At 44.0% G+C, this 576,716-nt stretch overlaps 10 protein-coding genes across 17 annotated transcripts in view; 6 read left to right on the top strand and 4 right to left on the bottom strand.

The window, feature by feature from the left end:
* PDCD5 (programmed cell death 5) overlaps positions 1-3,475 on the top strand; it is a 10,071-nt gene extending 6,596 nt beyond the window's left edge. The window contains exons 5-6 of the mRNA XM_073605800.1: positions 1,239-1,310; positions 3,009-3,475. Of these exons, the coding sequence (XP_073461901.1) occupies positions 1,239-1,310; positions 3,009-3,056 (120 nt within the window). The 3' untranslated portion in view covers positions 3,057-3,475. The remainder of the gene's footprint in view (positions 1-1,238; positions 1,311-3,008) is intronic.
* A 6,075-nt stretch (positions 3,476-9,550) lies between these two features.
* ANKRD27 (ankyrin repeat domain 27) lies at positions 9,551-115,539 on the bottom strand. The gene is given in 30 exon segments (XM_073605799.1): positions 9,551-14,567; positions 16,486-16,558; positions 19,719-19,788; positions 21,448-21,550; positions 24,995-25,156; positions 28,677-28,796; positions 30,821-31,018; positions 32,864-32,986; positions 33,082-33,126; positions 35,666-35,785; positions 35,891-35,950; positions 37,304-37,501; positions 39,876-39,968; positions 42,335-42,450; positions 42,567-42,649; positions 47,244-47,371; positions 48,496-48,585; positions 52,105-52,237; positions 54,826-54,904; positions 55,694-55,815; positions 59,986-60,062; positions 61,338-61,403; positions 61,613-61,666; positions 64,429-64,466; positions 64,469-64,487; positions 67,187-67,344; positions 67,450-67,606; positions 69,412-69,522; positions 75,443-75,669; positions 115,367-115,539. Coding segments are annotated over 29 exon segments (3,366 nt in total). The 5' UTR covers positions 75,545-75,669; positions 115,367-115,539; the 3' UTR covers positions 9,551-14,099.
* A 3,895-nt stretch (positions 115,540-119,434) lies between these two features.
* RGS9BP (regulator of G protein signaling 9 binding protein) lies at positions 119,435-121,260 on the top strand. The gene has a single exon (XM_073603918.1). The coding sequence runs from the start codon at positions 119,940-119,942 to the stop codon at positions 120,651-120,653; it is 714 nt and encodes a 237-aa protein (XP_073460019.1). The 5' UTR covers positions 119,435-119,939; the 3' UTR covers positions 120,654-121,260.
* A 29,464-nt stretch (positions 121,261-150,724) lies between these two features.
* On the top strand, positions 150,725-167,307 carry NUDT19 (nudix hydrolase 19). 3 transcript variants are annotated; one of them, XM_073605797.1, is made up of 4 exons: positions 150,725-150,861; positions 160,048-160,902; positions 163,183-163,390; positions 167,029-167,307. In XM_073605797.1, the coding sequence occupies exons 2-4, from the start codon at positions 160,177-160,179 to the stop codon at positions 167,247-167,249; spliced, it is 1,155 nt and encodes a 384-aa protein (XP_073461898.1). In that variant the 5' UTR covers positions 150,725-150,861; positions 160,048-160,176; the 3' UTR covers positions 167,250-167,307. The 3 variants fall into 3 exon arrangements, with proteins under 3 accessions (XP_073461898.1, XP_073461897.1, XP_073461899.1); XM_073605796.1 differs by having other exon boundaries at positions 150,741-150,861; positions 160,045-160,902; XM_073605798.1 differs by having other exon boundaries at positions 150,766-150,861; positions 160,148-160,902.
* A 16,759-nt stretch (positions 167,308-184,066) lies between these two features.
* TDRD12 (tudor domain containing 12) lies at positions 184,067-285,175 on the top strand. The gene is made up of 30 exons (XM_073603895.1): positions 184,067-184,090; positions 186,898-187,047; positions 189,191-189,327; positions 192,094-192,213; positions 194,759-194,814; positions 198,891-198,976; positions 199,069-199,954; positions 202,483-202,797; positions 214,143-214,173; positions 215,788-215,853; positions 218,220-218,277; positions 219,558-219,662; positions 221,843-222,031; positions 225,978-226,134; positions 226,319-226,446; positions 235,490-235,678; positions 238,650-238,778; positions 240,369-240,486; positions 242,397-242,536; positions 247,180-247,400; positions 250,565-250,664; positions 252,430-252,614; positions 256,097-256,298; positions 262,648-262,740; positions 269,319-269,479; positions 271,078-271,184; positions 277,461-277,518; positions 278,612-278,725; positions 281,982-282,287; positions 284,120-285,175. The coding sequence occupies exons 1-29, from the start codon at positions 184,067-184,069 to the stop codon at positions 282,196-282,198; spliced, it is 4,542 nt and encodes a 1,513-aa protein (XP_073459996.1). The 3' UTR covers positions 282,199-282,287; positions 284,120-285,175.
* Positions 285,176-299,495: 14,320 nt separating this feature from the next.
* SLC7A9 (solute carrier family 7 member 9) lies at positions 299,496-437,388 on the bottom strand. 6 transcript variants are annotated; one of them, XM_073605786.1, is made up of 13 exons: positions 437,253-437,388; positions 361,927-362,057; positions 340,557-340,704; positions 337,051-337,293; positions 333,665-333,790; positions 327,327-327,426; positions 319,201-319,245; positions 313,994-314,117; positions 311,592-311,695; positions 309,811-309,907; positions 308,078-308,227; positions 304,387-304,561; positions 299,496-300,053 (listed from the first exon to the last, which is right to left on the bottom strand). In XM_073605786.1, the coding sequence occupies exons 1-13, from the start codon at positions 437,272-437,274 to the stop codon at positions 299,989-299,991; spliced, it is 1,530 nt and encodes a 509-aa protein (XP_073461887.1). In that variant the 5' UTR covers positions 437,275-437,388; the 3' UTR covers positions 299,496-299,988. The 6 variants fall into 6 exon arrangements, with proteins under 6 accessions (XP_073461887.1, XP_073461892.1, XP_073461893.1 ...); XM_073605791.1 differs by lacking the exon at positions 437,253-437,388 and adding an exon at positions 412,203-412,373; XM_073605792.1 differs by lacking the exon at positions 437,253-437,388 and adding an exon at positions 411,247-411,662.
* CEP89 (centrosomal protein 89) lies at positions 420,930-559,660 on the bottom strand. The gene is made up of 18 exons (XM_073605785.1): positions 559,433-559,660; positions 558,210-558,316; positions 555,352-555,504; positions 554,987-555,176; positions 552,874-552,976; positions 548,382-548,471; positions 543,813-544,229; positions 537,273-537,415; positions 527,387-527,437; positions 522,337-522,420; positions 510,111-510,214; positions 505,975-506,090; positions 504,602-504,782; positions 499,682-499,849; positions 497,769-497,910; positions 488,021-488,110; positions 437,253-437,422; positions 420,930-425,164 (listed from the first exon to the last, which is right to left on the bottom strand). Exons 1-18 carry the CDS (start codon positions 559,469-559,471, stop codon positions 424,975-424,977), a joined length of 2,538 nt encoding a protein of 845 aa, XP_073461886.1. The 5' UTR covers positions 559,472-559,660; the 3' UTR covers positions 420,930-424,974.
* On the top strand, positions 436,867-464,625 carry LOC141112749 (E3 ubiquitin-protein ligase RNF182-like). The gene is made up of 2 exons (XM_073605793.1): positions 436,867-437,555; positions 462,043-464,625. The coding sequence occupies exon 2, from the start codon at positions 462,060-462,062 to the stop codon at positions 462,762-462,764; it is 705 nt and encodes a 234-aa protein (XP_073461894.1). The 5' UTR covers positions 436,867-437,555; positions 462,043-462,059; the 3' UTR covers positions 462,765-464,625.
* Positions 559,661-559,662: 2 nt separating the features above from the next.
* On the top strand, positions 559,663-567,293 carry FAAP24 (FA core complex associated protein 24). Its single transcript, XM_073605795.1, has 5 exons — positions 559,663-559,819; positions 563,403-563,551; positions 563,836-563,975; positions 565,680-565,832; positions 566,746-567,293. The coding sequence occupies exons 2-5, from the start codon at positions 563,440-563,442 to the stop codon at positions 566,992-566,994; spliced, it is 654 nt and encodes a 217-aa protein (XP_073461896.1). The 5' UTR covers positions 559,663-559,819; positions 563,403-563,439; the 3' UTR covers positions 566,995-567,293.
* Positions 567,294-572,318: 5,025 nt separating this feature from the next.
* The window catches only part of RHPN2 (rhophilin Rho GTPase binding protein 2), a 97,590-nt gene continuing 93,192 nt past the window's right edge, over positions 572,319-576,716 (bottom strand). The window contains exon 15 of the mRNA XM_073605784.1: positions 572,319-576,637. Coding sequence (XP_073461885.1) covers positions 576,383-576,637 — 255 coding nt within the window. The 3' untranslated portion in view covers positions 572,319-576,382. The remainder of the gene's footprint in view (positions 576,638-576,716) is intronic.

Here is a 576,716-nt window from a genome sequence, read left to right as displayed (position 1 = left end):
GCAGTGTGTAATTTGGCAAAGTTCACATTTTTCTTTGTGCAAAACTCTACTTCAATGGAGTGGAGGAAGAGAGAATGGGGATGTAAAATCCTAGCTGCAAGTACGCGATTGAAGCCCATTAGGGCTGTAGTGTGGAATATGTTCGATTTATTCTTCTGTGGTGGTTCCATAACACACTTGGGTGATTTACTAAAGACAAATAAACTGTGCGCTCTGATTGCAATTGCTCCACAGCCTAGTAAACGAGGTAAAGCTTCACTTCGCAAAGATTGCCCAATCACATGCAAGGGATTAAAAAAAAACAGCATTTTTGCTTGCACATGATTAGATGATAGAAGTCATCAGAACTTCTGTTCATTTACCAAGTTCTGGGGGGCAATTGCAAAATGCATTGTCTGTTTGCCTTTAGTACAGTGCCTTGAAAAAGTATTCGTACCCCTTTTTTCACATTTTGTCATGTTATAACCAAAAACGTAAGTGTATTTTGTTTTATATATCTTTTTTTTTTTTTTTTTTTTTTTTTTTTTAATGTGATCAACACAATGTGGCACATAATTGTGAAGTGGAAGGAAAATGATAAATGGTTTTTAACATTTTTTACAAATGTCAGACGTGTGGTGTAATCTTTCCATTTTCGGATGATGGATTGAACAGAGCTCCCTGAGATGTTCAAAGCTTGGGATATTTTTTTTTTTATAACCTAACCCAACTTTAAACTTCAACACAACTTTATCCCTGACCTGTCTGATGTGTTCCTTGGCTGTCATGATGCTGTTTGTTCACTAAGGTTCTCTAGCAAACATCTGAGGGCTTCACAGAACAGCTGTATTTATACTGAGATGAAATTACACACAGGTGGACTCTACTAATTAGGTGACTTCTGAAGGCAATTGGTCCTACTAAATTTTAGTTAGGGATACTAGAGTAAAAGGGGTGAATACAAATGTACAAACACACTTTTCAGATATTTGTAAAAAATGTTGAAAACCATTTATTATTCTCCTTCCACTTCACAATTATGTGTCACTTTGTGTTGGTCTATCACATAAAATCCCAATAAAATACATTTACGTTTTTTGTTTGTAACATTAAAAAATGTGGAAAATTTCAACAAGTATGAATACTTTTTCATTTTTAATAAATAGAATAAAATATGGTGTGATCTATTTCCTCACTGTTCGTGCATTGTGAATCTTATTTTTCATGATTCTTGGGTGTAATTTGTCTTTTGTTCCCAGTTATCTGAAGAGGGTCTAATAGAGATTTTGGAAAAAGTGAGTCAGCAGACAGAGAAGAAGACAACAGTAAAGGTGAGTAGATCGGTAGTCTGCTCTTCCTCGGCCTCTATCCAGCAGTGTCCTGGGAAGTTGTGCAGAATGGACACTGGGGGGCAGCCCAGAGCAGAACACTGATCACCTCCAGGCATCTGTTAGCAGTGCTTTATTCCACACTGAAGGAAGCTTATCACATGAGGTACATGGGCTGCCATTGCTGCTTCTGAACATGCTAGTTGCCTGACTGCCATTCTGGTCCGAGTCACTTAACTGGGACACAAATACAAATCACTTGTATACCTGTTCTGGGTAATTATCCTAATAGGCATTGAAACAGGCGGATCAGCTTGACAGACAAGCAGTTGATGTTTTCAAAAGACAGCAGTTGCAGCCCTTCAAATTTCTCCCAAAGTAAGACCCCATACACACGATTAGATTATCTGCTGGTTTTTGTCTTCATATTTACCACAACCATGTAGTACAAGGGTCTGCTTGATTGCATACAAATTGAAACTCTTAAGGTCTGACCTCATATTATATGGTTTTGGTAAATCTGAAGACAAAAGTCTGCAGAAAATCTAATAGTGTGTATGGGGTCAAAATTTTCTTTTAAGGCTTGAATAGCCCTGTGAATGTGAAGGGATCCATTCAAGTGCCATTATAAAAGGTTCTGGACCCTGTAGTACTTGCATGTTGCTCCTGCAATTTGTCACACAAAATGCAGGCATCTGCAGAGAGAATTCTGTGATTGAGGGAGAGGTTTGTCCCATGACTCTTGAGGCCTGGTTCACACCTATGCATTTTTTACCGTGTTTTTAGTTTTGCAGAAACGCACTACAGTCCATTTAACATGGTTTCCTATGGATGTAGTTCACATCTGTGCATTTTATTGAAAGGGCCGGGCACTTTTTTTCTAGTTTTTGGTTCCATAGGCTTCTATGGATCAAAAGCATGTGTTGAAAAATGCACCTGCAATATGCAACCTGCATTGGTGTGAATCGGACTGAGGGGGAGATTTACAAAATGCTGTGCATAGTGACCCAATCGGCTTCTAACTTCAGCTTGTTTAATTAAGCTTTGACAACAGAAGTTGACTAGTTTCTATGCACAGCTGCACCAGTTTTAGTAAATATCCCCCCCAGCAAAGTCACATGCGTTCTCCGACTGGCCTTTTTTATTTATTGTTAAATAGTATAGAAGTATATGGAAGTATAGAGCACATCCATTCAATGTAATGGCATGGCCGTGGTAAGGTCACATCGCTGCTTTTATAAATGGGGCATTGGCAGAAGTATGAGGTCTACTCTTCCCCCAAGCTCTAAATCGGGTCATCCTTATGGAAGATCGGGTGCTGAATGCCAGCAGAAGCTTGTCCACAGACTGTACAAATCCAAAGGAAAAGAGCAGCTGCACTCCGCTGGTAATAAAACTGCTGGTGACTTCATTCAGACAACATGAACAAGAGACTCCCTTCCTCGGACCACCTCCTCTGGGAGAAAGTCCAGCCTTGTGGGTGAAACATGTCAGAGGAGGACCCAGGTGGGGGGATTCTCTGTTCCTGTTGCCCAGATAAATAAATTTACCAGCATTTGAATTTATAAATGGGGCTCTTAGTGATTTGAGTGCCTTGGTAAAATAGTTTGTCAGATGCTCTAATTGGGTACCGGCAGGTGGTAAGCAGCCTAGATCCCTCTGTGTCCACATGATAAAACAGACTGCGCTTCTCTCTTTCAGTTTAATCGAAGGAAAGTGATGGACTCTGACGAGGAGGATGACTACTGAGGCAAAGGGATTGGCTGCAAGCACTTGTTTTTACAACGCATGCATTGTACACGAAAGGCACTGAGTAATCTTCTACAATTACCCAAAAAAGACATTATCATGTGTATTTGGGGTTTTCCTTTTTAAACCGTTCCCATTCAAAGTGGCACACTTTAATCTGGCGAGCTGCAATAGGTTGTGCTGCAAAGTTTACAAACTGTTACATAGAATGAGGTTTTTTTTCTTCTAGAAAACTGTCCCTCCTGCCCCCTTCTTCCAGTAAATTATTTGAATTCTCTATATTTTAAGAATTTTGACTCCTTTCGATTCCTGTTCAGACCATAAAAAGTGATTCTTTTTTATGAGACCTCTGATTGTGACAGTGAAGAATTGTGCCATTGCTTATTGAAAGATAAAATAAAACTTCTTTTGTGTTGTAACTATGATACATTCTTCAATTGTAGCGCAGTGATATTGTGCTTTATAGTGGACGGGTACATGCCAACGGGTTGGCTGCGGTCAAGGCACACTGCTTACATAGGAGGATGCTAGACTGGGCTTTTTTTTTTTCTGTGGGGCTGCATATTTGTGTGTTGTGCTGGGAGTGTGCCGCACGTTGTGCTCCCAACACAGAGACCGGAGTCTCGCTGAGAGCCCTGGAACGTCTGATTCTGGGTCACCTGATCGCTGTGATGGCCTCTGATTGGCTATCACAGTCATCAGGCACCGTGAAGCCCGCCCCCATTCTCTTCTGTCTCTGTGAATGGACGAGAGATATACGTTGAATCTTTCTCTGTCCTTGCAGAGAAAGAAAAAAAATGTGTAGAAGAAAAAATAATTTAAAAAATACCTAGATCAAGATTTGATCTAGTTCAGTGTTTGGGTCAAAGGTCAGGATCTGTTTGTGGATTTTTTTTTTTGTTTTCTTTTGACAGGATTTTTTTTTTTTATTAGTATCAGTGTGTTTTAGGTAGGATTAAAAAAAAAAAAAAAAACTGCGCACTATTGTTTCTGGGCTGTACTACTATGGGTACAAACAACAACTATCATACACATATGTGGTATCGGGAGCAGGAGAATGTTTTTTGGGTTGTTTTGGTGGTAGGTTATGTTAGTAGCTAAATTAAAAAAAAAAAAAAAACTTTTTTTTTTTTTTTTTTTTTTTTTTTTTACCACCAAACAAAAGCCCAATTTGTCCTGGAAAAAATGTGGTATAATCCACCTGGATGCACAAAGTAGTTGTGATGATATGTATGGTGTTACTTACACATGTCAAAGTTGCACAACTGAGCTTAGGCATTGAAATTTGTTTTACCCTTAAAGCGGATTTCCACCCAAAAGTGGAACTTCTGCTTTAAGCACTCCTCGCCCCTTACATGCCACATTTGGCATGTAATTTATTTTTTTTGGGAGTGGGTGCTTAGTTTTGAGTGGGACTTCCTGTCCCACTTCTGACAACAGGCGACTCCTCCTCTCCCCCTAGGCGGCCCCTCTCTCCTGCTATCTTCTGGGACACGTCACAGAAGATTGCCTGTCCACTGGGAGAGTGCAGCGCAACTCACTCCCGTAAGTTGTCACGGCTGGGTGCCCACAGTTTCAATGGAGGCACCAGGGAGAGGAGCGAGGCTCCATGCGGCCGCATTGCTTGACCGTGGGACAGGTGAGTGTCTGTTTATTAAAAGTCGGCAGCTAAACTTTTTGTAGCTGCTGACTTTTAATAAACAAAAAAAAAGCCTGGAACTCCGCTTTTAAGCCCCTTTTCACACATGTGGACCATTCATTTCATCAGTTTGGTCACATCAAAATGGAAGAAGTATTCATCCAAGGTTTTTTTTTTTTTTTTTTTACTTCCAATGCAAAAGCGGATGAAAAACTGACCATTTTGTCAGTTTACATCAGGTTTTTCATCGTGTGTGTGTGTGTGTGTTTTTTTTTTTTTGTGGAAGAAAAATAGAGCTCTGATCAGTTTCAAAAAAACATATGGAAATAATGATCATCCATTTACATCAGTTTTTCCATAGATGCATTGATGTCTATTTTTCATCCGTCAACGGATGGGTGTAAAACGGGACTACCTTTCCATATGTGTGAAAGGGGCCTTAGTCATGAAGGTGTTAAAGGATAAGTTCACTTTTTTGGGAAAAAAATAATTAATGCACATATTTTTGCAGGGGGGAAAAAAGGGTGCATTTTATTTCCCTAAGGAGCCTGGAATGCATTGCACCTGTGATCAGTGGATGGGGAGGAGGGATGCAATGCCAGACCCTTTCAAACAAGCCCTGCAGTGTTCAGCTATTACCTGTATATGGGACTGGCTGTTTACAAGCTGCAGGGCTGGTCAATGAACTACAAGGCCACTCATCAGCGACCTTGCAGTTCATTCGGAACTACAAGCCCTCAGCCGCAAAGGCTGACAGTACTTGTAGTTCATGTCATTCTCTGGAAACACTGAATGAATGATGCGGCAGAGCCCCACCCAGCCTTGCTATTTTTTTTTTTAAATCATGGTTCTGGGAAAAGTTCCCCGCTCGCTGTCACTGTGGAAAGGCTGCAGCTACTGGACCATGTTTCACCCTAAATCCAGGGCTTTTATTTTGCTGAGAAATTGCTTTGAAAAACGCTCCCCAGCATTTTCTGGCCGTGGCCAACTTGATTAAGGCCAAATGATTAATGTAGCATTTTTTTTTTTCCTGGAATCCATTTGCCTTTACCTTAGGCATGCAGGAGTGTGTGCTTAGGTTAGAAAACCCCCTCCTCTTCTCTTGAAGACTCCTTGGATGTATGGCATAATTTGCCTAGGTAAGAAACCAGGAAGTAACTGAAGAAATATAAAATAAAACTTTCCTATCTATTCACTAATGCTAGCAGTATGAGGATTAAAAATAATTAATATTGATTGAGAGAATGAAGTTCCACTTTAAGGACCAAGGAGTCTATTTCCCAAGGGAGCAGAACCGTGTGTGTGTGTGTGTGTGTGTTTTTTTTTTTTTTTTTTTTTTTAACCCGCTTAGGGAGGTTGCGCTGTGTTTCTCCTGCAAGTCAGCAGCCATGGGAGAATGCTGGTAACAATGTCTCCAGCATCCATGGGGTGGCAGAATAACGTTGGTGCATGGCTAATAGTCACTTCCAGTAGGAACTGCAAGTCAGTGGTGGCCATCTTACTTTTGGGCACTAGCTGGCTACAGAGGAATGGAGGTTCTCTCCCCCTTAGGGAGCTGTGCAGATACATGCAGCTTCATTATTATTAGTCTACAGGATTTATATAGCGCCAACCATTAGTGCAGCTCTTTACACCATGAAGGCAATACAGGAGGAATCGGAGTGCTTCATGGGGGCCACAGAGGAGTGGGCGGGGCTCCCAATACTCCCTGAAAGTATTTAGGCACAGCAAGCAGAGTGCGGCATGGGGCTGTGGAAGCGGCCATGATGGAGCCAGAGCAGTGGGAGGCCCGCAGTAAAGTAGGGGACAGTATGTTTTTCCTCTGCTAGTTTTGAACTACATGAATTACATTTTAGTTTGTGGTGCTCAGATACAAGTTCTGCTTAAAAGGAAACCTGTCCTACAGACTTTTATGCATCAAAGCCAAGGCTCCTATGTAGTGCTGATGGTTGTCATTGCCAGACTCCTCCCGGTGCTTCTTCTGAGATGGAGCGTATTATGCCATCATGCAGTAATGCACCAGACATAGTGATCATCTCTGGAAGTCTTTGGCTCTGTGTGAGTCGTGATTGGTCATGATTTCAGCAATATGTGACCTGTCCAACAAGAGCGGTGCATGGAGTTTGTCCAAAATGTAGAAAATAACTCCAGGTGTTTCCAGTGGGGGGGTACTGTTAATACTACAGCACATAGATATTGTAGACCATTGTGTTCTTCCAACATTGTGGTAACAGTTTGGTGAAGACCCTTTTCTGTTCTACCATGACTGTGTACAAAGCCAGCTCCATACAGCCATGGTTTTGTATAAAGGAACTCGAGAGTCCTTACCTGAAAACTACCTTTTGGGATACATTGCGAGTCAGGTTTTCTCCTCCAGCATCAAACACCTAACCTCACATTTTGGGAAAGGAGCCCACATTATCACACACTACCGAATCTTGTTGAAAACCTTCCCAGTCAAGTGGAGGCTCTTATCTCCAGAAAGGGGTGCAACTCCATATTAATGGCTATGGTTTTGGAATTGAAACTTCAAACAATATTGTGGTGGCCAGCTGTCCGACAACTTTTGGGCATATAGTATATACCGCTAGCGAAGCAAATCTAGATATTAAGACAGACAAAAATAAAACCTTATATGTATTTTAACAATCAAAATGGAAGGTACACTTTAACCTCCAGCTTCTGTCAGTTACATGCGTTCCTGTGACAACAAACTGACACAGAGCCAGGAATGTGTTACAGAATCATTTATTATGTTGAACCCTTTAGAACTTGGCACAGGTGAAGGCACATTAGAAAAAAAAAAAATTAGAAAAATATACACTCCTTTCTTACTTGCTCATGCTATGTGAAGAAGACTTTATTTGGTACAAACTGAACCTGGACTACATTAATTACAAATACAGTTCACAGAGAATGCAAGGGAATTATACATTTAGTAATGGAGATATTGTGTGAAAACGGCATTTGCCTGTGTTTGGGTGCAATATTAGGAGAAATAAAAACGTGCTTTAAAAGTTCTGGGTCCTTAGCACAGAACTGACCAGCCTTATCGTTTTCATGTGCTCTAATCAAGGGTCTAAAATGTCTTTTAATTGTAAGCTGTGTAAATACCTGGTATGAGCCTCTTGCCTGGCTTCGACTGGGAGAGGTACAAAGCCTATGGGTGCATGTGCATAAGAGGAGAGAGCAGAGTGACAGAGGTGAGCTTAGCACTCTACTGATTCTCCTTTTGCTATCCAGTCACAGGCGTGGTGAGTTCATGACCACCCATGTGAGAGGAAGTGGTTTGAATGATGCTAGATGTCAGACAGAAGACATCTAGTGATCTGGTACTGTGGGGGGGGGGGGGACATCTTTGTACTAAAGATTGCTATTGCACAGGAAATCTCATACGGTTACTTATAGGAGGTATTGGACACTGGAAAACAAAAAAAAACTTGTACCCTAACCCAAAGGTACCACCTTTTCTTCTCAGCATGCCTCAGCTTGTTGCAAGAGATTGATCGTGGACACAGCAGGATGGGACCTGCGTCCCAACAAACTTCAAGATAGGATCTTTATGCTCATCATAAACTTCCTATTTTCATTTCTTGTCCGTTGAGTGACACAGGACATCATATATGGTCCAATTGGGGAGTGGAGTGGGCAACAACCAATAACAGGTTCAACAAAAGAGAACAGGACAAGGCACTACAATACAAGAGCCTCCAAAAGTACCAAAGCCCAAATCGTACACCAGATGAGGATGAGCCCCCTGCCTGATATGAGGGCCTGGTGACAGGAGCAAAGGCAGAACACAGATCAACCTAATGACCAAGAAAAAAAATTTAAAAAAAAATTATATATATATATATATATATATATATATATATATATATATATATATATATATATATATATATAAAATTTACCAGGGAGGAACCATTCAATGTGGAAGGAAGCAGGAAACTATGGAGGAGCTGGTCACCCTGAACCACCCAAAGCAGGGAGGAAGAAAAAACCCACAAACTAACAAGCCCAACAAGGTTAGGGATCAAGCCTTAGGAACATGTACCTAGCAACTAACCAAGGGAAGAAGGGCCTTGAACAAAGAAGACCAACCAGTCTAAATGGAAAGGCCCTAAAGTTCTACAGGCCTAACTCTAGTCTAGAAGGTCAAAAACTGTGATTCCAAGCCTAGAGAGACAGTCAACCTACCATGGTGGGATTTACCAAGGAATAATTTTGGGATGGATTAGAAAGAACCTACGAAGCGTAAGAGGTGATTTGAGTCCACCTAGAGAACCCATAGTTCAAGCCCATGAAGTCAGCATGACTAAAAAAGAGTAAGATGTATTAGAGCACCCCAACATAGGAAGGCAGGAGATGGAAGGTAACCTAACTATAGATTAGCGAGTTGGAAACCACTCCAATAGAAACTGAGGTTTGTGCTGGACACACACTCACTAGTATGCACAGAGGCAAATCTGTGACAAGCCCTAAGAAGGATTCTTCTGAAACCAAATTCTGCCTTATCCAGACACCAATGAGGAATTGTGTAAATTTGACCAGAAAGTCTTGTGAGACTGCACCAAAAGCCTCTGAAGACAAGGCGGCGATTTAGCCTCACTGGACAGCATTAAGGTAGACCCTCCAAACATAGGGTAGCAGGATTCCTAAAGTCAGCACCTACAAAGTGCAGAGTAAGCATCCCTGAAACCTATATGAAAGCATGAGCTGGGTTAATCTGTTGCAGCATCCTCTGTATCTAGGTACAGACATATTGCAACTGTGTAGGAGTGGTGGCATTAGCCCAAGGTACAAGGCAAGGCTGCATGTTTTCTCAATCCGAGGTAGCTGTTTGCTGATGAGGTTTTGAAGAAGAAAAAAAAAAAAAAAAAAAAAAAAAAGATAGATGTCCCAGCAGAACTGGAGGAAAAAGATGTCCATCCTCCTAAGACACTAGCAAAAAAATAAATAAAAAACAGACATGCTGAGAAGGAGAGCGGTAATCCTGGGATGGCCTATAGATTTTTTTGTGTTTGCCAGTATCCAATCCTCTGGTGGGCATCAGTATAACCCAACATTATATGACTCCCTGTGACCTCCAGTGGACAAAAAAAGAAGAAAAAAAAAAAAAAAAAGAGACACATTTTTGCCAACAGTACAGCTAGTGTGAATACTTCATATTGTCGTGGTATCAGCCTCCTGCATATCCCTGCTGAGGGGTACTCAGTTATGACAGAGGGAAAAGGGGAGGGGCAGCAGTTTCAGCCAATTGGGGCTTTTTTTGTTTTCGCAAGGTACTGGTAGTTCATCTTCCTGAACATGCTCACAGGAATGGAGAGCAGAGGGAAGGGATGACATCATAGTGTGCTGCTCATATGGAAAGCCTGAGGCAGTCTGCTGACTAAGCTGTGTTGCCTAATCGCAATAGACAGAACTCCTAGTTGGGACTTGGAACCCACAACAGGGCCGAGGACTCTCTTCCTGCCCCAGTGCGACATCCCTGGGTGTCTGATCGTCAAGCATCAGGAAGGAAGAAGAGGAGAAAGTCACATGCTCCTCTATACCAGGAAGTACTGGGTGTTTCTCTTTGCCAATTTGTTAATGGAGCATCTAAGGCCCCTTTCACACTGACACGACTCGTCCCACGATTTTGTACTGCAAAATCGTATGACAAGTCATTCTCCATGATTTTCAATGACTACCATTTATATTGGCACGACTTTAAAGCGGAAGTAAACCCATCCATAAAACAGTTACCTTTCCGGTACGTGCCGGAAATGTAACACTCCCATTGGTTATGCTCTCAACCAAACTGTCAAACCATCCAATGGCGGGTGTCATGACTGATCACATGTGCAGCATCATGGCAGTTGTAGATTAAACAGAGGCCAAGATGGCCGCTTCCTTGGCTGAAAACGATAGGAGGGTTTACTTCCACTTTAAGTTGTGCCGACTTCAAAGTAGTCAATGCACTACTTTGGTCCAATTTCCATGCGAGTTGATGTCCATAGACCTCAATGTTAAACCCTCAAGTAGCATGCAAATCGTATCTGAATAATATAGACACGATTTCAGTACGATTTTGTAAGCACAAGCTGAGAATGGTTAATGGCAAAGTCGTACTGCTCCCAAATTGCAGTAAAATCGCGCGACTTTGAAGTCGCACAAGTGTGAAAGGGGCCTCAAGCTCAATCTTTACTTTTTTCCCCATTGTAGATAGGGGGTTATTCCCTCCCTTCTCTTTCATTTTTTTTTTCCCCCGAAGATCAGCTGCAACCATGTACCCAGAAAAAGCCATAACAGCTCCTGTATGCACCAATCACTGTCCCGATCTCCGCTGTGCTCTTCTGGGGTCCCAGGTCATAGAACGATCTCATTTCAAGCTTACCAAAGCAATGCAGACAGAATTACAGGTCAGTTCCAGTCCTACTGACCAGTAAATGTTTCATGCTTACTAGCAAATATTGCACACTCTGGCTGTGGTTAGAGACACAACTGACTTTACCTGGAGATTAATATTAATTTCCTATTTCCAGACTACCCGGGGCTTATAGATGACCCGAGGGTTGGGCTGCCCTCTTTTGCCAGTTATTCTGTCTTATGCAGCCTTCTGGTCTCGGCTCTAGGTCTCTGCACTTGGAGAGCAGCAGGTGAGAAGAGGAGAACGCTGGAGTCGCTGGACTGATGATTGCATTTGTTAAAAAAAAACAAAAAAAAAAACCAGCATAGGTAACATACCTCTTTTGATTAGGAGGTGGAAGGTCCTCCTTAAGTAGGGGAAAGCCTAGAACCTCTCTCAGCTTTTTATCGTTATCTGTCTCCCTGGTGCAGATTTTTCTCTCGCTTTGTCGGGTAAGTCTGTCTCCAGAACAAAAAGGGAGAAGAGATATCTCCAACAAGTTCCTGGATTGCAGTAAATCCTGACAGGGGCTCTAATCCTTTCCCCATTCTAACCAAAACCCAAAAAGTGTCTTGGGTATAGTTACACATTAGGCTCTACAGTCCTGAAGAGTGACCTCAACCTTTACCATGGCTCATTGTGTTGCAAAGAAAAGCTTTCCTAAGCAATCTTATGTGGTGACCCATTTAGCTCGGGGCCCTCCTTTAGGCATTGTGGAAGCATGTGGTACAAATTTGGGACAAGCAAAGCTCTGGAGGCCAATGGCTGGAAGGAGGAGGCCAATCAGGGCTCGGCTCCAACCAATAGTACCTCAATATACCTGTTCTACTCCCAGCAACCTCTGACTGCTGCAGGTCAGCAGCTGATAGTGGGGACTGCACTATCATTATAATAGTGTGCAAAATTTTAAGATTGTATAGTTCTCTGCTCAACTGTAGCTTTGTGGGAGGGGTATGCACAGAAGAACAGATGTCAACAAAAAATATGCGTGAATTTAGAACTGAAGCGCCAAACAAGTCCAAAAGATAGGTGTATCCCAAGAAGAACCTGTTGCCAATGCGTTTTAGGGGCTGTGCTCCACCCCTTCATCAGGGTTAAAAAAAAAAATTAAAAAAAATACTAATTTTACTTTTTATGGGGTGTTTCAGCCCCAATTAGGTAGGGCCCTGGCTCTAACATAGAAATTATGTTTGGAATAGACCTATCCTTTGGACTCCAGCATTATGGTGTGGCCCTCCAGTTCTTGATTTACCCCTCTCAATCAATTGTGGAAATCCTCTGGTGTGCAGAAGCTACAAGCCTGATATTTTCACATTCTCTATATCATACCATTGGATTACATCATTCAGCCAAACTTCAGGAGTTCCAGAACTTCTAATCCATCTTTTGAAGCACCAATAGAAGGGGAACCTCGATGCGTTTTCACACAAGGTACTTATTTGTCGTCCTTACGATTAAAGTGATACTAAAGCCTTTTTGTTTTTTTACAAATTACCTGCTTTGTACAAGGTCCCTTACCTCCTCTTCTGGCAGTCCTCTGCCCACTCCTCTGAAAGGAGGCACCCAAGCAGGCGTGGTCAGGCAAGCCAGGCTGTGTGCATCCATAGGCACACACAGAATTGGTAAGCCACGCCCCTGGCTTATAAGGCTTACCTGTGGGTACAGTGAATATCTCCTAAACCAACACAGTTCAGGAGATATTCACACTGAATGCAGCCGGTGACATACCGACAGACCTTCAGGGCTCGTGCCGTAGCCAAGGGCTCCTCATATAGCCAGAGGCCGCGAACCCAGAAGGAAGACCAGGGGAAGATGAAAGCCCTGTCAGCGGTGACAGCATGGCGCTGGAGGGCTTCGTTTTAAGGCAAGTCTCGCATAATGTGCTAGTATGCAATGCATACTAGCACATTATGCATTTGTCTTACAGCGGAAAAAAAATGTGTTTTTTGTGCAGTAGTTTACTACCACTTTAAACACTTTGTGCATAACATATGTGTTAAACACAAGGCCTGCGGGCCGAATCAAACCCGACAGGCCATTTCATGTGGCCTTTGCACCTCTGATGCAGCTGCAGCACCCCCCCTCATCTGCGCCCCCCACCTCGTCTCAGCAGCCAGCAGCAGAGTGGAGGACAGAACTCCTCTTACAGATCCAGAACCGCTCTGTGCAGCCGCAGCACCCCCTCATCTCTGCCTCCCCTGGTCTCAGCAGACTCTGGCAGCTGACTCCAGACCTCCTCTGGTCCTTCTCCAGACCCTGCGCTTCCTGCTTCCCAGCTTCACTCCCAGCTTCTTCAGGTAAGGGGGGGGGGGTGTGTACTGTAACGTAAGGGAGGGTCTTGACTTAGGTAAGGGGGGGGGGGGAGAGAGTCTGGACATCTAATCTTACAGATACAACCAGCCCTTTGAGAACAACCATAATCCAGATGCAGCCCATGATGAAATTGAGTTTGACACCCCTGGTACATAACATGTCATAGTTCCTCTTCTGTTGAGGTCTGTTCACCTGTGCATACTATTTACACATGAAACTCATGGCTGAGAAGAGAATGATCTGAACCAATTGCTTTGGACTATCATTGTGCATGTTGGGACCGGGCGGGGATCCTCTTTTTCTCATTCTTGGAGTATGTAGAGCCGTCTCCCCTTGCTGCAGCAAGAACTGTTAATGTATAATAGTGCGTGTTCATTCTGTTCTGTGAAAGGCTCCTAAGAATCTATACAAACATTTGCAGTTAACCCCTTTCTCCGATTTTAATAATCTTTCCACAATCATCTACAGAATACTTGGTTCACATCTGTAAAATCCCAATCTTGCAAAAACCACATCATCATCCCCTGGGTGAACATCAGCAGCAGTTAAGTGAGCCCTACAGCTTAGTCCTTCAGCTGTTGAGTAACTACAAGCCCCAGCATGGCCTGATAAAACTTTAGCTAGCCAAACCTCAGACGCTGGGAGGTGCACAAGTTGTCCATTAATACACTTGGCATTTAGGCGCCATACTGACACAGTGCTAGGTATTGAGCCCACTGCAGTCTTCTTGGTTGGGACCATCGCAGGTGTATGAGCTACCAGAATCCACCACAGACCAGGAGGATTGCAGAGCCAAGACACAAGCTACGCAGCAGCATTCAGGCCCCCCAGAGCACTCGAGGTCGTCGATTTTTGGGGGATCATTTGCAGCTTCCGGGCCCGTGAGCGAGTTCATGTTAGACAGTTCTTGGTTGCGCACCTCATCGTCCGAGTCCAGCTTGCACGTGTCGGACAGAGGAGAGCTGATATCGGTCACTGTGTCGCTGATGTCGCTGGTGGTCTCCTCGTTGTCGATTGTGCAAGCGATGTTTAGGCTGTGCCTTCTAGCCATGAACTTGTTAGTCTTTAACGCAGAGTCCGGCTTGTCTGCTTTACAGCCTTCTATGAATTCGATGCAGCTTCTGGCGTCCGATGTGCCCTGACTGTCTTCCAGTCTGCTGATGGAGAGCTGCAAAAAGAAAAGGGAAACCTCAAGTGATTAAACTGAACCTGTGTGGACAGAATCACGGGAGTGGCCACCACCGACCTTCCTCCAAAAATTACCAGATACCCAGTCGCTACTGTTTTTTAACCACTTGCCTACTGGGCACTTTCACCCCTTTCCTGCCCAGGCCAATTTTCAGCTTCCAGCGCAGTCGCACTTTGTGCTGTCATGCAATGCTGTACCCAAACAACATTTTTATCATTTTGTTCACACAAATAGAGCTTTTTCTTTTGGTGTTATTTAAATCGCCGCTGGGTTTTTTATTTTTTGCTAAACAGACAAACAAAAAAAAAAATACCGAAAATTTGGGGAAAATTTTTTTTTTTTTCAGATTTTGTTATAACATTTTGCAGATAAGTAAATTTTCAGTTTCACTGATGTGTGCTGATGAGGCTGCACTGAAGGGTGGCACTGATGACCAGGCACTGGTAGGCACAGATTAGCAGCACTGCTGGGCATGGATTCGGGGCATTGGAGGGCACCGATGTGCACTTTGTGGGACTGATGTACAGAAGCCGGTTAACGACTTTCTTCTTTTCTTCATGCTGACAGCGCGAGGGAAAAAAAAAGGCGATAACCGGCTTCTGTTTACTTCAATGATCAGGTGTCATTGGCTGACAGCTGATCATGTGGTAAAGGGCCTACTGCGATTGGTCCTTTACCCGATCTGTGATCAGCCCAGTCCCAATGACATCTATGTACGCCCACATGGAGTTTTAAGCCTGCGCTGTAGCCGTCTTTCAGTTATAGAGTTCCACTTTAAAAATACTGGTTGATGACTTGCTAAAAATACAAAATAGCAGAATATATTTTTGATGTGGATTTCCAGTCATTTTTTATTATTTTGGATGGAGTAGTGAAAGTTTACAAACCCATGTCAGTTTACTGCGGTCTCTGTCCACAGCAGGTTGATTATATCCTGTCCAGATGACAGCCTAAAGATTTCCATGTAACAGGATGGTGCCAGGACAGGAATTGAGTGGAAATATAGCCAATAGAAACACAGACAGCAAAAAAAAGATGACACAGGATCAAACCCCTTTCACACTCTCTTCAGAGGTTTAAAAATGTTTTGTCTGAAGTGCAGTTTAAGTTAATGCAGTTTCAAACACCAGATCTCGGGCCAATTAGAAAGTGCAGCGCGCTTAACGCATGCGCAGTAGGGAACCATCTGTGAAGCCAAAAGGCTTCACTGACGGTTTTCCTTAGTGGAGATAGCGGCGGTAGCACCCGACAGCCGATCCGAAGATCGGCTGGGGTGCTGACATCACGGGCCCCCTGGACAGGTAAGTGTCCATGTATTTAAAAAAGTCAGCAGCTACAATGTTTGTAGATGCCGACTTTACATGTTTTTTCCTCAAGATGGAACACCTCTTTAAAGTCTATATATTCCTATATAACTTAGTAAATTCAGCACAGGACAACAAAGATTAAAGCTGAACTCTGGGATAAGTAAATACTGTCTAAATCCATTCATCATGTGCATTCTTCCTTGAATCTCTGTGTGCTTTGTGTATTTCTTCCAGATCTGTCCAGTAATCCAGGGTGAGACTTCCTGTAATAAAGACCGCTCACTGCAGTTTTCTCTCCTTGTGCAGGGTGACTGGTCTCGTCTCCGCCCCCTCCTGTAGTTTTTTGCAGGCAGCCTGTAGTGGGTGGAGCCTGCTGGGCCCCTCCCACCACTCCACTCTCTGGCTTGTGCATCACAGTGCTGACATCGCTGCCACTTTTACAAGCGAATATTTGAGATTGTAAAAGGTATTTGGTGCACACATCATAGATTTATATCCTTTGTGGCTATTGAGTAATAGATTTAAATTATTTCTTTTGTGGCCAGGGTTTAGTTGTAAGATTTACAGTACATATTAATAACTCCACATACCTGATTTATTAAATCCTCATCAAAGTTTGGCATACTTTTATCCCTGCGGATTGGCTTTTTTGTGGTTGAACATCTGCAATTCAAGAACAGAGAAATGGAAGTTTGTGCAGCCCTATGTATAAAGTGGTGACCCATAAGGGAGATAGTCATCCTGTGACTGACTCTTCCAGGTGACCTTAATAGCAAAAATATTCATTCAAAACCCCCATGTAGTTTGGGACAGCAGAAACAAACATATTTAACATTGCTTTAGCCCAGTTGTCTCCATACTGCGGCCCTTAACCTGCCTTTATCTGGCCCTTGGGGCACCTTTCCTCCCACTGGCATACAAGGGAGGGGCACCCTTCCTCCCACTGGCATCCAAGGGAGGGGCACCCTTCCTCCCACTGGCATCCAAGGGAGGGGCACCCTTCCTCCCACTGGCATCCAAGGGAGGGGCACCCTTCCTCCCACTGGCATCCAAGGGAGGGGCACCCTTCCTCCCACTGGCATCCAAGGGAGGGGCACCCTTCCTCCCACTGGCATCCAAGGGAGGGGCACCCTTCCTCCCACTGCCATCCAAGGAAGGGGCACCCTTCCTCCCACTGCCATCCAAGGAAGGGGCACCCTTCCTCCCACTGCCATCCAAGGAAGGGGCACCCTTCCTCCCACTGCCATCCAAGGAAGGGGCACCCTTCCCCCCACTGCCATCCAAGGAAGGGGCACCCTTCCCCCCACTGGCATCCAAGGAAGGGGCACCCTTCCCCCCCACTGGCATCCAAGGAAGGGGCACCCTTCCCCCCACTGGCATCCAAGGAAGGGGCACCCTTCCCCCCACTGGCATCCAAGGAAGGGGCACCCTTCCCCCCACTGGCATCCAAGGAAGGGGCACCCTTCCCCCCACTGGCATCCAAGGAAGTGGCACCCTTCCCCCCACTGGCATCCAAGGAAGGGGCACCCTTCCCCCCACTGGCATCCAAGGAAGGGGCACCCTTCCCCCCACTGGCATCCAAGGAAGGGGCACCCTTCCCCCCACTGGCATCCAAGGAAGGGGCACTCTTCCCCCCACTGGCATCCAAGGAAGGGGCACTCTTCCCCCCACTGGCATCCAAGGAAGGGGCACTCTTCCCCCCACTGGCATCCAAGGAAGGGGCACTCTTCCTCCCACTGGCATCCAAGGAAGGGGCACTCTTCCTCCCACTGGCATCCAAGGGGCACTGCTCCTCCCACCAATTACTAGTAATGCATTGCTTACCCCCACTGACCCCAGGACAATTTATACTCCCACTGGCCACAGTCCAGCCCCCCCCCTAAAGTCTGAAGGACAATAGACTGGCCCTTTGTTTAGAAAGTTTGGAGACCCCTGATTTAGGCAAAGATCAGTATTCCCTATAACTATTTTTATTCTAAAGTGTATGTATAGTTAAAACTTTTCCTCTTCATTTTGGATAGAATAGGGAAAAGTTAAAACTCAAGTCAGTTTTTTTTCTTTGCTGTCTGTGTTTTCATTGGGGGAAAGTTACCTTCATTTCCTGTGCTGGAGATCAAACAGGCAGTAAGAGAAAAACTCTCCTAATATAGGGAAATCCCCCTTTAGGCCTCATTCACACAGGTATACTATAGCATACGCCTTGTGTTAGGACTGCGTTTGCCCGCACATGATGCAGAGGTGCCCTGTGCATCCCCATACAGGCAGTCCCATTCATTTCAATTGGGGAGAAGTGGCTGTATGGACAAAGTAGCTGCTCCCAGTTTGAGAAGTATGTGAGTGGGCTGCCCTGAATGCAGACAGTGTGCGTTCGGGACACGCACCCGCACCCACATTGCTGTCGAATTGAGTGCAGCGGCTGCGTCTGTGCAGCCACTGCACCCCAATTGAAATGATTAGGGATGTCTGCAGGGGGATGCACGTTAGACCTGTGCATCTGTGTGCAAACCCCGCCCTCACACGGGCGTACTATAGCGTAACGAGCCCAAGACATTTGTCAAAGCAAGAAGCATTCCCACTGGATGATTTCCCCTCTATTCCTGCACTGGTGACAACTCAGACTTTTAGGATTTTCCCTCCCTTTCAGTCCTGGTGACAGTGGTCAGCAAGACAAACAGAGGGGGTAATATCGCCCCAAGGGGCACACAGACAACAATAAAATCTGACAGAGGTTCTAACAAGCAGACCCCGCTGTCACAATACAATGTTCCAGCGACAGGGACGACCACACTCTAATCTAAATTCGGCTGGTCCCCGCTGAACAAAGGCGAATTTTGATTTGTGTATGGCCACTTTAATGTGTTACTAAACCCACAGCAGTAAAAATCAGTCTGTATATGCAGAATAGCATGCTTGTTATGCTCACTGTGGAACCTGAGGGCTTAATCCTCAGCATTGTGTAAAAAGACTGTTTGACCCGTCTTCTCTAATCCTCCCCTTTTTACAGAGTCCCCAAAACAATCTCTGGATAGTACAAAGGCTAGGGGACAAGCTGCACATGCTCAGTTTGGTGTGTATTGGTATAGAGTTTTTTTTTTCTCTTGAGAGAGTGCATGTGATAAGCACACGGCTAATCAGCACTGTCCAGACAGAGGGTCAGGGGTCCTGCATCCTCATAGGACAATCATGGGAGAATGAAAACTCCTCCTGCAAGCCTTAACCAGACACTGATAGAAGTCATAAGACTGCTATATACTGCTGATGAGAAAAGGTATTTAGCAGTTAGTTTATTAGTTACTAAAATAATTGAATTTCCATGTTCTGTGTACTGTGGGAGACCAGATATAGTGAATGCAGGGTCCTGGGTTTAGTAATACTTTAAGTGTACAGAACAGATTTGCTTGACATTAGGAGAATATCATTGACTGCACTGGAATGAGCACGCTGGATACACTGCAGTATATAGCTGTACCATTCCTCCTACATGACCGGCAGATCCTTTCACCTCTCACTCTAAACCTGCCTTGTGCTGCTCATAAATGTGAGAAGACCATCTGTCTGCATGAAAAATAAGCCACTTTTATCATTTCCCATTATACTTAATGGACAAATCCTCCACAAAGGCAATCCCCAAATCTTCTCTGTAAAGCACGTGTAATGGAAGGCAATGGATTACAAGGCAAGGGCAAATAGCCCTTTAACCTCAATTTCATAAAACAAGATTATAAAAGTAACATTATAAAAGCATGTTACGTCATTTCTAAGAGCAGCTGTACTGAAATAAACAAAATTCTGTGAAGGCAGAATGTGGGTTGGTAGAACTTACTTGGGCTGCGCAACATTACTTTGTCCGGGTGAAGGAGGAGATCCTGAACAACTCAGGTTGGAATTTGTGGCTTGAAAAGAGAAGATTAATTTCAGATGACAGTAATTGTATATATTTACAAAACACCTCACCATCTCTGCTCTGTGCTCCTGAAGACTCTGCTCTTTCCCCTCTCTAACTCTCCTCTCCTGAAATACTCTGCACTGCTGGATGATTTTTCTCCTTCCCATTTCCTACTATCCTCTTCTGAAATACTTTGCACGGCTAAGAGGACTCAGCTTCTTTATCTCTCTCATCTCCTGAAAGAAATTGCACTGCTGGATGACTCTCCTTCCTCCAACTCTGTTACCCCCTTCCCAAAATACTCTGCGCTGCTGAGCGACTCTGCTCCTTCCTCCAACACACCTCTCCTAAAATACTCAGCACTGCTGGAGCACTCTACTCCATTCTCTACCTAACCCAACGCTACTGAAATACCTCGCTTTACTGGGGGACACCACTCCTTCCTCTATCCTACTCTTCTCTCCTGAAATACTCTGCGTTAAATGACTCCACTTCTTCCTCTAAATGTCCACCTCTGAAAACACTCTGCATTGCTGAAAGCCTCTTCCCATTCCTCTAACTCTCCTCTCCTGAAATATTCTGCACTGCTGGAGAACTCTGCTTCTTCCTATATCTTAAGCTGGCCATACACCTGCGGGCTGAACAAAAAAAAAAATCTAAGACTCCCCCATCCTTGCTAAATAGCGTGGATAGACAAAGTTCCCACTGGGACCATTTCTGATTGGCAATGCTGGCTGTCAGAATAGCAGAACAGTACCCGCATCTAACCGGATTCGGGTACCATTTGACCGATCCTTTTTACCCGGCTCCTTGGATTTTTCAATACTCCTTCCTCTAACTCTCCTCTCCTGATTTATTCTCCACTGCTGAAGGTCTCTGTTCCTTACTTCATATAACCCACCTCTCCTGAAATATCTGCTCTGCTGGAGGACTCTGCTCTTTTAAATATCTACCTCTCCTCCGCTCCTTCCTCCATCTAACACTCCTTTTCAGCTGAAGGATGTCAAGTGGGAGGGTGCCGATAGTGTCCCTCACTGATCAAATTTCCACCGGTTCTTTAGAACTAGATGGAATTCCTTCAGTGTATGGCCAGCTCACCTGAAAAAGTCTGTACTGCTGAAGGACTCTTCTCCTTTCTCTACTTCTCCTTTGCTGAAATACTCTGCTCCTTTCTAGATTTCTTCTCTGCTGAAAAATCCTGCGCTTCTGGAGGACTCTGCTCCTTTCTCTACTTCTCCTGCTCCTTTCTCTACTTCTCCCTTGCTGAAATACTCTGCACTGCTGGACGACTCTGCTCCTTTCTAGATTTCTCTTCTGCTGAAAAACTCTGCACTGCTGGAGGGCTCTGCTCCTTTCTCTACTTCTCCTCCACTGAAATATTCTGTATTGCTGGAAGACACTGCTCCTTTCTAGATTTCTCCTCTTCTGAAATACTCTGCACTGCTGGAAGACTCTGCTCCTTTCTCTACTTCTCCTCCGCTGAAATATTCTGTACTGCTGGAGGACTCTGCTCCTTTATCTACCTTTCCTCTCCTGAAATACTCCGTACTGCTGGAGACAGAGCCGGTATTACATATACTGTGTTGCAGTCCACCACTTACATACTGTATCAAAATCGTTTCAGATCATACATGCATGGGTTCCCTTTCTGGAATAGCAAACCTACATTTCTTTCTAATATGCTGTGATTGTTCCAGTGATGACGCTGACCCGATATCCGCTACTACACTGTGGAGTGCAGACAGAAGAAGCTGTTTGATTTTGGAGTTCTAAAAAGGAAAAAAAAAAAAAAAAATCAAAATGAAACAAAAAAGCATGTCCACCAGTACAGTATATTTCTTAACCACTTGAAGACCAGGCTTTTTCTGGCACTTTTTTTGTTTACAGTTTAAATCAGTATTTTTTGCTAGAAAAATTACTTATAATCCCCAAACATTATACATTTTTTTTTTTTTTTAGCAGAGACCCTAAGGAGTAAAATGGCGATCGTCGCAATTTCTTATGTCACGTGGTATTTGCACAGCGGTTTTTGGGAAAAAAAAAAAAAAAACACTTTAATGAATAAAAAAACCAAAACATATTATTTACCCCAATTCAGGGCTTCTTCAGTAGGTTGTAGTAGTAGACCTATTGAAGAAGCCCAATGAGAGGGCAATACGCATATAGGAGGGAGGAGCCGAGCCCGTGACTTCATGCAGCCACCGCGATCCGTGTAGAGTGGTGAACGAGCAGACGTAGGAGGTGTTTTTTAAATTGCATATCTTGCAAGTGTGTTTTAATGGGGCAATTTTATTAAATACAGTGGGGCAAAAAAAGTATTTAGTCAGCCACCAATTGTGCAAGTTCTCCCACTTAAAAAGATGAGAGAGGCCTGTAATTGTCATCATAGGTATACCTCAACTATGAGAGACAAAATGTGGAAACAAATCCAGACAAATCACATTGTCTGATTTTTGAAAGAATTTATTTGGAAATTATGGTGGAAAATAAGTATTTGGTCACCTACAAACAAGCAAGATTTCTGGCTCTCACAGACCTGTATCTTCATCTTTAAGAGGCTCCTCTGTTCTCCACTCATTACCTGTATTAAATGGCACCTGCTTGAACTTGTTATCAGTATAAAAGGCACCTGTCCACAACCTCAAACAGTCACACTCCAAACTCCACTATGGTGAAGACCAAAGAGCTGTCAAAGGACACCAGAAACAAAATTGTAGACCTGCACCAGGCTGGGAAGACTGAATCTGTAATAGGCAAGCAGCTTGGTGTGAAGAAATCAACTGTGGGAGCAATAATTAGAAAATGGAAGACATACAAGACCACTGATAATCTCCCTCTATCTGGGGCTCCATGCAAGATCTCACCCTGTGGGGTCAAAATGATCACAAGAACGGTGAGCAAAAATCCCAGAACCACACAGGGGGACCTAGTGAATGACCTTCAGAGAGCTGGGACCAATGTAACAAAGGCTACCATCAGTAACACACTACGCCGCCAGGGACTCAGATCCTGCAGTGCCAGACGTGTCCCCCTGCTTAAGCCAGTATATGTCCAGGCCCATCTGAGGTTTGCTAGAGAGCATTTGGATGATCCAGAAGAGGATTAGGAGAATGTCATATGGTCAGATAAAACCAAAGTAGAACTGTTTGGTAGAAACACAACTCGTCGTGTTTGGAGGAGAGAGAATGCTGAGTTGCAACCAAAGAACACCATACCTACTGTGAAGCATGGGGGTGGCAACATCATGCTTTGGGGCTGTTTCTCTGCAAAGGGAACAGGACAACTGATCTGCGTACATGAAAGAATGAATGGGGCCATGTATCATGAGATTTTGAGTGCAAACCTCCTCCCCTCAGCAAGGGCATTGAAGATGAAACGTGGCTGGGTCTTTCAGCATGACAATGATCCCAAACACACCGCCCGGACAACGAAAGAGTGGCTTCGTAAGAAGCATTTCAAGGTCCTGGAGTGGCCTAGCCAGTCTTCAGATCTCAACCCCATAGAAAACCTTTGGAGGGAGTTGAAAGTCCGTGTTGCCCAGCGGCAGCCCCAAACCATCACTGCTCTAGAGGAGCTCTGCATGGAGGAATGGGCCAACATACCAGCAACAGTGTGTGACAACCTTGTGAAGACTTACAGAAAACGTTTGACCTCTGTCATTGCCAACAAAGGATATATAACAAAGTATTGAGATGAACTTTTGATATTGACCAAATACTTATTTTCCACCATAATTTGCAAATAAATTCTTTCAAAAATCAGACCATGTGATTGTCTGGATTTGTTTCCACATTTTGTCTCTCATAGTTGAGGTATACCTATGATGACAATTACAGGCCTCTCTCATCTTTTTAAGTGGGAGAACTTGCACAAGTGGTGGCTGACTAAATACTTTTTTGCCCCACTGTATATGTTTAAAATGGAGAGCACCATGTGGTCTGCATTTGTGATTACATGTGGTCCACTGAACAAAGAGACGTGGTAACTGAGCTGAATCCCAGGTGGGGAGGAAGGAGATTGTTGCAAAGTATATCACAGTGATTTTTTTACAGTGACTATGCACTCATCTCATTAGGTTTTTCAGTCGGTGGTGGTGTGCACTTTTTGGCATCATTAACCGATTGGGGACGGAAGAGCACAGCGGTGGAATAGACATGTTTTATGGACTTTGCTTTGTGATATTTTTCTTGTATACAATGGATTAACTCTAAGCACAGAATCTATAGGAATTCAGTTGCACTGCACTATATGGGTTATTTCATGTGTCATTTGGTGTGGTGAAATCACTAAGAGTGTACAGCAGCAACATTTTGTTATATTTTCTTACATTTTTTGAACACGGGATTTTGTTATATTTGTATATATTACCGTATTTATTGGCGTATAACACTCACTTTTTCCCCCTTAAAATAGGGGGGAAAAACTGCGTGTGCGTGCTATACGCCGATATAGGCTGCCACCGAGGGGAAGGAGGGGACGAGCGCAGCCAAAATAGACAGAGCCGGATCACCTATGTACTCGGCTCGTAGCCACGCCCAGTCCCGCCCCCTAGGCGGCTCCTAGCATTGACGTCCCGGCATTGGACCGGCGTTATGTCCATCATAGTATCCGAGCAAGGGGCGGGACTGGGCGTGAACCTGAGCCAAGTACACAGGAGATCTGGCTTTGTCTACTTTGGAAAGGCTGCAGATGGACACTGATCAGGCTGCAGTGAGGAGCAATGCTGCAGATGGGCACAAATCAGGCTGCACTGAAGCTGCAGATGGGCACAGATTAGGCTGCATTGATGCTGCAGATGGCCACTAACCAAGCTGCATTGATGCTCACTGACCATTATTTTGCTTCAAAGTGGTTTATTTAAAAAAAAAAAAAAAAAATTTCCCCCCCGAAACTTCCCTCTTAAATTGGGGTGCACGTTATACGCCAATAAATACGGTATTTAGTGCATTTATAGGTAGCCAGGATGAGGTGCTCTGTCCTGAGTGGCCTAAATACTGTCACAGCTTACAAAGGGAGTAAAACCAGGGCTCGGGCAGAGGCACGAAGAGGCAGGGTATTGCGGAGGGGCCTTTTATAAAGAATCTGTAGCTCTGCCCTGAACGGGAAAATCGACAGATTCTCATTTTACATAAACTCCCGAAACACAGCAAGACTGCGGTCACTAGAAAAACCAAGATAAACCAATTATGCACATCATGAATGAGATTGTGTACCTCTTTTGCATAGTCCAAAGGGGAGTACTGCCGCTTATTCCTGATGTCCACCGCCGCCCCATAAAACAGCAGCAGCTTCACTAACCCCTCGTGATTTCTGCGGACGGACTCATGTAGTGCTGTGTTCCCTTTCACATTGCAGAGATCAACAGATGCTCCATGCTGGAGAGAGAGTAAAGAGGAGAATTTATTATTTTTTTTCTTTAAGGAACAGTTCACACCAGATGCAGTTCCGTAAGTGGTTTTTTTGCACTAAAAATGCATGCACAGTGTTTTCCATGTATTCCAATGGCTCTAGTTCACACCAATGCAGTCAGTTTCGGTCAGTTTCTGCACCAGAAGTTCCAGTGCATTCTTGATACAATTTGCTAGGTTCCAGTACAGTTCTGTACAGAAAAAAATGCAGCATGCTCTTTTTTTTTTTTTCTGCACTGGAAACTGACAGCACTGGTGTGAACTAAAGAATATATATGGAAAACACTGGACTTAGTGCTAGTTCACACCAGATGCAGTTCTGTGCGCTTTTTTTCCTGCACTAAAAATGCAGTGTTTTCCATGTTTTCCAATGTGCAGTCAGTTTACGATAAGTTTCCGGTGCAGAAAAAAAAAAAAAAAAAAAAGCGTGCTGCATTTTTTCTGTACAGAACTGTACTGGAACCTAGCAAATTTTATCAAAACCGCACTGGAACTGTGTGTGGTAGGGAACTAGAAGCAAAAACTGATCCAGAATGCATTTTTGTGGTGTGAACTGGCCCTTAGTGCAGAAAAAAAGCGCACGGAACTGCATCTGGTGTGAATTAGCACTTAGGGATTTAAAAATAAAACTACAAACAAGGCCAACCTGTAAAGAAAAGCAATAATATTCACATGTCCTGCTGTTTGTGGGATTTCAAGTATTCATTCCATTCAGTATACATCAGATAAAAAAATGTTTGTAAATGTAAAACACTACAAAATGAAGTATAAAGTACAATCACAGTGCTTTGGCCTGAGCGGCCAATTGCCAGGCCTAAATACGGTCACAGCTTACACAGGGATTAAATAACAAAGTGTAGCTTTTGCTGCAATACTAAACTTATCTCTCGTGCTGTCTCACTTCTCCAGTCATCCAGCACTGATCCTTTTCCCCAGCCTGCTGTCATTCAGCCCGCTTCTTGTGAGCCCAGAAAGTCAAGGCTTCAGCCCTGTGGGTGTATCACCACCAGGGACACCGATAGGGGGTTACTACTGGGCCTCCTGTCTGGGCGCACAGGGGGGCTCAGACAATAGGGGGATTGGGGTGGTGGGACAGGACGACAATTACAGAACGATGCACTGTGAAATATCACATTGGCATAAGTATTCAGACTCTTTCCAACAACACTTGAAATTTAGCTCAGGTGCATCATTTCTCTTGATCATTGCTGAGATGTTTCTACACCTTGATTGGCGTCTACCTGTGATAAATTAAATTGATTGGACAGGATTTGGAAAGGCATACACATCTCTATAAAAGGCCTCACACAGCTGACAATGCATACTGTATCAGAGCAAAAGTCATGAGGTCAAAAGGAATTGCCTGCTGAGCTCAGAGACAGGATAGTTGCAAGGCACAGATGTGGGGAAGGCTACAAAAAAAATCTGCTGCATCGAAAGTTCCCAAGAGCATGGTGGCTTCCATAATTCTCAAATGAAAGAAGTTTGGTGCACCCTACTGAACATCTCTGAAGAGACCTGAAAAATGGTCAGGTCCACCAACAGTCCCCATCCAACCTGACTCAGCTTGAAAGGATTTGCAAAGAACGGCAGAAAATCCCCCCACCAAGGTGTGCAAAGCTTGTCGCGTCATATCCAAAAAGACTCGAGGCTGTAGTTGCTGCCAAAAGTGTTTCAACAAAGTACTGAGTAAGGGGTCTGAATACTTAAATACATGTGATATTTCAGTTTTTTTCTTTATTAAATTTACAGACATTTATAAAATTCTGTTTTCACTTTGTCATTATGGGTTACTGCATGTAGAATAGTGAGAAAAAAAAACTTGAATATGAACAATTGTATTATCAGACTGCAACATAACAAAATTGAAAAAAAGTGAAGGGGGACTGGATACTTTAGGAATGTGCTGTATAGCCAGCTAGCGACTCAGCCCACCAGACTCCACCTTAAAAGTAGAATTTCCAGCTTTCATTTGATGTTAAATGTACTTCCATTACAATACTATGCGGCCGCTGTATCATATTGTAGTAGCAGTACATAGTAAAGCAGCCCTGTGTACTGGCAGCAGTACAAGTTGCTTCCTGTCTGCTGCCAGAACTAAATGAATGCATCTCCACCATTTCTCCAATTGGCCAAGGTGGAAAGAGTGTTGTCATCTGCTTGCCTCCCCACCTCGGCCCATCAGAGCAAGCCTTGTATTTTTTAAAATAAAAGTATAAGTGTTCTCATGAATGGTGTAGGCGCATTCAAGCCAACTCAGTTTTGTTCCGGCAGCAGACGGGAAAATCGCTCGCACTGCTGCGAAACACAGCGCCGCATACTGAATGTTGCTAATGCTACAACAGTATGATACAGAACACACAGTGGCCATATAGTAATGTAAGGGAAAAAGTTTGTTTCGGCCAGCTCGGCCCAAATTAACTAGTTGAAGTCAAATCACTGGAAAACTTCAACCACTTCTGCTCCAGAAGATTTACCCCCCTTCATGACCAGGCCATTTTGTGCTGTGTTACTTTAACTGACAAACGCTCGGTTTTGCGATACTGTACCCAAATAAAATTTATGTCCTTTTTTTCCCACAAATAGAGCTTTCTTTTGGTGGTGTTTGATCACCTCTGTTTATTTTTTGCGCTATAAAAAACAAAAAACGACTGACAATTTTGAAAAAGAAAACTTTTTTTTTTACGTTCTGCTATAAAACATATCCAATAGCAAAATGAAAAAAAAAAAAAAAAAAAAAATCGAATTTCTTCATTAATTTAGGCCAATATGTATTATGTTACATGTTTTTGTGAACAAAACCCCCAATAAGCGTATAGTGATTGGTTTGCGCAAAAGTCATAGCGTCTACAAATTATGATATATTTTTATGGAATTTTTATTTAATTTTTGTTACTAGTAATGGCGGCGATCAGTGACTTATAGCGGGACTGCACTATTTTTTTGGGGACCAGTGACACTAATACAGTGCTAAAAATATGCACTGTACTAATAACAGACCGGGAAGGGGTTAACATCAGGGGCGATCAAAGGCTTAACTGCGAGCCTAGCTAGTGTTTTGGTGTAGTGTGGGAAGTGTTTTTTACTAGGGAAAGGCATAGATCCTTATCCCTGCTTTGCAGAAACACAGGATCCATGCCTTCCTTACGAACAGAAATTTCATAGGCAGGCTGCTGTTCTGCCTGTGTCCTAATCTGATGTGCACAATCATAGCGAGAGCGAATCACTGGCAGCGCGCACTAGCGCCCGATACCCACAAGTGAAGGATCACGTATATATGCGTGATCCTGCACAGCGCGGCCGCCTTGTAGCAATAAAACTGCTATAGGGTGGTCGGGAACTGGTTAAGACACAAGTATCTTCTGTGCATGGAATGACCCTTTATTCCCTATAATGCACAACTGCAAAAGGATGGTTAGATCAGTCTCGTCATTTACAAAATGTCAGGACAAGTCTGGTGGCCACTGCAACTGGGAGACCCCCCTACCTCCAGTAATAGTGATGCAATTTCCAGATTGTTTCCCATACAAGCGTACATAAGAGGTGTATTGCCATGCACGTCTCTCTTATTTTTCCCAGTGCTGTACTCCATCAAGATCTTCACCACCTGTTGAAACAAAATAGATCAGTGAGATACAAGACACCTGCCAAGTTTTTACAGATGTGTCCCACTCTCCATGTTGGTATTACTTTTTAGCTATCCAGACAGCCCAGGGGGGAGTGGGAACACGCTGCATCACACCTACTGCAGCATAAGTAGGACTCAAAAGATCTTGCTGCTGTGGTGTTGGAAGGCAACATGGTCTAATGTCATATTTCTGGAGTTTCTACATATCTTTCCTATTCCCAAAGATCAGCCATGCTGATCCTTGCAGTTCCATGGCTTTAAAGGGTAAAGGTCTGACGTTCTTCCTGGTTGCTACCAGGTCTGGAATGTAACAAGTTGCACATCAAAGCTTTGTGTAGATCAGGCCTCCATCAAGGCTCCGAACCATCTGTTATAACGCAAACTTGAAAGGGACCATAGCCGACAAGATGATTGCTGAATGTCCTGCTACATAAGATCAAAAGATCAAAGGCATTGAAGATTACCCAGGATACATACATGGACAATGCTGCCCCTAGAGGCCAATACAGCAGGACAGACAGTAATATAAGATATTAAAAAGGACTACCTCTTGGCAATATCTCATTGGACAGGAGGTTAGTGGGGGTGGTTACGAATGGGTCTGAATAAATGTGTAAAAAGGGCAGGGCACACAGGAAGGAATTCATCCCTCATCGCTCTTGGCTTTTGCCTGAGCCGCATGGCTCCCTCTCTTTGCCATCGGAGCCCAGCCTGACGATGCAAAGCCTCGAGGAAAGCATTGTGATAAGAATCCTTGATATTCTTGTATGTGTTCTGTTGGTATATAGTTGTAATATCTTTATTTAGTATTTTCATGTTAGCGTTTCCTATTTTCTTGGGAAATAAATAAGACTTTGTTTTATTAAGCAACGTGCTTGGTTTCAAAGCTAACCTTGTATTATTGTGATATCAACAGTAACATGTCATCAGAGATTTAATAGACTAGCGATAGGAATAGACAAGTTAATACATAGGTGCAATAAATAGAGGGGATCCATAACCACCTTCAAAATAACATTTATTTGCACCATTATTTACAAGGAAGTACAGTAAAACTTTGGATTGAGAGCGTTTTGCAAGACAAGCAAACATTTTTAATAAATTTTGAATTGATATACAAGTAGCGTCATGTCACAACTGAGTAAAAATGAGAAGTAAGGCACCTCCAAATGTAGCAATATGGTTAAATTTAATGAAGGTACAACCATTTAGCAACATATTGCTACACTTAGAGGCGCCTCTCTTCTCTTTTATACTCTGGAGCTCCTGCTGGATTTTGCTTCTAATCCCCTTGTGGAGACTTCCATTTGTAGATGGACATTTTATGGTTACACAACCTGGTCACATGGCTATAATCTTTTTATATGGACTATAATCTGAAGGATTTATGAATAAATGGTTGTGGAACGAATCATTTGAGTTTCCATTATTTCTTTTGGGGAAATTTACTTTGATATACAAGTGTTTTGGATTAAAAGCATGTTTCTGAAACAAATTATGCTCGCAATCCAAGGTTTTACTGTATAAGAACTCCCAGGCAACTCAACCACCAAATTACCCCTTCCGATAAAATATCACTTGGAGTGAATTGGTTATCTATGGACGTTGCAAGGATTTTTAAACAAACTTTGTTGCAGTTTTCGCATGTCCTTTTAAGACTAATTCCTGTGTCCGATATAACCATCCCAACAATTCTCACTGTTTAAGTAGGAAAACTGCAGTGTCTGCATCCCTCTAGCAGACAAGGCTTAGGGAGTATCTTACCATAAATGAAATTCCTATTGCAGAGCATAGTCAGTCCCTCAGTATTAAATCTTTCCATGTTAAACCAACAGTAGCGGGAGATTTGAAAGCCACCCAGCAGTGCAAATATGATAGCTCCCCCATTGGGCAGATTCTGAACACTGCAGAAAAAGGGATGTCACCTGGGCATCCAGTCTAAAAAGCGTTGCTTGCACACGTTTCAACATAAAGCGATGTCTACAAAATGGAGCCAGACTCACATCCAGATGTCCTTTGTGGCAAGCAAGGTGAAGAGGTATTGCGCGGTTAGCATTCTTAGCATCCACTTGAGCCCCGTGTTTCAGCAGAAGAGAGAGAAGGATGGTGTGACCGTGTAGACTGGTTATATGGACAGGAGTGAAACCGTCTCGGCTGGTCACGTTGACACTGAGGCCATTGGAAGGAATCTTGCTCAGCTTCTGCAGACAGATACAAAAAAAACTAGAAACATTTAAAAACTAGAAAGAAAAGGGTACTAAAACAGCCACGTCCATGAATATTGAGGAGACAGAAAAAAGGTAGTACTAAGTATTACCAAAAGGGCGGACTTTTAAGGCTAAGAAACAATGGAGAGAAAATCTATTTCAAACAATCAATTTCATTGAAATGAACATTTACATAGAATAATCAGAAAAAGGGTAAAAACGTAGCATATGTGCATCTGTGTTTATGTGCAGTGAGCCCTTGCGCGTCTACGCGTTTCGCCGTTAGGCTTCTTCAGGACACGACCAAGGTTCAGAGACGAAACAGATAAGAGAATATGTTTCTCTATCTTAGTTTGAGATACATTATCATAATACCCACGATAAGATGAACGGTAAATTTGGGAGCTATGAGTAGATCAAGGATAGCTGTGTCTGAAAGCAGAGGCAGATGAAAATTTATAGTCCTGGTCTGAAGGAAGCAAAAAGGGGCCAAAAGGCGTCCACCATATACGGATCCTTAATTAGGCTTGAGCAGCGCCGATGGCCACACAGAGCCCGGCAGCATATAGCTGTTTAACCAGGATTTCAGTAGAGAAGCAAAAAACGTGCCCCTGGGAGACAGCAGTCCACTGCACACCTACAGTTCTGACAAAAGGATTCAACTATTGAAAAGTCAAGTGATGGTTTAACCACCTCCCACCCGTCGAATTGTCAATTGACGGGCAGCGGCTCTCTCGTTCTGGGACGTCTAGGACGTCTTCCCACTCTCAACAATCGGTGGTGCGCTCAGTCCCTTGGACACGGCGTATCACCGATCCCGGTAAAGAGCCGATGACGAGGCTGTTTACCCATGTGATCAGCTGTGTCTAATCACATGTAAACAAGGAAATGCTGGTTATCTGGTTTCCTCTCTCCACACTGACAGCGTGTGAGGAGAGGAGAGCCGATCAGCGGCATTTCCTCACAGGGAAGATCTGCACAGATGATCAGTGCAGCCCCAACAGTGCCCATCAGTGCCGCCTTTCATTGCCCATTAAGTGCTGCCAATCAGTGCCCACCTATCCATGCTGCCCATCAGTGCCGCCTCATCAGCGCACATCAGTGGAGAAAAAAAATTACTTATCTTCAAAATTTTTTAAAAGAAACTAAGAAAAACTTTTTTTTTTTCAAAACTTTGGATCTTTTTTTGTTTTTTTGTTTTTTTAGCAGAAAATGAAAAACCCAGGGGTTATTAAATACCACCAAACGAAAGCTCTATCTGTCTCCAAAAATTATTAAAATGTTATTTGGGTACAGTGTTGCATGACTGCGCAATTGTCATTCAAAGTGCGACAGCTGAAAGTTGGCCTGGGCGGGAAGGGGGTAAAGGTGCCCAGTAGGCAAGTGGTTAAAGCAGCCTCCCTCAACCTTTTCAACACAGAGGAACCAGTAAAATATCTTTCCAGTCTCGGGGAACCCCCGCTAAAGGTTACTACAGCTATAAACTCACGATACATTAGTGTGATGGTCAGTGAGAATTACCCCCTAGCTAACTAAAGAGATCAATGGTATCAGTGGGGACACATCTGAGAGGCAGAAATTGCTCAAGGTACCCCTAGCAAACTCTGACGGAACCCTAGAATTCCATGGAACCCTGGTTGAGAAACCCTGGTTTAAATGATAACCAAAACCTTAGGGAATCAAATGATGAGAGTGATGCAATAATTATAACTTCATAGGAAGAGACAAAGTCCTTAGAGATCAGTGGAAATCAGCAAGGTCTCCCAGAATTATTGTGCTTCACATAATGAATACATATAAATACAATGATTTTTATGAATAAAACAAAACCAAACTGACCTTCTGAACAGGACCGCAGGTCCGGCACTGACACAATGGATGGCAAAACTCTTTCTTCCCCAGCAAAGAATCTTCCAGCTCATCCTCATAGTCATCATCAACCCACTCCAAGAGGTACCGCACCTAGGGGAACAGACCGGAATAAGCAAAAAGGAAACAAATGAAGCCTGTGCAAATTTTGTATCAGATGTCTGAGGAAAGTTCAATAAATGACCTACCATTTCCAAATCACCATCAGAAACGGCTCTTAAAAGTTTCTCAACCTGTAAAAAAAAAAAACAAAAAAAAAAACAAAAAAAAAACCCCAAAAAATCAAAAAAGCAGTAACTTGATAATTTAGGTCAGCCTTTCTCACCATTTCTCACCCTTTTTACCCCAAAGAAATATTTTTTAGGTCTTGGGAATAACTGCCAAAAATAATTTACCTACAGTTTGCAGTACATTAGCATTAAAGTAAAAGTTTGTTCTAAACCTAAGCAAGCCTAAATCCGCTCCCACCCCCCATTCTAAGCCATATAACAGGGATATGCAATTAGGGGACCTCCAGCTGTTGCAAGACTACAAGTCCCACGAAGCATAGCAAGACTCTGACAACCACAAGCATGACACCCAGAGGCAGAGGCATGATGGGATTTGTAGTTTTTCAACAGCTCGAGGTCCGCTAATTGCATATCCCTGCCCTATACTTACTAGCCTGTAAAGGAAAGATGTGTATATGTACCTATTCTAAGGGTGCTTCAGTTACATGATATCCCCAGCAGCTGGCTGCAGGGGAGAGAAGAGAGCAGCGACAAAAGGCTGCAGAGCCGGAGCAGTGATGTCACCCTTACACTAAAGCTACTTTCACACTAAGCCGCTTTACAGGGGTTTTAGCGTTAAAAATAGTGCCTGTAAAGCGCCTCTCCCGTCACTCCAGTGTGAACGCCCGAGTGCTTATACACTGAGGCGGTGCGCTTAGGGGACGTTAGAAAAAGTCTTGCAAGCCGCATCTTTGGGGCGCTTTAGGAGCGGTGCATACACCGCTCCTGAAGCGTCCCTGCCCATTGAAATTAATGGGCAGCGCCTGCTAAGCGCTTCGGTAGCGGCACTACACAGGCGGTATTAACCCCTTCTTAGGCCGCAAGCGGGGGTTAAAAGCGCCCCACTAGCTGCTGAAAAGCGTCCGAAAAGCGCCGCTAAAATGATGGTAAAGCACCACTAAAACAATGGTAAAGCACTGCTAAAAATAGTGGTGCTTTACCACCGACGCCCCCACTGCCTCAGTGTGAAAATGCCCTTAAGCTCCTTTCACATTTCTGCGACTTGAGATCCGACTTGGAAGACCCCAAGTGGCAGGACATGTGAAATTCTATGCATTTCTGAGAGATATTCCTACTGACACGACTGAAGTCGCTGCGACTTCAGAAAAGGTTCCTGAACTACTTTGGTCCGACTTTTGATGCGACTTTGGTACAGAAAATGAAAAGTAAGGCCACAGTCACACTGGAAATCATGCGACTTTGGAGATGCACTAATGTAAAAGGAGCTTTACTATGGGACATCTACTGTTGGCTGTCCCTCCACGTGACTGGACCAGAGCACCCTTGGATTAAGGTAGGTATACACATCTTTCCTTTACGTGTAGACCAAACTGCTACTTTAACAATTAAATTGCAGAACGTTTTAAATTATAATGAATAGTCATACCTAACATATTTCACACCCTGAGCAAATCATTTTTAACACCCCCCCAGCTCTGTACAACAACATTGCTCGTAATAATCTTGAAGTTAAATGAATAATAGCAGCAGAAAAGAAATGCAGTACAAAATACAGTAAAAATGATATAGTGTTCCCCAACATTAGAGGTCAGCCTAGAAGTGATGCCTGCAGCTATTATCCCAGTATCTTTTATTTTTCAGCAGGTGATTCTTTTTTTTGTAAAAGCCATCCTAGCGGCTGATTAGCTGCTAAACTGCTTTTACAGGCACCGGAAGGGGACGTCTCTCCTTCCTGCCGCCCACTGATGCCTCTCCGGGCCCTTCCATGTGATTGGAGAGCCTGGTATCTGATCCAGCGTTTTAGCCGAGTTATCGCAGTGCTGGCCGTGGACCAGACGGTCCCCGGCCATCCCTATGCTCCTGGGGGGCCGAAAGCAACGTCATGACCTCACTTCCAGTTTTTTTTTTTTTTTTTTTTTTTATCTCATGCTTTCTAGGATAAAGGACCCCAGATCTCTCCATAAAGAGGACCTGTCATGCCTTATTTCTAGCACAAGGGATGTTTACATTTCTTGTGATCGCGATAAAAGTGATCAACAAAAAAATTCAAGTGTAAATAAATATATAAAAAAAAAAAAAAATGTAAACCGCCCCTCGTACAGAAACAAACACGTAGGTCACGCCCGCAAAAAAAAAAAAAAAAAAAAAAAAAAAGAAATCGCTGCACAAATACCGTGTAGCAACACCCACCATTTTATTCTCTAGGGCCTCCGCTTACACTATATATTTTATATAAATAAAAATAATGTTTAGGGGTTCTGAGTAAATTTTCTAGCAACAAAATGATGATTTGTACATGTAGGAGAGAAATGCAAGACTTGGCCCGGTAGGGAACTAGTTAAACTTAAATTGTATTGTTTCTTAAACACTAGTCATTGTTCCAAAAAAAAAAAAAAAAAAATGTACTTGTAAAATACACCTATGCACACACATACTTCCAGAGAGCTTATGCAAAGCATCCATATATATAGTTCTAGGCAAATATGGAGTCTACCTCCTAGTGAAATGAGATGTGATCCAACAGAAATTCATATAAATTTACCTCTTTATATTTGCTCTTAGTGTCTTCCTGTCCAGCACTGGTGGACAGCGAGGAGAGGCTGGACTCCGACGAGTCTCTGCTGATCGTGTCAGCAGACTGAGGTGGTGAGCGGCTGGGGGACTTAACCAAGACCCACAACAAAAAAAAAAAAGATAAGGGTGGTAGAGTTGTGAATACATAGAGCCAGGGCAGGTCTCACTGCAGAACTAAAGATGTGGTCCTTACCTCGGAATGACTCGGCCTCCTATTGTTGTCAGTGTGAGCCGTCTCCATGATGGACAGAATCTATGACACAAAATAGGAAAGGGTGTTGAGTCTAGCAATTCACAAGGCAGCAAATGACCGATTTTAAGGGACCTTTGTCCTCTGACGCTCATGCTGAAGTGCCAGGTTCAAAATAATTGAGGCCGGGTTCACACACAATATCTATATCTATCTATCTATCTATAGAGATATCTCTCTCTATAGAGATATCTCTCTCTCTCTCTCTCTCTCTCTATAGAGATATCTCTCTCTCTCTCTCTCTATAGAGATATCTCTATCTATATCCCACCTTTGGAAAGGGTCTTTGGTTTCCGATTCAGGTGCGAATTCAGGCAGAAATTCGGACCCGATTCGCACCTGAATCTGTGAACAGGGACAGACGGGACCCCCTCCTGTGAATCGTGGCCGCAGCATGTGTGAACCCAGCATAAAGCTTAAAAAAACATTTCATTTAAACATTTGAGACTAATTTTTTTTTTTTTGCACTTATCGAACAGATGTAACAAAAAACTTTTTTAATGGTGAATTTAAAAAGACAAAAAAGGAGCAAGTAAGGGATGATCATTATTAATTCACAGAAAGTTCATTTACAAGCTTTTTCAATGCAGTTTCTTCAGCTAACCCATAGTGCTCTGGGAATCTTGTCACCATGTATGAAAGGCATTGTACATTTTCAAAATGTTTTTGATGTTTTAACTAGATAATTGCGTAGTTACATTCCCTGTGTGGTTTGTTTGCCTTACCTTGTAATGACTGGCTCACTGCATTTTGTAGTGTCATGGCCAATTGATTCCCCCACGTCCATATATTAATCCACCTAGCTTGTCCCTAGGGACAGGCAACTTCTTGTTTTTGGGTCAGGCATCACCCAGTGCATGCCTTGCCGTTTCCTCTGCGTTGTATGACACATATGGTGGGAGTGCTAATGTGATGAAAACACATTCCTTTCAGCCCTGAAAGCTCTGTTAATTGCTCTGCCCGTTTGTGTCTTTTAGATCTATTTACTATTTAGATCTCACCTGCACTAGCACTAGACTGAGAGACCTAGGGATTGTGGGATATGTAGTTTCTTCACAGGAAATGTTGGTTCTCAGACTACAGAGATCCTGAATTAACCTGTGCAGTGCCATGCTGCATGCCTCATGATTGAACATAAACAGAAACCGTTTGCGGGAGCCTGATGATTTACTGTACTTTAGGCCAACAAATGACACCATGAAAACTACATGATCATGCATATCTTATGCAGATGAAAAACACAAGTTGCAGGTGGGAAGGTTTATAATGTCTTTAAATGTTTATTAGTTCACATCCACGTTAACAGCAGCAATCAAACATCCCACAGGCACGTCAATGTTCAGTGTGATCTATTACCTTGGAGTTCAGTGCACACTGCAGAGGGGTCTCCTTCCTTCTGTTTAGGATGCTGGTGCTGGCTCCATTCTGTAGCAAGACTTCGATAACCCCCTGATATCCCCAGCGGGCAGCAATGTGCAGTGCTGTGTCCCCCTTTTCATTAACGCAGTCCATTCTACATAAATTCCCATCACAATACACTAAAGCCTTCACACACTGGAAGAAAAAATGACAGCATTGCTATCACAGGTTGGCAAGTCTTATAGAAACATTAAAAATGCATATTCGTTGGTCTCTTTAGCTCCACATATTCACCTTCAATTCACTCATCCTACTGCTAAAAGCAGAAATACCTGGTACCCCGAGACGGGAGAGCGTAGGGCTCACTTCCCTCCCTACCAAATGACAGCAAAGGTGGATAGGTGATTGACCACTGTGTTCTTCTATGTAAGCTCCAGCTAGGATCATTTTGAAGTTTACACAATGCTTCTTTCTCTCCTTTCCAATGGCAAACAGGGAAGCAAAGGAAAGTTACTGGGGGAGCCCACTTTAAAAAAAAAAAAAAAAAACTATTGCTTTGCCCTTCTCAAAGCACCATTTGTGGTCTTGTGCTGCTATCCAGGTGTCAGGGAAATAGTCGTAGAAGAACTGGCAATGTTGCCAATATCCATTATGAGCGCATCTGGCGAGCTTCCGTGCGAAGTGGCACACGCAAATGCGTGATGGTGCAAACAGGTGAACGCACTTGCGCAATGGCGCACACACACGGCGTGACAGATGCTGGCGCCCACTGGCTTGCTGCGGTGAGCATTACATTGCTGGATTATCGTCAGCTCCCCCGTCTTTCCTGTGCTCCTGAGTATCCTGACCTTTGGACCTCCCGTTACTGACCCGGCTTGCCTTGACCTGTTTATCCTGATCTCCTGGTTTGACCTCTGGCTTGTATTCTGACTCTGCTCCTGTCTGCTTCATCGTGTTTGACCCCGGCTTGGCTCACCGACTCTGCTACTACCTGTCTAACCGTGTATGACCCAGGCTTGTTCCAGTTCTGCTATCTGAATCCACCTCTGACCGACCTACCGTGTATGACCCCTGGCTCCTGGTTCTGTTCCCGGTCTGCTCCACTGCTAAGTACGTCTGGTGCCATCCAAGCACACCTGCCTTACAGTGCATCCTGCCTGTTCCAGCTACTCCAGTGATCAGCTCATCAGACCTCAGCAACTGGCAAACCGTGCTTCTTTGGGCACGGCATTCCCCGTACCACCGTCAGTGGTGCGCTGCACTCAGCCCCAAAAGGGGCCCTCTCAGCACCTCGGCCTCACACCTGGTACGTGGAACCAGGGTTACTGGACACAAATGATCAGGTTCCTACAGGACCAGATGGGCTCCCCACTAACCCTCTGCCCCAAGTAATGCCTAGAAGAAACACTCTTTATGGCCAGATTGTTAACCACTTGCCACCCAAGCCAATTCTGACACTTCTCTCCTACATGTAAATTTTTTTTTTTTTTTTTTAAGAAAAGTACTCAGAACTCCCAAGAAAAAAAAATTATATTAGAATTATATTATAATATATATTTTATGAATGCCAACATGTACTGTGACATACTGAAGAAAAAGCATGATCCCCTCCCTTCGGAGACTGGACCGCAGGGCAGTATTCCAATATGATAACGACCCCAAAGATGCTGAGGGTAAAGGTGATGGGCTGGCCAAGCATGTCTTCAGACCTAAACCCTATTGAGCATCTGTGGGGCATCCTCAAAACGGAAGGTGGAGGAGCGCAAGGTCTCTAACATCCACCAGCTCCGTGATGTCGTCATGGAGGAGTGGAAGAGGACTCCAGTGGTAACCTGTGAAGCTCTGGGGAACTCCATGCCCAAGAGGATTAAGGCAGTGCTGGAAAATAATGGTGGCCACACAGAATATTGACTCTTTGGGCCCAATTTGGACATTTTCACTTAGGGGTGTACTCACTTTTGTTGCCAGCGGTTTAGACATTAATGGCTGTGTGTTGAGTTATTTTGAGGGGACAGCAAATTTACACTGTTATACAAGCTGTACACTCACTACTTTACATTGTAGCAAAGTGTCATTTCTTCAGTGTTGTCACATGAAAAGATAGAATAAAATATTTACAAAAACGTGAGGGGTGTACTCACTTTTGTGAGATATTGTAAATATTACAAGATTTGGATTAGATGGGTAGAGAATACAGAGTATAGATAATGAATATGTATAGATAATGAATAGGCCATTTTTTAAATGTTTACTTTACAGGTACAATGTACTACTCATTGCATATATTTACTCTGTACTAAAATGAACCGCAAACCATTCATAAATAGGTGTTATTGACGACTGTCTCTATGTCACGGTCATAATCTACTTTTTGGATATCGGTACCGCATTCGCTGTTACCTCTGATATGTCTATTCTGTATGAAAATGTCACCTTTTATTTTTTCTGTTATGGTGCTTGTTCCACTGTTGATCGTTTGACTCTTTTTAATAAAGAGTTTGTTTTGATCAAAAAAAAAAAAAAAAGTTTTTATAAAGTGTGTAGAGTGTAGTTCCCAAGCAAAACTTACATCTTCATGTCCATATGTGCAGGCCAGATGCAGACAAGTGTTCCCATTGTTATCCTGAATATCCTGGCTTGCCTTATAATGTAATAAGAGCAGCTAAAAAAAAAAAAAAAAAAAAAAAAAAAAAAAAAAAAAATATGTTAACAGCCCAGAAAATTATAGACTTAAGCACACAGGCTCTTGCTCATCCTCTATTCGTGATGCTGCAGGTTGTTCACATGGGCAGAGCAGAGATCAATGAGCTCCATTGAACAATATAAAGCATCAATACAGCTCAATCTCACTCCAATGCTTGAGTCTTTTTAAAGTAGTGCCATCATTTATTTAACTTCAGCCAGAATTCCGTATAGTCTTTATTGTAATTTAAATAAAAAAAAAAAACTGTAAAGATATTTAGCAAATACAAAATATTGTTTTTGTGTTTTTTTCCTTAGAAACATTAGGTGGCACTCTAGTTCCTTTTTCACATTTAGCATTGCATCTTTGCTGATAACATTTTGAAGGCTTACAGCTGCTTATGCTGGCCATAGACGGTTCGAATCTCGGCCAGTTCAGCAGGGAGTGGCTGAGATTTGAACCACGTATGGGCAGGCTGGCTATATCCAAGTTGGTCGATCGATTAACTTTGGTAGAACCAGCATTTTGGATTTTACATGCGAGTATCGCTAGCTGCTATTATAGCTGCTAACAGTAATCGCTGTGTTCTCCCGGCAAGGACGGCTACCCCCGTGTTCCCCCCCCCCCCCCCGCTGGGAGAACACAATGGCTCTACGGGAAGCATTGCCCCATCAATATGGCTGAAGCAATAATTTTTTCCTGCGTGGTTGCAGGAAAGAAAAAAATTGCTTCATCTATGGCCGGCTTTAGTAAGTAGTAAACACCGCTTGGTCACTTGTACCTACAGGTAAGCTTATAGTTTACATTTACCTCTAGGTACAATGAATATCTTCCAAACATGCACCGCTTAAGTGATACTCACAATTTCCGCAGCCGGTGACATCACCGACGCATGCACACTGCGCTCTGAATTGAGGGCACACTGAATGTTTATTGCAGTCACATTTTATATTATTAATCATATCAAAAGATATATTTGTGTTGGACTATTGACATGTTTTAATTTGTGTTTATATAGACGCATCATTTATTGACATTTGTTGCCCATTATGCACTTTAAATTTTTTTTTAGTTGCGCGATGCATTGTTGTATATACACTGAATGTGCCATCAATCCAGAGCACCGTGCCACGGTCATGTCTCCTGTGCGCATGCGCAGGAGTGAGATCATCGCAGCTCAGCCATTGAAATGGCCGGAGCCCGCCTTGCATATTGTGCCACAGTAGTGTCTTATGCCTCGCTTCAAATCCCCCCTGCAGTAATATTCTCTGCCATCCCCCACCACAGCGGTGTCCTCTACCCCCTTTCACATCATCACCCCCCAGTAATATACTATGCCCCCCACTGTAGTGTCCTCTGACCCCACCCCCCGTACAATAGTAGTGTCCTGTGCTCCCCCAAAGCTGTGTCCTCTGATATCCCCCATCAATGTAGTGTCCTCTGCCCCCCCCAAAGCACTGTCCTCTACATTCCCCCCTTCCCCACACACCCAGTAGTGTTCTCTGCCCCCCCCCCCCGTAGTGCCCCCTGCCTCCCACAGAAGTGTCCTCTGCACCCTTCCTCCACACACAGTAGTGTCACCTGCCCCCCCCCCCCCCCCGTAGTGCCCCCCATAGCGGTGTCCTCTCTGCAACCCCCTCCCCCCCACAGTAGTGTCCTCTGCCCCTCTATTGTCGTTTCCTCTGTCGCCCCCAAAGGAAGAAGTGTTGACAACACACAGCTGTAGGTAGCTCTCGCCTACCTTACAGCGGCTGTACATTACAGGAGGAGTGAGAGGCAGCACAGTGCTGGATGGAGGGCGGGACTGGGAGCTGCTTTAGTTAACCAATCGCCTGCTGGTTAACTTGCAAAGTTAACTAAAGCAGCTCCTGGTCCCGCCCTCCATCCAGCACCGTGCTACCTCTCACTCCGCTTTGCTAGCGAAGGGCAAGCGGCGCCGGCGGAGACTGGAGGAACAGCTCGGCACAGACCTGATCGTGATCTACCTGTCGGCTTCCCACGATCGACGGGTTGCTGACCCCGACTCTAGTGCAAAATGCTTTTCTGGGATTGTAACATTTGCCCTGTGAGGCCTGTACCTGCCTCCTGACACATGCCTGAACTCTATGAACATGTACTTCTCTGCCCTCTATCAGTTCTTGAAGTATAACACTGTCAGAGCTCGATTGTGCCAAATGAATGAGAACACAAAGTGACTCACTCCTGTTCAGCCCTTTATTTGCAACTACACAAAAGGATCATTAACACGGCGAGCCAGATTTAAGATTTCAGCACACTGTGAAAGATAAAAAAAAAATACTATATTGATAGAGGAAGTGTACTGTGAATGTGAATTTTCAACTTACTGCTATTTTCTGGTGGCCCTTCTGGCAGGCCAGGTGTAGTGGCGTAGACCCGTGGTAATCTGTGGCATTAACCACTCCTCCTTTAGAGATCAGTAGATCAATAAACCGATACTGTCCTACAAAACAGCACAACACAAGGCACTTTAAGTATACAAAAAAAGAGTAAATGTCAGACAGACGGCGACTCTGTTTTTTATTTAAGCAGCACATAACAGGGGAGCTCAGGTCTTACCGCAGATGGCTGCAATGTGAAGAGGGGTGTAACCTCGATCATCTCGAGATAATGGAGTGACAATAGATATATCATTTAACTTCCTATAGAGAAAAAAAAAACTAAATGTTTTACAGTAAAAGAGATTTGTAGATTAAAATATCATTAACAACAACTTGCATTTCTATTTGCATTTAAATTGGGGAACCGATAAAAAGCCGGATACACAATGAGGATGGATCAGTGAAGGACTGGAGAGACTCGGAATCAGAGCACTCATTGGCTGATGGATCAGAGGACTCCAAGGTCCTGGTTTTTGATTAGATACAAAATCTGCAAGGGAAGGCACGGGAGACCCTGTTGGGTCAAAGTCAGCAAATAACCTGTTAAAAAGGACCACAATGTCTTGCCTGACTATAGTAAAAACCACACAGCTGAGTAGGCACAGGAAACAGAGCTAAGGAAGAGTCAGAGGAAGGGTTCGATTCCTGGCTGCAGACATCCATGACATAGGTGGGCCTGCTGCAAGAAGCCCCATAGTCATTAGTAGACTGTGAGCTAGGGCCCCCAGTAGAGCAGCACCCCCCCCCCCCATCTAGCATTAGCATGTGGAAGTAAAGCAACTTACAGATATGAGGCAAGGCCTCAGGTACTTGCCAAAACCTAGACAGCTCTAGCAAATGAAGATTGGATGGCTGTAGGTAGGTAGCAGGAATGGACTGAAGATTGAAGTTCCTTGTGGCTTTTGTCCCCCAAGCAGGAGCAAGGAGATACTTCCTCACGGAAGGAGCACGCATCATGGAGAACATCAGCGCTCAAACCCACAGTGTAAATCCCTTCCGTGGTGGAAACCAGTAGAAATTTCCAAAGTTCGAAATTTCCAAAGTTCGAAATTTCCAAAGTTCGAAATTTCAAAATTAGGAAATTCCAAAACGCAAACATTTGAAAATGCAAAAATAAGAATGGAAATCTGAACTCTCAAAAGAATGAAAATCTGAAAATTAGAAAACTCGGAAATCTGAAATAACTAATAATAAATATTAAATTATAGGTATTCAAATTTCCTTTCAAATTTGGCTGTTAGTGAACGTATCTGAACGAATTATCTGAAATAACGAATGTCGTATCTAAACGAATGGAACGTAACAATCTAATAATAATAAACAATAAGAATATTAATAATAAAACCCTTTTATTATTATTATTAATTTGTTCCATTCCATTTGTTTAGATGCGGCATTAATTATTTCAGATAATTCGTAACTTCAGATAAATTTGTATTCGTTACGTTGACAAACAGCCATATTTGAAAGGAATTTCCAATACCTATAATTTAATTAATAATTTAATAGTTAGTTATTATTAGTTATTATTTCGAATTTTACTGATTTTCTTTCTTTTTTTTCAGATTTTCGAATTTCCGAAAATTCAGAATTCGGAAATTTGAAAATTCGGAAATCTGAATTTCCGAATAAGGCAAAAAAAACGAATGTAACGAAAACAAACAAATGTTTTGCCAGTGCATATGTCTAGAAACCAGCAGGAGTGAGATATGTGAAAGGGGCTCGATGACCTTTGTACTTGAGGTATCTCTGGATTCTCAGCCTGACCAGCGCACTCAATGTGAGCCTCTGTGGCAATGTCATGGAAAGCGCTGTGGTAATGTCAGCGTCTCTGGACCTGGAAAGAGCTGTGCGGCTAACCTGTTACCAAAACAAAGTCTGGAAAGCGCCTTCTGCGGAACCCAGTTCTCAAAAGGTCACTTCAAGGCTATCCCCAGAGCATCCAGTCCAAGGAGATTCAGTCGCAGCAGTCCAAAAGCTAGTGGAGTCAACAGTAGCCATGCGGCTCCAAACTTGACTCCTTGCCTGTACCTCTGGTTCTCCTTTAGGTGCATGCCTAAGAGCGAATCCCCGCAGTTCTGTTTTGTCAAATGAAAACTAACAGGCCGCACACTGAGGCCGTCACTGATGTGAATCCTCTACTTATTACATTGAGCCAGGGATTATACTAATGCGATGTGCACAGGAATCGCACTGCAGTGATTCTGAGCAGTGCGATTTGAGCCCATCAGGCACCTTTTTTTGCCTCACTGAAATCGGTTTTCATGGATGTTCATACCCGTGCGATCCGATTCTAGCAATCGCACTGCGTTCTGCAACCTGCATCTGCAGCAGATGGTATGAACGCAGTGCATTTGCTATGCGGTGCGATGCGGGAAACGCAGCGACTCCTGTGCGTTTCCCGCATTGCATCAGTGTTAACCGAGCCTAAAGCTGGTTTTACGTTGGTGATGGCATTGGTGTGTGAGACATTAATTTCTACTTAACAAGCAGTCCAAAAGCTAGGCTACATACGGATGGCTGTGCTGGATAGCTACAATTGTAGAGACCAGCTCTAGAAGCAGTGTACATGAGTCTTGATCATAGAGAAAAAAAAACAAACTACGTGAGTAAAAATAGGTTTGTCTTTTACACAGCAGAGCTGAAGAAAAGACGTCTATCCTCCTAGGACACTAGCAAAAAAAAAAACTGAGGCAATCTGGCAGTAGTAGGGTTTATTCTGGACTGGCCTAGAATTATTTTGGTTGCCTGTAACCAATCGTGCTGTGGGTGACAGCATAACCTGAAGGTTAATTATTTCCTGTGTCCCTCAAATGACAAGAAATACATTTTATTTTATTTTTAATTATAATGAGATTGTATTATTGTGTCCAATTAGGATGTGAACAGTGCTTAGCAAAGTACCACAAATAAATAAAACAAAAGCCACTTTACGGCTAGTGATAAACTGGAGTACATTAGAGACTATAAATAATGGACTCATGTGATGTACATTATGTAAGTGATATTGTACACAGAACGTTATACATATTTGCACAAAGGAGTTTTAAAACTATATAAACATGAGGCTCCTTCTTTAAGTGGAAATCTATTATCCATATCATCTCCAACACAGATGATTTTATTGTCCTGTAATATGACGTTCCGAAGCTACAAAAAAAAAAAAAAAAAAAACGAGCAAGGCCAAGCTTGGTTGCTGATCAATAGAGAGCCCCGTTACCTCGCGAAGCATCGAGAACACCCTGTTCCAGAATGCCTTAATTTTAGGGCACTCCCACCATATATGCAACATCGAACCCTGCAATGAACAGCCCCTGAAGCATTCCGAAGTTGGCGTAGCATACATCCTGGCCAGGCGAGTCGGGACCAAGTACCATCTGGTGAGTACCTTGAATCCGGCCTCAACCAGAGATACGTTGATGATTCCCTTATAGGCGACCTGAGCCTGGCAGACCAGGTTTACAGGTCCTCATCACAATTAAGGGTCCCTGTCCCAGGCCAGCATGTACGGCTGTTTCTGAGGTGGGGCGAGCAGCAACTTATACATCGTAGAGATGCCCCTCTAGTGCCCTGATCCCTAGTGGACCATTGAACGTATGTAGTCGATGAAGGGGGTTCTCTTGTCAGCCAAATTGAGCGTAGGAAGTGAAATTTGGAGAAAACTGAATTTTTCTGTAAATGAGCATTTTTAGGACCGAGGAACAATGAGAGTGGGTGAAGGTGCCTCTATGAGTGAAGAAGTGGCCTATATGATACAAGCCCTTGTCTGTCAACCACTTAAATGCCCCTATTTCCATACCGGGGGGGGGGGGGGGCGGGGGGGCAGGATTATGAAATGTGTGCCAACTGGGTGAATGCAGAAATTAGTGATGGATTAGGTCCAAAACGATCCCATAAAGCAAAAGGAGTGGGATAAGTTAGGTGCTCTTATTAAGGGGCGACCTTTTAAACGGCGCCATAGTAAATAATTGATTGGAGGAGGGGATGGCCTGATGTTCCATCTGAACCCATTTCGGTCTCTCGTGGTGAGAGTACACAACCGACAGTTGCATCAGTTGGGCTGCCTTATAATACGCATAAAAGTCGGGTACACAAAGACCTTTTTTCGCCCTAGGAGCGAACAAAGTTAACCGAGCTAATCTATGGCCCTTCGTGCCTCAAATAAGCTTTAAAACTTTGGACTGAAAATGGCGTAAATCCGCCCTTGAGAACGACACCGGTAAGGATCTAAACAAATAAAGATGTTTGGGCAGAAGAGTCATTTTGACTGCGTGCGTCCAACCAAGCCACGAAAGACCATTTAGAGCCCAGCTAGAATGTAGCAAGCTAGAAGCAAGCAGGATAGTTTACCGCGTATAATGCCGAGTATGTGGGAGGGAGGTTAATTCCCAAATATGGGAGAGCTGTACCCATCCACTGAAATGGAAAGGAGTCCCTTAGACGGGAAAACGTTGATTCAGGGATGTTGATGTTCATGGCGGAGGATTTTGTCTCATTCATTTAGCAGTTTATATTTACTAAATTAATTGCATTTCCATTTTCTGTGTACTGTGGGAGACCAGATCTAGTGAATGCAGGGCCCTGGGTTTAGTAATACTTTAATTGAAACAATTCCACACTATAGAGGGATATGCTTTGTTCTTATTTCATGTCTGAGGTTTACAACCACTATAAAAGCCAGAAACATAGATTTAAATTTGTATTCCACAGACATCGTTAACTTTTTTTCAATAAGAACAAAAAACACATTATTTGACCTGGGGTGCCCAAAGATTTGCAGAAGATTGCAATTAACTAATGCGTGAAATATGCAGGCATTCGTTTTATTTTTAATATACAGATCTCTTTTCTTTACCCAGAAGCCAACTTGTCACAGCTGTCACAGGAGCAGAGAGGGTGACACATCTTTTGCACAGCTTCTTCATCAGCTTCTCCTTGGTTCAGCATCTTCTCCACCTCTTCCCAATTCCCAGAAGCGATATGCTGCCAGGGAACAGATACACGGTCAGTGACAGGAAGAGGACATGAACACCGAGCTCTGTATCAAGCTGGATACAGTAATTTCATTTTCTAAAGGGTGTGCCTTTCATTCATCATTGATTCCAGAGCCTTAACGCGTTTGTAAACCTAAACAAAAAAAAAAAAACTAAGATCCTGTTCCTTTAAGGCATGAAGAACAGCACAGTGCTTGTGCTGTGTAATTCTTCTCTTCCTAACTGGGAATGAACCTGGCTGATCCGCCAGTTCCTGTGTCCCCCCCTGCCTCTGCTGACCACGATTATCAAGGCTGCTGAGCCCTGACTACTGTGGTCAGGGTACGTGCCTAGTCATTCACAGCCCCGCTCTCTCCTCTGACAGTCTCTCCCCCTTCCCTCCCCATCACGAGAGCACCTTCCTCCCCCGACCCTCCCGCCTTTAGTCAGCAGCATAATGCAGCACATACAAAAGTAATCCCATGCAGATATGCGGTCATTAATGAGAGTGTATGTGTTTGTTAGAAATGAAAAAGGTGAAATACCTTTTGACACCGCAGCTGTGTGGTCACGTGACCCTTCATGTGCTGGCTGGCCTCAATCTATGGAGAGAAGCAAGAGGGGCAGAGATTCCCCTCTGCTGGCCGGCCGGCGTCACAGGGCAATCTCAGCCCCTCCCACTTCTTCTTGACACGCTGCATCTGGTGGTAGGCGACAGCGGCAAGTGATATACTCAGGGCTCCTACTGATTTTGCATTATGGCAAGTTGAACGATTTAGTTTTATATTACAATGCAATGATAGAAATGATGCGCTTCAATCATCCTGACACCATATCAACCATGGTGTTGTGATCATTAAAGCGCTAACACCAGCCATTGCCCCAATTACCCGTGGCCCCCCCACCACTCCGGTCATTGGCAAAATTTTCTTTAGTGACACCAGTCCCCGGTGCCAAAAAGGTTGGGAACCCCTGCTCAATGGAAGGATGGAGCTTGCCTGAGCACAGTCAAGACTGTACATGCTCCAGGTTTCTATTCCTCAACAGGTGCAGAAAAAAAAAAAAAAAAAAAAAAAAAACTGTATAACTTGGTACCAAATTCCAAACTTCAAGCTGAAAAACCTGAATATTCACCTTGAACAAGCAGTCGATGGGCGCAGATGGGACTCTGGACATCATGTTCATCCTCTGCCATAAGAACGATTTATCGTTCCCATCAGATTCCTACAATACACAATCTGTCATGAGTGGAACAGATGAGGGCAGGTCAATAAGAAAAAGCATTGCGACGAAAAAAAAAAAAAAAAAAAAAAAAAAAAAAAAAAAAAGGGAAGACAGACATTCAGGGGACTGTTGCTTAGGCAGAACTGGGCCCTCCGCATCTCTCCTTATAATTACTCGCCTGATGATTTGGACATCGTCACATACAGTGGGGACGGAAAGTATTCGGACCCCCTTACATTTTTCACTCTTTGTTATATTGCAGCCATTTGCTAAAATCATTTAAGTTCATTTTTTTCCTCATGAGTGTACACACAGCACCCCATATTGACAGAAAAACACAGAATTGTTGACATTTTTGCAGATTTATTAAAAAAGAAAAACTGAAATATCACATGGTCCTAAGTATTCAGACCCTTTGCTGTGACACTCATAAATTTAACTCAGGTGCTGTCCATTTCTTCTGATCATCCTTGAGATGGTTCTACACCTTCATTTGAGTCCAGCTGTGTTTGATTATACTGATTGACTTGATTAAGAAAGCCACACACCTGTCTATACAAGACCTTACAGCTCACAGTGCATGTCAGAGCAAAGGAGAATCATGAGGTCAAAGGAACGGTCTGAAGAGCTCAGAGACAGAATTGCGGCAAGGCACAGATCTGGCCGAGGCTACAAAAAAAATTTCTGCTGCACTTAAGGTTCCTAAGACCACAGTGGCCTCCATAATCCTTAAATGGAAGACGTTTGGGACGACCAGAACCCTTCCTAGAGCTGGCCGTCCGGCCAAACTGAGCTATCGAGAGAGAAGAGCCTTGGTGAGAGAGGTAAAGAAGATACCTCCAGGGATATCCAGGACGAAAACCTTCTCCAGAGTGCTCAGGACCTCAGACTGGGCCGAAGGTTTACCTTCCAACAAGACAATGACCCTGAGCACACAGGTAAAAAAAACGAAGGAGTGGCTTCACAACAACTCTGTGACTGTTCTTGAATGGCCCAGCCAGAGCCCTGACTTAAACCCAATTGAGCATCTCTGGAGAGACCTAAAAATGGCTGTCCACCAATGTTTACCATCCAACCTGACAGAACTGGAGAGGATCTGCAAGGAGGAATGGCAGAGGATCCCCAAATCCAGGTGTGAAAAACTTGTTGCATCTTTCCCAAAAAGACTCATGGCTGTATTAGATCAAAAGGGGCTTCTACTAAATACTGAGCAAAGGGTCTGAATACTTAGGACCATGTGATATTTCAGTTTTTCTTTTTAAATAAATCTGAAAAAATGTCAACAATTCTGTGTTTTTCTGTCAATATGGGGAGCTGTGTGTACATTAATGAGGAAAAAAATAATGAACTTAAATGATTTTAGCAAATGGCTGCAATATAACAAAGAGTGAAAAACTTAAGGGGGTCTATATACTTTCTGTCCCCACTGTATATGGCCACTAAAAAAGATGGAGGAATTTACTTTCTTTAAACATAAACTGTATAGAAAATGCTGTGTAATGCAGCTGGGGCTACATTTCTTTCCCAGAAATACTAATTCCATGTTAATTACTTTTTCATTGACCTCAATTTCTATTCAAGACCTGGCTCCTGCCAAGCTGCCTGGATGCAGAGTAGTAATACAGGCATTGATCTGAGGGTTGGATTTAGGAAAACATACTTCATCCATTCAGTAGCGCCCACTATATGGTGTCTATATATAATGCTGCAGCTCCACATTAACTTTCAATCTACTGCAGGACTCTCAAACAGTGCCCCAGCAATAAAACAACACCTCTCTGTAATCTATATCCAGTGCATTTACGCAGCTTGCTCCACTAATGCACCAATTACCCCACGCACAGGAAAACAGGATGACCATACATTACAATGAGTGTTAAGAGAGATGAAATATTCATTTTTGAAAAAGGCCGCCCATTACTAAAGAGCATTGATTGGATTTTTTATTACAGATAATGGCAAAAGTTTTGTAAAAACAATGAGAAATTGACCAATTCTGTACTCATCTGTGTTTTAAAGCAGGATTCCAAGATCTGAAATTTTTCTTTTTTTTTCCCTTGCATATATCATCTATACAACATAATTAGCATATACACATCTAGAAATATTAACTGCATATACACAAGCATACAAAAACTAACCAACACACAAAGAACAAAAATCAAAATATTCAGAACTTGCCTTGGACTACTATATGGTTTTAGAAATAAGGAAATTATGTATTAGTTTAATAAGGAGATAAGTATTAGATCTTTCAACAAGAATGTATGAATGTTATTCTATAATAAAGAAATATAAATAAAAGAAAAAAAAAAAAGCAGGATTCCAGTCTAAACATAACTAGTCTTAAAATGGTCTCCGCTCTCCTAACACCTAAGTTCACTAACCTGTGAAAAAAATAAAATAAAAACGGCCCGTATGCTTATTTTCAGCCCTCTCTGATCCGGTCACATGATCACCAGTGTCAACCAGCGGTGGCTGCAGGGGAGAGGAGATAGGGCTTGACAACAGCTGTAATGCCTGGGAGTGGTGACGTCACCATAGGCCCCCATGTCCCCAGTCGTTGGCGGTGCTCCCTCCTCTCCCCTGCAGCTGCCGTTGGCTAACACAGGGAAGCCGGATCATGTGATTGGACTGGAGTGGGCTGAAAATAGGCAAGTATACACAGCTTTCATACACAGGATAGTCAGCATAGGTGTTAGTAGGGGGGGAGGGAGCATTTTTAAGACTAGTTAAGTCTCTTAACGAGAAAAAAAACAATCCAGCACTCATCCACGGTGCTCCAGGAGACAATAATCAGGTATGCAATGCTTCTTCAGGTGCAGCCCTCCACAGGTCGAATTAACCGCAATAAACACACAAGAGGGTAAAACTTGTTGTGCATTACCCTCTCCCATCCTATGGAACTCCCTACCCCAAGCTGTTTGATTCTCTCCTACTCTGTTTGTGGTTAGACGTTATCCCTGAAAACCCATCTCTTCAGAGAAGCCAATCCTGCCCACACCTAACAAATGTCCTTTTATTTTCTCTATCAGATTATCCCCACAGTTATTACCATTTGTATAACTTGACCCACCCCCCTAGATTTGAACCTCTAATAAGCAGGGCTCTCTGATTCCTCCTGTATTGAATTGTATTGTAACTGTACTGTCTGCCCTCATGTTGTAAAGTGCTGTGCAAACTCTTGGCGTTATATAAATCCTGTGTAATAATAATTACCACCATGCAATTTAATTCCAAATAGCAAATGGATAATCACAAACATAAAAAAAATCAACAGCTTTATAACTCACATGCTTCAGCCTTGGGTGGTCACAGATACAAGCCTGTTGATTTTTTTATGTTTGCGAGTATCCATTTGCTATTTGGAATTAAATTGTATGGTGGTAATGCACAAGGAGTTGCACCCTCTTGTGTGTTTTTTGCAGTTATGACTTAGTTAACTTCAATCTGGAATTTTACTTTAATCACTTGCAGCAATAGCCATTAAAATCGGCACTTCCTCTGCTGTGTACTCACTGCGGCTGTTGCCGAAAGATTTCCTTGTCGGATAAATTCGATAGCAGCCTCAAAAGAAGTCAGACAATACCCCAGTTCATCCTTTGCTGTACTGCAGAATCTGAAATTCTTGATATAACTCAAGTTAGCAATCCTGGGGAATTAAAAAGAAAAAGAAAAAAACAGGTAATAAAAAGAAAACAGATGAACACAAAAACGCTTCAATTGACCTCTAACCTCTGATCAAGTTAAATAAGAGGTAAATCTACATTCTGTTAAAAGTCTGCACAATAATTTGAAGATGAAGTTTAATATTTTATATTTTGCCTCCCTTGGTTCCTTTTTCTCTCCCATCAACATGCTATTGGAAGTTTTGAAAACAGAGCCTATTTTCATTACATACCTTTTTTATTTTCATTACATACCTTTTTTATTTTCATTACATACCTTTGCCCAATGACATCACCCTTTAAAATTGCTTAAACCCCAGGATGTCATATGACGTCCACCCAATTGGTTAAAGTGTTGCTAGAATTGATAGATAAACCTGAAGTTTAATCTGCTAAAATTTTGCCTTGCCATCTCCATCATCAACATGCTAATGACCTCCTTAAATGAAACTTTTGTGTGTTTCATTACATACCTTTTAGACCTAATGACGCCATCACTGGGTATTTGTGCTTTTCTATGCAGTGCAGGCAGATCATGGCTGGTGGGAGGAGCTGGCAGGGTGCTTTACATAGCTAGCTGAAAACATCACAGCACCCTGTTTAATACTCTCAAGAGTCCTCAGACCTAACATAAGTTATGCAACTATCATAATACCCTGACAAGTGAGTGTCAGTTTAGAAGAGTGGGCTTTCCTAGGCAGGGGGCATTGCAACTGAAATGCAGAAAAATGAAAGGAGGGAGGAGGAGGGAGAAGGGAGGAGGAGGGAGGAGGGAGGAGGGAGGAGGGAGGAGGAGGGAGGAGGGAGGAGGGAGGAGGAGGGAGGAGGGAGGAGGGAGGAGGGAGGAGGAGGGAGGAGGGAGGAGGAGGCAGAAGGAGGGAGGAGGGAGGACTTTATCTGACTTTCTGCAGCTTGTAATGCACTTTGTGAGAAGCTCACAGTGTGCAGTGAAATCAGCAATTTCAGTACAGTAGAGAAACCTGCACAATAGTACAAGACGGGAGGGATAGCTGGAGTTCACCTCTAAGGCCGCGTACACACGATCGGAATTTCGGCCTGCAAAAGACCGACGAGAGTTTTTCGTCGGAAAATGCGACCGTGTGTATGCTCCATCGGATTTTTGCTGGGCGAATTCCAGCCAGCAAAAGATTGTGAGCATGCTCTCAAATTTTACAGTCGGGAAAAGTTCCTATCCGAAAATGCGATTGTCTGTGGCAATTCCGACGCGCAAAAATCCTACGCGTGCTCGGAAACAATTTGACGCATGCTCGGAAGCATTGAACTTAATTTTCTCGGCTTGTCGTAGTGTTGTACGTCACCGCGTTCTTGACGGTCGTAAGTTCAGCGAACTTTTGCGTGCCCGTGTGTATTGTTGGTGAGTGGTGCACATTTTACTTTTTTTGATTTCTCATTTTTTGTCAGTATTACGCTATGTTTTTTAAATAATTTTTTTGGGTAATCCTTCGTGGATCCGAATACACGGGACGAGTGTGACCCATCCTGTCTCATTTGATCGTTTTCCTTAAAGGCCCAGGCTGGGTTTTAAGCCACTCGCCCGTTTGGCTTACTTTCTGGTAAGCAGTTCACCACATAAGATTTGCTTCAATTTTTGAATTTTTACCTAACAACATATGAATATTCACGTTATTCACTGTGTGATGATTGGACATTTCACCATATAGTACTTTATAATTATAATTATTTTGGATATCATTTTTTAGCGCGGTTTTTCTTTATTTCTTTTCTGTATTGGTGTACCTCACTTATAACCGCAGCTTTACCATACTTTCCAAGCGCAGTTTTTCTGTGCCCGTGTGTATGCAAGGCAAACTTGAGCGGAATACCGCCGGAAAAGCCGTCATATCTTTTTCCGACGAGAAGTCCGATCGTGTGTACGCAGCATTAGAATGAACATTTAAAGGCCAAGTTCACCTTTCTGAAAAGAAACATGCACATACTTTTGCATGAAAAAAAATGTGCACTTATTTTCTTTACAGCAGCCTGCAGAGCAGCGCACCCAATATCAGTGGATTGCAGGTGCAATGTCAGGCTCCTGCAGACACATCCTCCTGCTTTCTTGCCCATATTTTTGTACTCATTTTTTGTTTGAAAACTGGAGGAAGTGTCAAACTATGAGAACGTTCATCAGCGCCTTCATATCCCATTGAGAAATACAAGACATCTGTCACTGTGGCAGACAGGACTGGGAAAAGAGGAGGAGAGCAGTGCGGAATCAGCTGAGCGCCACTGTATGGAAGGTATTTATCACACATAGATTACAGCAACATACAATATAATATTGTAATACAGTGCATTTGAAGATTTAACAACCACTTTAAAACCAGGGCTTATTTTTGGGGTAGGGCTTATATTGCAGCACTTCCCGAAAATCACAGTAGGGCTTATTTTCGGGAGAAACACGGTATCCGGAGAAACATGCCAGCCTCACTGGGGTTTTTGCTTTGCCTTTTTCTGGACACAATTAAAAGCACAAGTTGATTATGGACTTCTAGCTGATTACATAATTGAATACACTGTGACAGGGTACAATCATATGTCAGTGGCGACCTACCAGTTAGGAATCTCTGTTTTCACAAGCAAGTAAAGCAGCACAGACAGGAGGTCATCTGCACACATAGTCTCCATGTTCACTAAGAAAAAACAACGTATACAAAAAGACAAATGTAAAATACAACTTAGAAAAAAAAGTAAACTGTGTGTATCAAATCGCGGCAAATGGAATGGAACATTACAGCTAAAGTTTTCAGCATAAGAAAAGTGACAACACTTTTGAAAGTCAGCAAAATTTGCCAAACGAGTCAGTGTCCCACCTCCTCCCGCTTATTGCCAGGAACGCTATTGAGATTTTTTTGCTTCTGTAAGACCATCTGCATACCTCTCCCTTAAAAGCCCAAATGAACTTTCCATTTAAATTGGCTAAAAACATTCCAGGTGCATCAAAACAAAACAAAAAAAAAAAATAAGGTGCTCATAGCCCTTCAGTTCATTTTCTCTAGAAAGCATCCACAACCTGCGTAAAAACTTTTGTCTTCTACCAAAAGCACAGAGTGGGACCATTGCAATCTATGTGGAAGCAGTAGTCTCACTGCAGAGGTCTGCACACCCCCTGCTGAGTCTGAGCTACAGCTCTACAAATACAACTTTCTTTTACAATTTTCCTTTAGATTTACTGAAACCATATACAGTAATATGAGGTCAAACCAAAAACACTTTCAATTTGTATGCAAATCAGGCAGGCCCTTACAACTACATAGTTGAAGGTAAATCGAAAGGAAATTGAATAAGAAAATTGTATAATGTATGGCCAGTTTAGGGGTCCCACTTTGTAGCCGTTGGCAGGGGATTTTTTTTTTTTTTTTTTTAGCTTTCTACAGCAACATTTATTTTCTAACTTCTGATTAGAATTGTAGAACAGTTACCTCTCTGGCTTGGTGACTGCATTATGGTGTGAACGACCTTCTTGAGACAAATGAGTTTCTGCTGTGGGGATGTGCACCGGTTCAGCTGGCCCAGAACTCGCTTTGCTCTGGGGATGTTAATGCTGCAAGAAAGTTATCCAACATAAAACATAGTCATTGGTAGGTATTGTTCAGGCTGATACAATGAGATGAAAGCCGCCACCGAGTTGCACCAGTGGATGGAACAGACATCAACTCATTGGAGGGGATTTTATCAAAACTGAAGCAGCCAAAACACAGAGCAGCTGTGGATGGCCACCAATTAGCCTCTAGCTTTCATGTTCAAAGCTTAACCACTTGACCTTCGGAAGATTTACCCTCCCCCCTTTCATGACCAGGTCATTTTTTGCGATACGGCACTGTATTACTTTAACTGACAATTGTGCAGTCGTGCCACGCTGTATCCAAATACAATTTATATCCCTTTTTCCCCACAAATAGAGCTTTCTTTTGGTGGTATTTGATCACCTCTGTGTTATCTTTTGCACTATAAACAAAAAAAGACAGACAATAAAAAAAACTATTTTTTTTACTTTCTGCTATAAAACATATCCAATAAAAAAAAAAAAAAAAAAAAAAATCAACATTTCTTCTTCAAATTAGGCCAATACGTATTCTGCTACATATTTTTGGTAAAAAATTCCCAATAAGCGTATATTGATTGCTTTGCGCAAAAGTTATAGTGTCTATAAACTATGGGATTTTTTTTTTCACTAGTAATGGCGGTGATCAGGGACTTATAGCTTGACTGTGATATTGCTGTGGACATTTTGACACTGACACTTTTGGGGACCAGTGACACTAAGGCCCCTTTCACACTTGTACGACTTGTCCTACGATTTGGGACTGCAAAAGTCGCATGACAAGTCGTTCCCCACGATTTCCAATGACTACCATTCATATTCGTTCTTCAACTACTTTGGTCTGACTTTGATCCTACTGCACTACTTTGATCCTACTTTGATCCTACTTCAGCCCATTGAATATCACTGAAGTCGAAGCAAAGTCGGATCGCCGTATTAACTGATCAGACTTTGGCATGCGACTTGTGCTCTGATCATCTTGAAGGGAAACTCCACGCCGAATAAAAAAATAAAAAAAATAAAATAGAAATAAAATAAAAAACAGCATGGGTTCCCCCTTCAAGAGCATATACCAGGCCCTTCAGTCTGGTATGGAATTTAAGGGGAACCCCCAAAATCGATACCAGACCCTTATCCGAGCACACAGCCTAGCAGGTCAGGAAAGGGGGTGGGGACGAGCGAGCACCCCCTCCTGTACTGTACCAGGCCGCATGCCCTCAACATGTGGGGGTGGGTGCTTTGAGGCAGGGGGGTCCTGTGCCCCCCCCCCCCACCCCAAAGCACCTTGTCCCCATGTTGATGAGGACAAGGGCCTCTCTTCCCAACAACCCTGGTCGTTGGTTGTCGGGGGCCGGTGGGCGGGGAGCTTATCGGGATTCGGAAGCCCCCTTTAACAAGGGGGCTCCCAGATCTCGGCCCCGCACCCTATGTGAATGAGTATCGGGTACATACATTGTACACCTACCCATTTACCTAAAAAAAGGGTCAAAAATAAAACACAGTACACATGTTTTTAAAGTAATTTATTAGACAGCTCAGGGGTTTCTTCCGACTTCTTCTCCCCCACTGATATCTTCTGCCTCTGCCGGTTCTTTTCCCTTCTCCGGGTCTTCTCTGCTCTCCGCTGATGTCTTCTAGCCCTCTCCGGATCTTCTACCTCTGTCCGCTGTCTTCTGCGCTGTCTCCTCCCTCCGTTCTTCTCCCGATGTTGACTCTACGCTCTCTCCCGCTCTAATGCCGGGTGCGTGGTGTGCCACTACTTATATTGGCATGGGGCAGGGTCACCGGAGGCCCACCCTTTATGACATCACCGCCCATCATGCCCCAGGCGGTGACAACATGAGGGGCTGGACCTCCCAAAGACCCCGCCCCATGCCAATATAAGTAGTGGCACACCGCGCACCCGGCATTAGAGCGGGAGAGAGCGTAGAGTCAACATCGGAAGAAGAACAGAGCGAGAAGATAGGGAATAAGACCCAACAGAGGCAGAAGACAGCGGACAGAGGGAGAAGAACCGGAGAGGGCTAGAAGACATCAGTGGAGAAGACCTGGAGAGGGGAGAAGAAACCGGCAGAGGCAGAAGACATATCAGCGGAGGAGGCAAAAGAGCCGGAGAGGGAAGAAGTTGGAAGAGACCCCGGAGCTACCTAATAAAATTACTTTAAAAACATGTGTACCGTTTTATTTTTGACACTTTTTTTTTTTTTTTTTTTAGTTGAATGGGTAGGGATGCAATGTACCCGATACTCATTCACATAGGGTGGGGGGCCAATAAGCCCCCCGCCCACAGACCCCGACAACCAACGGCCAGGGTTGTCTGGAAGAGGTCCTTGTCCTCATCAACATGGGGACAAGGTGCTTTGGAGGGTGGGGGGCGCAGAGCACCCCCCTGCCCCAAAGCACCCACCCCCCCCACGTTGAGGGCATGCGGCCTGGTGCGGTTCAGAAGGGGGGGGGGGGGGCGCTCGCTTGTCCCCACCCCCTTTCTTGACCTGTCGGGCTGTGTGCTCGGATAAGGGTCTGTTATAGGATTTGGGGGGGGACCCATACGCCGTTTTTTTTTTTCAGCATGTGGGTTCCCCTTAAATACCATTCCGGATCGAAGGGCCTGTATGCTCTTGAAAGGGGGAACCCATGCCGTTTTTTTTTTTACATTGTGCGTGGAGTTCCCCCTAAAGATTCATACCAGACAGTGCCTGGTATTGTCGGGGATCAAAGTTGGATCCCTGTTCATTGAAGTCGGACTTCAAGTCGCAGGGCAAAAAGTCTGATCCACAGTCGTACGACTGCTTTGTCGAAGTCGCACAAGTGTGAAGGGGGCCTAATACAGTGATCAGTGCTAAAAATATGCACGGTCACTGTACTAATGACACTGGCAGGGAAGGGGTTAAACATCAGGGGTGATCAAAGGGTTAAATGTGTGCCTAACCAGTGTTTTACTGTACTGTGTGAGGTGCTTTTACTAGGGGAAGACATGGATCCTAGTCCCTGCTTTGCAGAGACACAAATTCCATCCCTTTCCTCCTGTCAAAACGGCAATATGCTTTGCTTACTATAGGCAGATTGCCATTCTGTCTCTCCGCATGATGATCGGAGGGTGCAAGCGGACATTGAGTCCACGGTACCCGCCGATGGGCTTCTGCTGTGTCTAAACCCGGAAGAGTTGGATCGCTTATATATGCGACACGATGCAGAGGTCCCGGCCTGCAGCAGTAAAACTGCTATAGGGAGGACCCCAAGTGGTTAACTGAACAAGCTGAAGGAAGAAGCTGATTGGTTGCTATGTGCAGTTGCTCCAGATTCTGTGTGCTCCAGTTTTGATAAATCCCCCCTATCGTGTCAGATTAAACATGTAAATGCCCCGTGGTGGGCAGGAAGGCAGTGGTGTTATTTTGCTGTAAAGCTTACAACGAAAGCATCAACATTTTTTAGTTGCTCAGTGATGCAATTGAAAATTTGCCGTGATATGTGCTGGAGACAAAGCATCAGGTTTGCTTAGCTTTTCAGTTCTGGCTGTGTTGTATATGACATACCACAGCCCACTTTACTGTCTACACCTGGCTATAAGTTATTAACTCTGGGCCACTCCCCTGCAGCACAGTCTATTCACTGTCCACATTCTTCAGATAGCCCCACTTCACACACTGTGATGTATGTGACAAACTCTGAACTCTTCCACTCTGTACACTAAGCTGAAAGAGACATTGCCCAGACTTTCCCATTGTGTATACCATCTAGAGCTTTAAATACCACACACTGTTCCACTTGTGTTATGCATTATACACTCAACGCTCAGCAACACAGTATTGCTATCTGTACTGCTAGGACTAGACACAAATTACAAATACCATCCAGCACAGCCACTGTGAGGACCATTAGCCAAGCCTGAATAAATAATGAGCAAATATGGCTGCCCCCACGTACATATATAAATACTGAGTCAGTCATCCCCACACACGGACCGTCCCGGCGATGTAAGCTGAGCTGCACATGCACTGCATCTTCTGCAATAAAGAGCCCAACTGCTTGCAGTTTTTTCCAGCAGAACTTTAGTTCTACTTTAAGATGATCAAGAGCCTAATAACTAATTTATGAGGACATGGAATTCCTTTCATATACCGCTAAGCTTGAAAAATGGGCCACTCCCGACCTTATTCGCAATTTCGTTACCTGAACTCAGTCTTAACACCGATATCCCTCTGCTGGACGTCTTGGAGACTCCTTGTAATCTTGTTAAAGGCGGCATCCTAGCAATAAAATCCACATTTTAAAATTGGGGAGTAATCACATATATATTCCTTTTCTCTACTGCTTTGAAAGAGTTCATCAGTATAGAAATAAAGAGAGGAGGGTAGAGCAGAGAAGCAAGAAGCAGAGATTAGCGAAGGGACGAGAAGAGAAGAGAAGGGACGAGAAGAGAAGGGACGAGAAGAGAAGGGACGAGAAGAGAAGGGACGAGAAGAGAAGGGACGAGAAGAGAAGGGACGAGAAGAGAAGGGACGAGAAGAGAAGGGACGAGAAGAGAAGGGACGAGAAGAGAAGAGACGAGAAGAGAAGAGACGAGAAGAGACGAGAAGAGAAGAGACGAGAAGGAACGAGAAGAGAAGAGACGAGAAGGAACGAGAAGAGAAGAGACGAGAAGGAACGAGAAGAGAAGAGACGAGAAGGAACGAGAAGAGAAGAGACGAGAAGGAACGAGAAGAGAAGAGACGAGAAGGAACGAGAAGAGAAGAGACGAGAAGGAACGAGAAGAGAAGAGACGAGAAGGAACGAGAAGAGAAGAGACGAGAAGGAACGAGAAGAGAAGAGACGAGAAGGAACGAGCAGAGAAGAGACGAGAAGGAACGAGCAGAGAAGAGACGAGAAGGAACGAGCAGAGAAGAAAAGAGAAAAGAGAGACGGGACGAGACGAGACGGGACGAGACGAGACGGGACGAGACGAGAAGGGACGAGACGAGAAGGGACGAGACGAGAAGGGACGAGACGAGAAGAGAAGGGACAAGACGAGAAGGGACAAGAAGAGGAAAAAAAGGAAAAGCAGAAAGGATAGAGAGAGACCACAGCACAGGCATAAAACAATAGTTAAAAAAAAAAAAAGAGCAACGCCAGTGGCTTAGCTCCCAGCATCCTTACAATTAAATCCACACTGGAAATGAGATAGTAATTACATGTTTATTCCTTTTTCTCCTACTGCTTCGAAAGAGTTCATTATTACAGTAATGATAGAGAGAGGAGATGAGAGGAAAGACAGAAGATAATTGAAGAAGAAAAATTAAGACAAGACAAGCAAAAAGAGAGAGGGGGAGAAGAAAGAAAGAAAGAAAGAAAGAAAGAAAGAAAGAAAGAAAGAAAGAAAGAAAGAAAGAAAGAAAGAAAGAAAGAAAGAAAGAAAGAAAGAAAGAAAGAAAGAAAGAAAGAAAGAAAGAAAGAAAGAAAGAAAGAAAGAAAGAAAGAAAAGAAAAGAGAAAATATTGACCTAAAATCAATGATTTGCTTGACTACCCCCTTCCCAGGAACCGTACCTCACTTGCCTCAATGGTCCCCACTTGTTTGAAGATCAGATCATAAATGCCATGGTGTACATACATCTAAAAAGGGATACAAAAAAAAAAAAAAAAATAGAGTTCACACACATTCTCAACAGCACATAGTCAAACTTGCATTATGTTGACTGTATTTCTACGGTTGTACAATTTGACATTGATTCGTTCCTGCAGGGGTTAAGGTGACCACACTGACCAGGTCATAACCAGAAAAAGAAAAAAGGTCATTGCAGGGGCACCGATAATCTTCTTACCTCTACTGCTTGCTTCATCAAATTCATCTGACCCTCTTGCTTGGCAATAGACCTCTGCAGAACATAGCGCACAATGGTTACAGAACAGAATCATACTTCCATAAAATATACACTACATAAAATATATGTTACATTTATAACAGCTAGGATGAGACACGTGGAACATTTTATTTTCTCTTTCCAACCAGATTTTCTCTCAGAACAACCAAAGACTGCATATACAGACTGATATTACTGTTGTGGGTTTAGTAACACTTTAAAAAGAGAAAAAGGATGAACACAGAAAAAAAATATATAGTATGAAATAAATAAACCAAGCTATTTAATTACTAGAAGCTAGTCTAAAGAATATTTTTCCTTCTGTAGGGGTCCAGAGGGATGCACAATAAGTGGTAAAAAGGGCCATCGGGTGAACACCAGGGAGCTCCATTACTAAAATAAAATAAATACTAGTTTATGAGACTTTCACAGACTGTTAGCGATGTAAAACCATGCTCACCAGCAACGGCTTTTCCTGGAATCCTCCTTGACAGCTCCTTAAAAGTATATTAAAAGCCAACCCCCCCCCCCCCCCCCCCCCCATTTCAGATTGTAGACCTCCCCAAAAAAGAAAAAAAAAAAAAAAAAAAAAACACCACACACAAAAAACACAAACACTATCTGTATTGAGAAACTTCCTTTTTTTTCTGTTCCGGAGAAACAGAAGACAAGAGCCTTTCAAGTGAAGAAATCACCAGAACAAGTGTCACAATTGGAAGATTTACCTTCTATATACCTGGTCTGGATTTTTCCTCACTTTCAGTCTTGGAGACATTGGTCACCTGAACAATCTGAGGGTAAGTCTTCTCCAGCAAGGATACAGACAGCAATAACATTTGATTATCCAAAACGAAAAAAAATATGTTTGGCTTTGGATACACTTTAACAAACGAGGTTAATGAGTGGGACAGGAGGGGGAAGGTAAAAAAAGACCTGGCCTCAAATATCCTACTCAACTAAATGGCAATATTTGCTATATGCGTTTTTGTTTTTTCAGTAATCCTCCAAGACAGCTCCTCACAGTGGGTGTAAATCTCAGACATTAAATATGAACAAAGCACATCCCTCTATAGTGTGTACTTGTTTCAATCCAGAGCACTAAGCGTCACTTTTGTCTACTGCTTTGTTCCTCTGCTATGAGCATAAATCTCTTCTGACAGGTTTTCCTGACACCAAGAGAAAAATGGTGACAGGAGAGGAATCTCCAGCTGAATGACAACCTCAGCTCTGTTCCTGTGTGCTGTATGGGGAGGGGTTCCATAAGCTTTATAATTCAAAACTCTGAACAGATGTAGAGAAGACTGCAGATAAACAGGTACAACTTATACAGGAGGATTTATTTAACCTTTGTGCATCACCGGAGGCTATTCACTTCACTGGGTAAATGTGAGGGTTTACATCCCCTTTACCTGACTGAATCCTATTAACCTGGGTGGTACCTTCATGCCCCCTACCAAATTCTGTACGAGAAGGCATGAAACCTGATAAATGCTAAGGTGGGGTGGTGCATTACTTTAACTGACAATTGCGCGGTCATGCGAAATTGTACCCAAATAAAATTTATGTCAATTTTTTCCCACAAATAGAGTTTTCTTTTGGTGGTTTTCGATCACTTCTGCAGTTTTTATTTTTTGCGCTATAAACAAAAAAATACCGACAATTTTGAAAGAGGGAAAGAAAAAAAAAAAAAAAAAAAAAAAACACAATATTTTTTATATTCTGCTATTAAACATATCCAATAAAAACATTTTTGGTTAAAAAAAAAAAAAAAAAAAAATCCCAATAGGCGTACATTGATTGGTTTACATGAACGTTTTAGCATCTAAAATCGATGGGATATATTTATGGAATTTTTACTTCTTTTCTATACTAGTAATGGCGGCAATCAGCGACTTATAGCGTGACTGCGATATTGCGACAGAAAAAAAAAATCAGGCACTGACACTTTTGACACTGTGTGGGAACCAGTGACACCAATACAGTGATCAGTGCTAAAAATATGAACTGTCACTGTACTAATGACACTGGCTGGGAAGGGGTTAAACATCTAGGGAGCTCAAAAGGTTAAATGTGTGCCTAGCCAGTGTTTATGTTTACTAAGTGAGCTGCTTTTATTAGAGGAAGAGATGGATTCATCACAGAATCCATCCCCCCCCCCCCCCCCACGTCAAAACGGAGATCTGCCTTGTTTACATAGTTTATAGGGTTGAAGAGTCTCCCACTAAAGGCTGTCATGGTGGATGAACAGAAAAATAGAGGATTTTCCATAACAAAACATTTCCAACGCAGGTCAGAGAACACAAGCAAATTTCTTAAGGGTCCTGTTGACAACAAATTGCATTAGGGATGTCCCGATACCACTTTAAGATGGAGTGCAAGTGCCGATACTTTTTTTTTCAAGTACTCACCAATACCGATTCTTTTTTTTTTTTTTTTATGTCATGTAACAGTTTTCAAAGCACAATACAGACCAGCACTGATGACTGGCACTGACTGATGGGCACTGATAGGTGGCACTTATGGGCACTGATAAGCAGGCACTGAAATGCAGCAATAAATAACATGAGACGAGAGGAAAGGATTTATTATGCAATGCTATGCTGCCTGCGACGCCCATCTTGGTACACCTTGCACTCGGCCACAGTAAGCAGCAGCGGACATCTTGTTACACCCAGCCCAACTCCCCGATATCGAGACAACCCTAAATTTCCTACATGAAGCCCACTGGCTGGGTGTGGGGAATTTAGAAACAAAACTCTGGAAGCGTGATTACTTACCAAGTGCGAGTCTCGGAGCAAATGCTGGAGGCATTTGTGTAAACTGCATTAACTGAGTCCTGAAAGAAACACATATATAAACAAACATATTATCCCCATCCAGCATAATCCCAACATCCCTTTAAAAGTGTCTTTATGCCCCGGGCTTCGAAGGACAGCCCGTTGACTGGCTGTCACAGTGATCACATGGGTGGCAGGACCAGCTTCCGATCATTACTAGGAACCCGGGGAGCTTTCTATGATAGCTTATCACTGTGCTGGAGGATTCTCCCCATTCCCACCAGGACATTGTATTCTGACAGTGGACACTCTCCACTGTCAGAATACACAGATCATTACGGCAGCTGATTGGCTGCAAGCCACTGATCGAAACAGGTTTTCCAGCAGGACCAATCGGCTTCTGTCGAACAGGGTGGGCTACACACAGATCAAAGTTTGGCCAGTCCGGAATTCTTCCGCTACCTCCAATTTCAGCATTGGCTTGCTTCGCAGAACTTCTACAGACCCATTTCAGAAACTCCATTTGAACACACATGCCAGCACTCCCCAGGCCTCATCTCAGCTCTCTACAGTGCATCTGGAAAGTATTCACAGCGCTTACCTTTTCCCACATTTTATGTTACAGCCTTATGCCAAAATGGATTAAATTCATTATTTTCATCAAAATTCTACAAACAATACCCCATAATTGACAAACATGAAAGAAATTTGTTTGAAATCTTTGCAATTTTATTAAAAATAAAAAAAATACCACGTACATAAGTATAACAGCCTTTGCACAATACTTTGTTGAAGCACCTTTGGCACCAATTACAGCCTCAAGTCTTTTTGAGTATGATGCTACAAGCTTGGCGCACCTATTTTTGGGCAGTTTCTCCCATTCTTCTTTGCAGGACCTCTAAAGCTCCATCAGGTTGGATGGGGAGCGTCGGTGCACAGCCATTTTCAGATCTCTCCAGAGATGTTCAGATCGGGTTCAAGTCTGGGCTCTGGCTGGGCCACTCAAGGACATTCACAGAGTTGTCCCGTAGTCACTCCTTTGTTATCTTGGCTGTGTGCTTAGGGTCGTTGTCCTGTTGGAAGTTGAACCTTCGCCCCAGTCTGAGGTCCAGAGCGCTCTGGAGCAGGTTTTCATCAAGAATGTCTCTGTACATTGCTGCATTCACCTTACTCTCGATCCTGACTAGTCTCCCAGTTCCTGCCGCTGAAAAACATCCCAACAGCATGATGCTGCCACCACCATGCTTCACTGTAGGGATGGTATTGGCCAGGTGATGAGTGGTGCCTGGTTTCCTCCAGACATGACGCTTGCCATTCAGGCCAAAGAGTTCAATCTTTGTTTCATCAGACCAGAGAATTTTGTTTCTCATGGTCTGAGAGTCCTTCAGGTCCCTTTTGGCAAACTTCGGACGGGCTGTCATGTACCTTTTACTGAGGAGTGCCTTCCATCTTGCCACTCTACCCTACAGACCTGATTGATGAAGTGCTGCAGAGATGGTTGTTCTTCTGGAAGGTTCTCCTCTCTCCACAGAGAAACGCTGGAGCTCTGTCAGAGTGACCATCGGGTTCTTGGTCACCTCCCTGACTAAGGCCCTTCTCCCCCGATTGCTCAGTTTGGCCGGGCGGCCCGCTCTAGGAAGGGTCCTGGTGTGTACAAACGTCTTCCATTTTCTGATGGAGACCACTGTGCCCATTGGGACCTTCAATGCTGCAGAAATGTTTCTATACCCTTCCCCAGATCTGTGCCTCCATACAATCCTTGGTTTGTACATCTGACATGCACTGTTAACTATGGGACCTTATATAGAGTGGTGTGTGCCTTTCCAAATCATGTCCAATCAACTGAATTTACCACAGGTGGACTCCAATCAAGTTGCAGAAACATCTCAACGATGATCAGTGGAAACAGGAGGCACCTGAGCTCAATTTTGAGTGTCATGGCAAAGGCTGTGAATACTTATGTACATGGGATTATTTTTTCTTTTAAAAAATTGGCAAAGATGTCAAACAAACTTCTTTCACATTGTCATTATGGGGTATTGTTTGTAGAATGTTGAGGAAAATAATGAATTTAAAATATTTTGGAATGAGGGAGAGGGAGAGGTTTTAATATATAGTATTCTTTGTTAGCCTGGGCTTAGTACTTCACTTCTGTGATATAAAGCACCTTGACAAAGGGGCTGGGCCCTGAAACGCGTTGCCTCTGCTACACAGCAATCCACAAGTTTTCACAGCGGACAATGAGGCCGCATATGTCAGCTTAAGGGCAATTCCAGTGCCAGCTGTACATCTTACAGCTCGATGGTTATTTCCAAACGGTGGGGAATCTTGGCACTTTGAACTATGGGCACTTCCTATGCCTCAGGACACTTACCTTGTGAGCGGGATATTGTTTTAGCTTTCATTAAAAAATTACTCTATTTAGACACATTCTTTTGCGCCCTGTTTGCTCTTATCTCATATAGATCAGTGACCCACCTGAAGACTAGCTGAAGCCAAGCAATAAAGCCTGGCCTTGGACCTACCCCAGTCTGTAATTGGACAATAAATCACAAACTGAGGAACACATTTTCTACAAACGTTCGATCAAAAATTTGTGTATGGCGAGCTTAAAGCTGGGACTTGTAATGTTTCAGGCACTGGGGGGGAGAATATGGGTGATATTTCCAAAAGCAGACACAGACTATGGTCAGGAGGCAGGAGACACATTACACTACTGCTAAATACACTCAGGCCCTTCGCATAGGAGGGCACTCACAATATAATGTCGAAGGCTCTTCCTTTCATGGACTTTAAAATTGCTGCGGAATGAAGTGATATTCTTGTCAAATCGTTCTACGTGTTTCCCCAGGAATTCCTTCACATCTTCAATGTTTTTTAAAGTGCAGGTATTGGACGGTGCAGTGGTAGGTTGTTCTGAAACAATCAAAATGTACATTTAAAGGCTTAAATCCTGTTTTTTGTTGTGTGCAATCCAAAAAACATCTAACTGGGAGGTGGAAAAAAAAAAAGACTACATACCTGGATTCTCCTCTTTTTCTAATGACCGGGCAATGCACAGGACACTGAAACTCTCCTCCTTATCATTGTAGAAGGTCTCCTCAAACAGAATGGGTATGGAAAGAGAGAAGACGAAACCAGTGCCCAGCTTAACCTGGGTCCCCTGAATATAAACCTCCTGCAAAATACAAGAAGGACTGCAGTTTTATGTCTGGATTTTAATGGCATGAAAATCCCAGCTGCTGAATTCAGTTGCTTCTGCTAGGTTTACATCAATACCGATACTGGTATCGGTGCCGATACCGAGCATTTGCCCTGATGCTTGACCCGATACCTGGCAGGAGGCCAGTACACCCGGTGTCGGGGGGGGGGGCCTCACAGATGATCGGGGTGGCGGTGGGGGCAGTTACAAGCACCGATCTCCCTGTATAGATTTTCTGACAGCTGCTTCTCCTTCTCCCGCAGCTGTCAGGGAGATCGGTGCTTGTAACTGCTTCCACCGCCGCACCAAATCACCCCGAATTGTTCCCCGTGTCCTCCCCGGTTCCTCCTCTGGTCCCCCCTCATCCTGGGTCTGTCAGGATGGAGAGCAGAGTCATTTACCGACTCCTTCCTTTTCCAAATGCACAGTTTATGAATGACCAGGAGCCTCTGTCTCCTGTTCATTCATCTTCAGTGCAGCTGAGGCGACTGAAAAAGGGACTGGGGAATCTGTGTCCTCGCTCCCTCTGTCTCAAAGGGGAGATGTCAGGGGTCAATATCTCATAAAAGCCTCCCCTCCCAACAGGGTGGATAAAAAAAAAAAAAAAAAAAAAAAAGGGGGAAACATTGTAATACATAAATATTTAGGTAAAATTGTAAAAATAATAAATAAAATTAAAAAAAAAAAAAACACTGACACCGTCCACTCCTAGATCAGTGCAGTAATCCAGTGTGAGATTTTGCCTCTGTGCAGGAGTTTTCTGTAATGCAGACCGCTCACCGCTGCTCTGTCACTTTGTGCAGTGTGACCGGTCTTGTCTCCGCCCCTCGTGTAGTTTTCTATGAGAAACTAGTAGTAGGTGGAGTCTGCTGGGCCCCTCCCACAGCTCTGCTCTCTGCACAGGCTATGTACAGCACAGTGATGATGTCACTGCTACTTTTACAAGGTAAAGTCTGGGTAACGTAAAGGCTTTTGGTGCACACAAAGTGGATTTATATCCTTTGTGGTTCGTGAGAAACATATTTAACTGTTTCCCGCCCAGCGTATGGCAAGATGACGCTGACGGGAACCTCCCGTCAATCCAGGCGGACGTCATAGTATGTCCTCCTGGATCACTGGGCCGCGCAATCTGTCACTGGCTGCATCCGTCAGGCACAGCTGATGATCGATTACTGTACGGGCCCGCTGCCGGTACCATGTGCCTGCTGCAACCAATCACAGCAGGTCACATGACAGTTGTACACAATGGATGGCTTACTTTCAAGCCATCCATTGTATACAATTGTGTTGCTAGCTGTGATTGGTCAGTGTGATCACATGGTACAGACTGGGCCATTCGCAGCCCCATCTGTACCATGTGCTTAGCTCTGACCAATCACAGCTAAATCGCAATCAAAACAAACTGAATGAATCGATTTCATTCAATAAAATGCTTGCATATAGCAATGTAATGCGCTGCTATATGCAAACAATGTGTAAAAATAAACAAACAAACCCCATATACATACACAATATAATATTATATACCCACACACACACATATATATATATATATATATATATCACTTCCCCAGAATAGTACAATTACTATGGTAACATTATATTGCTCTGGGGGCTTGCAGCGGCTTGATTTCCTGGCGACGTCATATGACGTCCGGTCAGGGTATTGAAACCACTTTGCCGCCGTCATTTTGCTATATGGCAGGCGGCAAGTGTTTAAGAATCTGGTATCAGTGCATCCCTAGTAACAACTACCAGCAAGATTGGTAAGATGTCCTTACCTTTCCATCCTCGGTCAGAAAGCCTTCTTCCTTGGGTTTAAGAACGTAGGACTCGAAGTAGCTGCTGGAGAATGAACTGCTCGTTACACTTCCCTTACAAGGTACCAGAACCTGCAGGGACAAGACAGGAGACAGGCTGTTACTGGAAGAGACACAAGACTATAGGATTTTCACATCGAAATTCCAAGAGTACAGAACTATTTAAGCCTAATTCCTTCTGATATTTACTTAGCATACCTCTACCCTCAATGACATATTTAAGGGGTAAAGAGGATGAGTGTGAAGTTATTATGACCCTACAAAAAGGCATCATCCCATATAGAACAGTAAACAAATGAAAGCAAAGTTTAGTGGAACTTTACATGTACCTTGCAGGGTCTAATGAATAGGCCTACATACCAATCAACTTAAAAAATAAACAAATCTTTATTTTGCATTTAACAAATGGTTGAAAGTGCAATTGGTTAAAACCATAGTTACTGTTGAAATGTCCAGGAAGTGCTGGTCCTGACTGTAGAATCAGAAAAGATTGCCTACGTGTTTCATGGGCAATCCCGCTTCATCAGGTCCTTAAAGGGGTTGTAAACCCTCATGGTTTTTCACCTTAATGCATTCTATGCATTAAGGTGAAAAACCTTCCGTAGTGCTGCAGCCCCCCAGTCCCCCTGTTTTGCTTACCCGACACCGATCTTTCTCTGGCCGGGAACAAGCACATCATCTGTAGATGGTGTCTTGATTGGATAGATAGCAGCGCAGCCATTGGCTCCCGCTGCCGTCAATCAAATCCAATGACGTGGCGCCGGGGGGGGGGGGGGGGGGGGGGGCTTGCCGAGTCCTGCATTCTGTGTGAATGGACACAGATGCCGGACTCTGGTGGACACCCGTGCGGGCTCGCTCCCAAGAGAGCGCTTCTCTAAAACGTGGACACTCGATGCGGGGAGGAGCAAACAGCGCCGCTGAGGGACCCCAGAAGAGGAGGTTTGGGGCCACTCTGTGCAAAACGAACTGCAGAGTGGAAGTATGACATGTTTGTTATTTAAAAAAAGGACAAAAAACAAAGCTTTACAATCCCTTTAAATTGGAGCACAAATTTGTACATGCACTGTAATGCTATGCAAGCCTATTTTAGAAATGCATATGAACATTAACAATTTTATTTCCAACAAAGCTACATTTAAATTAATGTGACTCAGTATGTTTAATTTTTTTTTTTTAGCCTTGTTGGAAATAAAATTTGTTAATGTTCATATGCATTTCTTGTCAATAATATGCTTGTATATCATTACAGTGCATGTACAAATTTGTGCTCCGGTTTAAGGCCCTGATGAAGCAGTATTTCCCACAAAATGCCTAGGCAATCTTCTCTGATTCTACAGTCAGGACCAGCGCTTCCTGGACATTTCAACAGTAACTGTGGTTTTAACCAATTGCACTTTCAACCATTTGTTAAATAAAAAAATAAAGATTTGTTTATTTTTTTTAAAGTTGCTTGGTATGCCTATTCATTAGACCCTGCAAGGTACATGTAAAGTCCCTCTAAACTCTACTTTCATTTGTTTGCTACCCTGAATGACAGTCATTAAATCGTTTTCTGACTGCACATGGGGGAGATTTACTAAAACTGATACACACAGAACCTGCTGCAGCTGTACATTGTAACCAGATTCCTTCAGCTTGTTCAAATAAGCTTTGACAATAAAACCTGGAAGTTGGATTGGTTTCTATGCACAGCTGCACCAGATTCTGTGTGCTCCAGTTTTAGTAACTCTCCCCCATAGGCTTTTGAAAGTTGAACTTCCTATGCAAGACACTGCGCTCAAGGACTATTATCTTCCCCCTATGTTAGTATCCTTCTCTAACCACCCTACTTCCCTTCTTCCTTATTCTTCTTGTTTCGGATTTCTCTCCTTTGTTGATATAGCAATGGGAAGACACTCTTACCAACATAAAATCCACTACATGCTTTTCCTATCAATTAGTGGTGACCTTTTCCCTTTGGGTAAAATGGTCACCCCCCCATAGAAGAAAGGAAGAAAAAAGAAAAGGGAGAAAAAAAAAAAGAAAGGGAGAAAAAAAAAAGAAAGGGAGAAAAAAAAAAAGAAAGGGAGAAAAAAAAAAAAAGAAAGGGAGAAAAAAAAAAAGAAAGGGAGAAAAAAAAAAAGAAACTGAGAAAAAAAAAAGAAAAGAAAGGGAGGAAAAAAAAAAGAAAGGAGGGAGGAGGGAGGAGGGAGGAGGAGGAGGGGGAGGAGGAGACTCCCCTCTGGGTGATCTATGTACCTTGCAGGGATTTTAACAAACTTTGTTGCGGATTACTCTCTTGTTATTCTGAAGAAATAGTTGTATATTTGTCTGTGTCCATGTGCAAAATGAATGTAATTGGGAGCGATTTTATAATTATCAATCAGCTGCTGCACTTGCAGGGTTCTAATGAGAAAAGTTGCAGGGTCTGCATCCCCTTAGATGCGATTTCCCTTTGGGAGTATCTCAGCAAAAATTACATTTCTGTTGCCCAAAAATCTGACTTCTGCAGACTTCTGGGAAAATCAGTGAGCCAATCACACAAGCAGGAAATTACATTTCTGGGGCGTTCTGTGTACCATCTGTGTATAGAATGCCCCCAGGTGGCCATATTGCATTTTACAGAAAATGCAGATTGAAGAGAAAAGGTTATTTTAAATACCATTCAATTACAATATGACGTGTCGCAACTGAATACGCTATATCAGGGGTCTCCAAACTTAAACCAATCTTAAAAAAAGGGTCAGTTTACTGTCCTTCAGACTTTAGGGGAGCCATACTGACAAGTGGGAGTAAAAAAAATGCCCCTTCATTGGTTTTACTGGGAGTAATAGGGCCCCATTGTTGGCATCAGTGGGAGGAATAGTTCCCTATTGTTGGCATCAGTGGGAAGAATCGCACCCCATCATTGGTGGGAGGAATGGTGCTTCATCACTGGTGTGAGTGGGAGGAATGGTGCCCCATCATTGGTGGGAGGAATGGTGCTTCATCACTGGTGTGAGAGGAATGGTGCCCCATCATTGGTGGGAGGAATGGTGCTTCATCACTGGTGTGAGTGGGAGGAATGGTGCCCCATCATTGGTGGGAGGAATGGTGCTTCATCACTGGTGTGAGAGGAATGGTGGCCCATCATTGGTGTCAGTTTAGGATGCAATAGTGCTACAAGGGTCGGATAGAGGCAAGCAAAGGCCGCATCCGTCCCAGGGCCGTAGTTTGGAGACCACTGTGCTATATTATACATTTTTTTTTTTATTTACTATTTTTTTTCCCCACGAAAGTGGAGTTACCCTTTATAAATATGTTATTTTGTTGCCTATGCGGATGGGTGTTTAGGACTCATCAATGCCTAGGAACTTAAAGCGGAGCTCCGCCGAAATTTTTTTTTTTTAAAAGTCAGCAGCTACAAATACTGCAGCTGCTGCCTTTAAAACATGGACACTTACCTGTCCAGGGGCCCGGTTCTCTACTGCGCATGCGCGAGTCGCGCAGCACAATACGGATGGTCCCTGCTGTCTCTGGGACCCGTGTGTTTCCCAGCAGACAGTGAGGGGTGGGGGGGCGTAAATACCCACAGATTCTGCGGATATTTATGCCGGAAGTGGGTGCAAATACCTGTATTATACAGGTATCTGCACCCCCCTTCCCCCTGAAAGGTGCCAAATGTGACACCAGAGGGGGGGGGGGGGGAATCTGATGAACGGAAGTTCCACTTTTGGGTGGAACTCCGCTTTAATCCTTAAATCGGTGTCCCCTAAAAAAACAGTAAATTTTAAGGAAAAGACCAACTCCAACTCAACCCCTTGCCCCTCAGTCCTTCCTTCCCCTCTAGATTTAAAAATAAAGATTATTTTTTGACCTTCTTCAAAATACAAAAAGTGTACAATTTCTTCTAGGAAACATTATCAGATCGTTTCAAACTCAAATTCTAAAATATCATAAAACACCAGAACTTTTCTATTCAATCTGTTTGAAGTCCTCCTTTGAGTCTAATAGAGCGAGAAATTAGATCATTTCACGCCCATTAGCCCAGCAGTCGCACCGGCGGAAGCAAATAGAAGATTAGGCCCTTGTAAATTAGGAGCAATTTCTCCCATCAGCTGACTTGTAAAAAGTTTTGGGATATTGTCACACAAATATTCTCACAGACTGGATATAAAACGGCAGGGAGGTCGGGGAGGTGGTCAAAGAAGAGAGTTTGCACCGGCACTACAAATAAATACGGTTAGACATAATGTACGGTCATCAGTATCGAATAAAGAAAAAGAACCTCTTTATTGCCTCTTGAGAACAGGCGTGAAAGCACGATTTCTCCCTAAATAGAACAGGGATGTGCTCCGTCTACTGTCTATTGAAGAGTCACAAGATTAAACACAAGACGGAACGCGGCTGACACTGCTGACTTGCCAAGGTCAAGGCCTTAAAGTGGTTGTAAACCCTGTTACACCACTTGTACCTACAGGTATGCCTATAATAAGGCTTACCTGTAGGTACTGCAAATGCCTCCGGGGAAACATGTCGCCAGTCACAGCGGTGTGCCAGGACTGCTGCAACAGCTTCGATCTAAGGGAAACGTTTCATAATGAGCTAGTAGGCAATGCCTACTAGCCCATTATGCTTTTGTCTTACAGGGTTTGTTTTTTGTTTTTTTTTCTCGGGTTTACAACCACTTTAACGATCTACATAAAGACTAAAGTGTCCAAATGGAGCATTTTAGCCAATTCCCAACAGTTCCCTGCTGATGCATTAGTCCTCCTCTCTGCCTGCCTTGACAAAGGAGCCCCTTTTTCTGGTGCCATATTGGCCCTCCACATCATTTGCCTTGCCGTGATTTACCCAGATACCTAGTGAACCGGATGCTGTGGCAAGGTCACCTCCAGACCTCAACCTTTCCTTGGTACCAGAAACCTCCGCCGGCAGGACTCTTGTCCCTTTGCTGCTCTATGTCCTCTGTTGCTTATGCTGCCTGGCTGCACACCAAGTTGCGACTGAATGCACATGACCTGCCATCTACTTCTCTGGATCCAGGAGTCTTGGGTGCACATGCGGAAAGTTAAAAAGAAGCCTCCGTTCACACAAGGGCAGAAAGAAAAGAAAAGAAAAGAAAAGAAAAGAAAAGAAAAGAAAAGAAAAGGAAAGGAAAGGAAAGGAAAGGAAAGGAAAGGAAAGGAAAGGAAAGGAAAGGAAAGGAAAGGAAAGGAAAGGAAAGGAAAGGAAAGGAAAGGAAAGGAAAGGAAAGGAAAGGAAAGGAAAAGAAAAGAAAAAGAAAAAGAAAAAGAAAAAAAGAGCAATGATATTGAAAAAGATAAAAATAAAAAAGCAAAAATCTTCCTCAGTTTAGGCCGATATGTATTCTTCTACATATTTTTGGTAATAAAAATTGCAATAAGCGTATATTGATTGGTTTGCGCAGAAGTTATAGCGTCTACAAAATAGGGGAAATATTTATGGCCTTTTTACTATCATTTTTATTTATTTATTTTTTTTATTAGTAATGGTGGTGATCTGCGATTTTTAAATCGGGTCTGCGCTATTTAAAATTCACAATATTATTGAGAAAGTCGAATATAATAATTATATATTATATATATATATATATATATATATATATATATATATATATATATATATATTTTTTTTTTTTTTTAAATAACACACACATAGTATATAATCTACCCAGAAGTAAACAAATAATTTTAACATTTACCAACGTCAGTTTTTTTTTTTTTTAGAGGAGCTAAAAAACACAAAAAACAAAACAAAAAAAATCATTGCAACAGGAAGTAACTGCTCTCTGACCATTGCTTACCCGCTGTGTGGAGTAATGACGCATGGTGGGAATTTTAATTATCTCCAGATTTAAAGGGCAACTGTGACATTCATCATAAACGTACAACATATAATTTCACATAACACGTCTAATTAAGAAACATGACAGGTTTAATTAGGAGGCTCAGCAGAGACATTGTCGCTGCTCACCGCAGTGGGAAGAACGAACGCGATGGCGCACACTTACAATGCCGTGAACTTCTGCAACCTTGTTGATAAGGTCGGGCCTCTGCTTGTGGATCGCCAAGTAGAAAGCGTTGTTCAGAATATCCTCATCATACATAGCCATAAGGATGTCAGTTCCGCAAGGCGTTCCGGAGCGGCGAGGTCGCTGTGCTCATGATGGCTCCATTAGGTCTACGTATGTAAATGTACAGAAAATGGAAACTTCCTGGACGGTGAACTCTGTGACACCTGGAAAAATAAAAATAAAAATGAATGTAGCTATAAACCCAGTCACTAAAACTTCTCCTAATCTTTAGGGGGCTCAACCAGATGACAGATTAGTGCTGTCCTCCATGCAGAGCTGCTGTGCAAGCGCATCCACCTCATGACTGCGTGCAGGCAGCCCATGGAAGTGGATGCACATGCAGTGCCTGCACGGACACATTCGCATTTCCAACTTTTGACATGCAAGGCTCTGCGTTCAGATCTGTGTACTCGCTCCTGCCCGCGCATCAAACTTTGAAATGCGACTGTGTCCAGGCAGCCCATAGAAGTGAATGCACACGCAGCCCTGGCTGTGTTGCTATGGCTATTTTAGCGATTTTATAGCATAAATAAAAGAATGATGCATTTTAGTTACATTTATTGTTTTCAGAAACTAGGCTTCCCTTAGTCATAAGCTTATGAACTTGTTGGACTGGTTCACAAGCTCAGGGCAAGCAGTGATGCTACAGGAAGTATAGGGGGATGGGAAAAAGGACTTAAACACAGCCATGTGCTAAGAACACAAAGGCGAATGTCTTTAACAGGACTCTGAGAAGCAAGTAGCAGCCTGGAAGATCCTGGAAGGCAACTCCATCATGAAGAAAGTCTAAAAACAGTAATGTTACCTGGGGATGACACTAAATCTATGACCCAAGTTAAAGAGCATGTCAACCCAACATTTCATATTCCTGATATGAGCCTGCTGTACCATGTACTTGTATGAAAAAGTCTCCTGTTCTCTTTGTATTGCTTCCTTTATGTGAAATCCCTTGTGTTCCTGCAAGTCCCTCTGCTTTCCTATTAAAGCAAAACAATGGATGCAATCGCACATCAAAGTCTGACATACGAGCGGGTGCAAAGATCCGAATGCAGAGCCTCTGCGTTTGGATCTGTGCACCCGCTCCTGTCCGCATGTCAAACTTTGACATAACGATTGTGTCCATGCTGGCACTCTCTGTGCATCCACTTCTATGGGCTACCTGCATGCAGCTCCCCAGTGAATGCACACCACACGTCTGCCAGTGGCTCTGTATGGAGGACGGCACTAATCTGCTGTCTGAATGAGCCCTAAACACGGTCAAGTCATTTCAAAAGCAATTTTTCAATTATTTAAAATCTACAGCTGTCATTAAAATGATGATCAGTGTTCCACGGTCCAGCGATGCGGCCACCCAAAGCCTCGCTCCTCTCCCTGGCACCTCCATTAAAACTGTGACAGCTTGCGGCTTCACAGCTGGGCGCGAGTTGCTCTGCGCTCTCTCCAGTGGACAGGCAATCTTCTGGGACCTGTCACGTGTCCCAGGAAGATTGCCGAGAGGGAGAGGAGGAGTCACCTAGGAGGAAGCAGGAAGTCCCACTCAAAACAAGCACCCACTCCCCCCACAAAAATGGGTGAACGCCACTTTAAAAGAAACCAGTCATAAGCAAAACATGAAAGCAGCTATTGCCCAGCTCCTCTGAAAATGCTAGCAGCCTGGCTGTTCTGCTGATAAACCCAACCTAAGAAATGTTATGTAGCACATACAAATCGATGACCTACAGACTTGCATGTGAGAAGAACCAGTAAAGTGCAACCACAGCACAGCTAATCAGGAAGCAAGCCCCCCCCCCCCCCCCCCCCCCCATTTATAATTAAAATATATAGACACAGAAGGAGTACGAGTACCGATACTTAAAAAAAAAAAAAAAAAAAGTACTCTCTGATACCAGTTTCTGATACCTACCGCAACTGTTTTGTTTTCACTTCAGCTGTCAGCAATGGTACAAAGCATTGAAAAGTTATTTACAAATTAAATAAATTGATTTTTTTTTTTATTTAGCGCCTTTTCATTGTGAAATGTGTGTATATATATGTGTAAAAATATTCACCAACAAAGAAAACAAAAAAAAGTTTAAATTGTTTATCGTTTATAAAATAGACGTGAACAAAAGAAAAAAATAAGCAGGAAAATAATAAATTAAACGGAGGAGAATAGGGAGAGTTAATTAAGGCTGATTAGAGTAAATTAAGGGTTATTAAGGGGTTAAACAGAGGAAGGGATTTGCTCATGACCTTTGATCTTCAGATGAAGAATCAGAAATATACAAAAAGAATCAATGTTTCTTTTTATTTTAGTGTTTCAGGGCTGAGCAATGTTGGTAATAAACATTGCTAGCTGCTTGTTTTTTTTTTTTACAGCTCCAATTACCGACTTCTTTAAAGAGGAAGTAAACTCTGCACTCCTAATCGCGATTTTTATCTAATGTGATATGAAAACGAATTTGCAATCCTTGCATAGTATACATAATCGCTGTTTACTTATTGTTTTTTAGTAGTTTGTAAAAAAAAAAAAAAAAAAAAAAAAAAAAAACAAAAAAAACATTCTTCAGGGATTCGGCAGCGTCATCATGAGTACGGTTTCTGACTGATCTTTGGATGTCATTTCCGCCCTTCCTAGATTACCTTACTATAATCTTGCGCATGCGCAAATCGATTATTATCCAAGCCTCTTTTCTCAAGGTAATTGCCGCTATAGGAGTCAGTTTACCAGGGCGGTTTACCTCCCCCCTGTAACGTCACACAGTCACAAGGGAGAATCAGAAAGATGAATGCCCAATCTCGCGAGTGTGCAAAGCTGTGGCCGTAGACAGCGGAACGCTCGTTAATGTTATGCTGTGGATGGGGGAAACAGAACACAGCGATGTGCCGTGAAAACGCAGGACGGAAAGCGCAAGTGCCGTGATGTAATCAAACTTTACGGGATGGACTGCAAGCAATTGAAACGAGAAGAATTTCACAGGCAGCAATCAATAGGTTTATTTATGAGGAGTACAATGTGCTAAAGTTGCTTTGGAGAGTTTACAACCACTTTAGCACCGGGGAGACCCGCTGACAGTTCAAAAGAGCCGAGCCTGAAAGTATCGGTTTGAGGTATCGGTGCGTTTGCACGAGTACCGATACTTGTGCAAATACTCGGTATCAGCACCGATACTAGTATCGGTGCAACCCTATTTAAAACCATTAGGCGTGATCGGCAGACCTTATTGATTACCACTTTTCAATCACCTTTTCCCATCAGGAAAAGCTGTCTTGAGCACAGAGTTGGACAGAAACAGCATTACATGGAAGGTCCTATCGTCACACACGGACACTCCGACACGCCACAGTCAGCTCCCAGCATGCACCTCTGAGACCTTTCAAACACTCAGGAAGAAAAACAGCAGTTACTGATTTATGTATCAGACTGGACATTGATTTCTGCTCTGTTTACACAGAGAGAGATTCTCCCTTTGCATAGAGAAAGAGGAAAACCAGACAACCCGGCGAGAATTATAGATCTCATCTTCCTGGCAACTGCCACTGCAATCTATGGGGGAAACACCACTTTATTGCAAATCTGTCTAAAGCGGAGCTAAACCCTTCGATTTAACAGTTACATTTTCGACACACAGTGCGTCGCAGCCCCACCCACCTGCTCCCTCCTCACTGGCTGCGATTGACAGTAGCAGGACGAGAGAGAGAGAGAGAGAAAGAGAGAAAGAGAGAAAGAGAGAAAGAGAGAAAGAGAGAAAGAGAGAAAGAGAGAAGAGAGAGAGAGAGAGAGAGAGAGAGAGAGAGAGAGAGAGAGAAGAGAGAGAAAGAGAGAGAGAGAGAGAGAGAGAGAGAGAGAGAGAGAGAGAGAGAGAGCTGCTCTTGGGCACACCGCTGGATCAAGATTGGGCTCAGAAGGTATGTATAAGAAGGGGGCTGGAGCTGCTTGCAGAAGGTTTTTTACCCTAAAGTATAGAATGCATTAAGGTATAAAACATTCTGCCTTTATAATCACTATAAAAGTGATATTCTAGAAATATATTCTATTCTAGGGATGAGCCGAACACCCCCCACCGGTTTGGTTCGCAGCAGAACATGCGAACAGGCCAAAAATTTGTTTAACACGTGAACAGCGTTAAAGTCTATGGGACACGAACATGAATAATCGAAAGCTCGAATTTTTAAGGCTTATATGCAAGTTATTGTCATAAAAAGTGTTTGGGGACCCGGGTCCTGCCCCAGGGGACATGTATCAATACAAAAAAGTAATTTAAAACTACTCGTGGCTATAATGAATTGTCGGTCCCGGCAATACAGATAAAAGAAGTCATTGAAAAAAAAACGGCATGGGATCCCCCCAAGTCCATTACCTGTCCCTTTGGGTCTGGTGTGAATATTAAGGGGAACCCCAAACCAAAATTTAAAGAAAAAAAAATTGCGTGCGGGTCCCCCCAAATTCCATACCAGGCCCGACAATTCATTATAGCCGCGAGTAGTTTTAAATGACTTTTTCTCCTTTAGAAATGTTATTTTGCTCTCAGACTTTACAGGCATACTATAGACACCCCCGGTACGAAATTTAAAGGAATATTACACTTTTATTGTTTCACTTTAAGCATCATTAAAATCACTGCTCCCGAAAAAACGTCTGTTTTTAAAACTTTTTTTTTAACTGATCCATGTCCCCTGGGGCAGGACACGGGTCCCCAAACACTTTTTATGACAATACCATGCATATAAGCCTTTAAAATGAGCACTTTTGATTTCTCCCATAGACTTTTAAAGGGTATTCCGCGGCTTTCGAATTTGCCGTGAATACCAAAATTGTTCGCTATTCGGTGAACAGGCAAACATCGGACTCATCCCTATTCTATTCATGTGTTCTACTTGTTTGCATCCCACCCTCTTTTTTGGGGGGGGGGGGGGGTTACCCGATTTTGACAGGTACCTTCCACTTCTGGGTTAGATCGCCACATTTATCTACGAGGATGTTCGGTCCCCTCCTTTCCCCCCGCAGCCTTCTGGGACACATCACAGGTCTCAGAGGACTGCAGGACCATTTACAAAGTGCAGCACAACTCGTGCATGCGCAGTAGGAAACCGGCTTACCCAAAGCCGATTGAAGAATTGCTCAGGCGAGGACATCGCTGGATCCCTGTCCTTATATTAAAAGTCAGCAGCTACTTAAATTTTTTTTTGGGGGGGGAGGACTGGAGCTCCTCTTTAACCTAAAAAAAAGAGCAGTGTACTTGGCCGCAACTAACATGCTCTGCTGGATCCAAACAATTGAGGAGGAAAAAAGACCGTAAGAAACGGTTTCATGAATAATAAATTACAGGACTATTAAAATGTTTTTGTTTTTTTTGTGTTAAAGTGCTTGTGCTGTGTAATCTGCCCCCCCTCTAAACAGTAAAAAAAAAAACCTCCCTGAAACTGCCACTTCCTGTATCCCCTTTATACTGACCACGAAAATCAGGGCTACTGAGCCCTGACCCCTGTGGTCAGAGTGCGTCCCTCCATCATACGCTGTGTCCCCTCTGCTCTCCTCTCTCCCCCCCTCCTTCCTGACGGTCAGCTCCCTCTGTGTGTCTGTCTCCGCCCCCCTGCCACTATTCCTGAAAAAAACAAACAAAAAAAAAAAAAAAAAAGAGCGTTCTAAGTACCGATTTTAAACTGTCTTCAGGCCGGTCACGTGACTCGCGGCCACTTTACAGCTACAACACAGAGCTTCTACGGGAGGGGACGAGCGGCCACGTGATCTCCCCCGGCTGACGTCAGAGGGAGATCACATCCCCTCCCGCAGAAGCCATCCATCGGAGCTGTAAAGCAGCCGCGAGTCATGTGACCGGCCTGAAGACAGCTGACATTCGGTATTTAGAACGCTCGTTTTTTTTTTTTTTAAAACAACTTACATAGTGTGCTATGCCAGCCTCTAATAGAGGGGCTGGCAGTGACTTATAAAAACAGGTAAATAATTACTTTAAGTAGTGGATGGGTATGGATTATTTGATAAATAAGGATATCGTTTAGTGTTACTTTAAATCCCCCCCCCCCCCCCCACCTTTCCAGCTGCTTATATTTACCTTCCTTCAAGTCCCCAATGTGTGAAAGCTTACACAGAGCGGAGGACTCTTCTCATCCCATGTGATAGATCCGGCCGCCTGAGGGAATAATCATCAAAAGGCGCAGTCACATGGGGCAGAACAGGAGCCTTCTGTGGCCAAATAGGAGGGGTGCGGTAGGGAAGGAAAGAAAAAAAAGGGGGGGGTAATTAAGTGAACCTTTTAAATTTGATCTGCAACAAATTTTTTTGTTGCTGCTATGTACCTATACACTCATTGGCCACTTTATTATTAGGTACACCTGTTCAATTGCTTGATAACACACATTGCTAATCAGCCAATCACATGGCAGCAACTCAATGCATTTAGGCATCTAGACGTGGTGAAGATGACTTGCTGAAGTTCAAACTGAGCATCAGAATGGGAAAGAAAGGGGATTTCAGTGACATTATTGGTGCCAGACGGGCCGGTCTGAGTATTTCTGGGATTTTCACACACAACCATCTCTCGGGTTTACAGAGAATGGTCCAAAAAAAAAAAAAAGGAGAAAATATCCAGTGAGCGGCAGTTGTGTGGAAGAAAATGCCTTGCTGATGTCAGAGGTCAGAGGAGAATGGGCAGACTTGTGTGAGACGATAGAAAGGCAACAGTAACGCAAATAACCACTTGTCACAACCAAGGTATGCAGAATACCATCTCTGAACGCACAACACATGGAACCTTGAAGCAGATGGGTTACAGCAGCAGAAGACCACACTGGGTGCCACTCCTGTCAGCTAACAGGAAACTGAGGCTACAAATCGCACAGGATCACCAAAATTGGACAATAGAAGGTTGGAAAAACATTGTCTGGTCTGATGAGTCTCGATTTCAGCTGCAACATTCAGATGGTCGGGTCAGAATTTGGCGTAAACAACACGAAAGCATGGATCCATCCTGCCTTGTATCACCGGTTCAGGCTGGTGGTGGTGATGTAATGGTGTGGGGGGGGGGGGGGATATTTTCTTGGCACACTTTGGGCCCCTGAGTACCAATTGAGCATCGATTAAAACACCGCGGCCTACCGGAGTATTGTTGCTGACCATGTCCATCCCTTCATGACTACAGTGTCCCCATCTTCTGAGGGCTCCTTCCAGCAGGATAATGCACCATGTCACAAAGCTCAGATCATCTCACCACTGGACAATGAGGTCACTGTACTCCAATGGCCTCCACACTCACCAGATCTCATCCAATAGAGCACCACACTCACCAGATCTCATCCAATAGAGCACCACACTCACCAGATCTCAACCAATAGAGCACCACACTCACCAGATCTCAACCAATAGAGCACCACACTCACCAGATCTCATCCAATAGAGCACCTTTGGGATTTTGTGGAATGGGAGGTTCACATCATGGATGTGCAGCCGACAAATCTGCAGCAACCGCGTGATACTATCATGTCACTATGGAGCAAAATCTCTGAGGAACGTTTCCAACACCTTGCTCGATCTATGCCAAGAAGAATGAAGCCAAAAGGGGGTCCAACCTGGTACTAAAATGAAAGCGGTATTAAATCCAAACCCAATAATACAGCTTGCCAATCATTAGATGTGGTGGCTGCATTCTTTTTCTTTTCTTTGGCTTTTCCCCCTCTGTTTTCACCTGGTGATCTTACCAGTAAACACACCTCCTGTAATAGAATGCCCCCCCACTCTGGATGAAGGAACACAGGGGGCACAGCAGAACTGTGGTGTCTGGGGGGGGGGGTGTTAGGTTTACTAGCAGATATAAATACACTAAAAAAATGGAAGCCAAACTCCACCTTACACTTTATAAGAAGTTACAGCAAACAGTTTTGTTTCTTTTGGGATAAAGATTTTACATGAATGAATAAAAGCTGATCATTGTAAGCACAACTTTTAGTGTCAAATGGTTTGCTCGTCTCTGTAAACTGATACATTCTACTGGAGAGCTTGTTTAAAAAAAAACAAACAAACAATCAGACTTATTGGCTGGATCACAAGATGAAAATGGAAGAAAGAAAGCCTAAAAGAAGAAAACTAATGCAGCCACTACATCCAAGAATTAGCTAGCTGCAATATAATAAAATGTTTGCTTTTGGGTTTAATACTGCCTGAAACAAAAACCTTCAGGCCTCGTTCGAATGGGCTTACTAAAAAAGGTACACCTGTGAGAGGGCTGTGTTTGCTTGCACAGGGATGCACAGGTGTTTCATGTATCCCAGTGCTGGCAATCCCTTTCATGTCAAATGGGACTCAGCGGCTGCCCTGACGCAACCGCTGCTCCCCATTTGACAGCCATGTGAGGGTGCGGGTGCATGGCTGAATGCAGACGGTGTGCGGTTAGGGTTGTTCACCTGCACCTACAAGGCTGTCAGATTGGGAGCAGAGGTTATATTCATGCAGCCACTGCATTCAAGTTAAAATGAATGACAATGCCTGCCTGAATGTGCATCCCATTTCAGGCAAACACAGCGCACAGGCATACACTACACTACACTACACTACACTTGTGTGAATAAGGCCTTGAGGCTCCATTTACACCTTAACAGTTTGCCTTTGAGTATTTCTGCAGTGCGTTTTTTTAACTGTGATTTTGGCTGGGTCTTTTTTTGGCAAAATTTGTTGTTGGGCAGATTAAAAATTGCAAATCGCGCTAAAAAAGAAATTACAGAAAAACCTTGGTTTGAGACTAACTTGGTTTGAGAGCGTTTTGCAAGACAAGCAAAATTTTTCAATAAATTTTGACTTGATATACAAGTAGCGTCACAACTGAGTATAAAAGAGAAGAGAGGCGCCTCTAAGTGTAGCAATATGGTTACATTTAATGAAGGTACAACATTTAGCAACTCACATGGTTGATGATTAAAAGAGGCACATCTAAGTATGCAGGCATCCGGGGAAAAGCTGTCCACATGGACCATCCTCCTCACCGCCATCACTTCCACGCTGCGCTCCACAAGCGGTTCAAGCCTCGCTTTCAGATCGCTCTACTGCAGGGTAGTCTTCCCGGTCACGACTGCAGACTGACAGCAGTGCGGAGGATGGTCTATGTCGGGTATTGAATTAAAATTCACAGAGGTCCAGTCACTAAAATTTTCTTCCAGCGGAGCTCCGAATCGCATGTTTGATTCCTAATGGCACCTTGAAGCATCGGGCAAACACTGCACATTTTCGTGACCGGCAAATTAGCTTGGTGTACTGCAATTTAAAAAAAAAGGGTCTGGGCCTTTCTTTTCTGTGTTTCTGCATGTAAAACAGCCTACACACAGAACACAAGTAGCAGTGATATAAAGCTAGCCTCAGATCCTTCACATCAGAACAGTGTTCGTAGGCCCCTGCACATCACAACCTCCCTCACATCACCCCCTTTACAGCAGCGTCTTCAACCCCCCCCTCATTTCACTCCCTCATTAACATCACCTCCCCATTCTCTGCCCCCTTTATCTTGCCCCCACCTTCACATTACTGTCCTCAGCCCCCTTCATATCACCCCCTCACATCACTGTCTTCACAACCCCCCCCACACACACACTTTGTATCACCCCCTTCACATTCCTGTCCCCACCCCCCCTTTACATTGCTACCTCATTCCCCCTTTATATCACCTCGCACCTCCTTCACATTCCTGTCCTCACCCCACCCCCCCTTTTCCATTCCTGTCCTCACCCCCCCTTTTCCATTCCTGTCCTCACCCCCCCCCCCCTTTTCCATTCCTGTCCTCACCCCCCCCCTTTTCCATTCCTGTCCTCACCCCCCCCCCCTTTTACATTCCTGTCCTTACCCCCCCATCTTTTACATTCCTGTCCTTACCCCCCCATCTTTTACATTCCTGTCCTTACCCCCCCATCTTTTACATTCCTGTCCTTACCCCCCCATCTTTTACATTCCTGTCCTTACCCCCCCATCTTTTACATTCCTGTCCTTACCCCCCCTCTTTTACATTCCTGTCCTTACCCCCCCTCTTTTACATTCCTGTCCTTACCCCCCCTCTTTTACATTCCTGTCCTTACCCCCCCTCTTTTACATTCCTGTCCTTACCCCCCCTCTTTTACATTCCTGTCCTTACCCCCCCTCTTTTACATTCCTGTCCTTACCCCCCCTCTTTTACATTCCTGTCCTTACCCCTCCTCTTTTACATTCCTGTCCTTACCCCTCCTCTTTTACATTCCTATCCTTACCCCCCCTCTTTTACATTCCTGTCCTTACCCCCCTCTTTTACATTCCTGTCCTCACCCCCCCCCCCTCCTTTTACATTCCTGTCCTCACCCCCCCCCCCCCTCTTTACATTCCTGTCCTCACCCCCCCCCCTCCTTTTACATTCCTGTCCTCACCCCCTCCTCCTTTTACATTCCTGTCCTCACCCCCCCCTCCTTTTACATTCCTGTCCTCAACCCCCCCTCCTTTTACATTCTATACATCTATAGCTGACATTGGCGGCAGGACAGTTCTGCATGGTCCCAGGGGGGGCAGGAGAGGACATCGGCGGCCGGACAGCTCTGGAAGGAGGGAGGGAGTTGCACAACTTTTCCTGGTAACCAGCTTGTGATTGGTTGCTAGCAACCAATCACCTGCTTGTTAACTTGGCAGCTACCGCCCTCCATCCGTACTGTACTGCCTCAGATATCCTCCTGACGCCCATGCACAGCTGTCCTGCTGCAGATAACTCCATAAGGAGGACAGCCGTGAGGGCAGCTGATCAGGCTCCTAAATGGCAGGACAGCGGCCTGGCCGGATCCGGACCACGGTCCGCCATTTAGTGATGTCTGGTCTATGTGGACAGCTTTACCCCGGAAGCCTGCAAATCTAGATGTGCCTCTTTTAATCATCAACCATGTGAGTTGCTAAATGTTGTACCTTCATTAAGTGTAACCATGTAGATTTATTAAAGTCTATTAAAAAAAAAAAACAAAAAAAAAAAAAAAAAATTGTTTCGCATTTAAAAAAGTCCTTGACCTTTTCCGAAAACACAGAGGCACAAAATGCACTTATGTAAACGTGTTCCATAGCAACGCGTGTTAAAATAATGTCCTGCGTTTCTGCAAAAAACATGAAAAAAACCCCCAAAGAAAAAAACAACAACAACACGCACTGGTGTGAACCGAGCCTAAAAGTACATTTATGAAATAATCACTGTTCTAGGCAACACAGCCCATAGCAGCCAACGCAATCGGTCTTTGCCAGAGCAGCCAACGCAATCGGTCCAAGGCCAACCAGAACTGGACTCCAAAGTGAATTATTGGATCCAAGACGTCTGACGACAACGGAGAATCTCCTGTCGGAGAGGGGCAAAAAATAAAACATAAAATAAAAAATCTTGCTCTGCAAATAGCAAAAAAACATTTGTAGGACAAATCTGCCGTTATTCTTATAATAAGGAAAAAGAGGAAAATCTGAGGCTGGCGCATTCGCTGCTCACATTTCACCGTCCAGATGGCCGCAGGGGAAGCAGGTTATTTGGTTCATCTGCCTTTTGTTTCCGAACAGGAGATTACACATGACAAATAACTAGCTGTAAGCCTCTTAAGTGTCCGCGCGGGTGCAGCTGGGACGCCCTGGCTTCCGAATAAAATGAAAGTGTAATTCTGCAGCAACCGAGGGAAATTATCCAGTGAAAGTAAATTGCAAACCCTCAAACCTCTTTCACATGGAAAAGTGATCGACAGTGGATTGCTTTTCAGGGAGCAGCTGACAGCAAGTTTAAAAAGGGATTCGGGTGGGAATACTGTTGGCTTTTGCACACCTATTTTCCAGTCCCAATGGGGATTTTCCCATTAAAAACTGTGCCGCAACCGCCATAGCAATGTTTAGCTCCTGATTTTTGCACGGGCCCATTAACTGGACAGTGCAAACTCTCACTCAACGCGTTGAAATTGCTGCACTGCAGCCGAGCCAATGTGAACTTACCCCTCTGACAATCCACTGTGTAAGTTTGGAGGTTCGGTCAAACGCGGATTATCAACCCTCCGTCACCAGTGTGAACTAAACTTAATTGGCCTACAGTGGGCAGTTAAATCAAAGCGGTAGTAAACTGAATAAAAATGGAATATATTTATATATATATATATATATATATATATATATATATATATATATATATATATATATATATATATATATATATATATATATATATATATATATATATATATATATACACACATACACATACATACATACATACACACATATACACACACACCGGGCAGTTTACGTCATTATGTGCTAGTATGCATGGCATACTAGCGCTTTATGACTTGCCTGACTGAAAATGAATTCCTCCAGTGGCACACTGTCACCGCGCTTCCATCTTCACCAGGTCTTTCATCCGGGTTCGCGGGCTTCAGCAATATGAATGGCCAAGCTGGCGATGACGGCGCGGTCTACGGCTCTAAAGAAAAGGCACAGGTATGCCTTTCCTTCAGAGTGCATGTGCCGGTGACATCACCAGCTGCATCCAAAGTAAATATTTCCTAAACGGCGCACGTTTAGGAGATATATTTACTGTATCTATAAGTAAGCCTTATTATAGACTTACCTATAGGTGGGAGCTTACTCCCACTTTAAGCTGCCTGAACAGGGCTTTCATTTTGGCCTAATCTGCTGAATTGCTCAAAAACTGTGGGTGGCCCTGTCGGCAACCCCCCCCCCCCCCCCCCCCCCAAAAAAAAAAAAAAAAAAAAAAAAAAAAAAAAAAAACACACACGAGCCAGGTAGAAAATTCCTGGCGGAACAGTGGGTGCGCCCAATCAGAAGCAGTCACAGTTCAGGCAGCAATGGGTGCTGCAGCTGTTAGAATGCAATACCTGGCAGAATAGATGACGGAATCATTTGATTTTCCCTCATTCAGCCAATGGGCTGAACAAGAGAAAACAAGCCATGTATGACTACTCCAAGGACAGGAAATGAGCCTGTATAACTGTGCAAGACGTGGAGGGCTGGAGTTCTGCTTTAAAGTAGAATTCCAGCCCAACACTAAAAATAGTCCAAATAAAAAAAAAAAAAAAAAGTCCCCTCCCCCTCCTGCTTCATATCCTGCTTTCAGTGAAAAAAAAAAAAAAAAAAAAAGAAGAAGATCTGTAGCAGGAGGGATGAGGGACCTTTTTAAATCCCAGCTGTTATGAGCTCCCTCCTCTCTTAATCGTAAATAAAGAGTACCCCCCCCCAATGAAAGTACTATGGGACTTTAAGGGCAACTGACGATTATCAGAATATGAGAAAATAAAAATGTATTAGTATAAAAAAGGTGTGGTGCATACATCACCAATGCAAATACATAAAAACAGAGCAGAATAGGATCATGTAAATACAGTTCCTTCAGTATTGAGCCCGACGCGTTTCAGGACCGGTATAGAGTCCTTTCTTCAGGGGCATTCCATGTGAAGTATTACTGCTATAGAACATTCTACCAAAAAAAAAAAAAAAACACAATTACACATCAAAATCAGGATCAGGGAACTGCCACTCACTAACGCAGGGGGTCACATGACCGGACTGGACCAAAAAAAAAATTGGCAAGTACCCAACATCTTTTTTAGACAGGTCAGGTAGCATAGGTAAGAGGAGGGGTGAGGGGTGAGGGGACATTTTAAAGACTAGTTAGTGTTGGTCTAAGGCAAGGGTAGGCAACCTCGGCACTCCAGCTGTGGTGAAACTACAAATCCCATCAAGCCTCTGGCTCTAGGAGTCATGCCTGTGATTGTCAGGGTCTTGCAATGCCTCATGGGATTTGTAGTTTCACCACAGCTGGAGGGCCGAGGTTGCCTACCCCTGGTCTAAGGAGTGAGGTCACGGCTCCCAGAATTCCCAGCTGTTGTTGAGAGCTCCCTCCTCTCCCTTGCAGCTTCTGCTCACTAACACAGGGGATCACATGACCGGACTGGACTTAAAAAAGTTAAGTATAAACAACTTTTTTAGACCGGTTTGGCAGCATAGGTAGCAGGCAGGTGAGGGGACATTTTTAAGTCTAGTTAGTGTATGGGTGACGTCACGGACCCTGGAATTCCAAGACGTCGTTGAGAGCTCCCTCCTCTCCCTTGCAGCCGCTGATTACTAACACAGGGGATCACGTGACTGGACTGGACTAAAAATAGGTAAGTATACACATTTTTATTTTTACACATCAGGCAGCACAGGAAGCAAGAGCGGTAAAGGGGACATTTTTAAGACTAGTTGGTGTTCGGCTGAAATTAAGTCGCACTTTGGGATTGTGCTGGGAAGCTTTGCACAACGCATTCCCAAAGCAAGCCAAGGCACAAAAAAACCTTGTTACACCACGGCAGCTGAAAAGTGCGGCATTCAGCATGACTGCACAGCGCAACGCGACATAATCCATGGCATCACACCTTTCTGTGCTGTGACCCAATAGGAAGTCACTTGTGATATTTCAATAAAGTTTGCAAAAAAGAAAAAAATGAAAGTGCGCTGTTATGCCCCACCTTCATTCAACTTCACACCAGTGGCTGCATTTTAAACGTAGCTGCTGCTGTGAATGGGCCCTCCCTTCCGCCCCCCCCCACACTTCCCATCTCTCCAGCCACAATCTTTTAATCCAGGTTTGGTAATGCCACCACAATTGGGTGGTATAAAAACTTTTTGATACTGCCAATTTTTTAAAATTTACATCAGGTGATTCATAACAAGGAACCAAAAGTGGGCTGGTTTAGGAATAGCTCTCCGATAGCACATGCCAGGGGTTCCAAGATCACCAACAAGAGTGAGAGTGAGTGCCATAGACTAGCGCCCTACAGAAATGCTTGGATGCACGTCAAGACTTTGTTTTCAATTTTGACTTAGTGAGCGTACCGTCAAACATCCTCCTAATGGCACAGAGGGAAGAAAAATAAAAAGTAAAAATCACTTAGAGAAATGGGCAGAAGACAAGCTTTCCTTCCACGTGAACAGATTTTTGCGGTCAGCAATTAAACTTGCGATTTAATAGTTCCATTAGAATCAGAATCAAGCCTGCAGGAATAAAACCAATCAGCACGTTCTTCTTACAATTAAAGAACAGTAGTCACCCCCCCCCCCCGGCCATGATAAAATGATAGAAAATAGGGGCCGACAAATTTATACAAAATTCAGGAACCAATCAGTTCAATCTGAGAACAGGCATTTTTGAAAAAAGGTCAAAAATGTTGTTTTAACCCCCTTTTTACAGTTCAGAGTTTTGTTGCACCATTGAGTATTTCCCTACATGAAGCAAACAAAGCTCATCATCGGCAATCCCTTTCTTTTCTATTGGAGGCGTGTAGAAGTCGAATCCCGACCACGGCACCACCTGCCTGGAGCTTGCATGTTCTCCCTGTGCCAGCGTGGGTTTCCTCCGCCAACTCCGGTTTCCTCCCACACTCCAAAGACATTCTGGTATTAGAACCGCACGATTAAATCGCTAAGAATCGAAATCGCACTGTATCAACGACTCTGTATTTTCTCTGAAAAACTTTAATAAAAAACTATTTATTGAAAGCAAGAATCAAAATCGCGATCTTTTTCTCTTCCCGATCTTCAAAACAGCATGTCACGATTCTTTCTAACAAGTGCAGAGAGTTCTCACAGCTGGGGGGGGGAATCCGGGCAGCCTGCCAAGTTTTATCACAACACGCAAATAAGTAGAAACAAAAGTATCTTTTCATTCTTTTATCAAAGGAAAGAACTCCGGTGTGTAAATGAAGGAAGTCTAACCATTTAAAGACCAAACCTTTTCTGACATTTATTGAAGTAAGTAAAAATTTTATTGAAGCAAGTAAAAATCATTATTTTCTGCTAGAAAATTACTTGGAACACCCAAAAAAAAAAAAAAAACACTTTAATGAATAAAAAAATAAAAACTAAACAGTAAAGTTAGCCCAATTTTTTTGTATAATGTGAAAGATGTTACACCGCGAGAATCGTGAGCTTTGTTCTAAACAAAAAAAAAAAAATTGTGATTCTCATTTTAGCCAGAACCGTGCAGCTCTAGCTGGTAAGTTAATCGGTTCCTGTCTAAATTGTCCCTAGTATGTGTATGTATGAATGTGAGTTAGGGACCTTAGATTGTAAGCTCCTCGAGGGCAGGGACTGATGTGAATGTACAACGTATATGTAAAGCACTGCGTAATTTGACAGCGCTATATAGGTACCCGAAATAAATAAAGAAGTGCGCTCAGTACAAAAGTCCACAGCAAAAAATGAGCACACAGCCTATGTAAACAAGGCAGATCCCCGGTCTGACAGGGTAGAACACCGCGATCTTGCGTTTTCATCCAGTGAGTCCATCCCCCACACAGTTAGCAAGCACCCCCTAACCCTTTGATCGCCCTGGATGTTGACCCCTTTCCTGCCAGTGTCATTTGTACAGTAACCGTGCATATTTGTAGCACTGTTCATTGTAATAATATCACCGGTTCCCAAAAAAGTGTCAAAAGAGTCAGTTAGGGGTCCGATTTGTCAGCCGCAGTAGCAGTCCAGCTAAAAATCACTGATCGCCGCCATTACGAGTAAAAAAAAAAAAAAAAATTAAAAATGCCATAAAATATCCCATAGTTTGTGGCAGTTATAACTTTTGCGCAAACCAATCATTATACGCTTATTGGGATTTTTTTTACCAAAAATATGTAGAAGAATACATATTGGCCTAAAATTGATGAAGAAATTAGATTTTTTTTTACATATTGTTATTGTAGATGTTTTATAGCAGAAAGTAAAAAATATTGTTTGTTTGTTTTTTCAAAAAATTGTAGCTCTTTTTTTGTTTATAGCGCAAAAAATAAAAACCGCAGGAGGTGATCAAATACCACCAAAGAAAAGCTCTATTTGTTGGGAAAAAACAAAAAACAAAAAAACGATCATCAATTTTATTTGGGTACAGCGTCGCACTACTGTGCAATGGTCAGTTAAATTAACACAGTGCAGTAGCGCAAAAAATGGCCTGGTCAGCAAGGGGGTAAAACCTTCCAAGTCTGAAGTGGTTAAATGCACACATTGAAGATTCCACATGGAAAAGGGCGTTATGATCAGATGAGACTAAAATGGAATTATTTGGCCTCAACACTAAACGATGTGTGTGGCGGAAATCCAATACAGCTCACCAGCCAAATAACACCATTCCTACAGTAAAGCATGGAGGTGGTAATATCCTGTTATGGGGGCGTTTCTCTGCAGCAGGGACTGGAGCACTTGTCAGGATAGAAGGAAAAATGTTATGGGAGGTGGTAATATTCTGTTATGGGAGGGGGGGTGGTGGTAATATCCTGCTATGGGGGTGAGGTGGTAATAGCCTGTTATGGGGGGGGGTAAATATCCTGTTATGGGGGTGTTTCTCTGCAGCAGGGACTGGAGCATTTGTAAGAATAGAAGGAAAAATGTTATGGGAGGTGGTAATATTCTGTTTTGGGAGGGGGGGGGTGGTAATATCCTGCTATGGGGGTGAGGTGGTAATAGCCTGTTATGGGGGGGGGGGTAAATATCCTGTTATGGGGGTGTTTCTCTGCAGCAGAGACTGGAGCACTTGTCAGGATAGAAGGAAAAGTGGATGGGGCAAAATACCATCAAATTCTTGAAGAAAATCTGCTGCCCTCTGCCAGAAAGTTGTCAATGGGAAGAAGGTTTCCCTTCCAACATGACAATGACCCAAGGCACAAAGCACACAGCAGACATGACCACACAGTGGTTCAAGGAGAAAAAGGTGAATGTCCTTGCATGGCCTAGTCAGAGCCCAGACTTAAACCCCATTGAAAATCTGTGGAATGACTTGAAGACTGCAGTCCACAAACGGTCACCATCAAATTTAACTGAACTTGAGCAGTTCTGCAAAGAAGAGCGGGCAAATATTGCAAAGTCTAGATGTGCAAAGTTAGTAGAGACAAATCCCAACAGAATAAAGGCCGGAATTAAAGCAAAATGTGGTTCAACAAAATACTGACACAAGGGGGGGTGATCCTTTTTACAACTCAGTGATTCCATTTTTGAATTTACTTCTGACATGTTGTTGGTGTTATATCTTTCACTTGGATGTTATAAGTTGCACTAGTACAGCTGGATAAAACAAAAAACTGGTGTGTCTTCATTTCAGGCTGCAAAAGCAACAAAATGTGATTATAATAAAGGGGGGGGGGGGGGTGATTCTTTTCCATATCCACTGTATATTATGCAGGTATGGTCACCTGTTCTCACCATCAGGAAGTCTGCCCTGATAAATACAGATGAAGTGTACATTAGGCACAAACTTGTATCTCAGCTCCTGTTCTATGACAGCACTAGTGCTTAGTGATTGGTTCAGTGTTGTCACATGGGGCAGGGAGATTCCTCAGCCCCATATGAGCTCCAAGTCATGACTTTCACAAGACTTTCAACATTCCCAGCTCTGCGCAGCAGTGGGGAAGCAAAAAGGAAGGTGTTGCTGATGCAGTCAGTATTAAAAAAGAGAAGTTCAGCCCGAGTTCGTTTGGCTGGATTTCTCCTATGGTTCATGGGAGTGCAATTCGTTTTGCACTACTGTGACCCGTTTTTAGCAGAAAGCGGTCTGAAGTTCTGCTCTCTGCTGATGTCACAGGAATCAGTCCAGGCACGGCGTCATCCCGACAATAAAGTCTGGATCCGCCAAGTGCCAGGACTGATGCCAGTCTCGGCGAGCCGCTGAGAGCCTGAGATGGCCTGCTCTGCCCCTCCACAGCTCAGCGCTCCAGTGAGTGCGAGGGGGGGGTAGAGCGGAGAGATGCTGACTGACAGGCTGCAGCTCTCCGCTCGGGGAGCTGAGAGAACTGAGCCATCAGCGATGTTCAATCGCCCGTTCTCAGTGCAGAGGCACCTAGGTAAGTATGAAACTGGGAAAAATATAAATAAAAAACAAAAAAAAACAAAAAAACAAACAAAAAAAAAAACACCACACAACACACACACACCACACCTTTACTCCTCCTTTTAAAGTGAACCTGTTACTTTGCCCTGTATGACAAAAACTCAGCTTTGTCTTCAACGTCAACCCCTGAATCCCATTATTACTAGAGCTACTATACCATTATAGCAAAACTTGCAGCTAACGGATCATCATTAGTGCGATAAAATCTCCGTCTCTGGTCTACGATGCACAAAAATATGTGCCTGTTGCGTGACAGGTTCACTTTAAAGTGCGACAGCAGATAAAAGATCTTTCGAATGTAGAATGCCCACCAACACATAGGTAGAAGACATATTGGCACCAGCCTAACATGAACTCCTTAAAACTGATCTTTCCTTGGCATAAACAAAAGTAAATTATTAAAGACGCTTCAACTCCCAGCAGCTCCAGCAAGTCAGCAGCAAGAGACTGAGACTGAGCTGACCCACTTGTTAATGATAAAAAAAAATGACTTCACTTTTTTTTCAAAGCGTTTAAATATTTTAAGACGTCCTGCCCATAAAAAAAAAGGAAATAAAAGGAAATTGGCTCAAGAAAAAAAAAAAAAAAAAAAAAAAAATATAAAAGGGGGGGGGGGGGGGGGGGCTGGGGGTTTGTGGTTCGGGGAGGTACACTGGTCAAAACGGTAAATTAAACCTTAAAGCGGAGTTCCACCCAAAAGTGGAAGCTCCGCTTATCTGCCCCCCCCCCCCCTTTGGTGCCACATTTGGTGCCTCCTCTATGCTGCCTTCTGGGAGACACACAGGTCCCAGGAGACAGCGGGACCATTCAGAATGTGCAGCGCGACTCGCGCATACACAGTAGGAAGCCCCAAGGCTTCACTTCCAGTTTTCCTTAGGGGAAAAAAAAAAAAAATGCACTGACAATTAATGACACTAGCAGGAAAGGGGTTAACATCAGGGGCAATTAAAAGGTTAAGTGTGTTCCCTGGGTGTGCTGTCTTACTGTGTGTGGGACGGACCGACTCGTGGAAGAGACACGTCTGTGTTCCCGATTAGCAGGAATCACAGATCTCTCTCTCTCTCCCTCTCTCTCTCTCATTCCTGCGAACAATCGTGGGTGGCCGGCGGCTATCGCGACCGCCGGCCCCGCTGATTGGCTCCCGCTGTGTCCAATCACATCAGGAGCGCGGCACCAGCGTGGCACCAGCGCAGACCCCCCCCCCAGCCGATGGAAGAGATCACGTACAGGTTTTTGCACTAGAGGGTCGCCCTGCCGCAGTATACGTACATGGGGCGGTCCTTAAGCGGTTAAAAAAGCTAACTCCTTGTCTTGAATTCTTACCAAAAATAAAAATAGAAATAAAAAATAGCAGTACACTCCTGTTCCATAGCCTCATAGCTGCATATCTGTAGTGTGAGATCTAATGCCGCGTACACGTGATTGGAAATTCGCCCAGCAAAAGACCGATGGGAGCTTTTGGTTGGAAAATGCGACCGTGTGTAGGCTCCATCGGACTTTTGCTGGCCGAATTCCAGCCAGCAAAAGACTGAGAGCAGGTTCTCAATTTTTCAGTTGGAAAAAAGTTCCTATCAGAAAATGCGATTGTCTGTAAAAATTCTGACGCGCAAAATTCCTAAGCATGCCGGGAACAATTCGACGCATGCTCGGAAGCATTGAACTTAATTTTCTCAGCTTGTCGTAGTGTTGTACGTCACCTCGTTCTTGGCGGTCGAAAGTTCAGCGAACTTGTGTGACCCGTGTGTATGCAAGGCAAGCTTGAGCGGAATCCCGTCGTAAAAGCCATCATATCTTTTTCCGACCTAAATCCCGATCGTGTGTACGCGGCATTAGGCACTACTGCCTCTGACTGCTAGTCTCTAGAGGTTCAGAGTGAGATTTTGGGATGACACTACTGTGATCGCTCAGTTTTCCTTGCTGGAGAGGAAGCTGTACAAAAAAAAAAAAAAAAAAATCTACCTGCTTCTGCTTTTCTCATTCTGTGGATCTATACTTCCTACACTTCTCCTGCTGTTTTTTTTTTTACATTATCCCCATCACTCAGGAGATGGACAGCTTTGACACAAGGAGGAAGCAAATCCCTGCCTTGAATAAGCCAGTCACCTCCATGCAAACACAGTGCAGGGTAAGGACTCAATGCAAACTGTCGGTTTTGCCTCCTACAACATAAAAGCCTGGTTATTCCAGGTGTCTGGGAGGCTCAGGTTCAATGTACAGACTGCTGCCATCAGTCTGTCAAAAAATCAATGACAGGCTGCAATATGCGGTGGCCGTTCCGTTTGCTGTTCCAAGTGTTATGCTGCGTACACACAACCATTTTTTCCGTCGGAATGAACTCTGAAGGTTTTTCCGACAGAGTTCCGCTGAAACTGTCTTGCCTACACACGATCACACCAAAGTCCGACCCTCTAGAACGCGGTGACGTACAACACGTACGACGGGACTAGAAAAATCAAGTTCAATAGCGAGTAACCAATAGCTTCCGTCTCGTACTTGCTTCAGAGCATGCGTCGTTTTTGGTCCGTCGGAACAGCATACAGACAAGCGTTTTTACCGATAGGAACTGATTCCATCGGAAAGATTTGAAACATGTTCTATTTCTAGGTCCGTCAGAATTTTCGAAATGAAAAGTCCGATGAGGCCCACACACGATCGGAATGTCCGATGAAAAGATTCCGTCTGACTTTTCCTGCTGGAAAGTCCGACCGTGTGTACGCAGGCATTACAGTACATGTGGGACTGCATGCATTCAGAGACGTACGCCTCAACACTGAAATGCTATTGCAATGCACCCCACCCCCCCCATCCAATTTGAAGTCTAGTGTAATACGGCTCCAGAAAGCTTCCAGTGCTCCGCGGCCTGCCATTGCCATGCTAACGTACAACACAAGACTATTGGTGCCGCATTGTACTTGATGTGACCTCTGGCAGCAGCACTGAAGATGAGAGGGAGGGGGGGGGGGGGGGGGTTACACAGATGCAGGGAGACCGCTGAAGCAAGGAATAAAAGGTTTTACTGCCTATTCTTCTACCACAACACTGGTTAAAAAAAAAAAAAAAAAAATCCTGGCTGAGTGCTTTAACAGTTTAACAGTTTGCATTTAAGTTTCATCTTCAAAAACATACCCAAGTCTCTGCTCTATACGCTTCTTTGAACAATCGGGCACAGTCACAGTCTCTCTTACATAACACAGTGAGAACGGGACTTGTCCACGCAAATCGATTGAGAGGATCGGAGTAGGGCCCGGTCAACTGTCAAATGTTCTTTGAAACGGCAACCCTCAAATCCTCATACAAAGTTCTTTTGGGGACATTACTGGGCTCCTGCTCAGTTAGCCAATGCACAACCTGGATGCAGTGATGCTTGCGGCCAGCAGAGGGATGTATTGCACATCAGGTGGTCCTGCCCCCCCCCCCCCCCCCCCCCCCCCCCCGATTGACTGGTTTCTGGTCCAGAGTCAGGTTTGGCCTGTTACACACCTTATTTCATCTGACGATTTGTAAAGATGCCAGACTAGCCCTTTTATATTGCCCAGGCCTCTTTGCGCACCTAGAGAAATTAGCATATTTATTCCTGTCTGCTGAACAGACAATTGCCCAGGCCTGGAAGAAACCATCAATCCCATTCCAGGGGGTAAAAGAGCGCATTGAGTGCCTTTGGCCCCTTTCAGGTGGAGCGGATCCATCCAAGTGGAATCTGCCTGGTCAGTGGGGGGGGGGAATCTCTCCGCTGAGGTGGTGGATGACAGGTCTGTGTCTGCTCTGCTATGCAGAGCGAACACGGACACAGCCCATTCTCCTCTATGGGGAGGCCGGATGGAAACGGCCAGCATGTCCGTTCCTATCCGATCGACAGATGGCAAACATAATCGCCACCCGTCTATTTTTAGAGGGTTTTATCGGATGCCCAGCAGGTGTCAGCAGACACATGTCCGCTGACATCCAATGGGGTGGTCCGATGAGGTCCGCCTGAAAAACTGACAGGCAGACCCGATTGGTCCGCTGGTGTCAAAGGGGCCTTATGCCATGTACACACGACCGGTCTTTTCGTCGGACTGAACTCGGAAGGACTTTGATGGAGTTCCAACGAAACGGACTTGCCTACACACGATCACACCAAAGTCTGATCGTTTCGAACGTGATGACGTACGACCGGACTAGAATGAGGAAGTGCATAGCCAGTAGCTGCCCTTGCGTCCTTTTTTGTCTGTCGGACTAGCATACAGACGAGCGGATTTTTTCGATCGGACTAGAGTCCACCGGAAAGATTTGAAACATGTTCTATTTCTAAAGTCCGACAGATTTTTCGACAGAAAAAGTCCGATGAAGCCCACACACGATCAAATTGTCAGACCGATTCGTTCTGTCGGACCAGTTCGGACGAAAAGTCCGGTCGTGTGTACACGGCATCAATGGTAAAAGAAAAAAAAAAAAAGTCCAGAATAGCACAGGACTCCCACTCTAAATTCCTCAAGGTTTGGGGCTCCCTACCTTCTCTTTATCGAACCAGTTTCAGCCGTTTATGACGCAATTCTTGTGGCGGCTCAGAGTCCACGAGGGGGGGGGGGGGGGGGGGATTCCCCACTTCCCCCTCATCCCCTCTTTATTCTTTTTGACCTTTTCTTGTCACTTGGGTACGGCTTATGCTGGGATTCTTGAATCTGGACAGCATAATTGGCCTTTAATCCTTATATCAGTGGCCCAAGATCCCAAAAAGGTTAACCATATATGATTGATTATATAATTATTGTTGTATAAAAAAGAAAAAACTAAATGCGCAAAACCAAACTCACATAAAAAAAAAGCCAAACTCACCCAAACAAAATAAGGATATGAGAAGCTGCCAACATATATAAGTGTTCCCACACAGAAAGAAAAAAAAAAAAAAAAAAAAAAAATGAATAAATAGGTATGTGGCGCTAACTATGAATAATAATAAAAAAAAGTGAATAAATGTGATACAAAGTAATAAGCATTGCACTTTATTATTACTATGAATGCTTATTACTTTGTATGATATTGAAGATTGGTCGTACTGGAATATTTAGCACATTGGCAGTCAGTGTGTTTTATATTTATTATTGTTCACTTTTTTTTATCACTTATTATTCAGTTAGCGCCACATACCTATTTATTCATAATTATTGTTCTGTTACTTCACATTCTGTGTAATTTTTCTGCCCCCCCCCCGCGTGGGCAAAACTTGTAATTCTTTTAAAAGCTCAATAAAAACTATTGCACAGAAAAACATACCCAAGCTGCCCTCTAATATTTAGCACTTACCAAGCCAACAGCGACAGGACATAGAAAAAGGGAGACTACATATAAAATCCTCTTGCTGTTGCCCCAGGCTAGAGTAAATGTTTTGCCTGCAACAAATTCATCTTTCTCCTGTGAATTATTCAAGCCAGCATGTCCGCCACTTTACAGATTCACCAAAGAAGGTGCAGGCTGTCAAGCATTCCCAGTATGAAATGGTTGGCTGCATCCCAGTTTGTATAGTTAATTTATAGTGGAGTTTCTAGTAAAATGCAAGGGCCGCTTACAGTGCCCAGGCCCCCTCCCTCTCCACAAATCACCTATTAGTAGGAGTAAAAATTTTATACAAACATACTCCTGCGCAATCACAATAAAGTGTCTAAACTATTTACTATATTTGTGTAATGATTTATATTATTATTGGTTGCTGCTACCACTTACAAAATGTTCCACACACACCCTTCCAATCGTTCTAAATCAATATTGCAGCACCACCTTACAAATATCCCATGGCATAAAAATCTACCAATGTACCAACAAAGAAAATTTAGAAGCCCTCCCTCCGATGAAGCTATGCTATTGGCGTAACACGAAAGGGGCAGAGCCGGCGACGTCACACATCTCGGGAAGGAAGGGAGTTGTCGTATGTTGGGAGCCTGGCCACATGGACATCTTCAAGGGGCGATTTATATCTTCAGTATATGTTTGGAATCTGTAGTGCACCAGGAATACAGTAGTGCACTGTATTGTGCGAGTGTACATATTATATTCAAGCAATAAAGAGTGTGCAGCAAGAACAGTGCACTGTACATTTTAGCAATAAAGTGTGCGCCAGAAACAGTGCACTATATTGTGCGAGTGTACATTTTATATTTTAGCAATAGAGTGCACTGTATTGTGCGAGTGTACATTTTATATTTTAGCAATAAAGAGAGTGCACTGTATTGTGCGAGTGTACATTTTATATTTTAGCAATAGAGTGCACTGTATTGTGCGAGTGTACATTTTATATTTTAGCAATAAAGAGAGTGCACTGTATTGTGCGAGTGTACATTTTATATTTTAGCAATAAAGAGTGTGCAGCAAGAACAGTGCACTGTATGTTTTAGCAATAAAGTGTGCACCAGAAACAGTGCACTGTATTGTGCGAGTGTACATTTTTTATTTTAGCAATAGAGTGCACTGTATTGTGCGAGTGTACATTTTATATTTTAGCAATAGAGTGCACTGTATTGTGCGAGTGTACATTTTATATTTTAGCAATAAAGAGAGTGCACTGTATTGTGCGAGTGTACATTTTATATTTTAGCAATAAAGAGTGTACAGCAAGAACAGTGCACTGTATGTTTTAGCAATAAAGTGTGCACCAGAAACAGTGCACTGTATTGTGCGAGTGTACATTTTTTATTTTAGCAATAAAGAGAGTGCACTGTATTGTGCGAGTGTACATTTTATATTTTAGCAATAGAGTGCACTGTATTGTGCGAGTGTACATTTTATATTTTAGCAATAAAGAGAGTGCACTGTATTGTGTGAGTGTACATTTTATATTTTAGCAATAAAGATTGTGCAGCAAGAACAGTGCACTGTACGTTTTAGCAATAAAGTGTGCACCAGAAACAGTGCACTTTATTGTGCGAGTGTACAATTTATATTTTAACAATAAAGAGTGCACTGTATTGTGCGAGTGTACATTTTTTATTTTAGCAATAAAGAGAGTGCACTGTATTGTGCAAGTGTACATTTTTTATTTTAGCAATAAAGAGAGTGAGGAGTATACAGAGATGCACTATAAGCATTTATTCTTTTCTCTCTGAGCAAATTAAATAAATAAGGAGGACCATGTCCAGTTCTATCAGTGCAAGTTGGAGATTAGGAGTAGAAAAAAAAGATTTTAGAGAAGGAGGAGGGGACCCCACCAGGAGAAATGGGAGACGAGTGACCCTGCTCTTAAAGGGGGAAGGCATGCTGCTTGACCAATCATACCTTATACAGTTTGATATTGAAGGTGAGCACATGGTGACGCTTTGGCTACTTTTACACAGGTAATAATCATATGGCTGAGCTACGGTAATACATTCTAGCGCCTATACTTTGAGGAGATTATAGCACAAACAGCCATCACCCCCAGGAATCGGAGATCCCAGCCTCTGACAGTGTTCCCCCATGGCTGACGGCGATCCATATACTCTCAGACATCCCAATGCAATGCCAATTGATCGTCGTCTTGGAAGCTCACGAGTAAAAGACTAAACAATATTGATTCTGGTTTCCTGGCATTTGGGGATAACAATCTCAGTCTTCTTATCACATGTTAATCTGCTGAAACCTCAAGAATTTCCTCCCAACATCCTTCCAGAGAAAAGATCTCCTCCGTACACCACCCATTCCGCCCAAGCCTTATTCTTCTCATACACAGGGGTCCTAAAATAAAAATCTAAAAAGTCTGAGGGATGAACCATAACCGGAGAGAATGCAGGAACCTAAAATAGTACTAAATCCTATTACATTTTAACAAGGATAATTGATATTAGCTTATTAGAATTATATCAATTTTTTTTTTTTTAAGTTTCTTCCCCCGCATTTAGCAGCTCCCACAGTGCTGTTCCCAAGAACTTACTGTTGGAGAATGCACACTTAAATACACTAGATTGTCAAAAGTATTGGGACGCCTGCCTTTACATGAACTTTAATGGCATCCCAGTTTTAGTCCGTAGGGTTCAATATTGGGTTGGCCCACCCTTTGCAGCTATAACAGCTTCAACTCTTCTGGGAAGGCTGTCCACCAGGTTTAGGAGTGTGTCTATGGGAATGTTTGACCATTCTTCCAGAAGTGCATTTGTGAGGTCAGGCACTGATGTTGGACGAGAAGGCCTGGCTCGCAGTCTCCGCTCTAATTCATCCTAAAGGTGTTCTATCGGGTTGAGGTCAGGACTCTGTGCAGGCCAGTCAAGTTCCTCCACCCCAAACTTGCTCGTCCATGTCTTTATGGACCTTGCTTTGTGCACTGTAAAATTAAGAATGCTTTCAGAAATAGAATTGTTAATAGTTTATCAATTAACAAAATAGAAAGTAAATGAACAGAAGAGAAATCCAAATCAAATATTTGCCAAGACCACCCTTTGCCTTCAAAAAAGCATCAATTCTTCTAGGCACACAGTATTTGAAGAAACTCAGCAGGTAGGTTGTTCCAAACATCCAGGAGAACTAAGCACAGATCTTCTGTGGATGTCGGCTGCCTCAAATCCTCCTTCTGTCTCTTCACGTATTCCCAGACAAACTCCATATTGTTGAGATCAGGGCTCTGTGGGGGTTAAACCATCACTTCCAGGACTCCTTGTTCTTCTTTATACTGAAGATAGTTCTTAATGAGATTGGCTGTATGTTTGGGGTGGTTGTCCTGCTGCTGAATACATTTGGGACCAATCACACGCCTCCCTGATGGTATGGCATGATGGATAAGTATCCGCCTAACCTTTCTGACCAGGATTCAGGTTATACCATTTAGGGTGTAACATGAAATAGGATGACAATCCTTAACCCTCCAATCTTCAAAGTGCCCCCACCCCCAAATTAACTGAATTGCAAAGAAACTCTTCCACCTGTTTTCCTTTGAATTTAGCACCACGTCATCCAATCACAGGGGTCTGTGAATGTAGGGAATACAAGTCCCACCTGCCACCGCGGCACAGGGCCTTGTTGATTTCAATGAAGCACAAATGAGGGAATAGTCCATTGTTTACATCTGCCAGCCCAAAAACAGCTGGCCCATACCCCCCTACAGCCTGGGAATGTGGGATGCACTGATATCAGTTGTAATGCTCCATAGGTTCCAATGCAAAAATGTAATGAATGCACTCCTTTTTCATAATATACACACACACAATATTTGTAAAAGGTGGGCTATGCCTTTAAATCTAAAAAGAGTACATGGACAGGAACAAGCACAAATGAAACCTACGATAAGTTGGTTTTACTCTACAAAAGCGTGAATACCAAAACTGATGTGTTTTAGGTGAAACATAAAAAAGCACATCTGCGCACATTTTTTTTTTTTTTTTTTAATAGGAAAAAAAAAAAAAAAAATCTATTATTCGCAGGGGTCCAGAGTTGCCACAGTTAAGGTCTATTTTGAAAGTTTGCGCTTCCTCACAACCAAGATGAGGCTAGGAGCTCACGTCAAAACTTTGCTTGGGAGCCACCTAAAGATGAACTTTAGTGCCCTGACATTTCTGCCCTGCCCCTCCGCTTCCATGCCACCATCTTTGTGTACCTCACATGTGCAGAGCAGGTCTTTGGGACCTGTGGCACACAATGCTGCTGGCAGACTTCGATACTTGCAGCATCTGAACGCATTTTCGGGAAGCTGCAGGTCTCTGCTGGATCTCGATAACATGCAGACATCTGCACATCCGCCCATCAATATAACTGCCTCCTGGGATGTGTGATGTGGGCATCCAAGGAGGCAGCAGTGGGGTGCCATGTCATACGTGTCTTGGCGAGAAAGAAGGACAGCACTAAAAAAAGGTCGGGGGGGGGTTGTATTATTAGATGAAGGTTAAGTTTAAAAGAAAAGCCAGACTCTCAGGTAATACACAAAAAAATATATATAATAATAATAACAATAATAATATTGTAAAGAAAAAAAAAATCACAAATAGTAAGCAGTTGTTTAAAAGCACAGTAAACGCCTTTATTATTTTACACGTATAGGTTTGTAACAAACTATGGGGGTTATTTACGAAAGGCAAATCCACTTTGCACTACAAGTGCAAACTACAAGTGCAAAGTGCACTTGAAATTGCACTGAAAGTGTACTTGGAAATGCAGTCGCTGTAGATCCGAGGGGGACATGCAAGGAAAATAAAAAAACAGCATTTTAGCTTGCACGATTGGATGATAAAATCAGAAGAGCTTCCCCTCATTTCAGATCTACCCCTCAGATTTACAGCGACTGCACTTCCAAGTGAACTTTCAGTGCAATTTCAAGTGCACTTTGCACTTGTAGTGCAAAGTGGATTTGCCTTTCGTAAATAACCCCCTATATGCAAGTCATACTACATTGTATTCTGCCAGTCTACAGCACCACGACCATTAAAGCAGCCCATATAGTTTTCGCTGTTGTAGTATTACTTGACCCGGGCACCACACAGTGAGGGTGCAGATGCTCAGAGAGGGAGCGGAGCAGTAGGAGAGTGGGGCCAGTATAGAATATGCCGGAGAACATGCGCCCCTTCCTCCACTATCAGCTCCTGGTGTAGGTTCACAGCACCAGTGACCAGTCCTGAGGAGCTCTGGGGAGGCAGAGAGTATGAGAACCTGATGCACAAGAGATGCCTCAGCTGCCACATGCTGTGCTGTGCTTGGGAGGACACGTGCGCCCCACCCCAGCTACCTGTGTCGGCTCTGCAGGCTGTCAGGCAGCAACGATAGTCTGCCCTGGGGATCCCAGAGTGGTTACAGGTGCCTGTGCAAGCAGGACCAGATGGACGACTGTGCCTGGAAGACAGCAGATCCCCTGGGCTCTGTAAGTACATATCCACAAGCTTCCCCAAAACACACACATACACACCTTTGAGCTGCACCTGACAGTGACACGAACAGCTGCAGCTCCAAGATCTGCTCATTGTTACTACAACTGCACTGCCTAGGACTCTAAAACTCTGCCCCCCCCCCGGTTGCTAGGACCACTGGCATCCTAACAACCAATGACATCACTTGTATGTCCACACCTCAGCTTCCAGAGGAGGACAGAACTTCCCCATTTACACTTGCTCCGCCTCCCAGCTCCAGCTATGCTGCTACAATCATGCTGTTAAGGTAAGGGGGCACACTGAGGTAAGGGGGAGGGGGCACGGATGTAAGGGGGAAGCTCTAATGCAAGGAAGGCACTATAAGAGGGACACTGATGTAAGGAGAAACACTGACGTAATATGAGGAATTTATATAAGAGGGGACACTGATATAAAGGGGGGGTGTAAGGGGGGGGCTCTGAAGAAAGAGGGTGTAAGTGGGAATTGATGTAAGAGGGGACATTGATATGAAGGGGCAAACTGAGGTACGGGGAGGCTCTTAAATAAGTGGGGACACTGAAGTAAGGAAGGACTCTGATGTAAAGGGGGAGAGAGGGGATGGATACAAGAGGGGGGCTCTAAATCGATGTAAGATGGGACATTGATATAAATGGAGTAACTGAAGGGGGGGGGGGGGCTCTGAAGTAAGCGGGAACACTAACACTAACGTTAAGGGGGCTTAGAAGCAAAGTGAGAATGACAAGGAAGAGGGGCACCTCTAAGTGTAGTAATTTAAAAACTTTTAATAGTAACAGACAAACAACAACTCACATGAGTGACGATAAAGCAAGCACATCTGCGGATAAAACGTCCCAGGTGCAGGAAGGGGAGCCAGATCACGGTTCCTCCACTTGGGGAGAGGTGTAGCCAGCACATAAATGTGGATATCCCAAAGGAATGGGGAACTATCAGAGGCCCTCGCTCATGGCACTGTACACATACAAACAGTCCTCGCTATACACCGCTGTAGATGGAAAGATGGCTGTGCGGTGGATGTTTCAAAACAAGTCTTGGAGAGCATGGGGCAGAGCGGCATAGGGCAATGACGTCACAAAAGGTATGACGCATTTCAGAGCATGAGCACTGCATATGTTGTGGCAACCGTGCTCCTTTTTCAAGCATTGTTATTATTTAGAAGTAAAGTGGGACACTGGTGTAAGGGAGCACACTGATATAGGATGGGGCATTAATGTAAGGGGGGGGGGGGGGACGACACTGATGTAAGGAAGAACACAGACGTAAAGAGGGATACTAATGTATGGTGGGGCATTGATATAAGGGGAGGGGGGGACACTGATGCAAGGTGGGACTCTGATGTAAAAGGTGATCCTGATGATAGAAGGGGCTCTGATGTTAGGGGGGATTCTAACGTAATGAGAGAAACTGATGTAAGGGGGACACTAATGTAAGGGGGGGCTAATGTAAGGGGAAGTCTAGCTAAACCACTGCTCTTGGCAAGACAATCCCAAGAAGGGTTTTCTCTAAGTCTAGCATGGATACTAGCATGTATGTGGCCATTGTGCTGCACAATGAAGGCTATTTTGAATGGGCTAAGCTTGAGGGCAGTTTGAAAGATTCTAAAGGTGTTTTCCAACACACTAGTTCTGGATAGTCTATAGTTGGAGACCTCCAATTTGGTTACATTCTTATTTGAAAGGGGTGTTAAAAATATGATTGCCAAGAGCAAAGGCCTCATCTGCCACAAAGACAAAGTTAAGTCCTCTGTGCGTTTCCTCAGCCATCGGTAGGTTTACAGCATTGCTTTTGAAGACAGGTATAGAACTTATTTTTTTCAATCACACGCCCATTAGACTTACTGCCATTTTTGCGAATGTCTACAAAAATAAACTCATACTAGGCGAGTTTGGTGTGGGGGTAGATACGTACGAGTTGTGTCTAAGGGACCACCACAGATTGGGAAATCCCAATAATTGAGGAATTGTTTTCATATGGTTTGCCACTCTTCAGAACTGCTGGGAAACTGAAAGATAGCAATATTGCATGGCATGGATTACGTTTTCCCTATGCTATCTAAAACTAGAAAAAAAAAAAAGTTTTGGTTATGCATAGACTTTAAGGGTTCTACTCATATAAAGGAAAAAAAATCTCAGGCTATGGTTTTAAGCTATTTTCTTTTTCGTAGTAAATGAATAGTACAAAGGAGACCTCCGCCCACTTGTGCGTAATATAGCACGCAACAGAAAACAGCGACTGTAACCCCACAAGATCAAAATGCAGAACTGAAAAATGCAAAGCTCTAAAAGTAGAACAGTATAGAAGTAACAACAGTATGCATCTGCATTTCATTACCTGTACTGGTGAATGTATAAATGAGGATTCTGGTTTGAATTGCAGTGGTCCTTTTCACCAGCACAGGTAATCAGATTACATGTATCCAAACTAACTTCCTACTCACAATGTTTGTTGCCATTTGCGGTAATCAGTTAGTTATTCTCCGACACATTGTATGCAATGGACACATAATTAGTGTATCCTCCTGAAGTTAGCAGACAGCAATCGCTGTTTTGCAATTGCTACTTTTAGAATGGCTGCTACTCAGTTGGTGACCATTCTTTAGACACCGATATAAGATACAAACTGTATACACACATGTAGGACACATATGCAAATACTTGTGCATCTGGAGATAAGTGCCATAATCACATATTTGCAATACGTAAAGCGTATCTAAATTCACCAATATAAATGGAATATATTGCAGCTTACAAATGCTGAAATGAGGTGGCTGCATTTGTTTTTGTCCTTTATTTGCACTTGGTGATATGACCAGAATCACACATCCTGTATTAGTGACGGTTCACACAGGTGCAGCTTCAAAGTCGTCCGACTCTGAAGCCGCCCCGTACAGCGCAACTTCAGCACAGCTTGCAAAACGACTTCTGTACAGAAGTCAATGCAAGCCGCTCCGAAGTCGCCCTTAAGTAGTACAGGAACCTTTTTCTAAGTCAACGGTTCCATTGTACTGAATAGAGCGCGACTTGTCAGGCTGACAGGTCGCCCCTGTGTGAACCGGCACTTAGGGTATCTCCATTCTTCATGGAGTAGCAACAGAGACACCTTTAGGCAACAGAATGCTGCGCTTGCACAGGGGTGGACAGGCAGGTAAGTAGCTTTAATGCAGAAGAGACAAAGCACTTCTTTGCCCTCACCAAGCAAAACAAAACCAAAGAAATTCCCGTCTCAACTTACCGACCAACCTGCAACCAACCAAATTATCCTGTGTAACAGTATGCGTTAAAAACAGGGGTATAGTTTGCACACATTTGCAAATACATTCAAGGCACCCCAGTATTCTGCAGTCCTAACTCTAAATTTTAAGAGCCTCCATAGTAGAAGCACATGCATTATAATGGACAAGCAGAGGGTAGGTGAACCCAGAGGGAACCAACCCCTCCTTAAAAAGGTACAGGGATGCACTCGACACCCAGCATAGAGCACCATGGCAGCAAAGGTGTCCAGTACGTCCCCTCACCAAATCACCAACAGTACAAACAAATGCCCCCCCCCATCTATAACTGGCCTTCGCAGCAAGGAGAACATGGAAGACTTCAGCCCTACCTAAGTGCTTACTCAGGCGACTGAAGGAACATATTCTTTAGACTGGACTCTGGTAGTTAAAGCGGACCTTCCCCCCCGACCCCTGAATAAACATAAAGCTGGGTATACATGGAGCAAATTCAGGCCTGATAGACCGGCTGCAGTTTGCTCAGTGGGTGGCTCTGTCAGTCACTTCCTGCCCTTCATCCCTCAATTGAAAAACAGAAAGAGCTGGGTGGAAAACTGTTGGATGCAGGCAATCTACAGACAGACACAGCCATTGTTTAGGAATTTTGACAATTTTGTCAAACAATATCAGCAGCAGGAGATTTGTCCATCCGCGCAGTGCAGCATGGATGGAGCAATCTGTTCGATCTTTTTTCAGTTCAATACGGGGAAATGCTATATATGTGCATGGTCAGCTTCCCCTACATACAACAGTGAGAAGGAGTATTTGCAAACAAGTAGTAAGAGGGAGTGGATGCTAACAAGTGGTATGGGGTAGATCTGAAATGAGGGGAAGCTCTGCTGATTTTATCATCCAATCATGTGCAAGCTAAAATGCTGTTTTTTTAAATTTTCCTTGCATGTCCCCCTCAGATCTACAGCGACTGCACTTTCAAGTGCACTTGCAGTGCAAAGTGGATTTTCCTTTAGTAAATAACCCCCATAGTATCCCTTCTGTTTAACCCCCTTATTAATACTTAGTTTACACTAATCAGCCCTAATTAACTCCCTAGTCCCCGTCTCTCTTTTATTCTATTATTTTCTTGCAGATTTTTTTTTGTTTCTATTTTATTATTAATATTTAAACTTTTTTTGTTTTATTTTTTTTTCTAGGTTTGTTAATATTTTTTACCATATATTTACGCATTTCCCAGTTTAAAAAAAAAGCGTAAAATTGAAGAAAAAAAAAATAAAAACACTATTTCATTAGTAAATAACTTTGCAATGCTTTGTACCAGAATCAGTGTTGCAAGACAATATCATGAAAAGAAATCCTTGTTTGTCCTTAAAAAAAACAAAAAAACAAAAAAAAACAACATATGTATTTTCCTTGTTATGTTAAAGTGTTTGTTAGCGCAACACTTCATATTTCCGATATGTGCCTGCTGTACCATGTACTTGTATGAGAAAGTCTCCTGTTATTCCTGTATGTGAAATTCCTGGTGTTCCTGCTAGTCCCCTTTCTTTCCTATTAAAAACTGACCACACTAAGCAGGAGAGCTCAGCGTGGTCAGTTCCCTAGCTGTGCTGGGAACTCAGCCTGCTCTCCTCCAATGATCAGACTAGTCCTGACACCCCCCCCCCCCCCCCTTACACAGCTGGTCACTGGGAAGCTCAGAGTGCTGCTGCTTCTTCTCCCTCCAGCTCTTATGCAGCTGAGAACAGAGGGAATGTGATTCAAGGTGATCATTTACAATCAATTTTAAGCGGAGTTCCACCCAAAAGTGGAACTACCGCTTACTTGATTCCTCCCCAGCTCCATTGCCACATTTGGCACCTTTCAGGGGGGGGGGGGGGGGGGAGGGGAGTAACGGGGGACCTGTTTTTGACAGGTCCACTTCCGGGAGACGGCACCGTCCCTCGGAAGTTCGGCTCCCCTCCTCCTTCCTCCACTGCCGGGCCAATCAGAAAGCGCAGCGCGCTTTGCACATGTGCAGTTTCCTTTAGAGCAGATAGAGGTGGCAGCACCCAACAGCCGATCCAAAGATCGGCTGGGGTACCGACATTGCGGGCTCCCTGGACAGGTAAGTGTCCATATACTAAAAGTCAGCAGCTGCAGTATTTGTAGCTGCTGACTTTTAATTTTTTTTTCCAAGGCGGAACTCCTCTTTAAAAAGGAATTGTAAAGGCAGAAGGTTTTTTATCCTAAGACCCCTTTCACACTGGGGCGGTTTGCAGGTGTTATTGTGCTAAAAATACCGCCTGCAAACCGCCCAAAAACAGCCTCTGCTGTTTGTTCAGTGTGAAAGCTCGAGGGCTTTCACACTGAAGCGGTGCGCTGGAAGGAGAAGAAAAAACCTCCTGTAAGCCGCATCTTTGGAGCGGTGTATTCACCGCTCCTGCTCATTGAAATCAATGGGACAGCGCGGCTATACCGCTTCAATATCGCGGCTATAGCCGCGCTATACGAGTGGTTTTAACCCTTTTTCGGCCGCCAGCGGGGGGTTAAAACCACACCGCTAGCGGCCGAATACCGCGGTAAAACAGCGCTAAAAGTACGCCCCCTACCGCCCCAGTGTGAAAGCAGCCTAATGCATTCTGTGCAGCAGCCACCCCAGCACCCCCTAAGGCCCCATGCACACGAGACGCTGTTAAACTCGCGTTCAGAGGCAGTTGGACACTTTTTTCAACTGCCCCTGAACTCATTCAATGTTATCCTGTGTGTCCATGTACACAGTCCTGTTTTTTGGCGTTTTTAGGCAGTTGCGTTTCACCTCGTTTTTCCAGAAGCAAAAAAATGGGTTAAGACGCAAAAGTTTTCCACGTTTCAGACGCTAAACACCGGTACAGTGTTTTTAAAAGGAACATTTTACGACCCGACTTTGGGGCCCCATATCTCGGGGCCACTTGGTGCTAGGAACCCCAAATTTGGTGTGCAAACACATTGGAACTAGCATATCCAAATATGGGGTTCCTAGCACCAAGTGGCCCCGACATACGGGCCCCTAAAGTTGGGTCACAAAATGTCATACTCTGCTGCAGAAAAGTGCTTAGCCACTTGGTGCTAGGAACCCCAAATCTGGTGTGCTAACACAGTTGGACTAACACTATAACATATCCAAATTTGGGGTTCCTAGCACCAAGGGGCCCCAAGATATGGGGCCCCAAAATCAGGTCGGAAAATGTCATTTTCTGCTGCAGAAGTGCTTGACATTTTGCGACCTGACTTTGAGCCCCCATATCTCGGGGCCACTTGATGCTAGGAACCCCAAATTTGGTGTGCCAACACAGTTGGACAAACACTGTGGAACTAGCACTACAACATATGCAATTTTGGGGTTCCTAGCACCAAGTAGCCTTGAGATATGGGGCCCCAAAATCAGGTAGCAAAATGTCATTCTCTGCTCTGCAGACGCTTCTAGACGCAAACACGGTAAAACGCGGCTAAACACGGCATGCAAACGCGGCAAAACGGGCGTTTCTAAACGCCAGTTTCAGCTTTTAAAAACATGTGTTCAGCAGAGTTTCCACCGGCGTCTCGTGTGCATGAGGCCTAATACTTACCTGAGCCCCATCTCTCTCCAGCGATGTCCAAGAATGTCTAAACCATCCGGGACACTCCTCCTGATTGGCTGAGACACAGCTGTGGCGCCATTGGCTCCCGCGGCTGCCAATCAAAGGGGGAGAGATAGGCCGGTGCTGGGTCGGCTCGGGTGCCCCCCATAGGAAGAGGCTGACTGTGGGGGGCACTCGATAGGAGGGAGGGGCCAGGAGCAGCAAAGAGGGACCCGAAAAGAGGAGCATCTGGGCTGCTCTGTGCAAAACCAACTACACAGAAGAGGCAAGTAGAACATGTTTGATTGTAAAGTCTCGGTTTAAAAAACAAAAAACAAACAAAAAAAACAAACACTTTAAAGCGGGGGTCCACCTATCTATCGTTTTTTTTTTTGTTTTTTTTTTAGTTCATTCACAAACTTTTCTTCTCATCATTACATACTCACATATTGTGTGTAATATGTCCGCCTGTGTCAGATTTCGTCGGAAAGAATAACTTATATTATTCACTGCAGGCGGTTTCCATCTTCATTGTGGGCATTTGAAGCCCACAAGCATTTATTTCCTGGATGTGGTGAATGCTGTGCTCCCAGCATTCACTGCTCGTTCCCGCACATGCTCAGTGGCATCCTGGGAAGCCTGAGACTAGCTCCCAGGAGTCTGGGAGAGGCTAGAAACACGCCTACTCCCACGGGAGGAGAACCAGGAAGTGCAAAGAAGAATAGAAAAATAAAAGGTAATTACGGCGATTTAAATTTTTTTAAACGGCATGTCAGCATCTAGGCAAGGAAGAGAATACATACAGATATTGTTCAAAATTTGGGTGGAACCCCACTTTAATTAATGACAAAGTTAATGCCGAATAAGCAGGCCCAAAGCAGAAATGTAAAAATTGCTCTGGTCCTTAGGGGGGGGTCAGAAAGGCAAAGTGATTATGTTTTTTTCTTTTTCTTTATAGTTTTGGATAGCGTGGATTAGATTCCCTGTCAGATATTTATTGCTGTTTTTATTGAGATGCGCCCTCTCTCTATTTGTCCTGTTTACAATTATCACCAGGAGTGAAAGTAAAAGAAAATCCCAAATTTTGGGTTGTAACCAGAACAGGAATAGAGGGGAATTCTTCCAAAGAGGACAACCAGGGGCGCAACTAACTGTATCTAACTTTGAAGGGATTTCCTCCGGGGTGGTTTCGATTTAAATCATAATTTTTAAAGAGCAACTGTCATCTCCGTCCCGCAGAGGCTCCTCCTCTGACCCGCTGTTGACTCACCGACAGTCTCATTCACTATAATGGGGCGGCTGGTGATGCGGCAGTGACACAACAAGGTGAGGGACGTGGTGGCAGCAGGTGAGTGGATGCCGCTAACGGGCGCCGCCATGATGGATCTGAAACGACAGGTGCTCTTTAAATGTTAAGGACTCATTCTTGCTGGTAGTTAGAATGTTTAATATTTGCAAACAATATGAAGGTTTTCTCTTTAGAATAAGCTGTCAGGTTAGTAAAACAGCGATCGCATGACAAGTTGCACCCTATTGTCTGCAACGGAAGCGGTCAGATCGGTGCGACTCTGGTTCCATCGGAGTCGCACTGATTTTGAAAGTAGTTCCTGCACTGCTTTTTGCGAGTTGGAGGTGCGACTTGCATAGACATCTCTGTACATGAAGTCACTTAGGTGTCTTCCAAATCGCACCGACATGGGACTTTGAAATTGTGCGGCTTCAAGTGAAGTCGCACGATTTCAAAGTGGAAATCAGCGTGACCGAAGACTTATAGAGGTGGCGGCGCTGGACCGCTCATGTGAATGGAGGCCGATTGGGTGCCGATTTGGCGGGAGTGGCAGATTACTTCCGTGTGCGCTCCGACCAAAAAATACATGCTCATCCGTCATAAAATCATATCAGTGATGTCAGGGGCCACACTTAAGGGCCATTTGATGACACCACATATGGGGCCACAGGCCTTCTGTGAAGTCTGGGGTCACATTTGAGCCCCCAGTCCTGCAGTAATATCAGGGGCCACACTTGAGGCTCCATTCTTTGGTCATGTCAGGTGCCACACTTGAGGCCCCAGCCCTTCCGTTAGTTCAAGGGCCAACCCTTCAGTGAAGTCAGGGGCCACAATCAGGGCCGCAGTCCTTCAGTAATGTCAGGGGCCACACTTGAGGCCCCCCCCCCCCGAGGGCCAGCTCTTCAGTGAAGTCAGGGGCCACACTCAGAGCTGCAGTCCTTCAGTAATGTCAGGGGCCATACTTGAGGCCCCCCCCGAGGGCCAGCTCTTCAGTGAAGTCAGGGGCCACACTCAGGGCCGCAGTCCTTTAGTAATGTCAGGGGCCACAATTGAGGCCCCCCCGAAGGCCAGCTCTTCAGTGAAGTCAGGGGCCACACTCAGGGCCGCAGTCCTTCAGTAATGTCAAGGGCCACACTTAAGGCCCCCCCCGACTATTCGGTTATGTCAGGGGCCCAGCCCTTCAGTAAAGTCAGGGGCCACGCTCAAAGCCACAGTCCTTCAGTAATGTCAGTGGCCACATTTGAGGCCCCCGACAATTTGGTTACATCAGGGGCCCAGTCCATTCGGTGAAATCAAGGGCCATGCTCAGGGCCGCAGTCCTTCAGTGATGTCAGGGGCCACACTTAAGGGCCATTTGATGACACCACATATGGGGCCACAGGTCTTCTGTGAAGTCTGGGGTCACATTTGAGCCCTCAGTCCTGCAGTGATATCAGGGCCACACTTAAGGCCCCGAATATTTGGTTACGTCAGGGGCCACGCTCAAGGCTGCAGTCCTTCAGTGATCAGAGACCACACTTGAGGTCCCATCCTTTGGTCACATCAGGGGGCCACACTTGAGGTTCCGGCCCTTCAGTGATATCAGGGGCCACACCTGAGACCCCAGACCTTTGGTAACATCAGGGGCCACATTTGAGGACCCCGGCCTTGCGGTGGCGCCAGGGACCCGGCTCCTTCTTGTGAAGTCAGGGGGCAACACTCAAGGCCAGAAACCTTCAGTGATGTCAGGGGTCATACTTGGTTCCCTGGCCCTTTGGTGACGTCAGGGGCCACCATTTGAGGTCCCGACCCTTCGGTGACCCCGGGGACCCAGTCCCTTCTTGTGAAGTCAAGGGCCACACTCAAGGCCACAGCCCTTCAGTGATGTCAGGGGCCACACTTGAGGCTTTAGCTCTTTGGTGGTGTCAGGGGCCACACTTGAGACCCTATGTTAAGAAAGTTGAACACTATTAGTGTATGGGGGGGGGGGGGGGGGGGGGTCAGTCACGTGACTTACATACAGACAGACTGACAGGGCAGTGGTTAGAGGAATGGTACAATAGACAGAAAGCAAGCTGCCAGTGAAAGTATGATGAGGACTCACCCAGACCAGGGAAAGCCCGCTGCTTCCCTCCTTCTCTTCCCCTCACACAGCCGCTCCGCTGCCTCTTCACTGCAATGCTCAGCTCAGCCCGGGACCAACAACACTGCCAGCAGCCAATCAGCTCCGCTCTCCCAGCCCTCAGCCAACAGAGGCGCGCCATGGGCGGGCTTTTCCCTGTACGGACTGACAGGAAGGGCTAATCCAGCCCAGACGTCACGGAGGCTCGGACTTGCGGCCGCCATCTTTGATTCTGGAAAACAGAATCTCCGACTATGTGGCTGATGGGGAAATTCCGGCTGCTGACACATTATTTTCCAATATTACAAAATGCCAGAACTAATTACCGTGCATGTAAGACGCAGGGAACAGAAATGAATTAATTAGCGGGGGATGTCTGTTTTTCAGTCAGTAGTCTGGAAACTGTCCATGCAAAGATTATGTAAAGTTATGAGATTCCATTTACCGCCAATATTATTTTTTTTGAGATGTCATTGGCACTTTTTCTGAGATAAAAACAGGTCTTGTTGTTATTGTTTATATTTGCCTGATACTTAAATAGTTTTATTGTTATATTATAATATATATTAAAAACGTGAAAGTATATATATATATATATATATATATATATATATATATATATATATATATTTAATTTATATTTATATATATTTTATTAAATCATATAATATATTAACCCCGCCCCCTAGGAATATTATCATTTTATTTCTCTTTATTATTACTATCGACAATATATAAATACCTGCATTAAAAATAAATAAATAAATATTTAGAACAATAAATATATAATTATATATTAAAATTAGAATTAGAAATATGTTATTGTTATTACTATATAATAAAAAAAATGTGACATTCCTGGTGGTGAGGTTTTAATGAATTCATTCCTCCCTTCCTGGAAAACTCTTACAAGAGTGAGAGAGAGCTGTGCATGATGTCATAAGCCTAGGCTTTTTACCAGACAATAAACAGGAAGCAGGCTGTACTGGCAGAAAATGTTTTACTATACAAAGTTAAAACAACAAGGACAGAAGATTTATTAGATGGTAACGATGAAAAAATGACTGAAGGTCTGCCCTTTTTTTTGCGATTCAGCACTGCGTCGCTTTAAGTGACAATTGCGCGGTCGTGCAACGTTGTACCCTAACAAAATTGACGTCCTTTTTTTTCCCCACAAATAGAGATTTCTTTTGGTGGTATTTGATCACCTCTGCGGTTTTTATTTTTTGCGCTATAAACAAAAAAAAGAGCGAACATTTTGAAAAAAAGGCATTATTTTTTACTTTTTGCTATAATAAATATCCCCAAAAAATATATAAAAAAGCAAATTTTTTCCTCAGTTTAGGCCGATATGTATTCTTCTACATATTTTTGTTAAAAAAAAATTGCAATAAGCGTATATTGATTGGTTTGCGCAAAAGTTATCGCGTTTACAAAATAGAGGATAGATTTATGGCATTTTTATTATTTTTTTTTTTTAATTAGTAATGGCGGCAATCTGCGATTTTTATCATGACTGCGACATTGCGGCGGACACATCGGACACTTTTGACACTATTTTGGGACCACTGGCATTTATACAGAGATCGGTGCTAAAAAAATGCACTGATTACTGTATAAATGACACTGGCAGGAAAGAGGTTAAACACTAGGGGGCGATCAAGGGGTTAAATGTGTTCCCTGGGCATGTCCTAACTGTAGGGGGGATGGGCTCATTAGAACTTGACAGAGATCACTGCTCCCGATCACTGAGAGCAGTAGATCCCTGTCATGTTGCTAGGCAGAATAGGGAAATGCCTTGTTTACATAGGCATCTCCCCGTTCTGCCTCTCTGTGTCACGATCGCGGGCCACAGGTGGACATCGAGTCCGCGGGACCCGCGGTCATCAGCAGCACGTGCCCACTAGCCGCTGATGACGCAGCGACGTACAGGTACGTTGTTTTGTGCACCCGTGCCACTTTGCCGATGTATAGCAGCGTGAGCCAGTCGGCAAGTGGTTAAAGCTTAACTTTAGGAACAAAAACTTTCATTCCTCAAAAGCCACAATGGATACAAATCCACTTTGTGTGCACCAAATATCTTTTCAAACCCAGATATTACCTTGTAAAAGTAACAGTGACATCATCACAGTGCTGCACATAGCCTGTGCACAGAGTGGAGCTGTGGGAGGGGCCCAGCAGGCTCCACCCACTACAGGCTTCCTGCGAAAAACTACAGGAGGGGGCGGAGACAAGACCAGTCACCCTGCACAAGGGGAGAGAGAGCAGAGCTGTGGGATGGGCCCGGCAGGCTCCACCCACTGCAGGCTTCCTGCTGAAAACTACAGGAGGGGGCGGAGACAAGACCAGTCACCCTGCACTAGGAGAGAGAGCAGAGCTGTGGGAGGAGCCTGGCAGGCTCCACCCACTACGGGCTTCCAGGAGAAAACTACAGGAGAGGGCGGAAACAAGACCAGTCCCCCTGCACAAGGAGAGAGAGCAGCAGTGAGCGGTCTTTATTACAGGAAGAATACACTTGCTCCTTATATTTAAACAACATATGCTTATCCTGTAGTTTGGCTTTTAAATAATGTGTTTTGATCCTGCCATGGATGTCCTTGTTCAGACATTCCTGTTATAGGGTGACAACCAGGGCCGTCTTTAATGCAGGGCAGAAGGGGCAGCTGCCCCGGGCCCAGCCATTGTTGTGAGGCCCAAAGCAGCTGCCAAATGCACATGCCTGTGTTTGTTTTTTTGGGGATGTTGGGGTGGAAAGCGAAATTGCATGGGCGGGGGGATGCAAGAAAATGTTTGCCCCTGGTCCAATCAATATTAAAGATGACCCTGGTGACAACTGTCTCCCAACTGTGCTCCTGCGTTGTCACCCTGTCACACTCACCCCTGTTAGTGACTACAAGCACCTGCGCCAGTTCTCATGCCAGGATTGGCATGAGAATTGGCACAGGAAGCCAGTCCAAAGCAATCATGTGCAGCCAACCCCGGAGCGGAGGGGGGGGAGTGCATGTAGACATGAAGTTGCTGAAAGAGATCGGAGAAGATCAGCAGCACTGAGATGGGAAATAGCACAACTAAAAGTTAAAATAGTAGCTTATGAAGCAAAATGGCTATTGCTTATGTGACACAGTGTAAACTAACTGTCCTCCAGTTGGGGTTTAGTTCTATTTATCATACAGTATACAAGCAGTATAGTACAAGGGCCTGCCTGATTGGATACTAATTGAATGGATTATTTAGATTTCCCCTCATTCTTTCTCCCATTTTTTTTTAACCAATATATATTATATATGGCACTATATTATATATTATATTATTAATATTATATATTATATTATATATTATGTCATTGTTAATATATTTTATGATTATAATTATCTTTAATTATAATTTTTTATTATATACGATTATTATATACAGTATTTATATATATATATGGTATTTAATTACTTTACCTTGCTCTTTACACTTGCTTGCCCTTGATTGACCTTTAATATTCTTCCTGTTATTTAATGTATTTTCAATTCCATATTATTCTTAAAAATTATGGATGGCCTCAAAAACAATTTTAATGACGAGATAAGGTCAAGTAAAAATATTATCATCATCCAAAGATTCATTTTATTCTTATACATTGTTCAATTTGTGATATATATATATTTTCGCCAATATATAATCTTACACGTGTAACTTATCTTTAAAACTTTCAATCAAAATGATTGTATTAGATTTCCCCTCATATTACATAGTGTTGGTAAATCTAAAGGAGATTATACAATCTGATTGCATGGTGTACGACCAGCCTAACTATTGCAATTTCTCCTAATTATCATAATTTTAAATGTTTTTAATGAAAAGCTTTCCTTTATTAAAGACCAGAACATTGTTATCAATAAATTATTTTATTATGTATATAATGCAAAAAATACCATAGTCTCATATTGCCCTAAACAAAGATGGCTGCCTAGGATCTAGAGGGCAATGACACCCCCCCACCTCCTCTTGTGCGTGTGTGTGTGTTGTCCTCACGTGACTCCTGCAGGTGCTGCTGACTATTTGAGGCTGTGCGGAGCTCAGAGCTGGATGTGTATGGACAGTTCTCTGCTGTCAGGGAGCCGGAGGATTCTGCAAGCCAACCAAGTGGACTGTGTCCCTATGAAAAGGATGCTCGGTGCATTGCTACTGCATAAGGATTTATTGTGATGATCGCTGGCAGACAGTTGGTAAACTTGTCTGTTTTGGCAAGAGGAATCTTGCAGAATTTTTTTGCATTATCCCGAAAGCATCTTCAACTTCCATCCCACCGCTAGCCTGTTTTTTTATTTTGCTGTTCCCTTGTATGCATGGATTATTTTTTGCACTTTATGGCTTCTTTTGGAAACTGTTACAGGATCTCTTGCAGCTTGACACAACAAGGAAAGTGCTTTCCGGGCAAGATCTTCTCCATGTGTCCTGATCTGGAGGAAGGTATGAAAATGATACCCTTGCACCTCATCTAAGTGGCTTCCTTGGCAATTTTTTGGATTCCTTTCGTTCTTCAGTAGTGTAAGGCGGAGGGGAGATGCTTGCGGAAGAGTGCAAGGCATTACTAGATGCTCTCAATAAGGTGACAGCATGCTACAGGCATCTTGTGCTCACCATAGGTGGGACGTCCGACACTCAGAACCTCCGGGAGGAGCTGAAGAAGACCAGGCGGAAAGCCCAGGAGTTGGCGGTGGCCAACAGGAACAAACTGACCGGCACACTCAAGGACACCAGCCTGAGCAAGGACGAAAAAGCAGAGTTTGAGAGGCTATGGGTCATATTCTCCACCTGCATGGACATTCTAGAGACTGACATGAGAAGAGCTTTGGAGCTCGGGCAGGAGTTCCCATTAAACCTCCCCAAAAAGCACCTCATACAGACTGGCATGAGCGGCGGCACGTCCGGGGTGGCCGCCAGGGCCATGAGCGTCCAGAACATGAAGTACGATGCCGAGCACAACATCGATGTCGTGGACCTCAAGGACCTGGAGAACGAGATCAATCAAGTGGGCGAAATGATGTACGAGATGGAGATGAAAGTCAGCGTGCCGCAATGGACCGTGGAGGCCAAGCAGAACCCCGGCGCCGAGCTCAAGCTGGCCTCTGGCGCCGAGGTGTCCTCACCGGGAACCATCTCGACGGAAGAGCACAAAACCATCTGCGACCTAAGCAAAATCCTAGCCGTCGTGGTCTTCAGTGCCGTTCTCCTCGTTGCGGTCATACTAGCTGTTTGCGTCGTCAAACTTTCGTAAGACTTTGTTTGGGACGGTTCTTCGTGGGCACTAAAGTATTTTTTTATTTATTTATTTTGCGTTCTGCCAAACATTTCATTGCTTCTTTTGAGTATGTATCACATGGATCTCTCACCCAATAAAACCGGAAAACAATGGACCAGTCAAGCCATTCACCGAGTAACAGTTCAATAACTATCTTTTAATAGATCGCTCAAGAACTACTGCTGCTCAAAACTCTAACCCTAAAAATGTTCTGTAGACCTTGATTTATTACCGTCTGCACCAGGTACGTTGGGACATGCTTACGAAACTGTAACCCTTGTTGCAAACCCAAAAAAAAAGAACCTCCTTTTTTTCTTCTTCCTAATGACTCACTTTATTTCCTCTCTGTGCCAGTCTCCTTTTATACCAGGACCGCTGAAATGGAAAAAAAAAAGAAGGGCAGATTTAGCTTGTCATGCGTGAAAAGGCTTTAGCTGCGGGAGCTTTTGTTCAGCATCAAATTAAATGCCATTTTTCCATATGCACTAACACCGCTAAATCCTTAAAGCATCCACGTTAACCCCTTCCTTGCTTGGCAGATACTGCCCTCACAGGCAGCTCGAGGGAAACCCAAACCCACCGAGTAAGCACCTCCACGTTTGCTGATGAGAATTTTATCTGATTTTTTAATTTATTTTTTGCCTTTCTTTCTGTATAGGAAGCCACGAAAGCACCCGCGTAACGCACATTCAAACACTCACACGTCTCTATAGACCGTGTTTTGCATTGACCGGTATCTTGTTTGTGAGCATGTTTTGTTTGAGTCATCTTGATTGTCTGTCTAGCCGACGTTTTAGGATAACCTTGAAGCTTCCTTGATGACACGACCGCTGCACGCTTATTAATAACTGACTTATGTGGGTCGGGTTATATAAGCATTTATATGGATGAATTTCAGAGCATAGGGAGGTGCTGGGTTTTGAGTGATGCAGCCCAAAAAAATGGTGGCTTTTTTTTTTTTTGGATATCCTTTAAGTCAATCTTCTATCCATTGCTGCAGCATTTTAGTCGTTATTTCGAGGTGGATTAAAGGGGAGGTCTATGTTGGTTACCATTGATGATTTGTAAAGGTGGAAGTTTTAGGCTGCGTTCACACCTGAACGTATCGTTTTTAGGCGTTTTTTTCGGGTGTTTTTGCAGAGTTTTTGCAGCGTTCTTAGTAAAGGCGTTTTGAGGTCCAAAGGTCACCAATGTAAAAAGCAGTAAAACGCCTGTAATCTACCTAAAAAAGAAGCTCATGTAGGGCTGGGAGATTTTCTTGAAAAAAAAAATCTTGGATTTTCTTAAAAAAAACTCGATTCATGATTCGAATCGAGTTTTTTTTTTTGGACACCGCGCCAGTCCTGAGGAGCTGCGGGCAGGAGTTTTTAGGCGAGGCCGCGGCGTCTGGCCGAAGCCGCGGCCTCGCCTGAAAACTCCTGCCCGCAGCTCCTCAGGACCGGCGCGGTGAAAAAAAAAAAATCTAAAAAATAGATTTGCTTAAATTTTGAATCGATTTGACCTCTCAACTCGATTCGAGATTTAAATCGATTTTTTCCCCAGCCCTAAGCTCATGTACTTTTTTGTGCTTCAGGCATTGAGCTTCAGGCAACAGATATGAACAGGGGCCATTTAAACAAATGGGATTTTGCTTGTTGGGCGTTTTGGAACTTTTGAGATGAGCGTTTTACGAGCTGAAACCGCTCAGGTGTGAACGCAGCCTTAAGGCTGTCATCGTAATCCTTACTTTGCTGCTTAGTGAGCCAGTGATCTGGGACTAACATGCGGGTCAGTAAAGTATGGGGACCTAATATGCACAGGAATGTTCCACGTCAGTGACCCACCAAGTAGCAGGTAAGCAAGCCACACAGCTTCTATATTTTGCAGAACATCTCCACTATCTGGATACCATTAATATAGTAAATGAGAGGAAATAATCAAAATTTCCAATAGCATGGCTCCCAACTGTCCCTGATTTCGAGGGACTGTCCCCGATTTGGAGCAAAGTCCTTCTTTCCCCCCTCATTTGTCCCTCATTTTGGTCTGATCTATATAGATGTATATAAAATGTACTTTTTATCTTTCAAAAAGTGATTCCCGGTGCTAAACCTTTCATCCAAATTCTAAATCGCTGCATTTGTAAATTTTAAAAGCCAATACAGTAAAACCTTGGATTGCGAGCATAATTCATTCCAGAAACATGCTTGTAATCCAAAGCCCTTGTATATCAAAGCGAATTTCCCCATAAGAAATAATGGAAACTCAAATGATTCGTTCCACACCCATTTATTCATAAGTCCTTCAGTTTAAAGTCTATATAAAAAGATTATAGCAATGTGACCAGGTTGTGTAACCATAAAATGTCCATCTACAAATGGAAGCCTCCACAAGGGGATTAGAAGCAAAATCCAGCAGGAGCTCCAGAGTATAAAAGAGAAGAGAGGAACCTCTAAGTGTAGCAATATGTTGCTAAAAGTTGTACCTTCATTAAATGTAACCATATTGCTACATTTAGAGGCGCCTCTCTTCTCTTTTATACACAGTTGTGACATGACGCTACTTGTATATCAAGACATCGCTTGTGTATCAAGTCAACATTTATTTAAAAATGTTTCTTGTCTTGCAAAATGCTCTCAAACCAAGTTACTCTCAAACCAATGTTTTACTGTATAAAGTAATAGTAGTGGTAAAAAAAAACCCCTGTGGATTTTATTAACCTTTTTTTTTTTGGTTTAGGTTTCTCCTTTAAGGGGGTGTGGCAGGGGGCGTGTCCTATGCCTACATACATTTGCTAGTAGGTGTCCCTCATTCCCATCTAAAAATGTTGGAAGGTATGCCAATAGTACCTATTTACCTGTCTTGCCCTTGTGTATCTAAATGCAAAGCTCCCAACTGGTACCTGATTTCGAGGGACTGTCCCTGATTTGGAGCAATGTCCCTCTTTCCTCCTCATTTATCCCTCATTTTGGTCTGATCTATATAGATGTATATAAAATGCACTTTTTATCTTTCAAAAACTCTTTCCCAGTGCTAAACCTTTCATCCGATTTCTAAATTGCTGCATTTGTTCCCATCTCAAAATGTTGGGAGGTATGTAAATGGGATTTTAAAGCAGTGCCAGGACAAGGTCATCCAGCACCCGGGGCAAAGATGCCAATTTATGCCCCCCCCCCCAGTCTCTTAGACTTAGGGTCAGGCACCACCATCCCTGCAATAAACCATTGCGCCCAGGGCAGCCGTCCCTCCTGCCCAGCCCTTGTCCCGGGCCCTGTGTTGAAGTATCCATAGGACCCATCGGAAGTATTCAAAATTTTAGCAATGCACAGGCAAAGCTGTGGCTATGAAAAGCTGTCCTTAGTAATATGCATAAAGTGACATTAAACCCAAAAAACAAACTTTTTTTTTTTTGCAGCTTACCAATTCTTAGATGTGATGTCTGCGTTTGTTTTATTTTTAGGCTTTCTTTTCTTTATTTTCTCCTGGTGATGCAGTCATTAAGTCTGTTGTTTTTCAAAATGAGAGCAAGGTGTTCTCCAGATGTAGCAGTTATAGGGTTGAGATAAACCATTTAACACTGCTTAGGATGTTTACTTATTTATTTATTTATGTAAAACCTTTATCCCAAAAGGAATTTTATTTTTTTTGCCGTAACCGCTTATAAAGTGTGAGCTGGAGTTTGGCTAGTGTATCCAAATCTGCTAATACAATTAACACTACCCCCCCCCCCCCGACTGACAATGCTGTGGTCCAAAAGTACCCCCTGTGTTCTTTCATCCACAGTGGGGGGGCTGTTTCTGTTTTACGGGGGGTGTATTACGATCACCAGGTGAAAACAGGGGGAATAAAGCAATCACATTGAATGGGGCATTGAAATTGTGCGACTTCATCCAACATCACACAATTTTCAAAGCCGCATGTCAGTCATTTTGGGTGCGACTTGAAAGAAATCTGTGCAGCTTCATGCACAGATGTCTATTGAAGTCGCACCCCGAAATCGCCAAAAGTAGTGCAGGAACTACTTTTGCAAATCGGTGCGGCACCACAAAGTCAGCGTTGCACCGATTTGAATGGTGCCATTGCCGGCAATAGGCTTCGACTTGTCAAATCGCATGACAAATTGATCCAATGTGAACGGGGGCTAAAAAAAAAAAAACGAATGCAGCAACCACATCGAATGATTGGTAAGCTGCAATATATTACATTTTTGGTTTTGGCTTTAATACCACTTTAAGAAGTCTCTCTTCCATTTGTATTAATGTGTTTTTGGTCCCCCATATAGTACTTTGTCCCATCTTCTTAGGCGTTGTCTAAAGCTAGCTGTGAGGTCAGATAGAGCAACCCTCCTCCTTCCATGGCCGTCCAACAACACAGCTAGCAAGGAGATGGCTGCTCAGACAAGACGGCACTTTTCTCTGTCTCCAAGCACTTGCCTGCTTGCCAGGAACATTTTAGACAAGCCCACTCCTCCCCGAATTCCACAGGAGACACTTGTCTTGGGAAAATGCTTGGAGATGGAAAAAAAGTGGCGTGTGTCAAAGCAGCCGTCTCCTTGCTAGCTGCGTTGTAGGACAGCCGTGGAGGGGCAGGGGGTGCCCTGTCTGTTCCCACAGCACCTGCCATCTGTCAGAGCAGCCGTCTCCTTGCTAACCGCGTCGTCAGATGGCCATGGAGGGATGCCTTGTCTGATCCCACAGCATCTGCCATCTGTCAAAGCAGCCGTATCCTTGCTAGCTGCGTTGTCGGACAGCCATGGAGGGGCAGGGGGTGCCTTATCTGATCCCACAGCACCTGCTGTCTGTCAAAGCAGTCGTCTCTTTGCTAGCTGCGTTGTCGGATGGCCGTTAAAGGGAAAGGGGTGCCCTGTCTGATCCCACAGCATCTGCCATCTGTCAAAGCAGCCGTATCCTTGCTAGCTGCATTGTAGGACAGCCTTGGAGGGGCAGGGGGTGCCCTGTCCGACCCCACAGCATCTGCCGTCTGTCAAAGCAGCCGTCTCCTTGCTAGCTGCGTTGTCAGACGGCCGTGGAAGGGAAAGGGGTGCCCTGTCTGATCCCACAGCATCTGCCATCTGTCAAAGCAGCTGTATCCTTGCTAGCTGCGTTGTAGGACAGCCTTGGAGGGGCAGGGGGTGCCCTATCTGATCCCACAGCATCTGCCGTCTGTCAAAGCAGCCGTCTCCTTGCTAGCTGCGTTGTCGGATGGCCGTGGAAGGGCAAGGGGTGCCCTGTCTGATCCCACAGCATCTGCCGTCTGTCAAAGCAGCCGTCTCCTTGCTAGCTGCGTTGTCGGACGGCCGTGGAAGGGAAAGGGGTGCCCTGTCCGACCCCACAGCATCTGCCGTCTGTCAAAGCAGCCGTATACTTGCTAACTGCGTTGTTGGATGGCCGTTGCAGGGCAAGGGGTGCCCTGTCTGATCCCACAGCACCTAGGAAGGTGGGACATAGTACTACATGTACTTTGTCCCCTAGACTAAAAAAATATGGAGTGAAACTTCTTCTTTAAACATGGTTGCAGCCCATAGACATGGTTGCAGGAGGAAGGTCTATTAAAGTATATATTTATCTGTCTTCCTCCTTTGTGTCTATATATGGGTCCTTGGCAAATCCATAGGACCTAATCGGAAGTCTTGGGGCGCATTCACACTTCAGAGGCGGTGCGTTAATGCACAGGCGTCAACACACGTTATGGCACATGCCAACATGCTTTGTATTAGGACAGCTCGTTCATTATGAATGGGCTGCCAACGCACCACAACGAATGAAAAAACCTACATGAACCATGTTTAACAATGCAGAGCAACCAAACACAAAGTATATTCTTTTTATTGCTCTGCAGTGGGCTGGGGCGACATTCGCAAGGAACAGCAATGCAACACATCACACAGGGCATGAGCATTGCCACTATCCACACGTGTGAATGGGCACTCAAAGTTTTGTTTGCTGCCATAGGAATGCATTGTGAAAGCTCTGGTTATGGAATGCTCTCTTTTGTACACCCAGACAATGCTGCATTTCATAGACACAGCTACAGGATTACAGGGTAGCCAATAGAACCTACTTATGTCCTGCATTTTTGTGTCTATATAATGGCTTGTATAGTGTCCATAGGACCTGATCAGATGTAATAAATGTTTTGCTTTTTTTCCATAGAAACGTGTAGTTAAAGCTGTGGCTATAGAATGCCCTCCTTACTGTATATACAGACAAAATCGCATTCTGCAGACATGGCCACAGCAGGAATATTGACTAAATGTTAACTTTTCTTTTCGGATACTTTAACAGCTTGCACAAGCATGAGGGGGCAACATATACTATATTGTCAAAAGTATTGGGACACCTGCCTTTACATGCACATGAACTTTAATGGCATCCCAGTCTAATGCTGGCCATACACTATACGAAAAATCGGCCGAAAAATCGTTCGTATAGACACTTCGTTCGTTTTTCGGCAAGTTAATGGGCACAAATCGATAATCGTTTGTGACGTTTTTGTGGGATAAAAATGAACGGGAAGTTTGGAAAATTTCTGCCGAACGTACGATAAATTGCAAGGTTAATGTGTTTCCCGTCCAAACTGTCTGCACTAGGTATATGTAAAAAAAACAAACAAAAAATTATTTATTCATGTCCACTGAACATTTTATCGGTCATTATATTATGGCACGATCGTTTGCGGTCACGGTCGAACGTTCGTTTTTCTAAAATGGGTTCGGCCGATTTTCTGTATAGTGTATGGCCAGCATTAGTCTGTAGGGTTCAATATTGAGTTGGCCCTCCCTTTGCAGCTATAACAGCTTCAACTCTTCTGGGAAGGCTGTCCACAAGGTTTAGGAGTGTGTCTATGGGAATGTTTGACCATTCTTCCAGAAGCGCACTTGTGAGGTCAGCCACTGATGTTGGATGAGAAGGCCTGGCTCGCAGTCTCCGCTCTAATTCATCCCAAAGGTGTTCTATCGGGTTAAAGTCAGGTCTCTGTGCAGGCCAGTCTAGTTCCTCCACCCCAAACTCGCTCATCCATGTCTTTATGGACCTTGCTTTGTGCACTGTTCCAAATCATTTGGTGGAGGGGGGGATTATGGTGTGGGGTTGTTTTTCAGGGGTTTCAAGGTGTCCTATCGGGTTGGGGTGCAGGCCAGTCAAGTTCCTCCACCCAAAAATCGCTCATTCATGTCTTTATGGACCTTGCTTTGTGCACTGGCGCGCAGTCATGTTGGAACAGGAAGGGGCCATCCCCAAACTGTTCCCACAAAGTTGGGAGCATGAAATTGTCCAAAATGTCTTGGTATGCCAACGCCTTAAGAGTTCCCGTCACTGGAACTAAGGGGCCGAGGCCAACCCATGAAAAACAACCCCCACACCATAATCCCCCCTCCACTCAATGATTTGGACCAGTGCACAAAGCAAGGTCCATAAAGACATGGATGAGCGAGTTTGGGATGGAAGAACTCAACTTGCCTGCACAGAGTCCTGACCTTAACCCGATAGACCACCTTTAAGATAAATTTGAGTGGAGACTGCGAGCCAGGCCTTCTCATCCAACATCAGTGCCTGACCTCACAAATGCGCTTCTGGAAGAATGGTCAAACATTCCCATAGACACACTCCTACACCTTGTGGACGGCCTTCCCAGAAGAGTTGAAGCTGTTATAGCTGCAAAGGGTGGGCCAACTCAATATTGAACCCTATGGGATAAGACTGGGATGCCATTAAAGTTCATGTGAGTGTAAAGGCAGGTGTCCCAATACTTTTGACAATACAGTGTAGGTCATAAAGCTAGGTGCACAGCTGCTCATTTCCCTGCGGTATTATATTGCATTTGTGAAAAAAGGTGTGGGTGGACTTTTGAGCACAAATGCACATTTCTACCTTTACTGGCCTCGTATTCATTTTCTCTGTTACTGTTCATTTTATTCCCCTTTTTAAAAAAAAAAATGTCAGTTGTATGTAATTCAGATGTTACTATTTGCCATGTATGCACAAGCAACACATCAAAATGGCTACTGAGATTGCCGCAACCTAATTGTAACTGGCAGGCATGTACGGTGCATCACAGAGCGGTCTCTGGAAATCTGCCGCAGGTCGTAAATTGCTGCTCTACACGCCAGAGCTGACCACACAAAGAAGAGTTATAGCAAGTAGTAATTATTACTAATTCATTAAGCAAATGATGTAACCAATTTGAGGGCCGCGAAGAGAGCTTGAAAGAATGATTCCTTTACTCCGAGTGTAATCAATAGCCCAGCGATCCCATTCCTGTAGAGAGAAAAACGTTTGCTGCCTTTGCATGATATCCAGCTGGACCAATCTGTATTACTCTTGTGGGTCCCACCAGTGGCTTGTTCCAGGGCTCAAATTGTTGTTTTTATTGAAATATTTTCTTGCTTTTAGCTACCTTTAAGTCAACCGGTGCTTTGCCCACTAAGAACAAAACAACAGGTGCACTTTATTGGGCCCACCCCTTCAACCTCCCACCCCTCCAACCTCCCACCCCTCCAACCTTGGACCCCTCCAACCTTGGACCCCTCCAACCTCCCACCCCTCCAACCTTGGACCCCTCCAACCTCACACCCCTCCAACCTCACACCCCTCCAAACTTGGACCCCTCCAACCTCACACCCCTCCAACCTCACACCCCTCCAACCTCCCACCCTTCCAACCTCCCACCCCTCCAACCTCACACCCCTCCAACCTCACATACTCACCATCCCTTTATTCTATTGGTGCCCTACACCCACAGGAACAAGGATAAGAAGCTCTATGACATACAGTTTGGGTAGTCTGTGCATCGGCACAAGGGCCCCCTGCAATGGCTGACATATTTTTAGTACACCAGTGGTTTCCAAACCTTGGCCTGGGGGCCATATGTGGCCCTTTGCTTGTCCTTGTCTTGTCCTTGGGGCATTATTCCACCAACTGATGCCAACGAAGAAACACCATTCCCTCTAGGGACACCATCATTCACCATATTCTTTTCACTGATATGAACAATGGGGGATGATTCCTTCCAAGAAAGCCAATGATGGGGCACTGGTGCCGGGTAGGGTTGCTACATCATCCCTTTAGTCCAGGACACATATTAATTACACGGGTTCTGAGGCTGATTTAATCACCAAGTGAGTTTAATTACCACCTTAATCAGGCACAGAACCTTAGTAATTAATGTGTGTCCTGGATTAAAGGGATGATGTGGCAACCCTAATGCCGGGGCATTTTGTAGTTCCAATGGTCACAGTCTGGCCCCCCTAAAGCCTGAAGGACAGTAAACTGGCCTGTTGCTTAGAAAGTTTGGAGACCCCTGGTGTAGACCAACTATTCACAACCAGGGTTTCCATAGAACCCTAGGGTAGCTCCAGAGGTTGCTAGGGGTTCCTTGAACTCCCATCTGATGGTGCCTACATAGTTTCAAGACCAATGCCACCTGGCAGAACCAATTGCATGTTACCAGTGATTTTTTTTTTGCTGATGACATTCATATCACTGATATGAACAATGGGGGATGATTCCTCCCAATAAAGCCAATGATGGGGCACTGATACCGGGGCATTTTGTACTTCCAATGGTCACAGTCCAGCCCCCCTAAAGCCTGAAGGACAGTAAACTGGCCTGTTGCTTAGAAAGTTTGGAGACCCCTGTTGTAGACCAACTATTCTCAACCAGCGTTTCCATAGAACCCTAGGGTAGCTCCAGAGGTTGCTAGGGGTTCCTTGAACTCCCATCTGATGCTGCCTACATAGTTTCAAGACCAATGCCACTTTGCAGAACCAATTGCATGTTACCAGTGATTTTTTTTTTTGCTGATGATATTCTATCTAACACTTCAAGGGAGGTCATTCTTTCCATTGACCACCAATGTAATTGCCATTCTTTCCACTGCCCCCCGATTGATTATTAAGCAGGGGTTCCCAAATTTTGGGTTGTCCTTAGAAAAGTAATAGAAGGGAAATCTTCCGATGGGGACACTCGTTCTGGTGACCCGGGGGGTCCCCAAGGAATTCTCTTAATTTGCAGGGATTTCCTCTCACTTCCTGTTTGGCTATGGGACAGGAAGTGAAGGAAAATCTCCACAATGGGACAAAGATGGCGAAATAAAATCTGACGGGTTTCTCTATTCAATATGATAAAAAAAAAAAAAAAAAAATGCCTATAGTTCTACTTTAAAAAAACGCCAGTTCTTTTTGCAGAAAAAAAAAACGCTCATATAGATCTTTTTTTACGGGCGTTTAGCGCGAAAACGCAAGCCAGGTTTTTTTTTCTGCCTCTAAACGCAGAGCTTAAAGCGATTGTAAACGATCACCTTGTAAAACAACCCATTCAGTTTAAAATCGAAATGAAAGGCCAAACATTATTGTATAGATATAAAGAAAAACATTATAAATAACTTTTATCGTTTTTTTTGTGATTACATTCCATCTGTTTTCAAGCTGCATAAGAGCTGGGGGAGGAGAAGCAGCAGCACACTGATCTTCCCAGTGAATGGATGTGCAGCGGGGGGGCGTGTCAGGACAAGTTTGATCATTGGCGGAGAGTACACTGAGTTCCCAGCACAGCTAGGGAATTGACCACAGTGTGCTTTCCTGCTTAGTGTGGTCAGTTTGGAATAGGAAAGCAGAGGGACTGGCAGGAACACCAGGGTTTTCACATAAAGGAAGCAATACAAAGTGAAGAGGAAACTTTCTCATACAAGTACATGGTACAGCAGAGGCACATATCAGGGACATGAAATGTTTTGGTAACAAACACTTTAAAACATGCTGCTAAACGTCCTGATGTGCAAGGACACATAGGATAACATTGAGCTGCTTCTACAGGCAAAATGCAAAACCCCCGTGGAAGCCGCATTTAAAAAAAAAAAATTATTTTATTTTTTTTTATTGAGAAGCCGCATTAATGTGTTTTTCATCTGTTGCGTTGAAATGTAACACAATGCAAGATGGCTTTTGCGCACAAATTACATTTTTATTTTATTTTTTTATTTGCGTCACTTCCTGTCACGATTTGTTGGTTGTGTTTGTTGGAAATATGGACATTTGAATGTACTATTTAAAACACACATTGCATTTTTTTTGTGCATTTTCCATGTGTTGCCATTGATTATATTGTACCGTGAATTTTTTGCAAAGTACACAAAAGATACAGCAAGCAGGATTTTTCAAAAACACAACACCCTGCCCTCCAACACAGCGATGTGTAGAGCTTCCTAGATTTTATTGGTAACTTGTTTTCATGCGGTCTTGGCGTGCTGTGATCCTGCGTTGTAGCGGAATATACTGGATGGTGTGAACGGGCCCTTATCTGGTTGCAATGCAGAAACTGACAGCAACCAACTGGAATGATCTTTCTGGGAAGTTAAATCTAATTGTTTGTAAGGGATTACTGCCCTTTACAGATTACCATTGCTCTTTACGTTGCCTCTTTAGGTAAGCTGTATAGAAGCCGGGATCAGTTCCAGGGTAATGCTGTCTTTTGTAATTGCTGCTTCAACTACTATCAGCCGTCTATTGAAACCCAAACCTGTCACTGAAAGCTTGTTAAAAACAGAGGTCTCTGCGTGCAAATATATAGAAAAAAGCACTCCAACATCCTGGCTCCTTTGTTCAGTGTAGGGGGCCACTCTTCCCACTGATCACCAATGTAAGGGGCATTCTTCCCACTGATCACCAATGTAAGGAACATTCTTCTCACTGATCACCAATGTAAGGAACATTCTTCTCACTGATCACCAATGTAAGGAACATTCTTCTCACTGATCACCAATGTAAGGGACATTCTTCTCACTGATCACCAATGTAAGGGACATTCTTCTCACTGACCACCAATGTAAGGAGCATTCTTCCCACTGACCACCAATGTAAGGAGCATTCTTCCCACTGATCACCAATGTAAGGAACATTCTCACTGATCACCAATGTAAGGAACATTCTTCTCACTGATCACCAATGTAAGGAACATTCTTCTCACTGATCACCAATGTAAGGAACATTCTTCTCACTGATCACCAATGTAAGGAACATTCTTCTCACTGATCACCAATGTAAGGGACATTCTTCTCACTGACCACCAATGTAAGGAGCATTCTTCCCACTGACCACCAATGTAAGGAGCATTCTTCCCACTGATCACCAATGTAAGGAACATTCTCACTGATCACCAATGTAAGGAACATTCTTCTCACTGATCACCAATGTAAGGAACATTCTTCTCACTGATCACCAATGTAAGGAACATTCTTCTCACTGATCACCAATGTAAGGAACATTCTTCTCACTGACCACCAATGTAAGGAGCATTCTTCTCACTGACCACCAATGTAAGGAGCATTCTTCCCACTGATCACCAATGTAAGGAACATTCTCACTGATCACCAATGTAAGGAACATTCTTCCCACTGACCACCAATGTAAGGAACATTCTTCCCACTGACCACCAATGTAAGGGACATTCTTCCCACTGACCACCAATGTAAGGAACATTCTTCCCACTGACCTCTAATATAAGGAGCATTCTTCCCATTGACCACCAATGTATGAGACCTTATACAGCCCACTTGCTGTTTCCTGTCTGGTCATTAGCCTAGGCTTATGACATCATGCACAGCTCTCTCTCTCTCACTTAGGGTTGCCACCTGTCCGGGATTCACAGTTCGGGTTTTGAATCATGTGTCCGGGTTTCAGACCACCTGAAACCTGGACACATTATTCAGACCAGACTCTGGCTTCCCAGCAGGGTTGCTGTCTGTAGTCGTCTAAGGCAAGAGTGTAATGTGTTCTCAGTATTCCCCCTTTAATCAGGGTTCCCAGAGCCTCCCTTAGGTCAGAGTCCCCAGAGTTCTCCCTTACATCAGTCTGCAAAGTCCCCCCTTACAGTGTAAGGAACCTCTGCCAGTTCAGATGTAAAAGGGGAACTCTGCGGATTCAGGTTTAAAAGGGGAACTCTGTGGACTCTGATGTAAAGGGGGACTCTTGTGATTAACTTCATATGAATATAAATGTTATTTAATCATAAAATATATGTACTGCATAGTATATGCTGTAAAAAAAAAATTGCTGTGCGCCGCTAAAGTGTTCGGGTTTGACTTAAAGAAAAGGTGGCAACCCGACTCTCACTCTTGTGAGAGTTTGCCAGGAAGGGAGGGGGCATGAGTCATAAGAGGGCCAATGAGAGCTGCAGAGCTGGAGGTGTGTCTGTTTAAATCCAGAAAATGAACAGGCAGCAGCTTCAGCTGCCCACAGTTAAAATGGCCGCAGCCGGACAGTGGAGGGAGATTTCTGGAGCATATTTGGCAAGTACAGAATCACAGTATATATAAAATAATATGCAAAGTGGTTGGAGGGAAGCTTCAGAATGGCAAAGATGTTTTTAATACAAATTATGTGAGCGGACTGCAGTTCCTCTTTAAGCAGCCGATAAGCCCATGTGGACTGTGCACTGTCCGTTCTGTAGAGCTATATAAAGAATTTTAACAAAAAAACATGGCCGAACCACCGGTTTCTGTTACCGCCTGTCTGTATGAGGCCCCCATGAGAATACAATCGTTTCAATTGGCCGCCCTACACACGACAAAGTAGCGCATGCAGCTTTTTACCGCGTTGAGGTTTGCAGGTTTTTTAACCGCACAGAAAAACGCACACGTCTGGGGTGCCTTTAACAATTATTTTTTTCCCCGTTTTGTAAATGCGCGGTTTACAAAATTCTCAGGTGTAAATGGAGCCTAAGCCTTTCCTTGCCTTGTTACGTAAGCATTGTCGCATATTATGACATGCATTAACGTTCGCTGCAGTAAGTCAGCCTGTTAATTATTAATGGGCTGCCAACATACCACAACGTATAAGTGGCGCGTTGCGCTGCTGTGCGTAGGGCTGCACAGTACAATGCGTTGGGGGGGGGGCGCAATTCAAATAATGGCTCCTGAACGCAGTACACACAGAGCAGGTACATGGCCATGCATTGTGGCAACACGCATTAACCGCTTGCCGACCAGCCGCCGTTATTTTACCGCGGCAGGTCGGCACGATCCCGCAAACCATCATAGCTATACGTCGGCTCGCAGGATCAGGATAGCAGGTGCACGCTGCACAGCAGGGGTGCCGATGCTCGTGGCCGACGGTCGTGATGACCACCGGCCACAAGCGATCGCGAGCACGAGAGGCAGAACAGGGACGAGTGTGTGTAAACACACAAATCCCTGTTCTGAGAGGAGTGACAGATCGTGAGTTCCTATTAGCTAGGAACCACGATCTGCCACTTCTTCTAGGTCAGTCCCCTCCCCCTACAGTTAGAACACACACTAGGGAACACAACCCCTTGATCGCCCCCTAGTGTTAACCCCTTCCCTGCCAGTGACATTTTTACAGTAATCAGTGCATTTTTATAGCATTGATCGCTGTATAAATGATGTGTCCGCCATAATATCGCAGTCCCGATAAAAATCGCAGATCGCCGACATTACCAGTAAAAAAAAATAATAATAATAATAAAAATGCTATAAATCTATCCCCTATTTTGTAGACACTATAACTTTTGTGCAAACCAATCAATATACGCTTATTGCGATTTTTTTTTTACCAAAAATATGTAGAAGAATACATATTGACCTAAACTGAGAAAAAATTTGCTTTTTTGTAAAAAAAATGGGGATATTTATTATAGCAAAAAGTACAAAATATTGTTTTTTTTTTTTTCAAAATTGTCGCTCTTTTTTTGCTTATAGCGCAAAAAATAAAAACCGCAGAGATGATCAAATACCACCAAAAGAAAGCTCTATTTGTGGGAAATAAAGGACGTCAATTTTGTTTCGGTGCAACGTCGCACGACCGCGCAATTGTCAGTTAAAGCGACGCAGTGCCGAATCGCAAAAAAATGGCCCGGTCGTTCAGCAGCCAAATCTTCCGGGGCTAAAGTGGTTAATGTGCGCATTTTTTACCGCAACGCAAGTGTGCATGCGCCCCTAAGTATCTGAATCCATCAGAAAATCTCCGATTATCTTTTTCTCTCTCTTTCTTTTCTGCCGATCTCTCCTGAACGCCCGGGAACAAGTATCACCACCACCCACTCACTACGCCATTTTTTTTTTTTTTTTTCCAGCTTTCGTGTTTAGCAGGGGGGAAAAAAAATTGCCATGAATAATGCAGATGGTGTTGCTTAATTATTAAAACACATATTCTTCTCCTGACAGCATCTCTTATAAGTCGTAATCTAGCAAAGTGCACTTCCCTGCAGTTCTTCTGTATAGTGCGCCGGCTTCCTGTCTTGGAATCGACCTACTTAGGGCTGGGAGCTTCTAAAGTGCAAGTTTCGAGAACTCTGGTGTGCAACAGCGCCTCCTGTAGTCCAGAAGGGGGTACTACATAGGGTTGCCACCTCATCCCTTTTAAACCCGAACACATCTGAATTACACGGGTTCTGAGGCTAATTTAATGCACATACGGCACTAAGTGAGTTTAATTACCACCTTAACCACTTCCGGACCGCCGCACCCCGATATACGTCCTTACTTTGAAGAGGGAAGCTAGCTGCCATAACCCCGTTATCCTCTTGGTCGGCCGGCGGTCCGGTTTCCGATAAGAGTGGTCTCTGCAGCGGATTCGCCGCAAGATCACTTTTATCGGTGGCGGGAGAGGGCCCCCCCCCTCCCGCCGCGCTCCAGTGCCCTCCGCCGCTTACCGGAGCCGTCGGCAGCGGCGGAGGCGATCGGATCTTCACCCTTGCTGGGCATGGAGACGAGTGAGGGGAAGATGGACCCCACCCATCTCCATAACAATGCAGGGTGGAAGCGACGTCAAAACGTCACTTCCGCTCATAGCTCTTCAAGGGACATTTTTTAAATTTTTTTTATTTAAATGCCATTTTTTTTTTATTGCATCTTTTTGATCTCATATTTAAGAGGTCCTGTCATGCTTTTTTTTTCTATTACAAGGGATGTTTACATTCCTTGTAATAGGAATAAAAGTGACCCAATTTTTTTGTTTAAAAAACAGTGTAAAAATAAAAAATAAAAGGTAAAATAAATAAGAAAAAAACAGTTTTTTTTAAACGCACCCCGTCCCGCCAAGCTTGCGTGCGTGAGTAACTCCCGCATATCACATCAGTGTTCAAAGCACACATGTGAGGTATCGCCGCGATCATTAGAGCGAGAGCAATAATTCTAGCCCTAGACCTCCTCTGTAACTTCAAACATGCAACCTGTAGAATGTTTAAACTTCGCCTATGGAGATTTTTAAGGGTAAAAGTTTGTCGCCATTCCACGAGCGGGCGCAATTTTGAAGCGTGACATGTTCGGTATCAATTTACTCGGCGTAACATTATCTTTCACAATATAAAAAAAAATAGGTTCAACCTTAGTGTTGTTTTATTTTTTATTTAAAAAAAAGTGTAGTTTGTGGGTGCGGGCCCCCGGCGGGGGGGGAGCCAATCAGTAAGTGGGGCGGACTTGATGTCCGCCGGCCACCCGCCATCGGTCCCCGCAGTAACAGAACGGGGATCTGCACTGTGTAAACAAGTCAAATCTCCGTTCTGACAGGGGAGATCACACAGATCCTGTCTTTCTGCTAGGATCTGTGTGTTTCCCCAGGCAGCCCATCCCCCGTACAGTTAGACCACACCTGCAGGGAACACATTTAACCCCTTTGATCGCCCCCGATGTTAACCCCTTCCCTGCCAGTGTCATTAGTACAGTAACAGCGCATATTTTTAGCACTGATTACTGTAATAAAAATTTTTCCCCAAAAAAGTGTCAAAAATGTCAGTTAGGTGTCCGATCTGTCCGCTGCAATGTCGCAGTCCTGCTAAAAATCACTGATCATAATTAGCAAAAAATAATAAATAATAATAATAAAAATGCCATAAATCCCTATCCCCTATTTTGTAGAGCACTGGGCCCCGAGCCCACCCACTTGTGTGACATTTGGATTTCAATTCTTTCAATTACAGAGGTTCAGGATCACATGTGGGCATTACCTATGCAAATACAGCACACCTAGAAACCCCCACTCCTCCAGACAGACACCCAACAAGATATTTGCATAACTCCTCCCACTGCTTGCATCAAGGCTGAGGACTCCTGAGGCAAGGGAGCTGTGATGTATTCAGGAAGCTATGTACAGCCCCCTGCTGGCCCCTCCCACCAGCCATGATCTTCATGCATTGTATACTGAAGCACAGGGACCCAGTGATGACATCACCGGGTCTAAAATAAAGTGAGGTGAGAGCAATAGACTACCATAAAGGAAGCGAATGGTAGTTTTAGGTAGGGGGGGGCAGGGCTCAGATATTACAGTAAATTTTCCTTCATCTGTGACCTTGAGCAGCCTCAAGTGAAATCTAATTATGTAGACCTATATGAAGCATCTTTGCAGAAAAAAAGTCTTGGTTAGTTACTTCTCTCTCCACCCAAAACAGGAAAAAACATTCTTTGCGCGAATGTCAGAAAGATTTGTCACTGTGCCTGTATCATCATCGCCATCTAGTGTCCAAAATGCAGTATAATAGATTAAAGCGGACCTCCAGTCATTTTTTTCAACTTTCCATCTATTAAATCTTCTGCCCTTGTTTTTTTTTATTTTTTTATTTTTTTCTGCCAGTAAATACCTTATACAGCCCACTTCCTGTTTCTTGTCTGGTCATTGGCCTAGGCTTATGACATCATGCACAGCTCTCTCTCTCTCACACTTGTGGGAGTTTTCCAGGAAGGGAGGGGGGGGTGAGTCATAAGAGGGACAATGAGTGCTGCAGAGCTGGAGGTGTGCCTCTGTGTCTCTGTGTAAATCCAGGAAGTGAACAGGCAGCAGCTTCAGCTGCCCACAGTTAAAATGGATGCAGCCGGACTCCAGTGCAGTATAAGAGATTAATGCCTGTATCATCAGCTCCATCTAGTGACCCCAATGCAGTATAAAAGATTAATGCCTGTATTATCAGCACCATCTAGTGGTCCAAATGCAGTATAAGGCCCCTTTGACATGGGCTGTCCGATCAGGTCTGCCTGTCTGTTTTTTAGGTGGACCCGATCGGACCAGCCGTTCAGCCCTATGGAGCGGCGGATGTCAGGGGACATATGTCTATTCTGATCCTGTCCGCCAAATCCTGATGGATGGTGGTCCTATTTACCATCCGTCTGGCGGATCGGATGAAAACGGACAGGCGTTCTATTTTCATCCGATCTCCCCATGGAGGAGAACGGGACTCTGACAGGTCCTTCTCTGTACAGTGAACAGGGAACTTCTGCTCAGCGGGGATCAACGGATCGACCCCCCCCCACTGAGCAAGCAGAGTCCGTCAAAACGGATCCACCCCGTGTGAAAAGGGCCTTAGAGCACCATATAGTAGTCCAAATGCAGTATAAGAGATTATTGCCTGTATCATCAGCTCCATCTAGTGGCCCAAATGCAGGGGTGGCCCATCCCAAAAAAGGTGCACGGGCACCGCCTCCCCTTTCCATTTCCGAATTACAGCGGCAGGGTTTTTTTTTTCTTAAGCACCTGATTAGAGCCAGAGGCTGTTTGCCGCCCACCAAAAAAAAATGACCACCAGCCGCCACTGCCCAAATGCAGTATAAGAGTTTAATGCCTGTATCATCAGCACCATCTAGTGGCCCAATTGCAGTATAAGAGATTAATTCCTGTATCATTAGCTCCATCTATTGGCCCAATTGCAGTATAAGAGATTAATGCCTTTATCATTAGCTCCATCTAGTGGCCCAATTGCAGTATAAGAGATTAATTCCTGTATCATTAGCGCCATCTAGTGGCCCAATTGCAGTATAAGAGATTAATTCCTGTATCATTAGCTCCATCTAGTGCCCCAATTGCAGTATAAGAGCCATAATGTGCGTTACTGCATTGTAATGGCCAGTAGAATTAATTAACACACATACACACAAATGCGTATTCAATATGTGGCTTTTACAATGTTTTTTTTTTTATTTTCATTTCTCCTGCACCCGGCTTCACATATATTTGTTATTTCTCAGCGTTTGTCATTGTTCACTTGCTGGACGTACGGCAGCCAAACCTACACATGTTCATAGTAAAACATCACATACTGTACTACAAGTAAAATATTAAGGACTGATAAAGTGTACCTGTCATGAGATATAAAAGTTGCCATCGCTGATCTGCTTCTGAAAAAGGAAGCTGTTATTTTCAGTGGCCCTTTAAATGCACACTCCATGCATATTTAAAGCCGAAGTCCATGCAAACGAATAAATACATAGATGAAATGAGAGCTGTTTTACCTGCCAAAGGAGTTGCAGTGCTGTCTGTCCAGACCTGAGATTTTCACAGCTCTGCCACTCAGCACAGGGTAATGAGCAACCCGTTAAGAAAATAAAATAGGCCAAACTGTTGCTGCAATATTCACCTTCAAGCTGGAGGCTTTCCCCATGCAGTACTTTCGTTCTGCCAATAGATGTCCTTAGTCATATGGCCAACATCATTGTTTTGTTTGTCTGTTATGAAATTTAATAAAAAGATTTAATAATAAAAAAAAAAAAACAACTTCATTCAGCCCACTTCCTCTGAGCCCAGGTCATCCAGCCTGTGATGACCCAGTAAAAGGAGATGTTAGCAAAATGATGAGCTCATCGCTCTGTCACCTCTGTTCTCTCCTTTTTATCATAAGGTTACCAGATTTAAAAAATGAAATCCATGGACCACACCCACTTTTAACCACACCCCCAAAATCACACTCCACATTTGTAGCCTCGTCCACAAAAGTCACCTCCCCCATTTTTAATGCCCCCCCCACACAATTGGCCAGAGACTTTTGGAACAAAAGGTAGACCTTCGAAGTGTTAGAATGATTTTGAATAAGAAGCACCAATGATATTCGTGCATAATTAGAAGAGACACCTTAAAGGTATCAAGAAGAAAAAAGTGCAAATGGGCGCAGTGGCTCTGTTTTTGGTTGGTACCTGATAGGTTTGCACTTGTGGAGTACAATTGTTTTGCTTCATCTTTTAAGGTTACTTTGCGGTAAAAGCAAGGAAGCAATAAAAACCTCAACTTCCTGCCTACATCACTTTCCTGTTCTGAGTTTCATGAACCAGTCCAACAAGTTCATTAGCATATGAATAGGGGAAGCCAAGCTTTTACTTATATTTATGCTATAAAAAATTATTATTATCACTGAGCAGCTGAGGACAGTGCCAGGGACCCATGTTTCCTGGGTTCAGATACTTCAAAATGGGCACTGTCCCTGGAATACGGGGATGTATGGTAACCATATCCTATCAGCATGCTCCATGTTAGCACATGAATATTGCAGCAACTGCTTGGCACTTTGTGCTGCTTCTCCCTCACCCAGTCTGACTTCTGTTGTATGTTGCTGATACCAAGTCAAATTCAGGTACTTACACTGCTTGTATTCGAAAAAAAACACATTATATGATGTCTTACATCTGGCTGGAGTTCAGCTTTAAAAGGTTTCATGTCGCAAAATAGGAGCTGTCCTTATTGACGTCATTTTGAAGGCATAGGCTTTGTAGCTGTCGCAACTTGGATCAAGCATGCGGCCAGTGAAGTCCAAGCACACACTTGTTCTAGGTCAGCAACAAGCACAGCCCTTACAGCGTGCGCCTTCAAAACAAAGCGGGTAACGTCAGCTCCCACGTCTCCATTCTCACAAGCTCCCTTCAATATCCATCACCTTCCCGAGAGTCCAATATTGATGAGAGACTGTTGTGGATGTCATCACTTTACAAGTAATAATATTCTCTTTTGTCACTTGAACTGCCTTATGTATAATATGCATCTAAGTTGGTGTATGTTCTTCCTTCTACCGTAATGAATTCATGTACATATTTTATCCTTATTGTGTGCCTAACACTTGGACACTGTATACAAACCTGACTTCAGTTCTGTTAATGAAACCGCTCTGCCTGTGACAATAAAGTTATTGAAAAATGTGTCTGTTTTTTTTTTTTTGTTTAATACTAATATCCTTTTTTTTTTTTTTTAATTATAACATAATACATAGCTTGGACAATTAATTGTAACTGTATGCCAGTTCAAACTATGCTGTTGCAGTAACAGGCATGTTACCGCAAGCTGTACTGCAACTCGCAGCAGCGCACGTTGCGTGCATTAGCGCAACGCAATGCTATTCAAAACGAGATGTCTTGGGGTACCATTCAGGATGAATGGCACTGCATCCCAACAATGCATTAGATGTCCTGCCCCCCCCCCGCGTCCCTTTAACAGGGTCCTTACACTGGACTCACGTGACCCCTATGATTGGTAGACATGTGTGTAGCAAGGTCCCAGGCCTCCTTCGGTCTAATGAGGACCTCCAGGGCCAGAGACGGCTTACATCCTTCTGTATATGGTGGGTTGCATGGCATAGTGGGTGTAATGCAAGGTAGATTGATTGGGCGCCAGACACTTCTTGAATGCAAAAGAGATTTTATTTGTCTCAACAGAACTTTGAGAGAGAGGGTTAGGGCCAGGACACCCTTAGGTAGTTGCAAGATTAATTGGCAGAATCCGAGACTTCAACAAGAGGACAGCCATGCAGGGAAAGGCATCCAGCAAGACGCCACATCTGCATGTGTAGGAATGCTGTCTCCAATGGCAACAGTCTTTAACAGTTCCTAACACAAAGTGTAACAGTTCCTTAACTTCCTCTACAAACACTTCCTGTAGTTCTTCAGCCCACTGAGCTCCCGGTCTCTCTCACTGGACTAGATGATTCACTGCCACTGAATCCTGTGAGCTCCTCCAATCTTCACTGTAGTATCTTCCTCAAGCGTCACCCCCACTTCTCTGCTGGGTCCCTAGCTTGGCACTCCAGATACTTCTCAAGCGTCACCCCATTGGCCTGCTCGGTCCCTGGCTTGGCACACAAGACTGCTCTGCAAGCGTCACCTCCGCTGGCTGGGTCCCTGGCTTGATACCCACTGAAGTTTCCCAATTCTTCAACGTCCCCGTTTGGTGAGAATACTGCTCTGGTCTTTGCTTCAGCTACTCACTGTGGTCCCTGGTAATAAGGTGGACGGTCCCTTAGCGGCAACAGCTTCCCCTCTACTGCGACATTGCAGCTGACATTTTTGGGACCATTGACATTTATACAGCGATCAGTGCTATAAAAATGCACTGATTAATGTATAAAATGTCACTGGTAGGGAAGGGGTTAACACTAGGGGGCGATCAAGGGGTTAAATGTGTTCCCTAGTTAGTGTTTCTAACTGCATAGGGATAGGACTGACTGTTGGAGGAAAGATATCGATGTTCCTACTTACTAGGAACAAATGATATGTCTCCTCTCCCCTGACAGAACAGGGATTTGTGTGTTTTATAGCACTGACCGGCTCACGCTGATATATGTCGGCAGAATGGCACAGCTGGGCAAAACAACGTATGGGTAAGTTGTTCCCTTTAGGAGCCGCGATCGCGGGCACGAGAGCCAGAACGGGGATGTGTTCCCCCGTTCTGGCTCTCGTGCCCGCGATCGTGGATGGCCAGCTGTGATCACGCCCGCCGGCCAAGTGCATCGGGTCTCCCCGCTGTGACGTGGGCGCGTGCCTCCGGCGGCTCCTAAAGGGAACAACTTACCCATACGTTGTATTGCCCAGCCGTGCCATTCTGCTGACATTTATCAGCGTGAGCCGGTCGGCAAGTGGTTAATACATACCTCCCTACTGTCCCTGATTTCGAGGGACTGATTTGGGCCAATGTCCCTCTGTCCCTCTTTTCCTCCTCATGTGTCCCTCATTTTGGTCTGATCTATAGAGTTGTATAAAAAAAAAAAAATGCACTTTTTATCTTTCAAAAAGTGTTTCCCAGTGCTAAACCTTTCATCCAAATTCTAAATTGCTGCATTTGTAAATTTTAAAAGCCAATATAAAGGAATAGTAGTAGCAAAAAAAAAGCCCTTGTGGATTTAATTAACTTTTTTTTCTTTAGTTAATTCTCCTTTAAGGGGGTGTGGCAGGGGGGGCGTGCCTTATGCCTACATATATTTGCTAGTAGGTGTCCCTCATTCCCATCTCAAAATGTTGGGAGGTGTGGTTAATATATTGCAGCTTACTGATTCTTATGCTGGCCATACACTATACAGAAAATCGGGCCGAACACATTTTCGAAAAACGAACGTTCGACCGTGACCGCAAACGATCGTGCCATCATGTAACGACCGATAAATTGTTCAGTGGACATGAATAAATAATTTTTTGTTTTTTTACATATACCTAGTGCAGACAGTTCAGACGGGAAGCACATTAACCTTGCAATTTATCGTACGTTCGGCAGAAATTTTCCAAACTTCCCGTTCGTTTTTTTTCCCACAAAAACGTCACAAACGATTATCGATTTGTGCCCATTAACTTGCCGAAAAACGAATGAAGTGTCTATACGAATGATTTTTCGGCCTATTTTTCGTATAGTGTATGGCCAGCATTAGATGAGATGGCTGCATTCGTTTTTTTAAATTTTTTTTGGCTTTCTTTCTTCTAGTTTCATTCGGGGGATCTAGCCAGCAAGTCTGTTGTTTTTCACAAGCTCACGTTCTCCAGCAGAATGAATCAGTTTACATGGATGAAACAAACCACATAACACTTACAATGATCAACTTTAATTTATTCATGTAAAACCTTTATCCCAAAAGGAAAACAAAACTGCTTGCTGTAACTGATTATAAAGTGTGAGCTGGAGTTTGGCTTCAATTTGTTAGTGTATCTAAATCTGCTAGTACATTTAACCCCCCCCCCCCGTCTCCTGTGCTCCTTCATCCAGAGTGGGGGGGGGGGGTATGGCGCTTTAATACAGGAAATGTGCTACTGCCCAGATCACCAGGTGAAAACAGAAGGGAAAAAAGCCAAAGATGAAAAAAAAAAAAAAAAAAATGCAGCCATCACATCTAATAATTGGTAAGCTACTATATAATACATTTTTGGTTTTGGGTTTATTACCGCTTTAAAGCCGAAAATTTGAATTTTTGGAATTTCCCTCTTAGTTGTCACCGAAACAGGTGTCTCCGTCGGAAGATTCCTGTCCCATTCCTGTTTCAGTGACAACTGTAACATTTTGAATTTCTGGAAAATGTTAAACGAGCCAGGAAAATGGAGAGGCTGACTCTCCCCAGTGGGGACACAAGCAGTGATAAAAACACGAGGAAGGATCCCAAGGATGCTTTCCAAAATGTATTCGGAAGAACACTGAGGGTTTTATGTATAAAGCATTTGTTGTGTGGATGTGACAACTATCAGCTTCCTCCGTTATGTGTGATTCCTATATCTTCAGCGCCACCTAGTGGCCATAATGCATTTTTTTCCCCAGAAAGACCTCATACAGGAAACCAAAAGCATTGTGGGCACTAGATGGCGCTGACAATTTAGGAATCACACATTACAGAGGAAGTACAGCAATTTTCATCATAATTGCGTAAATGTTTATCCCGTCCGCAAAATGAATGTCTCATACATAGACCCCTAAGGAATGTATTTATTTATGTATTTATTTATTTAAGGCCGGGTTTCACACTGGAACCCGCTGCGGATCGCACAGGAGCGCTGTGCATCCCTGTTCCCCCGTTTCAGGGCCGAATCTATGCCTGAATCAGTGTTCATTTTGTCGACCAAAACATTTTAGTCGACTAAATGAATACTATTTTAGTCGACAAAAATACGACTAAAACTAAAACAATTGAAATGACTAAAATACGACTAAAACTAAAATGGCATTTTAGTCCAAAGACTAAAATGGGACTAAAACTAAAACGGCATTTTAGTCAAAAGACTAAGACAAAAAATAAATTGAAATTTGACTTCAAAATTAACAAAATTGGTCTGTAGTGAATGTTCATACCTCAATACCATAAATATTATATATGAGATTTTTCACTCCAGCAGTATATAATGAGTTTGGAAATTGTAGAGAAATGTTAACTAATGCATTACAATTTAATTACACCCATTAGGTTTTAGATGACTAAAATGAGTTTTAGTCGACTAAAATGTACTGGAGATTTTAGTCGACTAAAACTAAAACGATTGCAGAAGACTAAAATGGGACTAAAACTAAAATGCCATTTTAGTCCTAAGACTAGGACTAAAGCTAAATCGAAATTGAATTCGGCCCAGAAACTGAGCCAAAGACGCACATCGTTTCTGTGCAGTGCGCTCCGCAGCCGCAACAGAGATATGGGAGCCGGCTCCATAGGGGGCCAGTCACATTCTCTTGCTGTGTGAATTCGCATAGGTGTGAACCCGGCCTTAAGCCGTATTAAACCACAAACCAAAAATGTAATATATTGCAGCTTACCTCAGTAGATGTGGTGTCTGTATTCGTTTTCTTTTCTTAGGCTTTTTTTTCCCCTTTGTTTTCACTTGCTGATCTGGCCAGTAACACACCTCCTGTATTAGTGTGCCTCCACTCTGGATGAAGGAGCACAGGAGGTGCAGCAGACAACAGCTTCGTCAGTCTAGGGGGAAGGGGAGTGTTAGAGGTACTAGCATATTTAGATACACTAGCAAATTGAAGCCAAACGCCAGCTAATAATGTACAAGCAGTTACAGCAGTTTTTTCTTTCCTTTTGGGGTAAAGGTTTTACCCCAAAAGGAAAAAAAAAAAAAAACTGCTGATGTCTGCTGCGCCTCTTGTGCTCCTTCATCCAGAGTGGAGGCTCTCTAATACAGGAAGTTTGTTACTGGCCAGATCAACAAGTACAAACAAAGGGGGAAAAAAGCCTAAGAAAAGAAAACTAATACAGACACCACATCTAATGAGGTAAGCTGCAATATATTACATTTTTGGTTCCCACTATCCCACTGCTGATCATTGTAAGCACCCTTGTCCGTGGTAAATGGTTTGTATCACGTATGTAACTGATACGTTTTTGCTGAATAGCTTGTGCTTTTGAAAAACAACAGACTTACTAGCTAGATCACCAGATGAAAATAGAAGAAAGAAAGACTAAAAAAAGAAAATGAATGCAACCATCCCATCTAAAAATTGGTAAGCTGCAATATATTAAATGTTTGCTTTTTGGTTTAATACCACTTAAAAAAAAAAAAAGCATAGCAATTCACCCAATGAAAGTGCATGTGCTATCTTCTGTGCTGGTTGAATGTTATTCATTGATTAAAAAAAAAAAGAAACATTTGGCCACTAGATGTCGCTAAATATCATAGGAATTTGTATGTCACTAAAGGGGGGTGGAGGGGAGGGGAGGAGTGGAGGAGCTGGGCCAGCACAGACAGTAACTGGGCACTTCTAAGAGAGGAGAGGGCTAGAACGTGCATGGAGGGAAGGGGCTGTGCTATGGAATCGACCTCTTCCTGGACTGGTCACTTTTTTTTTTTCAGCCAGTTTAAATGCACATTGCAAGGCACTAAAAAATGAGTGATGGAAATGAAAAATGCTGCAAGTAAGCATTTACAATGCTTGGTTTTTCTGAGCTTATACCTGCAAGTTGGTGACGAGGTCTCATTACCTTAAAGCAGACAGTAGAAGTGACAGCAGCCAGGCCTTATGAGTGTAGTGTGAGGGGGCGGAGCAATGTCACATACTGACTCCGCCTTCTATAAAGTGGACTTATTGTCATGCCTTCTACATCCAGAGTAGAGGTTCACTTTGCTAAGTGTTGGCACCTCGCGGAAAACACGTGGGATGGCGATTTCAAAGCCGCTTTTTGTGGTTATTAAACGCTGTGACGGGTGATAAAATCAGAACATTAGGAATGAAGGTTTTCCTGCCAGCGCTGGAATTATGTCCCCCCCCGGCCAACACTTTAACCTTCACAGATTTTCATTACATAAAAAGTCAGCCTGGGAGTTCTCCGGATTACAGCCGCCAACTGCTTTCTCTGCTAATGCGATTATACTAGTCTCTTAATGCCTGGCCACAGTGAGACTTCTGCATGTACGCAATCGTTCATTTACTGCGAGGACAGGCCTCAGTGTACAGCTGTGCATGGGAGGACGAGATTTTAATGGGTGGCTCCACCCAAACCTGATATTTTAGTGGTAGGTGACGCCTTGTGGGCTGTGTGAGCACCCGGCTTCTTATATGTCCAGAATTCTCCGACAGTGAGATCTTCCTGCCATAGATCCAGCTCTGCCTGTTACATTCTGTATGATATAAAATACATCAAAATCCAGCACAGGGGTGGTGGGAACCCCTCATAATGGGCACAGCAGGTGTACAGACCCCAGAGCTCAGCACAGGGATGGTGGGAACCCCTCATAACGGGCACAGCAGGTGTACAGACCCCAGAACTCAGCACAGGGATGGTAGGAACCCCTCATAACGGGCACAGCAGGTGTACAGACCCCAGAGCTCAGCACAGGGATGGTGGGAACCCCTCATAATGGGCACAGCAGGTGTACAGACTCAGGGACTTGGCACAGGGATGGTGGGAACTTCTCATAATGGGCACAGCAGGTGTACAGACCCCAGAACTCAGCACAGGAATGGTGGGAACCCTCATAATGGGCACAGCAGGTGTACAGACCCGGGAACTCAGCACAGGGATTTATTTATTTATTTATTTCAGGTACTTATATAGCGCCGTCAATTTACGCAGCACTTTACATATACATTGTACATTCACATCAGTCCCTACCCTCAAGGGGCTTACAATCTAAGGTCCCTAACTCACATTCATACATACTAGGGACAATTTAGACAGGATCCAATTAACCTGCCAGCATGTCTTTGGAGTGTGGGAGGAAACTGGAGTACCCGGAGGAAACCCACGCAGGCACAGGGAAAACATGCAAACTCCAAGCAGGTAGTGTCGTGGTTGGGATTTGAACCAGTGACCCTTCTTACTGCTAGGCAAGAGTGCTACCCACTACACCACTGTGCCGCCCAGATGGTAGGAACCCTTCATAATGGGCACAGCTGGTGTACACAAGCATTTTCTGATCAGTTGAAGTAGAATTATAGGCCAAACTTTTTTTTCTTCATTCTGGATAGAGTAAGGGAGGATTATAACCCCTGTCAGATTTTCTTTCTCGCCATCTGTGTCCCATTGGGGAGACTTCTTTATACTTCCTGTCCCATAGCCAAACAGGAAGTGAGAGGAAATCCCTGCAAATTAAGGGAAAATATCCCTCCCCTCGGTCACCAGAACTAGTGTCCCTAGAAGATTTCCCCTCTATTACTTTTCTGGGGACAACCCAAAATTTGGAAAGTTCCCCCCTCAAAAAAAAACTTTCAAAAAAGATGGCTAGAATTGGGCTTTAAAGGGACATCATCTTTACTAAAAAAAACTGCCTATGCAATGAAGGGACTTCAATAGATAGAAGCAAACTGTACAGTTTTTATTAAAGTTGGCCACTTCCCTTTATATAGGTGTAGGCCATTTATGTTCCTCCCAAAGCCTGACTGAAAAACTCCCAGAGATGGCACCATCCCTCCCTATCTTTTGGCTAGGGCTTTGTTAAGACACTTACAAGCCACCATCAAAGGAGTGAGCTCTCAAACCCCCCACACATGTGTGATCCATTATCTCTTTCATCAGAGTAAGGCTGGCCATACACTATACAATTTTCTTTAGATTTACCTTCTACTAATGTATGTAGTGCAAGAGCCTGCCTGATTGCATACACTTTAATAGTGTTTAGGTCTGACCTCATATTATATGGTTTTGGTAAATCTAAAGGAAAATGGAATAAGAAAACTGTATAATAGTTACTCGGGTTGAAAAAAGACACAAGTCCATCTAGTTCAACCATAAAAAAAATAAAAATAAATAAAATAAAATAAAAAATATCAATAAAATAAAAAAAAATTGATAAAATAAAAAATATCAATAAAATAAAAAATATTGATAAAATAAAAAATATCAATAAAATATAAAATATCAATAAAATAAAAAATATTGTATGGTATAATGTATGGCCAGCCTTACTGCAACAGGGAAGAGAAAACACATGTGAAAAGGGGTTTGAATCGGCTGGGAGTGTCTTAACAACATCCTAGCAACAAGGCAGGACGGGATGATGCCTTGCTATGGGGGCAGACACAGAAGAGGAGCAGCCAAGATTGCCGGCGGGGGTCTTCAGAGCTGCTCTGCGCAATACCATTGGTCAGAGCAGGTGAGTATAACATGTATATTATTTTTTTTTTAATTGCCTTTAAAACTGCTTTCATGTAGCATTTACTCCCTGGAATCCATCCGCCCTTGCTTTAGGCATGCAGGCAGAAGGGTGTGCCTAGCTGAGAAAATGCCTCCCCCACTCCTGTAGACTCCTGGGATGTATGACATCATTTGTCTAGGCCTGGAAACCAGGAAGTAACTAAGGAAATGTAAAGAAAAGGTTTATAACAGGTAAAAATGTAATACTTCCCTAGCTATTTACTAATGCTAGCAGCGTAAAGAATAAAAATAGTCAGTGGTGATTAAAAGAGTGAAGTTGCACTTTAATGTTTCTTCTAATAGTATAATAGTAATAATAATTATAATAGTCATAATTATTATGTATAAATGACAAGAAAATACATTATATAAAAATAAAATACATTTACCATAAAAAAATAAAATACATTATACAATAAAAAAAATACATACAATAAAAAAATAAAATACATTATACAATAAATAAATAAAATACATTAACCACTAGCCTGCCAAATCACGTTCTGGTACCAGGCGTTGCCTATTGATAGTAAGATTTACAACGTCTCTTGCTGTTTTGCGGGCGTGCACAATTTTAAAGCGTGACATGTTTGGTATTTAATTTACTCGGCGTGGCGTCATCTTTTATATACTTTTTATTTATTTTTTTGCATTAAAATTTATAAAAGTGTATTTTTTTCCCCAAAAACTGCGTTTGAAAAACCGTTGCCCAAATACTGTGTGACATAAAAAATTGAAAAACCCACCAATTTATTCTCTAGGTCGTCTGCTTTAAAAAAATAAATAAATAATGTTTGGGGGTTCTAACAAATTTTATAGCAAAACCCCCCCCAAAAAAAAACAGATTTTCACATATGCACATAAAAAATGCCTAGCCTTCAAAGTGGGTAAGAAATAACCTATTACATTACATTACTCAGCCACACGGTGGCGCTGTTGCCCACTCTCTTTCTCTGCAGCGGATGTAATGTATCAGTTGTGTTCCTCCTGTTGCTATGGAGACAGGTGTTACTGTAACTAGTATGGGATCTCTGCAGCTGGGCTGGGCTCTCTCTCGCGCGGCATTCTGGGAGTTGCAGTCTTTGGGCTGACTATAGTAATGGCTTCCCCCTGAACCAGGAAGGACACAGGCTGGGGTAAGGCTGCTATAATGTCACAGCAGTGACTTTCCTTAGAGTGTGTAGAAGGTGGAATGTAGGATGTGCAGAGTGTGTGACATTAGAAGAGCTGTGCAGAGCAGTGTGTGTTACCACATCAGAATAAAGAGAACCAATCATGGCTGGGCTTACATAACAAACCAAATATTTGTCTTAAAGTGACATTAAAGCCATTTATTTGATATGAGGTGCTCAGGCCACATGCACACCGAGTGTTTGCTCAGAGACTCAAATCACTATTTTAATTTTGACAGGAGAAAAGGTGCTTAACCACTTGCTGACCGTCGAATGACAGCGACAGCGCGGCCGGCCAGTTCTGGGAGGGTGTAATATAACGTCCTCCCGCGATCACGCCCGCCACGCGCCAGCTGCGGTCCTCTGGACACTGCTGATCACAGATGGAGGTAATGAGCCAATCAGCGGCTCCAATCATCCAAAGTAAGTTATCTGCATTCCTTTCCTCGCGCTGACAGCATGAGGAGAGCCGCTAACCGGCTTGTGTAACAGGAACATGTACACTGATTATCGGGGCACTGATTATAACAGTTCCCACCAGTGGTCCCAATCAGTGCCTCCTCATCAGTGTCACCTATAAGAGCCGACTATCAGTGCCCATCAGTACCCATCAGTGCAGCCTCATAAGTGCCTCCTCATCGGTGCTGCCAATCAGTGCCTCCTCATCAGTGTCACCTATCAGAGCCGCCTACCAGTGTCCACCAGTGCCTCCTCATCAGTGTCACCTATCAGAGCCGCCTACCAGTGTCCATCAGTACCGCCTATCAGTGCCTCCTCATCAGTGCAGCCTATTAGTTCCCATCAGTGTCACCTATCAGAGCAGCCTATCAGTGCCCATCAGTACCGCCTATCAGTGCAGCTTTATCTGTGCCTCCTCATCAGTGCTGCCAATCAGTGTCACCTATCAGAGCCGCCTACCAGTGCCCATCAGTACCGCCTATCAGTGCCCATCAGTGCCTCCCCATCAGTGTCACCTATCAGAGATGTTTACCAGTGCCCATCAGTACCACCTATCAGTGTCTCTATCAGTGTTATCTATCAGAACCACCTACCAGTGCCCATCAGTATCGCCTATCAGTGCCGATCAGTGTCTCCTCATCAGTGTCACCTATCAGAGCCACCTACCAGTGCCCACCAGTGGTGCCTATTAGTGACCACCAGTGCTGCCAATCAGTGCCTCTTAGTGCCTCCAAATTAGTGTCACCTATCAGAGCCGCCTAACAGGGCCCATCAGTACTGCCTATCAGTGCCCAGCAGTGCAGCCTCATCAGTGCTGTCAATCAGTGCCTCCTCATCAGTGTCACCTATCAGATCCGCCTACCAGTGCCCATCGGTGCCTCCTCATCAGTGCTGCCAATCAGTGCCTCCAATCAGAGACGCCTACCAGTACCGCCTATTAGTGCCCATCAGTGCCTCCTCATCAATGCTTCCAACCAGTGCCCATCAGTGCCTCCTCATCAGTGTCACCTATCAGAGCAGCCTACCAGTGCCCATCGGTACCGCCTATCAATGCCCATCAGTGTCGCCTCATCAGCGCACATCAGTGAAGGAGAAAAATTACCTGTTTGCAAAATTTTATAACAAACTAGTTGTTTTTTTTAATTTAAATTTTCGGCCTGGAGATGTAGCGGAACCAGGGCAGCAACCACATGCAAGGTGGCACCCAATGAAGATGCAGGATCAGGCTGGCAGGACCTGACTGAAGAGGCGTAGTCAGCATGGGAGCCGACGTCATACACAGGAAGGCAAGCCAGAGAGTAGGCAGATGTCGGGGTCATTCACAGGGATCCAGTAGAGCATACCAGGGTAATGCACGGTAGCGCAAGAATAGCAGAGTCCTTAGAGCAAGCCAGGGTCAAAACCAGGGATCAGGCAGCAGGTAAGTCCAGAGGCAAACTGGACTGATAACAGGTAATCCAAAGAATACAGAAAACAGAAGAACAAGGAGTAACGGTAGCTGAAGATCTGGCAGCAAACTCTTAAGAGCAGCCATTGGCCTTATAAAGGGCGTTTGGCTCCAGTTCTGGCAGCAGATGTGCGTGAACGTGCGGCAGTGTGAACTTTCTCACTCACGAGCATGTTCGTTTCTGTGCAAACGAGCAAGACCATGTAATGTACTGGCTATGCCACTGAACTATGCCAGGATTTTCTTCAGCACATGCACATTTTTATTCTTCTGTCGCCTTTACAGCTCATGTTTGTTCCGAACAGCACCCTGACAACCAGTGGTGATCAAATACCGCCAAAAGAAAGCTCTATTTGTGTGAAAAAAATATATATTTGGGTACAGCGTTGCATGAGCGTGCAATTACCAGTTAAAATAGCTCAATAGCAAAAAATGTCCCGGTCTTAAAGGGGGTAAAACCTTCCGAAGCTGAAGTGGTTAAAGTGATACTAATCTCTCGGTTTTTTTTTTCTTTAAAAATATTAAACATGTTATACTTGTGCACTGGTTTTGCACAGAGCAGCCCCAGTCCTCCTCTTCTTGGGTCCCTCTTCGATGCTCCTGGCCCCTCCCTCCTGTTAAATTCCCTCAGAGCAAGCAGCTTGCTATTGGGGGCACCCGAGCCGAGCCACAGCTCCCTGTGTCCATTCAGACACTGAGCTGTGGTTCTGCCCTGCCCCCTCTCTCCTGATTGGCTAACTGACTTGGACAGCCAAGACACTCGTGCACATTACTGAATAGAGATGGGGCTCAGGTAAGTATTAGGGGGGGCTGCTACACACAGAAGGTTTATAATCTTAATGCATAGCATGCATAAAGATATAACCCCCCCCCTCCGCCTTTACAACCACTTCAATGTTTTCTATTGGCCAGAATATTAGGTTTTCTAGTTTTAGCATGCACTTATGCGCTTTTATGCGTGTTCACACATTTTTTCTGCACAAACGCTCCTCTCCTGAATGTACTGGTACTACGATGTAACTATGTAACTGGTATTTATTTTTGTTGTTTTTTTGTTTTTCAATCTTGTAAACTAGTGATCGGGCGAAAACGGCCTTTTCAGCATTTTGCCGAAAAGGAAATCTCGCCGATAACCGCGCCGAAAATGGGGGCGGGGCCCCGTCCCTAGTGCTGCCCATTACGGGGGTGTCCTTCTGGCACGGCGCAGTCCTCTCCTCTCTTCTCCTCCCTCCCTCTCCTCCCTCCCTCCTTGCTGCGATCTCCATTGTGTCACAGGGCTTAACTACACAGACCGCAGTAACAATGTCCCGCCTCCTGTGACAGACGGCACACTGACCCAATGGTGGGACATTGAATCAGTGTGACGTGATTACAGGAGGCGGGACATCGTTACTGCGACCCGGGCAATTCAAATGCAGCTCCGTGACACACGGAGATCGCCGCTCTGATTCGGGAACTGGCAAGCTGCATGACGGGCACTGGCAGGCTACATGACGGGCACTGGCAGGTTACATGACGGGCACTGGCAGGCTGCATGACGGGCACTGGAAGGTTACATAATGGGCACTGGCAGGCTGCAAGACGGGCACTGGCAGGTTACATTACGGGCACTGGCAGGCTACATGACGGGCACTGGCAGGTTACATGATGGGCACTGGCAGGCTGCATGACGGGCACTGGCAGGTTACATGACGGGCACTGGCAGGCTGCATGACGGGCACTGGCAGGTTACATGATGGGCACTGGCAAGCCACATGAGGGGTACTGGCAGGCTACATGACAGGCACTGGCAGGCTGCATGACAGGCACTGGCAGGTTACATGACGGGCACTGGCAGGCTACATGACGGGCACTGGCAGGCTACATGACGGGCACTGGCAGGCTGCATGACGGGCACTGGCAGGCTGCATGACGGGCACAGGTGAGGCTGTATCTCATAGGCACAGGCAGGCTGCATTTTATGGGCACATGTAGGCTGCATCTGAGGGGCAAACGCGGGCTGCATGATGGGCACTGATGAGGCTGCATTGATCTCTTGTATTATGTCCGCAGTCTCTGACCATCTCCTGTACTATATCTGCAGTCTCTGATCATCTCCTGTACTATGTCTGCAGTCTCTGATCATCTCCTGTACTATGTCTGCAGTCTCTGACCATCTCCTCTACCATGTCCGCAGTCTCTGACCATCTCCTCTACCATGTCCGCAGTCTCTGACCATCTCCTCTACCATGTCCCCAGTCTCTGACCATATCCTGTATAAAAATATTTTTAAAAACAGTCACTTTCGGTATCGGTTTTGGTTTTTGGGATCAAGGAAGATTTATTTTTGGTATCAGTTTCGGCACCAAAAAACCCATTCGGTGCATCCCTATTGTAAACGCTTCTCTTCTAAAACACCTGTAAAAGCCTACGTGTGCATGGACACATACGGGTGGAAATACTAAAGGCAAATAGACTGTGTACTCTGCAAGTGCAGTTACTCCAGAGTTTACTAAATGAGGCGAAGCTTCACTTTGCAAAATACACCCAATCACATCCAAGAAATAAATAAAAACTACATTTTTGCTTGCACATGATTGGATGATGGAAGTCAGCAGACTAAGCTAACATACAGGTGTATTTACAAGCTGAAAAAAATAAACACCACAGGCCTGGAAAAGCATCTTTTTTTTTTTCTCTTCTGCTCAGTGTGCGTGAGACCTTATAGTAGGAACTTCATGCTCTTGGTGTTCTTTTTAACTATTTCTCAGGAATGCGGGAGCCCCATCATTGCAACCATGATGAGTGCAATTCACAGGCTCCTGCAGACACTACTTCCAGCTCTGTGTATGGCTACTTTCAGACTGGGGCGTTTTACCGTCGTTTTAGCGGCGCTATTCGGCCACTAGCGGGGAGGTTTTAACCCCCACCAGCGGCCGAAAAAGGGTTAAAATCGCCCGCAAAGCGCCGCTGGAGTGGCGCTTTGGCGGCGGGTTTGCGGCGCTGCTCCATTGTTGTCAATGGGAAGGGGCGCTTTAGGAGCGGTGAATACACCGCTCCTATAGCGCTGCAAAGATGCGGCTTGCAGGACTTTTTGGACCGTCCTGCAAGCGCACCGCTCCATTGTGAAAGCCCTCTGGGCTTTCACATTGGAGTGAATTGAGCGGCTCTTTCAGGGCGCTTTGTAGGCGCTATTTTTAGCGCTATAGTGCATGCCAAGCGCCTCCAGTGTAAAAGTAGCCTAATGGTTTTACACAGAGCAGCCCCGATCCTCCTCTTCTGGGATGCCCCACCAGTGCTCCTGGCTCCTCCTGCCTTCCTCCTGCCCCCATAGCAAGCTGCTTACTATGAGGGCACTCGTGTGGGCTTGATCCCAAGCTGCAATGTGTGTGTCTATTGACGCACACAGTGTGGCTTATCCCCGCCCTCTGCTTCCTCTTCACTGGATTTGATTGACAATGGCTCCCGCTGCTCTTACTGAATCCAGTGAGGAGAGAGGGAGAGAGTAAGTATAACATGTTTGTTATTTTAAAAAAAACCTTTACCAGTGGCGGCTAGTGCTCCAGTCTGGGGGGGGGGCGGCAGACAGACCTGACCACAGATATCCCCCCGTTGCTTCAGCCCACCACCCCACACTAACCCCCCCCCGTCACTCGAGCCCGACATCGCACACCATAGCCACATCCCCCGCTCCCCGGTCCCTGGCTCGCTCGCCCTCTGGCCCCCCTTCAGCCCTGCACTTACCCCATGCAGGTCATGGCTGCGGCGACGGCTTCCCCCCTCAGTTTCCTCTGTGTCCTGGTCGTCGCTTCTCCTCCCGGCCAATGGGGTCTTAGAACTCCTGGCCAGTGAGGTCTCAGGACCTGCTTCCTGATTGGCCGGGAGAAGAAACAGGTAGACATTAGCAAATATTAATTTGCTGATGTCACACAACAGGGTGGGCTCAGGGTGCAGTGCTCTGCGTCCGGAGCCCACACTTTTTTGAAGCCAATTAGAGCCTCTGGCTCTAATCGTGTGTTTAAAAAAAAAAAAAAAACCCCATTGGAATCCATGCGTCCGTCGCCCTGCATGTAGATTAGGGGCCGGGCACATGGATTAGGGGGGCGGTGCCCCTGCGCCCCTAATGAACGGCTGCCACTGACCTCTACAATCACATTATTTGTAAGAGGACAAAAAAATCATTCGAGAAATGAAATGACCCGAGGCCGTCTCTGCAAACATGAGAATATTAACAGCTACCTACATTATCATAGAGATTATCCAGTGCTGAACCTTGGACTGTGGACCTGGGGCATTGTGCGTACGCTGACTTCATAGACACATATACAGCATACAGGTAAGGAATCTCTAATACCAGACTCTCAGAATTTGGTGTTTTCTGGACAAAGGGCTCTTACAGTAGCTAAAATGGTATAACCACTTGAAGACCAGGCCTTTTCTGGCACCTTTTTGATATAAAATTACTTAGAACCCCAAACAGTATGTATTTTTCTTTTAAAGCAGAGGCCCTAGAGAATAAATTGGTGGATTTTGCAGTTTTTTTATGTCATGTATTTGCGCAGTGGTATTTCAAATGCAATTTATGGGAAAAAAATACACTTTTTTTGAATTTTAATGCAAAAACACACAATACATAACCCAATTGTTTTGTAAAATATAATAGATGATGTTACACCGAGTAAAAAGATACCAAACATGTCACGCTTTAAAATTGCGCACGCCCATGCAACGGTGAAAAACCACGTAAATTTTACTATCTATAGGCGACGCTTTAAAAGCCTTTACAGGTTACCACTTTAGATTTACACAGGAGGTCTGGTGCTAGAATAACTGCCCATGATCTGATGTTCGCGGTGATACCTCACATGCATGGGATGATCTCTGTTTGCGTCATTGATGTCATGTCATCGCTTCTGGGTTACCATAGTGGAGACCCAATCAAAGCCGTTCCCAGCTTTGTTTGGGTGTCTGACTAGCCGGCTGACGTGCCAGCTGGTAGTTCGGGTCTCCCAGTGGGACAGGATAGTCCAATCAAGCGACGGAAGCTTGCTCGGGCTCGGTACATCCTCTCCTGTTGCTTGTAATAGCAATCGAGCAGCTAGTTAGCCGCTTTGATTGCTATTACAAGGGAGCTAACCATTCAACCACTTGAAGACCAGTGATGTACCAGATACATGACTTGGCGGCAAGGGGATAAAGTAGACCTTTTACCTGTGTGGGGGCAGTGAAGATGGGCAACTAAGGGAAAAAAATAATCTCTTCTATCAAACCCTTTGATAAATAAGCACCATTTAAAAACATAAATAATAATCCTTGTTTTTGAGTCCAAGTCTGTCAGAAACCATGAACCAGACTGAGACAGAAGTACAGTAAAATCACACTTGTTTATTAATAAAAATAAAAAGGTAAATAGAGTAAGCGTAGTCAAAGCATAGCCAGAGTTCAGGAACCAGATCGGGTAATCAGCCAGGCCAGAAGTCAGGGATCCAAGTAGAGGAACAGCAAGCAGGATAAGGAGCCAGAAGGGATGTCAGCAAAGCCAGTCTTTAAACAGGAACGCAGGAGATGGTTTCTTGTGATGTGACCAAGGCGAAGGCAGGAATGAAGTGAGCTGCAGATCTTTAAGTAGGCGGGACTAATGAGCAGATCCACAACAGCTGGTTAACTGTGGAGAGAGATGAGAGCTGGCAATTAGCCGACAGCTGAGCGGCCAGCTCAGAGAAGGAAGGGCTGAGCCAGCCCTGACAAAGTCTTCATGAAAAAACTCCTGACCAGTGGCGGCTGGCGCTCAATTTTGTGTGTGTGTGTGGTGGGGGGGCGGCACTCACACTACACCCCCCCAACGCACGATCCTTCAGGAATGCGGCGATAGACTTGCACCCCCCCGGTGCGCGATCAATGACCTTACCTTATGTTGCGGTACAGGTGCGGGGAGGAGACTGATGGTGAGCTGAATCTGGGGTAGGGCTCCAGGAAGAGGCTGTTGCTGACGGGGCCGTTGCTTCTCCTCCTGGCCGAACAGGAAACAGGTCTCAGGACTCACTTCCTGATTGGCCGGGAGGAGAAGCAGGAAGACATTATTATTAAATATTAATTCACCAATGTCACACAACTGGTGGGTTTCTGCGCCCTGAGCCCACACTTTTATGAAGCCAATTAGGGCCTCGGGCTCCAATCATGTGCTTAAAAAAAAAAAAAAAACATTGAAATCCATGTGTCTGGCTTCCTGCATGAAGCTTAGGGGCTAGGTGCATGCATACCTCCCAACATTTTGAGATGGGAATGAAGGACACCTACTAGAAAGTGTATGTAGGCATAGGACACGCCCCCTGTCACACCTCCTTAAAGAAGAATTAACCACAAAAAAAAGGTTAATTAAATCCATACAGGCTTTTTTTATCACTACTATTTCTTTAAATTTGGCTTTTAAAATTTACAAATTCAGCAATTTAGAAATTGGATGAAAGGTTTAGCACTAGGAAACACTTTTTGAAAGATAAAAAGTGCATTTTATATACAACTATATAGATCAGACCAAAATGAGGGACAGATGAGGAGGAAAGAGGGACATTGCTCCAAATCAGGGACAGTCCCTCGAAATCAGGGACAGTTTGGAGCTATGTGCATGGATTAGGGGGGGGCGCGCCCCTAATGAGCCACTGCTCCTGACATGTCACATTATAAAACAACAGTATAATTTGTTTCAGAAAAGCTCCACCTGAGATGGTGTCATCTGTCTGCTGCAGGCAGGAGGAAGCATTTCCCCCGTCTCCCCTCCCCTAGAGATCAGAATGCAATATTGTTTGTCGTAAGTCACAAGGTGAGAAGCTGCAGCAGGGGCTGATCTGTGCCAGACATTTATAAACACAAGAAAGAACTGTAAAGGTGTCAGGATTTATGTGTCATCTCTGAGCCGGCATCTCCGTCCAGGAAGTAGATGGTAACCCTGAATGATGCCTGATCAAAGATGGCGCCATCTTTCTGGAGAGGAAAGCAGATGAAGACATTACCAGGGGGAGTACTGTGGTCTCTGTGAGAGGTAATAAATACCTGGAAATGTTACACTGACACATTACTCAGCATGCAAGAAAACATATATCATATGCTAGGGCTACTTTGAATTATATTTCTAGTCATTGCTACAAATTTTATACTGTTTTTCTGCTCAATGCTTGTAATTTACAAACACTTATCTTGTAAAATAATATCAAATTATATTTTTATACAATTTTTTTTATATTTATTTTTGTCTTGTTTTTTAGCAGTATTCTTTTATATCATAGCTGGATCTGCTGAATAAGCAACATGGTGACGAGACCCTTCCTCTGCTGAATTGGATCCATTAATATTTTTTACTTTTTTTAGAAGAAAAAAAAAAAATTCAAGATTTGAAAATGAACAACACGCTACAACACTGGAGGGAAGCTGCCACCCTGATCTTAGCTGCCGGTAGGCAACATGGAAATGTCATTCCCAAAATGGCGCCTCAGATGTCATGGAACAACCGTAGAAGAAGTATGTTTGATTACGAGGTGTTATTACTGAAGCGCAGCCAGAAGAGTGGCTTCATGCCCAATGCCTTTGTGTTCCCTGGCGGGGTGGTCGATGTCTCCGATTTCTCCAACGACTGGATCCAAGTCTTCCAGAGACACGCCAACAAACCAAACTTCGGCCTGGGCGTGGTCAGGCAGCCCTCCAGCACCAGGTCTCCTATGTTTGTTACGGACAGGATGAAATTCGGGTCGGCGATCCCGGGGGAGGTCGCCTTCAGGATCTGTGCCATCAGAGAGACGTTTGAGGAATCTGGGATACTTCTGGTGGTTCCCGACAGTGCCGAAGTTGACGCTAACCAAGACCTCACGGAGGCTTATGGACAAGATGGCGAGGAAATGGCTAAGTGGAGGGAGGAGGTCCAGAACAATCCGCTGCAGTTTATTGAGATGTGCAAGGAACTGCGTTGTGTTCCGAATATCTGGGCGTTGCACGAGTGGGGAAACTGGCTGACACCTGTGTTTTCCACGAGTACTCGGTCCAGACGCTTCGACACCGCCTTCTACATTGCCTGTTTGCAGAAGAAGCCGGTCACCACAGATGATCAAAAGGAAATTGCTTCCTTTAACGTGAGTTCCAGAGTGTTATGGGTTAAAGTGGACCTGTCCAGAACTGTTTATTTATGTATTACAGGTATTTATATTGTGTTTACAATTTATGCAGTGTTTCTCCTCCTGTACATTCACATCAGTCCCCGCCCTCGAGGAACTTAGGCTACTTTCACGCTGAGGCAGTTTTCAGATGTTTTAGCGCTAAAAATAGCGCTTGTAAAGCACCTAAAAGCTGCCTCCCCAGTATGAAAGCCCGAGTGCTTTCACACTGGGGCGGTGCGGTGCTCTTGCGGGTCGGAAAAAAATTGTCCTGCTAGCAGCATCTTTGGAGCGGTGTAGCAGCGCGGTATACAGAGCTCCTGCACTGCTCCTGCCCATTGGAATGAATGGGCAGCTCTTCCGAAACTACTGACACCACCCCCCTTCCCTACCAACACTGTCCACTGCCCCAACCCCCTCCCCCCAAAAAGCATTTAAAAAAAAAAATTGTAAAAAAAAATATGTAAAAATAAAAACTACTGACACCATCCACTGCCCTACTGACACCATCACCGCCACATACTCACCACCCCTTCCCCAGAAGCACTGTGAAAAAAATATTTAAAAAAATTATTTAAAGAAAATAATAAACAAAATTGTAAAAAAATAATAGAGAATATAATAAAAACAAAAAACTACTGACACACTGCTCTACTGACACTGAGTGGGCAGTGTCAGTAGAGCAGTGTGTCAGTAGTTTTTTGTTTTTATTTTTTTCTCTATTATTTTTTACAATTTTGTTGTTTATTATTTTCTTTAAATTATGTTTTTAAATATTTTTTTTTTCACAGTGCTTTATTTTTACATATTGATCTTTTTTTTTCAATCGTGAAAAACAAAAAATAAAAAAATAAATTGTAAAAAAAATAAATAAAGAACTACTGACACCTTCCACCGCCCTACTGACACCATCCTGCACATACTACTCACCGCTGTACACTCCTCACTCCTCACTCCTCACATGCACATTATACCCACCTACATACACTCCGCACTATACATTCCCTATTTAACATTACTACATTCTGCACTATGTAAGTCATCTCAGACTTTAACCGCTTCAGCCCCGGAAGATTTTACCCCCTTCCTGACCAGAGCACTTTTTGCGATTCGGCACTGCGCCGCTTTAACTGACAATTGCGCGGTCGTGCGACGTGGCTCTAAAACAAAATTGACGTCCTTTTTTTCCCACAAATAGAGCTTTCTTTTGGTGGTATTTGATCACTTCTGCGATTTTTATTTTTTGCGCTATAAACAAAATAAGAGCGACAATTTTGAAAAAAATGCATTATTTTTTACATTTTGCTATAATAAATATCACCCAAAAATATATAAAAAAACATTTTTTTCCCTCAGTTTAGGCCGATACGTATTCTTCTACATATTTTTGGTAAAAAAAATCGCAATAAGTGTTTATTGATTGGTTTGCGCAAAAGTTATAGCGTTTACAAAATAGGGGATAGTTTTATGGCATTTTTATTAATAATTTTTTTTTTTTACTAGTAATGGCGGCGATCAGAGATTTTTATTGTGACTGCGACGTTATGGCGGACATGTCGGACATTTTTGACACATTTTTGGAACCATTGTCATTTATACAGCGATCAGTGCGATTAAAAATGCACTGATTACTGTGTAAATGACACTGGCAGTGAAGGGGTTAACAACTAGGGGGCGGGGAGGGGTTAAGTATGTCCTAGGGGAGTGATTCTAACTGTAAAGGGGATTGGCTGTGTGTGTCACTACGCTGATCACTGTTCCCGATGACAGGGAGCTGTGATCAGTGACACTTGTCACTAGGCAGAACGGGGATGTTTACATCAGCATCTCCCTGTTCGTCCTCTCCGTGAGGCGATCGCGGGTATCACGGAGCTCCCGGCCGGCGCGCACGCAATGGCACAGCTGGGTATTCAAATGGACGTACCTGTAAGTCCATTTGCCCAGCCGTGCCATTCTGCCGACGTACATCGGCGTGCGTCGGTCGGGAAGTGGCTATAAAACCCCACCCCATTTAAGCCATGCGCAATATGTAGAACAGTTTAAGCCACGCCCACCTCCCTGAAATGAGTTTTTGCAGGTTGGGATGTCTGTCTTCATGATTGAAAAAACTGAAATAAAATTAATAAAAGAGACAGGCCAGGGACAGTCAGGCTGGGGAGGAAAGGACTAGTTGTAAAAATCCTTGTAATGTGTACTGTATAGCCAACTAGGATTGTTGTCTCTTTGTGAACTGCGACTTTATTCTGCTATCTGTTTTAGTGGTGGACCCCTGAGGAAGCCATAGATGAGTACAGGACTCAGACAACATGGATTCCTCCTCCACAGTTCTATGATCTAAGCAGATTATGTCATTTCACCAGCATTCATGAGCTCCACAGATTCAGTTACAATCGTGCCCTGGAAGGATGTGAAAGGTGGATGTCGGTTTTAGTGCACGCTGAGGATGGTATGGTACATACACTGCCAGGTAAAAATTTCTCTTCTTCCTTTCTCCTCCACACATCATAGGAATGATATTTGAATCTAAAGATCGATGCACTATATTGAGTCCAAAATGTGGTATTATTCAACAACTGCTAACCTGTTTCAGGATGCCGCACATAGCCCCCTTCATCAGGGCTTAAGAAAGTAGGGAATCAGCTGGCATGGAATCAAACTGTTTTTTAAATCTGAATAATAAAAAGAACTTGCGTAACATTCAGCAGCTGGTTTAGGCTACCAGTGAGGCTATAGGGAGCTTAAACCAGCTGCTGAATTTTAGTCCACCGAAATCATCCAGTCTTTTGGTTGAATTATCTGGATTATGGTATGGAGAGACTCCATCTTGAATCGCTCTACCTGGATAAATTGGTTCAGCTTCTTGAGGACGATCACTGGTCTGAAGCCCCCTGTTTTTTTTCTGGACCAGGAAGAGTGGCGAGTAAAAGCCTGCAAACCTTTGACAGGCCGGAACTGATATGATTGCCCCTTGAAGCAACAAGATGTTGATGTACTCCTGAAGAGCAGCTAACTTCGGGGGGCGACTGGGTTGCCTTGGTGGGGGTGAAGGAGTATTCTGGAGGCTGCCGTTTGAACCACCAATAATGGCCTTGTGCCACTGTGGACTGCAACCACTGATCTTGGCAGTGGTCTTGCCAGACCTGGGCAAATTTGAGCAGCCTGGCTCCAACTGCCTCCCCCTGGGAGGGCGTGGCATCAAAAGGGCTTCTGGGTACCTGAGGGAGCCGCAGGGGCCTTAGCTTTCTGTGATCTAAGAAAGGTTGACTGCGTACCCCTGCAACCTCTTCTGGAATCCTTGGACGGATGAAAACTTCCGAAATCCCAGTACCTGTTTGATGCCCCTCTGGTTGGTCGCCCCCTCTGGCGTCTGGACTTCCAATCTTGGGGTAAAAGCCCAGATTTTCCTCCTGTAACCCTGGAGATGGCAGTTTCCAGCTTTGGGCCGAACAGTGCCTTCCCATCAAAAGGCAGCTTGCAGCAGTTCTGCATTGAGTATGGGTCGGCCGCCCAGGGTTTTAGCCTCAGAGCTCTTTTGGCTGTGATTGAGCTAAGCATGGCTCTGGAAGACCATCGAATGATGTCTATAGCTACTTTTCCCACAAAGTCCACCAAGAGCTTTATCTCATCAAGAGCCTTGATGATTTTTTTCTTTTGGCAGCTGGTTATTGATTGCATACTCCAGGTTCTGCGCCCACACTCGCATATTGCTTGCTACTGATGTTAAAGCTACAGCCGGCTTACAGGCACCACCTGCCACGAGGTAGGGCTTTCTTAAGTGTGAGTTGATGGGTCTATCCAAGATGTCACGAAAGGAGGAGGAGTCTTGCATTACAAGTGTCACATTCTTGGCCAGTCTAGTAACTGCCGCATCCACCGTCGGTGGGTTAGATAAAGACGCTGCATTCTCTTCAATTTCTGCAACCTGTTTGTTGAAAACGATTTTCTCTCTCCTTTCTCCCATTCCTCTTAAAACAGGCCTCTTATTTCTGTCATACGAGGAAAGGTAGCTACCTGTTTCTTTAGGTGGGGATAATAAGTTTTCTCCTTTTTTTGGAGGAGGTTCCAGGTATTCCCATTCTAGTGCAGCTTTTACTGCCCTAATGAATGGCTGCACCAGTGCAAATTCAAAGCCTGAACCTTTAGGCTCCTTTGCCGAGGAGGAGGTGGTATATTCTCCCTCTGCCTGGAAGGTTGGCTGTAATACTGGGTCCGGCAAATCAGACCACCTGATCCGCTGCATCCGCTTTTCCAGATGCCAAAATCAAAAGGCATCCATTTTTTTTTGTATCCATGCCCTTTAAATAGGACGCCTTATGAGTGTCCCTGCCCCCCCCCCCCCCCCGCTCATCCTCCTAACCAGGAGGTCCACGCCATCCAAAGGAAGCTCTTTTCCCCCTTCCAAGATGGTCGCCGCGTCCTCGCGGCACATCACGCATGCCCCAGTGCCTCACTGCCCAAAAACATGGCCGCCGGAGACCACCGCACATGTGCGGAAGAGCGGGACTAATTGAGCTTGATGTGAGAAGTCCGAGAAGAGAGGAGAACCGAGTACACACCATGGGGAGCTGTCAGGAGGGAGCTGGGGGCCCACTACTAGCCCTGGACACCAAAAAATGAACTGGAGCAGAGAGAGAGACAAGGGACATTTTTAAAAAGACAATAGCATTCATAACACAGAAAGTCAAACCTGTTAAAAACTTCATAGACAGAAAGAAAGACCATTCTGACTCCACAGCAGGCATACCACAAGAGGATTGCCGTCTCTGATTAGAGAATACCTTAACCCCAAAAGACAACCAGCAGGGGCTCCTCACCTTGTTGGTGCATTTAGCAGCCTAAGAAGTGGGACTGTATTTGGGAGAGGCTGAACCCAAACGGACTCCGACGTAGTTGGCAGGTAAGAGCTTATCCTGAGTGTAACGGTCTGTAGGTGTTGATCTTTGAGGACAAAAAGGAGACTGGGGGAGGTGGCTCTCAGTCAGACTTTTATAGAGCTAAACAGGTCCCGTGGGTGGATAAAGGGGCGGAGTTATATCATATGTATGCTGCCATGTTGGCATTAGGAAAACATCATAAATGTCTCCAGGCTGTGAGGACTTTGCAAGAGGTTGAAGCTAAGTCAAATTCAGGCCGCTTCAATACTGGGCACTTTCACCCCCTTCCTGCACAGGCCAATTTTGAGCTTTCAGCGCTGTCACACTTTGAATGACAATTGCGCGGTCATGCAACACTGTACCCAAATGACATTTGTATCATTTTTTTGAGACAGATAGAGCTTTCTTTTGGTGGTATTTATTCACCACTGGGGTTTTTATTTTTTGATAAAAAAATGGAAAAAGACCGAAAATTGTATTGAAAAAAAAAAGGTTTTCTTAGTTTTCTTAACCATTTCATCCCCAGCTGACCAAGCTGACCAAGATTTTTCATAGACGCCAATGTTAAATATTACAGGAGCAGTGTAATGCCAAGTTGACCAAGATCTCCCAGGAGCCAATGCAAAACCAGAAATGACATCTGCGGCTGCTAAAGGAGGATGTGAAATGAGATATAGGCTTAACTCACAGTGGTGTAGTGGGTATCACTCTTGCCTAAGCAGTAAAAAGGGTCGCTGGTTCGAATCCCAACCATGACACTACCTGCCTTGGAGTTTGCATGTTCTCCCTGTGCTTGCGTGGGTTTCCGCCTGGGTACTCCGGTTTCCACTCACATTCCAAAGACATTCTGGTACTTTAATTGGCTTCTGTCTAAATTGGCCCTAATATATGAATGTGAGTTAGGGACCTTAGATTGTAAGCTCCTTGAGGGTAGGGACTGATGTGAATGTATAATGTATATGTAAAGCACTGCGTAAATTGACGCCGCTATATAAGTACCTGAAATAATAAATAATAATCAGGTAAAAAACAAAAACAAATTGCCAATTCATTAAGGATGCACATTAGTGCTGCATGGTGAGGAGTAAAAAATGTGGGTGGAACTCCGCTTTAAGTTGTTAATGATGTGTTAATGAACATAGAGCTACATACATTTGTGTCTGTTATACTTGCCTGGGGTTTATTAATAATGGAAGTTTATTGTCCTTGTTTTTCTCTTTTTGCTGGGCAGGGGATGACCTGTACCCCGAGGATCCAGACCTCACAGAACCTAAAATGTATTCCTCAAATAAAACCATCGGGGCTCTTGTCCAGGAAGGGGGCCGTCTTCATCGATTCTTTCAGATTGATGGCGTTCCAATGCTCTTTATAAACCTGCAGCCAAAATATAAACACGTCAATCCACTGCTAACAGATCTCAGGCGTGATCCAGAGCCCAAGAGCAAAATTTGAATAGAACGTTTTATGTCATTTGTAATTATTTTTTGTTAATAAAATATGCTGGACTGGATGCCTGTGGTGTTGATCTCATTGCAATTCACGTGCAGTTCCTGGCCTAGGGACAGTCATTGTGTTGGTAAGGTGACTAAGATGTAGAGTACATTATGCTCAGGTTTTAGGTTCAATTTCCTATCAATTTCATTTTAAGTTATAAAATGACTGAATTACAAAGAGGCTCATGCATAGATGTTTCTGAAGGAAGAACAGTTCTGGTTCTTATAGCAGCCAATCAGATTCTTTGGCCTTAGTCACAAAGGCACTGCAACAAAAAGCGCATCAAGTGCCCGTGTAACTGGTGCGGGGAAAAAGTGGTGCATTATGGGTCTGCGGGGGCTACTATGGGCCAGGTGTTAAAGAGTAACTCCCCTTTTGTTGAGAAAAAAAAAACTTCCCCTCTGGGTGATCTCTGTACATTGCAGGGATTTTAACAAACCTTGTTCCAGATTCCTAATTTTTCTTATTCTGAAGACATAGCTGTTTGTTTTTCTACTGTATGTCTATGTGCAGAATGAATGTGAATGGGAGAGACTTTATAATTATCAATCAGCTGATGCAATGGCAGAGTTCTAATAAGGAAAGTTGCAGTGTCTGTATCGCTTTAGCCCGGATGTCCTTTTGGAAGCCCCTCACCAAAAATTATATTTTTGTTGCAGGGGATGCCCAAAATCTGATTGGTATCTTAGTGCAGACTTCTGGGAAAACCAGTAATGCAAATGCAGGATATTACATTTCTGGGGGGGGGGCGTTCTGTACACCATCTGTGTACAGAACGCCTCCAGGTTGCCATATTGCATTTTACAGAAATTACAGCGGCTGCAGATTGAAAAGAAAAGGACATTTTTAACAACATTCAATTACAATATGACTTGTGTAGAAATTGTATACCCTCTATTTCTTTTTTTCATTTGCTATTTTATTATTATTTTTTTTCACTAAAGTGGAGTTACCTTTTAAAGCAGAAGTCCAGCCCTGAAAACACCTCTCTGTATATATACGTGTACAGACACACTAGCAAATGTACCCGTCTGGTGTATCAAAAGTATTGGGACGCCTGCCTTTACACACACATAAACTTTTAAAAAATTTTTTTTTATTATTATTATAAATGTTGTACATAATTGTACAGAACAGAGCATATTGGGCATACCCAGGATTAATACATAAATAAATAAACCAACGCATCCTAATATTATCAAAACAGTTGGTACGCTCTTACCGCCAGTGAAGGCCGGAATAATAGGAATCCCACCCATCGATCCTCCTCCTAGACATTCTACAATGCTTAATTCATGGAATGATAAAAAACACCCTCTCCCAGCTCTAGACAGCAGGAGTGACTCCCCCGAATAGAACATAGATGTAGAGGTCCACCACCAATGTCAATGTCAAGTACTTTACTAAAAAGAATCAACATTAGTATAGGGGGATTCCACCCAAATGTTCCACACCTTATGAAATTTCTTGGTACAGTCTCTAGACAAGTATGTCGTTTTATATAATGGAAGGGCTGAATTAATCAAACGTTTCCAGAGGTTAATTGATGGAGCAGAGTGGGATTTCCATGGCATAGTAAAGTAGTATTCCTAAGAGGGTTCTAACTGCCCGGCTATGAGCCAGAGGAGTTACAAGGCCCAGTAGACAGATGTCCACCGTCAATGGGATTTGGATTGTATTGACTGCCAGAATAGTTGCAGCAACCACAGTCCAAAAAGTCTCAACCAGGGAACATTTCCAAAAAATATGAATAAAATCTGCTGCTGGTGAGGCACACCTCCAGCAGGAATCGGGTATCGATGGGTATATTTTGTGTAGGTGTAAAATACACTCTATGTATGATTTTGAATTGGACTAGTCTGTCCCTGGCCGAAACCAGCTGGAAGAAGAAACACTCCCACATTTCCTCCCACTCCTCCAAGTCTAGTGTGGGAAAGTCCGTCTCCCATCTGGCTTTTAGAGCGTCTAAGCCCATGTGACACATGAACTTTAATGGCATCCCAGTCTTAGTCTGTAGAGTTCAACTCCTTCTTCCCCTTCTGGGAAGGCTGTCCACAAGGTTTAGGAGTGTGTCTATGGGAATGATTGACCATTCTTCCAGAAGCGCATTTGTGAGGTCAGGCACTGATGTTGGATGAGAAGGCCTGGCTCGCAGTCTCCGCTCTAATTCATCCCAAAGGTGTTATATCTGGTTGAGGACTCTGTGCAGGCCAGTCAACTTCCTCCACCCGAAACTCGCTCATCCATGTCTTTATGGAACTTTTTTTTTTTTTTTTGTGCACTGGTCTAAATCATTTGGTGGAGGGGGGATTATGGTGTGGGGTTGTTTTTCAGGGGTTGGGCTTGGCCTATTAGTTCCAGTGAAGTGAACTCTTAGGGCACTTTCACACTCACAGCGTCCGGGCGTTGGCAGTAAAGCGCCGCTATTTTTAGCGGTGCTTTAATGTCGTTTTAGGTGCTTTGCGGCCGAAAAAGGGTTAAAAGCGGCGGCGCTGCCCATTGATTTCAATGAGCAGGGGCGCTTTAAAAACGGTGTATACACCGCTCCTAAAGCACCTCAAAGAAGCTGTTTGCGGGACTTTTTTTGATGTCCTTCCAGAGCACCGCTCCAGTGTGAAAGCCCTCATGCTTTCACATTGGAGTGACAGGAGAGTCACTTTACAGGCGCCTTGCAGGCTCTATTTTAAGTGCTATTGCACCTGTAAAGCTCCTCAATATGAAAGGGGTCTTAAGGCATCAGCATAAACAGTTTGGGGATGGCCCCTTCCTGTTCCAACATGACTGAGCAGCAGTGCACAAAGCAAGGTCCATAAATACATGGATGAGCGAGTTTGGGGTGGAGGAACACCTAGGATGAATTAGAGCGAAGACTGCGAGCCAGGCCTTCTCATCCAACATCAGTGCCTGACCTCACAAATGCACTTCTGGAAGAATGGTCAAACATTCCCATAGACACACTCCTAAACCTTGTGGACGGCCTTCCCAGAAGAGTTGAAGCTGTTATAGCTGTAAAGGGAGGGCCAACTCAATATTGAACCCTACAGACTAAGACTGGGATGCCATTAAGGTTCACGTGTGTAAAAGGCAGTTATACCAATACTTTTGAATATAGCGTATGTTTGTGAGAGAAGGGATGAGGCTTATGTTCCGTGGCATTGGGTTTAAAGAAAGGGGGGCGCTTCCGGCAGGCATAGGAGTAAAATGAGACAGCGAGAGTGCGGGTAAGCATGCACAGGCTTGGTGAGTGGAGGGGGGCCTACAGTAAAGATGGTGGTAGTACAGGCACACTGATGAGGTGCATAGTTGCGAACATTGTAAAAATAGTTTTAGGGACACTTTTTTGGCTGTAGGCGGAGTCGCATTATAATTAGGGAGCGGGGCATGCATTTGTGGGCGTGGCATAGTTTAAATTAAAAATTCGGCGCGTGAAGAATGGGCATGATTTACGTGGAAAAGTGGGCGTGGCTTAAATGGGCGTAGCTCAAATGGGGTGTGATTAGAGTCTGAGATGAATGAGGGATGGAGAGGAAAAGGGGGTGACAGGGATGGAGGGACAGCACCCCCAGATCTTACACCACAATAGAAATGTGTATTCCAGAGTTTAACGATCAGCAGATAAAGATACTCCAAACACCTGGTGTTAGCGCTTCATTCATCCCGGCACCATGATTGTTATGGTGTCAGGATGATTGAAGCGCATTATTTCTATTATTACATTGTAATATAAAATGAAATCATTCAACTCACCATAATGCTGAATCAGTGAGAGCCCTGAGCGTGTCACCTGCCACGTTGCCTGCCACCAGATGCCATCATGTGTCCCCAGCGGAGGCTTCCTCACATCTGTGTCCCCATCAGCAGAGTCCTCCTTACATCTGTGTCCCCATCAATCCTCCTTACATCTGGTGCCCCCCCTGTAACATCCAGACTATACGCCCCCCCTGTGACATCCAGACTATAGGGCCCCCCCTGTGACATCCAGACTATACGCCCCCCCGTGACATCTAGACTATACAGCCCCCCCCCCCTGTGACATCCAGACTATATGCCCCCCCTGTGACATCCAGAGTATACAGCCCCCCCTGTGACATCCAGACTATACGGCCCCCCCTGTGACATCCAGACTATACAGCCCCCCCTGTGACATCCAGACTATACGGCCCCCCCTCTGTGACATCCAGACTATACGGCCCCCCCGTGACATCCAGACTATACGGCCCCCCCTGTGACATCCAGACTATACGGCCAACCCTGTGACATCCAGACTATACAGCCCCCCCTGTGACACCCAGACTATACAGCCCCCCCCGTGACATCCAGACTGGCCCCCCCCCCGTGACATCCAGACTATACAGCCCCCCCCTGTGACATCCAGACTATACGCCCCCCCGTGACATGCAGACTGGCCCCCCTGTGACATCCAGACTATACGCCCCCCCGTGACATCCAGACTGGCCCCCCCCGTGACATCCAGACTGGCCCTCCCCTGTGACATCCAAAATATACAGCCCCCCTGTGACATCCAGACCGCCCCCCTGTGACATCCAGACTGCCACCCCCCATGACATCCAGACTGCCCCCCCGTGACATCCAGACTGCCCCCCCCGTGACATCCAGACCGCCCCCCCGTGACATCCAGACCGGACCCCCCCTGTGACATCCAGACCGGACCCCCCCGTGACATCCAGACCGCCCCACCCCGTGACATCCAGACTGGCCCCCCCCTGTGACATCCAGACTGCCCCCTCTGTGACATCCAGACCGCCCCCCCCCTGTGACATCCAGACCAGCCCCCCCCTGTGACATCCAGGCTATACGGCCCCAAAGTTGGTCAAGCGGAGCCGCATGGTTACAATAGAGATTGAGCTGCGGCGCCGCCCATCCCCCGCCCTTTTCCATAACAGGTCACAGAGCATGGCAGCGGGGCGGAGCGGGCCGGGGGGTGGGCGGCGACGCAGCTCAATCTCTATTGTAGCCATCTAGCCAGCCTACTTCTAAATCGGGAAAAAACTAATTTCTCGGGACATTTCCCAGGAAACGATTCAATCGGGAAAAGGGTCTAAATCCCGGGAGTGTCCCGGGAAATTCGGGACAGTTGGAAAGTATGGAGGTAGGGTGTAAAGGCACAGTGGTGAGAGGACGATGGTTAGAGTAGGAATACTCTAACGTGGGAGCGTAAAGGTGGGAGCGTAAAGGTACAGTGTAGTGTGGTGGGTGTCGGCTTGTGCAGGTATAGCGTGGGGGCAGTGAGAAGCATAAACGTGCAGTTGTCAGTGGGGGGTTCAGACACAGTGGTGAGAGCAGAGGGGTTGTGGAAATTGGGGCAGGCAGATGGGGTGTGAAGAGCAGGGGGAGGGAGCAGATTATGTAAATCAGATAGTGCTAAGAGTTGGGTAAGGCACGGTTTCCACTAGTGTGACTTGTCATGCGATTTGGGATTGCAAAGTTGCATCACAACTCTTAACCCATGATTTCCAATGAGTATTGTTCATATCTGTGCGACTTCAAAGTAGTCCCTGCACTACTTTGGTCCCACTTTGATGCGGCTACACAGGCATTGCTTCAGGTCGCATCACAATTGCGCGACTTTCAGATCGCAATAGTGTAAACCTAGCCTTATTGGGGGGGGGGGGGTTGCAGGAATGATGATGGCAATTGAGGGTAGATCGCGTCTGCGCGAGCCGACGTACAGCTACAGCGATCAGCGCAGGAGAGCCAACGTGCCGCCGTATAACGATGGCGGCTGGTTAGCTAGTGGTTAATTACACAGGTTCTGTGGCTGATTAATATGGTAATTAAACTCACTTGGTGCCTTATCTGCATTAAATTAGCCTCAGAACCTCTGTAATTGACCACAGCCGACCAGCCGCCATCGTTATACGGTGTCCGGGTTTTAAGGAATGAGGTGGCAACCCTAGGTGCGGACGACCTGCGTCCTAGCAACCAGCTCAGTATCGCATGCCTGTGCATACAGGGCAAAGTTGCTGAGCTACAGTGAGGGCACTGTGACAGTATCCTAGCAACCAAAGGGGAGAGAGGAAACGCAAAGATGGCTGCATAGGGTTGCCATGGTAACAGAGATGCCTGCTGGAGATCATGCTGACTTTTGAATGTTTCCGGGGGTGACAAAAATAGCCACCTCAGTCAGCAATAACCTAGACACGCTCCTGCTTCTACACTTTTGATAGAATGAGGAAAGGTTTGACCCTCTGACCCCTTTTTTTGCTGTCAGTGCGCCCGCCTCACTGAGTGCCGCCTATGACGGTTACCTCATGTGGACTCTAGTTCATGACTGTACTTTACACATATTAACCACTTCCTGTCCGTGCTGTAGCCAAAAGATGGCTGCAGCGCGGACCTAATTTGCCTGGAGGGCGTCTATAGACGTCCTCCCGTGCTTGATCGGCCTGCGCGCACCCTGCAGGGCGCGCGCGCTGTGTGCTCTGTGATCAGCTAGTATATGAGACTCGGCTGATCACAGATTGGAGTAAGGGGTCAATTCCGACCCCTTACCACGTGATCAGCTGTCAGGCAATGACAGCTGATCATGTGATGTAAACAGAGCCGGTAATCGGCTATTTTTTCTCCTCACGCTCATGGCGTGAGGAGAAAAAAAAAAAAGCCAATCACTGGTGGCTTTGAGAGGGACATCGGTCCCAATTGTGGAGAGCCTCTGCAGAGGCTTCTGTACCACCTACCAGTGCCTACGTGCGCCACCCACCAGTGCCCACAGTACCACCCATCAGTGCCCACAGTGTCACCTATAAAAGTCACCACCAAAGTGCCTCATCACCAGTGCTGCCTATTAATACCACCTACCAGTGCCACCTATCAGTGCCACATATATTAGTGCCCATCAGTGACATCTATCAGTGCCACCCATCAGTGCCATCTTATCAGTTCCTATCAGTGTCGTCTTATCTGTGCCCATCAGTGCAGCCTCATCAGCGAATATCAATGAAGGAGAAAAATTACCCGTTTGCAAAATGTTATAACAAACTATGAAACATGTTTGTTTTTTTCAAAAATTTCTGTCTTTTTTTGTTTGTTTAGCAAAAAATAAAAACCCAAGTGGTGATTAAATACTGCCATTTGTGTGAAAAAATTGATAAAAATTTCATTTGAGTACAGGGTAGCATGACCGCGCAATTGTCATTCAAAGTGTGACAAGCTAAAGCTAAAAATTGGTCTGGGCAGGAAGGGGGGTTTACGTGCCGGTACGCAAGTGGTTGATGTGCATTGCATTAAGGCAGTCCTTTCCAAGGAATGAGCTGACAACACACCAAAATGTTTGAAAAATGGGCACGCACCATTTTCTGCAACGCAGCACGCCACGCCACACGGCAGTGCAATTCACACATGGTGGTGTGTTGCCTTACATTACACATTCACACGTGTGTTGCCTTACTAAATTGAGGTGTTACACAAAACGAATGGCACCATGACGCGCTAACATGTATTGTTGTGGTAACACGCATTACTGCAGCTTTAAAGTAAACTTTTGACCCTAAAAATAAATACATGAAAAAACTTTTGACTTGGAAACTTTATTTCTTTTAGTCTGAACAATTTCAGAGGCCGCCCCTTTAATTTTGGGACACACCGACACTCCCTTACACTCCCGTTTTAATCAGTTCACTGACACTAGAGCCCGAGCCGTCCTCTTGCTTCATTGTCCATCTCGGGTCCGGCAGGGGACGGCCTGGGCGGCCATTTTGCCGGAGACCACGCCTCCTATAGCCCAAGGGTTTGGACTCCGGCAAAATGTCTCCTGCTCTGGGGACACGTTAGGTTAGCAATGTATTTAGTGATTCCCGCGAGGGAGGGCGGACTTGCTGGCGGAATTGACGTCAGCGGCGTGGAGTGTTCTAGAAGCGTGGCGGGTAAGAGGCTTGTGGTTGGTGTAATGTTCTGATGGAAATGGGGTCAGGGACGTGGAAATGGCTGTGTAGTCACCCCATTCAGTGCTCTATGGACGCCATTGCTCTTCTATGGGAGGTGTAGGGGGCAGAATTAGTGAGTGAGTGTGGCCCCTGGGAATGTTTGTTGATGATAGGGCCCCAAAGTCACAGCTTTCTTCTCTTCCTGGCTCTATTTTCATTGCAGAGTACATTGAGCTGTGTATAATACTGGGAGGAATTAAAGGGGAACTCCACCCCCCCTCCACCGCATTTATCGCCATGCAAAATAAAAACAAAAAAACTTGCCAGCCAATCCAACGGTGTTTTGTAGGAATATGTCGCGCTTCTGCTGAACACCAGGTCCTGGGTCGCCATTAAGGATGAGTTCAGGCGTGTTCGCAGCGCCCGCCAGGAAGCTGATCCTCTGCAGCGGTAATCACAGGTAGTGAGACGTTTCCCGATCTGTGCAGCCGCGGATGGGGGAAATGTCGCGCTGCCAGTGATTAGCGCTGCGGAGTATCAGCTTCCTGGCGGGCGTATGGAGCTGCGAACACGCCTGAGCTCATCCTTAGTCGCCATCTTCTTTGACGTCTTTGGAAGCCGGGGACAGCCGCCCCTGATGACGCACAAAAGCCGCAGTACGCCGCCATGGCCGACTTTCACCCTCCTAACCTGTTTTCCATCACTTCACTCCTACGCTTCTTTTTTTTTTTTAATTATGTCATTGTTGCCTAGGCTACAGTGATGTCTTCCGTTACCCGCTCCCTCGTGGGATACCCACATCATGCGTCCCAGGAGGCCTTGGGGGTACTCTACAGAGTATGCACCTCAATACGTCATCGGGGGGGGGGGGGGGAAGGACATCTAATCCTGGTTCTTGCAGGTGACCCCCCCTTGATGACGCATGTTGGCCCCTCGCTGATGATGCGACATCAGGGTCAACCTTCGCTCTGGTGAGTATCACCACCATCCACCACCTTGAGTTGTGATCCTGTGCAGCAACACCAAAGGCTCGTCTACCAGCTCACATGGACCTCTCACTGCAAGAGGTCAAAAGCGCTTGTGGCTCCATACCCCGCCAGGGCCTTTTAGAACGGCTCATTCAGCATTGACATACCAATTATGCCTCTTATTAAATACCTTGGACTACATTCCCCCAAAAAAACGTCATTTTGGGGTTATTTGTAGGGCGCATGGGTCGTGTTGCCCCACAAATAGTTTAAATTTTTTTTCATTTAATTCGTGCAACTCAGTAAAGTTATACAATACTGGGACTGTGCTAATATCTCGCAGATGAGTTGCTGCTTGTACTAATTTTTCATATTGTTTCATGTTATACATTTAGCGCAGTTATTTCACCTTTTATTATCAACCTTCACCCTTCCACCCCAATTCCCATCACGTCACTCCTATCCTCCACCTCTCACAATCAGATTTTTTATTAATTTTTTTTACACCTTTTTGTACATGATTGTTGCCTAGGTGACAATGATGTACTCAGTTTCCCTGGGGTAATCACGTCATGTAGAGCTGCACGATTCTGGCCAAAGTGAGAATCACAATTTTTTTGCTTAGAATAAAAAGATCAGGATTCTCGCAACGTAAAATCTTTCACGTTATACAAAAAAAAAAAAAAAAAAAAATGGGCTAACTTTACTAGTTAGTTTTTTTTTTAATTCATTAAAGTACCGTATTTATCGGCGTATAACACGCACCCCAAGTTTAGGAGGGAATTTTAAGGTAAAAATACTTTTAGGAGGGAAGTTTAAGGAAAAAAACTTACATTAAAATGCCCATCAATGCAGCCTCATCAGTGTTCATCTGCAGCCTTTTCAGTGTCAGTGCAGCTTTGCCCCAGTGCAGCTTTGTTAGTGCAGGTTTGCCCCAGTCCAGCCATGTCAGTGCAGCTTTGTGCACTCGGTGTAGATTCAAATATGGCGCCGAGACTGCAGGGAGCCGAGATACACATACCCGAGTGTTCTCTGCTTTTTTCGGCGCCGCTCACAGTCACGCCCAGTCTCGCCCTATGATGGACATAACACAGGTCCAGGGGCGGGACTGGGCGTGACAGCGGCGCCGAGAACACTCGGGTATGTGTATCCCAGCTCCCTGCAGTCTCGGCTCCATATTTGAATCTACCCACGGCTGTGTATGTAGGTGGCGACCGCAGTAATTGCCGCGATCGCTCTGATGACACAGAAATCGGCGGGGATCGGCCTATAACACGCACCCACGATTTTCCCCTGATTTTCAGGGGAAAAAAGTGCGTGTTATATGCCGATAAATACGGTAATTTTTTCCAAAAAAAATTGCATTTGAAAGACCGCTGCGCAAATACAGCGTGACATAAAATATTGCAACAACCACCATTTTATTCTCTAGGGCAGGGATATGCAATTAGCGGACCTCCAGCTGTTGCAGAACTACAAGTCCCATGAGGCATAGCAAGACTGACAGCCACAAGCATGACACCCAGAGGCATGATGGGACTTGTAGTTTTGCAACAGCTGGAGGTCCGCTAATTGCATATCCCTGCTCTAGGGTGTCTACTAAAAAATATATATATAATGTTTGAGGGTTCTAAGTAATTTTCTAGCAAAAAAAAAAAAATGATTTTAACTAGAAACCAACAAATGTCAGAAAAAGGTTTAGTGTTTAAGTGGTTAAACTTTCTTCACTTACACACAAAGTCTATTCCATTGACAAATTGTTACAATGTTTATACTTAAGTTCAACTGATAATGAATGTTTTGATTCTTGGCAGACTGCCCAGTTTTTCTCTTCCTTTGGCTGTCAGAAGAGCAGAGAGAATTCGTTGCATAGAAAGAATTGTGAAACACTGTAGTCAAGATCGCGATAACGATTCTTGACGATTAATTGTGCAGCTCTAACGTCATGCCTCCCAGGAGGCCTCGGTGTACTCTACAGAGCATGCACTGCAATGTGTCATCAAGGGGGCTGGATGTTTGCTCCTGGTTCTTGCAGCCGGGCCCTCTGATGACACTTGCTCATCAGTATGCCATCCTCTTTGTCCTCTCAACTTGTTTTTCATCACCTCTCTCTAACTCTTCCATTTTACAAACTTCTTGCTCAAACTTTTTTCTCCACTTCAGCCCTGGAAGGATTTACCCCCTTCATGACCAGGCCATCTTTTTTCGATACGGCACTGCGTTACTTTAACTGACAATTGCTGCACCAAAATAAAATTGATGCCTTTTTTTTCCCCACAAATAGAGCTTTTTTTTTTTATATGCATTTAGGCAACAATGACATATCCAGTTGTGCATCCTAGGAGGCCTTGGGGGTCCTCTACGGAGCATGCACTGCTGTTTATCATTAAAGGGGAGCCAGCTGTCTGTCCCTGGTTCTTGCTGCTTGATGACGCACAGAGGTGCATGCTCTGTAGAGTACCCCAAGGCCCCCTGGGATGTGTGATGTGGGTATTGCAGGGCAATTGAAGTCATTGTTGCCTAGGTAGTAAAATTTAAAAAAAAAAAACTGGAAGAGACAGTCGTCTTTCAAGAACATTAAAGAAGAAAATGGCGGCACAGGAACTGGTGTGTAGCAAAAGAGCAACAGATACCTACAAAACACTGATGGATTGGCTGTGTGAGTGTGTGCGCTTTTGTGAATGACCTGGTGAAAAAGATGGAAGTTCTTTAACTACTTGACCTCTGGAAGATTTACCCCCCTTCATAACCAGGCTTTTTTTTTGCGATATGGCACTGCGTTACTTTAACTGACAATTACGTGGTCGATGCTGAACCCAAGTGAACCCAAGTGAAATTTATGTCCTTTTTCCCCACAAATAGAGCTTTATTTTGGTGGTAGTTGATCACCTCCTAGGTTTTTTATTTTTATTTGCACTATAAACAAAACATTAAAAATATATATATTTTATACAGTCTGCTATAAAACATGTCCAATAAAAAAATGTAAAAAATCTAATTTCTTCATATATTTAGGTTAATGTGTATTTTGCTACATATTTTTTGGTGAAAAAAATCTCAATAAGTGTATATTGATTGGTTTGTGCAAAAGTTATAGTGTCTACAAACTATGGGATAAATACTGGAATTTTTATTTATTTAAAAAAAAAAAATTTTTGTACTAGTAATGGCGGTGATCAGCGACTTAGCGGGACTGCGATATTGCAATATTTCAGATACTGACACTTTTGACTTTTGGGAACCAGTGACATTAATACTCTGTGCTAAAAATATGCACTGTCACAGTACTAATGACACTGGCTGGGAAGGGATTAAACATCTAGGGGGATCAAAGGGTTAAATGTGTGCCTAGCCAGTGTTTTTATGTATTATATGTGCTGTTTTTACTAAGGGATCTGATGGATTTTCTTTCGCTGGGAAAGAAAATCCTTTAGATCCCTGCTGACAGAACAGAGCTCTGCCTTGTTTACATAGGCAGAGCTTTGTTTTATGCCTCTCCTCACCGATCAGCGGGTGCCGGCGGACATCCATTGGCCGGCACCCGCTGATCTGCTTGTGCTGTGTCTAATCACAGCACAGCCGCGGCGTCCGAACGTGCTGGATCACTTGCTACGTACGTGATCTGGCGCACGAGAGCCATCTTGCCACCGTACATCTAAGTGGTGCGGTCGGCAAGGGGTTATTTCCTCCCAGCTCCCAGGATTGTACATACTGTACATGTCCTTTTGGACATCCCATTCCCACACATGGCTGTCAGTGAGGGAGCTCTCAGACTCCAGAATCCCATTCCTGGAGCAGAGGAAAGTGTAGTGGACTTTGTTTTTGCTGTGAAGGGTTAGTACACTGTACAACCAGTCCCCGCTGTAACTTGCCTCCATGGGTGCTGCTTTGTCAGTGCTACGCAGCCTTGTATTGGTCCAGGGTTTTAAAACCCCTGCTCTTTTCTGTGCAGGTCTTCTGGGATGGATCAGAGCGATACCCTGTGCTGGCCAATCAGAATCCCTCTGATCCATCTCGGAAGCACTGCACCAAGATGAGGGAGAAGAGAAGGGATTTTAAACCCTTGGACAACTACACAGGGTACGTGGGCACTGACCACGGTCATAACAAATAAGTAAGAGGACGTCACTCTGTCTTCTAGCAGTACCCTAGGAACACTGAGGATCACAAATCCCATATGCACACTTACTTTTTTTGTTAGCCCTGGGTAGATGGACTACTATATACTGTAGGTAGGGCTGGGAGATTTTCTTAAAAAAAATAAAAATCTGCGATTTTCCTTTAAAAGACCTCTATTCACCATTTAAAGTGGAGTTCCACCCAAAAGTGGAACTTCCACTCATCGGATTCCTCCCCTCCGGTGTCACAGTTGGCACCTTTCAGGGGGGAGGGGGGTGCAGATACCTGTGTATTACAGGTATCTGTACCCACTTCCAGCATAGATAGCCGCAGAATCTGCGGTTAATTACGCCACTTCTTGTTCCCCCCCCCCCCCCGCTGTCTGCTGGGAAACACACGGGTCCCAGAGACAGCAGGGACCAGCCGTATTGTGCTGCGCGACTCGCGCATGCGCAGTAGGGAACCGGGAAGTGATGCCGCACGGCTTCACTTCCTGATTCCCTTACCGAAGATGGAGGCGGCAGCACTCGACAGCCGAGGGACGGTTCGGCCTCGGGTGCCGACATCGCGGGCGCCCTGGACAGGTAAGTGTCCATGTTTTAAAAGTCAGCAGCTGCAGTATTTGTAGCTGCTGACTAATAAAAAAAAAAATTTCGGCGGAGCTCTGCTTTAATTGAGTTTTTTCTTTTTGTGTGGACACCGCGCCTGTCCCGAGGAGCTGCGAGCAGGAGATGTTAGGTGAGGCCGCGGCTTCGGCCTAGTCTGCGGCGTCCGGCCTCGCGGACTAGGCCGATGCTTCGGCCTCACCTAAAAACTCCTACCCGCAGTTCCTCGGGACCGGCACGGTGAAAAAAAAAAAAAATTGAAAAAAAATCGATTTGCTTAAATTTTGAATCGATTTTTTCCCCAGCCCTAACTGTAGGTCTTTGTTGTTATAGACTGTAGAGCTGCACGATTCTGGCCAAAATGAGAATCACAATTTTTTTTTGCTTAGAATAAAAAGATCACGATTCTTGTGACGTAAAATCTTTCACATTATACAAAAAAAAAATTGGGCTAGCTTTACTGGTTCGTTTTTTTTTTTGTTTTTTTTGTTTTTTTTTAATTCATTAAAGTAATTTATTCCAAAAAAAATGCATTTGAAAGACCGCTGTGCAAATACAGTGTGACATAAAATATCGCAACAATCACCATTTTATTCTCTAGGGTCTCTACTAAAAAAAATATATATATATATAATGTTTGGGGGTTCTAAGTAATTTTGTATCAAAAAAAGAAAAAGATTTTAACTTGAAACCAACAAATGTCAGAAAAAGGTTTAGTGTTTAGGTGGTTAAACTTTCTTCACTTACACACAAAGTCTATTCCATTGACAAATTGTTACAATGTTTATACTTAAGTTCAACTGATAATGAATGTTTTGATTCTTGGCAGACTGCCCATTTTTTTTTCTTCCTTTCTTTTGATGGCTGTGGCTTCAGAAGAGCAGAGAGAATTCTTTGCATAGAAAGAATCGTGAAACACTTTTGTCAAGATCGCAACGGTGAAAAAAATCGCGATAACGATTCTTAACGATTAAGTTCTAATAGACTGCAAGGTCCACTTTAAAGAGGAGCTTCACTCAAAAGGGGAAGTTCTGCATTAAGTCCTGGGGGGGGGGGAGTGGGTATCTAGTAGAGAAGCACAATTAATCATTAAAAGATCGTGATCACGATTCATTCACCCCCCCCCCCCCCCCCCCACAATCTTACTCCAGCATTTCCACAATTCATGTAACAAGTGCAGAGCAGTTCCCTGCTCACAGCTGTCAAAAAAAAAAAAGCGGCAGGCAATGTTTATCAACAACATTGCTCAACGCTAAAAGAGACAGATAAAAAGAAACATTGTATCTTTCTGTTCATTTACAGATCAGAGGGATGAACTCAGGTCAGTAAGGGTTGCATTCACACCTGAGCGTATCATTTCAGGCGGAAAGTCACGCAATTTTTTGCCATGATTTTGTACAGGTCAAAAGGTCACCAACGTGAAAAGCAAAAAAATGCCTGTAATCTGCCTAAAAAGAAGCTCATGTACTTTTTTGAGCTTCAGGCGACAGAATGCTCAGATGTGAACAGGGGCCATTTAAATGAATGGGATTTTGCTTGTTGGGCATTTTGGAACTTTTGAGATTAGCGTTTTACGAGCTGAAACCGTTCAGGTGTGAATGCAGCTAATGAAGTCAGTTTAAACTGACTAAAGCAACCTTGTCAAGTAAAGAAAAAATATTTGTTCCTCTGTTTTAACCCCTTATTAACCCCCTAATTTACGCTAATCAGCCTTATTAACTCCTTATTCTCCTTCTCCATTATTTTCCTGCTGATTTTTTTTTTATTTACTTCTATTTTATAAACTTAATTCAAACTTTTTTTTGTTTGTTTGCTTTGTTCATTAATATTTTTACACCTTTAACATTTACAGTTTTCACATTAACAAAGCGCAAAAAATAAAATATTAAAAATATTTCATTTGTAAAATAACTTATCAATGCTTTGTACCATTGCTAACAGCTGAGGTGTAAACAAAAAAATGTGCTGGTTATCAGTAATTGGTATCGGCGAGTACTAAAACAAAAGACCCTAATGCCGCGTACACACGGTCGGACTTTTCGACCGGACTTGTCCGACAGACTTTCCAGCGGACTTTTGACAGACTTTTTAACGAACGGACTTGCCTACACACGATCACATCAAAGTCCGATGTATTCGTACGTGATGACGTACACCGGACTAAAATAAGGAAGTTGATAGCCAGTAGCCAATAGCTGCCCTAGCGTGGGTTTTTGTCCGTCGGACTAGCATACAGACGAGCGGATTTCTGGGTCCGGCGGAGTTATGACGTAAAGATTTGAAGCATGTTCCAGATCTAAACTCCATCAGATTTGCAACTGGAAAAGTCCGCTGAAGGTCCGGTGAAGCCCACACACGATCGGATTGTCCGTCAGACAAGTCCGGTCGAAAATTCCGCCCGTGTGTACGCTGCATTATTGTAACTTAATGGCAATTTTTTTATTTCTTTACACATTACATTATTTTTTTTTTTTTTTTTCAAAATGGCCAAAAATGAAAAACGTCTGTAAACGAAACGTGGCTAAGTTACGGCGAGTTACCACATTTAGCCGCGTTTCGAAGCGTTTGGCGCTTGAAATGCCTCTAAACTCAGCCTCTGAACCCTTTTTTTTTGCGTTCCAAAAAAACCCTCTCAAAAAACGACTATAAATGACCCTGTGTACATGATAAGATAAGATAACATAGAGGAGAATTCAGGAGCAGTTGAAAAAAATGCCCAACTGCTCCTAAACGTCCGTTTAGCAGCAGCATTGTATATGAGGCCTAAGCAATACCTTGAAAAATCGACCTTATTTCTGGAAGTCCTGAAAAATAGCAGTGCACTTCCTGATATGTAAGTGTGCCTAGGCTCTCCTTTTTTGTAGCCTCTGACTGCTAGTCTCCAGAGGTTTTGAGTGAGATATAGTGATGTCACTATTGTGTCGCTCACTGTTCTCCCTGCTTGAGGATTTGGTGAGAGGAAGCAAAGCCCTGCCTCTACCTAGATGGCCGCCTCTGTACAGAAACAGTGCAGAATAGGCCATGGTAAGTCACCAGTGGGAAAATATCAGCTGCAGGGAGACCACAGGCGTTGGTGAGTGGTGACTAGTCCTTTGCCTTTGTAGAATTCAGTTCCGCTCTAATTGTATGTATATTTGTTTCTCTGTTACAGAAGTTTAGAGAGATTTCATCTGATTGACCTCAGACATTTGACTTCAGACATGTATGAGTTATCGGTGATAAAGGTAAGAGTTGAGTTTTGAGGACCTTTCCCATTTAAAATACCTTTATTCTTTTTTTTTTTTTTAATACAACAAACGTCTCTTTATAGAGATACATCTTTCCATAGAGGTCCTATGTTGAGGGCCTGGCCTTCAGTGTCCATTTTAGGATCTCTACATCAGTTTTCCTTTTCATCTTCCTCTCCTAGCAAATCCTCCACTTTCCCAGTTACTGACTTCTGCATCTCCACTCATCCCCAACCTGACATCACTTATAGTCATTTTTTAATTGAAAAAATAAATAAAACATGTTATGCTTACCTGCTCTGTGCAGTGGATTTGCTCAGAGCAGCCCGGATCCTCCTCTTCTCGGGTCCCTCTTCTGTGCTCCTGGCCCCTCCCTCCTGTGGAGTGCCCCCACAGCAAGCATCTTGCTATGGGGGCACCCGAGCTGAGTCAAAGCTCCCTGTGTTCATTCAGACACAGAGCTGTGGCCCGGCCCCGCTCCCTCTCTCTCCTGATTGGCTGACTGACTTTGACAGCAGCGGTAGCCAATGGCGCCACTGCTGTGTCTCAGCCAATCAAGAGGGAGAGTCTCGGACATCGCTGGACAGACATGGGGCTCAGGCAAGTGTTAGGGGGGTGCTGGGGCAGCTGCTGCACACAGAAGTCTTTTTATCTTAATGCATAGAATGCATTAAGATAAAAAACCTTCTGCCTTTACAATTCCTTTAAGGGCCAATTTATAATAGAGAGCAGATAACCCCCATACATGCTTTATAACATTTTTGCTGGGATATGCTCACCATGACCTATTCATAAAATGCAGACCATGCTGTGTAACCTGCAGTTTCTAACGGAGTTCTTTTTTCCCTTTTTGCAGCATAAAGAGCTCCATGACTGATGGAGAGCTGTCAAGTCATGTGACTTTGACAGGTCACATGACCCAGCTCTCCTATCGATTTTTTTTTTTTTTTTTTTAAATACTCTTCTATTCAGAAAAGTAGCACTCCACCAGCACATTTCTAAAGAAAATCGCTGTACTTTATTATAAAGATTGCACATTTGCAAAGTATATTATATGCATCTAATGCCCCTCCCTTGTGCCTCACCATCAGCAATATAAATTGTTCTGTTCAGTCAAATAAATATTCAAATAAATTTGTTTTTAAGAAATACCTCTCTTGTGACTCAGTAATCGCTGGGGTCTGTCTACTTGTCTCTGCAATCAGCAATCGGCCGGTGTCACTGCACCCTGCCTCAGAAGAGCGTTATGTGAATGAACACATGCCAAGCACCCCGTTAGATGTGCCTGCTGACCTCTGGGTGCTACAGACTCTAGCTGTGCAATCTGCCGATCATTTGCTTGAGAATGCATGTCTAAAGGGATGCTGGGGATGTGTTCTTTCATAAAATGACTGATGGCAGGGAAAAATACAACCCCAAATCTACTGTATGTTTCATGCTGTGAGGTGAAATGTTTTTATACTGTTTTCAAATTTTTGCTGCAAACTGTTGCAAAGTTTCTGATTTGGAGAAACAAGGCTGGAAGTGTTGTCACCCTGGAAGGGCCTCAACGTAGGAAGCGTGGCTTCTTCTCCTGACAGTGGTATCTGCTTGCTGGCTTCTTCTCCTGACAGCTGTATCTGCTTGCTGGCTTCTTCTCCTGACAGCGGTACCTGCTTCCTGGCTTCTTCTCCTGACAGCGTCACCTGCTTCCTGGCTTGTGCTTCTGACAGCGTCACCTGCTTCCTGGCTTGTGCTCCTGACAGCGGCCTCTGCTTCCTGGCTTGTGCTCCTGACAGCGGCAACCTGCTTCCTGGCTTGTGCACCTGACAGCAGCGTCTGCTTCCTGGCTTGTCCTCCTGACAGCGGCGTCTGCTTCCTGGCTTGCGCTCCTGACAGCGGCGTCTGCTTCCTGGCTTGCGCTCCTGACAGCGGCGTCTGCTTCCTGGCTTGCGCTCCTGACAGCGGCGTCTGCTTCCTGGCTTGCGCTCCTGACAGCGGCGTCTGCTTCCTGGCTTGCGCTCCTGACAGCGGCGTCTGCTTCCTGGCTTGCGCTCCTGACAGCGGCGTCTGCTTCCTGGCTTGCGCTCCTGACAGCGGCGTCTGCTTCCTGGCTTGCGCTCCTGACAGCGGCGTCTGCTTCCTGGCTTGCGCTCCTGACAGCGGCGTCTGCTTCCTGGCTTGCGTTCCTGACAGCATCTGCTTTTTGGCTTCTGAAGACACACTGAGGCTCAATAGATAGCAGCACTGTGTGGATGACATGCTGCTATCCTTATGCCACTTGTGAGTTGCCACCTGTTATTTTTAATAAATTATTTTTTTATATACTGCACTTAGCTGGTGCCCTCTACTATTTCCTTTAAATATTGCAGAGATTCTTGATAATTTCCTACTCTTTAGCAGCATGCTTTTCATTACTTAGGGGCCTTTTCACACAGGCATCTTCCGTTCTGATCAGCAGGGCTTCTGCAAGCTGAGGCTAGAGCCCGCTCTGCTCTTTGGGTGGCCTGGAGTAAACAGACTCCATTGTTCGTTTATACCCGGCTGCCTCTGATCCAGTCCACCTAAATAGAAGAGGATGCGGTCTTCCTCCATTTTTTTTTTTTTTTTTTTTTTTTAGCAGGTGTGATCAGACCTGGAGGTAAACCGGTGTAAACAGACTCAAGTCCATTTACACTCGCTGGTCCATAGGAATGCATGGACCTTCTGATCAGATCTGCCTGAAAAACTGACAGGGAGATTTGATTGGCTCTCCTGTGTGAAAAGGCTCTTAGTTTGTGGTTGGTGTGCTTCATATGACGGGTAATGATGTGACTCTCATACAGGTGATCAATCCAAGCTGCTTCTTCTGCAAGATTCTGGGATTGAAGGAAGGCGAGGAGTATGAACAGCTGTTTCTGGAGCTTAATATGCTGTACGGCCATAAATACCGAGACGTTGAAGAGTTGAGGCCGGCCTCGCTTTCCATTGAGCAGGTAACTTTTGGACTTTGTTTTTGAAAATAATCAATCTGTCAGTTTAAAGCGGTATTAAACCCAGAACCAAAAATGTATCATATTGCAGCTTACCAATCGTTAGATGTGGCGGCTGCATTCGTTTTTCTTTTACAGGCTTTTTTCTCTTCTGGTTTTACCTCCTGATCTGACCCGTAACCTATACCCTGCCTTAGGGTGCCTACACTCTGGATGAAGGAGCAACAGAGACACCTTTTGAACAGCAGAATTATTAATTGAGGGGGAGGGGGTTTAGATTTGGACACAGTAACAAATTGAAGCTGATAAAGACAACAGTTACAGTGAGGGAAAAAAGTATTTGATTTCCTGCTGATTTTGTACGTTTGCCCACTGACAAAGAAATGATCAGTCTATAATTTTAATGGTAGATTTAGTTTAACAGTGAGAGACAAAATAACAACAAAACTATCCAGAAAAACACATTTCAAAAAAGTTTTATAAATTGGTTTGCATTTTAATGGGTGAAATAAGTATTTGACCCCTTCGCTAAAATGACTTGGTGGCAAAACCCTTGTTGACAGTCACAGAGGTCAGATGTTTCTTGTAGTTGGCCACCAGGTTTGCACACATCTCAGGAGGGATTTTGTCCTCTTTGCAGATCCTCTCCAAGTCATTAAGGTTTTCGAGGCTGACATTTGATAACTCGAACCTTCAGCTCTCTCCACATATTTTCTATGGGATCAAGGTCTGGAGACTCCAGGACCTTAATGTGCTTTTTCTTGAGCCACTCCTTTGTTGCCTTGGCCGTGTGTTTTGGGTCATTGTCATGCTGGAATACCCATCCACAACACATTTTCAATGCCGTGGTTGAGGGAAGATTTGACGGTCCATCGTCCCTTTGATGCGGTGAAGTTGTCCTGACCCCTTAGCAGAAAAACACCCCCAAATCATAATGTTTCCACCTCCATGTTTGATGGTGGGGATGGTGTTTTTGGGGTCATAGGCCGCATTCCTCCTCCTCCAAACACAGAGAGTTGAGTTGATGCCAAAGAGCTTGATTTTGGTCTCATCTGACCACAACACTTTCATCCAGTTCTCCTCCGAATCATTCAGATGTTCATTAGCAAACTTCAGACGTTCCTGTACATGTGCTTTCTTGAGCAGGGGGGCCTTATGGGTGCTGCAGGATTTCAGTCCTTCACGGCGTAGTGTGTTGCCAATTGTTCTCTTGGTGACTTTGGTCCCAGCTGCCTTGAGATCATTGACAAGATTCTCCCGTGTAGTTCTGGGCTGATTCCTCACCGTTCTCACGATCATTGAAACTCCATGAGGTGAGATCTTGTATGGAGCCCCAGACCGAGGGAGATTGACAGTTATTTTGTGTTCCTTTCATTTGCGAAATAAACCATACAGACACGGAGCCCTGCCCCCTCTCCCCTGATTGGCTGATGGACTTTGACAACCGCGGGAGACAGTGACGCCGCTGCTGTATCTCAGCCAATCGGGAGGAGTGTCCCGGACGGCTTAGACATTCATGGACATCGCTGGAGAGAGATGGGGCTCAGGTAAATAATTAAGGGGGTGCTGGGGAGGCTGCTACACATAAAAGGTTTTTTATCTTCATGCATTAAGATAAAAAACCTTCTGCCTTTACAACTCCTTTAAAAAAAAAAAAAAAAAACTGTAAAGGAATATTTGCCTAGTGCCTAGGAAAAGGAAACGTTGCACTCCTTCAGGTGAGATCCCGGGTAATGCTGAGTAGCTCAGATGTTGCTATAACACAATGGTACACTTTGCTATCATGTCTTCCAGAGAGTTTAAATTACTCTTCGGAAACATTGTGGCATTACCCCTTGCAGTACCTAAGCCAGAGGAAAGGTTTATTAACTTCTTCCTGACAGTTTTTTTTTTATTACTTAAGTTTTTTTGTTGCTCTATAGCAGTGATGGCGAACCTTGGCACCCCAGATGTTTTGGAACTACATTTCCCATGATGCTCAACTACATTGCAGAGTACATGAGCATCATGGGAAATGTAGTTCGAAAACATCTGGGGTGCTAAGGTTCGCCAAGTTCTGCTCTATAGAATGGGGGAGAGGCCCTAATATTTTATGGAGACCTTTACTGCAAAACTTTTATAACTTAAATCTTGTATTTTTTTGCAGCGGTGTATGGTATTCTGTGAAGAACTGAAGAGCTGGTGCCGGGCAGTTCTGGAATCCGACACTTGCAGCGCTAAGGACGAATTGGTTGAGTGTTTTCTTCTGGATCATGCCGTGTTCACACCGATCAAAAAGTCAGAGTATGTGGATAGTTCTCTTTTTCCTTTATACATTAACACCTTCATCAGCACTATTGTTCTGGGAGGACGTCATATGACGTCCTCCCAGAATGCACCTCTCCCGTGGCCGCACAGCTGCGTGATCTGTCACCGCCTGTGTCCACCGGACACAGTCAATGGCTGAGCACTGTATTGGCCATGTCCACCGGACACAGTCAATGGCTGAGCACTGTATTGGCCATGTCCACCGGACACAGTCAATGGCTGAGCACTGTATTGGTCCACTGACCATGTTATGTGTCTGCTGTGACCAATCGCAGAAGATCACATGACTAATGTAAACAATGGATGGCTTCCCTTCATGCCATTTTTTTTGTACAATTGTGTTGCTAGCTCCGATTGGTCACAGTGATCACGTGATACAGACAGGACCAATAAAACTCCTCTGAACCATGTGATTATCTCTGGCCAATCACAGAAAAACAAACTGAATCAATTTCATTCAGTAAAATGCTTGCTTATAGCAATGAAATTCACTGCTTTAAGCAATCATAATGTGTAAAAAAAAAAAAAAAAAAAATACGATTACTTCTTTAGAGAAGTATAGTGTTACTATAGTAACACTATTGCTCTGGTCTCAGAGTGTTAGAAAAAAATAGTAATAAAAAAAAATTAATTTCATTTATTTTTTTACATGCTCTCCCCAGTCAGTGTCCCTGATCACCACCACACCATATGATAATGCTGTACTGTACCAGTTACAGTAGGTAAAAAAAAAAAAAAAAATTATGAAAATCCTTTTTTTTTTTTTTCTTAATTTCTTCATTTTCCAAATAATTGTGACAAAAAAGTAAAGAAGTAAAACTTCAAAAAACTTGCTATGCCTCATAATAAATACCTTGGACTGTCTACCCCAAAAAAGGGGTCATTTGGTTGTATTTGTACTGTCAGTCAGGGCCATCAATACATCAGGATACGCTGATTTGGGTTATTTTCAGCAAAGAAATGTAGAATAAACTTTGACCTAAATTTATGCAGAAAGAATATTAATTGCAAGATTTTATAACAGAAAATGTTCTGTCTTTTTTTCATTTATTTAGTAAAAAATAAAAAAACCCAGTGGTGATTAAATACCTCCAAAAGAAATCTCTATTTGTGTGAAAAAAAATGATAAAAATGTAGTTTGAGTACAGTGTTGCATGACCGCGCAATTGTCATTCAAAATGTGACAGCGCTGAAAATTGACCTGGGCAGGAAGGGGGTAAAAGTGCCCAGTATTGAAGTGGTTAGGGATGTAAACCTTGGATGACACTTATTTTTGTTAAAGCACATTGTTTGTTTCATTAACAGTTGTCATTTTTTAAAATGCTTGTTATTATACTGGTAAACCTATTAACCACTTGGCTTCTGGAAGGTTGTACCCCCTTCATGACCAGGAAGTATTTTGCTATTCAGCACTGCACTATTTTAACTGCTTGCTGACCGCCTAACCAGCGTCTATGTCGTCAAAGCGGCCTCCCTGCTCTGGGTCACATATCTGATACGTGACATGCGCTTCCGGGTAGGGAGCGGGTACCCACTGCCCCGGCTGTGCTGTTATTAGTCACAGCACAAGCCGATCAGCGGGTGCCGGCCAATGATCGATCCATCACTAAGGGAAAGGGAGCTCTGTGTGGTAAACAATACAGAGCTCCAAATAGTGACAGGCGATCTTGGTGTTTTTTTTTATTCCCTGCAAAGCAGGGATAGAAACAGCAAGATCACTTAGTAAAAGCAGCACATAACACACATATTGCACAGAGTTAGGCACACATTTAACCCTTTGATCGCCCCAGGTGTTAACAACTTCGCAGCCAGTTTCATTAGTACAGTGACAGTGTATAGTATTAGCACCGATCACTGTTTTTGTGTCACTATTGATGTCATTCTGAGTCAGTTAATATACCCCCCAGCCAGCGTCTGCTAGTGTCAGATTGTCCGCCATACTATCACAGTCTTAGTATAAGTCGCTGATCACCGCCATTACTAGCATAAAAAAGAAAAAAAAATTCTAGTATCTAAGCCAGACGCTATAAATCAAAAAGATTGTTTTTTTTACCAAAGACATGTAGCAGAATAAATTTTGCCCTAAATTCATGAAGAAATATGATTTAAAAAAAAATGTATTGGATATGTTTTGTAGCAGAAAAAAAAATGTTGTTGTGTTTTTTTTTTTTTTTTTTTTTTTTTTTTTTTTAATTTTTCTTTTTTTTTTTTCATTTATATAGCAAAACATAAAAAAAAAAAAAAAAAACCCAGTGATGATCAAATACCACCAAAAAAAAGCTCTGTTTGTGAAAAAAAAATTACATACATTTAATTTGGGTACAGTGTTGCCTGACTATGCAATTGCCATTTAAAGTAGCGCAGTGCTGAATAGCAAAAAATTACACACACACACACGTCCCTGTTCTGCCTCTCGTGACCGTCGGCCACGAGCATCGGCACCCCCGCAATGCAACGGACGCGCGCCTGCTATCTAGATCCCGCGAGCCAACGTACAGCTACGACAGCTCGCGGGATCGTGCCGACCTGCCGCAGTATAATGACGGCGGCTGGTCGGCAAGCGGTTAATTAGAAGTTGGCCATCCCCAGTACATGATCCTTGTAAACTCTCCTCCTCCTGTACTGCTGTCATAGGCAGAGGCCCCTTAAGTGCCTTATGAAACGTAGTTCTGTCTTTTTGTCTGTATCTCAGTCTGTTGCCATTCTTCAACATTATGCATGTGTTTCCCTCTCTGTACGCAGCATTCGATTCCCTATAGAAGAATATTATCGGCTGCCATTTCGAGCAAAGAAATTTAAGTTACACCAGATCCAGCCGATCTCTCTCGGCTTCAACGTGTACGAGAACAAAATGGACTTTCGGTGAGTTTAATACCACAATATAATTACCACTGGTAGAGGATAGGTCTGTGTTTGTATATACAGAAGATTAATAAATAGATTTAATTACATTTTTTTAAGTATATTCATTCTTGTTGCATTTTTTAAAACAAGCACATATATAGAGGGGAAGCTTTATTACATCACTAAATTATTCAAAGCAGACTTTCACCTGTAATCACATCAGTTTTTTTGTTTGTTTTTTTTGCGGGGAGTGAGTGCGTTTTTTCCTGGCATGTGATAGTATGCTGCCATGGGTTAGCGTTAGAAAAATAAAAAAAATGAAAAGGAAAATTACAGTAAGTATTTTGATACAGTCTTCCAACAAAGCAGCATACCACCATCACATGTATGCTGCCATTATTTGGCACCAGAAAAAGGAAAATTGCCGTATTTGACACTTTTTTTTTTTTTTTTCGGTGGTACCCCCCTCCTACTTACTTATTTCTCGCCTTAGCGAGGATGATGTTACCCCTGCACCAGATGAAGTTCTTCTTTAAAAAAAAAAAGTGCAGGGGGAATAAACAAAAAACCATACATACATTCTCACATAAATGGCTGCAGCATCGATCCGATGCTGCAGCTGTCCCCTGCCAGCTCTGAGACCGAGAACTGAGCGATCACATGACCACTCGGTTCTCAGTCTTCAGTGAGCAGAACAGTGACTGTCAGTCACCAGCTCTCTGTTTTGCCCCTCCAGCGTTGGCTGGAGCACTGAGGGGAAGGAGTGGCTGGCTCAGGCTTTCAGAGGCATGCTGAGAGACTGAGCCCAGCTGCCAGCCAGGCATCTGGACAGATCCTGACATTATTGTTGGGATCCCTGCAAAGCCTGGAGCGGCTCTGTGACGTCAGCCATCAGTGGGCTATAGCCTTCTGTCGGCTAAATATGGGTCACAGAAGTGCAGAACTAAGGGCACTCTTGTGACCCACAGGAGAAGTATGGCCTAAAGCACTTGGGCCATACGTTTCCTCCTTTTTAAGGCTGATGTTTTTGGGTATGATTTTATTGCATTATTATATTGGTCCAGTGACAACCAATGAAAGTATGCAGATTTCATATGTGACTGATCCCTGTGTAAGCAGCAAAACACTGTTTGGATGAGGTAGAGGGGGCTGGTCGGTGACATCACATTATTTTACCATGTCCAGTCAAAGAACGTCTACTCTACAACGATTTGCTGCTTACACAGACATGGGTCAGGTATGAGATCTGCATACTAACCTTGGTCCAAGCTGGACCAATGTAACTACTGTACGTTATAAAAATCATACCTAAACTTCAGCTTTAAGCAACTGACTTTCACTTTGTATTGACCTCTTTCAGCCCTTGTACAAAAGAGCTTAGACTGGGAGAGGGAGAAACCGCTCTAGGAATAAATCAGTTGTGCTACGCTGCTCGTGTGTTAACAAGGAGCAGTGCAGAGAAAAAAAAATCAGCATTCCTGCCCTGCCAGACAGAGCTGTGTACAGGGGCGGCACAGTGGTGAAGTGGGTAGCGCTCTCGCATAGCAGTAAAAAGGGTCGCTGGTTCGAATCCCAACCACGACACTACCTGCCTGGAGTTTGCATGTTCTCCCTGTGCCTGTGTGGGTTTCCTCCGGGTACTCCGGTTTCCTCCCAAACTCCAAAGACATGCTGGTAGGATAATTGGCTTCTGTCCAAAATTGGCCTCAGTATATGAATGTGACATAGGGACCTTGGATTGTGGGCTCCTTGAGGGTAGGGACTGATGTGAATGTGCAATATATGTGTGGAGCGCTTCGTAAATTGACGGCACTATATGGGTACCTTAAATAAATAGGGATAATTGTAGACACGCACCCACACTCACTCAGGTTGAACTGGATGGACTGGTGTCTTTATTCAACCTTACTAACCATGTGGATGGATAGGACAAAACGGCTCCCTTGTTGGTATCTCATCTGTGTACTTGAAGCTGTGTGCTTGAAGTTCAAGTGATATTAAAGTCTTGTTTTTTATTAAAAAATAACAATCATGTTATACTTACCTGCTCTGCGCAGCGGTTTTGCACAGAGCAGCCCGGATCCTCCTCTTCTCGAGTCCCATGTCGGCACTCCTGGCCCCTGCCTCTTGTTGAGTGCCCCTACAGCAAGCAGCTTGATATGGGGGCACCCAAACCTAGCTGCTGCTCTGTGTGTGTCCATTCAGACACGAAGCTGCGGCTCGGCCCCAACCCCTCCCCTAAACGGCTCACTGGCTGTGATTGACAGCAGCAGGAGCCATTGGCTTCTGCTGCTGCCAAAAGCCAATCAGGACTGCGAGTCCCCAAAGAGGCAAGGCTCTCCTGGACATCGCGGGATCGAGAGGGGGCTCAGGTAAGTATTGGAGAGGAGCTGCGGCACACAGAAGGTGTTGTTTACCTGCATGCATAAATTTTTTTTATTTTTTGCCATCTAGAATTTTTTTATGGCCCCTTGACAGATTGAAATAAAGAAATCCACTGTATATGTGCATGTCTGTGCAAATCCTTTAATTTCACACAGTGTGATTGATGTGTTTCTTTTAGGCCAAGAAAGGATTGGGACTTGGCTGCTATTTCTTATTTCCATCAGCTCTTGGAGGGTAACTATCTTTCGCTAATAGTTGCCTTTGTGTGTATAGGAATGTTCAGATTCTTGAACTCATTGGTGCCACCTCATCAGTGCCGCCTTATCAGTGCCCGTCAGTGTAGCCTCATAAGCACCTGTCAGTGAAGGAGAAAACGTACTTATTTACAAAATTTTATAACGGAAGCAAAGAAAAACTTTTTTTTTTTTCAAAATTTTCGTTTTTTTTTGTGTTTTTTTTTAAATTTTATTTAGCAAAAAGAAAAAGCAGAGGTGATCAAATACCACCAAAAGAAAGCTCTGTTTGTCGGAACAAAATAATAAAAAACTTGTTTGGGTACAGTGTAGCATGACCAGGCAGTTGTCATTTAAAAAGTGACAGCGCTGAAAGCTGAAAATTGGCCTGGTCAGGAAGGGGGGAAAGTGTCTGGTATTGAAGTGGTTAGGGTGGATGTAAACCCGATTCATGAAATTTGACATATATCTGCAGTGTTTACTTATCTCTCTGTGAAGCCCTAAGTCCCATGATTTTCTGCTGTGCATGATAACTTCTCAGACACAGGAGATAAAAGCAGCTGGAAATTTGTGTCGGGTGGGTGCTATAAATAGATTAGCAGAGAGCTTGTCTATTTACAGCACAGCTCTGAAAGTATCTTTGTTCCTCTGCCTATGTTGGGGGGGGGGGGGGGGGGTATGCCTTTCTCAGGGTGTATGCCAAGATTCCACTCCTACTGCTGAATGAGGAAGTAAAAATTCTAACAGAATCTGAACTTTCTAAAGAATATATAAAGCTGAAGACAGCAGATATACATCTTATACAACTTATATAGGGAGATTTGTTTAATTTCTGTCTATCATCTGAGGCTGTTCACTTCACTGGGTCTATGTGAGGGTTTACGTCCACTTTAAAAATGAGCTTCTCCTATTTGTTCCAAGTTGGTCTATTTACATATACAGTAAAACCTTGGTTTGAGAGTAACTTGGTTTGAGAGCGTTTTGCAAGACAAGCAAAATGTTTTAATAAATTTTGCCTTGATATACAAGCGATGTCTTGATATAAGAGTAGCGTCATGTCACAACTGGAGTATAAAAAGGAAGAGAGGAGCCACTAAGTGTAGCAATATGGTTACATTTAATGAAGGTACAACATTTAGTAACTTATTGCTACACTTACAGGTTCCTCTCTTCTCTTTTTATACCCTGTAAAAAAAAAAAGCTTTGATATACAAGTGCTTTGGATTACAAGCATGTTTCTGGAAGGAATTATGCTCACAAACCAAGGTTTTACTGTACCATGCCTGTTGATCCTACCAGAAATGCAGTGCTCTTCTGTGCACTCTGCAGTGTTATCACAAGCATTATCAACCCTGCCTAATTCTTCTCTGTGAAGTACAGAACTCCTCCCTATTTTATGGAAATGGAGGTGAGGGGAGTGGTCTGTAGTTCTAAACCACTTCCTGTCCTAGGGTGACAACATCGCTTCTCTTCCACAGATACAGGAGTGGAGCGTGTTACTGGTGGGATCACCAGGTGCAAAAAAAAAAAAAACCATGAAAAAAAGAAATATAATGCAGCAAGCACATTTAAAGATTGGTAGGCTGCATTTTTGCTTTTGGGTTTAGATGCACTTTTAAGTGTCAGTAAACCAAAAATTCTTTTTATATGTGTCTTTTAAAGTTAGGTCTTATACCTGTGTGCATATGCATGTTATCATCCATTTGTTTGTTTTTTTTTTAATAATACCTGGTTGATCCTGCTGCTTACATGCACTGCCACATTGTCAGTGTCAACATCATTGAAGCCGATCTTGTGGCCGCTGCGTTGCCACTCTTGGTGCACATGCTTCCCTCTACTGCCTGTTGAGAAGCCATTGATTTTCTGCATGAAATAATTAATAAACAACCCTTCACTTCAATATTTTTAGGCCCCTTTCACACAGGCCTTTGTAACAGAATCTGCTTGCTCAGTGAGGGATCACTCCGCTGATCCCCGCTGAGCAGGCGGATGATAGGTCCGCTCTGCTGTTCAGGGCAGACATGGACACAGTACCGCTCTTCTCTATGGGGAAATTGGATGGAAACAGACCGCCTGTCTGTTTATTATTCAATGCCACTCGATCGGCTGGACGAATGGAAAATAGGACCACCATCCGTCTAGTTTTGGCGGACAGGATCAGATCGAAAGGCGGCCGGTGTCAGCGCACATGTGTCTGCTCCGCCGCTCCACTAGAGTGTCCGATCAGGTAAAACTTGACAGGCGGACCTATTCGGACATCCTGTGTGAAAGGGTCCTTACCTATAATAACAACTGTAGTATCATTAAATAATAATTTGACCAGTGGAGGTGGAGTTTATTCTGATGGACAGCCAGAGTTGTCATGTGGGGTTCATAAGCGCAAAGAGAGCGCAAATGTCTCTCAAGCAGCTGGAGCCTCCCCATAAGTGATAAAGAGAATCATGTGGAGCGGCTCTGATTACTTTATTGGCATTCGCTCCCTCTTTTCTCCTATGCGCCCTACGTGATGACTGGAGCTGTCCATCAGAACAAGTTCCACCTCTACCGATCAAAATACTATTATTAAATTAGATGTATTACAGTCGTTTTTTTTAGGTACAAATAATAGCTTGAAAGGTTGCTTATTAACCACTTCAGCCCCGGAAGGTTTTACCCCCTTCCTGACCAGAGCACTTTTTACAATTTGGCACTGCATCGCTTTAACTGGTAATTGTGCGGTCATGGAATGCTGTATCCTTATGAAATTTGCGTCCTTATTTTCCACAAATAGAGCTTTCTTTTGGTGCTATTTAATCACCTCTGCGATTTTAATTTTTTGCGCTATACACAAAAAAGGAGCGACAATTAAAAAAAAAAAAAATATATATATATATTTTTTACTTTTTGCTACAATAAATATCCCCAAAAATGTTTTTAAAAAACAAATTTCTTCATCAGTTTAGGCCAATATATATTCTACATATTTTTATTTAAAAAAAAAATAAGCGCATATTGATTGGTTTGTGCAAAAGTTATAGCGTCTACAAACTATGGAAAAAACTTATGGCAATTTTTTTATTTAGTAATTTTTTTTTTTACGAGTAATGGCGGTGATCTGCGTTTTTTTTTTTTTTTTTTTGCAACATTGCGGGGCACAGATCGGACACTTTTGACACATTTTTGGGACCATTGACATTTATACAGCGATCAGAGCTATAAAAATGCACTGATTACTGTGTAAATGACACTGGTAGAGAAGGGGTTAACACTAGGCAATTAAGGGGTTAAATATGTGTTCCCTCAGTGTGTTCTAACTATATGAGGATCGGACTGAGTAGGAGAGGAGACATTTTGCTGTTCCTACATAGTAGGAACAAACGACATGTCTCCTCTCCTCTGTGTTTGTGTTTAGCTGGTTAGTGGGCATGGAGGAGGAGGGAGGGAGTGGGCTGTCATTGACCATTGTGTATACGCCCACATGTGTGACTCTGTAGTCACATGGGTTGCTCAGATGTGATAGGGTGGAAATAAAAGTCACTGAAGACTGAGCATGTGCAGAGTTGCTAACACTGCACTGCCAAATCCTTAGCTGAATTGGCGACATGAACAGAAGGGGGAGATAGAGAACAGCAGGATCAACCAGGTTTTTGCAGAATACAGAAAATTCTCATAGTGACTGAGTGAGGATAAACCGCATGTAATGCAACATTTATTTATTGTTTTTTAAGATGTGGGTTTATTGACACACTAATGATTTTTTTCATTAAATGTAGAATACTTTTTAAAATTTTTTTTATCTATGAAACCATGTGACTGCAACAGTGCCAGTTTGCACTGGCCAGCCATGGGAAAACCTCCTGCAGTAATGTCTACAGGATATTTTCGAGGTTTACTGCTTTCACCATCCACCAATTGCACACTGTGGGGTGGAGCAAGTGAATAAAGGTTACGTGACCAGCTTATATAGAGAATAAAATACGTTTTTTTTTAGTCAGTTCTAATTAGATTTTCTTATACTGCTATAATAAGTTCTCATATATGTGAAAGGGTGATTGCGGGTTTTATGTCACTTTAGATGTTTTTCTGTTTCCCTCCTAGATGCAACCAAGATCAAGGCTGACTTCTGTTCTGTGAAGGATGACTACATAAGTGTTTACCTTTATATTACTACTAAGGACTCTGTGGTAAGTGGGATTTGTAATGACCCATAAAATTTGACTGTCTAAACTGACTTAATAAATTGGGAATATTACCATACCTGTGTTTTTCTCTCAAGCTCTGTGTCAATGACGAGCTAGTGGCCAAAAAGTTTGCTTCTTATTACAAAGACAATTCTGTGGATGACGAGGTGAATGGAAATGCAATAATTCCCATGGTCAATGGGATACAGTCACCAGGACAAGAGAATGGACCCGTGGTCAAGGAGCTGCAGTCACCAGGACACCAGAATGGATCTATGGTCAAAGAGCTGAAGTCACCAGGACACCAGAATGGATCTATGTTCAAAGAGCTGAAGTCACCAGGACACCAGAATGGATCTATGGTCAAAGAGCTGAGGTCACCAGGACACCAAAATGGATCTATGGTCAAAGAGCTGAAGTCACCAGGACACCAGAATGGACCTATGGTCAAAGAGCTGCAGTCACCAGGACACCAGAATGGATCTATGGTCAAAGAGCTACAATTCCCAGGACACCAAAATGCATCCATGTTCAAAGAACTGCAGTCACCAGCACACCAGAATGCACCAATGGTCAAAGAGCTTCAGTCACCAGGACACCAGAATGGATCTATGGTCAAAGAGCTACAATTCCCAGGACACCAAAATGCATCCATGTTCAAAGAACTGCAGTCACCAGCACACGAGAATGGATCTATGGTCAAAGAGTTGCAGTCACCTGCACACCAGAATGGATCTATGGTCAAAAAGCTTCAGTCTCCAGGACACCAGAATGGATCTATGGTCAAAGAGCTACAATTCCCAGGACACCAAAATGCATCCATGTTCAAAGAGTTGCAGTCACCAGGACACCAGAATGGAGTTAAATCTGTTTCCCTGAGTAAAGAAGAAGCCCAAGTTCCAACAAAAGAATCGCCCAAAATTGCATCGCAGCCAATCCTGTGGTCAGCATGGAGATGTTTGGATGGAGGACATACTACAGGTAAGTGCAGAACAGATTTCTGTTTCCCACCTTGATGTAACTATGCAGAGCTTTATGTTTAAAGTGGTTGAAACCCCTCACACATATACCCATTGAAGTGACTAGCATGAGAGGATACAAAAAAATAAAAACAAATCCTCCTACATAAGTTGTTCAGAAAAGGTGGGATATAGGGTGCACTAGGTAAAATGGACCCTCCTAGGATCATAAATTCACAGTTTGATGCAAGAGGAAACGGGATAAAGCAGGCAGATGTCTTGAAGTGCACATCAGCAACACTCCATTAGAGAAAAGCAAACTCTCTGGTAGAAAGCAGACCACAAAGAAGTCAAAAGGAGATAGGATGGTTAAAAACACTTCCAAGAAGTGAAGAACATACAGGCTTGTCTGATAAGATAAGACGACCAGCTGGAGGTTTTCATTAAGATGTTGTGGCATCAGCGTGTTTCCTAACTGACCAGCGTTTCAGATATCCAACAAGAGCCACCACGCTGCTAGAACCAGCGCGGAACGCAGGTACTCGGCTGTGATGTCAAAGAGGGCGTCACCGTCCTTTGGGCAATTAAAGTCTTATTTTATTGCATATAGAAGCGCCTTCTTTGTGTTCTGCTTCCTACATAAGTTGTACCTGTTTATCTGCTGCTATCTGTCCTCTTCAGCCATTCAAAGATCAGAATTTTCACAGCATCTCTCAGCTCTGAAAAGCAGGGGGCGTGGATCTGAAGCCTCACAATGCAGGTCTCAGTAAGGACAGCTCTGAGCTCTGATTGGAGGGAGGGGGCACACCACCCACACAGTACAAGGAGAACATGCAGAGCTGAGGATATCAGTCACAGGCTGTCTGCTGGAGCTCTCCTCCCAGTCAACTTTTTTTCTCTTGGTGTCAGGAAAACCTGTCAGAAGTGACTTATGCTGTTAACAGAGGAATGAGGCAGCAGGGAGAAATCACACTCAGTGTTTTGGACAGAGACATTTACACATTATAGAAGGATGTGTTTTGTTCATATTTAATTTCTGATTTTTACAACCACTTTAACCACTTGAGCCTCCGGAAGGTTTCACCCCCTCCATGACCAGGCCATTTTTTGCTATTTGGCACTGTGCTACTTTAACTGACAATTGTGCGGTCATACAACACTGCACCCAAATTAAATTTATGTAATTTTTTTCAAACGAATAGTGTTTTCTTTTGGTGGTATTTAACCACTTCAATACCGGACACTTTTGCCCCCTTCCTGCCCAGGCCAATTTTCAGCTTTCGGCGCTGTCACACTTTGAATGACAATTGCGCGGTCATGCAACACTGTACCCATATGAAATTTTTATCTTTTATTCCCTCACACAAATAGAGCTTTCTTTTCGTGGTATTTATGGCAGCAGATAGCTGCCATAACTCCGGTATTTTCAAAGGCGGGCGGTCCTCTTTCAGATAAAAGTTGTCTCTGCGGCGGATTCGGCGCAAGATCACTTTTATCGGCAGTGGGAGAGGTGCCCCCCGCGCTCCGGTCGTCTTCGCCGCTTACCGGAGCCGTCGGTAGTGCCGGAGATGATCCGATCCAACCCCCTAACAGGCCTGGAGCCGAGTGAGGGAAAGATGGCCTCCACTCGGCTCCATAACATTGGATGACGGAGGCGACGTCAAACGTCACTTCCGCCCAATGGTCTTAAAGGGGAAATTTTTTTTGGGGGAAAAAATACATTATTTTATTTTTTTTAAGCATGACATGTTGGGTATCAATTTACTCGGTGTTACATTATCTTTCACAATATTGAATTAAAATTGGGCCAACTTTACTGTTGTCTTATTGTTTCAATTCAAAAAAGTGTATTTTTTCCCACAAAATTGCGCTTGTAAGACCGCTGCGCAAATACAGTGTGACATAAAGTATTGCAACGACCGCCATTTTATTCTCTAGGGTGTCTGAAAAAAATTATATATAATGTTTGGGGGTTCTAAGTAATTTTCTAGCAAATAAAATGATTTTAACTTGTAAACACCAAGTTTGAAAAAATAGGCCCAGTCCTTAAAGTGGAGGGCCACCCTAAAAAAAAAAATTGCATCAAAAATCTTAAAAAATTTAAAAAAAAAAAAATGTGGAAAAAAAATAAAAATTAACTTACCTGAAACCCTTGTTGCTAGGCAGTCTTTTTATTCTGCCTCTTCCTATTCCGCGGCGTGTCCTGCTCCTCGGTGAGTGGCCCCATTGCCTTCTGGGAACTGTGTGTTCCCAGAAAACCACGGGGCCATTCACAGAGCGCTCACGCGTGCGCAGTAGGAAACTGGCAGTGAAGCCGTAAGACTCCACTGCCTGTTTCCCTTAGTTAGGATGGCGGCGCTGGCAGCCGATCCGATGGACGGATCGGCCGCGGGGGGGGCCGACATCGCGGGCTCCCTGGACAGGTAAGTGTCTTTATTAAAAGTCAGCAGCTACAGTGTTTGTAGCTGCTGACTTTAAAAAAAAAAACAAAAGGGCCGGACCTCCTCTTTAAGTGGTTAATCTTATCAAAAGATAAACCTCTCTCTGCAGATATCCAGCAGGAAAGTAGATCGGCCCCGCACAAGGAGAAACCACCATTCTTGGCCAATCAGAGTGGAAAACCATCAGATTTCTTGTCGAAAGATAGTACTACTCAGTCCTTGAGAAGTCCAAATGGAAGCATTCCAGTTCTCCTGCAGACAGATGAACCTCCACTCTTAGACAATCGGCATGGAAATGCATCGCTTTCACTGGATAAGCCAAATCGGCCTTCAAGCATTCAGGAGCAGAAAATAATGACCGGTCCTGAGGCGGTGACACCTTCTACCTGGAACAATATTAAATGTGGCCCAAAGCTTTTTCAGGGTAAGCTGTTCTCTGGTTTTAATTGTACACTTTTCCAGTGGTTTGGATTTGTTTAAGCCAAGATTATTCATCTGTAACTCATAGTCTGCTTGTATATTTATAATATGCCAAGAACACTGGCTCCATGCGAATGGGGGCATTTAAGCTGCTATGTGCGCCCCCCCCCGTGATGTTTTAGTGCACCCAGGAGATACTGATTCCAGCCCCTCTGCCTGCAGCCTGTCAAAGATAGGCCTGAACACTGTACCAGGTGGTACTTGCATTTAGGGCCCTATGCATTCAGGTTTAATATTTAATGGCACCCCCACACATCTAGCAAACACAGGCCCATTTGTGGCCACCAAAACCGCATGGTTCTGGAGTACCATGCGGTTTTGGTGCTGCGCGATTTAATGAAATGTGCTGCAGCACTTTTTGCGTATATTCCGTGCCTTTGGCAGCCTATTGATAATAACACAAAAATGGGCATTCTTGGATGCACCTCAAGTCTTGAAATATTGGGGGGTATGCACAGCAGCTAGATACCCCCTTGTGTGCAAGAGGCCTAAATCAGCATTTTTATAGCTGATGATGTGACAAAACGTGAGCTGCTATGGTGTTATTACTTTATTGGTGCCCCGAAATGAAAATTCTGCACTGAAACCAAAAATTCTGAATGCACTTGGCTAAAACCTGAAACCGAAATGGACAGTTTTTAAAAAATAAAATTTTTTTTTATGTATAATTTGTATTATATTCGACTTTTTAATTACTAGTTTTTGAAGCGCTTTTGCATTAAAAAAAGCGCAAGAAAAGTTTCAGAAAAATGCATCCCTTTAAATTCTATGTATGTCTTCACACTAGTTCCTTGCGTTTTCGTTGCGGTGTAATGCACCTCCCCATTGAAATGCATTGAAAGCGCAGCAAAAATGCATCAAAAACGCACCGATGTTGTGTTTTTGATGTGGTTTTTGAGTCACATGACCTATGAAAATATTGTGTGATTTTTGGTGGCTATTATTGGTATCTTTTTTTCCTGTCGGCAAAACACAGATAACCCTATTTTCAGCCAATAATCTTCAGCGGATGATATATCGGTGCATCCCTAACTTTAACCACTTTCTGACCACCTAACTGTAAAAATACGTCATTACCTTGACATTTAATACTGGGGTTATTGCTGCAGCTACAGTGCCTTGAAAAAGTATTCACACCCCTTGAAATTTTCCACATTTGAACAGTTACAACCAAAAACGTAAATGTATTTTATTGGGATTTTATGTGATAGACCAACACAAAGTGGCACATAATTGTGAAGTGGAAGGAAAATGATAAATGGTTTTCAACATTTTTTACAAATAAATATGTGAAAAGTGTGGCGTGCATTTGTATTCAGCCCCCCGGAGTCAATACTTTGTAGAACCCCCTTTCACTGCAATTACAGCTGCAAGTCTTTTTGGGGATGTCTCTACCAGCTTTGTACATCTAGAGAGGGACATTTTTTCCCATTCTTCTTTGCAAAATATCTCAAGCTCTGTTAGATTGGATGGAGAGCGTCTGTGAGCAGCAATTTTCAATTCTTACTAAGTATAAAATTGATGCGCTTTAAATAAATAGTGCACAATATGCTGCTGCGACTAAGCTTAAATCCAGGAATAAAAAATGCATACATGTGAATAAAATAAATAAATAATTATGGTGCTAATACATGTGTTAAAATTGCCAAAATAAATCTTCAAATTGGTGATGTGACGGTGAATATAAATAAAATAATAATGACACTCTGAGTACAATGTCCAGGCAGAGATAAATAGTGGGAGAAAGTAAAAATAATTAAACAGTTCCTTCCCTTAATCCAGATTGATTCACTCACTGGGTTAGATCGTTTGTATCAGGATATTTAGTTTTTCTTGCATCCCACTTCAGCCATTATACTGCTGGTGATTCGGCTCTCAGGATAAAGGTTTTATGCAAAGCAAGCAAAGAAAAAATAGATCATTGTGCAGTGAACTTACTAGATAGTACATAAGCAAAACAGGGACAAGAGATACACTCATAAACTCCCGGTCTATTAGAAGCATTCAAATAAGCAGATTGCAATCAGCCGCTGTGGACGAGGTTTCCCATAGAGAAACAGCTGCTGTTAACCTTCAGGTGTATTGCAGCAGTGAACGTCCTAAGCTCCTCCCACGCGTTACATCACTGACACGTGACTTTTTCAAGGAACTCAGTGATGTAACGCGTGGGAGGAGTTTAGGACGCTATTTATTTAAAGCGCATCAATTTTATACTTAGTACTATTTGTTTGGTTATCTGATCACCCTATATTGATAGCAGCTTTAATTTACTGATTTTTTCATAGCACTAACTATATTGGTATATATATATTTTTAAGCACAATTTATTTATATCACACATATCTATCCACATCAGCGCTTGGTTTTTATTCATTTTTTTAGCAATTTTCAAGTCTTGCCACAGATTCTCAATTGGATTTAGTTCCGGACTTTGACTGGACCATTCTAACACATGAATATGCTTTGATCTAAACCATTCCATTGTAGCTCTGGCTGTATGTTTAGGGCCGTTTTCCTGCTGGAAGGTGAACCTCCCCCCAGTCTCAAGTCTTTTGCAGTTTTTAACAGGTTTTCTTCTAAGATTGCCCTGTATTTGGCTCCATCCATCTTCCCATCAACTCTGACCAGCTTCCCTGTCCCTGCTGAAGAAAAGCGTCCCCACCACATGATGCTGCCACCACCATGTTTCACAGTGGGGATGGTGTGTTCAGGGTGATGTGCAGTGTTAGTTTTCCGCCACACATAGCGTTTTGCTTTTCGGCCAAAAAGTTCAATTTTGGTCTCATCTGACCAGAGCACCTTCTTCCACATGTTTGCTGTGTCCCCCACATGGCTTCTCGCAAACTGCAAACTGGTCTTCTTATGGCTTTCTTTCAACAATGACTTTCTTCTTACCACTCTTCCATAAAGGCCAGATTTGTGGAGAACACGACTAATAGTTGTCCTGTGGACAGATTCTCCCACCTGAGCTGTGGATCTCTGCAGCTCCTCCAGAGTTACCATGGACCTCTTGGCTCTTCTCTGATGAATGCTCTCCTTGCCCGGCCTGTCAGTTTAGGTGGACGGCCATGTCTTGGTAGGTTTGCAGTTGTGCCATACTCTTTCCATTTTCGGATGATGGATTGAACAGAGCACCGTGAGATGTTCAAAGCTTGGAATATTTCTTTATAACCTAACCCTGCTTTAAACTTCTCCACAACTTTATCCCTGACCTGTCTGGTGTGTTCCTTGGCCCTCATGATGCTGATCACTAAAGTTCTCTAACAAGCCTCTGAGGGCTTCACAAAACAGCTGCATTTATACTGAGATTAAATCACACACAGATGAACTCTATTTACTTATTAATGAAGGCAATTGGTTCCACTAAATCTTAATGAGGATATCAGAGTAAAGGGGGCTGAATACAAATGCACGCCACATTTTCACATATTTGTAAACCATTTATCATTTTCATTCCACTTTACAATTATGTGCCACTTTGTGTTGGTCACATAAAATCCCAATAAAATACATTTACGTTTTTGGTTGTAATATGATAAAATGTGGAAAATTTCAAGGGGTATGAATACTTTTTCAAGGCACTGTAGATGCCATAACTCTGGTATTAAAATTTATATCCGCCTCCGCTCTTTCTGCTAAAAGTGATTAGAGCGGCTGATTAGCCTCTGAATTTCTTTTAGAACCGGTGGGATAGTAATAAAAAAAAATTGTTTAAAGCGCCCCCCCCTGCTCGCAGGCAGAAGCAAAGGCTTTTGTAGATCACGCCCACCTATGTAAACATTTTTAAAGCGGTTGCCCATAGTTTGGGTTATTCCATGAACGTGTGTAATTTTAAAGCATGACGTTAGATATCTATTTACTTAGTGTAATATCATCTTTCATATTTTAAAACAAAATTGGGTTATATATTGTGTTTGTTTTTTTTTTTTTTTTCGTTAAAGTGTATTTTTTTCAATTGAAAAATCACTGTGCAAATACCATGTGACCTAAAAAATAGCATTGACTGGCATTTTATTCTCTAGGGCCTCTGCTAAAAAAATATATGTAATGTTTGGGGGTTCTAAGTCATTTTCTAGCAAAAAAAACCCCAAAAAAACACAGATTTTTACTTGTAAACAAAAACTGTCAAAGAAGGCCTGGTCCTTAGGTGTTTTTTTAATAAATATTCTCAAAAGTAAAATCATTTTTTTTTTTTTTTTTTGGTTATTCTTTACACAGATGTCCCAGAAAGGGCTGCTGCTGAGATCAGGTTTGTCAGTTATTTGTAAATAAAGTTTTGTTTTGAAGTGACATCTGTCTTTGCATAGAAAGAGAGGATTATTTGTCAATAATCAAATGAACTAACATATTATCCAGAAATAAATATTGCAGTTAGATACAGTGCTGTTTGAATATGAAGCTTTTTGTGGTCCCATAAGTGTACAAGTAGAACTAAAGGCAAAACCTTTATTTTTTTGTTTTAGATTATTAGATTAAAGGAGGGTCATAATTTATAACTCCTGTCTGTTATGTTTTTTTTTTTTGTTTTTTTTTTAGCCATCTCTGTCCCATTGGGGAAATTTACCTTCACTTCCAGTCCCATATACAAATTATTAAGTGAGAGAAAATCTCTGCAATGTAAGGGAATCCCTTATGGGAATCCAGGTCACCAGAACTAGTTTCCCCCGAGAATTTCCCTCTATTACTTTTCTGGGGACAACTCAAAATTTGAGATTTTCTTTTACTTTCAATGATAATGGTAAACGGGACAAATAGGGTGAATCTCCTTAACTGGGGCACAGACAGCAATAAAAACAGGTGTGCTAAACCATCTCCAGTCTATCCGAAACTATTTCCTTTGTACACTTTTATGGGAGAGCACAAAAAGCTTCATATTCACATAGCGCTATATCTAACTGGAATATTTATTTATGATTAATATGTTATTTCACATGGGTTTTTCATACAGCTGCTGCGAGCTGCGTCGTTTTATTTTGGTTTAAACTATTTTTTTCCATATTTTATATATATATAATATATATATATATGTGTGTGTGTGTGTGTATATATATATATATGTATATATATATATATATATATATATATATATATATATATATATATATATATATATATATATATATATATATATATATATATATACACACACACAGGGGTTTATTTTTAGCCCCATGTACTTCGGGACGTTTACATACACAATGCTCTCTCCTGTCAGTCGCTCCAGCAATCAGTGGGTCCCGGCCAAAAAAACCCCTACCCGGAAAACAAAATTGTGTATAAATATATATCTCTAGATATAGAGATATGTATATATCTATAGCTATAGATATATATAAAATCAATCTCTCTCTCTCTCTCTCTCTCATTCATACATATATATATATATATATATATATATATAATTATATATACACAGTATTACATTCATATATATATATGAATGTAATACTGTGCAGCTGGCCCACACTGTAGCAGTTAAACTACAGTGTGTGGTCAGCAATTGGTTAAAAAATAAGTGCACTTTCAGAAAAAGTGCTCTTATTCTGTTTGTCCCCTCCCCCTGACTTAAAGTGTTACTAAACCCAGGAGTCTGCATTCACTATATCTGTTCTCCCACAATACACAGAACATGGAAATACAATTTATTTAGTAAATAATAACTGCTAAATACCTTTTCTCAGCAGTATATAGCAGTCTTGTGATTTCTGTCAGTGTCTGGTTAAAGCTTGTAGGAGGAGTTTTTATTCTCCAATGAGGCTGTGTAGGACCCCTGACTCTCTGTATGGACAGTGCTGATTGGCCCTGTGCTGATCACATGCACCCTCCCAAAAAAAAAAGGAATCTCTCTAGCAATACACACCAAACTGAGCATGTGCAGAGTGCCTCCAAAGGCTCGGTCTTATCAAGAGATGGTTTGGGGACAGTGGAAGTAGGGGAGGATCAGAGATGACAGGATCAAATAGCTTTTTCACACAATGCAGAAGATTAACCCCTTAGGTTTCACAGTGAGTATAACAAGCATGCTTTACTTCATATGCAAACTGATTTAACTGTTGTGGGTTTAGTAACACGTTAACCAATTACACACGGCCACTTCCACAGATGTATACTTACCGAGATCTGAAGCCCATGGCCTCTGGGGATTGTTTACATCCAAAGTCACGAGTACTGTACTACTTTCTCTCCTGGAGCTGTACAGCCCTATAGAGGTCTATGGGACTCATCTAGCGGTGTGTCCCCTGGCCAGCAGGGTGTGGGCATTGTGTATCAGTAAGTAGGCAGAAGAAGAGAGAGGGATCTTAGGTCAGTGGGAAAACGCAGAAAGAATGCTAGGAAAAGTAACTTTTTAATAAAATGAAATTAGGAAAGCAGAGTTTTCTTAGCAGTAGCCAAATTTATGTTAAAAAATTAGGGTAAGAGAGATGCTGTATTTTTTTTTTTTTTTTTTGGAATTTGTATTTTGAGATGCACTTGCAGCTTCCTTTATGTAATAATTTACATTTTCATTGCTAAATTATTGTGATTGTGCCAGCTTTATTTATTGTTAGAGGTGGCTTTCTCAGTTCTGGTAGCTGCTATCTGACCTCATGCTCCAGAGTGTGCAATAAAATCAAATAACAGACACATTTCTTTTTTTAGAGGAATTCAATTGTTTTTTTTATGAGGCTCAAGTATAGCACTGTTAAAAAATATATATATATATATATATATATATATATATATATATATATATATATATATATATATATTTCTGTTGTTCAAATTCTTTTGACAATTAACATCTCCACAGGGGTCACAGCGAGGAGAAGACATGTCCGTCGGTTAGAGAAGTGCAGGATCCTTTAGCTATGCCGACCACGGAAGAATTTGCTGTTGTTCAGTCCCCCTGGCCTGCATTGTGCAACGTAGATCGTGCAAGAAGGATGTCTACTGGTAGGATTTAGCTATTGCCTTTTCTTTCTTAAATTTTTATGTTTAATCTCTTATTTATTTTAAAAGTATAAAAAGACACAATAATGTCATAAAAAGACAAGAGAATACAAACATATCAAAGGAACATTGATATATCCTAGCCCATACAGTAACGTAGAGTAAATAATGGTGACTTCCGTCATTAACAAACCCACATCTGTGGGGAATAGGGAAGCAACCATCGTTCCACAGTTCAAACAAAAGCAACCAAATGACAGAGTCCCATATCATAGAGATGAGGGGGAGACAGAATAGATCTCTATAGCAATAAATTATAGGGAGAACATTAACACATAACTGCACGTGCATCATAGCACCTCTGAAGCCCAAAACAGCAACAGAGCGATGAGACAAATATGCTCCGCAATGGTAAGAGAAGAGGAGGAGAACAGAAAGAAAAAGGAGGATGGGGGGGAAAGAAAAAAAAAAGGGGGGGCGTAAATTGGGAGGGGAGAGAAGGATAAAGGGAGATGGAGGAGAGGGCCATAAATACCTACATAAATCATATCAATCGTTTTTTATTTTAATTTATTTTTAATAAATTTGCTAAGATTTTAAACAGACTTCTTTCACGTTGTCATTATGGGGTATTGTTTTGTAAAATTTTGAGGAAAATAATGAATTTAATCCATTTTGGAATAAGGCTGTAACATAATAAAATGTGGAAAAAGTGCTGTGAATACTTTCCGGATGCACAATATCAATTCAGCATACCAGTGCAAATCGGCATTTTTAATAATAAAAATCCTGTCAACAGACTGCACTTAGAGGCGCCCTGCTCTTTTGCTATTTTGTTACTGTACAGAGAGCCAGCTTCTGCTCACCTGAAGAGCCGCCCTGGTGCTTTGACATTTTGGGACTATACACACTCTTATACCATGGACATTGTTTGATTTTATATGCCTTTTTTTTTTTGGTTTCTATAACTCTTCACTAGGGTAATAAGGTGTATCAACCTGCGGTGCCTATACTTTATCCTCCGTACAGGATTTATATAGCTCCAACAGTTTATGCAGCACTTTGCAAAGTGACATTATAGACAAGACAGTACAGTTTTAATACAAGAGAAACCAGAAGGCCCTGCTCCTTAGAGCTTAAAATCTAAAAGGGAGGGTCAAGTGATACAAAGGCTAATAACTGGGGAAAGAGATGATGGAGAATATAAGAAAAATGATTTGTTACACGGAGGCGGGATAGGTTTCTCTAAAGAGATGGGTTTCCGGGGATCACCTAAAGGTGGATAGAGTAGGAGATAGTTGGACTGATTTGAGGTAAAGAAATTCCAGAGGATGGGAGAGGCTCTGGGGAAGTCCTGGTGGCGAGCATGGGAGGAGGTGATGAGGGAACTAGAGAGTATATGAGGTCTTGTGAGGAGTGAAGAGAGCGGTTTGGTGGGGATTTTGAGACAAGGCTAGTGATGTAGCTGGGGGCAGATTGGGAGGCATGAGAGGATGAGATAGCTTTGTTAGTATTTTGAATTTGATATGTTGGGTTAGTGAAAGCCAGTAGAGGTATAGAGAAGTAGCAAACACTGAACGGTTGGTAAGGTGGATGGGTCTGGCAGCAGCATTCATGATGGACTGAAGTGGGGATAGCCTATGGGAGAGGAAATCCAATGAAGAGGGAGTTGAGGTAGTCAGGGAGAGAGATGACCAGGTAATGAATTAGAAGCTTTGTGGCATTGTTGGTTAAGAAGGGGCGTATTTTGGAGATGTTGCAAAGGTTGATTTTACATTATGACCATAGATATACTTTAAAGATTTGGGGTCTTACTGCCATCTGTAGGAGGATTGGACACTTGCAAGCAAGAAAAAAAACCACGGGCCAGCACAGGGTATAGTCCCTTCTATTACCAGCATGCTTACATTTTGTGCTAGTGTCCTAGGAGGATGAATGTCTTTTCTGCAGTTCTGCTGTTGTAAAGGCTAACCTATGAGTTTTCTAGCAATTATCTCCTTTACTTTATTCTTCAATCAAGACTCTTTATGCTGCTGCTGGAAGTTTCCCCTCTGCTTTGAAGCCAACCACGCAGTTGTCCTCAGCCTGGCTTTTGGACCGTACTGCATCTAGACCAGGAATATGCAATTAGCGGACCTCCAGCTGTTGCAAAACTACAAGTCCCATCATGCCTCTGCCTCTGGGTATCATGCTTGTGGCTGTCCGAGTCTTGCTATGCCTCGTGGGACTTATAGTTCTGCAACAGCTGGAGGTCCACTAATTCCATATCCCTGATCTAGACCATGCGGGACTGCATATAGCGCAAGTAGCCTAGAAGTGACTTTCAGCCATGAGCTCTGCATAGGGTACTTTCCAGACCCAATTCAAATTAAAGTGGAACTTCAGTCAGAAAATTAAGTCCTGTTAGATCACTTCATGTTGGCCCCTTTTGCAGGTATAGCTGTGTAAAACATTAAAAATAAGTGCCTATACTGTTTAAAATCCAGTAATACACTGTCTCACCCTGCTCTGCACATGCCCAGTTGCTCTCTATTTTTTGTTACTGTGCCAAAAATGTACAAACTGATCTGCTGACAGCCTAAAAATTTACTGCTGCTCAGGGCTCCAGCAAAATGGCAACCTCCAGCAAGAAGAATTGGGAGCAATGCTGGGGGAAATTTACAGCACTGAGCACACAGTAATTTTGGTAGCATAAATATTATTTATGAATGTATGTTCCTTTCTAAAAAGCATTATTTTTTTATTAAGTTGTTATAGGTAAAGTTTTGCTTTAGGTTAGTTTTACAAGCCCAAAGATGCTGGCATTTTTTCTGTGCTTGCCCTGTCTCTGAAGAGTTGGTCAGTAGGCACTGGGAGATCTCTCATTTTTTATTTGCCACTGTTTCAGTATTCCCCGTTATCCCGTTGACTCTGTCCTGGAAGGAGTTAATGTGTGACGGAGCACTGATGTTCTCATTAAAATCACAGCCTATGACTATAAGTTGCAAAAGTGTAGAAAATGTGATGAAAGCTAATCAAATTCATTATTTCCAGTGAAAACAATGTGCAGTAGTGACACTTTCACCGTTATTCCCCTTCGTGCACACTTTCACCTTATGAGGATGACCCCCATAAGAAAGGTTAAACTGCACTCTAGTATGAATCCTCCAAACTGAAACAGATGGACTTAACTAAAAGCTCCCTCTCTCTTTCCCCTATCCTCCACTGGATCGATCCATGGCGCTACTGCAAAAAGCTCCCTCTCCTTCCCCTATCTTCCACTGGATCGATCCACGGCACTGCTGCAAAAAGCTCCCTCTCTCTTTCCCCTATCCTCCACTGGATCGATCCATGGCGCTGCTGCAAAAAGCTCCCTCTCCTTCCCCTATCCTCCACTGGATCGATCCACGGCACTGCTGAAAAAAGCTCCTTCTCTCTTTCCCCTATCCTCTACTGGATCGATCCACGACACTGCTGCCAAAAGCTCTTTCTCTCTTTCCCCTATCCTCCACTGGATCAATCCACGGCACTTCTGCAAAAAGCTCCCTCACTCTTTCTTCTATCCTCTACTGGATCGATACATGCGCTGCAGCGGGGGTCCCATAGTTTGCTCAACCCAGCCAGCCTGCAATGCACTTTCTCTCCAAGATTGTCTCAAAGCCATGCCCAAACCACGTTCTGCGCGTTTCGCTGGATTGACATCTGGGGCAAATCATACCTTTTATGATAAATGTTTTGCTTGGATTCCATTACATTTTCTACACTTTTGCTATTTATATTCAAAGACTGTGATTTTAATGACATTGTGTCCACATTTACACATCAGTATATGGTGCACAGTTGGACTTTTTTTTCACATTTTTCACTTTATTATCCTTATTAATTTTGGAACACTTCTACCACCTGCCTTCAATGAACACCCCTTATACCAGCTGTTCTGACTATTTGAAGCCTTTCCTCTTACCCTGACCTTGTACATTCACTATCTGCACTGTGAATGCAACATGTCTTATTCTAGACATGGGGGGACAGTCCATCTGTACCTGGTGGCCCCAGTTCACTTTATACTAACAGGTTGCTTGCAGTGTGTCTGCTAATGGTGCCAACATCTGCAGTCTGGAGTCCTGTGTGCTTTGTGAAAGGGGTTGTGTCCCTTCCCTACTGGGAATCCTTGGCTGGGCTACAGTGTTTTTTTTTTTTTTTTGGCTAGGGTCTAATTCTCCTCTATGTGGCATTGCTAGGGTATCCATATACAGTATTTGCACATGTTAAAGGTCTCAAACCTAGTTCCTGGCAGATTGATGGCTGCCTCATACGTGTGACAGGATTCTTTTATCAAAGTTCAGAAACCTTGAGCATAACGTTATTTGTCTTTTACAGAGATCAAGGAAGAATCCATCGCCAGAATCCGGTAAGAAGTTGTCTTATCTGTATTGAAAGTAGCAGAATGTATGCAGTTAGTATGTAGTATTCCATATGCATGCAAAGGAAGGTGGAGGAAGTGTAGAGACTGATATAAATAGAGGACCTCATAAGGACAGATTTATTATTATTATACAGGTTTTATATAGCACCAACAGTTTGCACAGCGCTTTATAACATGAGGGCAGACAGTATAGTTACATTACAATTTGGTACAAGAGGAATCAGAGAGCTCTGCTCGTTAGAGCTTACAATCTAAAAAGGAAGGGTCAATTGATACAAATGGTAATAGCTGTGGGGGGATGAGCTGATGGAGAAAGTAAAACACAGTGTTAGAAGCAGGATAGGCTTCTTTAAAGAAAAGGGTTTTCAGGGATCTTCTAAAGATGGGTAGATTAGTGGACAGTCGGACAGATTGGGGTAGGGAGTACCAAAGGATAGGAGAAGCTCTGGAGAAATCCTGGAGGCGAGCATGGGGAGGAGGTGACAAGGGAGCTAGAGAGCAGGAGGTCTTGGGAGGACAGAAGACTAGGTTAGTGATGTAGCTGGGGGCAGAGTTATGGATGGCTTTGTAAAGATGATAACGGAATAACTTGACTTCGATTGCTGCATGTGCAGAGATTCTGATCGTGTCAAAACATTAAAGTGATTGTAAAGTTCTGTTTTTTTTTTTCTATTAAAATAACACACATGTTATACTTGCATGCTCTGTGTAGTGGTTTTGCACAGAGCAGCTCGGATCCTCCTCTTCTCGGGTACCTGGCTGGAGCTCCTGGCCCCTCCCTCCCTGTCGAATGCCCCCACAGCAAGCAGCTTGCTGTGGGGGCACCCGAGCTGCAGCTCTGTGTGTCCATTCAGACACTGTGGTTCAGCTCATCCTCTCTCTATCTCCTGATTGGCTGAGTTTGACAGCAGCGGGAGCCAGTGGCGCCGCTGCTGTGCCTCAGCCAATCAGGAGGGAGAGTCCTGGATGGCCGATTCACTTGTGGACATCGCTGGACAGAGATGGGGCTCAGATAAGTATTAGGGGGGGCTGCTGCAGAAAGCTTTTTATCTTAATGCATATAATGATGAATGCAGCAATGTACAGAGACATCTTTGATGAAAACCTGCTCCAGAGCGCTCTGGACCTCAGGCTGGGGCGAAGGTTTATATCCCAAAATTCCAATATTGCACAATGACTGTGAATACGTATGTACATGGGACTTTTTCCGTTTTTTTTTTTAATAAATTTGCAAAGATTTCAAACAAACTTCTTTCACGTTATCGTTATGGGGTATTGTTTGTAGAATTTTGAGGAAAATAATTAATTGAATCCATTTTGGAATAAGGCTGTAACGTAACAAAATTTTGGAAAAACTGAAGCGCTGTGACTACCTTCTGGATGCCCTGTACATCTGTAAACACGGCTCCTTCAGATCCAGCAACACAATCGACCTGACCCAGGGATCTTTTCTGACACAGGGTTTAGCAAGTCCTGTTGCTTGCTTACTGTCATATCAGTTGTGTCCAGTGAATTAAAACAATTCCATTCGATTTCAATTCCAAATACTTTAGGTGTCTAATCCTGTTTTGAATGTTTGTTTTTTGTTTTTTTATATAGAACACCGAGTGGGAATGTATCATCCTCGGCTCCCGACAACATGAGACAGGCACAAAATTTTACCAAGTAAGTCCTTCAGCAGAGGATTTTTTGTATTTGATGTATTTCTTTTTTTTTTTTTTATAAAGTATATCTTTATTAAGATTTTAGGGAGTAACATAGAATATAAAGAGTAATCCAGTGACATATGCACAAAAAGTATAAAACCCTTTCATCCACTAAAGCAGGGATATGCAATTTGCAGACCTCCAGCTGTTGCAAAACTACAAGTCCCATCATGCCTCTGCCTCTGGGTGTCATGCTTGTGGCTGTCAGAGTCTTGCTATGCCTCATGAGACTTGTAGTTCTGCAACAGCTGGAGGTCCGCTAATTGCATATCCCTGCACTAAAGTATAAAAATGATCCTTAAGCATAAACAAACCAATATCACAAAATGACAGCATCGGGATGAGGTCTGAGGATGCCATTAATTAAAAAAAGGGTTTGAGAGATCCAGCAATAGGTCTGTTAGCTCATTAATTAGGTGAAGTCAGAACTTTCACAAATCATCATCCAAGGGAGCCATATTTCTGCAAACTGTGATGAACAGTTGTTTAATTGAGCCATCAACTCCTTCATCCACATTAATGTATTCAACTCCTCATCCTGTTTCTCCTCTTTGAGGCTCTGACTGTGACAGACTGCAATTTCTTTGCTTCTGCCCACCTACCTTGCCAAGGGCCACAACTCTGATCTCCTTTCTGTTCCTAATGCCTGCCTACAGTAACTTTGGTTTACTCCAGCCATCTGACCCTCACCTGCTACGAGCTGCCTGGGCTTTGTGAGTACATGAGGACTTGTCTCGTTCCCTGAGCTTAGGTCTGTTTGTAGACACAAAGGAGGCAGTCCCGCTGCAATGGGTGACTTGGCTAACTCTCTCCTGACAGTTATGGAGATGTTTACTCTGAGCCCTCCAAATGCCCTGACATCTGTAATCTGGAATTTGGTCAACCTATTACTAGAAGGCCTACTCATTGGAGTCCTCCTTAGCTCTTCTGGGTGGGGTTGAGCCCCTTTTCTTCTTGTTGGGTCCTCTACTGCAGTCACACAGAACTTTGTGACCAAATCGACCCAGTTTCTTGATGGTGCTTACTGTTGAGGTTCTATGTGTACTCCTGTGCCATTCCCTGTAGAGGTGATTTCTAATCTCCCCATGGTTTTAGATGAAGCTGGGTTAGCTGAAATCGTTGTGATCCGCTCTAGCAGCAGTGTAAAAAGAGTCTCGATTAAAAAAAAATGAATAAATGACTAGGTTAGTCTTTTAGGCCCCTTTCAGCCCAAGCGGAATCCGTCCAAGCTGATTTGCCTGCTCAGCGGGGGATCTCTCCACGGATCCCCGCTGAGCAGGCAGATGACAGGTCCGTGTCTACTCCGCTATGCAGAGCAGACGCCCACACAGCCCGCTCCCTCTATGGGGTGGTCAGATGGAAACTACATGTCTGTTGTCATCCGATCCATCGAACAGATGGTAAACATATCCCATCTGTCTGTTTAACAGATCGGATGCCAGTGTCTTGTTGAGAAAGTTCCCCCGGCGGATAAGGACCCCCCTTGTACTGCGCAGGCGCAGCGCTTGCGCAGTACGAAGACTAGGAGCCGCCGAAAATAGCCGAAGCTGAAAAACTTCAATCAGCTGTACACGGCGCCTGCGCCTTGGGTCCAGGTTGAAGACCCACCATCCAAGTGGACCTAGAGGGAGAATTAAAAAAGTGGCGAGCGAGGCCGTGCCCGAAGCGTGGTGAGCGAAGCGAGCCCGTGAGGGGCCCTATTACAGGCGCCGTGTACAGCTGATTTCTATTCGGCTTTGGCTATTTCCGCCGACTCCTACTGCGCAAGCGCTGCGCCTGCGCAGTAAAGGGGGGTCCTTATCCGCCGAGGGGAACTTTCTCAGCAGAACACCGGCAGATGACAGTGAGCATATGTCCGCTGACGCCCCATAGAGAACAGTGAGTGGTCCAATCGGGTCCACCTGCAAAAACGGACAGGCGGACCCGATTGGTCTGCTGGTGTGAAAGGGGCCTTGCACAGCAGAGCTGAAAAGAGACCTCCATTCCACTAGGTCACTAGCAGAGGCATGCTGGCAGGAGGGGTTATCCTGTTTTTGTTTTTTTTATTTGCTGGTGTCTTCCTGTAGGCGGAATTATAACCTGAAGATATAAGCCTTTCTGCATCCCTCAATGGACAAGGAGGATTTTTTTCATAGGGTAAAATAATAATTACTAGTCCCATCAATTGTCCAACTGTTGGTGGGTTACATATGGGGATGTTCCCATATTTTATATGTACAAGTATACCAGAAATATTTGCTTTCCACACAGAATCTTTCTTATACAAATGTATGCAAATTCTGTTGCAAACTATTAACAGCAGTTTACATTTCCTTTTCATTTCAGGTTACTTCATTTCTTAAATCCGAATCCAGCACAGCTATCAGAAGAAGAGACTGACGAGGTGTGTATATCTTTACTGTCCTTATTTATAATGTAAATCCTGGATGCTGACACTACTGCATGCTTTCACTCTCTCATCATTTTTCTTAAAGCCCAACTCCAGGAATAAAAAAGTGTACCCTTGCAGTGGGGTCACCCATACTTCAAGGGTTAATTGCTTGTTATATCTAGGGGATTGCAGAAGAGGCAGTTTCACTTACCCAAATCTGTGCTTCAGCCAAGAATCTCCCATTCCACCCGGTGCTTTGGGTGGTGGGCAGAACCTTGGCGTCGTCATGTACAATAAAAGGAGCATTAACCCGTATGATACGTTTAGGAGGCTAAAGTGCTACCGGAGCCAGTTGCAGCTTACAGAGCAGCTGTGCGGGGGACCAGACCAGAGAGCGTGTCCCCGTGGGACAAGTTTGAGGGTTCAGGTAAGTAAAACGGGGGGACTGGGGTGCCGGTCACTGACAGGTGTTTTTTCACCTTAATGCATAGGATGCATTAAAGTGAAAAAACACGAACCTTTACAACCCCTTTAAGTTATTCTATAGTCATTGCGAGGTCGAGTAACTGGCAGAGTAAACAGTATGACTTCAGATGACTTCTAACCACCGGGGCTTAAAGTGTTACTAAACCCAGGACCCTGCATTTACTATATCTGGTCTCCCACAGTACACAGAACATGGAAATCCAATTATTTTAGTAAACAAACTGCTAAATACCTTTATCAGCAGTAAATAGCAGTCTTGTGACTTCTATCAGTTCCTGGTAAAGCTTGTAGGAGGAGTTTTCATACGGCGCTGAGCTGTCCTATCAGTATCCATGACCCCTGAACCTCTGGACTGTGTTGATTGGCCATGTGCTAATCACATGCACTCAACCAAAAAAAACAACTCTCTAGAAATACATACCAATCTGAGCATGTGCAGACTGACTCCACTAACCCTGTCTTATCCGGACATGTTCTGGAGTCAGTGGAAGAAGGGGAGGATCAGAGAAGACAGGACCAAGCAGTCGTTTTACACAATGCAGTGAACTAACCCCTTAAGTTCCACAGTGAGTATAACAAGCATGCTTTACTGCATATACAGACTGATTCTACTGTTTTGTGTTTAGTAACACTTTAAAGCCCTAAGACAGCAGAAGTAAAGCTCAATAAAGGGCAAATAAAATATTTTATAAGTAAACTTGAACATTTTATGATGATTGTAGCAAACAATAAATGAGGTGATGCATGTACCAGGAGTGGGAACATATATATGATTCTAACATGTTCACCTGTATTTGATTTCTTAGCAGCCAAAGGCTGTTAGAAAACTCCAGGAAGCAGTATTTGTCAGCAAAACCTTAACGGCCTATCACACCTTGGAATCTGCTCTTCTTTGTTCTGGTATCAAAAAGGTAAGACCATTGTAAATGGATGTATAACTGTATCTATGTAAAAATGTATGGGCATTCCTGAATGCGATCCTTTAAGTTTAGACTTCATGCACACTACTTCTGTTGAACTCAAGTTTTTTGTGACTTTAGGCATTTTATTTATTTATTTTTTTTTGCCCTTGAATTTCCCCTAATGTTATCCTGTGTCATGCACAAATGGACATTTTTAGCAGTTTAGTAGCAGGGGAGTTTAGAGGTAGTTTTCTGAACACCCTAAAATCACGTTCAGGGGATGGAATTTTGACCACAAAACACGCTGTTAAATGCGCCTAAACGCATGGCGTGTTTAGCACTTAAGCGTTTCTTTTAATGGCCAGAATGAATTAAAATTCTGGCCAATTAAATAAACTCCAAACACTGCTAAACGGTTAAACTCATCTAAACTGGTTTGAAAAAAATGCAGCTTAGGTGAGTTAAAAACGCAGATTTTTTTCCTGTCAGGAGAAAAAGCATTTACAAGAAACCACAGTGTGCATGAGGCCTAAGACTCTGTTCACACGTATACTATTGTGGTGCTTTTTGCTGAAAAGCACTGCAGCTTATTTAACATGGTATAGGAAACGTCTACATCTATGCTTTTTTCAGCTGCTGCATCTTTGGAAGGCGTCAGGGTCTTTTTTAAACACAAAACGGTGCTTTTTTTTTTTTTTTTTGCTTTTTCGGTTCAATAGACTTCAATGGAGAAGCTGCAGAAAAGCATGTAGTGCGTTTTTGTTTTGCGATTTTGCTATGATTTACATGTTGCCTTATTTAATCTTCCCAACAACAGCTTGGGCAAAAAAAAGCATAAAAAACACGAGTACACGCGTGCATAAATGGAAAACACACAGCAAAAAGCACGGCAGAAACGATCAAAAGCTGCATAGGTGTGAACTGAGCCAAAAAGCTCAACAATTTGCTTTAAAAGCAAACTGCTCAATACACATATATGATGTAGGGGTGGACCAATACCTTTTTTTCAGGGGCGATACTGATTTTTCGACCGCCTTTCCAGCCGATATCAGGTGCTGATATTTTGTAAATCACCGTCACCTGCCACCAGATGCAGCATGTCTCTTACCACTGTTACCTGCCACCAGATGCAGCATGTCTCTTACCACTCTTACCTGCCACCCAGACGCAGCGTGTCACTACTTAGACAATTTCTGGCAGCGTCTCCCCAGAGGCGTCCGAGTGGGTTAACTTCCACATGTGGGCGGTGAGAGATGATGTGTAACTATTTCTCTGCTCACCTGCAGCTCTGCCGGGAGCAGCCTTGGCGGCCCTGTTGTAGGGGTGGAACAGAGGTGATGCAAGGAGTGAGAGATGATATAATCTCTCTGCTGCCCGCCGCTCTGCTGACAAAGATTGGCAGAGACTGCAGCGAGCGCCACGTAGGGGACAGGGGGAGGAGGTCAGCTGACCGATACCGATTATTTGAAAAATGTGAATATTGGCCCCTAATAATTGGCTGCTCTGATAATCAGTCGACCCCTAATATGATGTTTTAAGTTCTATGTAAGATTTATAGGAATGATACATTGGATTTATGCTTATGTTTCTCTTTTGCAGCTGACCACTTTAGTACCTACAGACAATGCTCGCTCTTGATCAGTATTGTTATTCATGTGATGGTTATGGCCCTGTTGAAGTGAAAAGGGTTATGGTCATTTTGAAGTTGCCATTGTGATGGAAGGATTGACCTCATATTGCCACGGTGTGGGAAGGGTCTGGTCAGTTGCAAGGGTGAAGGTGGCAACTGAGGAATCTGCCCTGTTGGCATTGAGATGGAGAGACTGTCCCTTGCTGCCATGGGGGCTAAGGGTTTCTTAGCCAGAACCACAGTACTGTTGTTGTAGAAATGGGGAGACTGGCACATTACCATGGTGATGGGGGTACACTCTTTGCCAGGAAGATGAAGGATTTATTACAGTCCTGGTATGGTGAAAGAGATTCAGACCCTGTTACTTTGTTGATGGAGGTATCATTATATAGCATTGAGAAAAAAAATGTCTTTGTACACTTGTGTAATGGCTTTCTAAATGAAAACGAAATGGGAAAAAAATAATCAGAATGATAATAAAAATAGTGGACAGGTAGGGACAGCCCACTTGGAATCTTACAAAGAGCATGCAACTATATTAGACTTGTATGTTTTCCAGAGGCTGATGGCTACTGGCTACAGCGGACCCAACTTGACAGAATCATACTGCTGGGCTCCGATCGCTGAAGGATCTGACACAATTGTCATCACTCCTGATTGCTCAAACCCCATGTATTATATTCCGCCTCTTCTGACTTACCTTAACTGTGCATCAGCGGTTTACAAAGTACTGCCAGGAAAACACGGGGTAAGAATGTGCATGCTCTCTTAATAGCTTTTGCAGTCTCCTCCTGCAGACATACTGTATATATACACACATCAAAATGTTTGATCAAATACACAGCAACGTATAGAATGTATGTATGTATATATATATATATATATATGCTTATATAGCTTTCCTCCTCCCACCTATCTGCCTCTCTCCACTTTCCCGCCTTTCTCTTCATATCTTTTTCCTGTCCCCTTTTCTCCTATTGCTCTCCTCTTCTCCTATATCTCTCCTTTTTTTGCAGTCCCTATGAGGTTGATTTGCTAAAAACGAAGAGTGCAAAATATGGTGTAGCTGTGCATTGTAGCCAATCAGCTTCTAACTCCCAGCTTGTTCAATTTAAATGGTTGTAAAGGCACAAGCTTTTTTACCTTCATGCATTCTATGCATGAAGGTAAAAAACTTTCTGTATGCAGCAGCCCCCCAATACTTACTTGAGCCCCCTCTCGATCCAGGGATGTCCACTAGAGCCTTGGCTCTCCGGGGACTCGCACTCCTGATTGGCAACAGAAGGAGCCACTGGCTCTCGCTGTTGTCAATCACAGCCAGTGAGCCAATCAGGAGATAAAGAGGGCGAAGCCGAGCCATGGCTGTGTGTGTAAATGGACACAGAGCCAGGGCTCGGGAGTGCGCCTGCTTGGGTGCCCCAGAGCAGGCTGCTTGCTGTGGGGGAACGCAGCAGGAGGGAGGGCCCGACAATAAGGAGGATCCGGGTTGCTCTGTGCAAAACCATTGCATAGAGCAGGTAAGTATAACATGTGTTATTAAAAAAAAAAAAAAAAATTATATATATATATATATATATATATATATATATATATATATATATATATATATATATATATATACATACACATACACATACACACACACACTTTAATATCGCTTTAAGCTTTGACAAAAAAAAACTTGAAGCTGATTCTATGCAGAACTGCACCTGATTTTGATCTCTTCATTTTTAGTAAATCAGCCCCTATGTGTCTTTCCTCTTCCTGTCTCTCTCTCCTCTTTGCATCACTCAGTTTCTTATCTTTCTCTCTCACCTTCTCTCTCTTTCCCAACTTTATTTTTTCTCTTCCTATTTATTACTCTGTCTGGTCTTCCCATCTCTATCTTGCATTTAAAGTGATTGTAAAGTCTCGTTTTTAAATAACAAACATGTTATACTTACCTGCTCTGTAGCAGTGGTTTTGCACTGTTGCAGTGGTTTTGGACCTGACTTCTCCCTTCTGTTGAGTTCCCCCACAGTAAGCAGCTTGCTATGGGGGCACCCGAGCCGAGCTGCAGCTCTGTGTGTCCATTCAGACGCGGAGCTGCCATTCAGCCCTGCCCCCTCTCTCTCCTGATTGTCTGACTGACAGCCGCGGGAGCCAATGTCCTAATCAGGAGGGAGAGTCCCAGACAGCCGAGGGACTTGTGGATAGAGATGGGGCTCAGGTGAGTATTAGGGGGTGCTAGGGCTGCTGCTACATACAGAAGGTGTTTTATCTTGATGCAACTCCTTTAATCCTCTACTTCTGCTACTGCAGCGCAATTTCAAAGCTGCACATCAGTGCGATTTGCACCGCCGATTTCATTGCAGCTTGCAACTTCATGTAACAGAAGTCTATGCAGGTCTCAATGAAATTGACAAAAAGTAGTGCAAGGACCTTTTTCATAATCCCTGCGACATGAACAGTTGCATTACCAGCAATGGGGTGCGATTTGTCATGCGGTTTGGAACTGTCAATTCACATGACAAGTCGCACCGCTGTGAACGGGGGCTTAAAGTGGAAGTCCAGGCTAAAATTTAAATCCCTGCATCTATAGCCACCAACATTCTAACACTAACCTCTCTAGCCCCGAAAAGAAAGAAATCTGTATATATACCTTTTCTGAAGCTGATCTGACCCGATCTCCAGTGGTGGAAGTTCTGCAGAGGACACGCCCGACAGCGGCTGTGAAATAAATGGGAAGTGACCTCACCCGTAGAGTTACTATGGGGCTTTCGTTGTCGGACGTGTCCTCTGCACCCGCCTCCAGAGTGGCATCAGAGCTTCCGCCGCTGGAGATCGGGTATGTGCGGCTTCAAAAAGGTATGTATACAGATTTTTTCTTTTCAGGGCTAGAGAGGTTAGTGTTAGAATGTTAGTGGCTATAGATGTAGGGATTTTAGTTTTAGCCTGGACTTCCACTTTAAGATACAATACATTCGACTGTCTATCTTCTGTCAACCTGAGCATTCAGATGCAGTGAGACACATACAATGGAACTTTAAATGTGTCTTCCAGGAAATACCTTGTTCAATTAAAAATAAAAACCCTTTATTACACATTTAAAAACATCATAAAAGATAAAGAGAATATATTCATGCCAGTTTCTCATCAAAAAAGGTAAAACATATCACATTACAACTTGAAGGTGTTAGAGCTTCACAACTTATAGTCATAGACAGGTGTAATGGATCTACGCGTTTCACCGGAGATATAGGTTCATCGGGATCCAATGACCTCTAATGTGACTGTACAATACTAAAGAACAAGTGATCTTCACACCTTCATGTATGCCTCTCAACCACATGTATATCTATTGTTATCACATCGACAATTATTTTTATCAAGACAACCCTGTGCAAAATCAAAACAACTTCTATGCGCACAGCACAAGGAAGACCTCAGTCTTCAATACAAAATAATCAAACAATTGCCTTAATAGGCAGAAGGTTCTACCAGTGTGAAGATTCCTACTATTCACAGATTGGGCATTCCCAGAAAAGCTTTTGCCAGCGTCCAACCACCTGAAGGTAGCAGCATATATAACCCATGGTCTATGGATACATATCCTGTGTCCTGTACTGTACTCTGATATGGAGTGTACACATAAGTCAAAATTTCCATTTTTGTTCCCAGTGTAAAATAATTTTTTTTGGAGTTTATTAAGGGACACATGTCCCCCTCTTCTGTGTTCCTAATCATGCTCTCAGTACTGCTTGGATACAGAACTGAGGCATGCTGGTAGTACGGAATGGTTATCCTGGGCTAGCCTACAGTCAAATCCTGTAGGCAGCAGTATCATCTGAAGGTTAAAGATTTCCTGCGTACCTCAATGCACTCCTAGAAAAGGATTTTACGGTGAGTAAAAAAAATCCTATTTTTTTATGGCAGATTTGGCTTTAAGGCAATTTTTTGTGCTTGTGTCTGTGGAAGCAGCGTCCTTAGCTATGCCTTGGGGCTGGGACTAAGACGGTCTGGTTTGGAAATCACAGGATGTGCCTCAAACCGTCCTGCTTTGAATACTACGTACCGATGTCCACACCTACCAGACTACCCACCAATATATTTTTGCATCTTTACGTCTAGTTCCTTCACACTCCGGGCCCCAGTACACACACAAGCGCTGTGCCTGGGTGCAGGACACAGCGCTTTCAGCGCCATCTTGGGCTTTTTTTCCCTTCTGGGGGGGGGGATACTTTTTTCCATACAGCCCAGGGGGTTCTAATTAGATCTTAAGTGGATAGCTGCGAGAAGCCAGACGTGAAGCTGCATTATTTCTGTTTTTAATCATGTGGATACTTATGCATTGTCAACGCATTTTAAATGTAATTTCCTATGTATGAACCCTGAAGAAGGGAAAAAATTCTGAAACGCGTCGATTCGGGGAGCTACACTCATTTTCATAGACGTTCTATTGTATTCATATTGTTGTTCATGTGTATCATTACTGTTTATCATTGTCTTTTTTATATGATTTTTTTGCAAATAAAATTATATTTTTTTACACTGTGGTAGTGCCTTCAAAGTCCCGCCTTCGGGGAATTTTTTCTTTCTTTGACTTATTGGGATGTGGCACACCCATAGAGAGTATTCCCTGTCAGGTTCTTCTTTTCATTAGCTATGCTTTGGAGGCATTGTTCCATTGTAATGGTCATAATGTTGTCTTTCAGCCACATGCAATCGTATTGTGCTCTTCATGGGACAAGTGTCACACAGTATACAATCTTCTCATGGATTACAGCAAATGTGTCCAGCTGGTAAACCCCATGCTGGTGCTGGTGGGGCAGTCGAAGGAAGAAATTGAAGGCCTCAACTTGAGGAAACCACGTGAGTTCAATTCACATCTACAAATCCTTCTGTGGTTGAATTGTTCTGGACTTTAGTTGGATACCTTCCAGAACACACTAAAACCCTTCTAATTAGAAAGATAATGATTTTCTGAATGTAATCACACTCTTAGTGAATTTATACTTCGGGCAATGATGTAATTATTTTATTTCTGTATGTCAAGATTGCTTGGTTGTCACAACTCCACACTGCTTGTTGAGGTGTATGGAGCACCATGGGCTACTTCTTCTGCGGCTCTGCCATCTGGTCCTGGATGAAGTGGATGTGCTCTTTGCTAAAGCCAGGTCACAGGTAAGCTGGGTCTGGTGAACGTGGGTGCTTACTGTTTGGGTGGACTTGTTTGGTATAACTTAAAGTGATTGAAAAAAGAAAGTTGAAAAAATGGACTTTCCAGGCACCAATCATAGAAAAATAAACAATAATTTTTTATTAACAATTAATACAAAACGATAAAAGACATTTAAAATACTGCAAACTAATTGCAATAGCAACTAAACCTCCCCAATATGGATATTAAATGTCAAAAACCAAGCCATATAGGACATGTATGACTAAAGTAAGTAATACCATTCACAATAAGCTCATAGGCATGGTATTACTTACTTTAGTCATACATGTCCTATACATGTCCTATATGGCTTGGTTTTTGACATTCAATATACATATTGGAGAGGTTTAGTTGCTTTTGCAATTAGTTTGCAGTATTTTAAATGGCTTTTATCATTTTGTATTAATTGTTAATAAAAAATGTATTGTTTATTTTTCTATGATTGGTGCCTGGAAAGTCCATTTTTTACAACTTTCTTTTTTCAATCAATTAATGTTTAGGACATGGCACTGCGCTACTTTAGGCTCCCACAGTTCCATCCTGTGTTGGTGCTCTTTGTAACTCTTTGATTCATATAACCTAAAGTGGAACTAAATCCACCAATGTTATGGTTTCCCAGACCGTTGCATTCAAGGTGCACCTCTAGTGATTATTGTCAATGTTGTCAGTGGTTTTATGTCGGCTCTCTCAACCAAACTTTCAAGCTCTCAAATGGCCAATGTCATAGCTGATCACATGGGCCGCATCACAGCTCCAGTAGATCTAAATAGAAGCAAAGATTGCACTGTGTTTGGCTAGAAAAGGATTCAAGGGTTTAGTTCTGCTTTAAAGCCCAGCTGAACTTTTAGGTTAGATCTGCAAAATACTATTTGGGTGCATCGTTTTTCTTTACCTGCTGTGCAGAAAAACTTGTTCCCAGCCAGTCATGCTGCAAAGAAGAACCCTTGCTGTCTGTGAAAGCAGTGGCTTTACTGTAGATGTTTGACGCCTTCTGTTAAGTCAGAGCTGAAGCTCTCCAAGCCGCAAACTCATGCTCCTTGCTTAATGGAGAACTTTATTTCTTTTTTTTTTTTTTCAAATATAATCTTTATTCAAATTCCAGAGAGGTTAAGGCTCAGAACAGTATCAAAAATATGGAAACATTTGAGGTCGCAGCCTCTAACAGAGCATGGTATCATTATTTCCAACATTTCAATTATTTTAACACATCCGTGCATATTAAAGAAACCTTATATTGTAGTGTTATACATTTGAATAGAGCCAGCCCCATCTATTTTCCGTTTTCATATTAAGAGTAACGATAGAGAGTTCAAGAAGAAAGGAGAGGAAAAGATGGAGAACAAGGTAGAAGGAAATCAAGAAAGGGAGGGCTAGCAAGAGGGAGGGGGGGTGGAGACAGAAGGGGCTGGATACAGAGGGAGGAAAGGGAGGTAGCCAGGGCAAGGGGGGAATAAGGACAGATAGGGAGAGGAGACGCATGGAGGCAGTGAACGCACGCCACCCAAACCGCGGGTATCAAGAAATACAGTTATACTACAATAACCACCCTCTCCAACCATCAAGGGGGCTATTCTAGACAGGTGTACCACTTCCTAGGAGCATCCTACCCTCGTCCAAGAAAATAAACATATTCCACCTGGTCCATGTCTTGGTATACCATTCGTTTTGGTGTCGGTTCGTAAGGACAAGATCTTCCATTTGTTTGATGTCCTCCACCTTTCTAACCCACATGTTAACTGTTGGAGCTTGTGTGGACTTCCACAATAAAGGAATGCACGCTTTGGCGGCATCCAATAAGTGGCAAGTCAGTGATTTTTTTTGTATACTTTGCTGGATAAGTGGGAGGCATGGAGTAGGAAAAAGGCTGGATCAGCCAAAATGGGTCGTTCAGTGAACCTCTGTAACGTACGTTGGATGGTCTTCCAGAACTGCTCTAAAATGGGGCAGGACCAAAAGATGTGGAGAATTGTTCCTTTTATCACTCTGACATCACCAGCAGCGGTCCGAGGAAGACGGAAATATCTTATGCAATTTTGCAGGGGTATTGTACCATCTAGTGGCCAGTTTATAGTTAGTCTCCTGCATTTTTTTGCATAAGGAGGATCTATGTGTGAAGTGGATGATGTTTTGTTTCTGGCGTGTTGTGAAGGTATATTGCAAGTCCCGTTCCCACGCCTCTAGGCAGTGAAGTCGTAGGTCATCAGGGGGTGTAATCAGCAATTGATATGTAGCAGACAAGGCATGGGGCATAGCACCCTCTTCAGAACAGTAAGTTTCATAAGTGGTCAGGGTTTTGTCAAAATTTCTGGGAGGGGGCAATGATTTAAGGAAATGGTTGAAAGGCTCTCCAATAATCTAGTTGGAACTGGCCATCTGGGTTCATGAGTTCAGATGTGGTAAGCCACTTGCCATTTAGAAAAAAATGAGAGGCTTGGAAATAACCTAAGTTTCTCAGAGAGCGAAAGATGGGGTCCGTGTATCCTGGAGTAAACTCGGGTGTCCCCAGTATCGGACGGAGCGGGGAGTCGAGTGACGTAAGGCGATAACGTGTAAAAAGAGATGAGCAGGTGCACGTGGTCATGCCTATCAGGGGATGATTCTTTACGTCTCTGGGCAATACGTTATGGCACCAGGGTGCTCTGTTCAAAGGTGTGTCACACTGAGTCTGTCCACAGTTTAGTGGATTGATGACGATTCCAGTCAATGAATCTGGTCAAGTGAGTTGCGAAATGATATTTACGGAGGTCTGGGACTGCCAGAGAACTTTATTTCTGTCTAGCAAAGAGGGAGGGGGGAGGGTAAGACCTCTACAGGTGGACCATTGCTTCCACCCAAACAAGGGTCTACTCTGGATATGGCTGCTTTTGAACTGAAAGACTTTGCACACATTTTATTTTGATGAACTTGGGAGTGTATTTAGCTGAGTTGAAGTGATACTAAACACACACTGTTTAATTTACATTACCCCTTCTATTTCTGTGTGTGGATGACGGCACTGTAATTATTTTAATTAAAAAATACATCTAAGTACCTTTGGCCTAGTCGATATCCAGCTGTCACATGACCCAGGTCTCTCCCAGCCTGTCTGCAGAGAAACATAAGCAGGAGGAGCTTCTAGTCCTCTGCTTCTGTTCACATATTTAAAAAAATCAGCCTTTAAAATACAGAGTAAAAATAAACAATATAAACTGTCATACAAATAAATATATGTTTGAAATCAAATTTTTATTATTTTTTTGGCAATAACCTGGTGTGGGCGGATTTCTGCCAGTCACAGGTTGTGTCCTGTCCCTCCAGCCTGTGTTTTAGAATAACAGGGAGGTGAAGCCTCCATCAATCTACATGTAATATCACGCCTTCATTGTCTTTAGCTTGTTAGTGGGCATGGGGAAGGTGGGAGGGAGTGAGCTGTCATTTACCACTGTGTATGGTCACATGGGCTGCTCAGGTGTGATAGGAAGGAAATGCTCAGCATAGAAAATCACTGAAAACTGAGCATGTGCAGAGCTGCCACCACAGCTGCAAAATCTCTAGCTGAATTGAGGAAATGGACAGAAGGGGGAGACAGAGAGCAGCAGGATCAACCATGTTTGTAGCAGAATAAAAAAACGGATCTCATAGAGACCGTGTGAGTATGAACAGCCTGTAATGCACTATTTATTGATAGTTTTTTATGATTTGGGTTTCGTGACACTTTTATAAGAAGCTTTTGGGGTGTTAATTTCTCATTCAGTTCATTTTCTCTGACAGCACTGAGAATAAACAATCCTTGTTAACCTTCCGGAACGTGGATTTTGTTCTTTGCTCATGAAATCCAGTCACATATACTTGTTTTTTCTAAAATAATGCTTTGATGGGGAGAACTAGTTCCCACTCTATATGTGAACTAGAACATTGTGTACTTTTATCAATAGGGATTGAACTGAGCCGCATTCTGTAGACCAAGATTAGGAGGTGGCTGTGAAGCCAAGAACAAAGCAACCACCCCATGATATTTTGATTCCCCAGGCTTTATCAGATAGTTTCTTTTCATGGTATGCAGACCCAACAGCAAGCAGGTAGCAGAATAGTAAAGGTTCCCTCGCTTAGCAGTCATCTCATTCTTCCTTATAAGTAAAAAGCCATGGTGATTTTTATATGTGGGTTGAAAGGGAACAAGAGTGCTGTGTCTTTGATCGTTCCCATTTATTCAGGTCATGGTATAGCTGGTAGTAGTTAGTCACATTCACTTGAACTTGTTCTGTGTTGTGGAAGACATCTGTAGCTTATCCAAGAACTGAAGAAACGGTTTAGATTACTATGAAACATCTTCAGCATTACAGAAAAATTCCAGTTGGATTCAACAAAATACTATTAGCTACTACAGCATTGTACAGAGTGCGTGGCTCTTCGATTCTTACAGAACACCATTTGCTATGCTATAATTATGCTAAAATAGTAAAGAAGACAGCTATCTGGTTTCATCTGCAGAACGCGTTTTAACCGATTGCCGCCCACGCTATAGCCGAATAATGGCTAGAGCGTGGGCTTTCGATGCTTGGAGGGCGTCCATGGACGTCCTCCCATGATCGCAACGCCCTGCGACCTCCCCCCCCCCCCCCCGCGACGCACGGGTGGCGTGCTCTGTAAATGCAGAGTCCTTCGGATTTAGCTGAACACAGATCGGGATAAAGGCCCAATTGCAGTGGCCCTTTACCATGTGATCAGCTGTCAGTCAATGACAGCTGATCACAGGATGTTAACACAAGCCTGTTATTGGCTTTTCTCTCCTCACGCTCACAGCATGAGGAGAGAAGAAGAGAGCTGTTAACTGGCTTGTTTTAGGGACATGTGCACTGATAATCAAGGCACTGATTATCGGTGTCCTGATTATCAGTGTCCTTATCAGTGCAGTCCAAACAGTGCCCACCAGTGCTGCCAATCAGTACCCACCAGTGCTGCCAATCAGTGCCTCCTCATCAGTGTCGCCCATCAGTGCAGCCTCATCGCACATTCGTGAAGGAGAAAAATTACCTGTTTGCAAAATTTTATACCAAATTATGAAAAATGTTTTTTTGTTTTTGTTTTCAAAATTTTCTGTCTTTTTTCGTTTGTTTAGCAAAAAATAAAACCCAGTGGTGATTAAATACCACCAAAAGAAAGCTCTATTTGTGTGTAAAAAATGATACAAATTTCATATGGGTACAGCGTTGCATGATCGTGCAATTGTCATTCAAAGTGTGACAGCGCTGAAAGCTGAAAATTGGCCTAGGCAGGAAGAGGGTAAAAGTGCCCAGTAGGCAAGTTGTTCACGAAGCATCAAAATACAGTTATGTCCATAAATATTTGGACACAAGAAAATAGAAAAAACTGTTCCCACAGAGTGACACTGTGGACAGTACAATAGGGTATACTATGCCACGTCCTATTGGAGAGTCTGAGCCATTAACAAATAGAAAAGAATGGACTTTATAGGCATATTTTAAAAAGGGTTAACGATTTTTTATTAATTAAAAATATTTGAAGACATAGACATTTATAAAAAAACATATAAATTGGTGCAAGTGGCTAAGAAGTGTCTCAGTGGCCACACAGCGGCCTAAAGTCCAGCTGGACTCAATGGGCTGAAGCTGGCCAGAAGAAAATCTGGTTAAAAACAAAACCCCCGATGAGGTCAAATATATAACAACCTGGGAGGGTACAACCCTACAATAGTAGATCAGGGGTTAATAAGGCCAGTTGACAAGATGTCGGTTCTGCTTTTCAAAGACTCCAAAAACTTGCTTGACTAGCTTCGCGCTTTGAGAATCGCTTCTTCTGGAGCTAAATAAGTAAAATATATCATAAATGATATATGTCAGTAGAACAGGACACACAGCCGAACAGAGACTCGAAACGGGGGACCGCCAGGTCGAATAGAGGTGGACATGGGGGGGTGCACACAGCAAGAGGCAGTTAGCAGGGTCTATAATAATGAAAGGTAAATGTGAGTAGTCCTCACAAGGTTAACAAAGATGCGGTAAGCATTCACTTCCTCACACCTACGGGCATGTCATTCTAACTATTAACCATTTGCTCAAGTCCATACTTGGTAGATAATATGGACAAGATATAGACACTTAAGCCTTGTACACATGATTGGATTTCCAGCAGACAAAGCGTTGTACTTTTGTCCGAAGGGCGTGTGCCAGGAACTTGTCTTGCATGCTTACAAACGGCACACAATTGTCGGCCAACAAACACGAACGTAGTGACGTACTATGTGGTTTTTCAGCTCTTTAGCGCCACCCTTTGGGCACCTTCTGCTAATGTTGTGTTTGGTGAGCATTGATTCCGAGCATGCGTGTTTGTACTTTGGACTTTTGTCTGACGGACTTGTGCACACACGATCGGAAAATCTGACAACAGACCGTTGTCCGCGGAAAATTTTAAAGCCTGCCATCCAACATTTGTCCGCGGAAAATCCGACAATTGTCCGATGGAGCGTACAAACGGTAGAATTTTCCGCCAACAGTCTGTCAACACACAATTCCTGTCGGAAAATCCGATCGTGTGTACGAGGCTTTAATCTTAAAGTGGTTGTAAACCCGAATAAAAAACAAAAAAAAAACCAAACCCTGTAAGACAAAGGCATAATGAGCTAGTATGCATCACATACTAGCTCATTATGGAATACTTACCTTAGATCGATGCTGCAGCAGTCCCCGTACACTGCTGTGACCGGTGACATGTCTACTGGAATTATTCCCGGGTTTGTGGGCTCTGGCACTGTAATTGGCCGAAGCCACGATGACGTCACTCCCGCACATACGTGCAGGAGCCGCCGGTCACGGCACAGCTGCTGAAGAAACGGCACGAGCGAACTGTTTCTTCAGTGCGCGTGCGCCGATGACGTTGGCGCAAGCGTATTTGGTAAATGTCTCCTAAACCGTGCAGGTTTATTTATTTATTTTTTTTTACTAGCTATGTCCCTACAGTAAATGGAAATTGGGTGGCTTCCCTGTGCCTCTGCAATCCTTATCAATGCCAATCAAAGGTATGGGAGGCTGAAGCTGCTACCTAGGGCCCAATTCTGACTTTTATCCATTTCTGCAAAAATATATTCATATGAGTGTCAGTATCCTAGTTACTGGAATGGTGAATGTTTGCTTGTTCTACATCAAGTCCCTAGAATTCACCACAGGTTGAAGACTTGCCAGCTTTGCGCTGTAACACGTTATGTATACACTGGGGGAAGAACCTCTGGGGGAATCTGGGATGGAAAAGGACCTGGGGGTCCTAGTAGATGATAGGCTCAGCAATGGCATGCAATGCCAAGCTGCTGCTAACAAAGCAAACAGAATATTGGCATTTAAAATGGGGATTAATTCCAGAGATAAAACGATAATTCTCCCACTCTACAAGACTCTGGTCCGGCCGCACCTGGAGTATGCTGTCCAGTTCTGGGCACCAGTCCTCAGGAAGGATGTACTGGAAATGGAGCGAGTACAAAGAAGGGCAACAAAGCTAATAAAGGGTCTGGAGGATCTTAGTTATGAGGAAAGGTTGCGAGCACTGAACTTATTCTCTGTGGAGAAAAGACGCTTGAGGGGATATGATTTCAATTTACAAATACCGTACTGGTGACCTCACAATAGCGATAAAACTTTTTTGTGGAAGGTAATTTAACAAGACTTGTGGCCACTTATTAAAATTAGAAGAAAAGAGGTTTAACCGGTTCAATACAGGGCATTTTCACTCCCTTCCTTCCCTGGCCAATTTTTATTTTTCAGCGCTGTCGCACTTTAAACGACAATTGCGCGGTCGTGCAATGTTGTACCCAAAAAAAATTGACGTCCTTTTTTCCCCACAAATAGAGCTTTCTTTTGGTGGTATTTGATCGCCTCTGCGGTTTTTATTTTTTGCGCTATAAACAAAAGAAGAGCAACAATTTTGAAAAAAACACAATATTTTTTACTTTTTGCTATAATAAATATCCCAATTTTTTTTTTTTTTTAAAAACAAATTTTTTCCGTATTCTTCTACATATTTTTGGTTAAAAAAATCACAATAAGCGTATATTGATTGGTTTGCAAAAAAGTTATAGCGTCTACAAAATACGGGATAGATTTATTTCATTTTTAAAAAGAAAATATATATTTATTTTTTTTAGCGGCGATCGCAATTTTTTTTCGTGACTGCGACTTTATGGAGGACACATCGGACACTTTTGACACATTTTTGGGACCATTCACATTTATACAGTGATCAATGCTATAAAATTGCATTGATTACTGTGTAAATGTGACAGGCAGTGAAGGGGTTAACCACTAGGGGGCGGGGAGGGGTTAATATGTTTCCTAGGGAATGCTTCTAACTGCAGGGGGAGGGGACGTACAAGGGGAGGAGACCGATCAGTGTTCCTCCGTTCTGGGAACACAGATCGCTCTCCTCTCACCTGACAGGCTGTGGATCTGTGTGTTTACACACACAGATCCACGGTCCGGCCCGGTTAACGGGCAATCGCGTGTGCCCGGCGGTCATCGCGGCCGCCGGGCACACGCAGCGGGTCCCGAGCAACGCGGCGTGCGCGCACCCCCTAGACGGCCGGGAATCCCAGGACGTCATATGACGTCCACCCAGGATGGGAGATCCCATCCCAGGACGTCATATGACTATATGTGGGTAGGGAAGTGGTTAACCTTAAACTACGTAGAGGGTTCTTTACTGTAAGAGCAGCAAGGATGTGGAATTCCCTTCCACAGACGGTGGTCTCAGCGGGGAGCATCGATGATTTCAATAAACTATTAGATAAACACCTGAACGACCGTAACATACAGGGATATACAAGGTAATACTGACATATAATTATACACATAGGTTGGACTCGTGTCTTTTTTTCGACCTCACCTACTATGTAACAATGTCATTGTGTTTGTAGTTAAATGGGATGTCTGGGAAGCTCCACACCTTCAGGCCTACCAAGGGTCTGATTATGGCAAAACTTTTTTCTTTTGGTCCACATAGTAACTGTTGTCTTCTTTCCAGATGTCGGCCATACTGGAAGCCTATAAGAAAACAGTGTCTGTGGAAACTAGAGATGATACTTCTCAGCAGGTTGTTGCAATTGGAAACGCGTGGCATCAGGATATGGAATCGTTATTAAATTATACATCCTGCCCACAAGTTATCATCACCAGGATGGAGCAGGCAGCAGTCTTTGCTAATGTCCAACAGGTACAGAAAGCCATGTAAAAAGTACATGTATGTTTGTAATGATAACCATTTACACAAAGTGAGGAATAAGGAAACGTACACAACTGTGTAAGTAATACTGTAGATGTTATGTGGTATGTTCCCTTACCACCAAATATCTTTTGAGACTTTTCCCTGTGATGCTGCTTTGACCTTAGAAGCCCCATCGATACTAATGAATGTCACAGTCCACATGTCTCTTTAGGTCTCATTCACAACTTGTTTGTAGCTTGAAGCTCTAAAATACCGGAGGAGAAAAAAATTAATTATTCTCTATGGAGACGGTTCACATCTCCACTACAAGTCGCCTGAAGCTCAAAAAAGTTCTGGAGCTTTTTTTGCAGCTCAAATTGGGCAGATTGGTTCATTTTTTTAAAAGTGTTTTTAGTGCAATTTAGTGTGTTATGTTGCATGTTTTTGAGCGTTTTTCTACTTAAATGCCATAATTAAATGAAAATAAAGAACCCCAACCCTTAATTTTTTTTAAATCAAACGTCATACAGTGCATCCGGAAAGTATTCACATCGCTTCACTTTTCCACATTTTGTTATATTACAGCCTTATTTCAAAATGGATTAAATTCATTATTTTCCTCAAAATTCTACAAACAATACCCCATAATGGCAACGTGAAAGAAGTTTGTTTGAAATCTTTGCAATTTTATTAAAAATAAAAAAGGAAAAAAATCCCAGGTACACTAGTATTCACAGCCTTTGCACAATACTTTGGTGAAGCTCCTTTGGCACCAATTACAGCCTCAAGTCCTTTTGAGTATGATGCTACAAGCTTGGCACACCTGATTTTGGACAGTTTCTTCCATTTTTCTTTGCAGGACCTCTCAAGCTCCATCAGGTTGGATGGGAGCGTCAGTGCACAGCTATTTTCATATCTCTCCAGAGATGTTCAATTGGGTTCAAGTCTGGGCTCTGGCTGGGCCACTCATAGAGTTTCCCTGTAGACATTCCTTTGTTATCTTGGCTGTGTGCTTAGGGATGTTGTCCTGTTGGAAGATGAACCTTCGCTCCAGTCTGAGGTCCAGAGTGCTCTGGAGCAGGTTTTCATCAAGGATGTCTCTGGACATTGCTGCATTCATCTTTCCCTCAATCTTGACAAGTCTCCCACTTCCTGCCACTGAAAAACATCCCCACAGCATGATGCTGCCACCACCATGCTTCACTGTAGGATTGGTATTGGCCAGGTGATGAGCGGTGCCTGGTTAAAGACTTTAATCTTTGTTTCATTGACCTGAGAATTTTGTTTCTCGTGGTCTGAGAGTCCTTAAGGTGCTTTTTGGCAAACTCCAGGCAGGTTGTCCTGTGCCTTTTACTGAGGAGTGGCTTCCGTCTGGCCACTCTACCATACAGGACTGATTGGTGGAGTGCTACATAGATGGTTGTTCTCTGGAAGGTTCTCCTCTCTCCACAGAGAAACGCCGTCAGAGAGACCATGAGGTTCTTGGTCACCTCCCTGACTAAGGCTATTCTCCCCTGAGCCTTCAGTTTGGCCGGGAGGCCCGCTCTAGGAAGAGTCCTGGTAGTTCCAAACTTTTTCCATTATGAATGATGCAGGCCACTGTGTTTATTGGGACCTTCAATGCTGCAGAAATTTTTCTGTACCCTTCCCCAGATCTGTGCCTCAATACAGTCCTGTCTTGGAGGTCTACAGAAAATTTCTTAGCCTTCATGGCTTGGTTTGTGCTCTGACATGCACTGTTAACTGTGGGACCTTATATAGACAGGTGTGTGCCTTTCCAAATCATGTCCAATCAACTGAATTTACCACAGGTGGACTTTATCAAGTTGCAGAAACATCTCAACGATGATCAGTGGAAACAGGATGTACCTCAATTTTGAGTGTCGTGGCTGTGAATACTTATGTACATGGGATTTTTTTTTTGTTATTTATATTTAATAAATTTGCAAAGATTTTAAACTAACTTCTTTCAGGTTATCATTATGGGGTATTTTTTGTAGAATTTTGAGGAAAATAATGAATTGAATCAATTTTGGAATAAGGCTGTAACATACCAAAATGTGGTAAAACCACTTTGCACTACAAGTGGAAGTGCACTTGGATGTGCAGTCGCTGTAGATCTGAGGGGGACATGCAAGGAAAATAAAAAAACAGCATTTTTGCTTGTACGTGATTGGATGATAAAATCAGCAGAGCTTCCCCCCTCATTTCAGATCTTCCCCTCAGATATAAAGCGCCTGCACTTGTAGTGCAAAGTGGATTTGCCTGTAGTAAATCAACACCAATGTGTCTATGCACACTTTGTCTTTTTCAGGCTTTTTTAGGTATATGCCCCCCCACCAAACTCACATTTTTTGAGAGGAGCTAGTGACCCAAAAAGCTAAAAAAAAAAAAAAAAAAAAGCTCCAAAAAATTTGTTCCAGCTTTTCATTTTGTTAACACAGTAGTTAGGAAATTACTATCTTGGAGGGTTTGTGAAAAAAAAGCTTATGCTCAAAAAAAGCTTAAAGAAGCTCAATAAATACATGCACAAGAGCACAAAAAAGCACAAGCTTCTTCACGCTGAAAAAAAAAGCTCAGATGCCTGTAAAACCAACTTTTTTTTTTTTTTCGAGCTGCAGTGTGCATGAGCTCTAAGCGTTGTTGATATTATTAATATACAATTCATATACTGGTATTGTTTAATCTACTGGTTGGAACTGTGTTGGTGTTCCTACACTGACTTCTCAATCTAAATTTCACATGGTGCATGTTGATGATATGCAATGTCTATTGTACCTGTATTTTTATTTTTTCTTAAATCATTATTAAAATAAAAAGTTAAAAAATAAAAAATAAAAAAATTGTCCGGGCAGCTCTAATCACATAGTCAACCTCCTAGCTACTTATGAAGGTGCTGGAAGCAGATGACTGCCAGAGGAATGAGCAGTAGACATTGGCCCACCGACAGTTATCGTATATATCTCTGTTTCTCGCTTAGATATTGCACTTGTGTTTAGACTGTGAGAAGATGTCGGTGTTGCTGCAGTGTTTGGATTTCACGCCAGTCAATACACAGAAAATTCTCATCTTCACTAGTTCTGATGAAGAGGCCGAACTCGTACACAAGGTAAGGGCATATACATTCTTAGCGCTCAGCTTTGCAGCCAGCATTTCTTGCCAGGATGATGAACAACGCTTCACTGGTTCATCCTATAACAGGCCATACATGTACTGAACAATTTTTGTATCGGCAGACACTCCATGAGCACTGTGATTCCTCCACCACAGATGTGTAGCCTGTTACCAATCCTCTGATCTCAACACAAAGGAGATCCCTATGCTCTTGTGTATTTTCAAATCGCACTGGCCACTCCGTCATCCACCATCTAGCTTCCCATAGCTACAGAAGAACATTCACTGCTACCTACTCCTCGGCTTGGTCATTTTAAAAATAAAACCTGAGAGAGACTGAAAGTGTACAACGGGATCTAGAAAATGACAGATCTTTGGAAATGCAAATCTAATAGTGTAACCTTAAAGTGGAACTTCAGTCATTTTTTCATCTTCCCATCTATTAAAGCGAATTTCCACCCATAAAATTGACTTTACAGAAATAAACATCATAATCCTTCAGCAACAACAAAAGGACATTTTTTTTTTTTTTTTTTTACTCACCCCTTCACTGTTGCTATGGGGTCTCCTGTATTCTGCCTCTTCAGCTCCGCTGTGATTTACGCCATTTCCCTCGGCGCCTGTGCTCGCTAGGGCTCCTGGGAGATGTGTGTCATTCTTTCCCAGGGGTCAGTGGGCAGCGCCGAGGGCTCTCATTGACGCGACGTGTGCTTACTGCGCATGCGCAAGAACGGGCGGTGCATGCTGGTTATTCAGCAGCATCGTAAACCCAGAAGTTTATGCTTGTGGGCTTCGCCTGCCTACAAGCAACATGGGAATGCCCAAGCAGGAGGAATATAAGGTACTTTTTTTTAAATAAAATGCTAACAAAAGCGGCGCTAGTTACCAGCCTAACGAATGCAACATTAGCATTATATGATAGTAACAGATAGAGTAAAAAAAAAAAAATTCATATATGTGGTTGGAACTCCGCTTTAAATCTTCTGCCTTTGCTGTTTTTTAACTTTGGATAGTAAAACATTTTTTTTCTGCCAGGTAAGTATTTCATAATGTGCATACTAGCACATTATACTACTGTCTTGCAGGTTCTTTTTGTTTACTACCGCTTTAAACTGCATCTGAGCTTCACAACCTGAAAATGCTGTTAAATTAATTTTTAGTATTTAAAGCAAACTCAACCATCCATCCATGTCTCCATGCTTTATTTTGTTGAGAAATTGCTTTGAAAAACATCCCCTAGCATTTCTAGCTGCGACCATTTTGAGTAAGGGCAGATGATTCATGTAGCATTTACTTCCTGGAATCCATCTGCCCTTTTCTCAGGCAGGAGGGTGTGCTTGGCTGAGAAAGCCCCCTTCTCCCGATGAAGGAAAAAAAATGCCCATGAAGATTTCCGGGGATCTACGACATCATTTTGGCCTAGGCCAGAAAGCAGGACGCAACTGAAGAAATAATGTTTGCTACAAGTAAATATAGTAATACACCTTCCTATTTACTATTGCTAGCAGAAAAACTATTACAAATAGTTCATGTTGATTGAGAGAGTAAAGTTCTGCTTTTTTTTTTTTCTTTTTTTTCATTTTAGGTTGTGCAGACCGGTCCCACCTACAATCTGTTGCTGCACAGGAAAGAAGTGTACAACTTCACCTACATTTTGGAACAGTGGAAGAAGGTTTTCAGTCGTGGAACAGTGCTGGCCCTGGGTAGGTCAGGTGCTGCTTGAATGTTCATTCTGTCTCATCCTTTAATGCAGTGGTCATCAAGCCTGTCCCCAGGGCCCACTAACAGGCCAAGTTTTATGTATTACCTTGGGGAGATGCAGACTAGAATACTACAATCACTGAGCAGCAAATGATATCACCTGTGATGCATTTCAGTTATCTTGCAAACCTGGCCTGTTAGTGGGCCCTGAGGACAGGGTTGATGACCACTGCTTTAAGGGACGCTGGAAGTCTTAACCTTTTGGATTACGCTGCCACCTACAGGAGGATTAGACATTTGCAAACAAAACTGTAGGCCAGCCCAAGATATATAATATAACTCCTTCTCCATTCACCAGCTCGCCAGGAGGATACATGTCTTTTCTTGTGCTCTTCTGTATTAGACTGACCTATTTGTTGCCAAAAGCTATGGAATCTACTTCCTGCAAGGTGTATAATTGGACATGGAAGGCATACATCCCTGGTGCGACTCACAGGGTTCCACCATGAGAGTTTCTCCATAGGATGAATCCTCTCTTTCCTGCAGCAGGTCCTGACCAGCTCTTGGCTCTCAGCACTGTAAGGGTCGGTTCACCCTAGGACGACTTGGGATCCGACTTGTAAGCCCCCAAGTTGCCCCAAGAAGAGATTTACATTACAGTTAATGGGAGCGTCTTAATTGACACTACTGAAGTCGCTCCGACTTCAGAGCGTACTCCTTGTACTACTTGGATCCGACTTCTAGGCGACTTGTACCATTCAATTCAATGGAAGTCGCCTCCAAGTCGGATCTCCATCTATACTGAAGCGACTTTACAGTTAAAAAAATTAGTTTGCCCAGGCAAACCCCTCCCTCCCAGAGAGCTGATTATTCTGTGATTGGCCACAGCCAAAGTCACCTGTCCTGGAGGCGGCTTGAAGTCGCGTTGTAAATTGATTAAAGTCGCGCTGAAGCCGCGTTGAAGTCGCCGTGCAAAGTCGCGCTGAAGTCGTGTTGCCCCTGTGTGAATCGAGCCTTAAGGGTCAAGTTTCTGGCCTTTCTGTCCTTTTTCAAAGACTGTTAGCCACATAAGACCCTCGTACAGGGAGTCTCCCAAATAGCTTCCCCAGTTACTCCATGGGACCTGAATCTGGTCCTCTCTGCACACCAGAATCTGCAGTTTGAACCCATTGGAGACATTTCACTCTCTACTCTAACCACAAGGTGGTTTTACTTCTAGCCATAACTTTTGCAAGGCGAGTGCCTGAGCTGGCAGCCTTATCTTGCAGTGAACTATTTTTTGGTTTTGCCTAAGGACAAGGTGATGTTGAGGCCCATGACTTCCACTCTTGCCTAAGGTAGTTTCTGTCTTTCACCTTAACCAGAACTGTCCCTCTAAATAGCTCTGGTTTACCAAAATTAAGTTTCTCTCTCTTGGCTTAGATGCGGTCCAGGCTGTGAGTCTATATCCCAGCCACTGCTTCTTTACAAAAGATTCATTACCTTATTGTCATCACATAAAGACCCCAAAAGGATGCCCTTTCTAGATTTGTGAGTGTTTCTTGGGCTTTTTGTCATGAAGCATCAGTTTCACAGATTTGTAAGGCTACCTCCTAGTCCTAGTCTCTAAGTTCTACCTGGTGAACGTTGCAGCCTCATCTGATGTCAGCTTCAAGCATAGGGTCATTCAGGTGACGGTATAATCCAAGGTTAAATATTTTCATTATTGCTGCCCTGAGTTGGGCTTGATGGAAGGATGATGGGTAGATGTACAGAAACAGAACTACTATATTGATCCCCTGGTCTGCCTCTACTGCCTCTTTGGTCCCATTACATAAAAATGGAGCAAGGGAAATTAGTGTCCGTTTTATTTTTCCATATCTGCATATCATATATGTGCCTCTTTTCTTGATCCTTATGCTTCTGTTTGCAGTGGTTACCGATGACTATGCTCCCATTCTTGATATTACTGATGCCACATGCATAATCCACTACAGTTTTCCACAAAATACTGATGTGTTAAACAAACGGCTCTTTTCTTTGCTGGATTACATTCAGAGTAAAATGGATAAGGTAAGACTGCACACCATGTGATCTGGGTTTGTGATCTCTTGTGTAGCATTTTTATTTAGGTAAAGCTTAGGATTTTTTTTTTTTTTTGGATTTCTGAATGAGCTTCTCTTTAAAAGTAATCAGATTTTTATGTTGATTGGAGAAAATAGCGAAAGATCACAAGGCTTTCTTTCTGTCCTTGCACTATCCATGTTATCATAGAGACACTTTCACCTTGTGTCTCTGCAATTAACACCTCAACTCCCTGATACTCACCTTGCCTGCTCTTCCCCTGTCCTTGGCTACTAGGCCAGAGCCCTCTCACTGGGTAAGAGGCCACATACTCCTCCATACCCAGGAGCTCGTATTGTCAGCTGTGATGGACATAAAAGCAGTGGGGGAGACCTCACCAAGTAAATATAAGTGGGTTGGTAAGATAAGGAATTTTGCCGAGAACCTTGTCACTTTGCTCTGAACGGTCAAGGTGACAGTGTCTCTTAAAGCGGAGCAGGTAGCCATGCAGGGGGGCTGTGCCCGCTCTGAATAGGTTAACTGCTCAATTTTGTCTAGGGGTTTCTAAGAGTGGAGCTATATAACCCCCTAGTCCTTTGATCCTCCCAGCGCAGGAACAGTCCCCTCTACTATCACGGCCCCCCCGCAGTCCAGCAGTCTTGTGTGGTGGACTGTTCCTGACGTCATCATATCCTTAGACCAGCTCTGGACGTGAAGACGTCAGCAACAGTCCACCGTTGGATGTGGAGGAACATTTTCTGAAGGATTGGGTGAGTGATGGCTCTGTGTTCACCCCTAGACAAAGTAAGCAGTTAACCCATGCAGTGCAGGCACAGCCCCTCAATAAGAGAAAGAAAAATGTGACCAGAGTTCACCCTTAAACCCAGTTTAGAATATCCTAAATTCACCTTTGCAGTGGGGTCCTCTGAGTTAAATGCTTATTATGTTTAGAGGTGTACAGTACAGGCTCTGTCGCTTACCTGTCAACCTGCTCCAAGTGGCTCCAGAGCTCTGCTCCTCTACCTGAAGCGCTGGTCTGTGGGCGGAGCATTTGCACCATCGCCTACAATATAGGGGGCTTTAACTGTATTGTATGTTGAGGAAGCTGAAGTGCGACTGAGGGTGGTCTCAGCTTTAAGATGCAGCTGCTGTGAACCAGTTGCAGCTCTGGAGGAACCCTGCAGAAGCGAGAAATAAGAGAAGTATTTCTTCTTATTCTTCTACCTTAGGGGTCTCCAAACTTTTCAGTATGATGTCCACATTGTATATTTTACAAATATTTACAGGCTGAAAAAAAAATCCATACATCAAAATCCTCAGCAGACTCCCTGTTACATCAGGGTTCCCATCAGTGTACCCCCTTACAGAGTCTGTTTGTGAATTGGGGGGGGGGTTTGAAACAGAGTATAGGCAGACTCTGCTCACCTCAATCTGTGCACACTGGGGCTACTCCACTGACCCTAGCTGCGGGCTGGATCAAATCTTGTAGCGGGCTGGATATAGACCATGGGCCTTATTTCATTGGGCAACTATGTGGCAAATGAGGTTTAATTTTGATAAATGTAAAGGTATGCACCTGAAGGCTAAGAATATGCATGCATCATACATCCTAGGAGGAGTACAATTGGGGGAATAAATGGTGGAGAAGGATCTGGGTGTGCTTATAGACCAGGGGTAGGCAATCTCGGCCCTCCAGCTGTTTTGAAACTACATGTCCCATGAGACATTGCAAGACCCTGACAATCAAAGGCATGACTCCTAGAGGCAAAGGCATGATGGGATTTGTAGTTTCACCACAGCTGGAGGGCCGAGGTTGCCTACCCATGTGGTAGACCATAGGCTTAACCACTTCCCTACCTATATATAGTCATATGACGTCCTGGGATGGGATCTCCCATCTTGGGTGGACGTCATATGACGTCCTGGGATTCCCGGCCGTCTAGGGGGCGCGCGCGCCCGCTGCGTTGCTCGGGACCCGGTGCGTGTGCCCGGTGGCCGCGATGTCCGCCGGGCACACGCGATTGCCCGTTAACCGGGCCGGACCGTGGATCTGTGTGTGTAAACACACAGATCCACAGTCTGTCAGGTGAGAGGAGAGCGATCTGTGCTCCCAGAACGGAGGAACACTGATCGGTCTCCTCCCCTTGTACGTCCCCTCCCCCTACAGTTAGAAGCATTCCCTAGGAAACATATTAACCCCTCCCCGCCCCCTAGTGGTTAACCCCTTCACTGCCTGTCACATTTACACAGTAATCAATGCAATGTTATAGCATTGATCGCTGTATAAATGTGAATGGTCCCAAAAATGTGTCAAAAGTGTCTGATGTGTCCGCCATAATGTCGCAGTCACGGAAAAAAATGGCGATCGCCGCTAAAAAAAATAAATATTTTTTTTTAAAAAATGCCATAAATCTATCCTGTATTTTGTAGACGCTATAACTTTTGCTCAAACCAATCAATATACGCTTATTGCGATTTTTTTTTTACCAAAAATATGTCGAAGAATACATATCGGCCTAAACTGAGGAAAAAATTTGTTTTTAAAAAGAAAAATTGGGATATTTATTATAGCAAAAAGTAAAAAATATTGTGTTTTTTTTTTCAAAATTGTCGCTCTTTTGTTTATAGCGCAAAAAATAAAGACCGCAGAGGTGATTAAATACCACCAAAAGAAAGCTCTGTTTGTGGGGAAAAAAGAACGTCAATTTTTTTTGGGTACAACGTTGCACGACTGCGCAATTGTCGTTTAAAGTGCGACAGCGCTGAAAACTAGAAATTGGCCAGGGAAGGAAGGGGGTGAAAATGCCCTCTATTGAACCGGTTAATAATAGCATGCAAAGTCCTTTCTTGTATTAAGGGAGGTATGGACTCCAGAGAGAGAGAGATATCATTTTGTCCCCCTGTACAGATCTATAGTAAGACCTCATCTGGAATATGCAGTTCAGTTTTGGGCACCAGTTCTCAAAAAGGATATCGGGGAACTGGAGAAAGCGCAGTGAAGAGCAACCAAACTGATGAGAGGCATGGAGGAGCTCAGCTAAGAGGAAAGATTAGAGGAACTAAATGTATTCTCTCTTGAGAAGAAGAGATTAACGGGGATATGATCAACATAAAAATAACGTACAACACACAATAACGTAAAAAAAATAACGTAAAAATAACAGCGTAAAAATACATAATTGGTCCATATAGTGAACTTGGTGTTGAGTTGCTCACTTTAAGGTCATCACAGAGGACAAGGGGGTACTCTTTTTTTTTTTTACGTCTAGAGGAAAAGAGATTTAATCTCCAAATACGGAAAGGCTTCTTCACAGTTAAGAGCTGTGAAAATGTGGAATAGACCTCCTTTAAGAGCTGATTCTGTCCAGCTCAGTAGATTGTTTTAAAAAGGCCTGTAGTATTTTCTAGATACACATCATTTAAATAGATACTAATATTTATAGGTAAAGTTGATCCAGGGAATATCTGATTGCCTCTTTGGGGATCAGGAAGGTTTTTTTCCCCTGCTGGAGCATATTGGATTGTGTTGTGCTGTTTTTTTTTTTTTCTCTTCCTCTGGATCAATTGTGGGTATAGGATTGTATGATTTTGTTTTTTTTCTATTGGTTGAACTAGATGGACTTGTGTATTTTTTTTCAACCAGACTAACTACTGTATGTAACTTTATGCAGTAGTGTGATAGAACTCAAAAGAAGGCAAAATACATCAAAGAAAAATGCCATTCCTGTTGAACTTAACAAGCACAGGATTTATAGTGAATAGTGTGATCTTTTTACCTAGTAATTGGAGAAAGGCCAAGTCTAATGCCCTGTACACACGATCGCACATTCCGACAACAAAATCCATGTTTTTTTTTGGCTCAAACTTGTCTTGCATACACACGATCACACATCTTGTCAGAAATTCAGATCGCCAAGAACACGGTGACGTACAACACGTATGACGAGCCGAGAAAAATTAAGTTCAGTAGCCAGTGTGGCTCTTCTGCTTGATTCCGAGCATGCGTGGAACTTTGTGCGTCGGAATTGTGTACACACGATCGGAATTTACGACAACGGATTTTGTTGTCGGAAAATTTTGAGATCCAGATCTCAAATTTTGTTTGTCGGAAATTCCGACGAAAAATTTCCGATGGAGCCTACACACGGTCGGAATTTCCACCAACAAGCTCCCATCGAACATTTCTTGTCGGAAATTACAACCGTGTGTATGCGGCATAAGAGTATATGCCTGTAGCTTTGCTTGCAGTAGTTGAGGTGCATTGAGGATAACTGGTCATAGATTTGAAATGTTCTAAAAGGTATGCAGAGATTTTGATGGAGAAACCTAAAGAGCTCTAGATTGGCATCTATGACATAAAGGATGATGGGTAGGAAGGGGTCTGCGGGAATTCTGCGCTGCTGGTACCCATCACATTCTTTCTAATTCAGCAAACAGATGTGCTGAGAGCATCATTCCCTTCTGCGTAGGAAGAAGGGAATGAGTTAGGATTGGTCATTCAGTGATCCAGGGTTGGAAGTAGTCATCATCTCCTTTCTTCTTACCTCTTCTGAGCCAGGTTATCACTAGTCACGGTCAGAACTGTATAATGTTGTTTTTCTCCTGGGCCATGTATGGGCTCCCTCTATCCTAACTCTTCTTAATTGTTCCAGGTCACCAGACAGGAGCAGGATTGCTTCAGAGCCAAGTCTATTCTGCTGATGACAGATAAGCACGCCCGGCATGCAGTTGATGTGCTGAATTCTTTACAGCAGGCTCAGGCCAAAATCCCGCTAGAACTCATAGACCTTACCGAGGGAATCCAGCAAGCCAAAGAAGAGCTAAAATCGAATCAAGAACTTTGTCCACATCTCAAACGTTTAGGCTATTGCATGTGAGTGCAGCATATGTGCGGTTAGGAGGGAATGTTTTCATGCCTGATCAAGTATTTTATATACCGTCGCACAAAGTGTTTCCCTTGCCGTCCCTAGAGAACAGAGCAGGACCTGAAATATAATCGCTGCCTTTTTAAGGGTTCAGTTTAACTCCTCCCCAGGCTGTTTCGTCTCTCTCTCTCTCTCTCTCTCTCTCTCTCTCTCTCTCTCTCTCTCTCTCTCTCTCTCTCTCTCTCTCTTTTCCTTGGCTCAGACACAGCAGCAGGAGCCATTGGCTCCTGCTGCTGTCAGTCACAGCCAGTGGGGAGGGGGCGGGGCCAAACTGAGCTCTGTGTGTCTTATAGAGTGCCCTCATAGCAAGCAGCTTTTTATGGGGGCACTTGGCTGGGGGAAGGAGCCATGAGCACCAGCAGGGGATCTAAGAAGAGCAGGATTGGGACGGCTCTGTGCAAAATCACTAAATAGAGCAGGTAAGAATAACATGTTTGTTCTTTTTTAAATTTTTCTATAGAATCACTTCATTTAACTATTTAACCACTTTAGGCTCCAGGCTTTTTTTTTTTACACTTTTATTTACTAGAAAATTAGTTAGAACCCCAAACGTTATATATTTTTTTTTAAAGCAGAGGCCCTAGAGAATAAATTGGTGGGTGTTGAAATTTTTTTATGTCACACGGTATTTGCGCAGCGTTTTTTTAAACTAAATTTTAATGCAAAAAAAAAAAACACAATACGTAACGCATATTGTTACATAGTGTAACAAAAATGTTACGCCAAGTAAATGGATACAAAACATGTCATGCTTTAAAATTGAGCACAGCAATGTCAAATCTACTATCCATAGGCAACGCTCTAAAAGCTTTTACAGGTTACCACTTACCATTTTATTTTTTTTTATTTGTACACTGTTGCTTTACTTATTTTTCTTTTTTTATCACTTTTATTGCGGTCACAAGGAATGCAAACATCCTTTGTGACAGCAATGGGCAGTGACAGGTACTCTTTATGGAGAGATCTGGGGCCTGTAAGATTACAAATCCCTCCTCTGCACTTAAATGGCGCTATTTTAAAAATGCCGCCATCGACATCCGTAAACGGGTAAACCGGAAGTTATGTCATGTTATCGCTTCCAGGTTACTATAGGGAACTGCCGATCAAAGCCCATCCCGGCTTTGTATGGCTTTAAACTCTGGTATCCTCAGCATCCTCTGTTACAAAGTCTCCACCTTTTTAGGCTTCATTCGCATCTCCGGTGGAATCGCCGCGATTCGCAATTGCGGCAAATCGCGGGACGCCCGTGCGTTCCCCTTACGTTTTGTGTGTGTGTACACACACACACACTATATTGCCAAAGTATTGGGACGCCTGCCTTACACGCACATGAACTTTAATGGCATCCCAGTCTTATGCCCCGTACACACGGTCGGACATTCCGACAACAAAATCCTAGGATTTTTTCCGACGGATGTTGGCTCAAACTTGTCTTGCATGCACACGGTCACACAAAGTTGTCGGAAAATCCGAATATTTTGAACGCGGTGACATAAAACACGTACGTCGGGACTATAAACAGTAACCAATAGCTTTCATCTCTTTATTTATTCTGAGCATGCGTGGCACTTTGTGCGTCGGATTTGTGTACACACGATCGGAAATTCCGACAACGAATTTTATAGCAAGCTCTCAAACTTTGTGTGTCGGAAAATCCGATGGAAAATGTGTGATGGAGCCTACACACGGTCGGAATTTCTGACAACAAGGTCCTATCACACATTTTCCGTCGGAAAATCCGACCGTGTGTACGGGGCATTAGTCCGTAGGGTTCATTATTGAGTTGGTCCACCCTTTGCACCTATAATAGCTTCAGCTCTTCTGAGAAGGCCATCCACAAGGTTTAGGAGTGTGTCTATGGGAATGTTTGTCCATTCTTCCAGAAGCCCATTTGTGAGGTCAGGCACTGATGTTGGACAAGAAGGCCTGGCTTGCAGTCTCCGCTCTAATTCATCCCAAAAGGCATTGTATCGGGTTGAGGTCAGGACTCTGTGCAGGCCAGTCAAGTTCCTCCACCCAAAACTTGCTTATCCATGTCTATATGGACCTTGCTTTGTGCACTGGTCCAAATCATGTGGTGGAGGGGGGATTATGGTGTGGGGTTGTTTTTCAGGGGTTGGGCTTGGCCCCTTAGTTCTAGTGAAGGGAACTTTTAAGGTGTCAGTATACCAAGACATTTTGGACAATTTCATGCTCCCAACTTTGTGGGAACAGTTTGGGGACGGCCCCTTCCTGTTCCAACATGACTGCGCACCAGTGCACAAAGCAAGGTCCATAAAGACATGGATGAGTGAGTTTGGGGTGGAGGAACTTGAATGGCCTGCACAGAGTCCTGACCTCAACTCAATAGAACACCTTTGGGATGAATTGGAGTGGAGACTGCGAGTCAGGCCTTCTCGTCCAACATCAGTGCCTGACCTCATAAATGTGCTTCTGGAAGAATGGTCAAACATTCCCATAGACACACTCCTAAACCTTGCGTGTGTTTGTTTATATAGATATATATATGTACACACACACACCCTGTATATGGCACAGTTTATTTTTCTTTCTTGTTTTATTTTTTAATCTGATTTTATTTTGAAAGACTTTTTTTCTCATATAAAATATAACAGATCTGTCATGCGGGACAGAGAAATTGAAAGAGTATCAAGAGCTCGCAACACAGACCATTTAATTTTCAGTGCAATATTGAGATTGGTACTGGATGTTAGGTAGTTGGAGCGTTAGACTGCTCATAGGTGGGCAAATGCTTCCTCATAGGCGGTCCCTAGCCCATCCTACGAATCACCCAAAAGGAAAGAAGCTTGTGTGTTGTGTACCACTTTGCAGACCAGAAGACATGACAATTTTCAAGCAGTTTAACCAGCTTTCAGTAGAAAAAATGTTCCAACAGCTCAAAGCAAGACTTTTTTTGCTATAGCCATATGAGCAAGGAGAACTCACAGATCCAATTAAATCCAATTTATTGGTGTCCATACATCAAACGTTTGCACTGAGAACCTTAAAACTTGATGATCTGGAACTGATACCCCCAGATATTCCCAGATGTTGAGATGGCATGCATTTGTGTATTTTATTCATTGCATATTCTTTTTATGTTTATTTGCAGCCAAGATAAATTTACTTGTCCCAATCGTCATCATATTAATCCCATGACAGACCTGCACAGTAGAATAGGCCCTGTTGTGGAAGCTGACCAAAACATTACCGTAAGTATAATGTACTTTGTCTGCACACAGTGGTTCTAGAAATGAGATTACTCTGGTGTCTTGCATGAGTGGGGAGCATGGTAAACTGAGCTGTTGAGACATTGCTGGGAGGGGGAGCAGGGTAAGCTGGGCTCCTGAGTCAGAATTGGGTTGAGGAAGCAGCATGAGATAATGTTCTGAGTCATAGATGGAAGAGGGGATATGGGGAGCTGAGTTTCTTACTTAGTATTGGTTAAGTCTGATAGAAAGAGGGTGCAGGGTGAGCTGAGCTGCTATGTCAATGTTGAGAGGGGAAATTTGAGCTTCTCGATCGGAGAGTTGGGGGGGGGGGGGGGGCGTTGCTGAGATACTCTAAGAAGGGAAAACGGGGGGGAAGCCAAGCTGCTAAGAGAAAAACTTTGATGACTTCATTGTTTCTGCTGTGATTTTTGGGAATATATTGCTTGACTTTATATGCAGCAATGGAAGCCAAAGAGGCCTAGTTTTAAAGCTTATTTACTGCTTGCTTAAAGTGGTTGTAAAGTCAGAAGGTTTTTTTATCTGCATTCTATGCATGAAGATAAAAAGCCTTCTGCGTGCAGCAGCCCCCCTAATACTTACCTGAGCCTCCTCACAATCCAGCAATGTCCACGAGTGCCTCTGCCATCCACGAGTGCCTCTCCCTCCTGATTGGCTTAGACACAGCAGCGGTGCCATTGGCTCCCGATGCTGTCGATCAAAGTCAGTTAGCCAATGAGGAGAGAGAGAAGGTGGGGCCGAACCACAGCTCCGTGTCTGAATGGACACACGAAGCTGTGGCTCGGGAGCCCCCATAGCAAGCTGCTTGCTGTGGGGGCACTCAAAGGAGCTAAGGGCCAGGTGCACCAAAGAGGGACCTGAGAAGAGGACCACTGCAACAGAGCAGGTAAGTATAACATGTTTGTAAAGTCTCTTTTTTTCTATAAAAATAACAATCACTTTACGAATAGGTGATTATTTAAATATCCATATGCTTGCCACAGGTTTACCTGTGTCTGTAGGTGGTTGAGTAAGTGTAAGTGGATCTGATCTGCATTCTTTTTTGTTATCTGTTGTTTTGTGGTAAAGTACAATATACTTCATTACTGCGTAGTTTAAGATAATTGTAGGTGCTGCTTTTCTATTAGCCATGTACTTTCTTTAAAGTGGAAGTAAACCCTGATGGGTTTTACTTCCTCTTTATTGCCCTGCAAAGTAAAAGCATAATGGGCTAGTATGCTTTGCATACTAGTCCATTATGTGGCACTTACCTGCAAACAAAGCCAGCGATGTCCCCACTGGTGGAAGCATTAATCTTCACCCCTCTTCCTCCCAGGGCCTTGGACTCCGGCTCTGTGACTGGCCGGAGCCGCGTGACGTCACTCCCGCGCGCATGCAAGTCACGGCGCATGCTGGGGAAAAAACGGCACGCAGGGCCGTTTCTTCACTGCGCACTACAAGGCAAATATCTCCTAAACGGCGCATGTTTAGGAGATATTTTCAGTACATATAGGTAAGCCTTATTCTAGGCTTACCTATATGTAAAAATAAGTCAGGGGGGTTTACAACCACTTTAAATGGCTCCATAGTCCGCACTGATAAGTACCTGTTTCTTGCTAACTTTACAAACTTGGTTGGTGGCAGATCTTTCATCCTCTTATCTTTCCTTTATCCAATGCAGTTGTGTGCTCCATGTTTTATGTGCCGTCATCAAATTGTACCTATGTGTGTATCACAATGCTGTTCCTGGAATGTCCCACTGTTGCAGGTTCTTCCTCTGTGTATTGTGGATGCTGCCTGTTTCTATGGACGGATAGTAAAAAAGGATGACCCATATGAGAAACTTGCCAAACAACTCAATGAATATTACCATTCTGCAGAAAACAAGGTGCCTGCAGGAAAAGTGGAGACCAATCAGCTGTATGCTCTAAGCAATGTTTCTGCCTATCACAGGTACCAACATGGAGAACTGTTGATGTGATATATTCTGTCAGTAAATAGGTACTTTAAAGGGGCGTTCCACCCAAAAATGGAACTTCCGCTGATCGGATCCCCCCCCCCCCTCCGGTGTCACATTTGGCACCTTTCAGGGGGGAGCAGATACCTGTATAATCCAGGTATTTGCTCCCACTTCCGGGCATAGATCACCGCATGTGTGAAAAAAAATGATAAAAAATTTGGGTACAGAGTTGCTTGACTGCGCAATTGTCATTCAAAGTGCGACAGCACTGAAAGCTGAAAATTGACATGGGCAGGAAGGGGGTAAAATTGCCAAGTAGGCGAGTGGTTAATTATTTACTCCAACCTATTTCACAGTTCCCCAACCCAAAAAAGGGCATCTGCCTCATCTTGGATCTAAAAGCACTGAAAGACCATGCAAATTTTTCAGTTCCTTCCTTCACTAGGGAGATTTTCTGGCTTCTGTGGACACATACCTGCATGTCCTCATTTTTAATTTGCATCAGTGTTTCCTTCACATCGCTGTGGGTCCCTTAGTTGGCCAGTTGCTGGTCCTGCTCTTTGACCTCTCCTTTGCACCTCAGGTGTTCACCAAGGTGCTATCCCTGCGGCGTGCTCATGACATCCCCATTGTTGGATACTTGAATGACCTCCTGTTAAGAATACAGGCGGCAAAAGCTCTGTCAGACAATATGGCTTTAACTGTTCAGACACTACAATGGTTCAAATGGATCTTGAGCCTTCAGAAATCTTTGCTGGAATCAACTTGTTAACTGCCGTTTCTAGGTCTAGTCTTTGGCTAGGGACAAGGTGTTTCACCCACAGGAGAGCCTTCAGACTCTCCACTGTCAGATTCAAACTCTTCAGTCCAGGAGTCCTCTTGCTGTTCACTTTTGCATGAGAGTTCTGGGTGTGATAGTAATGATAACATTCTTCAACAGTTCCCGTTTTCCCAGTTTCACTGAAGACCTCTACAAGGCAACATTTTGTCATCAATGGACAAATCAGTCCAGTCCTTGGACAGACCAGGTTGGTGTGCAAAAAGTACCAGGTTGTTCCTAGCTTGATGGCCAATATTCCCTTTAGAGGTTGAGGGTCGGGTATGAAATCTATGGCTACCCCCTTTCGCCATGGGAACCTGCCCCCATTTTCTCTTATTTCTTAATAAGATATTCCTCCTTAGGACTTATCCCATTCCCCTGGGTGGTAATTATGCCCCCTTTTATTTCCTTCATGCAACGTCTACCTTTAAGGAACAAGTTCTTCTTTCCTCTCTAGCCAATGGTCTGTTAAAATCAGGTTATGGGACCTATATTGCACCTAGAGTTCTGCACTTATTGGAGCAGAGCCACTGCCTAAATTCTGTTTTACGTTTCTCCCAAACGGTTGGTCCTAGGCAACTGTTTACTTCCCACTTTTTCTCCTGCAGTTAGGTGCTTCTGCTGTTAAAAGTTGTTTTGAAGACCTATTGGCCTTCTTGTTTTCTTCCTGTGGGCCCGTTGCAGCTGTTTAGATGTCTTAATGCAGACCCCTCTATCATAGCATGGTCTATTGTTTTATAGACCATGGGATGCCCCCATAGCTAGCTATGGGGGCATCCCATGGTCTATAAAACAATCCCTGTGTCCTGTACTGAACAATGAAGATAAAAGTTTTCATGTAGCTATCATTTCCATATCTTGAAATACAGTACAGGACACCAGTTCACCCCCCTGTGACCTCTTTTTGGCTTGCTGACAAAACTGGAGCCTCATGGAGTGGGCGTGGATATATGGGGACACTAGGGGCGAACCCACTGAGGCTTTTACCAGTGTCCAATCACCTGAAGGCTGCAGCATATAACCCATTGTCTATGAATTTATTTCTGTGCCTACTATACACCAAGGTATGGAGTTTACAGGTATGTCAATTTCCCTTTTTCACGTCAACTATGGCTCAACCTATTTTTCTTGTGTCAGTTAATTGGTAACAGGTAATTTCTTTATCGTACATCACGGGACACAGAGCACCATAATAATGACTATGTGGGTTATACGCTTACCTTCAGGTGATTGGACACTGGCAACCAATAGTAAGGCGGTTCCTCCCATATAACCCCTCCTATACAGGAAGTGCCTCAGTTTTGTAGCAAGCAATGACGATCCCAAAAAGAGGGGAGGGACCTCTGTGTCCCGTGATGTACTCCAAGAAAAGGATTTTACAGGTAAGCTGTTTTAAAAATCCGTTTTTCTTTATTGTACATCACGGGACCCAGAGCACCATAATAATGACTATGTGGACATGCTTTTGGTAGTCTACCCCAAAACAAACGTAGCTGGCATCTCCAAAGTCCATTAGAAAATCTTTATTGCTACAATAATCATCAATATTAAAAAGGACTAATGCATTTTGGCAATATGGACTTGATCACAGTCTAATGGACTTTGGAGTTGCCAGCTACATTTGTTTTGGAGTGATCCATACAGTGGACGGAGGCCATTCAAACCAGTGCACCCAACAAAGGAGCTTTCCCTGATGTGAGCGCTGCACCTGTGTTTTTTTTTTTAGTAGTCTACCCCTTTATTTTTTAGGTCAAAGCAGTAATTTTGCTACATTTCTCAGGAAAACGCAATCCGTTCTATAGTAAAAGAGCATTTTTGATCATTTGTTTTTTTGACCTATGGCACAGTACTACAGACTCAAGCACTGTAATTTTGAAAAACAAATAGCTTAATACTTGTATGTACAAAATGAATCAGCTGAAATATACTTTATTCAGATTGAATTTGGAGTGGTTGTCACAGCGCTATCCTAATTGTGCACAATAATAAATTGTAAAAAATATTCATCTCTAAGATGTGATCAATTACAGTAAAGTCTATTTTGTCTCTAGTTTGTGCTTTTAAAGTGCTCAGTGTTTAAAAATTCCATCAATGTGGTGCAAAAGTAAATGCATCCGTGCTTGTTCTCGTATAACTGCATAGAAACCCGAAACGCCGCTTCAGCGTGCGCTCCACGGGCCGTAAGTGACGTCACCGAAAGCCCCGCCCAACACGCTTTGTCATACCCAAAGGACGTCTCCAGGAACGGCCCATTCCAGAAGGCGTCCATTGGTTATGATGATAGGTGTGGCTTCCGGTAATGTCACTTCCGGGCCCGTGGAGTTCACGCTGAAGTGACGCTTCTGGTTTTTATGCAGTTATACTATATGCTTATGCAAGTGCATTTATTTTAATGGCTTTAAATTTAATAAATATTATTACACTATGGTAGCTTTCACCTTTTCATCCATTACACTTGCCGGAGCATTGAGGTTCATAAAAAAAGAGTGATATTGACCAATACCTTGTATATGGAATAAACCCACGCCACACCAGATTTGGGGGATATCCTATATATGGTATTTTGACATAGCACGGTTAATTTTTGGTTTTTAGATTTGACATAAGTTGTTCCCTTTTTAAAATGCTAATTTTTCTCTTCCTCTATCCTGACAGGGTTTTAGTGTTGCAAACAAAAACAGTGGCCAGTGTTTTATATGTCACTGTGAAGTATATCGATGAGGGAGGGACTGACTTTATTCCAGGACATAAGCTGCTCAAGCTTCCGTTGGTATTTCAGTCTCTTCCACCACAATACCTGGAGTTCATCATCTGCAGAGTAAAGCCTATTGACACTGAGGTGAAGTGGGACTCTAAGGTAAGTTTCCAGAGATGCTCATATTGTGGAGAAAGGCAGGGAAGTGTAAGATCTACTTTGCTCGAATGTCCACACTTTTTCTTTGAGAATGGCAGGCTCATAATTTTGGGATGCACACTAGCTCACAGAGCACCTTAACCCTTTTGCACCGGTGCCTCCTGGACCTTTAAGAGGTTTCAGATGCCGGGAGGGGGCGTTTATGATCATGTGACCCCCCCTGAATGGCTGTCACAGTGATCACATGATCGTAATGCTCCCAATCGCAAGAAGCGATCAGGAACGTTCTGTTAGCTGCTGGTAACTGTGCTAGGAGCACGCAGGTCTTTTCGTTAGCTGCTGGTAACCTTTCCAGGAGCACTGGGCGGTCGCTCGGTGCCAAGGCCCACGTACCGAGAGGCTGCATATTTGCGTATTTTCAACGCCTAGGGAGTCAAGGCTCAGTTCGCATATGTCTGGGCACCCTTTCAGTGCGATTTTTCAAAGGCGTCCGGTGCGGTTTCATTAAGTGTATGAATTCGCACCTAAACCGAACTTAAAATTGTACAGGACTCTTTTGATAAACGGACTGCGGCCGCCCTGTGAACCGGCTCAAAACGCATCCAATATATGTGAACTGAGCCTTACAATCTGTAATGTCGCTGCCCAAAGACTGATATGCAATGCAAGAATCAGAGAATAGCAGGTGCCACCTGAAGCTTCTCACACAGCTGCAAATATTTGATAGTGATTCCCTGTGAAAGCAATCTTTTAAGCACCGTTTTGAGCCTGCAAGTGCCTTTGTTAAAGGATAGGTTCACCTTTAGAAACATGTTACACATTACACCTATACTTAGGGTCACAGTCACAATTTAACCACCTCAATACTGGGCACTTTCACTCCCTTCCTTCCCAGACCAATTTTCAGCTTTCCGTGCTCTCACACTTTCAGTGACAATTAGTCATGATACACTGTACCCAATTGACATTTTTATCATTTTGTTCATACAAATAGAGCTTTCTTTTGGTGGTATTTATTCACCACTGGTTTTTTTGAGGGGTTTTTTTTTGCAATATAAGCAAAAAAAGAGCAAAAATTTTGAAAAACAAAAATACGTATTTTCTTTATTAAAGAAAATCCCCAAAAAAATCTAATTTCATCATAAATTTAGGACAGAATGTATTCTGCTACATGTCTTTGGTAAAAAGAAATCCCGATAAGTGTATAATAGGTTTGTGTGAAAGTTATAGCGTCTACAAGCTATGCTACGTGTCATTGAAAATTGATCAATCCTGATGTACTGACCTTCTAGCTAATTTCTTGAGGCCCTAAAATGTCAGGACAGTACATATAAACCCCCCCCCCCCCCAAATGACCCCTTTTTGTAAAGATGACAGTCCTAGGTATTTAGTAGGAGGCATAGTGAGTTTTTTGAAGTTACAAATTTTTGCCCACAATCGTTTGGAAAATTAAAGATTTTTTTATTTTTTTTTCCCCACAATATTGTCATATTAACAAGTTTTTTTCTCACATATGGCAAAGATAATCTTGCAATTACACCCCAAAATCTTTTCTGCTACTCCTCCTGAGTATGGCGATACTTTATGTGTGAGACACTTTCACAGCCTGGCCACACAGAGAAGCCCAACATCCAGGGAGCACAATCAGAAGTTCGAGGAGCATAAATTACACATTTAGTTTCCTGACTACCTTTCACATTTTTGAAGGCCCTGGAGCACCAGGACAATAGAAACGCCCACAAAATTACCCCATTTAGGAATGCAAACACCCCAATGTATATTCTAGGAAGCATAATGAGTCTTTTGAACATGTCATATTTTTTTTTCCACAAGTTTTTGGAAAATGTGGAAAGAAAATGAACACGTGTTCATCACTGGCTGGGTGATTGGTGTGTAAAAAGCTGTAAAAAAACGCTCATACACACTGATCCTGTGCTCGAAGATCCGCTCTCCTTCTCCTCACTGACTCTGTGTAAGAAGAAGCAGAGCCGATTGCCTGGCAACAGCTCTCTGTTTACGACATGACGGCTGTGATTAGACACAGCCGTCATGTGATCAGGAGGGCCAATCACAGAGCCCACCCGCCGAGCGACGTTGCACTGTGTATGGGGGACACAGGCACGTCGGGATCGTTCCGCTGTTCGATCCCGCTTCCTGTGCCGTCCCCCCAGGCTGTTTACATCGCATGATGGCTGTGATTGGACACAGCCATCATGTGATCAGGAGGGAAAAATCTCAGAGCCCTCCTGCTGATCCGAGATGTGGCGTGTTCGGGAGACACACCCGCATCGGGATCGCGCGGCTGCACGATCCCCCTCCTTCTGAAGGACTTCAGGAACGTCAACTCAGAAGGAGGAAGCGCCCAGCCACCCGTTTATGTGCAGTGGCTGGGCGGGAAGTGGTCAAATATTGCGGGGCTCCGTCCACAAAACAGCCATGTCATTCATTAACAGTGATCTGTGAATGAATGGACTACAAGTAGAGGGCCCTGGTGAGTTCATTGATCTTCCTGCTCTTCAGTAACTGTCTGCCCGTACGGGAGGTACGGGCAAATAGCTATACTGAGAGTCTGCAGGAGCCTAGCATTGCACCTGTGATCTACTGATCGCTGGCTTCTGAGAGAAAAAATAATAAATGCACTTTTTTTCTTTTCTTCTTTTTTTTTTTTTTTGCAGAAATGTATCCTTTCTTTTTTAAATTATTTTTATCCTGAAGGTGAATTTAGCCTTTAATCTTTACATGGTTTCTCACAGTTTATTAGGGAGAGATATTAGACCACTGGTATGTGTCCTGACATGTAGGTGGTAGACACTAAGCAAAGCAGAAGGCGCACCATTCCATATCAGTTTAGCTTCGTGTCCAGAGGCCTTAGAATATCTCTCCCCACCTAGATACTGCTTTAAAGTCTCTTTTTTTTTTCATTTCTTTTTTTAAATAACAAACATGTTATATGTACCTGCTCTGTGGTGGTTTTGCACAGAGAAGCCAAGATCCTCCTCTTCTCGGGTCCCCCGCGGGCGCACCTGGCCCTCCCTCCTGCAGCGTGCCACCAGAAAAAGCAGCTTGCAATAGGGCCACCTAAGCAGGCTTGCTCCTGAGCTGTGGCTCTGCGTGTCCACTCACACACCGAGCCATGGCTTGGCCCCGCTCCCTCAGTCTCCTGATTGGCTCAGTGGCTGTGTTTGACAGCAGCAGAAGCCAATGGCTCCTGCTGCTGTCTCGGCCAATGAGGAGACGAGTCCCTAGAGAGCCAAGGCACTCGAGCAAATCTCTGCATTGAAATGGCGCTCAGATACAGTGGGGCAAAAAAGTATTTAGTCAGCCACCAATTGTGCAAGTTCTCCCACTTAAAAAGATGAGAGAGGCCTGTAATTGTCATCATAGGTATACCTCAACTATGAGAGACAAATTGTGGAAACAAATCCAGACAATCACATTTTCTGATTTTTGAAAGAATTTATTTGCAAATTATGGTGGAAAATAAGTATTTGGTCGATATCAAAAGTTCATCTCAATACTTTGTTATATATCCTTTGTTGGCAATGACAGAGGTCAAACGTTTTCTGTAAGTCTTCACAAGGTTGTCACACACTGTTGCTGGTATGTTGGCCCATTCCTCCATGCAAATCTCCTCTAGAGCAGTGATGTTTTGGGCTGTCGCTGGGCAACACGGACTTTCACCTCCCTCCAAAGGTTTTCTATGGGGTTGAGATCTGAAGACTGGCTAGGCCACTCCAGGACCTTGAAATGCTTCTTACGATGCCACTCCTTCGTTGCCCTGGCGGTGTGTTTGGGATCATTGTCATGCTGAAAAACCCAGCCACGTTTCATCTTCAATGCCCTTGCTGATGGGAGGAGGTTTGCAATCAAAATCTCATGATACATGGCCCCAATTAGTCTTTCATGTACACGGATCAGTCGTCCTGTTTCCTTTGCAGAGAAACAGCCCCAAAGCATGATGTTGCCACCTCCATGCTTCACATAAGGTATGGTGTTCTTTGGTTGCAACTCAGCATTCTCTCTCCTCCAAACAGTTCTACTTTGGTTTCATCTGACCATATGACATTCTCCTAATCCTCTTCTGGAAAATCCAAATGCTCTCTAGCAAACCTCAGATGGGCCCGAACATGTACTGGCTTAAGCAGGGGGACACATCTGGCACTGCAGGATCGGAGTCCCTGGCGGCGTAGTGTGTTACTGATGGTAGCCTTTGTTACGTTGGTCCCAGCTCTCTGCAGGTCATTCACTAGGTCCCCCTGTGTGGTTCTGGGATTTTTGCTCACCGTTCTTGTGATCATTTTGACCCCACGGGGTGAGATCTTGCGTGGAACAGCCCCAGATCGAGGGAGTCTATCAGTGGTCTTGTATGTCTTCCATTTTCTAATTATTGCTCCCACAATTGATTTCTTCACACCAAGCTGCTTGCCTATTGCAGATTCAGTCTTCCCAGCCTGGTGCAGGTCTACAATTTTGTTTCTGGTGTCCTTCGACAGCTCTTTGGTCTTCACCATAGTGGAGTTTGGAGTGTGACTATTTGAGGTTGTGGACAGGTGTCTTTTATACTGATAACAAGTTCAAACAGGTGCCATTAATACAGGTAATGAGTGGAGGACAGAGGAGCCTCTTAAAGAAGATACAGGTCTGAGAGAGCCAGAAATCTTGCTTGTTTGTAGGTGACCAAATACTTATTTTCCACCATAATTTGCAAATAAATTCTTTCAAAAATCAGACAATGTGATTGTCTGGATTTGTTTCCACATTTTGTCTCTCATAGTTGAGGTATACCTATGATGACAATTACAGGCCTCTCATCTTTTTATTTGGGAGAACTTGCACAATTGGTGGCTGACTAAATACTTTTTTGCCCCACTGTAAGTATTAGGGGGGCTGGGAGGGATGCTGCACAAAGAAGATTTTTACTTTCATGCATAGAACGCTTAAAGGTAAAAAAACCTTAAAGTGGATGTAAACCCAATGTCATCCTTTCTAAACTACTGCCATAGGGGTTATCTATAAGGATATACATACCTCCTGCATGTATCTTTACCTGTGAAATGTCTCCCCTCTGTCTGTTATGAGAGACGAAAAACTGCAGATTCTGTGGGCGGGTCTGTTGTCTGGAGCTCGGTGGGTGGAGTTGTGATGTCAGTAGACTCCCTGCCCACCTCTATACTCCCCTTGTCAATATGCATTTTCTCCTGTGTATTTCTTACACTGAACTTCTGCTATGATCTCTAACATCCAGTGAAAAGACAGGAAAGTAACCACATGACTTCAGCATGCCAAATCATGCTGAGGTGTGAAACAGCCAATCCTTGCAGAGCTGCTGAAGAAAGGAGTGGGGGTGGGAATTAAAAAAATAATGCATGTCTTAGGCTAGTGCACAAGATATAAAATCACCTGTCACTCACAGCAAGGGGGAGGATTTGACAAAGTTATTCTCTTGTTTGTCAAGATTTATCTCACTGAACAATAAAAGAGGATTGCTCAGAGCTGGATTAACTCTGTGTGCCAAGAGTGGGCTCAAATGATAGGAAATCGTTAACTCTACATTATGACATCAAAAAAAAAATAATTCGGGTTTACATCCACTTTAAGCCTTTACAGACACTTTAAGATGGAGGATATTATGACTCTGTCAGTCCAGTATTTGAGCCCTGGTGTGTACATTGTACTAATCCCCCCAGCATTTGACATGAATGGGAGCTAAACGTTCCCTTATCTGAGGCAAAGCCCCCTTCTCTCCCATTCAGCAATCCAATCCAAGGGCCTTTAATGGTCATTGGGGCCCTTGGATGTGGCTGTGGAATTCTGAGTTGAGAGCCAAAGTGGGCAGGACTTGGCACTGAGACGAGGCATGAGTTGAGACTTATGCAGGCCTTGCATGTGCAAATGAGGAATTCTTGGGTGTCCTGCAAACCATTTATGAAAAGCAAGTGTACTTTTGAGCACCATAAGGCACTTGCAATTTGACAACGTTGTTTTGAACACTTTTTAAAACTTCACAGGTTCACCTCAGGTACCTTCACCAGATTAGGCAAATAAGGTTTACTATATTGCATATAGCAGGCATGCCAAGGTATCCTCACATACCTTTGAAATTTTCATACAGAGAATTATACTGTATGGTTTGCAATGTGTTAAGGGCTCATTTCTATCAGATGTATTGTGTTACATATGAATGAAACGTGTGCTTATGTAGTTTTTCCATTCTCAATTTGAATTATTCAAGTTTGTCCCCGTTACTGGATGAATCTAATTAAAGTACCCTTTGTGGCTAACAGCAAGAACAGCAGATATTTGAGAACATAATTGTTTTATGAAGCTTCATCCTTTCTTTGTCCATCATCAGGTGACTCGGATTATTAATAGAAGCATCAGAGGGAAACATCACAGAGCTAAGGTCGTCCTTAATTTAGGGAAAACCTACTGGTTGGACCCCATGGTAAGAAGATGATGTAGATTGGGTTTATATGGATATGTGTACTTCTTATTGTAAGATGTTATTACATTGTAAACTACTATACTACTTTTACTGGATGAATTGCAATTCTCTCAAGTGAAATCTACAAAATTGGATTGGCCAGAGCAAAAGGAGTTTCCTTTTTTATCCATTGAAGAACACAGGAATTCAGATACAGTTGGGTTATATGCTGCCTGGAGCAATGGTCTCCAAACTGTGGCTTTGGGATCAGATGTAGAACACTGCTTCCCTTTATCCGGCCCTTGGGGCACATTTCCTCCCACTGATACAAGACACTATTCCTCCCACTGACACCAACAATGGGGTTCTTTTCCTCCCACTGACACCAATGATGAAGCGCTATTCCATCCACTGGTACAAACTGTGAGGCACTATTCCTCCCACCAATTACCAGTGATGCATTGCAGTAAACTTGCCCTTTGTTTAGAAAGTTTGGAGAACCCTGGCCTAAAGGATGATTGAACACTGGCAAACAGAAAAATCTTAAGCCAGCCCCAGTTTAACCCCTCATCTATCCAGCATGTCTCAGTTTTTTGCTAGTGACCTAGGAGGATGGACATATTTTCTCCAGGTCTGCTGAGAAATTCTTACAAATCTTTTTTATTTATTTTTTTATGCTAGCCTTTTTTCTTTTTTTTGTACTCAAGGATTATTTCCTTCAGCTTCAGACAAGATTCCTTTCGACATAGCTACTTCAGCTGGTCTCTACACAGCAGCCATCTGGATCAGCAATTGCACAACCTAGCTTTGGAGGCCGTACCCTGCTGGACTGGATACATTGGGCTAGCCTTGAATGTAACCTTCAGGTTCTGGAGCTGTGCCCCATAAGGGACTTAACTCCCATCCTCATGAACACATCCTGTCCACGGGACGTTAACAGCACCTCGAGGTTCATATACTCCTTATCGTTCTCCCTTCCCTGAGGGACTCCCTGACCCACATGGTAGGCTAAGACTAGCTTTAACTGTTCCTCATTTGTCCAAAGACCAGGATCCTCATGTTGGCCCATGCATGCCTGTTGCTCCTCAGAGTACTTACACTTGTGTTCTCTTTAGTACCCTCTCCTGGCATCCCCATTTTAGAATGCACATGCAGCTTTCTGTAAAAAGTAAGCCTCATGAAGCTAGGGACCTAACCCCTGTAAGATCTGGCTGATTCAGACGTCACCTGGTTCCAGTGTTTGCGGTCACCTGTCACTGGTGAGTGAGACAGTCCCATTCAGGCCCTCCCTTAAAAGGTCTACTCTCTTGTTTGTCTGTAGCTCCCTTGATGTCGCGCAATGGTTTCATTCTTTCTGTTCTATTGAACGACTGTAGGAAGGTTGAGGACCCCACTCCTCACCGCAGAATTGTCCTCCCCTTTCCTATTCTTTACTTCTTTACCAGCTCTTTTCAGTCCACCTCCCTGTGGTTGTGGGTTCTTTGCAGGCCTGTGGTCCTGTTTACACAAACCGGGTAGTCCCTGTCATAACCTTTACATCTCTTCAGGCAACCAAGATCATTTTTTACTCTTGCTCATCTGATCTTTTTGAAGAAATAGTTTCCTACTTTGGACTTTGTTGGATACCATCTAATTGTTGCAGAGAAGGGGAGAGTTGTTTGACCCCCTGTGCTAGACAATATTAAGAGTATCGGCCTTGCTCGAATGGTCCTTTATAAAGGATCCTGGCTTTCACCCCAGAAGTTTCTCTGTGGGATAAATCATCTCTTTCCTACATTCTGGCCTGGATCTGCATTTGGCTGTAAGCACTTTTAAGGTTCAGGTGTCTGCTGTTTCCATACTGTTTTACGTTGGCCTCTCCTTCTTTGATTAAGACCATTGTATAGGCGGTCTCCCATGTAAACTCCCCTTCTGGGAATCTGGGTCTGCTTTAGAAACATAGGGACATGCCTCTGTCGACCTGCATCCAAAAAGTGGATTTCTTTGTGGCCATCATCTCTGTTAAGTAGTGTTCAAACTTGCAGTCTTCTTGCAAAGATCCCTTTTTTACTTTGCATAGAGACAAGGTGATGTTGAGGTCCAGGACTTCCTTCTTACCTAAGGTAGTTTTTGCCTTTCACTTCAACTAGTACATTGTTCTCCTGCCCCTCTGTTCAGCTTCGGTTTATCAAAAGGAAATTTACAGTTGTGCTCAAAAGTTTGTATCCACTGACAGAAATCATGATATTTTGGCATTGATATTGAAAATATAACTGATCATGCGACAAAACGGTCTTTTGTTTAAGGATGAATCATGTGAAGCCATTTATTATCACATAGTTTGGCTCCTTTTTAAATCATAATGATAACAGGAATCTCCCAAATGGCCCTGATCAGAAGTTTCCATCCCCTGGAATGTTTGGCCTTGGTCCAAACACACAAGGTGACGCACACAGGTTAAAATGCCAATTAAAGTTTAATTTCCCACATCTGTGGCTTTTTAAATTGCAATTAGTGTCTGTTTAAAAATAGTCAATGAGTTTTAGTTTTCACATGGATGCACTGAGCCGGCTAGATACTGAGCCATGGGGAGCAGAAAAGAACTCTTAAAAGACCCGCGTAACAAGGTAATGGAACTTTATAAAGATGGAAAATGATATAGAAATATATCCAAAGTCTTGAATATGCCAGTCAGTACTGTTCAACCACTTTTTAAGAAAAAAATTCCCGGATCTCTTGACACCAAGCCAAGGTCAGGTAGAGAAAGAACGATTGCAGCCACAACTGCCAGAAGAATTGTTGGGGATACAAAGAAAAAAGCACAGGTAACCTCAGGAGAAATACAGGCTTCTCTGTAAAAAGACTGTGTTTTTCTTTTCTTTATTTTTTTAAGGATCACAATACTTAAACAAAAATGAGCTGCATGGTTGAGTTACCAGAAAGAAGCCTTTACTGCCCCCAATGTCACAAAAAAGCCCGGTTACAATATGCTCGACAAAACCTTGACACGCCTCACCGCTTTTGGCACACTGAAATCTGGAGTGATGAGACCAAAATAGAGCTTTATGGTCACCACCATAAGTGCTATGTTTAGAAAGGTATCAGTAACACATAAGACCATCCTCACTGATGTTTTGGGGGTGTGCGAGCTCTAAAGGTTCAGGGAATCTTGTGAAAATTGATGGCAAGATGAATGCAGCATATTATCAGAAAATAGCAGGCAGTTTGCATTCTTTGCATGAAAGCTGCGCATGGGAGGCTCTTGGTCTTGTGAAGGTTCTGGAGTGTCCATCACAGTCTCTTCACCTTAATATCATCGAGCCGTTATGGGAGATCTCAAATGTGCGGCTCATGCAAGACCACCAAAGACTGCATAACCTGGAGGCATTTTGCCAAGACGAATGGGCAGTTATACCACCTGCAAGAATTTGGGGCCTCATAGACAACTATTACAGAAGACTGTACGCTGTCATTGATGCCAAGGGGTGCAGTATACAGTATTAAGAGCTAAGGAGATGCAGACTTTTGAACAGGGGGCATTTCATTGGTTTACAAAAATGTATAGTGTGGTCCCTCGTGCTAAATTGAGTAAACAGGCTATGTGGATATCCGCGTGATTAACTAAAATAACGAATGATGAAAAATATAATAAAAAATATTAATAATAAATGTGTGTGGATGGTGATGATGTCTCTATGGACTGCAGCAAAATCGAAAGTGTTCACTTACACTCAACAATACAATAATAATAAAGTGATTTCGCGCCTCAAATCTATCACCTCAAAGTATAGTAAATATAATTTATAGATGAATAAAATGTGTTCTATAAGTGTAGATACAGTGCAACATCATAACAGTGCTCAATATTAAAATAAATGGGTGATCATCAAAAGTGCTGTTGTGCATCAATATTTAAAAATAAAAAGTTTATATTGTGCATCAATATTTAAAAAAGAGTTTATATTGTGCTTTTTCCACTGGGATCATATAATGGAGAAGGGAGGTGATAATGATTTTTGAAATTGTAGTGATCCGGTGACACTGGGCTCTCTGGACTCTCACCTTAGATAGAATAAATATGGGCATCAAAACAGGTTCTTTGTTCGGTGTAATATAGTGCCATTCAGGTAGGGCTTCTCTGGTGGTGTAGCGGTTCTCCTGATTTAAAGCACCTATCAGATATGGAAACAAAGAAGGGTTGCCCACCTGTGCTCCACCAGTCCGGTGGTATGAACAGGAAAGGGAGAGAAAGATGCCTCCAATGGTGTAGTATGTTAATTAAAATGACTATTTATTGAAAATATAGGTGGTCTCTTACATTGTGAATAATTAAAAACAGCATAAAAGTGAAAAGAGGTTGAGGAGCGGCGTCTGAGGCGCCTCCTTACTGACTTCCGGTTTCGTCTACTCTCGGCCACGCCCTACGCGTTACGTCACCGCTCGTAACAATATAAGGGCACTGTACCACAACAAAAATGGCCGCTATACAACTTCCGGTATCACCACATAAAAGATATCCCTCTCGGGCCAATCCGGTTCCCCAGTTGAAGTCACGAGCGGTGACGTAACGCGTAGGGCGTGGCCGAGAGCAGACGAAACCGGAAGTCAGTAAGGAGGCGCCTCAGACGCCGCTCCTCAACCTCTTTTCACTTTTATGCTGTTTTTAATTATTCACAATGTAAGAGACCATCTATATTTTCAATAAATAGTCATTTTAATTAACATACTACACCATTGGAGGCATCTTTCTCTCCCTTTCCTGTTCATACCACCGGACTGGTGGAGCCCAGGTGGGCAACCCTTCTTTGTTTCCATATCTGATAGGTGCTTTAAATCAGGAGAACCGCTACACCACCAGAGAAGCCCTACCTGAATGGCACTATATTACACCGAACAAAGAACCTGTTTTGATACCCATATTTATTCTATCTAAGGTGAGAGTCCAGAGAGCCCGGTGTAACCGGATCACTACAATTTCAAAAATTATTATCTTCTCCATTATATGATCCCAGTGGAAAAAGCACAATATAAACTCTTTTTTAAATATTGATGCACAATATAAACTTTTTATTTTTAAATATTGATGCACAACAGCACTTTTGATGATCACCCATTTATTTTAATATTGAGCACTGTTATGATGTTGCACTGTATCTACACTTATAGAACACATTTTATTCATCTATAAATTATATTTACTATACTTTGAGGTGATAGATTTGAAGCGCGAAATCACTTTATTATTATTTCATTGGTTTACTTGTTGCCATGTTATGTTTTATGATTGTGCCATACTGTTATCACCTACAGTTAAAGAATGTGAATCCCATACGAAATACAAGAAATGTGTTTTACCTGCTCACTCATGTTTTCATTAAAAATGGTACATACTATTAGCAATTCTCCAAGGATATGCAAACTTTTGAGCACAACTGTATCTCCATTTAAGAATGAAAAAGAATCTGCGCTTAAGATAGACCATAGTGAAAAAGTGAAACAATATAGTGACAAAAAGCAGCGACTCTACCATTAGATATTTACACAGTGCAACTCAAATTTATCATTAAAAGGGTCGCGCTACTAGATAATAATAGTATTGACACTCATAACCAATAAATACAAAGCATATACACTTTTCTCCAAATAGGGGGTAAAACTCTGATCTCAAGCAAAGAAAAGTCCGTGTGCAAAAAGGAAATTGTAAAACTGCAAACAAATCCTCTTCTTAAATGCTCAAAAAAAAGTGCATTTAATTGACATCCATCACCTTTTGACGAAATGCAAGCCGTGACACCACCATCTCTTATAAAAGGAATGCAGGCTTACCATCTACGTGGGACTCTAATTAAAGAAAGGTCTGCAGAGCACGTGGCCAAACAACCCGGCCAACCCCGATCATTTAGGAGCGGTTCTGAAGGATCCCCTCAGAGGTAAATGGATGGACAGTATTGATCACCCCAGCATCATCCAAATTGATTCATCTCTAGGACATAGAAGAAAATGCTCCTAAAAGTGTAAAACCTTACTAGTAAATTTATTAAAGTTTAAAATTTCTCTTACATTAATGTAGCTATAAAAGAATCCTCGCCGGCCAAACATACAGCATACAATCCGCACTTCTGGGATTGAGAACACGTGGCGACGTCAGCACATTGCTCCGCCCTACTTGTTTCGTTCACACGAGAGGTCCAGAATCTCCATTGTCAGACCATCATTCAGGTTTATGATTTCATGGATTGGGTTCCGATCTACTGGATCTGCCACCTGGTCTTCTGTTCATTCGTTTTTTTTCCCCTAATGGACTAGAAAAAGAATAGGGGTTTTCTACTCAATGTAAAAACCTTTTCTTGAAATCTATTGATTTACACAGATCCCACCCTTCTTTATTTATGATTATGCTTTCTGTACGCTCTGGCTACAAAATTGAGGCATGCTGTTAGTAAGAGGGGTCACCTTGGGCTGGCTTACAGCTTTCATTTTTGTTTCTCAATGTTCAGTCCTCCTGTAGGAGGAAGAAGAAGAAAAAGATTTTAATGTGAGTAACAAAATACTATTTTCCAATATATCAGAGTGATTGATTGGATACATTGATCACTGACCTGTGTGACCTCTCTGTGTAGGTGCAGATAAGCTCATTGACTGGCCTGTCCACCATTGTGTATGACCTAAATGTCCGCCAGGAGATCTTTGCTACAGGCATGGCAACAGATAACCCCGAACATGTGACCCACCTGAAAGCCCTGCTGAATTCTGCCAAGACCCCACTGATGACTTCTGTTAGGTTTGTGTCTTAATAATAGACTAAATGTTGTCATGTGAAAATTATGTTTAGATTGATTTTTACATTAGCTTTTTAGGAATGTTTTTTTCTTTTTGGTGGTGGGAAATGGAAAAAAAAACACCTGGAGACTTGCACTGATTTTCAGTATGAGGCTCCCAGCCCCGAGAGCAAATGAATAGTACCTAGCCAGTATTTTATCCCCCTTAACGCTAAAGCACCTTCCTAACACTTAGCTGATCCAGTCACAATTTTTTTTAAAGCCCCCTGTTACTTGTAAAAGAAGAGTGTGTGTGCTCACCATTTTCAGTGCCTGCACTGCCAATAGCCGTTACATTTATTAGAAATGGTCCCCTAAAGTATATTGGGAAACTGACACTTTCTCCGAATCCCTTTGGATCTCAGTGGTTCCTGCTGCTGACCTCCATGCCACTACTATACCCTATAATGGGTGGAGATCAACAGGAAGAACCAGTGAGTGCTGCAGGGGACCTAGAAAAGTGGCACTCTTAGAAGTGTTGGTTTCTTAGCAGACAGGTGGCATGATCCATGACCACTCTTCCTTCTCACAAGGTAAATGGGTATCCAAACCGCCACACGCCAAAGAAAGCCTGGGTATCTAACAGATGAAAAGCCGATTCAGCCCGGCTCCATCCGTTCCGCACCACGGACGCATTTTGTCCTACCCTTCTTCATGGAGTCACCTTGAGGCGGGGTGTGGCCTGGATGAAGCTCATTAGGTCATCATTTGCCTTGTGAGTGTGTACAGAGCCTGGACAGCCTCTCTCCATGCTAGCAACCTTCTCAGTGTGTGTCACTGGTACATGTGATTAGAGGTGCCCTGAATGGAAATTTTGGTACCGAAAGTGAAAATTCAGGATGCCGAAAATGACAGTTTTTATAACATATATATTTTTATATATAATTGTATTATATTCAACTTTTTAGTTAATAATATTAATTTAAATTAATTAATTTATTGGCGGCCATTATTGACACCTTCAGCGCAAGATAAGCTCAATAAAAAAGCATCCCTTTAAATTCTATGTATGTCTTCACATGTTAAAAATCTTGCTTGCTGCATTTTTGGTCAGTTAAAAAAAAAAGCACTAAAAATGCACCTCCTCATTAAAAATGCATCAATACCGCACCCAGGTTATGTTTTTGATGTGTTTTTGAGTCACATGACCAATGAAAACCACACCATAAGCACAGCAAAATTGCGTATGTTTTCTGCGCCATTATCTTCATTTTTTCTCTATTAGTAAAATGGCGAAACCCACATTTCCATCCGAAATGTTTCGCCCCCAAAATTTTTACGGTGCACCTCTACTTGTGATGGAGACCTGGAGCGGCACCCAATGTTTTATCACTGTCAGATAGCATATTCCTAGCTGGGCACTATGTTTCCTTCTGCCTGCTTCTACATCCCTACAATGAATCTGTCACATATCCCATACAGGAGAAATGTCTCCTTTTGTGATTGTCTTACTGTAAATCATCTTATCAATGTTTCATTGGAAAAGCCTTGTTTGCCTAGTTGCAACTACACACGTACACTCACACAACATGTTATTCTCATTCCTGCACATCAAATTTAGAAGCTCATCAGATGAATGTTTGACTGGGTCAAAGAGGGTTCTTCAGAGCATTCCTGAGGAACCACAGGTCACAAGTCCTTTACCACCTGCCCAGGAGAGGGAATCCGGTAAGCTTTTTAGATGTGTATTTTATGTATACACTATCTATGGAACTCTTAAAATGATTGTAAAGTTTTTTTTGTTTTTTTTGTTTTTTATTAAAGTGGTAGTAAACTCAGTTTCTCTTTCGTTCATTGACAGACACAGCGCTCCATTATTCAGAACCATAGGGTTATATCGCCCTCTACAGGAGTAGGACACTAGGCAGAAAAAGACTTGGCTACGCCTATGGGCAGTCCTAGGTGATATACACCCCCCTCACTGCTATAGGCCTTTAGTTTTGTTCTGCCTAGTCAGGAGTAAGGACCTAGTTCCCTGCTGGGATCTCTGGTCCTGGGAATTTTTTATTTTTGCTTTTTAAACTACTTTTTTTCTCTTGGATTTTTTCCTGTGAGATCTACAATCAACTGCCTGACTGGGCGACGGGCTGGACACTAAGATCCAGTGGTCTCCCCAGTCTGGCTAGCAAGCGCGAGCACGTGCAGACCGCAGCTACGCGCTAGGTCGGCCGTGACATAGCCCCACTGGACAGGGGCTGGCCCTGCGAGTTAAACGTCTCACGAGGTCGCATACGACCAGGTCTCAACCTGAGTCTCAGCGTCCCTCATTGCCGACAGCCCCCCACTTCGGTGGCAAGGAGGATCTGTCTGGGAGAGTTACCCGTGCTGGAGCGGTAAGTAAGGGGCCCCCTCCTCTCCTTCCCTGGAGTGGTGCGGGGCACGGGTTCTCCCTGGGGTGGTTGGTCCCTCTGGGGTCCTCCTCCACATCTCCCCCTTCCCCGGGTGAGGCCCAGGCCTCTGGCTTAGGTGCTTCGGACACTCTGTCCACCTCCCCTCCCCTCCAGGGTTGTCACTATGGGGGGGGGGTCGACCTTGGCACCTGCTGGATGGTTGGGTGGGTGACCAGGCACCTGCAGATCTACGCCCCCTGCGCCGGCCTTCCACTAATTTAGGCCGCGGCTTTGTGGCCTACCGAGCACTCGCAGCCGAATATTTAGGCTGTGGCTTTTGCGGCCTATCGTCTGGGAGACGTGTGGGGCGGCCCTATAGCCGGTGGAGAGGCCGCTGCTTTCCGTTGCGGGCATCCGCCCTCCTTCCTCGGCTCTAGCCTGGTCCGGTCCCCCCGCGGACCTGTGCACTCGCGGCGGGTGTCCGAAAATTTAGGTTGCGGCCTGCTAGTCCCCACACCGGATGCCTTCTTCTAGGGTGACGGCGCTGTTGGGGCTCTGAGAGCAACCCCCTTTTGGGGGGGGTTGTTTGAGTGGGCCCTCCTAGGTGCCCCCTGTGAGGGGACTTAGTGGATGCACCCTGTGAGGGGCCTCAGCCAGTGCCCCCTGTGAAGGACCCAGTGGTGTCTCCTGTGCGGGGCATCCATAGGCATCCCCTGTGCTGGGTCTCAGCCAGTAGTGCCCCCTGTGAGGGAATTCAGTGGTGCCCAATGTGCGGAGTATCCATAGATGCCCCCTGTGCGGGGTCTCAGCCAGTGTTAGGGGTCCAATTGTGCCCCTTTTGCGGGGTCTCATCCGGTGCCCCTTGTTAGAAGCCTTGGTCAACGCCCCGTTTGCGGGGCCTCGGTCGACGTCCCCCGTGTGGGACCTCGGTCGACGTCCCCCGTGTGGGACCTCGGTGATGCCCCTGTATGGGGCCTAAGGTGGCAGAGGTTTTAGTCGGCGCCCCCCCCCCCCCCCTGTTCTTTGCTTTTTCACAGATGGCACTTAGGCATATAGGCTAGTAAATCCCCCCTGCCCTCCCCTGCCTCATCGGTCTCGACTGATCCTATGTCTGTTTCTGCCGTCTTGGATGTGGCCCACCTTGTGGAGTTGGTGGCTACACTCTCTGTCCTGTCAGTTAGTGAGGTTGTTCCTCCATAACTGCAGTGGCGCACAAGAAGGTGCTGGTTGTCTCCCTTGTTACATCTGTGTGGGAAACTTTAAAGATGGAGGATGCAGCTGTGGCTGCGGCAGAGGTGCCGGTCTCCTTGGCACCCACACCCATAAACTTTCACGTATGGCAAAAGCGTTCCCTTCTCCCTCCTATTTTGGAATATTTGTTCGTATAGACTGGGAGTGTCCAAAGGGTCCCTTTGTGGTTCCAAAGACGCTTTACTGTGAAGTACCCCTTGTGGGGTCCCTCCTTAAAGAGTGGACTGTTCCACCAGTATTGGATCCCCCTGTCCCTAGGTTGCACAAGGCGACCATGATTCTGGTAGAGGGGTCTCCGGCTTTTAAGGATCCGGCTGACATACCTGGAGGGGGAGCAGATTCCCTCTGCTTTCGCTGAGTTGGCGGACCAGTTGGGCTGGGGGCTGCAGTTTGTATGCAATGCCTCTTGGATGCAGTTCCCTTGGTTACTAAGCTCTCTGTTACTGCAGTGGTGCTTAAACATGTATTGGGGCTATAGTATTGGTCTGCGGACTGGGCTTATAAAAAAAAAAAAGAAAAAAAGCTCTGACTGGGTTACCATTTCAAGGCAATGTCTGTATGGGGCTACCCTGGATGACATTGTTACAAGTCTCACAGGAGGAAAGTGTACATGTCTTTCACAGTCTGAAATAGGGAAAAGGGCCTCGTAGCGGATGCGGTCCTTCTTCTTGGCACACAAAGGACCCGGTCTGGCTAGCCGAGAACGGGACTCCCTAGACCCACGAACAAGGCCCCTTCAGCATGAAGGGGCCTTCGGGCTTCTGTCTACATCACGGATGCTGATTACGCACTCCAATATGTGCCCAACACCAACACTTCCTCCATTTTACTGTGGGAAAAGAGCCTTTTCAGCTCACGGTGTTGACTTTTGGTCTCACCTCAACCCCTCGCGTACTCACAAAGGTGTTGGCCCCAGTTCTGGCGTGGTTACTTCAGCAGGGGATTGCGGTCCTGGGCTGCTTGGATGATCTTCTGCGAGCAGAGTCCTCGGCTACCCTGAGGGGCGACGTAGCTCGCTATACAGACCTCAGTTTTCAGTTGACTTCTATACTACCTGAAGTCTGCTCCAGCTCTTTCCAGAAAATTGTATTTTCTGAGCCTGACTCTGGTTTCATCTCTGGCCAGAGTGTTTCTTCCTCTGGACAAACTCCAGAAGTTTAATGCTACAACTACTGTCTCGCAGGTGGGCCTCCCTGCGGTCCTGCATGTGGGTTTTGGGCCTGATGGTATCTACCTTCTAGGGGGTTCCATTTGCGCAGTTCCATACAAGCCTCTTTCAAGTGAGATGCTGGCGTAAAGTGCCCGAGGTCTCTGGGCTATCGGATTCGGCTGAGACAGAAAACCGTGGGTCCCTGGTCTGGTGGCTTCGCTCTCTGGGATTTCGGCAGGGCACATTTGCATCACCAGGGCGGAACGGAGAGTGTGTTGACAGCCCTGACAGTAGCCAGCATCCTCCAGGGGGCAGAACGCCTTGTTCTGGCCCTCTCTGCCATATGCATTCTACGAGTGGAAAAATGGCAGGCGGTTGCCTCAGTCGTTTAGTGTTTGTCCACGGAGTGGTCCCTTCACCAGGACATGTTTCATTGGATATGTCTCCAATAGGGGCACCCCCAGAGGTAGACCTGTTGGCGTCCCGGCTTAACAGAAGGGTACTGAGGTTTCCGGGAAGGTCATGGGCTTCTCTGGTGGACACTGCAGACGCTCTGGTGGCCCCGTGGGGCCGGTATAGTCGGATCTAAGCCACTCCTCCTCTCAAGATTCTGCCGCGGCTTTTGCGCAGGATAGAGGCCGAAGGGATTCCGGTCATTCTAGTGGACCCAGATGGTCTTGGTACGCCGACTTTGTGCGCGTGGTCCCTTAGCAACTGCCTCTCAGGGAGGTTCTACTGTCCCAAGAGCCGATCTTCCATCCTCCTTCAGTCACTGGTTTTGAAGGCCGGGTGGTTATGAGCTAGGTGCGGAAGTTAACGACTCTGCTAAAGGCTAGGAAGCCTTCCTCTGGGAAGATTTACCACCAGACATGGATAGCATACATATCCTGGTGTGAGGCGCTTGCCATTTACCCTCGTTCTTTCTTGGTGGCTCAGATTTCGACCTTCCTTCGGGGTGGGTGTCGGCCTTGTCGGTTTTCTTCAGCATCCCCTGGTTTCGCACTCCCTGGTGTGTACTCTTAATCAAGGGGTTCGACATCTGCCTGTACCAGTGTGGTTGTTTCTACCGCCGTGGGATCTACTCTTGGTGCCTTCGGTTTTACAGGAGCCTCCTGTTGGAAATATTTGGGAGGTTCCTCTGCTTGCCCTGTCCCAGAAGGTGGCTGTTTTGGTTGTTATCACTTCTGCTCGCCAAGTGTTGGAACTGTAGGCGTTACCATGTCATACTTCTTAAATGGTGATCCACAAAAATGAAGTGGTTCTTCGCCCTTGTCTGTGGTTCCCTCCTCTGATTCCTTTTGATGAAGGACGTTGTATTGCCTTCCCTGTATCCCAGGTCAAAATGTCCTAAGGGATTTACCTTACATGTCCTGGATGTGTTCGGGTGTATTTGGCAGTCACAGGGCCTTTGATCACGGGTCAAGAAAGGGGCTGTCTGCCTCTGCGACCTTTCCAGATAGATCAGACAGACGATGGCTCTGGTCTATTCTATCAGAGGTTGGGTTCCTCCTTTCCCTGTTACGGCACATTCTACTTGGCTGCTTGTTGCTTCTTGGGCCTTCCATTATCAGGCGTCAGCTGCACTGGTTTGCAAGGTGGCCACTTGGTCGTCGGTGTTCACTTTCACAAAATTCTACAACGTGGATGTGCAGGCATCTGGGGATGCTTCTTTTGGCCACAAGGTGTAGCAGGCTGCTGTTTAGAGGGTCTATTACCTCTTGAAGGGGTATTGTTCAGATTGGGCTCCAGTTTGTGTTGAACTCCTGTTACCTGGTTGGCTCTTGTGTTAGCCTTGGGATTTTTTCGTTGTCCCACCCCAGTTTGGCGCTGCTTTGGGACATCCCTATGGTTCTGAATAATGGAGGGCTGTGTCTGTCAATGAACAAAAGAGAATATGGGATTTTTGACTTACCGTAAAATCCATTTCTCTGAGTTCATTGACAGACACAGCACCCATCCCTCTAAGGAGTTTTGATGCTTCTGACACTGCTTCTTACTAAACTGAAGGCCTATAGCAAAGAGGGGGGTGTATATCACCTAGGGCTGCCCATAGGTGTAGTCGATTTTTTTTTTCTGCCTAGTGTTCTACTCCTGTAGGGGGCGATATAACCCTATGGTTCTGAATAGTGGAGCGCTGTGTCCGTCAATGAACGCAGAGAAATGGATTTTACGGTAAGTCAAAACCCCATTTTTTTTTTACTTGTACCTACAGGAAAGCCTATAATATTGTTTATCTGTAGGTACAGTGAATATCTTCTAAACTTGCACTGTTTAGAAGATATTCTCATTGCACGCAGCCGGCGATGTCACCGGCGCATGCACTCTGAAGGTCTGGCACGGTCCTTCAGAGCTCGTGCCATAGATGATTGCTCTCACGCGCATGGCGTTGGCCACTCATGTGGACCATGAAACCGGAAGGAAGACTGGGTGAAGATGGAAGCCCTGTCAGCGGTGACAATACGCAACTGGAGGGCTTTGTTTTAAGGTAAGTCTCACATAATGTGCTAGTAAGCGATGCACATTATGACATTGCTTTGTATGGGATTTTCTTTTAAGATGCGGTTTACTACCGCTTTAACATTTTCTACTTACTCTGTGTAATAGTTTTGCACAGAGCAGCCCCGATCCTCCAGAGGACACTGCCTTTATAACCCCTTTAAAGTTAAAGTAAACCTGGCATGACCATAATTTAGAAGGGAAGGGAAGGAGAGGCTGTGTGAAGAGGAAGAGAGGGGAGAAGAGATGCAGCCATGCACAGTGCTGGATCTGAGAAATGGAAAACATTTTTTTTACCTAAATGCAAGGATTGCATTAAGGTAAAAAAACGTTTTTAGTTTTAGTATCACTTTAAAGTGTATGTCAAGGCATTACCCAGGTTAGTCAGAACCTCCCTCAATACCATTCACTTCCTGTTCTCAAGGAGCAACAGGAAGCAAGTTCGCCCGTTGGATTATTCTTGCATCTTGCTCTGGTTACAACTCTAAAATGTTTGATTCCCCCTCACTTTCTGTCCCAGTGACAGTGTATAAAAGAAAGAATATAGGGGTACACAAAAGCTAAAAGAAGAAATATAGGGGTAAACAAAAGATAAAAGATCAAATATAGGGGTACACAAAAGATGAAGACAAATACAGCAAAAAAACAAATTAACACACCTCCTTGACTTGTGCATCTGAATTGGGTCGTTCACTACTGTCATTTGTTTCTCTCTAGATAAACAGGAGGATAAGCCCAAAGACCCTCCGCCGATTCAGAATTCTCCATCTATGAGGTTTGTTTGTTACAACTATTCAGTAGTAATGTGGACACCGCTGTTTAGAGAATTTAGGGCCAATTCGTATGCAGTGACACGTTTTACTGCATTGTAAAACGTCTGTCGCTGCAGGAAAACATTTGTTTCATATGTGCCCCATTCACACTGCAACGCAACCTAGTGCTGCGCTTAAATACAGACATGCTGCATCCTATTGCAGCACACAGGCCCGAATCGCACTGCATCACGCTGCCTGACATTGCAGTGAATAAAGTGTACGATTTGTACACTTCAGATAAAGTACACCAAAAAAAAAGGGAGCAGTGCGATGCGATTACTGCATTACACTGCCCCCTAGCGCAGCACAGGACAGCCGGAGCGGTGAATCAATCGGCTACTCACTTGTGATTTCACAGAGAGGCAGTGTGAATTGTCCCTTAAAGCGGAGTTCCACCCAAAAGTGGAACTTCCGCTTATTTGTCTCCTCCCCCCTCCGGTGCCACATTTGGCACCTTTCAGGGGGGAACGGGACCTGTTTTTGACAGGTCCCCTTCTCCACTTACGGAGACGGTGACACGGCGAAGCTCTGCCGCCTTCCTCCACCGCCGGGCCAATTAGAAAGCGCAGCGTGCTTTGCGCATGCGCAGTAGGGAACCAGCTGTGAAGCCGAAAGGCTTCACTGCCAGGTTCCCTTATCGGCAATGGCAACAGCTGCACCCGACAGCCGATTCGAAGATTGGCTGGGGTTCCGACATTGTGGGCTCCCTGGACAGGTAAGTGTCCATATATTAAAAGTCAGCAGCTGCAGTATTTGTAGCTGCTGACTTTTAATTTTACGTGGGGTGGGTGGACCTCCGCTTTAAAGGGTGCTGAAAGGCATCTTTAGTTAGCTGCTCCATTGCTTGTTTTTAAACATGTAATATGTTGTTACAGGTCACATGAAATAGGAGATATATTCTCCTTAAAACAGAGGGTTGTTTTTATTCCTGTATGACCAGTGTAAGCGCAAACAACAAGACTGTTGGGTCCTCCTTCCCTGGATGGTCTGGGGCAGCTGCTATTTATTTTCTCAATTTCTTAAATCCCTCCCCTCTTTGTATTTGTTTTGTAGTTTTCACCCAATAGTGAAATGGTATGAAAAAGGCGACACGGTTTTCTTGGCTGTGAAATTACAAGAGATAACAGATCATAAGTGTACATTCCACCCAACCAGAGTGCTATTCAGGTAATCACAGTTTAGCTTGTGTAGCCGTTATAAATGTTCTAAAAATAATTATATACACTTTATGGCAAGAAGTTTGATGACATCTGACCATCATAGCTAAGTAAACTTGCTGCACATCTCATTCCAAAACCATGGCCATTAAAGCGTTATTGAATCCAAAACCAAAATGTATTATAGTGCAGCTTACCGATCACTTGTCGAAAATATCTTTGTATGCTGTAGCATTGATAGTACCCTTAACTGGAGACGTTTCAACTCATTTAGCGGGTTGTCCACAAACATTTGCCCATATATGTTTACTGGCCAAAAGATGGATACCTGTCTTATCACAACTACTATATTGTATATGCTGGTGTTCCCCTTTAATTCCCATGTTTGGTGGATAGGAATCATGTGACTCAATGTGAGTGGTTCACTTAAAGTACATTACACTTCCAAAGGGGGAGAAGCCTGAACATGGCGCCTGCAAGGATCTCGTCCTAAGAGCTCAAGAAGATCCCACTCATGCTATGCCAATGAGTAGCAAGTAGCTATCCCTACTGCCTCGTGCCCTAAGCTGCAGAGGCCGGCCTTACCATTCTGCTGAGAGCGCGTGGATGTAGAGGGGAGAGCTGAAAGCCAGGAGGATCCCCGGGATCAGTGGAGGAGAGGCAGGCAAGGCAGAGTGGCACTGCATACCTGCCTGCCGAGTCCCCTGGAATAGGCAACGCCGAGAGTGGACAGTGGGTGGACCCGGACTCGGGCTCGCGGGGAGTACTCTGAGAGGATCAGGAAGTGCCCAGCGAGGTACGGTGGGAGTGCGGCTGGGGAGTGTGGCTGGAGAGAGCGGCGGAAACCGAAGCTTCCCTTTTGTTACGGGAGACATCTGAGGGGCGCCGGAGAGCTCTGCACCCAGTGGAGAGGCTAGACGTTCTTTTACCAGTTCCCCGCCCCCCACTCCAGAAAGAAGTCCTCCATCCATATACTCCCTGCCCAGAGAGGGAAGCGTAATAACTCTGTGGATAAGCCATAGGATGTAATAATGATAAAAGTTTTGCTAATCGCGATTTCAAGCTTCACTTTTGTAGCAGATTAGGATGGGAACTGCCAGGAAAGAAGTGAGTCAAAAAGCTGTTCTTTATTAAGTTCTGCTTCTGTGTGCTCTTCCTCCTTCCTAAGGCTTATAATCCCCCAAAGATCTTATAGCACACTATATTCTGTGGGGCAAAAGGGGACCCAAGAGGCAGAGTTTAAAAGTATATCTAAGAGAAGCAAAACTACCTAAAGTATCAGCAGAAAAATTGCAAGCCTTAGAGGACCCAATAACACAAGGGGAAATTAGTCTGGCAATAAAAAATACAGCGACAGCAAAGAGTCCAGGCCCTGGCGGATTCACGATCCTATACTGTAAAAAAATGTAAAGAACAATTAATTCCAAAATTAAGTGTATATATGAATGAACTGGGAAAGGGGGAGGAGATCAGGAGGGAATCATTACAGGCTCATATAACAGTTATTCCGAAAGGGGAAAAAGACGCAACCCTGTGTTCCAGTGATAGACCAATAGTGCTAATAAACACTGACACAAAACTTTATGCTAAGATCCTGGCCACAAGACTAAAAGAGCTGATGCTCGAGTTGATCCATGCTAACCAGGTTTTATTCCAGGAAAATTACATTCCTTTACTTAATGAGATCAAAGCAGAAATTTAAAAAATATCAACATGTCCACTCACATGGGTGGGACGGATAAATCTGGTAAAAATGGCAATACTCCCAAAAATTTTTTAGAAATGTCAAATGCTACCAGTAGCCCTTCCTCTGACCTTTTTTAAAGTTATAAGGACAATGATCTTAAGGTGTATATATGGCAAAACAAGAAACCAAGAATACAGTTTTCAATACTGAATAGAGATAAAGCCCAAGGGGGATTAGCTGCACCAGATATTAAAAGGTACTACAATGCGATAATATTGGCACGAATGATTGAATGGACTACCACAAAAAGCAACAAAAGTTGGGTAAAGATGGAAAACACATTTTAGTTGCGCACAATTAATTAAGAATGTTTGGATTCCACCAAAGTATAGGACATTTGAATAGATGCACATGAATTGAATATGGGATATAATTTAAAGACAGGCAAAATGTCACTTGAAGGAATAATTTTTTTCTTTTTACCCGGCAACGGGGTACACTTTGGGGATTGAATTAAGAATGCACAGTTAAAAGATATAATAAACAAAAAGGGAAAATACAAGCATATCGGAAACTAAAGCACAATAGTGAATTGATGGTATTAAATGAATGGAGGCACTTGCAGTTAAAACATTTTGTGTCAAAACTACTGCAACCAATAAGATTGGAAGAGAACTTAAACCCAATAGAATATGTAACACAGTATATAACAGATATAAAAAATACTTAGTTTGGAAGGGCTGGGAATGCCTCCATTCGTTGTAAAATGGGAAAAAGAGTTGGGATCACATTTAGAAGAGCAACAAAAAAGTAAAGTATTGAGAGAAAAACACAGTTTTGCGATGGATGTAACTACAATAGAGATGAATTATAAACGTCTGTCAAAATGGTACATAACACGCGTGAAGGCACAAAAATATCAGCCAGAATAATTGCCATTGTGTTGGAGAGGCTGTGGCCAGAGGGGTAGAGGTCCCATCTATGGTGGGAATGCCCGAAAAAATGGGAATTCTGGAAGGAGGTACAATTACATATGAAGGAGATTACGGGACTGGAGATCCCAGATGACCTGTGGTTCTGTTGATTTTCATAGTACAAACTTTACAAAAAAAACAATATAAGGGAACAGTACTGCCACATTTGATAAACGCAACTAAAGGAGTGATACCAAAAAAAAATGGCCTGATATAGAAAGCCCCACAATAGGCGAGTGGTATGAAAGATTTGAATATATTTAAAAAAGGAGTACCTGAGTAGCAGGGAAGACGAGCAAGTAGGAGGATTTGACAGCATATGGAAAGCTGGCTAGAATTTAGGAAATATTCAGAAAACTGGGTAGAATAGGTAAGGGAGAAAGGAGAGCGATTTGAGAGAAGTGAGAGGAAGAAGCGAGAGGCACAATTGGGAGGTTGGGAGGGAGAGAGGGGATTTGGAAGAACATACGGGTAAAGGGGAGATGGTATGATAAATTATAAATGTACGTTTCTTCTTTTTTGGATAAGTGGATTATATATGGAAAATCAAATAAAGTTTAAATTAAAAAAAAGGAATCGTGTGACTCCGTGCTTTTTTCTTCCAGTTGTCATGCTGAAGGGAAGCACTATAAAGCAGACTTTGATCTCTATAAGGAAATTGTTCCTGAAAAGTCTCGGTGTTCAGTGAAGAGCGGAGAAGCTATCATTACTTTAGAAAAAAAGAATCATGAATCGTGGGCCAGGTTACAAACACAGAAGGTGAGTCGCGGGATATATAATGTGCTTCTTGTACAGTCTGTAGAGCTTAATGGACCAAACTGACCAGTGCTATACTCTGCTTCAGCACCCATACGTCAGCTACGACTATGACCAGCTGGAAGATTCGGAGGACAGCAACTCACCTCCTGCAGGTATGGCCTTTCTGCTTCTCAATGTAAATCCTTATACTGAAGGAGCAGCACTATAGAGATACAAGTACTGGTACAGGGACCACCGTTGTACCCTAAAATACTTCTGCCATCCCCCAGCTTATACACACCACATATAAGAGCCCATTGATGTTCTGACAGATCTTTTTTTTAAGCTGAGCTCCTTGCAGATATAAAAAAAAACAAACAAAATACCTGAAGATTCCTAATTCGCTTCCTGTATCCCCATTGCTCAGCTGCACTTGACTGTGCGTGGGAGTGGCAGCACTCTGAGCCAGTCTGGGCTCTCTATTGCTTTATTAGTGATGAAGCTGGCGAAGTGAAGCTGGTCCAAACAAATGATTTACTTCACCAACAGTTGCCGTGGCTGGGAGTGCTGTAGAAATGTAGCCTCAGCTCCATCCAATATACAGCACTGTGTTCCAGCAGCGGGACGCAATCTTCCTCTCCTGCTCCTGGAACAAAATCAGGTCACGCTGCTTAGCCATTCAGCAGAAGTTTTTTATTCTTTGAAAGAATATAAAGCTTCCTCTGATTGGCTGAGCCGGAGTTCATGACATCATCAGCCCACATCTCTGCCTCAACCAATCAGGGGAAGCTTTGTATTAACTGATTGAAGAAACAGTGCTGTTTTTGACAGATATCTGCCCCACTTCAGGGAGACCTGGCTGAGGCGAGTCTGGCCCTGTTCCTCCTTCCCCCACCACTGGGCCATTCAAAAAGTGCAGCAATGGTGGTGGCAGCACCCGGGAGCCGATGGAAACATCGACTGCGGTGCAAACATCGCTGGATTCCAGGAAAGGTAAGTGTCCTAATATTAAAAGTCAGCAGCTACAGTATTTGTAGCTGCTGACTTTAAATGTTTTCGTTTGGGGGCTGGACCTCTTTAACCCGGCTGAATTGCATTGTTGCAGTCAAGCAAAGAGAAATTTTTTCAGGGGTGCCTGGATTATATGACTGGCTGAGCAGACCTGCAAACTATTAAAGGATAAGTTCTCCTTTCATTTACATGTTACACCCATAGTTGGGGTGTAACATGTTATGAATGCACTCGATCCCTGCTGTGCCAGCTAGCGGGGGGTTCTTCTCCATCCGCTAGCTGTCAAAAAAAAAACCATGGCTGTGCGGGGCTCTGCCCACCCGGCCGCGTCACTCATTCATAGCGCTTTGTGAATGGAAAACTACAAGGTCCAGCAGCCTTTGCGGCTGTCGGCTTTCATTTTCAATGAACTACCACGGTGCTATGAGCGCTGTGGTGGTTCATTCAGTCTTCCTGTCAGCATGTATCGGCATCCTCATACGAGGTGCAAGCAATTCTATACACTGACTGTCTGAGACCTGCATGGCAACAGCGATCTGCTTATCGCTGGTGCAATGCCTTACAGGCTCCTGCAACAAAAAATAATAAGTGCACATTTTTTTACCTGCAAAAAAATGAGCATTTGTGATTTTTTTTTTTCTAAAAAAAGGCGAATTTTTCCTTTAACCTGGAGGTCAGCTACTGGCTTTATAGGGTTGTGTTTTGGCTGTCACATATAGGAATCTAGAGGTAAGAGGCTGAGCTGCAAACCAGCAGAAATGGCTGAAAATTATGGAACATATTGAGGGTTTTTTTTTTTTTTTTTTTTGTAGAAGTGGTTGTAAGCTGTATGGGTGCGCGTCGATCATCTGGTTCAAGGGGGGATAATGCACCTGCAGAGACTTGTTGTAGCACCTGTGTGCAAAGGCGCTTCACTGGGGTGTTATGATTTGATAATATAGAAAAAATACTGTAATATTGTATCTCTGATCCTTTATCTCTGTTCTCTTCCTAGTGTTCCAGGAACGCCTCAGTAAGTCCTACACCTATATGTGTGAGAGTGCAGTGTCCACCGACTACAGCGACACGGAAAGTATTTGTGATTAACCCAGTAAGAAGTGGAGCGGAGGACCAGTTTTATGATGTCATTCTTCTATTCTTGTGACTGTCCTATAACACAGCTCAGGGCGGAATCACTTTCTTTGTATATTCTTGTACATAGGAGTTGATCTATATTTTTGTTTCCTGAAACAGAAGTCTTCCAGCTGTCACCGAAAAATGACAAGTGGTGATTATTATTATTATTATATAGGATTTATATAGCTCCAACAGTTTGTGCAGCGCTTTACAACATAACATGACAAGTGATTATAAGCACAAAATGAAACCAAATATCCCTTGATATTTTGACTTTCGGCATGCACTTAATGCATGATGCATTATTTCCGTGGGTGGGAGAGATTAAGGATAAAACTGGACCGGGGAATCATCCTGACAAACTCCACCCAAACAGCAATTTCTCATTCATTGTGTGATTCATGTAAGGTCTACTCCTAGCCAGGATCTCTCTCACCGCCCCCCCACACCCCCAAACACACTTTGTTTTTTGAAAAGCATTATAGTGCTAGAGATAGAAATGGGGAAAGCGGGTGCACTGCTCTTTATTTTACTTGTAGTTTGAAGGTTTTACAGTGTTTTTGGTAAGTCTTGCATCCTGCACCATAAAGGCAATACAAAATTTCTCCAGCTAGTCGGCACAGAAAAAAAAAAAAAATCTTGCACCAATTAAGCCCCACTTGCTGTGCCAGTTTAGCCCTACCCTCTGTAATAATTCAGTTCCACCCCACCCCCCCTTGTAAAAATTAAATCCCACCTCCTGTAACAGGCCCTATCTCCTGCACCACTTAGGCCGCAATTAAGTAAAGTTCCCAAATACCAGCTTTTCTATGCCAATTAATACTGCTTTGCAAGCTAAGAACATGGCCAGAAAGTGTCTACCCTGTGAATAAACGTGCTTGGTCACCTGTCTGCATAATCTGATCTCTCCTGCTGTTCAGCTAAGTTTTACAAAACTGTGATTTTGGGCCTGTAAAAAGAACCTGTGCTCGCTACCTGCATGCTGTGGGCGACTTAAGGAATTTGGGCCCATTCACACCTAATGTATATTGTAACACATATGTACGGTGGGGAAAATAATTTTTTGATCCCCTGCAGATTTTGTAAGTTTGCCCACTTACAAAGAAATGAAAGGCCTATCGTTGTTATCATAGGTGTATTTTAAATGATAGAGACAGAATATCAACCAAAAATCCAGAAATAACACATGATACAAATGTTATAAATTGAGTTGCAGTTCAGTGAGTAAAATAAGTATTTGATTCCCAAGCAAAACATGACTTGGTACTTGGTGGAGAAACCCTTGTTGGCAAACACAGAGGTCAGACGTTTCCTGTAGTTGGTGACCAGGTTTGCACACATCTCAGGAGGGATTTTGGTCCCCTCTTCTTTACAGATCTTCTCTAAATCCTTAAGGTTTCTTGGCTGTCACTTGGCAACTCGAAGTTTCAGCCCCTCCATAAATATTCTATAGGATTAAGGTCTGGAGACTGGCTCCATGACCTTAATGTGCTTCTTCTTAAACCACTCCTTTGTTGCCTTGGCGGGATGTTTTGGGTCAAAACATGACTTAGTAGTTGGTGGAGAAGCCCTTGTTGGCAAGCACAGAGGTAAGACGTTTCTTGTAGTTGGTTACCAGGTTTGCACACATCTCAGGAGGGATTTTCTTCCACTCTTTACAGATTTTTAAATCCATAAAGGAGTTGTAAAGGCAGAAGGTTATTTATCATAATGCATTAAGATAAAAAAACCTTCTGTGTGTAGAAGCCACCCCAGCACCCCCTAATTACTTACCTGAGCCCTCCTCTCTCTCCAGCGATGTCCATGAATGTTTAAGCCGTCCAGGACACTCCTCCTGATTGGCTGAGACACAGTAATGGTGCCTTTGGCTCCCGTGGCTGTCAAAGTCAGTCAGCCAATAAGGGGGGAGAGAGGGGGCCGGGTCAGTGCTCCGTGTCTGAATGGACACACGGAGCTGTGATACGACTCAGTCAGCAGCTTTCTATGCGGGCACCCGTGGGGGCACTCAATAGAAGGGATGGGCCAGGAGCAGCAAAGAGGGACCCGAGAAGAGGAGGATCCGGGCTGCTCTCTGCAAAACCAACTGCACATAGGAGGTATGTATAACATGTTTGTTATTTCATTTTTATTCATTTTTTTATTTTAACCGAGCCTTTACAATCACTTTAAGGTTTCTTGAGTGTCACATGGCAACTCAGTTTTAGCTCCCTCCATAAATTTTGTATAGGATTAAGGTCTGGAGACTGGTTAGGCCACTCCACAACCCTAATGTGCTTCTTCTTGAGCCACTCCTTTGTTGCCGTGGAGGTATGTTTTGGGTCATTGTCATGCTGGAAGATTCATCCATGACCCATCTTCCGTTTTCTGGCTGAGGGATGAAGGTTCTCATTTTACAATGCATGGCCCCGTCCATTGGCCCCTCAAGTCAGGCCTGTATCTTTAGCAGAGAAACGGCCCCAAAGCATAATATTTCCACCTCCGTGCTTGGCTATAGGGATGTTGTTGTTGGGGTCATAGTCAGCACTTTTCTTCCTCCAAGCATGGCGAGTTGAGTAGAGTGCATGCCAAAGATCTCAATTTTTGTCTCTTCGGACCACAGCACTTTCTCCCAATCCTTCTCTGAATCATTTAGATGTTCATTGGCAAACTTCAGACAGGCCTGTACATGTGCCTTCTTAAGAAGTGGGATCTTGCGGACACTGCAGGATTTCAGTCCATGGCGGCGTATTGTGTTACCAATGGTTTGTTTGGTGACTGTGGTCCTGACTGCCTTGAGATCATTCACAAGCTCCTCCCGTGTAGTTCTGGGCTGATCCCTCACCTTTCTCATGATCATCCTCACCCCATGATGCAAAATCTTGCATGAAGCTCCAGACCGAGGGCGATTGATGGTTATTTTGTATTTTCTCCATTTGCGAATAATCGCTCCAACAGTTGTCTCCTTCTCACCAAGCTTCTTGCTGATGGTCTTGTAGCCCATTCCAGCCTTGTGCAGGTCTACAATCTTGTCCCTGACATCCTTGGATACCTCTTTGGTCTTGCCCATGATGGTGAGATTTGAATGGAAGAAAGCTTCTGTGGACAGGTGTCTTTTATACACATAACGAGTTGTCGTTAGGGGCACCTTCTTACATTGACAGGACTGATCTGTGTACCACATGATCACATACTGTAGCCAGTCTGTGGGAGCCAGAATTATTGTTGGTTGGTAGGGCATCAAATACTTATTTTACTCACCGAACTGCAACTCAGTTTATAACATTTGTTTTATGTGTTTGTTTTTTTGGTTGATATTCTGTCTCTATTATTTAAAATACATCTATGATAACAATTATAAACCCTTAATTTATTTGTAAGTGGGCAAACTTACAAAATCTGCAGGGGATCAAATAATTATTTTCTCCACTATAAATATTTAAGGTATAAATAGGCCCTTATGGTCTTCCTTTAAAATTGACATGAAACAACAGTACATGGATGTTATCCGGTCACATAGTATAAAATGGGAATTGTTCATCCATCTTTGTATATATCCATTTATGTTAGGGTTGTACGGCTGCCTAAAAGAGAATTGTCAATTGTCAGACAAAACAACTGTAGGCCAGCCCAGGCTAACCCCTCCTAATAGCAGTATGCCTCTTTTTTTTTTTTTGTTAGTGTCCTGTGAGGATGGACTTCTTTTCTTTAGCTCTGTTTGGGAAAAGTTCAGCCTTTTATCGGTTGAACTAGATGGACTTGTGTCTTTATTCAACCTAACTATGTAACTTTGCTAGCATCGTTTTTTTTTCTTTAAACAATTGCATAGTGGGGCCATTTTTTTTTTTTTGCACACATGTTAGAATCCTGCATTGTATTCTAGAAATTACTTTAAATCCCCAAACGATTCTATATTTTCTGAAAGCAGAGACCCTGGAGAATAAAATATTGGCGGCTACAAATGCTTACGTCAAACATGATTTGCGCAGGAAAAAATACACTAAAATGAATTGAATGAAATCTCATCTTTTATGAAATATAAAAGATGAGGTTGGGTCAAGTACACTAGTTCCAAACATGTCAAGCTTTAGGAATGCGTACGCAGAATAAACCACAAAAAACTATGGTGCCCAAAATTCTACATAGGCAGTGCTTGAAAAGCCTTTACAGTTTATCAGTTTAGAGTTAACTATGAATGATGGCACTAGAATTATTGCTCTCAATATGGTGGTTAAAGCCACACTGCGGCAACAGTAGCCGGGGAATGATAACTGAACCCAGTAGTGACACAGTATTGTGTCTCAGGGGTATCAGGGAAAGAATGTTTCCTGGTCATCACCCGCTGTAAGTGATACGGATATTATTGGGCAGCACGGTGGCTAAGTGGTTAGCACTTCTGCCTAGCAGCACTAGGGTCAATGGTTCCAATCCCAACTATGGCACTACCTGCCTGGAGTTTGCATGTTCTCCCTGTGCCTGCATGGGTTTCCTCCGGGTACCTCAATTTCCTCTCAAACTCCAGACATGCTGGTAGGTTAATTGGCTCCTGCCTAAATTGGCCCTGGTAACCTTCAGAGCCCTGTAAAATTAATCTGGTGGCTCTAGAGTGAACTTGCCTTAACCCCTTGGTAAACAAGGGGTTAATCAAGAATTTTCTGTACAGAACTGCTAGGGCTGGTGGTGTCTTCAGTTTGAGCTGTCTAGCACAGCTGTGTTCAGCCTGATTTTTAGATTGCCATGACTGGGCCCATTGGACTAGACATTGTGGGGATAGCCTGGAAGTGACTTTCAGGAACAGGGTTCAATGTAGGATGATTTCCAGATTCCATTCTGGCAATAAGTTAGCCGCTGAGCTCTTTCCAGGTCCAGAGCTTTTGGCATTGCCACAGCACTTGCTCTGTCCGCTCACTCTGAGTAGGCCAATCTGACTGAACAGTGGGAGCTACCTCATTTCCTTAGATTGCTGCACACCTTTGAAATCTTTGCATTTTTCTGGTTCCTACTACGTAAGGGGTCAACTCTGAAGGACTGAGCGCTGATATCATCTCCTGGGTGGAGTGTCACGAGCAAGTGCGCTTCACACTTTTTCCAGGCATTCAATATCAAGGAAGCATCTTCCTATTGCTGCTCTTGCTTTACAAAGAGGCACATGAAACCTCAATTATTATTATTATTATACAGGGTTTATTAATCTTTGGTCTGGTCCCGCTGTCTGCCTACAGTCACTGTGTGGTCACCTCCGGCCATCCAAACCTCACCTACCTGCTAGCTTTTTGTTGTTTAAGAGTATCTGAGACCTTTCTTCATACTCAGAGTTGTATGTTGTATAACTGTCAAGTAGAGCTGCACGATTCTGGCCAAAATGAGAATCACAATTTTTTTGCTTAGAATAAAAAGATCACGATTCGTGCAACGTAAAATCTTTCACATTATACAAAAAAAATTGGGCTAACTTTACGGTTTTTTTTTTGTTTTTTTTTTAATTCATTAAAGTAATTATTTCAAAAAAAAAAATTGCATTTGAAAGCCCGCTGTGCAAATACAATGTGACATAAAATATTGCAACAACCACCATTTTATTCTCTAGGGTCTCTACTAAAAAAAATATATAATTTTTGGGGGTTCTAAGTAATTTTCTAGCAAAAAAAAAAAAAGATTTTAACTTGAAACTAACAAATGTCAGACAAAAAGTTTAGTGTTTAAGTGGTTAAACTTTCCTCATATACACACAAAGTCTATTCCTTTGATAAATTGTTACAATGTTTAAACTTAAGTTCCACTGCTAAAGATTGTTGTGATTCTTGGCAGACTGCCGTTTTTTTTTCTTCCTTTCTTTTGACAGCTGTGGCTTCAGAAGAGCAGAGAGAATTCTTTGCATTGAAAGCACTTTTCGTAAAGCACTTTTGTCAAGAAAATCGCGTTAACGATTCTTGGCGATTAATCGTGCAGCTCTACTGTCAAGCAGTAAGAACATGTCTAAAACTAGAAACTGGGGGACAGTCCTGCTGTATTAGCTCACACTAACCGCTTCGGTGCTGCTTGCAGCATGCCAACTGATGTGGCTGGCGTCTGCCATCTGGAATCATGTGGTCCTCTGATTTTAGAGTTTATCCCATCTTTGGAGTCTTCTCTAGCTCCATCGCGTGTGACCAGCTCTTCTGCCCTCACAGCTGAGGTCTTCACTGGAGTCATACAAGATTTTATGGGCAAAATTGATCACTCAGTTTGCTGCTTTTGACCAAAGAGGTCACAAGCCCATGCCTGTGCTTTCTCCTGTAGATTCTGTATGTGATCTTGGTACTTACTAGTTGGGACTCAACCTGTCTTTAGAACAGACTAAAGCCAGTCATGCGTGAATCAAAATTCAGGCGGTTCAGCAGGGACCGGCCGAATTTCAATCCATGTATATGGGGAAAGTGCACAGAATTGGATTTACCAATCAACTTCTGTACAACCAGCCTGTCAGATAATAATGCAGTGACTGTGACTTTCACCAATCATTCGCTGCAGCTAAATCTTCCTGGTGCACGTGTTAATTGGCATGATTGATTCGTCAGTGTATTCTGATGGTGGGGAAAGTCTGCCCGCCCTCAGAACACAATAGCTGAGCGGGAGTGATTCCTCCCCCCATCCACATCGACTGTGTGGATGGGGGAATCAGGTCCCCCTTGCTGGTTGAATGAAAAAAATGAATCGGCTATAGCCAGCCTAAGGCCTGTTTCACATGGGCTTCAGGTTGTAGAAGAGCGGTGTTAACAGCAAGCTTTGACAAGGCATTTGCAGAGCTTTCAGCAAGCTTTGTTGAAGCTTTTAAAGTAACCTTCAACTCCGGTTTGTAAATATTGAACACAGATTCCAATGGGAGTGCTGATTGCCACTTTAAACAAGCTGCTAGCAGGCTTCAGCACTTCCTAAAGCTTGTTGAAAGCCTGCTGAAGTTTGCAAAGTATTTCCCCCTCAGGAGAAACTTCAATTACAAACTTGTGCTCTCCAGTCCAGTAGTCTTACTGTGCTTTTTATTGAGCCCTGGGTCCGATGGTAGCCTCCATCAAGACAGTGCAATTTGCCCAGTTTTACTCCAGACCCCTAGAACACAACATTCTATTATTGTGAGACAAGGCAGTCTTGTCCTTCGACAGGCCAATTAAGTTTAACAAGGACCAGGTTCGATGGCTCAGGAATTTGGCTCTAAATGCATACAATTTTTGGAAACTTCTCACAATAGATTCCAGCGGAGTCCTAGGCACTTTTTCAGAGCAAGGGGCTTCATAAGCTTCATTGTCAGAAGAATCTTTTCTCCCGATCAACATCCTTGAGTTTCAGAGATGGCTGTTCGATGACAGCATTCGATTATCCTGCTGGAGAGCCATCCTAACTAGATTTAGTTGGACAACGGCACGCCAGTGGGCTTACATTAATAATCAGGGTGGAACCAGAAGACTAGCCGTGACAAGCGATGGATCTGTCGTCGGCAGAACTTCATGTTCCAGCCTTGTCTGCCATTTACCTCCCAGGTGTGAACTATTGAAAGACAGTCAGCTTACTTAGCTGACAGTGACTGAACCTAGGGGAAGTGGTCCCTACAGCCAGTGGTGTTACAGGACCTGTGTCAAAGCTGGGGGGTATTGGCTGTGGACCTCCTGGCCTTCAAGATCAACAACAAAATGGACATGGTTGTCTCCTATTACAGGGATCCTCTAGCACAGCCTTTCTCAACCTTTTCAACACGGAAGAATCCTTAAAATAACTTTCTGGTCTCCGGGAACCCCTGCTAAAAATTACTATATCTACAACGCATGATACATTAGTGTGATGGTCAGTGGGAAGAATGCTCCCTACACTTGTGGTTATTGAAAATATGTACCCCCTTACAGATAGCTAATTAGATTGGTGTCACTGGAAACTTATCTGAGAGCCAGAAATTGCTCATTGTTGAAGGAACTCCTAGCAATCTCTGGAGAAACCCTGGTTGAGAAACCCTGCACTAGCAGAAGTAGAGGATGCTCTAGTGACTGAGTGGGATCAGTAAACCTTGATGTATGCCTTTCCTTCCTTGAAACTTCTTTGTCTGCTTTTGTAGGATCGAGATGAAAGGCATTCCGTTGATCCCTATTATTCCAGTTTTGCCCAGGTGGGTGTAGTACTCTGAGCTGGTGAGAATCCATGTGGATGCTACCAGATCATGTGGATCTTCTTCGTCTTAAAGCCTGCAACAATAAAGCAAATGGGGACCTTAAAAGAGAAGTAAAGGAATTATTTTTTTGCAGGTTTATACTTACCTAGGTGTATGCAGCGTTGGTCCAAAGCTGCATCTGTCCCCCGGTGCCTCTACCCTGAGAACCGAGCGATCGAACACTGCCGATTGCTCGGTTTTCAGAGCTTCGTGAGCAGAGAGCTGCAGACTGTCAGTCACAGCTCTCTGCTTATCTCCCTCCTCGCTCATTGGGCTGTGGAGGGGCCGAGCGGCTGTCTGAGAGGCTGAGCCGGGTGTCAGTCCAGGCACCTGGCGGATCCAGACTCCGTGGTCAGGGTGGCATTGGTGACGTCAGCAGAGAGGGGACTTCAGTAAGCTCTCTGCTGAAAACAAGTCACAGGAGTGCAAAACGAATTGCACTCCTGTGATCCATAGGAGAAGTCCAGCCAAACAAGCTTTGGTTATACTTCTCCTTTAAAGGATAAGTTCGCCTTTTGGAATATGTTACATGTTCAGCAGCTGCCGCCTCTCCCCTATCCCTGTGACAGCTGCCGCCTCTCCCCACGCTTGCTGTCACAATTTGAAAACTCAGTTTCCTGTAAATTAATGCCTACAAGTACCATAAGCCAGTACGGCTTATAGTTCTCAATGAGCTGCGAGGTCGCTGGTGAGTGCTCTTGTAGTCCATTGATTCTTCCTGCTCCCAGGTAACTGGCTGTATGAGTAACGGGCAGACAGCTATGCGGAGTCTACAGGAGACTGAAATGCACTTGCGATCTGCTGATCACAGATGTAATGCTTTGCAGGCCTCTTAGAAAAAAATATAATAAATGCACTTTTTTTTTACCTGGAAAAAATTCTTCAAAAGGCAAAGCAGCATCTTTGGAGCGGTGAAGGAGTGCTTTGAAATGAAATGAATGGGCAGCGGTGCTTTGCGGGTCGTTTTAAACCTTTTTCGGCTGCTAGCAGGGGTTAAAAGCCCCCCGCTAGCGGCCGAAAAACGACGGTAAAGCGCCGCTATTTTTAGCCACCGATGCCCCAGTGTGAAAGCAGCCTTGGAGACTGGGCCATCTCTGAAAATGTGATTCTTACAATGTTAAAAAACTAGTCTACTTTCCACATGATCTATCATTAAACATAGAAAGCAAACTTCACTTGAGTCCTGAGGCTTCTGATCTAACAGTTTCTTCGGTGGGGCGAATCCTCTCCTTTCTACAGCAGAGTCTGAACCAGCTTTTGGCTCTCATCACTGCTAAAGGTCAGTTTTTTTCTTTTTTTTTCTTTTCTTGTTTCTCATACCTTGTGTAGGGAGTTTTCCATGTAGCTCCCCGTTTGTTCCGTGTGACTGTGGGATCTCAATCTGGTTCTCTCTGCACTTCAGAAACCACAATTTGGACCAATTCGAGATGTTCTTCCTTTTTTTTTTTTTTTTTTGCCCGTGACCAAGCCTCCTGTAGGTGGCAGTATAACCTGAAGGTGAAAGACTTGGTGCCTCTCATTGGACTTTACAGTGAGTACAAAAATCCGGTGATCGTCTATTCAGAAACACATCCAGCTGTTGTTTTTTTTTTTTTTTTAAGCAATCTAAGAATTGAATCTGCTTTCTGAGTCTTCAGTAGGTTGGATGAAGAGGTACTCACAGGACTGATATTTGTGACGATTACACACTCAGCCTCACCCTGTGCAGAGATTTTCCAGCTTACAGAACAATCTAAGTACCAATGGACTAAGAGTGATTGCCACATACACAGGGTAGCTGCCATCATAGCATCTATTGATGCCATTCTGACCTTTGCTCCTGGGCCTTCTGCAGCCTTTTATACGTATCTAAGTGTGTTAGGCTGAACAGCATAGGATCCTAAAAGGCTGCAATAAATAATATAAAATTCAGATCTAACGTTAGAAGTTGTAACGTTTTCTAGATGGTATTAGGGTTCACTGATTATATATATTTTTTTTGCCACCCTGTTTTTCTGTTTAAGTTGTGTGTTAAATGCTGTAAAAGGGTCACATGGGTGTGACAGGTTACTGTGTAGTACACATTAGTGTTTATATTTACACGTATGTTCAATAAAGTTAATTGAAATTAAAGTGACATTTATATCTTTTTTAGATTTTCTGAACTTGGGACTCTCTCTGATCATATATATATAGATAGATAGATAGATAGATAGATAGATAGATAGATAGATAGAGATATATATCATTTTTTTTTTGTATGCATCCATGCTTAGCGGTGTGTTGACATAACCCCTCCAGACATTTATTACCTCTCACAGATATCACAGTCCTCCCTCTGACAATGTCTTCATCTGCTTATCTCTCCAGACAGATGGCACCACCTTTGTTCAGGCATCATCTGGGATCACCATACAATGGACTGAGATGCCAGCACCATGTAAATTCTGGTGCATGTACAGTTCTTGGCTGTGTTCACTAATGCCAGATAAGCCCCTTACCATATATAAAGCCTTTTTTTTGAATTCTGGATGGAGTATGGAATGGTTAAAATCCTTGTCAGGTCTTTTTTGCTTTTGTCTCATTGGGAAGACCTTCCTTAAAGAAAAACGCCATGTTTCAAAACACTTTACATAGTTCGCTTGGGCCAAGCTGGCCCAAACAAACTATTTCCCTCACTAATCTGTGAAGGCTTCTGGTATAAGCTGTATGAAGCTGCGGCCACATACTGCATACCGCACTGTGTACCGGGGGTGAGCCGAGACTTCCTGTCTCATGTCTGGAACACAGAAGAGTCTACCGCAGTGGCACTCAGCCATTCAGAGCAAGCAATGTATTCTATCAATGACTACAAAGCTTCCTCTGATTGGCCGAGTCAGAGGTTGTGACATCAGCCCACCTCTCTGAGTCAGCCAATCAGAGGAAGCTTTGTACTCATTGATGGAATACAAATATGAACGAAGAATGTCACCAGCACACCATGGGTCCAAAGCTTTATTTAGCGATCACACCGTTACAGCAAACGGAAACGTTTCGGAACCTCACAGGACCCTTTCATCTGGCATGTTTCATCAGCTTTGGACCCATTTTTTGGTGACCTTCCTCATTCTGATTGCCCACGGTTCCAGCCGGCAGTCACTTCAGCACCCACTTAGAGATACTGCCACTTTTACAGGAACGTGTGCATTGGGAAGAATGTGGTTGAATCATTGATAGAATACATTGCTTGCTCTGAGTGTCTGAGCACCGCTGATGTGTGTTCAGGGCCACAGCTACATACAGTTTATACCACACACCAAGCGGCTTCACAGGTTAGTGAGGGACATAGTTAATTTGGACGAGCTTGGCCAAAAGGAACTATGTAAAGTTTTTATTGAAAGATGAAGTTATTCTTTAAAGCTTTAAACAGGGGATTGGTCTGGTTGGTGATGCAGCACCCATAGTTTAGGCACCTCATCCCAATATATAAGTATATATAGATAGATAGATATATATATATATCTTTAAAGCTTAGTTTACCCAATCCCCTCCAAGCACAGTCAAAAAAATCATATTTTGTTTAGATTATAGAGCATGTTTTAATTTTTGTGATGTCATAGTGCCCAGATGCTCTCCTTGGAAAGTCTTAGGGCAGGAATGAGGACCCTGTAAGGAGGAGAAGCTGGCAATTTGTTGGCGGTGACGGGGGAGTTCTCTTCTCCTCTGTCACCGGCCCTGTAGCAACAAAGCTCACTTCTGTTCTGACACGGCCCCCCACATCTGAAAGCTTTCCTCCTGTGACAGAAGCATTGTTTGAATTTGTGCAGAGTCAGGAAAACTTCCGCCAGTTAATTAGCGTGAATAATCCCTGTAGTTTTCATCAGCAAACCAGCCAGCAGCCTAAGGCCTCATACACATGGGTGAATGTATGCATGCAGTTCTTGACAGGAAGATCCTACATGTTCCGTAGTGCAGCTCAACTCATATGGACATACATGTGCTTTTGTCCTTATGAGATGTGTGCTTTTCTTCACCACCATTTCTGGCCCTGAATGAGTCAACACCATAAGTGCAGAATGATCTTCACAGATTTTTCTTGTCTTGGTTTACAAAGCTAAACCCTACAGACTTACAGACCTACAGCTGTGTGAAAGGGCCCATAGTATACAATACTACTGCTTGTTTTATGCTTGTGTGCATGAGCCCCTAACAAGTAGTCTTCATGATGCACATACAAAAAAATAATAAGCTGTTATAACAAGGTTATATAAGGTCATGGGCTGGAATAAGTTGGTGTTAAGGTCCAGCTGTCAATACTGTGCCAATAATCTGCGGATGGATGCCCAGCAGCTGATGTACACAAAGGGGTGGGGGTGGGCTGCTTATGACATCATTGACCTAATATGGCGATACTAGGCCAATATTATTGACCTCATATGGCAATATCAGGTCAATGATGTCACAAGTATATCCCCACCTTATTATGTATATCAGCTGCAGGCCAGGGACTCCCCACTGCTACAGCTCATTGGCTCTGAAATGACAGCTGACTTCTGGGTTTGGACCAAACACAAGCTAATCCCATGCAATGATGTTTTGAAAGGCTGTTCATTTTTATTATTTTTTTTTTTTAATTGAGCCATGATTTTGCTGGAGTTATCTTTAACTTTTTTTTTTTATTTAAAAAAAATCTTATTTTTAATAAATATTTCTCCTGTTCTGCATATACTAAGTAGCCCCTCACACGTACAGAGGTTATTTGTATAGACTGTATGACTGGGCCAAGCTTGTGCAAAACAGGAGAAATCTTAACTTTTCATAGTCAACCTACTAAATAATAAAAAAAAAATTTCCCCAAATCATGAATTGCTTTCAGCAAAGTTAATCTTGTACAAACTAAAATCCCAATTCTGTGCAACATTGGTATACGAGACAGCACTACTAACTAATAAGAATTCACCTTTTCACAAAAAGAAGGGTGAACTAACTCACTACAGCCTCCCTGTCCCCGCTGCACTTGCCTTCTCCCTTGATTATCTTCTGCTGCCCACGCATCCGGTTTAGTGGTCTGGGGCATCGAAAAAAAATCAGTGCACAGCCAAAGGCCATGCAGCAGCATGGTTGTAAATGGCCATTGGTCAGTGCTGGCCTGTGACTACAATGACCAGTGAGAATCATTTTGAGCCATCCCAAAAAAAAAAACCCCAAAAAATAAAAGGATTGAGAAGCGTGGATTTCAATTTCAAATGTCCAGACTAGCACGGCCAGCAGAAGATTATTAGGGGAGGAGGTGTGTGCAGTGGGAACTGGGGGTGGTGAGTTAGTCCCTTTTTTATTTTCGCAACCATAGCAGGGCTTAAAGCGGTAGTAAAGTCCTCTTAGGAAGGTAAAAAGAAAATGGGCCCCCCTGGAGGTTAAAATCATAATGTACCGTATATACTCGAGTATAAGTCGAGTTTTTCAGCACATTTTTTTTGTGCTGAAAGTGCCCCCCTCGACTTATACTCGAGTCAAGCACTTTTCTGCAGCAAAAAGTTTCATTTTCCGAACCGATTTTGGAGCCCCGTATCTCAGGACCACTTGGTGCTAGGAACCCCAAATTTGGTATGCAAACACAGTGGTACCACAACATATCCAAAGAGGGAGTCCCTAGCACTAAGTGGCCCCGAGATATGGGGCCCCAAATTCGGTTCGGAAAATGTCATTCTCTGCAGCAGAAAAGTGCTTGACATTTTCTGAACCGACTTTGGGGCCCCGTATCTCAGGGCCACTTAGTGCTAGGAACCCCAAATTCGGTGTGCAAATCCAGTGGAACTGGTACCATAACATATCCAAAGATGGAGTTCCTAGCACCAAGTGGCCCCGAGATACGGGGCCCCAAATGCGGTTCAGAAAATGTCAATTTTCTGCTACAGAAAAGTGCTTGACATTTTCTGAACCGATTTTTGGGGCCCTGTATCTCGGGGGCCACTTGGTGCTAGAAACCCCAGCTTTGGATATTTTATGGTGCTAGTTCCACTGGGTTTGCACACCAAATTTGGGGTTCTTAGCACTAAGTGGCCCCAAGATACGGGGCCCCCAATTTGGTCAACTGTGTCAATCTGCAGCAATGTCATTTTGGGACCCTTTGGGTTCAGAGACCCCAAATTTTGGCTGCAGCTAGGGGGGCATCTAGGAACCCTTAACTACCGAGTTTGAAGTTCGGGGGACCTATGGCTGCAAATGGGCACAGCAAGGCATGCAAATGGGCATTGTTGACCCTCTTTTCCACTTACAGTAGCTGTGCATTTCTCACCCTCATATTATACTCGGGTCAATACGTTTTTCCCATTTTTTTGTGGTAAATTAGGGCCTCGACATATACTCGGAACGACTTATACTCGAGTATATACGGTACTTGTATGAACCACATACTAGTACATTATGAGAGACTTGCCTACAAATGGAGCCCTCCAGCGCTGGGCTGTCACGGCTTTCCCTGGTCCCCGGCGCTTCCATCTTAACCTGGTCTTCCTTCGAGGTTCTGAATCTTCAGCCGCTTGAATGACTAGGGCAGGTGTTACCTGCTGACCGTCACAGGGGACATTTATGACAGAAGAGACCTCTAGGGTTTTCAGAAGAGCGTTTACTACCACTTTAAAGTGCATACTAGCACATCATGAAATACATATCTTAGAACGAAGCCCTCCAGTGGTGCGCTGTCACCACTGCCAAGGCTTCCATCTTCACCTGGTCTTCCTTTCAGGTTCCCAGGCTCCAGCTGTACGAGAGGCTGGGGCCACAAAGCCGTCATGCTGGACATTTTAGAGCGCATGCGTCGGTGACGTCACCAGCTGTATCCAGTGTGAATATCTAATACAGTGCACATTTAGGAGATATTCACAGTATGTACAGGTGAGCCTCATTATAGGCTTACTTGTAGGTACAAGTTTTAAAAAAAAAATGACTTTACTACCACTTTAATCATGGGGCCATCCATCTATAGTGCGCAGCCTGTTATTTGGATGGTGGAAAAGTGTTACTATTGTTTTGCATCAGTCTGATGATGGTCTTCCACTACACAGCAGATATCTGTATCAATAAAATACCTTCACTGCACAGTACTAAGTAGGAAGTAGTTCCTGCCTATGTAATGAGCAAATATAACTGACCCATGTACAAATTTTATTGTAAACTGTACATAAACACCAGGATTGTTTTAAGAACACATTATTTACATTGTGATTAGATAAACATTAAAAAAAGATTGAAATGTCCAAGGAACCCCCTATTATGTGCATAGAGGCAGGGGGTTGGAGGAGCTGGGTTGTGCTGTGATTGAAGTATGTGCTGATTGAGGATATGTCATACAGCTGCTCAGTGATTTTAGGAGTGTACAATTTTTTACAAAACCAAATTCTGACATATATAAAAAACATCCTTGTCCATAGGCCCACTGCTAATTAGTGAGTTCCCATCTTCGCTGAATTATCCAGCTTTTCATTCCTGGTCACTGCAGACATCCCTGCCTGGGACACGCTGATTCCAGGTCCACCGCCATGGAAAACAGAATATTTTGATGCGTTTGCTCCTCGAAAGTTTAATTTACAATATGTACACAAGTGTCCAGAGTGTCAGCGATACCACTTCACAGTGTCCTTTTATTTTTTGGATTCTTCCGCTGGCACCACCTCCATGAGCATCTGTACGTACATAGTGATTGGCTCTGAAATAAAGATACAGATCTAGTTTAATTGTACAGTTTAGAAAACAGGAAAAGTATTCATGGACCCTGGGTAACGGGTTCAAACCTTCAGGTGAGCTAAAACTGGCAACGTTTTTGAGGACACCTCCCTTATACCCAGTGGCAACTGGTGGGTTTTATTTTGGGGGGGGGGGGGCACCACCCCCGGCACTATCACCCCGGCCAGCGGTCCAGCACTTACCCCATCTAGGTGGCAAGCTGCAGGCAACGGCTCCTGTGTCCTCCAGCACTGCAGGCGGACCCCATCTAGGTGGTGGGGTGCAGGCAGCGGCTCCAATGTCTGCTCCTTCATGCGTCTCCACTATCTTCATCCTAATTGCTAGGCCTCCAATAGGAGCGCCTGACATTTTGGCCAATCAGGAAACGACACGCCTCCTGATTGGCGGGGAGGAAATTTAGTGTGAAAATAGTGAATATTCATTCGCTATCGTCACACAACTGGGTGGGACTGGGGCGCAGAGCCCACCCTTTTTTGAAGTGTATTAGAGCCTCTGGCTTAAAAAAAAACACTCCCTACTCCTCCCCATTGGAATCCATAGTCCGGCGCCCTTGTATATAGATCAGGGGGCAGGACGCATGGATGGGGGGGTAAAGGCGCCATTAGGCGCCCGTGTGCCCCTAATGGATGGGCCGCCACTGCTTATAACCCTACCCCACTTCGTAGGTCCTCAGTTTTTTGCTAGTGACCTAAAGTGAGGAACTTTGCAGAGAAGTCACTCCTAGCTTAATGCTGCCTCCGGCCCTTTAAGAGGATCTAATTGCCGGGAGATGGGCTTTCAGATCTTGTGACTGCTGGGATAGGCTGTCGCATGATCAGAAGCTCCTGATCACAAGTGTGCATTGGGAGCTGCCCATGACATCATAATTACTATGCCGGGAGCATGCACTCAGCACAGAAAAGCCAATCCCCATTGACACAAATGAGGCCATTCTCTGTTAAAGCCCATCTGCCACATACAGGTTGTACAGATGGCAGGAACAGGTTAAATAGTTGGCTTATCTTCAGATTCCAAAACTCTTTAATCATCTCTGCCTTCTAATATCAAAAATAGAGGCAGTGATCCAGATCTCCAGGCAAATAATTCATTTGTATTTAACATTTTTAAAATCAGAGGTCTTTGATGCCTAAGCAAAATCGTTATGTATCCGTTTATTTACGATGATTTAGGACTACTTTGTAATTCTATTTTTTTAAGGACATAAGACATTTATTTGGTGCACTTTTAATAAAAACATATTTACTATAGGCTGACAATTATGTAAAAAAATTCATAATTGTTTGTGGATGCCTGAGCTGTCACTGACAGCTGGGATTGAGGGCCAGCAGCTCAGGGCATTGTAATATAGGAATTTTGGGCGAAAGTGGTTCCAAAGCCTCAAGGTTTTTTACCTTAATGCATTCTATGTATTAAAATGACATTAAAGGTACATTTTTTTTTTTTTTTAAATAACAAACATATACCTAAACTGTGAAGCTCGTTTTGCACAGAGTGGCCCTGAACCTCGTCTTCTGGGGTCCCCTGGTGGCTCTCTCGGTTCCTCCCCACATCAGATAACCCCCTGGGAGAAGCGCTCTCCTGGGGGGCTTACCTTGCGGGCGCGCTCCCGAGTCCAGCATTCGGCCTCATTGGATTTGATTGACAGCAGCGGGTGCCAATGGCTGCACTGCTATCAATCTATCCAATCAACAGCCGATAACCCCCTAGCAGAGAGACCGCGCGTCCCCGTGGGTGCTATCAATCAAATGATGTGACAGGGAGCGAGCCCCCATAGAAAGCAGCTCCGAAGAGGAGGGAAGAGAAAGGAGGTGATCCCCAATGCCGCACATCCGTGTGATCCTATGGTGGTCAACTTGACTTCCTTCTTTTCCCCTCAGCACTCCATTCTTTAATTTAATGTATTCTAAATCAAACAGCTAGAACTAGAAATTATACACACCTGTCAGCCCTTCACACAATTGAGTGAATAGCGATGATGCTTAAATACTCTCCACACACATGAGATCTCCATCCCCAAGATTAAGCTCTGGGGGACAGGGTGAAACACATTGGGGGCGTGGCCTGGTTGGAGTCCAGGCTGAGGTTGCCACTCTGATCACCACCATAGGATCACACGGATGTGCGGCATTCTGGATCCCCTCCTTTCTCTTCCTTGAGCTACAGCTAGGAGCCAGGATGGGCTCCGTCCCCTACCAGCACGCCCAGCGGCAGATGTGGAAGAATCCACATGTATATCCCACATCAGCTGAGCCTGAGCGGCACACAAAGAAACACTATGGGTTTGAAGTGGAGGGGCCTGGAGTACCAGCAGGGGACACCAGAAAAGGAGGATCAGGGCTGCTCTCTTCAAATCCATTGCATTAAGCATGTAAGTATAACATGCATGTTATTTTTAAAGAAAGTATGAAGGTTTAATGTTACTTTTAACTAATTATGAATTATTAAAACCTAAATGTGGAAATCCAGGCTCCTCCTGCTGCAACCGCCGCATCATGTTTCCACCTCCTTGCTTGACTGTAGAGATGGTGTTCTTTGGTTCATAGTCAACATTTTTTCTTCCTCCAAACACGGCGAGTCAAGTTAATGCCAAAGAGCTCAATTTTGGTCTCATCTGACCACAGCACTTTCTCCCAATCCTTCTCTGAATCATTTAGATGTTAATGGGCATGACCAAACTGTGTTTGGAGGAATAAAAATGCTGACTATGACCTTAAGAACACCATCCCTGCAGTCATGTACTGAGGTGGAAACATGCTTTGGGGCTGTTTCTCTGCTAAAGGTTCAGACTGACTTGAGGGGCCAATGCACGGGGCCATGTATTGTAAAATCTTGGATGAGAACCTTCTTCCCTCAGCCATGGATCGTGGATGGGTGTTCCAGCATGAAGACCCAAAACATACCGCCAAGGCAACAAAGGAGTGGCTCAAGAAGAAGCACATTAAGGTCAACTTATATTACTAACTGAACTGCAACTCAATGTATAACATTTGTATTATGTTTTTTTTTTTCTGGATTTTTGGTTGATATTCTGTCTCTATCATTAAAAAAAAAAACATGATAAAAATTATAGACCCTTCATTTATTTATATATATATAAACTTTTTTTTTTTTTTTTTTTACTAGTAATGGCGGTGATCAGCGATATTGTGGCTGACAAATCAGACACTAACTGACACTTTTTGGGGGCCAGTGACACTAGTACAGGGGTCTGCGCTAATATATATATGCACTGTACTAATGACACTGGCTGGGAAGGGGTTAACATCAGGGGCAATCAATGGGTTAACTTTGTGCCTAACAATGTGTTTTCTCAGTGGGGGAGGTGATTTTACTGTGGGAAGGCATTGATCCATGTTCCTGCTTTGCAGAAACCCAGGATCAATGCCTTCCCTACTAATAGAATGGCAATGTGCCTTGTTTACATAGGCAGGTTGGCGTTCAGGCTCTCTGCCCAATGATCGGGGAGTGCTGGCGGTTATGGAGTCCGCAGTACTTACAGATCAGTTCCCACTGTGGGAGCGGGTCGACGGCGGCGTGCATGTGTGCCCCAGACCCGGACGTGCAGGATCACATACTAGGTACATGATCCTGCGCAGGAGAGCCGTCGACCCGTATGTATACAGTCGGCAAGCGGTTAATAGCGGGATCCACCTTGATCCCTGGCCGACAGCTGGCTCAGCCTCTCAGCTTGCTGCTGAGGGGGCCCATTTCCCACTTCCTTCACAGCCCACCACTCCAGTGAGCACTAGAGGGGAAGAGCAGAGAGCCGGTAAAAGACAGACACCAGCGTTCTGCTTACGGAAGACCGAGAACTGAGCAAGCGTGATTAACATAGCCCCCCTCCCACAATTGTCCTTTCCAGTTTTGATTCCTGTAAAAGGCCCAGTACCCCCCCCTACTGGTCAGTGAAGATGCTCATAACATTCAATGACCAATAGGGAGGTGCAGGAGCTGGCAGAGAGCAGAGTCAAGTTTGGAAACTTCAGCTGGCTGTACATGTAGATCTCATCATTCATAGTTTTCACTGAAGGTGACTCTTTGCCTATATAATTTTTTTCCCATCATATGCTCATTGTAAATTGCCCAGGTTTGTGATCAGTTCACTTTGAGGGTGGTCAAGGCTAGTCTGAATTGTTTTTTTTTTTTTTTTTTTTTTTTTTCAGCCATTGTTCAGAGCAATTTTTGACAGATTTTGGATGCATACACGTGTATACTAAAAGGATATAAAACAGTATTCAAAATGGGTTCAGCCTCAGATCATGTACTGTCATTCTTTATGTGATGGCTATACTCACTGGTTATCTTCTGTGCCCATTTGACCTTGTAGTGCACAAATGGGAAGTAGATTAGGAGTCCGCTGAGGATGAAGATAACGCAGTATAAATAGGCCCACTCCGGCTCATCCACAATGGGTGCTATTACCAGATAGGCAGAGACCAGAACCATCAAAATGGGGATCACAATTGGAACCTGAAAGGGAAGAGCAATGAGTTACAGTCACATTAAAAAGGGCAACTATGAAGGCAGAAACATGGAGAGGCCATTAATGTCTTGATTTAAAGGATTTAGACTCTCGCTGCCGTCAGGGGGAACATAGCTCACATCCACCCTTGGCATGCCACTTACACCTCAGCCTTGACTAACTGCAAAATCGAATTCACAGATGAGAGAGGTGATAGGTCCAGAACAGCAGGTCGCAGGTGCAATGTCAGGCTCCTGCAGGCAGTCAGTATAGCTGTCTGCCCGTGCCTCCCATACAGGCAGTTATTGAATTGCAGAAAGAGTCAATGAGCGACGAGAGCGCTCATCAGCACCCTCGCAGTTCATTGAGTTATAGGTCCAGAACAGGGCTACCAGAGACCGAGGGATTTATTTTTAAATAGTAAAACATATCAATGTTAGCAGGCCTAGAATTAGGTGCGAGCCTATCACAGTGCATACATACGTTACATAAATATTCAGTGCTTTCAGGTCCATGTAACGTTGCACAACGTAGAACAAATTTTGGAAAAAAAGGAAGGAGGAATCGAGGGTCAAAAGGCGGGTGGGCGGGCGCCCAAGGGTCACGGGCTTCCCAGGGTCACAGGCTTCAGAGCATATGAAAATGTTCACTCTCCTGCGCTATGTGGTAAGTCCCAACGTGTTATCAGACTCTTATCTTGACATGTTAGAGTATGTGGATAATGCACACCTCGCTGCCTTCCAAAGACTGGGGAAGTCCATATATATATATATATATATATATATATATATATATATATATATATATATATGGACCTAACTGTATGTTATTTTATTTCACCTAACCTATCTACCTACCATTTGATCGCATTGGGCACTATGAAATGATGAGATTGACCCATAAGGGTTACTACCATTTGAGTCAGTACACCATATAAAAGTATGTGAAGTAGACATGTTCTGTAGGCTCTGAAGAAGAGGGAAACCTTGAAACGCGTTAACCGATGTGTCTACAAGTGTTGTGGATTTTCGCATATGGATTTAAGCGGATGATTTTATGATAATGCTATGACAAAAGTACCGGTTTGTGAGTATATTCACCTCTATTTTATTGCATAAAAACATGTATTAAGGATAATGTGCTAGGCCTATGAGCCATCTGTGTTCTTCTATGCTCACGGGCTGAACCTAATTCAAGATAACAAGTTGTAGCAATTGCGCTTAGAGATCCAGCACTTGCCAGTCAAAATTGCTTGGTGATTACCTATTAGCATTTTCAACCAGTCTCAAGAAAAAGGCTTAATGCACGGGGCTGTACAGCCTGCATACTGACATTCCTGGGACCCATTGCCGCCGCATACCTGGTCATGCTTTGGCTTTTGCGTGAAGCACCAGCATGTGCATTAATGTATACTCTAATTTTAATGCAATCTGCATTCAGAGCCTTCGTCAGTGCACATACGGGTGCTTTACACCAGTGGTTCTCAACCCTCTCCTCAAGTGCTCCCAACAGGCCATGTTTTGGGAATTTCTCTTAGATAAAATAGCTGTCCAAAATACCAAGCCATTGACTCCGATTTAAAGCATCTGTGCAAGATAAAGGAAAACCTGTAAACACGGCCTGTTGGGGGTACTTGAAGACAGGTATGAGAACCACTGCTTTACACAACCCCGGACACACGGCTGTGTACAGTTGCCTCTTCTAATGCACCCTAATGGGTGGTGGCGGGTCCCAGGAATGTCCGTATTCAGGCTCTGCATGTGTAGGGCTGTGTGAATCATGGGGTCAAAAACCAAAGAAAAAAAACGGGGGGGGGATTTGGAAATTAACAGAGGTCATTAAGACTAATGCCCTGTACACACGGTCGGACTTTGTTCGGACATTCCGACAACAAAATCCTAGGATTTTTTCCGACGGATGTTGGCTCAAACTTGTCTTGCATACACACGGTCACACAAAGTTGTCGGAAAATCCGATCGTTTTAAACGCGGTGACGTAAAACACTTGCGTCGGGACTATAAACGGGGCAGTGGCCAATAGCTTTCATCTCTTTATTTATTCTGAGCATGCGTGGCACTTTGTCCGTCGGATTTGTGTACACACGATCGGAATTTCCGACAACGGATTTTGTTGTCGGAAAATTTTATCTCCTGCTCTCCAACTTTGTGTGTCGGAAAATCCGATGGAAAATGTCCGATGGAGCCCACACACGGTCGGAATTTCCGACAACACGCTCCGATCGGACATTTTCCATCGGAAAATCCGACCGTGTGTACGGGGCATTAGTGTGTTCACCATAGCATCCCGCGGCTACAGACTGGACTGATTTGGGGTCATTACAACAATCGTCATAAGCTTACTCTGGTCAATTGAGCCAACTGGGATAGATGACACTAAATGGGGGTTGAAAACTGGTAAAGGGATGGAGGAGATCCATCAATTAGGCCAAGATCATCTTTTACACAAACTGGCCTATGCAGACAAGGGGCCTCAGTAGTTTAAAATACACTGCCATTTGTAAAAGTACTATTTACTGCAAACGCCATACTTTTAGGCCTTTTCTATCATCCATGAAGTCTGACAGAAATACTGCCAATGTTTACATTCCTATGCAGTGGCAGCCCGTCCATAGGGGGCGCACGGGCACCGCCCCATACCCCCCCCCCCCCCCCACAGCAGTAAAAAAAATAAATTAAAAAAAATATATATATATATATATGTATATATATATATATATATATATATATATATATATTTTTTTTTTTTTTTTTTTTTTTTTAAAAAGGCCCTTAAAGGAATTTTTTTTCTATTTTTTTTTTTTTTTAAAGTGCACTGTGTTCAGGTGCCGGACACAGTGCACTATGGGAAGCGCCACGTCAATGCAGATGAGGTGCTTCATTTGCAGGATTTTTACTAGCTTTGTGGCGCATTCCAAAGCACCGAGCAACATCCGCCCGTAGTATCACTGGCTTATTTCCAGGGCATGAGGTACAACAAAATGGCCACTGGGCCGCTATCTTTGAGGACACCTAAAGTGATAATCTCTTTAGTTCTCCTCAAAGAAAGAGGCCTGGTGGTCATTTTGTTGCAGCCAAATGTATGGTATGGAAAAGGACTACAGCAGTGTGAGAATCCTGGTGGAGATGTGCAACTGGTAGTCTTAGCTGACACAGGTAAGAGCGCACAGCTTTAAAATCATGGAGCACGCTTGTTCCTGCAATGCTGAGTGCTCAATGACTGCCATGTCCTGGAAATGATCCAGGACGTAGAAATGTAAAGATTTCGGAATATTTCTACAGAAAAGGCCTACCAGGTACGGTTATTGCATTAAACAAAGCATGGGCCAGTTTATGTAAAAGGTGGTAGCCTTTAAATGTGATTACTATGTATCCATAGGGCACTGGGGACCCTAGCAATCACATGGTTTGTTACATCCAGTCACTCCCTTGTGGTTGGTATAGGTCAACGCCTAGGACTGTATGCAGAAAACCTGCCAGTTTGTGAACCACTGCCAGAAAATTTACCTTGATTGGCCTATTCATGTCTTTCTTGGTGAATCTCATTACGATAAGGCCAGCGATAGTTAGACCATAAAATATCCAGACGGCAAAGCTGAAGTAGTTGATGAGGGTGTTGATATCCGCTGGGATGATATAAATCATTCCGATGATACCCTGGAGAGAAAGAGTGAAGATAATGAACACTTTACATAGCCTACACTTCCATGTTACCATTAGAAGTGGAACTCCAGCCTAAACTTTTTCTTCAATAATCTTGGCATGCTGATTGCTACCACTTTTGGATCCAACCACATTCAGCAAAACTGGAGAAAGCTGTATTCCAGTCAAATTATGTTTTAGGCTGGATTCACATCACGGGATTTACCCAGACATTCTGGGTTTTGAATCATGTGTCCGGGTTTCAGTCTACCTGAAACCTGGACACATTATTCAAAAAGGAATGTGGCTCAGAACAGGGCTTGGCAGGAGGGTGAGGGAGCATTATGTGTGCCACATTACGATTTTTTTTTTGGAGTGCCCAGAGGTGTCCCAGGTCTGTTACAATCCTATAGTGCAGGAGTAGGCAAACTGGGGCCCTCCAGCTGTTGCAGAACTGCAAGTCCCATCATGCCTCTGTGAGCAGTTGTAACTGCCAGCCTTGCAATGCCTCATGGGAAATGTAGTTCCACAACAGCTTGAGGGCCCCCAGGTTGCCTACCCCTGCTATAGTGTATACCAGTGGTCTCCAAACTGTGGCCCGGGTGCCAGATGTGGCTCTTCGCTTGCCTTTATCTGGCCCTTGGGTCACTATTCCACCAACTGACACCAGAGATGGGGAACCATTCCCCCTACTGGGATGTGAGAAGGTGGAAGTGCTTACACACCTGTATTCATTCCTCCTACTGACACCATCAATGGGGCTTTATTCCTCCTATTAAAACCAATGATGGGGTACTGATGCTGGGGCATTTTCTACTCCCAATGGCCACATTCCGGCCCCCCTAAAGCCTGAAGTACAGTAAACCAGCCTCTTGCTTAGAAAGTTTGGAAACCCCTGGTGTAAACTAAAAAAAAAAAAAAAACATTTACTGTGCGCCGCTGAAGTGTTCCGGTTTGGCTTGAAGAAAAAAGTGGCAACCCCAATCACAACAGACCAAAAAACACGCGTTATCCTTTTTTTTTTTCAACAACGCAGCACACCACCATGCACAGTACATACCTCCCAACTTTTTGAGATGGGAATGAGGGACACCTATCAGCAAAAGTACGCAGGCATAGGACACACCCCTTGACACGCCCCCTTAAAGGGCAATTGTACAAAAAACAAGATTGGTTAAACCCACAAGTGCTTTTTTTTACCACTAGTATTTCTTTATATTGGCTTTTGGAATTTACAAATGCAGCAATTTAGAAATCAGATGAAAGTTTTAGCGCTGGAAAACCCTTTTTGATAGATAAAAAGTGCATTTTATATACATCTCTATAGATCAGACCAAAATGAGGGACAGAGGGACATTGCTCCAAATCAGGGACAGTCCCTCGAAATCAGGGACAGTCGGGAGCTATGACAGTAGTATACTCCTTGTGGTGCATTACCCATTACTGTACAGTGCGCATTGGGACACCATTAGCAATGAATAGTGCTGCAATGCACCATAAACAGAGCCGGTGTGTTGCTGCAATGTGAGTGGGACCTCAGCACAGATCTGCGGTGCAGCATTCTGATCAATCACCAGGCACGGGAGGTGTGAACGTACATAAGACACAATGGCCGGTAGCGGGGTCAGGCGCTTGACACTGATGTAAGATAAAAACTTCAACATGTGACCTTCACGGCCGGCGACATATGTAAGCCTGTGGAGGGGGGAAAAAAAAATCATGTTTATGAAGCAATTATGCGTAATTCAAAATTTGTGTTAAATGATGCAGGGATAAGTGAAATGCATTAAGGTGAAAAACCTCAAGACTTTACAACCCCTATAATTTAGGACTCAGGTGAGTATTTAGGGAGGTGAGGGGACGATGCAAGAACTGAAATATGCATTAAGGTAAAACATGTCCTGCCTTTAGAACCACTTTAGATCTAATCATTTGTTCCCTTTTTTTTTTTTATTTAAAAGGTATTACAAAAAAAGTTTTTTTTTTTTTTTGGATGGAGTGAGGAAGGGTAGGAAACTCAGTCATGCTTTAATAAATGCTCTTTCCCTTTTGAGGTTTCCTCCTCGCTTCCTGTTCTGTCCTAACACCCATCACTCGGACAGGAAACAAAGGCAATCCTTCCGAATTCTGCTAGAAAAATTGTTACTGTGTTCCTATTCGCTGAGTGTCAGACAGGAAGTGAAATTAAATCTCCCTAATAGCCAGAAACTGAAATATTCCCAAGTCACAGCAGTGAGTTCTAACTCTTCCACATTCTAATTAAAAATTTTAAAAAAAGATGAAATTGAACTTTAAACATTCTCATTTTTAATCAAGAATTCCAGGTAAGAACAGATTTACATAGTTACATTGATCCCGATTGGGTCCAATGCATATACCATACTTGTGGATGCTGGGATTCGCTGTAGTAGGCACCAATAATACAATGATCAATTCCAGGTCCCATTCTAATTGACTGCTCTGCTGAATTCTGAACACAGTAGGTTGTACGGTGTGTATGGGCACCATCCAGCAAACACTTTGAATTTTCCCAATGACTACAAAGTATTTTCTGGACAAGGTGCAAAGCCGTCTCTGAATGCCACCATTGCTAAGCGGCCAAACTCCTGGGTTTAGGCTTAAAGCAAGGCAGCTGCTTGGCCCAAAATCCCAGAAGCTAGTGGAGATCACTGGAGTACTGGTGTTGATATAGTGATTTCCAGCTTTTTGAGCAGGGGTGCCCAACCTGTGGCCAGCGGCGCCCTCTGATGTGACCCATGACCTCAAATTAGGAACGTGCATGCCCATGCTCAGAAGTGGTGGGGTCAGCAAGCCCAGATTGCGATCAATGGGTTGCGGACAATCCACCCCAGAGCATCAGAGTGCCTGGAGTTGGCACTGTCAGCAGAGGAAGCAGGACCCGCTTAAGCCAATGCTCTTCATCTGGGATCTTTCTAGCAGCCTGGAGAGCGATGCCAGCAGAAACTGGAAGAGGTCAGTGTATTAAACATCACATAAACTGCACTTTTGCAGTGGGCATATTAGGTATGATATATCTAGTATGTCCTGCAGGTTTGCTGCACTTTCAAAAAGTGTGCACTACCCCTGGGGGGAGCTGGCGGTAAAACCCCATATTTCATTCTGGCCCATGGCTGGTTACCAAATCACTTAAGTGGCCTTAGCTCTTCAAAAGGTTGAGCACCCTTATTCTGAAGAGATCCCACAGGTATGGTATATACATAGTTACATTGGATCCAAGCTGGACCAATGTAACAATATCCATACCTGGAATTCTTCTTTAACAATTTGCTTTGCACTGTACACAGATTTAATAAAAGCTTGCCAGCTCAATAAGGAAGGATAGGATTGGCTCTGGGTCAAAGTCAGGCTATGAACTAACCTGCCAGCAGTAAAGCAGGATCCGTTGGCTGATCCGATGGTTGAAAAGGCCACAAACAGAGGTACTAACCAGGCCGCCGGGTGCAGAACACGATCCCCGAAGGTCTGAAATGAGACGGGTAAACAGCTTTTAGGACGGTCACCAGGTTTTCTACAACACATGTCATTTACCACTTGCTCCAGGTTGGTCCACACCTTACCAGCCAATTGATCATAATACAGGTGATGGGACAGGTTCATTCCCAGACTTTCCATACAACCAAAAAGAAGACCGCTTACTTATACCCGAAAAAAAAATTCTTGCCATTTATTTCCCCCAAAAAATAGGTAAAGCTGTAAGCCATTTCATGCTGTAAGTCAGCGCTTCCTCAGGGTCAGAGTCTTACCCGGCGCTGTTTTTGAAATATAGACAACCATTTCAGTGGGAGACAGGTCTTTCTGAAATAGTTCAGGTTTGTCAAACAAGGTGTTTAATATTCTGGACAGCTGTCACTTTTAGGTAACTTTTTGTTATAACATTACCGTAACCATCACTATCGTAATAAAGTCACCTGCAGCAGTGATGAATTCAACCACTGTGTGCAAGGGGAGCAAAGTTTGGCAGACTGGCATGGAACAATAGGGCCATGGTTCACTGCTGTTTTCGGGGAGACACCACCAACAGTGTTGTTTTGAACTTTTAAGTTAAAAAACTAAACACTGCAAAAAATAAATACTCCAGCCTGCGTCCGATTAAAACTGCTGCAGGTGAATTACCAAATTTGTAGTTGAAATACAACTATGAGAGCTCTCTTACCTTCCAGAATTTCTGTAATTCAGTTCAGATACCCCTCCCCCCCCCCCCCCCCCACCAGACAGAACAGGCTGATTGGTGACCTCTGTTTCTTTGCACGACCGCTAAGCATTACAGCCTGGTCACTAGACCACCAATCACCATGCTGATAGGGCAGTAAGGATCAGCAGCACACTGATAAGGTTATCCCTCCTGTTTATCGTCCCGTAAGCATATTCAGGAAGGAAGACAAGTCTAATGCAGGAGGGTCCTGATTGGCTTCTATAGATGCCCCACCCATACCTCCCAACATTTTGAGATGGGAATGAGGGACACCTATCAGCAAAAGTATGCAGGCATAGGACACACCCATGGCCACACCCCCTTAAAGGAGAAGTGTACAAAAAACAAGATCGGTTAAAGCCACAAGTGCTTTTTTTTTACCACTACTATTACTTTATATTGGCTTTTAGAATTTACAAATGCAGCAATTTAGAATTCAGATGAAAGGTTTAGCACTGGAAAACACTTTTTGATAGATAAAAAGTGCATTTTATATAAATCTATATACATCAGACCAAAATGAGGGACAAATGAGGAGGAATGAGGGACAGAGGGACATTGCTCCAAATCAGGGACAGTCCCTCCAAATCAGGGACAGTTGGGAGCTATGGCCCCACCCACTCTGACAGCATCTATGTAGGGTATGGCAGGAAACTGATACCAAAGCAAATTCAAGAACTTAAGTTACAAAGATGAGAATCATTTATCAAAACTGAAGGACCTGTGCACACCTACCAATGAGCTTTGATCTTTTGTTGTGAACAAGCTAAAAAGAGAAGTTGATTGGTTGCCATGCACAAGTCTTCTACTTTCTGACTGGTCCAGTTGTGGCAAATTCTCTCAGTGACTTTTAATACATAATTAAAAACTTTAGTTTAAGGCCTAGTTCACACCTATGCAGGTTGCAGTTTGCATATTCCAGGTGCATTTTACGTTTTTCAATGCACGTTTTTGATCCATTGAAGTCTATAAGAACCAAAAACCAGCAAAAAGTCCCTAGCCCTTTCCATACAATGCACAGATGTGAACATAACAAATCGAAAACCATGTTAAATGGATTGTAGTGTGTTTCTGAAAAAACTGAAAACGCACTAAAAAATGCATAGGTGTGAACCAGGTCTTAGGAAGGAAGATGCAGAAAGATAAAAAAAAAATGATTGTTTTTCATAGATCAATAAATAAAAACGAATGACAAGTGAAAAGCAGCTAGTATAAATAGTTGGTAACAATATAATATGAAAAATAAGGGTATGCAGCGCTAAAAATATGAAAAAATGCAACAAAGAGTCCACTGTATTATAACATAAAGAGTCCGTTATTCAGAGAAGACTGGAACCACCTCTGGTACATACAGGACAAAAATAGGGTGAGCCAAAAGTGTCCCCCACCGAACACCAACACTACCAGGCCCCTTACCAGAGAAAATGGACCACTATATTATAGGTGGTCAGATGAGCAGAATGCTTGGCATTACAAAATAGGAGTAACAATCAGATTTCCAGCAAACCCCACACTCACATCCAGAAACGTCAGAGCAGATCAACATAATGAAAAGAGAGAAAACTCACCACAGCGACGGCCGGAGACTGAAGGAGCTCTGTTGGGGTCATCACAGTGAAATAGGCAATGTTGATCAGCAGGTAACAGGCCATGACCAAGGGGATCCCAAGTATGATGGCCAAAGGGAGGTTTCTGGAACAAAGACACAGATTGGCACAACCGCAACACCCAAGTCCCAACACCCATCCTAAACCCTTCCACAGAAGCCGGAGTCCCACCATCTGTCCTCTCCATGTTATATTTATATATATATATATATAGATATAGATATATCTATATATAGATATATCTATATCTATATATAGATATATATATATATACACACTTTTTTTTTTGATTAAAGAGTTTTTGTATAATAACACAATGAAGACAGAGTTGGAGTTGGACTGGATCAGGTTGCTCTACCCCCGTAATATAGGTAGTTGATCCTACCAGAATTTTTCCACATCCTGTAACAAGGTGACATACTACAGGAAAAACATCCTCTGTACTGCAGTAGATTGCCTTAAGAAAGGCCTGGATTCTTTCCTAAATGTACATAATATAACTGGGTACTGACATTTATAGGTAAAGTCGATCCAGGGAAAATTTGATTGCCTCTCGGGGGGGTCAGGAAGGAATTTTTTCCCCTGCTGTAGCAAATTGGATCATGCTTTGCTGGGGGGTTTTTTCGCCTTCCTCTGGATCAACTGTGGGTATAGGATTGGGTATATGGGATTGTATGGTATCTTTTATTTTTTTATTTTTTGGTTGAACTAGATGGACTTGTGTCTTTTTTCAACCTGACTAACTATGTAATTATCTGAAGTAAAATTTGGATTCAGCTTCTGAGTCTTACTGATGAGCAAAGCTGCCTGTGGAGGGTGCCAAGTCAGCAGGGGACCACGCTGTCTGAACAGACTGGGTCTAAGTGGGTATTGTCAATGCATAAAGCGGCATTTGAAACTGTGGACAGGAGAGTCTTAGATGGACGTGGAATTTAAAGCACTGCCCAAAAGTGGAACTTCCGCTTATCTGATTCCTCCGGTGCAACATTTGGCATCTTTTGAAGGTGGGGGGGGGGGGGGGGGGTGTGACGGGTTTCCTTACCAGCTATGGCCGCAGCAGCACCCGACAGAAACATCGGCTGTGCCGACATCACTGAATTCCAGGACAGGTAAGTGTCCATATATTAAAAGTCAGCAGCTACAGTATGTGTAGCTGCTGACTTCATTTTTGGAGCGGGAGGCCACTTTAAGTTAACTTCTTGGCAGCCGCACCTCCCAGCCCTTTAAGAGGTTTATGATGCTGGGAGGCGGGGCCGCTGCTTAAGATCACGTGACTGGTGTGATTGGCTGTCACAGCGGTCTGAAAACTTTCGGTTAAGCGGCGGTAACTGTTCCGGGAGCACACAGCGCACTCGCTGTCGGCACAGCTGCATTGACAGCAATTCACGCAAATATGCGGCCTCTCGGCGTTAAGGACCAGGCGCCGAGAGGCCGCATATTTTTGTTACGCCCGGCGCCGAGGGGTTAAAGTGGTAGTAAAGGCTTCTTTTTCATTCATACCTACAGGTAAGCCTATAATAAGACTTACCTGTAGGTACAGTAAATATCTCCTAAACTTGCACCATTTAGGTAGGAGATATTTACTTTAGCGAGGCCGGTGATGTCACTGGCGTACTGCGCTCTCAATGCATACTGCACATTATGACATTAATTTTCAGGGAGATTTTTTGGGGGTTTTTTTGTGCGGTTTATTACCGCTTTAAAAGACAAGAAGTGTTAGCTGGAGTTAGGATTAAATGAGTTAAGCAGTTACAGCAGCAGAGGCCTTGAAGTGGAAACTTACGCATTTCAGCATCCTTTTTTTTGGTCCTCCCCTCTCTTTCAAAAATGAGAAAAAAGGTTTTTCTATTATCTGCATAATGTAGTGCCGATTTCTGCTGCACTTCTTGCTTCCTGGCCTAGCCCAGGCCCAACTGCCTCCCGGGATTGCCATGTCCCACCATCTGCCCCGGAGGCAGTAGTGTGTTACTGAGGGTGCATTTGTGTTGCAAGATTCAGTGCATGCACAGACACATCACTGGTGTTGGTATTTCTGCACATTCACACAAGATGCCACAGGCCAATACAGATCCCATATACCAGAATCTGGCGCCTTTTTTCTGCAGGTGCAGATCTCTCTCTGCGCAGGTGTCCCAAATACCTGGCAACGATTCCAACGCATTATTCCTAAAACACACGTTCCTGACGATCCCGTCATCACATGCCTGATGAAGGGGCCCTGCGTGGCTCCGACACGTTGCAATCTGCTGTAACAATGTGATCGCTGAATAACGCTTTGGACTCGCTCTGGAGATCCCTGGTGTGTTGGTGACATTCTCGTGCTCCAAATACCTGGCAGAGAGCTGCGGCACATCTGGGCATGCGAGGGATTTTTAAAATTTTTTTAAAGGGCGGCACAAAAGAGGGTTAGGGGTTGGCAATGAAAGCGGTACTAAAGTTCTACTTTATATCTTTCTTCCAAAAGATAAAAAAAGAACTGTTGCTATAAATGCTTACAAGGGTATAGCTGGAGTTGGGCTTTAATTTGTTGGTCTTTGATTTCCAAGTCCCATCTAAAAACTACTTATCCACCTATGGCTAGGGACTTTAATCCTCTAATCATCAACACCAATTAACCCCAATTACTGATAGGTGTGGCCGGAACAGTGGCCCAATTCAGGTTTAGGCTGAGCAAAGAGCAGACACTCATTTTTGTGATCTAGGGCTCATTAAACTGCAGCTTTACAAGAATGTAATAATAATAATTACCACTAGGTGGCAGCACATTCACACCACACCTGTACTGTGCACTGCATGACCTGCTAAACATTTATAAGACCCCTTTCACACTGGTGCGCTTTTCAGGCATTTTAGTGTTAAAAATAGCGCCTGTAAAGCGCCTCTCAAGCCACCCCAGTGTGAAAGCCCGAGTGCTTTCACACTGGGGCGGTGCGCTTGCAGGACAGGAAAAAAAAAGTCCTGCAAGCAGCGTCTTTGGGGGGTGCGGGAGCGCCCCTGCCATTGAAATCGATGGGCAGTGCTGTCGAAGCACCTGCAAAGCGCTTTGCGGGCGCTTTTAACCCTTTATTCAGCCTGATGGCGGGGGTTAAAAGCGCCCTGCTAGCGGCCAAAAAGCGCCTCTATAACAGCGGTAAAGGGCCGCTAAAACTCAGGGCGCTTTACCGCTTTTCGGCCACTAGCGGGGGGGCTTTTAACCCTCGCTAGCGGCCAAAGAAAGGGTTAAAAGTAACCATGTTGCGGCGCTGCCGAAGCGCTTTGCAGGCGCTTCAGCAGCGCTGCCCATTCATTTCAATGGGCAGAGCGTTTTGGGAGTGGTGTATACAGCGCCCGCCCCAAAGATGCTGCTTGCAGGACTTTTTTTTTTGCACTCGAGCTCTCACAATGGGGTGGCTTGAGAGGCGCTTTACAGGCGGGGGGGGGGGGGGACTTTTAGTTGTCAAAAGAAAGGATGGTTCCTTTGTACAATCTTCCCTCACCTCCTGATTTGGTGACAACTGTAAAATGGATCTCCCATCACTTTCTGTACTGGAGACTATGCTTGCCAGGAAAACAGAGAGGGTAAATCTCGCTAGTAGGCACACACAAAAAAAAAAAACTTTTTTGATAGAAGTGTCTGATAGTGGTCCCCAGCCTGCTGCAGAGCTTCCAACCCTCCATAGTGTCCCACAGTGCCCCAAGGCCCTCTGAAAGCCCTCAGTACCCCCAAACCTCCAAGCCTCCGATAGTGGTCCCCAGGCCCCCTGAGAACCCTCAGCCTTCACAGTGTCTCCAGCTTCCTCCAGAAAGTGCATCCCCTACAGGGCCACCAAGCCTGCTAGAGTCCCCTAGCCCCCTCTAGAACCCCAATCCCCACACAATGTCACCCAGCCCCATTCAAAGCCTTCCAGCGATTTAACCACTTGCCGACCGCCGTACGCCGATATACGTCAGCACAAAGGCAGCGGTGGGCAAATGGGCGTATCTGTATGTCCCCTTTAATTGGCGGAGCTAGCAGGCGCGTGCGTCCACCGCATACAGCGTGACTGTGCCCGCAAGACCGGCGGACTTGATGTCCGCCGGTCCCCTGGCGATCGTGTCACAGAGCCGCAGAACGGGGAAGTGCCTACGTAAACAAGACATTTCCCCGTTCTGCCTTGTGACATGACAGAGATCACCGCTCCCTGTCATCGGGAGCAGTGATCGCTTGATCGCTGTCATGTGAGTTGAAGCCCATCCCCCCCACAGTTAGAATCACTCCCTAGGACACACTTAACCCCTTCATCACCCCCTAGTGATGAACCCCTTCCCTGCCAGTGTCATTTACACATTAATCAGTGCATTTTTATAGCACTGATTGCTGTATAAATGACAATGGTCCCAGAAAATTCCTTCCTTCTTCTGGGGTAGCTTTTTTGGTATGGCCATCACATGCAAGGGTGCCCCAGATTAGCAATGGCTAATCATTTGGCTGCTCATTGGTAATTTTTTTTTTTTTTTACATTAATTTTCCTACATAGCAGTGAGGATTACAATGGAAGTTCTGGGATCACTGGCAGTCAGTATGGGTATCTCTGATTGGTCCCTGATTGGTATCAGCGAGCAAGTTACCAAACAGGCCACTGTGAATCAATGGGTATTTAACTGATCTATATGAAGGGAGAGTCTCACCGGCTGCTCATAGACGCAAGAGATGCCCCGGTCATCGTTTGGACACTTCCAGTTCCGTAGCCCTACTCAAGCTCCAGAAGGAAGTCCACATTCACAGCACTTCCAGGGCTGGCCTGATCCTTTTGCCCACCTCCCAATGGATGTTGCTGTCCCCTCCCACGAGCAGCCCCAGTGGCTAGTACACCCCAGTATGCATACAATGGCCTACAGTGCTAGCAGCCTGTTAAGTTATTATCACAATGCAGCTGAAGCCAAGTGAGCCTGATATTTATGGCCAAATCATTGTCTAGAACCCCTGACATTGCTCTCCCCATTAACCAGGGTCAACACGACCTCCTCGCCACAAAAACCTGGTTTGTGTCCTCCAATATGGCCTCAACGTTAAATTTCCCACAGCCCATACTGGCAGACGAGGAGTTAAACGCCCTCATATATTCCCGCGGGTCGATATCTAAATCTATTTTGTACTTCTACAAATTACAAGTAATAAATCAATGGCGTTTAGTGCGCACACGTCTTACCTGTATGGATTTTTAAGCTCCTCTGTAATATAATTGAGCTGGTTCCTAAAGGGAGGAAAATAATTCACACATGACAAATTGATCCCATTGTGAGCAAATTATCAGAGCGGTGCAGATTGACTGTTCAGGAAGAGTGGGGACCTGGACACCAGCAATGGAAAATTAATTACATAGAGAACATTTAGAGACACAATAAATCAGAAAAGGATGTAATAAAGATTTAAAAAAAAAAGAGTTTTTCTTTTATTTGTTGGTAAAGTAGGCCGACACATGGGGTGTCACCCGCCATTTTCTATATTGTTAGGGAATCTGGTGGGAAGGACCTCTCTTACACCTTTGAGGAACTCAATTTCGTCCTAAAATAAAAAATAAATCTAAAACCAAAACTTTTTCTTTTAGCTTTGGATAAAGTAGAGATGAGTTAGAAGTTTTATTTTTTATTTTTATGCAGTGTCTCTCTAGATTTCCCTTCATTCCCTACAGCGAGGGGGGGATCTCAGCACAGTGGCTTAGTGGTTAGCACTTCTGCATCACTTTTCCTCCCTATCCAAAATGATTTAGCTGAATTACAGCTATGGCAATCTTTGCATTGTTACAAATATAAGTATACAAAAGAGCGGGACTTTGAAGGTGCCACAAAATGAGTTTGCAACCAGGGCCGTTTGAAGGAATTTGGGGGCCCCAAGCAAAATGGACATGGAGGCCCCCCTCCCCATTTGCACGCACGCAAAGCCTATAGGAATCACAGCATAGCGATACAGTTTAAATTCATCAACACTTTATATAAATAAAAAAGGTTTATAGTGCAAATACTGCTGTTGCATATAATGTGCATAAAATTTAAACATTTTCGACAATTGAACATTTGCAAAAAAACACCACTGTACCATAAAATTAAATATACATTAAAAAAGTGCACAATAACTAAATCTAACATACTTAAAACACACACACACATTAACATTTTTCAGTTCTGACAAACATGTGCAAATTATCTAAAACTGCTTGAGAGCCTTGTTTTCTGCAAAGGCAATCACAATGTCCTCCATGTCCAAAGACTGGAGAACATCACGCTCAATTGACGTAAGTGCCAGTCCTGTGAGCCTTTCTTGGCCCATGGTGGACCTCATGTAATTTTTTTTATCAGTTTCAAAGCTGAAAAGCTCCTCTCACCAGAATCCACTGACACAGGGAGAGTCAGGAGTAGACGCAAAGCAATGCTTAAATTACTATACAAATCCAATAGCTTCTCACTGTATGGGGAAGTGGCTACATGGTCTGGAAAAAGTGTAGAGAGATGAATTGATCTCAAGTGCCAAGTCATCAGCATCAATGTCATGGAGGGTTTGTTCCAAATTTTTGGTTCATTCATGAAGCTTTCCATTCTTTATTGTCTGCTTCATGTTGTCCTTTGAGAACAGAAAGTCATAAAGGTCATAAACACCCTTCAATCTGTCACTTAGGCTTCTGAGGGCTGTGCCAACCATGGGCAGAAGGAAGAACCTTCTGAAAGTCTCGTCTGGAGTAGACTGAGTGTCCTCTGTACCTCAGCAAGCTACCATATTTTTATTACTAAATGGGTCTTGATGACTGCCTCCCCCTAACTACTCCCCCACCCCGTGTTCTTTTTAACCCCCCTCCCTGGCTACCGCGTACCGTGCAGCAGGAGATTCAGGTTTCTGTTCCCGGCCGGCCGGACTGAAAGGAAGTGAGGGCCGGGTACAGGAAACTGAATCTCCTGAGTCTTGTACTGGACTGCAGGAGGAAGGAAGAGGAGCTCGGCCACGCTACAGGCTGCATCTTATAGTAAGCGGCGGCCGGGGGCGCGGCTGGGGCCCCAGGCCAGCTCGGGGCCCCAAGCAATTGCTTGTTTTGCCTGTCCTGTCGCGACGGGCCTGTTTACAACGTAATGACATAAAAATGTTATTCAATATCAACATTAAAAAAAAAAAAAAAAACGATAAAATCATTCAAGGGTACATGCAATTCATACAACAGTGCAGCCACTTCTGCTCTACATGTTTCGCCCAGATGAGCTTCCTCAGGAAACTTAAAAGTGCTGCATATAGTTGATGCTATAGGTGAAAAGAATAAACATTAATAAATGTTTACAATAAGTTGTATTGGATCAATGTAATTACAACTAAATTAAAAACATATTATACTTGGCTTATTGTAAACATTTATTAATGTTTATTTTTTTTCACCTATACCATCAACTATATGCAGCACTTTTAAGTCTCCTGAGGAAGCCTATCTGGGCGAAACATGTAGAGTAGAAGAGGCTGCACTGTTGTATGAATTGCATGTTACCTTGAGTAATTTTTATCATTATTATTTTATTCAATATCAAAATTAAAAAAAAAAAAAAGTTTTATGTCATTACGTTGTAAACTCATTTTTTGTCACTTTTAAAGTCCCGCTCTTTGTATCCCTATATTTGTTTCTAATTGGGATGTGGTGCCTATTTCGGTCCTTCACTGCCCAAACCTTACACAATAAATTTACATTGTTCCAGCTTGGACCATTATAAGCATGTATGGTGTCAAACCTGTGGCAGCTGGAAATCACTGTGGCAGGCACCGCTACTACAGTAATCTCCCCTAGCCTAGTGGCTACCCTGCTGCTTAAAGTGGTAGTAAACTTCCTCCAATAATAATAAAAAAGAAAAAAGGGCGCTCGATGTAGTAGCGGTGTCTGTTACAGTGATTTCCAGCTTCCACAGAGATCCCACAGGTATGACACCACACATACTTATAATGGTCCAAGCTGGATTAATGTACAGTAACTATGTAAAAATTGAGAGAGACTTACCTTGAAACAAAGCCCTCTAGTGGCGTGCTGTCACCGCTGACAGAGCTTCTATCTTCTCCTGGTCTTTCGGCCTCTGCCTGTTTGAATGGCCGAGCCGCGATGACGTCACTCCCGCGCACGTGCACAGGAGTCACGGCCGCAGCACAGAGCTCTGAAAGGACGGTGTGAGTATGCCGTTCCTTCACAGCGCATGCTCGGGCGACATCACCGGCTGCTGCTCACTGGAATATCTCCTATAGGTGCAAGTTTAGCAGATATTTATTTCACCTACAGGTAAACTTTATTATAAGCTGTCCTGTAGGTAAAAGTAGCAGAAAAAGAGTTTACTACCACTTTAATGAGCACAGAAGTCGCCCACTTGGTACGTGCGCCATTCAATTGCAATTTGAATTGCGAAGCATTCTCTAACTGGACAAAGTGGAGAGTGTGACATCACCACTCCGCCTTTCCATATCATCCAGTCAGAAAAACGCTTTGCATTAGTTAGGAAAAATACAAAGTGTTCCCTAAATGGCGCCGGTCCTGAGCATCCAACCTCCCGTGCTCAGGATGCAGCAGGGCAGCTGCTCGGCGCAGGACACAGACGCAGTCTTACCGTCATCAAGTAAGGATATTTCTCTGTGATATGGCTCCAAGATGGATATAATGAAATCCTAGAGATAGGATTAACTGCTTCAGGTCTGCCCTATAGCAGTTTTTACTACTACAGGGTGGCACCTGTGTGCCGGATCACTTATATAAACGTGATCCGACACTTCCGGGTAGGGTGGCGCGCATGCACGAAAGCCGATCGGCAGGTGCAGAGCACTGGATGTCCGCCGGTAGCCACTGATCGGCAGGGATACACGCAGAACTGCGATCTGCCTATGTAAACAAGGCAGATCGCTGTTCTGACAGGAGGGAATGGATAGAATTTGTGTTCCTGCAAAGCAGAGAATAAATTCCATCTCTTCCCCTAGCAAAAGAATCCCAAAGTGTACTAAAACACTGGCTAGGCGCACAGTTATCCCTTTGATTGCCCCTGATGTTAACCCCTTCCCAGCCAGTGTCATTAGTGACAATGCAATTTTTTTTAGCATGGATTACTGTATTAGTATCACTGGTCCCCAAAAAGTGTCAGTTTGTGTCAGAATTCCCCCTCCGCAGTATCGCAGTCCCGCTATAAGTCCACTTGGCCCTCCCTTCTAGATTGTAAGCTCTAACGAGCAGGGCCCTCTAATTCCTCCTGTATTGAATTGTATTGTAAGTGTACTGTCTGCCCTCATGTTGTAAAGCGCTGCGCAAACTGTTGGCGCTATATAAATCCTGTATAATAATAATAATAATAAGTCGCAGATCACAGCCATTACTAGTAAAAATAAAAATATCCCATAGTTTGTACATGCGATAACTTTTGAACCAACCAATCAATATATATATATATATATATATATATATATATATATATATACACTTATTGGGATTTTTTTACCACAAATATGTAGCAGAAAACATATTGGCCTAAATTGATGATTTTTGACATTTTTTTTTATTAGATATGTTTTATAGCAGAAAGTAAAAATAAATGTATTTTTTTTTTTTCAAAATTGTCTGCCTTTTTTTGTTTATAACGCAAAAGAGACAAGACCAGCAGGAGCAGACTGATAACTCATGGGGCCCCCAGGCAATCAGAAATTATGGGGCCACACAGTATACACACACAGTATACAATCACACAGTATACACATACATGTACACACAGTATACACAGACAGATGTAAAAAAAAACACAGATTTATACATACTGTCCCTGGTTTTACTGAGGCTGGCAACCCTGATGGGGCTCCCTAGTGGCCCAGGGCCCTCGGGCAGTGCCCGAGTCGCTCAATGGTCAGTCCGCCCCTGAAGACCAGTCACCCAGCACAAGGAGAGGGAGAGCAGCAGTGACCGGTCTTTATTACAGGAAGCTCCTGCATAGAGGCAAAGTGTCACACAGGGGGTTATTTACAAAAATCCACTTTGCACTGCAAGTGCACTTGGAAGTGCAGTCTCTGTAGATCCGAGGGGGACATGCAAGGAAAATAAAAAACAGCAATTTAGCTTGCACATGATTGGATTATAAAATCAGTAGAGCTTCCACTCATTTCAGATCTACCCCTTAGATTTAGAGCGACTGCACTTCCAAGTGTACTTTCAGTGCAAAGTGGAGTTGCCTTTCGTAAATAACCCCCATAGTTACCTATACATAGTAAATCTGAATGAAAAAAAGTGACACAAGTTTCACTAGATTACTGTACACATCTGAAATGAATGCAAAACGAGAACCAAGATTCTAAGAATAACTATTGGAAAATCAAATGAATGTTCTTAAAATGAAATATTTTGAATTATATTCGACTACTAGTGTGCAGTCAGCTTTAGGCACTGAGGGGTGCTGGGGTGTCACTCGAGGCTGCTAGACCCCTAGCACTGTCACATGGGAGGTCACATGCTCCCCCATACCTGCAAGTACCAGTAATGGTAAGTTGAGTATAACTGGTGCGGGGAAGGCGGGGTGGAGGACAAGGTGATCGTGTTCCTTTAAAAATTCAGACTTTGGGGAGGTGATCCTCATTTTGGGCCAGCGAGTCACTGACCCAGAAAAAGCAGGCTAACTAAATAAGAGAAGCCAGAATAAGACAGATAGGCCTGGCGCCAACAACGTCAGCTCTCATGTTTCTATCATGATCACTTTAAAAGGGTCCACGATCTTTTATTGATTTTTAAATATACATGTGAAAAAAGATCAGCCACATAGCTGCCCCCCCTCCGGAATATCTAATTATACACAATACCTAGAAGAAATATTTATAATACATTATTACACATCAATAAGTATATTTATATGTGGCTTATCTCATTCACATGTAGATCTGAAAACCATTAAGAGGACTATGGATTCTCTTTAAGCAAATAAAGTTGATGGGAGATGGAAGAATAATTCAAAACCGCTCTATAGAAAGATTTCCATCCAACCATCTGTTACTATGCTGTTGTAGCACCCTGATGTTTAGGCACCAGGTGATAGTTGCCTTGGCCAATTGTTATGCCGCGTACACACGACCGGTTTTTCCGTCGGAATAAACTCTGAAGGTTTTTCCGACGGAGTTCCGCTGAAACTGTCTTGCCTACACACAATCACACCAAAGTCCGACCGTCTAGAAGGCGGTGACGTACAACACGTACGACGGGACTAGAAAAAGGAAGTTCAATAGCGAGTAGCTAATAGCTGCCGTCTCGTACTTGCTTCAGAGCATGCGTCGTTTTTGGTCCGTCGGAACAGCATACAGACAAGCGGTTTTCCCGATAGGAATTGATTCAATCGGAAAGATTTAAAACATGTTCTATTTCTAGGTCGGTCAGAATTTTCGAAAGGAAAAGGCCGATGAGGCCCACACACGATCGGAATGTCCGATGAAAAGATTCCGTCTGACTTTTCCTGCCGGAAAGTCCGACCGTGTGTACGCGGCATTAAGAGATCAATTGATTTCCCCCTAATTTTGTACTTGCTGCACTTTTCTCTTCTGTCACTAGGTGGCACCGTAGCTGGTGACATTGGATAAGACAAGGGCACAGCAAGGGCAGATTAGGAATGAATGGGGTGTATCAGCCAATGGGCAGGGATTTTCTTGGGTCCCTTGGCCTGCTGGGAGAGCCTATTTATTTGGGTGGAGTCAGGTGATTGGGGTTCTGTGCCACCTGGACAGCTGTCTGGGTGGACGTGTGTCATGCTGCTAGGCTGTAAGTCTGAGGCCTAACCCAGGGACATCTGGCTGCTAGGCTGTCTGAGGGCCTATCCAGAAGCAGGAGAGCAGTGTAGGGTTGGGACTGCGGGCTTGTAGTCCAACCAGAAGTAACGGTTCCGCCGGCCGGGGAACCAGTTGTGGTCGGAGGTAGAGGGGAAGCTGTTGTCACTAAGGGACCATCCACCTTGTTACCGGTGACCACTGTGAGTAAGCTGAGGCCAGTACCAGAGCAGTCTTCTCACTAGCCGGCGATGGTGAAGAAGTGGGAAAACTTCAGCATGTGCCAAGTCAGGGACCCAACAGGACAGCAGAGGTGACGCTTGTGGAGCATCACTGAGTGCCAAGCCAGGGACCTAGCGGGTCAGTAGAGGTGACGATTGAAGAGTATCTGTGGATGCCAAGCCAGGGACCCAGCAGGGAAACAGGGGTGACGCTTGAGGAAGATACTGAGTGCTAAAAGTGGAAGAGCTCAGAGGATCCAGTGGCTATTGGATCTGAAGTCTAGTGAGAGAGACTGGGAGCTCATTGAGTGATTGTGGGGTAAGCTAAGAACTGTTTGTGTTGCAAATAGTTGGAGACAATTACAGTTAGTAACTTCTACAAGATTGTTGCCATAGGAGACAGCGTCCTACCTATACAGAAGTGGTTTCCGGCTGGAGACCTTCTATAGGCTGTCTGCCTATAGGAGTCTCGGAGTCTGCCAATTAACCTTGCATCTACCTAAGAGTGTCCTGGCCCTAACCCTCTCTCCCATAGTTCTGTTTAGGAGACAATAAATCTCTTTGCATTCAAAAAGTGTCTGGCGCCCACCCTTTTCATCTTGTATTACACCCACAATGCCTTGTAAGCCACTCTACACAGAAGGATGTCAGCTGTCCCCGACGCTGGAGGTCCCCATTAGGCCTAAAGGGGCCCGGGACTTGGCTACACTGTATATGTCACTTGAAGCATGGAGCCTTTGGAAGGTATAAAAGGTTTATGATGCCATTGGAAGGTATTGAAGGACCATGACGCCACCTCCAGGGCACGCCTGTAGAGAGCCCTGCTGGTTTAATCTGAACCCAGTTTTAAGTACAAAGCGGGCATCCCACTCTTAAAAACCCTTTGGTGAACCCACAACATGGGGGTTGCCTTTGTTTTGAAGGTAAATTTGTTCTTAACCCTTATGTTTCTTTCATGATCACTTTAAAAAAGGACCTACAATCTTTACTGATTTTTAAATATACACATGAAAAAGACCAGTCACAATGTGATAGATAGATAGATAGATAGATAGATAGATAGATAGATAGATAGATAGATAGATAGATCTGAGATAGATAGATAGATAGATAGATAGATAGATAGATAGATAGATAGATAGATAGATAGATAGATAGATAGATATGTCAAGCACTACAGTGCATCTGTAACCAAGGATGGTGTCATCTTTGCCTATGGTGTGACATCATTGAGCCCAAAACACATTTTTACAGCAAGAGAAAAGTATCTTTTTTTTGCATTCAAAATAAAAGTATTTAGCAAATGTCTAATTAATTGTCTACCTACCATCCATCGTATGCCCACAGACCATTGTACAGAGCCAGGCCGATGCCTCCTGCTGTGATGGAAGAACCTTCAAAGCTGTTCTCAAAGTTCTGTGTGTTTCCTGGAGGAGCAGAAACGTTGTCAGTTTGCGCTTACCATTTTCTGTCTGTTACCTCCTGTCTAACCTAAATATAATGGCATTGGGCAGGATGAAAGGGTGGGCATATGGAGCATGCAGTTGTACAATTGGCAAGGGCCCAACAGGGTGATACAACACCAGATGGAGGAGGTACCCACGCAGACTTTTAGGATGATAGAGAGGTGGTGGAAAGCTGAGAGAGGTGGTGAAAAGAAAATAAAAAAACATCAAAGTTAGCCCGATTTTTTTTTGTATGCTATGAATTATGATGTTACGCCAAGTAAATAGATACCTAACATGTCATGCTTTAAAATTGTGCACACTCGCGGAATGAAGCGAAACGTCAGTACATAAAAATCTCCATAGGCGACGTTTTCAGCACTTCAGCCCTGGAAGGTTTTACCCCCTTCCTGACCAGAACACTTTTTACAGTTTGGTACTGCGTCGCTTTAACTGGTAATTGCGCGGTCATGCAATGTTGCACCCAAACAAACTTTGCGTCCTTTTTTCCCCACAAATAGAGCTTTCTTTTGGTGCTATTTGATCACCTCTGCGGTTTTTATTTTTTGCGCTATAAACAAAAAAATATTTTTTACTTTTTTCTATAATAAATATCCCCAAAAATGTTTTTAAAAAACAAATTTCTTCATCAGTTTAAGCCAATATATATTCTACATATTTTTGGTAAAAAAAAAAAAAAAAAAAAAAATCACAATAAGCGTATATTGATTGGTTTGCGCAAACGTTATAGCGTCTACAAACTGAGAAAGATTTATGGCTTTTTTTTTTTTACTAGTAATGGCGGTGATCTGCGATATTTAGTGGTATTGCGGACGGACAGATTGGACACTTTTGATACATTTTTGGGACCACTGACATCTATAAAGCGATCAGTGCTATAAAAAATGCACTGATTACTGTGTAAATGACACTGGTAGATAAGGGGTTAACACTAGGGGGCGATCAAGGAGTTAAATGTGTGTTCCCTCAGTGTGTTCTAACGGTATGGGGATCGGACTGTGTAGGAGAGGAAACATATCGCTGTTCCTACTTACTAGGAACAAACGACATGTCTCCTCTCCTCTGACAGCACAGGGATTTGTGTGCTTACACACACAAATCCCCGCCCTGTCGCTCGTGCGTGCGATCGCGTGTGGCCAGCGGCGATCGCGACCTCTGGCCACACGCATCGGGTCCCCCCGCCATGCAGTGGGCGCATGCATGCCCTCTGGTGGCTCTTAAAGGAACCCCATACCCATACGGGGCTTCACGCAGAGGAGCCCTTCTGCCCCCGTAAATACACGTGAGATGGTCGGGAACTGGTTAAAATTTTTACAGGTCACATGTTTAGAGTTACAGAGGAGGCCTAGTGCTAGAATGATTGCTGTCACTCTAATGTTTGCGGCGTCTGTAACCTGTGTGTATCTGGCTCTGATACTAGCCAGTGCCCCACCAGTCATTGACCTCACCGCACGTCCCTGCTTTGTAGAACCACCTTTCTCTGCAATTAAAGCTGCAAGTCTTTTTGGGGATGTCTCTACCAGCTTTGCACATCTAGAGAGGGACATTTTTGCCCATTCTTCTTTGCAAAATAGCTCAAGCTCTGTCAGATTGGATGGAGAGCGTCTGTGAACAGCAATTTTCAAGTCTTGCCACAGAATACCAATTGGATTTAGGTCTGGACTTTGACTGGGCCATTCTAACACATGAATATGCTTTGATCTAAACCATTCCATTGTAGCTCTGGCTGTATGTTTAGGGTCGTTGTCCTGCTGGAAGGTGAACCTCCACCCCAGTCTCAAGTCTTTTGCAGACTCTGATGCCCCGTACACACAGTCGGAATTTCAGAAAAAGTCAGATGGGAGCTTTTCATCTTATATTCCAACCGTGTGTATGCCCCATCAGACTTTTTACGTCGAAAATTCAGACGGACTTAGATAGAGAACATGTTCTATATTTTTCCGACGGAACAAATTCCTATCGGGAAAACGGCTAGTCTGTATGCTGTTCCAACGTACCAAAAATGACGCATGCTCTGAAGCAAGTACGAGACGTCGTACGTGTTGTCCCGTTGTATGTGTTGTACGTCACCGCATTCTTGATGGTCGGAATTTGGTGTGACCGTGTGTATGCAAGACAGCTTGAGCGGAATTCCGTCTGAAAAACCTTCAGAGTTTATTCCGACTGCAAAACCGGTCGTGTGTACAGGGCATGACAGGTTTTCTTCTAAGATTGCCCTGTATTTGGCTCCATCCATCTTTCCAACAACTCTGATCAGCTTCCCTGTCCCCGCTGAAGAAAAGTATCCCCACAACATGATGCTGCCACCACCGTGTTTCACGGTGGGGATGGTGTGTTCAGGGTGATGTGCAGTGTTAGTTTTCCACCACACGTAGCGTTTTGCTTTTAGGCCAAAAAGTTAAATTTTGGTCTCATCTGACCAGAGCACCTTCTTCCACGTTTGCTGTGTCCCCCCACATGGCTTCTCGCAAACTGAAACGGTACTTCTTATGGTTTTCTTTTAACAATGGCAAAGTGTGGCACCCTTCTAAGTAGGTGCTAGAAGAGAGTATAGTTTTGGGTCTTTCTGCTTATCAGGAAGATTGCTAGGTAAATTTAGAATGCTCTCTGCCTACCAGGGAGCAGGGTCCATTGATGGGGTCTGCTCATGATGCTCAGATGCGGCTCATGTTATCTGATAGTTTCACACTGGTCCAATAGGGGGGCATATTGGGCAGTGGGAGGAAACCTGACAAGTGAGAGTATAGGCATTGTAAGCCCCGGCTATTGGCAGAAAAAGTGCCGTGATGCATGGTGGGTGACTGTATAAATGCCAAGGGCACATGTGCTTGGGGTCTTCGGCTATAGATCGGGGTCCCGGAGGAAGTGGGCGGCTGCCCCATCCTCTGTTGAAGCTGCCATGCATCCTTAGGTAGCTGACCTGAGGGCCTGAATCTGAGTAAAGCTGAACCCAGAGGTCCTGCAGAGCTGACTGGAAGGGAGACACACCAGGAAGGATCTTATTCAGCCTACAGTGAGTACAGATCTGTGTTAGACTTGTCCTGTGAGGGCCATCCCTCCAGCTAGTAGAGTCAGTGGACAAGTGTCAGCCAAAGTAGATGCTAGTGAGTGTCCTGAAGATAAAATAGTTGCATCAAGTCTGTTGCTAGAGCAGACAAAAGATATTTCGTCCATACAAGTAGCAGTATGGTATAGCAGAGAGTCTGTTACCACACGTAACGCAGTGGGGCCAAGTAAGAGTTGTCCTCATCTGTACTAGTAGTTCCAGTTGAAGTATCCCACTATTCCCTTCTCCCATCCAAGTTCCAACAATAAATATAAGAGAAACCAAACACCCTGGACTGGAGGGGAGAAAGGAGGGATGTGTGAAAACCCCCAGTGACTGTCTGCAAATTAATCGGAGGGAAGCCCTAGGAAGTCTACACACAGCAACCGCTACGGGGGCAGTGCTACATAAGACTGCCCCGTATTTGGCTCAATCCATCTTCCCATCAACTCTGACCAGCTTCCCTGTCCCTGCTGAAGAAAAGCATCCCCACAACACGATGCTGCCACCACCATGTTTCACAGTGGGGATGGTGTGTTCAGGGTGCAGTGTTAGTTTTCTGCCACACATAGCGTTTTGCTTTTAGGCCAAAAAATTCAACTTTGGTCTCATCTGACCAGAGCACCTTCTTCCACATGTTTGCTGTGTCCTCCACAATGGCTTCCCGCAAACTGCAAACAGGACTTCTTATGGCTTTATTTCAACAATGGCTTTCTTTTTTCCAAATTTGTGGAGTGCACTAATAGTTGTCCTGTGGACAGATTCCCCACCTGAGCTGTGGATCTCTGCAGCTCCTCCAGAGTTACCATGGACCTCTTTGCTGCTTCTCTGATGAATGTTCTCCTTGCCCGGCCTGTCAGTTTAGGTGGGTGGCCATGTCTTGGTAGGTTTTTCAGTTGTGCCATACTCTTTCCATTTTTAGATGATGGATTGAACAGTGCTTCATTAGATGTTTAAAGCTTGGGATATTTTTTATAACTTAACCCTGCTTTAAACTTTTCCACAAACTTATCCCTGACCGGTCTGGTGTGTTCCTTGGCCTACGTGATGATGTTTGTTCACAAAGGTTCTCCAACAAACCTCTGAGGGCTTCGCAGAACAGCTGTATTTATACTGAGATTAAATTACACACAGGTGGACTCTATTTACTATTGTAGCGCCCTGCTCCTGTTGATCAGGCGCTTGCATGTAAATTTAAGGGGTTATCTGTTCTGTATATAGTTCAGATTTAATCTGTGGCTAAATTAGCTTCTGTTCCAGCATTGACTGTGTTGCGTGTTGCGTGTAGTTCCACACTGTTGTCAGTAGGTGTCGTTGTCACCACAGGCCAGTGTTGGAAAAGCAACAGGCTGAAGTGTATTGAGTGCTCTTCTTTCTCAGAAGTAATACAGTGGGAGTGGTCCACCGCTGTGCATTCTGGGAGAGGGTACTTAAGGGGCATACGCCATTTTTGTCTCTCTCTTACCTCCTGGCCCCCCTGGCCTAAGGTATGTGGTGACTTTTCTCCTGCCTCGGGGCCATGCTGGTCCGAGGCTATGTGACTACAAGTAAGCCTATCAGGGGCCTACTACCGCAGAGGTGGTGCTTAGGCTGTCTTGCCTGTTAGGAAGAAGCCGAGCCAGGAAATCCAGGGGAGGACCCTTGCTGGAGAGAGCCAGGATGAAGGCTGGTATCTCGGAAGGGCCTGGTAACTTACTTGGAGGACGCACCTATACCTAACCAACTTACAGCACAGTACTGCCGGGTCGGCTTAAAGGTTCTGGTACTGTGTTTGCTGTTCATCTAATACTAAATCCTGTGGCAGAGCTTCGTTCAACTACTACTAAATCCTGTGGCAGAGGATTGTGCAACCATTTTTTTCTTCACAAGTCTGTGGCAGAGACTTTTTGTCTGTGCTCCATTCCGGCTGCTAGGTCAGTGAGAGAGGCCTATCCAGGTGGGCAAGATCTGGTGAATGAAGGTGTGTTTGTCTTCAGGACCTCAAATTCCTCAGTGATCTGCATAAGGTATCTGAACTCTCCTGCAACTCCCTTTCTACCTCTTTAGAGCTACTTCTTCAAAAGTTTTGCATCAAAACATTGGAAACATAACGAAGTGACTGGTGCATACATTGGTGGGCGTAAGGCCTAATACAGACTCTAAGTCCCGTGTCTGGTGGAAATACAGGTAAGGGGATGACAGCAAAGACCCAAATTAAATCAGCCGCTCCTTCGGGGGTAAGCGCTTCACTATATAGGTAACTTCTGAAGGCAATTGGTTCCACTAGATTTTAGTTAGGGATATCAGAGTAAAGGGGGCTGAATACAAATGCACGCCACACTTTTAAGATTTTTTTTTTTAGAAAACCATGTATCATTTTCCTTCCACTTCACAATTACGTGCCACTTTGTGTTGACTATCACATAAAATACATTTACATTTTTGGTTGTAATTTCAAGGGGTATGAATAATTTTTCAAGGCACTGTACATGGGGTCTACTGCTCATTAGGAGGATACGTCTTTTTTCTTGACAGGTTCAATATAGCTGGCTAAGGTATATGGTTGGGTCAGCTGGTTTCTGATAATGCCACAGTAAGTAATGCCAATGATGCCGTAGCTGCAGCCAGGGCTAAGATAACAGTCAACAGAGGCAAAATAGCTTTGGTGAAGGTACCTTGTGGAAAACCTGACCCCATGGCACCAGGGCATTCACATACTTGGAGCCATGGTGGTGATGAAACCAGGGGCGGAGTGACAACTCATGGGGCCCCCGGGCAATAGGAGATTATGGGGCCCCCAGGCAATAGATTATGGGGTCACACAGTATACACACAAACACATACAGTATACACACATAGACACACAATATACACACACAGTATACACACACACAGACACACACACATAAAGTATACACACACAGACACACACACAGACACACAATATACACACACAGAATACACATACACACACACTGAAAAGGTACTGGAGAGGCGGGGCAGCTATAATCTTTGCAGATTTTTAAAAAAATACAGATTTTTACATACTGTCCCTGGTTTTATTGAGGCTGGCAACCCTGATGTGGCCCCTTAGTGGCATGGGGCCCTCGGGCAGTGCCGAGTGCCCGAATGGTCAGTCCGCCCCTGGATGAAACTTTTTTGTGTGGTACCCACCTTGAATCAGCAGCACAATGCCACTAACGATGATGATGATGACAATGATCATTTTGGCCACCGTGAGGAAGTTCTGGAGGTAGCTGGCCCACTTCACACTCAGACAGTTCACCACTGTAATCGACACTGCCAGAGAGATAGTAACAGAAGTTGAGGAGCCACTCTCATAGGAAAGCACAGGGTAACAGACATAACTAAAAAGAAAGGGATCTCTGGGTAATACACAAGATTTAGGCTTAAATGTGTAAAGTAAAAAACGACTTGCCTATGTTTTGGTATGGAAGAAAAAAAATATTTTTGGGGAACATGTGGCACGTGGACACCAGTCATTACACAAAATGCAGCCCTCTCCCCCAAGCTTTTGGTGGCCACATCTTAACCACCTTCTAGGCTCTCTGTTTGCTAGCTCCTTTAAAGCTTTCACTTTATAAGATTGGTTAACGCCACCGCCGCTGGCAATAATCACTGTGTGTTCTCCCAGCTGGTACGGACCGTGTTGATGGGGGAATCAAGCAATTTGCTTTCTTACAACCACAGAATCCTCTATGGCCTGCTTTAGTCCCTAGCAAAAAATGCTACTTCACCGTATGTAAATAGTTCTTCAGGTCTACCTCTGTTAAGTGTTTTAGGTTGTGTTATAATTTCCAAAAAGGGTTTTATAATCGGCACTGTTACTTTTGCGCTCAAAGTTGTTTGCAAAAATAAAAAAAATACAGCCCTCTGGTGATATTATGATTGCTTCGATATTTGATTGGTGGAGTTTAAAGTCACTTTAAATTTTTTTCGGGGTTGAAACATATTATTGACACATTGACAGCTTAGAAAATGTTGTTTTTGTAAAAAAAAAAAAAAAAAACAAAAAACAGTAGCAGTAACTAATTGGAGCGTTTTTTGTACATTTTCATGTGCTGTCCTGCTTTTTAGGGCTTTAAATGCGTTCCCGCACAGTGCAGTTTAGGGATTCTCAGTGTTCTCAAGATCCCACAGTGAAAGCTGAGTGATGCCAAGTCGGAAGCCGTAACCTATAGTATCTTTTACTATTTTCTACAACCTTTTTTAAAGGTTTTACTTCACATTTGGCACTCTGTTCTACCTTCCTATTCGTGTGATTATTGCAATGCAGCAATAATTGGCTCTGTGTGCTGCTACTCCCTCTCATAGTGAGCATTGCTGTACAGGAACTGCAAGAGCCTGATAATAAATTAAATGCAGTTACTTAGACTGATTACATTAAATACATTTAAAGCGATTTCAACAAACATGTCATACTTACCAGCTCTGTGTAAGTATGACATGTTTGTTGGAATCGCTTTAAATGTATCTATGTGCTAGAGGCGGCGATCCTAGGCTCATATGAAAGTTTAAGACCAGCCTTATTCAAGGGCCCTAAATCCACACTCCCACTAACGAGAACAATGAAGGCCACCATTAAGGCTTGGGAAGCCGCTTCAAAATTAATATGCTCCGGTCAGTTAAGGATATCACCTTCCTCTGCCTTATGGATGAATCCATGATTTCCTCAATTCACTGCTGGACCCTATGGTGTGGGCGATACAGGGTAATAAAAGGGTAGGGGGCATTGTTAGGGATGGAGAGCTTCTTACTTTTGACAATCTGAAGACCACGCCTGATCTTTCAAACCCTTACTGCTTTCGTTACCTTACATTGTGGCATACTTTTCAGATACAGTTCTGTGAGTTGGTGATAGAGGCTCAGCCATCAGCCCTGGAGAGTGTCCTACAGGATGTGGACTTTATCTGTGGCCTACAAAGAAATGTTTAAAAAAAATCACCACCTGCATTAACAAAATGCAGGCAGCAATGGGTTTCTGAGGTGCCTGATATCCAGGGGGAGGATTGAGATGATATGTGGGATCATCCCTTCAGACACCTAGTTTTGGCTAGGGACAGGTTGATCCACTTTAAGTTCCTTAACAGAATCTATTATATACCGACTAGATTAGCAAAAATGTATCCTGCCTGCTCTGCTGAGTGCTTTTTGGTTGAAAGTCACAACTTGCATAGCAGAGACACTCACCACCTCCATTCCTATGTCGGTTTTTGGTTTGTCTCTTTGGTTTGGTGGAGGCTGTGGTGCCAACTAATGCTCATAGAACTTTACCTAATATCCTGCTATTCTATGCTCGTAAGGCTATTCTTTTGCACTGGAAAAAGTTGAATGCCCCAACAGAGTCCTTCTGGAAAGGTCTGTTGAATTCTATGATTCCATATTATAGAGCCACATATCTCTCTCGGGGTTGTTCCAAAAAAGTGTGGCAAGCCTTGTTGGCCTTGTCCTCCACTACGTGATGAAATAACTAGGAAGGCCCTTTGGTAACAATGATTTAGTAGACCTATGCTGTTGCTGATGTGCTTTCGAGGGCTTTGGTGGTTGGGATTGCCTATATCCAGAACTAGCCCTTCTTTCTAGTTGAGGCCATATTATATTTGATTTTTCCTGTGCCAGGTTAACTCTACCTACCTCTCAGTTCCTTTATAGTACTACAGTACTTCTATCAATACTAGCTAATCATGACACACAATGACACTTTAATATAGGTGCACTCAGTTATCCTGTCTTCAGGTGACCCTAAAGCCCTTTCACACTGGGGCGGTTTGCAGGCGTTATTGCGCTAAAAATACCACCTGCAAACCGACCCAAAACAGCCGCTGCTGTTTGTTCAGTGTGAAAGCCCGAGGGCTTTCACACTGAAGCGGTGTACTGGCAGGAGAAGAAAAAAACTCCTGCAAGCCGCATCTTTGGAGCGGTGAAGGAGCGGTGTATTCACCGTTCCTAAACCGCTCCTGCCCATTGAAATCAATCGGACAGCGCGGCTATACCGCGGCAATGCCGCGGCTATAGCCGCGCTATACGAGCGGTTTTAACCCTTTTTCAGCCACCAGCGGGGTTAAAACCGCACCGTTAGCGGCCGAATACCGCTGCAATAACTACGGTAAAGCAGCGCTAAAAATAGCGATGTTTTACCGCTGACGCCCCCACCGCCCCATTGTGAAAGCAGCTGAAGGTATAGAGCTGAAGGGGGGGGGGGGTTAGAGTAGATAGTTGATTTCTGTTGTTTAGTTAGAGGTATAGTCACCTTCACATGGTGTTAAATGTAAGTATTGTGATGGCCCTGCATGGCCTTTTGCTAGGTGGCGTTGGTTGTACCACCGCTATTGTGTTTAATGTACTTCAAAATTTTCAATAAAAAGAATTAAAAATTAAAAAAAAAAAATGTGTTTTTCAAATTTAGAAAAGAATTTATAAACCAAAAAAAACACATTTAGAAAAGAACTTCATCTTTACAAGTCCTTATTTGGTCAGATCTCCTAATCGTAGAAGGCGGAACCCTATCGCCTGCTTCTTGACAAACGCAATATACGTACTTATGGCTGCTGCTGCCAGACATTTGATGACCACTTGCGGGGGCTCACAGCCAGGATAAAATGGTGCAGATGCGTATTCAGCAAAGCTCAAGCAGATGATGGCAAATGAAGAGGGTTTAGTGACGATGACGCTGGCCCAGGAGAAGAGGAACGCTGGGATGGGACCAAAAGCCTCCATGAGGTAGGGGTACTCCCCACCAGATTTTGTGATCATCGTACCCAATTCTGCAAAGCACAGCGCACCTGTGTAAAACACAAAAAACGCGTACAGTGTTAATTCAACTGTAATTTCCTACATGGATCCAAAATGTATCTCCTTTGGAGGTATGGTCCCTCTTTAAGAGTCAAATCCCTTTGTACTGGTACTAGTCCTTAACTGTACCCCTTTTGTGGCCTAAAATATAAACCCCCGTAAATAAATGTGCTGTGTAACTTTCAAAAGCCTTATATTGTCAAACTTTTCATCCAATCTCTAAATATAGTAGATATAAAAAGTCTACACACCCCTGTTAAAATGTGTGTTTTTTGTGATGTAAAAAATGAGACAAAGATAAATCATTTCATTTCTACCTTTAATGTGACCTATAAACTGTACAACTCAAAAGAAAAACAAACTGAAATCTTTTAGGTGGGGGGAAGGAAAAATAAAAAACTAAAATAATGTGGTTGCATAAGTGTGCACACCCTCTTATAACTGGGGATGTAGCTGTTTTCAGAATTAAGCAATCACATTCAAACTCATGTTAAATAGGAGTCAGTACACACCTGCCATCATTTAAAGTGCCTCTGATTAACCCCAAATAAAGTTCAGCTGTTATAGTAGGTCTTTCCTGACATTTTCTTAGTTGCATTCTACAGCAAAAGCCATGGTCTGCAGAGAGCTTCCAACGCATCAGATGGATCTCATTGTTAAAAGGTATCAGTCAGGAGAAGCGTACAAAAGAATTTCCAAGGCATTAGATATACCATGGAACACAGTGAAAACAGTCATCAAGTGGAGAAAATATGACACAACAGTGACATTACCAAGAACTGGACGTCCTTCCAAAACTAATGAAAAGACAAGAAGAAAACTGGTCAGGGAGGCTGCCAAGAGGCCTACAGCAACATTAAAGGAGCTGCAGGAATTTCTGGCAAGTACTGGCTGTGTAGTACATGTGACAACAATCTCCCGTATTCTTCATATGTCTGGGCTATGGGGTAGAGTGGCAAGACGGAAGCCTTTTCTTACGGAGAAAAACTTCCAAGCCTGGATAAATTTTGCAAAAACACATCTGCATTCTCTCAAAAGCATGTGGGAAAATGTGTTCTGGTCTGATGAAACCAAGGTTGAACTTTTTGGCCAGAATTCCAAAAGATATCTTTGGTGCAAAAACAACACTGCACGTCACCAAAAGAACACCATACCCACCGTGAAGCATGGTGGTGGCAGCATCATGCTTTGGGGCTGTTTTTATTCAGCTGGAACAGGGGCTTTAGTCAAGGTAGAGGGAATTATAAACAGTTCCAAATACCAGACAATATTGGCACAAAACCTCCAAGCTTCTGCTAGAATTCTGAACATGAAGAGGAACTTCATCTTTCATTGAGACAAAGCATACATCCAAATCAACAAAGGAATGGCTTCACCAAAAGAAGATTTAAGTTTTGGAATGGCCCAGCCAGAGCCCAGACCTGAATCTGATTGAAAATCTGTGGGGTGATCTGAAGAGGGCTGTGCACAGGAGATGTCCTCGCAATCTGACAGATTTGGAGTGTTTTTGCAAAGAAGAGCGGGCAAATATTGCCAAGTCAAGATGTGCCATGCTGATAGACTTATACCCAAAATGAATGAGTGGTGTAATAAAATTAAAAGGTGCTTCAACAAAGTATTGGTGTAAGGGTGTGCATACTTAGGCAACCATATTATTTTATTTTTTTATTTTTTCTTCCCTCCACCTAAAAGATTTCAGTTTGTTGTTCAACTGAGTTGTACAATTTATAGGTCACATTAAAGGTGGAAATAGTTCTGAAATTATTTATCTTTGTCTAATTTTTTTACATCACAGAAACCTGACATTTTAACAGGGGTGTGTAGACTTTTTATATCCACTGTAGATTCATTTATTAATTTAAAACACTAGGAACATGGCGGTGAAAAGATACAGTGGGTATATTGGTCATTCTTTATGGTCTGTGTATTTGGGAGGTGTAGCGGTTTGTACTAGAACTTCATACTTTGTGCCAGAAGATGTCCTCTTCACCATCTCAGAAAGTTGGGAGGAATGGATCGTCCATCACCACCAAGGCCAACTTCTAAGATGGGAAGGGAGGACACATAGGGGCCAATTGGACAGTGTAAATCTGGTGCAGCTGTGCATGGTAGCCAATTAGCTTCTAAATCCAGCTTGTTAAATTAAGCGTTCACAAAAACCCTGGAAGCTGATTGGTTTCTACACAGAGCTGCACCAGATTTTGTACTTTCCAGTTTTAGTAAATCAACCTCATAGTATCTCAAGATCACTGTTTTTTTTTGTTTTTTTTTTACCTAAAATGTCCATCACAAACATTTTCACAAGCTTAGCTCAAAACAAAATTACATTTTCTTTGTTATTGGCTCAAGTGCATCTTAAGTCAAAAGTAGAACTAGGCTGTATGTGACCCAGCAGGGGAAATTCACCCTCTCTATTTGTCCTGGTGACCATTATCACCACAGCAGTCAATGAAGGGAAATCTTCCAATTCATGTTACTATAGAGAGATTTCCTCTTACTTCCTGTTGTGTCTCCGGGACAGGAAGCAAAAGCAATGGGACACAAAAAAGATATGTGAGGGGTTAGATCTCTGAAATAGTAAAGTGCAGTATGGTTGGTTGGTGAGATTTTAGAGCTCATTGGCTCTGACTCTTATCGAAATAAGGCATTCCAAAAGAGGGTGCCACCAGCTGCTGAGCTGATGTTCTGGCCAAATTCCAGATACACCAGAACCCCTATTATCCTTCAATCGAGTCCTACTATTTCAATCCTGCACAGTTCTCAAGCCCTGACGAAGGGAGTACCTGAGCTCTGAAACGCATTGCCTGTTTTATCCTAATATGAAAACATTGCGCTCCATTATCTTTCGTGGCCTCTTCAATGTTTGAACAAGAAAGACAACACAGAATCTAGAATCTATGTCTGGTTTCTATCTGCTCTCTGTTAATCTAAATTATTATTATTATTATTATACAGGATTTATATAGCGCCAACAGTTTACGTAGCGCTTTACAACTTGAGGGTAGACAGTACAAATACAATACACTTTGATACAGTAGGAATCAGAGGGCCCTGCTCCTTAGAGCTTACAATCTAAGAGAATGATCTTTTCTAGGCGATATCAAAAGTGCGACCCTCCTGCTGATCTACAAGCACAGGTCTGCAGTGTATGCCATTGCGTAACTAATTTTGCAAAGCAGCCTGATAGGATAGGAAGTAGCCAAGTGCTCATATTCTCTTTAAATTATGTTCTTTAAGCCCCGTAATAATTTACCTAAAATGCCAATTACTCCACAGCCGGCCCAGATAACGAGACATGGTCCCACAGCGCCTGTGTTACGGAGGACAGATTTGGGGGAAATGAAGATGCCCGATCCGATGATTGTTCCAACAATAAGACTGATCCCACTGAACAGACCAACCTGCAGATAGGAGACAGAAAAAGTCCAATTCATCATTAAAGTTATTTATTAAGGTTAAGGAATGGTTAGAGGTAACACCAGGGCTTTTTTTCAGGGGGAACTTGGTGGAACTCAGTTCCACCACCTCTGGCTCAGACCCTTTGGTGCCTGCTCACCATAATCACTTGTAAACACAGAAGTCTGGTTTCTGTGTTTACAAGTGACAGCTCTGCACTCTGTGTGTAACCCCCATGTACTCTGCACTCTGTATGTAATGCAATCCTGATTTTTAATGCCCCTTTAAGACCCTTCTACTGTTTGTGAAATATGACCATACCCACTATTTGATGTGATTTGGAGGGTGTGTGTGGGGGGAGGGGTTTTGGGGGGTCGTGGTTGAGTTCCGGCACCTATTGTTTGAGAAAAAAAGCCCTGGGTAACACAATACTTTATTTATTCTATATATTGATAGAGAGCTGCACTTTGTAGAGTTCATATAACTATTTAATTATTCTCTGCCCCTGAGGAACCTACAGCCTAATAACTCTACCACAGCTTTACAGATTTAGGCCAGCCATAGATGGAGTGATTTTCTTTTCTGCAATTACGGGTCACAGGAAAGAAAATCGCTAATTACCCCATCAACACAATAAGTGTTGATGGGGGAATCTCTCCCGCTGAGCCATTGTGTTCTCCCGGCGGGGGGGGTGTGGGGGAAACCGTCCCCACCAGGAGAACACAGTGATTATTGCTAGTGGCTATAACAGCCACAAGCAATAATCGCATGTAAAATTCAACAGGCTGCTTGTACCAAAGCTGATCAATCTATCAACTTGGGTACATTTAGCCTGCCCATACATGGTTCGAATCTTGGCTTGTTCCTACTGAACCGGCCGAGATTCGAACCGTCTACGGCTAGCTTTAGGGCTGATATAGCGTGTAGCACTTTACATTTAGCCCCACCCATGATGAGCTTAAAGCCTACTATCTTTACCAGAACTAGACAATAAGAGCTGATGTTGTGTTAAGCCCTGCCCATGAGGAGCGTAAAGCCTAATTATCACAATAGTTACACAATATGGGACTTATAGGCAACACTTTACAGAGTGTACAGAATTCTGTCCCTATACAACATCTTGACAATCACAGGAGTTTTCAGGCACTACTTATAAACATACAATTACAAAAAAGGATTCATACAGTCATCTTCAAAACATTCTTAACACAACATAAAAACATGGCTGACACAGTGTTACATTTAATCACCAAATCTATATACAGTATCTCACAAAAGTGAGTACACCCCTCACATTTTTGTAGATATTTTATTCTATCTTTTCATGTGACAACACTGAAGAAATGACACTTTGCTACAATGTAAAGTAGTGAGTGTACAGCTTGTATAACAGTGTAAATTTGCTGTCCCCTCAAAATAACTCAACATACAGCCATCAATGTCTAGACTGCTGGCAACAAAAGTGAGTACACCCCTAAGTGAAAATGTCCAAATTAGGCCCAAAGTGTCAATATTTTGTGTGTTCCAGCACTGCCTTAACCCTCTTGGGCATGGAGTTCACCAGAGCTTCACAGGTTGCCACTGGAGTCCTCTTCCACTCCTCCATGACGACATCACGGAGCTGGTGGATGTTAGAGACCTTGCGCTCCTCCAACTTTCCGTATGAGGATGCCCCACAGATGATCAATAGGGTTTAGGTCTGGAGACATGCTTGTCCATCACCTTTACCCTCAGCTTCTTTAGCAAGGCAGTGGTTGTCTTGGAGTTAGGTTTGGGGTCATTATGTTGGAATACTGCCCTGCGGACCAGTCTCCGAAGGGAGGGGATCATGATCTGCTTCAATATGTCATAGTACATGTTGGCATTTATGGTTCCCTCAATGAGCTGTAGTTCCCGTGCCGGCAGCAATAATGCAGCCCCAGACCATGACACTCCCACCACCATGCTTGACTGTAGGCAAGACACACTTGTCTTTGTACTCCTCACCTGGTTGTCGCCACACACGCTTGACATCGTCTGAACCAAATAAGTTAATCTTGGTCTCATCAGACCACAGGACATGGTTCTAGTAATCCATGTCCTTAGTCTGCTTGTATTCAGCAAACTGTTTGTGGGCTTTATTGTGCATCATCTTTAGAAGAGGCTTCCTTCTAGGACAACAGCCATGCAGACCAGTTTTATGCAGTATGCAGCGTATGGTCTGAGTACTGACAGGCTGACCCCCCGCAGCACTCATTCGTCTATTTCCCAAAGACAACCTCTGGATATGACAATAAGCACGTGCACTCAACTTCTTTGGTGGACCATGGTGAGGCCTGTTCTGAGTGCAACCTGTCCTGTTAACCGCTGTGTGGTCTTGGCCATCATTCTGCAGCTCAGTTTCAGGGTCTTGGCAATCTTCTTATAGCCTAGGCCATCTTTATGTAGAGCAACAATTATTTTTTTCAGATCTTTAGAGAGTTCTTTGCCATGAGGTGCCATGTTCCAGTGACCAGTATGAGAGAGTGAGAGCGATAACACCAAATTTATCACACCTGCTCCCCATTCATACCTGAGACCTTGTAACACTAACGAGTCACATGACACCGGGGGAGGGAAAATGGCTAATTGGGCCCAATTTGGACATTTTCACTTAGGGGTGTACTTTCTTTTGTTGCCAGTAGGTTTAGACATTAATGGCTGTGTGTTGAGTTATTTTGAGGGGACAGCAAATTTACACTGTTATACAAGCTGTACACTCACTACTTTACATTCTAGCAAAGTATAAATTCTTCAGTGTTGTCACATGAAAAATGTGAGGGGGTGTACTCACTTTTGTAAGATACTGTATATTCTTGCAAAATCCCCACATTAATACCAGCATAACCTTTGTGCCTGTAGAGCCCATGGAGCTTACAGTTATATAGACTTGCTAGAGCAAAGAATTGAAGTTAGTCGAACTAAACCCATGTAAAACGCAAAAAAAAAACACAACAACAACATTCGCATATGCTTACTGGCTATTATTTAGAAGAGCTGAGATATTTATTTGAAAAAAAATCTAAAATGTTAGATACCCTGAAAGGTGCAATTTGTCCCGGCCTGTGACTTCCATGGAAACAGCTACCTTAGCGATATGCATAGATTCATAGGCCGGCCATTGGTTGACTAAATTGGAGAGGCTTGGTATTTACATACTTCCTACCATGCTGGGCTTTACCATAGACATTCTTTGTATGGTTGTACTGTATATGATATGGTTGAGTTAAAACCCCCTCTCTGGCTCTCTGCACCATTACCAAGTCGGCATGTCAAAATTCTTAGAAACCGATTCTCAATTCGCTTCAGACTTGCCCAATTTCGAGATCCATTTTATGACCCATCATAAGAAATTCCTGTAATTTATCATGCACAATAAAACGTTAACACTATGACCTCAGCCGGGTTTTATATCTCCCCGTTTGTTTCAAGGAGCTGTACATTGCAGAAGTCATCATACCTTGATAGAGAGGTTAAAGCTCAGTCACATAGTGTTCCATCTGGACACCAATGCCATTTAAAGGCTTCTACGTCATAAGGATACATAACCAGATGCCAGACATTTTTCACACACACAGTCTAATCCTCCAGGGAATATAAAACTTCACGGGATAGAACTTTGATCAATTATAAAATTGAAAGGATTAAAACAAAAAGAGCAGTCAAAACATACAGGGCTATTTAAAGAGAGACTCCAGACAAAACTTTAAAACCATTATTTTTTTTTACCGTTCTCTACTTTATCAAATATGGGGTTTTTTCACATAATTTGGTCATTTTTTACAAGTTTATCCAAAAATCACTGAAATGACTGTATTTTAGCTTTAAAATAGCTCAATGATTGTGCAAATATTAAAATAGCTCAATGATTGTGCAAATATTAAAATAGCTCAATGATTGTGCAAACGATTGCATCAAATCTACCGGCTTCCTGTTTATTCACAAATGGAAGCATAGTAATTATAGTTTACTTTGCCTCAGTTATGAATAAATGTTATGAATGAATACAGTAAGTGATCGGTACCGCGATCGATGGGTTGCCAACCCCTAGATTAAGGTGCGCCCAGGCACGCCCCGCGCGCGCGCGCCTATGCTGGCCAAGTTGTGCATTTTGTAGCTTACACAATGGCAAAGCCACCAATTTGAAGTTAAGAACATCTAAGAGGAGCTGGGACTTTGATGCAAGTTTATACAAATGAACGAGAGGACAAAAACATTCTGAGAGCTCATTGGCTCAGGTTAGGCTGGTCACAAAAGAAAAAAGACTACCCCCAGCAGGGTACCAAAAATAAGCATGCACCAATGGAAGTAGTTACAGACAAAAGAGTCTCATTTTAACTGAAGCCCTGATAAAAGGAGGAGCTTTTTTTTTTACCCCCAAAGGAGGAGTTTTTTTTTACCCCCAAAAAGCGTTGGCCATTTTGTTCTTTATATCATAATAAATGCATTTGGACTTTTATCCTTTGGTCTGGTGCCCCTTCCATTAGTGCATGTTTTTTTTTTCTGGTAACCAGTTGAAAGGTGTCAGCATGTTGACATTACACACTGTTATCTTATCTAAATCTAAATTTAGTCTCATTTTCCTGACAGCGCAGTGAGATAACTGACAAGATGTGGATAATTACTTTATCTTAATCTGAATTCAATCACTTTTTCATGAGAGTGCAATGAGATAAATGGCAAGAACCTCAGAGAGATATTAACTGCAGGGAGTATACATTAACCTGTAAACTTTGTGTTGACCTAAGCTACAACAGAGTAAATTACAACTCTGAATTTGTAGAGCATGCACTTCAGGTGTGATGCAGGAGCAGCACTGACTGTGGTTTAGCAGCACTGGAGCTCTGGGTTCAGCTTCCACTGGAGACACTATCTGCCTGGCGCTACAGTAGGACTTTTCTGGGTGCTCCAGTTTTCTCCTCCAATCAAACACAAACTGGTAGGTTAACTGGCTTATATTCAAAGCGGCAGGTGTGTAGGGCTGTGGTTCTACGTACTCCAAACACAGATAATACACACGAAGGACAAAGGTTTGTGTCCAACTCACCATCACACCTATATAAACTAGTTGGACATCTCATTCCAAAACCATGGCCATTAATATAGAGTTGCCCTCCCTCCTATGGCTACAACATCCTCCACTCTTCCAAGAAGGCTTTCCACGTGATTTTGGAGGGTGTCTGTGGGAATTTGTGCCCGTTTGTGAGGTCTGGTACTGATATTGGATGAGAAGACCTGGATCCCCGACATTGAATTTATCCCAAAGGTGTTGAGGTCAGGGCTCCGTCCAGGCCACTCCAAACTGGTCAAACCATGTCTTTATGGAGCTGGCTTGGTGCTACGTCATGGTGGAACAGAAAGGGATCTTCCCCAAACTGTTACCACAAGGTTGGAAGAGCAGAATTGCTTATATCATCATTGCACGATGTTGTATTATCAGTACCATTAGTTCAATTATTTTGAAGAGGTCCACAAACTTTCAGCTTTATGGGTAGGCGTCACAATCAGATATCCACAAACATCTGGGAACAGACTGTACACACTCTAAAAAGATCATATTCCTGGTGAGAGCTGAACTTGGGACCTCTGTGCATAATTACTATATCTCTCAGGAGATGGGCAGATTAGATATCAGCTGTTGTGGCTATTACAAAGACATCCCACTATTGTATATGATATGTACAAACGTAGCAGAGAGAGTGGGAATACCCCAAGGTGGACAAAATTTCCAGTGGATTAATAAGCTTACTAAACTTCAGCTGGGACTGATCATTTTGGGGGGGGGGGCCTTCTCTGCAAAAGTTGTAGCCCCTGAACCTGCAAAAATGCCCCCTAGAGCAGCCTCTCTCAACCATTGTTCCATTGAACCCTGGGGTTCCTCCAGAGATCGCTAGGGCTAGGCAATGTAATAGGGCATTCCTTCCACTGTCAATCAATGTAGGGGGGCACATCTCCCACTGACAAGCAGTGTAGGAGGGCACATTTACTATTGAACATCAATGTATAGGGTGCACATCTACAACTGACCACCAATGTAAGGGAGCACCTATCTTACTGACCACCATTATAAGGGAGCACATTTACCACTAACCAGCAGTATATAGGGGCACATCTACAACTGACCACAAATGTAATAAGGAACATCTACCACTGACCACCATTGTAAGGGGGCGCATATACCACTGACCAGCAGTATAAGGGGTACATCTACAACTGACCACAAATGTAAGGGAGCACCTATCTTACTGCCCACCATTATAAGGTAGCACATTTACCAATGACCAGCAGTATAAGGGGGCACATCTACCACTGACCACCAATGTAATAAGAAACATCTACCATTGACCACCATTGTAAGGGGGTACATATACCACTGACCAGCAGTATAAGGGGGCACATCTACAACTGACCACCAATGTAAGGGAGCACCTATCTTACTGACCACCATTATAAGGGGGCACATTTAACACTGACCAGCAGTATCAAGGGGTACATCTACAACTGACCACCAAATTTTGTTGTATGTATACAATGACAATAAAGTCTATCTATCTATCTATCTATCTATCTGTCTATCTATCTATCTATCTATCTATCTATCTATCTATCTATCTATCTATCTATCTATCACCTATCTTACTGCCCACCATTATAAGGGAGCACATTTACCACTGACCAGCAGTATATAGGGGCACATCTACCACTGACCACCAATGTAATAAGGAACATCTACCACTGACCACAATCGTAAGGGGGCACATATACCACTGACCAGCAGTATATAGGGGCACATCTACCACTGACCACCAATGTAATAAGGAACATCTACCACTGACCACAATTGTAAGGGGGCACATATACCACTGACCAGCAGTATAAGGGGGGTACATCTACAACTCACCACAAATGTAAGGGAGCACCTATCTTACTGACCAACATTATAAGGGGGTACATCTACAACTGACCACCACATTTTGTTGTATGTATACAATGACAATAAAGTATATCTATCTATGAATGTAAGGGAGCACCTATCTTACTGACCACCATTGTAAGGGGGCATATTTACCACTGACCAGCATTATAAGGGATCACCTTACACCACCATTGTAAGGGGGCACTTCTACTACTGACCACCAATAATAAGGGCACCTTACTGATCACCATTGGATTCTGCTGAAAACAGCTGTTAATCTTTTAAAAACAAAGACACGTTTCCTGGTGTGTTAGCTTTGTGAATTGAATGTTTTTTTTTTCCCCACAGGATACAATGGAAGCTTCTGGTTGATATATAGCAGCTGAAGACTGAGTCATCGGATGGAAATATCCCGTCTTCGTGCAGATCGGAATTTAGATATATTTAAAGCACAGAAGGCCGATCAATATAAACTGTCTATGGGTTGAGTTATTAGTCTGTTCCTGGACGCCTACATGCTGCACCCCCCCCCACCTCACTGAGATGATATCACCGTAATCTGTTACCTTAATTATTCACCCCCCCCCCACCTCCCATTCATCGCAGTTTCCAATACCACAACAGAATCTCGCTCTTTAAACTACACATCTGCAAGACTAGATCTGACATTATTACTATAAATGTTACTATTTTAAGTACAGCCGTTATTACAGTGGTGGGGTCCAGGGTTCAGTTTCTGCCAAGAACTATTTGTGTTTGCGGCATAGGCGTGCGTCCAGGCCTGGGCACACCCAGGAGTAATGCCCCGTACACATGATCAGAAAATCGTACGGAAAATAGAGCTTTCGAAGCGATCGTACGATAATCGGATCGTTAGTACAGAGCTTTCGAGAGCCGATCAGGACAGTATTCTATCGGACATGCAGGAAATTTTTTTTTCGTACGATGCCAGATCGTACGATTTTCGTTTAATCAGTACAGCTATCGTTTCGAAAATGCAATACAAATGCATTACAACACGTGACATCACTGCCGAATTTTATTTCTGTCGTTTTATTTCTCATCAAATTCGATCTGAGATCAGCATGCAAAAAAAAAAAACGGACGATCATTCGTCCGATAATCTCATCGTGTGTATGGGGCATTACCTGTCAATTGTAGGCAGACCACTATCCTTCCTGCTGGACCTCGGTACCGAATACTGTGTTCGTTCACAACCGAACCAGAGGAACCTGTGTTTACTATGCTTCGGTTTGTGAATGAACAGGAAGCTGCTCAGCACAGGACACTTCCCATTTGTTCACTAGTGTAGCTGAGGCTGCAGAGAAAGGTACTGGGGAACTCTGTCCACAGACCCTTTCTCGAGCTCAAAAGTGAGACATCAGGTGTCTTTTTAGACCCACAGCTCCTAAAGAACTCTAAAAAAATTGTAAAAATAATGTCTGTGTATATGTATATATATTATATATATATATATATACACACTCACACACACACATATACACACACACGTGTGTTTGAGCTTTGGGTGCACACAACCACACTACTATGCTTTGTGGGGCTTCCTCTAGGTACTTTAAGTTTCAAAGCAAAATATCCTGGTAAGTTAAAGCTGAGTTCCACCCAAATGTGGAGCTTCCGCTTTAAGGCCTCCTCTCGGCTCCTGTTTGTGAAACTGAGCTTTTGGGGGGGAGGAGGATTTTGATTTTGATTCCGATTTTGACAGGTACCTGCTCCCATAAATGTAGCAACACTTATCTTTTGATTAATGTACATTTACTGCTTTTTTCAATGAAGCCTGCAGAGCATTGCACCCGCATTGCACAGGCTCTATTAATGTTTACCCCCCCCCCAGCCCCAGGTCCGTACAGAGGAACAGACCTCATGTTTAGGGTTACCACCTGTCCGGGATTCACCTGGACAGTCCGGGTTTTGAATCATGTGTCCGGGTTTCATTCAGCCTGAAACCCGGACACAATATTCAGACAGGAATGTGGCTCAGAATAGGGCCTGACAGGAGGGTGAGGGGGCACTATGCACGCCGCATTACTATTCTCTTTGGAGCGCCCAAAGGTGTTCCAGGTAGGGTTGCCACCTTTTCTTCAAGTCAAACCCGAACACTTTAGCGGCGCACAGCAATTTTTTTTTATAGTATATAAACTATACATATATTTTGCAATTAAATAACATTTCTAATCGTATGAAGTTAATCACAAGAGTCCCCCGTTTACATCAGAATCCATAGAGTTCCCCTTTTACATCTGAACTCCCAGAGTTCCCTTTCACTGTAAGGGGGGGGACTCTGCAGACTCTGATGTAAGGGAGAACTCTGGGGACTCTAACATAAGGGATGCTCTGGGAACCCTGATTTAAGGGGGAACACTGAGAACTCTGATACACGGAGAGGACTCTGATGTAAGGGGGAACACTGTGGCCTCTGGTGTAAAGGGGAACTCTGATGTAAGAGGTGCTCTGAGAACCCCGATTTACCTTAGAGGCAGGAGAGAGAGAAGGGGGGAGACTTCAGTCACAGACAGGGATGGATGGTGAGCTCACTCACCCCTTGACAGTCAGCACCTCTCATCCAGATGTAGCTGAGGCTGCTGGACTTCAAATTTCCAGCCCACATTTTCCTTTTCTGAGGCATAGTGCCAGGGATTGAAGTGTGGGCAGACACAGAGGGGTAGAGACAGGAGGAAGAGGAACAGATCGAGCCCTCTCTCCTCTCCCATCTGTATGTGGGGGGGATTGTTAGTGCTGACTTTGGGCAGTGTGAAAGAGAGTGTAACAGACACTCTCAGCTTAGACAGCTGGAGCCAGCAACCCCGCTGGGAAGCCATAGTCCAGTCCGAATAATGTGTCCGGGTTTCAGGCAGCCTGAAACCCGGACACATGATTCCAAACCCGAACTGTCCGGGTGAATCCCGGACAGGTGGCAACCCTAGTTCCAGGTCTGTTATAATCCTATAGTGTATGCTAAAATTATTTTTTTGAGTGCCACTAAAGTGTTCGGGATTGGCTTAAAGAAAAAGTGGCAGCCCTACTCCTGAAATGGGGCTGGTAGAAGTGCGTCTGTACTCTAGATGGTGCAACGTGAACTAAAGAGGGACTGCATAGGAAGTCTATGGCAGATGGGACATCTCATTCACAAAGAGTGAATGTCCTGAAAGCAAAACTCCTATTTTTGGGGAATACGTCACTGAATGCATGTGGCTCTAGGGCCCTGTTCACACTTGAGAACTGGACCATTAGGGACTACTTGCTGAAAACACAGCAGGGGTTCCCAGAGATTAGCTGCGGAAGGCAGCGTCATTGAAAGTAACAGGAGGCTGACAGCTCCAGCAGCTAATCATGGCCACTCACATGGTATCGCTCCTGGAGCAATTATCTGTGAGTGATTGGCCCTGGATGCATGTGTCTGTTTCCAAAACCGGTTGTTCGCAGGTAATCGCTCCATGAGCTTTCAATGGGGCTGCCACCATCAACTATTCTCCGGGAACCCTTGCTGAGTCTCCTACATGCAATCGCTATTGGTCCCATTTGCAAATATGAATAGGGACTAAATATTAGAGAGGCTCGGTACTCGCCCAGCCACTCTGTATTTCAGCCTGTCATAGATTTTGACAGGCTGCTTTCAGGGGGGCTAAATGCTGCACCTGTGCCTCCCAGGCACCCAAAAATTATTATTATACAGGATTTATATAGCGCTAACAGTTTACACAGCGCTTTACAACATGAGGGCAGACAGTACACACAATACAAATCAATACCGGAGGGATCAGAGGACCCTGCTCATTAGAGCTTACAATCTAGAAGGGAGGGTCAAGTGGAGACAAAAGGTAATCACTGTGGGGGGTGAGCTGATGGAGAAAATGAAAAAAACAGTTGTTGTTGGGTGTGGGTAGGGTAGGCTTCTCTGAAGAGAAGGGTTTTCAGGGATCGTCTAAAAGCTAATAGAGTAGGCGATAAGCTGACAGATTGGGGTAGGGCATTCCATAGGATTGGAGAGGCTTTGGAAAAGTCCTGGAGGCGAGCATGGGAGGAGGTGACGAGGGAGCTAGAGAGCAGAAGGTCTTGAGAGGAACGAAGAGAACGAGTAGGTTGGTATTTAGAGACTAGGCTAGTGATGTAGCTGGGGGCTAAATTGTGGATGGATTTGTACGTAGTTGTTAGTATTTTGAATGTAATTCTTTGGCCGACCGGAAGCCAGTGGAGGGATTGACAGAGAGGGGTAGCAGAGACAGAGCGATTGATAAGGTGGATGAGTCTGGCAGCAGCATTAATGATGGATTGAAGAGGTGATAGACTATGTGGAGGTAAGCCAATGAGAAGGGAGTTGCAGTAGGCGAGGCGAGAGATGACCAGCGAGTGAATTAAGAGCTTTGTTGTGTCATTGGTTAGAAAGGGGCGTATTTTGGAGATGTTGCGGAGGTTGAGGCGGCAGGATTTGGACAGTGATTTGACGTGGTGCTTAAAGGAGAGTTTGGAGTCCAGGACTACACCTAGAACCTTGGCATGTGGGGATGGGCTTATAGTCGTGCCATCAATTTTGACAGAGAGATCAGGGGAAGGGGCATATGGGGAGGAAAAATTTTAAGTTCGGTTTTGGATAGATTGAGTTAGAGGAAGTGGTGTGACATCCAGACTGATAGATCTGGTAGTAAATTAGTGATACGTGAGGAGACAGAGGGAGTGAGCTGAGGGGTAGAGAAATACATTTGGGTGTCATCAGCGTAGAGGTGGTATTGGAAGCCATGGGAGGCTATCAGCTGACCCAGGGAGGAGATGTAGATTGAAAATAGGAGAGGTCCAAGAACAGAACCTTGGGGGGACCCCAACTGAGAAAGGAAGAGGAGAAGAGGAAGTAGAGCTGTAGGAAACGCTAAAGGTCCGGTTGGATAAGTAGGAAGAGAACCAGCGATGAATACAGTCATGGAGACCAAAGGCATGGAGTTTTTAGAGGAGGAGGGGGTGGTCAACCATATCAAAGGCTGCAGAGAGGTCCAGGAGTAGGAGTACAGAATAGTGTCGAATGGTTTTGGCCATTATTGTTTGTTAGTTTTAGGAGAGAAGTTTCTGTGGAGTGTTGAGGACGAAATCCAGACTGAAGGGGATCAAGAAGGCTATTATCAGTGAGGTGGATGCTCAGTCGGTTGTAGACCAGACATTCAAGGAGTTTGGATAAGAAGGGGAGCAAGCAGATGAGGCGTAGGTTGTTAAGATTGGATGGGTCCAGCGAGGGCTTTTTAAGTATCGGTCTGACAAGTTCATGTTTTAGAGAGTTGGGGATGATGCCAAAAGAGAGGGAGAGATTGAAGATGTGGGTTAAAGAGTGTAGCATAGAGCCAGAGGGTGAACGTAGCATTTGTGAGGGAACAGGATCCAGAGGGCAGGTGGTAAGGTGGATATTAGCAAGTAGCTTAGCAACCTCGTCTATAGTGGTGGGGTTGAAAGAGGGAAGTAACGATTGTGCCTGTGGGCATGAAGTGTAAAGTGTGGAGGGTATAGGAACAGTAGAGATCTCCTCACGAATTCTATCAATATTCTGTTTGAAGTGATTGGCGATCTCCTGGGCAGTGAGTGAGTTGGCGGGTGGAGGCAGTGGAGGACGAAGTAGAGAGTTGAAGGCAGAGAAGAGTTGATGGGGACGGGATGATAAGTTGCTAATGTGAGTGACAAAATAGGTCTGCTTGGCAGTGAGGAGGCTGGAATTGTATTTTTGGAGGGCAGATTTATATTGGTTGAAATCTCTCTGAGACTTAGTCTTACGCCACAGGCGCTCGTGAGCACGACTATGTTTTTTCAGACTTCTAGTAACATCTGTTTGCCAAGGTTGAAAGGGTCGGGGGGCCTAATTCTGTGTGTAGTGAGGGGGGCCATTGAGTCCAGTGAGGCTAGAAGTGAGGTGTTGTAGACCAAAAAGGCTAGGTTGGTGCAGGATAGGGGTGAGATTTTGTCGTAGAGGTTGTCGATAGCAGAAAAGAGAAGGGTTGAGATGACGTAGGTTTCTGCGGGTAACTTTTAGGCGGTTGGAGGGAGAGGAGGTGGAGGAGAGGGAGAGAGTGAAACTAATAAGGTAGTGATTAGAGAGAGGGAATGGATAGTTAGAGAGGTTGTATGGAGTGCAAAGGTGAGAGAAAACGAGGTCAAGGGTATTACCTTCAGAGTGAGTAGGAGCATGTATCCACTGCTTCAGGTCAAAGGAGGATGCTAGGCTGAGAAGTTTGGAAGTGGCAGGAGTGTTAGTATTAATAGGGGTGTTGAAGTCCCCGAGAATGAGGAGATTTCAGAAGAAAGAAAGTATGGGTAGCCAGGCAGAGAAGCCATCAAGAAAGGTTGATACTGGTCCAGGGGGCCTGTAGATCACAGCTATCCTTAGAGAAACTGGAGTGAAAAGACGAATGCAGTGTGCTTCGAAAGAGGAGAGTGACAGAGAGGGAGGTGGGTGTTGTACCTGAAAGGTGCTATGTGGGGCTAGAAGGATTCCGACACCTCCTCCCTTAGGTCCACTGGATCTGGGGGAGTGAGTCCACAGAAGACCACCATGGGATAGGGCAGCAGAAGACGCAGTGTCGGATTCGTGGAGCCAGGTTTCGGTAATGGTGAGTAGGTTTAATGAGTTGGCAAAAATGCTTGGATTTGATGCTAAGGGGGTCAAAATAGCGGTGTAGAGGAGGCCTTATGCAACTAAGTATGAAGCTGGGCAGTGAGAAACTTCTCTGAGCACAGGAGCCAATTCTTGCACCCAACTGGTGCCAAGACTTCATGTGTGGTGGGCAGGGGCAAGCAGAGCTCTATAAGTGGTTACAGCTGGCCCCATATGCAAGGAATGCTGAGATCAGCCCATTCTTAGCCATCTGGACTGCCTTTTCTGAATGAGCTGCCACCATATTGTGGAGCAGGTGAATCTGTGCTAGACACCCAGGGGCGGACTGGCCTACAGGGATACCGGGAAATTTCCAGGTAGGCCGACAAGGCCACCTGCTCTGGGGCCGCTTTGAGGGCAGCAGCACCTGTAAAAAATATGCTTGCGGGCCCGGGCCGACATGTCAACTGCGCATGCGTTGCTGTCGTTTGGGAAAGCCTGTACACGCTCGCCCATTTTCGGCCAGGTGGGGGCGCATTGTGCAGTGACATAACGGTGCTGAACGGCACCATTTTTAAAATGTAATGCAGCAGTGGCACTCGTCTCTGTAAGGTCTCGGCTGTAGCACGCGCCTCTCATCACGGCCCAGTAAGACCGGCCCCCTCCACAGCCTCTGACCACCTCCTGTTATTTGCTCTCCTGTACCATGTCCGCAGCCTCTGACATGTCCTCCAGTACCATGTCCACACAGCCTATGACCACCTCCTGTACTATGTCCGCACTTTTACCACTTTTAACCGAAATTTGCATATATATATATATATATATATATATATATATATATATATTTATTATTTCCAGGGCTGGTTTTTATTCCCAGTCTGACCCTGTAGACACCCCTGAAGGTTTGGGAGCGGGGGCTCCACTGATCAGGTACATCCTGATCAGTGTCACCCTCATCACCCAAGGGAAAAGAGAAAGACCCAACTACAAAGCAGGGTTGATTTTCGTCTTAAGATCCCAGAGCTTTGCTCCGTGGTATTACACTTCTGCAAAGTTAACCTTTAGTTTTATTGCAGTATTTACCAGGGAGATACCGTATGTTTTACATAAACTGTTACAGGTGTTTTGTAGCAGTAATTAGACAGCTTCTGTCTAAGGCCTCTGCAAGAGGCCAAATCAGATTCAGGTACTTACACCGTTTATACTTAAAAGTACAATTAAGGGACCTGAAGGTGTGGCTGGGGAGAAGATAAATGTTTGAGAGGGCCTGCTCAGAGCTCCCTCTTCTGGGGCCTCTGTCCCTGGGAGGCAGCCTGTGATAGCCACCCCCCTTTTCAAGGGGCCAAAAGTAATTGGACAATTAAATCAAAAGCTGTTTCATGGCCAGGTGTGGGCTTGATTCTAAGTGTGGTATTTGCATTTGAAATCTATTGCTGTGAACCTACATCATGCATTCAAAGGAGCTATCCATGCAAGTGAAACAGGCCATTGTAATGCTTCAAAAACTAAACAAATCCATCAGAAAGATAGCAGCAACATTAGGAGTGGCCAAATCAACAGTTTGGCACATTCTGAGGAAAGAAGAACGCACTGGTGAGCTCAGCAACATTAAAAGGCCTGGACGTCCACAAAAGACAACAGTGGTAGTTAATTGTAGGATCCTCTCTATGGTAAAGAAAAACCCATTCACAACATCCAGACAAGTGAAGGACACTCTCCAGGAGGTTCACCACAAGGTGCAAACCATTCATAAGCCTGAAGAATAGAAAAGCCAGGTTAGACTTTGCCTAAAAACATCTAAAAAAATCAGACCAGTTCTGGAAAAGCATTCTTTGGACAGATGAAACTAAGATGAATCCACAATGATGGGAAGAAACAAAGAAAAAAGTGTGGAGAAGGCTTGGAACAGCTCATGATCCAAAGCATAGAACCTCATCTGTAAAGCATGGTGGAGGTAGTGTGATGGCATGGGCATGCATGGCTTCCAGTGGCACTGGGTCAATGGTGTTTATTGATGATGTGACAGAAGACAGAAGCAGGCGGATGAATTCTGCAGTGTTTAGAGATATACTGTCAACCCAGATTCAGCCAAATGCAGCAAAGTTGATTGGACGGCGCTTGACAGTACAGATGGACAATGATCCAAAACACAAGAACAACCCAGGAGCTTTTGAAGGAAAAGAAGTGGAATATTCTGCAATGACCGAGTCAATCACCTGATTTCAACCCCTCCAATTAAAGCTGAAAGTCTGCACTTCAAATTCATTTGGATGGTTTCCTTTTAATTTTATTATGGTGGCATACAGAGCCAAAAGTATGAAAATGATGCTTGTGTCCAAATATATATGGACCTAACTGTACATGTGTATGTATATATATATATATATATATATATATATATATATATATATATATATATATATATAAATAAAACACATACACACAGTGGATATAAAAAGTCTACACACCCCTGTTCAAATGTCAGGTTTCTGTGATGTAAAAAAATGAGAAAGATAAATTATTTCAGAACTTTTGCCACCTTTAATGTGACCTATAAACTGTACAACTTAATTGAAAAACAAATGGAAATCTTTTAAAAAATAAAATAATGGGGGTGCACACCCTCTTATAACTGGGGATGTAGCTGTGTTCAGAATCAAGCAATCACATTCAATCTTGTTAAGCCTGGGTTCACACTAGCACAATCTCAGAGATCGCATGTGATTGGCACCCGCACCGCAGGTGCTGATCACTTGTGATCTCTGAGCAATGCAAGTTCAGCCATACAGTTGTATGGCTGAACAGAAAATAGTGCAGGGACTTGTTTTTCCCGCACTAGAATTGGATCGCATGGGTGTTTTCACCTATGCGATCCGATTCCTGTGCAACTTCACAGTTCGCACTGCCATCTGTGAACTAAACTGGGGGTTTCATTAAAAGTTAATGACACCTGCAGCGGTTCGCACAAGTCAGTGTGAACTGCCTGCGGGGGAGGAGCGAGGCGGGAACCGGCGCTGGTTCCTGCATCGCACTAGTGTGAACCCAGGGTAAATAGGAGTCAGTACACATCTGCTATCATTTAAAGTGCCTCTGAATAACCCCAAATAAAGTTCAGCGGTTCTAGTAGGTCTTTCCTGACATTTTGTTAGTTGCATTCTACAGCAAAAGCCATGGTCTGCAGGGAGCTTCCAAAGCATCAGAGGGATCTCATTGTTAAAAGGTATCAGTCAGGAGAAGGGTACAAAAGAATTGCCAAGGCATTAGATATATCATGGAACACAGTGAAGACAGTCATTAGCAAGTGGAGAAAATATGGCACAACAGTGACCTTACCAAGAACTGGACGTCCCTCCAAAATGATGAAAAGACGAGAAGAAAACTAGTCAGGGAGGCTGCCAAGAGGCCTACAGCAACATTAAAGGAGCTGCAGGAATATCTGGCAAGTCCTAGCTGTGTGGTACATGTGACAACAATCTCCCGTATTCTTCATATGTCTGGGCTATGGGGGAGAGTGACAAGACGGAAGCCTTTGTTTACGAAGAAAAACATCCTAGCCCAGCTGAATTTTGCAAAAAAACACATCTGCATTCTCCCAAAAGCATGTGGGAAAATGTGTTCTGGTCTGATGAAACCAAGATTGAACTTTTTGGCCATTATTCCAAAAGATATGTTTGGCGCAAAAACAACACTGCACATCACCAAAAGAACACCATACCCACCGTGAAGCATGGTGGTGGCAGCATCATGCTTTGGGTCTGTTTTTCTTCATCTGGAACAGGGGCCTTAGTCAAGGTAGAGGGAATTATGAACAGTTTCAAATACCAGTCAATATTGGCACAAAACCTTCAGGCTTCTGCTAGAAAGCTGAACACAAAGAGGAACTTCATCTTTCAGCATGACAACGATCCAAAGCATACATCCAAATCAACAAAGGAATGGCTTCACCAGAAGAAGATTAAAGTTTTGGAATGGCCCAGCCAGAGCCCAGACATCAATCCGATTGAGATGCCCTCGCAATCTGACAGATTTGGAGTGTTTTTGCAAAGAAGAGTAGGCAAACATTGCCAAGTCAAGATGTTCCATGCTGATAGACTCATACCCAAAAAGACTGAGTGCTGTAATAAAATCAAAAGGCGCTTCAACAAAGTATTAGTGTAAGGGTGTGCATACTTATGCAACCATATTATTTAATTTTTTTATTTTTACTTCCCTCCACCTAAAAGATTTCAGTTTGTTGCTCAAATGAGTTGTACAAATTATAGGTCACATTAAAGGTGGAAAAAGTTCTGAAATGATTTATTTATCGGCGTATAACACGCACCGGCGTATAACATGCACCCTAAATTTAGGAGGGAATTTTAAGGAAAAAAACTTTTTAAGGAAAAAAACTTACATTTAAATGCCCATCAATGCAGCCTTATCAGTGTCCATTTGCAGCCTTTCAGTGTCATTTGCAGCCTTTCAGTGTCATTTGCAGCCTTGTTGTGTCATTTGCAGCCTTTCAGTGTCATTTGCAGCTTTGTTGTGTCATTTGCAGCCTTGTAATGTCACTGCAGTTTTTAAATATGGCGCCACCGAGAGACACAGAGTCGGTCCTGTGTCTCTCGGCTGCTTTCGGCTCCTCTCGTAGGCCTGTGGGCGGAGCCGAGCGCCGCCGACATTCGTACATAGCCGAGTGTACTCGGCTAGGTTCGGCTAGCTCCGCTCACAGTCACGCCCAGTCCCTGTGTTATGTCCATCATAGGGCTGGACTGGGAGTGACTGTGAGCGGAGCTAGCCGAACCTAGCCGAGTACACTCGGCTATGTACGAATGTCGGCGGCGCTCACAGTCAGCGGGGGATCGACGGGGATCGGCGTATAACACGCACCCGCGATTTTCCCCTGTTTTTAAGGGGAAAAAAAGTGCGTGTTATACGCCGATAAATACGATATATACACACACACATACATATATATATTTATTTAACCTCACACACACGCACTCAGGTAAACAAACATTTTAATATGTATTAAAACATGGACGGGGTCAGGAGAGCAGTGGACATGTCAGTAGGGCAGTGGATGGTGTCAGTCAGTACGGCAGAGATTGGTGTCTGTAGGGCCATGGACATGTCAGTACTTTTTTATTTTATTTATTTTTTAATTATTTTTACAATTTTAGTATTATTTTTTACAATATTAAAAAAAAAAAAAATCACCATTTTTTAGGACCTTCATATGGGGGCTTTGGTGAAATACAAAGGGTCTAAACAGACTCCTGATGTCTCAATTTTGAGACAAAGAAAGGGACTGAGGACAGAGATTCCCCAGTCCCTTTCTATGCAGCCTTGGCTGCACTGGTGAATGAATGGGAACTGCTCTGTGCTGAGCACCTTCCTGTTACTTCACAAACTGAAGTATAGTAAACGTTGGGCTGGAGAAGGACCCCTTTCACTGAAAAGTGTCACAGTTGGACATTATGAATAGGACCTTTTGCCTAGCGCTCAAGGTGTGCCTGTGCATTGAGGGTCAGAAGTCAGATTTTGCTACAAAGGACTGTGAATGCTCTTACAGAGTGTCAAACTAGCTTGCTGTCCCCTCTACTGCCAGTGTAGCGTCACATTTGGCTACCCGCTGGACTGCGCATGCGCGACGCCGCCATATGCGTTCCAACACTGTGGCGATCTGCGCTTGTGCAGAATTTTGTGGCCACGTCCCTGAGTCCAGGTTCAAGCCCCACCATCCAAGTGGACATAGAGTTAGATAATAATTATGCCGAGCGAAGCGAGGCCGAGCCTGCGAGGGGCTCTGTGGCAAAGTGGTCTTACAACAGTGTTGGAACACATGTGGCGGCGTTGCGCATGCACACTCCAGCGGATAGCAAAATGTGATGGGTAGCTAAATGTGACGTGACACCAGCAATATTTAAAGAGTAACTCCATTTTTGTTGAGAAAAAAAAAAAACATTACTCCCCTGGGTGATCTGTGTACATTGCAAGGATTATCAAAACTTTGTTGCAGATTCCTACCTTTTGTTATTCTAGAGAAATAACAGTTTGTCTGTGTCCATGTCTGTATGGGAGTGGTTTTGTAATTATCAATCAGCTGCAGCACCTGCACTCTAATGAGGAAAGTTGCAGGGTCTGCATCCTTTTAAACATGATTTCCCTTTGGGAATCTCTCACCAAAAATGCAATTTTTGTTGCAGGGGATGCTCAAATTCGAATTAGTATCTTAATGCAAACTTCTGTGAATATCAGTAAGCCAATCACACTAGCAGGAAATTACACCCCTGGGGGGTGTTCTGTACACGGTGTACAGAAGGCCTCCAGGTAGCCATATTGCATTGCACTTTACAAAGAATTACAGAGCTGCAGTTTGAAAAGGAAAAGTAATTTTTAATAACATTTAATAACAATAAGACTTGTGTTGCAATTGTATGCACTAGATTATATATTTTTTTATTTGCTAATTTTTTTTCACACAAAAGTAGAGTTACCCTTTAAGGCTGCTACTGCATGATCTTTTCCTGAGAATCTGTCCTCTAAGGCAGGGGTAGGAAACCTCGGCCCCCCAGCTGTGGTGAAACTACAAACCCCATCATGCCTCTGCGTCTAGGAGTCATCCCTGTGATTGTCAGGGTCTTGCAATGTCTCATGGGACTTGTAGTTTGAAAACAGCTGAAGGGCCGAGGTTGCCTACCCCTGGTCTAATGCATGCATGTGCTTTGGAGTATCCTGTACCCTCATCCCGCTACTTCCTGTGTTCAAGTACTGCAAAAAATCTTCAAAAATACACCCCTAGACTGAGCCTGAATTTCTGTCGGTGTGCTCTGGAGCTGGTACCTGTGCAGGCAGCCTCTGAACAGGTGAGAGAGACCTGGGTTATTTCCATCAGGGGTGAGCGATTCACACATTTTCTATACATTAGAGACCTGTGACATCACTGAGAATGCAGCCTATCCATGCACTAGAGACCGGTGACATCACTGAGAATGCAGCCTATCCATTCACTATAGACCGGTGACATCACTGGAAATGCAGCCTATCCCTTCACTAGAGACTGGTGTCATCACCGAGAATGCAGCCTATCCATTCACTAGAGACCAGTGACATCACTGAGAATGCAGCCTATCCCTTCACTAGAGACTGGTGACATCACTGAGAATGCAGCCTATCCATTCACTATAGACCGGTGACATCACTGGAAATGCAGCCTATCCATGCACTAGAGACTGGTGATATCACCGAGAATGCAGCCTATCCATTCACTAGAGACCGGTGACATCACTGAGAATGCAGCCTATCCATTCACTAGAGACCGGTGACATCACTGAGAATGCAGCCTATTCATTCACTAGAGACCAGTGACATCACTGAGAATGTAGCCTATCCCTTCACTAGAGACTGGTGACATCACTGAGAATGTAGACTATCCATTCACTGGAGACCAGTGACATCACTGAGAATGCAGGCTATCCATTCACTAGAGACCGGTGACATCACTGAGAATGCAGCCTATCCATTCACTAGAGACCGGTGACATCACTGGAAATGCAGCCTATCCCTTCACTAGAGACCGGTGACATCACTGAGAATGCAGCCTATCCATTCACTAGAGACCAGTGATATCACTCAATAGTCCCAGCAGTGATCAGTGACATCACTCAGAATTAAACCCCTTCTATTATTAGTAAGCATGCAAATGACAAAACATATACTTGCCCGTTTCTTCAGCTGCAAAGTGTCCGACTCCACGCTCTTCACTGATTGGCTATCATCTCCGTCATCCTTGACCTCTTTTCGCTTCCTGGCCTCACCCATCGTGCGATTGGACCTCTTGCCAGCTTCTGGGCCTTTTATTACACAAAACAAACATCATTATGTTCTAATAGTGCATTTACAGTGAATCGACAACCCACCCACAAGGAAGTGCACTGATAAAACACCAATCTGTTTCTAATTGCCCTCACTTGGCATGGCTTAGAGATGTGGAGATAGGCGCTCTGATCAATTTATTGAGCAATGTATTATTTTATGGCTCGCGTGGAGCTTTCGTATAGTAAACATTAAGACACATGCACAGTGATTTATAACCTGCTCCTGACAAACATCAGACAGGCAATCGTGAGTTGAGACATCTTTTATACCAATATTGCCAACAACGAAGAACCGCTAACGTGACATATCCACAGAATCTGTTTCCAAATGTCACAGTGACCTAGCAGATGCGTTTAGTGCTCGTATTACAATGGTGTTGCAAGATTTAATTTAAATTAAAGCCAAAATAAAGTTGATTTGCATATATTGGGAAAGGGGCAGGTCTTTATTTCCTCCTGGAAGCAAAATAGGGGGGGGGGCTTGAAATTAAACACTGAAAAAGGAAGCCATGTCTCTGTATTCTGACTAGATGGTTAGAGAAAAGGAGAGCCCGGGGCTGCACCAAGCAGAAAAATGGAAGAATTTTGTACTATCTCGGTACCCAAAGATTTGAGCAAGAATATAATTAAAATAAAATATATTAGTATAAAAAACATGGTTAAAAACAATAAAGTGAATGACATATTCACAAATAAACTTGTATGCAATGAATAGTTACAGCCGTGTATAATGTTTGGAAGTTGCAGAAGAGATGTTAGTGAACCCGGATATTAATATGGTGTACCGGATATAGTGAGTCTTGGAAACAGTCCACTACATGTTTCGCAGCGTAGGCTGCTTTTTCAGGAGGAGCCAGTCATTATTATACGGAAAAACCACAGCGGCAGAGCAGCACAAAAGAGGCAACCGAAGGTAATTCCCTCTATGGGGGACACAGACAGGAGACACTAAGGAACGCTGGGTTCTAGTGTGTCTAGGTATCCAGTATAGCACTCTAGAGATCAGGGATATATTATCTCTGAGGCAGCATATGGGGTTCTGATCCTGTCGAGATAGACCTTGTGGAAATACCTATATTACAACCTTTACCAGCAAGCAACATCTTGAGAATGTCTTCCCTAATACCAAACAGATGAACCCATCCTGAACCTCATATGCCTGATCCTCGGGGTGCTATACTGGATACCTAGACACACTAGAACCTAGCATTCCTTAGTGTCTCCCGTGTCCGCCACGGGGGGGGGAATTACCTTCGGGTGCATATGTTGTGCTGCTCTGCTGCCGTGTTTTTTTCGGATAATAATGACTGGCTCCTCCTGAAGAAGTGGCCTACGCTGCGAAACATGTAAAGGACTGTTGCCAAGACTCACTATATCCGGTACCCCATAATAATATCAGGGTTCACTTTTCTGCAACTTCCATACATTATGCATGGCTGTAACTATTGATTGCATACAAATTTATTTGGGAATATGTCATTCACTTTGTTTTTAACCATGTTTGTCTATTAATAAATGTTATTTTAATTATATTCTTGCTCAAATCCTTGGGTACCGAGACAGTCCAAAATTCTTCAATTCTTCTCCCAGGGGCATGCTTGGGGCAGCCCCAGGTTCTCCTTTTCTATACAATAACATGGATGATGGAACCTACCCCTTTTTAAAGAATATCCCATTTGAGGCATACTCCTAAATTAGATGGTTAGAGAATTATATTCAGAGAAGCAACTGTTTGATTGAATGAGTATTACTTGACTTCCTGTCCTAGTGACACCCGTGCAAGAAAATGGGGGGGGGCAAAATCAGTAGCAAAATCAAGGTTAAAACACATGTACTTTTTTTGCCGCATTTAGGTGCTTTTCTGGTTGCCTGCTCCTGTGAGAACTGGACATGTAACTCAAAAAAACACAAACAAAAATTTAAATGTGGTGCATTTTCCATTCATTTCAATAGGGAGCTGTGTTTTGGGTGCGTTTTTGAACATCGCACCAAAGATGCAGCATGCAGGACTTTTCAATCCGCATCGCACAAGCAGCGCAGTGGTGTGAAAAGTCCCATAGGATTTAAAGGGAAACGTTTTTTTTTGGAAGATAAAAACACTGGAAAAACGCATCGGTGGGAAAGGGCCCTTATGCATTGACATGCCTCCTTAGACCCAGCCTGCCCAGGCAGTATGGTCACCCGCTGACTTGGCACCATCCACTAGCAGCTTAACTCTTTCAGAGACACAGAACCTGAATCCAACACAATTTTAATTTTGCGAATTGCACTACAGAGGATGTCTTTTGAAGCATAGGAAGACAATTACTTTTCTGATCACTGTCTCTGCAAAGTACTAATGCTCCGTACACACGAGCCGATTGTCCGTTGGAAAAAACTTGGATTTTTTTTTTGGCGGAATTCCACTCAAGCTTGGCTTGCATACACACGGTCACACAAAAGTTCTCTGAACTTTCGACCGTCAAGAACGCGGTGACAAACAGCACTACGACGAGCCGAGAAAATGAAGTTCTAAGCTTCCGAGCATACGTCAAATTGTTTCCGAGCATGCGTAGGAATTTTGCGCGTCTGAATTTGTACAGACGATGGGAATTTCCGTTTGGAACTTTTGCAGACCGAAAAATAGAGAACCTGCTCTCAATCTTTTGCTGGCTGGAAAGTCCGATGGAGCATACACATGGTTGCATTTTCCGACCAAAAGCTCTCATCGGAGTTTTGCTGGCGGCATTTCCGATCGTGTGTACGGGGCATTACACTGACTGAGGGAATGGGTCTACCTACGTTTAAACTAACTAGCACTAAGTAGAAGAGGAAGACAAAGGGAGAAACCAAAATCACAAACGAAATAAGTTGTAGTGGCCCAAACTGCCATTAAATGTGAGCATACTACAGAACTATAATAGGCGGAGGGTGCCAATGGGGACAGGAAGTCACAGACCAGAATAAAAACAATTTTCAGAAGTTCAAACCCTCCCTCCATTTTTTAGCAAGTCATTTTTTTGTCTGGGAAAATTCCCATCATCTTCTGTGCTCACAGGATATAAGAGGAATCTCCATGGTAGGGACAGAGGCTCTAACCCTTATGCCGCGTACACACGACCAGTTTTGCCTTTGGAATAAACTCCGAAGGTTTCTCCGACGGAATGCCGCTCAAGCTGTCTTGCCTACACACGGTCACACCAAAGTCCGACCGTCCAGAATGCGGTGACGTACAACACGTACGATGGGACTAGAAAAAGGAAGTGCAATAGCCAGTAGCCAATAGCTTCCCTCTCGTACTTGCTTCAGAGCATGCTTCGTTTTTGGTCCGTCGGAACAGCATACAGACGAGCGGTTTTCCCGATAGGAATTGGTTCCGTCGGAAATGTTAAGAACATGTTCTATTTCTAGATCAGTCAGAATTTTCTAAAAAAAAAGTCTGATGAGGCCTACACATGATCGGTGTACGCGGCTTTAAGGACTCACCCAAATTGCCAAAAAAAGTTTTGTCAGAAGCTGGGCTTTAACTAGACTGGTTAGGCTGTGTTAATATCTAAAAAGCATCACAGCTATGGCTGAGTGCTGGACCAGGGAACAAAATAGCTGCAGAGTGACAGGTACACTTGAAGCCAGTCTTGAATTGGTGCTCCACTAGCATGCTGTTCGTTAAGGACTATTATCTATAATTACATAGCTGATGGACAATGCATAAGGGTCCAGTAATCTTAAAAATAAAACATTGATGATCCAATATAGCCTTAAGTCCCTAGGTAGTAATTAGTACGCTCATGCCTACAGCTACAGCACGTCCAAGATGGAGTTTGCCAAAAATATTTGCCAAAAAGAAACCGTAGGGGACAAAGCTCTATTCATAATGGGATTATGGGGTTCCCTAATTAGTGTCCACCAGCAAATACCTACCTGTGTCAAGTGGAGCCTAGGGAATACAATGTTATCTGAGCTCAGTATCCAGGCTGGCTCGAATATATCCCTACGTGCTCTGTACAGTGCAACTTAATATGACAGCACTATATACATGAAAAATAATATATAAATGTGTAGTGCTACCCTCGCAGGAGCCGCTGGTAGTTTGGTTCTATTCTCGCCCCCCTCAAAGCAAACACAGCCAGGCACACACCATTTTTGGCACTCTTCATCTGGCTCAAAAGATCAGTCTAAAGCAGGGGTCTCCAAACTTTCTAAACAGAGGGCCAGTTTTTTGTCCTTCAGACTTTAGGGGCACCAGACTGTGGCCAGCGGGAGTCGAAATTTTCCTGTCATCAGTGGGAGTAAACATCACATTTGGTATTAGTGAAGGAATAGTGCCCTATCTTTGGTATCATTGGGAATAATTGTGCCCCGTAGTTGGCGTCAATGGGAGAAATGGTGCCCCTTTGCCACTGAATAGTGGCAAACTAGTGCCTGACTCTGTTCTCTGCTGCTAGGCCTCAGACTTCTTATGGGCCATACCTCCATCTTCTGGGCACACCTCACCCAGTGATTGGTTAGAGTTCCATAAATATTCAGGCTGCCTGTCTTGCTCTCCCTACTTCGATACAGTGCTTCTAGAAGTCTCTAGAAGACAGGGGGAGGAGCAGAACAGCAGCCTGTGAAACACTAAACAGCCCTAAGCAATCAACCCTTGCTCCACTGTTTACAGAGGTGCCAACTAAATTTTCCTAGTAGCCTACTCTGAACTAGGAGGGTGCTACAAATATTTCACCCTTACCCCAAGGATGCCACCTTTCATCTCTTAGGTCTAGGGTGACCAGATGTCCTTGGTTTCCAGCGACAGCCCCTGATGTCCCTGGGGGGCTGTCCCTGGAACAAAAGGTCCCCAATTTGGTCCCTGGTTAAAAAAAAAAAAAATGTGTCCCTGATTTCTTTCCAGCTTTAATAATGGTGTCCCCAGCCCGGACGGCTTCGGGCTAATCCATTTTAGCATGTTCTTGTGATTGGCCTGGTCCTGGAGCAGGTAAGGGGGAAGAAAAGGGAGTGTTTGCTCCCAGCTGCGTTCAGGGTTACTAATGATGTCACATGTTGATATTATGTGGTCTTCCCCTCCCAGTCCCACCCCTCTCGGTTTTTGCATACGCTATTGCAGGAGGTAAGTACATGGATTATTTGCTACCTTGTCTTGACCTAGAGCAAAGCAGGCACAGGCTGTTATTACACCAAATCCATTTAAGCCCCTCACATTCACGTCGGCCACACCAAACATTGGGGCGTGCTTTGCATGCCGTTATTATCCTCACCCCCTCCCCCAATAAAAGCAGGCATGGTCAGTAGGGGGCCCTTAGATTTCATTTGGAAAATCTGGTCACCTTAAATTCACTAGAAAGGACAGCCTCACTTAAGACTGTTAAGGATTCGGAGGGGCAGAACCAACCTTGGCAACCTCACTAACCACTGTGAAGGCTCCAGAGGGGTAGGACCGAGCTTGGCAGGCTCACTGACTATTGTAAAAGCTCAAGGGGGTAGGACCAAGCTTGGCAGCCTCACTGACCATTGTGAAGGACCAAGCTTGACGTTCACATGAATTGTCAGAATTTGTATACAACTTTAGCTGCCTATATCTCTGGTTCTACCAATCATTGACATACCATTTTCACTGCAGTTGACCCCTTCTATATTTTTTCATCTTTTTCACATACCGCAACCTAATCCCAGACTTTAACCTACCCCATAAACTAAACTACTATCCTAGAGTGAGCACATCCCCACAGGTATAGGACTCCATTTTACTGGTGATGTTCTATGCAGTCTACAGGTGGATACTGGCTCCAATCAATCTTGGAAAATTGGTCAGTAGAACACAGCAGAACATCCTTCAGGAATATAAGAATAAGGCAGACTCACCCGGAACAGAGGCTTTTGGAGGGGACTGCAGGCTAGCCTCTTGCCTACTGACTGGTGGCCCTTGCTTTTAAGGGAGCACTGCTCCTTGGGAGGTGTGTGCCTAGGGGACCCTTGGAGCAATGTTTCTTTGGATTCAAGTCCATGTCTCCCCAAAACACAGACTCTGGGAATCTAGGCCCAGGATCCATGTTTATGGCCTATATGCCCCATTACCAATAATGATTGCTACACACTGTGAGACTCATAGCAGATGTTAAAGCGGAGTTCCGCCCAACACCTCCAAAATATGTAAAGTCAGCAGCTACACATACTGTAGCTGCTGACTTTTATTAATAGGAGACTTACCTGTCCTGGAATCTAGCAATGTCGACATCCCAGCCGATGTTTCCATCGGCTGTCAGGAGCTGCCGCCGTCATTGCTGGCAAGGGAACCCCAGCAGTGAAGCCTTGCGGCTTCACAGCCTGGTCCCTATTGTGCAAAGCTGTCCCTACAGCAGGAGAAGGAGGAAGGAGGAGGAGGGGGGCCGAAACTTCTGACGTACCTTGACGCGGAAAGGTCCGATTGGAAGTGGGGACAAGGTACCTGTCAAAAAAAGGTACCCACTCCCCCCCCCCCGAAAGGTGCCAAATGTGGCCCATAGTGTGCCTCCTAAGTGTCTTTCACCCACTGTTAATTGTGCTAATTAACTCGCTATTGTTTATGTGTTTATACTTATGATAATGTGTAATGTACTTTGTTGTTACCTTGGGGTCGGGCAGTCTGACCTGGAGTGAGATCTCTGTTAAATCACAACATTGTCTGGGTGGCTAGTTGTTTAATTAACTTAATCATTATCGTATATGTTGGCTGTTTAGCTATGGCAATTATATTCCTGTTTACACTTTGTATTGTTAGGGTCATGTGATCAGGAGGGAAATGTCCTCCTGAGGGGTATAAAGTATGTGTCTGAGTTTCAACAAAGTCATACCTTTGGATTTTACCTCACAACATGTCTGTGTACGATGTTTGGGGTAAAAAGGGCTGGTATTAGCTCTCTGTCTACTCGGAAGGGTTTGGAGGGCAGGAGGCACTGTTTGGCGGAAGCACCTAATCGGGGTGCCAAGCGGTTCAGTCACAAAGAACTTCAGTGTTCTGCATGGGAGGGGCGAAGTTCATGTTGAAATTAATATTGTTGGAGATGGCCTAAGTTATTCTCCCTCTTATCATTTATTGAGGGTTATGAAGAACTTTGGCATTTTCCTAAATAGTTTCCTAATTATGTTCAGGACAAAAGCACAGCAGGGGGTGTGAGGCAGCACAGTGGTTTATGACTATGCTGTGAATAGCCAGTGCAATTTGATATTCTGCTACTTAGGGCTATTCATCATTCACAACACACACACCACTGAACGGATCTGAGGGGGGCAGGCTTGGCTAAAGAGATTATTCTCTGCCAGTGCTCCAGAGTGCTTGCTCAATAATTGTAGAAGCTCATGTCCACAATTACAGAACACTGGTAATTATGCTGAAAGATTACACAGGTAAGTATAGTGGTGCGTTGTTATTTGGAAGCATCTTCATGCCAAAGAAAATATTTAGCAAGATGATAGCCAAAGACTGAGCCATACAGAGAGAGTGCCAAAGGCAGAGCCATACATAGAGAGTGCCAGAGACCAAGTCATACAGAGAGAGCGCCAGAGACCGAGTCATACAGAGAGAGAGCCAGAGACCGAGTCATACAGAGAGAGAGCCAGAGACCGAGCCATACAGAGAGAGAGCCAGAGACCGAGTCTTACAGAGAGAGAGAGAGCCAGAGACCAAGCCATACAGAGAGAGAGCCAGAGACCGAGCCATACAGAGAGAGAGCCAGAGACCGAGCCATACAGAGAGAGAGCCAGAGACCGAGCCATACAGAGAGAGAGCCAGAGACCAAGCCATACAGAGAGAGAGCCAGAGACCGAGCCATACAGAGAGAGCCAGAGACCAAGTCATACAGAGAGAGAGCCAAAGACCAAGCCATACAGAGAGAGAGAGCCAGAGACCAAGGCATACAGAGAGAGAGAGCCAGAGACCGAGCCATACAGAGAGAGAGACAGAGACCAAGCCATACAGAGAGAGAGAGCCAGAGACCGAGCCATACAGAGAGAGAGCCAGAGACCAAGTCATACAGAGAGAGAGCCAAAGACCAAGCCATACAGAGAGAGAGAGCCAGAGACCAAGCCATACAGAGAGAGAGAGAGAGCCAGAGACCAAGTCATACAGAGAGAGAGAGCCAGAGACCGGGCCATACAGAGAGAGAGCCAGAGACCAAGTCATACAGAGAGAGAGCCAGAGACCAAGTCATACAGAGAGAGAGAGAGAGACAGAGACCGAGCCATACAGAGAGAGAGAGACAGAGACTGAGCCATAAAGAGAGAGAGACAGAGACCGAGCAATACAGACAGAGAGCCAGAGACCAAGCCATATGGAGAGAGCCAGAGACCGAGCCATACAGAGAGAGAGCCAGAGACCAAGTCATATAGAGAGAGAGCCAGAGACCAGGCCATACAGAGAGAGAGAGAGAGAGCCAGAGACCGAGCCATACAGAGAGAGAGAGCCAGAGACCAAGTCATACAGAGAGAGAGAGCCAGAGACCGGGCCATACAGAGAGAGAGCCAGAGACCAAGCCATACAGAGAGAGAGAGCCAGAGACCAAGCCATACAGAGAGAGAGAGCCAGAGACCAAGCCATACAGAGAGAGAGAGCCAGAGACCAAGGCATACAGAGAGAGAGAACCAGAGACCGAGCCATACAGAGAGAGAGCCAGAGACCAAGCCATACAGAGAGAGAGAGCCAGAGACCGAGCCATACAGAGAGAGAGCCAGAGACCAAGTCATACAGAGAGAGAGCCAAAGACCAAGCCATACAGAGAGAGAGAGCCAGAGACCGAGCCATACAGAGAGAGAGAGAGAGACAGAGACTGAGCCATACAGAGAGAGAGACAGAGACCGAGCCATACAGACAGAGAGCCAGAGACCAAGCCATATGGAGAGAGCCAGAGACCGAGCCATACAGAGAGAGAGCCAGAGACCAAGTCATATAGAGAGAGAGCCAGAGACCAGGCCATACAGAGAGAGAGCCAGAGACCGAGCCATACAGAGAGAGAGCTAGAGACCATGCCATACAGTGAGAGAGCCAGAGACTGTGCCATACAGAGAGAGAGCCAGAGCCCGGGCCATTCAGAGAGAGACAGAGACCGTGCCATACAGAGAGAGCCAGAGACCGGGCCATACAGAGAAAGCACCAGAGACTGGGCCATACAGAGAGAGAGAGCCAGAGACCAGGCTATACAGAGAGAGAGAGACAGAGACCAGGCCATACAGAGAGAGAGAGACAGAGACCAGGCCATACAGAGAGAGAGAGAGAGCCAGAGACCAGGCCATACAGAGAGAGAGAGAGAGAGCCAGAGACTGGGCCATACAGAGAGAGAGAGCCAGAGACCGGGCCATACAGAGAGAGAAAGCCAGAGACCAGGCCATACAGAGAGAGAGAGAGCCAGAGACCGGGCCATACAGAGAGAGAGAGAGCCAGAGACCGGGCCATACAGAGAGAGAGAGAGAGACAGAGACCGGGCCATACAGAGAGAGAGAGAGCCAGAGAGCGGGCCATACAGAGAGAGAGCCAGAGAGCAGGCCATACAAAGAGAGAGAGCCAGAGAGCGGGCCATACAGAGAGAGAGAGAGACAGAGCGTGTCATACAGAGAGAGAGCCAGAGAGCGGGCCATACAGAGAGAGAGCCAGAGACCAGGCCATACAGAGAGAGAGAGAGCCAGAGACCGGGTCATACAGAGAGAGAGAGAGAGACAGAGACCGGGCCATACAGAGAGAGAGAGAGACAGAGACCGGGCCATACAGAGAGAGAGAGAGAGAGAGACAGAGACCGGGCCATACAGAGAGAGAAAGCCAGAGACCGGGCCATACAGAGAGAGAGAGAGAGCCAGAGACCGGGCCATACAGAGAGAGCCAGAGACCAGGCCATACAGAGAAAGCACCAGAGACCGGGCCATACAGAGAGAGAGAGCCAGAGACCAGGCCATACAGAGAGAGAGAGACAGAGACCGAGCCATACAGAGAGAGAGAGAGACAGAGACCGGGCCATACAGAGAGAGAGACAGAGACCGGGCCATACAGAGACCGGCCATACAGAGAAAGACTAAGTCATACCAGAGAGGGCGCCAGAGTATGAGCCATACAGAGAGAGCGCCGGAGACTGACCTATACACAGAAAGACTAAGCCATAGAAGAAAGAGTGTCAGAGACCGAGCCATACAGAGGGAGCACCAGAGACCCTATTGGAGACTATTAATGAGATCCATGATGTTGAAAATCATGAAAATAAAGCTGTGTTCCCCCTGCTCTATTGTCCCAGAGGAGGGGAGAGAAAGATTTAAGAAAGTCCAAAGCTGATCATGTTAGAGTGCATAGCTCTGTGTGAGCTCCAATGTGACAGCTTGACACAACTTCCCAGTGGACAAGAAAAGAGTTGGGAATTATGACACGGAGCCCCAACATCACTTCTAGGTAGAGTGACTCTTTAACTTGTGCTTGAAGCAGCTTGTGCAATGTTCTGGTAATTCGGGCTGCACCCACATACGAAATAGAGATCTATTATCTGCAGAATGTCCCAGATTAGGTACACCCAATGCAAATTCAGAGCCAGCCACCCAAGTGTACATTAATGTAATAACGGTTGTTGGGCTTGTTTGTTTCTGAAACGCAGGCTTAAAAAAATTTAAAAAATTTCCTAAGCTGGGAAGCATGAAGCGTATCTTTTGGGCTGACATCCAGAACTTCTTCTGTGTTTTGCAACAAAAGTGTTGAGAATGTCACAGGGTCAGATTGTGTAAAAACTTTCCAATTATAGGAGATGGCGGCCAAATTTCCCAAAAGATGTTTTGTTATGGTGTCACTGCAGCAACAAAAATCTATACAACCAGATTGTACAATCTCATACTGGGGACATATGAGAACAAACCTATACAATCTATTGCATTGTTATCCATCGGGCAGACCCTTGCACTACATAGCTGATGGTAGATCTAAAAGAAGATTGTACAATCAGATTGTATAGTGTATGGTCACCTTAAATGTCATAGTTCCAAACCTTTCAAATCTAACATACATATCTTATAGCAATGACAAGACTACTGACTGAATATAAAAACATATGGGTGTGACATCACTACTTTTTAAATATATTTGGAAGGATTTGCTTATTGAACATACACATTGTAAATACAAATGTGACAGCAGTAATAATAATATACAGAACTTTATCCAGTGCTGGACAGAACCCTCCCACCGCATCATGTTCCAGACTGGGATGTCGGTAGTACATGTCCGCGGTACCCAAGTGTTGGTTGTACCACAGTGTTGTTAGTCACCAAGGTGTTGTGGCATCCCAGTTAATAATGGTAGTCCCGGGGTGTCAGTGGTACCTGAGTGATCGTAGTCCCTAGGTGTTGGTGGTACCCAAGTGTTGGTAGTTCCTGGGTGTCAGTAGTACCTAAATGTTATTAGTCCTTGGGTGTCGGTAGTTCCTGAGTGTTGGCAGTCCTTGGGTGACAGTGGTACCGGAGTGTTGGTGATGCCTGTGTATTAGTGGTAATGAAATATTGGTAGTCTCTGGGTGTCAGTGCTACCTGAGTATTGATAGTCTCTGGCTATCAGTAATACCTGGGTGTCGGTGGTACCTGAGTGTTGGTAGTCCCTAGATGTCAGTAGTTCCTGAATGTTGGAAGTCTCTGGGAGAGTGGTATCTGAGGGTTGATGGTCTCTGATTATTGGTGGTACCAGACTGTTGGTAGTCCCTGGATGTCAGTGGCATCTGAGGGTTGATGGTCTCAAGGTATTGGTGGTACATGGCTGTTGGTAATCCCTGGATGTTGGTAGTTTCTGAGTTGGTGGTAACTGAGGGCTGATGGTCTCTGATTATTCATGGTACCAGACTGTTGGTAGTCCCTGGATGTCGGTGGTATCTGAGTGTTGGTAGTCCCTGGGTGTTAGTAGTACCTGAGTGGTGGTAGTCTCTGAATGTCAGTGGTTCCTAAATGTTGGTAGTCTCTGGGTCAGTGGTATCTGAGGGTTGATGGTCTCTGATTATTGGTGGTACCTGACTGTTGGTAGTCCCTGGATGTCGGTGGTATCGGAGTGTTGGTAGTCCCTGAGTCAGTGGTATCTGAGTGTTAATGGTCTCTAGGTATTGGGGGAAACAGACTGTTGGTAGTCTCTAGATGTCAGTAGTACCTGAATGTTGGCAGTCTCTGGGTCAGTGGTAGTATCTGACTGTTGGTGGTCTCTGGTGTTAGTGGTACCCAAGTGCTAGTATTATATGGGGGTCGGTGTTACCTGCGTATCAGAGGTAGCCCCTTCCTGTTGGTGGTACCTGAACGTCGGTAGTACTTAGCAGTCGGTGGTACTGGAATGCTGGTATTATCTGAATGCCAGGGGTACCCGAGTACTGGTAGTATCCGAGTTTCAGTGGTACCTGGGTATTGGTGTGCGGCTCTCACGGTCCGGTGCTGATCTCTATGACTGATGCTGGCAGACCTGAAGAGTTTTATAGAGCTCAGGTATTTCCATCAGCCTGCAGGCAGCCAGGAGGATGGCAGTGCAGAGGTCATTGTCAGTAATAATTAAACCTGCCCCTAATCACAGCGCAGGAAGACAGACGCTGCCTCTCACACTCCGCCTGGATTAATATCTACCATTGTGTCACACAGCAGCCCAGTCACTGCCCCAACAATGGCTGCCTGGCAGCCCATACAAAGTCTCCTTGTTCTGCAGAACCTACACACAGTGCTGACAGGCTGATCACGATAAGAGACCAGCTGGAGGAGAGACTGCTTCCACTTCCCAGAAGGGAGAGCCGGACTTTTCTGGAGAACTGGAGGGAATACCTCATGTGATACTTCTATTCCCACAAACAGGAGAAATTTGAACCTTCCAGTCCAGACTCTGCATCATTCAACACAAGGCCTTCCCACACAGCAGCCTATTATTATTCCTAAACGTCAGATGTAAACATTACTGTGCTGTATGAGGCGGCCATTTTGTGACCCTGTCTCCATCCTGATAACTCTGTATTAATCAGGGAGATGGCAGCGAACTTCATCATGAGGGAATTGTATACGATAAATGCAACTATACCACCAGAGAGAATCGCTTTCAGCATTAATACCTCTGCCAGAGTAGAGATAAACTCTGGCCCTCTCCAAACTCCGAACTCATCTCTAGCTGAACGCCAAATGTGTGCCACTTTGTGCCATTCCAGCCCCGCAGCTTTGTTTACATCAGCTGGAGCTCATTGGAGTAAAATTTAAAAAAAAATGCAAGTTTGGGGTTTGGCTAGAGATGAGACTGAAAGACACCTGAGCTCATCTATACCGGGCGCTGAATTTTCAGGTCTTAGCCCACCCTTGGTTCACACTGGTGCAGCTTTGAAATTGCGCTACTGCAGCGTGATTTCAAGGCTGCACAATAAGTGCAATTTGTACTGCCGATTTCATTGCAGCTTGCGACTTCATTTAACAGAAGTCTATGCAAGTGCAATGAAATTGGTAAAAATTAGTGCAGGAACCTTTTTCATAATCACTGCAACATGAGTTGTGGCGATAGGAACAGTTCCATTGCCAGCTATGGGGTGCGACTTGTTAAGCGATTTCGAACTGTCAAATCACATGACAAGTCGCTAAATTTGGATGTGCAGTTGTAGGCGGTAAAAATGCGCTGTTGAGCCTTGTTTTTAGCGCCTTCCAATCACCCTCCTTAAGCTGCAATGGCAGAGGACAGGGGTGCTTACATGCCAAGAATTCTCCAATATGTTTGCGATTGGTGGGCAGCAAGCCCCACCGAATGCGACCCATTTAAGCGAATGGGGAATTGCCACAAATGGCAGGCAACTGCATGCAATGCACGTGACTGAGGCATATTTGTTAGCAAAAATGGGGTTAAACCAGCAGCGAGGAGGCATTATATTGCCTCCTCACCCCTATGAATCAAGTCTGAAAAGCGATTCTAATGCAGATTGCTTTTCAGAGGAGCAATGGGTTTAGACACACGTCTAAATCTAGCCTTACTGTACACCATATATCAAATTAAGCACAAAAAATAAGTGTGCTGTCCCTTTAACAATCTAAAAAGGCTCACAGTGCATAATACATGTATATGAAAATTATACCACATATAAAATTGATTGTTTTTGCAACTGTAGACCAGACAGACTGAACAATGGTAAGATCTATCCCCTTATATTAACCCCTTTACTTCCACCACAGATGTATGACATAGGTCAGTGGCAGTAGGGGGTTTACACACACAGTCCAGGGAATTAACTAAGCATCCTCCACCTTTAAAATGGTACAAGAAACTATTGGGAGTGACATGCACATCATTAACTAAACCTGTTTCGGGTCTATTTGCACCACCCTCACCATTTTCTTTTTCAGAGTGAAATAGAAACTAGCACAGGATTTGCACCTATACAGAGGGACTGAGGCAGTTTTCCATATAGAAAAATTGCCGCTGATCCCTGACAGGACTGACCTGGTAAATGAAATGGGAGCTGTCAGCAGACCTCTTCTGCTCGTACTGTGATTACACTACATGAGCAGAGCCTGAAGGGTTAACAGGGCCAGAAGGTCCGACGGAAACTCAGAAACGCGTCACCTACAGGTATCCCGAGGACGTCATCACGCATACATTGCAGACCATGCCACGGGCTGATGGAGAAGAGCAGACCACTGGGAGAGACTATAAGAGGCCAGGCTGGGGCTTAGCCGGCTCTTTTGGGACTGGGGTGGATCTGCGTGCAGGGAATCTGTGATAGAGTGAGCTGCAGCTGTTTTGCGGCCTGCCTTGGCAGATCTACCCAACGGAGGTCTGAAAGGACACCTGTGGACAGTTCCCCTTCACCGTCAGGGACATCAGATCCATGTGAGCCATGGCGCGGTGTGGCAGAGGCAGGAGATCATCCCTTGAGCCAAACACCTGAGAGATTATCACCCTCATCATCCTCATCATCTCCTGTTCCAGTGTGGTGAGCGGGAGATAGCCCAGTCTAATAGGCACTGTGTATAGACATCATTGTTCCCTGCACTTCTCACCATCATTAGTTTAAAGATCTGTTCCAGCATATCAGACACTATACACAGACATCCATGCCATCCATTGTTCTGCTGTTGCTTGTAGTTCCACAGAGTTTACCATCTTTAAGTCAGTGATCACTGTGAATTCAATTACACTTCTGATTTGCACAGGAATATGGTCTACTGGTTATATATATATATATATATATATATATATATATATATATATATGGATCAGCTATTCTGCCTTACCAATCAATATTCTTTGCATGCAATTAAATACCCGAGCGCTAGCTGAAGATTAACCCGATTGCCACACAGCAACACTGGACTACTTTTATTTTCCTCCCCACTTCAAGAAATTGTGTTGCTCAAACTATTAAAGCTGCATTTTACCAAGAACTCTCTGTAAGAGCAGGTTGAATTGTGCTATAGTTACTGTTTGCTGGAGTTGTATTTGTTTATCTATTATTTTCCAATTTTTTTATGTGAAGGAGCAGTAGAGAGGGGGTCTGACACTCATAGTAGTCATTCCTTTGCTTTCCTGTAGCCTGTTCACATAGACATTATATACATTTATTTGGGTATAGGAAATATAGCATGCACTGTTGAATATTTGAATCATAACTGTGATCGTTATTTTGCTATTAAGAATATTCTTTGAAAGACAACCTGTTTGGAGTTAAATTCAGGTTTGTCCCTTGATTTTTTTCTCCATTCATTCCATTGAGTAAACCATTTCTGATGTAACCAATTCTGGTGTATTTAATTATTGCTGTGGTTATCTAAAGCAGTGTTTCTCAACTCCAGTCCTCAAGGCGCCCCAACAAGTCATGTTTTCAGGATTTCCATTATTTTGCACAGGTGATTTGATCAGTTTCACTGCCTTTAGTAATTACCACAGCTGTTTCATCTGAGGGAAATCCTGAAAACATGACCTGTTGGGGTGCCTTGAGGACTGGAGTTGAGAAACCTTGATCTAAAGAAAAAAAATGATTGAACCCAGGGTGTCAGGATTCACAGGGTCAGGGAAACCAGAGGGGTATCGAATCATCTTGCGACCTTCAAGAGGGCAGCACTACGCTGATGATACCAAGGCTAAGGGAATAGGATGTCCCAAGACAGGCTCTTGAAGAATCTGCAACCAGTGAAGGGTGCCTGGCCGCATACTTAGCGACTCAGATTCTGCTGTAACTGTACCGGTGACGATGAGAGTGACCCCCGACAGTCACTCGGCTGACAGGGAGCTGGCAATGGTGATTCCGCTCGCTCACTTTCTGGAGACTCTCCATGCTGTCTAGGCTGTGGCACCTTCTCACATTCCCCAGAGCGGCCAGGTCCCTGATCTTAGATGGAGGTCGTAGTCTCAAGAGAAAGACTCCTCCCCGGACCAGGCGATTTATGTCCACACTCAGCATTCTTCTCTCTCTGTCAGCCGGCTGGAACTTGTAGCCTGTAGAAGTCTGGCTCCAATGCAAATATTGGCTCCTCGGACCACATATCCCATGATCTCTTGCTCTCAGCTGTGGTCCCTGCTTGCTCTGCATTTGGGAGATGATGACACAGTGTTCAGGCTGAACACTAGAGGGAAACAGGTTCACTGCAGCTGGTGTTACAGAATGTCCCAGGATGACACAGGCAAAGTTAGCCAGCACGTGGCTACATACCCATGAGCAGGGGTGTTGCTAGGTCTGCAAAAGATCTGGGGCTAGAGCCCATAGCAGTGTAGTAAAGAAAGTCATACACTTGGGCGGGCATACACATGTATATACAGTAATATACGTGTGTGTGTATATATCCCCAGACAGCCCCCCACTTACATCAGGGTCCCCAGAGAGCCCCCTTACATCAGGGTCCCCAGAGAGCCTCCTCATTACATCAGAGTCCTCAGAGAGCCTCCCCCTTTCATCAGGGTCCCCAGAGGGCCCCCCATTTACATCAGGGTTCCCAGAGAGCCCCCCTTACATTAGGGTCCCCAGAGAGCCTCCCCCTTAAATCTGGGTCCTTAGAGAGCCTCTGCCTTAAAATCAGGGTCCCCAGAGAGCCTCTCCCTTGCTTCCGGGCCCCCAGAGAGCCCCCCACTTACATAAGGATCCCCAAAGAGCCTCCCCTCCCCTTTGGGGACCCCTGCAGAGACTCGGGGCTACTGGCCCCAGATTCGGGGCTGTAGCCCCAAAAGCCACCCCCTAGCGATGCCCCTGCCCATGAGAGCTGTAGGATACCACAAGACTGCCAAAGGTGCCTTCAAGGTGGATAGTTGGGGAAAATGATAAATAATCCACAAGGGGGTAAATTGCCCGAATGACAGTATACGCAGGCACTGAAGTAGCATGAGGCTTTTGAAGGAAACCCAAAAGGTCAATGTTATGCAAAATCTCACAGAGGTCTGAGCTGTAGGTATTTAGAAAAGTATGTAGAAGGGAGTTTAAGCTTTGCCACACAGAAAAGCCCTTATATACCCATGATAGGTGTAGGACACCTAGGGTTGCCACCTCATCCCTTTAAACCCGAACACCTATGAAATACACAGGTTCTGAGGCTAATTCAATGCAGATAAGGCACCAAGTGCGTTTAATCACCATCTTAACCAGCCACAGAACCTGTGTAATTAATAGGTGTTCAGTTTTAAAGTGAAGAGGTGGCAACCCTAAGGACACCGCTAGACTGCCAGAGAGTGGGGGTCTTCAAGGAGGATGGTTGGAGGAAGATGCGGATTATTCCATAAAGGGGTAAAGTTAATAAATTGCCCTACTGACATGATACTCATACACCCTGCCACAATTTCCTAGGTAGGCAGGTAGTGGGGTAACATGTGAGGCCTTCAAAGGCAAGCCAAAATATCAACATTAAGTAAAATCTCAGAGCAAAGTCCAGTGGGCCTGTCCTAGTGTAAGTGTTAGAATTGCTCATCTAACCATCATGTTCATGTGGAACTGTAAGGCCTCTTCCTCACCTTTCCGCTCTAGAATGGAGTATATTTAATTTCATCCTCCTATTGTTTCAGTTAAAGGTTCTATACAAAGAATGTAATCGTTCAAAAAGATACTCCCAACATTGATCTGCCCTGTAGCTACACCCAAACACTCACCAATGGAAACAGACCTCAGTATGTTCAATTTATTGTCTAAAATACATTATATTACCAAAAGTCTGCTTTTACACACACATGAACTTTAATAGCATCCCAGTCTTAGTCCGTAGGGTTCAATATGGAGTTGGCCCACCCTTTGCAGCTATAACAACTTAAACTCTTATGGGAAGGCTGTCCACAAGGTTTAGGAGTGTTTCTATAGGATTGTTTGACCATTCTTCCAGAAGTGCATTTGAGGTCAGGTACTGATGTTGGACGAGAAGGCCTGGCTTGCAGTCTCCGCTCAAATTCATCCCAAAGAATTCTATATGGTTGAGGTCAGGACTCTGTGCAGGCCAGTCAAGTTCCTCCACCCCAAACTCGCTCATCCATGTCTTTATGGACCTTGCTTTGTGCACTGGTGCGCGTTCATGTTGGAACAGGAAGGGGCCTTCCCCAAACTGTTCCCACAAAGTTGGGAGCATGAAAATTGTCCAAAATGTCTTGGTATGCTGACACGTTAAGATATCCCTTCACTGGAACTAAGGGGCCAAGACAAGCCCCTGAAAAACGACCCCATACCATAATCCCCCCTCCACCAAATGATTTGGACCAGTGCAAGTCTTGCCACAGATTCACAATTGGATTTAGGTCTGGGCTTTGATTGGGCCATTCTAACACATGAATATGCTTTGATCTAAACCATTCCATTGTAGCTCTGGCTGTATGTTTAGGGTCGTTGTCCTGCTGGAAGTGAACCTCCGCCCCAGTCTCAAGTCTCTTGCAGACTCTAACAGGTTTTCTTGAAAGATTGCCCTGTATTTGGCTCCATCCATCTTCCCATCAACTCTGACCAGCTTCCCTGTCCCTACGGAAGAAAAGCATCCCCACAACATGATGCTGCCACCACCATGTTTCACGGGAGGGATGGTGTGTTCAGGGTGATATGCAGTGTTAGTTTTCCGCCACACATAGCGTTTTGCTTTTAGGTCAAAAAGTTCAATTTTGGTCTCATCTGACCAGAGCACCTTCTTCCACATGTTTGCTGTGTCCCCCACATGGCTTCTCACAAACTGCAAATGGAACTTCTTATGGCTTTCTTTTAACAATGACTTTCTTCTTGTCACTCTTCCATAAAGGGCAGATTTGTGGAGAACACGACTAATATTTGTCCTGTGGACAGATTCTCCCACCTGAGCTGTGGATCTCTGCAGCTCCTCCAGAGTTACCATGGGCCTCTTGGCTGCTCCTCTGATGAATGCTCTCCTTGCCCGGCCGGTCAGTTTAGGTGGACGGCCATGTCTTGGTAGGTTTGCAGTTGTGCCATACTCTTTCCATTTTCGGATGTTGGATTGAACAGTGCTCCGATGTTCAAAGCTTGGGATATTTTTTTTATAACCTAACCCTGCTTTATACTTCTCCACAACTTTATCCCTGACCTCTGTGGTGTGTTCCTTGGCCTTCATGATGCGGTTTGTTCACTAAGGTTCTCTAACAAACCTCTGAGGGCTTCACAGAACAGCTGTACTTATACTGAGATTAAATTACACACAGGTGGACTCTATTTACTAATTAGGTGACTTCTAAAGACAATTGGTTCCACTAGACTAGATGTTAGTTATGCCGTGTACACACGGTCGGACTTTTCAGCTACAAAAGTCCGACAGCCTGTCCGACAGACTTTCGATGGGCTTCCGACGGACTTTTGGCGGACTTTATAACTAATGGACTTGCCTACACACGATCACACCAAAGTCCGACGGTTTCGTACGTGATGACGTACATCGGACTAAAATAAGGAAGTTGATAGCCAGTAGCCAATAGCTGCCCTAGCGTCGTTTTTTGTCCTTCGGACTAGCATACAGACGAGCGGATTTCTGGGTCCAGCGGAGTTACGACGTAAAGATTTGAATCATGTTCCAAATCTAAAGTCCGTCAGATTTGCGACTGGAAAAGTCCGCTGAAGGTCCGGTGAAGCCCACACACGATCGGATTGTTTGCCGGATTTGCTCCGTTGGCGTCCGTCAGACCAGTCCGGTCGAAAAGTCCGACTGTGTGTATGCCCCATTAGAGGTATCAGAGTAAAAAGGAGCTGAATACAAACGCACGCCACACTTTTCAGATATTTATTTGTAAAACAGGTTGAAAACTATTTATCATTTTCCTTCCACTTCACAATCATGTGCCACTTTGTGTTGGTCTATCACAAAATTCCAACAACATACATTTACGTTTTTGGTTGTAACATGACAAAATGTGTAAAATACTTTTTCAATGAACTGTGAATGACTATAAATTACAACATTCACGTCCACAGTATATTCTGCTTATCCAAGGGGTCCAATACCGCAAGAGATAAGCTCAGCTGGAGATCACACACACAAGGGGGAATGCCGATCAACCCAGGGGCTGGTACACCACCGAGGCCAAGCTAAGTACACTCAACAACCGTATGTTGGTATAGTACAGTCATGGCGAACCTTGGCACCCCAGATGTTTTGGAACTACATTTCCCATGATGCTCAACTACACTGCAGAGTGCATGAGCATCATGGGAATTGTAGTTCCCACACATCTGGGGTGCCAAGGTTCACCATCCCTGGTATAGTATGTCATGCACACAAAATCTATGAAATAGATCTGTTTCAAAAAAAGAGAGCTGGGACAGGGACTATTTTATTAGATGCAAAATAAAAGAAGCGTGTCACCCATAGAATTGACTAAATTACAATCATTACCTGTATTGTCTGCATATGGAAATTATGCTTTAAATGGGCCTGAAAAGCACCCCCATCAGAGCATCTTAAAAATGTACAATTGCACTTAAACATTATTTTATAGATAAAATCTGTTTGTGTGCAGTGACACAAAAGTATCACCATCACTCAGATATATGGGATATGGGATATATATGGGATCTCAATTAAGTAATGGGATGAGGCACATCTTTTGACTTATTTATTACAGGTAATTTACACAACTCTTTATACAGTATATGTATATTGTACATTCACATCTTTTAGAGCCAATATCATTGATAGAAGTCCCAGGTAAAAGTTAGCAAGACATTATTATAGTCACCCATACACACCAAGGGTAATAAAGTTTTTGAGCCCTTTATAAAAAAAAATCAAGAGTTTTTTTTTAATTGCTACTATGTCCTATATGCAAGTGAAGGGGGAATATAAATGGCCACAAAAACCCGACCCTTCCATGCGGCCGCTGAATGCCCATTTCTCAGCCTCCCCCTCCTGCAGACGTTTAGTGGCTGGAGGAAGGAAATTGAGGGCATCGGTTGCTCTACATGCCGACCCACCAACTCCCTATGCCTGTCCTGCTGCCCCGGTCCCTGTGTGCTCCCCTGGTTCTCCCCCCCCCCTCCCCTCGCAGTGCTGACGGGTTTCCCCCTCCAACCGGCAGCTGCAGGGGATACTATCAGGATGGAGTGCAGGGAAGGGGCCGGTAAATGTGTCATTTACCGGCCCCTTCCTTTTCTGATTGAATAGAGTCAGTCATCTGTAACACTCATCCATAATTGAGACATAGTTAAAGGTGTTTACTATGCCTCAGTTTATGAATGAACGGGAAGCTCTGTACAGAGCTATTCCTGTTCATTCATTCTGTGCTGCTGCTCTTTTCTCTGTCTCAAAAGGTGAAACATCAGAGGTCTGTTTAGACCTCTGATATTTCACCAAAGCTCCCTAACGGGGGTCCTAAAAGGAAAAGAAAAAAGAAAAATTGTAAAAAAAAAATAAAGGAACACAAATAAACTACTGACACCAGTGGCGGAACTACCAGGGTCGCAAAGGCCGTACTTGTGACCGAGCCCTGGTGTTTCGCCACCATGGGCAGACTCCAAGACAGCAGGAAAGGGGCCTGCTGCTGGACTGTAATAAATAAAACAATGGCAGTAAAGGGCCCCCGGGAACACAGTGGGTAGGGCCCCCAGCCAGGTTTCTTGCACCAGGGCCCTAAAAGATCTAGTTACACCTCTGCATCGTTTGTTATTGTAATGAAGATTATCTTTAATAACATGGGTTTATTGTAAACGAGCTATACTGATGTTTGGTCTGTGCAAATAGGAGAATACATTACATCTCAGTTAGAATAACTGGGAACCTAATGACTAAGAGATAACCTGCCATAAATATAATAGGGCAATAATGAGGCTATAAAAATTGGAATGCACCTAAGTATACACTTTACGATTCTAACATGGCAATGTTACACATAGAGGTTTATTCAGACGGGCGCTGACACCCGTCCGGCATGCAGGCTCTCCTTGTTATTTCACCTTCATCCTCCCCAGGCTCTGTGCAGGCAGCCTATAGAGGTGGATGCAGATGCAGTGGCGGTACAGATATAGCCGTGTGTCAAAATCTGACGTGTGGGCAGGAGCGTGTACTCAGATCCGAACACAGACTGTGCGAGTTCGGTTTTGTGCACCTGCTCATGCCCTCATGACAAAATTTGTGTCTACATCCACTGCCAACCAAAAGGGAGCCTGCACAAAGGACAGCTGTCAGCGCCTGTCCGAATGAATCTATGGTAGGCAGCAGTGGCAGCTGGTGCTCAAATTTTTTTGGGGGGGGGGGGGTGGGCGCAAACAAACTGAAAAAATTGCCGCCACTGTGCCCATAAAACATAGCCACTGTGCCCATCAAACACAGCTACTGTACCCATCAATTGCTGCCAGTGTGCCCATCAATTGCCGCTACTGTGCCCCATCAAATGCTGTCAGTGTGCATTGCCCGGCACTTACCTGTCTCGCAGCGGGTCAGCGGCGGTGTCCTGCACGTTCCTCAATGTCTTTTTCCGTCCTATCAGGCGTATAATCACAGTGCCTGCCATTTCAGCCAATCAGGTGAAAGATAACAGACCCGAGCACCTGATTGGCTGAGATGCGGTTCAGTGTTAGTGAATTCCTTCGCTTTGCTAACACACACCTGAGTGAACAGCGAACACACAGCATTGCGCTTGCTGTTCACCTTTTTGGGCGCCTATTAGAGCCTACGGCTCTAATCAGGTGCTTCCAAAAAACACCCCCCGCCGATGAGGGTCTGCACTGTAGGGGGGGTCTGTACTGTAGGGGGGTCTGTATTGTAGAGGGGGGTCTGCACTGTAGGGGGGTCTGTATTGTAAAGGGGGGTCTGTATTGTAGGGGGGTCTGCACTGTAGGGGGGGGTCTGTATTGTAGGGGGGTCTGCACTGTAGGGGGGGTCTGCACTGTAGGGGGGGTCTGTATTGTAGAGGGGGGTCTGTACTGTAGGGGGATCTGTACTGTAGGGGGGGTCTGCACTGTAGGGGGGGGTCTGTATTGTAGGGGGGTCTGCACTGTAGGGGGGGTCTGCACTGTAGGGGGGGTCTGTATTGTAGAGGGGGGTCTGTACTGTAGGGGGATCTGTACTGTAGGGGGGGTCTGCACTGTAGGGGGGTCTACACTGTAGGGGGGTCTGTACTGTAGGGAGGGTCTGTATTGTAGAGGGGGGTCTGCACTGTAGGGGGGTCTGTACTGTAGGGGGTGTCTGTACTGTAGGGGCCAAATATAGGATCCACCCCGGGTGCCAAATTCTCTAGGTACGCCCCTGCAGATGTCACAAAGTTCTCTGCCGCATTGTGCGGTGCGGCTCCCTCACAGAGACGGAGTGCTGCAGCGATCGGTCTCGATATCAGTCAGCGACTCAGCGGCAGGCAGTGTGCAGTGTGAGTCAGCTGTCACTGTGAAGAACGGAGCCGATGCTTTCTGTGTAGTTCCGGCTCCTCACAGGCGGAGTGATATGAAATACACTCCGCCTGTGACAGATACAGGAAGCATCGGCTCTACTCTCTACTGCAGCAGGCATGCTGCAGCTTCCTGTCGGACTTTCGCGTCTCAGAGGAGCCAGGCAGCAGTACCCGCGCCAGCATTAATACCTACCAGCACCAGCAGTACCCTCACCAGCATTAATACCCACCAGCACCAGCAGTACCCGCGCCAGCATTAATACCCACCAGCACCAGCAGTACCCACGCCAGCATTAATACCCACCAGCAGCACCAGAGTGTGAGAGTGTACATTTATATTTATTTAGTTTTTTTTTAGTTGTATGATTTAGTGGTGAAAGTTATTAGTGCCCGGGCCCCCCCCCCTCAAGTTTTGACTGTAATATCTTATGTGTCCCCCTTATATATCAATCTTAGAGTTGACATTAGTTCGAGGAAGTGTAAGAAAGGTGAGGAAAAAGAAACTTTATTACGTGTTGGTTAAAGTAACCTTTAGAGCAGAGCTGGTGTTATATTGTCCAAACGTTGTGTTAATGTTTAAACACTGATTTTGTTGGAAGTACCAATAAATATAGACTTATTGATAATTTGCATTTTTATTCTCGTGTGGGATTGTGTAGACAGGGCCCCAGTGCACTGTATTGCCTGGGGGCCTATAATGCTCTTAAGAAGGCACTGAGCCACCCCAGCACCCCCTAATACTTACCTGAGCCCCATCTCTGTCCAGCGATGTCCACGAGTCCCTCAGCCGCCCGAGACTCTCCCTCCTGATTGGCTGAGACAGCAGCAAGGCGCCATTGGCTCCCACTGCTGGCAAAGTCAGCTAGCCAATCAAGAGAGAGATGGGCCGGGGCCGAACGGGGGCTCCGTGTCTGAATGGACGGTAACGTGGGGGGACGCAGCTCCAGCGCCTCCAACACTGAATGTATTTTATGGCACGGTGTGCTGGAGGGTCTTTTATTGCTGGCTACTGGGGGATCTATTGTTGCTGGTGGGGATCTTTTTTCTGTGGGGGTCTATTGTTGCTGGTGGGGATCTTTTTTACGTGGGGGTCTATTGTTGCTGGTGGGGATCTTTTTTCTGTAGGGGTCTATTGTTGCTGGCTGGAGGATCTTATGTGGCTGGTGAGAGGGGGGGTGGGGGTCAATTGTTGCTGGGAGGGATCTACTGTTCAGGGAGAGGTCTGTTGTTGCTGGCTACTGAAGGATCTGTTGATGCTGGCTGCTGGGAGATGTATTGTTGCTGTTAGGGGTCTGTTGATACTTGGGTGATATTTTGTTGTGGGGGTTCATTGCTGCTGGGGGGGGGGGAGTTCTGTTGTTGTGTGGGGGATGTCGTTGCTGGGGGGGTGGAGTTTATTGTTGCTGGGGTGGTAATGGTATTTTGTTGCGGAGGGCCATTGTTGCGGGGGAGGGGGGTCTATTGTAGCTGTGGTGGTGTACGTTGTTGCTGGGAGGGGGGATCTATTGTTGCTGTGGTGGGGTACGTTGTTGCTGGGAGGGGGATCTATTGTTGCTGTGGTGGGGTTGGTTGTTGCTGGGAGGGCGGATCCATTGTTGCTGTGGTGGGGTACGTTGTTGCTGGGAGGGGGATCTATTGTTGCTGTGATGGAGTATGGTGTTGCTGGGAGGGGGGATCTATTCTTTCTGTGATGGGGTACATTGTTGCTGGGAGGGGGGTCTATTGTTGCTGTGGTGGGGTACATTGTTGCTGGGAGGGGGTCTATTGTTGCTGTGGTAAGGTACGTTGTTGCTGGGAGTGGGGATCTATTGTTGCTGTGGTGGGGTACGTTGTTGCTGGAAGGGGGGGATCTATTGCTGCTGGGGTGGGGTCTATCAAATTCCATACAAATTACTTAGTAGCACAAAATTATACTTGGTTCTGTATTCCCTAAAAGGGGTGGTACTGAGAGGTGGGTAGGGGGTGGAGCCACGAGACAGTGCTCAGAGGTGGGTCGGGGGCGGAGACGAAGGGTGACTCATAAAAGGGAGGAGTTCCTGCACCTATTCTATGAGAAAAAAGCCCTGAATACAATAAAAGTAACAATGTAATTGTTTCTCCCTGTTGAAACATAGGGGTGCACCTACTTTGTTTAGTTCTTCGTCCATCTAAACAATGTAAATTGGTTCTTGGCGAATGGGGCAAAATCAAAAGTTCTCAGGCTATATTGTCTGCAGTGTGAATGTGGAAAATACAGGGGAACCTCAGATTACGAGCATAGCCCGTTCCAGGAGAATGCTCGTAATCCAAAGCACTCCGCATATCAAAGCGAGTTTCCCCATTGAAGTCAATAGAAATGAAAATAATTAGTTCCGCATTGACTTCAATGGGATGCAATACCACATGCGGCCAGAGGCGGGGGGGGGGGGGCGCCGGAGAGCCTCGGAAACGGCCGGAAAAGCCCGAGGACACCTCGGCTGACCTCGGAAAGACTCTGTTCCCGAGGTTGGCCGAGGTCAGCCGAGCTGTCCTCGGGCCTCTCCGAACGGCGCCGATCGGCTGCGATCGTCCCCGGCGCCCCACCTCAGGCCAAACGCGGTACTGCAAACGCTTTGGCCTGAATCGTGCTCGATTTGCGAGACAACACTCGCGAACCGAGTTATGATTTTTAAAAATACAGTGCTCATATTGCGAAATGCCCGTTAACCGCGTTACTCGCAATCCGAGGTTCCACTGTACTGCATTTTGGCCAACAAGGTGGTGCCATCATAGGAAACAAGGGTGCTCCTCAGCTACATCTAGCGGCCATAATGCGCTATTTTCCACATTTAAACATTCGAACTGCAAAAGAATATAGCCTGAGAACATTCGATTTTTTTTTCCCTGGTTACACAGGAACGCAGTTTTAAAGGACAAACAGCTATACAATTTTTTTTTTTTTTTTTAAATACACCTCTAGTTATGTCAAGGGTGGTTAAAACCTTAAAGTTGAAAAAGAGCTTTACATGGGTTCTTCCCTGTTTCCCCGAAATAAGACCTAGCGTGATTGTCGGTGATGGCTGCAATATAAGCCCTACCCCCCAAATAAGCCCTAGTTAAAGTCCTTGTAGGTCTTATTTTCAGGGTAGGGCTTATTTGGGGGGGGTAGGGATTATATTGCAGCCATCACCAACAATCACACTAGGTCTTATTTTCGGGGAAACAGGGTGGGTTACCCTGGTGGGGGAGAGCACTGATGAGGGCTCCAGGGGGGGAGGGGGAGGGGTGAACAATCTGAACAAATGAAAAAGGAAGTTCTTATTTTAGCAAATTGGCATTTTTTTTCCTCTGGACAGAATTAGCCGGTAAAAGAATTGCTTTTACGGCTTTCCCGGAGTGCCGATCCATGGCAAGCTTTTTTTTCCTCTTTTTGTTCCCGCTTTCCTATGCAGGAATTATCATGTAAACTGTTGTCTTTTAATCATGAAGCGATTGGTAAATAGCAGCCATAAAAGGCTGCTGGACTGGTAATAAACGTATTGGCTCACACGGTATATCTGGTGATGTATGGCGGCGCGATATGGGGAATGCGGGTAATCTCATTCTGTAGATAGGACTTTGACAGTGGAAATTACTGGTTTATGTATAAACCAGCTGATCACAAAGTATTCTTGTTACTGCTTGTAAATACTATGCTTTAGATAACACATTAATGTCTGTTAGTGTTTTACCACTCGCTGAACACGTGTAATGATCCATTACAGACTCAGAGGGGGAGGGGGATGGGAAAGGTTGGTGGTCACCGGCTTGAATATGTAAAAAAGGTGAGAATCCGTCACATCTGAGCTCACAAAAGAATATGAATATACACTCTATTACCAAAAGTATTGGGACACACATTATTTTTAATATCATCCCAGTCTTAGTCCGTAGGGTTCAATATTGAGTTGGCCCACCCTTTGCAGCTATAACAGCTTCAACTCTTCTGGGAAGGCTGTCCACAAGGTTTAGGAGTGTGTCTATGGGGATGTTTGACCATTCTTCCAGAAGCACATTTGTGAGGTCAGACACTAATGTTGAAGGCCTGGCTCGCAGTCTCCACTCAAATTCATCCCAAAGGTGTTCTGTCGGGTTGATGTCAGGACTCTGTGCAGACCAGTCAAGTTCCTCCACCCCAAACTCGCTCATCCTTGTCTTTATGGACCTTGCTTTGGTCCATATCATTTGGGGAAGGGGGGATTATGGTGTGGGGTTGTTTTTTAGGAATTGGACTTAGCCCCTTAGTTCCAGTGAAGGGAACTCTTAAGGCATCAGCATACCAAGACATTTTGGACAATTTCATGCCCCCAACTTTGTGGGAACAGTTTGGGGATGACCTCTTCCTGTTCCACCATGACTGCGCACCAGTGCACAAAGCAAGGTCCATAAAAACATGGATGAGCGAGTTTGGGGTGGGGGAACTTGACTGGTCTGCACAGAGTCCTGACCTCAACCCGATAGAATACCTTTGGGATGAATTAGAGCGGAGACTGCGAGCCAGGCCTTCTCATCCAACATCAGTGCCTGACCTCACATATGCGCTCCTGGAAGAATGGTCAAACATTCCCATAGACACACTCCTAAACCTTGTGGACGGCCTTCCCAGAAGAGTTGAAGCTGTTATAGCTGCAAAGGATGGGCCAACTCAATATCCAACCCTACGGACTAAGACTGGGATGCCATTAAACTTCATGTTTTGGGGCAGGCGTCCCAATACTTTTGGTAATAAAGTGTATATTCAGATTCTTTTGTAAGTTCAGATGTGACTGATTCTCTCCTTTTTCACCACCTTTTTTACATATTCCAGCTGGTGACCACCAACCTTTCCCATCCCCCCTTCTGAGTCTGTAATGGATCATTACACGTGTTCAGCGAGTGGTAAAACACTAACAGACATTAATGTGTTATCTAAAGCATAGTATTTACAAGCAGTAACAAGAATACTTTGTGATCAGCTGGTTTATACATAGGACTTTGACAGTGGCAATTACTGGCTTATGTATAGATGATAGGCTCAGCAATGGCATGCAATGCCAAGCTGCTGCTAACAAAGCAAACAGAATATTGGCATTAAAAAGGGGATTAATTCCAGAGATAAAACGATAATTCTCCCACTCTACAAGACTCTGGTCCGGCCGCACCTGGAGTATGATGTCCAGTTCTGGGCACCAGTCCTCAGGAAGGATGTACTGGAAATGGAGCGAGTACAAAGAAGGGCAACAAAGCTAATAAAGGGTCTGGAGGATATTAGTTATGAGGAAAGGTTGCGAGCACTGAACTTATTCTCTCTGGAGAAGAGATGTTTGAGAGGGGATATGATTTCAATGTACAAATACCGTACTGGTGACCCCACAATAGGGATAAAACTTTTTCGCAGTAGGGAGTTTAACAAGACACGTGGCCACTCATTAAAATTAGAAGAAAAGAGGTTTAACCTTAAACTACGTAGAGGGTTCTTTACTGTAAGAGCGGCAAGGATGTGGAATTCCCTTCCACAGGCGGTGGTCTCAGCAGGAGGCATTGATAGCTTCAAGAAACTATTAGATAAGAATCTGAATGACCACAACATACAGGGATATACAATGTAATACTGACACATAATCACACACATAGGTTGGACTTGATGGACTTGTGTCTTTTTTCAACCTCAACTACTATGTAACTATATGTAAACCAGCTGATCACAAAGTATTCTTGTTACTGCTTGTAAATACAGCAAAACCTTGGTTTGAGAGCGTTTTGTAAGACAAGCAAAATGTTTTAATAAACATTGCCTTGATATACAAGTAATGTCTTGATATAGGAGTAGCGTCATGTCATAACTGAGTATAAAAGAAAAGAGAGGCGCCTCTAAGTGTAGGAATATGGTTACATTTAATGAAGGGACAACATTTAGGAACTTATTGCTACACTTAGAGGCGCCTCTCTTCTCTTTTATGCCCTGTAAAAAAAACGCTTTGATATACAAGTGCTTTGGATTACAAGCATGTTTCTGGAACAAATTATGCTCGCAATCCAAGGTTTTACTGTACTATTCTTTAGATAACACATTAATGTCTGATGTGTTTTATCACTCGCTGAACACGTGTAATGATCCATTCTTTTTTTCAGATCCTCAGAGAGTTCTTTGCCATGAGGTGCCATGTTGAACTTCCAGTGACCAGTATGAGAGAGTGAGAGCGATAACACCAAATTTAACACACCTGCCCTCCATTCACACCTGAGACCTTGTAACACTTACGAGTCACATGACACCAGGGAGGGAAAATGGCTAATTGGGCCCAATTTGGACATTTTCACTTAGGGGTGTACTGACTTTTGTTGCCAGCGGTTTAGACATTAATGGCTGTGTGTTGAGTTATTTTGAGGGGACAGCAAATTTACACTGTTATACAAGCTGTACACTCACTACTTTACATTGTAGACAAGTGTCATTTCTTCAGTGTTGTCACATGAAAAGATAGAAGAAAATATTTACAGAAATGTGAGGGGTGTACTCACTTTCGTGAGATACTGTATACACATATACACAGACACACACATCATTTTTATTTTATTTTTCCAAAATTGTCGCTATTTTTTTGTTTATAGAGCAAGAAATAAAAAAATGCAGAGGTGATCAAATATCACCAAAAGAAAGCTCTATTTGTGGGGAAAAAAGGACATCAATTTTGTTTGGGAGCCACGTCACACGACCGCGCAATTGTCAGTGAAAGCCACGCAGTGCCGATTCGCAAAAAGTGCTCTGGTCAGTAAGGGGGGTAAATACTTCTGGGGCTGAAGTGGTTAATCCGCAGTGCTGTACTTTTCTGTAAAATGCAATATGGCAGCTTGGAGGCGTTCTATAAACAGATGGTGTACAGAACGCCCCCTTAAAAAAAGTCATTTCCTGTTAGTGTGACTGGCTCAATGATTTTCCCAGAAGTCTGTACTAAGACACAAGTCAGATTATAGGCCTCCGCTGCAACAAAAATTTCATTTTTGGTGAGATACTCCCAAAGAGAAATCATGTCTAAAGGGATGCAGACCCTGCAACTTTCCTCATTAGAAATCTGCAAGTGCAGCAGCCAACCTATAAAAGGCTCCCATACACATTCATTCTGCACACAGACAAACAGGTATTTCTTCAGAATAATGCCGCGTACACACGGTCGGACTTTTCGTCTACAAAAGTCCGACGGACTAAAGCTGGCTGACAATCCGATCGTGTGTGGGCTTCCCCGGACTTTCAGCGGACTTTTCCAGCCGCAAATCTGACAGACTTTAGATTTGAAACATGCTTCAAATCTTTACGTCGTAACCACGCCGGACCAAGAAATCCGCTCGTCTGTGTGTTAGTCCGATGGGCAAAAACCGACGCTAGGGCAGCTATTGGCTACTGGCTATCAACTTCCTTATTTTAGTCCGGTGTACGCCATCACGTACGAATCCGTCGGACTTTTGTGTGATCGTATGTAGGCAAGTCCGTTCGTAAGAAAGTCTGCCAAAAATCCGTCTAAAGTCCGTCGAAAGTCTGTCGGACTTTTGTAGACAAAAAGTCCGACCGTGTGTACGCGGCATAACAAAAAGGTAGAAATCTGCAACAAAAAGTTTGTCAAAATCCTTGTAATGTACATTGAGCACCCAGAGGGGGGATTTTTTTTTTCTTTTCTCTCAACAAAAGTGGAGTTACTCTTTAATGCAGGGATATTTCTAGGGACCTAAAAGTCCAAACGCAATTTTGGGCACACAGATCAAAATATTGAGGGGTTAATCGCTAATGCATTCTTTAACCGCTGAATTAATCGAAAAAAATTATTAATAGGTGGATTGAAAAGTAGATAAATTATACAGGGTTTCAAAAACTGTGTGATGCATAGAAGGGCATTGAATGAAACCACAGCTATGAAGAGCGTTGGCTGGGCGTGGGACATTCGGGAGGAATTGGTGCTCCGACTTTGTATGAGCGGGTCATTGGTGCACAGGAATAGCCATTTCCCGCATTACAAGAGGGGTGTAGTCACCAACTGCAAGGTCCACCAGCAAACAAGACAGCACAAAACCTTGGAGAGACTTTCGGATAGAAGCTGCCAGAATATGGTAAGCAGCAGAGGAACCCACTGCACTTTGAACTTGTATAACAAATTTTCTGCGTACGTGGGTGTAAAGTTCCTGATTGTCATATAAGTGAAAATATCCATAGCTGCAGAGAATATAGATTCACACAGAAGCATGCTTGTTATACTCTCTGTGGAACCTAAGAGGTTAATCCTCTGTATTGTGTAAAAAAAAGCTTCTCTGATCCTCCCCTTCTTTCACTGTCCCCAAGCCATCTGATAGTAGAGAGCTTTGGGGGTAACTCTGCACATGCTCAGTTTGGTGTGTATTGCCAGAGAGTTTATTTTTTTTTCTTTTCTTGGGAGAGTGCATGTGGTCAGCAGAGGGCCAATCAGCACTGTCCAGACAGAGGGTCAGGGGTCCTGCAGCCTCAAAGGCCAGTCGGAGGAGAATGAATAATCCTCCTACAATCTTTAACCAGACACTGATAGAAGTCACAAGACTGCTATATACTGTTGATGAGAAAATGCATTTATGTCAGGACTGGGCTCATCCCTTCCTTCTCTGAGCTGGCCGCTCAGCTGTCGGCTAATTGCCAGCTCCTATCTCTCCACAGTGACTCAGCTGTTGATGATATCCTGCTCGTCAGTCCTGCCTACTTAAACCGTCCAGTCCAGAGGAGCTCTGCCTTCACCTTGGTCAACATCACAGAGACATTCTCCTGCATTCCTGTTTAAAGACTTGCTTTGCTGACATCCCTTCTGGCTCCAGATCCTGCTTGCTGTTCCACTACATTGATCCCTGACTTCTGGCTTGGCTGACTATCAGTTCGGGTTACTGAAGTTTGGCCATGTTTTGACTACATTTGTTCTTTTTACTTTTATTATTAAACAAGTGTGATTTAACTGTACTTCTGTCTCGACCTGATTTCATGGTTTCTGACGATTTAGCAGTTTATATTTACAAAAATAATTGCAATTCCTTGTTATGTATACTGTGGGAGACCAGATATAGTGAATGCAGGCTCCCGGGTTTACTAACACTTTGCGTAACAAATTCTCTGCTCTTTCACTCTGAACTTGACTCTATTACACACCGACCCCGACTTCATTCCTCCAGATAATAAAAACATTTTTTTGACTATCCTATACATGCAATTTTCCCTGCATTAAGGCTCGGCTTCATGATGAGCTGATATAACCTGAGATTGGAAAGCTGTGGTTAACTGAAAACCAGATATAAAAGAGACCAGAGAAAGGTAATGTAAAAAAATCACCATGTCTAAGTGGCTTACACCCGCAAGTCTTTAGGCAACCTAGCTCAGGTTATAGCCAAGCTGCTATTTGTAACAACAGAATGCCATACAGTCATGTTAAAAAAAAAAAAAGGGAGGGGACCGGAGGTCTCAAACATACAGTGGGGACGGAAAGTATTCAGACCCCCTTACATTTTTCACTCTTATATTGCAGCCATTTGCTAAAATCATTTAAGTTCATTTTTTTCCTTATTAATGTACACACAGCACCCCATATTGACAGAAAAAACACAGAATTGTTGACATTTTTGCAGATTTATTAAAAAAGAAAAACTGAAATATCACATGGTCCTAAGTATTCAGACCCTTTGCTCAGTATTTAGTAGAAGCCCCCTTTTGATCTAATACAGCCATGAGTCTTTTTGGGAAAGATGCAACAAGTTTTTCACACCTGGATTTGGGGATCCTCTGCCATTCCTCCTTGCAGATCCTCTCCAGTTCTGTCAGGTTGGATGGTAAACATTGGTGGACGTCCATTTTTAGGTCTCTCCAGAGATGCTCAATTGGGTTTAAGTCAGGGCTCTGGCTGGGCCATTCAAGAACAGTCACAGAGTTGTTGTGAAGCCACTCCTTCGTTATTTTAGCTGTGTGCTTAGGGCAGGGATGTCCAAACTACGGCCCTCCAGCTGTTGCGGAACTACACTTCCCATGAGGCATTGTAAAACTCTGACATTCACAGACATGACTAGGCATGGTGGGAGTTGTAGTTCCTTAACAACTGGAGGGCCATAGTTTGGACACCACTGGCTTAGGGTCATTGTCTTGTTGGAAGGTAAACCTTCGGCCCAGTCTGAGGTCCCGAGCACTCTGGAAAGGGTTTTCGTCCAGGATATCCCTGTACTTGGCCGCATTCATCTTTCTCTCGATTGCAACCAGTCGTACTGTCCCTGCAGCTGAAAAACACCCCCACAGCATGATGCTGCCACCGCCATGCTTCACTGTTGGGACTGTATTGGACAGGTGATGAGCAGTGCCTGGTTTTCTCCACACATACCGCTTAGAATTAAGGCCAAAAAGTTCTATCTTGGTCTCATCAGACCAGAGAATCTTATTTCTCACCATCTTGGAGTCCTTCAGGTGTTTTTTAGCAAACTCCATGCGGCTTTCATGTGTCTTGCACTGAGGAGAGGCTTCCGTCGGGCCACTCTGCCATAAAGCCCTGACTGGTGGAGAGCTGCCGTGATGGTTGACTTTCTACAACTTTCTCCCATCTCTCGACTGCATCTCTGGAGCTCAGCCACAGTGATCTTTGGGTTCTTCTTTACCTCTCTCACCAAGGCTCTTCTCCCCCGATAGCTCAGTTTGGCCGGACAGCCAGCTCTAGGAAGGGTTCTGGTCGCCCCAAACGTCTTCCATTTAAGGATTATGGAGGCCACTGTTCTCTTAGGAACCTTAAGTGCAGCAGAAATTTTTTGTAACCTTGGCCAGATCTGTGCCTTGCCACAATTCTGTCTCTGAGCTGTTCGGGCAGTTCCTTTGACCTCATGATTCTCATTTGCTCTGACATGCACTGTGAGCTGTAAGGTCTTATATAGACAGGTGTGTGGCCTTCCTAATCAAGTCCAATCAGTATAATCAAACACAGCTGGACTCAAATGAAGGTGTAGAACTATCTCAAGGATGATCAGAAGAAATGGACAGCACCCGAGTTAAATATATGTGTGACACAGCTAAGGGTCTGAATACTTAGGACCATGTGATATTTCAGTTTTTCTTTTTTAATAAATCTGCAAAAATGTCAACAATTCTGTGTTTTTCTGTCAATATGGGGTGCTGTGTGTACATTAATGAGGAAAAAAAAATGAACTTAAATGATTTTAGTAAATGGCTGCAATATAACAAAGAATGAAAAATTTAAGGGGGTCTGAATACTTTCCGTCCCCACTGTACATTACATAGGGTTCTATTTGTAATTTTTAAAGACACCCTCCTGACTGGAATGGTACCAATTGTGGGACTAATTTACAAAAAGGGATTGAGATGTATACCAGGAAACTACAAACCAGTCAGCCTAACATCAATAGTATGTAAGGCATTTGGGGGAATAATAAAGAACCCTATACAGACGTTTGTCTGTGATAAAGGTAACCTAAGGGACAACCAGCATGGAATTTTGAAGGACCAATCTTGTTAGACCAGCTTGTTATTTCCCTTTGAGGAAGTAAGTGAGAATTTGGGTGGTGGAAATCCGGTAGACGAAGTTTATCTAAGGCATTTGATACTGTATCTCAAATGTTTAATCTATAAAATAAGGTCTGTTGGAGTTGATGATACTATATGTACATGGATAGGAAACTGGACTCATTCTCCGAATAATCTAAAGTTGTGAGTGGTGGGCCCCAGGGTTCTTTCTTGGAGCCAGTGCTGTTCAATTTTTTTATTAATGATATAGAGGTTGGAATCATAAGCTCAGGTTCAGTGTTTGCTGTAAAAGGTATTTACCGGCAGAAAAAAAAAAAAAGTTTTACTATCCAAGGATAAAACAACAAGAGCAGAAGATTTAATCGATGGAAAGATGAAAAATGACTGAAAGTCCGCTTTAAGACCACATACACATGCACAGAGGAGGTGTGAATGGGCTCATACGTTTTGGCACATTTTTCAACTTTTTAGGAAAAGAGTTACAGTGACATGTGCAAAAAAAAAAAAAAAAAAGCAGTCAGTAAAAATGTTGAACTGACAACTGAAAATGAACTTGACCTTTGAACGTGCTTTTTATAGTTATGCCAGGATTGTGAAATGGTTAAAAGAGGAAAAAAAAAACAGCAAGCCAACTATTTCCAGCCTTGGGACTGTAGGGACGAACAGGTCGCAGTGCTCCCCCCAGTGGCAAAGATAGGAACTTCCTTTCTCCCAAAAAAGAAAAAATCTTGTTTGTCACTTTAAAGTAGTGGATGTGCTCCTGCACATATTGTTGAATATATGTAATGCTTGAGAGGACTGTCAGAAACTGCTACCTAATGGAGGAAATGAGGGTCAGAGAGTGAGTTCAGGATACATTGCTGGCTGGAGATATGCTGCAGAAGACAATACGAAACTGAAAACACATAAGATGTAGTGCTCAATTCTATTACCCTAATAAAATGTCCCCACTACAAACTGCTGATGTCCGAGGGCCACAACATCATATTCCAAAGGGCCACAGGTTGGCCATCAGGGCTTTAAAGTGAAACTAAGCTCTGCCGACCGTCCACAGCTCATTTATGTCATTATCTATTAGATTGTAAGCTCTTCTGAGCAGGGCCCTCTTAATACTCTTGTATTTTATTGTATTATAACTGTATTGTCTAGCTCTGTGTAAACTGTTGGTGCTATATAAATCCTGTATAATAATAATAATAATAATAATAATAATAATAATAATAATATTTTGATGTTTAATACCGGGGTTATGGCAGCAGCTAGCGGTTTTGTGGGCGAATCGGCGTCAGATAAAAGTGATCCCGGTGGCGGATTCACCACTGGATCACTTTTGCAGGCAGCAAGAGGTGCGCCAACCCGCCCCCCCCCCCCCCCCCCTGCCACTTTTCGGTCGTTTCCAGGATAACCAGAGTTGTCGGTAAACCGGGAAGCAATCCAATGGCTGAATGGACAAAAATGTCAAGTGAGGGCAAGATGGCCCCCACTCAACTCTATGCCCTTGGAGGACTGGAATGGCCTCCGGCGTCCCTTCCGGTCCTCGGGCTTAAAGAATTTTTTAATTTTTTTTTTAAAGTCAAAGTGTCAACAAAAAATAAATTTTGCTTTTAAAGGTAAATGAGAGAGCTGGGGTCTTTTTGACCCCAGCTCTCTCAATAAAGAGGACCTGTCATGCTTATTTCTATTACAAGGGATGTTTACATCCCTTGTAATAGGAATAAAAGTGATCAAAAAATAAAGGGGCCGTGTAAAATAAATAACTTTTTGGTAAAATAAAAAAAAAAAAATTGCAATAAGCGTATATTGATTGGTTTGTGCAAAAATTATAACGTCTACAAAATATATATTTTTTTACTAGTAATGGCGGCGATCTGCGATTTTTATCGGGACTGCGACATTATGGCGGACACGTCGGACAATTTTGACACACTTTTGGGACCATTGGCATTAATACAGCGATCAGTGCTATGAAAATGCATTGATTACTGTAAAAATGTCACTGGCAGTGAAGGGGTTAACACTAGGGGGCAATCAAGGGGGTTAATGTGTTCCCTAGTGTGTGTTCTAACTGAAGGGGGGAGTGGACTGTGTAGGGGAGATGACAGATCGCTGTTTATACTCCGTATGAACAGACGATCTGTCACTTCTCCCCTCAGAGAACCGGAAACTGTGTGTTTACACACACAGATCCCGGTTCTCCGTGTGCCCCGAACGATCGCAGGAGCCTGGCGGTGATCGCGACCGCCGAGCACTCGCATCAGCTCCGTGGGCGAGCAGTGGACAAGATATGAACCGATGTAACATGACGGCGATTCGTGCAGCCGAGCCATGTTGCCGCAATACAACTGCGGCGGCTGGTCGTGGTAATATACAAATGGTCTGGGTACTATTGCAACACTCTAGTGCAACACTGCTGGGATGCAGATGTACAAACAGCCAAACCAATAATTAGTGCAATCCTTGTATTAAAAAAAAATCACGATTCTAATGCAACAGTCTGGTGTGATATTAAAAGATATAAATATCGTGCAGAAATGACAGTGCCATTATACAAACAAAACACCGATATCCTCTCGTGATGCCCTCTAGTGGATACTGGAGAAAGTGCTAGTGTGCTAAAAGTCCATATATCATGAAGTTAATAAAATAAAATAAAAGTGACAGGTGCTCTTCAAAAACTGTATTCTGTGCTTCTTAGGAGGTGCCCCATAAGAAATGCACTCACCGGAACCATTCACCCCACGCGGAGGTATTACGCCGTCACAGTATTTGCCACTGTGTAGCACACCGAAAAACCTGGTCCTGCTTCAGCTGGTTGTTTCCGTGTTTGCGGTTTAGGGAATAAAATAATCTCCTTTCAGCTTGCCCTTTATTGTGTAATTTTCCTTTCCTGCCGCCAATCCATGGCAGTATATATGTAGTGTGTTGGCGCCAGGAACCAATAGTGATTGTGTAAGAAGGTGAGCTCCAAAAACATTAGAGAAGACTAAATATCACCAGCACAGTTATCACATTAGAAAACAGAGATCCACTCAATAGGTTGATTTCAAGTTTAGGGACTCATCACATGCCAGGGGTGCGAGACATTTCACCCTAGAACAGCGCCATTTCTACCCTTTTACTTTTTATTCATTCTATATTTCCACTTAGGTGGATATATTGGTAGAGGCAGCAGTTCTTCCTCACGGTTTCCTCTCCATAAGTGCGGGATTTCATATATTTCTAAATATATTTTTATACACGTGAGATATCGCCAGGACCGTTAGAGAGAGAGCAATAATTCTAGCACTGGAACTCCTCGAACTCTAAACATTTTAAAACGTTGCCTATGGAGATTTTTAAATACCGTAGTTTGTCGCTATTCCACAAGTGTGCGCAATTTTAAATCATGACATGTTAGGTATCTATTTACTTGGCGTAACATCATCTTTCATGTTCTAAAAAAAAAAAAAAAAAACTGGGCCAACTTTAATGTTTTGTTTCTTTAATTCAATAAAGTGTTTTTTTCCCCAAAAAACTGCATTTGAAAGACCGCTGTGCAAAAACAGTGTGACATAAAATATTGCAACGACCGCCATTTTATTCTCTAGAGTGTTAGGGAAAAAGGTATAATGTTTGGGGGGTTCTAAGTAGTTTTCTAGCAAAAAAAAAATGTTTTTAACTTGTAAACAACAAATCTCAGAAAGAGGCTTGGTATCTACTGTATCTATCTATCTATCTATCTAGATATATATCTATATCGATATCTATATCGACATCGACATCTATATCGATATCGATATCGATATATATCTATATATATAGATATATATAACTTGTAAACAAAAAGTTCCAGAAAAGGCCTGGTCAGCAAGTGGTTAAAAATAAATAAATATATATTTTCAACTATTATTACCTCTTACCAAATCTTCAAATTCCTTTTTTTGTTGCTGTGATCAGACTTCCTGTTAGAGAATGGCTACATTCATTCTCCATGGCACCACTGTATGTAGGAACATACTCTCCTGTTCGGTCCCGAGATGGACTATGATGGGGTTTTGGAAATCCATAGATCGAGATCGACCAGTCCACCGCAGGCAGGCGACAGGTAGATCACGATCCTGTCCCTGGTTTGCCGACCCCCAACTGGCTGAGCTGCGCATCAAAGCATTAGATGTGCCATAGCTAATCCTAGCCGGCAAAGGCATTTCCCGCTACGCAGCACGCCCTTTGCTTATGTGCGGCTGCAGGGCAGGGACTGCATCTGCCACCTATGATAGCGTTGAGCTCAGTGTTGTGCCTTCCTACATACTACTTACACTGGAAATCCGCACCCCAGTGATCTTTGATCTCTACCATGTTGCATACCTCCCAACATTTTGAGATGGGAATAAGGAACACCTACTAACAAACGTATGTCGGCATAGGACACGCCCCCTGCCACACCCCCTTAAAGGAGAATTAACCAAAAAAAAAAAAAAAAAGGTTAATTAAATCCACAAGGACTTTTTTTTTACCACTACTATTCCTTTATATTAGCTCCTAAAATGTACAAATGCAGCAGTTTAGAAATTGGATGAAAGGTTTAGCGCTAGGAAACACTTTTTGAAAGATAAAAAGTGCATTTTTATATACAACTATACAGATCAGACCAAAATGAGGGACAAATGAGGTGGAAAGAGGGACAGAGGGACATTGCTCCAAATCAGGGACAGTCCCTCCAAATCAGGGACAGTTGGGAGCTATGCATGTTGTCCAGGTAGATCTTTACCTCTCAAATGTTGCCTACCCCTGGACTACAGACTATGGGATGTGTAGTCTACATAGACCAGGGCACATGACCATAACTAACGTGCACTGCACATTCTAAACAAACAGAAGTGAGTGGGATAAGGAGAGGTTTGGGAGCTCACGGGAAGACATTACAAGAAGCTAGAAAAGTAAGAAATGATTCCAGAAAAAAAAGATTACAAGGCTATTAACTAGTGAATGTTTATGGATTCTTTTTGGAGATCAAAGGAAGTTGTCACTTTAACCACTTGCCTTCTGGGGCAGTTTTTAATTTTTTTGCATACATAATAACCTGCATTTTTTTGCTAGCAATTACTGTGACCCACCGCCCCCCCCCCCCACAAAAAAAGTGTATATTTCCTGAAAACTGAGATACTGCAGAATAAAATGGTGGTAGTTGCCATTTATGTTACACGATATTTTACGCATTTTATCTTTGAAATGCATACTTTCAGTAAAAAAAAAAAAAAAAACACTAAAATAATTTTAGTGCGAACAAATATTACACCAAACATTTTGATAAAATATAAAAGATTGAATTGCATAGATTAAATAGATTCCAAACATGTCAAGTCTTAAAATTGCGCATGCGATACCTCACATGTGTGGCGCAGCTGATGTTTACATACACACCCTATGCTGTGCTTTTTTTTTATGGAGCGCGTACAAGGGGAACGGGGTTCTTTACATTTTTTTCCCCCACATTTACATTTTTTAAAACTTTGTTGCTATCACAAGGCAGCCAACAAGGACTTGTATGTGATAGCATGGACAGGTGACAGGTCCTCTTTATAGAGATACTGGGGTCTATTAGACTCCCAATGTCTTCCCTGCCCTCCAATGCAACTATTCCAGCACAGACTGTGTTTGAATAGCTGCATCCCCGGCTATACTAGCTGAGGAATGGCAGCTGTGACCCAGGAAGTGACGTAATACACATTGCTTCTGGGATCATTCATCAGAGGAGGGTTTGGGGGGATGGATGTTACCCCAGTTCCTCCTGCTTTCACTGGGTTTCCCATTGTCCTAGGCTCCCTGGAGAAACAGGAGAGCCTGGGAACCATCGCACGCGCTGCACGCAGGGAGGGGGGCTGCCCCTTTGCCAGACCCCAGTAAAAGTGGTCGGGCAGCTCTAGAGCCGAGGGGCCACATGTTTGCGTGAATTGCTGTTCATACGCGGTGCGTGCTCCCGCCACAGTTACCGGCGCAGCGATCCGGAGTTTTCGGATCACGTGACCGCCTTTAATGGCACGTGCTCTTAAGCCCCTCTCCCCGCCTCCTGGCATCTTAAACCTCTTCAAGGGCTGGGAGGCGCTGGCATTAAGAGGTTAAAGCTGGCATCAATCTCAGTGCTGCAGCAGCAGCTGTGCGCTTGACTTAACCACTTGTCTACCATGCAGTTTATAAACATTAGTTTGGTAGGGAAAAGGTTAATTCCCTATTGAGTTTTTGTCCTGCCTCCATTGGGAATATTTTCCTTCACTTCCTGCCCTTGAAATACAAAAGGAAGTGAGAGGAAATCACTCCAAAAGGGAGGGGAGGTGCCCTTTTGTCACCAAAATAGGTGTTTTTATTGGAAGATTTACGCTCGCCTCCTATTCTGGGTGAATCTACCCAGTGGGGGCACAGAATGCAATATAGAGGGGTGAATCTACCCAGTGGGGGGACGGACGGCAATATAGAGGGGTGAATCTACCCCCCAGTGAGGGCACAGAATGCAATATAGAGGGGTGAACCTACCCAGTTTGCGGCACGGACTGCAATATAGAGGGGTGAATCCACCCAGCGGGGGCACAGACTGCAATATAGAGGGGTGAATCCACCCAGTGGGGGCACAGACTACAATATAGAGGGGTGAATCCACCCAGTGGGGGCACAGACTACAATATAGAGGGGTGAATCTACCCAGCGGGGGCACAGACTGCAATATAGAGGGGTGAATCTACCCAGCGGGGGCACAGACTGCAATATAGAGGGGTGAATCTACCCAGCGGGGGGGGGGGGGGGGGGGGGGTACAGACTACAATAAATACCTCACTGAGGTTCTAACCTGGCTGCCCCGCTCCATCAAAAACTATAGGAAGATGACTAAAGACACACTTGGGTATTGCAACACGCATTTAAAATAACAAGCCTCTTGTTAACTCAAAGATCACTAAGTGAAGTCAAGAAACACTTTAAATTGTAAAGCCCAACAATATTTTTTTTCATATTTGCTCCCTTTTGGTCTGTTAAATATTCCATTGAAAGAGTTGCATTAGATCTGTTCGAGAACTGCAAAAAATACCCGTTGATCCTCCCAGAAATGGCTTTGCTGATACCTTCCTGTGCTGACTTATCATTTAAAGATGTTCCTATTTTTCTTATTTATAAAACAGAAAATGCCTCATTTGGCCACTAGATGGCAATAAGGATCAAAGGAATTCATAGAGTACTTACTGCCATCGGGTGGACAAATATGATATTTTCTGTTTTAAATCAATGATGAGCATACAGTCAGCACAGATTATAACATTTGTTTGTTTTTTTTGCCTCATTTGCACAGAACAAATCTACATCACACACTTTCCCTGGGCGATTTGCTATAAATACACCTTATACTGTCATAGTTGACATGACATGGCTAGCTGCTACAGAAAGAACTAGCAGAAAGTGGCCATCAAAGTTTTTTTTTTCACCCCTGATCCATCGTAATTATTACTTAGAGGATGATTTACCAAAAACTGGTGCACCTCCGCATAGTAACCAATCAGCTTCCAGATTTTATAGTCAAAGCTTAAAGTATTACTAAACCCAGGACCCTGCATTCACTATATTTGGTCTCCCACAGTACACAGAACATGGAAATGCAATGAATATAAACTGCTAAATACCTTTTCTCATCAGCAGTATATAGCAGTCTTGTGACTTCTATCAGTGCCTGGTTATAGCTTGTAGGAGGATTTTTCATACTGCACTGAGCTGTCCTATAAGGATGCATGACCCCTGACCCTCTGTATGGACAGTGCTGATTGGCCCTGTGCTGATCACATGCACTCTCCTATAAAAAAAAAAAAAAAAAAAAAACCTCTCTAGCAATACACACCAAACTGAGCATGTGCAGCCTGACTCCAAAAGGCTCTGTGTTATCCGGGCTTGTTCTGGAGTCAGTGGAAGAAGGGGAGGATCAGAGAAGACAGGATCAAACAGCCTTTTTACACAAATTGGAGGATTAACCCCTTAGGTTCCAAAGTGAGTATAACAAGCATGCTTTACTGCATATACAGACTGATTTCACTGTTGTGGGCTTAGTAACACTTTATAGCGGAGTTCTGCCCCCCCCCCCGAAATTTTTTTAAATCAGCAGCTACAAATACTGCAGCTGCTGACTTTTAATATTAGGACAATTACCTGTCCCGGGAGCCTGCGATGTCGGCACCCCAGCCAATTTTTCAGATCGTCTCTCGGATGCTGCTGCCGCCATTCATGGTAAGGGAAACCGGCAATGAGGCCTTTCGGCTTCACGGCCGGTTCCCTACTGCGCATGCGCGAATCGCACTGCGCTTTCTAACTGGCCTGGCGGCGGAGGAAGGAGGAGGGGGGAGGGCAAACTTCTGAGGAGCGGCGCCGTCTCCCAGGAGTGGGGATGGGTACTTGTCAAAAAACTGGTACCAATTCCCCCCCTGAAAAAGGTGCCAGATGATAAGAGGAGCTTCCACTTTTGGGTGGAACTCCGCTTTAACTGACCAAGCTGACTGGTTACCATGCACAGCTGCACCAGATTCTGTGTACACCAGTTTTATTAAATCTCCCCCTACGAGACGTACAACAAAGAAGCTCACCAAGAGCAGGAATCGTACTCCCAGAAATTCTCCTACAGATAAATGTCTCCGGAGACAAAGATTAGACTGATGCAGGAAGAGAAGACAATGATCCCGCTGTTAGAGGAATAATCCAAGTCCAAGAGGAAATGACTGTATCCTATAACCTTGGCTCCATCCTTCAGATTATAGAAAGGTGGATACAGAGGTGACTACAAGGAGCCGATACAGTTTGATGAAACCTTTGTGAAGACATAAGAATTACACTTCAGCTATTACATAGTTACATAGTAGGTGAGGTTGAAAAAAGACACAAGTCCATCAAGTCCAACCCATGTGTGTGATTATGTGTCAGTATTACCTTACATATCCCTGTATGTTGCGGTCATTCAGGTGATTATCTAATAGTTTCTTGAAGCTATCAATGCTCCCCGCTGAGACCACCGCCTGTGGAAGGGAATTCCACATCCTTACCGCTCTTACAGTAAAGAACCCTCTACGTAGTTTAAGGTTAAACCTCTTTTCTTCTAATTGTAATGAGTGGCCCCGAGTCTTATTAAACTCTCTTCTGCGAAAAAGTTTTATCCCTATTGTGGGGTCACCAGTACAGTATTTGTAAATTGAAATCATATCCCCTCTCAAGCGTCTCTTCTCTAGAGAGAATAAGTTCAGTGCTCGCAACCTTTCTTCATAACTAATATCCTCCAGACCCTTTATTAGCTTTGTTGCCCTTCTTTGTACTCGCTCCATTTCCAGTACATCCTTTTTGCAAGGTTTCCACATCCTGCGAAGAAGTTATTGCCCTGCTTAGCTTAGTATCATCTGCAAATACAGAGATTGAACTGTTTATCCCATCCTCCAGGTTGTTTATGAACAAATTAAATAGGATTGGTCCCAGCACAGAACCCTGGGGAACCCCACTACCCACCCCTGACCATTCTGAGTACTCCCCATTTATCACCACCCTCTGAACACGCCCTTGTAGCCAGTTTTCAATCCAGGTACTCACCCTATGGTCCATGCCAACGGACCCTATTTTGTACAGTTGTTGTATTGTTGTGTCTGTAGGCAGAGCTGGTGCTGCACAGGTGAAGGCTGACAATGCGCAGGTGATGGTTGATTACCTGTAGAAGGTCGATTGGAAATCAGGAATCAGCTGGGGGAAGATTCTCTGCCAATGATCATTTTTCTTTTGTAAAGTGTAAAGGCACGCACACACGATCAGAAAAAACGGAAGTAAAATTTTGGCCGATGAATGGTCTGCCGATTTTCTAATCGTTAGTATGGTGCTTTCAACAGCCGATTCCGAATTTTCAGACGACAAAAACTGGATGTGCAGGGTATAAAATTTTTGTTTGGATGTGAACACAACGTCTGATTTTTGTTTAACTACTTGCAGACGAGCCGCCGCAGTTATACTGCGGCAGGTTGGCTCGGCTGTGCAAATCGGCGTAGGTGTACGTCGGGCTCGTACACGGCGATCTGTGGGCGCGCGCGCGTGCTCCCATTGGCCAGCGGGGGAGCCAGCCCACGGGTTCGGCGGACTCAATGTCCACCGCTCCCCCGCGATCGTTCCCTGCAGTGGCAGAACGCAGATCTGTCTGTGTAAACAAGGCAAATCTCTGTTCTAACAGGGGGGATCACACAGATCCTGTCTTTCTGCTATGCAGAAAGATGGATCTGTGTGTTTCCCCAGGCAGCCCATCCCCCACACAGCTAGAACACACACTGAGGGAACACATTTAACCCCTTGATCGCCCCGGATGTTAACCCCTTCCCTGCTAGTGTCATTCGCACAATAACAGTGCATATTTTTAGCATTGATTACTGTAATAATGTCACTGGTTCCCCAAAAAAAAAGGTGTCAAAAACGTCAGTTAGTTGTCCAATCTGTCTGCTGCAATGTCACAGCCCCGCTAAAAATCACTGATCGCCGCCATTACTAGTAAAAAAAAATAAAAAGTCATAAATCTCCTAATTTGTAGAAGCGATAACTTTTGCACAAACCAATCAATATACACTTATTAGGATTTTTTTTTTTACCAAAAATATGTAGCAGAATGCATATTGGCCTAAACTGATGAATAAATTGTTTTTTTTTACATTTTTATTTTTTTGGAACTGTTTTAAAGCAGAAAGTAACATTTTTTTTTTTCAGTAAGGCTAGCTTGCGTGACATCAAGTCTAATGGAATTTCCTTGTTAGGTTCAAATGGTTGTTTCTGTAACACAGACAGCACCAAGTTCAAGTCCCAAGGACACATAGGTGACCTAATGGGGGGAAGCAAGTGAGTTGCCCCCTGTATAAAGGTTCGAACTAGTGAATGGGAGGCTAAAGGCCTTTGGAAGAATACTGATAGGGCCAAAACTTGACCTCTGATTGTACTCAAAGCCAATTTGATTTCCACAGCTGACTGTAGAAAAGAGAGAGTTCTCCCAATCACGTATTTCCGAGGATGTCATTTTCTGGCTTCACACCAAGCAATATAGGTCTTCCAGACCTTATGATACATTTTTCTACTGACAGCTTTTCTAGCATTCACTAGGGTAGACACTACTGATCCCGAGATGCCACGGTCCTTTAACACCCTGGCTTCAATAACCATGCCGTCAAATTTAGAGACTGTAAATTGGGGTGGAATATAGGACCTTGAGACAGTAGATCGGGGCGACATGGAAGCGCCCATGGCCCGCCTATTGTCAGTCTCACAATCTCCGGGAACCAGGGCCTTCTGGGCCAGGCTGGTGCCACCAGAATGATTGGAACCCCCTCTTTCCGTAACTGTGCAACAAAATATGGAAGGAGAGGGATCGGAGGGGAATCTGGTGCTAGGACCTATGTGAACACCCAGGGAGCTGTATCACACCCGAAGGGTAGAGCCACAAACTGAAATTGACGTTCCTCTACTGAAAAACGTAGGAACCTCTGATGAAGCTGAAAGATAGGTATGTGTAAATATGCGTCTTTTATATCGATGGAGGCTAGAAAGTCTCCCCTCTTGTGTGAGGCTTCTTCTGAGCGGACAGACTCCATCCGAAAGGATTGTATCAATAGATACTTGTTCAGGGATCTTAGGTCCAAAATGCGCCTTGTGTCCCCGTTTGGTTTCTGAACCGTAAACAGGTTTCAGTAAAACCCTGTGCCCCTTTCGGATACCGGAACCTCTACAATCACTCCTTGATGCACTAGATGATGTAGTTCCTGAAGCAATACATTTATTTTTGGAGGATCCGAGGGAACTCTAGATCTTAAAAACCTCTGAGGGGGAATCTCCCGCAACTCCAGCTTGTAACCGCGAGATACAATTGAGATGACGCACTCGTCTTGAATTATTGTTCTCCAAATGTCCGCACAGTGCAGCAGCCTTCCCCCCACCCGATGGAGTGGGGGCGTCCCCTCAAAAGGAGGGCTTGGTGCTGGGTTTAGAATAATCTTGGATTCATGGCTTCTTCTGACCCTGGCCCTGCGGCTTTCCTGCCTTGACGCTGAGACACTGGAAGAAGCAGTCCCTGAGGTTTTAAACAAGGGACGTCTGGTGCTTTTCTTCACAGGAAGTAGAGAACTCTTCCCTCCGGAAATCTTTTGGATAGATTTGTCCAAATGATCACAAAATAAACGTTCCCTATGAAATGGGAAACCTGCCAATAACTTTTTAGAAGGAAGCTCGGCTGACCAGTTCTTAAGCCACAAGAGTTTGCGCATATGTACAGTCGAGAGAGCCAAAACGAGAAAACCTGCTGTATTGAATCCTTTAAGGTGTCAATAGCAAAACACAGCGCTCAAGAAATATCTGTCTTACTTTCAGGCAGATCATCCTCCTGGTTAGGCCTATCCCGCCTTTTGACCTGATCCTTTACGGATTTGTAGATACCAATTGCTGCAACAGCTGGCTGAATAGCTGAACTAGCCAAAGAAAAGGAAGCCTTTAATAATGACTCCAATTTCTTGTCAACAGGGTCTTTCAAGCCCTGTGCGTTATCTACCGGACAAGTCAAGTTCTTGTTTAAGGAAGAGACAGCTGCATCTACTGTTGGCATGCTCCATTCTTTAACAAACTTTTCATCCATGGGATATAAAAGGAAAAACCTTTTAGAAGGATGTTCCCAATCAGCATACACCGCCTGTTCCAACAGGGGGTGTAGGGGAAAAGCCTGTGCGGCCTGAAGAGGCCTCAGGGATCCCAAAGAGGACCAGGGGGGCTCAGTCACCTCTGCAAGAGGCAACTTAAAGGCAGAACGAACCATTTCAGTCAGAGTCAGGATCAAAAGCCTCTGCGACTGAGAGGCAGACATCAACTGGATATCCATATTGCTCGGAAGCAGACTCATCTGCTGTGCGCTCCACAGAGTCCTGAGCTTTAAGCTCTTCCCCATCCTCAACCCATTCCTGCTCCAGACTAGGAGGCTCCGGGGAGGGGGATCTGTCACGCTTCCTGCCACCCTGCGAGATGGGGGCAATCATGCCAGCAATCCTGTGCTCTAAGGCTAGGGCTGAGGACAGTTCATCCTTAGTGATAAAGGGTGAAGCAGCACCGTAGACTGTAGGCACAATATCAGATAGGCGCAGCGGCTCATATTGCCAGGAAACCTCTGGTCTTTCAGGTGATAAACTAGGGATACGACTAGGTTCATCAAGAACTACTGACGACATCAGTGTGCCCTTCCCTGTGGTGTTAGTCCCGCTCCTCTTTTTTGAAGACATTTACTAAAAGAAAGTACTTGGGTTTAGTATTAAAACACCTCGGAAGGGAGACCCTTTAATAGGGCTTGCCAAGCCCCTATGTAACAATCCTGCTATGCACCTTTAGCCTGCCAAGCAACACTTGGTGACTCACGTGACCCGGGTAAGGAAAAAATGAACTGCAGCCTGCTCTGTGTCCCACAGCTGCCGCCTTCTGGAAGCATCACATGCTTGACCTATCCAGCTTAAATAAGCTGGGTGTGCGCCTGAAAGTTCTGTGCGTGCGCACGTGATCCCAAATGGGTGTGGCTGTATTCGCGTATGACGCAAATCCTTGTGTGCCCAGATAAAAGGGTACTGCGCATGTGCGGAGCCGCGTGCGCTATGGCCACCCAAAAAAAACAAACTGTTAACTGAGCATAGCAGGATTCTTGCGAATGCACGTGCGCCCTGGTGAACCAAGGCGAAATGGGGCACCGTCGTGCACCATCATACAGGTAAAAAACAGCCAGACACAAGCACAAAAAAAAAAAAAAAAAAAGTACACTTTGCAAACATCCACAGCTAGCCCAAAACTGCCCCGTATGGTCACCACACACAGGTGTCCAGCCTCTAGCTAGCTTGACTGTTACAGTGATTGTTACAATCACTGGGCCACCCCACAATAATAAGTAAAGGGGTTTCACTTACCCGTCCAGGCGCAGGGCAGCTTAGAAACTAAGAGCCCTTTCTTGTGAAAAAAAAAAAAGAAACTTAGAGCCCAATCTTCACCCTTCACAGCCGCTTTCTGTCACTTGAGGACCTTCAAGGACTGGGTACCCTTTTCATGTTTAGGGTTCACTCCCTTGGACCTGTACAGCACCCTGCAGGAATGCCTTAGCGCTGTGGTGACCAGGATTCCACTTTACAGGGGTCCAGCGCCCGGAGGCCGCATTACAGGCAAAACCTCTCAGGATCTTGAGTCTTCTTTGCGAGGCTCAGGTACCATTTATCTAAGCATATAAAGCCTGTGTCAAATGGATCCGATCGGTCAATCCCTTGATTCATTTAAGAACCATTTGTGGGACTAGAGAGCTCAAACAAACCATGCCATCCACCTTGCAGACACTGTCAAAAAACTGAAGTACTTCCTATGTGGGAGGGGTTATATTGGGGATCACTTCCTGTCTGAAGACCTTTGGTCTACCAGTGTCCATTCACCTAGAGATGGAGTATAACCCAGTAGGTAATTAGCCTGACTCTGTGTCCCATGATATATGAAAAAGAAAGAAAGAAAGCTCTATTTGTGGGGAAAAAAAGGACATCCATTTTGTTTGGGTACAGAGTTGCACGGCAGCAAAATTGTCAGTTAAAGCGACGCAGTGCCGTATTGCAAAAAAATGGCCTGGTCAGGAAGGGGGAAAATCCTTCCGGGGCTGAAGTGGTTAAAGTTCATGTGAGTGTAAATGCAGGCGTCACAATACTTTTGACAATATAGTGTATATACGGTTTTACTAACACAGGTCAAAGTTGCAAAATTGTGTTTAGACATTAACATTGGTTTTACTGCTTTTTTTTTTTGTGCTCCCCCTACTGGGACCCGACTGCCTAATTACCAAAGTTCGGTGTTTTCCGACATACAATTTTATAATCCTCCAAGTCCTCACCTGACACTTATCTCCCTGCGCCAAGGTAGCGGACGGGTTATTGCGGACGGGAGAGATATTATGGGATGACTCAGACACAGCTGTAGAAGCCTCGGCTCATCTCCTGTATAGTGAAGGAAAAGACAGCCTTGTGCACAACTGACAGCAGAAAACAGATTCGGCGGCGTGACTCACTGCTATAAACATTTCCCTGCAAAAAAAAAAGAAGAAAACCCGTTGGCCGCTCTTAAAGGAAACCTGCACCGGGTGAAACACGGACTGGAATCGCTGCACACACGCACATATATATATATTTTTTTTATTATACATATATTTTTTGTTTTACCTGGGCCCTGTCCTTTGTTAGGCCTGGTTGTGGATTCAGGTTTGGGAGTGTCAGAGTAGAAGGGGGTGTGGCCGCCTACACTTGGGCTCTGGGATTCTCTGCTTAACAGTGGATTGTGCTGGAAAGAGAGGATGGGCTGAGACCTGAGTGGCAGGAAATGTGAAAGAACAGTCCAATGGTTAATTCATATGGTCAAAAAGGGAGGTCTCTCATAAAAAAAGGGGAGAAGTCACATGCTCTAGAAAAAGTTCGGAGTACGGAGTTGGGAGTTTGGAGGCTAGAGGCCCAGGAGTTCAGAGATCCCGGAGCCGGGTAGCCGGAGGCGATTCCAGGGAGGCCAAAAGTCTGGCCCCTGGAGACGAAGTCATCATGCAGCGCTGGAGGAATACCGGACGTCCCATGCGGGGATGTGCCGGGCAGCGTGGGACGAGGAGGAGGAAGTGAGAGCCAAGCAGAGGAAGAAGACTGGGTAATCGACTTTCTGTGAGTAGAACATGGACTGTTGATTGGGAGAGAGCAACGGGAGTGCAAACCCAGTAGAGCTAATCAGAAACTTTATACTTTGTATCCAAGGACCGCAGTATCAAGCACTTTCCGGGATTGAGGGAAGTTTGACAATACAAGTCATGGAAATAGGCAGCATGGCCTGTGACTTTGAGTTCAACACCCACAGCATTATTCAGAGTAATAATTATCTGTCTAAACTAGGAGTGATACGTCAGAGAGAGAAATGGAACCAGGAAAGGATCGCTATAAGGGACTTCATTAACAAAGCCACGGCTACAGATTAATACCCTTCAACCAAAAAATGGGGTCGGATGGGGCATCTCATATACCCTACTGAATAGCCCACCGATTTATACCCAAAATAAAGAATCATAAAATCGGGAATTTTGACTGTTTGGTGTCATGTAATTGTATGGGGGGATCGGAAGCGGAGCAGTCTGGTAAAAGGTAATGAACAAACTCAGCAGCCCCCGTGGGCGTACCGCTACATATATATTATACTAGTAATGGCGGCGATCAGCGACTTATAGCACGAAATCTGACACTAACTGCCACTGACGTTATTACAGTGATCAGGGCTAATAATATGCACTGTCACTGTACTAATGACCCTGGGCAGGAAGGGGTTAACATCAGGGGCGATCGAAGGGTTGAATGTGTGCCAAGTGTTTAGGTGTGACGAATCACAGCACAGCCGGACAGTTGCGTCCCCCTACCCACAAATGTACTGTTGCAGTAAATATGCAATTCGCAGGCGGCATGTTTTTTTCATGCACTATGATGCGTTAGAAGCTCGTTTATAATGAATGGGCAGCCTTAACGCAATGCATGTTAGCACATGACAGAGAAATGTGCAATAACGCATCGCAATGGAATACTTAAAGTGTTACTAAACCCACAACAGTAAAATCAGTCTATATATGTAGTAAAGAATGCTTGTTATTCTCACTGTGGAACCTAAGGGGTTAATCATCTGCATTGTGTAAAAAGGCTGTTTGATCCTGTCTTCTCTGATCCTCCCCTTCTTCCACTGTTCCCAATCCATCTCCTGAGAGTACAGAGCCTTGGGGGCACTCTGCACATGCTCAGATTGGTGTGTTGCTAGAGATTTTTTTTTTTTTTGGGAGGGTGCATGTGATCAGCACAGAGCCAATCAGCACTGTCCAGACAGAGGGTCAGGGGTCATGCATCCTCATAGGACAGTCAGAATAGAAAGAAAAATCCTCCTACAAGCTTTAATCAGTGCTCAGCCAGACACTGATAGAAGTCAGAAGACTGCTATATACTGCTGATGAGAAAAGGTGTTTAGCAGTTTATATTTACTAAAATAATTGCATTTCCATGTTCTGTGTACTGTGGGAGACCAGATATACTAAATGCAGGCTCCTGGGTTTAGTAAAAATGGCCCCCGAAAGTGCTTGCTCAAAGGCCAACAGCGACAAGGTGCCTACAATTAGAGTGGTTAGTCTGAAAACCCATCTCTGTGTGCCTCTCTGATGCTAGTTTCAATTTTTACCAAAGGCTATAGCCTCCCTCTAGGTCACCCCCACCTCTGTCCAATCTATCCTTACCACATATAATAGAGGAATTTACAAGGTTTGGGAAGCTGAGCAACTTTAAGGTGAATCATACTAAGTCAGAAATCCTGAATATCTCACTGTCTCAGAAGGTCCTCCGCCAAGTCTACACTAAGTTTCCCTTTAAATCAGGTTCCACTTCCATCCGTTACCTCGGAATCCAAATACCCACAGAAGGGTCCCAATTGTGCTCCATGAACTTCGCTCCCCTCCTGCTTAGAACCAAGACGGATCTCTCAAGCTACACAAAGAAACGCCTATCATGGCTAGGCAGGGTGAATGCTCTAAAAATGGACGTTCTCCCTTGGTTTCTTTATTTGTTCCAGACAATTCCTATTTCCATACCCTCCTCGTTCTTTAAGAAGCTCCGCCAACTGTTTTCGTCTTTTATCTGGAGGGGGGCTCAGCCTCGGATACGCTATGAAACTCTATCACTCCCCAAGATTCGGGGGGGGGGGGGGAGCTGGAGCTCCAGATGCCTCTCTATACTATAGAGCAGCAGTACACACGCGCATACTTGACTGGTTCCACCATCCCTCCACCAAATTATGTGTGCAAATAGAAAGCCATCTCAATCCAATAGAGCTCTGTGCTTTGCCATGGACGCCTACTGAATTTCTGAAGGGGGGGTTACCCCTTGGCGACCTCACCCGACAAACTATACAAATATGGACCCAAATGAATTCCTCCAAGACCTTATTCCCACTTAAGGGACCCATGACGCCTCTGTATGGGACTCCGGCTTTTCCACCGGCACTACAGGGGGAAAGTTTTGGACCTTGGAGAAAGGAGGACTACAGACGACTTGCCCAAGTCCATCGTTCAGATTCTTCTCTGATGAAAGACGCTCCCTCCGGCCCATCTCCCCATATCTCGACGCATTGGATGCAGAGGCAACAAGTGATATCCTACATTCGTACCTTCCCTTCCTTGCCTGATATACTTAATGATTTAACGGACTTAGAGAACATGCTGCTTCAGGCCGACCCCCCCACACATGTGGTCTCTAAACTCTACTCTCTCATACATATGGTTTCTAATCCCGATCTCCCCCCATACACACAGGCCTGGAAGGTAGACTTGGGCCACTCCATTTCACCTATTGACTGGCAAAAGAGCTTCATTCTGACTCACAAAACATCCTTAGCCTCCAAAGCTCAAGAAAAAGGGTTCAAGTTGTTGACCCGTTGGTACAGATGCCCCTCGACTTAACACTGGATAAACCCGGCACTCCCGGATACCTGCTGGCGTCGCCTGTCAGCCAAAGGAACTTTAATCCACATTTGGTGGGAATGTCCCCCTGTGCGGAGGTTCTTTACCTGTACTGCAGACTTATGGTGACCTCGCTTACACCCTCTCCTGAGGTAGTTCTGCTATCTATTTATTCCATGGGCAACAGAGGACCCTAACATCACATCTGTCTAACCTAAGTGGAATGTCTCCTTCTCAATATCTACCTACCTTACTGCTTTGACCCCTCTATTTCCACCATCACTCCCCCTCCTCTCTATACATGAAGCAACGATACACGAACACCCTAACCATAATCTCTAGATTCGACAGAAGGGAACTCTGTGATCCACATAGAGTTCCCCCCTACAAGAAATGATGTTTAGCACAGTAACAAAAGCCCTAGAATATTTATAATGGATGGGCACCACTCGTTGAGCGGATAGTGGTGTTCACAGACCCTTAATATGTCTTGATAGATGCTATGGATACACAGGCTTATATACTAAATTAACTCTGTTGAAGCTAACAAATTCTTTATACAATGTGACGTTATGGTACCAATATTGAAATGTATATTTCTACCTTTATGTCAAGGTACGATATACATATGCAATGTACACCTCTCTTTTCTTTATAAGATAAGATTGAACTAAAAACAAAAAGGTGTGGTGACTATAACATGATAAAGTCCAAACACTGAAAAAAAGAAGTATGAGTGAACTTCATAAAAAATTGTGTCCAATCAGATGACTGTAATGAAATCCTCAGTGACAAATGATGGGATGGTGCAGGCAAGAAGATGGCTGTGTGGCACATGCCAAACTGGATGGACATTCGTCTAGTGGAAAGTTGTAGATAAATACTTCTTACCACACAAGGTGGATCCACCTGTCATACGCCAGTGGGTCGATCGGGCTTATGTTGGCCGGAAGCCAGGTGCTCATTGGTAGTACCAACTCAGAGGCATACAGAGCCTGTAGAGTGATCACTCCAGAAGCAGACATTTGATCGATCAACAAGTATAGATCCAGGCATATGCAACCAAATATCCAGAACTCAAACGGGTCTTCCAAGCAGATAACAACTGGATCTCAATGGAGGGTTCGTACTGGGAGCCAGTGACAGATGGAACGTTGTCAAATTTAAACCATGTTACAAGAGAAGAAAAAAAGGGCTCCATATGGTGCAGGTCATAAAAAAGGAGAAGATGTTTAATCTTATAAAAAATACAAAACATCAATAACAGATGGTTGCATAAAATGTGATCACAAAAAATGGTAGTAAAAGCAATGTGGGAAGCATGTACAGCAAGTGCGACGCGTTTTGACCTGGAGGCCTTCAACTGGGGCAACCTGAGTATTTTAAAAACTGCTGATCTACTGGGATTTTCACGCACAACCATCTCTCGGGTTTACAGAGAATGGTCCAAAAAAAGAGAAAATATCCAGTGAGCGGCAGTTGTGTGGAGGAAAATGCCTGGTTGATGTCAGAGGAGAATGGGCAGACTGGTTCCAGATGATAGAAAAGCAACAGTAACTCAAATATAAAAATATGAAACAGCACTGGCAGAATATATTAATCTAGACAATTCATAGTGACTAGTGCCATGTAAATCAATATGCAACAAAAAATATATATAATATACACAAATCTATAAAGTGCTTGATGCTCATATAGTAATGAGATAAAGTGCAATGGTGCTCCAAACTTGCAAAGAGTGAGGTGCCACACCCCCCCTTCGGTGACCCCACTCACCAGAAACAATGGACCCTCAGCTTTGCAGTCTGGGGTCAAAAAGGCTGTGATCCATTGATCTGGGATATGTAGGATATATAGGATGGTTGCTCAAAAACTCTTCCAAGGGGGTTGCTTTATGACAGAAGGGATACGCCACACTCCATAGAAAACAGGCATCAGTAAAAACATCCGAGTCCGCCGCTGTATGGTGTGTGCTCCACGGAGGCGGAAATTGCGTCAATGGTTAACGTGAACCAGAAGTGCATAACTAACTCAAATAAACCATTCATTGCAACCAAGGTATGCAGAATACCATCTCTGAACACACAACACATTGAACCACAATCATCTCACCACTGGACAATGAGGTCACTGTACTCCAATGGCCTCCACACTCACCAGATCTCAATCCAATAGAGCTCCACACTCACCAGATCTCAATCCAATAGAGCTCCACACTCACCAGATCTCAATCCAATAGAACACCTTTGATTTGTGGTGGAGCGGGAAATGCACATCATGGATGTGCAGCCGACAAATCTGCAGCAACTGTACTTATCATGTCACTATGGAGCAAAATCTCTGAGAAATGTTTCCAACACCTTGTTGAATCTATGCCACGAGGAATGAAGGCAAAAGGGGGTAGGGGGTCCAACCCGGGTCTAGCGAGGTGTACCTAATAAAGAGGCGGGGAATGTATATAATGCCATCAATTCACGCCGCGCTTTACATATATATTGTACATTCACATCAGTCCCTGCCCTCACGGAGCTCAAGCACTCCTAAGGTGGACCTATCATCAGATAAAGTGCAGCAAGTAATGTGTCAGTAAAACACTTACCTCTCATCACAGAACTCCCCTGGCCAATGCCTTCATTAGCCTTTCTCTCTAGAAGGATGACGCCATCTTTGTTCAGGCATCACACAGGGTCGTCCATCTACTTCCTGGATTGAGATGCCGACTCAGAGATGACACAATCATGCCGATCCTGGTGCCATTGCAGTTATTGGCTGTTTACACAAATGTCTGACATTATCCTATTATTGGCTACAAAGTTGCCCTCAAATTGAAGACCTGTCCTGGTCTTTTTCTTTGTTTTCCGCTCTCTCCCGAGTCAGCGCAAGTAACAAAATGCAAGAAAGATTATAAGACATTTTTATTTTAAATATGCCTTTTTTTTTTATTCCTGCAAAAATACATTTGACAAGCGATACAATACTATAAAATATATCCGCTGTGCAAAAATCACATAAAATCTCTCTTCCTCACTTTTACAAGGAGAATTACATATACTGTATATATCAAAGCACCCCCAAAAGGAAAGGGGGATCCTGTGAAAAGTTCAGCTATGTAAGAAGCAGTATGGGGGTGCCACACCAAATCAGCAAAATCCAAGATGGTCTTATTAGATTAATCCAAAGAATAAGAAAGCCAACACATTTCTGGGGGTTCAGACTCTCCTCGTCAGGGCTTTAGTATTACGTAACCTCAGATATGGCTGGAATCAAATGAATTGGTGTAATATTTGTATATAGGAAGATTCTGACAAAAGGAGAGTCCACACTGCACAATCTGCTGGTGGCAGGATGTTACTATATAAATACAAATCTTATTAAGTCCATCCATATCTGAGATTACATAATGCTCCATGCACACCGGACGTTAAAATAACCTTATAAAAACGGCAGTAGCTTTGCAGTGAGTCTTTTAACCTTTTTTAACATTTTTGCAATAGCGTTTATTAGCGTTTTTGTTTTTTCAATGGATCAAAAATGTTAAACGCTGGTGAGCCACATTTTTGGGCGTTTATCGACGTTTATGAGCGTTTGGCATTTTTTGTGGTCAGAAAAACTCCTGAACGTGATTTTATGGCTTTCAGAAAACAGCCCATAAACTCCACTGCTGATAAACATCCAAAAAATGTCCCATGTGTGCATGGACACATAGGATAACATAGAGAGGGGAGTTTATGGGTTGTTAAAAAAAAAAAACCGCCCAAACTCCCAAAAACGGCCGTTTATGAGCTTCAGTGTGCATGGAGCCTAATACTTAAAAGTGATATTAAAGCAGGTCCCACAGCAAGCAGCTTGCTCTGGGGGGCACACAAGCAGGTGCGCTCCTGAGCCGCGACTCTGTGTCCCTTCAGTACAAAATATTTTACAGCGCACACATACAAGAATGACATTTCCTGCAAGGCTAGTTAAAAACACCTGAACACCTGAACATATTCAAAAAATACGGGGGTTTGGTCACACTATATGGTCATATAGTGCTAAGCCCACTTAATGCGACAAAGTACCCCGAATTAGGTGTTCAGGTGTTTTTAACTAGCCCTGCAGGAAATGTCATTCTTGTATGTGTGCGCTGTAAAATATTTTGTACTGTTTGTAGGTCTTACAGCAGCACCATCTTGAATTTAAATGCATTGTATGGTGTGCCCCCCAAAAATGTTCTTGTATGTTGTAATAGGCCCTGACCAGGTTTTTGGGCTGGAGCACCCCTCCCCCTCCTCATTACCTCCTATTTAGTGGCCACCAGTGATTAGGATGTATCCCTTTCAGTTCTCCCACATAGAGGAGTTCAGCTCCCATGGTTGAGACAGAGGATCTTCCATTCTATTACTAGTGTAGGACCCACTAATTCGGGGTACTTTGTTGCAGTAAGTGGGCTTAGCACTATATGACCATATAGTGTGACCAAACCCCCGTATTTTTTGAATATGTTCAGGTGTTTTTAACTAGCCCTGCAGGAAATGTCATTCTTGTATGTGTGCGCTGTAAAATATTTTGTACTGTTTATAGGTCTTACAGCAGCACCATCTTGAATTTAAATGCATTGTATGGTGTGCCCCCCAAATATGTTCTTGTCTGTGTCCTTTCACACATGGAGCCGCAGCTCGGCCCCGCCCCCTCTATCTTCTGATTGGCCCACTGGCTGTGATTGACAGCAGCAGAAGCCAAATCAGGAGTGCGAGTCCCTGGAGAGACAAGGCTCTTGTTTTACATCACTGGATCGAGAGCGGGCTCATGTAAGTATTAGAAGGGGAGGGGGGGGGCTCTTCTGCACACAGAAGGCTTTTTACCTTCACACATTGAATGCATGAAGGTAAAAAATGATGTGCCTTTACAACCACTTGAGGCTGGGTCCACAAGGGACTCACAGCAGGGGGGGTCCGGTGTGTCCCTGTTCACAGTTCCAGGTCCGAATTCGGCCCCAATTTTTAGCTGAATTCAGACCTCAAAAGGAATAGCTTCATCAGGGTTAGTATTTGGTTTGAGGTCATGGTCAGTATATTTTGGGCAGGATTTTTTTTTAAATATTTGTGTTGGTGTGTTTTAGATAGGATAAAAAAAAAAATAAAACAAAAAAGCAAAAATGTGCACTACTGTTTCAGGGCTGTACTACAGGTACAAACAACAACTAACATACACATATGTGGTATCGCTGCGATCTCCTGGAGCAGGAGAATTTATTTTGTGTTGTTCTTTGGTGGTAGGTTACGGTAGTAACAAATATACAGCTACAATAAAATTTTTTTTTTTTTTTAACTTTTTACTATTTTGGGCCAGTTTTCCTATGATAATAGAAAAAAAAAATCAGGAGATATCTAGTACCGTTTACCACCAAATGAAAGTCCAATATGTCCAAAAAAAAAAAACGCGGTATAATCCACCTGGATGTACAAAGTAGTTGTGATGATATGTACAGTTTTACTAACACATGTCAAAGTTGCAAAATTGTGCTTAGGCATTAACATTTGTTTTACCCTTAGGCATGAAGGGGTTAAAACGCTGAAACATGTTGGCTCTCGTATTCTGATTATCTAATAAAATGCCCATACAGCTTCTTACATAGTTGAGCAGAAAAACAAAAAACATTAGAAAAAAAAAAAAAACGTGGCAGATGATCTAAACCTTTCAAATCAAAAAGCTAATAAAAAAAAAATGATACAAGTATATACTGTACATACACTCAATCTAAATAGTATTTTTGACTTTAGACTGCAGAAAAATGTAGACAAAATATATCAGATCAGACTTTTATTGTACAAAATACATATAAAGCTTAAAGATTTTATGATTGCTAACGATAGAGCGGCTTTAGTAAAGGAAAATAAATGATATGCATTGATAAAAATATAATGTACCTTTTTAGAGAGAACATGTCAAGTGCAGCTCATAGAACACTGGTGACAATACAGAGAGAACGGAATATCAGTAGAATTGTTTGTTGTCACCTTTCCTACCACTAGGAGGCAGCCCTGGGACCCCACAAGATGCCGCCAGTGACAATAAGTGTCAAATTTCTACAATTTATCTAAAGCAACCCCCAAACATTTGTACTTCATTTTAAATGTATACATTTTACATACACTTTGATGTGTTAAACCGTCTAGTGTGTGGTTCGTATAAGATTAAAAAAAAAAAAAAAAAAACAGTGCGAAAAGGCTGTGATGGAAGCAGCAAGCCCCTGACTTGGGTCAGATGCTTTTGGCTCTTATTCAATTTGATCAGTTTAGTTGCACTGAATGATCATATTGAAATGTGAGTCGCCACCATTAACCTGGCTGTAGAGACCCGATATAACCACCAATGCTTCACTTGTGACAATAGGGCCACACATTGAAGTACTAATGACAACTGCCTCCGGTGGTGAGAAGGGGTCTTATCATCAGTGGTGGCCCATCCATAAGGGGCGCGCCCCCCCCCCGGTCCATGGGCCTGGCCCCTAATCTACAAGTAGAGCGCCGTACTCATGGATTTCAATGGGGTTTTTTATAGTTTTTTTTTTTTTTGAAGCATATGATAAGAGCCTGAGGCTCCAATTGGCTTCAAAAAAGGGTGGGCTCGGGGCGCAGAGCACTGTGCCCTGAGCCCGCCCAGTTGTGTGACAATAGCGAGTTAATATTCGCTATTGTCTTACGGATTCTCCTCCCGGCTAATCAGGAAGCGGGTCCTGAGACCCGATTTGGCCAGGGATTCTTAGGACTTCCGGCCAATCGGGTCTCAGGACCCACTTCCTGTTTGACCAGGAGGAGAAGCCCTGGCTCTTCCCGGATACTCCTGGAGCGAGGAGCAGCAGCCCTACCCTGGATCTGTGTCCTCTTCCTCCTCACGGTAAAGCCCCTAAACCCCTGCCCTCATGTCCATCTCCAAAGCGGGGGAGGGGTTGCTGCAGTGCGAGTGAGGGGGGCAGGTTTGTTTGCTTCCCCCCCCCCCAAAAATATTTTAAGCACCAGCCACCACTGCTTATCCTACAAAGCTTTTCCAGTACACCGTTAATCTTTTACTGACCAGCCAATCATTTCATTTACCATGCAGAAGAGAGATCAATGCTGTCTGATCTGCATGCTCTGATCTCCACGCTCTGTCCTGCACGCTCTCAGCACGGGGAGTGGTTTACACAGGGACACATATATGCGGCTGCTCGGCGTTAGGGCCCACACACCGAGAGGCTACATATATGTGTGCGGCAGGCGTGAAGAAGTGAAATAAAAAAAGGAAAAATTGTAAAAAGAAATTAAATAAACATAATAAAAAATAATATTTTTTAACGCACCCCCCCCCCCCCCCCGTACACACACCCCAATTCAAAAAGTGGCGTGTAGGGTGAGCACAAATATGTAAACATAAATTGTACCACACATGTGAGGTATTGCTGCAAACGTCAGAGTGACCGCAATAATTCTAGAGCCATAAACAGATGACCTGTATAGGCTTTTAAAGCGATATTAATGAAGAATTTTAGGGTAGTGCCTTTTTTTGTGATTTCACAAGTGCCCGCAATTTTACGGCTTGACGTGTTTTGTTATCTATTTACTCAAAGCAACCCCATCTTTTATATTTTACCAAAAAAATTGGGTATAATATTGTGTTTGCCTGCACTAAAATTCATTTTAGTGTATTTTTTTTCCCTGAAAACGCATTTGATAAATAGCTGCCCAAATATGCTGTGACACAAAAAATATAAACTACCACCATTAATGCCGCGTACACACGACCGGACTTTCCGTGGGAATGAACTCCGACGTTTTTTTCGACGGAATTCCGCTGAAACGGACTTGCCTACACACGATCACACCAAAGTCCATTTGTTTAGAACGCGATGACGTACGACGGGACTAGAAAAAGGAAGTTCAATAGCCAGTAGCCAATAGCTGCCGTTGCGTCGTTTTTGGTCCGTAGGAACAGCATACAGACAAGCGGTTTTTCCGATAGGAATCGAGTCCGTCGGAAAGATTCAAAACATGTTCTATTTCTAGGTCCGTCAGAATTTTTGAAAGAAAAAGTCAGATGAAGTCCACACACGATCGGAATGTCCGATGGAATGATTCCATCGGACCTTTTCTGCCCGGAAAGTCCAGTCGTGTGTTCGCGGCATTACTCTTCAGGGTCGCTGCGTGCATAAAAACACACAGTTTGGGGATCTTAACCCTTTCCCTGCCAGGTCTGTACCAATTACACAATAATCAGTGGCTATTTTTAGCTCTGATCGCTGTATAAATGTCAATGGTTCCCAAAAAAGTGTCCGATCTGTCCGCCGCAATGTCACAGTACGCTAAAAATCGCAGATCACCGCCATTACTAGTAAAAAAAAACAAAAAAACAAAAAATATATAATAAAAATTCCATAAATATATCCCCTATTTTGTAGACGCTATGAACTTTTGTGCAAACCAAACAATATAAGCTTATTGTGATTTTTTTTTTTTTTTTTTTTAGCAAAAATATGTAGAAGAATACATATTGGCCTAAACTGAGCAAGAAATTTCTTTTAGGGGATATTTATTTTAGCAAAGAGTAAAAAAATATTGCTTTTTTTTTCAAAATTGACTCTCTTCTTTTTTTGTGTATAGCGCAAAAAAATAAAACCGCAGAGATGATCAAATCAAAAGAAAGCTCTATTTGTGGGGAAAAAAAGGACAACAGTTCTGCACAACCGCGCAATTGTCAGTTAAAACGATGCAGTGCCGTATCGCGAAAAATGGCCTGGTCATTAAGGGGGCAAGTCCTTCCTGGAGCTGAAATGGTTAAGAGCGGCCGGTCCTTCTCTTTATTGCACAACTCCATCTGGTTTGGCACCTGCGGCCACAGAGGGCAGCCTGTGGGCTTGGGAGTCACTTGGAAGCAGAGACTCCTTCTTGTGACCACTGAAGTTTTCTAATGGGAAAAGCTAGTAAAAAATGGCATCACAGCCGAACAAGCCAATCAAAACCGTTCAGCCATTGGCAAACCATTTTGATTGAAAAAGATTGGCTCGCCATCTATAATGACGCCAAGCCCAGCTACTGGGAACAGCATAATCCTGGCCCTGGCGCACACACTACTCACAGAAATGAGAAAAGTAACATGAGATTTATTATTATGGAGATAAGCGGCTCGTCTTCGGGCTCTAGCCGGCCGGCTCGTCCTGGTGAGAGAAGGAATTCACTTCGCAGTAACTGAAGCCAATGGCGGAGTTGTGCTGGAAGTCGCCAACGTTGCGCTTGCTCTGCCTCAGGGTGTCATGTAAGAGCGTCTTCAGTTGTCTGTTCTCATTGGACGCCGACTCCCAGATGACTTCAAGTTCACCTTCCACTTGTCTGGAAGAAGAAAAGACGTTCAATTGTTTCACAGAGATAAAAAAAAAAAAAAAAAAAAAAAAAAGAAGAGTCTGAAATTACAATCGGCTCCTTCCGCTTTGGTTTATTTTTAGCCTTTTGAGAAGAAGGTTATTTTAGAAAAACATTTTTTATTTATTTTTTGATCTGCCAAGGGCTGAGTGGCTGCGAAGATAGATGTGCGCGTGAAATCTCTCCCTGGCACAATTCGTTCGATACTTTTAAAGCTGAACCTCGGGCACAAAAACTTTCATTGACATATATTCCTTAAAGCGGAGTTCCACACAAAAATGGAACTTCCGCTTTTCGGAACCCTCCCCCCCTCCGGTGTCACATTTGGCACCTTTCAGGGGGGAGGGGGGTGCAGATACCTGTCTAAGACAGGTATTTGCACCCACTTCCAGCATAGACTCCCACGGGAGTCTACGCCTCTTCCTGTCCCTCCGCACTGTCTCCTGGGAAACACACAGGTCCCAGGAGATAGCCAGGACCAGTTACGACACGCAGCGCGACTCGCGCATGCGCAGTAGGGTACCGGGAAGTGAAGCCGCAACACTTCACTTCCTGATTCCCACACCTAGGATGGCGGCGGCAGCTGCCGGGAGTCGAGCGATTTATCGGCGTCGGCTGCCGACATCGCTGGACCCTGGGACAGGTAAGTGGCCATGTATTAAAAGTCAGCAGCTGCAGTATTTGTAGCTGCTGGCTTTTAATATTTTTTTTTTAGGTGGACTCCCTCTTTAATATACACATAGGATATAAATCCGCTTTGTGTGCACCAAATGCCTTTGCAGATATTAATTTGTAAAAGTAGTAGTGACATCATCACTGTGCTGTACATAGCCTGAGCAGAAAGCGGAGCTGTGGGAGGGGCCAAACAGGCTCCACCCACCGCAGACTACTACAGGAGGGGGTGGGGACAAGACCAAGAACTCTCTGTCTATACGTGCCCCTCTCTGTCCCTTTCTGCATACATATATAGATTTATTTCCCAGCAATACAGTGTTGGCACCTTGGCTCCCAACAGCCTGCCTTGCACACTGTGTGTTGGGAATAGGGCTCTTGGGAAATGTAGTTCTGGGGGCATGCCCATGTGAAAAGAAACTGAGCTACCCCTGCAAGATTTGGCCTGGTGACGTCACAGGGAGTATTACTCACTTGTTGACCGCCCCATAGCAGTTTTGCTGCTACTGGGCGGCAGCTGTGCGCTGGATCATGTATACTGTATATATCCTCATAAAGGTTAACGTATATATGGATCCTCCATTCTTTTATATATATACACACACACACACACGTTATTTGGCTTCTCCACTTATAGGGGGTGTGTGCATGTGCCACTTATGCTGTGAATATTCAAGCCAATTTGCGGGTGCCGGGCACTCGCCGATTGTCAGTAAAGAAACCAGAACAGCGATCTGCCTATGTAAACAAGGCCGATTGCCGTTCTGACATGGGGGGGAAGGGATGGATTCTGGGTTCCTGCAAAGCAGGGGCTAGAATCCATTTCTTCCCCTGGTAAAAACAGCACACTGTGTACACCAAAACACTGGCTTGGCACACATTTAACCCTTTGATCGCACTAGATGTTTAACCCCTTCCCAGCCAGTGTCATTAGTACAGTGACAAAGTATATTTTTTTAGCACCGATCACTGTTTTAGTGTCACTGGTCCCCAAAAAGTGTCAAAAGTGTCAGTTAGTGTCAGTGTGTCCACCGCAATATCACAGTCATGGTATAAGTTGCTGATCGCAGCCATTACTAGTAAATAAATAAAAGTTCCAGTATATATACACCATAGTTTGTAGACGCTATAACATTTGCGTAAACCAATAAATATACGCTTATTGGGATTTTTTTTTTTTTTTTTTACCAAAAATGTGTAGCAGAATACACATTGGCCTAAATTTATAAGGAAATTAGCTTTTTTAAATTTTTTTATTGGATAAGTTTTGTAGCAGAAAGTAAAAAATATATACTGTATTTATTGGCGTATAACACGCACTTTTCCACCCTGAAAATCTGGTGCAAACAGCGTGTGCATGTTATACGCCAATCCTTCAATTTTAGCTGTCTCGGAGGGGGACAGGGAGGAGGTTGGGACAAGCGCCATCACATTACATACAGTTAGAATCTCCTCTTTACTTGGTGGCCTCTGTAATAGGAAGTCCCGTCTCCTGGGCCACCATTGGATCTCTGTTCTGTCTATCATAGGAGATTCTCACTGTATGTAATCTGTCGGCACTCGTCCCGCCCCCCTCCCTGTCCCCTCTAGGCTGCAGATGGGTATCAATCAGACTGCACTGATGGCAATGGTGAGGCTGCTGCATCGATGGCAATGGTGAGGCTGCTGCATCAAAGGCAATGGTGAGACTGCTGCATCGATGGCAATGGTGAGGCTGCTGCATCGATGGCAATGGTGAGGCTGCTGCATCAATGGCAATGGGGAGGCGGCTGCATCAATGGCAATGGGGAGGCGGCTGCATCAATGGCAATGGGGAGGCGGCTGCATCGATGGCAATGGTGAGGCAGCTGCATCAATGGCAATGGTGAGGCGGCTGCATCGATGGCAATGGTGAGGCAGCTGCATCGATGGCAATGGTGAGGCAGCTGCATCAATGGCAATGGTGAGGCGGCTGCATCTATGGCAATGGTGAGGCTGCTGCATCTATGGCAATGGTGAGGCTGCTGCATCTATGGCAATGGTGAGGCTGCTGCATCTATGGCAATGGTGAGGCTGCTGCATCGATGGCAATGGTGAGGCAACTGCATCAATGGCAATGGTGAGGCGGCTGCATCAATGGCAATGGTGAGGCTGCTGCATCGATGGCAATGGTGAGGCTGCTGCATCAATGGCAATGGTGAGGCTGCTGCATCGATGGCAATGGTGAGGCTGCTGCATCGATGGCAATGGGGAGGCGGCTGCATCGATGGCAATGGGGAGGCGGCTGCATCGATGGCAATGGTGAGGCGGCTGCATGGATGGCAATGGTGAGGTGGCTGCATCGATGGCAATTGTGAGGCAGCTGCATCAATGGCAATGGTGAGGCGGCTGCATCGATGGCAATGGTGAGGCTGCTGCATCTATGGCAATGGTGAGGCGGCTGCATCGATGGCAATGGTGAGGCGGCTGCATTGATGGCAATGGTGAGGCTGCATTGATGTGGACTGATGAGGCTGCATTAATGGCACTTGTGAGGCTGCAGATGGGCACTGACCCTTATTTTGCTTCAAAGTTCTTTAATTAAAATTTACGTTTTTTCCTGAAACTTCCCTCTTAAAATGAACGTGCGTGTTATACGCCGATAAATACGGTATATATATATATATATATATATATATATTTTTTAAACTTTCAAAAGCAAGGAGGAGAAGACACAGGAGCCGCTACCCGATGCCCCCCGCAGCCTGATGTCTGCCGATACCCGCCGCTCCTTGATTGTCCGCCCCCGCCCGATGCCCGCCGCCTAGATGGGGTAATTGGCCCGGTAATTGGGGGAAGAGTTTAATATCACTCTAACACATGCATTGTTCATGGTTTTTAGTGTGAACAAGCCCCATCAGCAGATATTACCAGCCCGCTGATGTTTTCCTTTAATTCTACAGATATTAAAGGAAATGTAAAACAATGGGGTCACTAAGCTTTAACTGTAAGAATAATAAGGAGGATGATTCTCTTTCATCACTGTAGGTATTCGGTTCTATGAGCATCTCATCTGGCTTGCAAATGAGCCGGTCCCCGACCTGACAACTTGAGATTGGCTGCCGGAGCCGATGCGGAGTTTGCCTCTGCCTGCATCCTTGGTGATGGATTTCTGTTATCTCCGTCCATAACACTTAATTCCTCAGGTCCTCTGCAGGCTCTCACAGATAATAGCCATAATGTTCCTAATCTCGTTCTAGAAAGATGGGGGAAAAGTACGCGACTCGCAGCTAATATACAGCAATAAATGTTCTCGAAGGCTTTCCATATAATTGGCCAGCAAATGGCTATAAAAAAAAAAAAAATCTGATTATGACTTTTCAACAACAAACAGATTTGCGCTCATCTCTCTCTGTATCCTTATTACTCATGGACTTACTGTGGATAATGTTTACTATCTATACACCGATCTTCTGTAATATTTGGCCAACTGTGGACCATCACCCCTAATATATGGCCAAAAGTACTGTATGTGGACCTACCCCCCATCCAAATAACTATTTATTAACCACTTGACCTTCGGAAGGTCCCCCCCCCCCCCCGTGACCAGCCCATTTTTACTCCACTGCGTTATTTTTGTGGTATTTGATCTCCTCTGCCATTTTTTTTTTTTTGCGCTAGAAACAAAAAAAGGCCGACAATTTAAAAAAAAAATATATATATATATATATATTTTTACTTTCTGCTATAAAACATTACAATAAAAAAAAAAATCTAATGTCTTCATAAATTTAGGCCAATATGTATTCTGCTACATATTTTTGGTAAAAAAAAAAAAAAAAATCCCAATAACCGTATATTGATTGGTTTGCGCAAAAGTTACAGCTTCTACAAAATATGGGATATTTTTATTTTAACTAGTAATGGAGGCGATCAGCGACTGATAGCGGGACTGCGATATTGCGGTGGACAAATTGGACACCTAAATGGACAATTTTGAGGGACCAGTGACACTAATACAGTGATCAGTGCTAAAAAAATATGCACTGTCACTGTACTAATGACACTGGCACAGAAGGGATTAACATCTAGGGTGATCAAAGGGTTAAATGTGTGCCTAAGGAGTGTTTACTGACTGTGGGGGAGGAGCTTTGATTGCTTGAAGGCATGAATCGGTGTTCCTGCTTCCATGTCTTCTGTACTCGCAGAATGACAGTCTGCCCTATGTTTACATAGACAGAGTACTGAACGATCGGCGGGTCATCGGCTCCCGCTGTGTAAAATCACAGTGGGAGTGAGCCGCCGGAGGCGTGCACGCCTGAAACCCGGAAGTGAAGAATCACGTATATAAATATGTGATTCTACACAGAATCATCGGGAAGAGGTAAAAAAATAAAATAATAAAAAATAAAAAAGTGTTGGACAAATGTCACAAACATTTATCCAGACTGTACAAATTTCTCCATATTTTCTTTAATACTATGATTTCCTAGTATTGTCATCTCCATCCAAAATGCAGTACATATTTTTTTTTTTGATTGAGGTATTTCCAGAAAAATATCCCATACTTTGGCCACTAGATGGAGCTGGCGATCATAGGAAGTCATAGCGTTAGAGCACAGTTTCTCAACCAGGGTTCCTCCAGAGGTTGCTAGGGGTTCCTTGAGCAATGAGCAATTTCTTCCTCTCAGATAAGTTCTCGCTGACACCAGTGATCTTTTTAGATATCTATAAAGGGTGTAATTCTTCCAAATAACCACAAGTGTAAGGAGCATTCTTCCCACTGACCAGCAGCGGTCCGTCCATTAGGGGTGCCCAGGTGCCGCCCCCTCTCTCCACGCCACCCCCTATATGCAATAGATAGATTCATGCATAGCATGAATCTATCCACGGCTGCCACGGCCACCCCCTATTCATGAGTCCGGCCCCTTTCAGGACACCGGACGCATGAATTACAGCAACATTCTTTTTGTGTGAAGCACCTGATTAGAGCCAAAGGCTCTAATTGGCTTCAAAATAGGGTAGGCTCGGATCGCAGAGAATGCGCTCTGATCCCACCCAGGTGTGTTACAACAGCGAATGAATAGAGAGAGAAGACTCCCGATTGGCCGCCGAGGAGGGAGGAAAAAGAAGCCGCTGCCGCCGTGATGACCTGTGGAGAGCAGGAGAATGGAAAGCTGCCGCCGAGCAGGGAAAGTCGCCGGTGATGGGGTAAGTGCTACCATACTGTTTGCTGCCGCCCCCCCCAAAAAAAAATTTCAACTGTCCGCCACTGCCCATCACACTAATGTATCATGAGTTGTAGATATTATTATACAGGATTTATATAGCACCAATAGTTTACACAGCGCTTTACAATATAAAAAGGAGACAATACAGTTATACTACAATAAAATACAAGAGGATTAAGAGGGCCCTGCTCAGAAGAGCTTACAATCTAATATAGTCATTTTTAGCAGGGGTTCCCTGAGACCTGAAAGTTTTTTTCAAGGGTTCCTCTGTGTTGAAAAGGTTGAGAAAGGCTGCGTTAGAGAAAATATAGGGGAAAATTTGTGCAGCCTGGGCGAATTGCTTGTGACATTTGTCCAAGAAATGTTTTATACATAGACCCTTTCGTGTTTCCAGTGAAGAATACTGTTAATGCTAACAGAGGTGTGTGAAAACCACACCTTACAACAAGAAATGTGACAAGACTGAGGTGGAGTTATATCTTAAAGAGATTCTGTAACGGAGTTAGAAAGGGAGCCAAACTGCTACAGGTATGAAGTGCTGGCACAGTATGAGGTCTATGAGCCCCCAAAAGATGGGAAAGTGGTGTCAGCAGAGGCACCCAATGAAGCTGAGAAATGGATTCTTCACCGTCAACGCGTTTCGTGGCTCCCCTTATTACCTTCTTCTGAAAAGTTGACTGGCTAGGAATCCTCTGGCTTCAGGACCTTCTAGGTGACTGTCCTGGAACAAGACGTCAGGGACTGAATACACCTACTTGCTGGCACTGTGATCCCCGGACTGGAATGGGTGTAGTTCCAGCGCAAGTAGATCCCAGAAATTAGTCACCACCTAATGCTGGATGCTGAGAAGGTATTTAACCCGAACTCTGGAATTACACAGTGCCTCTGCAGTTTTACTTGTGTGCCTTTTATATACTAAATCTGTTACTCCCTGAACATGCTATATGTCCTGGCCCCAGTCCTGGCCTGCCTTATGCTCTGTTACTTTGTACTCCCAAATGACCCTGCAATACCCGACACCCCTTCTCTGTATGTACATAGTAAGGTAATTAGTTCTCTACTTTTCATGCATGTTCACAGCGTTATGTAAAGGTTGCTGAATTTATGCTTTATGTCACTTGTGTTAACTTTTTTTATAATAAATTGTATTTCTACACTTACAGTACGGTTGAGTCTGGTTTCTTCTGTCTACTTTCCACGTATCAGGTCACACCAGCACTGCAGGTTACCAGCACATGGTATCCTCACAACAGTTCAGTAAAGCCAGAATGATTTACTTGCATACTGAATCCAGGCCAGTTACTTAAAGTGTTACTAAACCCACAGCAGGAAAATCAGTCTGTATATGCAGTAAAGCATGCTTGTTATACTCACTGTGGAACTTAAGGGGTTAATCCTCTGTATTGTGTAAAAAGGCCTTTTTGATCCTGTATGCACAGATCCTCTCCCTCCTGCAGGGTCACTCTGGACAAGTCCAGATAAGACATAGTCAGAGTGGTCCCCCTGCACATGCTCAGTTTGGTCTTTATTGCTGGAGAGAACATTTCCTTGTTGAGCTGAGCTTTTTATGTCACATGATATTGACATCACACATTTGGGCGTGTATACAGATCCTAAATGACAGCCCAGTCCCTCCCTCCTCCTCCATGCCCACTAACTAAAAAAAGGACACAGTGGACGGGATGTCACATCTTGATTGATAGATGATCCGCCTCCCATAACAGCATGAGGACACAGGCTAGAGTGGAAATCTCCCCCTACCTGAACACTCAGGCAAACCCTGCAGTTTATCAATTGACAGTGGTATACTGATCAGCCAAAAAGGTATATAGTGGCAGTATTTTAATATAAAAAGAAGATTTATAAGCTGTGGGCACTGGTGGGGGGGGGGATGCAGATGAACTATTTTCATATTACTGGTGGTTGTGCACCCTCACATATACACAGTGAAGTGACTGTGCTCAGGTAATGCACAGAGATAAAACAAATCCTCCTATATGAGGTGTACCTGTTTATCTGCAGTCCAATGGGCAGGGTAGTCGATCGACATGGGTCCCTAAAGCTAGTGTATATCACTGTGGTAGAGGTGTAGGAGGGGTGTCTATTACAGGATTTCCACCTTCCACAGGGATCCCAAAGGTATTACACATACATGGTCTATCTAAGCTGGTCCAGTGCAACTATGTTAAATTGACATATCTAAGCTTAAATGAGAAGTCCAGCCTGAGCTCATTTGGCTGGGCTTCTCCTCTGGGTTACAGGAGTGCAATTCGTTTTGCACTCCTGTGACCTGTTTTCAGCAGAGAGCTTACTGAAGTCCTGCTCTCTGCTGATGTCACCAATATCAGTCCAGGCACCGCGTCATCCCGACAATAAAGTCTGGATCCGCCAGGTTACTGGACTGATGTCTGTTTAAGCCTCCTCAGCGAGCCGCTGAGAGCCTGAGACGGCAGCTCCCCGCCCCCTCCACAGCTAAGCGCTCCAATGAGTGAGGGGGGCAGAGCAGAGAGCCGCTGACTGACAGGCAGGCAGCTCTCTGGCTCGGGGAGCTGAGAGAACCGAGTCATTGGCGGTGCTCGATCGCTCAGTTCTCAGTGCAGAGGCAGCGGGGGACAGATGCAGCATCAGACACAGTCAAGCAATTAGATGCTCAGATGATCAGACCAATTCTGCATCCACCTAGGTAAGTATGATTATGGGGGAAAAAAATTCCCATACTTCTCTTTTAAAGTGTAACTAAAGGCAAACCTTTTTTTTTTTTTCTAGTTATGGATAGAGTGGAGAAGGATTAGAACCCCTGTCAGTTTTTATTGCTGTCTGTGCCCCGGTTAAACCGGTTGTATACCCGCACAAATTTTTTTTTAAAAACCTGTAAGTCATAATGAGCTAGTATGCACCGCATACTAGCTCATTATGAAATACTTACCTTAGAACGAGGCGTCAGGCAGCTGATCCTGGTCACCGCCGAGGGAGCTGACATTTCCCCTCTGCGTGTCTTCCGAGTTCGCGGCTCCGGCGCTGTGAGTGGCCTGAGCCGCGATGTCGTCACTCCCACGCATGCCCACGGAAGACTTCTTTCCGGCAAGGTCCGGCACCATCTGCTGGACCTTCAGCCGGACCTTAACAGCACATGCGCCGCTGACGTCAGCGGCTGCATGCAAAGTGAATATCTCCTAAACCGCACAGGTTTAGGAGATATTCATTTTACCTACAGGTAAGCCTTATTATAGGCTTACCTGTAGGTAAAAATATATAAAAAAAAAAAAAAAAAAAGGGTATACAACCACTGATTGATTGTAAGCCTTCGTTTTTTTTCTATTATTTAAAATAACAAACATGTCATACTTGCCTCCACTGTGCAGCTCGATTTTCACAGAGTGGCCCCGATCGCCCTCTTCTGGGGTCCCTCGGCGGCTCCTCCTCGCATCAGATAACCCCCTAGAAGAGCTCTCCCGGGGGGGGGGGGGGGGGGGGTTTACCTTGCGGGCGCACTCCTGAGTGCAGCATTCGGCGTCCATAGACAAATGCCGGACTCGGCCCTGCCCCCCCCCCCCCCCCCCGCGCTCTACGTAATTGGATTTGATTGAAAGCAGCGGGAGCCAATGTCTACGCTGCTATCAATCTATCCAATCAAGAGCCGGGACCACGTGCAGAGAGGGACAGCGTGTCTCCGCCGTGAGAAATACCAGGCTCAGGTAAGTAAAACAGAGGGGGCCGGGGGGCAGGTCACTGACAGAAGTTTTTTTCACCTTAATGCATCAAAAACACGAGGGTTTACAACCCCTTTTAAGGAGATTCGCCCTCTCTATTTATCCTGTTTACCATTATCATTGAAAGTAAAAGAAAATCCCAAATTTTTGGTTGTCCTTCGAAAAGTAATAGAGGTGAAATCTTCCAATGGGGACACTAGTTATGATGATCTGGGGGGTCCCCAAGGAATTCCCTTAATTTGCAGGGATTTCGTCTGACTTCCTGTTTTGCTATGGGACAGGAAGTGAAGGGGAATCTCCGTATGGTTATAACCCTCCCTTGCTCTATCCAAAATGAAAAAAAAAGTTTTGCCTATAGTTCTACTTTAATATAGAACGTAAACTTTTGTTCCTGAATTCCCACCTCCACCCACCTGTTGCAGGAATTACCAATAGGCTCCCTGTTAGTTACATTGTTTATTAGGGAGGCATTGGGCAGAAGAAACCTGTGTATTGGGGCAAAGCATATTCAGAACCCCCCAAGGGAGATCTCACTGTTACAGCTACAGGGGGGGTGTAAGAAACCAGTGGGTGATTCACCACACCAGACCAGACCTGACCTGTAACAGAAATGGCAGTTTTGGGATGAACTACCCTCAACACAGGTGAACTACCCTCAACACAGGTGAGCTTTTCTCAACACAGATGAACTACCCTCAACACAGGTGAACTACCCTCAACACAGGTGAACTACCCTCAACACAGGTGAACCACCCTCAACACAGATGAACCACCCTCAACACAGGTGAACCACCCTCAACACAGGTGAACCACCCTCAACACAGGTGAACCACCCTCAACACAGGTGAAATACCCTCAACACAGATGAACTACCCTCAACACAGATGAACTACCCTCAACACAGATGAACTACCCTCAACACAGATGAACTACCCTCAACACAGATGCACTACCCTCAACACAGATGAACTACCCTCAACACAGATGAACTACCCTCAACACAGATGAACTACCCTCAACACAGATGAACTACCCTCAACACAGATGAACTACCCTCAACACAGGTGAACCACCCTCAACACAGGTGAACTACCCTCAACACAGGTGAGCTTTCCTCAACACAGATGAACTACCCTCAACACAGGTGAACTACCCTTAACACAGGTGAACTACTCTCAACACAGGTGAACCACCCTCAACACAGATGAACCACCCTCAACACAGGTGAACCACCCTCAACACAGGTGAACCACCCTCAACACAGGTGAACCACCCTCAACACAGGTGAACCACCCTCAACACAGGTGAACCACCCTCAACACAGATGAACTACCCTCAACTAAGATGAACTACCCTCAACACAGATGCACTACCCTCAACACAGATGCACTACCCTCAACACAGATGCACTACCCTCAACACAGATGCACTACCCTCAACACAGATGCACTACCCTCAACACAGATGCACTACCCTCAACACAGATGCACTACCCTCAACACAGGTGAACCACCCTCAACACAGGTGAACCACCCTCAACACAGGTGAACTACCCTCAACACAGATGAACCACCCTCAACACAGGTGAACTACCCTCAACACAGGTGAACTACCCTCAACACAGGTAAACTACCCTCAACACAGGTGAACTACCCTCAACACAGATGAACTACCCTCAACACAGGTGAACTACCCTCAACACAGATGAACCACCCTCAACACAGGTGAACTACCCTCAACACAGATGAACTACCCTCAACACAGGTGAACTAACCTCAACACAGGTGAACTACCCTCAACACAGATGAACTACCCTCAACACAGATGAACTACCCTCAACACAGGTGAACTACCCTCAACACAGATGCACTACCCTCAACACAGATGAACATGCACGACTAATGGTCAAACAAAGCCTGTATTTCGCCAGTAACAGGGCTGTAAGGTTTTGCCGCCGTGTAACTTTTACCAGACGCACCTTTCCGCTGATATCTAATGACAAGAAAGCCTGTCCTTAATTCTACTGGCAGGAGGATCCTTCTCTCCGTTCCCACCTCTACACATCAGCCTTACCATCAATGAGCCAATTATCTGCTCCCGAGACCAAATGAAGTCACTTCCCCTTCTGTGGCTTTATAAGTGATATTGACAAAGTAAGATGTACACACAGCCTCCGTTCAGTGGGGTGTATAGAGCATTATCATCACAAGAAAAGGACCGCACAATCAGGGAATGGGAAGACACAGGCTCTGCAGTCAGTAGTTGATGATCATCTTCAAGCAGCTGGCAGGGGGGGGGGAGAAGGAGACCTCCATTTTCAGTGTGAATAGGGGCAAAGCTTGTAAAGCCCCCACCTCCCCCCACCCCACCGGCAGATGGGACTGGGATGAAAGGGACGGTGCCCCCAGCAGTGCATCTGCATCCTCCCCCCCCCTCTCTCCCTTCGAGAGCATCTAATTGCTTAGCTGTGTCTTGCCTTTGACTTACCTCTTCTGCTGCAAGACTTCATCGAACGCTTCCTGCCTGTCTTGTAGGAGCCAGTGGAGGTGCTTCATCTCCCGCTGGTAGCGGGCCGCCTTCCCGGCAAAATCTTCCTCCTGTTCCTTCAGTGTGTGAGTGATTCCTCGCACTGTACTGGCTGCTTTATTCTTGTACACCTGTAAGCAGGGAAGAGTGACATGGTTAAACGCCTGACAGATCTCAGGATGACTGCAGAAACGCACAGATGTTCGCTCAAATCTACCTGTCAGCTGCTGCTTGAGCATGTCTCGCTGACACCTTAAAAGTCAGGTATGTCTATCAAATCTTTTTTTACAACCCCCTAATTCAGCATCCGTCCCCCCCCCCCCCTTTCTTCCCCTATTGCAGGAGTGCCCTGCAGCTGTGGAGGGAGTGAAATCCTCAGTATGTCCTGTTAGGGCATGCTGGAGTTTGTAGTTATTTAATTATTAGATGGCTACAGGTTGCAGTTCTAAGGCTACTGTTGCTTTTTGGGACTTGTAGTTCCCCCCAATAAAAAAGGGAAGTTGCAGCTGACAGCAAATGTTCCTGGCTAGCCATGCATGTATGGAAAGCTGCAATAACTGTTTATGTATGCTGGGACTAGTAGTGCTTTAACAGCTGAATATCATCAATTTTTATTTCACAGCAGTCTTTGTCAATCACCCTAATATGCTATGACTTGTAGTCCCGTGCTGGATAAAGATGCTGGGACTTGCAGCTCCTCATGAGATCGCAAGCACAGGGTTGCTGAGCCTGTTTTACAGCAATCACTTATATCTGGTAGGGAATGATGTGACTTGTAGTTCTTGAGAGCTATAGACCCCCTATCTACAGCCTGTCAGCTGTAATGCCTCTGCAGGCTTATGAAATTAGAAGACCTGGCAGTCTGATGCACATGCAATAGATTTGCCTGTATAGGCTCCAAGTTGTAATAGAAATGATTGATATCCTTATTATATGTCCAGGTTATGTATTCCAGCCCAGTGATTATTGATACAGGAGACTACCAGTGAATTGGGCAAATACAGGCCGATCAGATCTTGAGGTGGCTGGTTTACTATGACAAGTTTTTTTATTTTTTTATTGATGAACGCACCAAAGGCGCACGAAAAGGGCCAACTCTATTGCTCAGATAGGAGCTGACTAATGCATACAGGTTTATAAAGGATGCACCTAAGCAGGTCTGTGTGCGTCTGTAGTGCAAACATAAAAATAGACCCAATGTGATCAGTAGTAACAGCCTGCCATTGCAGATATAGTGCAACCACCTATAAGCAAAATCACTGCAGAGTTAACAAGTAAAGCCCCATACACGCTATTAGATTTTCTGCAGATTTTTGTCTTCAGATTTACCAAAACCATGTAATAAGAGGTCAAACCTTAATGCCGCGTACACACGAACGGAATGTCCGACAGAAAATGTCCGACGGAAGCTTTTCATCGTCTATTCCGATCGTGTGTAGGCCTCATCTGACTCTTTCTTTTCGAAAATTCTGACGGACCTAGAAATAGAACATGTTCTAAATATTTCCGACGGAACCAATTCCTATCGGGAAAACCGCTCGTCTGTATGATGTTCCGACGGACCAAAAACGACGCATGCTCTGAAGCAAGTACGAGACGGAAGATATTGGCTACTCGCTATTGCACTTCCTTTTTCTAGTCCCGTCGTACGTGTTGTTCGTCACCGCGTTCTGGACGGTCGGACTTTGGTGTGACCGTGTGTAGGCAAGACCGCTCGAGTGGAATTCCGTCGGAGTTCCGTCAGAGAAACCTTCGGAGTTTATTCCGACGGCAAAACCGGTCGTGTGTACAGGGCATAAGAGTTTCAATTTGTATGCAATCAGGCAGACCCTTGCACTACATGGTTTTGGTAAATCTGAAGACAAAAATCTGCAGAAAATCTAATAGTGTGTATGGGGTCCTACTGTGTGGTCTAAAGCAAACCTCCTGCCATGTTAGGGCCATTTAACCGCACCTTTACCATAATTGAGCCATGGTGGTAGACTGGCAACCTGTGCGCCAAAATACAGACCCCCGGTAAACATTCATTCTTTAAATATTCCTTTTTTATTTCTTTTTTTTTTTTTAAAAAGATATATGACATAATGAGGCCAAAGCCTGAAATGCAGTGTTGAAACTGGCTTACAACTGGCATTATAACTAATCAATTAGTTAATTATAGAGCATTAATGCCCCCGATAACATTACATGGTGTGTAATGTTACCCCTACAGCTCCCAATTTATGGGTTGCTATACAAGTTATTAATTTTACTGTAGGCAAAATAAAGACCTAAAAGATACAGGAAGACTATACATACATTAGAGTCTCACTTCTTAATCACATTTGATAGGGGGAAGGGGGCATCAATGGGCACCCTGCTGCCTGATGACCAGTTGGCCCTGCCCCCAGTGGCGGATTACCATATGGGCAAACTCAGGTGGCTGCCCAGGGCCCAGACCTCCTGTGGGGACCCATGGCTGCCACAAAATAATATCCTGTGCCAGCCAGAGCTAGATCACCCAGAAGACCTAGGGCCCTGCAGCTGTACAGTGGGCTTGACTAGAGGATTACCACATCAGCGATTCAGGCAGACACCCGGGCCCAGTTCTGTAGAGCCTGTGTCTGCACCAAAAAATAAAATAATATTCTGCATGCAACTGCACCAGTCAGAGCTGTATCTCTCACAGGACTTTGGGCCCTGCAGGTGTCCAGGGGGCTTGACCAATGGGGGGTTACCGTATCAGCGATTCAAGCAGCCACCCAGGCCCACTCCTGTAGGGCCTGTGCCTGACCGCCACAGTCTGTACCAAAAAAAAATAATATCCGCATGCAACTGCCCCAGTCAGAGCCGCATCTCTAACAGGACCTAGAGCCCTAAAGGTGTCCAAGGGGCTTCACCGATTTGAGGATTACCATATTAGTGATTGAGGCAGCCACCTGGGCCCCAATCTAAACCGCCACAGTCTGCACCCCAAAAAAAAAATTCTGCATGCAACTGCAACAGTCAGAGCCGTATCAGCCACAAAACCTAGGGCCCTGCTGGTGTCCAGGGGGCCCAGGTCCAGGATGAGGAGTAAACTAAACATTTTCCCTAATCACACAAGTTGACCACCAGGAATGGTATCTGCTGGTACAATGTGCATGGGGGTGTAGCACAAAATAACTAATCAAACTGAGCAGCAACTGCATGCTTGTGTCACTTGTTCTTAGATGCCTTTTACATCATATAGGGGTCCTCAAGGACCACTTTGGCTTTTGAAAGCAATGGCGTGACCCATGGGAAGAGTGCTTCTGCGGCAAAGTATGGGTGTCTTTGAAGGGACCCACGGCTAAGGTGCAGTTTTTTCCTTGTCAAATTAACATATTAAGGAGCGACCTGTAAAAACTGTGGTCATTTGGAAGCACAGGGGACCCAATCAAAGCCCCTTTGCTTCCCCTGCCAGATTATAGCCTAATGCCTGCAATCATGCATGTTAGCAGTTGTAGAACCTCTGCAGACTGCTGGCAGACCAGGAATAGCAATAGCTCTATAATCAATGTCAAGCTTTTGGCTCAAGGTCATAAAGCTAAAACGGTTGCTTAAGGAATAATGATGTGAATGTGTACATTAATTATGAGACATAATGAATTGTCTAATCCATATAAAAAAAGAAAAGAATAAAGGAAGAATGAAGAGCAGGCTCCTGAATAATTCAACCCATCAAAAAACCCTGCACCTATCTGCTTTTAAGTTGGCTGGAGTAGATGTAAAATCCACAGCTAGCTTTTATTAACCACCGCATCGTTCAAGGTTTACCCGTGGCGGAGATAATAGGAAGACGGTAAATATAGCGGGCTGCAATCCAGAAGAGAGCCAGGACTTTCTCAGGAGCCCAACCAGCAATAGTCATGACTGCTTAACCTGTCTGATGCCACGGGGGATTGGTGGCATATGGCAAGGCAAGATGGTGACCCCCCCCCCTATCCGTGAAAGTGTTACAGTCTGTGGGAGATGGTCCTGGACCGAGCATCCTTCTCATTGATAAAAACAAAAAACAAAAAAAAAAAAAAACTTGGTTTCTAAGGCAACGTTGCATCGCCTCATGCGATGAGCTGCACCCCTTGGCCTCACTAATTGAATTGAACATTACTAAAAGGTTTTCTATGATGTATTAAGCAATTTAGAGTTGAAGAGAGCTCATCAACGGCGAAAACGATCCACCCATGTTTAAGGGCCAAAAACACTCTAATAGAGAACTGGAATGTTGTTTACTGTTTTTTTTTTTTTTTTAAAGGGGTAGTGAACAGCTTAAAGTGTATCTAGCACAAAAATATAATATATTGCAACTGAATGATCCTCAAATGTAGTTAATGCCATTAGGTTTGCTCTTTTTCTTTTTGACCTGGTGATCCAACCAGGAACACACTTCCTGTTCTAGGGTGACAACACCAACAATACTGCATCTATGGAGGAGCAGTGTTGTCACCAAGGTCACTCATGATTTGGATTATAGAGGCCCCCCCCCCTATGGTATGGAGTTTATGGAGGTTATGAGGAGGAAGGTGTTCACAGATGAAACCTGAATAGGGCTGATAACATTGCTTGGGAATTCACTGCAGCAGAGGCAGAAAGCACAGACGTTAGGCCCTCACTGAATTTCTGGAAGGATCTCCAGGTATGGTCTTGGGACAAACTACTTTTACTGATATATATATATATATATATATCTATCTATAGATATATCTATATAGATAGAGATATATCTATATATCGATATATCTCTATCTATATATATATAGATATATCTATATCTATATCTCTATATCTCTATAGATATAGAGATATAGATATATCTATATATATGTTTTTTAAACTCTTTTTATTGACAAAATGTACAAAAAGAAAGACATGTTGGTACAATGACCAGGGTACTCAACATGAGCACAATGAAAATACAGGTCAGTACACGTATCATATTTAGAGCTGTACATACAGAGATCAATAAAACATTTTTCACATAAACGGATGACATCCAGTCACTTATTAGCCAAGTAATGGTGAGTCGGGCATCAGACAACACTCTATCAGACATGGAGGAATGAGCACGTCCAGCTATATTGTACTGATATATTTATCAGACCAAAAGGGAACAAATAAAAAAAAAGTATAAAAATGTAGTCGGTTTTGTGGAAGGTGAACTCATTCTACACTTTGGACATATTGCAGTTATTATATTTTGAGTTTCCTTAAAAGTCAACTCTGGTAGGGCAGAAGCCAGGCCTGAAGTCCCACCAAGAACACCACTGGTGTAAAATTTAAAAGGCTATCTCAGTATTTTTGCATGGCTTTGTTGCAGCAACCCACACAATCCAAAAACATAATGGTAGGTTAGAAAGACACATTTAAAATCTTCCCCCCCATGATCCACCACGTATGTACACCTGAATGGGCAAAGTGACAGTTTCCTTTAAATCAACTTTCACCTTGACTGGCCCTATGGTGCTGTCCTGTGGCAAGGACCAGGTTTTTTTGCACAGCCAACATAGCCCACATAGGCGCCACAGAGACGCTTACACATCATGATCTGGACTACTCCATTCTTCTAGTTGTTGGATTTTAGGTGTCTAGATACAAGGTGGGCAAACTGGCCCTTTCAGCGCCACTTCCAGCCACAGCATGCCCAGCGAGGCAAAGATATCTTGTTGGGGATTGTGTACACGGGCTGCTTTTATCCTATAAGTCAATAGGAATTTAAAGTCTGCTCGATGACGCCTAAAAGGAGGTCAAATAAGTGTCAGCAGGGCAACTGCAGATAAAATACACCTGTTAAGGAATACCTGGATGTAGATGGCTAGGAAAACTATATATAATATAACTATATATATAAAAAGATTATAGCAATGTGATCAGGTTGTGTAACCATAAAATGTCCATCTACAAATGGAAGCCTCCACAAGGGGATTAGAAGCAAAATCCAGCAGGAGCTCCAGAGTATAAAAGAGAAGAGAGGCGCCTCTAAGTGTAGCAATATGGTTACATTGAATGAAGGTACAACATTTAGCAACTCACATGGTTGATGATTAAAAGAGGCACATCTAAGTATGCAGGCATCCGGGGTAAAGATGTCCACATAGACCGTCCTCCGCACCACCGGCTCTCACCGCTGTCAGTCTGCAATCGTGACCGGGAAGACTACCCTGCAGTAGAGCGATCTGAAAGGCTTAAAGCACTTGTGGAACGCAGCGTGGAAGTGATGACGTTGGTGGTGGTGCGGAGGACGGTCTATATGGACAGCTTTACCCCGGATGCCTGCATACTTAGATGTGCCTCTTTTAATCATCAACCATGTGAGTTGCTCAATTAAAAAGGTTGTACCTTCATTAAATGTAACCATATAGCTACACTTAGAGGCGCCTCTCTTCTCTTTTATACTCAGTCGTGACATACTTGTATATCAAGACGACGCTTGTATATCAAGTCAACATTTATTAAAAAATGTTGTTTGTCTCGCAAAACGCTCTCAAACCAAGTTACTCTCAAACCAAGGTTTTACTGTATTTAAAAGCACAAGCCTGGGCTGATTTTTTTCTCTTCTTAAAAGCCCTGGCTAAAATACTCACCTTTATTCTGCAGTACCTCTTCTTCATCACAAGATGTCCTCAGTCCTTTAGGTTCAAGGATGTCCAGCATCACTTAGAAGACTGAGGAAGGACTGTGAGTGCAGGATGTCTTGGTCCCAACCCTGAGGGCTGTCACCATTTCGCCCTGCAATCACGATGTACCGATACAGAGAGTGGCACTGATGTTATCACATCAGCACCACTCTCTGCATCATCCAGAGCCACCCACTAAGAGGAGAAGATTGAAAGAAGGAGGTGCCTGTGTATCACATGATGGGCCAGAAGACATCAGAGAAAAAAAAAAAAAGCAAGCATAAGATACCACTAGCAGGGGAGCATAAGATACCACTAGCAGGGGCTTAGCTCATTCTACAACCCCCTCCCAGCCCGTCAACCTCCTAATCTCTGTAAACACAGAACAATTGTGCAAAGAAAGAGAGGAGAGAGCAAAAAAGACCCTACTTGAAGGACTTCACTGCTTCTATTTTAGCCCCCTTTCACACGAGGCGGACTCCGTTTCTACGGAGCCAGCCTCGGTCCGCCGGCTCAGTGGGAGATCTGTCCGTCGATCTCCGCTGAGCCGGCGGATGACAGGTCCCTCTCTGCTCACTGAGCGGGGAGGGGCTTGTCAGGCGCCGCTGCCGCCTATGGAGGGATCGGATGAGAACGGACAGCATGTCCGTTTTCATCAGATCTCTCCCGATCCGATAGCGACGGACCTGGACGTAGAGCCTCCCGTCTGCTTTTAGCGGATCGGACCGGGTCGGATGTCAGCGGACATGCCTCCGCTGACATCCGACGCTCCATAGACTAACATGGAGCGCCCGTTCAGGTCCGCTGTCAAAACTGACAGATGGACCTGAACGGTCCGATCGTGTGAAAGGGGCCTTAAACTTTGAGGATTAATCGTGTTATGGCACCTACAGCTACAGACATCAGAGAGGGCTTGGACTCAAGTTTGTTTACTGCTTGTTAACCACTTCAATACCGGGCACTTTCCCCCCTTCCTGCCCTAGACAATTTTTAGCTTTAAGCGCTGTCGCACTTTGAATGACAATTACGCGGTCATACAACACTGTACCCAAACTACATTTTTATCATTTTCTTCCCACAAATAGAGCTTTCTTTTGGTGCTATTTGATCACCTCTGCGGTTTTTAATTTTTTTCGCTATAAACGAAAAAAAAAGAACCAACAGTTTTGGAAAAAAAAAAGCCTGATGGGCACTGATAGGCAGCACTGATAGGCAGCACTGATAGGCGGCACTGATAGGTGGCACTGGATAGGCAGCACTGATGAGGAGCTACTTACTGGCAATACTGAGTGGCACTAATTGGCACTGTTGTGGGCACTGACAGGCGTTTATAGAGGGGGACAGGCTGGCAGGTGTTGGGCACTGATTGTCAGCTGATGGGCACCTTTTGATGGGGGCTGTGCTGGTAATCAATGTGCTGATTATCAGCACAGAACCCTCCCTCTGACAGGGAGAGCCGCTGATTGGCTCTCCCTGTCAGCGTGAACAGAAGAAAGCCGTTTACTGGTACTTATTGGTGTGATTGGTCACAGCTGATCACGTGGTAAGAAGCCTCTGTCAGAGGTTTCATACCACGATCGGAGTTGCGGTGTGTCAGACTGACACACAGCACCTCCGATCGCTGCGCGCGCCGGCTCTGTTATCCTGATCATGTCATATGACGTCCGATCAGGATAACCACTTTGCTGCTGTCATTTTGCTATATGGCGGGCGGCAAGTGGTTAAGGTAATGCACGTATAAAATGGGCAGCGCAGTGGCTTAGACTGGCCATAGATGGTGCAAATTCCTTTCCTGCAACCACGATTGCAAGAAAGAAATTTGCACGATTCCCCCATCAACACAGGCAGTGCTGACAGGGGAATCTTTCCTGCCGAGACATTGTATTCTCCCGGTAAGGGGGTGGGGGAAGCCGTCCCCGCCGGGAGAAGAGAGTGATTATTGCTAGGGGCTATAGTAGCCACAGCGATAATTGCAAGTAAATCCACCAGGCTGGCTGTACCCCACTTGAACGATCAGCTTGGGACATTCAGCCTGCCCATACATGGTTCGATTCAAAACTTTAATGGCCGGCATTAGTAATTAGCACATCTGCCTTACAACAATAGGTTTCTTGGCTGGAACCCCAGACAGGGCACCATCTGCATGAAGGGTTTTCTTTAGGTACTTAGGTTTCTTTCAACACTCCAAAGACATGCTGGTAAGTTAAAGTGGTAGTAAAGTCTTTTTTACTTGTACCTACAGGTAAGCCTATAATAAGACTTACCTGTAGGCTCAGTGAATATCTCCTAAACTTGCACTGTTTATTAAGTATTCACACTGGATGCAGCCGGTGGCGTCACCGGCGCATGCACTCTGAAGGGACGGCATACCCGTGCTGTCCCTTTGGAGCTCCTTGCCGCGGCCTAGACTCCCGTCATCGCGGCTCGGCCAAGCAGACGGCCGGAACCCGGAAGGAAGACTGGGTGAAGATTGAAGCCCTGTCAGTGGTGACAGCGTGCCGCTGGAGGTCTTCATTCTAAGGTAAGTATTTCATAATGTGCTAGTATGCGATGCATGCTAGCACATTATGCCATTGTCTTGCAGGGTTTAAAAAAAAAGTGGGGTTTACTACCGCTTTAATTGTCTCCTGTCTAAATTGTCCCTAGTATATGTGTATGCATGTAAGCTAAGGACCTTTGATTATAAGCTCCTTGAGGACCACTGATATGGGGGGGAGAGGGTACAAATCAATTAGTTTATCAAGTTCTTTGGGGCAGGGCCTGGTGGAAACTGCTGTAGAACAGTCAATACTAGATAAATTAGTAAACTAAAGAGTACATTTACGCTGTTATAGTATGTATTCTAGCACAGAAAGCTCAATGAAAACTACCTTCATAATCCACAAACATCAATTATTAAAGAGCGTAACCTCTGGCCCTGTATTTATGTCTCAGAAAGCTCAGTGTCTGGGGACCGGAGGCCATGAAAGGTCAAAGTATTTAAGTGCGGTGTTCCGAATTAAACGGAATGGCAATGGCCTGCACTCTTTAGTATTAAAGAGGGAAGAATCAAATGGCATCTGCTCAAAGGGATACATTTGAACAAGTTATAGAATGGCTGGGGGGGGCCCCATTACTGCCTTCCACAGGGGTCCTAATAGGGCCAAATGGTCACAAGCAAAGCTTGAAATGGGAAAAACAGACTTTCTCTAAACAAAAACCTCTCAAAGTAAATGTCTAGTGTATTTGCAGTGAATATATATTTTGAACTGAAGTATCATGTTTATCTTAAAGTCATTTTTGAGCTAACCTTCTTGTTATAGATGCTTGCTGTCTATTGCATATACAGAACAAGAGACCCCCCCCCCTACTGTGGAATTGTATTTCAATGCAATGTCTCTGCTGCCATTATCAAAGAGAAGAAAGGGCACTGCTCACCAACCCACGGCATTAGTATGTAGATGAATGTGGCCTCAGCCAGCGTCGCTCCAGCCATGCCCCAGACGTCACATGTGACAAAACGCATAGGGCGGAGCAACATGCTGATGTCTAGTTTGGCTGGAGAGGATTTCGCTGTACAGCGCTATATTGGATTTATCAATATAAGTGTGTTTTTAAACTTTAATAACTTTGCAGGGAAGGTTTTACACTATTTGGAGCGTTTTCCTTCTATGTCCTGGTGATGAGCCATTTGGGATGATGCTGGGATGATCATTTTTGCTTAACCATCTACCTCTGTGGAGAACCTTTGGAACCGTTCTGGGATGATCCTGGCTGGGTGGTTCGGTCACAAGCTCATTTGTCCTTTCTTTAATTAGAGGGTGATATATACAGCCTGCATTCCTTCCAAAAGTGGTGGTGGTGTTACGGTTAACAATTTGGTGGTGGATGCTCATTACGTAAGTGGTTGTAAACCCTCAAGGTTTTTCACCTTCTATGCATTAATGTGAAAAACCTTCTGTCACTCACCAGCCCCCCCCCCCCGAGAGCCCCTGTTATACTTACCTGAGCCCTGCGTTTCCCACGATGAAAGCAAGCACACCAGCTCCGGCCGGTGTCCCGTGTCCTGATTGGATAGATTGATAGCAGTGCAGCCATTGGCTCCCGCTGCTGTCAATCAAATCGAATGATGCGGGTGGCGGGGGGCGGAGCTGAGTCCTGCTGTCTGTGTCAACAGACGCAGCAGGAGGACATGGGAGCGCGCCTGCACGGGTGTCCCAAAGGAGAGCGCTTCTCTGACGGGACACTCGAGAAGAGGAGGAGCCACGAGCGCCGCTAAGGGACCCCAGAAGAGGAGAACCGGGGCCACTCTGTACATAACCAACTGCACAGCGGAGGTAATTATGACATGTTTGTATTTTTTGTAAAACCCTGAACCTTTACAACCCCTTTAAAGTGTTACTAAACCCAGGACTCTGCATTCACTATATCTGGTCTCCCACAGTACACAGAACATGGAAATGCAAATATTTTAGTAAATATAAACTGCTAAATACATTTTCTCATCAGCAGTATATAGCAGTCTTGTGACTTCTATCAGTGTCCGGCTGAGCACTGGTTAAAGCTTGTAGGAGGAGTTTTCATACTGCACTGAGCTGTCCTATCGGGATCCAGGACTCCTGACCCTCTGTCTGGACAGTGCTGATTGGCCCTGTGCTGATCACATGCACTCTCCCAAGAAAAAGAAAAAAAACTCTTCAGTAATACACACCAAACTGAGCATGTGCAGCCTGACTCCAAAGGCTCTGTCCTTCCACTGACTCTAGAACAGGCGGGATAAGAGGAGGATCTGTGCATACAAGATGAAACAGCCTTTTTAAACAATGCAGAGGATTAACCCCTTAGGTTCCACAGTGAGTATAAGGCCCTTTTCACACTGTCGGACCGTTCAGGTCCGCCTGTCAGTTTTGACGACGGACCTGAACGGGCGCTCCATGTCCATGGAGCGACGGATGTCAGCGGTGACATGTCCGCTGACATCTGACCCGGGCCGATCTGCTAAAAGCAGATAGATGCCCCTACGTTCGCATCCATCCCTGGCGGATCGGGTGAGATCTGATGAAAATGGACATGCTGTCCGTTCTCTCCATATTAACTAGCGGCGCACGACAAGCCCCTCCCCGCTCAGTGAGCAGAGAGGAACCTGTCATCCGCCGGCTCAGCGGAGATCAACGGAGAGATCTCCCGCTGAGCTGGCGGACAGAGGCGGACTCCATGGTAGTGGATCCGCCTCGTGAGAATGATGCCTAACAAGCATTCCTTACTGTGTATGCAGACCGATTTTACTGTTGTGGGTTTAGTAATGCCCTGTAGACACGGCCGGATTGTCCGACGGAGAAAGTGTGATCGGATTGTGTTGTCGGAAATTCCAATCGTGTGTGGGCTCCATCGGACTTTTTCCATCGAAATTTCCGACACACAAAGTTTGAGAGCAGGCTATAATATTTTCCGACAACAAAATCCGATCCTTTAAATTCCGATCGCGTGTAGACAAATCCGACGCACAAAGTGCCACGCATGCTCAGAATAAGAGACGAAAGCTATTGGTTATCGCCCGTTTACAGACCCGACTTACGCGTTTTACATCACTGCGTTCAAAACGTTTGGATTTTCCGACAACCTTGTGCGACTGTGTGTATGCAAGACAAGTTTGAGCCAACATCTGTCGGAAAAAATCCATGGATTTTGTTGTCGAAATGTCCGATCAATGTCCGACCGTGTGTACAGGGCATAACACTTTAAGAAGAGGTTTGGGTCTCCTGTTTTCCAAAATGTTTTGGTTTTTCACGTAGACTCTTGTGGTTTTGGAATTGGCTTTACCCCTCAATTGGTGACAGTGTAAAGTAATACCCCAGATTGCGAGTAACGCGGTTTATGAGCGTTTTGCAATACTAGCTATTATTTATTATAAATCCTGACTCGATTTGCGAGTGTTGTCTCGCAAGACGAGCAGGATTCAAGCCTCTGGGGTGTGCAGTAAAGCATTTGGCCAGAGATGCGGGGGCGCCGGTGACACTCGGAGCCACTCGGAAACACTCCGTTCCTGAGTGTCTCCGAGCCTCTCCGAGTGGCTCTGAGTGTCTCTGACGCCCCCCACCCCCCCTCTGGCCACATCCGGTACTGCATACACTAGCAGTGCCACTGGAACGGATTATCTGAGTTTCCATTATTTCCTATGGGGAAACTCGCTTTGATATACGAGTGCTTTGGATTACAAGCATTCTTCTGGAATGAATTATGCTCGTAATCCAAGGTACCACTGTATATGCTTTTCACTTATTAACATAAAAGGGTCGCGCTGCTATATGAAATAGACATGAATGAATAATTAATGTCTATTTCATATAGTAGCTCGACCCTTTTATCTTAATACGTCCCCCCCCCCCCGACGTGTTTCGCCCAGCTCACCGAGTCTTGGTCACAGAGGTGACCAAACCCTGGGTGAGCGGGGCGAAACATGTCAGGGGGACGTGGTTGGGGCGATGCTGGCTGAGGCCACTTTCATCTACATAGTAATGCACTGGGTTGGTAAGTGGCGCCCTTTCTTCTCTTTGATAATGTGTTCACACCTCTCAAAGGTGCACGGACGCCAGCTCCCGTCACTACAACCGGCGGGGAGATCTCTGTCTCACTGCAGATCTCATTTGGATTGCTCTGCTGCCATGATTATTAAATACAGAGGTAACATTTCAAAGGCAGAGAAAATAAAAAAAATTAAGAAAGAAAGAAAATATAGCCTTGATGCTGCTAATCTCCTGCAACCTCTCTACATCCACTTCTTGTCTACATGCACTCAGGACGGGTGTTTATAATGTTAGAGTATGGTATATGTAAAGCCCAAAACATGGGGTCATTATGAATTGAATAGGCCCGACTCACGGAGCTTGCTGCGGGCACGCGCGCGCCCGCTGGCCACCTCTTAAAAGGGAACGTACAGGTACGTGATTCTGCCTGTATGTGCCCTTCTGCCGACGTATATCGTCGTGAGGCGGTCGGCAAGCGGTTAAACTGTCCATCATGTTATCCTATGTGTCCATGCACACATAGGCTGTTATCAGCAGTTTTGGGCAGTGGCGTTTTTTGAGCAGTAAAAAAAAAAAAAACCCAAATTAGTGGGTTCTGAGAGACGTTTTTCAGCTGTGATAACGCTCTAACGCTGATAAACGTCGATAAACGCTCAAAAACGTCGCTCACCAGCAGGTTTTTTTTTTTTTAAAAGTATAATTCTTTATTCAAAGGATTTTTCCATTTATGACCATACATCAACAAATATCAAAGAAAGGAAGAGAAAAAAAAAACAAAAAAGGAAAATCTCAAATAAACCCATTTTAGAATAAGCATATAAATCAAATCAAAACCAACCTCACACAACAAATATAACAGATATACCAGCAGCGACAGAAAAAAAAAAAAATTAAATGAAATTAAATTTACCAGCGTTTTTTAATGTTTTGATCCATTAAAAAAAAAAAAAATTTTTTTTCTTAAAAAAATAAATAAAAAAATAAATAAAAACTCGCTAAAATGCTAACGCGGGAAAACGCTAAGAAACGCTACTATATGCTAAAAAACCGCTATTGCAAAAACGTTGAAAAAAGTTGTAGAACGGTGAAAGACTCACTGCAAAGCTACTGACGTTTTTATAACGTTATTTTAACGTCCACTGTGTGCTTGAGGCCTAAGTGTCACTGGTCCCCAAAAAGTGTCAAAAGTGTCGGTTAGTGTCCGACGCAATATCGCAGTCCCACTATAAAATCGCTGATCGCCGCCATTACTAGTAAAAGAATAAAAAAACTTAAAAAGAAAAAATAAATTTAAAAATTCCATAGTTTGTAGACGCTATAATTTTTGCGCAAACCAATAAATTATAAACGCTTATTGGGATTTTTGTTTTACCAAAAATATGTAGCAGAATACATATTGACCTAAAACCGATGAAGAAATTAGATTTTTTTTCCATTTTTTTTTTTTTTTACTGGAGTAAAAAAAAGTAAAAAAAAAATTTTTCTTTCAAAATTGACAGTTTTTTTTTTGTTTACAGGGCAAAAAAACAAAATCGCTGATCGCCGCCAATGCTAGTAAAAAAATAAAAATTTAAAATAAATAAATAAAAATATCCCATAGTTTGTAGACGCTATAATTTTTGCACAAACCAATAAATTCTAAAAGCTTATTGGGATTTTTGTTTTACTAAAAATATGTAGCAGAATACATATTGACCTAAAAATGATGAAGAAATTTGATTTTTTTTTCATTTTTTTTTTTTTACTGGATACGTTTTATAGCAGAAAGTAAAAATTTTTTTTTTCTTTCAAAATTGACAGTTTTTTTTTTGTTTACAGGGCAAAAAAAATAAATCGCTGATTGCTGCCATTACTAGTAAAGAAATAAAAATGTAAAAAAAATAAATAAATATCCCATAGTTTGTAGACACTATAAAACTTTTGCACAAACCAATAAATTATAAAAGCTTATTGGGATTTTTTTTTAAATAAAAATAGCAGAATACATATTGACCTAAAACTGATGAAGAAATTAGATTTTTTTCTTTTTTTTTTACTGGATATGTTTTATAGCAGAAAGTAAAATTTTTTTTTCTTTCAAAATTGACAGTTTTTTTTTTTACGGGGCAAAAAAATAAATCGCTGATCGCCGCCATTACTAGTAAAAAAATAAAAATGTAAAAAAAAAAAAATCCCATAGTTTGTAGACGCTATAATTTTTGCGCAAACCAATAAATTATAAAAGCTTATTGGGATTTTTTTTTTTTTTTTTTTACCAAAAATATGTAGCAGAATACATATTGACCTAAAACTGATGAACTGATTTTTTTTTTTTCATTTTTTTTTTTTACTGGATATGTTTTATAGCAGAAAAAAAAAAATATTTTTTCTTTCAAAATTGACAGTTTTTTTTTGTTTACAGGGCAAAAAAACAAATCGCTGATTGCCCCCATTACTAGTAAAAAAAAATTAAAATGTAAAAAAAATAAATAAATAAAAATATCCCATAGTTTGTAGACGCTGTAAAACTTTTGCGCAAACCAATATATTATAAAAGCTTATTGGGATTTTTTTTTTTTTTTACTAAAAATAGCAGAATACATATTGACCTAAAACTGATGAAGACATTAGATATTGAATTTTTTTTTTACTGGATATGTTTTATAACAGAAAGTAAAAATATTGTTTTTTCTTTCAAATAGCAGAAAGTAAAAAATATTGTTTTTACTTTCAAATAGCAGAAATTAAAAAATATTGTTTTTACTTTCGAATAGCAGAAAGTAAAAAATATTGTTTTTTCTTTCAAATAGCAGAAATTAAAAAATATTGTTTTTACTTTCAAATAGCAGAAAGTAAAAAATATTGTTCTTTCTTTCAAAATTTACATTTTTTTTGTTTACAGGGCAAAAAAAAAAAAAATGCAAAGGTGATCAAATACCACCAAAAGAAATCTCTATTTGTGGGGGAAAAAAAAAGGATATAAAATTTTATTTGTGTATCGCACAACCGCGCAATTGTCAGTTAAAGTAGCGCAGGGCCGTACGGCTAAAAAATGGTCTGGTCATGAAAGAGGGGTAAATCTTCTGGAGGTCAAATGGTTAATTTGTGTCTTTTATTAGAGTTCAGATTTAAAATATAACTGAAAATAAAGAAAAATAGATCTATTCCAAGATTAAAATGAGGGTCATTTTTTTTTCACTTTATACACAACCCCACTTTACACTGGTATGACTCTTTCTTGCACCCAACGCCTCGGTCTGCGCTCAGACGCGATAAGGCGGCACGGGAGGCAAAAAAAAAAAAAAGTGTTAATTGCGGGCTGACCTGGAATCACTGCGGTGATTTGCCTCGGCTTATTTGCAGGACGTTCGCTCTCACACCCTCGGATGAGCTGTTCCCCGAGCCGATAGCAACTTTAATTACCCGACACTGATACCCGGCGCCGTTAATAGCAGTCTGTCATTGGACCTCAGTGGTGAGAGTACAAATTATGCCGCTAATTTAGTCTCTCTTGAAGAACATTCGTCAGACAGCTAATGTACGCTTTCAATCTCCCGGCGTATTAATAATGGATGAATCACAATCAAATATAATATTAGTGGAAATTAATATTAATGAACGTTTTTTTTTTTTTTTTTTTGTGTGTGGAAAGTGGTGCCCTTGACTGCTGGTTAGGAGACGGGTCTCCTCCGGCAGTCAAAGAGCGCACCTGTCGTATTTAATCGTCGTACAATTGACACCTCAATTAGAAGTGTACCTGTAATGCCCCGTACACGCGGTCGGATTTTCCGACGGAAAATGTGTGATAGGACCTTGTTGTCGGAAATTCCGACCGTGTGTAGGCTCCATCACACATTTTCCAACGGATTTTCCGACACACAATGTTTGAGAGCAGGATATAAAATTTTCCGACAACAAAATCCGTTGTCGGAAATTCCGATCGTGTGTACACAAATCCGACGCACAAAGTGCCACGCGTACTCAGAATAAATAAAGAGATGAAAGCTGTTGGCTACTGCCCCGTTTATAGTCCCGACGTACGTGTTTTACGTCACCGCGTTCAGAACGATCGGATTTTCCGACAACTTTGTGTGACCGTGTGTATGCAAGACAAGTTTGAGCCAACATCCGTCGGAAAAAATCCTAGGATTTTGTTGTCGGAATGTCCGATCAATGTCCGACCGTGTGTACGGGGCATAACTGTGTACTACATGGAACATTATGAGCGGGATAAATGTTTCAGAAAATACGAGCCTCTTAGTACCGTAGCACCTAATGACATCGCAGCAACGTGCAAAAAAAAAAAAGAAAAAAAAAAATCCCCCAGGGGGGTCGCATACAATATGGTCGAAACACTGGCTATTCACACACGCAGCAATTAGCTTAACCCCTTGGTGCCAGCGCCTCCCAGCCCTTCAACCACTTGCCTACCGGGCACTTACACCCCCTTCCTGCCCAGGCCATTTTTCAGTCGCGCTTTGAATGACAATTGCGCGGTCGTGCTACACTGTACCCAAACTACATTTTTTATCATTTTCATCACACAAATAGAGCTTTCTTTTGATGGAATTTAATTACCTCTGCGGTTTTTATTTTTTACTAAAAAAAAAAAAAAGACCAAAAATGTTGAAAAAAAAAAATTTTTTTACTTAGTTTCTGTCAGTAAATTTTGTAACTAATTTTTCTCCTTCACTGATGTGCGCTGATGAGGTGGCACTGATGGGCACTAATAGGCTGAACTGGTGGGCATTGATGAGGTGGCACTTATGGGCACTGATAGGTGGCATTGATAGGTGGCACTGTTAGGTGGCACTGATGGGCACTAATAGGCGGCACTGGTAGGCGGTACTGATAGGTGTCACGGATAGGCACTGATGGGCGGCACTGATGGGCATTGATCGACAGCAGTGATGGGCAGCACTGATAGCCAGCACTAACTGGCATCGCTAATGGCCACTGATTGGTGGCACTCGTGGGCAGTGGTGGGCATCGATTGCTGCCACTGATTGCTGGCACTGGTTGGCACTATATTGTAATCAGGGCACTGATGATCAGTGCCCTGATTACATGTGAAGATGATTACCGGCATCTCCGTGTTTACATGTGACCGGCTGTGATTGGACGCAGCTCTTTACAGAGATCCGGCCCCCGCGCGAGAGCGGCCGCTCAGGGACGCCGTCATGTGATTTCTATATTTTTTACATACTCTAATAAGAGTAGCTCACTGTCACTATAGTGACATTGTACTACTCTGGGGGGTGATCAGGGATTTATTTATTTATTTTACACTTTAATTGCTGTTAAATGATGATCATTGTAACGTCAATGTTTTGAACTGTCATGAATGGGTTACATTCATAACAGTTGTTATTACCAGTGATCTGTGATTGGCTGCAGCTAATCATATGGTACAGGGTGTGATTGGCCCAGGTACCATGTTATAGATGTACCTGCACAGAATCACCCTATAGAAAACACAACTATTATCAATTAAATTAATTCATAACAGCTTTATTGACATTGTGATCATGTGGTCACAAAGGGCAGGTACCGGAATACCCAATGTGCTATGTCCGCTGGACACATCGGTCATGGGAGCGGCATGCTGCGCGCCCCCAACCCGGACCAGGCTGATGTACATCTACGTCATCCAGCCTACCCATGCCACCCACCCGTAGTAAATGCAGGAGAAGAGAGCATGGTTGGACACATCCCGTTGCCATCAATTAGACAAGGTGGTCTACAGCTACCTATACAAATGACTTTACAATTACCAGGATCCCGCCAATTTGGTTGGATATAGAGATTTTTTTACTCGATAAAGTCCAAATAAAAGCTGCACTCCTTGTAGTACTTGACCTTTGAACAATTGGTGGGTGCTCAAAGTGATTGCTATGGATGGAGCCATGCCAAAACAAGAAGGTACATAGCCGCACTCCAAATAAATGTTTCACACCTTTATTTTGAAGAGGGCTTCACAAAGTCAAAGAAAAACAAAGTTTTGGGGGCCTCACGGAGGTCCCTTCCTCTAGGCGACATAAGAAGGGACTCTCCACCAAACGCCAATTTCTTATGGCTTTGTGATGTTGTCCTTACCATAAATACATGAAATGCATTTATTTGAAGTGCTAATGACTTTGTATCTTCTTACCAAAGAGTGTGGACCACTGACGGTCTACACTGAAGGTGAACAACTAAGCAGATTGATGATTACTAGTAGTAGAAATGACTGCAGCTCTCCTTCCTTTTGATTCCACATAAACATGAGGGTTTGGACAAATTACCGTATTTATCGGCATATAACACGCACAGTCATTTTAAAATGGAAGTTTCAGGAAAAAAAATTAAAATTTTAAATAAGGAACTTTGAAGCAAAATAAGGGTCAGTGCCCATCTGCAGCCTCACCATTGTCATCAATGCAGCCTGATCAGTGCCCATCTGCGGCCTCACCAGTGCCAACAATGCAGCCTCATCAATCCACATAAATGTAACCTCACCATTGCCATCAATGCAGCAGCCTCGCCATTGCCATCAATGCAGCAGCCTCGCCATTGCCATCAATGCAGCAGCCTCGCCATTGCCATCAATGCAGCAGCCTCGCCATTGCCATCAATGCAGCAGCCTCGCCATTGCCATCAATGCAGCAGCCTCGCCATTGCCATCAATGCAGCAGCCTCGCCACTGCCATCAATGCAGTAGCCTCGCCACTGCCATCAATGCAGCAGCCTCGCCACTGCCATCAATGCAGCAGCCTCGCCATTGCCATCAATGCAGCAGCCTCGCCACTGCCATCAATGCAGCAGCCTCGCCACTGCCATCAATGCAACAGCCTTGCCACTGGCATCAATGCAGCAGCCTCACCATTGCCATCAATGCAGCAGCCTCACCATTGCCATCAATGTAGTAGCCTCACCATTGCCAACAATGCAGAATCTTCACCTTTGCCATCAATGCAGAATCTTCACCTTTGCCATCAATGCAGCAGCCTCGTCATTGCCATCAATGCAGCAGCCTTACCATTGCCATCAATGCAGCAGCCTTGCCACTGCCATCAATGCAGCAGCCTCACCATTGCCATTAATGCAGCAGCCTCGCCATTGCCATCAATGCAGCAGCCTTGCCATTTCCATCAATGCAGCAGCCTCGCCATTGCCATCAATGCAGCAGCCTTGCCATTTCCATCAATGCAGCAGCCTCGCCATTGCCATCAATGCAGCAGCCTCGCCACTGCCATCAATGCAGCAGCCTCGCCACTGCCATCAATGCAGCAGCCTCGCCACTGCCATCAATGCAGCAGCCTCACCATTGCCATCAATGCAGCAGCCTTACTATTGCCTTCAATGCAGCAGCCTCACTATTGCCATCAGTGCAGCCTGATCGATGCCAATCTGCAGCCTAGAGGGGATGGGGGACGGGACGAGCGCCGACAGATTACATACAGTGAGAATCTCCTATGATAGACAGAACTGTGGTCCAATGGCGGCCCAGGAGATGGGACTTCCTATTACAGAGGCCGCCAAGTAAACAGGAGATTCTCACTGTATGCAATCTGACAGCGCTCGTCCCGCCCCCCTCCCTGTCCCCTCCGAGCCAGCTAAAATGGAAGTATTGGCGTATAACACGCACACACTATTTACACCCGATTTTCATGGTGAAAAAGTGAGTGTTATACGCCAATAAATACGGTATCTCTTTTTTTTTGGAGGCTTCATTTATATTCTGCACCCGGGAGCACTGGCTCCATAGGTGGGCCTGTTTCTTGCAGGAAGGCTGAGAAGCTGACTCCATTGAAGAATGGACTCTACATGCTTTAACCCTTCCGGTTCTGTGATATTAATAAAGCTATTGCATCAATGATACAGAGGAGTACCAGAGGTATTTGCAAAAAAAAAAAAAAAAAAAGCAGCAAATGAAAAAAAAAAAAAAAAATGTGTTGCGCTAGTTTTCATTTTCCACGCTGCAAAAAAAAAATGAGATGACTAATATTGACAAGATAATTGATGGTAGGGATGCTGCAGAAGCATTAGGGCTCATGGATGAAAAATGGATGAATAACGGGAGGTTGGTTATAGCAACCAGACCGGCTGCTACAAACAACCTCTTGATGTTTATCCATTTTTCATCCATGAGCCCTACTACTGCAAAGTCCCTACCGTCAATGACCTTGTCAATATTAGCACGGCCTGCAAAATGGCAATCCCAGTTTTCTAGAAAGGACACTGGAAGGACACGTGAAAAGCTTTTGTTGGGTAAGCACACAGTTCAGAATAGAATTAAACTGCTAGTGAAGTACACACTTCCAAAGGAGGCTATGTGGGATTTCTCACACAAACGTGTGTATGTCACATCAGTCACTGTGTATTACGTGACCTCCTGCCACTGCTGGGACTCAGCTGACACTGGGGAACGGCTGTAGGTTTGTATTCATTATCGACCCACATTCAGCACCGGAGAAGACAGAAGCAAAAGTACCTCCTCCCTTCTCCTCGCTGAGAAATCACTACTTTCCTTTAGGCCTGAACTTTGCAGGTCTAATTAAAGAAGAACCCCAGCCCGAAAAGGAAAAAACATATGGGAGCCTCAACTCATAACCCGTCAGTCTGTGGGCAGTCATCAAACAAGAGACTGTGTTAGAGCCAACTTAAACATTTGGAATTAAAAAAGTGCGGACTTTCCAGATGTACAGAAACGTGCTGCTCTTTAGCAGATGCACAGGGGTGCCATTAATTAAGTTAAGCCACGAGTGAACCAAATCATAGTGCCACCATTCAGTTCAGTGCGCCAATCGTGATAAACATCACACTGTTCATCTTTTTTTTATTTATTTTTTTTTAAGAACTTTATTGAAATGTCACACAGTGACATTTCAGTAAGTTCTATTGGCTGCCACGCGATGCTTGCTACACTTTTTTTTTCAGCGCACACCACCTTAACATGGTAGTGTAAACCAGCCAGGAATGAGGCAAGGCGTTTTGCTATGTCTTGCGGTGGGACTACACTTGAATAGCCGCCCATTGCAAAGCTACCGCACCTGGCGTGAATGTACCTTTTAAATGTCATAGTGATGGGCAAACTTTGGCCTTCCAGCTGTGGTGACACTTCAAATCCCATTATGCCTCTGACTCTGGGAGTTATGCCTGTGGCTGTCAAGAGTCTTGGAATGCCTCCTTGGACTTTTACTTTAACAACAGCTGGGAGCCAAAAAATGGCTACCCCTGTATGCAGTGGTGTTTTGTGTGGGGTCCCTGGTGGCTGCGCGGGATCCCTGGTGGCTGTGTGGGGTCCCTGGTGGCTGCGCGGGATCCCTGGTGGCTGTGTGGGGTCCCTGGTGGCTGCGCAAGGTCCCTGGTGGCTGTGCGAGGTCCTTTACATAGTTACATAGTAAGAGAGGTTGAAAAACGACACAAGTCCAACTTATGTGTGTGATTATATGTCAGTATTACATTATATATCCCTGTATGTTGTGGTCGTTCAGGTGCTTATCTAATAGTCTCTTGAAACTATCGATGCCCCCTCCTGCTGAGACCACCTCCTGTGGAAGGGAATTCCACATCCTTGCCGCTCTTACAGTAAAGAACCCTCTACATAGTTTAAGGTTAAACCTCTTTTCTTCAAATAAACTCCCTTCTGAGAAAAAGTTTTATCCCTATTGTGGGGTCACCAGTACGGTATTTGTATATTGAAATCATATCCCCTCTCAAGTGCCTCTTCTCCAGAGAGAATAAGTTCAGTGCTTGCAACCTTTCCTCATAACTAATATCCTCCAGACCCTTTATTAGCTTTGTTGGCCTTCTTTGTACTCGCTCCATTTCCAGTACATCCTTCCGGAGGACTGGTGCCTAGAACTGGACAGCATACTCTAGGTGTGGCTGGACCAGAGTCTTGTAGAGCGGGAGAATTATTGTTTTATCTCTGGAATTAAACCCCTTTTTAATACATGCCAATATTCTGTTTGCTTTGTTAGCAGCAGCTTGGCATTGCATGCCATTGCTGAGCCTATCATCTACTAGGACCCCCAGGTCCTTTTCCATCATAGATTCCCCCAGAGGTTCTCCCCCCAGTGTATAGATTGCATTCATAGTTTTGCCACCCAAATGCAATATTTTACATTTTTCTACATTGAACCTCATTTGCCATGTAGTTGCCCACCCCATTAATTTGTTCAGATCTTTTTGCAAGGTTTCCACATCCTGCGGAGAAGTTATTGCCCTGCTTAGCTTAGTATCGTCCGCAGATACAGAGATTGAACTGTTTACCCCATCATCCAGGTCGTTTATGAATAAATTAAACATCTCTGGTGGCTGTGTGGGGTCCCCGGTGGCTGTGCGGGGTCCCCAGTGGCTGTGAGGTCCAAGCATGAATGAGTGAATATATATATATATTATTATTTTTTATTCTGAAGGGGTAGGTGCATTTTTAGGACCTCCGTTTTAATTCATTATGGCCCACCTCCAATTAAAAATATCTGTAAAAACAGGTATCTTTTATCACTTGCAGGATTTTTTTCTATTAGCTGTCCTTGGAATAAGAAATCCCATTCTAGAAATAAAGAAAAAAAAAAAAATGAGATCGATGTATACACGCCTGTTGCTGTGTTTATCTCCTCGTCTATCGTGAATGGATCAGACAGACTGAATGGTAAATAATGAAGTGTAAGCATTCTATAGACTTCAGCACAACCCTTGGCTTCCCATCATGCAGTCAATGCATTATTCAGAAGGGTAAAACCGCACACTGGAGATCGGGACGTCACGGCAGCTGGTATGTCATTATTATGACAGTTTTGCAGATAGCGAGTGACAGGCCGCAAGTGCCCTGCTGCCCTTATGTCTTCATGAGGGCTGCAGCCTTTTGCAGAATAAAGAATCCATCTGCATTTGTTGGCTCAGAATAGAAGGTATACAGTATATTTAATGAGAATCTCTCAACCCGTTATAGTTTTATCTATATGAGTTAAGTATCAAGAATCATCCAATTTAGAGTGTCAAGAATAGAAAAAAGAAAACTCAACTGGGGTATGTTCATAAGCGTGCGCACAGGGTGTGTCAGGTGTGCCTGGGCACACCCTAATCACCCTGTGTGGTGCAGATTCCTGGGGTTTAGACCCCTGATAATTCACTAAAGCCCCCTAATGGGGCTCCTAAAAAAATAGTAAAAAAATAAAAATAATAAAAAAAATAAAATTGTAAAAAAATAGTTAAAAATACTTCCTCTCTAAAGGTAAATCCTTTCAGATCAGTAGAGGGAATTTCGTATCCACCTGCAATACTTCATCTCTTTCCTCCCGAATGAGTCAGAAACATATAAACACACACATAAACCAGAAGGGGCTTTATCGCCTAATACCTTCAATTTTTATTTAAAAAAATAATCAATAAGACAAATGCACAATCACATCATATCGTATAGTGCCACACAGTCCGGACGGACAGCCGCTCCACACTGCTCACTTCAGAGCCAGCGCAAGTTCCACAAACAAATTAAATTTTTTATACACTATAATTATTTAATATATTTTTCATATCTGAGTGCTGCCAATTTCGTCATTAATGTTTGCTGAATGTCAGATTCACTGCATTATGAATATACCCCCTTTTAGTGCAATTTAAAAAAGCAGACTCAGTGTGATCACTTTTTTTTTTTTTTTTTTTTAGCTACCCAGAGATAAAAGATGAGCGCAGAGGAGGCGCTGGCATTGGACGAGCTGGAATGTAAAATATGCTACCAAAAGTTCAACGCTCACAGCCGCAAACCCAAGATCCTAAACTGCCTTCACCGTGTCTGTGCCAGATGCCTATCCAAAATCCTCCTCATAGGCGGAGGGGCGCCGTGCATCAGCTGCCCGTTCTGCCGCAACGAGACCGAACTTCAGGAAGAAGAGGTGGCGGGTCTCCCGGACGACACCAATATCTTGTCTAAGCTCGCTGAGCGGACCATCTGCAATTCAGACAGCAATGAGGTGGTCCTAACCCCCAAAAACCTTGCGTCCTCTAGCCCTTCCCATGGATCTTCGAACTGCCTAGTGATCACCATTATGGAGGTACAAAGAGACTCCACGCGGACACCCAGTCAAAACACGATCTCGGACTACTACGCGGAGCACAGCGTGGACTCAGCTTCAGTGAGTTCCCATGGCCAAATGGACCACGACCTTTTTTCCAAGTTGTGCAACCATGTCCCCAGGATACTGGTCTGGCTGCTGGGCTTCTTTTACTTCGGCTCCTTACCCCTTGGGATATATTTGCTAGTGATTCAGAAAGTGACACTTGGAATTGTCTGCGTCAGCCTGGTACCCTCCAGCCTGACCGTGTGCCTGGTCTACGGCTTCTGCCAGTGCCTGTGCCAAGGCATATGCGACTGCTCAGCCAGGAGTTGACGAATGCTGACACAGCAATGTGTTATGTCGGCCATTAGAACTAGACACTTGGGAGGAATGGATGGGTAGCCACTGGAACCCTAGAATTTTCCGATCGGTGTTACTATCCAGTAGTGTTGAGGTGGTGTTTGAACGGGGTGTCTGGATTCTGTTGGTGCTTCTACACACCAGAGGATCGCCACAGTTTCCTTGGACTGCGATGCAACTCAATAGATCTGAGATTGAAGTGTCACACCACAGGTTAATGATCCAGATATAAAATGTATTCCAATACAAGGTCAAGTAGAAGACTAGAGTACAGATTCAATGCATTTCAGGGGCCAGAACGCACCCTATTCATCATCACTAGCCACACCACCCATTATTGGTCCAAATGTAAATTTATTCCATTGTAAGATGAAGTAGAAGACTATAGGAATGAGCCAACACATTTTGTGGTCCAGAGCCCACCCACTTCATCAGGGTTAGCCACACCACAGATTATTGGTCCAGATATAAATGTATTTCAACATAAGGTCAAGTAGAAGACTATAATAATGATCTAATGTGTTTTGGGGTCCAGAGTTCACCCTCTTCATCAGGCCTAGCAGCACCACCGCTTATTGGTCCAGATATAAATTTATTCCAGTGTAAGATCAAGTAGTAGACTATAGGAAAGAGCCAATGCGTTTGGGGGTCCAGAACTCACCCCCCTTCATCAGTGCTAGACCTGATGAAGGGAGTGCGTTCTGGACCCTGAAAAGCATTGGCTCTTTCCTATAGTGTTACACTTGATCTTACATTGAAATAAAATGTATGACTGGACCAATAACCTGTGGGGTGGTACTTCTCTCTCAGATTTATTTATGTAGTCATTAGAAGACTTTTGACAGGAAAACAGAGTGGAACCCCAATATTATTTTATGTCACTTTATTTTGTAATTAATCTGCTGGAACCCGGAATTAAATGTCTAAAACACAGTAAAAAAAAGCCATCTTGTCCTGCGGATTGTTTACAAACTCTGCATTCGGATTTGTGCCCACATGTGAAACTTTAACATGCGGTTGTGTCCATGCCTGCGATGCGTGTGCATCCACTTGAATGGGCTGCCTGCACGCTACGCCGAGATGGATGAACACGCATCCGCCATCGGATCTGCAAGGAAGACGGCACTAATCTGCTGTCTGAATGAGCCCTAAATATATATTTTTTTTATTATTATGTCAGTAAGTGACTGAGAACTTGTGAATGTGTGAGGAGCAATGCCTCATGGGACATGTAGTTATAGGCAGGAGAAGGAAGCGAGTGATTCTAAAAAGGCAAAATATTTTTATTTTTTTACCTTGCTATAGGGCAGTGTTTTTTTGTCTTGCAGCGCACCAAAAAGATCTAAAAATTTTCATGGCACACCTGAAAAGATTTAACAATTTTTGTGGTGAAGAACTTAATTTAATTTTTACATACATATTTAATTTTAAATGTAATGCGAAGGATGTGCCTGCTTTCGAGAGCAAATCAGATTGAAGTGATTTGTAAATCTTCTTTGTACTTTCGCTTGCTTCCTTGCTTTTCATTTAACAGTTTCTCTTTCAGAGTTCCAGACTTGATTATTTCTCCATCGCTAAACAATGAACAAACTTTATTTATAAGCATCAAAGTTGGAATGGAACGGTCTCTATCAATATAGTATAGTATAATAATTAGAACGATGGAGTTCTCCCGAGATCTCGCACATTACGAAAGGAACCAATGAATGGCAGACTGAGGTTACAGTTTTATTTATGTTACTTTTTTAAGTTTTGCATTGATTTACCATTACATTTTTTGTTTTTTGTTTTTAATCAAGTAGTTTTTTTTTATTGAGAAGATAAAAGGTAATAAAATATACAGACAGTCAATCATACAGTTATAACCATATCAGGCAATGATCAAGTCTTGTACATCATCATATGAAGTTGGGATGGGATCCACAGCATAGCCTAAGCACAAAATCTGTACAAAGACAGTCTGCACATGACTGAACGATCATATCATTCGCTATCTTATATAGACAGCAGTAGTAGTGCAAAACAATCATAACTCAACTAAGCAAACAAACATTCTGGAATACTGCTTACCCGTACCAGAATCCTAGTACCAACAGCCATGTTCACTCATCACTGCACTGTATTGTTATATATAAAAAGGAACATACACGCTCTCCTTTATGGAAATACGGTATAAACCATCCATGTTATCTTAGGATTAACTAAAGTTAAAACTGTAGCAATCTGTCCAAAAACAAGCCTTGGAGGGGCTATTCCTGGGGTGTCTAACCAACAATGCCAGATATTTCCAAATTTTGTGGGGGATTTCCTATGATAGTAAGTGTTCTTTTCTCTAAAAAGTATGATATTCACCGACTGGATCCATTGTGCACGTGTAGGGGACTATGGGGATATCCACATTCTTGCTATTCACTTCTTGGCTAGGTACAATAACCGAATAAGGGCTATGTAAACATGCAGGTTATATACTTCTTCATCCAAACTCCCCAACAGGCACGTTAATGGATCCATAGTCAGTTTCACCTGATATACACCATTAATAGTTGTAATAACATCACTGCAAAATCGTACAAGTTTAGGACATATCCATAATATGTGGATCAAGTCACCAGGGTGTATTTGACATATGGGACAGATAGGGGAATTCTGTCTTCCCCAGTTGTGAAGCTGGACCTGTGTCCTATAAGTGTGGTGTAAAACAAATACATAAGACAGTTTGTGAGTTGCAGACACCGACACTAGAGGACCAGTTGCCAGTATCTATCTGTTCCCACTGTTCACCATTGATGGGTTCAACATCCCTCTCCCATTTCTCTCTACATGGAAGAAGATCTGGGGCCTGTAAGTATGACATTAAGGTTACATAAATTGCCCTTTTTTTTCCTTTTTCTGTAAAGATGAACTCAAGAAAAGTGGACTCAGTTAAGTGCATGGGAGTCTGTCTATTCTGTTTGTTTAGAGCAGGGATCCTCAAACTACGGCCCTCCAGCTGTTGCGGAACTACACATCCCATGAGACATTGTAAAACTCTGACATTCACAGACATGACTAGGCATGATGGGAATTGTAGTTCCTAAACATCTGGAGGGCCGTAGTTTGAAGACCCATGGTTTAGAGCATAGCACAATTGTGTATATTGATAGCGACAGGGAATGGGAATTCTGTCAGTAGCCTAAGAAATGTTTCCACTCCAGTATCAAACAACTGAGATGTATACTTGACTCCAGCCCGCATCCACCTGGAGAAAGTGCAGAGCTTCGCCAATTTTACATACATCCTGTTATTCCATATGGGAGTATGAGAAAGATAACCTGTGAGACCCAATCTCGGTTTAATAGCCTTTCACAATTTTAGCATTAACTGAGTTGTAGGGCATTGAGAGGGGGGTACCAGGGAATCCCATTTTCATGTGTGATAGAGCCGAATAGGCAGTATGCGGAGGAAGCCTCAAACCCTTAGAGGAATCTGCAGATGAAGGGTTGTCCCAGACTGTGAAATACTGCAATTGAGCAGCTAAGAAATATGTTTGGGAATGTAGGACGGCCATGCCACCCTGATGCTTAGGGTATTGTAAGATGTCGAGTGTTATGCTGGCTATTCCCTTTTTTCAAATAAGGGCTCAAAATTGTGAGACTATTTTGCAAATCCAGTAGGCAGGTATTCACATGGGGCAAATGATGGCGTACATATAGTAACTAAGGTGCCCATATAATTTTGGTAAGATTGAGGCGTCTGGTGACTGTCAGCGGTAGCTTACACCAGTTGTCACATTTGTGTTTACATTTTGGTAAGATGGGTTTTAGATTTAGAGAAATATATTCTTGTGGATCCCTAATCACCATTATACCTAGATATTTAAAAGAGGTGACTGTCTGAGACAAGTTATCCGGCAAGGCAATGGGGAGCAAGTCTAGGGAAAGAAGGACTGATTTATGCCAGTTAATGGCGAAACCGGAGTATTCCCTGAATTGCTCAAGAAGTTGCACTGTCTTGATCAAAGAGCCTGCTGTGTTCCCCAAATATAGTAAAGCATCGTCTGCATAGAGCAAAATGGTATCTTCTTTAGGTCCTCGCTTAAATCCAACAATAGAGGGTGAGGCTGTAATCATAGCCACTAGTGGCTCCACAGCCAGGCAAAGAGCAGGGGTGACAAAAGGCACCCCTGCCTAGTGCCTCTGTGTAATTGAAAGTACTCTGATAGGGTGTCGTTTATCTCAATTCATGCCCTAGGTTCATTATAGAGTAGTTTTACCCAGGATATAAATCTAGAACCTAGCCCAAATTTGCGCAGCACCGCCCACAAGTACTTCCACTCAACGATATCGGAAGCTTTGACAGCGTTGAGGGAGAAAATGACGCGGGTTCCTGGGTTATCCAATGGGAGTTGAATGTTTAAGAACAACCTCCATATGTTCCGGGCCATAGACCTGCCTCGAATGAACCCCAACTGATCCACATGTACCAGTCCGGAGACAACCCCCGCCAAGCGGTTAGCCAAAACTCTGGCCAGCAGCTTAACATCCGAGTTATATAGTGATGTAGGCCTATAAGAGTCAGGTTGTAAAAGGTCCTTTCCTGGTTTGGGAATGACCACCACTATCGCTTCCTTCGTGGAGTCAGGCAAAGCACCAGTAGTTAGGGCAGAATTCAGTGTTTTAAAGAGGGAGTCCACCTAAATCCACCTAAAAAAAAAAAAATATTAAAAGCCAGCAGCTACAAATACTGCAGCTGCTGACTTTTAATAAATGGCCACTTACCTGTCCCAGGGTCCAGCGATGTCGGCAGCCGACGCCGATAACCCGCTCGATTCTTGGCAGCTGCCGCCGCCATCCTGGGTGAGGGAATCAGGAAGTGAAGCGTTGCGGCTTCACTTCCCAGTTCCCTACTGCGCGAGTCGCGCTGCCCATCGTAACTGGTCCCCGCCATCTCCTGGGACCTGTGTGTTTCCCAGGAGACAGCGCGGAGGGACAGGAAGAGGCGTAGACTCCCGTGGGAGTCTATGCCGGAAGTGGATGCAAATACCTGTTTTAGACAGGTATTTGCACCCCCCTGCCCCCTGAAAGGTGCCAAATGTGACACCGGAGGGGGGAGGGTTCCGAAAAGCGGAAGTTCCATTTTTGTGTGGAACTCCGCTTTAAGCAAAGCAGGTAAAAGTGTAGTACCATATCTTTTAGGAAGTTTCAGCAGGGAGGCCAATCCGTACCTGGCAGTGGCGGCTGGTGAAGTTTTTGGATGGGGGGGCCCTGTATTCCACCCATAGTGTCAGGAGTATACAGCTCAGATCACAAGACAGAGTATACAGTCCCAGCAACACAGGACAGATTATATATCTCAGCATCACAGGACAGAGTATATAGCTCAGCCTCCCTGATCATGGTATATAACGCAGCCTCGCTGATCATGGTATATAGCGCAGCCTCGCAGATCATGGTATATAGCGCAGCCTCGCAGATCATGGTATATAGCGCAGCCTCGCAGATCATGGTATATAGCGCAGCCTCGCAGATCATGGTATATAGCGCAGCCTCGCAGATCATGGTATATAGCGCAGCCTCGCAGATCATGGTATATAGCGCAGCCTCGCAGATCATGGTATATAGCGCAGCCTCGCAGATCATGGTATATAGCGCAGCCTCGCAGATCAAGGTCTATAGCGCAGCCTCGCAGATCATGGTATATAGCGCAGCCTCGCAGATCATGGTATATAGCGCAGCCTCGCAGATCATGGTATATAGCGCAGCCTCGCAGATCATGGTATATAGCGCAGCCTCGCAGATCATGGTATATAGCGCAGCCTCGCAGATCATGGTATATAGCGCAGCCTCGCAGATCATGGTACATAGCGCAGCCTCGCAGATCATGGTATATAGCGCAGCCTCGCAGATCATGGTATATAGCGCAGCCTCGCAGATCATGGTATATAGCGCTACCTCGCAGATCATGGTATATAGCGCAGCCTCGCAGATCATGGTATATAGCGCAGCCTCGCAGATCATGGTATATAGTGCAGCCTCGCAGATCATGGTATATAGCGCAGCCTCGCAGATCATGGTATATAGCACAGCCTCACAGATCGGCGCAAACCAACTGAAAATTTACACTGTTACACTGTGTACAGCTGTACACAGTTAGCAAAATTGTGCAGGTCCTTTTTTTTGTCTGCACCAGAATTGAATCGCATGGATGTTCACACCCATGCAATCTAATTCCTGTACAAATTCACAGTTTGCACTGCGAAATGCGAACCGATCTGTGGGTGTCATTAACTTTCTATTGACACCTGCAGCAGATCGCATAGGGCAGTGTGAACTGCCTGAGAGTTCTATGCAATGCGGGACCTGGCACTGGAATCGCGCTGGTGTGAACTGGCATTCAGAGCCTATGCAATTCCAGCCTGAAGCTGCAGCACCCCTTCCCTGTCTCTGATGTTACATGTGCTCCTGATAACAGCCAGAGAGCCTTCATATGATGTTAAAAAAAATCTATGCAGATCAGTGGAGGCTGCTCCAGCTATAGCCAGAATTTGGATATGTTGGAGGAGGTGTGAAATAGCATTACTGTCTGCAGCACACTATAAGCTCCCACAACATTTGCATATAAATATAAAAAATCCTGGGGTAATGGTGACTAGCATTACTGTCTGCAGCACAATATAAGCACAACATTAAAAAAAGAGAGGCTCCTACATTTGCATATAAATATAAAAAATCCTGGGGTAGTGGTAGTCACCACTACCCCAGGATTTTTTATATAGATCTATATGTAAATGTAGTGGGAGCCTCTCTTTTTTAATGTTGTGCTTATAGTAACAGACTAGCATTACTGTCTGCAGCACACTATAAGCACAACATTAAAAAAAAAAAGAGAGGCTCCCACAACATTTGCATTTAAATATAAAAAATCCTGGGGTAGTGGTCTATTAGTCCTGACTCCCCCGAGTGATCTGTGATTGCCTTTGAACTGAATCCCTCATGCTGCGTGGCGCGCTCTCAGTCTCTTCCTTCCTACCTTCCAGCAGCTCCACTTGGGCTGAAGAACGGAGCTGCCGACGTCACTTCCAGTTTTCGTCTGTTCCACGAAACCCGGACGTAACCTCTAGATTTAAACAACAGTGCTCCCTCCTTTTTTTTTGGAGACTACAGGAGGGGAGGCGGCGCCCGGGTGCCCCCTATGGACGGGCCGCCACTGGTACCTGGAGCTTTACTGTTAGCCACCTGAGCTGCCACCAGTGAAAGCTCTTCTAACCCAAGAGGAGCATTCAGTGTACCAAAGCCCGTCTGACCAAGCTGCGGAAGAGAACATTGATCTATAAATCTTTCAATACTGTCCTCTGTAGAAATTTGAGGTTGACTATGAACCATCTCTCCCGAGGGGATCTGAATGGCCTCCACATGCGTCACTCACTGTTATGCTCTAGCAATTACTGCCAATAGGTGGCCTGTATTCACTCCTTCATGAAAATAGCATTGTTGTATAAAAAACCTTTTATTCTCAGCAGCCGTTATAGAAATCTGTTGATATAGGTTCTGGGCCTCTAGCCATTTAGGCTCAGAGTCCAGCGTGGGGTTAGCAATATAGGACTCCTCCGTTACCCGCTGCATCAAGCACTAGGCTTTCCCACAGGCTAAGTGGGTGAAGTGAAACTGAGTGTGATAGCTACGGTGCCTAAGCACATGTAGTGTGGCAGGTTGCAAGTGCATTTCCTGTAGGCACACCACCACAGGGTTATGTTTTTTTCAGAGTGGAGAATAGTGCCATTTGCTTCACTCAGCACCCCTAACATTCCATGAAACAATAGTACAAGAGCTAGCCATAACAGTAATTATAGCAATTACAGGGGATTCCGATATAAAATAAGGCAAAGTGTTAGTAGGCCCTAGATTGGAATGGTAAAAGGAGGTCAATATTCACATTCCCTTCACTAGGGGTATAGAAAAAAACGTCAATAGCTACCAGGTGAAAGGAGATTGTCATAAAAGTCAGTGCAAGTGAATAATAGAAAGATGTTGTCCAGCAGCATTCCAGAAAAACAGGTAAGTTTCAAACCCGGGTGCTCACAAGCGGTAAGCACCCAAAGAGACAAATAGAAAAATTCAAAGTAACCATCCTCAAAGTGAGAAAGGAAGAGACACAGGTCCCCCGTTGTATGTCCACATGGGGTAGGGTGTTTGGGGGGGCCCCAAAGTCTCAGAACTTGTCTGTGATCCAAAGGAACTTACAGGTATCATTTCTTGCGTTCAACAAAAGAACCAAAAGTGCCAGGCACTCAGGGACATCCGCCTTACCAGGATAATCATGGGCCATTGTAACTGTGCATGAGGCACCTAAAACCAGGTAAGTAGGTCTGTGTAGTATCAGGTCTTTTGACAGCGTTTGGTCGCCTCCTCCCGGAGACAGCGCTCTTCTCTATCCAGCCATTGCGACGCCAGAGAGGGCTTTTCAAAGAAGTGGACTTCATTCTTAGCTACCATACATAGGCATGCTGGGTAAAGCATAGCATACTGAAGATCCAGGGCCTGGAGACGTTTCTTCACTTCTGTAAACTGGGATCGTTGCTTTAGCACCCCCGCCAAAAAAGTAGAGGAACAGCGACACTTTAGAGTTATCGATTACTAAGGCTGATGCCAAAGACCTCGCTTTAATTAGTATTGCATCACGGTCTTTATAATTCAGCATTTTGAATAAAAATGGTCTAGGGGGAACCTGGGGCACTAGGGGATGAGAGGGCACCCTGTGGGCTCTTTCCACGGAGAACGTGGGCGAGAAGGTATCCTTCCCAAAGATGGTAAGTAGCCAATTCTCAATAAAGGTGACAGGATTCTTCCTTTCAATTTTCTCCGGAACACTAATGGCCCTAATGTTATTTCTGCGTAGGCGGTTCTCCAGGTCGTCCAGCCGGGTGACATGTTTAGCAGACAAGGACTGCACAACCTGTTGTAATGGCACCCACTCAATGTGCTCAGGCGCCCTTCCAGGGCTGCCGTACGATTGCGCAGTTTTTGCAAGTCATGGCGAAGAATTGATATTTCAGTTTTCACCCCTTTGATTTTGGATGCAAGTTCAGTAATGGAGGACTTGCATGAGGAGACAGCTAAAAGAATGTCCCGCAGGGTGGGTTCCAACCCAACCGGGTCAGAAGCCTGAACAGGCCGTGCAGCAGCAGGTATATCAGGGTTACTCACTATGTCCCAATCCAGGAGAGTGACATTCAGATCCTCCAGCGGTGCAGTATTGTCTGCATAAGGATGGCTATCATCACAGTTTCCTGTTAGTTCAGGCTGTGCAGGTGAGTCTATGATCGTAGCCTTGCTGAAGAACTTGGAGGCCGCCTCCTTTTACTTCTCCTTTGCCTGCCTCATGGCGGCGCTGCCACCTTGGTCAGCAGGGTCCAGGGCCAGTCGAGTACCCGTGCTTTCGTTATGTTTAAGGTTTCAAAATGCTAGCAGTTTTAAATATTTTTCAAAACTCCCACGGCACGCAGTTTAGGAATCACTGGTATAGGGGCACTCTATATTATAAATTTGCAGCTTGCTATAGGGGCACTTTGAAAGCAAGAGGAGCCAGAAGCACCGGTGGCGTATCCAAGAAGAGAAGAATTTAGGGCTGCTCTGTGCAAAACTATTAGACCTCATTTAGATGGAGCGGAATCCATCAAGTGGATCTGCCTGCTCACCGGGGGATCTCTCCGCTGATCCCCACTGAGCAGGCGGATAACAGGTCCGCTCCACTGTGCGGAGCAGACATGGACACAGCCCGCTGTTCTCTATGGGGCGGTCAGATGGAAATGGACCACTACGACTGTTATCCGATCCGCTGAACGGATGGGGAACGGATCCCCATCCATCTGTTTTTAGCGAACAGGATCGGATCGGAAGCCGGTGGGTGTTAGTGGACACATCCACCGCCCCATAGAGAACAATGGGTGGTCCGATCAGGTCCGTTTGGAAAAACAGACAGGCGGACCCAATAGTTCCACTGGTATGAAAGGGGCCTTAGATAGAGCAGGTAAGTATAACAAGTTTGTCATTTAAAAGAAAGAAAAAAAAAAATCAAACGTTTACAATCACTTTAAGAGAAGCTGAAGCCTGATAAGACTGGAGGCAATATAAAACATTATAATTAAAATGATATCAATGAAAAAAAGGTCCCGGCCTTTAGTACTACTTTCATATAAAAGATTTTATCTATATCTATATATCTCTATATAGATATATCTATATATATATCTATATATATATATATAGATATTTATATATATCTATATATATATAGATATATATATATATCTATATCTATATATAGATATAGATATAGATATATATATATTTTTTTTTTTTTTATGTATATGAGATAAGTTTTTTTGTTTTTCACTGTTTCACAGTATAAATTAAACCCTTATTTTAGTGATTATCTGCTTGCTGTTTTTGTACTATAAAGGGCTATTCTTAGTTTTTTTTAACCTCATTATGACAGATTAGTCTGCTTCTATATTTTTTTCCTTCACTGTGGTAGAAAACGAGCATCGATTTCACCCCACTAACAATTAGAAAATCAAATGAACGTTCTTAAAATGAAAATTTTTGAAGGAAAAATTAATTTGTGTCTGGCCAACATAGGTGACAGCACTTGCAGGTAGCTTGTGTAACATTTTATTACAATCCTATCTGAAAATCTGCAAAAAAAGTGTTTTAAATCCTTTTAAAAAATGTTTTCTTTAAATAAAAATGTTGATCTCCGAAACTGATAATATGTACCAGATTCAATCTCTAATATATATATATATATATATATATATATATATATATATATATATATATATATATATATATATATATATATAGAGAGAGAGAGAGAATCGTTTATTTACACTGAACGATAGAATTATTATTCACGGCTGTTTTTTTTTTTTAAATAATTTTTCTGGTTGCTTGGACTTTCATTTTCTTCTTTTTTGGCTTTTTTCACTTTTATGATTCTCTTTGTGCACCTAGATTGTTTGCTCACTACATACCGATAGTCCTTTTTTTAGTTTATTTTTATTTTTACATTTTTTCATCCAACACCACTCAGTTTCACTAGTACATATACTAATTTTCAGTGGGCAACACGGTGTTTGTCCTCTCTTCTAGGTATACCCACCCATACCTTTCATTGTACACATATATATTCTTTGTGGTTCTTTATACACATCTGATTGATCATTCACCTTTGTTATTGCTTGGAGTTCTATTTACTAATTCAAGTATTATTTTTAAATTTTTTATCTTGGGTAGTCTGCACAATTTTTCTGACTATTTTCAGCACATATATTTATTTTCCAATAACAATTTACATTGTGTTACACATCTCACCCACCCAGAATTGGGGTGTTATGCTTCCCTTTGGTTAGGAGTTTGTATAGTTTATTGATTTATTACCATTTTTTATCAGTGAACAGCGCCAATCCCCTATTTCTTCAGATTACACAATTATTGGATCGCACCGTTGGTGCTTTCTCTATTAGGGGGGCTGCAGTTCGGTCATAAGCCCGTCCTAAGCGCGGAACACCACTATATACATACATACATACACATATATATATATACATATATATATATATATATATATATATATATATATATATATATATATATATATATATCTTCCGTTATTCTCAAAGTGGATTTGATATTTTGTTATCTAACCATATAGCTGGTTATTTATACACTGCATATAGATATTCAAGAATAAAATTGTCTTTTTTTAAACTTTACATATTAACTAAATTATACAAACTTTGAGGTTTTTGTCCAATTAATTAAAACAGTAATTAACCAACTAATCAATTATGAAAATAATTGTTAGTTGCAGCCCTACATGAAAAAAACAAAACAAAAAAACAAAAAAAACAGGTTCTTTACTATTATTGTCTTTAAAGACCAAGGCCACCTTTTGCAAAAAGCTTAAATGAATGCACCCAAAATAAATTAAAAAATGCATGTATTTTTTTTTTTGCATTGGAGCCCGAGGAGCATTGCAACCACAGTGAGTGGGTCACAGGTACAATAAAAAGGCACCTGCAGACTCCCGGCCCCACGTCCATATAGATCTTCAGTGATGTGGCTGAAGGAATTAAAACATGGAGTACAAATATGGTGAATTCACCACACTTGTGCTTTATTGAGATCTACGAGTCTCTCTCTTCCGCTGTGGAAGATTTGTACTTGTTGGACTTGTAGTTTTTCCATGCTGCTTTTTTTGTGTTGCCCCTAACAACTGCTCAACTTCTAGCTGTCCTTTGCCTTGTGTAGGTGGGAAAAACTAGCTTATGTGTTCATGAGCGGATTTTTTAGATCAGCTATCACTAAATGGCGGCCCGCAGTCCAAACACGGACCAAGCGACGCTCCTGCCCGGACCGTCAGGCCACCAGTGTAGTGCCACATTTTAGGAGTTATTGGTTGCTGGTACCGCAGGTGTCCCAGCAACCAGTGACATCGCATGCACGCCCCGCCCCTGCGGCTGACTGCAGCTCTTGCTCACAGGCGGGCCATGGGTTTAGGCGTGTCGTAACACTTTGTTGTGCCCATCAGAGTTACCCTTAACATAATATGTGCCCATCAGAGTGCCCCTGTCAGGGCTGGGCTCTCAGCCCTTCCTTCTCTGTGCTCAGCTGTCGGTTAATTGCCAGTATTCATCCTTTCACAGTGGCTCACCGGTTGATCATCTCCTGCTCGTTAGTCAAGCCCACAGCCAGCCCCTTCGGGCTACTTAAACTGCCTGGTTCATTTCTTCAATTCCTTCGCCTATTCAACATATCTAGAGACTCCCTGCTGTGTTCCTGTTGAAGATTTGCCTGGCTGTTGTCCCTTCTGGTTCCTGATTCAGTCTGCTGCCTCTGACTACGCTGATCTCTGGGCTCCCGATTTCCTGGCTTGTTCTGACTACCCGATTTGGCTACAGAACCCTGGCTATGTTTTGTCTAGGTTTACCAGTTGTACCATTTTATTAAAAAGTGTGCTTTTTACTGCATTTTCTGTCTCCGTCCATTTCATGGTTCCTGACAGCCCCTTAACATAATTAAACAAAATGAACCCATCAGCATGCCCCTTATTTTATGTTAAGAGACAGTCTGATGGACACATTTTATGTTAAGGGGCACTCTGGTGGGCACATTTTGTTAAGAGGCACACTGATGGGCACATTTTGTTGTGCCCATCAGAGTGCCCCTTAACATAAAAAGTGCCCATCAGCATGGGGGCAAGTGCCCCCATAGCAAGCCATGTGCTATGGGGCCACCCGTGGAGGCATGCGTCTGAGTTGGGCTGTGTGGGTCCACAGACACACAGACAACTTGGCTCGGGCATGTCACCCACTCTTCCTGAGAAGAGAAAGAGGGTGGGGTGGGGCCGGGCCACGGCTCTGTGTCTGAATGGACACAGGGAGCTGTGACTTGGCTCGGGTGCCCCCATAGCAAGCTGCTTGCTGTGGGGGTACTCAATAGGAGGGAGGGGCCAGGAGCACAGAAGAGGGACCAGAAAAGAGGAGGATCAAGGCTGCTCTGTGCAAATCCACTGCACAGGACAGGTAGTTATGACATGTTTGTTACTTTCACCTAAGGTAAAAAAAATGATTTGACTTTAGAACCACTTTAAAATGGAGGCAAAACAGCTAAAGGGCCCGTAATGATTTGGCTAATTTGGGCCCTGACAAATATATTTGTGCATCTGAAAAGAGCAAAGTTTTTATGTTTTTTTTTACCAAAAACTTAGATAAATATGGAGATGCACTTTAAAACCTGCATATTTTTTTTGTAAAGGTGCTCTCTGCCCTCCGTTTTACTGTAGCTGTGATCTTCCGCAGACAAAAGATGGGTAAATTCAAAAGATAATGATCCATTAGAACAAAGTGCACACAGAAAGAAGGCAGCGCAGCGCTGTAATCATCTTAAGAACTCTTGTGCAGATGAAATGCGGCAGAAGCGTACACTGAATGGGGCTTTGAGCGACTCCATTGTGCGGCGTCGGTAGCCGCGATTTTGCAGGAAAACTAATTGCAATGTGTTGAATAGAAAGGGGCAGCCGTTTACTCTGACTTGGGTACTTCAGCGCTTATTGCTAAAGCCTCTTCAGCTGTAACTGATGAAAGGGAAGGCATTAAGGTGTCCGGATGGTCTAATTTCCGGGAAAAGACGACTTTTTCATGATGAGCTCATTAGCGGTCATATTACATGGAAGCTCAGTAAGAACCGAATTAGCAATTACATTTAGTTTTCTTTTACCATTTAGTTTTTTGGAAGCCGGGCTGAAAACCGACATATAGGGGGTTATTTACTAAAGGCAAACCCACTTTGCACTACAAGTGCACTGCAAGTGCACTTGGAAGTGCAGTCGCTGTAGATCCGAGGGGGACATGCAAGGAAAGTAAAAAACAACATTTTAGCTTGCACATGATTGGATGATAAAAACAGCAGAGCCTCCCCTCATTTCAGATCTACCCCTCAGATTTACAGCGGCTGCACTTCCAAGTGCACTTGTAGTACAAAGTGGATTTGCCTTTCGTAAATAACCCCCTATAGTTTGATTTATGAAGAAGTAGGTTTGCAGTAGTAAAAGCTGGTCTTGTTAATGAGAATAGGGACTTATTCTGCATGGGGAGCGTAGTAAGACTGGTGTTCTAGCACAGGGATAGGCAACTGCAGCATTCCAGCTGTGCTGAAACTACAAATCCCATCATGCCTTTGCCTCTGGGAGTCATGCATGTGGCTGTCGGAGTCTTGCAGAGCCTTGTGGGACTTGTAGTTTTACAACAAATAGAGGGCAATGAAAGTTGAGTGTAGTTTCTGATGTTGTGGATCTTTTTATGCTACAAGGCAATGTGACAAAAGGGAGAAGTGCCTGTATTGCATTGAGGGATAGGCAGGTGAGGTTAGCTGCAGACACAAAGACAGACGCTCTTTGTGATTGCTGGTTAAATTTCAACCATGTTAAAGTCCCTCTATAGTGAAAAATATTCTATTCTGATGACTGTAAGGGGTTAATAGCTGTAAGTATTATATATGAAACTACAGATATATCCATAGCCATCTCTCTCTCTCTCTCTCTCTCTCTATATATATATATATATATATATAGCTATCTCTCTCTCTATATATATATTATATATATATATAAATAGAGATATAGATATATATATATATATATCTATCTCTCTCTCTCTCTCTCTCTCTCTCTCTATACATATACACACACACACACATTATATATATATATATATATATATATATATATATATATATATATATATATATACACACACACACATATATACATATACACACACACACACACACACACAGTGCCTTCAAAATGTCCCCTTGTATTGTATTTGACTAATTGGGCGGTGCTAGTTCACGCGGATGGGTGTGACCCACTTGGGTGGGTGTTGCTTGGTGCATGGGCACTCAGATACATATAGAGGTATTTAGGAGAGACGAGCCATTGTCCGTTTAGGCTCTGAAGAAAAGGGTGCGCCCTTGAAACGCGTCAGCCATTTGGGATATCGTCTGATCACCGCAACATCAGGTCCGGTTTGCCGGTGTTTAGAGACACAGTCTCGCCAATTGACAAGCCTCATTTACAAGCTCGTTTGAGAGTATAAACATCGTTTTTATGCTTTTAATAAAATTCTACCATTGGTAATGCGCAAGGTAGGTGCGCCCTTCCTTTTTTCTTTCAGTTTCCAGAATACCCATTGTTCTGAGGAGGGCTGCAAGATTGTAGGCATTGCATAAATTCAAAGAGTTGGTTGCACCACTAATTTAGAGACTAAACACCCAAGCGCAGGAGATTATTACTGTTTATTAATAAAGACTGCGGTGGTAATGCTAGTATATGTCATTTTTTATTTTGTCCAGAGTTCCAATTTTCCAAGGGGCTTAATCACACTTGTGTATTTTCCTGCAGTAAAATACATGTTATGGCTCGTTTGCACTAGGGTGTGTGCTAAAACAAGCTGTGTCTGCTGTGTATGGGGTGGTAAAGAGTGGTTCAAGATATGGTTTACTTTTTTTTTAACTTTATTAAAATGTAGCAAATTACTTTTTATTATATCCTTTGCACCACAGCAGACCTGCAGTGCAGTGACTGGTAGTGGCATGAGGTGGGGTCCAGTGCGTTGTGAAAAATGCAGCACGTCGCCATAATTTTTTGGCAAATTATTTAGCACAAACATGTCTGACAAACATGTTTTTACGCCGCTCATCTGAAGGCAGCATTGTGTGTGAACAGGGCACATAGAAAACAATTGTGCCCTATCAGTGAGCTTGCATTGATTTGTGCAGATTAGCGTACATGGTGTGAATGTGCCTTTACTCTACGGAAACGCATCTATGAGTTGCAGTTCAGTTTGGTATGTTTTCAAAGGGCCCATTGACACCTATTCATTACCACGTCTGCTACAACCTTCACATAAATGTGGATATGCCCATAAAGTAACTTGCTAAGTGTCAGGGCTGGCTCAGCCCTTCTGTGACGGGAGGGCCCGTGGAACTCAGAATCCCTTGTGTCAGGGCTGGCTCAGCCCTTCCTTCTCTGAGCTGGCCACTCAGCTGTCGGCTAATTGCCAGCTCTCATCTCTCTCCACAGTTAGCCAGCTGTTGTGGATCTGCTCGTCAGTCCCGCCTACTTAAAGAACTCCAGCTCACTTCATTCCTGCCTTCGCCTTGGTCACATCACAAGAAACCATCTCCCGCGTTCCTGTTTAAAGACAGGCTTTGCTGACATCTCTTCTGGCTCCTTTTCCTGCTTGCTGTTCCTCTATTTGGATCCCTGACTTCTGGTCTGGCTGATTACCCGATCTGGTTCCTGACTTCTGGCTTGGCTGATTACCCGGATCTGGTTCCTGAACTCTGGCTTGGCTGATTACCCGGATCTGGTTCCTGAACTCTGGCTTGGCTGATTACCCGATCTGGTTCCTGAACTCTGGCTTGGCTGATTACCCGGATCTGGTTCCTGAACTCTGGTTTGGCTGATTATCCGATCCGGTTACTGGATTCTGGCTATGCTTTGACTACGTTTACTCTATTTACCTTTTTATTTTTGTTAATAAACAAGTGAGATTTTACTGTACTTCTGTCTCAGTCTGGTTCATGGTTTCTGACACTAAGAAATGCTGACTTATTTACAGACGTGAATTATGCACACAGATCCAAGAGTATTGCCATCATTGGCTGCATGCTTTTTCTGAGTAATTGTCTCACAAACAAGCAATATTTAATTTCCTCCCGCTGAGAGTGTCTGTCACTCCTCATCTTCGTTGTCCAATCATGCAAAGCTTGTTTATTATGTTCTTTAATGTTGGCTGTGTGATGAGTAATCCTGATTTATATGATGCTGATATTTTGAGCTTGGCTTTGACTTGCGCTGTTCTTCACCAATCCTCCCATTCTGCTTTACTGCACCCTCCAGGGGAAAATAAGCTGACAGCCACAGAAGACGGGGATTTGGAAACGTCACCTCAGTCTTTTTGTGTGATCTCACTGCGGCATCCACACTTCACCGACAGGCTGTCACCGTTCCAAAAACTGCAGCACCGTACACTAAAGCTGTGAGCTTTTTTTTTTAAAAAAGAGATCCTGTCACCAAAACAAAGATTTCAACAAAAATCTTCACATATTATATGCGCATTTAATGTGTTGTATGTACAGTATTTAACCAAAAGTATTGGGACGCCTGCCTTTACAAACATATGAACTTTAATGGCATCCCAGTCTTTAGCTGGATACGTAGCCTGTGTGTTCTCTCCAGATTTTTCTCCCTTGTTGCTTCCCCTGGTTCCGCTTCCGGTGATGTCATCGTCTGCGGACCTGGCCGTCTTCCTGGTGGCCGCAGGATAAGACTGCACATCTTGTCTCTTACGATTGCCTACCCGTGGAAAAGGATGGACCAGCGACCGGACTGCACCTTGTGCCCATAGCACAGATGAGCCTGAGCTTTTTCAACTTCTTGTAAGTGCATTAATTGTTGTGTCATTAAAATCCTACTTAACTTACTGCACTTGGGTAGCGCTTCCTTCTTGTTCCCTTGTCTTCCTTTAGCTGGATACACACTATACAATTTTCTTTAGATTTTTACCTTTAGATTTACCAAAACCATATAATAAATATATAATAAATACAAAATAATATAATATATAAATATAAATAAATCTAAAATATAATGTAAATATAATACTATAATAATATGAGGTCAAACCTAAACAATTTGTATGCAATCAGGCAGGCCTTTGCATTACATAGTTGAAGGTAAATCTAAAGGAAATTGAACAAAAAAAGTTGTATAATGTGTATCCAGTCTTAGTCCGTAGGGTTTAATATTGAGTTGGCCCACCCTTTGCAGCTATAAGAGCTTCAACTCTTCTGGGAAGACTGCCTACAAGGTTTAGGAGTGTGTCTATGGGAATGTTTGACCATTCTTCCAGAAGCACATTTGTGAGGTTAGGCACTGATGTTGGACGAGAAGGCTTGGCTCCCAGTCTAATTCATCCTAAAGGTGTTCTATCGGGCCAGTCAAGTTCCTCCACCCCAAACCCACTCATCCATGTCCTTATGGAACTTGCTTTGTGCACAGTCATGTTGGCACCGGAAGGGGTTATCCCCAAACTGTTCCCACAAAGTTGGGAGCATGAATCTGTCCAAAATGTCTTGGTATGCTGGCGCCTTAAGAGTTCCCTTCACTGGAACTAAAGGGCCAACCCCAACCCCTGAAAAACAACCCTACACCATAATCCCCCCTGCATCAATTGATTTTGACCAGTGCACATAGCAAGGTCCTTAAAGACATGGATGAGCGAGTTTGGGGTGGAGGAATTTGACTGGCCTACACAGAGTCCTGACCTCAACCCAATTTTGCGAGCCAGGCCTTCTCGTCCAACATCAGTGCCTGACCTCACAAATGAGCTTCTGGAAGAATGGTCAAACATTCCCATGGACACACTCCTAAACCTTGTGGACAGCCTTCCCAGAAGAGTTGAAGCTGTTATAGCTGCAATGGGTGGGCCATCTCAATATTGAACCCTATGGACTAAGACTGGGATGCTATTAAAGTTCATGTGCGTGTAAAGGCAGGCGTCCCAATATTCTTGATAATATAGTGTATATATATATATGTTATTTACCTGCAAAAGCCTCACTTGTGTAGACATGTGAAAGCTCTGAGACTGCTGCTGGGTGCCGCCATCTTGGATCTAATGTCACAGTCCCAGTAGACCAGTGATTCTCAACCAGGGTTCCTCCAGAGGTTGTTAGGGGTTCCTTCAGCATTGGGCCATTTCTGCCTCTCGGATAAGTTCCTACACCATTGATCTTTTTAGCTATCTGTAAGGAGGTAATTCTTCCCAATGACCACAAGTGTCCACAAGTGTAAGGACCATTCTTCCCACTGACCATCACACTAATGTATCATGAGTTGTAGATTTCTAATTTTTAGCAGGGGGTCCCCCAGACTGGAGAACTATTTCAAGGGTTCCTCCGTATTGAAAAGGTTGCAGTAGACTCAGAGATGTCAATATATCTTCCTATGCAGATTCGGCCATCCAGGAGGGTGTAGAGAGTCTTTATGAACCTTCAGGAGGTAATATAGGACGGGAATTCTAGGGACAATTGGTAGCAAATAAGATTTCTCATTTTTATCTAGAATCCCTCTACCAAAACCTTTTTTCCAGTATAAATTTTATCTTCCCACTCTTCACAATCACACCTTATTCATGTCATCAGTTTTCAGCAGCACCTAGATCTGTGAGCAACTAGTTTCAAGAATGAAGCACACGAAGTGTAACATTAGAACCATAATATCTGATGAGCACCTTGAGAATTCATTAAAAAATGCTACTCCATCCATCCATAAACTTCTTGATCCCCTTCAGTCCGGTTTTCGCCCTCAACACTCCACGGAAACTGCTCTCCTTAAACTCTCAAATGACCTACTAATGGCTAAAGCCAATGGACACTATTCTGTACTACTTCTCCTGGACCTCTCTGCTGCCTTTGACACAGTGGACCACCCCCTCCTCCTCAAAAAACTCCACTCCTTTGGTCTCCGTGACTGTACTCTTCGCTGGTTCTCATCCTACCTATCCCACCGCTCCTTCAGTGTCACTTACAACTCTACTTCCTCTTCTCCTCTTCCTTTTTCCGTCGGGGTCCCCCAAGGTTCTGTTCTCGGACCTCTCCTTTTCTCAATCTACACCACCTCCCTGGGTCAATTGATTGCCTCCCACGGCTTTAAATATCATCTCTACGCTGATGACACCCAAATCTATCTCCCCACCCCCCAGCTCTCTCCATCTATCTCCTCACGCATTACCAACTTATTAGCAGACATATCAGCCTGGATGTCACATCACTTTCTCAAACTCAACCTATCCAAAACCGAGCTCATGATATTTCCTCCCTCAGGTGCCACTTCCCCTGATCTCCCTGTCAAGATCAACGGCTCAACTATCAACCCATCTCCCCACGCCAAGGTCCTAGGTGTAATCCTGGACTCTGAACTAACCTTTCGACCCCACATTCTATCACTATCCAAAGCTTGCCGCCTCTGTCTTCGCAACATCTCCAAGATACGCCCCTTCCTAACCAATGACACCACAAAGCTTCTAATCCACTCCCTGGTCATCTCCCGCCTTGACTACTGCAACTCCCTCCTCATTGGTTTACCTCTAAATAGGCTATCCCCACTTCAGTCCATCATGAACGCTGCGGCCAGGCTCATCCACCACACAAACCGCTCAGCGTCTGCTACACCCCTCTGCCAATCCCTCCATTGGCTGCCACTCAGTCACCGAATTAAATTCAAGATACTAACTATAACTTACAAAGCCGTCCACAACCTGGCCCCTAGCTACATCTCTAACCTAGTCACAAAATACCAACCTAATCGTTCTCTTCGCTCCTCCCAAGACCTCCTGCTCTCAAACTCCCTTGTCACCTCATCCCATGCTCGCCTTCAGGACTTCTCCAGAGCCTCCCCCATCCTCTGGAATGCTCTTCCCCAATCCGTCCGATTTTCTCCTACCTTATCCACTTTCAGACGATCCCTGAAAACTCATCTCTTCAGAGAAGCCTATCTGGCCCCCACCTAACAACTGTACATTTATCTCCTCAATCAGCACATCACCCACAGCTATTACCTCTTGTATCTCTTAACCTTCCCTCTTAGATTGTAAGCTCTAAGTGAGCAGGGCCCTCTGATTCCTACTGTATCAAATTGTATTGTATTTGTACTGTCTACCCTCAAGTTGTAAAGCGCTACGTAAACTGTTGGCGCTATATAAATATTGTATAATAATATAATAATAATAATCCAACTGTGTTAGATAGTGCACCAATTTTATTTTGCCCTGTCTTACTTTTATAATTAAAAATATTTAAAAAAAAAAGGTTTTATGTACATTATTGATCAGTTATCGTTAACTTGTGATCTGCCTGACTTTTTCTGCTTACCAGCTATCCTCATTTTTATGGGTGACCAAAAACAATTCCTCTTCTTCCAGTGTGGAGCAGGAAGGTCAAAAAGGTTAGACACCCCTGATCTAATCTCTTCATCTCCCTCTATCTTTCAGAATAGATCATACCTATATCCTTCAATTTCTCCACTCATCCATATCTTTCTCTCTCTCACTCGAGTCTCTCTTTCCATACCAATCAATCTCACTCTCCATCTATATTGGTCCCCGTTTCAGCTGTTATCATGGTACAGCTCTGTAGTTTTTAGAAATGATGATCTGAGTAAGTTGTGTGGGAGTTGCAGTAAGAAAAACTAATGATGTGCCATTTTTAAGTCTTCCCCCAGTTTTGTGATGTTTGCTGTCAACTTATCCTGTGAGAATGCAATGGGAAGATTAGTAGAGACCAGAAGAAGACCGCGGCGAGCTTAAAATATCAGCAACATAAGAATCTGGATTGCTCATTACACAGCCGGCTTAAAGGTACAGAGTAAACAAGTGAAACTTGGCAACTTCAAGCAACAGTTGCAATACTGGAGGAAAGATATATTGAAAGTCTTTCCAGAACGGTCATCTTGGCTCTCAAGCCATAGGAGCACAAGTTCCAGCATGCTCTGCCAACCAGATCTAGAGAGCCCAGCATGGTCTGGAGGATTTTATTTTACCTAAAATTAGTAACTGTAATGCTGCAAGACAGACAAATGAAAAAAAAATTGCAAACACATTTGTGCCGCTTAGTTATTAAAGCACTTCACACCAACGCTGCCTTCCTACCCCATCTATTGCCTTTAGAGGCCAACTAGATGGGGTAGACACTAACACTAGAAATCTCAAGAGACACTGCCGTGCTCTTGAACGACTGTGGCGTAAAACCAAATGCCTGCAAGACTTCACCCTATATAAATCTGCCCTTCTAAAACACAATTCAGGCCTCCATGCTGCCAAACAAGCCTACTTTGTCTCTCTTATTAATTCCTTGTCATCCAGTCCCCGTCGGCTCTTCTCAACCTTTAACTCTCTGCTTTGTCCACCACCCCCTCTACCCACTAACTCACTGCCCAAGAGATTGCCAATCACTTCAAAGACAAGATCGATGCAATTTGTGAGGACATCCCAACTGTGCGTATGTTTTCCCCACCCATCATACCTTGCCTAGCAGCACATTCAACACTCTCCTCTTTTGAATTGGCTACTACGAAAGAGGTTACAAAAATTTTCTCGGATGCCCACCTAACCAATTGTCCTTTGGATCCTGTTCCCTCACAACTACTACAGTCACCCTCATCTTCTATCCTATGCTCCCTCACCCACATCTTCAATCCCTCCCTCTCTAGTGGCATCTTCCCCTCCCCTCTAAAACATGCGCAGATCACTCCCATTCTTAAAAAGCCCTCACTGGACCCTACCGACCTGAACAACTTAAGACCCATCTCATTGCTCCCATTCACCTCTAAACTTCTAGAACGCTTAGTCTACAACCGTCTTAGCTCCTACCTCAATGAAAATAACCTTCTTGACCCCTTACAGTCTGGCTTTCGCTCGCAGCACTCCACGGAAACTGCCTTACTAAAACTCACTAATGATTTACTAACTGCTAAAACCAACAGTCAGTACTCCATACTCCTACTACTTGACCTCTCTGCGGTCTTTGATACTGTTGACCACCCACTCCTTCTCAATAAACTACATTCTCTTGGCCTCCGAGATTCTGCTCTATCCTGGTTCTCTGCCTATTTATCACAGCGCTCCTTCAGTGTCACCTACAACTCTGTCTCCTCCTCTCCATTGCTCCTTTCTGTGGGGGTCCCCCGAGGCTCGGTTCTTGGACCCCTTCTCTTCTCTATCTACACCTCCTCCCTCGGTCACTTAATAACTGCCCACAGCTTCCAATACCACTTATATGCTGATGACACCCAAATCTATCTGTCTACTCCTCACCTCACTCCTTCAGTCTCCTCCCGCATTACTAACTTACTAACTGACATATCAACATGGATGTCCCACCACTTCCTTAAACTAAATCTCTCTAAAACTGAGCTATTAATATTCCCCCCGCCTGTGCCCCCCTCCATGACTTTTCCATCAAAATCAACAATGCAACCATCAGTCCCTCCCCTCATGCCAGGGTACTAGGTGTAATCCTAGACTCTGACTTGTCATTTCAGCCTCAAATCCAATAGTTGTCAAAAGTTTGTAGAATTCACCTCCGTAACATCTCTAAAATTCGCCCCTTTTTAACAAATGAAACCACTAAGCTCCTCATTCACTCCCTTGTTATCTCTCGCCTTGACTATTGCAACTCCCTTCTCATTGGCTTACCTCTCCATAGGCTCCTCCCCTCTTCAGTCTATCATGAATGCTGCAGCCAGACTGGCTCCCAATTGCCCAGCGAATAAAATTCAAAATACTAACCACAACATACAAAGCCATTCACAACTCTGCCCTGAGCTACATCACCAATCTTGTCTCCAAATATCATCCAAATCGACCTCTCCGCTCCTCTCAAGACCTCCTGCTTTCAAGCTCTCTCATCTCCTCCTCCCATGCTCGTCTCCAGGATTTCTCCAGAGCCTCTCCCATCCTCTGCAACTCGCTACCTCCATCTATCCGGCTATCCACTACTCTTGCTACCTTCAGGCGATCCCTGAAAACTCATCTCTTCAGGAAAGCCCATCACGTCTCCAACTAATCTCCTACCACTTCCATCAACTCATTCCCCACAGTTACAACCTTTTGTACCACCTGCCCCACCCTATTAGATTGTAAGCTCTTCTGAGCAGGGCCCTCTTAATCCTCTTGTATTTTATTGTATTATAACTGTATTGTCTCCCTTTTATATTGTAAAGCGCTGTGTAAACTGTTGGCGCTATATAAATCCTGAATAATAATAATAATAATATTAATAACTCTAGTTTCGCATGGAGTGGGGAGGGGATGGATCCTCTGTCAGGTTTATACACTGGTCTGTGTCCCCATTGAATCCCCTGTTCCAATGACCCAAACGAAAATGAGATAAGAGAACATATACAAAACACTATACAGTAAAACCTTGGTTTGAGGGTGACTTGGTTTGAGAGAGTTTTGCAAGACAAGCAACATTTTTTAATACATTTTAAAATTGATATACAAGTAGCGTCATGTCACAACTGAATATAAAAGAGAAGAGAGGCGCCTCCAAGTGCAGCAATATGGTTACATTTAATGAAGGTACAACCTGCTGGATTTTGCTTCTAATCCCCTTGTGGAGACTTCCATTTGTGAATGGACATTTTATGGTTACACAACCTGGTCACATTGCTATAATCTTTTTATATGGACTATAAACTGAAGGACCTATGAATAAATGGTTGTGGAACAAATCATTTGAGTTTCCTTTATTTCCTATGGGGAAATTTGCTTTGATATACAAATGTTTTGGATTACAAGCATGTTTTTGGAACAAATTATGCTCGCAATCCAAGGTTTTACTGTACTACCCTTTAAAAGACATCCTGTCCTGAGTGAAAAGTGAAGGCTTCCCTTGTTGGCCATCTTCTGAGCATGCTAGTTATCGGTCTGTTATACTGACCCACTGGCTTCAGTATTTTCCAAGTCAGAGATCTGGAAGGAGCAAGACAATCCGGAGCCGTGACATCACTTTGCACATACTTTTCTGGGGTCACGATCTCAGAAATGATATAAACCGCCAGCCAGCATAAAAGCTGCCGCCTTTTTTCTGTCCTTTCTAAATATAACTGTCATATCTTACCTTCACCATCTCTTCTAGTCTTCCCAGACGTACGCTGCCTTCCATCATCTTTGATAAGACTCCATGCTTTTCTGCTTCCAAGCCTTTAGCCTAAAAACAAAACATCATCGTGATAAGAGATGGCTTGTTCCGAAACGCAAAAGGGAAACACCTGACCATCTGGACATAGTAGAGATGGAACATTTACTGTAAAGAAAACATCTCCAGGCCAGCAGCTACTATTTGATTTTATAATGCCTGGAATAGAACATAATGGAATTTGCTATGGAAAACAGTTAGGCCTCATTCACATGGACAATGACATACATGCTTAAGACAACATACATGCAATTATATAAAAATGTGTGTAATGATTTTAAATTTTATAATGCACGCTGGCTGTTTATTTGCACTCCGTTTAGAAAAAAATTGAAATCTGTGTGTCCAGGGGCAGATTAGATACTCGGAACACATCTAAACTATGTGTAATAACTGGGAAATAAAAAGGCCCATGTGAATAAGGCCTTGTTTTTGCACTCTTGTGCATACCCTTTCTCTCTCTCACTCTTGCGCACTGTCTCATGCACACCCAATCTCTTGCACGCTCTCCTTCTCTTGGCCTCTCTCTTGCACATGATCTTTTTCTCTCTCTGACTTTTCTATCTTGCTTTCTCTCTCACACATTTCTTTGTCTTGTGCATTCTCTCTCTTGCACATACTTGGCCTCTTTCTTTTATTGCCTGCTCACACACTCCCTCTCGTTCTCTTGCACATTCCCCGTTTTCTTCTCTCATCTACTCTCTCACCTTTTCTTTCTCCTGCTCTCTCTCTCATACCCTCTCTGTCTCACTCTCTCATTCCCCTTCTTTGTCTGCTCTCACACGTTTTCTCTCACACTTCTCCCAATTGCTCTCTGTCAGGCATACTCTCTGTATCCCGCTCTCCTTCTTTTGCCTGGGTTGTGAGCAAGCAAGCTATCGCTTGTGAAATGTCTACCATTGCCTGTATCTGTCTGACCCTTTTTTGACAATAAAGATGACATCGAGATAATTTGGAATTCCAGTGTGCGACCAATTCCTTGCATTGTCCTTCTTTTGCCTGCTCTCGCTTTCCATCTCTCCATCTCCAGCTTGCTATCTCTCGCTCACACATGCCCTCTTTCTCTAGGGCTTTCTCTCACCTTTTCTTGGTCACGTATACCCTCTCTCTCTCTCCCCTTCTCTCGCCTGCTTTCTCTTACATATACCCTCGTTTGCTCTCTGTCTCCTCTTGCCTGTTCTCCTTCACACACCTTCTCTTTCTTTTGTGCTTTCTCTATATTCTGCTTTATTTCATGCATACCCTCTCTCTCCTTCTCCCTCACACCCGTTCTTTCTCTAGCGCACATGAACTCTTGTCCCTTCCTCTCGCCTGCTCTCTTTTCTGAATACTCTGTCTCTTTCTCTTTTGTCTGTTCTATTTGTCTCTCCTTCTCTTGTCCCTTCTCCATCTGTCACATATTGGGGGTTATTTACGAAAGGCAAATCCACTTTGCACTACAAGTGCAAACTACAAGTGCAAAGTGCACTTGAAATTGCACTGAAAGTGCACTTGGAAGTTCAGTCGCTGTAAATCTGAGGGGTAGATCTGAAATGAGGGGAAGCTCTGCTGATTTTATTTTCCAATCATGTGCAAGCTAAAATGCTATTTTCCTTGCATGTCCCCCTCGGATCTACAGCGACTGCACTTCCAAGTGCACTTTCAGTGCAATTTCAAGTGCACTTTTAGTTTGCACTTGTACTGCAAAGTAGATTTTCCTTTAGTAAATAACCCCCACTGTTTCTCTTGCGAATTCTCTCCCTCTCCTACATGCTCCATATATTCTTTCTTGCTCTCTCTCGCTCTATCTCTCTCTCTCTCCCCTTCTCTTACCTGCTGTCTCTCTCACACACCTTTTCTTTTGATTGTGCCTTATCTCTCTTGATCTCATCTGCTTTCTCTCACCTGCTTCCCCTTGCACATTTTCTGTGGCTTGCTCTCCTTCTTTCACCTGCTCTCTTGCACATACTCTCACTCCTGCTCTCTCCAACCTCCCCACAGCTTTCTCTTCTGCACCCGCTCTCTCTCTCTCTCTCACCTGCTCTCTCTCACACTCAGTGGCGCCTGGTCCATAATGGGGGGGGGGGGCAGGTTTTTTTTTTTTTTTTTTCAAGCACATGATCAGAGCCTGAGGCTCCAATTGGCTTGAAAAAGATTGGGCTTGGGGGGGGGGGGGGGGGCTCATCTGAGGCATGAGAGTGCAGGATGTTAATTTCTCACTACTAAAGTAGTTTACAGCATTTACTTTATAAAAAATCCTTTTTGTGATTGAGAGTGTGAAGTTGACATTTTTTTTGTTATAAATTCGGCACGCTCAGTTTCTTTGAAAACATTTTTCGGCACACTGTGCTCAAAAGGTTGCCTACCCCTGAGCTAGGATAGAAGAAAAAAGAAAAAAAAATTAAAAATCTGTGACTGTCTGCCTAGGCACAAAATGTTCACCTTAAAGGACTTCTTTGCCACACATGAATGACTCGGAAATCACAGAGTGGCATTAAGAGACAAGCAAGCTTTGATGTTCCAGAGTAAATGCCGGGATAGCTTGAAAGCTACAGAAAAGGAGTAAATAATTCACTAATAACTTAATTGTTGGGAAACTGGCAGGATCTCTGTACAGAACATGGTGGAGAGAAGCACTCACTAAAGAGTCCAAGAGTTTCTTTTTTATATTTTAAGAATATTAGATGCATGCATATTTCAAGTAATATCTGCAAAAATACATCTGAAAAATATTTAATGCTAAACTCCAGGCAGAGCAATCATTATAATAATGCATTGGCAATGGTTTGCTTTCCAACATTTCCTGTTCCTTTCATCAGTAATTCAGCAGAAGGGTGATAAAACCTCTTCAAAGGTATCGGATATTTGGCAGAAGGCAGCAAAATTTCCATTGTCCATGACCAGTTACTGGTGCCTGCTGTCCATTAGCAAGCAACCAGTCATGTAACAGTCCTACTGAGGTTCAGCTTACATCCTTGCTGCCCATGGTGGGGATGATTTGATATCTGCTTCTGACCACTTGTTGCTCCGCCCATTCATTCCCTTACCCGCACTCACACACCTAAAATCTCTGATAGAAAAAATATTCTATTTGGCCAGCGTGGTGTAGGGCGCTATGCCAGACGTGACATGTGGTGCCACACAGTACCCTTCTACTACTCATGGTCATAGCAATGGTTTTTGGCGATCTTAATGACTTTGGAGGTAAATGAAGACCCAATGTTTTCACCTAATTAGCCGTTCTAACAAAGAAGAAAAAAATGGTGTAAACTGAGCTTGGAAAGAAGAGGATCAAGAGCATTGTAAAGCTGGCCATACACACTCTTAAAGTGTCACTAAACCCTCAGCCACTATGAGATTCAGTTTCTGTATTCTGCTAAAAACCTGGTTGATCCTGCTGCTCTCTATCTCCCCCTTCTGGACATGTCCCCAATACAACTAGGGATTTTGCAGAGCAGTGTTGGCAGCTCTGCACATGCTCAGTTTCCAGTGAGTTTCTATGCTGAGGATTTCCTCCCTATCGCATTTCAGCAGCCCATGTGACTAGAGAGTCACATATGTGGGTGTATTCACAGTGCTAAATGACAGCCCACTCACTTCCTCCTACCCCACACCCACTAACCAGCTAAACACAATGGGGGAGGGATATTACATGTAGACTGATGGAGGCTTCACCTCCCTGTTATTATAAAACACAGGCTGGAGGGTAGGGCTGGGAGATTTTCTTGAAAAAAAAAAAATCTCCGATTCTCTTAAAAAAAACTTGATTCACGATTCAAATCGAGTTTTTTTTTTCTTTGGAAACCGCGCCGGTCCTGAGGCGCTGCGGGTATGAGCTTTTAGGCGAGGCCGCGGCTTAGGCCTAGTCCGCGGCATCCGGCCTCGTGGACGAGGCCGAAGCCGCGACCTCACCTAAAAACTCCTTGCCCACAGCTCTTTAGGCCCGGCGCGGTGTCAGCGCCGGTCCGGAGGCACTGCGAGCATGAGTTTTTAGGCGAGGCAGTGGCTTCGGCCTAGTCCGCGGCGTCCGGCCATAGCCGCAGACTAGGCCGAAGCCGCGGCCTCGCCTAAAAACTCATGCCCGCAGCGCCTCGGGACCGGCGCGGTGAAAAAAAAAATCTAAAAAAAAATCGATTTGCTTAAATTTTGAATCGATTTTACCTCTCAACTCAATTCAAGAATTAATTCGATTTTTTTCCCAGCCCTACTGGAGGGGCGTGACATGTTCTTGCCAGAAAATAATAAAGATATGATTTCAAATATATATTTATATGACAATTTAAAACAGTTTATTGATAGTAACAATTTTTTTTTACTCTGTAAACAAAGGCTGTTTTTTTTGTTTGTTTTTTTAACCTGTGACAAGCAGCAGAGGGCTAGAATTTCCTCCTGCTTATGTTTCCCTGCAGACAGGCTGGGAAGGATCTGAGTCATGTGACAGCTCTATATCAATTAGGAAAAAGGTACTGGGGTTTTTAAACAAAATAATTACAGTGCCACCATCCACATATAGAAATAGAAGGGACAATGTAAATGAAACAGTGTGCGTTTAGTATCACTTTAAGCCGGGCATAGATGAATCGAATATCGGCCAGTTCAGCAGGGACCGGCTGAGATTTGATCCATCTATGACCAGGCTGGTTGTACTAAAGTCGATCCATCGATTGACTCCAGTACAACCAGCCTGTCAGATTTCATGGAAAGGGAAAGCTCCCCGCCAGCAGAAAACAATAGCACTGCAGGAGGGATTACCCCTTTAACACTGACGGTGTTGATGGGGGGAAATCAAGCATTTTTCTTTCCTGAAACCTGTGGTTGCAGAAAAGAAAAGCGCATCATCTATGGCTTGCCTTAGATTTCTTTTTGTTTAACCTGGGGGTGTTCATGTTGTTCCCCGAGATGGGATTTAATGAAATCTTGGTTCAAAAAGGCAGAAGGTTTTTTTTATCTTAAAGCAGTCTATGCATTAAGATAAAAAAACCTCCTGTGTGCAGCAGCCCCCCCCCCCAATACTTACCTAAGCCCCATCTCGATCCAGCGATGTTGCACAAGAGCCTCAGCTGTCCAGGATTCTCCCTCCTGATTGGCTGAGACACAGCAGTAAGCTCCATGGGCTCCCATTGCTGTCAATTAAAGTCAGTGAGCCAAAGAGGAGAGAGACCGGAAAGACAGAGCAGCGGCTCGGCTTGGGTGCCCCCATAGCAAGCTGATTGGTGTGGGGGCATTCAGCAGGAGGGAGGGGCCAGGGGCGACAGCAAGGGACATAAGAAGAGAAGGATCGGGGCTGCTCTGTGTAAAACCACTGCAAAGAGCAGGTAATTATAACAGGTTTGTTTAAAAAAAAAAACAGGACTTTAATATCAATTTAAGCTTCATCTGCATGGGAACATTACTCCTCCAAAAGCGTCTACATAAGGTTTAAAGCGGAGTTCCACCCAAAAATGCCGCTTTAAGAGAAGGTGACCCCCTGACATGCCACATTTGGCATGTTATTTTTTTTTTGGGGCAATCTTTTGGGACACGTCACAGGTCCCAGATGATTGCGCGGCCAGTCACGGCATGCGGCATGGCTCGCGCATGCGCAGTGGGTGCCAGGCTGTGAAGACAAAGCCGGGCGCCCACAGTTACAATGCTGGCCCTGCAGAGTGAAGGGGGAGATGAGCGGGGCTTCAATCCCCTGCATCGCTGGACCCTGGGACAGGTAAGTGTCCGATTATTAAAAGTCAGCAGCTGTTCAGATCCCACCAACTCACAAACAGTGGTGTAATAAGATAAACTATATATTAAAAAAGGAAAAATGAACACATAAAACATAGAGGAGTCCCCCAGAAATTCAGCAAAATTTGGCACTACTGGATTGACTCGAGCAATCTATTATATGATGGCTTAAGTGGAGGGGTTGATGAAGGGTAGAGGGGGGGAGGGGAGGATGGGAGGATGGGGATGAGGAGATTGATCAATAAAATATTAAAATGATGGGAGTTGAACAAAGCAAAATAAACTAATGTGAGGTGTATGTTTGTTTATTGTTGGTGTGTGTGGCTAACCTTATTTGAGTTTTTGACTGTTTTTGTATTTGTTTATGGTTTTTTTTGTTTGTTTTTTTACAAAAAAGTCAGCAGCTGCAGTATCTGTAGCTGCCGACTTTGAATTTTTTTTTTTTAAGCAGGAACTCCGCTTTAAATACAGGTAAAAAGGACAATGCATACAGTATCTCAGGAAGCAGAAACACTTCCATCAATCAAATCTCCAAGAACTAAAATAGTAATATAATTGGCTTCTTTATCCATTTGACTGACCATTGATGCTGATTGCAATAGGCACAGAAAATCTGCCCCATTCGCATTTTCTGTCCTGGGATGGCCCCATCATACATGAACCGTCTACAAGTCCATCCTACCTTGCGAAACATCAGACAGATACACAGCTTTGACCAATCAAGCTATCCGCCTGGTTTACTGCAGAAGCAATAAAGTTTAGCTGGGCCCCCTGGGCATACACTTGCCCTAAACACACAAAGAAAGAGGGGGATGGAAAAAAAATAAACACAGGGGAAAGAAAAACAGGCAGAAAAAAAATGGAAAATAATGAAAGAACAATAAAAAACATTTAAAGGGAAAAAAAAAAAAAATGTCATTCTATTCTGTTGGCCTAGATGACGACACAATAAGATGGGAAAGTGTCTCGTCTCATCATACTAGGCGAGCGTGGCTTTGTGCGCCTCTCAAGTCAGTAGGATTCCCACAGGGAGCGTGTTTTAGCTTCTAGGTAACCTTAAAATAGATATGAAGGCACAGCCATCAGAAGAGATCAGGCTCTGAGAGCGGAATGTCACAGGGATGGCTGCCGCTCAGGGCAGGGAGTTGCTGCCTTCCATCTGTGATGTCACAATCTATTAGAAATGTTCAGTTCTTTGATTTACTAAGGATACAGCCTGTGCAGGGCCTCTTCTGGCTGCAAAGGCAAACTGAATGAGAACGAGGAGGCAGACGATGGACCTGCATACCTATTATAGATAATGGCCCAGAAGCATTCCAGATGGATACAAAAAGGTGAAAGAGGGGAAATAAAAAAAAAATGTATGCATTCGAAGACCCCTATGGCTTAAAGCTGAGATTCGGGCAAAAGAAAATTATCTTAAAATAAATTCTCCAAAAGACACAAGGGATTTACTAAATGTACTTTGAGTGCAACAAATCTATTTTGCAAACTAATAACTGGACTTGCAAATGCAAGTGACATCACTGTGCTGTACACAACTTGTGCAGAGAGCAGAGCTGTGGGAGGGAGTCAGTAGGCTCCACCCACTACACCTACAGGAGGGGGAGGAGACAAGACCAGTCACCTTGAACAAGGAGAGAGAGAAGCAGTGACCGGTCTTTATTACAGGAAGCTCCTGCACAGAGGTAAAGTTTCACACTGGATTACTGCACAGATGTGTAAGAAATACACCAATGCTTGAATTTAAGGCAGTCTTGTACATTAACCACTTGCTGACCAGGCCATAGACAAATTACATCCTCGGTCAGCAGGGGAACAGGTCGGTCGGCAATATACCATAACCCTGGTATTGTATTTTTTTTTAGCCAGCGATTCTCTAACCGATAAAAGTGGTCCCCAGCAGCGGGTTTGCTGCTGGCTCACTTTTGCAAGCAGCGGGAGGGGTCGCTCGCCCCCCCCCCCCTCCCCTTCCCGTCGCTTTCCGGTGGTTTTCTGGCTTATCTAGCGGGTCGGGAAGCCCAAGAACCGATCTGGCGGTTGTGGCTGCTGGTAGCAAAGATGAGCGGAGGAAATGTGGCCTTCGCTCATCTCTATGGTCTAGAAGGACCAGAGCGACATCATCATGTCACTTCTGGTTGCAGCCCAATGTAAACAAAGCCTTTTTATTTTTTTTAAAAGCATTACCATAAGACGACCGGCGTATAAGACGACCCCCCTAATTTTCCATTTTTTTCCCCCAGTTTTTGCCTATACTTATCGTATAAGACGATCCCCCCTTCCGAGACTTCATATTTCCTTCTTCTTGCTGGAGCTGGAGCCATACCGTGCTGAGCCAATCACGGCGAGCGATGTATTTTAGTTATGAATACAAAGCCAGCTCGGATTGGCAGAGGCTGTAACATCATCAGCCCACGCCTCTCTGACTCTCAAAGCCAATCCAAGCAGGCTACTGTATTTATTAATAGAATACATTGCTCCCCGGGATTGGCTCAGCGGTGTATACTGTGTGTAGCCGAAGCTACATACAGTATTACCGCACATCCAGCGGGCATCCGGTGGGCTGACATCCAGCGGGTGGCATTTTATACCTAGCGTATAGTTTTTGGCCTTTTTTTTTTTTTTTTTTTTTTTAAAGTGTAAAAGGTCATCTTATACGCCGGAAAATACGGTAGATCAATGTTTTTTTTTTTTTATCTAATGCTTTACATTGTAGAGAAGAGATGTGGGGTCTTATTGACCCAGCTCTCTCCGTAAGAGGAGGACCTGTCACTGCTTATTTCTATCACAAGGGATGTTTACATTCCTTGTGATAGGAATAATGGAGATAAAAAACATTTTTTTAAAGGAAAAGTGTAAAAATAAAAAAAATGTAATAAAATAAATAATTTTTTTTCAAACGCCTCCAGTGGTGAACGCATATGTAGGTCACACCCACATTAGTAAATGATTTTCAAACAACATATGTGATGCAGCACTGCGAACGTCAGAGCGAGAACAGTAATTGTAGCACTAGATGTCCTCCGTAACTCTAAACTGGTAACCTGTAGAAATTTTTAAAGAGTCGCCTATGATTTTAAAGTGGTTGTAAACCCTAGAAAAAAAAAAAAAAAAAAAAAACCTGCAAAGGCATAATGAGCTAGTATGCATAGCATACTAGCTCATTATGAATTACTTACCTGAGAACGAAGCCCCCGCAGCCGTCCTCGTACACCGTTCCGGCGGCCAACATCGCTCCCGGAGTTACTTCCAGGTATCGTGGGCTCCAGCGCTGTGATTGGCCGGAGCCGCGATGAAGTCACTCCCGCGCATGCGCGCAGGGGCCGCCGGTAACGGCACAGTCTAACTGAAGCAACGGCACGTACTACTATTGCTTCAGTGCACATGTGCCGATGACGTTGGCACATGCAAATACAGGGGATATCTCCTAAACCGTGCAGGTTTAGGAGAGATCCAGTGTAGCTATAGGCACGGTTTAGGAGAGATCCAGTGGAGCTACAGGTAAGCCTAATTATAGGCTTACCTGTAGCAAAAAGTGGTTGTAAAGGGTTTACAACCACTTTAAAGTACCGTAGTTTGCCGCAATTCCACGTGCGCGCGCAATTTTAAAGCATGACTTGCTGGGTATCCATTTACTCGGTGTAGCATCATCTTTTATATTTTACAAAAAAATAAATGATGCACAAATACCGTGAGACATAAAAAATTGCAACAATCGCCATTTTATGCTCTAGGATTTCTGCTAATAAAAATATATATATAATGTTTTTGGGTTCTAAGTCATTTTCTAGCAAAAAAAAAAAAAAAAAAACACAGATTTTTACATTTAAGAGAAAAGTGTCAGAAATGGCTTGGTAGGCAAGTGGCTAAGGGGGCCTCACACTGGCCACTGAGGGATCTGCGATTACAAAGGCTTATACGTATACAGTACAGAGCAAAGAATTAGTAAAACAAAGGCGCACTGTCCACATACCACATGTATGAGCTGGTCTCTTTCTCCAGCAATAGTTTCTGCAAGAGTGATGAGATTGGCCAGATACTGGTGAGCCGTCACCTCCTTCTCCATGGCATCCTCCAACTCCTGCCTCAGTAGGCCGATCCTCCTCTTCATCTTCCTGAATGACACAAAAAGTATGAAAGCACTTTTCTTTACTGATTAATACCAAATAAACAGATTTCATCGATGTAAGCATTTAGTGCCCTACATTAAACATTGAAAAAAAAAAAAAAAATTTGAATGAGTAGTTTTCCTTTAACAATCTAACAATATGCAGCAGGGTGAAGAGTGGACTCTTCACTACTTTGGGCTCTTGCATGTAGTGTAGCTACAGGACATATACTATACTCCCACTTCCCTAATGCATATGCATATACTATACCTGATTAAAGTGGTTCTAAAAAGTCTAAACTTTTTTTTACCTTCATGCATTCCTTGCATGAAGGTAAAACATGTTTAGGCATCAGCCCCCCTTTTACTTACCTGAGCCCTCATTTGATCCAGCGCCGTGCACGTTTGCAGCTCTTGTCTCCCTCCACTTTCGGGACTCGCTGGCTTTGCTGGGACACTGAGAGTCAATGGCAATCAAAGGCAGGGATGAGGGAGCGAGGGGGCAGGGCTAAGTACGCTGTCTCAGAAACGAGCATGCACAAGTGCCCCCTTGGAAAGCGGCTTCCCATGGGGGCACTGGACAGAGAGGAGGGGCCAGGCATGCTGGCAGGAGACCCGAGAAAAGGATGTTCGCAGCCGCTCTGTGCAATTCCATTGCACAGAGAAGGTAAGTATAGACAAGTTTTTTTTTTTTTTAAATAACAAACACACACAACATGTAACTTTACAATCTAATGCCCCTGTAAGTAGCTATTCTCCAGTGATCTTCACTTGCTTTTGGGTCCTGTGCTGAGCGCCTGTCCTAATGTACTGTGAACACATGAGTTCGACCAATTGGAACGGGTGCCATTCAGAGAACGCTTTGCATTCTTTGATTGGGGCGAGGTGGTGACGTCAGGCTCTCCACCTCGTCCAATCAGAGATCACTCTGCATTCAATCAGAAAATGAAAAACATTCTCTAAATGGAGCCCGTGCCTAGCTGTCGACCTTCTATTTTCACAATGGAGCAAGGCAGCTGCTTGGCATGGAACCCAGAAACAAGTGAAGGTCACTAGAGTAGCGGTGCCCACTACAGTAATTTCCAGCTTCCAGGGAATCGGTCAGTTATGGTTTATGCATAGTCACATTGGTCCAAGCTGGACCAATGTAACTATTTGCACAATATCCATAACTGGAATTATTCTTTAACACCATCCTGATCTCTTTTAAAAAATAAAATGAAAAGACCATACATCCCCCCAATCTCTAATCTCTCTATTTGAATACACCTTACATTTGATTACAATTCTGCCCCGAGCTACATTACCAATCTTGTCTCTAAATGTCACCCAAACTGTCCTCTCCGCTCCTCCCAAGACCTACATCTCTCTAGTTTCCTTCTATGCTCATCTCCAGGACTTCTCCAGAGCCTCTCCCATCCTCTGGAACTCCCTACCCCAATCTGTCCGGCAATCTCCTACTCCTACTTTTAAGCAATCCCTTAAAACTCATCTCTCCAGGGAAGCCTATCCTGCCTACAGCTAATAACCTTTTATTTCTCCCATCAGTTCATCCCTCAAAGTTATTATACCTTTTGTTCCACCAGCCCCTCCATATTAGGTTATAAGCTCTCAGGAGCAGGGCCCCCCTAACCCTCTTGTATTGAATTGCATTGTTGCTGTATTGTCTCCCTTTATATTCTAAAGCGCTGCGTAAACTGTTGGCGCTTTACAAATATTAAATTATAATCATGACAAGAATAATAAAAATAATAAACCCTTTGGAAAAATAAGCCAACCTATTGGATTTACGAACTGCCTCCAGCTCGGCCTCCAGCATCTTGTTGTCGGACACCAATTCATTTTTCTGGAGCAGAAGAGTCTTTTTATGGGTCTGCAGATCTCTCATCTTGTCCATCATCTCACGTGATTCTCTCTCACTGGCGTCCCGTTGCTGCTGCAGTTGGCTGCCGGAAACAAGCACATCAAACGCCAACATTTTTTATTTGTGAAACAGACACAAATGCTCATTACCCTTCGAGCAGTTCAATTTTGTGCTACATTGACTTGGAGCCCGAGAGAAAAACATGACACGGAGAGACATACTTTATTAAAAGAAAGTCCCACGTTACCCGACAGCCTCTGTGCCAGTCAGAAAAAGATAAAATAATTCAGAAAAAAAAGAGAGATAAAAAAATAAAATAAAAAGCTTAAAGTGGAACCATGGTTAAAATAAAAAGGATATACAGTGAGGGAAAAAAATTATTTGATCCTCTGCTGATTTTGTATGTTTTCCCACTGACAAAGAAATGATCAGTCTATAATTCTAATGGTCAGTTTATTTTAACAGTGAGAGACAGAATAACAACAAAAGTATCCAGAAAAATGCGTTTAAATAAAGTTATAAATTGATTTGCATTTTAATGGGTGAAATACGTATTTGACCCCTTCGCAAAACATGACTTAGTACTTGGTGGCAAAACCCTTGTTAGCGATCACAGAGGTCAGATGTTTCTTGTAGTTGGCCACCAGGTTTGCACACATCTCAGGAGGGATTTTGTCCCACTCCTCTTTGCAGATCCTCTCCAAGTCATTAAGGTTTTCAAAGCAGACGTTTGGCGAAAAAACTAACACTGCACATCACCCTGAACACACCATTCCCACCGTGAAACATGGTGGTGGCAGCATCATTTTGTGGGGATGCTTTTCTTCAGCAGGGACAGGGAAGCTGGTCAGAGTTGATGGGAAGATGGATAGAGACAAATACAGGGCAATCTTATGCCGCGTATACACGACCGGACTTTACGGCATACTTGGTTCGGCGGACCGGAGTCCGTCAGACAATTCGATCCGGACTTTTTTTCCCCAAAAGTTCGACGGACCTAGAAATGAAACATGTTTCAAATCTTTGACGGACTCGAGTCCGGTCAAAAAGTCCGCTCGTCTGTATGCTAGTCCGACGGACAAAAACCGACGCTAGGGCAGCTATTGGCTACTGGCTATCAACGTCCTTGTTTTAGTCCGGTCTTACGTCATCACGTGCGAATCCGTCGGACTTTGGTTGATCGTGTGTAGGAAAGTCCGTTCATTCGGAAAGTCCGTCGTAAAGTCCGTCGAAAAGTCCGCCGGACAAAGTCTGCCGTAAAGTCCGCTCGTGTGTACGCGGCATTAGAAGAAAAGATGTTAGAGTCTGCAAAAGACTTGAGACTGGGGCGGAGGTTCACCCTCCAGCAGGACAACGACCCTAAACATACAGAAAACCCCTGGTATGTATGTGAGCCGCTCAGGCTGCTAGGAAATGTAGTCCTGTGCCTGAGTGCTGGCTGGGAAGGAGTCTGCCCACACTCCAGACAATGACAGGTAAGAGCAGAAGATCCCAGGAGCCGCACATCAGAACAAGACCTGCTGTGTGTAGACAAGTGGCAGTGTCAGCCTGGACCCTCATCAGGCCACGCCCCCCCAACACGTTTCACTCCGCACACTGGAGATTACTCATGGGATGGACCCCAGCAGGTCTTGTTCTGATGTGCAGCTCCCGGCATCTTCTGCTCTTATCTGACCCTAAACATACAGCCAGAGCTACAATGGAGTGGTTTAGATCTAGGGTCTCCAAAGTACAGCCCATGGCTACATCAGGCCCGCTAGGATGTTTCTTCCGCCCCATAGCTAGAGTCACCAGACTCACTGCAGGGACAGACTCTGCTCGGGTTGTGGGTCTTGCTCTGCATACTGACAGGCAGTGAGGGGTGGGCAGCGCAAGTCTCGCAACTCGAGAAACCAAAGTTCAGATTATTTCAGTGCAGATCGACTGCACTTCCTACCCACACAGTTAATTTCAGTGTCCTTAACCTCCCTGGAGGTATTCCAGAGTCTGGCTCGGGGTGAATTTTTAGTACCAAAAGCAATAACCCCGAGCCACACTCGGGATCGCATCGCAGGATCCAGGCAAAGTTACTTACCTTGACCCCAGGATCCTGTGATGTCTGTGTGTGCGGGTCGTGTCCTCCGCTCGATATATCACAGCTCCGAGCTCCGTTCCCTGCGAGTGTCGCAACGCACGGGGACGGAGCACGGTGCCAAATTCAAAAAGTTAAAAACACATACAAGTACAGTGTAATCTTACAGATTACATTACTGTATCAAATTATTTCACATCCCTTTTGTCCTAGTGCTTTGTCCAGTGCCCTGCATGCAGTTTTATATTATAAATACTGTTCTTTCTGCCTGGAAACTGGAGATTGTCCATAGCAAGCAAAAAGTGTCCCTTTTCTGTCAAAAGCGGTTTTAGACCAGCTAGAAAACAGCGATAATAAATTAGAATCACTTGCAGAATTGAGCAATAGTGATTTGTGAGGAAATTCGTCATCAGACATTGAAAATAACGACAGCGACAATTCTGCAACTGAGCAAATTTCAGTGTTTTTATTCATTTTATTATTACTATACTATTATTTGTTATAATTATTTATAGTTATTTACTATATTATAATTTATGATTTCGTGTTTCAAACATTATCATACCCGGGATGTCTACTAGACTAAATGTGGACAGATTTAAGTGTGTTATTCCTAAAAATTACAGGCCTACAATATAAAAACGTCAAATTTCCATGCCAAACATTGTACCGCTTTCAACATCAAAAATCTGACATAATCATACCGCCAGGGAGGTCAATGCTGTCATTTCAAATACAGCGTGTCTGTGTAACAGCCGGGCGGGAGCTGGGAAGTGCAGTAGATCTGCACTACAGCCAGCCCTTCAGAGGAGTACCACAGCGGTAATGGACACAGATCTACAGAAGAAATATAGGGCGGTGCAGAGAAACCGATGGAGAAAGAAATGTGCTGGGGGACAAAAGTGTGGAGGGAGGGGACTGTAATTGAGGACACAAATGTACAGGCTTTGATGGGGACACAAGCGTGCAGGGTGGCCTCTAATAGGGACACAAGTGTGCGGGGGGGGGGGGCTCTGATAGGGACACAAGTCTGCAGGGGGCTCTGGTGGGGACACAAATGTGGGAGGAGGACTCTGATAGTGGACACAGTCATGGGGGGGGGCTCTGATGGGGACACAAGTGTTGGGGGGGTGTTTTGATGGGGACACATATTCAGGGGGGATTATGATGGGCACACAATTGTTCAGGGGGGCTCTGATGAGGACAGAAGTGTGCAGGGAGGCTCTTATGGGGACAAAAGTTTTGAAAGGATCTGATGGGGACACAGGCGTGAAGGGGGGGGGGGGGATCTCTGGTGGCAACACAGGTGTGGGAGGGAGACTCTTATAGGGGACACAAGGATGGGGGGAGGCTCTGATGGGGGCACAAATGTGTACGGTGGCTCTAATAGGTACACAAGTGTGTGTGGGGGCTCTGATTGGGACAGAAATGTGGGGGCTCTGATAGGGACACAAATGGGCAGGAGAGGATTTAATGGGTGTGGGGAGGTGGCTTTGAGGATAGTGTGTGGCAGGGTCTCTAATGTGGACACAAATGTGCGGGGGTGGCTGTAAATGGGGTCAAAAATGTGCGGGGGCGTTAATGGGGGAGCAGAGACGCGCAGGCAGAGTCTGATGAGGACACAATTGTGTGGGGAGATTCTGTTGGGGACAGAAATGTGCAGGGAGTCTCTGATGGGGACACAGATGTACCGTATGGGGAAAGTGTTTAGCCCTGGTGCACAAGGCTCCAGGCTCTGATGGCAGCCTTTCCAATTCTATTTCATTGCTTAAGATTAATTTTTAAATAATTTTTTTTTTTTGGCCCGCGAATATCTGCAAAATATATGATGCTGGTGAGAAAAGGTATTTTAGCAGTTTATATTTACTAAAACTATTGCATTTCCATATTCTGTGTACTGTGGAAGACCAGATATAGTGAATGCACTAGGGGTTTAGTAATACTTTAAGTCTAGACAAACAATAAAGTGTTACAAAACCCAGGAGCCTGCATTCACTATATTTGGTCTCCCACAGTACACAGAACATGGAAATGCATTTATTTTAGTAAATGTAAACTGCTAAATAGCTTTTCTCATCAGCAGTTAGAGCCAATCACTGGTTAAAGCTTGTAGGAGTTTTCTGACTGTCCTATGAGACTGCAAGACCCCTGACCCTCTGTCTGGACAGAGCCGATTGGCCCTGTGCTGATCACATGCACTCTCCCAAGAAAAAAAAAAAAAAAAACTTCTCTAGCAATACACTCAAACTGAGCATGTGCAGCCTGACACCATATGCTCTGTTCTATCAGGAAATTATCAGGGGACAGTGGAAGGAAGGGAGGATCTGTGCATACAGGATCAAACAGCCTTTTTACACAATGCAGAGAATTAACCCCTTAGGTTCCACAGTGAGTATAACAATACAGACTGATTTTAATTTTATGGGTTTAGTAACACTTTAATAAACCTTCATAATGATAATAATGTAACAATGGACATTCCTATGCTAATGCAGTAGTTATTGGTTGATTTTAAAAACAGGCGACATTTGTAACATTTTTATTCAAGTCGATACAAATTTTAAAATGTTTTTTTCATCTTTTCGAGACAAACGTTATTTTTAGAGAATCCCCCCTTTTTGCAGCTCAAAACATTACCCTTCTAATAAATTATGACCTTTAACCCCCGGTTATGGAGCCATTTTTCCCTTTAGGGGGGTTATAAAGCTCTTGAATGTTGATGAAGACATTAGTACTCATTACCTGGGGCGGGAGAGCGATTACCTTTTTAATTCGTTCACCATGGCAACGTGCTCCTCTGCTGCGACTCTGCCATCCACGTCTGCTTTCAGATCGTTGCACTTGGAGCGTAGAAGTTCATGCTGCTTCCGTAATTCTAACAGCGCCTCTTCGCTGCCGCGATTCCCAGCTTCCAGAGTCATTAGCTGCTTCGTTAATTGGGAGACTGCAGGCAAGCCAAAGAGTAATATTAATCTAACGCAGACCTGGGTTGTGCATGACAAGGTCACTTTCCTGCCCAATTTCCTGTTCTGCCTAGGAAATCAATAAGCTGGCACCCAGGATGCAAATATCGCATTAAATATTCTGCTACGTAGCTGGCGTGAGTCAGAGATGGATGGGGGGCTTTTAATGTACCCTCAGAGCATTCACAAGCTATTGTGTGTTATCACCTTAAGATAGATGAGGACCAGATCACATTTTATGGCAAATTACTGCACAGTGGTGTAGTGAATAGCACTTTCGCCTAGCAGTAAGAAGGGTCACTGGTTCGATTCCTAACCACGACACTACCTGCCTGGAGTTTTCATGTTCTCCCTGTGCCTGCGTGGGTTTCCTCCGGGTGCTCTGGTTTCCTCCCACACTCCAAAGACATGCTGGTAGGTTAATTGGATCCTGTCTAAATTGTCCCTAGTATGTATGAAAGTGAACTAGTGATCTTAGATTGTAAGCTCCATGCGGCTAGGGACTGATGTGAATGTACAATGTATATGTAAAGTGCTGCGTAAATTGACGGCGCTATACAAGTACCTGAAATAAATAAAATATATAAATACCTCCAAGGAGTTCACATACTTTTTTCTTGCCACTGTAAATTTTAGTGATTGCTGGTATTAGGCCCCATTTTTGTTTTTTGAGGGATTCATAAAAATGAAAAGCCCAATAAATGATAAAAAAACAAACAAAGCCAGCTCCCATCCTGTGAATGGACAGTGAAAGGAGAGGCAGCACAGTGATAAACTTACCACTCTGCAACTCTCCTCTCTCCTCCTATCAGGAGCTGAACGTATTGGCTCCTTGTGCTGCTTCATCCTCTCATTCTCTAAGCTCAAGTGTACAGGGGCAGCAAGAGGCCGACACCAGGTCAGGTTTAGGTTCTTATGATTAAAAAATACAATTAACGATGAATGTAATGAATACAGAGCTGCATTCATTTGTGTCCTTTATATCTACCTAGAAGCAGCTTAAGATAGACATGGAAGGAGCTTAAAATAGACATGGAAGGAGCTTAAAATAGATATGGGAGGAGCTTATAATAGACATGGGAGTGGATTATAATAGATATGGGAGGAGCTTATAATGGAAATGGGAGGAGCTTAGAATAGAGGCAAACATGGGCGGTGCAAAGGTGACCTCACCTTCCTGCAGGTGCTTTCCATGACTCTCTCGGCTCTTCATCTCGTGAACCTCCAGCTTTCCCACCAGGACTGCGTTCTCCTCCGAGAGAAGTTTATTCTGAGTCTGCAGCATATCCCTGCCAGGACAAATCATGAGAACGTGATCTGAGCACCTCTCAGAGAACAATATGAGACAACTACAATCCAATCCTGACTGCATGCATGGAACAACCTCATCCCTTTAAACCTGAACACATATGAATTACACAGGTTCTGGGGCTGATTTAATGCAGCTAAGGCACCAAGTGAGTTTAATTACCACCAATTACCAATCAACCACAGAACCTGTATAATTCTTATGTATTCGATTTTAAAGGGATGAGGTGGCAACCCTAAATACAACCCTTCAGCAGCTGAGGAAGACAGAGCTCGTCTTGTTTACTAGCAGAGACATTTTTGCACACCTTTAAAAAATATATATATTTTAGGCCTGAAGATTAGGTAAAACCTCCAAACATTAAATATTTTCTGAAAGCGCTCACATGATATTTGGTTACAAGTTTACTCAGCTCAAATTTGCAGTAGAATACAGTAAGTAGAATTCCAATCTGCAAGCTAAATTTCACCTCCCACAAACCATGTACTTCTATTGCTTACAATTGCAACATGCTATTAGGGCACAAACAGGACCTATGGGTACAGTCGCCCACCCCTATATTTAACTACATGTCAAATGTTGTTTCTTACAAGGGTTTTATATCCAGATTCTACTCCACGTTGCCGGTTGTTTTTTCTACAACTGCAGGCAGGTGGGAGAGAGAGATGTGGAGGACTTTGAAGAGGAACAATGGGAGAAGGCCCTACAGGCAGTGCAGCTTTGCTCTGTTAACCTTACGCAGCGTCTTTCACAGCTCTATATTCTCCTCCAGGTCCAACTTACACCAGCGAGGTTGTTCAGAATGGGGGTGAGAGAGGATCCTTTATGTACCAGATGCCAGATGCTCCAGGGATCACGGTGACTTAAAGAAGTTGTAAGGTCTCATGGTTTTTCACCTTAATGCATCCTATGTATTGCCAGGAGATTGCAGGAATATATCTATATCTATCTATATATAGATAGATAGATAGATATAGATATATCTATATCTATCTATATATAGATATATTCCTGCAATCGGCTTTGCTGTGGGGGGAAGCCGTTTCCCTCTAGTGCTGAGTTGACGCTGACCTGTTACCTCCTTGATACAGAGATGAGGCAGAGCAAAGCATCTTGGGACATGTAGTCTGAATGGATGGGATTTGCCCTCTTGCTGAATCATCAGGAATTACAACTACCAGATGGCTGATGGGGAAGAACAGACCGCTGGGAGGGACTATAAGAGGAACAAATTGAGGCCTAGCGCGCTCTCTTGGGACCCGGCCTGGATCTGAGTGCAGGGATTCTGTGACGATGTGAATTGCAGCTGAGTCGCGGCCTGCACCAGCAGAACCATCCAGTGGATATTCGGAGGGACACCTGCGGGCAGCATACTTTAGCTGTTCGGCGTCAGCCTGGAGGCCGCTCCTATTCCTACTATCCTGTGGTGACATCAGATTCGGGTGAGTCGTGACGCGGTGCGGAGGAGGCCGGACGCCATCCCCTGAGCCACATTCTTGAGAGACAGCCACCATCATCATCTTTTGTTCCAGTGAGGTGAGCGGGCAATAGCCCAACCTTATAGACACTGTATATAGACACCATAGCATCCTGCACTCTCTATCAGCCTTAGTGTCAAGGATCTAGGCCTAACATCATAGACACTATATACAGACATCTCTACCTTCTATTTCCCCGCTTCTACTTGTAGTTCTACAAAGGGCATCATCTTTAAGTCAGTGATCACTGTGATTCCAGTTGCAGTTTGTTCCCCGCAGCCAATTGATTCAGGTTGCTTTGCTCTGCCATTCAGAAATTCCTTGCATGCAATTATTATCAAGGGCTAGCTGAAGATCAACCTGACTGCCGCACAGTAATACAGGACTACTTCTCACCTCCTGCCCCACTTCAGGGATTTGTTTCTGTTGAGCTCACAGAGCTACAATTCACCAAGAGCTTTCTGAAAGAGCAGGTTGAAGTTCAATACAGTTTCTTAATGCCAAAGGTTCTAACATTGTATTTACTTTTCTGGATCTGAGGAACAGAAGAGAGGGGTCTGGCACCAATAAGAGTCATTCCTCTGCTCTCCTGTAGCCTCTTCGCATTGTATGTGCCTTGCTGTGTAAAGAGATTAAAGTCCTCACTGTTGAATGTTTAATACTGTTATGTGATTGCCATTTAGTTATTGATAACATTCCTATAAGTAAACAAGTTAATCAGTTTAATCAATTCTGATCTACCCATTTCCTTGTCACTGTTACTGAGAAGGGAAAATGTATGAACCCAGGGTGTCAGAGGTGGCGGAGGACTTACAGGGTCAGGGTAACCAGAGGGGTACCGATTTAACCAGCAACCCTCACAAGGGAAGCGCTACATATACATTAAGGTAAAAAACCTTCTGTGCTTCAGCCACCCCCCAGAGCCCCCCTTTTCCTTACCTGAACCCAACCATTTCAGTGACGAGGACAAGCCCAGTGGCTCCCGCCATTGTATTGGGTCCTCATTGGATAGAATAATAGCAGCAGGAGCCATTGGCTCCCGCTGCTGTCAAATCCAGTGACACGGGGGTGGGGCCGAGTCCTGCTGTCTGTGTCAATAGATGCAAAATCGGGACTCGTGAGCACGCCCGCATGGGTGCCCCCATGGAGAGTGGCTCTCCGTGGGGGCACCCGATGAAAAGGAGGAGCTAGGAGAGCCGCCGGGGCAGCCCAGAAAAAGAAGATTGGGGCTGCTCTGTGCAAAACTCTTGCACAGAGCAGGCAACTATGACCTTTTTTTTTTTTTTTTTTTTTTAAATAACACCTTTACAATCAATCACTTTAATTCACCTGCTACGGCGATGCCCCAAACTACAACTTTGCTGGGAAGGAGAGTCCTTAATACCCTTAACAAGGTATTTCAAGTTAACATTCGAGAGGACCCCAAACAATGCATTCTAGTTATTCTGGATGATCTTCAGGTAGAAGAAATCCCTAAACAAGCTTTAGCCAGAGCTCTCTTTGAGGCCCGTGAACTGATTCTTAGACACTGGAAATCAGCAGACCCACCCTTTAAAAAAGAGTGGATCACCTGAATGGGCGATACACTACGTCTGAAAAATACATCTATCAACATAGAGGGTGCCGTAGCAAATTTGATAAATTATGGTCCCCTTGGTTGGGCACACCAGGGCTATCCCCAGTTTAAGTTTGGATAGATTGTTGTGAACCAACCTCTTCACTCTATCCGGCTATGCATTTTTCCCCATTGCTATGTTGTTTTGGGTTACTATTGTAGACTCATGGTGTAGTGCCTGAATTGTGGATTTGTTATTTTGTGATGTGAGCTTTTTAACAAGTTAAATTTTAGGGCACACGAATGCAAGATATTACCCAATTTTGGGTAAAATATAAATCAATGAGGTTGCACCAAGCACATAGATACCCAACATGCCAAGGCTTAAATTTGCATGTGCCCATAATGGCGACAAACTTCGGTAACCTATGTGTTCCATAGTTGACATTTTAAAAGCCCCCTACAGATGATCACTTTAGAGTTAACTGTGAATACTTGCCTCCCCTCCACCGGGCAACACCCGCCATGTAGCAGAATGGGGACGGACGGGGACAGGGGAGGGGGGTGAGTTGGGCCCACAGTCCCAAGGGTCATAGAAAGCCATCAGCTTGTGAAGTGCAGCCAGGAGTGCATGTAGGACCCCCACCCTTCCCCTTTCACCAATGAACGACATATATCGTGGCAGTAAAAGGGTTAGGTCACCTATTTTCCCCTAAAAACTCTATGCATTATTATGTCCTCAATACATTAAGATGCTGTGCTCATTTTTTTTTAAATAGATGTTTACTTCTTCAAATAATTAATTGTCTTCCCCTCCCTGTCCTACAGATTGCAGGACGGACCAAACGTTGGATGCGTGGCTCGTTCCCTACCCACGCATGCACAGTCTGCTCTGTCCATCTATAGCCTGCTCAGCCCCAAATGAATCTCAGATTTATAACTTAATCTTGTAAAAACAAACATTTACCATTCTTTAGCATTTACGGGTCTTTCTTGCTCCAACACCTGGTGCAAGGTCTCATTCTCCTCAATCACCTGCTTGAGACGGCGCTTAAAATTTTTCATTTCCTCCTAAACAATAGAAAATGGAAGAGATTGACTTACAAAGACAAAAAAAAAAAAAAATTACTATGAACTTTTATTGGACGATACTCAACATGGGACTGATGTGAATGCACAATATATGTAAAGTGCTGCATAAATTGGTGGCACTATATAAAAGTACCTGTAATAAATAAAATAAATGTTTAACAACCCCTTACCACCATACTGTAAGGAAAGGAAAAAAAAAAAAAAAAAAAAAAAACCTGTGGTGAGATTATTGGTCTATTTCTGGAGTGATGTTTTTAAAGAAAGGAATAGCCCTTGATTGCCCAGTGCTGTCAACGGAGTCATCATGGGACGGCTCGGCTCACAGACACAGCGTACAGAGCCAATCCGAGCAACTCTGTACCATGTAATCACTGTACCAATCACAACGATCACAAAATGTAAACAGTACAACTGTTTACATTTGGAAGCCTGCCATTTTCTCTTACAATGGAGGAAGGGGAAGGAGGAGAAATAAATGTATAGATTATTTATTAGATCCAGAGCAAAAGAAACAGCAGATTCAAGTGAGTGGGTGGGTAGGAGTCCATGTTGATTGTGGGATCTTTTTTTTAACCCTTTCCCTTCCTCCCCTGTATATCTGATCCCCATCCTGTCTATTGACTTGTATATTAACCACTTCAACTCCATCCTCCCACTGCATGTGAACAGTGCAATTAACCCCTTCACCTTGTCCTCACTTTATGTATGACCTATGATTCTGCTGTATCTACTGAACCATTACCAAGGCTCCATGTTTTAACACCCCCTTCCCCCCTCAGGGGTCGTTTTGGGGGTGTTTATACTGTCCTGGCATTTTTATTATTTGTTTGAATATTGTTTTATTTGTTCAAGTATAAAATACAGACATAGAAAAGACTACATTGTGTCAATTCGTATTTGAAAGTGTATCTGACAAACAACTATTGTCTGGGACCCATGGAAGGGGAGCATGGTAGAATCATAGGGACATTGGATGTGCCTGGCATTTTTATTTGATAGGATTTATAAGGGAAACTGGTTTGGTCGTGAGAGAGAGAGTGTGAGAGAGAGAATGCGAGAGAGCGAGGGAGAGCGAGCGAGAGAGCAACAGTGAGCCCGAGAGAGAGCGCAAGAGAGAGCACAAGAGAGACAGAGAGAGAGCGCAAGAGAGAGCACAAGAGAGAGCACAAGAGAGAGCACAAGAGAGAGCACAAGAGAGAGACCACGCAAGAGAGCACGCAAAAGAGCGAGAGAGCACGCGAGAGAGAGAGAGAGAGAGCACGCAAGAGAGAGAGAGAGAGAGAACGCAAGAGAGAGAGAGAGAGAGCATGCGAGAGAGAGAGAGCACACAACAGAGAGAGCACGCAACAGAGAGAGCACGCAACAGAGAGAGAGAGCACGCAACAGAGAGAGAGAGCACGCAACAGAGAGAGAGAGCACGCAACAGAGAGAGCACGCAACAGAGAGAGAGAGCGCGCAACAGAGAGAGAGCGCGCAAGAGAGAGAGCGCGCAAGAGAGAGAGCGCGCAAGAGAGAGCGCGCGCAAGAGAGAGCACACAAGAGAGAGAGAGCACACAAGAGAGAGAGCACAACAGAGAGAGAGCACGCAAGAGAGAGAGCACGCAAGAGAGAGAGCACGCAAGAGAGAGAGAGAGCACGCAAGAGAGAGAGAGAGCACGCAAGAGAGAGAGAGAGCACGCAAGAGAGAGAGCACGCAAGAGAGAGAGAGCACGCAAGAGAGAGAGAGCACGCAAGAGAGAGAGAGAGAGAGCACGCAAGAGAGAGAGAGAGAGAGCACGCAAGAGAGAGAGAGAGAGAGAGAGCACGCAAGAGAGAGAGAGAGAGCACGCAAGAGAGAGAGCACGCAAGAGAGAGAGCACGCAAGAGAGAGAGAGCACACAACAGAGAGAGAGCACGCAAGAGAGAGAGAGAGCACGCGAGAGAGAGAGAGAGAGCACGCGAGAGAGAGAGAGCACGCTAGAGAGAGAGAGAGCACGCTAGAGAGAGAGAGAGCATGCTAGAGAGAGAGAGAGCATGCTAGAGAGAGAGAGCGCACGCTAGAGAGAGAGAGCGCACGCTAGAGAGAGAGCGCACGCTAGAGAGAGAGAGAGAGCACGCAAGAGAGAGAGCACGCAAGAGAGAGAGAGAGCACGCAAGAGAGAGAGAGAGCACGCAAGAGAGAGAGCACGCAAGAGAGAGAGAGAGCACGCAAGAGAGAGAGAGAGCACGCAAGAGAGAGAGCGCGCGAGAGAGAGAGCGCGCGAGAGAGAGAGCGTGAGAGGGAGAGAGAGCGTGAGAGAGAGAGCGCGTGCGAGAGAGAGCGCGCGAGAGAGAGCGAGCGAGAGCGCGAGAGAGAGCGCGAGAGAGAGCGCGAGAGAGAGCGCGAGAGAGAGCGCGAGAGAGAGCATGCGAGAGAACACGAGAGAAAGTGAGAGCACGAGACTGTATATATGCACATATAATTTTTTTACTATATGTATTATATGTTAATAAACATAATATAGTAAAAAATACTACAAAAAAAAAAAACAACTTAAAATTAACTTGTGTACAGTGTTGCATGACATAGTAATTGTCAGTCAAACTTTCACATCACTGAAACCTGGAAAATGGCCTGGCAAAGAAGGCATATAACAAGCTGGTACTGGAGTGGTTAAATCAAATGGATTTACGAGGAAATGCAATGTGCTGTAGTCCACAGCAAGCAGCATACACGTCTTCCAAACATTGCAATCATATCAGTGAACGCTAAATTCTAATTGGGCTTACTGTATTTTAACCTTTTCCGATTTCTTTTGGCAAGTGAAATGTGTACCCCCCTCTTCCCCACTGACTGGCTGATGCTTTCAAATACAGAAAAATTTACCTGCAATCTATTTATTATATTTTTTCCTTTTTATAATGTATTGTGAAAAAAAGCGAAGTCCCTTCTAGTTTTCTGATTTATGTTACAAAAGAAAAAAAAAACCCCACAGAGTACACAGCTAGAAAGAAGGTCCTGGACAATGCAGTCTACGTTGTAACAAGCAACAAAATTAGGCTTACACAATAAGAACACATCAAGGAGTGCGGCCATTAAGGCCAAATTCACACTGTGATTTTACAGGATTTCTTTGTGCTTTTTTTTATTTGGTGCTTTAGGAGTGATGTGCTATAGACTTATTATGAGCGCACCAGAAAAATGAGCACAACACATTTCTTCAGGTGCCCCTATTGAAGTCTATTGGGCTAAAAACTCCCAAAACCCAAATCTGTCCTGAAAAGAAGCTCCTGTACTTTTTCCACATGCCCCCTAGGCACTCAGGTATGAACAGGCACCATTTAAAACAACATTTTTACTCTTGAGTGTTTTGAAGCTTGGAGCCTAAATGTTTGTACAGCTATCAGGCATTCTGTCATAAAGTGTTTGCGTGTCCAATGGGAAGAACTCTACTGCATGATTTCACTGATATTCATTAACCACTTGCTGACTGATGTGTGTATATAAATGTCGTGTCAAGAAGTAGGTTTTACTGCAGCTCCTGCAGCTCCAGCCATGTTCTTGGTATTGTTTTTTTTTTCTTTTTTGAGCTGCCGATTGGCTGTTTTGTAAAAGTGATCTGAGCAGTTTTGCAGCCACCCAATCATATTTCTAGCACTGTGAAGAGACTCCCCCCCACCTGCTACCACCTGTAGTGTTAACCTCTCGGTAAGTGACCGGGGTGGCTTTACACAGAGGGGATGGAAGAACATCCGTTCCCTAATCACCTCTGTGAGGATAAAGATAAAATCCGGAATCGATGAGGATTTCGTCACTGGTATAGCGGTGGTTTCTAGCAGTCTCATGTAATATGTTCACAGTCTCAAAGTCTCTTGTATCATACAGTCTTTGACCATCGCCTGTCTCATGGCTGCAGTCTCTGGCCATCTCCTGTCTCATGTCTGCAGTCTCTGGCCATCTCCTGTCTCATGTCTGCAGTCTCTGACCATCTCCTGTCTCATGTCTGCAGTCTCTGACCATCTCCTGTCTCATGTCTGCAGTCTCTGACCATCTCCTGTCTCATGTCTGCAGTCTCTGACCATCTCCTGTCTCATGTCTGCAGTCTCTGACCATCTCCTGTCTCATGTCTGCAGTCTCTGGCCATCTCTTGTATCATGTCTGCAGTCTCTGGCCATCTCTTGTATCATGTCTGCAGTCTCTGACCATCTCCTGTCTCATGTCTGCAGTCTCCGACCATCTCCTGTCTCATGTCTGCAGTCTCTGACCATCTCCTGTCTCATGTCTGCAGTCTCTGACCATCTCCTGTCTCATGTCTGCAGTCTCTGACCATCTCCTGTCTCATGTCTGCAGTCTCTGACCATCTCCTGTCTCATGTCTGCAGTCTCTGACCATCTCCTGTCTCATGTCTGCAGTCTCTGACCATCTCCTGTCTCATGCCTGCAGTCTCCGACCATCTCTTGTATCATGTCTGCAGTCTCTGACCATCTCTTGTATCATGCCTGCAGTCTCCGACCATCTCTTGTATCATGTCTGCAGTCTCTGACCATCTCTTGTATCATGTCTGCAGTCTCCGACCATCTCTTGTATCATGTCTGCAGTCTCTGACCATCTCTTGTATCATGTCTGCAGTCTCTGACCATCTCCTGTCTCATGTCTGCAGTCTCTGACCCTGCTGTGTGTCTAATGTCACTGATACTGAATTTTATGCATGATCCTTTGGTGATGTTGGGGGCCACACTTGAGGTCCCTCTGGCCCCCTCTTACTAAGAAATCTGACCTTTCCCAGACTTGGACATCCAAATATCATACTGTATGAGCCAACACAAAAATTCTCATACAAAACAATGGAGTTTATTGGTTAAAAAAAAAAAGATCCAGCTTTGTACAGTAGGGCATAGCAGCCAATCAGCTGATAAAGAAACCCAGTTATGTCTCTGTCTCTCCCTAGGCTCTTAAACATGAACCATTAAAAAGGAGAAAAATAGACCTTTTTCAAAAAAAGAAGATAAAACAACAAAACATCTGAAAGAGAGAACTTCAGTGGAGTCAGCTGAGCACATCAGTCATGACATATTTAGGTCAGCGAAGATACCAAGTAAAGAGGTTTTCAAAATATTTTTCTAATAGGGAATAGTCTGCTCATCTCAGATCAGACAATCAAACAATTTCCTCCAGTCTGGTAAAACCTCCCCAAAAATCAAAACCAAGAAAATAAACCTCCGTCCCAACTGAAAAAAGGAGAAAATTGTTTTGAAATTAAAACGTTGTTGTTGTTGAAAGAACTGAAGGCAAAAAGCTGTCGCCTCGCTTGTCCCTTAAAGTAAAACTCCAGCAATTTTTTTTTTCTTTAGCTAAAATATAGCTGTTGACAAAATCAAAAATGAGATACATGCTGCAATTTGTCACTAATTTAGCAGCTACAGGCGTCATCCCGGTATTTTTTCTTTTCAGCCAGCAATTCCCTAAAGTGTAAAAGCCATCCTAGCGGCGGATTAGCCGCTGGATTGCTTTTACAGGTGGTGAGAGGGGTGAGACAAATGACAGAATATAATTTATACTATTTATGTACATTAAACACTGATCAAAGTAGATGAAAAGTGTTTTTTTTTTTAAGTTTTAATACTTTTTTTGTTCATGGATTGCATAAAAAAAAATTTTATTATTTTGGCAATGTAAAAGATGCTCTGGTCCATAGTAAGGATGAGCCGAACACCCCCCGGTTCGGTTCGCACCAGAACATCCGAACAGGCAAAAGAAAATTCAGAAGAACACACGAACATAAAAAATCAAAAGTGCTCATTTTAAAGGTTTATATGCAAGTTATTGTCATAAAAAGTGTTTGGGGACCCGAGTCCTGCCCCAGGGGACATGGATCCATGCAAAAATTTTTTTTAAGACGGACGTTTTTTCAGGAGCAGTGAGTTAATGCATAAAGTGAAACAATACAAATGAAATATTCCTTTAAATATTGTGCCTGGGGGGTGTCTATAGTATGCCTGTAAAGTGGCACATTTTTGACGTGTTTAGAACAGTCCCGCAGCAAAATGACATTTCTAAAGGAAAAATTGTCATTTAAAACTGATCGCGGCTGTAATGAATTGTCGCGTCTCGGCAATATAGATAAAACTCATTGAAAAAAACGGCATGGGGTCCCCCCCTCAGTCCATTACCAGGCACTTTGGGTCTGTTATGAATATTAAGGGGAACCCAGAACCAAAAATTACAAAAAAAAAAAAAATTGCGTGGTGGTCCCTCCAAAATCCATACCAGGCCCTTCAGGTCTGGTATGGATTTTAACCACTTGCCGACCGCCTCACGCATATATACGTGAGCAGAGCGGCACGGGCAGGCAAAATCACGTACCTGGTACGTGATTGCCTTCCCGCGGGCGAGGGGTCCGATCGGTGCCCGGTGCCATCGGCGTTTGGTTGGAAGCGATCAGAGATGAGGGGGAGACCATCCGATCGTGGCCCCCCCCTCGCGATCGCTCCCAGCCAATGAGAAACATCCCCTGCCTCTGTATAGTACACAGAGGCAGAGGATGTGATGTCAAGACATGTAAGTGCACCAACACACACACACAACACAGTAGAACATGCCAGGCACACTAAACACCCCCGATCCCCCCCCGATCCCCCCCCAAATCACCCCCCCGTCACAAACTGACACCAAGCAGTTTTTTTGTTTTGTTTTGTTTTTTTCCTGATTACTGCATAGTGTCAGTTTGTGACAGTTAGAAGTGGTAGGACAGTTAGTATTAGCCCCCTGTAGGTCTAGGGTACCCCCCTAACCCCCCCTAATAAAGTTTTAACCCCTTGATCACCCCCTGTCACCAGTGTCGCTAAGCGATCATTTTTCTGATCGCTGTATTAGTGTCGCTGGTGACGCTAGTTAGGGACGTAAATATTTAGGTTCGCTGTCAGCGTTTTATAGCGACAGGGACCCCCATATACTATCTAATAAATGTTTTAACCCCTTGATTGCCCCCTAGTTAACCCTTTCACCACTGATCACCGTATAACTGTTACGGGTGACGCTGGTTAGTTTATTTATTTTATATAGTGTCAGGGCACCCGCCGTTTATTACCGAATAAAGGTTTAGCCCCCTGATCGCCCGGCGGTGATATGCGTCGCCCCAGGCAGCGTCAGATTAGCGCCAGTACCGCGAACACCCACGCACGCACCGTACACGCACCGTACACCTCCCTTAGTGGTATAGTATCTGAACGCATCAATATCTGATCCGATCAGATCTATACTAGCGTCCCCAGCAGTTTAGGGTTCCCAAAAACGCAGTGTTAGCGGGATCAGCCCAGATACCTGCTAGCACCTGCGTTTTGCCCCTCCGCCCGGCCCAGCCCAGCCCACCCAAGTGCAGTATCGATCGATCACTGACACTTACAAAACACTAAACGCATAACGGCAGCGTTCACAGAGTCAGGCCTGATCCCTGCGATCGCTAACAGTTTTTTTGGTAGCATTTTGGTGAACTGGCAAGCACCAGCCCCAGGCAGCGTCAGGTTAGCGCCAGTACCGCTAACACCCACGCACGCACCGTACACCTCCCTTAGTGGTATAGTATCTGATCGGATCAATATCTGATCCGATCAGATCTATACTAGCGTCCCCAGCAGTTTAGGGTTCCCAAAAACGCAGTGTTAGTGGGATCAGCCCAGATACCTGCTAGCACCTGCGTTTTGCCCCTCCGCCCGGCCCAGCCCAGCCCACCCAAGTGCAGTATCGATCGATCACTGTCACTTTTTTTTGTAGCATTTTGGTGAACTGGCAAGCGCCAGCGGCCTAGTACACCCCGGTCGTAGTCAAACCAGCACTGCAGTAACACTTAGTGACGTGGCGAGTCCCATAAGTGCAGTTCAAGCTGGTGAGGTGGCAAGCACAAGTAGTGTCGCGCTGCCACCAAAAAGACAAACATAGGCCTGTCGTGCCCATAGTGCCCTTCCTGCTGCATTCGCCAATCCTAATTTGTGAACCCACCGCTTCTGCAGCGCCCGTACTTCCCCCATTCACATCCCCAACCAAATGCAGTCGGCTGCATGAGAGGCATTTATATGTCCTCCCGAGTACCCCTACCCAACGAACCCCCCCAAAAAAGATGTGTCTGCAGCAAGCGCGGATATAGACGTGACACCCGCTATTATTGTCCCTCCTGTCCTGATAATCCTGGTCTTTGCATTGGTGAATGTTTTGAACGCTACCATTCACTAGTTGAGTATTAGCGTAGGGTACAGCATTGCACAGACTAGGCACACTTTCACAGGGTCTCCCAAGATGCCATCGCATTTTGAGAGACCCGAACCTGGAACCGGTTACAGTTATAAAAGTTACAGTTACAAAAAAAAAGTGTAAAAAAAAAAAAAAAAAAAAAAACACAAACAAAAATAAAAAAAAATAGTTGTCGTTTTATTGTTCTCTCTCTCTCTATTGTTCTGCTCTTTTTTTACTGTATTCTATTCTGCAATGTTTTATTGTTATTATGTTTTATCATGTTTGCTTTTCAGGTATGCAATTTTTTATACTTTACCGTTTACTGTGCTTTATTGTTAACCATTTTTTTGTCTTCAGGTACGCCATTCACGACTTTGAGTGGTTATACCAGAATGATGCCTGCAGGTTTAGGTATCATCTTGGTATCATTCTTTTTAGCCAGCGGTCGGCTTTCATGTAAAAGCAATCCTAGCGGCTAATTAGCCTCTAGACTGCTTTTACAAGCAGTGGGAGGGAATGCCCCCCCCACCGTCTTCCGTGTTTTTCTCTGGCTCTCCTGCCTCAACAGGGAACCTGAGAATGCAGCCGGTGATTCAGCCAGCTGACCATAGAGCTGATCAGAGACCAGAGTGGCTCCAAACATCTCTATGGCCTAAGAAACCGGAAGCTACAAGCATTTTATGACTTAGATTTCGCCGGATGTAAACAGCGCCATTGGGAAATTGGGGGAGCATTTTATCACACCAATCTTGGTGTGGTCAGATGCTTTGAGGGCAGAGGAGAGATCTAGGGTCTAATAGACCCCAATTTTTTCAAAAAAGAGTACCTGTCACTACCTATTGCTATCATAGGGGATATTTACATTCCCTGAGATAACAATAAAAATGATTTAAAAAAAAAAAAAATGAAAGGAACAGTTTAAAAATAAGATAAAAAAGCAAAAAAATAATAAAGAAAAAAAAAAAAAAAAAAAAAAAGCACCCGTCCCCCCTGCTCTCGCGCTAAGGCGAACGCAAGCGTCGGTCTGGCGTCAAATGTAAACAGCAATTGCACTATGCATGTGAGGTATCACCGCGAAGGTCAGATCGAGGGCAGTAATTTTAGCAGTAGACCTCCTCTGTAAATCTAAAGTGGTAACCTGTAAAGGCTTTTAAAGGCTTTTAAAAATGTATTAATTTTGTTGCCACTGCACGTTTGTGCGCAATTTTAAAGCATGTCATGTTTGGTATCCATGTACTCGGCCTAAGATCATCTTTTTTATTTCATCAAACATTTGGGCAATATAGTGTGTTTTAGTGCATTAAAATTTAAAAAAGTGTGTTTTTTCCACAAAAAATGCGTTTGAAAAATCGCTGTGCAATTACTGTGTGAAAAAAAAAAATGAAACACCCACCATTTTAATCTGTAGGGCATTTGCTTTAAAATAATATATAATGTTTGGGGGTTCAAAGTAATTTTCTTGCAAAAAAAAATTATTTTTTCATGTAATCAAAAAGTGTCAGAAAGGGCTTTGTCTTCAAGTGGTTAGAAGACATTTTGGAAAGTAGACACCCCAAGCTATTTGCTGAGAGTCATGTCGAGTCCATGGAATATTTTATATTGTGACACAAGTTGCGGGAAAGAGACAAATTTTTTTTTTTTTTTTTGCACAAAGTTGTCACTAAATGTTATATTGCTCAAACATGCCATGGGAATATGTGAAATTACACCCCAAAATAAATTCTGTTGCTTCTCCTGAGTACGGGGATACCACATGTGTGGGACTTTTTGGGAGCCTAGCCGCGCACGGGACCCCGAAAACCAAGCACCGCCTTCAGGCTTTCTAAGGCCGTAAATTTTTGATTTCACTCTTCACTGCCTATCACAGTTTCGGAGGCCATGGAATGCCCAGGTGGCACAAACCCCCCCCAAATGACCCAATTTTGGAAAGTAGACACCCCAAGCTATTTGCTGAGAGGTATAGTGAGTATTTTGCAGACCTCACTTTTTGTCACAAGGTTTTGAAAATTGAAAAAAGAAAAAAAAAAAATTTTTTCTGGTCTTTCTTCATTTTCAAAAACAAATGAGAGCTGCAAAATACTCACCATGCCTCTCAGCAAATAGCTTGGGGTGTCTACTTTCCAAAATGGGGTCATTTGGGGGAGGGTTGTGCCATCTTGGCATTTTATGGCCTTCAAAACTGTGATAGGTAGTGAGGAGTGAAATCAAAAATGTGTGCCCTTAGAAATCCTGAAGGTGGTGCTGGGTTTTCGGGGCCCCGTACGCGGCTAGGCTCCCAAAAAGTCCCACACATGTGGTATCCCCGTACTCAGGAGAAGCAGCTGAATGTATTTTGGGGTGCAATTCCACATAGCCCATGGCCTATGTGAGCAATATATCATTTAGTGACAACTTTTTGTAAAATTTTTTTTTTTTTTTTTTGTCATTATTCAATCACTTGGGACAAAAAAAATAAATATTCAATGGGCTCAACATGCCTCTCAGCAATTTCCTTGGGGTGTCTACTTTCCAAAATGGGGTGATTTGTGGGGGTTTTGTTCTGCCCTGCCATTTTAGCACCTCAAGAAATGACATAGGCAGTCATAAACTAAAAGCTGTGTAAATTCCAGAAAATGTACCCTAGTTTGTAGACGCTATAACTTTTGCGCAAACCAATAAATATACGTTTATTGACATTTTTTTTACCAAAGACATGTGGCCGAATACATTTTGGCCTAAATGTATGACTAAAATTTAGTTTATTGGATTTTTTTTATAACAAAAAGTAGAAAATATAATTTTTTTTCAAAATTTTCAGTCTTTTTCCGTTTATAGCGCAAAAAATAAAAACGGCAGAGGTGATCAAATACCATCAAAAGAAAGCTCTATTTGTGGGAAGAAAAGGACGCAAATTTAGTTTGGGTAGAGCATTGCATGACCGCGCAATTAGCAGTTAAAGCGACGCAGTGCCAAATTGTAAAAAGTGCTCTGGTCAGGAAGGGGGTAAATCCTTCCGGGGCTGAAGTGGTTAAGGAGAACCCTGCACCAAAAAAAAAAAAAAAAAATGGCGTAGGGGTCCCACCCAAAATCCATACCAGACCCTTATCTGAGCACGCAACCTGGCAGGCCGCAGGAAAAGAGGGGGGAGGGGGGGGTTATGAGAGAGCGCCCCCCACCCACCCCCGAACCGTACCAGGCCACATGCCTTCAACATGGGGAGGGTGCTTTGGAGTCTGACCGGCTTTCGAATTTGCCCCGAACACCGCATATTGTTCAGTGTTCGCCGGAACATCCGAACAACTAAAGTTCAGCCCAAACTTATGCTCGGGCCGAACCGTCCATGGGTCCATTTTGATGTTACAGTCACATGTTCATATGACCTGGTTTCATAAATTTTTTTTTATTATCTCTCCCATTAGCAGCTACCTGTATATGAGGAAGTGTGGTCAGCTACCCCATTAAGAGCTGTTGAGATAAACATAGCATAGCTGAAGTGTGAGTGGAAGATGCAGCACAAAGAGCCAATCAATTCATGCACTGACAAGAAGCATGGGGATAAGAGGAGAGAGCAGAGTGACAGATGAGCTCCTCACTGTGTGGATTTTTCCTCTCACTACCAAGTCACAGGTTAGCGGTGGTCCCAGGATGACCTGGACTCAGAGGAAGTGGGTTGATTGATGTTGGCCATCATACTGAGGCCATCTAGTAGCAGACATAAGTACTGCAGGGGAAATCTCTGATTTCAAGGTGAACATTGTAGCAAAAGCTGTTTGTTTATTTTTTTCATATATCTTTTAAAGATCTATTCAGCTTTATCTTGTTTATTTTGGTAGGAGTTCTGTTTTAGCACACACACAGATAAGATAACTTGCATTGAGCCGATACAAAAACCAAAAGAAAAAAGGATAGAAATGTGTAAAAATCTATTTGCACTCACCTCGAAGGACAGGATCAAGTTGTCTTTTTCCTTCAATCTGTCTTCATATGCCAGTAGCAGTGGTGACAAGTATTTCATATCCAGCTGCACAACATAATAAGATCTCACTGACCGGATTTCAGCAAATGGATTTCAGAGAAGTTACATGGAGTGCTGATAACTCTGCTGATAATCTCACTCATGCCAACCGCTACTGAATATACATACAATGGAACAAAAAGATTTTTCTAGAAAATCTTCAAAACAGATCCCTATCACAAGTGTATGTCAAGCCAAAACGTTTTACTCTAGGTTTTAAATGATGACACCACTGGGTGTCAATACACTATATTGTCAAAAGTATTGGGACGCCGGCCTTTCCACGCACATGAACTTTAATGGCACCCCAGTCTTAGTCCGTAGGGTTCAATATTGAGTTGGCCCGCCCTTTGCCACTGTAACAGCTTCAGCTCTTCTGGGAAGGCCGTCCACAAGGTTTAGGAGTGTGTCTATGAGAATGTTTGACCATTCTTCCAGAAGCGCATTTGTGAGGTCAGCCACTGATGTTGGATGAGAAGGTCTGGCTCGCAGTCTCCGCTCTAATTCATCCCAATCGGGTTGAGGTCAGGATACTGTGCAGGCCAGTCAAGTTGCTCCACCCCAAACTCGCTCATCCATGTCTTTATGGACCTTGCTTTGTGCACTGGTGCTTAGTCATGTTGGAACAGGAAGGGGCCATCGCCAAACTGTTCACACAAAGTTGGGAGCATGAAATTGTCCAAAATGTCTTGGTATGCTGATGCCTTAAGACAGCTGATGCCCAACCGCTGGCCCGCGGGCCACATGTGGCCCGCCACCTCCTGCTCTGGGATAGCGGGTCGGCAAACCCAAATCTGGAGTTTCCGACCCGCCATCCCCAAGCATCAGTGTGAAGAACGGAGCCGGCACTAGAGGAAGCAGAGCCAATGCTTCCTGTATAGCGCCGGCCTGTCACAGGCGGAGTGATACCAAATGTACTCCGCTTGTGACGGAAGCGATACAGGAAGTATCAGCCCTACTCTCTACTGCAGCTGCATGCTTCCTCTAGCACCGGCTCCTGTCACACTGATGCTCCGGGATAGTGGGTTGGGAACTACCCACCAACAGTAGCCATCAGCAATACTCAACCAACAGTACCCGCCAGCAGTACCCACCAGTAATACCCACCAGCAGTACCCATCAGTTATACCCACCAGCAGGACCCGCCCTGGAGGACAGCCAGAAGCAGCCACCAGCCATACCCCCCTGGGGGACAGCAGCAGCCGATACCTGCAGGAATCCAGAGGAAGAAGTAAAGATTAAGGTCAGTTGAGGTGCAGGTAATCCGCAGTGCATCAGTGTAAAAGCAGCCTGAGGCCCCTTTCACACGATTGGTCCGATCCGGTCTGCCTGTCCGTTTTTCAGGCGGACCCAGTCGGACCCTCAATTTACCTCTATAGAGCGGCAGATGTAAACAGACCTGTGTCCGTTTACACCCAGCTATCTCCAATCCGATCCACTTAAAAAAAAAAACAGACGGGGATCCGTCCCCCTTCTGTCTGGGTGGATCGGATCGGAGGACCCATAGAGTAGAGCGGGCTGTGTCCGTGTCTGCTCTGCATATGCTGAGTGGACACAGACCTGTCATATGCCCGCTCTGCACATTGTTGCCCGCAACCGGTTACCAAGTCACTAAAGTGGCCCTAGCTCCTCAAAAGGTTGGGCACCCCTGCCTTAAGAGTTCCCCTCAATGGAACTAGGGGGCCAAGCCCAACCCCTGAAAAAAAAAAAAAAAACCCACACCATAATTCCCCCTTCACCAAATCATTTGGACCAGTGCACAAAACAAGGTCCATAAAGACATGGATGAGTTTGGGGTGGAGGAACTTGACTTGGCCTGCACAGTGTCCTGACCTCAACCCGATTGAACACTTTTGGGATGAATTAGAGCGGAGACTGAGAGCCAGGCCTTCTCGTCCAACATCAGTGCCTGACCTCACAAATGCTCTTCTGGAAGAATGGCCAAACATTTCCATAGACACCCTCCTAAACCTTGTGGACGGCCTTCCCAGAAGAGTTGAAGCTGTTATAGCTGCAAAGGGTGGGCCAACTCAATATTGAACCCTACAGACTTGTAGTGTCTGCCCTGTACACACACAAAGTTGGTCGGAAATTCCGAACGTCAAGAACGCGGTGACGTACAACACGTACGACGAGCTGAGAAAAATGAAGTTCAATAGCCAGTGCTGCTCTTCTGCTTGATTCCGAGCATGCGTGGCACTTTGTGCGTCGGAATTGTCTACACGCAATCGGAAATAAACACGAACGGATTTTGTTGTTGGAAAATTTTAGATCTAGCTCTCAAACTTTGTGTGTCAGAAATTCCGATGGAAAAAGTCCGATGGAGCCTACACACGGTCGGACTTTCCGACAACAAGCTCCGATCGCAAAGTCCGACCGTGTGTACAGGGCATAAGACTGGGGTGCCATTAAATTTCCTGTGTGTGTAAAGGCAGGCGTCCCAATACTTTTGAAAATATAGTATATATGCGGCCTCGTGGAAGTGGATTTGTATCTGTGGAGCTGCATATATATGCCAATGTGCTTGTGCTGAGATAATGCTGCACAGCACACTTCCAGCACGGAGACCAAGCTGTCATGGACTCTGGGTCTCACTAATGACTGGGAACTAGGAGGACCGCTTCCTGATCACTTAATCAATGTGATAGCCTATGATTGGCTATCACAGTATTCAGTCATTGTACAGCCCCACCCCTGTGTTTTATGTCTTCTCTGTAAGCACCGTGTCATGTTGCCCCCACTGCATTTTGGGTAAAATGCAGCTAACCCACGTGGGTTAGCTGCACTTTCCCATAGACTTCAATTATGTCCCATGGTTTTGCTGCACTTTCTGAAAGCGCATCAAATCAGCACGACATACTTGGTAAACCGGTATCAGTGCCAATACCGAGTATTTTCACAAGCACTCGTAAAAAAGCTCCAATACCTGAAACCGATATCTTTGCGGTGCGATTTGAGCCCCTACAAAATGAACTGCACTACAAAGAATTGCAAGCGATTTAAACAGGAATGCGGTGAGATTCCTGTCTGAATCACATGCAGTTTTCCACACCGCTCCTGTGTGAACCCAGGCTTGTCATACTGATTTCACCCTGGGTTTACACAGGAGAGGGGGGGGGGACTGCATGCATTTCAGACAAGAAACGCACAACATTTGTGTTCAAATCGCATACGGATTCATTGCAGTGTGATTTGAGCTCATTCATTTTGTATGAGCTCAAATCGCACAGTAAAGGTATCGGTATCAGCGAGTACTTGACCAAAAATATCAATACCCATACTCGATAAAAGTCAGGTATTGATGCAACCCTAGCTGTAACCCCGGGTCAGGCTATTTTTTATTTTTTTGCCATCTGTGTCCCACTAGGGACATTTCCCTTCACTTCCTGTCCCATAGCCTGAACAGGAAGTGAACTGAAATCCTACCAAAGTGAGGGAATTCCTGGTTGTCACCAGAACTCGTGTCCCCATTGGAATGGTACCTCCTCTATTCCTGTTCTAGGGACAACCCAAAATGTGGGATTTTCTTTTACTTAACATTAAACAGGACAAATAGAGAGGGTGAATCTCCCTCACACAGATAGCAATAAAAACCTGAAAGGGTTTCTATCCCCTCTCCACTCCATCCAAAAAAATATATACATATACATGTATGTACATGTGGACAATTTTATTTAACACTGACAGGGATGCCTACTACGGTCCGCTTTAGTCATTTATAGTATAACTTTCTAATAAAAAAAAAAAATATATATATATATATATATATATATATATATATATATATATATATAAATATAAATATATATATAAATATATATTTTTATTTTTATTTTTTTTAAATAATTACATAAATTTAAAAATGTAAAAAAATATATATGTATAAATATTTAAATTTATGCGTTTATTTAAATTATATATATATATATATATATATATATATATATATATATATATATATATATATATATAAAATATAATATATTTAAATATATATATATATATATATATATATATATATATATATATATATATATATATATATATATATATATATATATATATATATATATATATATATATAATTTAAATGAATGCATAAATTTAAATATTTATACATATATATTTTTTTACATTTTTAAATTTATGTAATTATTTAAAAAAATAAATAAATAAATAAAATATATATATATATATATATATATATATATATATATATATATTTATTTTTTTTATTAGAAAGTTATACTATAAATGACTAAAGCGGACCGTAGTAGGCATCCCTGTCAGTGTTAAATAAAATTGTCCAACTGCTTCTTATTGTGCTGGACAACTTGGTCTAATAAAAGCGGAGTTCCAGCCTGTAAAAAATAAAAACAAATTTAAATAAAAGTCAGCAGCTACAAATACTGTAGCTGCTGACTTTTAATATAAAGGACACTTACCTGTCCAAGGATGCCGCGATGTCGGCACCCTGTGCCGATTTCTTAATCAGCTTCGAGTGCAGGCGCCAGCATTGTAAGTAAGGGAAACCGGCTGTTTGCTTCAGGCTTCACAGCTGGTTTCCTACTTCGCATGCACGAGTTGCGCTACGCTTTCTAAATTGGTCCCACCGTCTTCTGGGGCCTGCGTGTGTGTCCCATGAGGCAGCAGGGGGGAAGTAGGGTCTGGGAATGTCATAGATCGCAGGTCAGCAATCTTACCCGGAAGTAGGCGCGGGCACCTGTGAAGATCGGGTACACGCTCCCTTGCAAAAAAAAATTCAAATATGGGGGAGGGTGTGAACAAGCGGAGCTTCCCTTTTTGGGTGGAGCTCCGCTTTAAAAGGTAGTTGAAAAATAGCAAACTAACTGGCAGGATCAACAGGCAATAAAACAATATTACAAGGGGACTCAGAAAAACAAAGACTGCTGTGATAATGCTAGCGACATGTCCCTTTTTTTATTTTGCCCAGAGTTCCACTTTAACTTACCAGCCAGGGTGGCGGAGGTCCTCTGGGTGGTAACCCGCCAATCTTCAGGTTCTAAAACAAGAATAAAATAAATGAATAAAAAAAAAAAAAAAAAATGTACGTATAGACCAAAAAAAAAAAAAAAAATTAGCTTTTCCCCTTCCCTAATTGGCATGTATTCAGGTATGTCAAGGGGTCAATCGCGTCCTTCAAAATGCAGTTCTGTATTCATTAATACACATAATTATTATTTTTTGGGGATGGCTGTTTATTCTTGAGTGCCTTAACCACTTCAGCTCCGGAAGGTTTACCCCCCCTTAATGACCAGGCCATTTTTTGCGATACGGCACTGCGTTATTTTAACTTACAATTGCGCGGTCGTGCAGCGCTGTACCCAGATAAAATTTATGTAATTTTTTTCCCACAAATAGTTTTCTTTTGGTGATATTTGTACACCTCTACGGTTTTTACTTTTTGCGCAATAAACAAAGAAAAACCAACAATTAAAAAAAAAACAATATTTTTTACTTTCTGCTATAAACCATACCTGATAAACAAAAATGTAAAAAAGTCAAATTCCTTTATCAATACGTATTCTGCTACATATTTTTGGTAAAAAAAAATCTCCAATAAGCGTATATCGATTGGTTTGAAAGTTATAGCATCTACAAGCTATGGGATATATTTTTTTTTATACTAGTAATGGCGGCGATCAGTGACTTATAGCGGGACTGCGATATTGCGGCAGACAAATTGGACACTTACTGACACTTTTTTGGGGACCAGTGACACTAATACAGTGATCAGTGCTAAAAAAAATACACTGTCACTGTACTAATGACACTGGCAGGGAAGGGTTAATATCAGGGGCGATTAAAGGTTTAACTGTGTTCCCAACCAGTGTGTTGCTACACTGTGTGAGGTGCTTTTGCAGGGACACAAATTACATTTCTTCTGTACTAATGACACTGGCTGGGAAGGGGTTAACATCAGGGGTGATCAAAGGGTTAAATGTGTGCTTAAGTTGTGCTTACTAATTGTGGGGGAGGTGCTTTGACAAGGGGAAGGCAAAGATTTGTGTTCCTACTTAGCAGAAACACGGGATCAGTACCGTCCCCTCTGACAGAACGACAATCTGCCTTAAGGCTGCCGTTCTGCTTGTGTCCCGTCCAATCACGGTGGGAGTGGGTCGACAGGCGTGCGCGCCTCAGACCTCGGAAGTGCAGGATCATGTACCTGTACGCGATTCACTGCATCGCGATGCACTGAGGTGGACACTTTGTTGGTGGTCCTCTGTCTGCAGGTGGTGGATGGACAATAATGAGGCTTTTTTCTTACTTTCGATCATTGACGGCTCAAATTTTATTTGGGAGATCTAAACAGAGGGATTCCTTTGATTGGCACTTTATAATTCAGTGGCGTTCATTGGCTTTCTTTACATGGACACTTGAGAGGACTTTTTTTAATATGCTTTATATATTTTTATTTGTGTTTTTCATTTTATTACACTTTTTTTTTTTTTTTTTAAGTATATGTTTATATTGAATGTGTACTGTATATTTAGCTCTGTACTTTATGTACATATTCATATCAAATAGATTTTTCAGTTTCTACAAAAGTGACCGGACCTCTTTTAAATTCTCTGTGTTGGCGTTTGGAACATTGGCAATTGTGTATTCTTACTTGAAATGTTCTTTTTCCTTCAAACAGCTAAAAGCTATTAGATAAAGTCATATCGGAGAAGTGATAAAGAACACAATAGTAACAAAAAGCCCGGTGCGTAGCTTTTTGTTCGTTCCATTCTGGCATACAAGAACAGACAGTTCCTTTCCAGCCTCGTCTGTGTACTGGGAGAACAGACTGTCATTATTTGTGGCACAAACAAAATGAACCAAATACACAGCGGCTTTTACCGGGGAAAAAAAAAAAAAAAAAAAATGTTTTCTTCAGATCACCTGGGATAACAAACATTTCAATTTTTTCTCCAGACAAAAAAAAAAACCACGTTTTAAATGTGCTAAAAGCTCCAATTCACAGCTCTTTGTTGCGGCAAGAAGATCAACTGGACCAGAGTAGCGAACGGAATCTCATGGGAAGAGCATTGTGGGATGCACTGTCAGAAAGAATGAGGCAATATGGCGACATTGGGAGTCTGTTTATGGCTATAAGGAGGTGTCATTCGCAGTTCACTGAGCTTCTGCAAAAATAGGAAACAGTGGGAGAGCGAGAACCCGTCAGTGTTTAGGAGGAGTTTTGGTTTGAGTAAATAGAAGTACCTTATGATGCGAGATATATTTTATACGTATCCAGTTTTGTGATATGCATATTGTTCTTTGCCTTATGTGCCTTGTTTACATATAGAAATAAAAATCTTTAAAAAAAAAAGTAAAAATATGTAATGGAATCTACTGAGTTTACAATTTTCTTATTGAGATACACATGCGAGTGCAATCTGCTAAAGTAGTAGTCTCCAAAATTGTGGTCCAGGGGCTGAATGCGGTCCTTTGCATACCCTTATCTGGCCCTTGGGGCACTATTCCCCCCCCACCGACACCAACAAGAGGGCAATAATTTCGGCATTGAAACCAGCAGTGGGGCATTATTCCTCCCACTGACACCCACCATGGGGCACTATTCTTCCCACTGACACCAACAATGGGGCACTATTCCTCCCACTGACACCAACAACGGGGCACAAATATTTCCCTTAATACCAAAGATGGGGCATTGTTCCACTGATGCCAGGGCATTTTCTACTTCCACTGGCCATTGTCCAGCACCCCCTAAAATCTGAACCACGGTAAACTGGCCCTTTGTTTAGAAAATTTGGAGACCCCTGTGCTAAAGTATAGAGATATTATGTTTATTAAACACAGCAAATGCCGTTCTCTCAGCAGCGCAGCTCCCTATGCTCCTCCCTCTCAGCAGCGCAGCTCCCACTGCTCCTCCCTCTCAGGAGGGCAGCTCCCACTGCTCCTCCCTCTCAGGAGGGCAGCTCCCACTGCTCCTCCCTCTCAGCAAGGCAGCTCCCACTGCTCCTCCCTCTCAGCAGCGCAGCTCCCCCTGCTCCTCCCTCTCAGCAGCGCAGCTCCCCCTGCTCCTCCCTCTCACCAGCGCAGATCCCCCTGCTCCTCCCTTTCAGCAGCGCAGATCCCCCTGCTCCTTCCTCTCAGCAGCGCAGATCCCCCTGATCCTCCCTCTCAGCAGCACAGATCCCCCTGCTCTTCCCTCTCAGCAGCGCAGATCCTCCTGCTCCTCCCTCTCAGCAGCGCAGATCCCCCTGCTCCTCCATTTCAGCAGCGCAGCCCCCTCTGCTCCTCCCTCTCAGCAATAATTCAGCAGCTCAGCTTCCTTTGCTGCCAACTGCCAGCAGTGAATCAGCAGCTGAGCTCCTCCTACTAGAGTGACTCAGCTCTCCCTGATCCTCCCTCTCAGCAGCTCATCTTCCCCTTATCCTCCCTCTCAGCAGTAACTCAGCCCTCCCTTATCCTCCCTCTCAGTGGTAACTCCTCGGCAGCACAGCTCCCCCTTATCCTCATTCTCAGAAGTAATTTAGCAGCTCAGCTATCCCCTCCTAGTAGTCACTCAGCAGCTCAGCTCCCCCTTATCCTCCCTCTCAGCAGTACCTCAGCAGCTCAGCCCTCCCTTATCATCCCTCTCAGCAGTAACTCAGCAGCTCAGCTCTCACTGATCTTCCCTCTCAGTAGTAACTCCTCGGCAGCACAGCTCCCCCTTATCCTCATTCTCAGAAGTAATTTAGCAGCTCAGCTATACCCTCCTAGTAGTCACTCAGCAGTTCAGCTCGCCCTATTCTTCCCTCTCCGCAGTAATTTAGAAGCTCAGCTACCCTTGCATCTCCCTCCAAGCATTGACTCTCTGCTCTCCCCTCTCGACATTGACTCAACAGCTCAGCTCCCCCTACTGTTCCCTCACCAGTAGCTCTGCAGCTTGGCTACCTCTGCTGCTCCCTCCTAGAAGTGACTCAGCTCCCCTGCTGCCCTCTAGTGGGCTGTAAGATCATAAGTGCCATTAGTAATTATAGCAAACTTATTTCAACAGGATTTTTATTTATTTTTTTAATGAATAGATGACTGTGGTTCTCACCCGCTGACTCTCCCTTGTTACTGTAAATAGGAGATCGCATTACCCTCAGAACAGACACAATCTGCATTATTTATCACAAAGACTGCAACACGAAATTACCTAGTGAAAGCAAGCAACACGAGTGCAGGGCGATGGAAAGGCAAGGGAGAGTCAGCTCGCTCTCCTCCAATACCGCTATTCAAATGTCCCTTCACAGACACGCTCAGCTAAAGCTATGTGATCTCAAACACTTGGGCGGCACAGGCAGACGGCTGGAGCCGGCGCAGAAGTTATTGGGGCAGAAAATGGTTTTCTTCCAGTACAGTTACTTCTGGATTGGAAGTCACAGCTACAGCCGAAACAACCATTTCATTAAGCAGGGAAATGTAAGATTTCTTCCATATCATGTATGTTAAAAGAGTGTGCGGTATTTACAAAGAGGGTTATTAATTGTTCCTAACAATTAAGTACTGATGTATCTAAACACAAGAAGAAAAATGCAAGGTATTGCAGCTTACCAGTCCTTACATATGGTGGCTGCATTAGTATTATGTAATCCAGCCAAGTCCAATTTCTGCAAAGTACAGAAAAAATCCAGTTTGATTCCACCAGAATTCTAGTGTTCATGTACAGTGCCTTGAAAAAGTATTCATACCCCTTGACATTTTCCACATTTTGTCATGTTACAACCAAAAACGTAAATGTATTTTATTGGGATTTTATGTGATAGACCAACACAAAGTGGCACTTAATTGTGAAGTGGAAGGAAAATGCATTTTCCTTGCATTTGTATTCTGCCCCCTGGAGTCAATACTTTGTAGAACCGCCTTTCGCTGCAATCACAGATGCAAGTCTTTTTGGGGATGTCTCTACCAGCTTTGCACATCTAGAGAGGGACATTTTTGCCCATTCTTTGCAAAATAGCTCAAGCTCTGTCAGATTGGATGGAGAGCGTCTATGAACAGCAATTTTCAAGTCTTGCCACAGATTCTCAATTGGATTTAGGTCTGGACTTTGAATAGACCATTCTAACACATGAACATGCTTTGATCTAAACCATTCCATTGTAGCTCTGGCTGTATGTTTAGGGTCGTTGTCCTGCTGGAAGGTGAACCTCCACCCCAGTCTCAAGATTGCCCTGTATTTGGCTCCATCCATCTTCCCATCAACTCTGATCAGCTTCCCTGTCTCTGCTGAAGAAAATCATCCCCTGCAACATGATGCTGCCACCACCATGTTTCACAGTGGGGATGGTGTGTTCAGTGTGATGTGCAGTGTTAGTTTTCTGCCACACATAGCGTTTTGCCTTTAGGCCAAACAGTTCAAAATCTTGGTCTCATCTGACCAGAGCACCTTCTTCCACATATTTGCTGTGTCCCCCACATGGCTTTTCGCAAATTGCAAACCGGACTGCTTATGGATTTTTTTCAACAATGGCTTCCTTCTTGCCACTCTTCAATAAAAGGCCAGATTTGTGGAGTGCACGACTAATAGTTGTCCTGTGGACAGATTCTCCCACCTGAGCTGTGGATCTCTGCAGCTCCTCCAGAGTTACCATGGGCCTCTTGGTTGCTTCTCTGATGAATGCTCTCCTTGCCCGGCCTGTCAGTTTAGGTGGACGGCCATGTCTTGGTAGGTTTGCAGTTGTGCCATACTCTTTCCATTTTCGGATGATGGATTGAACAGTGCTCCATGAGATGTGCAAAGCTTGGGATATTTTATATATTTATTTTATAACCTAACGCTGCTCTAAACTTCTCCACAACTTTATTCCTGACCTGTCTGGTGTGTTCCTTGGCCTACATGATGCTGTTTGTTCACTAAGATTTTCTAGCAAACCTCTAAGGGCTTCACAGAACAGCTGTATTTATATTGAGAATAAATTACACACAGGTGGACTCTAATTAGGCGACTTCTGAATATAATTGGCTCCACTAGATTTTAGTTAGGGGTATCAGAGTAAAGGGGGCTGAATACAAATGCATGCCACACTTTTCACAGATTTATTTGTAAAACATTTGGAAAACCATTTGTCATTTTCCTTCCACTTCACAATTATGTGCCACTTTGTGTTGGTCTGTCACATAAAATCCCAATAAAATACATTTACGTTTTTGGTTGTAACATGACAAAATGTGGAAAAATTTCAAGGGATATGAATACTTTTTCAAAGGCACTGTAACTTCCTATGCACTGAACTGAAATCTCAGACAGCGCTGTTAGCATGCATAGCTCTCTTTAGTGAACTACAAAATACCTTCTTGTATTTATTGGCAATAAGGAGAGGGGACTTGTTTGTAGTCCAGATTTAGGAGAGCACCCTGGGACAGGAAGTGTGTCACTGTCAGGATCACCAGGGGAACAAACGAATCCAGCCACAACATCTAAATGCTTGCAATATATTATATATTTGTTTTTGGGTTTAGATAAGTGTTAGAAAGAATCTGTCAGGCAAAGCGACATTTCCCAACCCTTACAATCGCTTTGTTAATCCTCTTGTCAGCCTCACTGTCTGGGGGAAGAGGGGGAGAGATCCCAGGCACAAGCTTTGCTCAGGGCCTGAAATTCTGACCAACTTGCAGCTTTGCCATATGCCTATAATTTAACCATCACACTAAAAACACTTATAAAGGAGTGGGTGGGGCTTAGCACAAGCTCAGCATAGTCATGTCAAATGCAAATTTAACAGTTAGTAGACTTAATGCAACCCCTTGAAGATGAATGTCACTCAGTTCAACTAAGGGCCACACCCACTTAAAGACTTCAATACCGGGCACTTTCACCCCCTGTCACATTTTGAATAACAATTGTGCGGTCGTGCAATGTAGTACCCAAATAAAAATTTTAGCATTTTTTTTTTCGGACAGGTAGCGCTTTCTTTTGGTGGTATTTAATCACCATTAGAAAAAAAAAAAAAAAAAAGACCACACATTTTGAAAATAAAAAATAAGTTTCTCAGTTTCTGTATTCTGTAAATAAGTAAATTTTCTCCTTCACTGATATGCGCTGATGAAGTGGCACTAATGTGCAGCACTGATGGGCACTGACTGGCATCACTGGTGAGCGCTGACTGGCATCACTGATGGGCACTGTTGGGGCTGCACTGATGACCAGTGCAGGTCTCCCCTGTGAAAAAATGCCGCTGATCGGCTCTCCTCTTCTCTCATGCTGTCAGTCCAAGGAAAGGAATGCCAATAACCGGCATTTCCTTCTTTACATGTGATCAGCTGTGATTGGCTGATACCATGGGTAAAGAGCTCTTTAATGAGATCGGGGATGCGGCGCATCCCAGGAACACAGTGCACTGTCAATCACCGCGCTGTGCGCCCCCCCGTGGTGGGTGTGCAAGTGTGGCGAGAATGGGAAGACGTCATATGACATCATCCCAGAACGAGCGCCGCCGTCATTTGTCTATACGGCGGGTGGTGGTTAAAGAGGTTAACTTCACTTTTCTTGAGAAAAAAAAAACATTTCCCTCTGGGTGATCTATGTACATTACAAGGATTTTAACAAACTTTGTTGCAGATTCCTACCTTTTGTAATTCTGAAGAAATTCCTGTGTGTGTTTGTCTGTGTCCCTGTAGAAACTGAATCTAATGGGAGTGATTTTAAAATTATCAATCAGCTGCTGCACCTGCAGGGCTCTGAGGAAAATTGCTGGGCCTGCATCCCTTTAGACGCAATTTCCTATTGGCAGTATCTCACCAAAAGTGACATTTTTTAGTTACATAATTAGTAAGGTTGAATAAAGACACCAGTCCATCCATTTCAACCTGAGTGAGTGTGGGTGTGTGTCTACAATTCTCCTTATCCCTGTACATTGTGTCTCATTAAATGCTCATCTATTATAATATTATTTATTAAGGTATCCGTATAGCGCCGTCAATTTATGGAGCGCTCCACACATACATCGCACACTCACATTGGTCCGTACCCTCAAGGAGCCCACAATCCAAGGTCCCCAACTCACATTCATATAATAGGGCCAATTATGGACAGAAGCCAATTAACCTACCAGCATGTCTTTGGAGTGTGGGAGGAAACCGGAGTACCCGGAGGAAACCCACGCAGGCACAGGAAGAACATGCAAACTCCAGGCAGGTAGTGCCGTGGTTGGGATTCGAATCAGCGACCCTTCTTACTGCTAGGTGAGAGTGCTACCCACTACACCACTGTGCCACCCCTGGGAAAATCAGTAAGCCAATAATCACACAAGCAGGAAATGATGATTCTGGGGGGCGTTCTGTACACATCCTGTGTACAGAACACCCCCAGGTAGCCAAATTGCATTTTACAGAAAATTACAGTTTGAAAAGGAAAAGGTAATTTTTAATAACATTCAATTACAATAGGACTTGTGTTGCAATTGTATAAGTTACTTTTTTTTTTTTTTCTCATTTGCCTTTTTTTTCCACCACGAAAGTGGAGTTAAAAGAGAAGTTTGGCCAAAGGTTTTTTTTGGTGTATGTCTCTTAAAAGGGTAACTCCACATTCGTGGGGGAAAAAAAAAAGAAAATAAAGAAAAAATATAGCGCATATAATTACGACACTGATCATTTTGTAACTGAATGTTATTAAAAATTACCTTTCCTTTTCAATCTGCAGCCAATGTAATTGTCGGAGAAAAAAATGCAATATGGCTACCTAGAGTTTTCTGTACACAGTGTGTGCTGACCACTCCCCAGAAACATCATTTCCTGCTTTTCCAATTTTCCCAGAAGCCTGCCTACGATACAAGTCAGATTTCAGGCATCCCTTGCAACAAGAATGTCATTTTTTTTAGAGATACTTTCAATAGGAACACGTCTAAAGGGATGCAGGACCAGCAGCTTTCCTCAGTAGTGCTCTGTAGCTCCACGCCTGACAGTTAATTATGAAACCACTCCCATTAGACCTAATCAGAACAGAGGCAGAGAGAAACACAGAGGGATATCTTCAGAATAACAAAAGGTAGGAATCTGCAACAAAGTTTGTTACAATCCTTGCCATGTACATAGATCAAAAATGGTAAGGAGGTAGCGATAACCAATATACACAAATATGTGGATAAATGTGGAAAGTGATAAGCCTAACCCTACGCGTTTCAACCAATGGGTCTTGTTTCAGCCTAATATATTTATTTTTTATATTTTTGAAAAAATATTTTTCCAGATTGGACTTTCCACATTACACATGTCACTTTATATATGTGTTTTTCTTTCAGGGTTTATCACTATTATCTCTCATCATTTCACTCATATTATAATATTTGTGTATATTGGTTAGCGCTACCTCCTTACCATTTTTGATCCTTTTATGTTTGTCACATTCTTTATGTAGCTGCTTGTTTTAGAGTATTTGGGGTTGTAATACCCACATTTTCATGTACATAGATCACCCAGAGGGGAATGTTTTTTTCTCAACAAAAGTGGAGTTACGCTTTAATGGTCACAGGTATACACTTCCTTTTGTTCCCCTGTAACTTAGCTGTCAGCTGTGATGGCTGCACTTACAGCTCCAGGTCTTCACAAACAATCGGGAGCTAATCAGTTTGGGTTGTGATCACAAAGCTTTGTTTATAAACAAACAAGCAGTTTAGGTGGATGAATTACTCAGCGAAAGGACCCCATGCAACCCACAAAACCCCTATGCCTGGCTCAGCACTATTATACTGTATAATTACCTGGATAGCAAAAACACAAAATCATACTCTTAGTTTATATCTTTACATAAACGTATATATGCTCAGAAAGCTGTTTATTTATCTCTCTTTGGTAACCCGCTTAAAATAAATTAAAAAAAAAAAAAAAAAAAAACCAACACCACATCTGGAGCCAAAAAGTACCTCTTCTTTGGTTAACGGACGATACTTGGTTTGATAGCGGCTCAGCTCAACGTTGAGACGGTGAATTGTCATCTTTAAAGCGTCATTCTCATCTACCAATTCTTGTGCCTGTTCCCGAATTGAGATCAGTTCCGCAGCATCTGCTGTGATTGGAGGAAAGGTGTTACAGCGAGTATGAATTATTGAAGGAATTCTTTTATCTAAGGTTGCCCACCTGTATTTAGGTTACTTCTCAAAACTTAATGGGAAGACATGTGCTCCTTAATGAGCCAACTGCTATGGAACTAAATAGTCCCAGCAATCCTCATACTATGGCACCAGCTCCACACTTCTCCACAGAGCCCCAGAATTGCAGTTTATTACTATGTGGTGCGTGAAAGTACTTGTGTTAGGCTGTCCATGCATTATACAATTTTGCTTTAGATTTACCGAAACCACGTATTATGAGGTCAAACCTAAACACTTCCAATGTGTATGCAATCAGGCAGGCCCTTGCACTACATAGTTAAATCTAAAGAAAATGGAATAAGAAAATTGTATAATTTATGCCCAGCTTTAGTCTTGAAGCCAATCTCCAAGCCCCTGTGGAGCCCACTGGGAGCCTAGATGAGTGTTGAACATTGGACACCCACTTCTGTCTAGGTCAGTGGACTCCAAACTTATAGCTCCCAACTGTCCCTGATTTCGAAGGACTGTCCGTGATTTGGAACAAAGTCCCGCAGTCCCTCTTTTTGGTCTGATCTATATAGTTGTATATAAAATGCAATATTTATCTTCCAAAAATTGTTTCCCAGTGCTAAACCTTTCATCCACTTTCTAAATTGCTGCATTTGTAAATTTCAAAAGCCAGTGTAAAAGGAATAGTAGGGGTAAAAAAAAGAACTTGTGCATTTAACTAATCTATTTTTTTTTTTTTTTTTTTTTTAGAATTCTCCTTTAGGGGGCGTGGCAGGGGGTGTTTCTTATTCCTACACACTTTTGCGAATAGGTGTCCCTCGTTCCCATCTCAAAAAGTTGGGAGGTCTGCAGACTGCAGCCTTCTGACCAGATGTGGCTCTTTGCTTGCTCTGGCCCTTGGGACATTCACTATTCCTCCCACTGACACCAACTGTGGGGCACTATTCCTCCCGCTGACACCAACTGTAAGGAACTATTGCTCCCACTGACACCAACTGTAAGGAACTATTGCTCCCACTGACACCAACTGTAAGGAACTATTGCTCCCACTGACACCAACTGTAGGGAACTATTGCTCCCACTGACACCAACTGTGGGGCACTATTCCTTCCACTGACACCAACTGTAGGGCACTATTCCTCCCACTGACACCAACGATGGGGCAATATTCCAGTGGAAAGTCCCAAAAGGTGGAAAGACCTTAAGGTAAACTTATATAGAATTCAGCAGAAAAAAGGTTGTTGCTCAGAAGTGGGGTACAACTGCCTTGGCAGGCATGTAGAGCACCAGGGATAATGTGTCCTCCACCCAAGATGAGGAGTATGTACTCTTGCCGGAAGCAGTGGACTCGAGTGTCAGCGTCAACGAGTCAATCATGCAAAAATGGCCCGATCAGCGGACTTCCAGAAACAATCCAGGGAATCCAGCGAACTCCAAGAAAGGATCCAGGAAATCATGCAGGTGAACGTGAGGCTGGAACTTAGATGTTAAGAAGCCAGAGTGGTAAGCCCAAAACTCTCATCTGAGGGGATATAGAAAGAAAAAATGCCTCCATATGGTGTAGGTCAAAAAGGTGGGTTTTATTGAAATGGACGCGTTTCGTCCCAATGGACTTCAACTGGGGCATACATCCGCTCCCCCACATTGCACATATTTATAAAATTACAGATGAATTAAGAAACCAATCAGCAAAACGTGGTATGTGGCATCAACCCAGAAAAGGTGCGGCCGGCATGAATTCCACACCCAAAATCCAGAGACCAGTGATTGGAGCAAAGCCGATCACATGACGGCATGAGTTCCAAGCCTCGGTCTGGGAGCCAATGAACAGAGCAGACCCAATCCCACGACACCAAGAATGATGTCACTGGGGTGTGACTGCACCTGTGGCGTCAACCCGAAAATGACGCTGCCAACGCGAGGCAACCACCTCACTTGGAAAGCCCACGAACCGCGTGACGCCAGTCATATGACCCACGACGGCTAATTCAAACCTTGCTGGGATCAGAGACGTAATCTCATCACCACTCGGTCACATGACCACAAATACAACGCCATGGGAACGTGACTCAGCGCGAAGCGTCAACCCGGAAGTGGAAACACCACGGGCAGACATTTCATTCAACAACCAATGGGTCGCATAACGCCGGTCACGTAATCCACAGCAATGTAACCAAGCCTCATTGCGGCCAGGAGCACACACAGATCACAAATGTGGTGACCAATGTGCCCCTAGCCTTAAAGGCAAGAATAACAAACCTCGTTTAAGGAGCAGAACTAAAACAAACTAACTCCCAGATCATAATATGAAACATATGATGTCAGAAACAATTATATCAAATACCACTTAATATAAATGAGTGGACTTGACCACATATAGTAAAAAGTAATAAAAGATAAAAATAAAAAATAAAAATAAAGCATAAAAGGTTAGGCTTGATTAATGAAAGAATTTATGTCCCATTCGATGTTCATACCGAACGGCGAATAAGACTTGAGCTTGTGTATCCAGTATGTTTCGAGGCGAGAGACACCACGAAGGCGGGACTCCCCACACCAATGTGGAACAAACTTATCAATGATTTCAAACTGTGTTCCTGCAGAATCTTTGCTGTGATATTTTAAATAGTGGCGGGGACGCTGTGATTAATTCGTTCCTTCTTGATACTGGCCAAATGTTTGTTGACCCTCACCGAGAATGTGCTAATAGTACGTCCCACGTATTGTTTCTTACAAGGACAAGTCAATAGATAGACAATAAATCTAGTGGCACAAGTAATAAAATGCTTCATTGGGTAAGTAAGTTGCGTAATGGATGAAGTGAATGTGTCGGTTTTGCATCTCCCACAAATATTGTGGAGACACACATTACACCTATGGCATGGGTAATAGCCCTTACACTGCTGAAAGAATTAAATAATTTTGGTGGAGTCAATCACATTGGGCGCAATTTGTCCCTGTATTGACCGAGCCCCTCTAAATAGGACACCAGCCTGTTCTGGGATCATTGAACCCAAGTACCTATCACTCTGAAGGATTCTCCAATGTTTACCTTAATCTGTTCAGATTGAACAGAATAAGTGGTGAAAAAAGACCATCTAAACTTATTTAATTATCTAAGACGGGCTTAGGACGATCGGTCAACAAAGAGCTCCTATCTACCAAGTAAACCCTGTTGATCTCTGTATCTAGGTCTGTAGATCTATAGCCCTTTTCCAAAAATCTATTTTTCAGAATTTGGGACTGGGAGAAAAAAAAAATCAGCTCTCTTTGTACAGTTCCTCCGCAGTCGTAAGAATTGGCTGCGTGGAACTGATTTAAGCCACTGTGTATGGTGACAACTGTCGACAGGAATATATCCATTCTGGTCAGTAGGTTTAAAATAGGTTTTAAATTCTAAATGTTGATCAATTACTGATATCGCGAGATCGAGAAAATGAATGGTGGTAAGGCTAGCCTCGTTGCTTAAGACAATGCCCCTATCATTATGATTGAGTGAAGTCATAAAGGCGTCAAGAGATTTCCAATCACCATCCCATAGGAGGAAGATGTTGTCAATGTATCTGGCCCAGAGAACTAGCTCTGATCTCTTAAGGGCATAGACGACATCCTCCTCCCACTGGGCCATGAACAAGTTCGCCAAACTAGGGGCAAACTTGGCCCCCATGGCCACACCCCTCTTCTGCAAACAAAATTGATTTTGAAATTAAAAATAATTGTGTTGGGTAGCAAACTTGAGAAGTTCCATAATGAAATTCTGCTGAATCAAAAGGAAGAGTTGTGTTTTTAGATAATATTCAACTGCAGAAAACCTAAATCATGAGGTATACATTAATATAGGGCAGCAACATCTGCTGTCGCTAAAATCATGCCATTGCGATTCTCAATGGATTCTGGGAGTCTGATGGTGTCTCGAGTATCCTTAAGATAAGAGGGAATTAATCTGACTACTGTTTGGAGATGGAAGTCTGCATACCTTCCCATTCTGGATGTGACCGAGTTAATCCCACTGACTAAGGGACTTCCAGGGGGATTGACTGGGTCTTTATGTACCTTTGGAAAGTAGTATAATGCAGGGATGCGAGGAGCCAAAAGGTACTATAAAGTTTCTCTTTTTTGTCCTTTTATTTTTATCTTTTATTACTTTTTACTATATGTGGTCAAGTCCACTAAGTTATATTAAGTGGTATTCCATATTGTTTCTGACATCATATGTTTAATTTTATGATCTGGGAGTTAGTTTGTTTTAGACCTGCTCCTTAAATGAGGTTTGTTATTCTTGCCTTTGAGGCTCGGGGCACATTTGATCACCACATTTGTGATCTGGGTGTGCTCCTGGCCGCAATGAGGCTTGGTTACATTGCTGTGGATTACGTGACCGGCGTTATGTGACCCACTTGTTGTTGAATGAAATGTCTGCCCAGTGACGTTTTAACTTCCGGGTTGATTCCTCGCGCTGAGTCATGTTCCCATGGAGTTGTATTTGTGGTCATGTGACCGAGTGGTGACAATATTACATATCTGATCCCAGCGAGGTTTGGATTAGCCGTCGTGGGTCATATGACTGGCGTCACTTGGTTCGCGGGCTTTCCAAGTGAGGCGTTTGCCGCATTATTTTCAGGTTGATGCCGCAGGTGCAGTCACGCCCCCATGACAACATTCTTGGTGTCGTGGGATCGGGTCTGCTCTGTTCATTGGCTCCCAGACCGAGGCTTGGAACTCATGCCGTCATGTGATCGGCTTTGCTCCAATCACTGACCTCTGGATTTAGGGCGTGGTATTCATGCCGGCCACGCCTTTTACGGGTTAATACCACATTTTGCTGATTGGTTCCTTAAATCATAAATATGTGCAATGTGGGGGAGCCGATGTATGCCCCAGTTGAAGTCCATTGGGACAAAACACGTCGGGCTTGGCTTTCAGCTCCCCACATTGCTTTTTATTCTGTGATCACAGTTTTATATTCATGGATGAATGTTGTTTTTTTTTTCAATAAAACCCACCTTTTTTACCTACACCATATGGAGGTATTTTTCCTTTCTATATCCCCTCAGATGAGAGTTTTTGGATTTCCACTCTGGCTGCTTAACATCTGAGTTCCAGCCTCACATTCACCTGCATGATTTCCTGGATCATGTCTTGGAGTTTGCTGGATTTCCTGGATCGTTTCTGGAAGTACGCTGATCGGGCCATTCTTGCACGATTGACTCGTTGTTGCTGACACTCGAGTCCACTGCTTCCGGTAAGAGTACATACCCCTCATCTTGGGTGGAGGACACATTATCCCTGGTGCTCTATATGCCTGCCAAGGCCGTTGTACCCCACTTCTAAGCAACAACCTTTTTTGTAGTGGACTCAATATAAATTTACCTTAAGGTCTTTCCACTTGTGTTTCTATAATATATATATATATATATATATATATATATATATATATATATATATATATATATATATATATATATATATATATATTCGCATGTTAATTGCATTTTGTGATTGATTTTCATCATGTTTGCACCATTTTCATATATTATTTGGTATATTGTTATTGCTTTTCATCCCTTAGAGCTACATTTTTACCAGTCTCTTATACTGAATTTGTCACATTCCTATGTAGCAGCTGTTTTGTCCTTCTCACACACTGGGTTAGCGCAGCAATATACCGCATTCACATTTTCTGTCCACTGGCCGCAGTTCGGCCCCCCTAAGGTCTGAAGGACAGTAAACTGGCCCTCTGTTTAGAAAGTTTGGAGATCCCTGGTCTAGCTGACAAAAAAAAAGTTCCATCCCTCCTGGCGCTAAGCTCCATCTCATTCAACTGAGATTTGCCAGAAAAAAAAAAAAAAAATCAGTGGGCAGGCACTATCATTTGAATGACAAAGGACAGGGCTTATTATCAGTGAGTGGGGAGGCTAATCTTCATTTGGACAGTTAAAGCACCATGTAGACCCTGGGCCTAGGACCCAAGGGAGCTCCACAGGGTTTGAAGGCCAATATTGGTACCCGTAGTACTTCAGCACAACCACTACAGAAATATTAGTGCCAGGTCTGGTACATTATAAGGCGATCATGGGGTATTTCCTTTTACAAAATTGCAACTAATTATCTGACTACAGGCAGGCAGGACCTCCAACTTTGTACTTATTTCAGCAAGTGCACTAGACTGGGATATCTCAGCATTTGCAGAACCTAAGCTGGCAGGAAGAAAAAAAAAAATCTCTAGTCGACCCAAGATTGTATTAAGTTTCATTTTAAACAATCACTTTAATTCTACCCATTGGTAATTTTTTTTATGGCATATAGAACATCAATCAGCAGATTAAACCAAATTCACCAGGAGATATAAAGTTCTATAGTTACCTCCAATTTGGGTTTTCTTCAAGGCTTCTTCCAGCTCCTTCTTCTCATTCTTCAGATTCTTTATCTTCAGTCTCCAGGCCTTCATCTGCTCCTTCATTTCCTCCACTTGAACATTCAGCTCATGATTCATGTTGGTTAGCTGCTGGTTTGTGGTGTGCAGCTGCCTGATCTCTTCCCGGTTTACTTCATGCGATCGGCGGCTTACAGCCTCCGATATGGCAGGGCGACCTATAGCCTCCGATACGGCAGGGCGACCTATCGTCTCCGATACGGCAGGGCGACCTACTGTCTCCGATACGGCAGGGCGACTATCAGCCTCTGATACGCCAGGACGACTATCAGCCTCCAATATGCCAGCATGACTTACAGCCTCTGATACCCCAGGGCGACTTACAGCCTCCAACATACCAGTGGAACCTGTATTATTGTAGAAAGGAGAAATTTAAAATGAATCTCTAGCCAGGGTACCCCCACAAAAGTTTACATTGCCCACCTCAATAATCACCTTATTAGCCCCAAACGCTCACTCAAATCTGTAGTTATGTGCTGCGCTAGGTACCAAGTAATCTATCAAAAAAAAAAAAAAATCCCAGCTCAACTTACCAACCAGCCTGCAACAAACCAAATTGTCCTGTCTAACAGTTCACTTTAAAAACAGGGGTTGTTTTCACATATTTGCAAATACATGCGTAAGCTGCAGAGGCTGCGACAAGGGACCCCAGTATTATCTGCAGTCCTAACTTGGGTGTGCCTGGAGGGAGCCCACTCCTCCTTAAAGACACAGGGGCGCCTTGGACACCCAGCAAATAGCACAATGACAGCAAAGGTGTCCAGTGCGCCCCCTTACCAAATAACCAACAGCACAAACGGCACAAACGGCGACTGCTCCAACCTTTAACTGGCCTTAACAGCAAGGAGCACATGCAAGAGCGACACCATTGTGCTATGTGCTGTGTGTCCCTGTGCCTTTAGGAGGAGTGGGCTCTCTCCAGGCAAACCTGCCCTCAATCTATCCATTATTATATATGTGCTCTGTGACGGGAGTCACTTTGGGTGGGGGGTCCATGGAACCCAGCATCCCTTTGGAGAGGATGGGAAACGCTTGTTTCAGCTCCCCTTGCCCCACTTATGTCCAAGTCATACCTGTGTCTATTGGGGGAACAGGGTGACCGAGAAAGTGATGGACAACTACTTAATGGACACTGAGAATGTGGTTTAGATTGCTTCAGATAGGACAGTAATATTTATCCACAATATCTCCCAGGAAATATATAAAGACTCTTCCTGGTTCCTTGAGACTAAGGTCTTGAGACTAAGGTCTTCACCTGTATACCCCAGGGATGGTGGGCAGTCGGCCCAGAACTCCAACAGCATGACGGAGTGAGCCCAGCCACCCTGCCGTCTCTCCAGGGGCTGAAAGGACTCCAGGGAGAAGGACAGTCCGCATGTCTCCCACATGTTCTATGAGAGAGGCAGAGGTTGGCTGGGTGAGTAATGATCTGTTTGAGACAATTTATTTGGGGTACTGTGTGGGTACAGGCTTTGGGGAGGACTGGAACTACAGAATAACTTCAAAGTCAACCCATCTGGGGTCTCCTTCTGTGTTAGTCTTCTGCCGAAGGGGGAGAGATGTGACGGGAGTCACTTTGGGTGGGTGTCCGTGGAACCCATAATCCCTTGGAGAGGTTGGGAAACCCTTGTTTCAGCTCCTCATGCACCTTTTATGTCTAAGTTACCCTGTGTCTATTAGGGGCACAGGGTGACCGAGAAAGTGATGCAACTACTTAATGGACACTGAGATTGTGGTTTGGATTACTTCAGATGGGACAGTAATATTTATCCACAATATCTCCCAGGAAATATATAAAAACACTATTCCTTATTGGTTGGTTCTGAACTATACATGTTAAATGAAAGAGCTGGTCACATTGGCCTCTGTTCAATGTAGGAGCCAGACAGTCTGCTACTGGGGTCTCCTGCTATTGTCTGAAGATGTTCTGTGTTTACACTTATTTTAATGTGTATTGTATCTTCTGAGCTTGAAGTCGGCAAGTCTGACCTGCAATGAGACCTCAAGGTCATCCAGGTGGCTAAGTAACGTAATGTTTATAGTATATGTTGGTTGTTGTAATTATGTTTCTGGTTATAGTTTGTATTGTTAGGGTAATATGATCAGAAGGGGATGTCCTCCTGTGGGATATAAAAGTATGTGTTTAAGTTTCAAATAAAGTGTGTTCCAGTTTTGTAACTGAGCTAGTCTCGCCTGGTTCTTGGTTGCAATATGTGACTGTAATATCTAATATCTGAAGGTGCAAATTGGAGGAAACAGTGTACTGACGGAAGCACTCAAGCAGAGTGTGGAAAGGGGCACCGTTACATACTCCTACTATGGATGCTCTCAAAATGTATAGAGTTAGGACTGCGGATAATACTGGGGTACTTTGTGGGGCCTCTGCAGCTTAGGCATGTATTTGCAAATGTGCGCAAACTAAACCCCTGTTTTTAACATAAACTGTTAGACAGGACAATTTGGTTTAGTGCAGGCTGGCTGGTACGTGAGCTGGGAATTTTTATTTGTTTTTGTTTGACATGCGTTGCATGTCAATGTGCTCTTTGCTGTTAAGGCCAGTTATAGATTGGGGCAGTTGACGTTTGTTTGTACCGAGTAATCTATCCTCTGGACTGCTCAGTATGGGGGGGGGGGGGGGGGTCAGCCCTTCAACTTGCCCATGTTGCTGCCGCGTGACATAAACACTTCCTATTGACTGTCCAGCTGCCAGAACTTGAGTCTCCAAAAGATTGCAGCAGCATAGCCATGTCACAACAAGGGGTGGCAAGAAGAATGGTTGTTGGCTGGCATGGACTGCAGAGCTTTAAAACAAGCTGCTAACAGGTCTTCTACAAGTTTCTCTTAGTGCTAAAACCTAATGATATCTGTTTAAAGTGACAGTCTACACTAAAGCTATACTTAAAGCAATATTAAAGCCTTGTTTTTAAAAAAAATAACAAACGTTTCATACTTACCTGCTCTGTGCAATGGTTTTGCACAGAACAGCCCCGATCCGCCTCTTTGCGGGTCACATGCCGGCACACCTGGCTCCTCCCTTCTGCCGGGTGTCCCACAGCAAGCAGCTTCCTCTAGGGGCACCCAAGCAGGCGCACTCCCAAGCCACGGCACTGTGTGTCCATTCACACACAGAGCCCTGCCCCCTCCGTCTCCTGATTGGCTCACTGGCTGTGATGGACAGTAGCGGGAGCCAATGGATATAAAAGTATGTGTCTAACTTTCAAATAAAGTGTGTTCCAGTTCTGTAACCCAGCTAGTCTCGGCTGGTTCTTGGTTGCAATATGTGGCTGTAAAATCTAATATCTGAAGGTGCAGACTGGAGGAAACAGTGTACTGACGGAAGCACTCAAACGGAGTGTGGAAAGGCTCCAATGGCTCCCGCTGCATCCAAAAGCCAATAAGGAGTGCGAGTCCCCTGAGAGGCAAGGCCCTCATGGACATCACTGGATCGAGAGGGAGCTTGGGTGAGTATTAGGGGGGCGGCCGCACACAGAAGGTTTTTTACCTTCATGCATATGCATGAAGGTAAAAAAAAACTTGTGCCTTTACAACAACTTTAACTCTACTTTTCCGCTTTGCTGTACAGGTAAGCTTATAATAAGAATTATTGTATCTTCTAAACAACCTAAAGCGGTGCCCATTAGTAGATAGTGATGTCGGCTTCATCCGATGATGTCACTTGCGCATGGGCAATATCTCTGCATTCACAGCACACTGCCTGTGCCATGATAGCATTGAGCACAGTGACGCAGTGGGGCCTCCCATTCGCAGGAGTGATGTCATCACAGCTGGCCAATCAAGTGGCCGGAGAGCATGAAACCAGAAGACATACCTTGAGCGCGACAGCTGGGGGGGGGGGGGGGGGGGTTAATTTGTCAGGTCTGTCATAATGTGCTAATATGCGGCACATACTAGCATATTATAGCATTAACCACCTGGGGACCATTTAAAAAAATAAAGCGTGGTTTAATACTACTTTAAGGGTACTTTCACACTAGGGCAGTGCCGGCGTTAGCGGTAAAGCGCTGCTAGTTCTAGCGGCGCTTTACCACTTTTAACCCCCGCTAGCGGATGAAGAAACGGTTAAAAGCGCCCGTGTTGTAGCGTTGCCGAAGCGCTTTGCAGGCGCTTCGGCAGCGCTGCCCATTCATTTCAATGGGCAGGGCATTTTGGGAGCAGTGTATACCATCCCAAAGATGCTGCTTGCAGGACTTTTTTTTCCCGTCCTGCAAGCGCTCCACCCCAGTGTGAAAGCACTTGGTCTTTCACACTGGGGAGGCATGAGAGGCGTTTATCAGGCACTATTTTTAGCGCTAAGACACCTGAAAAGAGCCTTAGTGTGAAAGTAGCTTAAAATTGCCAAAATTGGAGCTGAAAATTGCTTTAAAAAGCTGTCTGGAGCATTCTAAAAGCTTTCCAAGTAGGTTGTAAACGCCTGCTGTACATAATGATTTTAAACTAGATAAAGTCCACGTGAACAAGGCCTAAGAAAGACAAGCTACCTGATCTGACCACTTCGGTCAATTGAGATCTCCTGGTTGTTGAAAACGGCCCAGGTATTGTAGGCTCTGCAACAGGATCAACCTTGGAGTCTGCATAAAACAAAAATGAAGCTTCATCAGATCTGTCTATTCAAGACTTCAAGAAATAGCATGCGAACGATAAAAAGATGGGCACAGGCGTTACACAGTATATGGATTTCTTCATATCAATCTGACAACTGCTCCTTTACTCAGGAACACCTGTATACTATGGACCTGACATGTCCTTGCCGAAGTAACCGCAGTGCTGAAGTGTAAGGACCTGGTAGTGTCTGCAAGTACCTGCATTAGTTTCCAGATTGATCCTTGTATCTCTACAGAGCCTCCCGGATTCCATGTCCAGGCTGTACCTAATATCATCTTCTGCTCAAGTTTACACCTCGTCCCTCCTGGTAAAAACTCAGTCTTGCTATCCAACTGTATACATTTTTGACAGCCTCTCAGTCAGATGTCTTAAAGCCCAACTTAAAGTGGTTGTACACCCTTTACAACCACTTTAACCTACAGGTAAGCCTAGATTAAAGCTTACCTGTAGGTGCTTGAAATATCTCCCAGACCTGCACGGTCTAGGAGATATATGCAAATTGCCGTAAGGCGATTTCTTCTGCGCATGCAGAGTTAGGAAGGGCACGCTGTGACGTTTCTAGCTCGGGTCATGTCGTTAAAGGCGGCTCCCCAGCGCATGCGCAGGAGTGACGTCACGCAACTCCGGCCAGTCACAGAGCCGGAGTTCGCAGCCTCGGAAGGAAGAGGGGTGAAGAATGGACGCTCGCTACTAGCGAGGAAGACGGGGACATCGCGGGCTTCTCCTGCAGGTAAGTGTCACATAATGGGCTACTATGCAATGCATAAGTAGCCCATTATGCTTTACCTTTGCAGGGAAACAAAGAGGAAGTAACACCCATCAGGGTTTATTTTATCTTTAAAAAGTTGCAATAGAGCCAACCACACTGCAAGAGTTAAGCTGGCTACACACTATACAATTTTCTTGTACAACTTTCATTTAGAGTTGCCAAAACCATATAATATGAGGCCAAACCTAAAACACTTTCAAATTGTATGCAATCAGGCAGGCCCTTGCACTTCATAGTTGAAGGGAAATCTAAAGGAAATTGAACAACAAAAATTGTATACTGTGTATCCAGCTTAAAAGGAGTTGTAAAGGCACAAGGTTTTTTTACCTTAATGCATTCTATATATTAAGATAAAAAAAACCCTCTGTGTGCAGCAGCCTCCCCAGCACCCCCTAATTACTTACCTGAGTCCCTTCTCTCTCCAGTGATGTCCACGAGTTCGGGACACTCCTCCTGATTGGCTGACACACAGCAGCGGCGCCATTGGCTCCCGTAGCTTTCAAAGTCAGTCAGCCAATCAGGGTAGAAAGGGGGTAGGGCCAGGTCGGGGCTCCGTGTCTGAATGGATACACGGAGCTCTGACTCGGCTCCGGTGCCCCCATAGAAAGCTGCTGGCTATGGGGGCACTCGATAGGAAGGAGGGGCCAGGAGCAGCAAAGAGAAGAGGAGGATCCGGGCTACTCTGTGCAAAACCAACTACACGGAGGAGGTATGACATGTTTGTTATTTTTTTTAACGAGACTTTACAATCACTTTAAGATGCATGTTAAGTCTAGGGGGGATAAAGGAGGAGGCTGTATTTTTTTACCTTCTCCTCACTCCAGCAGGCTCCCTCCATCTGCTCATCTGCTACCCCCACACAGCCTCCTCATACCGCCCCTGCATTGTACATGATGATATAGAGGAACCACCGCAGCCCAGAGCTTTGGGGAGAAGAGAACATCATTGGAGCCTGTTGTAGCGGGTAGTCAGGTACGTAATGCAGCCTCTCGTTTTAACCCCCTACTGAGCATTCACCCTTTTTTTTTTTGTGCCTAGAGTTAGGCTTTAACGTTTATGGAAACTCAAACAATGAGCTTTTATTTGTTCCCTTTTGGTCTGTTAAAGTGGACCCCAGAAATTGATTATAGAACATCTAGAATTGTTAATTGCGCCTAAGCAGTTCACTGGAAAATCTACATTAGGTCTACAAACTCCTTCTGAAAAATAGCAGTGCACTTCCTGATATGCCTAGGCACTCCTGTGCGTACAGACTTATAGCTGTATATCTGCAGTGTGAGATCTAAGGCACGGCTGCCTCTAATTGCTGAACTCGGTAGACTTGGTGATGTCACTACTATGCTGCTCACTGTTCTCCATGCTGGAGGTCCTGACATAAAGGCAGGAAAACCCCGTCTCTACCAAGATGGCAGCCTCCACACAGAAACAGCGCAAGACAAGATGCGGTAAGCCAGCAATGGGGATAGATCAGCCGCAGGGAGACCACAGGCAATACTGGTGACTAGTCTGCCTGCTTTTTTTTTTTTTTTTGGGTACAGCTTCCAGAATTCAGATCTTCTTTAGATATACCATGCAAAGCATTTTCTCCCCCTATCTGTTCCATAAGTACTTTCCTGTGTCCTGTGCAACGATATCTCAAGCAATGTTATCAACCGGTGTGTTACTACTGCAGAACACCTCCCCTTATGTTATGTCCCAGGGAGACAATGCTGCTCCTCCATAGATACAGCACAGTGAGTAAGCATTGTCACCCTAGGACAGGAATTTTGGGGGGGAAATCACCCGGTATATAAAAAGAAAAAAGCCTGAAGAAATTAGAAAATAGAAATGCAGCCTCCACATCTATGGACTTGTAAGCTGCATTATATTTTATCTATATAGGTTTTAATCTATTTTAAACCAGACAAGATTCTTACAAAAGCGACAAAGTCCCTCCCTATGTGACAACAAAATCGAGTATTTTGTATAATGTAACTGTGTTTGAGAACTAAAAATAATGCAACCAGTACAGACTGAAAGATTCAGAAGAAGATTTAGCACTAGGAGGTCACGAGAAGAGTTTAGTCATAAATCAGTGTATTATTTGTTTTGTCCTGACCGGTGCGTTGCGATTAGTCTGGTAGATAAAAATTTCCATGACGGAATAATGGCAATGTACGCCAAAGATCCAACAAAAAAATGTGTGATCTCATTCGTGCTAATGTACACTACAACGCTACCTGATCATTGTATCTGTGATCAATGTTTCTGTTTTAAAGGCAAACTTTTTTTTTTTATCTTAATAGTATGCAGATAAAGATAAAGCTAAAAAACCTTCTGTGTGTAGCAGCCTCCCCAGCACCCCCTAATTACTTACCTGTTCCCCATCTCTCTCCAGCGATGTCCACAAGTTTCTTAGCCGTCTGGGACTCTCCTCCTGATTGGCTAAGAAACAGCAGCAGCGCCATTGGTTCCAAAGTCAGTTAGCCAATCAGAAGAGAGAGGGGGCGGGGCCGGGTTGGGCCTCCGTGTCTGAATGGACACACAGAGCTGTGACTCGGCTCGGGTGCCTCCAAAGCAACCTCCTTGCTAATTTATATATATATATATATATATATATATATATATATATATATATATACACATACATACACACACACATTATATATAGGGGACGCGCATGCGCGCAGCTTGATTACACACGGCAGGGGCCGCGGACCCGATATCTGCCGGCACCCACTGATCATCCTGCAGAGAGAGATTGGCATTTTGCCCATGTAATCAAGACAGATAGCCATTCTGACAGGAGGGAAGAATCTAAATTTGTGTCCCTGAAAAAGCACCTCACACAGTGTAGCAACACACTGGTTGGGCACACAGTTAAACCTTTAAATCGCCCCTGATATTAACTATTAACCCCTTCCCTGCCAGTGTCATTAGTACAGTGACCGTACATATTTTTAGCACTGATCATTGTATTAGTGTCACTGGTCTCCAAAAAGCGCCAGTGTCCGAATGTCCGCTGCAATATCGCAGTCTCACTATAAGTCTCTGTTCGCCACCATTACTAGTAAAAAAAAAAAATACAAAAATAAAATAAAAATGAATAAAATTATCCCATAGTTTGCAGACGCTATAACTTTTGCACAAACCAATCAACAGACACTTATTGTGTTTTTTTTTTTTTTTTACCAAAAATATGTAGCAGAATACATATTGGCCTAAATTGATGAAGAAGTTTGATTTTTTCTATTTTTTTTCATTAGATATGTTTTATATCAGAAAGTAAAAAATATTGTTTGGTTTTTTTCAAAGTTGTCGGTCTTTTTTGTTTATAGCGCAAAAATTAAAGACCACAGAGGTGATCAAATAGCAACAAAAGAAAAAATCTATTTGTGGGGGAAAAAAAAAAAAAAAAAAAGGACATCAATTTTGCTTAGGTACAGCGCCTCACGACCGCGCAATTGTCAGTTAAAGTAATGCAGTGCCGTATTGCAAAACATGGCCTGGTTATGAAGGGGGGTAAATTTTCTGGAGTTCAAGTGTTTAATATGCCATCTCCAACAGACCCACACCCTCACCATTTCTGTATCCCTTTATATGCCGAAAAAAAAAAATACCTTCTCTGGGAGAATGATCTGAAAACGCTTGATAATTGTCAACATCAGAAGAAGTAGCTCCGCTGCCATCAATTTCCTCCTGCTCTGGAGAGGCTGCAGGTCTCTATAGAGATGGAAAAGGTAGAAGATAATGTTCATTCTCCTCTTTTATACAGTCCCCGTGTTCCACGGTGATTTGAAATAGCGAATACAGTAGATAACAATGCAGATCATAGCTGGAGAAAAAGCAGAATGGAGACAAAAGCAGCTTACAAAGCTTGGGTAACTAGAATTTAACAGAAAATAATTGTACTAAGCGAGTCCTCAAGCTTTTCTCTAGTGTTACACTGGTAACTTCTTCAGCATTGTTCAGGTTTGCTGCATTTGGAAAGGCAGGGAAATTCTAGAATAAGGGCTCGTTCACATGGGTGTACTAGAGCAACAGTCCCCAAACTTTTCGGCACCGGGGACCGGCTTCATGAAAGAAAATTGTGCCAAGGACCGGGGGGGGAGGGGGGGGGGGGGAATTGTACTGACAAGCATTTTTTCGTGGGGGAGGGGGAGCAGAGGAGCGGAGGAGGAGGACACGGACGGGAGAGCGGAGAAGGACACGGACGGGAGAGCGGAGAAGGACACGGACGGGAGAGCGGAGAAGGACACGGACGGGAGAGCGGAGGAGGACACGGACGGGAGAGCGGAGGAGGACACGGACGGGAGAGCGGAGGAGGACACGGACAGGAGAGCGGAGGAGGACACGGACGGGAGAGCGGGGGAGGACACGGACGGGAGAGCGGAGGAGGACACGGACGGGAGAGCGGAGGAGGACACGGACGGGAGAGCGGAGGAGGACACGGACGGGAGAGCGGAGGAGGACACGGACGGGAGAGCGGAGGAGGACACGGACGGGAGAGCGGAGGAGGACACGGACGGGAGAGCGGAGGAGGACACGGACGGGAGAGCGGAGGAGGACACGGACGGGAGAGCGGAGGAGGACACGGACGGGAGAGCGGAGGAGGACACGGACGGGAGAGCGGAGGAGGACACGGACGGGAGAGCGGAGGAGGACACGGACGGGAGAGCGGAGGAGGACACGGACGGGAGAGCGGAGGAGGACACGGACGGGAGAGGAAAAAGGACACGGACGGGGAGAGGAAAAAGGACACGGACGGGGAGAGGAAAAAGGACACGGACGGGGAGAGGAAAAGGGACACGGACGGGGAGAGGAAAAGGGACACGGACGAGGAGAGGAAAAAGGACACGGACGGGGAGAGGAAAAAGGACACGGACGGGGAAAGGAAAAAGGACACGGACGGGGAAAGGAAAAAGGACACGGACGGGGAAAGGAAAAAGGACACGGACGGGGAGAGGAAAAAGGACACGGACGGGGAGAGGAAAAAGGACACGGACGGGGAGAGGAAAAAGGACACGGACGGGGAGAGGAAAAAGGACACGGACGGGGAGAGGAAAAAGGACACGGACGGGGAGAGGAAAAAGGACACGGACGGGGAGAGGAAAAGGACACCGAGGGGGAGAGGAGTAGGACACAGAGCCCTCCCCTCCGCACCGCATCCCTGACTGCCCAGGTATTGGATTAGGCATCGGAGCATTTACTTGTATGCCATGCATACTAGCACATTATGCCTTTACTTTGCAGGCAAGGAAAAAGAAGAAAAAACTCTCAGGTTTAATCTTTACATATGTTTACGTGGCTCTAGAAAGAGTGTACATGGAAAACGTTGGTAAGTGGTGATATTGCCTGAATGCGTAGGCTTTACATTGAAATCGAGACTCATCAGACCACGCAACGTTCTTCCAATCTTCTATTGTCCAATTTTGGTGAGCCTGTGCAATTTGTAGCCTCAGTTTCCTGTTCTTAGCTGTCAGGAGTGGCACCCGATGTGGTGTTCTGCTGCTGTAGCCCATCTGCTTCAAGGTTCCATGTGTTTTGCGTTCAGAGATGATATTCTGCATACCTTGGGTGTAACGAGTGGATATTTGAATTGCCTTTCTATTATCTCAAACCAGTCCCTGGGACATGCCGGAAATTAAAATCGATGGGTTTACTTCCGCTTTAAATGTAACCTGTAGTGTAGACAGAGAACATTAAAAAAAAAAAAAAAATCAGTGATCTCACCTGTCTACCCTTGTGAGGAAGAGCGTAAATTGGCTCAACTGCCACATTTCCATCTCTCCTAGGTGACGCTTGCTGAACAAATTGCTTTTCAATTTCTGACATTTGCTCCTCTGTGCCATCATCATCATCAAACTCTGACATTATAGAAAAACTCTGCTTGTTCCGATTGGCGTAGGCCTTCCAATTTTGTCTGAAATAAAATGTAGCCATTATCAGACACATATGTGACACATAACCCTACGAGAGCCATAGTCAATGGACACCTTGACCCACCAACTGGACTAAAATATTCCCGATTTCTCACCCCCATCATGGAAAGCACTGGATCTAATTTCCAGGACAAAAAGAAGAGGGTCACGACTTACGCTAGTCCGAGCTCTGAGGCCGAAGCGTAGGGTTCGATCTGGCTCCTTTCATCAATGCACACGCTGTCAGAATAAGACCTTTGGCGAGGCTGCGGTATGGCAACTGTGCGACCGGTTAAGGAGGTCATCAAAACAGCAGCAGCAAGAGCGGACCTAAACAAATTATAGGAAGTTCTGTTTATACACAAATACTTCAATTGTACATGACAAACCTTCCAATAGGGACCGGCAACAACTGTCCAAGAGGGGATTCTCTGTCACTTTGTAGGGATTTCCTTTCACTTCCTGTTGGGTCCCTGGGACAGGAAGTGAAGACAAACTCCCCAACAGGACACAGACATTTAAAGTGGAAGTAAACCCTTGTATCATTTTCAGCCAAGGAAGCTGCCATCTTTGCCTCTGTTTGATCTTCAACTGCCATGATGCTGCACATGTGATCAGTTATGACACCAGCATTTGGATGGTTTGACAGTTTGGTTGAGAACACAAGCAAATGTGACAGTTCCATTGGGAATGAAACTGTTTTTTAAAATGTAAAATCGATGGGTTTACTTCCGCTTTACACAATTTCTTTTTTTTTTTTTTTTTTTTTTTAACTGAACACATTTTTTTAACCCTTCCCTACTATATATTATATATATAAAAGGTTTTTTTTGGCTTTAGATAAGCTTTAAACTGTTGAACTATGATTCCATCCAATGGTTTGATAAAATTCAGAAACAGGGTGCCTATTAAATGTTGAAGAACTGCAAGTCCTTAACCACTTCAGTACCGGGCCTATTCTGGCACTTCTCTCCTACATGTAAAAATCATCATTTTTTTTTTTTTGCTAGAAAATTACTCAGAACCCCCACACATTATATATGTTTTTTTTAGCAGACACCCTAGGGAATAAAATGGCGGTCATTGCAACCTTTTATCTTGCACGGTATTTGCGCAATCATTTTTCAAACGCTTTTTTTTTTTAAAAAAAAAAAACGGTTTCATGAATTAAAAAATAACAAAACAAAAGTTAGCCCAATGTTTTTGTATAATGTGAAAGATGATATTACGCCAAGTAAATAGATACCCAACATGTCACGCTTTAAAATTGCGCACACTCATATAATGGTGCCAAACTTCGGTACTTAAAAATCTCCATAGGCGACTATTTGAAAATGTTCACGGGCTACCAGTTTAGAGTTACAGAGGAGTTCTAGTGCTAGAATTGTTGCACACGCTGTAACGCACGCGGCAATACCTCACATGTGTGGTTTGAACAACGTTTACATATGTGGGTGGGACTTAAACGTGCGTTCGCTTCTGAACGCGAGCTACCGGGGACAGGGGCGTTTAAAATTTTTTTTTTTTTATTATTATTTTACTTAATTTTTTTTATTTTTGCACTTTTTTTACATTTTTTTTTTTTTGATCACTTTTATTCCTATTACAAGGAATGTAAACATCCCTTGTAATAGGAACCTATAGTGACAGGTCCTCTTTATGGAGAGATGCGAGGTCAATAAGACCCCACATCTCTCCTCCAGGCTGGAAAGCATGAGATCGAGCAAAAAAATTCACCAATCTCATGCTGACAGCCGCGATCGCGGCTTTATTTACTTCCGGGAACCCGGGTGTGACGTTACGACGGTCATAGAGATGAGTGGTGACCATTTGGTCACCGGAAATCTCTATCGTCGTCATCCAGCGGCGGACCATTCTTTCTCCGGGCCCCCCCGATGGCACGGGAGAGCCTGGAGAAGTACCGGATGGCAGCGGGGGGGGGTGTTTGGAGTCCCCTCCCGTCGCCTATAAGAACGATCAAGCGGCGGAACTGCCGCTATGATCAATCTTATCGTGCACAGAATCGCCAACTGCAAAGAATGATATCTGAATGATGCCTGTAGCTGCAGGCATCATTCAGATATCCACACTCAAAGTCAAGGACGTCATATGACGCCCTCAGTATTGAAGTGGTTAACAGGAGTCACAGGCTGTCCAAATATACTCACCTGTGAAAACTATTTTCTGGAAAATGTTGTTTCAAAGCATAAGATTGATTATGCCCCCCTAACACACCCCTACCCCTCCACAGATGCATACTAACCTCTATCTGATGACGATTGTTACAGTGGGGTTGATTTACTAAAACTGGAGAGTGAAAAATCTGGTGCAGCTGTGCATGGTAACCAATCATGGTAACGCCATTAAAACGCCCGCAGCGTTGAGGTAATTTTACCGATAGCGCCCAAAAAACGCGGTAAAAATGCAGTAATAGTGCTAAGGCGTTTTTGAAGCGTTTCAGTGTGAAAGGGCTCTAAAACACACCTGATTGGCTCCTTATGCTGTTTCTCTTTCCCCCAGTCTGTGCTCTGCTGTACAAGGAGGCCAATGCCAGGTCACATTCATTTACTTACACTGGTTGTATTAAAAATACACAAGTAATGATGTATTAATGAAAAAAGAGCTGCAATAATTTGTGTCTTAGATCTACCAACGTCCAATGTAGTATAAGACTGCCTGACTGGATTTAAACTGAACAGATCAGTCACATTGCTTCGTTTTTGGAAGATCTAAGGGAAATTGTACAATCAGATGGTAATGTGTGTGGTCAGACTTGTACCTTCCCGGCTGATAATCTAGTCATACATTGCCAAATTCGTGGCACGCCCCCTTAGATGACAATTACTACCATCCCCTGCCTGGTACGAGGGTGTCAATAGATCACCTGTCAGAACCAGTATGAAGAAGTGGGTGGAGCCAGAAGAAGAAACATTAAGGAAGGTAATAAGGAGTACATAAGGCATCAGAGAACACACAGAGGAATGTGATAGAGGAGAAGGAGAACCTGAGCGGTGCAGAGACTCGCTCACACCTACCTGGGTCTCTCTGGAGAGGGGTTTGGGCTGCGGGGAGGAGGGGTGCGAGGAACGGCGGAGCGGGGGGCTACGGTGGCTGCAGGGATGAGGCCATGAGCAATGTGCTTCTAAGCAAGGAAGACAAATCAGCAGTCAGTGTCATCACAGAACATCATTAACTTCAGAGATCAATATAAGAACATGTCAGTGAGGAGTCACATCATTACATGTCACTGTATATGGTCAGTGTACAGAAAAACCAGGAGCTTTCCATAGGGAACTATATATTCCAGCAGTTTTGGGAGTACTACTCCCAGCATATCTGCTGGAAAACTACAACCACGTGTCTTATCATTCTCTGGTGGAGAACTATAACTCCCAGCATGTCCTGCCAGTCTCTGGAGAACTATAACTCCCAGCATGTCCTTCCAGTCTCTGGAGAACTATAACTCCCAGCATGTCCTACCAGTCTCTGGGGAGAACTATAACTCCCAGCAGGTTCTGCCAGTCTCTGGGGAGAACTATAACTCCCAGCATGTCCTACCAGTCTCTGAGGGAGAACTATAACTCCCAGCATGTCCTACCAGTCTCTGGGGAGAACTATAACTCCCAGCATGTCCTACCAGTCTCTGGGGAGAACTATAACTCCCAGCAGGTTCTGCCAGTCTCTGGGGAGAACTATAACTCCCAGCATGTCCTACCAGTCTCTGAGGGAGAACTATAACTCCCAGCATGTCCTACCAGTCTCTGGGGAGAACTATAACTCCCAGCATGTCCTGCCAGTCTCTGAGGGAGAACTATAACTCCCAGCATGTCCTGCCAGTCTCTGAGGGAGAACTATAACTCCCAGCATGTCCCGCCAGTCTCTGGAGAACTATAACTCCCAGCATGTCCCGCCAGTCTCTGGGGAGAACTATAACTCCCAGCACGTCCTGCCAGTCTCTGAGGGAGAACTATAACTCCCAGCATGTCCTGCCAGTCTCTGAGGGAGAACTATAACTCCCAGCATGCCCTGCCAGTCTCTGAGGGAGAACTATAACTCCCAGAATGTCCCGCCAGTCTCTGGAGAACTATAACTCCCAGCATGTCCCGCCAGTCTCTGGGGAGAACTATAACTCCCAGCACGTCCTGCCAGTCTCTGAGGGAGAACTATAACTCCCAGCATGTCCTGCCAGTCTCTGAGGGAGAACTATAACTCCCAGCATGTCTCCTATGACCGGGCCTGTCAGGGGAGTCACACTCACAAACTGGTTTGCTTCTCTCCTCCTGAATGGGAAGGACATGTCGCCGCGATCCCTCAGGGTTTCTCCTTCTCACAGCCCCTCTTCCTCCTTCAATTACTTCAACCACCGAATTCTACCGCCACGTGACCGCCGGCGTCCAATCCGATCAATCGCTGGCCGCATTCCCACCAATCGGCGCTCGCCCCCTCCCGTCGCCCCTGGCAACCCTGTGCGTCTTCCACAGAAGGAAACCGGTCATGGGGGCGTGGAGAGGGAAGTCCCTCCACGGGGATCAGAAAGCGGCTCTCATTGGGTTACTGGAGTTGAGCTACAGCGGCTGCTCCTCCAACCAGCGATGTGGGGAGAAAAAGCTGCGCGTGGAGGAGCGCGAGGCGCGGGAGAGTCCAGGTGGGGAAAAAGATACAATGTATACATATTATAGCGGGGAAGGCGGCTCCTCATTGGCTGTATATTACTAATAATACACTGAGCGGGGAGGGCTCCATATTGGCTGCATATTATTATTACACTGAGCGGGGAGGGCTCCTCATTGGATGTATATTATTATTATTATTACACTGAGCGGGGAGGGCTCCTCATTGGCTGTATATTATTATTACACTGATCGGGAAGGGGCCTCTTCATTGGATGTATATTATTATTATTATTACACTGAGCGGGAAGGGGCCTCCTCATTGGCTGTATATTATTATTATTACACTGAGCGGGGAGGGGCCTCTTCATTGGCTGTATATTATTATTATTATTACACTGAGCGGGGAGGGGCCTCTTCATTGGCTGTATATTATTATTATTATTACACTGAGCGGGGAGGGGCCTCTTCATTGGCTGTATATTATTATTATTATTACACTGAGCGGGGAGGGGCCTCTTCATTGGCTGTATATTATTATTATTATTACACTGAGCGGGGAGGGGCCTCTTCATTGGCTGTATATTATTATTATTATTACACTGAGCGGGGAGGGGCCTCTTCATTGGCTGTATATTATTATTATTATTACACTGAGCGGGGAGGGGCCTCCTCATTGGCTGTATATTATTATTATTACACTGAGCGGGGAGGGGCCTCTTCATTGGCTGTATATTATTATTATTATTACACTGAGCGGGGAGGGGCCTCTTCATTGGCTGTATATTATTATTATTATTACACTGAGCGGGGAGGGGCCTCCTCATTGGCTGTATATTATTATTACACTGAGCGGGGAGGGGCTTCCTTATTGGCTGTATATTATTATTATTATTACACTGAGCAGGGAGGGGCCTCTTCATTGGATGTATATTATTACAATGAGCAGGGAGGCCCTCTGCATGTAGATTGGGGGGGCACCCATGTGCCCTGCAAAAAGGAAAAAAAAAAAAAACCCTGGAAGACAAAGGCATAATGAGCTAGTATGCATAGCATACTAGCTCATTATGAATTACTTACCTGAGATCGAAGCCCCCGCAGCCGTCCTCGTACACGGCTCCAGCATGCGCGCGGGAGCCGCCGGCAACAGCACACTCACTGAAGCAACAGCAGGTACCTGCCATTGCTTCAGTGCGCATGTGCCGATGACGTCGGCACACGCAAATACAGGGGATATCTCCTAGACCATTGAGGTTTAGGAGATATCCAGGGTAGCTACAGGTAAGCCTAATTATAGGCTTACCTGTAGCTAAAAGTGTGTTGTAAGGGTTTATAACCACTTTAAAGTTTATATACGGGTAAAGGCAGGCGTCCCAATACTTTTGGTAATGTAGTGTATTAATGTGTGTGTGATAATGCAACACACCACATTGGTCTGTCCATAATAGTTCAAAGCATGTATGTATACATGTATAACAGTGTAAATTTGCTGTCCCCTCAAAATAACTCAATACACAGCCATTAATGTCTAAACCGCTGGCAACAAAAGTGAGTACACCCCTAAGTGAAAATGTCCATATGTGACTCGTTACTGTTACAAGGTCTCAGGTGTGAATGGGGAGCAGGTGTGTTAAAGGCGGAGCTCCGCCGAAATTTTTTTTTTTTTAAAAGTCAGCAGCTACAAATACTGCAGCTGCTGACTTTTAAAACATGGACACTTACCTGTCCAGGGCGCCCGTGATGTCGGCACCCGAGGCCAAACCGTCTCTCCATCCTCGGGTGCTGCCGCCTCCATCTTCGGTAAGGGAATCGGGAAGTGAAGCCGTGCAGCTTCACTTCCCGGTTCCCTACTGCGCATGCGCGAGTCGCGCAGCGCAATACGGATGGTCCCTGCTGTCTCTGGGACCCGTGTGTTTCCCAGCAGGCAGCGGGGAGGGAGCAGGAAGTGGCATAAATAACCGCAGATTCTGCGGCTATCTATGCCGGAAGTGGGTACAGATACCTGTAATATACAGGTATCTGTACTCCCCTCCCCCCTGAAAGGTGCCAACTGTGTCACCGGAGGGGGGAGGAATCTGATGAGTGGAAGTTCCACTTTTGGGTGGAACTCCACTTTAAATTTGGTGTTATCGCTCTCACTCTCTCATACTGGTCACTGGAAGTTCAACATGGGAGCTCATGGCAAAGAACGATCTGGGGACCTAAAAAAAAAAATTGATGCTCTACATAAAGATGGCCTAGGCTATAAGAAGATTGCCAAGACCCTGAAACTGAGCTGCAGCACGGTGGCCAAGACCATACAGCGGTTTCCACTCAGATAAGGCCTCGCCATGGTCGACCAAAGAAGTTGAGTGCACGTGCTAAGTGTCATATCCGGTGTGAAAGTGGTCTAAGGACATGGATTACTGGAACCATGTCCTGTGGTCTGATGAGACCAAGATAAACCTATTTGGTTCAGATGGTGTCAAGCGTGTGTGGCGGCAACCAGGTGAGGAGTACAAAGACAAGTGTGTCTTGCCTACAGTCAAGCATGGTGGTGGGAGTGTCATGGTCTGGGGCTGCATGAGTGCTGCCGGCACTGGGGAGCTACAGTTCATTGAGGGAACCATGAATGCCAACATGTACTGTGACATACTGAAGCAGAGCATGATCCCCTCCCTTCAGAGACTGGGCCGCAGGGCAGTATTCCAACGTGATAATGACCCCAAACACACCTCCAAGACGACCACTGCATTGCTAAAGAAGCTGAGGGTAAAGGTGATGGACTGGCCAAGCATGTCTCCAGACCTAAACCCTATTGAGCATCTGTGGGACATCCTCAAACAGAAGGTGGAGGAGCGCAAGGTCTCTAACATCCACCAGCTCCGTGATGCCGTCATGGAGGAGTGGAAGAGGACTTCAGTGGCAACCTGTGAAGCTCTGGTGAACTCCATACCCAAGAGGGTTAAGGCAGTGCTGGAAAATAATGGTGGCCACACAAAATATTGACACTTTGGGCCCAATTTGGACATTTTCACTTAGGGGTGTACTTATCTTTGCCAGCGGTTTAGACATTAATGACTGTGTGTTGAGTTATTTTGAGGGGACAGCAAATTTACACTGTTATACAAGCTGTACACTCACTACTTTACATTGTAGCAAAGTGTCATTTCTTCAGTGTTGTCACATGAAAAGATAGAAGAAAATATTTTCAAAAATGTGAGGGGTGTACTCACTTTTGTGAGATACTGTATCTCCTAAACTTGCACCGTTTAGGAGATATTTATACTGCGTCAATTACGTAATCGGCGCATGCGCTCTGAAGTAATGGCTGCCTATGCCATTTCTTCTGGGCCTGTGCCATGACCGGCGGCTCCTGCGAGCTGGAGTGACGTCATCACGGCTCTGGCCAATCCCAGTGGCGGAGCCCGCGGACTCGGGAAGAATCACCGGGGAAGATGCCGGCCGTGTCAGCGGCCGCGCACGGCTTTGTTGTAAGGTAAGTATTTCATAATGAGCTAGTATGTGATGCATACTAGCACATTATGCCTTTGTGTTGCAGGGTTTTTTTTTTTATTTCTTCATGGGGGTTTACAATCGTTTTAAGGGGATGTTTAATCTTTTGTTGCTCTCTCCCAGGATGGCTCCATGCCTTGTAAGAGATAGAAGCATGTAAATGGCAACACAGGAGGGTACACCAATCAGAGCTGGCGCTGCCGCCGTTCCCTACGGTCATGTAATCGGGAGCGAGAAGTGGAGGGGGAGCGCTCTGGCTCAGTTATTACAAGGTGAGATGGACACTGATAATGAGATCCTTCAGAGAGACTTTTATACAGACAAATGATGGATATAAAGTTTTGCAAACAAATAAAATGTGTAAAATGTAATAATAAAGTACAAGATCTGCCATTCCTGGATATGATAAACCATGTGGCAGCCAAATGCGTCACTTCGATCGTTACTGAGCACAAACATTCTTACATTCGATCTGTTGTGGATCAGTCAAATTTAATCTGAGGAAATGGGAACATTGTGTGGATCTGTTCATCTCTTCAACATTATCCTCCTGCAGGTAAAATAAAACTGATGTTTGAGGACGGTCTGGGGCTGGTAGATTTCCACCTTTCCGATAGAGTCTGCATCCTCTACATATCGGAGGCAGACCTGGTGTCAGGAAATGCCTTTAAAAGACGTCTTGTCCGATTTCGCAAAGTAAGTGATTGACATTTTCCAATGATTTACCTGACCACTGTTTTATTAATATGAATAAAAATAATAGTTATTCTGTTTTAGTTTTATTATTTTATTATGTATTATTATTATTAGGTAGATTTTATTCTCATTCTGAGCTGCTCCTTTGGGACGGGAGGTGAAAAGAATTGGACAAATGGCAAAAATATCCTGTCGGGGTTTTTAATCCTTTCTACTCCATATCTAGAAAGAAAAATGTAGTTGCATACAATTTAAAGTGATATTAAAGGTGTTTTTAAATAAAAAACAAAAAAAAAAAGTCATACTTACCTGCTCTGTGTAATGGTTTTGCACAGAGCAGCCCCAATACTCTTCTTTTTGGGCGATCCTGGCTCCTCCCCCTTGACCAGTGCCCCCAGTAGCAAGCTGCTTGCTGTGGGGCACTGGTGCGTTCTCGCTCCCGAGCCCCATGCCATGCCTCCATAAGACACTGCACATTGGCTTACTGGCTGTGATTGACAGCAGTGGGAGCCAATGGCCTCTGCTGCTGCTGTGTCTCTGCCAATAAGGGGAGAGAAACCCGAGGCTCCCGTGCACATCGCTGGATCGAGATGGGACTCAGGTGAGTATTAGGGGGGCTGTGGGGGGGTGCAGCACACAGAATGTTTTTTACCTCCATGCATAGAATGCAAACCTTCAGCATTTAGAACCACTGTGAGCTGGACAGTCCCTCCGCACAGATGCTTACTTATTTCTTCAGATGCTGGGCCCTTCCACATTGTCTACATCTTGGGGGGTAAAGATCTTCTAGCATTGAATAGACTTGAATAGGGTGTACCTGTACAGCAGTAACATCCAATAGTCTATGGGGCATTAGTGCATGTGCTTCACAGTACTAGATGTTTAATGCCTGAGATGTAGGCAGTGTGGGAGGCTCCTTATAAAGGGAATCAGCACAGGGATGGTGGGAACCCCCTCATAATGGGCACAGCACATACATGTTACCAACAGAGTCCCTGAGAGATAGTGGAGACTATCAGGGGGTTATTGGGGCATTAGTGCATGTGCTTCACAGTACTAGATGTTTAATGCCTGGGGGTGTAGGCAATGTGGGAGGCTCCTCATATTGGGCAAAGTAGGTGTGCAGACCCTGCAAACTTGGCTGAGGGATCTTGGAAACCCCTGAAATTGGCACAGCAGGTGTGCAGACCTAGGGACTTGGCACAGAGATGGTGGGAACCCCTCATAATGAGCACAGCAGGTGTGCAGACCTAGGGACTTGGCACAGAGATGGTGGGAACCCCTCATAATGAGCACAGCAGGTGTGCAGACCCGGGGACTTGGCACAAGGATGGTGGGAAACCCCTCATTATGGACACAGTGGGTGTGCAGACCTAGAGACTTGGCACAAGGGTGGTGGAAAACCCCTCATTATGGACACAGTGGGTGTGCAGACCTAGGGACTTGACACAGGGTTGGTGTGAACCCCTCATGATGAGCACAGCAGGTGTGCAAACCCAGGAACTCAGCAAAGGGATGGTGGAAACCCCTCTTAAAGGGCACAGCAGGTGTACAGACCCAATAACTTGGCACAGAGATGATGGGAACCCCTCACAATGGGCTATCAGGTGGGTTAACTATCCACCATTCACTGAAATCTCTATCCTGGGTGATGTGAACCTCTAAATCTTAATGCCTGCTCCTTCTCTCATTATGTTTTGGAAGGTCAGTAACCTGAAAGGTGTGGTCATCGTGGAGAGAACACGGATCAGTGAGCAGTACTTTCCTCCAGTGCAGAACTTTGTGGTTCTTGAACTCGGCATGTCGTTAATTCCGGTCGCCAGTCAGAGCGAAGCAGCACAGCTTATCCTTTGTTTGGTAAGTAACAAAACACTATACCAGTGCCAGCGACAGGGAGCTTCTGTTCACAAGTTCTGGTTCCCCCCCCGAAGTCTGTTTGGAAACTGACACTTCCAGGAGTGACTCTGGTGACATGGAGGTCAGAGGAAGCAACCAGTGAGAGCTGTGGGGGCCCCAGGAGTTCCCAGAAGTGTCTATTCTGCTGTTAGCAGATTTAGGGGGGTGCGGACATGTGATCGGAGCTGTGCTCAGTAGTATAGGCAGTGGAAAAGGTGAGCTTTTAGTCTTCTTTTTCAGATAACAGAGGTTGCATTATTTACTTTTTATGAGAGGGGCATTTCAATTAACTTTTTAAATCCAATCTCTGTGCAAAATAGGAAATTCCAACTATGTTTTCCTTTTAAAACCTTCCTAAGTCCGTATCAATTTGCCTAAGTCTGCCATTACCTGACCATCCGCTGCTCGTCACCACACTCCCGTTTGGAGCCTTTGGAACTTTATGAGGACCCCAGTGAAGGACCCAGTGGGAGTTGTCCATGTCACCAGGCAGCCATGTGGGTACCTGAAGAAGGACCTTGAGAATGAGAAAGCTAGAAGACGTGGGACCTGGTGCATCATGTGACCACAGATTTATGTTATCTGTGACATCACCACACCTCTGTGGAGTCTTCGGAAACCCCACAAAGACCCCACCGTAGGACTCAGTGGGAGTTGTCCATGTCACCAGGTAGCCATGTGGGTAACTGGAAAAGGGCCCCACCACTCTGTAGTGAAGAAGCTAAAAGACTTGGGACCCAGTGGATCACGTGACCACGGATTTAAGTAAGTATTTGGAGTACGCAGCTTAGTTGTGTTTTTTTTTTTTTTTTGATGGTGGTGGGGAGGGAGGTTGTTGACCAGATCTGAGCTCTAATATTTCGGCTTCCTACAGGTTCACGAATGGAGCAGAGAGGGTGGCAGTAATCCATTTACTGGTAAGAAGCATTCCAGCCTCCTTGATGGTGCCGTCCTGCAGAGCGTGCAAAGGATTCCGGGAGTGGGCCGGGTGAAAGCTCAGCAACTCCTCCAGACATTTCCCAGCCTCCAGGAGCTCTCCAGTGCCTCACTCGCCGAGTTAGAAGCTGTGGTGGGGAAAGGGATGGCCGGCAACATCCACAAATTCTTTACCAAAACAACGTGACCCAACCGTACAAGGTATTCATGGTAGTTACCAATCAGAAACATGACAGCAGAAAACAGGATGATGGAAGTCTGTCATCTTGGCCAATGTCTGCCTTTAAATCTGAGACTCTTCAAGATCACCGAACTTTATTTTTTACAGGGCATGGACAAATGAAAGAACACTATGTAATGAATTAGAACATATCCATTTACCAAACTAGTGGCCCAGTGAATGTCTTCATTATCTGTGGGTTGGGTTTTCTATACTTTCTCATCAATCACATTTGCACTTTGAAGAATAAAAGGAAAACTACTGTATCTGGCTTGAGTTCGGCTTTAACATTCTATGTATCTTTACAGCTCTCCGTCAATTTCTCTGTAAACTCTCTTGAGAAAAAAAAAAAAGAAGCTCTCCCTGTATTCCTCTCATTCTGTAAGCTGTCCCCTCTCCTACAGCCCCCAGGGCCTGAAAGATGGTTTACTGAAAGCACTGTGCATATTCATCTTCTTTTTAGGTGTTGAACCACTTTATTGATGGGCCTTGGAACCAGGGGCATTTTCAGGATGCGGTGTGCCTGTGTGTAAGAACATAAGTTGGGCCCAATGTGGACCTGCAACAAGGGAGCACCATGCCACACTGCAGCCACCTACATGGACATCATATGTATATGGACATCATTGACCACCTCCCCATACCAACACACACCCTTCAGTAATAAAGCTCAGCATGGACAGGCAAAATGCTGGGTGTGGCCAGACTGTGCTAACAAGGGGGATATTTCTTGCAGTGGCTGCAGCATGTGTACACACCCCAGCTTCTGCACCACAAGGGGGTAGAGGTTGAGGGCGGCAAGAATGCAACTTTTACTGCTTCCCAACCTCATGTGTGAACGAGCTCTTAGATATTTTAGGTTATTATTGTATCTACCGACACCAGTGCTGAGGCTTATTATTGCGCCCACCGGCACCAGTGCTGAGGCTTATTATTGCATCCACCGCCACCAGTGTATCTGGTGCCCCGTTTATGTCTATTTCTCACCGACTTTATGCCTGGTTTGCGCCTATCTGGTGCCCACTTTGCACCCTGTTTGTACCCATCTCGTGCCTGGCTTGTGCCTACACACATTCCTGCAACAGCAAAGAGGACATTGCAGATATATGAGGCAGGACCTTGCTGTGGGCACAGGCTGTGCTTTTTCGGTAGGCACAAGAGGCGGGGCCTTGCGTGTGCAGGCTCTGATTGGTTAGCAGGCAAGACCTTGCAGTGGTCACGGGCTGTGATTTTTCAGCAGGCATGAGAGGCGGGACCTTGCTGCGTGTGCGGCTCTGATTGGTTAGCAGGCTTAAAGTGGGTGTAAGACAAAGGCATAGCATACTAGCTCATTATGTAATACTCACCTGAGATCGAAGGCCCTCGCTGCGGTGCCCGTACACAGCACCGGCTGGCGACATCACTCCCGGGGGTTACTTCTGGGTATGGCGGCTCTGGCGCTGTGATTGGCCGGAGCCACAATGAAGTGGCTCCTGCGGTAACGGCACACTCACTGAAGCAAAGGGACATACGTGCCATTGCTTCAGTTTGTGTCAGTGCGCATGCGCTGTTGATGTCGGCACATTAACCGTGCAGGTTTAGGAGATATCCTGGGTAGCTACAGGTAAGCCTTATGCTTACCTGTAGCACAAAGTGGTCTGTAAGGGTTTACAACCCCTTTAAGAGGCAGGACCTTGCAGCAGACACAGGCTGTACTTTTTCAGCAGGCATGAGAGGCGGGACCTTGCTGCGTGTGCGGGCTCTGATTGGTTAGCAGGCTTAAAAGGCAGGACCTTGCAGTGGGCGCAGGCTATGATTAATCAGCAGGCACGGGATGCAGGACTTTGCGGGCTTTGATTGGTCAGACATTCCAGCGGACCCGTCCCTAGACATTAAAGCCCTGCTGCCAGCAATTTTATCAGCCAATGGAGGCAAGGAGGGGAAGGGCGGAGGAAAGCATAGAGGGCAGGCAGCTTAATGTGTGCAGTATATGAGAGCACAGTGGGCCCCATCCCTCCTGGGGCCCCTGTGCCCTGAACACCTTGCACCCATTGAGGATACGCCACTGCTTGGAACCCCCTAAACCAAACCTGTGACTCCAGAACCCGATACACTGTATGCCTAGAGGCACATAACCATGAAAATAAGAGAAATGCATTGAAGTGCATGCCACAATAAAATAAAAAATACACAGAACTCTTTTATAAGAAATGTTTATTAGTCTTGTAGAGTTCCTATTTACTGCCACCTTGCAGAGATGACTTGGGGGAGGGGGGGGGGATAATTTTAAAACATCATCTATGTATTGCACAATAAAATCACAACTGATAATCTCTTTATTATCAATGGGGATATTTTATTCTGCAGATATCTCTCCTATTAAAGAATATCTGCCTGTACTTTTCTGTATTCAATCAGCAGAAAACAGGCTTTACTATATCTCCACTATAACATCCCATTATTATACATATTTAACCTTAAATACATTTTAAATATATACAGACTTATACAAACCTAAAACACATATCAACAGTACGATCTGTAGGCAAGAAAATATCTACATTTTGCTTTTTTTTTTTCCTCTTCTGGCAAGGGCCCCCGAGGGGGTCTGTTAAATATTTAGTCTCTGTTGCTTCTGTAGGGTGTCATAAGGAAAGCAGTGGTGTCACAGCCCCTCCCCTTGGACTTCCTATTCATAAGGCTGGGAAGTTGGTGTGGGAGGAGCATCCATAAAATTGGATTAGCAGACAGTAAAACATCAATGAACCAGTTACTTTTTTTTTTCTTTAATTGCAAAGAAAATGGTTGTGGTTTTATCAGCTAAGATCTATTTAAAAAAAGCTTCCACTGTTCCTTGCCATAAAGGAAGTGTTGGTGGAGCACTGGACCCAAGCGCAAGTGTGATCAAGGGTGATCTCCAGCTCTTAGTCATTCGGGGTGTCCCTATGGGTTCCTGGAGTAGTAAAGGATGAGAGGGCTGCAAGTTTATAACAAGACCAGTATAGATTTATTCATCTCTGAAGATCAAACCAACGCGTATCAGGGGTCACCGCTCTAAGCCCCCAAACATGTTGGTTTTATCTTCTGCTCTTTTATCAAGATTATAAAATCTATGCAGGACTTGTTATAAAAATGTGGCCATCTTATCCTCTAGATCAGGGGTAGGCAACCTGGGGACCCTCCAGCTGTTACAGAACTACAAGTCCCATCATGCCTCTGGGAGTAATTGTAACTGTCAGCCTTGCAATGCCTCATGGGAAATGTAGTTCCACAACAGCTGGAGGGCCCCAGGTTGCCTACCCTTGCTCTACATTCTCTTTGGCCTGTTCCTTGCCATGGTATGAGATTGATGGCGCCCTCTCTGGCAATCAGGGGTAAAATGTATAGCGGTACCAGCAAAACCTTTATCCAGAAAAGCCAAAAATATCCCTTGCTGCCCAAATCATTTCCTCCTAATAGGTACTGTGTGGCTAACCACTAAGTAGGCCAGACTTTCTGGCCATGGTGACCATTTTTGAAGACATTTAGTCAAACAGCGAGATACAACTCCGATAAAAGCTGGCATTGTCTAACCCCATTGTAGGGCCCATTTACATTTTTGCAGTGTATTAATGAACATGCGTTAAGGTCTGGTATGCCACATGTTAACATGCGATGCGTTGCGTTAAGGCAGCACACCACACACCTCTTAACATGCCAAAAATTGAACGTATGCTTTTTTTTGTAAGGCAACGCTCATGCATTTCCTTAGTGTTACAGCGACGTGGACATTGAAAAGGGGCCCTTACGCCGCGCACACACGAGCGGACTTCTCGTCGGACTGAACTCCGAAGGACTTTTCGACGGAGTTCCAACGAAACGGACTTGCCTACACACGATCACACCAAAGTCCGATCGTTTCGAACGTGATGACGTACGACCGGACTAGAAAAGGAAGTTCAATAGCCAGTAGCCAATAGCTGCCCTTGCGTCGTTTTTGGTCCGTCGGACTAGCATACAGACGAACAGTTTGTTCGATAGGGGTTGAGTCCGTCGGAAAGATTTGAAACTTGTTCTATTTCTAAGGTCCGTCAGACTTTTCGACAGAAAAGGTCCCATGAAGCCCACACGCGATCGAATTGTCCGACGGATTCGTTCTGTCGGACCTTTGATGCCGTAAAGTCCGGTCTTGTGTACGCGGCATTAGACATGCCCCTTGCAGTGAAACTACATTCTGCATCATTACACTATAAGCAATATGCAGCCCAAGAGTCCGACGATGACTGTTTCCATCAGAGGCTTCTCACATAGTGGTGACATTTCCTTTAAGGCTGGCTTTTTCTCCTATGCCTTATGGTAACCATGCGGTTTTCAGTGCATCAACACATAGGGTGTGACACTATTCATTTAGATTGGCACTCCAAGGTGCATATACAGTAGTACACCGGTGACATGCTGCTTTGCCGGTAATAGCGCAGGTGCGTAGAGGTGAACTGCCAAGCCCATTTGATGAATGGACTTCTTTAACGTAGCGTGCAGAAAAGCATGTGTTAACACTGGAACAAGTGTGAACGGGCCCTTAATGGTTTGTAATAAAGTTTGGGTGTAGTGTTCCAAACTGCAGATGGCAATGCCCTTGCCTGTACAAAATGGGCATGAAGCTGCGTCTGCAACAGCAGTGTCGCCTCCATGCCCTGGGCTTGTACAGGTACAAACATTAGGTGCAAGCAGTACCCCTAAGGAAGTCCGGGTGTCCCTCCTTCATGTGATTCCCAAACTTCAAAAAGGGTCTCCAGAACAAAGCTCAATTCAAAAGAATATGCTGTCCTGTGATTTACACACAGCCAAGGGCTTTGTGAAATCTGAGCACTTATCTGAGATTGGTCAAATCCCGGGATGGACTGAGTGTTTGAGAACATTAATATATACCTAAAGAACTGGAAAGGAATATATGATGTCTTCTACACCTAGGAGTCAGTCCATCTAAGCATAGATGGTTTCAGATAAGGGCTCAGGCATTACACATGGCCTCGTTCACCTATTGAGGATAATGATATAAGAGCTATAAAATAACAGAATACTATCCTTGTATCATAGTCCAACAAAGAAAACATGCTCTACCGCAAATTACCTGGGAGGCTGGGAACCGGTGCTCTGGCCCAAATGCCTTTTGAAATGTAGCAATATTCCTCTGATACAATGAAGCTGACTACTTGGTAACATCCATTGCATCAATTCTTTATTGGCTACATGGCAGGATACAGCAGTAACATGCTAACGTGTTTCGACTGAAGCCTTTAAGCAAGGCTTTGGCTGAAACGCGTTAGCTTGTTTCTGCTGTATCCTGCCACGTAGCCAATAAAGTATTGATGCAATGGATTTTACCGAGTAGTCAGCTTCATTGTATAGAGAATCATCCTTGTGTTTCCTGGAGAAGTTTCCTAATAACACATAGGGGTTGATTTACTAAAGGTAAATATACTGTGCACTTTGCAAGTGCAGTTGCTCTAGAAATTATTAAATGAGTTCTGAGTTCTGCTGACTTCCTTCATCCAATCATGTGCAAGCAAAAGTGACTTTTTTTTTTTCCTTGCACCTGATTGGGTATTCTTTTCAAAGTGAAGCTGTCCTCATTTACTATGCTCTGGAGCATTTTGCAAAGTGCACAGTCTAGTTGCCTTGTCTAGCTCATGCAATAGGTTCACCCCGTCTATATGGTAATGCATTTTGCAAAGAAAGGAGTCCATATATCTGTCTGTAATAGTTCCTTGTAGTTGTAGAAGATCCATACAGCAACAATCCGTCCGAGGGGGCAGATAGCCTTAGTTGGCTACCCTGTTTTACAATAACACCATATAAACAACACATAAATATATAACATTTTGTAAAATCATGAAAACAAGTTCAGCATTGCACAACATAGTGGTCCAAATCCTACAGCTTTGATATCGTCTCACCGCCACAGACCTGCAGTCGTAGCAGTAACAACATCATCTATAGCAGCATACAGAGAAATATGAGGATGTATCCGTCCACACCTGTGTCCCTTCTCAAGGCGTCTTTGGTCCAAGCTTAAACTGAATGCCTGAGTATGTTAAATCCAAAAAAAAAATAATGATCATAAAAAAAAAAAAAAAATAGTAAAAAAATGTTCCTACTGATTTAGGTCCTATAAGAAAGTAATCGGTTTCTTATGTCATTTTGCAGAATGTGCAGTTCATGCTTCTAGCCAGCAGGAGGCAGTGTTGTTCCACTGCAGTAATCTTGGATGCTTCAGGATGCAGCGCTTTGGAGCGTTTTCTATAATTCATTGACTTTTAAAATGCAAAATGACCCTTAAATCATTACAACACAGTTAAAAAAATGTAATAAAACTGTTTTGAAAAGTTGGAGTCCTTACAGACTTTGCCGTCACATGGGCTTGGTCACATAAGGGCTGGTTTGTAGATTCCTGCTCAAAGATTAGTCCTTTTTTTTTTTTTTTTTTTTTTAATAGCATTTTTCTTCCTAGGGATTCAAGGTGCCTTTGGGGCCAGCTTGGGTGCGCTCAATACTAGGGCCAATTCTAGCCAATGACTTTGGGGTGTAGAGGAAACCTTTGCGAGCACAGGGCAAACTCCATGCAGACAGAACATGAAAACTCCATGCAGATAGTGTCCTGATTAGGACTTGAACCAAGAAACCAGTTCTGCATGGCAGATGTGATATCCACTAAGCCACTGGGGTGCCCATTGTATTCAGTCTCCCTGGATGCTAGAGACCCCATTATCTAAATAGACCTGACAGCGTTGCCTAGTTCATGCTCCGCCTCCAGTCCCCATAGTGGGAGGCTTCACAGCAATCATGTGACAACAAGTTGCACTCGGGCCCCAGAAGCACTCTAAAAAGCCTGCTGAATCTGCATAACGTAAATAATATCAAATCTGATTATTTCTTTTGCCTTTCTGCCATGAGCAGAGCTCTGACTTTCCCCAAACAAGCACACATATTAAACGATAAAAAAAAAAAAAAAAAAACCCAAGTGTTACTAAACCCACAACAGTAAAATCAGTCTGTATATGCAGTAAAACATGCTTGTTATACTCGCTGTGGAAGGGGTTAATCCTCTGCATTGTATAAAAAAGCTGTTTGATCCTGTCTTCTCTGATCCTCCCCTTCTTTCACTGTCCCCAATCCATCTCCTGATAAGACAGAGCCTTTGGAGTCACTCTGCACATGCTCAGTTTGGTGTGTATTGCTACATTATTTTTTTTCTTGGGAGGGTGCATGTGATCAGCACAGGGCCAATCAGCACTGTCCAGACCGAGGGTCAGGGGTCCTGCAGCCTCATAGGACAGTCAGAGGAGAATGAAAACTCCTTACAAGTATTAACCAGACACTGATAGAAGTTATAAGACTGCTATATACTGCTGATGAGAAAAAGGTATTTAGCAGTTTATATTTACGAAAATAATTGCATTTACATGTTCTGTTTACTGTGGGAGACCAGATATAGTGAATGCAGAGTCCTGGGTTTAGTAACACTCTAATAAAGTATGGATTAGTTAAAACCCCTGAGGTTCTTTTTGCCATTTTGTGTCCCATTAGGGGGAAAAAAATCCCATCTTAGACACTGATCACCAAAATAAACGTGGAAGATTTCCCCTCTAATCTTGATTAGCTGACTTGTGTGAAAGGGGCAAAAGTGAATGTTATTAGATGATTTCCTCTCCGGGTCGAATGGTATTTATTTTCCAAAAAAATACAAATGTTTTGGGAAAATACTGCACTATGGCCACTAGATGGAGCTGACGGTCCTAGTACATATTTTCTCCAGCTCCATCTAGTGGCCATAGTGCAGTATTTTTCTGATTCCATCTATTCTGTATGAAGAAACAACATTCAATTTGGGGAAAAAAATAGCCTAAAAACATTTGATTTTGCCCCCATTCCCACGTGCAAAAATGAATGTTATTAGATGATTTCCTCTCAAGGTGGAATAGTATTCATTTACTAAAAAAATAGAGTGTTTTGGGAATATACAGCACTATGGCCGCTAGATGGAGCTGACAGTCTTCGTATATATTTTCTCCAGGAAAGAGGAGAAACTCCTGGAAGTCGCACATCTATGTTGTCCTACAGAGATGGATAAAGTGGCAACCTCAGCCTGGACTCCAACCAGGCCACGTCCCCAACGCGTTTCACTCCGCCCCAAGGAGCTTAGTCATGGGGACGGTCCTAGTACATATTTTCTCCAGCTCCATCTAGTGGCCATAGTGCAGTATTTTTCTGATTCCATCTATTCTGTACGAAAGAATAACATTGAATCTGGGGGAAAAAAATAGCCTAAAAACATTTGATTTTGCCCCCATTCTCGCATGCAAAAATTAATATTATTAGATTTCGTCTCAAGGTGGAATAGTATTCATTTACCAAAAAATAGAGTGTTTTGGAGAGATACTGCACTATGGCCACTAAATGGAGCTGACAGTCTTCGTACATATTTTCTCCAGGAAAGAGGAGAAACCCCTGGAAGTCGCACATCTATTTTGTCCTACAGAGATGCATAGAGTGGCAACCTCAGCCTGGACTCCAACCAGGCCACGCCCCCAACGTGTTTCACTCCGCCCCAAAGGAGCTTAGTCATGGGGGACATATTTTCTCCAGCTCCATCTAGTGGCCATAATGCAGTATTTCTCCGATTCCCTCTATTCTGTATGAAGGAATGACTGGGGAGAAACTAGCCTAAAAACATTAGATTTTTGCCCCCCATTCTCACATGCAATGTCATTCACCCCTTTACTTTCCTTGACCAAATTTTTTTCACTTCCTTAATCTTCTCCAAAAGGAGCATTATATTTCTATTTACATGTAACCTCTCAAAATACACATTTAATGTGTCGCTGGGCAGGCACTCTTTTTAATCCAGCCCTTATGTGAAGCAGCCCTTGAAGTTAAACTTTGCAAATTAAAATAAAAAAAAAAAATTTTTTTTCATTTCCAGATTTAAAATAACACTCTAAGTTACACAATAATAACCATATAAAGTATCTCCTAATAGGTACGATCCTCCTAATAAACATCTATTATTTTTCCAGTCCATCTGCGCCCAGGTGTAGCTGCCTTTTCACTGCACATACGCAGCAGCTGGAAAAGGCAAGAGAGTTCCAAGGGATGGAGCTGAGCAAAAAAAAAACACAGACACTTCCCCTTTAATTCACTATTTTTAAGGCGGTGCCTTCTCTTTTTTTTTCACTTTGTGAAGTCCGGAGGCGCGTTCCCAAATTCCCAGACAGGAAGCAGCTTATCCCTACGTAGAAGAAGCGAGAATTGTCACAGCTGCATCGGCTTCCCTGGGATTGTCACAGTAATCGGCGTTCCAATGAAAGAAGTCCCTTGTCCATCCACCGGCACCACATCAGTACATGGCGCTGTCAGACGCCAAGGTGTTGTACGGCGAAAGGAACAGTTTGCTGGAATCGGGTTTTCCCGCGCTGGCGGTCGGGAGGCAGAGGGTGCTGGACGCTTTCTGTTGGTTCCTGAAGCCCCAGCTGAGGAAGGAGAGCTTCTTCGTCGCCTTTTGCGTCTTGGCGATTTTGTCGTCGTGCATGTCGAGGCACACCAGCGAGTACGTCTTCTGCATCCCGGCGGAGTAGGTGGCGCTTTTGTTATGCTGCGGGAAATAAGGGGGAGGGAACGCAGTCCGTTTAGAGATCAGTGCATATGTTATCTGTAAGGCCTTAACCACTTGC

The sequence above is a fragment of the Aquarana catesbeiana genome, linkage group LG11 (genome assembly GCF_042186555.1).
Source record: "Aquarana catesbeiana isolate 2022-GZ linkage group LG11, ASM4218655v1, whole genome shotgun sequence".
In the NCBI taxonomy this organism is placed as follows: Eukaryota; Metazoa; Chordata; class Amphibia; order Anura; family Ranidae; genus Aquarana; species Aquarana catesbeiana.
Note: the sequence above shows the minus strand (reverse complement) of the source record. Positions and strands in the feature narration are given on the sequence as shown.

What these genes read in the sequence shown, in the direction of transcription:
- RGS9BP (XM_073603918.1), top strand. Translation starts at nt 119,940, where the DNA reads ATGCTTGCGGAAGAGTGCAAGGCATTACTAGATGCTCTCAATAAGGTG.
- NUDT19 (XM_073605797.1), top strand. Translation starts at nt 160,177, where the DNA reads ATGAACAACACGCTACAACACTGGAGGGAAGCTGCCACCCTGATCTTA. An exon ending in AGGAAATTGCTTCCTTTAAC is followed by an intron (nt 160,903 to 163,182) that starts GTGAGTTCCAGA and finishes TATCTGTTTTAG; the next exon opens with TGGTGGACCCCTGAGGAAGC. An exon ending in TATGGTACATACACTGCCAG is followed by an intron (nt 163,391 to 167,028) that starts GTAAAAATTTCT and finishes TTTGCTGGGCAG; the next exon opens with GGGATGACCTGTACCCCGAG.
- TDRD12 (XM_073603895.1), top strand. Translation starts at nt 184,067, where the DNA reads ATGTATGAGTTATCGGTGATAAAG. An exon ending in GAGAACAAAATGGACTTTCG is followed by an intron (nt 192,214 to 194,758) that starts GTGAGTTTAATA and finishes TGTTTCTTTTAG; the next exon opens with GCCAAGAAAGGATTGGGACT. An exon ending in GGATGGAGGACATACTACAG is followed by an intron (nt 199,955 to 202,482) that starts GTAAGTGCAGAA and finishes CTCTCTCTGCAG; the next exon opens with ATATCCAGCAGGAAAGTAGA.
- SLC7A9 (XM_073605786.1), bottom strand. Translation starts at nt 437,274, where the DNA reads ATGAAGTCTTGCAGCAGAAGAG. An exon ending in TGGAGTAATTGGCATTTTAG is followed by an intron (nt 337,294 to 340,556) that starts GTAAATTATTAC and finishes TGTTTTACACAG; the next exon opens with GTGCGCTGTGCTTTGCAGAA. An exon ending in TCTGGCAGCAGCAGCCATAA is followed by an intron (nt 333,791 to 337,050) that starts GTACGTATATTG and finishes TCTCTCTGGCAG; the next exon opens with TGTCGATTACAGTGGTGAAC.
- LOC141112749 (XM_073605793.1), top strand. Translation starts at nt 462,060, where the DNA reads ATGAGCGCAGAGGAGGCGCTGGCATTGGACGAGCTGGAATGTAAAATA.
- CEP89 (XM_073605785.1), bottom strand. Translation starts at nt 559,471, where the DNA reads ATGTCCTTCCCATTCAGGAGGAGAGAAGCAAACCAGTTT. An exon ending in GACCTCCGCCACCCTGGCTG is followed by an intron (nt 522,421 to 527,386) that starts GTAAGTTAAAGT and finishes TATGTTGTGCAG; the next exon opens with CTGGATATGAAATACTTGTC. An exon ending in ATGGTGAACGAATTAAAAAG is followed by an intron (nt 499,850 to 504,601) that starts GTAATCGCTCTC and finishes TGTTTCCGGCAG; the next exon opens with CCAACTGCAGCAGCAACGGG.
- FAAP24 (XM_073605795.1), top strand. Translation starts at nt 563,440, where the DNA reads ATGGCAACACAGGAGGGTACACCAATCAGAGCTGGCGCTGCCGCCGTT. An exon ending in TCTGGCTCAGTTATTACAAG is followed by an intron (nt 563,552 to 563,835) that starts GTGAGATGGACA and finishes ATCCTCCTGCAG; the next exon opens with GTAAAATAAAACTGATGTTT. An exon ending in CACAGCTTATCCTTTGTTTG is followed by an intron (nt 565,833 to 566,745) that starts GTAAGTAACAAA and finishes GGCTTCCTACAG; the next exon opens with GTTCACGAATGGAGCAGAGA.